Source organism: Periplaneta americana, chromosome 9 (genome assembly GCF_040183065.1).
Source record: "Periplaneta americana isolate PAMFEO1 chromosome 9, P.americana_PAMFEO1_priV1, whole genome shotgun sequence".
Taxonomy (NCBI): Eukaryota; Metazoa; Arthropoda; class Insecta; order Blattodea; family Blattidae; genus Periplaneta; species Periplaneta americana.
Window position 1 is genome coordinate 10,561,074 of NC_091125.1, and position 576,716 is coordinate 11,137,789.

At 37.0% G+C, this 576,716-nt stretch overlaps 1 protein-coding gene across 28 annotated transcripts; it reads left to right on the plus strand.

The window, feature by feature from the left end:
- The first annotated feature begins 85,749 nt into the window (after positions 1-85,749).
- On the plus strand, positions 85,750-393,652 carry LOC138705774 (uncharacterized). Of its 28 annotated transcripts, none has more exons than XR_011333771.1 (23): positions 85,750-86,860; positions 87,366-88,386; positions 89,043-89,231; positions 90,743-90,851; positions 90,944-91,149; positions 98,406-98,508; positions 103,473-103,595; positions 106,393-106,676; positions 125,050-125,388; positions 129,091-129,236; positions 145,342-145,552; positions 172,715-172,912; positions 174,311-175,008; positions 175,632-175,770; positions 181,099-181,245; positions 208,532-208,681; positions 216,007-216,099; positions 222,917-223,089; positions 246,870-247,043; positions 272,553-272,699; positions 279,754-279,969; positions 369,453-369,624; positions 392,710-393,652. XR_011333771.1 is itself a non-coding variant. In XM_069834408.1 (11 exons), exons 9-11 carry the CDS (start codon positions 129,153-129,155, stop codon positions 168,405-168,407), a joined length of 342 nt encoding a protein of 113 aa, XP_069690509.1. In that variant the 5' UTR covers positions 88,256-88,386; positions 89,043-89,231; positions 90,743-90,851; positions 90,944-91,149; positions 98,406-98,508; positions 103,473-103,595; positions 106,393-106,676; positions 125,050-125,388; positions 129,091-129,152; the 3' UTR covers positions 168,408-172,707. The 28 variants fall into 28 exon arrangements, 2 of the variants coding, with proteins under 2 accessions (XP_069690509.1, XP_069690510.1); XR_011333770.1 differs by lacking the exon at positions 85,750-86,860 and adding an exon at positions 91,475-91,686 and having other exon boundaries at positions 87,008-88,386; XR_011333777.1 differs by lacking the exon at positions 85,750-86,860 and adding an exon at positions 91,475-91,686 and having other exon boundaries at positions 87,008-88,386; positions 98,406-98,456.
- The last annotated feature ends 183,064 nt before the right edge of the window (positions 393,653-576,716 follow it).

The following is a 576,716-nucleotide window of genomic DNA, read 5'->3' on the forward strand; positions in this document are numbered from 1 at the left end:
TACTGAAGAATTTAAAGCAATGTAAACAAACCACAACAACAGAAACATAAATAGACACAACTCAACAGAATTAAATGTTAAGTGAACGTGTATTCAGTTGCAAGGCCTTGCGGTACCCAGATAGTGTCGTGTGCAAATGATATTAATAACAAGTCAAGTATAGTACACGGAACCGCAAGATGTTCCAGTACTTCTCCCCAACCGTTAGCCTTCGGACATAGGTATATCGGGTTAAATCGATGCAGTTTAACCAAAACTACATTGTCCTGAATTATTTTACATTTTTCCTGAGACACTCTGCATATAATTACAATGATTAAGGAAAAAAGGGCCATACGTTGACTGATGAGAGTAATTATGGGCGATTGTAAGAGAAACATATTATATGAACATACATCTTATTCTCAACTTTTTGGAGAAAACTAATCGAAACCATGAGGAACGGGAACATTGCAGGTGATTGTTAATTAAAATATCGTTACTTGGAGGCTATTTTGTGCATAAGTATCCATTTCTCTCTATACGGAACATCTTCAAAAATTCAACCGTCAACCACTGTGCACTTTGCAGCTCGATGCCGTGTTGCTGGTTCAAACATCCCTTAATGTGACCACAAGCATTTAAAATGCACGCAATAAAATGCTCCATTGTTTCCACTTTGCGCTTGTAAAGAACGGTCTTTAATCAACTCCACAAACAATACTGTAATGCTGTAAGTTCGGGTGACCGCGGTGGTCAAGAAATGGCACCAGCGTGACTGATCCAATGTCCAGGATAGGTTTCGCTGAGGTAACAGATCATTGGCCGGTTGGAATGTGCAGGGGATCCATCTTGTTGAAAGTATATACCAGCTCGTTTTGCTAAAGGAACATCCTCCAAGTATGCTGGTAACACTTTTTTTTTCAGGAACTCAGGATACAGTGCTCCGTTAAGACTATTGTCTAAAATAGCTGGACCAATAGAATTGCCATCATTATCAAGACTATCACATCACACGTTAACTGCGAAATGACACTGAAAACTACTGCCGACAGTAGCGTAAGAATTTCCATCTGCTCATAGGTGATAGTTTCGCACGATATTGATTCCGTTATTATTAAGTGTTGATTCATCTATAAACAAAATGTGTGGAATCAATCGGTCATTAGCAATAATAGAATTCCAGAATCACCTCCTTGACCTCGTGTTTGGCACCAACTCTTCTAGAGCTAGTAGTGAGACTGCCTTCAATTATTTGAAGAACTTTCTCCACTTCATTTATATCTTGCTGCCCTGTCGTTCAGATAAAATATGAACACTGGGAAGAGTACTATGTGCATGCAATATGTCAAAACACCCTCTTAAGTTGGTGAATGTAATGTTATGTGATTATTTTTAAATGTGTTGGCGAATTTAATCTTCCACAAGGTAAGCAATGATACTGGCAGACAGCATAATCTCTGTTTTATATAGGCCTAAATATTGTAGCTCTTATTAATCATCATGCAATGACGTTTAGTAATTTTTTTATATTATTGTAGTAGAAGACCTCGATTAAATAAGAGGCGCTAGGAATCAAAACACTTTGTGTCCACAAATCAAAACTTTTCAGGAGAGTCGAAAAACTAAAAGCTCCAACACTTCTGATAAATTAAAAATTTTGAAAGCAATAACGTAATTAGAATTGTACACAAAATTAGGTAGTACTATTGCGCAAAATCAAAAAAAATATTCAAGCTTAATATTTATATATGATGTTTTGAAAATCATGGATTTAATTCGTTTTGTTCCGAAATTACGGACTGAAATGGTTTTGTTACAAACATATATTCAAAACACTCATTTAAGTGGATATTTTAAAATTGTGGCCACATTCCTTTCCAAAGACTCTTATACAAATACAAAGTTAAATTTAAAGACGATTATTAAATTATGTTTACATGTTTTAGCAAGCAACATAGGATGACAATTTCATTTATTATAATTTAACTGTCATTGTTCAGTTTAGTTCAGTCTCAGATCATTGATAAGCGAGGTTCTTCTTGCATACACTCACACTCCACTATTTTATCCTCCTCACACTGATCTTTGTTGCAACAACTTTTTATATCCAACAATTTTTCTGCTTTTATTTTATTCCTTAGTGGTACTAAGCCTGGGTCAATCCTCTCATTATTTCCAATGGCATGATCTCCCTTAGGTAGTGACACTGGACATTTACTTCGGTCATCCAATGTGTAAGTAGTGTGCCTCCCCAATTGCAACATATTACAACATAAACATTTTATAAACTTAATATCACATAACTGAAATAATACCCCAAGCGCACTCTTCCTTCAAAAACAGCTTTCAATTCTAATCCTGTTCAATGTTCCAACAAATTTCATAAATAATGTACTACATATTTACCTCAGTAATATGATTAAAATCATGAAGACATATTGTCAGTGCACTTGTAGAATAAGGGTTAGAACGACGATCGCGAAACCAGGTACCCCGGGTTCGATTCCCGGTCGGGACAAATTGCCTGGTTGAGGTTTCTTCCCGGGTTTTCCCTCAACCCAAAATGAGCAAATGCAGGGTAACTATCAGTGCTGAACCCCGGACTCATTTCACCGGCATCATCACCTTCATTTCATTCAGACGCTAAATAATGTAAAATGTTGATATATCATCGTAAAATAACCCACTAAAAGAACTGTCAGTGAATAAAATATTTTCCCTCACTCGCATGTGTACAGAGAGTTCCTAAGGAGACCGGTCCACAGTGCAGTGGGCCGAAACGCGAATTAAGCGGAACAAGATTAACTTTGGTCATCCTCGTGAAAGTGAATTTTATTGATGACATAGTATTGTAAACATAAAATACTGAATCTTCATAATCTGTAATCAAAACTACTATAAACAGCGACATATTAGCACCATGTAAACGTAAAGTAAGACCTGCAGGCAACTGGCCTTGCATATAGTGCGAGACACAGTTATTCATTGTGGGATGTGTTCGACAATGTGAAGGACTAAATGTTACATTTATATTGCCAGTTTCAGCTTAACTGGCATATAGCATGTTTTAACATAATATTGAATGGAAAACAGAAATTCGTCTGTGGATGCTGATGACTGACAATCGTTGAAGAAAAATAATAACTTTATGTTTACTAAGAATATTGATACAGTTTTTTTAAACTAACGGATCGGAACGAATTCAGGAAATAGTTTTGTTATAGTTATATAATAACTCTTTAAATTAGGAACTTTGAACTGTTGTAGCTCCGAAATCCTTTCACCGAATGATCAAAATCATGGTGTTTATTTCAGTGCTGAGAAGTTAAAATTTATATTGACATATAAACAGATTTTCTTACTTTTTATGGAAGTGGAGAAATTTAGATTTTTCCTTATTATGACGCCTTTGTACGCGGAAAAATATTTTTAAAATATATGATTAGATTCCTCATTGAAAGTACAAATAAACATATTTTTTACTGGCGGCACGTTGATAAGAAAGTACTGAAAATATCAAATAAAGAAAATAAATAGTACGCGCGTGAACTAACCAGCTGACTGTGAGGCGGGAGCTAGCTGAGGCAAGCATGGCCAGGAGACAAACACGAGAAGTGTCGTCTAGCAGCTAACTATATCACAGGTTTTCATAAACATAGGAGTAAAATGACAAAAGAAAGAAGACTGCATCCAAAAATTTACTCATCAAATGTCATTTTTTGCAGTGAATTTCCACGCCCCCTTCTGTAGAAGAATATGTTTTTGTCACAAGTTTTGACTTGCAGACAGGAATGCAGGCATGTGTCGACAAAGTCCCTTGTACTGTGCGTTCGAATTTGAGCACCAGCTTCTTAGCTGACGTAGCAGAATGTTACTGTGGTCAAATTCGCTGCTGACCACTGAAATAATTCAAACGGAGTGGTGATTTGGTTATGAATTGGACGTTGAAGACGGCTCTGGCTGCCTGTCGTTTTATTGTTCCTCCAATTCCGTCACACGTCCCTTTCCATGAGAAGTAGCAAAGAAGTGCCACTCTGCCTTTATGCCAAACTCTTCTTCATGGTAATAGAGATTGATAAAGTTCTTTCTGTTTTTATATTGAGAAGGAGCACCATCACTGCAATAGAATATTTTCTCCACCTTGTCATAAGCTTGCTTCTGTTTCAAAAAATTAATTGCTTTCGAAAGAGGTGGACTGCAACAGTATCATGTTTCAGGCAATCGGATATAACTATAAAAGAGTCACATTTCTCAGTGTCATAGTTCATATGATAAACAACAAAAGAATATACCGTTGCCTTATTGTTGTTCCAATGGAAACCAGGTACTTAATATTGAATAATGAAAGCATAATTTTCAGAGAAGTCTAGTGTAACTAGAAAATCCTAATGCTTTACATTAATGTTTGTTTCTTTATAAAACATTCTCTTTTCCCTCGCAATAAATGAATGTTCCTTGAATGCCTCTGCCTTTCTAACTTTCCAATTAACACATTTATAAATTCATCTCTAGATGTTTCCAGGCTTTCTAATGTTGTTTTGTCTGTAGCTATCCAATGTTTCCATGAAATTGAGTCTATCAAAGCTTCATCAAAAATAGACAGTGATTGTGTTTCTAAATCTAATGTTCCGGGTCACTCAGCACACTTATCAAATAACATGACGGTTGTGGTGGACTGCAAATGATTCTTAGTAGGATTTTATAGGTAGGCCTAATTCTCCACTTATGGTTAGCTCTCGGAGTTTTGCATTATCTATCATTCTGCTTCTCAGTCCTCTTTTTCCTTCCCCTCACGCCCAAGGAGGTTTCACGAGACACCGAATGACCTATAAATACAGCACTTTTAGTTGTGTTGCATGAAGTACTGTAATACTGTAGGTCAGGTATGTTCAAAATTGTAAAAGCCCCGATTACACGGATGATGCTGCACTGCATAACACACACTGTGTACGGACTGGGCTCCGCAACTACATTGCAGCACCGACCGTAGCATAGTTCTTACACTCTTAGAAATACGCATAATGAACTGAATTTGAAAAAGGAAAACGTATAAACTGTAATTTTCAGTCATTACATTATTTATTATATTTAATATAGTTATGATATTATATCATAGTTAATGTTATTTTCATATTCCACCATTATTGCCGTCTATTCAACATGTGGATTCTTCTCTGCAAGTAATCGGAAATCTATTTCCAACGAATTTACTGCAATGCGCAGCTGGCTCAAATGATGCTCATCTGTTGATAGGGATCTATGTTTGGATTTAGCAACTTTCATTCTCTAAAATAATTGTTCGCACACGTATGTGGAGGCGAAGGTAGCTAACATAGTGGCAGCGAATAAGCTCATCTTGGGATATTTCGTTTTGTTTATTTTTTAATAATGCTATGCTTATCAAGTCATATTCTTTGCATTTAGTTCTGAATTCTACGTTACTTTGTAAATCAATTAACTCGTACTGGAATTGCGGATTGTACTAAATTTGCTATGAAAGAATCAACAAAAAGATTAATATCACGTCTAAAATCAATAAATCTATGTTATGTGAATTCACATTTGAGCTGTTGCAGTACAGATATATAATTAACTATACTTTGTTCAGGCACCATACATCTCTCTACAAGTTCACCAACCGTGAAAGGTTTTAGTGCCTTAGCTAATTCACGACATACTACATAACTTGCTCCTAAACATTGACTATGAATTATTCGACTCTCTTAAATGTTTAGCCTTTCATGAAATGCTTTCAATTCTTGAAGCTGTATTGCACGTTGCACCCCTGAAAAATAATTTTACCTAAATATGTATTTATGCTGGAATAAAATCACCATAATAACAATAATAATAATAATAATAATAATAATAATAATAATAATGATAATAATAATAATAATAATAATAATAATAATAATGTTGGTATATGAATACATATTATAGAAAACAGCTTCCCTGTCACTTCGGCATGTTCTGGATGGCAGAGTCTATAATGTCGTTTTATGTTGATCAATAGTATTCCTGATAGTACCTTACAATATAGTAACCACTTTACGTTTTCACCGAACGCAGAACAAAAACAGTCTTCCTCTCAAACTGTACGGAATGGTCGTATGCTTACAGAAGGTTTTGACTGTCATTGTCCCGCACTCTTCGTGCGTTTACTAAGTACTTGAACTGCCTTCCGCAGTCATCCGTCGAGCTTCGAATGAGGAGCAGCACGCTCTACATTGGATGGTTGTGATTACAGAACGTAATCGCGAGTCAGGGAATGAGCATACCTGCTGTAGGTGCTTCGGGAAAGCAGATTTACAGTCCAAACCCCTGATGAGTCGGCAACTTCACTGCTTCTGGTGTGCAGCGGAACGATCTAGTCTAAAGACGAAAGCTTCGAATCACGACATATGGAAAAACGTAAGCTGAATAAACAATTTTTGTGATTTCGCCGACTTAGCTCTGTGATAACGCATTTGCCTCCAGACTAGCCGGCGCGGATTCTATTTCCGGCGGGTCAGAAATTTTCCTCTAAAATTTGTACCTCCGGACTAGGGAAGGTGACAGCGTACAACTTTTTACCCCTAGACCAGCCGTCGGCAAATGTTATACTAGGGGCAGAAGAAATAGGCGGGTATGGCGAACCCCTCATTCACTACCCCGACTCCTACACCCCTCAGAACCTGCTTGGTGTATGGTCCTGTCCCAAATAACTTACTCCTCCATTCACACGTTTTGCACTATAGGAAAACTTAAAAGAACAAATAAAATAATAACGTGATGTCTAGCAATTATAAATAGGCCTACCTGATTTACTGAATATTGTTGTTTTCTTTAGTCGACTGTCCGAACACAAGTCTCAAACTCATAAGTGACAACAATGAGGCATCACTAATGAGGTAACTAAGCCAGGAGATAATGGGTTATGGTGGCCAGATCTCTTTCCCCATCCATTGCATACATCGCTGAATAGTAACATATTGCACTAATCAGACTTTAGATGATATTATCATTTATAATATTTCATATTTTAATACCTAATTATTATCATGTAATGTAAACCTAATACTAGAAATCAAATATTCAGCGTTCACACAATCAGTAGTTTGTTTTTATGTGTTTTCAGAATATTGTATTGAAACAGTAACTACTGAATAATAATGTTTATACAGTTATCAACTTTGTGAATCATGAGGAAATCAACAATTAAGGTGCAAAAAATATATATATATTTTTACTGTATGTAGAAAATGTACACGTTATTGTAACATGAACGAGTTTCGTAATAAAAATACTTATGTATTAGAAGAACACTTAAGAATGGCTTAGCTAAACAAAAACAAATGACACGATAAGTATGACTAAAAAATCGTTCTGCACAGGTTCTCTTAACCGATCGCAGAGAAACACCACACGCCTTGGTAGTGGCTGTCTGTGTTGATGATAGACACTTTTAATGTCCTCAGAAACTTTACGTTCTTTCAATAAACAACAAACTTGATAAATAACGCCTTTAGTATGACTTCTGATATCAGGGCTCGACTGAGATATGATAGTGATTACTTGGGTGATTAGTATTTAAAAATACTGTTTATTATGAGTATTTATTATGTTATTATGATATATTTTTTCGGTCAAGCTATAACACAGTAAAATCATAGACGAGCACTTGTCAACAACTAGCATTCGAACGCAGCTACAGGAAGGTCTCTTCGTTCAGATCATAAACCACTAGAGAAAGTGTGGAGTGAGTCGTTTCCGCACAAGACCAAAATCGCGTCTATTTCTTCTGCCTTTACTATAACGTAGGTGATGTCAAATGAAACGCAGCCCGTCTTGCAAGACAAGCTGTGGTAGAAAGCAGTAGGCTGGGGTTAGAAGAGGACTGAACCTCGGCCGTATAGTCTGGAAATAATTAACCGAACTACGGTGAAATCTGGTTCTCCATCATAAGTTGTAATTTGTAATTGCTCAAATGAATGTGGATCCGTCAGTCGGAAGCGAGCTTTACATTTTAACGGGTTTCATTTTTTAAAAAAATTGCTCACATATATATGTCGAGCCAAACATTGAAATAAACCTAGCACAAAATGGTATAAGGAGTATATATTTTGAATTGTAGTGAATGTTCGGGAAAGTTTTTAATCTGAGCAATTTTTCCCCTCATTTAGGCTTTTTTGCAAAGTTTAAAAATTTTATAATAACAAAACATTATATTCGGCAACGCTCTTTCTTAATCAGTATTAATATTATGGAAAAGTACAAGTGGCAATGGAGTTTTGTATAATGCCTCTTTATGGTGCTAATATGAAACCCTTTAAATAGTTTAGAACATAAACGTATTAAATTTTCTTCCTGTGCAGAAGAAAATAATTTCTCTTCCCATTCTTCTGCAATTATTCGTTTTGATGCACTATTTACGTTTAAAACAGACATGCTGATCGCCAGTTACAACTACTTGTCTATCCTGCAAAAGTCTGACATAAACTGCCGCTTGCCGACCGCTGCACTAGACTGTGCACCAATAAGCCTGGCTTAAATCCCAAATCTCTCCGCAGCGCATACGACGAGAAGGCTACTGTTGATAGTAATTCGTCCGTCGCACGGGGACATTAAATCTGGCGGCCTTGATGCTATTCGACAGGAGTAGGCTACGTGCCGATACCAGTTTTCCCTTCTCTTTTCTTCATCTCCATCACCATCATCACTCATTCCCTACACGGCACTGACATGAACACTTACATTATACCCTAGTACACAACAAAATTGTCCACAGTTACACATCATACATAGCGTGGCCCGCCGAAGTTGTGTACAATTTGAAAATTGATCACAGTCCTGCCATCTATGCGCAATATGTGGAACCTGAATCACACAAGTGAAGTGCGTAGGCATTGGATACACAATTTCGTTATTGTGTACCTTTTATTTACACAATATATTTAAAATAACTACCCTGCTGTTTTGCACAAAGCACCAAATGTCTCACAACGTTTTCTTGCACCCTCGACAGCATAAAGGGAGAGATATTTTCACTTGCTTACCCAATTCTTACCACAATATGATCCCTATTTTCGAGTAGAATTCCGTAAATATTATAACCCATTTTGCCCCAGAAAAGAGAAATTCATGTGCACGAAATCCGGAGATGTTGGTGGCCACTCGTGTAAAGGAATGTTAAGACCAATCCACCGACAATGTTAGTTTCTATTTAAAAAGTTTGAACAGGTGGTCTTTTACCGTGAGCTGGTTGACCATCGATTTGGAAGATAATACTCGGTCACATATTAAGAGAGACATAATCGAGTAACACACCAAAATGCTGGGTCAGAAAGGCCGAATACAGTGGGCCGTTACTGTTTCCATCGATAAAATAGGCTCAATAATCTGGTCGTTTATGATATCTCTCGTAACATTGATGAGAAAGCGGTCTTGAATGTGCACCTGCTTCCTACTCTGTGGATTGGTGTCTACGTAGTGGTGTTATTTGCGATACTAGTGTTCTACTGCGAGCGAAGTAATAACCTCAATAAATCCCCTGCCGAAGCAGTATGAATCTGGGAGTTTAGACTCAATATGTATGCTTTTCAAAAGCACCTATTATTTTAGGCAACCCAAGTTACTGAGTTGTTACACTGTGTGCATCTCTATTTTTGTAATATCTACTTGTTCCTGACATGCAGTCATATTTTATGTTTTGAATTAAAATTAACATTTTTTAAAGAATTTCTTATGTCTTAATTTTTTGTCCAGCAATTTGTAACCCGCAAAGTATTTTAACGGCTTCCTTTCCTGGCTGCAGTTTTACATTTTTTATGCTTCTCCAATATCAGCTCTCACTGCTGGTAGAACCATCACTCTGTAATAATTATTTACTATCTAATCTGCCCAAAGTACGTCGTCTTGTTCCGTAATAGCACATTATGCAACGAGCCTATAATGGTAGTAATTAAGACGCGAGTATGTTTATGAAACTAGCGCAAGCGAGTTTCATAATTTTCATAAGAGCGTCTTAATTACCATTATAGGAAAGTTTCATACGACGTTTATGCTTGACCATATTTCTAACTTGAAAATATTCATAAGTATTCATATTATTCTTATCTGACTGGAGAGCGGAAGTGACCTTGTGCAATATCTCGTAAATTGTGAGATGTGTGCAGACGCGAAAGTATTGATTTTTTCCGAGGAACAAATGTCATTGACCTTGATATAATCTAGAGAGTAAAATGAACATTAATCTTGATATAACCTGGAAATTGATTAGGCATTGAAAAACGAGATGACAAATTGAATTTATTTGAACATTATTTATAATTAACGCTAATTATTATAGTAACAGAACATAACCTTCTGCGACAGTATTGGATTTCCAGCCTCCGTGACGTTTCGCTAGTTGTCTTTAGATTGCATATCCGAGAATAATCGATACTTGCGCTTTCATATTGCTTTCTCATTGGTGGAAAACCTGAACTTTAATGAATGGGTGTACTTTAATGAGGTCCATTAAAGGGCTGCTACCAGGTGTTTAATTACTACATTTCGGCATGGTCGAGCATAAAATCTATTAAACAATATCTTTATTTTGTTTTCAATATCCGAATTATTTTCGTTAGTTACGATATACCATAAGAATTTGAAAGTAACTAATTGTTTCAATATTTCATTATGCAATTCAATTTTAACCTGTAACACTTTCGATCAGATAAAATAAATGTCCTGTTTTTGCTAATATCTTCATATTAAAATCACTGACTACTATATTCAATCGATAAATTGTTTTGTCAATCATTTTATTACAAATAATTATCACTTGATAATTTGCAAACTGTAAAATGTATTACACTATGAATAAAATATTAAGTCTTCGTTAAACATATGTTTTGTCCAAATATAGCCTACGTTAAAGATTGTGTGTGTGACTGTGTCCGTGTGTGTATCCAATGCCTGCCCACTTCACGTACGTGATTCGGGTTCCTCATCTTGGGATAGATGGTAGAACTGTGAGCCAGTTTTTTGTCAAAAAAGACATCTTTGTCTAACTCACTGTTGTATTTCTATCATCCACTTTTACCATTCGGAATTTTAAACCAATATTTCAATTCTTTAGTAAAGGCTTCGTATAACACTAATTGAGACGGGATCCCACGATTTATCCCTTATTTCCATAATATATTACAGTGAAATCTATCATCAAAAGCCTTGTTATACTCTATAAAAGCGAAACAAATTCATAAATTAAATCGTCGTCTTTTCAGTGTGATGGTGAAAATATAATCTGAGTATGATCTCATCTTCTTGAATAGGTATCATCAACTTCTAATACTATCAAAGGTGTCGGCCTAAGGAAACGTAACTGTCGTACCAACTTATGAAAATTATCGTACTTCAGCATACAATTGTCGTAGGCTCCATTTCTCACCTTACTTTTGTTGTACACAGTACGTCACAAACACATTTCAGTCAACACCTACAACAATTATCACAGAAATATAAAATTCCGTACGACATAGTGTTCGGTCGTACCTCGTACATTCATTCATAGCGTTTTGCTCAAGGGCAGGTCTTTCATTGCAAACCCAGCATCCTCCAATTTTCCCTGTTTTCTTTTTACCATGGAAAGACTCACATATTATGTTTGCAATTTCTTCAGGTAAGATAAATGTGGTAGCTTCCCGTTGCTTCCGCACACCACTCTCTCAATTTCTCACCTTAAAAGATTCCAAGGGCTCCAATGTGGAGATGAGGAGAATGGGTTTGACTAATTAGACACTCCAGACTTCAACGAAATTCACCACAATGTTTAAATATCAGTTCTATTAGGATTTTTAACCCAATCAGAGACCGGTAAATGCTAATTAGCCTTTACTACACCTCATACAATAGTCAAAATAGTCGTATGCATACGACTACAGCCATACATATGGACAAGGGGTAAATTAGGTGGAAAATAAGATCCTTTCCCTAGACGTGTGTACCAGGCGCTGCCCAAAGTGGACTCGGACAAATTCACGCTATAGGAGATCGGTTTTTTGGTCTCAAACACTGCACATGACTTACGAAAAATAATTCTTATTTAAAAAAATTAAAATAAATTTGAATAGTAAATGGCACTCGAAGATCGTCCACTATCAATGTTAACTCTCCCTATTTTATTATTTTTTTTATTTCCGTTTTGTAATAATTACCTAATTAAGTTATTAAAATTTTATTCGGTAATTTTAAAGATACAAGGGAAAGGTAGGATTGGTGAAAATAGAGCTGAAGAACTTCCGGTGATTTCGGAAGTGAAAATTGTTGCATTTTTTTTTTTTTTTTGGTGTAGTTGCAATTTAGAGCTTTGCCCAAAGAAAGGCGGATAGACCTATACGCCCTTCTTCAGGAAAACGGTTTAAAATGTAATGAATAATTATAGTTGCATTTGGAAACGCAGTTCGTGCTGAATTCGTATTTGTAATTTCAAAGTATATTATGATTGTTAACACATTGAGATATTTCTACTCCAAAATCTGCATAACTGATCTTAATTTGATTGTAAATTAATGCATATTATGTGTTATCGCACAAACGCATAGTTAGGCAGTGAACAAGAAGGAAAAAAAATCCCATATACCAGCAATGGGGAAAAGGGGGGAACGAACATAATCAGCAACTTACTCACTCCACATCTAAAACAGCAAGGTCAGGCGTATTTCGTTTAGAAGGCGAGTCCAAAGCTGTGCAGTGGCATAACCCAGTAGAAACGTGATGTAATAGTTGTGTTGTTATACTCCTGACCTAAACTAATAGGATGTTAATAGGACGAAACAAGCGTTTATATTTGAGCAATTAAAATGTATTTACATAAATAGAACGAAAATAATAATTGTGTTACTTCATTCGGTAAACAGATCGAATGAGTAATGAACAAAGTAGATAGAATGCAAATACTTTTCTTGCAACAGATTAACTGATAGCACGAATAATTAACAAATATATAAATAATGTTACAAATGAAACAGCAATATAATAATAATGATAATAATAATAATAATAATAATAATAATAATAATAATAATAATACTTTATTGCCAGAACAAAGATACACATTGATTTTTTAAACATAAAACACTCTAGCATCCCCAGAAAGAGTAAGTGACATACTCGTGCTCAGGGAGTATTCCACATAATGTTAAGACGTTTTTATTAAATAACAGAGTAAAAAGTAAAAAAAAGAGATGAAGAGAAAAACACATATTACAATAATTGATCTTTCAATTTTCTCTATTAACAGCAATTTTAATTGATTTTTTTAAATAAGCGGCATTAGCAAATTGTATATTTAGGAATTTAGCTATTATCATGTTATAACACCTGGGGCCGAAGTTGTTACTCCCTTCCGAGAACATCTAAATTTTTCTACTGTATGTTTTGAGAAAAGATAACTAACACGAAGTATGTTTGTTGCTAAACAAACTGAAAATGGCTCATCTTTAGTTTTTAATGAATGTTTTAATTCTTTCAATTTCTGGTCCTATTTGAAAAGGACATAAATTAGCGTTTAATCTGTAAAACGTCTACACAAAACCGTCACGATACTGTAATATCAGGATTTCTGTTATAACAATGTTAAAACGATAAAAATACAAATTCATATATTTATCTGCCAAATTCTTCTCACTATAATTCTGTTCATGGAGGGATTTAAAATGCCGGAACACATTAAACAAGGAGCAGAATACCTCCCTGTTGCACAACGAACACAATGCTTTGTTATTTCGAGGAGCACCATTCGTCTTTGTAAGTGTATCTTTTTACTTTGCTGTGGGACATGATTCACCACTGATACTCGCAGACTCGTGATAGAGTTGTCGCGATTTGGACGGAACTAGATACAGGATTGAGTAGTCTGCTAGCTAGCAGTGGGAGGGGTTCAACTATGATTGAGGGGAAGGGAACACACTGTGCTACTTTTCCCCATCGCTGCCATATACCGACCATGAATTGTGAAGAGTTGTGCCAATGGGTTTGGACAAGTTGTATTCTTTTCGTGTTATAAATTCATCGGCGGAAGGCATACCCCATTAATACTTAAATAATGTAAACTTACTGTAGACGTCGACATTATCACTTGCAACAAAAGAGTATATCTTATATTAGCCTTATTATTATTATTATTATTATTATTATTATTATTATTATTATTATTATCATATTATTATTATTATTATTATTATTATCATCATCATATTATGAAAATAATAATGAAATAATACAGGGACATCATTTTATTTTTACTTGCATTTTTATTGTACCTGCATTTCTGAATGTACTTCACTCTCACCCCTTCACTAATGTCCTTGCTCCCGTCAGACACACAAACTTACGGCCGCTGTTGCGTTCGAAGTCTTCAAGCAGTGAAGTAAACACTGCAGTGTATAGTGTGTTTCAGAAATATGGTTGCGTTTTCTATAGAAGAAAGAACCTATATTAATAATATCGTACTAAAAATTATATTGAAGAAACGATAAATTCAATTTCAGAGGATATGATTCAAAATGTTTTTAATAATATGCGTAAAGAATTGAAGCCTGCATTGTAATGAACGGCAACCATTTTCAGTAACTTGTTTAAAAATTCATATTAGCTTATTTTGAATTGAGGTGGCTAGAAGCAAAGGAATGCTAGTGACATTTGTAATAACATGAGTTAAGTGCATCCAGTGTAAGCTAAAGTATCTAAAATTTTAGTGGCAAAGGGATATTTTAATCGCATCACACATTAAAATTTAAATAAAAATTTCACCGGTTTTACGAAAGCTTAAATATTTAATCCCCATTTTCTCAAAAGTAACAAGTGCACTTACAGCCCTTTACTTATGACCCCCTCAATTTAAATGCACTCTCTATATTGTATGTTAACATCAATAATTAATATGCTAAATAAAGTAGACATTACATAACGAACATACCCGCCTGAAAAGTTGAGTTTTTAGAAAAAAAAATGTTACTACTCTACTGTATTTTGATAAATTCCGTAAAAGTGATAATCAAACTGAAAATCGTAATATCGTATTTCCCTACAACATAAATGGATACACTACTTTTCTCTCCTCCTATAGCTAGTAAAATGATTTGTTTACATATTGCACTAGTAACATCAAACTCCTGTAATGGAAGGGGGCAACAGTGTTTCCGAGTATAGCCAGGTTAATGTTAAAAATGTTGGTAAAAATAAAGTGATGTCCCTGTATAATAATCACATCAATGAACAAATAAATCTAGACGTTCATTTTCAAGTCTTATTACATTATAACATCCTTCATCTTCTTCTCTCTTGTAAGTAGTCTTGAAACATGAATCACAATGATTGTAATAATCTATATATATATATATATATATATATATATATATAATTTGAAATAGTAATGAAAATTACGGAAAAACGGCTGAACCGATTTTAATAAATGACCCCTCATTTTGAAGCTTGGAACCCAAAATTTTTCAGAAAAATAGTAGTTTTCAGTGAAATGTCAATTTTCCTAAATAATTTTCCTATTTTCCAAAATCCGTATGTCGTCAGTTTTGAGAACTAATGGCTTTTCAGAATAAAACAAAACACACACACTACAATAAACAATATTACACGAAGGCTATGTTCTGCAGGATTGCTGACATATTTAGAGCTCAGATTCTCTGACACCATAATTCCAATAGCTATGTCGATCTTCATTTGTGTAATTTTTTTAGAACATCTCAAGACTTACTAAAAATAATTTACAGGTCTGATTCTCTGGTGCTTAATTTTCTGAGTGCATCTGTGTATTGGATTTTAGAAACTACAAAACTTAAGAAGGTTTGATGACATTATTACATTAAAATTTGAATATTATCACAGTTTATGCCATGATGTATTTGTCACTAATGCTATTGATATATCGATGATATGAAAGTGAACCCTTTTGGTTTTATATAAGAAGGCGTAGAGAATATCTTAAATTAGTTCTATAATTTACAGAGAGTTACTGAAAACTACAAAACTTACGTAACATAACAATATTGCTATTAAAAATTAAATATTTTTACAGTTATTACTGACGTGGTGTGGGTCTTTTTGATATATTTAATGGCTGGGCTGTGTAGATACTTATATGTGTGATTCTCTAATTTTTCTAGGATGTAGTGCAGTAATATGGAAGAGGCATTAGTAAATTGAGTCATTCTTTCTATTTTAGCCGCATCTTATCAAAATTATTTTCATATTCATTTGATTTAATCGATTAGATCTGAGATAGCTGCCAAGCATATCATTTATTTTGTTGTAAGGAGAACTCAAAGAACTGAAGATAGATATGTTCAAGAAAAAGTATTTAGTACAAAAAATTAAAGAGGAAGGTTTTTAAAAGAGATATTTTAGACAGGATTATTGAGTTATTATGTTGCTTTAAATGTTACATCATCATCATTATGGAAGCAAATACATTTCAAAATACCTGGTAATCTTTCTGGAAAATAAATATGAAAAACTTTTATTTGAACTTACAGTATAATTAACTAAATTTGGAGCATTTGTTGCACAAGCCACTAGTATTCTTATAAAGGTGCTGAGAATTTCACATACGATATTCAAATGAATTAAATTTCATCAAGAGAACTGGACTCTGGAAAGATCCCCAAAATGTTCGCTGTGTTTCAATGTTATTATTGTTATTATTATTATTATTATTATTATTATTATTATTATTATTATTATTATTATTATTATTACTTACTTACTTACTTACTTACTTATTGGCTTTTAAGGAACCCGGAGGTTCATTGCCGTTCTCACATAAGCCCGCCATTGATCTCTATCCTGAGCAAGATTTATCCAGTCTCTAACATCATATCCCACCTCCCTCAAATCCATTTTAATATTATCTTCCCATCTACGTCTCGGCCTCCCCAAAGGTATTTTTCCCGCCGGCCTCCAACTAACACTCTATATGCATTTCTGGATTCGCCCATACGTGCTACATGCCCTACTCATCTCAAGCGACTGGATTTAATGTTCCTAATTACAGTATGTCAGGTGAAGAATACAATGCGTGCAGCTCTGCATTGTGTAACTTTCTCCATTCTCCTGTAACTTCATCCCTCTTAGCCCCAAATATTTTCCTAAGAACCTTATTCTCAAACACCCTTAATCTCTGTTCCTCTCTGAAAGTGAGAGTCCAAGCTTCACAACCATATAGAACAACCGGTAATATAACTGTTTTACAAATTCTAACTTTCAGATTTTTTTGACAGCAGACTAGATGACAAAAGCTTCTCAACCGAATAATAACAGGCACTTCCCATATTTATTCTGAGTTTAATTTCCTCCTGAGTGTCATTTATATTTGTTACTGTTGCTCCAAGATATTTGAATTTTTCCACCTCTTCGAAGGATAAATCTCCAATTTTTATATTATTATTATTATTATTATTATTATTATTATTATTATTGTTATTATTATTGTTATTATTCCAATTATTATTACAAGCTATTAAAAACCTATCTGGCAACTCTTAGTAGTTCCGAGGCGGTCTATTTCAGAAAATTGTTTCCAATCAGTAAATTGCAGAATGTGAATATCATACTCTGAATTATTGTTACTACATCTTGCAAGAGAAGGACAAACATAGACAATGCAAGGCGAAAAAGGAGAAGTAAAGGAATGCTAGAAGTACAGGGAGAATACAAGGAGAAAAAAAAGATGATAGAGAGAACAAAGGAAATACAGAGAATACAAGAAGAAAAAGAAGGAAGAACGAAAGGAATGGGAGAAGTAGAGGAAGAAGAAAAGAGAACAAGGGAGAGACAGAGAGAGTGGAAATACAAGGGGCAAAAGAAGAAAGCAAGAAGAACAAAGAAAAGTACAGGAGAATAAGTTAAAGAAGAATAAAGGAAATGTGAAAGTACAGGGAGAAGATAAAGAAAAGGGTGGGAATTCAAAGAGTACGAGGAGAAGTAAAGAAGAGTACGGAAGCGGAATGCGAGAATAGAGGGAAGACAAGGAGAACAACAAAAACCACAACGACAGACCACGCCCTCTAGTCCCTGAAAATACCCATCCTAACAACAAGGGTGTTGTATTTTTTTATATGACAGTCCATTCCCAAATATTCCCCCCCTACCTAGTGAGGAAAAAGGCGTAGGCTAGTTCTACGTAGAAATCAAGGGACAACAACCCAATCCCATGGAACGGATATAAATCATCGCTTACGACAGTGATGTCAAGTGATGCCCATAGGAGCAAGCGCGCGCTTTAGAGCCCAGGAAAGGAAAGAGACAGACGAAGAGGTAGTATATGCCGCTTGGTCGAGCTATATACAGGGATGGCCAGCAAAGATTCAATGGGTAAAGGGAAGAGAACTTATTAAAACTGTATCCATGTTAATTTTTAGATTTGTCTAAGAAGTATAAGTGCATTATAAGAATGTAAGTTTTAATTTTAATGCTCATTTTTCACAAGTTTGCTTTTTTATTCAAAAGGAATATTTTCTCAACTTTTTTTACAGAAAAGTGAAATTTTCGGATATCTTTGTTTAGTAGCCTTAAAAGTACTAAAACAATGTTTTCGTAAATCTAATATATCGTAAATACGTATTACTGAAGATAGTGTATTTAAATAGTTGAAAATATTCGCATGGAAAATGTTTGTAAGGAAATGAATTAAGAAAGCAATTACTTTTACGTCACAAACAAAAGATATGTGCATATATGTTGGTAAAACGTCAGCTCTATAGCTTCAGCAGATTTCAAGTTAATTTAATATTCTGATAACAGAAAGTTGCGCACCAATATCACCTAAAAGCATAATGCGATAAGAGCTTCATTGTGTAATATTAGTTACAGTTAAAACATATACCTAGGCAACTTTGCTTTGTACTATAATATTGTTTTGATTACGTTTATAAGGCTAAAGATACCATCAATATCAATTTCAACTTATCATGTCATATTCAGTGTCTTTCTTTGGGATAAAACTGTCTTTATAAATTATGTGTTTAATTCACTTAGTACAGTATAGTTGTAGTTATTATGGAATTTGTGTGAATATTCCTTCTTTACTTTTTACTATGTTATTAACGTTTAAAACACAACTGCAATATTAGGCTAAGAAATAGGTGTTAGTACTTTTGTTTTACAGACAATATATAAAATAACAAACAGAAAGAAGCTGTATCAAAACAACGACATAAAATTTCACGTTCCGTTTGAAGTTTGTGCACCACTGTTTTCTTAATCCAACAGGCTGTTTATTCCTCCTAGCATACCTAGCGCTTGATACCCGCGCACGACGTAGGTCAGAAAAATGCGCTTGCTTTGACATCACTGGCTTACGACGATACTCTAAGGGCTATACTACACGAACGTTAAAAACGTTGAGTTGACAACGTTCTTTTATAGGAACTTGGTTTTTTGGTAATATAATCGCTTATATAATTGCAAGACTATACTGCACAAGCGTTAAAAATGTTGCGTTTGGTTGCGTTGCTTCGACGTTGAGAAGTTTCATCGCAGAGGTCTGCGTTGGCAACGCCATCTTTTGCAAACGTATTCATACTACATGTGCGTCACCAACGCAACGTCAACAAAAGACTGGATATTGTCAAGCAAATGCAGTTTTTTACTACCTACTCTTGGTGAGAATGAAACCATTTCGAATATATCTCCACCTAAGCAAGAAGACATACCGGATGGTATTATTTCTCAGGCTACTTCGGGTCATGAGAGTAATGTAAACGATACCCAAACAAAATCGGGACCATCTCTTCGCTCGACAGGGACAGGAAGAAAAGAAAAATCTGAAAATATTCTAGTAACTGTAACAAGGGATATTACAAATATATTATCAGAGAGCGTGGCCATACAAAGACAAGACAGAGAGAATGACAAGGATGTAAACAAAGCTTTCCTATTATCATTTTTCAAAATCATGGACAATTTACCTCCAGAGCTTGCAATTGAAGCCCGTTTCAAAGTTTCTGAAGTGTTCAGAAACCTGCTTGTCGAGCAGCGGGCAACATCAAGAATGTCCCAATTGTCAGATATGTCGCCGTTGAGTGTTATTGCCGATGGTTCAAATGATTCTGAATTCATTGTTAATTTCAGTCAGTACTGATTTCTGCAGCTTGTAATGTTCTTATTTTTCAACATATTATGCACAAAATAAAAATATAATCATTACAAATTAAGGCAAATTTTATTACTTACCTCAATGTTACAACCAGCTATTCGACAGGATAAATTGATTTTCTCATTACAGTATCAATTTTCCTAATTTTATGAGAAATTAAATTCTAAAGATCATCAAAACTTTTTATTGACGTTCTGTAATAGAGAAAAAACTTGTCGGAATACTGTCGCTGATTTTCAAATGCAGTAATAAAACTTTCCTGCCGAAAGTCTCTTATGTTTGCGGGATGAATTCACCATCTCCTTTTCCTCTTATTTTGAGACATACATATAAATTGAACACATAGCAGAGCTACATATGCAAATTGTATAACATGCTTTGCAGTTCTGAAACCAAACACAGCGTCCCTAACGCAACATGTAGTTTATACATTTTTCATGCGTTACCAACGCCTGTCAACGCAATATTTTTAACGTTCGTGTAGTATAGCCCTATTCTCGGCCGTTGTGTTCGGAAATGCGTTCTCCATCCTCAAAGCCACTCCGTACTTGCTCTTCATGACAGACACATTTCAGAAAGTAACTTTTCTGAAATTTATTTTTAAACTATTGTTACTAATAATCAGTTACCCTTTGAACTCATATTTGTTATATAACGTCTGAATTATTTTATCCTGTGTCATATCTAATATTTTTGTAAGTGAAGACTCGGCGTCCTGCTACCGCCACGTAACCTTTCTCTCGCTATTTGCTCTCATGAAGGTCTAAGTTTAAACCTTAAATTGAAATGAAGACATTCTACACATAAATAATTTTATTCTTTATCATCACATTCAAAGTCTCTCAAAGGACTGAGCCCTTCAGTTAGTTCCGTCCTCAATACCGTAATAATCTTGATCGGTACTTCGGTTAGTGTCCAAAAATCTAGGATGAGCTCACGTGACTATTAACCGCGATGCAAGCGAATTTGCTGTGTTTAAAAGTAGTAGGGGTGTATAATCTTGTGGTCAGTACGGAACAAAGATGTTCCTTAAGCTATCTGAGGGCAAATCAAAGAAGTGATCTCTGTGAGCGTCATAATTGGGGCTAGGACTTTGATGACCTATAAATCATAAAAAATGTACTGAAAACAATGCATTTATGACCTAAAAATCTAAAAAAAAATGCCCTAAAAATTACATTCTAAAATTGGCTTAGTAGGAAAAGTGCTACTTAATATTTATACTAGTAATTAAATTAAATTTTAGTAACAACATTTAAGTTTATTTAATTTTGCATAATTTTTTCTAAGTGGTGCACTTTAATTAATTATTTTACCTGATGTTGTTTCCATGTAGCCTATCACAAGGCCACTCTTATACGGAATTAGCAGTTATAGAGGAGTCTATATTGAAGGGATGGTTGGACTGATCCATTACATGGGGTGTACTACGTTAAAAGGGCAATATTTCTGTAGAAAAACGATTAAAATATTATACAAAATAATGGGTATTAGCCACCGGCGTAGCTCGGTCGGTTAATTGCCTGCCGATCCGGAGTTTTGCCCGGGCGCGGGTTCGATTCCCGCTGGGGCTGATTATCTGGTTGGTTTTTTTTCCGAGATTTTTCCCAACCGTAAGGCAAATGTCAGGTAATCTATGGCGAATCCTCGGTCTCATCTCGCCAAATATCATATCACCAACTCCATCGAAGCTAAATATCCTCGTAGCTGATAGAGCGTCGTTAAACAACCAAGTAAAAAATAAAGGGTATTAATGGACAAAATATTTAGACAAAATATCGAAGGAAATGAACATTTTATATTAATAATGGGGATTTGTGGCCAAAATTAAATGAAAATGCCTCAAAAATGTCCGAATAACACAAAAGATGCTCTTATGAGTTGAAACAGGCAAAAAATGAAAAAAAAATGCCCTAACAAATATGCCTTAAAACACTCAGTTTATCACATGACATACAAATACTAAAGCGGCTATGTTTCTGGCTTACTAGAAAAAAGATGCAATTTCATCAAAATCCTTGAGTCTGTGAGATGTATCTTGTCTCACTGTGAAAAGAGAGAGAAAGGAGATATGTCTTACTTCGTCTGTATTGTTATGGCGATGGGTGAATGGAGCGATGCCGTCCATCCATCCAGTGGCGGAAGGGACCAGTTGATACATTCTATAGCGCAAAATAAAATTACAAAATATCTCTCTTCGTACTGTGTAGTTCCGTCACTGAGCTTGTCTTTCAAGAAACTGAGTTCCGGTAGCCTGTACAATAACAAGATTTTGAAAGGAATACTGAAAATTTACAACCCTCCTATAATCTCCACCCTCATTTGAAGGGACTTGGTTTTATTGCTACTAAGACAAGATAAACCTTACCAGGTATATCCCTAGTCATAATAGATTCGCTGAATTTGAATCCTTTCTGCTACGTATATTTTAACAAATAAGTGTATAGTAAGTTTACAAATTACTACGGTTTACATGCCCATACAAGTTGCGTAAAGTGGCATGAATGCATGCCAATAAGCACAAAGATATCGATTGCAGAGACAGCTAGAGATACCTTTTGAAGGTCAGATACCATAATTCCTACCAGAGATCTCATCAGGTTTTTTTCAAACGAGTTATGGTACAATAAATGGGCGTGTAAAGTCTATAACATTAATAATAATCAACTTGTTGGAGCTGAGACACAGTGCTATGATTTTGATATCTTTGTACGTGGGTTGCGCTTCCATGGATTCGACAAAATTAGAAATTAACACCAAGAAAGGGAGAAATCATTCTCCCATCAACGCATGAAGGAGACTTCGTTGTCACTGCTTTATAGTACCGGTATTACATAAGAAGGAGCTATAACGGGGAAAGACATTCCGAGAGTTGTAATATGGTTATTCGGTAGAAAGAAAAGAGGTTGAAAAAGGGGACGCTTTAAAGGAAATAAGGACCTCTATTATCCGTGGTAATAAAGGGGGTGGGCTGAACGGTTAATCGAAAAAATCGGATAATCCGTACCATGGAAGTCTTTCATAAATTAAGTGTTGCATAATTCAGTTTCATAATTTTCTCTGTGGTCATGTGTTTTAACACATTAGATACTGGATTAGAACTTTTAAATATAATAGCTCTGTTGGAAAGAGTGAGTGAAGAAAGAATAATGCTGAAACTGATCAGGAAGAGAAATAGGAATTGGCTGGGTCAATGACTGAGAAGAAACTGCCTAGGCCTACTGAAGGATTCACTGGAAGGAATGGTGAACGGAAGATTTCGGAGCAGAAGATATCAAATAATAGAAGGCGTTAAGTATGGATCATATGCGAAGACTAAGAGGAAGGCAGAAAATAGGGAAGACTAGAGAATGCTGGGTTTGCAGCGACAGAACACTATGAATGAATAAATTAGCGACTGGTTTCTAAGGGTCAAGGAAACTTTCTATGATGGATTTCCGTGGAAAGATAGGAAAAGTATAGGTATCATGTTATAGATTGAAGTAATTTATACACTTTATCCTTGTTTTTTATTAAATCTCGCACAGTTGTAACTCCAATCTCGTATTTCGATGTGAGATGAACCACAGTTGCTCTTTTCCAAAACCACTCAATTATATTGCACTTCTCTTCGATACTTAAAACAACATACATTCTTTTGGCACTACTGAAAGACGTTTTGCAGAGAAATTAAATAGGTCACTCGAACAATAGATCATAATGTGTAAGGGCAAAGGCTTGTAATATCACTATCTATTAAAAAAATACGTACTAATGTATTCTGCAGTACTCAATATTTTTTCTGTAAGAAAAAAAAGGAGAGAATGACAGATGGATAATCCAACAATCGGTTAATAGGGTGACGGATAATCGGGGTTCTACTGTATGTATTGAAAAACGTATTGTGATATTTGATTATTGTTGCAGTCAACATTAACATCAACATGAATGGACACTAGGACTGAATTTTTGGCCAAACTGGAAAAAAAATGTTTTTTTTTTTTTTTTTTTTTTTTTTTTTTTTTTTTTTTTTTTTTTTTTTTTTTTTTTAAGATAAATGATGACTTTACATATTTCTATAAGTTTTTGGTCAATGGTTAGCCTTCATCCGCCAGTTTTAAAGATCTGGCGGTTATTTTTTAAGAGGTGAAGAGGTTTAAAATATGAAACGGCCACTTTTCCCCAATTGTAAGTAATATATTTATTTGTTTACTCTCATATTCAAATATTAGGCACAGGAATGCCATTTCGTAATTACCATTAAGAAATACGCCAAACGAGTTATCTTTGCACCAAAATCGGATGCTCTCTGGACCGAATGATCGTATTTTACTTGTTTGAATGCAACAGAAGCCATAAGTCTTGCTATAGCGCTACGAAATGGCGGTCCCGTGCTTTTCATTTACCCGAGGAAGGAGGAAGCCAAGAAGAAGGGGAAAGCAATGGTGCTAGGGAATTAACACTGAATGTGAAAAGAAAAATCAACATTTTTTAATAAACTGCATTTTCTCAAAACGCCATCTTTCATCATACAAATGGTCCATAGTGGTTTCCATATGCTCCAATTTGCATGAATATCTCTATACAAATACACGAAACTGTGCATGGAATTGGCTCTTGTTTAAATACTTTTCGTGTAATGAATTTTTAACTTAAAAAATACGGAAAGTAAACGGAAACAATATATCACAAATGAAAATATTTATGTTCTTCACCAGTGCTCAATTTTTAAAATCAATGCGTAGTTTTATTCGTCACGGAATGTAAATCCTTCACAAAAAATTGAAAATAGAATTTAAATTATAGCTCCGCGAGGGACATTTTGAATTTACGCATGATTTAATTTAATAAGACAAGAAAAATTTAAATTCAAGGAACTAATAATTTCCCTCCGGCCTCCGAAATAACACTTTATATGCATTTCTGGATTCGCCCATACGTGCTACATGCCCTGCCCATCTCAAACGTCTGGATTTAATGTTCCTAATTATGTCACGTGAAGAATACAATGCGTGAAATTCTGTGTTGTGTAACTTTCTCCATTCTCCTGTAACTTCATTCCTCTTAGTCCCAAATATTTTCCTAAGCACCTTATTCTCAAACACCCTTAACCTATGTTCCTCTCTCAAAGTGACAGTCCAAGTTTCACAACCGTTCTATAAATTCTAACTTTCAGATTTTTTGACAGCAGACTGGATGATAAAAGCTTCTCAACCGAATAATAACAGGCATTTCCCATATTTATTCTATGTTTAATTTCCTCCCGAGTATCATTTATATTTGTTACTGTTGCTCCAAGATATTTGAACTTCTCCACATTTTCAAAAGATAATTTCCAATTTTTATATTTCCATTTCGTACTATATAATCTTCACGAGACATAATCATATACTTTGTCTTTTCGGAATTTACTTCCAAACCTATCTCTTTACTTGCTTCCAGTAAAATTCCCGTGTTTTCCCTAATCGATTATGGATTTTCTCCTAACATATTCACGACATCCGCATAGACAAGCAGCTGATGTAACCCGTTCAATTCCAAACTCTCTCTGTTGTCCTGGACTTTCCTAATAGCATACTCTAGAGCAAAGTTAAAAAGTAAAGGTGATAGTGCATCACCTTGCTTTAGCCCACAGTGAATTGGAAACGCATCTGACAGAAACTGACCTATACGAACTTTGCTGTACGTTTCACTGAGACACATTTTAATCAATCGAACTAAATGCCTGGGAATACCAAATTCAGTAAGAATATCATATAAAACTTCTCTCTTAACCGATTCATATGCCTTTTTGAAATCTATGAATAACTGATGCACTGTACCCTTATACTCTCATTTTTTTCTCCATTATCTGTCGATTATTATTATTATTATTATTATTATTATTATTATTATTATTATGAAGATAGAATACAATATACATAACAACAGTAACAACATATTTAATGACTTTCAATACCATTTTTTAAATTTGTCATCCCTCAGATTTTAGACCATCCTGTGCTTATCTGTTCTATAATATTCTGAGCAATAAACAAAATCAGAATTATTATTATTATTATTATTATTATTATTATTATTATTATCATCATCATCATCATCATCATCATTAAAAAGCTAGCATTACATTTTGGCATTTCTCTGTTTTTAGCTTTCAGAATTCACATGAATGTTTCAACATCGCATTGTACTGTCCCACACAGCCGTTCTCGAGTTACGAAGCACAGGCATTTCAACCAATTAGAGAGCTGTGTAGTATACAAGCGGCTTGAAAACATTACGCTACTCAGCCTATAAAAAACTACAGTGTCTGTCTGCTTCCTCAGTCTTCTTACTCTCCCTTGAATTTATGTCAGCAACGAAAAAAATATATAGGCCTACTGAAAATATTGAAGTATTGCAGTAGGCCTAGGAGTCTAAATATTAGAAGACAAGGAGGGTAGTAACTTCATTGTTAAATTGTGACCATCAAATTTAATGCCAGACAGCGGCGTAGCTCAGGCAATAGCGCGTTTGTCTAGTCATCCGAGTTTGCGTTCTGACTTGGGTTCGATTCCAGCATTGGGCTGATTACCTCGTTCGGGTTTTTCCAAGGTTATTCCCAATCGTAAGACGAATGTCAGGTAATACATGGTGAATCCTCGACCTCATCTCACCAGATACCATCTCGCTATCACCAATTCCATCGACGCCAAATAACCCAGTAATTGATATACAATAGTTAAACAACCAAATAAAAAATTAATAGTGTACATTCGAAAAACAGTGTAACAAAAACTCACAATGAATTTTAATTTTAAATGAAACTCAAAATGTAGGCTTCACCAATGGTGTGTTTCTAAACAAAAAAGTTCCCTGGCTCTGCAATTTCGAATTTCCGTAGTACCACCACCACCACCACCACCACCACCACCACCACCACCACTACCACCAACACCACCGCCACCACAATCATTTCCCCAGGAATACTTGTGGAATGTCAGAAGGAAATGCACGAGTTCAAATTTAGATAAAGTTGTAGTTTACCCTACTTTGAAATTGTTTAACTTAAATATGAATAAAACATGACTTTTTAATATAATTGCAAAATCTTACGGTAATAGAAAATCCGAAAAGTGCCCTGGCGCTGCCAGACCTTGAAAAGTAGTACCTTGGCGCCGTCAGAGCCCCCCAAAACTGAAATAGTACATCTCAGATCTCTACTATCGATATTGACGCTATTTTTAGTTAATTTTCTTACGTATTGGTTTTATCATGACTATCAATTCAAGTATGTTATAATTTAATTTGGTTAGTTTTTATTTTTGTACTATTTAAACATTTTGTTGAACAGACATTATCAATAGTAAATAAAATGAAACTTGAATATTTGTAAGCGCCATCGCAGCATATGAAAAATATCATTTAATCATTAAATATGAAAATAATAACCAATGAAAGGCGCTGTGTGGCGATCCTTCCTCCCAAATTATTTCGTTTCTTAAATAGGAAAAATTCGTACAGCATGCACATTGCTACGCGACAACAAATTTCGGACACATTAGGCCGCCTTTCTAACTCTGCCAACCTATGAAGAGTAGATATCCCACTACTGGAATAGGCAAGCGAATTACACAGAACTAGTGTGTTTTGCATAATAATAATAATAATAATAATAATAATAATAATAATAATAATAATAATAATAAAAATAACAATAATAATAAATCATATTAACAATAATAAATAATAAATAAGTAAGACATAAATGACACTCGAGAGGAAATTACAAACAGAATAAATATGGGAAATCCCTGTTATTATTCGGTTGAGAAGCTTTTGTCATCTAATCTGCTTTCAAAAAAATCTTAGAATTTATAAAAGTTATATTACTCGTTCTCTTGTATGGTTGTGAAACTTGGACTCTCACTTTGAGAGAGAAATAGAGATTAAGGATATTTGAGAATAAGATTCTTAGGAAAATATTTAGGGCTAAGAGGGATGAAGTTACAGGAGAATGGAGAAAGTTATACAACGTAGAGCTGCACCCATTTTATTCGTCAACTGACGTAATTAGGAACATTAAATCCAGACGTTTGAGATGGGCAGGGCATGTAGCACGTATGGGCGAATCCAGAAATGCATACAGAGTGTTAGTGGGAAGCCGGAGGGAAAAAGACCTTTGGGGAGACCGAGACGTAGATGAGAGGAAAATATTAAAATGAATTTGAGGGAGGTGGGATATGATGATAAAGATTAAATTAATCTTGCAGAATATAGGGATTGATAGCGGACTTATGCGAGGGCGGCAATGAATCTCCGGGTTCCTTGAAAGCCATTTGTAAGTAAGTAATAATAATGTCGAAGATAGAAACACTGACAAATTCATTCCTAAGAAAATTTAGTTGTAACTTATTATTATACATCTGATAACAGTGGGTAAAAACATTCTGTAAGAGTGGCTGTCGTACCTTGCCTGTTTCACAGAGATGCTATTCTACAATAACAGTGTAATGGCCAGACAAAGATGTCTACCTATCTGTATCAAAGATTTTAAGGATCAACCACAGTCTACTATATACAGTCGCGAAGATTGAGTTTTGAGGGTGCTAGAAACAATCGACTGTGACGGAACTATTTTGCATTGCCTGTAATGAGGCGATATTAGCGATCCTAGTGGTGAGCAACTACCGAATGTTTGCATATTTGCTACGAATTGAGCTTCGCGACTGTATATACTAGACTGTGGATCAACTGTGTTCAATAACAATAAGCAGTGGCTGTAGGGCTACGTAATTTATCCTAATAAATATAAAACATTATTCCATATTTACTTTGTCTCATAAATTTTATAAAATATTTCACTAAAATAAACAAAAATATTATTTGAAAACATATTAAATCACTTAAAACTCACTTGAGACCTGTAGGTACATATTTTTTTAACTAATGTGTCCACAATATTTGACGTGTATTATAAAAGGAGAGAGACGGCTGTGTCTGTAACTGTATGCCTTTAAATAATACACTTCATGTCTCAATCCTAATTTGGATTGTATACGTAACAAAAACGCCTATTTTTTTTAATTTCCTGGCGGGGGACATAACGTAACGGCTAATGCCAATTTTCAGGTAGATTATTGCTAATAAAAATTAAGGAGAAATCAGCACAGGTACTTCTGGTGATTTTTGAAGTGAAAGACGAGGAATTTGTAAGGGTTTTTTTTTTTTTTGTGGAAATATAGTTGGATATATATGCATTTCATAGCGATACTTATTAGGAGAAAAACAGAATTGTTCGAGAGTGTAGTAAATTACGTTTCAAATGAGAAGTGCGTCATAATGAAGGTGAGTATGTGTATTTAATATTTATTTATTTAACCTGGTAGAGGTACGGCAATCAGGCTCATAATGAAACAGCAATATAAAATCACATACCTCATCATTATGAAGACTGATTTTATTGCAACATAGCAGTGTTTCGTTAAGAATACCTAAAAGCCTGGGTATATAGATAGTTTTTTGCTTCTCTTTTAAAATTTTGATTTTCGGAGTTACGAGTCATGCAACACGTAAGTCATAGCAAAAGTCTAAACCAATGGTCGCTGAAATGTGTAAAGGGTAAGCGGAGTCGTCCCGTGTGCACCGTCGTGCAGCAGGAAGAGGTAGAGAGCATACCCGCTAGCAGCTACGAGTGCACCATGGTGCAGTGTGTTCTCCGCGGGTAAGAGACGCTAGCCCCAGGGTGCTCTGTGCTGACGACCGCTGGTCTAAACTAACCTGGCCTGTCACAGATTCGTAAATTCAAAGCATATGAAAAGCTAACCTAACCTAACCTGTCTCAAATTCCTCTCCGCCAGCCACCACTTTCACAGCAAATTTAGACCCTCATTTTCGGTGTGAAATTGGAGTCGGAAGATTTTCTCTCTTTTTTTATAATATATATGACTCGACTAGAAACCAAGAATGTAAATTACCTTGTACCTTAACGTGGTAACGCAATAATACAGAAATATCTAAACTAACCAAACCTAATGTAATCTATTCAAAGCTAGTAATCTAACAAAACATAACTTTAAAAAATCCAGTGTACTCTAGCGTGGAACTTTCGTAATGTCACGCTTAGTTATGTTGGTAAGCCTGAAGAAGCATCTGTAAAACAATAGAGTTGTATTAGCGGAGTACGAATGGAACTACCTCTGCGCTATTTTGGCCAAAATTAATTGACCCTGAAATCTTACTTGTCCTCAAATTAGTATCAATGGCATTAACATGGCAATGTAAATAACTGTAAACAAAAAAATTACATTGTTAACCCTCCTATAGTTTATATACCTCTGATTGAGTTCTATCTTATATGTACAGTAGGCCTACAGCCTATCTATTATCAGGCAGTAGATTTCACTTGACGATATGTGTCAGAGGAAGAACAATATATAAACCCTTGCTCTTTAAAAGAATTCCTGCGTACGCTATTATCTTTTCTATATACAGTATTTTTACATAAAGAATCTCGTATAAACTCTATGCCAGGTCTTTCCCTGAGGACAACATAGTACGGTACTAAAAAGAATACGAAAATGACACCCAGTTCATTTAAAGTTTGCTGGGAGTCAAATTCGACGTCGCTAGGTTTCGTAGACACTATTTCATTAGAAACCATGTTGTTTTTCTTCGTAGGTCTACCGGTAGGCCTATTTAATATTTTTGTGATTTCATTTACTCCAAGGCTGATAACTTGGTAACTTCCATTGACATTATATAGAAAACATTAACAGTTTGGAGTTCCGCAAATAATTTTGAAGATTACAATAAACTGATATTGTATAACGTAACATTTACAGCAAAAGAGACAAGGAAAAAAACTCTGTTAGAAGAATTCGCGTCACGCTTTTAAAGCATTGAGTAGTGCCTCGTGTTTGATATACACAGAGTTCACTGGGCGGAACTGATCAACTGACAATCTCGTAATAATTTGTATCATACGGAATCTGACTATAATAATAATAATAATAATAATAATAATAATAATAATAATATAGTATGAGTAAATGCCAATATGATACATAGTGTGTAACCAATATAGCCTTTGCCTATGATATAAACCGTAATCAAGAATTCCTGCTAATAAATTTACAGTTACCAAGGAGAGATGCACGGACAATCTCTGATCAGCTAATAATGTTTCGTAATTTACAGAAGTGTTAGGCCTACATAAATCAGAATGTCACAGTGTAGTAAACAGTACAGAAAAATAGTGGGGTGTGTGGTTTACCCGAACTAAGAGTTTCAGATAATTTTTTCACTTCGTTATTTAACGACGTTGTATCAACAACGAGATTATTTAGCGTCGATGGGATTGGTGATAGCGAAATAATAATTGGCGAGATGAGGCCGAGGGTTCGCCATAGGTTATACGACATTTGCCTTAGGGTTGGGGAAAACCTCGGAAAAAACGCAACCAGGTAATCAGACCAAGCGGGAATCGAACCCGCGCCCGAGCGCAACTCCGGATCGGCAGGAAATCGCCTTAAGCGACCGAGCTACGCCGTTGGCTTTCAGATATTAGTCTAGTATCAGTAGGCCTAATAATGACGCGGAATCAGGCCTACTTCAGTTTATCCTGATGACGTAAATATGGCAAAAGTTGAAAGTGATGCTATTTCTGACAATTCTACAAGGTAGATAATAAAATTAAGCAATTCAAAATAAGGAGACTGACTTTAAAATTTCACGCAGGTAATATTTATTTTCCCAAATATAATTAAGTAATTACGAAAGCCAGCTATAACGGCTGGGAGATCATCGTATTAACTACACGATACCTCTATTCTGGTTGGATGATCGTCCACCTCTTCTTCGGCATGTGGACGTGAGGCCAGCAGTCGGCTGGTCGGTCGTGGTTCTCAATGGGCTGTGGTGCCTCGGATCATTATTGTAATTAAGTAAAAGTTTGTTCTGTGAAACTGCCGTTAACTGAGGGAGTAAAGGCTTACTGCCTTGCGACATTTTATAAATGTACGAACACTATAAATCGCGTTAGAAATACTCACACAGCTAAATTAAATTTAAAACTAAACTCAAAATAATTCACCTCCATCAACACAAAATAACTACGAGAAGAATAGCCATGACAGAACATCAATACTTGCTGTAAAACAGTAACGATGATTCGATTCTTCCGAACAAAACAGCTGGCTATCACGCGCTAATGTGAAAAAGTAGCGACATGTCAGCATGGACTTTGGGTGGCTGGTTTCAGCGGTTGCCAGGGTGACACCTTGAAGCCGTTTAACTGTCAATATGTTCTAGTTCTCTATAGAATAGACTGTATGTACGAAAACCTGGTTTCTATTCATAAGAACTTCAGGTTTACAATGGGCGTCGGAAAACTTGGCTGTACCGTCAAAGGTTTTATGAACGCAGGACACTGAGGCTCGAAAGCAATCCTACTTTTCTACGGACATATGGTGGCCTTAATGGAGCTTTATTAAGGGTAACTATCTCGTAACAAACACTTGAGCACCAAATCTAAGTAAATATTTTTCATAATGAGTGTAAAATACTGACCAAAAGGTACAATTTAAATATGTACATAATTAATGAATAAACAGTTCAGTCCACACCTGTGGAGTAACGGGCAGCGCGTCTGGCCGCGAAATCAGGTGGCCCGGGTTCGTATGCCGGTCGGGGCAAGTTACCTGATTGAGGTTTTTTCGGGGTTTTCCCTCAACCTAATACGAGCAAATTCTTGGTAACTTTCGGTGCTGGACCCCGGACTCATTTCACCTTCATTTCGTTCAGACGCTAAATAACCTTAATGTCGATACAGCGTCGTAAAATAACCCAATAAAACAAAAAATAAAAACTTCAATAGCTAAGTGACAGCTGTGAGTAGTATGGGATGAAGATAAATGCAAATAAGACGAAGACCATGATCATAGGAAGAAAAGTAAAGAAGTTAAACTTGCAAATTCTAAATGAGACAGTCAGTAGAGCAAATGGACAGCTTCAAATACTTCGGGTGTACTAGGACTTTAAACTGTGTTGGAAAGAGTGGGTGAAGAAAGAATGATGCTGAAACTGATCAGAAACAGGAAAAGGAATTGGTTGGGTCACTGGCTGAGGAGAAACTGCCTACTGAAGGATGCACTGGAAGGAATGGTGAACAGGAGAAGAGTTCGGAGCAGAAGGAGATATCAAATAATATACGACATTAAAATATATGGATCACATGAGGAGAGAAAGAGGAAGACAGAAAATATGAAAGATTGGAGAAAGCTGGGTTTGCAGTAAAAGACCTGCCCTTGGGCAGAACACAAAATGAATGAAACAATTCAATATGAAATAAACCTTGCATTTCGAGAAATGACGCTTAGTACGGTTGAACGAAATACAGCGGTATCAAAAACTTATTCCTTACATTTTTATTGTAGACCTACCTTGTTTGTTGAAATACAGTCACGAAGCTCAATACGTAGTAAATATGCATCCATAGATAGTTGCTAACCTCTAGGGTCGCTAATATCGCCTCATTACAGACAATGCGAACTAGTAGGCCTAGCGGCACAGTCTATTGCTCCTAGCACCCTAACAACTCAAGTTTCGTGACTGTATATACTGGACTGTGACTATACCATGCAGGGTTTGCTTAAACATAAGTTTTAGTTGCCATGGTAATATTTTACACTGCATATAGGTACAATTAGGACATAGTTAAAAATGAAAGGAAAAAGTTTTTGACGTCATTTTACTTCACTAAGATTTTTTTTATTTTAGTTGGTTATTTAACGACGCTGCATCAATTACTAGGTTATTTTAGTATTAAATTATATTAAGCATTAGATTACATAATTCTGATAATTAAATAATTCTTATTGTTGTCTTATACAGTGTAAATGTCTGATTATTAAAGAGTCCTCTGAAGTCAAGTATTTAGGCATAACTTTCGATAATCAATTAAAATGGAACCAACACATTAATTATCTTTGTAATAAATTAAGTAAAATAGTATATTATTTTGTTTTACTGAGGAATTACTTGTCAATAAGTTTATTACGTACAATATTGGCTATTTAACTTTATTTCAATCGGTAATTATGTATGGAATTATAGGATGGGGTAGCTCATTTAAATTCAATTTTAATCCACTTTATTTATTAAAGAAGAAAATAATTAAAATATGTCTTCATAAACCTATTGATTTTCCATCTCAAAATTTGTTTCTAGACTTTAATGTACTTAACGTAAGACAAATTTATTATATTGTATTAACAAAATTCATACATAAAAATCGAAATAATTTTGAATTGTATTCTCATAGTTATGAAACAAAATGTATGAACTCTTTAAGATTGTTTGAACCAAAATGCAACACTGTTACAATATTTAATCATAGTAGTAATTTAGGCCCAAGAATATATAATAAATGTATATTTAAATATCCTAATCTTGTCAAAGTTATATATGGATTTTTTTTTATAAAATTTAGCGTCGTTGAGATTGGTAATAGCGAGATGATATTTTGGCGAGATGAGGCTGAAGATTCGCCATAGGTTACCTTGCATTCACATTACGGTTGGGGAAAACCTCGGAAAAAGCAAACCAGGTAATCAGCCCAAGCGGGGATCGAACCCGCGCCCGAACGCAATTTCAGACCGACAGGCAAGCGCCTTAACCGACTGAGCTACACCGGTGACTCCCTAAGATACGGTTAAGGTGAAACGAGCGTTGAGCGACTTCCACCAATTTTGGAATAGACACCGACGCACTTGAACTGCCAACATAGAAAACAAAAAATCACACTCAATCGCTTTCACCTTCATCTTGACGGGGTAATAAGAACCTAAACTAACCTAACCTAAGTGCGTCTGTGTCTATTCCAAAATCGGCGGAAGTCGCTCAACGCTCGTTTAACAGAATAACTATTGCATTATATTTTACAAATAGAATGTTAACTACATAATATATACAAGAGTGGTAGGCCAAAACCACAAAAAGTATAATAAACTCGTTTGTATTAATGTGTATCTTTTAAAAATATATCAACATAAAAACGGGTACAAAATATAGGCCTAATTTTATTATGGCTCCCCTATTTTCGTGATCAAAGGATATTCCATCATAAGCTAGCTGAGGAAGCCAAATTGGAACAATAAACTGACCAATTAACTGGTATTTCATAATACTATTATCAACTCTTACACAAACACAAAACTGGCTAACGAAATTTTTTAAACGCTACATTGTGTAGCAAAGTAATGCAATACATGATACTGAAACTAACTTTACCATTCTGCCGTATCATAGTTTTCGTGAGATTTTAAGAAACACTCATCTTCAGAAAATATCAAATACAGTGTACAATAAAATGTGTAACTAACCTTTCAACTCAAGAAGACATTCTCAGGTCGTATATTTATTCATATCCTCCATTATCCAACACAAAAAATAAACCACGCACACATTTCACCAGTCACAAACAATCACGAACTGCACATCTGCGATTCTCCCTCGGTATGACATCATTCAGAAGTACCAATAACGTCATGCTCCTAATAAAATAATAAAATGGCACTGCGCTGCACTAAGAAAATTCATTTGAAGCAAATTAGTACAATTAGGACAGTTAATTCCATTTATGTACGTTCCTATTCCTTTAAACATCCAAGAAAACTTGATAATTTACTAAGTGTCTGAGTTGTTTTCAAATAAATTAAGTTGGCAATATCGTTGCATTCCCTCTACAGCATTCCATCATCCAATGAGGTGCAACTTTATACTCGTTCTACGTTCTGCTTTTTTGCAAGTAGAAACATACGCAATACTTACATACTTACTTACAAATGGCTTTTAAGGAACCCGAAGGTTCATTGCCGCCCTCACATAAGCCCGCCAGCGGTCCCTATCCTGTGCAAGATTAATCCAGTCTCTATCATCATACCCCACCTCCCTCAAATCCATTTTAATATTATCCTTCCATCTACGTCTCGGCCTCCCTAAAGGTCTTTTTCCCTCCGGTCTCCCAACTAACACTCTATATGCATTTCTGGATTCGCCCATACGTGCTACATGCCCTGCCCATCTCAAACGTCTGGATTTAATGTTCCTAATTATGTTAGGTGAAGAATACAATGCGTGCAGTTCTGTGTTGTGTAACTTTCTCCATTCTCCTGTAACTTCATCCCGCTTAGCCCCAAATATTTTCCTAAGCACCTTATTCTCAAACACCCTGAACCTATGTTCCTCTCTCAGAGTGAGAGTCCAAGTTTCACAACCATACAGAAGAACCGGTAATATAACTGTTTTATAAATTCTAACTTTCAGATTTTTGGACAGCAGACTGGATGATAAGAGCTTGCAATAGCCTAGTCAATATTTTAAGAAGTGAAACTTAAGCAAATCATTAATAGATTAACCCAGTAAATACACAAACTATAAATTAAAATGTAATAGCTGAGCATTTATTTGTTACGTTAGTTTTATAAGTTTAAAAAGAAAATTGTTTCGTAGATACATTGCGGAAGCAATTAATGAAACATATGTGGCTACCACAGCCACGATTGTTACGAGCGTCAAATCACAGCATGAGAGAGAGGAGAATCAGCTGTAGTGTGCAGCATTTAACCTGTTTGCAGCTTCTGAATATCAAATGATAGACCAATCATATAATAAGTAGTATATTTATATGCTATTTAATTTACTATGGACGTTTCATTCTATTTATTCGTTCAAATCTATGTTTAAATCATACAAACCTTTCTTATGGCTTATTATCAGTAATTGTCTGCCGTTGTGCCTACATCGATAGCGGTGCTTCCCAACACAGGACTGGGTGTTTATCCGCTGTCTTGTGATTGTTCTGTGATATCTCTGCGGTGGTGGCCCTGCGTCACGCCGATACCGTTTTCGGGAAGGTCCGAATTTGTGAACCTACCCGCAGTGGTGTGTAAGTCGGATAAAAGGGAGGTTTAGCAGAATAAGAAATTTATCTAAGTGAAGGTATTCCGCGAATTGCGATAGGCGGCTTCTTTACACCAAATCACGACAGCAGGCACTGCAGGTACACTGAAAGGTGAAAAACCGCCTGTGTGTCAGTCTTGTTTCAGTGCAAAATGCAATTGTGGGATAATATTATTCATGGTACGTGAAGCAAAATTCTCGTAGTTGAAATATTATGATATATCAGTATTGTTCACGTGCAGTGTATAAAGTAACTAATATAAAGTAACTAGAAAATAAAATGAGCTGGGCGGGATTTAAGCCATTTGGACCCATTTATCTGAATTGGGCTCCACGCACAATGATTTTTATTTTCAGGACCAATCTATGGAAAATTAAATTATGGTTTATTTAACAACTCTCGCAAGTATTCTTAATATTGTAGTTGTTATCCCCTGGTAGAGGGGAAGAGAAGGCCTGATGGCCTTTTCTCTACCAGGTTAAATAAATAAATATCTACCAGGTTAAATAAATAAATAAATAAATAAATAAATAAATAAATAAATAAATAAATAAATAAATAAATAAATAAATAATAAAATAAATAAATAAGTGCAGAGGTTATATCAGCGTCGTCGATGTGCCGGAATTTTGTCCCGCAGGAGTTTTACATCCCAGTAAATCTACTGACATGAGCCTGTCGCACTTAAACACACTTAAATGCTATCGACCTGGGCCGGGATCAAACTCGCAACTTCGAGCACAGAAGGCCAGCGCTACACCGGCTACGCTACCCAGGCCAACCCAATCTATGGCTACTATAGGAAAATGCGTAGCAGATCTGGAAATGGCAATGACAGATGTGAAGATAGAACAGAAACAAGAATAAGTGAAGTCGCCCTCGGTAGCATAGTTGGCATCTAGACCTACATATATTGTAACAGACCTGCTCACTCTTCACGCACACAATGCAATGAACTGTCCGCGTCGTAGTTCAACTTTTTGCCGCAGGATCGCCACTCACCCATCATCAACTCTATTGGTTCATATGGAACGTAACCATGAATGTCAGACTGTTATACATGCATTTAGTATCACATTTAAACAGTTCATGCAACAAATATAGTACGGAATGTTATATACTCAATTGATTACCTTATAAGTTGAAGCGCCGGGATGCATTTGTTTTCAATATAAACAATGTGGTACCGGTACTTCATCATTGTCGATTATCCAACTGCAGCTTATATTTTGTGCACCTTTCTTAACAAGGGTTTAGAGCAGGTATGCTCAAAATTGTAAAAGCTCCGATTACATGGATGATGCTGCACTGCATAACACACACTGTGTACGGACTGAGCTCCGCAACTACATTGCAGCACCGCCCGTAGCATCGCTCTCATACTCATACAAATATGGATAACAAACTGAATTTGAAAAAGGAAAGAATATAAACTGTAGTATTCAGTTATTACGTTGTGTATTATATTTAATATAGTTATATTATATGATATATAATGTTATTTTCATATTCCACCATACATTGCGGTCTGTTCAACACGTGGATTCTTTTCTGCAAGTAATCGGAAATCTATTTCCAACTAATTTACTGCAATGTGCAGCTGGCTCAAAAGATGCTCATCTGTTAATCGGGATCTATGTTTGGATTTAGCAACTTTCATTCTCTAAAATAATTCTTCGCACACGTTTGTCGAAGCAAAGATAGCTAACATAGTGGTAGAGAATAAGCTCATCTTGGGATATTTCGTTTTGTTAAGTTTTTAATACTTCTATGCTTGTCAAGTCATATTCTCTGCATTTAGTTCTCAATTCTACGTTACTTTGTAAATCAATTAACTCATCGTGAAACTGCACTCTCACGGATTGTACTAAATTTAGGTCTACTATAAAAGGATTAACAAAAAGATTAATATCACTTTACATAGTCTAAAATTACTAAATCTATGTTCTGTGAATTCAAATTTGAGTTGTTCCACTACAGAGATATAATTAACTGTATTTTGTTCAGGCTCCATACATCTCTTTACAAGTTCACCATCCGTGAAGGGTTTTAGTGCCTTAGCTAATTCCCAACATACTACATAGGCTAACTTGCTCCAAAACATAGACTCTGAATTGTTCGACTCTCTTCAATGTTTGGCCTTTCATGAAGTGCTTTCAATTCTTGAAACTGCAGTGCCTCTGAAAAATTATTTTATCATAACATGTATTTCTGTTGGAATAAAATGACAACAGTAATAATAATAATAATAATAATAATAATAATAATAATATTAATAATAATAATAATAATAATAATAATAATAATAATAATAATAATAATAATTGTATTAGACCTAACAATACTACTACTACTACTACTACTACTAATAATAATAATAATAATAATAATAACAATAATAATAATAGTAATAATAATGTTGGTATATGAATACACATTACAGAAAATAGCTTCCCTCTCACTTCGGCATGTTCTGGATGGCAGAGCGTATAATGTCGCTTTCTGTTGCTCAGTAATATTCCTGACAGTACCTTACAACATAGTAAACACTTTACCCAACGTAAAACAATTAATAGTCTTTCTCCCACACTGCACGGAATGATCGCTTTGCTTACAGAAGGTTTTGACTGTGTCATATCCCCGCACTGTTCGTGCGTTTACTAAGTACTTGAACTGCCTTCCGCAATCATCCGTCGAGTTTCGAACGAGGAACAGCACGCTCTACATTCGAAGGTCGTGATTACAGAACGTAATCGGGAGTCAGAGAATGAGCATACCTGGTTTAGAGTTAAGTGCTGTTTTCTTACATCTTGCCTCTTCTGACATTCTCCGACAAAAATTACTAATGTAATGTCTGAGGAATTTATTTAATAGCAGGTCACATAATTTTGACTCGTGATTACCATCGTTTGTAGGACTATCGCATTTTACAGTAGGATTTCGGATCAAGACAGAATGTAGAATATCTTTAATTTTTTTAAGGGATTTTTATCTTTGTACATGTAGGGAAGAGCGATTTTTGCTGCAGAATCGAAAGCACACACTATTTTCAAGAATTTCAATTTCAATTTCTCTTAAAAAATCTCAACAGAGGAGGATACAAAAGTATCCTCCTCTGTTGAGATTTTTTAAGAGAGAGAGTGCAGGGATACCGACATCCTTAGATACAAATAATTGTTTACAAATTTCACAATTCAGATTGTCCTTGACAGTTCGTATCAAATAGCTAGCAATAACTGCTAATGTTGCTGTAGTTAATGTGGATTCAATGTTATTGGTGCCATTTTCTAAGTCTTGTAAGGTGGGGGAAAGAATTTCTATTAAAGTTGAATTATTACTATTATTTTCATTCTGTGAAATACTAGTGCTTGTTGATTGTAGCGTCACATCTCTTGACAGTATATTCTGTATTCCTGTACTATTGTCAACAGCATTAGCGTTCAGAGATGCAGATATCATGCCTGTAGTTAGGATTTTATGAATAGCCTGGAAGAGCAACTACTGCATTCGTCTGGTCATTACTCCCACCCATTCTCCGTATGGAACTAAACAGAATTTCAATTTGATCACTGGAGAACTTCCTTGTGAGTACAAAATGAAAACCTGATAAAATAAGATATTTAGTGCACTGTGTAGTTAAAATAGTTGTCAGAGTAATGGCATCGTAAGTCTCTTTACTCAGAAACTGAGTTTTCGGATTTGTGCAGGTGTTTTTCCAAAGATCAAGGTAATTCGGAAAATCATTTTCAACCAATAATGTCTGGAATCATCTACTTCAAAAAAAGCTTACAAGTCTCGTCACGAGAATGGATGTGATATGTGGTATTCCGAACATTATGTATGTTAAACCAAGTCCTCATTATTTCCAGGAACTGTACAGTTGCTTCACAGTCCTCAAAGCCTGTTATTCCGAATGCTGGACCCTGATCTTTTAAAGTAATTAGAAAAGCAGTGACATCTTCAGAAAATATTTGCACGGCTCTCTTAACATTCATCTTTTCAAAGTTACTGGGATTTAAATGTTTTTCTGTAAGGAATCGGACAGGCTTCCAGACTTCATTCTTCTGAATACTATGCAACATTCTAAGGTACTTGGGACTTATTGAACTGCCATTATTGAGAAATGACGTCTTGAGGAAGATGTTTCTGACATTTTTTTATTATATGACAGTAATCATATGACAAAAACAGAGGTCTTGAGGAATCAAGAGGGTGCTGTATTTGTGGCTTAGGATGTCCTCCACACATTTCAGAGAACATCTTGACATTGGTCGCGCGGTTGTCGGTGACGATCCTAATTACAGGAATAGCAAAGTGTGTTGAAAGACCTTGAAATACAAAACATGTAAGATGAGTGGCAATGACATTTTCTCTTCCATTGTTTTCCTCCAATGCGTCCATATCCACTGTACCAACTACAGTATCACTACATCTCACGTATTGAACATCTGCTTTAATTGACATATCATCAATGATTAACGAACCGAGTGTTTCTTCTTCCCCCAGCAAACTGCGCTGTTCAGCTAGCCGTTGAGATATTAATCCCTTTATGTTGTTTTTCGTACATGTTCCAATGTATCTCTTCAGTGTGGATCTGCTAGGAAGTGTAAGTAATGCGTTTCTTCCGAAATCATAAGCCGACTGAGATTTGCTTCGCCATAAGACACAATATCTAATAGTAGACTCACTCCAGCGATGACTTTTTTGTCCGAACGCGTGTAATTGTTCAATAAAGAACGATGCCTTAACGTCACCCTCATTTGCAGCATCTTCCAATTCTCTAATGTTTAAGGATTTAATTTTATTTTCTGATTCAATGCAGCGCTTTTCTAAAGTCTTTGTTTTTGTTGCTAGTTCTTTTATTTTGCATTTCACTCTACGATTGATCCGCTTGAGCGATTGAATTTGTCTTCTTTTCAAGACACAATACGAACTAGGATCGGTCTGAATATGAACAGATTTCTTTGACGAATTTGCAGCTTCAGGGGTAATGTCACTCGTATCGACATTATTTTCCAAGTTTAATTGTGCCGGTATGTCTTTCTTTTTCTTTCGATAGTTTTCAGGCGCTCCTTCTCTCACTCGTTTTGTTCTACAGGAAACATTCTTTATTTGTTTTAGAAAGGGTAACAAGGAAATACGGAAGGAGTTACACCTAATTTTAGGATCCTCTTTGAACTGCACTCCGTGAAATCGTTTTCAGTGAAATGTAAACTGCACACTACACTGCAATCAGAGGGCTGCCATAACCCACCACCATCACCTACAAATATTGTAATAAAGTAATTTAGCATGCATTATTTCACTTCTCAATAAAATCTCTGTTTTCCAAATGTTGGTACGTCAATGTGAGATAGGCCTACACTTCACATGATTTAGCATCACAACAAAACAAGACATTTGAAAATAGTGTCTTGCTTAGGCCTATTAAAAAGCTTAAATAACCATTAAAATGCGTAGTTGTTGCTATTGTTGTTTAGTGAACTGTCAGAAGACAGGTTCAAACTTCATAAGTGGCACCAATAAGACATAATTTATGAGGCAACTAGACCAGGAGATAGTGGGGTAGGGTGTCTAGTTCCTGTCCCTCTTCATTGCGTACATCGCTGACTAGTAATATTTTACACTAATCTGACTTCAGATGTAAACAAACAATAGAGAAATTGTGCTCATCAGACAGAGGAAACAGAAATAATATTTTCGAGTTAACTAATTTTATGAATCAAATTCTTGCTAATCGGCAACAATTTCTTAAAAATGTTTTCATATTATCACTTATTGTATACATTGTTGGACAGATTGTAATTTAGCTAATGAACTAAAAGGCATAGACGTTTAGGTTTAAAAAATATAGTACTATTTCATTTGCTGCATTGTATGAAGATGGCGGGTGATCTGCCCGAAGGCATGTATATCCTTTAGACGAGATAGTGAGTATGCGAACCAGAACCTCCCTCGGTTTCCTAGGTAGGTTGATACAGGTCTAGGTTGGTATAGCGCTGGCCTTCTATGCTCGAGGTTGCATGTTCGATCCCGGCCGAGGTCAATGGCATTTAAGGTGTGTATTCATAGACATTCTTAGCGCGGGCTTCCGGTGGATGATCAGCGAACTAACGTTTTTCGTATTCATAAACCAGTGTTAGCGATATGATATAATAGAATCCCGTACAAGTAACCAGTCGATAGCCGGGGCTAGTTTAGCACGCTCGTAGCGCGGGCTAGCGAAATGTCTATGAATAGCACCCTAAGTGTTTAAATGCGACAGGCTCACGTCAGTAGATTTACTGGCATGTAAAAGAACTCCTGCGGTTCAAAATTCCAGCACACCAGCGATGCTGATATAACCTCTGCAGTTGCGAGCGTCGTTAAATAAACCATAATTTATTTAAAAGAATAACTGAATATCATAAAGTTAATTTAAATCATTACAGCTTGTGGAGTAAGGTACTGAAGACAATTCTTCCAGCAGAAATTAAAGTCCACATGAAAATATTTGAGTTTCTCGCTTGCAATAGGTTTGGTACTACATTTCCAATTTTCTTTTTTCATTGTCCTTAGGATCTTGCTGACAATTCTAGTGACTGTTGCGTCAGAAGAAAAGCTTTTCCATGTTTAAATGGATCAAAACTTATTTGACATTAAAGAAAGGAACCACAATCCAACACAGATATCATTTTGATATAGCCTATAGTATTATTGAGCAAAATTATAAATAAAAAAAGTTACAGACAGGCAATATTATATAATAATAATAATAATAATAATAATAATAATAATAATAATAATAATAATAATAATAATACTCATTTACTTACTGGCTTTTAAGGGACCCGGAGATTCATTGCCGCCCTCACATAAGCCCGCTATTGGTCCCTATCCTGTGCAAGATTAATCCAGTCTCTACCATCATATTCCAGCTCCCTCAAATCCATTTTAATATTATCCTCCCATCTACGTCTCGGGCTCTCCAATGGTCTTTTTCTCTGCGGCCTCCCAACTAACACACTATATGCATTTCTGGATTCGCCCATACGTGCTACATGCCCTGCTCATCTCAAACGTCTGGATTTAATGTTCCTAATTATGTCAGGTGAAGAATACAATGCGAGCAGTACTGCGTTGTGTAACTTTCTCCATTCTCCTGTAACTTCATCCCTCTTAGCCCCAAATATTTTTCTAAGAACCTTATTCTCAAACACCCTTAACCTATGTTCCTCTCTCAAAGGGAGAGTCCAAGTTTCATAGCCATACAGAAAAACCGGTAATATAACTGTTTTATAAATTCTAACTTTAAGATTTTTTGACAGCAGACTAGAGGTTCTCAACCGAATAATAACAGGCATTTCTCATATTTATTCTGCGTTTAATTTCCTCCCGAGTGTCATTTATATTTGTTACTGTTGAATAATAATAATAATAATAATAATAATAATAATAATAATAATAATAATAATAATAATAATAATAAGCTTAACAATAAAGTTTTTTAAACGTAAATCTTGGTGTGAAATTAAAAAGAATCAAACTGTGTTTCGTAATTCTCCAAGAAGAGCAACAGATATCTTCAGACTAATAACTGGACATAAGTCTTTGTCAGCGTATCTCTTCGGAATTGGGGCTTATGCTGTACTTCAACCATGAACTTACAGCACATACTGCACTGCACGCTCTCAACGTTTCAGAAAATAAAAGTTCTTAATAAAATCGCAGATATTTAATGGCATATTAGAAAAGTAATGAAGAAAATTAAATGTTACGAGTACTTGAATAAAATTATTTGAGATCAATAATGCAGCAAGAAGGTTTCAACAGTTTCGTAATTTTATTCTGTCCATTGGATATGAAAATTACCTGGACCTTGTTAAACTTAGACAAAATCCTAAAAGTCTTTGTGGTCGACCATGCCGAAATGTAGTAATTATACACCTGGTAGCAGTCCTTTAATGCATGTCATTAAAGTACACCTACTCATTAAAGTTCAGGTGTTTACAGCCAATCACAACTCAGCTTACAGGTGTTCAGCCAATAACGAGTCAGCTTTGTATCGTTATAAAACCGCAAGTATCGATTATTCTCGGATATGCAATCGAAAGAGAATTAGCGAAAAGTCACGGAGGCTGGAAATCCAATACTGTCGCAGAAGGTTATGTTCTGTTACTATAATAATTAGCGTTAATTGTAAATAATATTCAAATAAATTCAATTTGTCATCTCATTTTTCAATGTCGAATTCAATAATCAAAGTTATACCAAGTTTAACGGATTACACAAGGTCAATGACATTATTGTTCCTCGGAAAAAAATCATTACTTTCGCGTCTGCGCACATCTCACAATTCACGACCTAGAACAAGGTCACTTCCGATCTTGTCAGATACAAATAAAATGTATACATCTGAATACTGTAATTTCAAGTTAGACATATGGTCGAGCATAAAAATTCGTATGAAACTCGCCTATAATGGTAATTAAGAAGCTCGTATGAAAATTATGAAACTCGCTTGCGCTCGTTTCATAAACATCCATACTCGCTTCTTCATTACTATCATTATAGGCTCGTTGCATAATGTACTATTATAGGGTAAAAATCAAGAAAGACAATTTTTCCACATTAAAGCCCTGATCACACACACACAGACGCACGCACGCACACACACAAAGATCGAAGTACTGAAGACACTACGAGAAGAGAGCATGAGGAGTTGGGAACGAGCTACAAACAACGGAACCGAAACAAAGAAATAATTTCCAAGCATCGCAGAGGGACTAGTTACGAAAATTCCAATTACATCGGGACTCACGACCGTGCTCACAGGCCATGGAAGAATAAGAGCCTACTTCAATAGATTCCAGATAACACCAGATGCAACTTGCCCCTGTGAAGGAGGAGATCAAACCGTCGACCATCTTCTGTTCGAATGCCCCAAATACAACATGGAAAGGCAAACACTGCGGAGAAACATAATAACCAAGAGAGGAATTTGACCACCAGATAGAAGAGACCAAACAAAAAGATTCTTAAAAGACTTTTGAAAATATGTGAATTCAATTGACTTTACAAACAATTAAAGTAGAATAGAACACAGAGTAGTAATAAGCATATATCTGTACATAGTGTAAATACATAAACGTAGATTAGGTAAGACAGAATAGGATTTATTAAGAAGAAAAAGCCAAATGGTACAAAGCACAATATTACTAAACTCAGGCATTCCATACAAATAGCGGCAATATACAAGCTTATATTGTAATTAGTCAACAATCAGGTATAGACCTATGGTAGCTTACCAATCATCAACTTAACACAACTGGAATTCAACTTAATATGCATCCCAGGCAATACAGACGTAAACCAGAACATGTAGTATTACAAACTGTAATGGAACATGTAGTTTAATTACGGTTCTAAAAAACACACACACACACACACACACACACGTCTGTGATCAGGAATTAAAGGCACTAATACTAATAGCCTATGTCAGGCATGTCAATTATGCCCACAGGAGCAAGCGCGCGCTTTAGAGCCCAGGAGAGCCTGAGCGCTTTACAGCGGAAAGGAGACAGTCGAAAAAGGTGGTATATATGCAGCTTGGTCGAGCTATATTCAGGGATGGCCAACACTGATTCAATAATAAAGGGAAGAGAACTTATTAAAACTCTATCCATGTTAATTTTTAGATTTGCCTGAGAAGTATAAAAGCATTATAAGAATGTAAGTTTTAATTGTAATGTTCATTTTTCACAACTTTTATTTTATTATTCAAAAGAAATATTTTCTCAACTTTCCGCATAGAAAAGTGAAATTTTCAGGTATAGGCCTATTTATTTAGTAGCCTTACAGAATGTTTTCGTAAATATAATATACCGTATATACGTATTACTGAAGATAGTGTATTGAAAATTTTGAAAATATTCGCATGGAAATTGTTTGTAAGGAAATGAATTAACAAAGCAACTACTGTTACATCACAAGCTAAAGATAGTGCCCATGTGTTGTAAAAATGTCAGCTCTATAGCTTCAGCAGATTTCGAGAAAATAATTTAATATTCTGATGATAGGAAGTTGCTCACAAATATCACCTTAAAAGCGTAATGCGATAAGAGTTTTGTTATGTAACATTAGTTACACTTAAAACAGATACAGTACCTAGTTAACATTCCTTTGTACTGTAATTTTGTTTTGATTAGTTTATTGATTACTTTTTTAAGGCTAAAGATACTATCAATATAAATTCCAACTTATCATGTCATACTCAATGTCTTTCTTTGGAATATCACTTTTTTATGAATGATGTGTTTCATCCATTTAGTACAGTATAGTTGTACTACTATGGAATTTATGTGAATATTCCTTCTTAACTCTTTATTATGTTATTAACATTTAAAACACAACTGCAATATTAAGAAAATGATATTAGTAATTTTGTTTCACAGACAATATAGATAATATTAAACAGAAAGAAGCCATATAAAAATAACGACATAAAATTTCACGTTCCGTTTGAAGTTTGTGCACTACTGTTTTCTTAACTCAACAGGCTGCCTATTCATAATTATACACAACCCTTCCTCTTTCCATACTTAGCGCTTGCTGCCCGCGCACGGCGTCAAGGTCAGAAAAATGCGCTTGCTTTGACATCACTGACCTATGTATTTCCACATAACAATGAGATAGGCTTGATCATCGAATAGGCTAATTGAGGACTGAATATGGTAAACGATGAAAGTGTCACAATGTCAATTTCTGTTTCTTTGCATCAAACAATAGTAGGTCTATCTATGTGCCGTGCGTTGTAACCTGATAAACGTGGAATGTGCCAGATGCATCCGGTTTATTCATAATTTTTGTCGTAAGATTTCCCTGATGATGAATAGGCCTATCTGAGTCGAGTGACACTGGGGAACGCTGGAAGTGCCTCTGCTAGGCGTGATGCCGTTTGTAGTTGAAAGGGGCGGCCGGCTTGTTCTTATTTTATTGTGTGACTGATTTTTTAAAAATCCAGCTTTTCTTACACCCTTTATCCAAATTTTGTCGTGTTTGGTTTTAAGGGGTTTCTGTTATTTTTTAAAGTAGCCTAATAGGCCTACAGAATTTTTAAGTCTAATACAAAATACAAACTTGTGGCCTAATAAGGTAAAATAAAGGTTTCGAAAAGTAAAATAACAAAATTTTATAGAAGAAATCTGAGTATGTAATTCATTTATCCCTAATGCTCATTATTTTTTCATAACAATTAGCCTATTCATTAGCCTAATCCTACCAATAGTATACAGTAGGCCTATAAGTTATAGGCTATTATTTCAGTGCAATAAAATATATGTTTCTTAATAAAATATGTGGAAATGGTGAACGATGAAAGTGACTTAATATATGTGGAAATAATTGTGAACGATGAAAGTGCCTTAATAAAATATGTGGAAATGGTGAACGATGAAAGTGTCAGAATTCTGGAAAAATACTGTTTGGCAAGATTCCCACACTTTTTTTTTAGACACTTTAATTATTGTAGCCTATACAGCCTATGTAATTACATCTAATATCAAGCATAAACGATTGTGATTTGAACTTACACTTCTACCTGCTAGGAGAGACACGAAGTTTTCTATTCCGCCGAAATTGCCGACGTCAGTATTAAGTACGGACATGATTTCTCAATAGCGTTTAACTTATTTATTTACTAATTTACTTATTTACTTACTTACTTACTTACTTTACTTACTTACTTACTTACTTGCACACCTCTACTCCCTCTTACTTATCTGTCCGATTCCACAGTCTTTCTCGGTATCATAACTTAAATACTCGATCACAATATGATAACACGCTAGAAATACCACTCCACACATCATCTCTTTATTCTTAATCTTTCACTGTTGCTACTTCTCGTCACTGGAATTCTCTGCCGCCTGAAGTCAAGGGCTGCCGAACTTTAATTTCCTTTAAATGTAAATTAGAAAAATATCTTATGATGAGTTGCCAGACCTAACGCGTTGAAAATATTTAATGGAATGTGTTCCACTGTATTTATTTTTTTTTGGTTCTTATTTTTATTATCTAATCGTGTTTATTTATCACTTAACGCCAATATGTATCCCACTGTGTTGTTTTTTAATATTAAGTTAATAATCTATTTTTTGCGTACATTTTATTCAATTATCGGTTTCTGGTTTAATTATGTAAATCCTACTTAATTGTAATCTAATACTAATATGTATACTAATGTGTTTCCAAGTAAGATCATGATAAATAATACTTTAATTGAACGTGTTAATTCATTTAACTATTTAGGTTATAACCTCTCTTACATCACTGATGAAGATATGTCGAACAAAATATCTAAATTTATAAAAATCACTGGCGTCATTAATGCCGTCTTCAAATCCTCCCATGTCAGAAACATACAAGGCTAAAGATATATAAAACACTAGCTCGACCGGTCCTCACTTACGGTAGCGAGGCATGGACAATCAGAAAAGCTGATGAGCAAAGGCTGACGACAGCTGAAATGAGGTTCATGAGACGAACAGCGGGATGCTCTTTGCTGGAACACCGTAAAAATGTGGACATATTGCAGGAACTAAAAATGGATCCTATAGTTAATTTTGTTCAACAATATCGACTTCAGTGGAAAAAAACATGTCGAAAGGATGGATCGCACTAGATGGCCTAAACAGATTCTTACTTATGTACCAAGAGGAAAGAGGAAATTGGGAAGACCACGAAAGCGCTGGCATGAGACCGTAACAGATCCTGTAGGGTCTAATACGTGACGGATATGATGATGATGATGATGATGATGACATTTTTTTATTGAATTATCGGCTTCTGTTTTTATATGATTCGTATTTGATTCTAACAACATTAATATGTATTCCACTATGTTTACTTTTATTTTAAGAGGTAAATTTTTATGTAACTGCCTCTTTTGATCTCATTATGTAGCTACCTAAATTGCATCAGTATGTAATTACTTAATTCCGATCCAGTTTTATGTTCAACTATGTAAGCAAGTTTTAATCCTGGTTGAGTGTAAGAGAAGGCCTTACGGCCTTAAGTCTGCCAGGTTAAATAAAGTTATTATTATTATTATTATTATTATTATTATTATTATTTATTTATTTATTTATTTGTGGTCCTTATCTTGGTCGTCCTCATCTTTCTCATAGCCTATTCCTTATCGCGATCGTGGCTCTTCTAGTGGTCCTTATCTTGGCCATGTCGTGATCCGTATCTCGTGGTCCATGTCGTGTAAGTACTCGTAATTATCGTGGTTGTGATCGTTGTGATCCTTAACAAGGTAGGCCTATTGGTTGGCCTATGTTGTGTATCGTATAGTGATAGCCTATCTAAGTATGCTTATCTTGGTGCTTGTCGTGGACCACGTCATAGGCCTAATCCTTTCAGTTGTCCTTATTTTCTTTGTGGTGGTCCTTAGCTTGATTTTTTTTTGCTGTGTTCCTTATCATGAGCCTTATATTTGTCATAGTCCTTACCGTGGTCTTGGTAGCTACTTTTCGTAATCTTTATCGTGGCCCATGTCGTGATCCTTATCATGGTAGCTACTTATCGTGGTCCATATCTTATGCCTGCGCGATTGAATGACCATGTTTATGGTATTTTGCTTGCGGAAATGCTTCCGGAGCTACTTGAAAATGTCCCGATTAATATTTGGAGAAACATGATCTTTCAACACGACGGCTTAAATTGTCGTAATTATTTAAATGTACATTTTTCGAATCGTTGGACAGGGAGAGCAGGTCCAGTTTCTTGGCCGGCACGTTCCCCAGATATAACTCCAGTTGATTTTTGTGTTTGGGGTTATATTAAATTAATTGTTCATGAAACGCCCATCGACATAGCAGAAGAATTAGTTGATAGAATTATTCTTGCTTTCGATGATCTTCGTAATCGACCACAGATATCTCGAAGGATTCGTCGTTTAATCATATGACGTTATACGTACTTTGTGTGTCAACAATGACGGTCGCAATTTTGAACAGTTCACATAGCTTGTCAATGCCATTTCCTTAATATCTGATATTGGATAAATAAAGTTACTATGTAACCGTAGAAAGTAAATAAAGTAACTTTTCATTTCGAGATTCTTTCGTTCTTTCCTTCATATCACTATCACTTGAAAACGAAGCATTTCCGGACATTACTTTATTAAGAAGAAATGTTCAATTTCATGCCACCTATTACATAAGAAAACAGGAATAGTTATTCTGTCATAATTACTCTGTAGAATATGTATAAATCTTTAAAATGATCAAATGGACCGAGGGACTTTTGAAATAACACTCTTTAATTATACCATGTTAAATTAATTGTTCATTAATTATATTTATATGAAGAAGGTAGGCCTACTATGATGTAGGCCTAAATTTAGCTTGTATACTTCCGCGTATAAACCATTGAATGAAGGAAGGAGTTATACGAATCTTCGGTTGAAATAATGGATTATTCATTCAACATAAAGCAGAAATTATATTATGCCAACAACTGAATTTGTCCCGCGCCGTGGCGTCATGGTCTAAGGCATCCTGCCTAGGACTCGCATTAAGGAATGCGCGCTGTTCGAGTCCTCATGGGGAAATAAATTATCATAAAATTTCTGTGAGTGTATGGGATCGGTGCTCACCCAGCATCGTGATGCACTTGGGAAGCTACGATAGGCCTAGGTAACGAAATCCGGTTACGAAAGCCAGCTATAACGGCTGGGAGGAAACACACGAAAAACACTAATTGCAATGTAGATAGATTATCAGGCAACGTGGTCCAACAACATGTAACATCGCCTGTCTCCGAATTGTAGCGGAGATACCAGTGGCGAAGCTGAAGGGTAATCTGTGAGCCTTAGAATACCCATTGGATTTTGAAGAAATAAGCGCATTTATATTTTCCTGTTTTCATTGGTATAGGTAAATGAAATCTCTAGTTTTCTGTCTAGTTACGGAAGGCGCGGAACCAGCGCGTATTAATAACTACATTGTGGCTACTCGCTGAATGATACTGCTTCAAATCAGGTTCACGGCAGCAGATAGAGAAAGCATATGCGCATGCGCCAAGCGGAGTGCTTGCATACGTCACTAATACTAGACACCTCTGTGAAGAGCCTAGACTCTGAACATGTCATTCAGCGTTACCAATCTCAGTACTAGCGAGTCTGCTTCTGCTACAAACGTCCCGAAATTCAGCTACAAATACCAAAATGAAGCCACACACATTCAGAGAGTAATAAACAGAATCCATGACCTATGCTATAGTTACAATGTTGGAAGGCGGATGTGTTGGATATGTCATTCATTAATTTAGGGCCAGTTCATTTTTGTTGCATAGGCGAGTCCCATACACTATCAGGTGTCGGCGAATTTATGAATCCAAGAATTGATTGTTAAACAATGGGCGCTATTCACATAACAGAAAAAGAAAACTGAAAACAACAAAGCTTTCCTTGCATAAATAATGATAGCAGTGTCCGGAATTCAGTCCTACCTTAAATTTTCTGTTATGTTTTCGTAATTTTCTTGCGGAAGCGAGAAACTTCTTATGGCTATTAGAGTGTGAGAAAATAAAATTTGATAGAAGAACGTGTTTACACAAAAAATTGAGTATTCACAAATAGTCATTCGATCGAATCTCATTCGGCTACATTTTGCCATTCGACTACGTAGCTAAAAACTACGTTTACCGAATTCGGCCACGGTTGGCAACGCTGCAGTCTGTCAGTGTGTGGGAAATAATAGGGCAGTAATCATTTTTCGTCGGTCTGTTTCCGTAAAGTGCAGATGTGTTCATTATTATCATGTATCATCCATTATCCACTTACGTTTTTATTCAAATAATCACCTGTGGGTTAGGTATTTCGGTACTACGAATACACTTACAGTATAGAATCCGAATTAGATTAACTACTACAACGAATGTGAAATTGAAAATATACTTAACGGTTGGTAAAGAATACTACGTGAAAACGAACTTTTTCTAATGACACATTTCGACGCAGGAGCAAGATTGTATTGGTTAGCAGCAGCGTCTTTAAATAACGACCCGGTGAAGTGAAGTGAGAGCGGTATTAAAGTGCATGCTTGTGATTTTAAAAACATGGATCACAAACGTTTATTCTAACCAAACAAAGCATTTGCCTGCAGGTTTGTTGCTGAAATATTTTTTGAACAATGGCCTAGAAAAAATCTCTCAAGAAATAGTGTGGCTCACAAGACTGATTCTCACCTTTCCTGTATCTACTGCGTCGAATGAACGAAGTATGAGTGCATTGAAGAGAGTTAAGACATTTTAAGGAACTCCATGTCAGATTCTAGACTGAGCAATTGGAGTACTCTGGCTATTGAGAAGTGTTTGTTAAACAATCTTTTCAGGGATGACATCTTCAAAGAACTCATCATCGACATCTATGCAGAGCAAAAAACACCCCGACTGGAGTTTAACTACACTATATATATATATATATATATATATATATATATATATATATATATATATATATATATATTAGAATACCCAGTTGCATGAATGCAGCTTCGCTACTGGGAGATACACGAAAGGTCCTTAGTTTCTAGAGAGCGGCCACTTTTTTTTTTCTTGACAGATGTACATCCCGCTTTTGTTTTGTTTACTTTCTAACAAGAACACTGAGAGCTATATGCAGTAAATGCATTCCGACATGTTGTGGAACATTGTGTTTTCAGAGGTTTAATTCTGCTGCCAGAGTAAATGTTTGTAGATTTTTAAACAGTCATATGGGTACATTCTGCGGCCCAAAAAAATCCGCAGTCAATTAACCTAAGATGTTGTCGTTTCCATCTCGGACAAAATTGGTGGCGGAAAATGTAGTCTTGAGGATTGTCAAACCTTATAAATTTAATTCATAGGGTTTCAAGCATCTAAAAATACTTTTTTGTACTACCATTTTTAACTCCTGATGTCGAAAACTGTTTCGTCGACGAATTCATGTCGATCCTATCAGCTGGTAATGAAAAAATTGAAGAGTTCACGGATTATGTGTTTCAAACATAGGCTACATTGCTCCATATGCCACATTCCTTGTTCCTATGTGGTGTGAATTTTCTGCCTCATCAAACAGAACTACCTATGCACGTGAATTCTTTCATTCTCGTCTCAATTCCTATTTTATAACGCTCATCCATCAATTTTTAACTTTATTTACGTATTGAATGATTTTAAATCCGAAGTTTGTATTTTATGTAGAAGTTATGGAAAGTAGACTGAAAATAGAAAGAAAAAGGAACAGTTTATTGTAGAACAAATGACAATGTTGACAACGGGACAAATGAGTACATTTGAATTTGTGAACTCAGTGCATTTAAATTTTTAACATCATAAATTTTGTGGGGACGATCCAGTCAAACCTCACACGGTGTTCCCTGGGTAATGCTAATAGGTTGGGACCCAATTAACCTACTAGGCTACTTTTTTGACTCGGGACCTAATTTACCGTATTTTCCATGATTGATACCCAGTTTACATATCCCGGTGCATCAGTGGTGGATTTTAGGCGAGCAGCGAGAGAAAAGCTATGATGCATGCCTTATATACAATACGTCACTTAGCATTGCTTAACTTCAGGTCTACTCGTATCGGTTCGATATATAACTGTCTCTACCGGGTACAGTTAAGGGGTAGTCTTCAATATCTGAGTTGAGCTACCTACGCCCAGGCCTGTCCTAATCTATCTTATGATGAAATATTTGTTACTTTGGACTACGACTGATTTTTTCACGTTTTATGTCAGATCGAATATAACGAAATGTAGGGCCTACGAGTGGTGATAAAACCATAATACTTTCTCTTCCAATTTCAGCGATAGAAAATTAATTTTCCTGCAATATTCCAATGACATCGCATGTAGCATGCAATGATCGCCTCATCTTATAATTTAGCCACCTGTGATTTTTTTAAAATAGAACTTCTTAGTTTAATATTACCTACGTCTAATCAGAGCATAACAATATCACTTATTTACCTACTTACTTACGGCTTTTAAGGAACCCGGAGGTTAATTGTCGCTCTCGCACAAGCCCGCCATCGGTACCTAGCCTAAGCAACATTAATCCAGTATCTAAAATAATATCCCACCTCCCTCAAATCCATTTTAATATTATCCTCCCACCATGTCTCGGCCTCCTCTAAGCTCTTTTTCCCTTCGGTCTCCCAACTAACACTCTATATGCATTTCTGTATTCGCCCATACGTGTTACTGACCTGCCCTTCTCAAACGTCTAGATTTAATCTTCCTAATTATGTTGGGTGAAGAATGCAATACTTAGGCCTAGTCTAGTTCTGCGTTGTCTTACTTTCTCCATTCTCCTGTAACTTCGTCCCTCTTAGCCCCAGATATTTTCTTAAGCACCTTATTCTCAAACACCATTAACCTCTGTTCCTCTCTCAAAGAATCCAAGTTTCACATCCATATAGAACAACCGGTAATATAACTGTTTTTTTAAAGTCTAACTTTCAGCTTTTTTGAGAGCAGCCTGGATGATAAAAGCTTCTCAACCGAATAATAACAGGCATATCCCATATTTATTCTGCGTTTAATTTCCTCCCGAGCGTTATTTAAATGTGTAACTGTTGCTGCAAGGTATTTGAATACTTCCACCTCTTCAAATGATAATTTTCCAATTGTTATATTTGCATTTCGTACAATATTCTGGTCACGAAACATAATCATATAGGCCTACTTTGTCTTTTCGGGATTTACTTCCAAACCAATCCCTTTACTTGCTTCAAGTAAAATTTCCGTGTTTTCCCTAATCGTTTGTGGATTTTCTCCTAACATAGTCACGTTATCCGCATAGACAAGCAGCTGATATAACCCATTCAATTTCAAACCGTCTCTGTTATCCTGGACTTTCCTAATGTCATACTCTAGAGCAGTGGTCGTCAGCACTCGCTGAAATATGTAATGGGTAAGCGGAGCCGTCCCGTGTGTCCCGTCGTGCAGTAGGAAGAGGTAGATAGCATACACGCTTGCAGCTACGAATGCACCATAGTGCAGTGTGTCCTCCGCGGATATACTTCGCACGAAAACATGACGACCTTCCCTCATCCCCTTCACCAGTTAACTGCAGGCACGCGCAAGGGATAAACCCTTAGCCGAGTTGCCAATTCTTGAAGTCATTGTGATTTGCGAACGTTTTTCAAACTGTGTTCCGTGAAACCGCGATTTTCAGAAAGACTATATTATCTTTGTAAATATACCTTAATTTATAATTACTAAAACAAAATTGGTATAAAAATGAACAAACTTATTTTTATATTTTCACTAACATGTTTTGCCTAAATAAACAAAAAAATGCAGACTTCTATAATAAGTGTTAAATTCTCATGTTATTGAAGTTCCAGAATTTTATACTTAATTAAGAATGTTGCGCTGGTAAAATTTTCTGAAATTGTGATCATTGAATAGTTATAGAATTTATAGTACAAAAGAGTAAAGTTAGATTTTATCAGCTTCGCCTTGGGTGATAATTTCCACGAACGCATAAAATCTGTTTACTCTAGTGTGCTATACAATATTTTATTCATTATTGGTATGTAAATTTAATTTTAAATTGTAGGGCTTTTCTTTGTAATGTGTTGTTGGCGAAGAAGTTCATTTACATTCATTTTAATTAATGCTAATATGTTGGTTGTCATGTAGAGAGTGATTTAAAAACATTTAATTCACTGCTGTAAGTTAGAAAACTTTTAAGCACTGTTGTGAATAATGTCATATTTAGGTTGCTAAGGACGGTGTTGCTGTTGGCCATATCTCTTTCGCGTACTGTTCACATACTGTTCGGCGAAGTAAATCACGTATAAAATCGTCTATCTTACCGAATTCTGTTTTAATTTGTTTATTTTCTCTTTAGTTGGTGAACCGTAATTCTTAATTTCTGTGCCCATATATCCAACTCCGCCGGTTGCGTCCGATGTTAAGTGATTAAGATGTATACTTATTAAACTGCCTGAACTTTCGATTACTTTATGGATAGAATTTCTAACGTTAGACACAATTTTAACACTTTGTTTTCTTAGCTACGCTCCTCTGCAAATAAGATATTCTGTTTTCTTCGAACGGTGTTATTTGTTGTTCTTGTCGTGATCTTCAGGTGTATCAGGAGGCCTAGCTGCGGATCATCTGCTCCAACACTCATTAATCATGGCCGGAATAAATTAGACATATTGAGGCGCACAACGGTATAAAACAACACGTCGACAAAGACACTGAGAACGGGTGAAAGCCATCAGGTAGAGGCAATGACAGATTTGGCAATGCTGGGATCTATTGTATTTCTGCCACGCGGCTAGGGGTTGAGTAGAGGATGGGGGTTTATGAGGGATTACCAATTCCAAGAAGAGAGGCCGTCATGTTTCCGAGACAAGTATAATAGACGCTAGCCCCAGGATGCTCTGTGCTGATGACCGCTGCTAGAGCAAAGTTCAAAAGTAAAGTTGATAGTTCTTCTCCTTACTTTAGCCCATAGTGAACTGGAAAAACATCTGAGAGAAACTGACCTATACGGACACTGCTATATGTTTCAAATGAGACATATTTTAATTAATCGAACTAGTTTCTTCGGAATATCAAATTCAATAAGAATATCATATAAAACTTCCCTTTTAACCGAGTCATATGCCTTTTTGAAATCTATGAATAACTGATGTACTCTACCCTTATACTCCTATTTTTTCTCCAATATCTATCGAATACAAAATATCTCATCAGTAGTCGATCTATTACGCCTAAAACCACACTGATGATCCCCAATAATTTCATTTACATATGGAATTAATTTCTACAAAAGAATATTGGACAAAATTTTGTACGACGTCAACTAAAGTGAAATTCCTCGAAAGTTATTACAGTTAGTCTGGTGCCCCTTTTTAAAATAGGTACAATTATGGACTCCTTCCATTGTTCTGGTACAATTTCCTTTTCCCAAATAGTAAGTACAGTATCACTATTGATTGTAATAAATTTTGAAGGAGACCGATATAAAATAACAGTAAGTACCAGGGATGAATCAGCTGATATGTGTCTTTCACTTAAATACAATTTTCTTAACCTATTCAATTAAATACATTACATTATTGTGATATACTTCTTTATAATTATATTTCTTGATTTGACTAAATCAGCATTAACGAACAAATTACGATGACAGTGAGAACTTTATTTATGAAAGTAGAAATATAATGCAAGTTGATCAAGTTATCGTCTTGTGATGAAGACTAAATGCCTGGCAGTTATGCCTATCCCAGTAGTTTAGAAATTGCACCGCTGAGAGCGAAATAAGACGAATCCAAGCTGTGCACGCTGCAAGATCAACTTTTCCCATAAAAACTAAAAGGCAGGAAGGGAGTTTCGTATATCAGGAATTATATTGGCATTCTCCTCACATCTGTATCGTGTTCGGTGTGGTGCGCGGAGTGTTTCATTATTCTTAGAATAAATGTGTTTGTAAATATTTAAATTCTGTTAATTATTATCCAGTAGCAATCTGTGATGCGTGTGTCGCCATAAGGGATATTAATTTATTATGTGCTAGATAACATAGACTGTTCTATGTGTATTAATATTTGAAAATGGAAGGAACGAAGATTCCGGATCTTAAATAGTAGTAATGCAATGTCTTGATCATTATGCTTAAAAATAAAAAAAAATATATTGTGTGTTAAAATACAGCTTAAAAATGTTAAGTGTCATTAGGACATAGTGATGTGTAGTATTGTTCATGAACATCGTAAATAATTTCATTGAAAAAAAAAAAAAACAGGTACGTTGCAATTTTAGTACAGCGTTATAGATAGATGCTGCGTCCGAATTTTAGAACCAAGCATTCTAATTCTTCCACATGTAATATATTGCTAGTGGTTTTAGAAAAGCGACGAATATTTTTTTATTAATATAATTCTTTGTATCATTGATTAACTTTTGTTTAAATTTTTATCTCTATATTTATACGAAAATAAGATGAGTATTCCAATGTATTGCAATGTTCCGTTTTTAACGATAAATGTGTAGAAGTTTAATGCCTCTCTCTTATTAGGGTAGGGTGGGGTTAGTTGAATCAAGGGGCTAGTAGGATCAATTTAAACATTTGGTCTACTGCGCACAAACTGTTGCACATACAGGCAGCCATTACCTTTGAGAACTTGTACAGATCAGTTGGCCGTGTTGTTCAAGCATTTTTAAGTCATTACATACATTTCCCAAGCTTCAGGAGAACTTCAAAGACATTTAGGTAAGCGCCATTTGCTTTGTTTTTAATGCCATGCAATCAATCTTCAAACGGTAGTAAATAAGGCTTAGTGTTGAAATGATCTAGTTATTCCGTATAACCTATCTGTTGTCAACTAACATACTACTCCATTCGTTCTTTTACGGTATAACTAGCGCATTCTGTTGCGAAACGTAGGAACTACGTGAGATATACGTAAATCCAAAGGATGGGGTTAGTTGAATCATTTTTACTGGGGCTACTTGAATCATATGAAAAATGTGATAAAATTTACTTTTATTAGTTTTAGATGGTAAGAAAATATAAACGGAAGGAAGCCTATTTACACTGGAAGGAGGAAGATTTACGCCAAGCCATATCCAGTGTTTGTAATGAACAGTTAAGTATTCGTGGGGCTGCAGAAATATTCAAAATTCCATTTACAACGCGTCCGGAATGCTAGAAAATTGCAAGAAACTGGAATGAGGATTCTTGCAAGAAAGCAAAGCCCCTCAAGGACACCCAACTTTACTTTCTTTTCAACAAGAGAGAGACCTAATTGAAAGATTGAAATCACTAAGTAACAGTGGGTTTGGCCTCACACCCATTAGTACAAGAAGAACAGTTTACCAATATGCAATAGTTAATAAGATTAAGTTCCTTGGAGTGATGAAACGAAGATGGCAGGCAAGGACTGGTTTGTCTTTCATTAAGCAGCATGTAGACATTTCTCAGAGGAAACCAGACTGTCAAGAGTGAGAGCTATAGCAATGAACAGAGAGGCTGTTAACAAATTCTATGGATTGCTGAACCAAGTAATAGTTGATTTTGATTTTCAGGGTAATCCCCACTGCATCTACAACGTGGATGAAAGTGGATTTCCCATGAATAACAAGCCATCAAAAATTATTGCCGAAAAGGGAAAGAGAGAAGTTATCTCCTTAACTAATTTAGAAAGGGGTGAAAATTTAACAGTTGTCCCCTGTTGTAGTGCCACCGGGGTGTTTACTCCTCCTTTTGTAATTTTTAAAGGGCAAAGAATGAGAAGAGAATACAAACAAGGAATGCCAAACAAGGAATGTACTTACTGTATGTCCTAAACTGGGTACATAAATGAAGATCTTTCCTTGCTCTGGCTTAAACATTTTGTGAAACCTCTTGGCCGAACCGTTTTCAAATCTCTCAAAATCTTTTATCACCAAGAGGCAACATCATTCGTTCATAACAACCCAGCAGCCTCAAAATCCAAATTTGTATTTGGCAAGATTTTCGATGAAGCGTGGAAGAAAGGAGCCACTGTAGCGAATTTAGTGAAATAATTTGAAACCACCGGAATTTTCCCTTTCGATCGTAACAAGATACCAGAACATTAGTATCTACCATCAGAGATACTTTCTTCTTGATCTTGTACTGCTATCAGCAATGAAGACAGTCCACTTCTCGGAATTTCTAATGTTAATCAGAACACCCATCTAAACGAGCCCAGTTCTCAAACTGATGACGAAATACCAATAAAATCATCACTTGCTGAATCAGACTTCTCAACATTACTCACCACTCCTACCAAGTAGTAGTAAAGAAAAATGTAAACAAACAAAAGCAAGCTGCTTCTTATCTGACATCCTCTGAAAATATTGAGTAAACCAGAGCGAAGAGAAAGTTACAATTAGAGAAGAGCACACCTGTTAAGGAATCAAGAAACCAATCCACAAAAGGCAAGAAGACAGTTTGCAAAAAATAATAATAATAATAATAATAATAATAATAATAATAATAATAATAATAATAAAATAAATTAAATAAAATAAAAACCACCAGTTCAGATGAAGAATCATCACAAGAAACGACTGAAGATAACAGTGAACCATGAGGTTTTTGCGGGGTCAATTATTTTGATAAGAATTCGTTCACAAAAGGTGACTGGATAAGATGATAGTCATGCAAAACCTGATACCATGAAATGTGCGTAGGAGCAGACGGACGAAAACAATTTACTTGTGGAAAATGTGTTCAGTTCGCCTATATTATAAGTAGTTTCATGTTCTGATTGTATAATATTTTTATATTATTATGATTTTATTAGTTTATAACATTGTGGGTTTTCATTTCAGTACAATGTTGCAACAAAACATGCAATCCAAATAGCCCCACTACTGATCCAAATTACCCCACCTTTTGTGAAAAATCAATGTTTTGACATGTTCTATAATATCTTGTTAATCTTGGAATATACCCGCGTATGAAAACTAGATTTTCTATTTCTTAATAGAAAACACCTCACTGCAATGTAAAATGATGTTCCAATTTTGAAAATGGGAATTCTATAGCTGTGAATTGAGACTGAAGTAAAATTGATTCAAGTAGCCCCACCCTACCCTATGTGATATTTTCTACAAGTCCTACGTTGTTAGGTTGCACTATTCTCTTCACTGTTTACGTGGAAATATGAGATATTGGGTAGCGCGGTGTTATGAAACCTAACCATAATAATGTTCGCGTTCATGTGGTAAACACAGAGTGTGTGTCATTATTTTAACTGATGATTATTCATCTCATAAGAAAAAATGTCTTTAAAATTTTTTTCTAATTTCAATATTGAACTAATTATATTAAAGTTTACAATAATAGACGTTTTACAACGTTGCTGGATGGGAAGGAGGGAGTTCAGAAGTGCATAGTAGAGCTCTAGCGGGGGGAAGGTGGTTTAGAAGTACACAGTGCAGCTCAAGCGGGGTGGAGGGGGTCCAACAGATGCTCTGTTCTAATGCAGGAGAGACCATGACAATACTGTTGTTTACATAAAACGAGCAGCAAATACAAACTTTCAATCTCATTAATATAACATTATGGTAAATGTATATTTTATGTAATAATATTGCTCCAGTTTTTATTGTACGTCTAAAAAATAAGCAATAATGGTTTTATGCACAAAATCACACAAACATTTTTTCTAATGCAACATTTTAATATCTCCCGCTTCCGTAAATCGATATCATTTTTAAACAAATTCCTGGTTGAGTGACTTTCGAAACGGGGTAAGAAACTCCTAGTTACGAAAAATCGTTGAGAAACTGTTACAAAATTTCGCCGATTAGGTAACTTTCTTTGAGGAAAACGTTAACGGTACATCTTCTTGCCTTACTTGAATTACGACGACTTTCTCCATAAATTAATAACATATGATATTCCTGAACTGTGAATGACATTGTAAGTTGTTTATGGAATATCCTGTACCGAACTGTCATCCGCTCGGCAGTAGACCTATGGACAGGGAGCTTGAACTCAGCTGACTCGTACTTACGTCTGTGCAGAGTACTGCCTGCTGAACTCGTTGCCACGTCTCTCAAGCCAGAATATTAACAAATTTAAGCATGCATTTTTATTTAATTTCACGAAAACGTAATGGAACACACAAAAATTCATTTAAACTAATATTAACTCTTTGCTAGATATAGGCTACCTACTGATGTATTTGTTTTCGTAATTTTACTAACGATATAAGCAGTATAACGCAAATAAAATAAAAAAATATATTTTTTTCTCGGAACATCATCAAGTTTTGACCCTATGTTGTATAAACATAGGGTCCCCGACGACTGTGAAAAGGACGGCACTTATACTCCTTACATCCTGTATAGATATTGCGTCCGAGTTTTAGAATGTTCTTTTCTGTGTTCTCATGGCTTCGAAGCTTCAAGTAAGTGTTACGTTTATTTTCGTTTAGAACCGCAATGACGTCAAAAATGTTCGGATGAAGTGAATAGAATTCTGCATTCAACTTACTGTGAAACGCTTCACAACAATCTGTAGTGCGTTCTGTGTTTGAATTAAATGCTGCCCACATTGCAGGTGGAAACTCGCAATTTTCTTTGATGAAGGTATCCAGTAAGTAATCAAAAACTCATCAGGCTTTTCATTCACGGGTTTACGAGCCATAAGATCAAAAGTGAAACAGTCTGCTACTTTTTCAACCGGTGGAAGTGCGGGTAAATCAAATATACATTTTAAAAGTCTCCCTATCTCAGAGTCCTTATTTTTAAACTCATTTGACAAATCCACAGGATTTATTTTCCTCCACCAACATTGCGCCAAATGGAACCTGCAGGCATTTATTATAGTTTCTGGCCAAACTGAGAGAACTGCTGAGTGAGTGCTTTTCTCAAAATCAACTTAAACAACATCGGAATTTGTATGATTTTTTTAATACTTGAAGAGTCATTTTGTATATTTCAACAGTTTTACCTTGCAGGAAGAAAAAACCAGAGGAACGTAATGATTATTGCACTATGAAAATCTGGTAAAAAAAAAGCACCGGACAGGATTTGAACGTCCCATCTAAAAATAGGTTTTTCATTTTCGAGAGAACATCCATATTGCTTACACATGTTAATGGGACAATGTTTTTTTTTCAATGATTCATGTAATTCTGCTAGGGTTTTAGGCAACTTCGGAAGAAATCTACTACGACTGGAGTGAATGTTCTTTCTTATACGTTCGACATTGTGAGACATAAGTGTAGCAACGCTAAGTGTCTGATCATCACATTCGTCAGAATGGCACAATTGAGAATCAATAATTATATTCACTGAATTTAATTAAAAAAAACACTTACATGTCCTTTTCGTGCATATGTACCGTTCCACATCGTCACATAACCGTTTGTGAAAGCAGAATTTGAACCCGTTCACCACTAACAGCTTCTTACCTTTTTCAGTAAACATAACCTTATATTTAGGGGACGGATGTTGATGACCTAAAATTTACTTAAAATGATCATTAAAATTCCCTTAAAGTAATGAAAAAATGATATGAAATTAAAAGAAAATTACATATAAATATTATTTACCGTACTTGCACCACAACTTCTTAAAAATTAGTCACCTTGTTTCAATGACTGCCCTGCAAATCTCGGAGAGAGGAGGCAACTTCCTGGAATTTGGCTAAAATAAAGGAAAAGAACATGCGACAAAATGAAGGTTTTAAGGAAAACTAAGATTTTAATGACGGTTTACAATGTTTTTCAATCAGGGGTGGTTCATGTCAGTGTCTTCATTCTATGTTTCCTCATCCTTCCGCGCTTCTCTTTTGTTACCAGATCTTCAAGATGAGAGAGTGTGAATCACAAAACAAATTGTGGGCGCAGCGTGCAGTCTTGCAATCTTTGTGTTAAAATACTGTCTACTACAGTAGACGTCCCTTCCAGGACACGGTGAAAGTTTCCCCCCTTCCAAACATAAATTCTAAAGACACCCTCGTAAGGACAAAATAACAGTAGCAGTCAAAGTCCTCACTTAAACTAAACTGCTGTCAAGCATTTTATACAGAGTGTTTCCGAGGTGGTGTTACAAACTTTCAGGGATGATGGCGAAGAGCACATGTATCAATTTGAGATCAGGAACCATAGTCCGGAAATGATTGAGTCGAAAGTTATAAGCAAAAATAGTTGTGTGGAAATGGAATTGTAATTTGGCACCACATGTCCTTCTTCCCTTAACTTTTGGAACAGTCGTGGAAAAATGATATGGGTCGGATGTCTCCTACGTGGGTACTTGCACCGATACGATCTGTGAGCTTGTCTACTGTTCCCATTGGCTCATCCGTATTCGAAAATCAGGTCTGCTTATTTCGCTCTCGTGTACTCCTCCATTTCACTAGGACTGATCGACTGGACACTGCAACTTGTACACATACACTGCTGTCTACAGACATGCATATCAGGACCGACCATGTCCGTTACACATTACGCTATCTGCATTGCTTTAGTGTAGTTTCCTGTCCTCATCCCTCAGACAGCGCACTGAATGGAATACTGTAAGTACACAATGTAAAGAACGTCAGATGAATACAGTATGTGTAAGATGTACAGATAAATACACGTAAATAAGGTGTACAGAGGAATAAAATTATTTCATTTCCACACAACTATTTTTGCTTGTAACTTTCGACTCGGTCATTTCCGGACTAGGGTTCCTTATCTCAAATTGATACATGTGTCCTTCGCCATCATCCCTGAAAGTTTGTAACACCACCTCGGAAACATGCTGTATTACTTCCGTTGTGTGAAGTGAAGCCTTCAGTGTGATGAGGGATGGACTTTAGAGTCTGTTCCAAACTATAAAACTCAAACTTCACTGTAATTCACTTATTCAGTAGGTAATTACTACTGACCTATTTGCTTAGAAAATGATTTAACAGACCTATCGGCAAAGAAGAAAGTAAAATGCATTCGAAATGATCTAAAAGTTCTTCAAATTATTAAAAATGACCAATAAATGCCGAGAAAAATTTAAAAATGACCTAGCAGTTCAAAAGCGTAAAAAAATGCAAAAAAATGCAGTATAAGATATTATATTTTTTACGTTCATATTAACATAGAAAGATTTCTATATTAATAGGCATCGTCCTAATGTGAAAAATAAGAAGATAACTCTTCATCAACATCCGTTCCCTACTTATATTCCATAATCACAGATCACTGCAGCACTAAAGTCCTCAGCATACGACAGGCAGACACCATAATCTCGCTGGCCTTCTGCAGTCTACAGGCAAAAAGTATTATGTAAACATCACCCTCTCGCTGACTATACACAGGCAAAGGGAATCAACTCGGACGTTAGGTAAACATACAGTGAGTGTAAAAAGTATTCGCAAGGTGGGTAATAAAAATATATATCAATAATAAATGTGCTTCAAATCCTATACTCTCAACTTTTTAGACATGAACACAAGTTACGTACAAGTATATACATTCTCTGTTATTTGTTTACATATAAACACAAAATTAATTGCATAATTCTCAAAATAAACAAATATGTTTGATTAAAACACAATGATACCAAACAAAAATACGAACAAAAAGTATTCGCACACTGGTCACACTTTAGTCAGTTCCTTTTCAATTTCAATACTTTGTAAGATAGCCCTTGCATTGTACAGTGGGGATAGAAGTAACTAAATTTGAAGTAATATTTGCTGGAATGTTCCACTCTTCTATGATTGCAGTCTTCAGATACTCTTTGCTGGTAATATGCCTAGTTCTAAGTCTTATTTCTAAATAATCCCAAAGGTCTCGATTGGGTTGATGTCTGGTGACTGGGGAGGTGTCTGAAGGTATGAAGGGATGCTATAGAGAATCCACAGTCGAGTATTGTGTGCAGTATTTTGGGGTCGTTGTTTTGCATGAATATGAAATTGTTCCTGATGCCCAATTTTTGGCCACTAGTCACTACATGATCCTTCAGAATATCAATATAACGTTGGTGATCCATATTGCCCTCTACAAAAGCCAACGACTCCACTCCTGCTGAACTCATGCACCCCATACTAGTACTCAAACTCCACCTTGTTTCAATGTGGACGAAGATTTTTCTTTTCTAGTTCAGCATTTTTTTTTCTCCACACAAAACTTCTCCCATCAGACTGAAATATATTGAACTTACTTTCATCAGTGAAAAGCATTCTGTTCCAAAATTCTTGGGACTGGTTAAGATTTGTTTCAGCAAAGTCTAATCTTTTACTCTTATTAACTTTACTTATGTAGTATTTCCTATGGGCGATTCTACGTCATTCGCTGCTACTTAGGTAATTTCGGATTGTACTGTCACATACACTTATACCGAGATCACATTGAAGCTCTGCGGCACTAATATGTGGATTCTTTTTCATTTTTCGTATGATTCTTCTGCCACTGTATTCGTTTATTTTTCTCTGCCAGCCACTTTTCCTTAAATTTTCGTTCGAATTTCTTTCCCCGTATCTGTCTATGATTCCTTTGATGGTTGACTTACCTCTATTCACAATCGTTGATGTTTCACTCAGTGTTTTACATTGATTATGCAGACGATGATAGTAGCCCTTTCTTTCTTAGAAGTTTCTTTCCCTCTTAGTCCCATTTGACGTGATAGGTACACACTACTTGTGATTATAGAATCAAACTGACTTGGAACATGCATTAGGAGCGTTTTCTTAGTACCATGTGCCTACTGCGTTCTGCATGAGTGCTTTTATTCCTCAACAGAGTTGAGTGTGCGAATACTTTTTACCCTGCAATTTTGTTAGGCATTCAGTTTATTGAACTATGACAGAACCTACACGCAAAATTATTAAAATTTATTGTGTGTATTTCCTATGTGATACATTATTATTATTATACGTGAACAGTTTATTTCTTACCAAGAGTTAATAGTACTTCATTTAGGTCTCAATGTGTAGTAAAAAAATCGTAGTGCGAATACTTTTTGCATTCACTGTAGGTAGAAATCAAATCGGGAATCCACTCAGACGTCATTCATGAGGATTTGGGAATCAATCCGGACGCGGTCCTCAGAGAGAGGGGAGGCACCACAGCCCCGGACCCGTGCACGTCCTGTCCCTACGAGCCTGCTCTCTCAGATGAGTCCACAGTTCCGCTCTCGGATCCAAGTTTGCGCGCATTCTAGAATTTGATATGGAAAGTTTTTTTACTTGATTATTTAACCATACTATATCAACTACGAGGTTATTTATCGTCGATGGAATTGGTGATGGCGAGATAGTATTCGGCGAAATGAGGTAGAGGATTCGCCATAGATTAACTGACATTCATCTTACGGTTGGGAAATATCGGTAAAAAAAACCAATCAGGTAATCAGCCCAAGCGGGAATCGAACCCACTCCCGAGCGCACTCCGAATCGGCTGGTAAGCGTCTCAGCCGTCTGAGCTACGTTCAAGGAATAATATAATACACTTGTTTTATTTGGTTATTTAACGACGCCGTATCAACTACTAGGTTATTTAGTGTTAATGGAATTGGTGATAGCGAGATGGTATTTGGCGAAATGAGCTCGAGGATTCCCCACAGATTACAGGACATTCGCCTTACGGTTGGGGAAAATCTCGGACAAAACCAACCAACTAACGAGCCCAAGCTGGAATGGAACAGAGAACAGAAGAGAACAATGGAAAACTAAAAAAATACCGAAAGTCTTCGTAAATATTTAAAAGTAAATACGAAAGAGGTTGTACAAGTATATGCAGTACTACAACTTATTTTATCACTAATGAATGAATGTAAGTTCTTGTTTGCTATAATTTTATGATAATGTGTAGCCTAAGCTTCTTCCGACTATGAAACTGAACAGAGGGTGATCAGTGAGGGGTGGGGAGGGAATGGATAAGGCGTGGTTTCCCTACTTGCATTCCTGTCCCTCACTTAATCCCAAATTTCGATAATCCGAACAGGTCCCTGTTCCAATTGGTTCGAACTAGCGAGGTTCTACTGTATAGCAGTAGCGGCCATTCAAATGAAGAAGGTGAAGAACATTTCACTTGTTATTTTGCGAGCCATTTGATTTATATTTCATATATTAAATTATTCAATTTAAAAACTATAGCGCTATAAATCAATAAATGTCAAGTACAGCATCACCAGGCTGTTTTAATATTCCCGCTGTTCACGTCTCAGTTCCTTGAGCGGCAGCGACGAGGCAACGATTCTCAAATTTAAAATATTATTTTGTTCTTCTATGTTAGGGTGATTGCTATGACAACGACTGAGACATTTCCCCCCGCACTTCCACATTCTTCAAGAAATGGGTGTTGCTGTGACGAACACGTGTTTGGTCTTCAGCCCAGCCGATGCGCTTTCTATAATGGGTGACACGGAGATTTAAGACTACTTGTCTGTCCAGCAACATGGCCCGTCCTAAAGAAAATTCTTTCCTAAAAATTCTGCTTCGTCAATTCTTCTTCCTATATAGGTCCTATTATGTTTTATGATTTTAATTTTTGTGCTGATATCTTCATTCCTTTCATTTTTTATTCTTCTGGCCACAATTTTGCTGTTCCTCATAGGAAAATTCCATTAAAAATTAATATTATGAAAGCAATGGAAAGAAAGTTTCATATTCTGAACACAGCTTTTTTAGTGGAAGTTGTGAATGAATTTTTGCCTTTCCTCAGTCTGTTTTTCGTCGTGTTTTGTGTCGGTAGGCCCATGTCGAGCTATTCAGTTATGATAGGCCTAATTTTTAAAATATAATTTATTTTACTTATCACTTTATTAGGTGAAGATATTAAGTGCATTTCAGTTTTTAATCAATTTCTAATAAGTGTGTTAGGACCTACCATATAAGTTTTTGTATTGTTATGTTGCAATGTGTAAATGAATCCGTTCAATGACACAGTGTGTACATTAATTCAAACCTCGTTTATTCGCTGGTGTGAGCAGTATAAGAGATATCTATTGTTTCTAGACAGAACTCAATCAATTTTAGACATAAACTGCTAAAAGTTAAACTCACAAGCTGGTAAATCATACCAACTTAATTTAATTTTAAAACTTCATGGTACTGCAAGCATCAGTGAGTGGTTGTGTGGGAGCCACTACATTGAAATACTATTTTGTTAGTCATGCCTGCTACTTTGAGTTAAAAAAAACATGTGTGGAATAAAACTGGATTCAGTGATTTTCTAAAACAATGTTAGACGTGCTCTACAAAAACATGAAAATTCGGCGGAACATTTAAAGTGTGTGCTGCAGTTCAAACATTTACAGAAGAGTATGAACACTATTGGGAATAATCTGAAAGAAAATGCTAGGCTATTGTTAGTGCAATATATTGAAAATGTTCGTTTAAACAGACATGTTATGCGGTCAGTCATCGACGCTGCTTTGTATTTAAGCAAGCAGGAATTATCATTTCGGGGCCATGACAAAAGTACTTCTTCGCCTAATGTGGAAATTTCAGATGGCCTACTGCACTATGCTAGAATTTTGAACGTAGCAAAAAGTAGAAGTGAATTCTCAGGGAGTAAGTACAGACTGCTGCTACAGTGGAAAAAGTGTTCTTTGAGATCATTGACAACATCATCATGTAGATCGGTAAAAGATTTGGGGATTTAGGAAAATGTTGTTTCGTCAGCTTTGCTGATACTTCCAAATTTGACAATTACCTATAGTATTGTCGGCACAGCATATCTTGAGGTACTAAGATGCAACTTCAACATTTTTCCCCCATTACGTGATCACCAGCTGAAATCTAGTGTTTTTGCAGCCCCCAAGTTCACTTCACTACTAGGCAACACTTACTTTAACACCCACATGTTCTAGATATCATGATAGTTAGTCATTTTGTAGTTCTTATGTTGGTACACTTGGAATTATTATTCAGGCCTACCCGCTACTAGATTTTATGACGAGCCGTTCAATGTACAGCCAGGCAGGATTCCTGAATCCACCGAATATAGCCGAGAGAAGCCGAAATCGTAAATCACAAACACTCCACTGTTCGCAGCCAGGCCGGATTCCTGAATCCACCGAATATAGCCGAGAGAAGCCGAAATCGTAAATCACAAGCACTCCACTGTTCGCGAAATGCGAGAGAAACTTCCACACAGCACATTCCTCTCTACTTGTTAAAATAAATGTTCAAATTTCTATGCAAAATAACCGTCGTTTAAAAAAACAAAAATTACAATACCTAATCAAGTTTCCGGTTATGATGCAGGCGTGTTTGTTTTCCTTGTTAAGAAGTAGAAGAAAGGTACTGTTAATTAAAGTTGTTAAATTGTAAAAACTACGTCTTTGGCTGTAAACGAAATGTATAACGGTTAGACGGAGGTTATTCAATCTTGGCACAGAGACACGTGTAAATGAATAACACATTCGTATTTATACACGATTTAGGAAACACGTTAAAGAAGTCGATGCTGAAGAAAATCATTTTTATGCCTTGTATTGGTTGTAAATTCCGATAATTCTTGAGAATGTACCCTCATTATCTATGAGAAATGCCATTAGGGAAGGTATGTATGTGTGTATATATATATATATATATATATATATATATATATATATATATATATATATTCACAAGGAAAGATGTTTGTTACGTTTGAAATAATGGTTTATAAGAATCTGTTTTATGCGTCCTGGCAGTGCTCACACAGACCTATATATATATATATATATATATATATATATATATATATATATATATATATTCTTTGAAGAATTTAATCATCTTTTAATATTTCATAACATAGGAAGGCTCAACGAAAAGTGGACTCTGCTGTTAGTCGTCCGATTTTGTCATTGCTCATCCCAAATGATACGCGTATATAGCATATCCTATTAAATTAAGAAATAAATCAAATCATGGTTTAAAAATTAAATTAATGAATAATAAAGAAATATACGAAATGAATAAATCAGTAAATTAAGCATGATATAGGGCCTACTCACCAAATTTAAATGCACTGCTCCAAAGTGACCACATTCCACTTCCAAACATTCATCGCACTTTAGGATAAAGAACTGCACTGGAATGTTATTAGCCTTTTCGTCTGTAAGTTTTTTTTTGTTCAAATCAGCACTTTTTATTATGCAGATATTCCATAGATCTGCGCTTACGAGGAAGTTTCTAAGCATACGATTGAAAAGGACTCGTGCTTCGGGATACTTTCGTCTCTCTTCAATTTCTTTCTCACTTAATGTTTCACAATAAAAATTCTCTATATTACACTGAAAGACATTTCACTCTCTATCTTTACCAAATATCAACACTCACAAAATAATGTCACAATGAACCCAATATGTGACCAATACACCTCCACTTCATTTAGTCAACCCGGCTGTTTTAAATTGGTACACAATGCACCACACTACTGAGGACGTTAGCATACACTTGCAGCAGAGATTCAAAAGATTTCACATGAGTATTTGTTAAAATTGTTACAGTTCACAAGAGTCACAAATTAGAAATAAAAAAAACATGTAATTATAATTTCTTGACCTAAGTTAAGTAAAATATCTTGTACTTTTGAAGCGAAAAGAACTTAGGCTACAATATTTAGGAACCAGTAGGGTAATAATTTCATTGCCTCTTATTGAGAAGAGATCCACTCTCATAGACATGGTCAAAATCTGTGTGCACATTTGTCACTAGATTTCCTTTGATTGCTTCTTTTAACATTGCTTTTTGCGTCTCAGTAGGTTTTGAAATGGTTCTTTTAGAGACAGCAGATTTCCTCTTCGTCGAATAGAATCTTTGTCGTTCAATATTGGCATGTGTGGGTTGAACTAAGGAGGGTGCACTGAAATGAAGCGTGTCACTGGATTCAACTTCTTTAGTTTTCTGGCATAACTTCTGTGTTCTGTGAAGGAATCGTTCGGCCTCCTGACGAAGTTCGGGAATAATTTCGTCTGAAGCATTAGCAGCAATGCCAGAAATCATCTCTAAAAGTGTTTGCAGCTTTTGTCGTTCACTCACAGCTTCTTGAATGTGTACAGGTACACTTTGTAATGATCTCATCAGACTTTCAGAATGCTGGTTGAATGATGTGCTACCGTCTTTCTTCGTCTGTGTTGCCGAAATTTCGACCTCATCCTCGAGAGCAAGAACACTCTGTAATTCTGTTTTCCTCTTCACTCGAATGCAAGCGTGAACGTGTTTGCACATATTTCCTTTAATAAGGTGGTCAACACATGTGCAAGTAAATTGGTGCACGCAGACTTTGCATTCTGGACATGCTAGCGGGCATCCACTACATTCATCACTACTAAAGCACACAGTGTATTGTCCTCTTGATTCATGGGTCGAGTCAACGCTCCATTTAAGGGCTTGAATTTGTCGAACCATTGAATCCGCTACTTCCTCACTTCGTTTGTGACTTTGAGCAATTTTCTCCATTCTGAAAGTTGGTTTGTTTTTTGCCATTCGCATCATTCTATCGAACATAACGTCCCTAGTCAATCGAAGAAGTAATGAAATTATCTTGTCAACCCTTCTGTTCTTTTTTCCATCCATGTAACAATATTTCAGCTTCTTGTGTAAGGCCTCTAAATACATGTTCGTGGTGAGACCTGTTTGGAGACGATAGCAGAAAGCGCACTGCTGAGGTCGATTGGCATAGGTACTACGAAAGTATTCGCCAAACGCCTTTGTATCAGGATCATCATTACAAGAGGATAGGAATGCAAACATTAGCTCTTGAAATTCATCTTCGTCTGTAAGTTCTAACAACATCCTGCATGATTTATAAACTTCAGACTGCCTCATTGGGTCTTTAATCCTATTCAAGTTTTGCCTCCAATTCTTGTCAATATGCCATATGCATAATAAGTGCTGGTCCGGCTGATCCATTACCTCTGTCCACGCGTTTATATAAGAGAGAGACTCATCAGACATGAACACTTTGCTGTGTATTACGCCTGTCAAATTTCTCACGGAAGTAAAAAATTGCACCATCGATAATGAATCAATTCTGTTGCTTATGCATTCTGCCATAGGCACACCTGCTCCATATTCATCCACTGTAAGCAAAGTTGTGATTTGAAAGTCATGTTCAGTTGTGCCATGTGTGCTGTCAATACAAATTTTATCCATTGCAAACTTTGAAAACTCTTTTTGGTAGGGTGTCATTAACACCAACATAAAGTCATCTCTTTTGAGGATGCCGTCAGGACTTTCAGCTCCCTGTGGTTTATAGTAGAGTACAGGACTGTCAGCTTCCAAAGTCTTCTGGTCTTCAACCCAAATATGCACACTCAAGGCATCATTACTGTGTATTTTATCGGTGTCCAAATCAAAGTCTCTCACAACATTTCGCAGATCTTGTTTATCTATCATGTGGATTCTCTCTACTTCATGTTTTGTAGCCACGTCATTGCGGATATCATCTAGTATGTGCTCAAAAGTCACTCCGTTTTTTATTTTTCCAGCTAGAATGCTTCTCTCTTCTTTTGAAAGTCGTAAATACTTGACTGACATGAAGTGGCCTGCATGACTATTGGTGTACTCTACATGGATTTCTTCCTCATTTGTTGTCACTTTAATACGAGCTGGACAACACTTGTCAATCTTCTGTGATTCTCTCCATCTGATCCTTTGTGCTCCGTTGGCGTTGCCTCTGCTTACTCCGGATCTGTGGCAAACATAGTAACTTATGTTCCCTTTCGATGATCGCTTCACAAATGATGCCATATCATCCTTCTCTTGCGCAGTCTTCCAAGCTTCAAATTCTGCACAACAAAAACAATAATGAAATAGAAGTACCTGAGTTACTAACTTACTTACAAATGGCTTTTAGAGAACCCGGAGGTTCATTGCCACCCTAACAGAAGTAAGTGAATGCTATAAAATCGTTGTTTATTATTTTCTTTTATATTAACACTCACCTTCATGGGAACTGAAAGTTAGTGACGAAGTTTCAATAGGGAAATCATGGCTGTTCTGCAGATGTTCGTGTAGGAATGTATATGTGAGGAAGCAGTCATCACAAAAAGGACAAAGAAGCTTGGGAACAGCATAGATAAGAGACTTAGCATGCTTGCGTTGTTTGTGTCGCCTCATAGTGCTTATGTCAAAAAATATTTGACTACAATCATCACATTGCACTGTTTTCGTTATTTTTACTGGTTTTTCTGCAGTTTCTTCGGACTATCCTGATGATTGTGCACATGATTAAGTAAATCTTTTTCGGTTTTGAAGACAGTGTCACATCTGTAAAAACAATATTAGTACTGTATGTAGGTAATCATAAAATAAATCAATAAAGAAGCTATAGAGATATAGCTTAGTCTGCTCATATGTTGTCCTAAAACCAGAGACAGACAAAACTCTAGAATTTTCAGACGCCAGTTCCTTTTTTCAAGAGCCACTGCATTTTACTTGCACATGCAATGAGAAAACCATTCGAGCTAAGATAAAGATACATTTACTTAAATATATTCAACAATATTATAATTAAGTAATAAAACACACTTCACGCTCGAACTTTCTAGGAACGCTTTTATTAACATTACATATTAGTCGTAGCGACATAAAAGAAACAGTGGCGGCACCAGAACTTTCAAATTGGGAGGGCACTGGGGTGGGCAGACAAAAAATGTATGTGAAAAAATGCACATTACAGTCTATAAAAATTACTTATTCGCACGAAGACACAACAGTTTCAATCATATTGTACTATTTACATTGATAGATTTTGGATTTTCCACCCCTTTACGCCTATACGCTCGTTTGAGGTTTGTGTGATCAGAGTAAAAACAAAAAACAGACAAATCAATCTCATAATTGTATTACCAAAAAAATCCCAGGATATCAAATTGTACTTCGATTAGGGGACTTCAGATTTTCTTCCTACTCTCAGAACTTACCCCATGGGGTGTCCTGGTGAAGTAAACTTTTCCTTTCTTTCGTATCAAAGAACTTCTCTCTCCCATTCCCCCAGAACAGAAAAAAACTCTTTATCGGTCGTATCCCAGAACCAAATATTACTGCTTTTTAGTGATTGAGGGATGAAATCAAGGGAGGAGTGGTTTGTCCGAATTGTGTTTATTTCTTGGCTGTAAAAGTTATAAGTGTGAAAAATTTGGTAAATATTGGTCAAAATGTGTAAATTTGTATAGAGAACATAGATACATACAAGTAGATACTCACTGTACTTTTGACACGCATTTATAAGTTTCGCAATAAACTGTAAGAATGTGTGCCTGACTACGAAGTCCGACTGCTACAGGGCACTAAATAAAATTCATAACAAACTCGACTAATAATTTCGAAGCAAACAATTTAAGAGACTGCACTTGTCACTGGCGCTGAAGTGTAGGGTTGCAAAATAAACAGCTCAACCAGCAGAGAGACGATAAAAACTAATGTAATGCCTTAATTATAACGTTCTTTATATTAGAGTGAATCAAAGAGATGTAATCTTGTAAAGTTCATTATGGAGTCATTATTACATCGGTTGTAAAAAAATAATAAATTGTACTAAAAATAATGATTTTTTTATTTAAATCAGATTTATTTGATTTAAATCGAATTTTTTTAAATTAAATTTTTGTTTATATAAATAATTTTAAATTATTCTCAGATTGGTGTATGCTTCAGTGTTTATGAAGTGCCTGGGATGAAAAATGAAAACTGTATATACATGCTGTGTTTTAACAATAATTTGAATTGGAATGTGATAGGCCTACATGACAACATATTTGAACCAGTTCTTCTGTCTTACAGCTGAATGCAACAGAAGGATCTGTTTGTAGAATAACAAAATTTGGCAACTTGTTTATCAAGTCCTCTTTCTATTTCTCATTTGTTCGGATGACAAAGGGACTAAGTTTACTTCGCTTAATTTTCAGAGATAGTCCCTCAGTGGATAGTTGATCCGTAACGAATGATTTCTTTCGTTTTGATACTGAAGGTGCAACTATTGGATCTGTCTCTCAATTTTTATTTTCATTGTCAGATATTGGAGTAGGCCTATCCTAATTTTTCCTTGTTTATCTTTAATGCTATTACATTTTTCAATATGTAACTTCATTGTAGCAACTAATCCCTGCATTTACAAACCATATGATTTGTATGTAGTTATCATGCCTTTTCCACTTGAAGTGGTAGAAAAAATTAATTATCTCCAAATTGGATCAAGTTTTCGTGGTCTGAATTCCCCATTTTAAGTTAACAGCAACGTTATTGCTACACTTTTACAAATAGAACAACTTAATACACTCAATAAAGTGACTCTTCTCTTAGCATAGCTAGTTACTACTAGATGTTAAACTCAAAAGTGACATAAAAGGAAGCTGGGGGGGGGGATTTGAACAACAATGGACTACAAGCATTAGACAATTATAAGAAAGTGAACTGATTTTAATCATTTATCCATTAGGTATGTCATTGTTAGGGTTGCCAACCCTCTCGTATTTCCCGGGATCTCTCGTATTTGCCCCCAATTTTTATGTCTCCCGATTCTCGTTTTTTCCTCTGCGAGCATTTTTCTCCTATATTTTTGCAAATGTAAAAATCTTTATTCTAAACATTTAATTTTCCCTTGAATGATGATTTATTGTATATGATAAATTAATTTTGTTTTCCAGAGATGCATTAAAATGTGAAGCCTTTGTAGAGGTAATGCTCGCCAGAAATTGGTTTTAGAGCTCACCTGTTTAAAATCAAACAATATTAATATTATAAATTTGTAAAAACTGGCTAGTTTCATTCTAAGTATACCAAGTACTAATGCTTATACAAAGAGGGTACTTAATCTGATGAACAATAATTGTACAGATATTGACAACAGGAGCACGACACATCTAATCAAATCAGAGCTGCAAACTGCAGTCGACTTCAACTATTACGCGAGACGAAATCTATCTCAAAATACTCTTAATTTAGGCCTAAATCTAGCTACCAATTGCATTATAAATATTTTTTTACTGAACTGAATTATTTGTTAACTTTCTATGTGAAATTTTGTCGATTCCTTACTTTCCCGTATTTTATTTTTAAAGAAGTTGGCAACCGTAGTCATTGTTAACAATAAATAGTGTGTAGGTCTATCTGTAAATGAGTAGCTACTTCAAAAATTAATATTAAACATAATTTAAAAAATAATAATTCACTGATAAAAATAATTTGATTTAAATCAGTGATTTATGTAATAAAAATCAAGTGATTAAAATCATGATTTATATTGTTCCGTCCTGTGTTATATTATTGAAGCGATTACTACTATTTCGTGATGAACAATATATAGACTATAATAATTCATATAATATTTATTTTCATGTTGGGGGATTAAGAGTAGGCTCTAATTAATTTTGGGCTGGAGCCCACCAAGACCCTCCCGCTGGCGCCGCCGCCGAAAAAAAATCGTAGTCTTAAAATAGAGCAGGCAGTATATTACAATCCAGACGGCGGTGGGTAAAATTTAACATTGGAAACGCCGTATAGCAATGTTTCTCGAATTTGCCGCTAGAGCGCGACTGTGACTGCACCATACCGCATCATTTCTAATCTGCAGGTGTTAAAGTGTTGAGGCGATTGTTAGTGATTGTATGATTAATTATTACATCTAACTAAGCTAAATACTCGTTTAAGTCAGTAATGATAAAAATATTGATTGTCTGTGCTCTAATTTCATCACAGATTATGAACACGTCTTAATAATGGGTGATCTTAACACAAATTTGTTAGCCTCTGATTCGAACTACACTAGACATCTATTGACCATGTTCCAGGCTCTTGATCTAGCAGTCCTTCCCCTTGAACCAACCCACCATACCCAATCTTCCGAATCCCTATTAGACTTAATTATTACGAAGAATGCAGACAAAGTACAAAAACATGGACAATGTGCGGCTTCGGGAATTTCGTACCACGATATTATTTATCTAGTATATTCTTTGAAGTGTCCCAAGCCCACACCTAAACTCATAAAGTATCGTGACTTGAAACGTATTGATGAAACCCAACTACTTGAAGACGCAATAAAGATTCCCTGGGACTCAATATGGACCTTACATACTGTTGACGAGAAACTTGTTAAACTAAATGAGTATATTATAAATTTATATGACAAGCATGCTCCTATCAAATCTAAACGCGTAAAAAGGACACCAGCACCATGGATGACTGCTGACATACGTAGTATGATTACGGACAGAAACGCTGCATACAAAACGTTTAAACATGACAAGACAGAAATCTCTTATAATTATTATAAACTCTTACGTAACAGAACTACTCAAGCCATTAGAAACGCAAAACTGAGACATTTTCATAACATCTTGAAGGGGGGAGCTGACCCTTCCAAACTGTGGAGAAATTTACGGACAATTGGCTTAGGAAATCCCAGGACTCAGGTAGACAGTGTGCCAGTTTCTCTTGACGAACTAAATGACCATTTTGCAACGGTACAGTCAATAACCTTGGATACGGTCGACAAACAGCAGACAGTTAACGAATTACAAATGACTCCAATTCCGGATAGAGAAATATTTTTCTTCACTTATGTCACAGAAACTGAAGTGAGAGCGGCAATAAAACGTATTACTTCTAAAGCTGAAGGTGTGGATAATATTAGTATAATATTATTGAAGAAAATATTGGACATAATACTGCCGACATTAACACATATATTCAACGCCTCACTCATAACTTCTACCTACCCGAACCTCTGGAAGAAAGCCTTTATCCGTCCGATCCCTAAAATTAAAACCCCATTATGTGCAAATGATTTCCGTCCAATTAGTATCCTACCTGCCCTATCAAAAGCTCTGGAACGTATTGTTCACAAACAACTAATGAACTATCTAACCGAACATGCCTTACTGGACGAATACCAATCCGGGTTCAGAAATGGACATAGTACGACTACAGCACTACTAAAAGTGAATGAGGATATACGTGAAGCCACAGATGAACGTAAATTAACATTACTGACATTACTTGACTTCAGTAAGGCATTTGATACAGTTGACACGGACCTTCTATTATGTAAATTAAGACTTCTGCATCTTTCTGAAAGTTCTGTTACTTGGTTTGAATCCTACCTTCGCGAACGTCAACAATGTGTCATTGCATGCGATTATTCTTCAAGATGGTGTGTCGTGAAATCTGGAATTCAACAAGGATCAGTTCTCGGACCTTTACTCTTCATGATTTATATTAATGACGTGACTAAAATGATAAAACACTGCAAATACCATATGTATGCTGACGACTTGCAAATTTATTTGCATTTCCACCCTGATGAGACTAGTGACGCAGTAAATAAAATAAACGAAGACTTAAATTCGATTTCACTGTGGTCACACAAATTTGGATTAAGGTTAAATCCAGAGAAATCGCAAGCAATCGTAATGGGACATAATCGTCTACGAAGTACTCTTGATAGTGGTACTATACCACATATAACATTGAATGGGATTATTGTTAAATACAGTGAAACAGTTAAAAATCTTGGCATTTTTATGGATAGCGATCTAAATTGGAACACCCAAGTAACACACACTTGCAAAAAAATATTTTCTCAACTTCACTCTTTGTTTCATATGAAAGAATTTCTACCACTTAGTCTAAAAAAGAATCTTATTCAGACGCTTGTAATGCCCCATTTTGATTATTGCGATTCCTTACTAACTAATGTAAGTTCACTCTTAGCTGAGAGACTACAACGTGTTCATAATGTGTGCATACGATTCATCTGCAATACTCGTAAATTTGACCATATAACACCTTCCCTCCAGTTACTTTCATGGGTGCGTCTGAAGGAACGAAGAACAATACATTCACTGTCTCTTCTATTTAGAATCATGCATACTTCTACTCCGAATTATCTCTTATCGCGCTTTCAATTTCTTACAACTCTTCGAAACCGACATCAAGCACTTCTTTCTATCCCTCATCATAGAACGTCTCTATACTCATCCTCGTACACTGTAGAAATACCTCGTCTCTGGAATTCGCTACCTAATGATGTCAGGGACTGCCGGACTTTATCACAATTCAAAATTAAATTGGAAAATTTTGTATTGTTTAATGCTTTTTAGATATTGCTAGAAGTGTCGATTTGTGTTTTTTTTTTACTCCAGATTAAAATCGCAAGTTTCTTGTTTATGTTAGTTAATTAGGATACAATTAATTATACTTAATCACTCATTTAAAGTTTGTGTGACTGCAACCTGTGTATATTTTTGTGTGACTTTACTTCGTTTATAGTGTTTTTTTTTTCCTTTTTATTTCTGTTATTGTATTTGTATTCCTGGTGTTGTGGAAGAGAAGGCCTGATGGCCTTAACTACACCAGAATAAATAAATAAATAAATAAATAAATAAATAAATAAATAAATAATTTGTGTATATAAAGTTTGTGCAAAGTCATAAATTATTGCGAAACGTGATATTAATTTTCGACATGAATTAGGTGCTGTGTTCATGTTTAAAATGGTGAATTGTTGTGTTCCCCTTTGTAAATCTAGACAAGGAAGTTCACATTCAAAAGGAATAAAATATCATGAAATTCCCTCAGCAAAAGAACTTAGAGAAAAGTGGCTGGCGTCTATATCCAGACAAGGTGCCTGTAAAAGTAGCAGGTGGGTTCCAACCGATTACTCACGTGTGTGTAGTCTCCATTTTCGTTCAGAAGACTATAGAGAGAACTGCAAGAAAAAAATTTAAAGCTTGGTGTTATACCAAGCATTTTCCCAGCTTACCCCAGTTATCTGCAATCTCGGAAGATTACACCTCGTAAGGAAAGAACCACTTCAGTGAAAAAGGAAAGTGAGGTAGAACTTTGCGGGAATTCTGGAAAGTACTTAATTAAGAACAAATTTTTAATATTTGCTTGAATTTTTTATCTTAGTATTGTTGCTAGAAGAAAGTTCTTTTTTTTTTTCAGATGGGTCAAATAAATTCCACACAGAAACTTATGATGAAATTGAATACAAGTGTGAGATAGGAGTTCAAGTTAATCTCAGAAATGATAATAGTTCTGCATGCTCAAGAAGGGAAATTAATAGGCTACGATCTAAAATTTATAGACTAGAGAAAAACATGGCAGCTATGAAAATTGAATTGAAAAAAAAATGCATCATCCGGAATTAGATCAACTAACGGTTATAAAAGAATTAGCTGAAGAAAAAAATAAAAAAGCTGTATATTTACTTGACCAAATAAATAATTTTGGCAAGAAAAGGCCTGAATGGTCAGAATTAAGTATCCGTTACTGTCTAGCATGAAGACTAGTGTCACCCAAGGGTTATGATCATGCGCGAGTGTCCAAATTAATATCAGCCCCTTCCCGAAGCACATTGGACAGATACATAGAGAATGTTGATTGTGATGTTGGGATTTCTCCATTGGTAAATAGCATACTCCAAATAGAATGTGAAAACCTGGAACCCATGGAAAAGATTGTTTCAATTATCGCCGACGAAATGGCAATAAAGGAGCGGCTTCTTTACGATAGAACAAGTGACAAGTTCTTCGGAATAGTTAATGCAAAGGGTATATATGATGAATGCGCAGGAAAATATCCAACGTTGGCAAACAAATTACTTTGTTTTGTGGTGAATGGCCTCTCAAAAAGATTCACAATACCAGCAGCTTATTATCTTGTTAAAGGTTTACAGGGTCAAGAGTTGTATCGATTGTTTAATCAAGTAATCAAAGCAGTAGAAGACTGTGGATTCTATGTACTGAGAATTGTGACAGACAACCATAAAACAAATGTCTCAATGTTTCGAGAGTTTGGAAATGGAGATCTGAAATTTAGTGTTCCACACCCTTGTGATCCTCAACGTCTGCTGTTTCTAAGTTTTGATTACTGTCATTTGATTAAGAACATTAGGTCTCAATTCCTAGACAGGGATATGGCTGACGGTGATGGACTAATAAGTTCCAAATATTTGAAGGAAATATATCGTCTGCAAGCGAAGTTGACAGTGAAGCCCGTTCGATACTTAACTAAAAAAACATTGAACCTACAAACTTCGAAAAAATGAATGTATTAACGGCTGTACAAGTTTTCTCTCCTGCAGTCACTGCCACAGTTGAATTCATGAAGAGTAACAATGCCCGTATCAATACCAATGTAGACTTCTCAGAAGCTGGCCCATCTGTACATTTCATGAAGTGTATATATAAATTTTTCACTGTGCATGACGTAAGTGACAGAACACAGCATATGAGGCAATGCAACCCGAATTCCATGCAGTTTTATTCTGTAGCTGATGAAAGACTGCAGTGGCTACAGGAATACTTCGTTGGATATATAACAAGGATTCAGGCTGAATCGAAACGGGCTAAATTGAAAGGGCTAACCAAAGAGACGACAGAGGCACTTCTGTTCACTGTGAACTCTACAGTTCATTGTATTATACATCTTTTGAAAACTGGATTTTTCTACGTCCTCACAATAAGATTTTCTGGAGATCCAGTAGAGGCTCTTTTTAGCACCGTTAGAATGGGAGGTGGTAGTAACGATATAACAGATGCACGTACAGCAGCATATGCTATCAAAAGAATATTGAAGTCTGGTCTTATGATACCTTCCAAAGCAGCCAATGTCACTGGAGATAATGCATATTGTGGAGAAACCTTTCCAACTGGTGGCAATAGTATCACTGATACCGGTACCGAAAATGACCTTGTTCTTCCTGATCATGTTTTGATTCTTTTGGACAAACTTATAGTACCAAATGACAGATTAGACATTAATTTAGAAACTGTCTCCCAAGCTTTGATTTGCGGATATTTAATACGCGTAATTGAGGAGAAAGTAAGTTGTGATTGTTGTATTAGGAATATATCTATGCCTAAAACGTCGACGCCATTAAATGAAATTATCCATCACCAAGACAGAGGAGGGCTTAGATACCCAAAATCGACTTTTGTTGCCTTAATAAAACATTTGCAGGAGTTCGTTGAAGCCGCAGTACCATATTGTACTAAGTCTTCTCAATTAACAAAAACAATTCGCACATTTGCGCATTCTCCTCTTTCAGAATGCGCATTATTGAATTGCAGTATGCCAAATCATCAACAGATGGTTAGCCACATTATAATAACAAAGTTTGTACGACCACTACTAGCAAATATTGGAAGGAAAGAAACACAGCGTGCATTTCGACCGGTGTGCTATTCAAAGCCTCAGTCCAGGAAAATTCTGAAGTTGTGACTTCAAGGGATGGACATCATTTTTGCCAGGTAAGCTTTTATCTCTGGTATACATTTACACATATTATCTAGTTTAATTAAAGGAAAACTTGAGAATAATTGTGTTTATTAAGCAGAGTGCGTTTAAATTTCCATTATAACTAATGTTACGTATGGTGTTGTATGACCTGCCATCTAGCGGAGATTTTTCAGCAGACTGTATACGCAAAATGGACGTCATAGAGCAGGCAGTATATCACAATCCAGACGGCGGTGATTTTACCATAGAGCAGGCAGTATATTACAATCCAGACGGCGGTGCTCGTGATTTACGAGAACCTTTCGCGTGTAGTAGCAGAATTCACCACCAGAGCGTACCAGGTGCCAACCCGGCAGTGTTGCCAACTGGACGGGAATTCCGTCAAAATTGACGGAATTTCAACGTAGCGGACGGGAAAAAAATGGCTTTGACGGGTGACGGATTTCCTGGCGGAAATTACGATTTACATCGGCGGCTTTTGACTTTTTTTTAGCTGCTGTCATTTTCAATTATTTAATTTTTGGGGAATCTTACTTTTTCTTTGAATAGCCCTGTCCGTACCGTACCATGTTAAGGAATCTTCCGTTTCAAATTTCCTCGTAATCAAGTCAGAGATTGACGGTTACGCCGAGTATGAACGTTGTAACTTTCCTGCGACTTGAAGACACGATTACTACCGTGTATTGGAATGTGAGGTGGAAGGTCGGCATAACAAAAGTGTATCCCAGATAAGACCTCGCTCCCAACAGAAGCTGTCTTTATCAGGCCTGCAGCAAGTGGACACATAGCTTGGCATTGGTTAAAAAATTAAACAAACATATTCTAATAAAACGAATCGGTGACTCACCTGTCCAGAATCTTGAGATGGAGCTCATTGCATCACAAAGTGTAAGTAATTATTCTGTGTGAGTTCTGTGTAGTGGAATGTTGTGTGCCCCGTAAGTGTACGTTTGTTTCTATATCGCGTTATCTACGTTGTGTTTTTTTTAAGGTGAAACGATTATTAGTGTCTGTATTGCTTTGTGAATGTGTATTTTTTAAGGTGAAACGATTATTAGTGTCTGTACTACTTTGTGAATGTTTTATTGACAGATTTAACATGTCAGAAAAGAAAGATAAGAGCTATACTAGAAAATTTAGAAAAGAGTGGTTAAGTGATGAAAGAGTGAAGGATTGGCTGTTGGATGTGCCAGGAGACCCTAGTATTGCGCGGTGCAAGTATTGTTAGTGCAATCTGAATGTGCGATTGTCAGATTTACTCGATCATTGAAGAACTAAGAAACATTTAAAAGCATCAGAACCATTTTCAACTTCGCGCCAGTCAAAATTGCAATTTATACCAGTCAAACATACGTACGAATGTGCAGCTGCTGAGGCAGCTCTTTCACTTTTTGTAATTAACCATTGCTCAATAAGGTCTGTTGATCATCTTTCCGAGCTTACCAAGAGATTTTTCAAGGGTGCTGACCATGCTTCTCTTTTACGACTTCACCGCACAAAGTGTAGTGGTTTGATTAGGAATATTCTTTTCCAACATTTTAAATCAGAACTACAGAGCGATATTGATAGTGGCCACTTTAGTCTTCTTATTGACGAATCTACAGATATTTCTGTCATAAAACTACTGGCTGTGTGCATTGTATATTATTCGAAACAACAACATACAATTGTATCCACTTTTCTTGGAATTGTTGAATTAGAACAGGGAAATGGAGATTGTATTGTGAGTGCAATAAAGTCATTACTTTCAGACTACGGGTTAGATATTAAACAAATGAGAGGCGTGGGGACCGAAAATGCGTCAGTAATGGTAGGCATTAACAATGGGGTCTATCAGAAACTGAAACAGGAAGTCAGTAATCTTGTATTGATTTCATGTGTTGTCACTCAGTTCAGTTAGCTGTGTCTTCTGCTGCAGAAATGTTGCCAAGAAATATTGAATTTTTAATATCTGAAACTTATTCTTGGTTTTCAAAGCCATCTTCTCGACAGATCACATATAGGTTTTTATTCCAAGCAATAAATGATGGAGCCGATCCCCTTAAAATTGTACAACAGTCAAATACAAGGTGGCTATCGATTGAAATTGCTGTCAATCGCATACTAAATCAGTGGCTTGAATTACAGACACATTTTGAGACATCTAGACTTCAAAATAGGTGCTACACAGCTGAACTCCTATTTGGTATGTACTGTGACGTCATCAATAAACTCTATCTTGTATTTCTTAAACCATATCTAGAAGAATGTCAGAAAGTCAATAAGTCATTCCAGTCAAGTACAGCAGATCCTTCGAAGCTTCTTAAAGATTTAATTCTACTCATTGTAGGTATTAATAGACGAATTGTTGTGCCTGGTTATAGGGGAGATCTGCTAACTGTGGAAGTTAGAAAATACAAGTCCCCTAATATTTATCTTGGCCATGAAGTAGAAATTATATTAACTGATTTGAAAAAGGACAATAAAATCAGCCCTGATAATGAAAAAGTGTTTCGCAATAGGTGCGAAAATTTTCTGTTTTGCTTAGCAGACGAACTCCAACGGCGACTGCCGAGAAATGTACAGGTTTTGCAAAAAGTGTCTTTAATTGCACCAGAACAGTGTTTGAGAGTAGTTAAAGAGAGTATAATCGCATTAGCTAAAGAATTAGGGTTAACTGGAAATGTAATAATAAAAATTTATTTTTATTGGTCTAAATTAACCACTGTTCAATGGCAAAATGTTACCAACACAATTGAATTTTGGCATGAGATCGCGTCATATAAGGATGTAAGTTCTCAAAATCCATTTCAAGAACTCTCAGACTTTGCCATGATGATTTTGGTTTTACCGTGGTCGAATGCTGACGTGGAGAGATCATTTAGTATGCTCAACAATGTGAAAACTTCCCTTAGAAATAGACTTAAAACCAATATGGTGAATTCGATTCTAACTGTGCGTGCTGGACTTAAGCGTGTAAAAAAATGCTGTCATGACTGTACCCTACCAGACGATGTTCTCAACCAAATTGGCACAATGACAGCGTACCGCAGCGTAGACCAACCCAGCACATCAACTGCAGAACTAGAGGCAGATGATGTGGATGAATTATTACTTTAATCAAGATTGGTAAGTTGTGTTAAAATTTGCTTTTTTATTTATATATAAGTAGGTATATTGTGTCGGTCCTTTTTTTAATTTTGACGGATTCTGACGGATTTCCAGGTGTTTTATGACGGGAATATAATTTATGAGTTGGCAACACTGCAACCCGGTCCTACATGGCGCGCTAATGTGCTTCTACTTCGTTGTTAGTTGTTGCATGACATTGCTGGAAGTTTATTTCCGAATACGACTTTACGCTCTCTATTAATTTATGCAAAAGTGTGAATAATGGAGAATTACGATGGAGTTTAACTCAATCGAAAAATGAACTACGCTGAAAGAAAGCGAGAATTCATGGCAAGAAAGCAGATCTTGTACAGAGGTTATGTTCCTAGACCTAAAGTTTTAAAGTATTACATTTACGTCATTGCTAAATTGAGGACTGGATTGAATTTAAATTCAGTGAAAATATTTCCTATTTAAAGTCTGATATGTAGGCCTATCACTTGGTAAAAAATTCTTGTTTCAGGCTGAAAGATTATGATGTAACCTTCAAGCAACGTGACATCATTCCTAGTGAAGATGATAGGCCTACGTTCGAAATGGATTTGCCACATCCTTCTTTGTATCAGGATATTAATAGCGATACTGTACTTCCTGCCATATCTAACGACTGCATTAAGGTTTACTGTATTTGCAGCTGTGTGAAAAACGAGACTGTGATATGGGGATGAAAATGTATAATGAAAAATATTTATTGTGTGTTCGTATGGTATCAGTGAATACGTTTTCTTTTATCAAAAGCAGTATAGTAATATAGTTTATAATGTTGATGTGAAAGTGAAAGACTCTTTGACTAATGTGAATGTGCAGCAGGAATGGGACCAAGGTGCGCATTGCAAGTATGTATGCACAATATTATGTACTTTAATGGACTTCACAAAAACAAGAACAATGAAAACACAAGAAACATGTAGGTACCAGTAAGCTTCAGGCATTTAACAAAGTCAGATGTTAAAATAATTATAAGTAATTCAGAATACAGTATTAAACATGGAATATAAAATACTCAAATATAAAACAATATCACTACCAAACCTATATATTATATCATGCATGTGTAATTACTGCAAATAGTGAAAATACTACTATAGTCAAAATTAGCATTAGTATTGCTACTAGTATTAGTATTCAAGTCAGATGTTAAAATAATTATAATTCAGAAACTTCATTCAGTCAATAGAATTCACAATCTCGAATACAATATATACAAAGCAGACGCCATGTTGTCGGACCTGGACCGGGTTAGCCCCTGCTGCCATCTTTCGGGACACGATGACAAAAAGGTTCCCATTGAAACGTAATATTGTGCGTGTATTTTATATTGCGATTATAATATATATATATATATATATATATATATATATATATATATATATTCCGGGAATTGAGAGTTGTACGTGAAGTTACTATTTCCATCACATCACATAATACAACTCTGTGGTGCAATTATTGTTATTATCAGAACTACCGGTATTGTATGTTTCTAGGTAAGTAGAAATTTTGGAGCATTACATTACATTGCAATATTACAATAAATTAACATATTAGAATGTTGTGTTGTATTAAGATTCACTGTTATTTAGTATGTATTAAGATATTATATTACATAGGCATACTTATATTCTAGAAAAATTAGTGAAATTTATAATTAGGCCTACAGATGATTCTGCTGAGGTAAGAGCATTATTTTAACTTTAAAACATTATCCATATAAAAATAAATTATATGATATAACAATTACATTTTTATCATAATATAAGGTATTATCCAGAGAAGCTACATCAAAGAAGGCATGTTTCACTGGCTTATGAGATATATATATATATATAGTGATAAACACGTGGTTTGTTAGTTTGCTGTTATAAAAAACTTCCAACTATCCATTAGAATATACAGGTATCAAATGACTTTTATGTTGAAAGTATTTATAGCTCCGAACTAAAACCATGTGTTATCATCTCACAGAAGTCAGTGGAACAAAGGAAAACAGTGTCTCCTATGGTGCAGTTATTTTGTAGAATTACGTAATATAATTTTACATAACCTTACAAATATTCAGTCTAATGAAAGTGAATAAAATCAAGGTTGAAGTTAGGTTAATTGTAGTTCATATTTTAAAATGCAATAATCACTTTATTTTAAGGTTATAACATGTCCAGAAGGAAAGAGTCTGAAGAACTTATAGGCCTACATCAAGAAAGAAAATACTTTCGTTACAGAGCAGCTTATAATAAGCAGTGGTTAATATGTACAGATAATTGAAGGCTGAAGCAGAATAGGAAGATATCTGTCAAACCAAAGTGGTTCTAATGGCAAGAATTGCAAATCTCTTGTAAGTAGGCCTACCTGTTTTTATAGATAATATTTGACAGGATCAGTACAGATCTTATTCCATGAGGATGCATCCATGATAGTGTGTTAAAAAATATTTACACATAATTTAACATACGAAGACTTTTCTGTAACCTAATCTAATGCAACTTCATTATAAACTAATGCATGTGGTTGAGTTTACATGCAACTGAATTTTGAAAAATTTTAAGCTTACTTAGAAATACAAGTCCCAAATAAAGTAAAGTCCCATCACTGATAACCTTTCGTATGTATAAAAATATTCTTGTTAGAAATTAAGTAAAAAAAAAAAATACGTATTCAATAACGCAGAAGAATATTTTTATTATTGTCCCAAGTACTTCAATGTATTACCATAATCTTTAAAGCTATAGGAATAATTAAAAAGGAGCATATTATATGTTTACTTGTTCCACATATTGTTACACCACAGGCATGTATGTATAAGAAGCATTAAATTGGACTCTCACTTTGAGAGGGGAACAGAGGTTAAGGGTGTTAGAGTGTAAGGTTCTTAGGAAAATATTTGGGACTAAGAGGGATGAAGTTACAGGAAAATGGAGAAAGTTACACAACGCACAACTGCAAGCATTATATTCTTCACCTAACATTATTAAATCCAAATGTTTGATGTGGGCAGGGTATGTAGCACGAATGAGTGAGTCCATAAATGCATATAGAGTTAGTTTGAAGACCTTTGGAGAGGCCGAGACGTAGATGGGAGGATAATATTTTGAGGGAGGTGGAATATGATGCTAGGGATGTTCAGGATAGGGACGAATGGTGGGCTTATGTGAGGACAGCAAAAACCTCTGGGTTCCTTAAAGGCCATTTGTAAGTAAATACTGTAAATAAAATATATAATCTCCATACTTTTATCACAGCATTCATAGAATGCAGTAGAAATAATTATTACCAAATCTGAAAAGAGGCATATATGCTGTCTACACCAGGGAAAAACAAGAAATATCCACAATCTATAACTGGCATGAGATAATTTTTCCAAGGAAGTCATTGCAAGATTTGTATATGATAGACCGAATCGAGATGAAAAAAATTATGGCAGTAACATTTCTTTTTTTTTAATTTTAATAAGTTAAAATACTGTAGACTTTACTCTTATAATTACTTCTTATTTACCACTACCGGTACTATTTTCATTCCTGTTCAGGAAAAAGAGTAACAGCCATGCTGGTACTGGGCCATGTAACAGGAAACTATGATACATACTTCATTTGAAGGATCACGTTCGTCATTAAGGACAATTTTGAAGGAAATGTGGTTTAAATTGAGAAAAGAGGGCAATCTCACATAAGTAAGAGAGAGTAAAAATATTAATTAATGTGAGAAATATGAAAAGTGAGGGTCCAAAGTCTGTTGTTTTTCTGGATGAAACGTGGATTTTTATGAATGGCAGGCTTTATTACAAGATTTTAAGATAGTAAAGGGAATAAATGTTGTAACATTATTAATTCCATGTATATTTCATAGACTGCAACACATTCATGGAGCAAACCAGTATCGTTGGTGGTAAGGTTCAAGGAGTTATGCATCGACCTGCTGTGGAAGGAAGACTGGTCATTGTACAAGCTGGAACCTGGTAATATAACTACAAGACTATTAAACTATATATAGGGTAGTAACTTTTATTATGTGTTTATCTAGAATCTAAGTATCTTGTCTCTTTTATAGATGCAGATTTAACTTTTTGCATCCAATTTGAAGACTGGCCAAGATTACTATGGTGCCATGAATACAATCCAGAAGTGGGTGGAAAGGTAGCTTATTGTTGGGTTAAAAAATTTAGGTCCTTCGATTATTGTTATGGATAATGCTTTCTACCACAATAAAGTTGTAGAATACAAACCCACAACAAAAGGAGACGAGATCAGTTAATGGTAAATATAATTTCTGTAGAATCTGAGTAATGAACTGTGATGTTAAATTGCATTATTTATGTTTAAATGTGAATTTTGTAGACATGACTGAGACAGGATGGGGTTACCATTGCCAGACAATGCAAACAGGAATAAACGACACTTGGAAAGGTGATTCTCTAAATGTAAGACGCAGGTCCCAAAAACTGAACTTGAGTTTTATACCAGAACAGTGAATATAGGAATATACCAGTTAAGAAAGTGCTAGACTTCTTCGTGACACAAAGATGTATTTGGAGAAGTGTATAAGTTATATTCCCTCATTTTAATATTACCGTCTTTCTAGCGTACTGGTCGAGAGGAGCTTCTCGTGTTTAAAACGCATAAAAACAAAACAAAGAAACTGAATGTCACAGTAGAGACTTTCAGCGTTAGGGAATATTTCGCTCCAAAAAGATATGTTGGACAAGATGATGGAATCACAGCCCCTCCATGAGAACGTTAATGTCAGGTTCGCAGCCCTGAAGGAATGGAGAATCAACTTAATGTACAAGATAGGTAAGCATATGAAGAGTCCACTGCAAGAATGATGAATGTCACTTTCTTGTCGAAAATGATCCAAGACTGTCAATGTATAGCTTAAGACATATAGACTGTACATAGAGAGTTATATGGAATTAACACTGATAGTTATTGTCCAGTAATGATCGGAAAATCACAGTTAAGCTTTGAGCACTAAGCATTTCAAACTTTCAATTGCTTCTCCTGAAAAATGTATTCCAAATGACATCCATCATTCTTGCAGTGGACTCTTCATATCTTAATTTACATGTACCGGTAAGTGCATTGATAAACTGGCAGAAATAAATGCAATGAAATCACTTTCACGATTGAATATCATGGGAATTTATGGGAGGGAATTACTTTAGTTACATAGAGTTCCGATTATCAATGCAACTAGCATACATGGGCTTTGAAAACTTTGCAACAATTTTGTGCTTCACCTACTTTTTCAGGCACGAGCCGCTACTGCTGTATACACCCCATAATAATAATAATAATAATAATAATAATAATTAGGCTTTGTAATTCAGCTACCTATAAACTGGAATGAGGTTGTCTGATACAAAGTATATGTGACGTCACAGCGCAGGTACAGGTACGTTGGTATACAAAATAGTTACGCATCCTCTCCTCTCTTCCTCTAGAACAGCGGTGACCAAAGTGAGTGTCCTGATTATATCGTGTAATCATAGACATTCAAACGGGTACGAGGAGTTTACTATACATTGCTGTGTGTTTCACGTACTGAAGGCAAGTAGTAGCGGTATTATGTCGCTCTACAAACTCTGTCTCTACAAGCAATAAGAGGTGATATCGTAAAGAATGAAGAATGTTTTTCTTGTTCTTTCGGACAAAATGTAATAGCCTATTATGTTTACTTTGCTCAACGGTTCAATTAGGAGTATGTATATAGAAACATTAATTGCCACGCTGAATAATGTATTATTATTTTTAATATCATTATTATTATTATTATTATTATTATTATTATTATTATTATTATTATTATTATTATTATTACTGAGCACTAAGTATGTGTTTCTATAATTCATCTGTATGTGCATGAATATTGATATTTTTAGATCTTCTCCCTAGAAGGGTAAAATTATTAGGTTTTATTTCAATTTTAATCTTCTTAATCTTTAGATGAGGGTAACTGTTACAACTCTAAAAATTTCCTACTAGGACATAAATGCACATATAACAGTTTTAAAGTTATGCTATTTAGTTTTTTTTTTTTTTTCAATTGGAAAGTGTTATATTTTGCATTGTAACAGTTTTCCATTCTCAACTGTTGCTAAAAGCAATGTTCCATTTTGACTTGTAACACTTTCGCACTGAAAATATTCATGCTTCGGGTTTAGATTTTGCACACCTTGCAGTACTTACAATAATGGTAGCATAATGCTGCTTGCATTGTTTAAAATCAATGTTGTTATTAATTTTGTCTTCACCATCGACGTAGTATTGAAATATTAATCATCGTGCATATTCTTACACATTAGTATTTAATTCACTTTAATCTTTCATATTTTATATCCCTAAGAAAGTTCAATGTTGTATGTACAGTATACTGCATATAAGAATAGTACAGAAACAGAGAAATTAAACTGCAAGAAATTTATAATAGAGATATAAAGAAGAGAAACATCAAGGGCTACAAAGACTAAAGATATTAAATCAGCAAAACAGGCTCCAAGCAAAGTTTTGTGCTACTCTGATCTTCAAGTAGTAGGCTACTTCTTTCATCTTTATATTATAAAAGAAAACTGTCCTGTTACAATCTCACAATATATGAATATGACCACCTCTGTGGTGAGGGTTTTCCTCAACTGTAAGCCAAATGCCAGGAAATTCGGGCCACAATGTCTCTGAATATCACCGGTCTCATTCATCATCGAAATCTTATCCATAACAAATCAGTAATACATGTACAGTCGCCATCTAGTTCACAACAATAGAACTAGTCTCAACAATAGTACACAGGCCTTCGGATTTCACCCAGAAGATTAACTCACGATGTGACCAAAGATGTTAAAGGGAGTATAAATAATGGCGGGGGAAAATATATATATAAATGACATCACAAACAGCCAGGGCCATTGTTATTTTTGACATGAGGGCTTGGCCAAAAGAGGTTCAAATCAGATTGACACATGTCTCTATAAATTTCTTACTTCTTTGCCAAACACAGTAACAAACCAGGTAATTTTGTTTTTAGACAACTGTGCTGGACAAAACAAGAACAAATTCATTGCCTCATTACTTTTGTACTGTGTAACTAACCTGAGTCATATAATGTCATAACTAGGGAAAGGAAGTTCATGCATTTGCATATTTGTTCTCTATCATTGTGTGAATATGCTGAAAGATTATCTACATGAATCACAAATTTCTGAATACAATGATATTGCTTTTATTGTGCATAAAAGTGCATATTTTGCCTTTATTTATAAAAGCATCATATTTTAACATTTATGCAGGGAAACTCCATATTATGAATGTTTATTTGTCTTTCCCTCATTTTTTAAAGTGTGTAACCTCGTAAACAAGACTAATTTATGTTTATGAATTTTGAACTTAACGATGACGCCTTCATGGGAAGCCTCTCAATTTAGCAATTTGTATTCCTTTATTGCAGTCTGTAGCAGATTTCGATAGAACAATGTCCAGTTTAACATCAGTTCCAGGAAATGTAGGAGATACGTGAACGAGAAAACAGCAAATATTCTTTCCAAAACCCTGGCTATTATCAGCTTAAAGAAATTCAAGGTATAGCCTACTCGAAGGAAAAACACCCCAAAAACCAACTAAATTTCTATAGAACAGCTCCCAGATTTTGTGGAAACCCCTCTTACTTTTTGTGACGTAGAACGAAGTTTCTCGCGCTACAGAGCTATGCTGAGAGACAATAGGCGAAGAATGACAACAGAAAACATACGTCACTGCTTAGTTGTGAACTGTAAGAGCATAAATGGAGCATGCAGCAATGAGGCAACCACTTCAAAATCCATAGACTAAACGTAAGTTGCCTATACCTTATTATTCTGTTAAAATAATCTCAGACTGATAATGCATATTTTGTAGCATATTTATCTATTTTTACGTCATAAATGCATACATATTTTTCACGTTTTCAGGGCATGAACTTCCTTTCCCTGGTCATAGCACAGAAATTTTTAATCACAGGTCATATCCAGAATGAGAATGACTCTGTGCATTCTACTATTGAATGGTGGGGGTGGGAAGAGTTCTTAAAGGAGGACCTATTATACTGCCAACGCAATAGGTAGATACCAGTACTGAAATTGGTCAAGAGAAAAGGCAATACATACAAAATCAATGAACTAGATACACCAGACATCTTAGATTTGAAATACTTAACACAACAAATGGAAAATAATTTTTCCAGAAATGAAAATAGTGATAATGTAAACTGGTCTAAGTTGAAGACCGTCAAGGTCCGAAAACAGGATCTTTTCGCTATCTCTTTTAAGCACTCCTATGAAGAAGGTGATTTTAAAAAAATAAGTATTCGACAAAAAAGGAAAGGCAAGTCTTCTTTAGCAATACTAAAGCCAGCATTTTCTTCACCTCCAGGGATAGATGCGGAGGGGGGAGGGATGGGGGAATTTGATTGATGTTTGTAAAAGTGGTATCATTCCAAGTGTTCATGCTCAATTTTTATAAATTTTGAAAGTTTCCAATGGTGTTGAAGAAAATAGAGCTATATTTGACTAACAAATAAATACATGCTTTTTCTCACTACCTGTACAAGATGCAATTTATATATTATTATTATTGTTGTTTGTAGTCATCCTGGTTGGTGTACTTTATTTCTTTTCATTGTTGTAATAATCCTGATACCAACCAGTCTCATTTTATTTCTAAATCTATATTTGACATGTTTTTCCATTGTATTATCTGAACTTATTACATAGTCATATTAGGAAAAACCTGTTGCAAATAATAAAATATTATGTAATACAGTTATATCTGAGAAGTTTTGTCTGGTTATTTTAATGCGAAAGTATTGCAACTAAAAAAAGTCACATAAAAATTACATAAAATAAATACCGACAAAATTAATATTTTTATAAACTTCATCATCATCATCCTTCACGAATTAGGCCTCTGTAGACCTGTTTCGGCCCCATCTAGCAGTCTTCTAAAAGGTCTTCATGGTCGATGATGTCCTCTATGCTTATACTGCATATAATTTTTGAGATTCTTTAATTTTCCATTCTTCTTACATGATCTAGCCAACTGAATTTGTATCTGCTGATTTTTTCTTCTACTGACTCTACTTCTAATTGTTCTAAAATTTCTTCATTCCTTTTTCGGTCTAAAAGAGTAGGCCTATATCCTGCTGTCCTGAAAAATTTCATTTCCTTTGCTTTGATTCTATTCATGTCTCTTTTCTTTAATGTCCAAATCTCGCTTCCGTATAAAAGGGAGAGTAATGCTAGTGTATTATATATTTTTATTCTTGTAGATTTTTGTAATAATTTAGCTTTTACTGTATTCTTTATTATTCCTAGAATTTGTGTAAATTTGGTAATTTTCTTGTTCACATCTTTTTCATTTTGATAAGATATTTCACAACCCATCCTCACCTTCTCGTGGTCCACCCTGTTTCTACCAACAAGGAAATGGCGACCGAGTCACAGCAGTATAACTGTTTCATCAAATGCAGAGGAAATGCTGCATTACAAGCATGTCCAGAGGCTAAAAGTAGCAGCCCCACTACTGGACTACCTAACAATAAGGCTAGTAACCTATCTTAGGGAAAATTACATTACTTTCAAGCCTCAAAAAAGCAGTATAAGGATTTAATAAACTTCTATAACAATAATGAATGTATATACCAATTTTCATTGCTGTGAGATGATTATCTGATTTACCACCTACAATGGAAAACTTTAGGAATATGTATTATATATCTTTCGCGTGTTAAATATTACAGTACCTGGTTAACTAGTTTCAGAGTTCTGAAGATAGCCCATGACAGGCTGATACTAGTTAACCAGTACTGTAATGTTTAATACGCAAAAGATCATAATACATATTCCGAAGTGATATGGCGTTAAAAGTTGTGTAATCAAAGTGGAAAACTTTAAATGGCTCTACTGAAAAATCTCTATTTTTGAGTTGTAACAGTCTCGTTCTGAGTCATCAAGTTATTTTCCAAGATGATATCATTAAAAGCGACATACGCAGCAAATTAAATTGGTTAAGGCACTTGCCTGCCGATCTGGAGTTGCGCTCGGGCGCGGGTTCGATTCCCACTTGAGCTGATTACCTGGTTGAGGTTTTCCCCAATCGTAAGGCAAATGTCAGTTAATCTATGTCGAATCCTCTGCCTCGCCAAATTCATCCATCACCATCACCAATTCCATCGACATTAAATTACCTCGTAGTTGATACAGCGTCGTTAAATAACCAAGTAAATACATATGCAGCAGATTAACTGATTTTCATTTAGTGTGCCAATTGACATGTTTAGATATTCAGACCAATATTGACAAACTGGTGAAAGCTAAAAGGTATCAGCATTCCTCTTCAGAACATGTGCACCACGAATAATAATATTATGTGACTGTCCCTATTATATAATTATAGGGAAGGCATTCTGGACTCTCAAGTTTATCATACTGGAGAGAACACTCGGCAAAAAACTCAGAATAGAAATATTGCAGACCTACGTAACTCTTGTACTGTTATATGGGTGTCAGACATGGTCTCTCACTGCTAAACTTCGTAACAGTCTCCAAATCTGCCAAAGGAAGATGCTGAGAAGGATACTAGGCTTATCACTGAGGGACAGAGTTCCAAACAAAGTGCTACAAAAGATGTCAGCAATTAAAGATCCAGCACTGCAAGCCACCAACACCAAATGGAAGTGGGGAGGCCATGTTGCAAGACTTAGAGATGAAAGATGGACGCAGAAAGTCACACTATGGGACCCCTGCATTGGCAAGAGATCACGCGGAAGACCAAGAAGAAGATCGGCCGACCTCTTCAGTGAACGTGTAGGAAGCCATTGGTCAAGCAGAGCAAGAAATAGAAAAGAATGGAAAAACCTAAGAAAACAAGTGAACAGCGACTAAAACCAGTGCGACAGAAACAAGCGAACAATATCAAAATACTGCAGAATGTGAACCAAGTGAACAATTTCAAGCATGTAAACACCTCTTATGGGGAGTAGCTCACAGCGTGAGACAAATAGAGCTCTCCCTCTATAGGAGGAGGCCTTTACCCTTAACAGGATATTTTTAGACTAATCATTTCATTTCATTTCAGTGTTCTATATTGCATTGTGTTACTTACGAACCTCCTTCAAATACGCCACTGGCGACAACATAGCCACCGGTGAGTCAAAGTATTTCTCACCCCTACTTATGAGTTTCGCATCCCTGTACTAGACCCTTCAGATTCATCCACTTCATCTGATGAAGAACACATAATTTTATAAATTTATCGAATAACTGTTTTCAAACATTCCTTTTCTGGCACAGATGGACCTATAAAATTGGCTCACCTCCTTCTTGTTATTTACTTACTGTTATCTTATTTATTTTCTCATAGATATAGTGCTACAGTGCTGAAGGATCGATAATATCTATTAAAAAATATTGTAGACCTAGATGTGGCCAATGAGTATTGTAATTACTCTTATTAAATTTATAATATCAAATTCTGTATATTTTCAGAAACCTAATCTTGAACATCATACATCACATACCGGGACTTCACATGAAATAGTAGGTACCAGATAAGAGTGACCGAATATTGATCTCTGATGAATATAGTCAGGTATGACCAACATTTTAGAATGTGACTCAATTAAAGTTCTTAAAATATTGGCTAATGTTGTATTAAGTAGTGAAATAAGAATATTAAAATTACCAACGTAATTCCAAATATGAAATAAAAATGTCATGAAAATAATGTTCTTTGCCATTATACAGCAAGGTATGTTAAATATGTGTCCATTGTAAAATTCTTGCAAATCCAGTTTTCTTCCATTGCAGTATTTTCTCTCTTTCGTGTAGTCCTTCCCCGAGATGAATGATAAGAAAGATGATGGTTTGTTTTAGCCTCCCCAAAAATATATATAGACTGCTAAAATTTCTCTCATTTCAATTCCTTAGGATTTGTAAGAGGCTTCTCAAAATACACGCACGCACACACACACACACACACACACACACACACACACACACACACACACACACACGTGTTCTGCCCAAAGGCAGGCCTTTCACTGCAAACCCAGCATTCTCATATCTTTCCTATTCTCTTTCTTCTACTTAGTCTCTGCACATGATCCTTATACAGTGACACCTCATATATTTTTTTTATTTTAGTAGGTTATTTTACGACGCTTATCAACAGCTTAGGTTATTTAGCGTCTGAATGAGATGAAGGTGATATTGCCGGTGAAATGAGTCCGGGGTCCAGCACCGAAAGTTACCCAGCATTTGCTCATATTGGGTTGAGGGAAAACCTCGGAAAAAACCTCAACCAAGTAACTTGCCCCGACCGGGAATCGAACCCAGGCCACCTGGTTTCGCAGCCAGACGCGCTGACCATTACTGCACAGGTGTGGACGACACCTCATATATTATTAAACTGACCTTTGAAATGACCTTAAAATTCAAAATATATCAATCAAAGTAAATTCATTATTAATATTTGAGGAGAAAAATTCGCTCTGGTGCCGGGGATCGATCCTGGGTCCTTGGTTCTACGTACCAAGTGCTCTAACCACTGAGCTATGCTGAATTCAATCCACAGCACCGGATCGAATTCTCCTCCTTCGATGTTTCCCTTTATGGCATGACTCCATGTTAGGCATATATGTTGACTAATATGTTCAATGTCAACTGCCATTATACTAGGAGCGTACTCATCTAAGTGACTTATATCGTCATTGTTTCTGCAAAAACTCCTATGTGCAAAATACACAATTTTTCAGTAGGAGGAAAAAACACATTTATTCATCATCGTACGTAGGGGATTGTGAATTCTTACATTTTCGAAAGAAAGAAATATGATTTCATATAGGAGATTTTATTATTTGCTCTATCACTATTTAAGTTATTTAATAGAAAAAAAATCTGAAAATCGATAAATATGTCACATAGGAGTTATTGCAGGAACAACGACGACATGTAGCCAGGGTTGCCAGGTGATGAGTGATATTATGGTAACATGATACTGAAGTTATTCTTTTCTACCAAAGATTATAATAAATTCTTACACTACGAAATATGCAGTTTGTATCAAAATTTTATTTTTCACTAAGTAAACTCAACCTTAAACCAACAATTCTCTTTAAACCTCAGAACCTTTGATTAAACCAGTTTAATAATGCTGAAAAATTAGACAAGCTAAATGTACAAAATTGTGTTTGTTTTTGAGCAACATTAAACTGACACTGAGAATTTATTTTAACAATAACAATAAAATTAAAATTCAGTCATTCAACATTATTCATCTCGTATCTATATATAATCAGCTCATGACCTTTGTAATTCTATCAGAATAAATCACAATCTTAACTAATCATTTCAGCATGCAGACTTACAATGTGGATTCGTTTCAGCCTAGCAAAATCTTTAAGTGCCATGGCCGATCTTCAAAGGAAAAGGAAAACATCTTTTAGAATTTAAATAATTTCACCAAAATCCCACAATATGCACAAAAGAAAAACTCGGTGGGCTATAATTTAATTAGTTTTAGAGAAAAACACAAGTACAGTGGCCAGTTTACCTTCACATCATAGGTTGAGATATATGGTTCCCAAACACAAACACCAAGCCTTTCCGGTCTGAGCTGATGGCTCCAGCTCTAGTCAATTCAGAATGACTCAATCTGCACCATCGAACTGGTGGCCAAAGGGTCATTGACACATGCGTGCAGAAACGAGAAAACATATCAGAATTTACCACATCGAAAATCCTTTTCTGAATGCACATGCTCTAAAATTATAAATAAACACCACTCATACATGTCATTATATCCTGCCGGATTACAAAGACAAATCATTCATACACATACCATTACAATATCAATATTTACAAAGCAGAGACTGATTGGATTGTTTTTTTTTTTTTTTTAAATGGCAGGTCTGCAGTTCTTAGCTAATCATGTACAACAGATGGCGAGGGATAAAGATTTTTGTTTGTCATGTAATTAAACGTTTTCGAAGTTACATGAAATTCTGTCCCAATCTTGTATGCATTGAAAGTAAATATGTCGGTAGCTACATTAACCTTTGTACTGTATAGTTTGCTACCCATTGCTTGTACTCCCACTCCCCTTTGCACTCCATATGTCTCGACATTGTGAATTTTCTCTCTTCATTCAATTGCACTTTGGAATTTTTTCAATTTAACAATCCATTGGGATTGTAGTCTGATTCGTTACAAATCATTTACACAATTGTGAACATTCTATTGCTTCGCATTCTCGAGTTACACTGCCAAGGCTACTACGGGACCTGCCAAATAGTGCCTAAACTTCCCCTCTACCGCAGTGAAGATAGATGATGTCACTCACTCCAACTCAATGATACGTTGGATACATTTATCCTTCTGTCGGTCACCATTTACTTTATTGGAACGTATCCTGTAGTTTAGAAATTATTTGCACGACAAAACTGGCCTGAAAATGTATCGCCTGAATTTCTGGGATATTACCTAATATTGAACAGAACTTATACACGTTAAAAAAATAAGAATGGCTTTACTATAAATTTTCTGGCTTAAACATATTGGAGATTTGGAAGTAGGCTCTATTAACATCCTTCCAGCCTGTTACTGACCAGAAGAAACTATTACACAAGGAATAGGGGTTGCCAATTTCAGCTCTAGAACAGATATTCAATTCAATATCATTAAATGATACAGTGAGTCTACTTGAGCTTAATATTCACAGAGTGAACTGTAAGTACTATCAATAATTTCAGGGAGTTGTTTGAGATATTTCAAACAAAACAGTTTAATACAATTTTGCTCGTTTTTGCTTCCTTTCGAAGATAAAAATGATTTTATATGAAACATTTCATAGCATGTTTTGGGAAAGCCACTGATTTAATTCCCAATATACTACGTCATTTAAGAGAGCAATGAATTATGTTAATGAATGATTGAAAGAATTTTAGTTTTGTTCTTTAAATGTGCAGACATTTAATGCGGATAAATGTAAGATTGTTGTTGTTGCTTATAATGCCAGGCATTTGACAATAAAGTCATTTGACCTCTTGCACTCCAATATTTTTCAAATATATTATCGTGGTCAGCGACTGAAGCACAGATTTTGAGGTGTTCCGAATCCATTTCTTGGTTATAGTTGCACAATGGGCAGTTAGTGGACTGATATATTCCAATTCTATGCAGGTGTTTGGCCAAACAATCATGGCCTGTTGCAAATCTAAATGCAGCTACAGACGGTTTTCGTGGTAAATCGGGAATTAACTGAAGATTATGATGCACAGAGTTCCATTTTTTTCCCTTGAGATTGTGTTATCAAATTTTGTTTGTTGAAGTCTAAGTATGTAGAAGTAATAAATATTTTCACAAAGTAATATTTAGATTTAGTAACAGGTCTGTAAGTAGGAATGCTGCCCTTCTTTGCTAAAGCATCCGCATTCTCGTTTCCCAGGATTCCACAATGGGATGGTATCCTTGGAATACAATTCTTTTATTGAGTGATATTAATTGAGAGAGCATTATAGTTATTTCTACTGTTTGAGATGAAGGTGTGTGTTTAGAGACAATTGATAGAATAGCTGCTTTGGAGTCTGACAATATAACTACATTCTTAAATTTCTTGATGTGGCATAGAAGATTCCTGAGACTTTCACTTATTGCAATGATTTCTCCACCAAAACTTGTTGTTCCATAGCCAAGAGATCTATAAAGTGAGAAGAGACAGCACGTAACACCTGCACCGGCACCTTGTTCTCTGGAGATCAAGTATAAATGAAGCCAGTTTTGTGGAGGGTACCTAATATTAATTGTCTCTAAAGACAATTGTTTCAGTATTTCAGTGTTTACTTCTGATTTCAGTATTTCTTCTGTTAAATTTAGATTATATTCTATATTTAATAGAGTTAAAGTGTTTGGTTTAATTTGTAAGTTTTGTTTTAAATTCGGGATGTTGATTTTCTGTTTTAATTCTTGAACCATGGATATGAAACTTTTTTTGAGTTTTCAATCTACAGAGAGGACTGTATGAATGCCAATTGTTTCCTGGTAATCTGATAAGTTTTTCATATTGAATTAGTGCTTTTTCTTCTATTGTCATTTTGATGCTGTTAATATTAGTGAGGAATCTCATAGAATCTATTGGAGTTGTTTCGATTCCACCAGTAATGAGCCTGAGAGCTTGGTTTTGAACATATTTTATTTCGTTTATGAAAGTTGAAGTAATTAAAATTTCTCCGCAGTATGTCAGCACTGACTGTATAAACATTTTGTATGTAGTGTTTAAAGTTTTCCTAGAGCATCCCCATTTCTATCCTGCTAGATTGTAAAATTCTTTTGCTGAACGAGACCGAGAAATTAATGATATTACTTACGGTCCACTCTGTATAAGGAGAAATACAGAAAATTGATTTAAACAAGCAATGGAATATATGAGGCACTGCGTATAGTAGGGGTGAACTCAACAAGGAATCACGATTTCAAGTTTGCTCCTAATACAAAGTATCCACAACGCCTCATACTCTTTCCAGCATAATTATTACTGGTTTCTTTTTTTCTTCATAGCTGCCGAGTGGTGCATTGCAGTAATCTTATTCAAAGGAGAATCTCCTACAAAATATTCTGCACAACAGTCTTGCTGAGGAATACAAGAAGATTCTAAGACTGAGAAAAGTACCGGTATTGAAAGTAAGTAATACTTTAGTATACATGAGTTACATAAATCAAAATGTATGTTGCCGACAGACTTTTTATAATTGTTATAACACTGGATCTTCATATGACAAACATTTATTGAAATCAATTTTTAAACACATACTTCTTTACTTTGTAGAGAAGATATATTCATATCAGCTTTGGGACTGTAAGCTTTCCATTAAGAACTTTATTTTATTCTACTTCCACAAGGAAATACGTATGTGTTACTATTATCTGCTTTATACCCACATTCCTTTTAGTACAAAATAATAAATTGACACACACATCACTAGAGCCCGGATTTTATGTAATATGAAAATGAGAAATATGTACATAAATATGGAGCTAAAAATGGCAAAATATGTAATAAATAAAAAAATATGTAATTTAAAAATTAAACTTTATTACATGTATTTTTGCACACTAATGAAAAATTAGAGGTGCACATGTGATTCAACCTCAATTAATTATTTTTTGGTGGCGCAATTAATAAATAATTAAATATTTTTCCATAATTTTTGCTGTCATTGATCATCTCGTCAACAGCAGCCCGTACGTAGGAATAATCTATTTGCGTAGGAAAGCTTGAAGCTTTGGAACTCCAAGTTTGTACCATGGTATGTTTGCAGCAACTATTGCCATGCACAAATTTTTATTAAATTCACTGGTACAAGAGAAGAATGTTTCAGTACCACTTGTGTAAGAAGAAATTGTTTCTTTTCGACGGAGCATGTTTTTTATTCCTCACATGAATTTCAATTTTTAAATGCTGTTCTAATTGTAACTTCATGGAGCACCCAATTCGTGTCACCAACTTTGCACAGTACGATTTTCGTAGTAAAGGAATCGTCAATTGAAATCCAATCTTTCAGCTTGGATGTGAATGGCAAGTAGACTAGCTATTTGTATCACCTGATGTCAAAATAAGCTTAAGAAAATAGAAAAAACTGTTGCTTTCTTTTAGAGCAACTGATTGGAGATGTTTGTGCGAAATGGTCATATCCACAGGGTAACTTCAATTTTTCCTTCACCACGTTAGCAGTACAATGACCCACTCTTTGCAGTGGTATTTGTTCCTACTTTACCGTTACTTCTTAAGGGATATACACACTATTAGCATTGCAAACAAATGTCCATTTTTTCACAGAATGCGTTATTATTTTCAATTATTAAATTATATTTAAGCACTAGAGACGAAGAAATAAGCTTTATAAACAATTTTGAAACATATAACTTAAGAATTAAGTAGAGGGAAAATTGATGAAAAAAATGTGTATTCTTTCAAAATATGTAAAAATATGTAAAATATGCAAAATATTTATTATGCACTAAAATGTGTAAAAATATGTAACTTAGAACTTTGGAATAATTATCTCTTTGATATGATTTGCCGACATTTTAGCTTCCCTTATAGCTACATATATAGGAACAAAATATGTAATTACATAAAATCCGGGCTCTACATATCAGTGATGAAGCTAAGGTATAAATACTGGGTACCGGTATCCTAAGCTGAAAAAATTTGCTTACTTTATATATTTTTATAAAGCAGAAGATTCTCGTATTTGCTATCATTTTTTTTTTTTGTGACAGACCCCTCAAGAAGATGAGGACCACTCATTTTCATCCCCGAAAAGAATATAGATGTCGTTGTTCCTGTAATAACTCCTATGTGCAAAATATAAAAGTTTTCAGTAGGAAGAAAAAACACATTTATTCATCCTATGGCAGCCGTACATAGCAGACTGTGAATTCATACATTTTCGAAACAAAGAAATATAATTGCATATAGGAGATTTTATTATTTGCTGTATCACTCTTTAAGTTATTGAATAGAGCGAAAACCTGAAAATCGATAAATATGTCACATAGGAGTTACTACAGGAACAACGACGATATGTCTCATAACATTCTGTTAGCGAAGGATATTTCTTACACCATGAAAATTCAAAATTTATACTTTGTTTTCCTCCATGTGCTTTTTTAATATGTAAATTTGGTGTCGATCTTCTGTCTTTGTAAGCAAATTTTGTTTCATACTTCCAACTTGAAAACAGTTTCTCTTTTAATTCTACAAATAATGACTTCAGTGTGTCATTTTACACAAAATTAATATGCAATACACAACACATATTCACTTTTGATTAAACTAATACTCAAAATGCAGATCACTCAGAGAACACCAATATGGTTGGTTGGTTGGTTGGTCGGTTGGTCGATTGCTTGGTAGCCAAAGTTCTGGTGTCATGGCAAAGAAGCCATCAGCCATCTTGCAGTCCAGTATTTTTCCGTGATGTTGAGGTGAACAGGCAAGGCTTCTCAATCTTCCAGGTGGTGCTTATCCATGATATCTCCAGCCGCAAAGGAAACATTATTAATAAAGCACCAACTTATCTTACAATTGAAAATTACAAATTTGAATATGTAAAAAAGTTTATATATTTTGGCTCCATAATCAATAATGGCAACGACACCAGTCTTGAAATTAAGAGAAGAATATCTGTAACAAATAAATGTTACTTTGGATTACTGAAATATATTAAATCGAAATTCTTAACCATCTCAACTAAAATAAGAATATATAAGACGCCTGATGTATGCCTCGGAAACTTGGACTATGAACAAACAGGACACCAGAAGACTTAGTATCTTCGAGAGGAAAATTCTGAGAGCAATTTATGGACCCGTAAAAATAAATAATGTATGGAGAATTAGATATAATAAAGAAATATACGATCTGTTTAAGGAGCTAGACATTATAACAGTTATTACAATTGGTCGATTGCAGTGGGCTGGACACCTGGTAAGAATGGACAATACTAGACCCGCTAAAAGAGCCTTTACATCCAATCCTGGAGGAATCAGATCCAAAGGAAGACCGAGGAGCAGATGGGAGGATAATGTATACGAAGATGCCAACTTTATTGGTGCACGAATGTGGACAGTCAAGGCCAGAAGTAGAGACGGCTGGAATAAAATACTGAGGAAGGCTAAGACTCTCAATGGGTTGTTGAGCCAATGATGATGATGACTTATCCATGATTACGTCCTTTCCACATAACACACAATTCGGTGAGAGGGAGATGCCGATTCTATATAAATGAGCTGCCAAACAATCATGCCCGGTCAGAAGGCAGAAGGCTGTCACTGCTGAATTTCTTGGTTCTTCAGGGATGATGTTTAAATTTTGGAGGAGGGGTTCCCATGATTTATCTTTAGCCGATTCCTTTATTCTGTTCAAAAATTGTTGTTTTTATTGAAATTTTTTTTTATTTAATGTGACAGAAATAAATTATTTTTGAGTAATATGTTTTTGTATTAGTGTGCAGACTTTCGCAGCCAGTTGACCCACCAATTCATTATCTGTAATGCCGCAGTGTGCTGGAACCTATTGCAGAACTATTTTCTTGCCAGTTTTTGGAGCTGCTTGATCAGGGTGCAGCACTGAGAAGTTGTGTGGAGTCCTTCCTGACTTCTTTATAGAGAAAAAGTTATAAGTTCCTCCAGCTCCTGCGGCATCAAAATCGTTTTGTAAAGCTCCATCATTGTGAATGTGTAGCCAGGTTTCACAACGATATTTGCTATTAAATGTTTCTAATGTTAATTGTTGTGCTACATTTGGATTTGTATCGTTTTTAACAATTGTTTATTATTGTTTATTGTTAGAAAATAACATGTACAAAAATATACTCTTAATTCTTCCCTGAAGGAGTAAAAAACTCGTGCTCAGGGAGTTATCTAAACATATACTTAACACAAACAAAGATTATTATTCGACGCAAAGTTGGTCAAGGAAAAAAAGATTATAGGCATAAATTAACTTTAAAAATACAATTTCAATTTTAACAATTAAAATCATACAAATACATACACATATTAAATCAACATATTATATTCTTTAAAAATTAAATCCCTAACACTACTTTTGAAATTACTGATACTAAAATTTTCCAAATTTGGGTATTTTTCAATTATTTTATTATATAACCTTGGACCAAAGTAGGTACCATGGCTAAGAGCTGTGCTTGTGAAACACTTTGGTCGTATAAAATCAGATCTTTTAGTTCCATATTTATGATGATACAATTTGAATTTATTACGATTTTTATGTATGAAGTTTAATAAGGCAATATAATAAATCTGTTTAATTTTCAAAACATTAAAATCAGTGAACAAAAGCTCGGATGAGTAATCAATTGGTTTATTAAGGCATATTTTAATAATTCTTTTCTGAATAAGTATTAGATCTACTAGATCTACAGTGCAAGGCTCTGACAACATAAACATTGTTTTTATTAATAAATTAATTGATATCGTGCTTCCTGTGATAACACATATTATTAATTCTTCCATCATTACTTCTACCTACCCAAATCTTTGGAAAACAGCTTTAGTGCATCCAATACCTAAAGTAAACACACCTACATCTCCTAAAGACTATCGGCCAATCTGCATTCTTCCCGTTCTATCAAAGGCTCTTGAACGTATTCTCCATAAGTAATTAAACAAATATCTGATTGAATTAAATATTATCGACCCCTTCCAATCTGGATTCAGAAGTGGGCATAGCACTTCCACTGCTTTATTGAATTTAACTGAAGATATACGAGAGGCTATGGATAAACGACTAGCAACAATATTAATTTTATTGGATTATAGCAAAGCATTTGACTCTGTTGACATGGATCTACTATTAACTAAACTTCGAGTGTTAAATTTTTTTGACACCATTATCACCTGAATGCACTCCTACCTCACTGGCCGCCAGCAGCGTGTTGTCTTTAATAATCTGTTCTCCTCCTGGCAGACAGTAGAGTCAGGATTTTCCCAGGGTTCGGTATTGGGTCCATTGCTTTTTTGTCTCTATATTAACGATATCACCAAGTCATTTAAATATTGCAGATATTATATTTATGCAGATGACGTTCAATTATACATTTCCACCAGTCCTGACAGACTGTGACTGTATTAATAGACTCAATAAAGATCTCGAATTCGTTTCATCTTGGTCTCAACAATTCGGACTTAAATACAGATAAAATACAGATAAATCACAGGCTATCTTATTTTCGAATAAAAGATTAATCCCCGATATTAATAAGCTGAACCTTCCTCCTGTGACTCTGAATAAAGCAATCATTCCATTCAGTTCAACTGTAAAAAACCTGGGAGTTCATTTTGAATCTAATCTTACCTGGGACACGCATATCAAACACACATGCAAGAAAGTATTTTCCACTCTTCACTCATTAAAAAGATTGTACCACTATCCAGCTAAATTAAAGCAGATGCTTGTACAGACTCTTATTATACCTCATTTCGATTATTGTGACGCTTTATTCAGTGATCTCAGGGTGGATTTATCCCAGAAACTGTAACGTGTTCATAATGCAAGTGTTCGTTTCATTTGTAATGCCCGCTACTACAATGTAGATTAGAAAAATATCTTATGATGAGTTGCCAGACCTAACGCGTTGCAAATATTTAATGGAATGTGTTCCACTGTATTTATTTTTATTTATTTATTTTTTTTGTTTCTTATTTTTATTATCTAAATCGTGTTTATTTATCACTTAACGGCAATATGTATCCCACTGTGTTGTTTTTTTATTATTAATCTTTTTTTTTTGTACATTTTATGCAATTGTCGGTTTCTGGTTTAATTATGTAAATCCTACTTAATTGTAATCTAATACTAATATGTATACTAATGCGTTTATTTTTATTTTTACTGTGTACATTTTTTTATTGAATGATCGGCTTCTTTTTTTATGTGATTCGTATTTGATTCTAACAACATTAATATGTATTCCACTATGTTTATTTTTATTTTATGAGGTAAATTTTATGTAACTACCTCTTTTGATCTCATTATGTACCTAAATTTTATCAGTATGTAATTACTTAATTCTGATCCAGTTTTATGTTCAACTGTGGAAGCAAGTTTTAATCCTGGTTGAGTGTAAGAGAAGGCCTTACGGCCTTAACTCTGCCAGGTTAAATAAAGCCATTATTATTATTATTATTATTATTATTATTATTATTATTATTATTATTAGTGGAGAGAGATTAGAATTACAAGCATTTCCTCATCCTAAAATTCCATATTGGAGAATGGATTGAAATAAAGCTAAATAAATGAGACGTAAAATATTAACTGGTAAATATGACCGAAGTATAACAAAGATATAAATTGTTTTACGTAATCTATTGCATTAAATATGTAATATGTTTATTCCATCGTAAATGTTGGTCAACTGTAAAGCCTAAATACTTAACTTCTGAGGATTCGGTTAATATGGGACATTCACAATTTTGAGAAGAACAATCAGAATGATGAATTTTGAGCCTAAAAGAAGATTGAGGAGATTTAAGACAACTAGGCCTTAGTGAAAATGGAACAACAGCTGTTTTGGATGTGTTTAAGGAAAGAGCCTTTGGTCTTGGTTTGGTTCCAATAAGTTGTTTCCAGTTTGAATATTTATGTATTACAAAGGATTTTGTCGGATTTGTGACATTTCAATGTTAGTTTGGGGAATGAGATGCGTTTGTAATCTTTTAACTTTCTGCATAAATCCTTCTTGTGTGTTTAATTTAGTAGGCAAGATTTTGTATTTTCTCCAATAGTCTGCATTAGACAGTCTGATTAATTTCTCATACCGGATTTCTGCTTGTTCTTGAAACTCGTGTATCAGTGTTTTTTTTTTTTTTTTTTTTTTGAGTAAGTTGTCTCATTGGATCTATTGGTGTGGATTTCACTGCACCTATAATTAAACGTAGTGCTTGGTTTCCAAATTTTTCTATTTTATTTCATTGTTGTGGGGTGCATGTGATGAGTGTTTCATTACAATATTTGAGGATAGGTTTCATGTACATATATGCAGGGCCGCCAACAGGATTTATGGGCCCCTGTGCAATATTGTGCTCTGGCCCCATTGAAAAAAAAAGTTAAAAATTACAAGTTACCAATTATTCTGACCATAATAATTATTTGCAAAATAAATAAAAGATAACCCCATACACAGATACAAATCTAAAAATATAGCCTACACTTTTATTACATTGAAAACTTTTAGCGAAACTTCACATTAGCACAATATATTACATTCATTACACTTCTTCTTCATTAGGGCCTACATACAAGGCGCATCCATAAAGTAACTTTCCCACTCATCCCACAGCTAGCAAACCATATGTTGTGCGAAGCGACTGTGTGTACATGATAGAGTAATGTCCTGGCATGGCGCATGTGCTAGCGGAACTTCCCGAGTGCTCTCAGTAGCTTTGTTGCATTGATTGAAGATGGATGTTCCTATTCGAGCTCCCGCCAAGTGTGAAATGCGGTCAGTGATAAAGATTTTGAATGCACAGGACATAGCGCCAATTGAAATTGATCATCAGCTGTGCCAGGTCTATGGGCCTAACGTCATGAGCAATCAGATGGTGCGTTGCTCCACAAGGTCGTCTGTGATGATGGTTGGCCTCCTACTGCGCTCCTCGTCATGCATATTTTTGCGTCCTGCTGAAAATTGTCTACAACAGTAACTCACCATCTGCTTGCCCATAGACCATAGACGATCGCTCTTCAGACTAAGAAGGCCAAGGTTACTCAGTCTTTCCCGACACATTGTTTCATTTCCTTCATTTTATTTGAAGTTGGTGTGAAATTGAGCGTTGCTAGTGAAGGTGCAGAAAATAAACCAATCTCAAGCCCGTCTGTTCAGGTTGTCAAAAATGAAGATAGTTCATACTTAGAAGAGAATACTGATGATTGTGGCTGTCTAGAAAAAATTCTGATAACAGTAGTATTGAATCAGAACAAGCAAACAATAGTAAAAATGATGTGTTAATATGTGCAAGTGAAATAAATTTACCCACACCAGTTCCTAACTCTGAGTCATGGCAAGTAACATGCGACCTTGGAAAAGTAAAAAGTGGCAGGCAAATTGTAAGTGTCATTGAATGCGTTGTTCGAAAAAGTATCCCCCACCTGCCTAATAACCTTCCAAGAGACGGAACAAGAGCCTTTCCAGTATTATTTTCAAAACCCAAGAATGAAGAATATGTTGCCAGAGACTGACTAGTGTGGAGTGAAACAAATCAGTCACTGTACTGTTGTCTCTGATTTGTTTCACTGTACACTAGGCAATCTCTGGGAACACATTCTCCATTGTTGAGTTTTGGAAATACTGTAATACTGTTTTTGGAAAGGCTCTTGTTTTCGAACAACACATTCAATGACACAATTTGTCTGCTACTTTTTAGTTTTACAAGGAGGTAAATTTCACACCAACTTCAAACAAAGTTCTACTCCCTTCCTTAATATGTTTCAATTTTTCTGTCTCTCCTTGCACTTCTCAACTCACGACTTATGCTTCTATTTGTCCATTGTCCACTCGTAACACTAATGAACAGAATTTACTAGACAAATGACAACGAAAAGACGAAAGATTCGTCACGAAACATACTATGTAGCCCCTACTGAAAAGGAAACGTAATCCTCCGGCTTGGATTTGGGAGAGTCCACTAAGAGGACAAGCTAATTGAATGTTTTCGGTACAAGTGACGGGAACATATTTCAGGCAAATGCCGGAGCCATCAAGTGTCGTGTCGATGATTGCTAACGTGGGAAATCTATATTCTATTATATAAAAGTTAAACATCCACATAATGAAGTGGTAATTTGTATTAATTCTACTATTGTTGGTTAATATGCCACATTCATGTAACAAATGTTCTTACAAAATTTTTTAGTACCGGTATGTATCTGTGAATAACTATTTGTGATAATAAAAAGTAACCAGACTCACTTAATCTGACGGGCCCTTACTGCTCACGGGCCCATTTGCACTTGCCCCCTTTGCCCCCCCCTTCTCGGCGGCCTATATGTGGAATTTAGTGTACGTCTCTGGCTTCCCCATTTGCAGCCAGCTGATCTTTTTAACAGATTTAATCTCTTTTGGGCTTTTTCTATTACAGTACAGGTATTAATATGATCTTTCCAAGATAATTTGTTACTGGTACAGTATCAAATATGACTCCTAGATATTGTGAATTGATTGCTCTTTGTAAGGGAAGTCCATTAAGCTTGATGTTTATGTTAACTGGTTTAGTGACATTTGTGAATATTTTATATTTAGTTTTGTCTGGATTTACTTGCATTAGGTTAGTAGAGCGCCAATATTCCAAATTAGTCATAGCTGTGTTAATTTGGGTTTCCAATGACTTGAGCTTATTCTTTGGTTTTGAAACCCAGATGACGAGGTCATCAGCAAATAATGCAAACTTTACTTCTTTGCCAAAAATTTGGGAAGATCGTTGATAAATATATTAAATAATGTTGTACTCAACACTGCTCCTTGAAGTACACGCATAGCTGTTTGTTTGTATTTTGAAAAATATGACTGATATTTAACTATGCTGAATCGCTGTATGATAAAGTCTTGTATTGTAACTAACAGAGCATATTACCTGTGGTCTTTTGTCCTTGTTATGGGAATTTTTCAATCTTGTCATCTAATTTTACAATTATTTACCCTATTAACATAATATATTCCATTTTCACTGAACCAACGTGTATTATACCGGTAGACTGTATTCACTTATTTCCATATATATAACTTACAGAGAGTTCTTATACAGCAGTCCTAGGTAGTAATGTTTCAACGGCTTAATGACAGTAGTGCAGAGCACCTGTCCTGAGGAAGCTAAGCAGTAAGGAGTGGAGTGGGACTGGTCAATGTAGAGAAGTATGCACAGACTTGTCAGACACCTGACCGCTTGCCATCCTACAACAGATTTGTTGGAGGTTGGAGTGGGACTGGTCTGCATGGGAACTCTCTGTAGGCATATACATTTCTTTATAGGCCCTACTACTTACAAACGGTCAAATACACTAAAATAATATTATTCTATCTACAACACGTACCAACAGACGAAAGTTTTGTAAACGTACCAGTGACAGATCACACACCATCGAACTCAAACCCCAATATGTTTTCCTCCATTGCTGGACAGCACAGAATTATCTTGAATAATTTCGAGGAAAAATTGTTCCGGGGCCGGGTATCGAACCCGGGACCTTTGGTTAAACGTACCAACGCTCTGCCACTGAGCTACCCGGGAACTCTACCCGACACTGATCCAATTTTTCCCTCTATATCCACAGACCTGGACAAAATTCCGGCACATCCGGCGACTCTGATATAACCTCTGCAGTTGCGAGCGTCGTTAAATAAAACATAACATTTTTCCACAGACCTCAAAGTGGGCTGACAACAGTCAAGCAACCAACATTTGAGTGCACTTTGAGAGCCCACTTTGAGGTCTGTGGATATAGAGGGAAAAATTGGATCGGTGTCGGGTAGAGTTCCCGGGTAGCTTATTGGGAGAGCGTTGGTATGTTTAACCAAAGGTCCCGGGTATGATACCCGGCCCTGGAACAATTTTTCCTCGAAATTATTCAAATTAATTTTACAGGGAGTTATTCCTGAAAGCTTAATTTGCAGAATTATCTTGTTATGTAGGATTACCATATATTTTTGGTTGAAACCCACAATACATTCATTATCGACTTGTTATACGGTACTGCTGAAATTCTGTTCTAGGCTATATATTTTTTAATGCTCATACTGATTCTCCTAATATTACAAAAGTAACTTAAAATTATTTTAGGGGGAACTTCCAGCTTGACTGATACAAAGAACAGTTATATTTTATTTTGTCCGAAATCTGGAGTATAGAATTTTCCCTTTTTGTCTGTGAAAGAATTTGATAAATTCCTAAATTAGTTTCCGAGCTATGGACCAAAATATGCACCAAGAGAGTTTTAGTCTGTAAGTTTGTTGCTTGTTCTCTGAAAGTTAAAATTTTTTAACATTTTCAAACCATTTCCCTCATAACGAAGAAAATATTAAAGATAATTGCATGAAATTTTTCGTGGTTATTATATATATATATATATATATATATATATATATATATATATATATATCATGATCCACAATGTGAATTAATATCTTTATCTTATTACTAATAGAAGAAATAAAAAAAATATATATTTGAATGAAAATTTTCAGGAAAATTAAAAAAAAAAAATACTACTAACACTACAAATAATTTGATGATATTAATTAACACTGCTGCCACAACCTACTAGAACAGGATGGACAAAAGAGTTTAAAAATATTTAAAAATTGTGGGAGCTAAGGGGGAAATGGTGTTTGGTTGTACAAAAAAGATTACAAAATTTCGAAATTTTAAGATATGGTAGAAAATTGTTTTTTTTTTTTTTTTTTCAAGTAGTAGTTCTTGTGAATGAAGATGTGAATAAAAACCTTGTAAATTTTCAACTTATTTCATTAAGGGATACATCAATCAATATTCTTAATGTATCCAGCTGTTTGCTGACAACATAAAGTCCACTATAGTCCACTGCAGTCTATTCAGTTTTTGTTTTTCCCGAGAAATGAGGGGTATTTTGATTGGTGTTCATTATAGATCCCTGTTGCTAGTAGCCACATGTGGGGTGTAGTCAATATATACTGCAGGGTTGTGTCTTCTGCAACTGGTACTGATAATTTTAATTTACTTCTTTTGTGGTTTATGGATGGACAGTATAGAAGAATGTGTTCCAGATCTTCATCATGATTATTACACCACAGACAAGTAGGATTATCAGAAATGTGAAATCGGTGTAGGTACAATTGAGTGACAATGTGACCTGTTCTGGCTCTTGTTAAAAATGTTTGAACATGTCTGGGCAAGTTTTTGTACATTTCCAGGTCATTTGGTTTCTTTTGTACAGACTGTAAAATTTTTCCTTTGTCAGAAGAGAGCCAATTGTTGATCCATAGGTTTGTAAAATGAGACTTTACTGAAGCAAAGAACCATATAATGAGACAAAGAGGCATATATAATACCAATAGAATTGAAGTATGGTGTCAGTCCAATGCAGAAGCAAAATCCATTCTCTGTAATATAAAAAATGAGACTAAAATGAATAAATTCATTAAGGGATACATGAGAAAATTAAAAAAACAAAAAAAAAAAAAAAAACAAAAAGTTTACTGGTACAACTCTCTCAAAAGATTTGACAATCTCGCAACTGTTGAGATTTAAAACGCAGGTACTAGTTTCTGGTCAGGCATAAGTCCACTTGCAAAACATTTCTCTCTGTCAATCGTTTGTTCACCAATAGGTGCTTGTAGTGAATCTCTTTGCGTTCCTGTAGGGAAGTTTTATGTATAGATATTCAGTGATAGCATTTATAAGTGTGTGCATGTATCATTATGAATATTATTGATTAAGATAATTTGAATTACTAATGTAATCATAATTTATTTTTATCTGAAGGGAATATTGATAATGTGACATAATTAGGAATATTAAATCCAGACGTTTGAGGTGAGCAGGGCATGTAGCACGTATGAGCGAACCCAGAAATGCATATAGAGTGTTAGTTGGGAGACTGGAGAGAGAAAGATCTTTGGGGAGACCGAGACGTAGATGGGAGGATAATATAAAAATGGATTTGAGGGAGTTGGGATATGATGGTAGAGACTGGATTAATCTTGTTCAGGATAGGGACCGATGTCGGGCTTATGTGAGGGTGGCAATGAACCTCCAGGTTCCTTAAAAGCCATTTGTAAGTAAGTTGTTGTTTTCTCATGCCAGGTGTTTGACAATAAAGTCATTTAACCTCTTGCACTCCAATATTTTTCAAAGATATTGTCATGGTCAGCCACTGAAGCACAGATTTTGAGGTGTTCCGAATCCATTTCTTGATTTGAATTGCACAATGAGCAGTTAGGGGATTGACATAGTCCAATTCTATGCAGGTGCTTGGCCAAACAGTCATGACCTGTTGCCAATCTAAATGCAATTACAGACGATTTGCGCGGTAAATTGGGAATTAACTGTGGATTATGATGCAGAGAGTTCCATTTTTTCCCTTGAGATTGTGTTATCAAATTTTGTTTGTTGAAGTCTAATTTTTATGAAACTAAAAAGTAAGTGATGACAGAAATCTGACAACTCAACAAATTTTTTTGAAATATGAACAACTGCAGTATGTTCTTTTTTGTTCATGGCTTTTTTAACACTCTAACTGAAATAAACAACTTGTTCGTTAGGTGAGTGCAGTGGTGATGTTCGGCCGGCTCGCACCAGTATTGATGAACCAGTTGTTAAAATATTTCTAGGTAATATTTGCAATTACCATGGGCATATACTGTATATGTTTAACATACATGAGAGAACTGATTGTTAAACTTTTTGAATATCACCACTGGGTGAGTGGTATTGTATAAAGCTAGATTGCTGTTTTGAAAACAAGTTGCTGGATTCAAGGAACCAATTGAGACGTGCAGCAATCATTCTTTCCATATTTTCCATATCTGACTTGTCAGAGAAATAGGTCTGTAGTTATTAATATTAGATGAAGTTTTACCTTTCTTCAAAATGGGTATAATACTGGTAATGCTTTTTTCCAGTTAGCAGGTACTGTAAAAAGTTCAGCATGGTTTTTTAGACTTGTCTCCAAGGTTCTTGATAAATTCTGAATGAATTAAATCTGGACCAAGGACTTCATTGGATTTAAAGAGTCCCAATAGCTGCATCTAGTTCATGGATTGTGAAACTATCAACAAACACTTCTCTTGTATTTCATGTAAAAACACTTCTTTTGTTCACCTTCATATTTTTTTCATGTTTTTTTCTAACTTTTTGTGAGTTGTTGTGATCCTATGTATTATTGTAGGTATATGTAAGGCATTTGCAATAACCTGGGGGTCTGTTAGTTGTGTATTTTTGTAAATTATAAGTGAATTACTTGGTGGATTACTCTTTGTGATATTAGATATATATTTGGGTAAGCTTTTATACCATCTTTTCTATAGTCCATTTTAGAGATGAAATTGTTAAAACTTTGCCTTTTGGCTGAGAGTACTTCTTCCTTAAATTTGGCCACTTTACAAGCTTCCAGTCTATAAAATTGTCTCTATTACTGTTCTCTTCTGCTTGTTTTCTGGCTGTATCACGAGCTAATTTTAATGTCATTGATTCTGGTTCACGTTGACACTTTGTTTAAAAAACTTAAAATTGTTTAACGACACATTAAAAGTGTTAAAATTTTTAAAAAAAGGTTATGTACCTTAGACAGACGGCCCGTTTCGACGCCGGTTCTGTGTCATCTTCTGTGTCCTACGAACTACTGATGTTCCTGTTGATCTTGCATACTGCCATTTGCATTCGTCAGTTGCAGGGGTGGGGGTGTGTTGCTCCTATGGTGGGGGGTGTTTGTTTGCGTGCTGTGTATCATGACATCGAATTATGTGTGGGTATTAAACTGTAATTGTGTATTAAGTACCTTATATGTTGTGGGTGTGTTATTGTATGTTCGTATATTTCGTATTGTTCTAAGATGTTTAACTGTGGACTTTTTGGTGTGATGTGTAGAATTTCCATATCTGTTTCTATATTATTGTAGTCATGATTATTGTTGATAATGTGTTCTGCGTAATTTGATGTGATGTGTGGTTTGGTTATAGCTTTAATGTGTTCTTTATACCTTGTTTGAATGTTTCTTCCTGTCTCCTATGAAAAAATGTGGGCATTTTAGTTTGTAAACCCCAGATGAATTGTATTTATTTGAATGTTTAATGTGATTATTTCGATATTTCTGTGTTGTGTTAATTGTTTTGTATGCTATCTTGCATTTTAGTTTTCTGAATGAAGTTGCAATTTTGTGAGTATTGGTATTGTGATATGTTAATGTTATGTATTTATTCTCGCGTGGTGTTTGTGTTGGTATGTTCTGTTTTTGTTTTGCCTTTCTTATTAGTGTGTCTATCATGTTAGGGTTATATCCATTGTCTTGTGCTATATATTTTATTGTGTTTAGTTCTTCAGTATAGTTATCATTGTTCATTGGGATGTTAATTAATCTGTATGTCATTGTACGGAAAGCTGCATGTTTATATTGTACGGGATGGTTTGATGAATTGTGTATGTGTGTTGTAGTTGTGGTGGGCTTCCTGTATATTTTGAATTCGTGTCTGTTATTTGTTTTGGTTATGGTGATGTCTAAGAAATTTATAGCTTGGTTATGTTCTGTTTCTATCGCATACTTTAATTTGGGATATATTTTGTTGAGTTATTGATGTAGGTTCTCTAATTGTATTTTGTTTCCATTATATAGGACTATTACGGTATGTCATCTACATATCGATGCCAGTACATTATTCTCTCTGCATGTTTGTTGTTGTCAGTGTTTAATATGTGTGTTTGTTCTATATTATGAATGAAGATTTCAGCTAATATACTTGATATAGGTGAACTCATTGGTAATCCTTCAGTTCGTGTATAATATTTATTGTTATGTGTGAAATAATTTTGTTTTGTAATAATCTTTTTCTTTTAATGTTTCTAAATCTTTTGCCCAGAAAGGTTTGTAGCTTGGGATCTTTCCTCGGGGCACCCATTTCTTTGCTCCTTTTAGTACCGGTATTATAGTTGCACAAATTATATTGTTACATTTTTCTGGGGATTCGTTCATATTAATGGAGAGGTTATTTTCTAGGTCTTCTCTGAATGTAGTCCAATTGGATTTTTTAAAATTCCAAGAACATCTGTTATACGATTTGTTTGTAGGTTTCTGATGGTAGTAAAATAGAAGTAACAATGATTCTGTGGCCAAGTCCAGGGTCTTCCAAAACTTTCCTGCTTGCCTTGTTATATATGTCTGAAGATATTAGAGTTAAATCTGGATTAGATGTTTCATGGGAATGAAGAAATGTTGGAGGATCTTCTGGGTTGAATAATAATTGGATTGATTGGGTGTTAAGAAAATCTTCTATTGAATGACCAACAGAATTGATGCCTAAATATCCCCATTCTTTAGAATGACCACTGAAGTCTCCAATTATGAGAGTCTTTGGTGTAACTACTATATTGTCCAAATTGGGTTTGTTATTAGGGGGTTATATATGCTATACATTTTGAAGTGTTATTTATCCAAAGTTCTATTTTACAAATTTCAGATTTGTGAATAATTTCAAGGGAAAAATTGTTCCTGGGCCGGGTATCGATCTGGGACCCTTTGCTTAGCGCATGAATGCTCTACCGATTGAGCTACTCCAGGAACTATACAAGACACCGTCACAATTCTTCCCTTTATATCCACACAACTCAAATGGGCTGACAAGACGCCAGAAACCCAACTTTGAGTGCACACAAATCTGTGTGACTTAAATTGTGGCTTTTTGTTAACGTACCTACAGTAAAGAATATATTAGGCCTGCTTCACAGGGAGCTTCTACCTGAAAGCCAGATTTGCATAATATATTCGTTACTTCAGATTTGTCTTCCTCAGTCATTTTTTTAATAATGTTGAAGGTTAGGCCTAAAGTTATTCCTCTTTTGATGCCAACTAATATGCCACTAGCTCTTTGTTTTGCTTTAGGTTGTGGAAGTGTCATTTGCAGAATTTGTATAACACATGAGGTCCATAAATTCACACCCTTCCAATTATTGCATTTATACCGGTAACAATAGAGTTATGAATTCCTAACAGTGAGTAGTTTCAATACTAATGTAGTAAACGTCACAAGAATTATTTCCTTGATGTGAAATATTTCATTAGAATAAAATAAAATTCTCATAGTAACAGCTAAAATGCTAGTTAAGTATTTAAAATGGAGCACGATTATGTACAGATAAAGCACTGTTTAATAATGTAATTGAGAAAAAAATTAAAGAAACATTTGATCCATGTTGAATCTTTCGTACACTACTTTTAACACTTGAATATAAATAATTGATTAAATCATCAAACGCAGCCACACAACAGACAGCGAAGTTTGAGATGACGCCGAGATCTAGTAGGCTCTGAGGATGATATGAAGAAGCACCGAAACAGCTGTAAGCCGCACATGCTTACACAATTAACATGAGTAAGATCGGCATTTAATCAATTATAAACATTTAATATTATCAAAACTTCTTCATTTATGTCCTTTATATTTCCTTATACAGTGAAACCTCTCCTTACGGATGCCTCCAAGTTAGGACACTCCTCATATACGGACAGATTTTTATGTCCCAACTGAAATAATATAGAAATAATGATCAGTTTAACTCTCTTTTACGGACACTCTCAGACACGGACACGGACAGCTGTTTCACAGTCTTAAAGCTTGCTTTACCTCCTGACTGCAGACAGATCTTGGACTTCAAAATCTAATGTGTTACAAAAATGGAAAATTTAGTTTTGAGAACTGTACAGAAATTCCTTACCATGAAAGAAGACAATAAGGGTCTCGTAGGCTACCACTAGCCCAACCGACTACCCCTTGTTGCCTGGAAATGGGTGGATAAACAAAGACATAAAATTTAACCTGTCTGATGGGTCCAAGGTGAAATTGTATTCGACACACAATAGGGCTAGTAGGATTATTTTCTTCACTTCAATCAGTTGTTCTGTTTCGAGAGACATGACACCTGAACGTAATGGTTAAGTTGAAAACAGTAAATTACAGTACTGCATAACTGTAGACCTAGAATAAAATTGCATGGCATAGTACTGTATTTTCCTTTTTCAGTCTTATCTACTATAGTTCAAAGTTGCAAAGAATTTACTGTAGTATACTATATTTAGAATTAAACTACAGTAATACATTTCATTTAAAGCATGAAGAAATACATACTGTAATGTATAAGTTATTATAAATTTACTGTTACATTGGGGAGCCTCCCTCCCAATAAAGGACACCTCCCAGATGCGGACAGATTGTTACGTCTCTTCGATGTCTGTAAATGAGAGGTTTCACTGTTATGATTGCATAATTACTCTAATCCATTAAATCAGTCACCTCTGTTACACCATTCTGTTCCTATGGGTACACAGTTGAAAAATAAATCCCACAGATGTCAGCACAAGCCAAGATGATGCACAAAAACCATCTTGATTAGTACAATCAAGCTATGTTCACCCATTTTGATTTGGCGAGTTTGTGTGTCATACTCTTGCTTTGTGTTTTAGTCTAAACATGCATTTTTACTATGTCAGATCTGTTAGTGTTGTGTTTTCCACAAATAACAAGATATAAAGTCAAGATCAAGAGGACATAATAGTACACGTGTGCAGTACCTAAGTTGCTATTTTGGAGATTTTAAGCAAAAAAAAAAAAGGTTCACACATGCTTATGTTTGCTTTGTCATGTCTGTTACCTGTCAGATCTCTTACTCCATGTCATGTCTGTTACATAATTCAAAACAGAGCCTTAATTATTTCTAATTGTCTATCTTTAAAGAAACTAAAGCTCAAATATCTTCGCCTTAAAGGCAATCTACTATGATAATTGTTACTGAAAGAATGGTTTCTGTTAGTTACTGAACAAGTTATTATTTTATATTAGGTAAAAGATTTGATATTAAGATATTTAATATACTAATTGTTCATTTTTGATCTGAAGTTAGTTCTGTTACTATTCTAAGAACTATGCATTGTTTAAATAATTACTGATATAAAAATAAAGGAATTCTATTTCTATAAAGATCCATTGTCTTGTCCTGTAACACACCTGACATTTCGTCGTGCCATCAAAGATTCATTGATACTTGTAGAGAATGCTGTAAAGCAAGGTGAGTGTACCCATACAGTGGCTGATTACTATGACAGAGACATTGCACTATATTAATACATGCAGAATATGCACTGAATAATACTTTAATTCTGACGTTCTCAATCGTCCATTTGTTATACAAATTTTGCAAATGAACCAGAAATGTATTGTAGTTCTTGAAAACAAAGAACTGTAATTGTTCACCTGTAACATTGGCTTCCATTATTGCAAACATATCAATGTCTTTATCTGTTCTAATTTTATGTATTTCAGTATTCTTGGCTTGATTAAGGCCTCCAGCATTCCACTGTAAGACTTCAGCTGAGGTAGAATTATATTGTGTTTTGTCTTGTTATGTGATGCTAAAATAGTCCCCGTCTGGAGATCCGAATGAGGGGACTTTTTTACCTGCGGAATATTTTACTTTGGATTGTATTTGTCATTTGAGCATATTGGATGGTCGTTTTTTTCTATGTTCATTAAACATAATTCAGGGGGCACCACGAGAAGGCGACCATCATCACCCCCAGAACACCAATATAGCGCGACATATTATTGTGGTGGAAGGCTAGACTTGTTTCATACTGAGATGCCACAAGTCTCGCACCAAACTCTGCATCCTGGAATGACTGTCAACAGTGAAGGATGTGAGTGAAAACCAAGTGTTACGATATATCATTATTGCAAACCTATAGATCTATTGTTACTAGGTATAATAACTCAATTTTTTTGGGTCTGCTAAGCCTCAAAATCTATTAATTTGAGAAAAAATCGTTCCGGCTCCTGGAATCGAACCCGGAACCTCTCAGCTGTGTGCGCTGAATGCTCTTTCCATCTGACCCACACCGGGACATGATCCATGGTGCCGGCCGAACTCCTCTCATTGTATTATCAATAGCCTACTACCTGCATTTAAGACATTCAAGCCATGTATTCAGGAGCGCATATTTAAATGACTTCATGGTCATTTTCAACAACAGTTCATGAGTTACTGTTAACATTGATATATATTCTTATATGATGTCTCGCCATCCTCATTGAATAATCAATGGCTATAAATAGCCATACTGCAAATATCTATTAATATGAGAAAAATTCGTTCCAGCACCTGGAATCGATTCATTGATTATAAAATGAGGATGGTGAGACCTCATATAAGAATATATATGTACCGGTATATGGGCCTTACAAGCCTCTTAAGAGCTTAGTCACTGACAGATATTTCCCTCAGAATTTGTCATTTGAGCTCAGCATGTGGAAAAGCCAGGCGCTACATGCCCAGCAGAGTAGGCGAACTGTCTGGTCTTGCCTAGGCTATCTGCCCTGATCATGGAACCTGTATGTAGTTTCGAAACTTTAGAAATGTTAGCTCCAGGACATAGTGCAATATCCAAATCACATTCACCGTGAAAACTTAAAAAACACATATAATTTAAGGTTATATAGAAGGTCTAACTCCAAACTTGTTAGCAGAATTTTTGTAATGTGACGTTGTTTATGCATTACCAAGTAGAGACAAATGATACTTTGGGGAAATTGCATTAATGCAATCTAAAGCATAAATGAATTCAGAACTGTGTTTTGTACATGTCGAAATGGAAATTAAATAAAACTTGATTTAATGTAACATAGTAGCAGCAGCAGTATCTATTGCCCAGGCACTTGGAAGTTCTCCATTCGCCTTCTAGCTTTGTAGTATAATTTAGAGTCCGAATCCAAAACATCTGATGCCAAAGCTGGACATTTTCGTAAATGTTCTTGATTCATCAAAGAGTCTTCTAGGTTACACAGGATGCATTTTGGTGAACCAAAAATTTCAATTTTAAACAGGGTGGTGACCAGTTAGCATCCGAAATTTTGCTACTGAATCATGTCGAGAAGAATCAGATACCTTATATATTCTTTTTCAGTAAGTAATACTGACCAAGATTTATTATTACTGTTTTCTTAAAATTTCTTCAGAATTTTCATTTGAAATTTAATTTTAATGTAACATAATATGACTTAAAATACAGATTAGCCCAAAAAAAGTATACACTGTTTGTCTATAAATAACTTTAGAACAAATTCAGATAAAATTCTCATTTTCGGGGAAATTGTAGCTTAATGGATAGGTCGAAGAGGTGCTGTCGAGTACCCAGCACAGTCCCCAGACCTAACACCAATTTCTACATATGGGGGACTCTAAAGGATGTTGTTTATTGGGAAACTCCAGGTACACTGGATGTGCTACGAGAACAAATCAAAATTTAACGTCATGTGCAGCTATGACACTGGACACATTACAGAACTTAGTTTGTGGAGCAGTTCGGCGGCATCAATAGTGTTTGGATGCTGTTGGTGGTCACTTTGAACAATTTCATGAAAAACGAGAATTTTTTCTCAATTTGTTTCACTGTTTTAGGACCCCATCTTCTTTCATTCAGAGCAGAACTAAGTACAGATCTAATACTTTTCTTCTTAGGCATAATTGACAACTTATCCAACTAAATATAACAACTATAAATAAACAGAACACTACAACTATACTTATTTCACTATTTTTAGGTCTATGTAAATGTTTCTGTGTAAATGGAACACTCAACAAACGAATATAAACCCACAACACAAAACTAAACACTCAACTAACGATTATAAATGCACAAAAACAAACCAAACAAGGCTGCAGGTCGAGTTTGATAACCAGTCTACTATTGTAATATGAAGTTACGACATGTGTATCGTACAAAGTTTCATCCGCTTTGATAAAAAAAAATAATGTAAAATTGAATATTGTCTAAATGTAAAATTTTTATTGAAAGCTATATACATTTGCTTTGTAGGTGATCGATTCATATAGAGGGCCATGTACAAGAAACATTTGAAGAATGTTATTATTGTCGGTACTGTCACCATGACTATTTATAAATATAAGTGTCAATGGTATTGCATTAACAGCTGTACTGATTTATTAATTCCAACAAAATCGTGACAGAGGTATGAAGAGGAATATAAGAAGTTTGAAGAGTGGTGTAAAAAAAAAAAGTAGAGAATATTTCTGAAAAGTTTATGCTGGAATATTTTTCAATGAAAAGTGAAAAGAAGAAATCAAGTTCTCTGTGGATTCATTATTCTATGCTGCGGTGTATGGTATCACTGAAGAAAAATGTGGACATCAATCAGTAAGTAGACACAATAATTGTTAGCTTTTTAAAGCAAAAAAGTGAATTGTGAAAATGTTACCATTAATGTGTATAACAAATAAAAAGCTTACAAGGACAAGGATCCTGCTGATCCAAAGTTGCACTTGGGCATGGGTTAGATTCCAGCTTATGCTCATTACTGGTAGTTTTTTCCGAGGTTTTCTCCAACCATAAGACGAATGCGAATGTCAGGTAATCTATGGTGAACTCTCGGCCTCATCTTGCCAAATACCATCATGCTATTACCAATACAATCAATGCCAAATATCCTAGTAGTTAATACAGGGTCGTTAAATAACCAACTAAACAAATTGCAGAGAGCAATCTGAGTAGTATAATGAAGCATTAATGGTTGAAGTGTTGATGAAAATTTTTAGTGGTGGTGGTGGTGGTGGTGGTGGTGGTAGCAGTATGTGTAAGAAAAGTAAATAGTTGGTGTACTATGGTTGATGTTTAAGAAAGTGCGAAGTTAATATAGTGCTAATAGTACCTCCCTCATGCCAATAACTCTGCTACAAAAAAGAATAATACAATTATGCTTTAATAAACTCTTGATTACCCTTCAGAACTGTTGTATTCAGGATTTAAAATATTTGACTTCCATCAAATTTATAACAATGTATTATTGAATTTCGTACATAAAAACCGAAATATATTTAATTTATATTCACATCAATCAGTGATGTCAATTGATGCCCACAGGAGCAAGCGTGCGCTTTAGAGCTCAGGAGACCCTGAGCACTTTACAGCTGAAAGGAAAGAGACAGAAGAAAGAGGTTGTATATGCCGCTTGGTCGAGCTATGTTCAGGGATGGCCAGCACTGATTCAATAGATAAAGGGAAGAGAACTTATTAAAACTGTATCCATGTTAATTTTTAGATTTGTCTGGAAGTATAAGTGCATTATAAGAATGTAAGTTTTAATTTCAAAGTTCATTTTTCACAAGTTTGATTGTTCAAAAGAAATATTTTCTCAACTTTCTTTATAGAAAAGTAAAATTTTCAGATATAGGCCTATTTATTTAGTAGCCTTACAGAATGTTTTCGTTAATTTAATATACCGTAAATGCATATTACTGAAGATAGTGTATTGAAAGTTTTGAAAATATTCGCATGGAAATGAATTATTAACAGAGCAACTACTGTTACATCATAAGCAAAAGATGCGTCCCCATGTGTTGTAAAAATGTCAGCTCTATAGCTTCAGCACATTTCGAGAAAATAATTTAATATTCTGATGATAGGAAGTTGCTCATCAATAGCACCTTAAAAGCATAATGCGATAAGAGTTTTGTTATGGAATATTAGTTACACTTAATGAATTACACTTGTCATGTCATACCCAATCTCTTTTTTTGGGATATCACTTTCTTTATGAATGATGTGTTTCATCCATTTAGTACAGGATAGTTGTACTTCTATGGAATTTATGTGAATATTCCTTCTTATCTCTTTATTATGTTATTAACATTTAAAACACAACTGCAATATTAAGAAATTGGTATTAGTACTTTTGTTTTACAGACAATGTAGATAATATCAAACAGAAAGAAGCCATATAAAAATAACGACATAAAATGTCACGTTCTGTTTGAAGTTTGTACACCACTGTTTTCTTAATCCTAGAGGCTGCTTACTTATGTACACAATCCTTCCTCTTTCCATACTTAGCGCTTGATGCCTGTGCATGACGTCAAGGTCAGAAAAATGCGCTTGCTTTGACATCACTGACAAATATAAAACCAAAAGATCAGAAAACATATATTATGCTTAACAGAACCTAAATGTATCATAGCTGTAGCATATAATCACAGTAGCAACTTCGGTCCAAGGCTTTATAACATGATAACTTAATAGCTAAATTCTCAAATATACAATTTACTAATACTCCTTATTTAAAAAATTAAATTAAAAATTGCTGTTTAGAGAGAAAATTTAAAGTTAAATTATTGTGATATGTTTTTTCTTGTTCTTTTTTCTTTTTTTACTTTTTACTCTGTTACAGTATTTAATAAAATATCTTAACGTTATGTGGAATGCCCTCTGAGCACGAGTATGTAACTTACTCTTTCTGGGGATGCTAGAATGTTATTATATAAAAAGCAATATGTATCTTTGGTGTGTGGATAAGCTTTAGGGCTTCTACCGCGTTGTCTTGGTGTTATTGGCTGACGTTTCGACCGCTGTGTTGTGGTCATCTTCAGAGCAGTTGTTGGATGCTCTGCTCTGAAGATGACCACAACACAGCAGTCGAAATGTCAGCCAATAACACCAAGACAACGCGGTAGAAGCCCTGAAGCTTATCCACACACCATGTACACCAGCCGCGGAAGCCTACGCAAACACTTAATATGTATCTTTGTTCTACGAGGGCTATTCATAAAGTAACCGTTTATTTCTTACAAACCTGTGAATGACATTACAGAATTGGGTTACAATACGTTTGAAATTGTACACTCTAATTTATTTTTCCACACAGTTCCCAGTCACATTGAGACACTTGTCATAGCGTTTGACGAGCTTTGAAATTCCGCAATCGTAGAATTCGGCCAACTTCCGACGCTGGTTTTCAACTCTTCGTCATCGTCAAAGCACTTCGAGCCAAGCCACGTCTTCATATGCATGAAGAGATGGTAATCGCTAGGCACCAAATCTGGGCTATAGGGAGGATGATCCAATACTTCCAAGTTGAACTCTTGCAGTTTGGTCGCATTATGACGCACTGTATGCAGCCGGGCGTTGCCATGCAGGAAAATCACCCCAGAGCTCAACATGCCACGACGTTTGTTTTGAATGGCCCTTTTCAAGTTTGTTAGTGTGTTACAGTAACACTCAGCGTTAATTGTGGCATTCCTCTCCAAGAACTCCACTAGCAAAATTCCTTTTCTGTCCCAGAACACAGTTGCCATAGGTTTCCTCGTGGAAAGTGTTTGACGACACTTTGTGGGTTTTTTCAGGGAGTGAGTATGGTCCCACTGCATTGATTGAAGCTTTGTTTCTGCATTCACATACGCACCCAAGTCTCATCTCCTGTCACAATCTGATCGAGAAAAGCATCGCCTTCTCTTTTGTAACGTTCAAGAAAGGACAGTGCTGCTCCCATTTGCTGAGCCTTTTGTTTCTCAGAAAGAAGTTTAGGCACCTATCTGGCAGAAAGTTTCCTGTAGCCCAAATCTTTGGTAATCATTTTGTACAGAAGAGTACGACTAAACTGTGGAAAATCCCCACTCAGCTCTGACATGGGAAATCTGCGGTTTGCTCTAACCTTTTCGTCAACCAAACGAATCAGATCTGCATTCACGATACTCTGTCGACCACTTCTCTCTTCATCATGGACATTGGTTTGCCCATTTTTGAACATACAGCACCATCCAATTTTTAACAGTCTCCCGACTTCCGCATTTCTCTTCTCTTTGAGCCTTTTTCTACCTTATTTTTACATAATGTAAAAATTAATTGAAACATTTAATTTTCACATAGTTGAAGGTGATTTATATGATGGATTCTGTTGTTCCAGAGATGCATTGAAATGTGCAGCTAAGCTTATACAAAGAGTGTTTTCTTTTATGAACAGTAAGTGAACATATATGTACATACATTCATATATGAGGTCTCGCCATCGTCATTAAATAATCGAGACTACTATAGATACCTATTAATTTTGAGAAAAATTCGTTCCAGAACCGGGAATCGAACCCAGGACCTCTCAACTCTGTGTGCTGACCGCTCTTTCCAACTGAGCTATGCCGGGACACAATCCACGGTGCCAGCCAAACTCTCCTCATTATATTATCATGGCCTACTACCTGCATTTTAGACATATACTGGTAAGTCATATATGCAGGAGCACATATTTAAATGACTTTATTGCCAATTTTAACAAGCTTGTTAACATTGATATATACCTATACTCACATATGAAGTCTCGCAATCCTCAGATGTCCGAAAAAGGAGAGCGACACTTTAATCAAATCAGAACTGCAAATCACAGTCAACTTCAATTACTCATGTAGGAAATTTTTACAATTTGTTTGAAACTATTACGCTAGGTAAAATATCTCAAAATACTTTAATTTAAGCCTAACTGCCAAAATGTAGAATAAAATTGTTTTTAGTACCGCTAACTGAATTGAATAATTTTTCAATTTTTTAGGTGAAATATTGTAGACCACTTAGTCTCCCATATTTTCTTCAAAAATAGTTGGCAACCCTAGAACCAATACTATTTCTACCCAAGTCTTCAACAGAAATCAGAGTGAAAATTCCATGTGCTTGTGTAATGCTCGTACATGTTTTCCATCTATTAGGAATATTCACAGTTTGCTGTATCTTCAAATAATTCTTTCGACATTCTGTAATATTCTGTGAATTTGTCTGGATGCTATGCTAACTCTACCAATAAAACATTACAAGCACCACGATTTTCAACCAATGAATCCAAAACCTACGCCTTTATCTTCGCATTCTTATTATTGCCTATAGCAGAAGATCTTCATCATCCGATGACTCCATACAGAATGACTCATTAGATGAAATAACATGGCGTTATGTGTCACGCTCCATGTGCCATGCATCATGTTTCTTGCATCACCCAATGTGTAACGTGCCTAATCGATTTTATTCAAGCTATGGATTCAAGTTGCGCACCCAAATTATAAAGTACAGCCCACATAGGAATGCAGCAGGTTTACAGAATGAGCTTCGTCTGGTTGTAGTGTAATGTTTACTTTTCTGAATGTTACATATTTTTAAATACGAATGTTGTACTTATATTGTACAGGTGATATATTGTTGTTGGTCCAGTGTCTAGGCACTTGACAATAAGTCAATCGCTGTCTTGCACTCCAATATATTTGTAGGATGTTATCTTGTTCTAGCAATGCTTTGCATCCCTGGACATGTTTCACGTTCATTTCTTCATTTGCATCACACAATACACGGGCTGATGTATAAGAAATTCCTATCCTGTGCAGGTGGCTTGTCAAACAATCGTGAAATGACTTGTTATCAACCTGATTTATGAGGCCCTTGAGGGATTATCTCGGGGTTAACTATTCAAAATTTCCATATTGTATCATTTGCTTCATCCGAATTATATTGTTTTGGGCAGATCTGAATTTACTTCTGATTAGTTGTTTTACAGAATAATTGTTATTGAATTGTTGTAAAATTTCAGTTTTCTTTTTAGCCAAAAGTCTACTGTTTCATTTCTTTCATGTCACAATGGGAAGGAAACAACTATTTTTTTTCTGTAGTTTAGTTAGATAACACATCTTTTTTAAATCTTGTAGGCTATTTTAGCCTTTTTCGTGATCTGTTGTAAGATTATAGTCTGTATGGCTGCCCTTCAATCTGATAATTAGAATTTATTTACTCTTTCATACTTACTTACTGGCTTTCAAGGAACCTGGAGGTTCATTGCCACCCTCACATAATCACGCCATTGGTCCCTATCCTGAGCAAGATTAATCCAGTCTCTATCATCATATCCCACCTCCCTCAAATCCATTTTAATATTATCTTCCCATCTACGTCTCGGCCTACCCAAAGGTCTTTTTCCCTCCGGTCTCCCAACTAACATTCTATATGCATTTCTGATTCGCCCATATGTGATACATGCCCTGCCCATCTCAAACGTCTGGATTTAATGTTGCTGATTATGTCAGGTGAAGAATACAATGCATGCAGCTCTGCGTTGTGTAACTTTCTCCATTCTCCTGTAACTTCATCCCTCTTCGCCCCAAATATTTTCCTAAGAACCTTATTCTCAAACACCCTTAATCTGTGTTCCTCTCTCAAAATGAGAGTCCAAGTTTCACAGCCATACAGAACAACCAGTAATATAACTCTTTCTAAATTCTAACTTTCAGATTTTTTGACAGCAGATTATATGACAAAAGCTTCTCAACCGAATATATTAACAGGCATTTCCCATATTTATTCTGCGTTTAATTTCCTCCCCAGTGACATTTATATTTGTTACTGTATTTATTTAATCTATATAAGAGATTTTGCAAACATATATGTAAATAGACAGAAATCCATATAGAGTGTTAGTTGTGAGACCAGAGGGAAAAAGACCTTTGGTGAGGCCGAGACATAGATGGGGGGATAACATTAAAATGGATTTGAAGGAGGTGAGATATGATGGTAGAGACTGGATTAATCTTGCTCAGGATAGAGATCGATGGCATGCTTATGTGAGGGCGGCAATGAACCTCCAGGTTCTCTAAAAGCCATTTGTAAGGAATATGTAAATAGCAGTAACTTAAAAATTTGTTGTATATTCTCCGACAGAATAGTAAAATGAAAAGGCAGGACATATTCATCCCAGTTTCTGCACCTTTGAATATGATATAAGAGATCCATCCGTATAAATTTGTCAACACTCCATACGTGTGTATCTTGTCTCAATTGTTTCTATAGCCATAATCTTCAAACCTAGTTTATCTGAAGCCTACATATAATATTTGTTTATAGTTTATAGACATTATTTCAATAGTTTCTTTAAAGCTGTAATGATATGTACTGAAAACTCACTTTACAACATTTTTTGGTGTGTTAAAATTGCATTAATATTACTGCCAGGATACAAATGAACGTATTTTTCATACTTGTTAAGTGTTTCGGAACCCTACATAAGAAGTTGAATGTCTTAAGAGGAATGTGATGAAATAAAATGGTGAAGTGTTTGGCAGCGAAAATATATATTTTTCTTGTTTTGTTTTTTCCTCCCAATGTATAAAGACCATTATTTCGATACCAGTATGTAGATAATTTATATTTCATATGATATGCAAATACTTTCGTTCCTTCACAGTTTATGACATTGTCACACAGAATATATGATGTTTCTTTCAAATAATTCACAATTTAATGCACATTAATTTTATCATCCACTGTTTTATATGAAACTTTTCATAGCCGATTTTGGGAAAGTTATTGATTGAATTCCCAATATGCTCAGTCAGTTTAAGAGAGCAGTGTATTATGATAATAGATGTTTGAAAGAATTTTAGTTTTGTCCTTTAAAGAGAAAATTTTGCACGAACAAATGTAACTTTTTTTCCTCAAAATACAAGGAGAAAATGGGGAATACAGGAACAAAGAAAATACGAGACGATCAAGGTGAAGACAGATGGACGGGCAGGCAGGCAGCCAGATAGATTAATTTTTTCCATAATATTCTTACAGTTGCTTTATAGCATAGAATATAGCCTAACATATCCAATTCTTACGTTTAACATATAAAAATGCAAATACGAAATATATGTTGTTGTTGTTTTCTAATGCCTTGCGTTTGACAATAAAGTCATTTGACCTCTTGCACTCCAATATTTTTCAAAGATATTATCATGGCCAGCCACTGAAGCCCATATATGGAGGTGTTCCGAATCCATTTCTTGGTTTGAATTGCACAATGGGCAGTTAGGGGACTGATATATTCCAATTGTATGCAGGATATGAAATATATACAGAATTAATACCGGTAGGCCTACCTTAATAACAATAACATATTATACAATGCAATATGTTTACCATTTAATAGTACTAAAATATTTACACAGTACAGTGAAACGTCAAGAATTCATCTACAGAATAAAAAATGTGAGATATTAAGTAATTTTTTAGTTTTACCTTAAATAATGCAGGGTTTTGGTTATGATTCTTATGGCCAGTTTTTCCAAGTAATGTTTAATTTGGCTTAACAAATGTTAAATTAACAGCTGGTTTATTTTAAATGTTTTGTCAAGATGTTTTTCATTTTTCCAACATAATTTTGTTTAAAATAACCAACACTTAACTTTAACTGTTGTTAATACTATTCTAACTACTCAACAGCAGTTGGTAATGATTTTGCATATACAGGGTGTATCAAAAATACGTGTACAAACTTCAGGCATGGGTTCCTTACACCAAAAGAAGGAAAAAAGTTCATATGAACATATGTCCCATAATCCTTTGTTTCCCCGTTAGGAACTGTTCAACACATTGGTACACTCATAATATGCCAACACACAAAACTCATAACCAATGCTCGAAATGTCCTCCTCTTGCTTCCAGACATGCATGCACTCATCGAATCATGGACTGTCGCACCCTTTCAAATACTCCGGGATGATGTTGAATGGTTTCGCAGGCTTCCATGACACGTCGATGAAGAGTTTCTTGATCCGGGATGTCTGCTCCATAAACCAATTGTTCAAGGTGCCCCCAAAGATAAAAATCCAAAGGATTGAGGTCGGGAGAACGTGCTGGCCATTGAACTGGTCCTCCTCTGCCTGTCCATCTGTCATGGTAGACACCAGTCAGTGTATCTCGAACAAGGCGACTAAAATGTGCTGGAGCCCCATCATGCATGAACCACATGTTTTGTCTTATGTTCAGAGGCACATCTTCGTACAGTAATTCTGGAAGAGTGTTTGGATAAAGTCCCTGTAGATAGCACCTGTAAGACGTGCTGGTAGAACGTATGGACCTACCAGACAGTCGCCTACAATTCCAGCCCACACATTAATCCTAAATTGTTGCTGATGTCCAGCCTGAAATACAGCACGAGGATTCCGATCTGCCCATACGTGTTCATTGTGGAAATTGGTAATTCCATCTCTCCCAAACGTTGCCTCGTCTGTAAACAAAACTGATGAGACAAACAATGGATTGACTATTTGTGCTAGAAACCATCGGCAAAAGTTCTCCCGTGGTGGATAATCGGCAGGCGAAAGGCCCTGCACACGTTGCGGATACAAGAGCTGCTCGTGAAGTACCCTCCATGCTGTACTGTGTGATGTACCAGTTGCCACAGCCAATTGTCTTGTACTGATACCTGGATCGTCTTTGGCACAGTGTAAAATGTCTTCTTCGAGGTTCGGCGTACGAACAACTCTTGGTCTTCCTCGATCACCAGTCTGTGGTGCAATGGTTCCTGTCTCAGCAACGCGACGATACACAGCAACAAAGGTTTGATGATTCGGTTGTCTTCGGTCTGGAAACGCCATCTGATACAGCCGTACAGCCTCGCGTCCATTACCATTCGCGCGACCATACATAAAAATGACGTCAGCCTGCTCACGAAATGAATATCGTCCTGCCATGGTTGAACGAAACACGTTAACTCACTCCACGTTCACAATTGCAACGTTGAAGACAGACTAATGACAAATGACACATGTAAACAAGTCTCCATGGCAACACTTCGCCATCTGCAGTCCATTTCTGCTACAACGAGTCACAGCCTTCTATGAATGAGTGCATAAAGAAATGAAGTTTTGAGGTTGGACCTCGAAGGCCGTTGAACGCAAACTTTTAGTAATAAATGAATAACGGGGAAACAAAGGATTATGGGACATATGTTCATATGAACTTTTTTCCTTCTTTTGGTGTAAGGAACCCATGCCTGAAGTTTGTACACGTATTTTTGATACACCCTGTATAAGACAACTTCTTATTGGTTGCTATTATTATTTAAATTCTGTACTTTAGAGTAAGTCATGAAACATGTGTAAAATCGTAACCTGTTACAGTAGCCATGAGTCATACAGTACAGAGAGTTGATAAATGAAAGTTGCATTGACTACTATTGAATAATAATAATTATTATAAGTATGGTTATATTTTATAATGCTAAATATGAATTTCTGTTTAGAAAAATCTCAGCATTATGACCACCAGGTGACAATAATTACACGAATGTGTGTAGTCAACTGTACACAAAACCCCGAGGAGAATTCCGTATGATATAAAATTCTCTAATTCAGGTTCATGTATAAATTATATGTAATTTCGTCCTAAAGAAGCAATTGCTGCTGAAACATTTTATTATTTACTCACTGTGTATTTTGAAGTACTATTGACATCGGCTATAGTTGAAGAGCCAGTAACATAGAATCTAGAGTTAATAGTAGCTGGTGAATTGGAACAAGTGGCCTATTTCTGTTTGTAGGATATTCAGATCTGACTTCAATTTCTTGCCACATTAAGATCGCACATTTCCTCAATATTAAATGGATAATAGCTCAGCATCGAAATAAGCGTCAGTATGATAATCAGTTGACTTATAAAGGTTATCTTTCCTATATTAATATTCCAAAATATCTTTTAAATTATATATTACCAGTCTTTTTTTTTTTTCTATTTATTTATTTATTGTCGCTTTAACTTCTAACAAAAGTCATATCGCGACACGAATTAATTTTAACAATATATAACAATTACCAGTCTTATGGCCGGTTTCACAAAGCTTCATTAAGGTTTTAATGATTCATTAATTTATTTACTGGTTCATTAAATCATTTTTATATCTCACCAAGCATCTTTAGCCTAACGAACCAGTAAAACTATCATTAAGTTTAGTGATAGTAATTTCCGTCTTTAAATTTTTAATTATTCATTAGTTGCAATATAAAATGCGGAACGTTTCGACGCAGAATTGTTATATCTGGAACTGCTCGAAAATTAAGAGTCAAATGGAGATAATATTAACCATTTAAAAACCGATCATTTTAAAAATTTGAATGACACAAAAATTCACAAAAGATACCACGTCACGAAGATCGTAGTACCGGTACTCAAAATTTTAGAAGAAACTGATCATAGGTTAGAATATCATAAAAACAGCTGAGACAAAGCTGAAACTAGTCAACTAAGTAGCATACAACTGAGTTTTATTTTAAGACATGAAAGTGATTATTATAACTACATACCGGTACCTAAGAAATATTAGTAAATTAATACATAATGTGCATTCAAACATAACAAAACTTAATTGGTATATTAACTTTCATTTATTAGAATTATATTATAGCTAGCGATAAGATATGTTTGCACTGGCTTTAAAACAGAAGCGAAAGAGCTGGATTCTTGGAATTTATAATCGTTTTCTTTCCGATGGAAATTTTATTTTCCAGCAGGATAATCACCCCGCGCACACCGCCATAAACGTTCAAAGACGGTTCACGGAAAAGCATGAAAAAGAGGAGGATTGACAAATATCGAGACATCCCACCTCAAAATCCAGATCAGTTCTGGGATCAAGTTCTGGCTACCTGGAAAGATTTCGCTAAGGACCAGAACTATTTCCGAGATCTGGTGGACTCAATGCCCCGAAAATTCCAGGGAGTGATAGACGCCGGTGGCATGTGGATGAAGTATTAGATCCACATGTGCATTTATTTTATTTTTCTTTAATTTGTTCGTTTATCTTTGTTTTATTTCGGGAAGAAAATTGATCTCCCAAGAGTTTTTTAAATTCTCCTAGTGGAGCCAGAGTTGCGAAATAATTCGTTCCAGTACACAAAATTAAAAAAATGAAGAAAGGTAACATGTATAAAAATTATTTATATTAATAAAAAAAAAAAGTTATCGCTGAGAATCGAACACGGGCCCCCGGCATAGCAATCCAACTCGCTACTGACTACTCCATCGAGGAGTCATGGCGTAACTAGCGTGACGAGGCACATATAGCTACTCGGCTTGAAGTCTAGGGGAAGAGTGCACATACAAATGTACTCGTGAAAATATTTTAATGTTCAGTACTAGCTAATGTTTCATTTGGACTGATTTACTGAAGCTTGGTGAAACCGGCCCTTACTGTAAACATTCCTCAAAGAGAAACATAACATGTTATTTTCACAACTTTTGTCTGAACAGCTGTGGTGTTATCCGCCATGTTTAACTGTTTGTTAAATGAGTTAACGGCCTGAAATCCTACATTTAAAGTTAACAAACGGTTAAGAATCTGTTAGGCCAAACTGGTGTTGAACAAATGGAAAAACTGTATTTAACAAACTGTTGAAGGTTTAACAGTCGTTAAGTGTTCTAACAATACTTGGACAAACCGGCCATTAATGTCTTCAGGAAGACCATTGAAAATTTTTATTGCCATGTAACGTACTCCCCTTTGATAGCATGATAAATTTGATGATGGTGTATGAAAATCATTCTTTCTGCGGGTATTTGTGCTATGTATGGTTGAATTAGTTAGAAAATGTTCTTTATTACATAAGAATAAATTTATTAATGAGTATATGTACTGATTTGTTAAGGTCAGAATCTCTCATTAAAAAAAATGGTCTACACGATTCTCTAGCCTTTGCTCCAATTATTATTCTAATTGCTAAGGAGATAAGGAGAACAAGTGTGGGTTATTTATAATAATAATAATAATAATAATAATAATAATAATAATTATTATTATTATTATTATTATTATTATTACTACTTTTTATTTATTCTGGTAAGGTTAAGGCATCAGGCCTTCTCTTCCACTCCATCAGGACAGTGACAGTTAATTCCAGAGTTAGTCCACCGTTGTGAGTGAGGGGTTAGCGAGCCTAACTCCGAACCCAGCGGGCACGGGTTCGATTCTTGGTCAGGACGAATTGCCTGGGTGAAGTTTTTTCAAGGTTTTTCCCTCACCCCTATGGATGAATATCAGGTAACTTTATCAGACAATTGGAACCCCATTCAACTACGCCACTTCCTTTTCTCCCCTATCATCCTTTCATTCATCATCCCGTAACTTCTTCTGGTTTTCAGATCGCTCTACAGGCGGCCCTCCGAAGCTCCTGGCTCTCTCGACTGGCCTCTGTGGATTGTATTCAAGTGTTTGTTACCATTATCTCATTCGCAATGAGTCCAAGTTCTCCATGTTTTTCGAGGTTATACAGGGGCGTATTTTGCGGGCTACCGGCGGTAGCCCAAGGAAATTACAAAAGAAAAAGTTTGTAATATAACATAATGTAATAATTTTGTATTATTAGTTTTACCATAGTAATTAAAATTAAAGTAATTGTTAGATATATTTTGTGTAATAATAGGGTTAGCGGTAGCCCAAACCCTTTAACCAGTATACGCCACTGAGGTTATATCCTATTTGAATACCTAGATCCTTCAACGCCTGTATTCTTGCAATGTATCCATCATTAAATGTGAGTACAGCATCTAGTATACTAAGTTCCAACGTTGACATACCAACAGACACATTTTTGGAACTCAGTGCCAAACAACATTATTAAATTATTCATTAGTATTCTGAGTTCTTCATCAGAATGGGCAAAATTTTGAAACACAGGCTTTATGAAGCATTAATTTTACTATAAAACAAGCCAAACCACAGCCTTCTAAGACAATTAGTTCCTGAGATAATAATTTTTTTTTTTGTGAAAAGTGGTAAATTTTTTCTCTAAAACACAAATACACTAATATTTTTAAAAAATATGTTTAAAATAGTAAATATTAGAATATTTTAATAAACCGAACACCAAATTAAGCAGAATTAATCATACTTACTTACTGGCTTTTAAGGAACCCGAAGGTTCATTGCCGCCCTCACATAAGCCCGCCATTGGTCCCTATCCTGAGCAAGATTAATCCAGTCTTTATCATCATACCCCACCTCCCTCAAATCCATTTTAATATTATCTTCCCATCTACGTCTCGATCTCCCCAAAGGTCTTTTTCCCTCCGGCCTCCCAACTAACACTCTATATGCATTTCTGGATTTGCCCATATGTGCTACATCCCCTGCCCATCTCAAACGTCTGGATTTAATGTTCCTAATTATGTCAGGTGAAGAATACAATGCGTTAAAATGTTAATTTTTTTTCTCCTTAATTTAATAATTCTGGCCATGGCTTCAACCATTCCCACTTCTAACGCTTTTTATGACAGTATGGTCTCATTCTGAATCTCATGTAAACACTTCCCATCATGAGAGTGAACTATAGCAACTCTCATGAGAGAACTGTCACTGTGTAAAAGAGGCTTTAATCTATGTAGTGTAAAGTAGGTTCACTTTGTGTTTCTCAATGTACCCTAACTGACAACTCAAGTAGTGTCAGCTACCAGGGATTTCTCAGTTATTTGTTCTATAGACCATTTACCACAGAAATCCCATGGCAGTGGTCTTCTGGAAAATGATAGGTACAATGTAATAGATTTCCATTGATTTCTGCAATAGCCATAAGGATGATTGTGTCAATTATGAAGCAATTGTGAAATGACAGCACAGGAAAAGAGAATATTCTGGTAAAACTTAATCCGACATCATCATTGTCCTTATAAATTTTACTTAGACTTGCCTGTATTGGAAAGTCTGTGCTCTAGTTGTTTGGGAATGAAACATCAGATTCATCTCACATCTCCTGAAAAGAAGATTCTGAAATGTTGTACCTTTCAGCCATAATAATTCCAAGCTATAGGTGTAACTTGGTGCTTAGTATTTTTGAATAGGGATTGGATTTCTGTAACATGTCATATTTTTATAAGCTTAAGTTAAATTAAACACATTGCCCATTGTGCAACTCAAACCAAGAAATGGATTCGGAACACCTCAGAATCTGTGCTTCAGTGGCTAGTCATGATAATATCTTTGAAAAATATTGGAGTGCAAGAGGTCAAATGACTTTATTGTCAAACGCCTGGCATTAGAAAACAACAACAACATATTTCTAGCTTTTCTAAACATGTCACGGTGTTTATTGATTATAAAAATGCATATTTTACTATTAAGTCATATTTGATCAAAAATGGGAGAAAGACATATTTTTATTTATTTATTACAAAAAAATAGTTTTTCAATGCATATCAGCACACTGCGGATTGACTGGCAATGATGCTACTGATTATCTTGCCAAAAAGGGCTGTGGTACTATTCAGAAACCTGCTACACAATTATCCTATTATACAACAAAAAAAATGATTACTTCACAATACCACAAAATTATAACAAATCATCATCTCCAAATTTAAAAAAATAAAAGGTGCGAATCTGTCTCAACCCAAAACGTCCCTGGATACCCAAGGAAGAATGCAGTTGCAATTTTTAGACTGTTTACGGACCATGACTGCTTGGCCAAGCATCTCCACAGGATTGGAATATCTCCTTCACCATTCTGCCCCTTATGTGATCTTCAAGAGGAAATGCATCAAAATCATCTTCAGCACTGCCCAGCCACTATCAACTTAGTGTCCTTGAGTGAAAAATACTGGAGAGCGAGAGAATTAATGATTTCGTTGTCAGAAATTCAGCATTAGCAAACAACAACAACAACAGTTATTTATTACAATAGTTTTAACAGTTCTCCAAACATGTTTCGTGTCAATAATGGCACGAGATTTTGTTTACATTTGGCTATTTATTTAGATTTATTTTCTTTAGAAATATTTTGTGGTTCAATGAAGTTTGAAGATAACTGGATTCGCCAGCAGTAAGTTGTCAAAACACAAAGGACAAAAGAATGTTAGGATGGATTATGGTCAAATTGTTGCTGATCGGTCTCACCTTCATCCTCTTCACCCCTTCCAAACATGTGACACTTAAGAGGTTCTAATTCTACTGTTGCCATAACAGTCAGTGACTCTGTTAACATAGCTGTAACAAAATTAGTCATGCAAGGACAGACATTGAATATTTTTCATCTGTCTTCTACCCCTGCTATTTTTATAGGCTGAACTGTTTGCTATGGCCAGTATAAAGAGTTAATATTCCCGAAAACAATTTTGTAGAACAGCCAATACAGAGTTTTTAAAGTAATTTTTAGGCTATATTTAATTTTTGCCATATTTTAGTATTCTTATGATCAGGGAAAGGATTTATATGTAAATACATATTTACTTATAAAGCTAATATAATTTATATTTTGCATTATCTTTATGTTTCACAATGTGTAGGGTTGAAAAATCCTACTTTTATTTTCCATATTTTTCCATATTTTAGAGTTTAGTACATATTTTCGTTAATTTCCATATATTTTCCATATTTCATATAAAACAGTCCATATTATATTAGGTTTAACAATAAAACAAAACAAAATTCCATTAACTTTTAAAAATACATTTCAACAATAGAGATTTAAACACATGTTCAGTAATCCCTTTAACATCAGAGTTATTTGAAAATTAGCAGTCCTATCAACAATGGGAAAGTAAGTTACAAAACTGTATTAATTTAATTTAAAATTTTTAACAGACTTCAGTTGTGCAGCTCAACAGTTAAATGCCAGTCAGAGTACACATAGGTTCAGTTTTGTAAATCATACTATAAAGACGGTAAATATGCCAAAAGTACGTCATTCAGTCAATTTAAAATCAAAACTAACGAGTTACATTTCAGAATTTAAAGAAGATGGTTTATCAACTGACAATAAAATATTATTTTGTAATTTGTGTCAGTGTGCAGTATCATCTACACAAAAGTTCCTGGTGCAACAACACATTACAACTAGTAAACATCAGGCCAACAAACAACTAAATTCCAAGCAGAGACAATTGTTTTTAACACAACCAACAACATCGAATGTAAGATCTGAGTTTAACATCGACCTGTGCCGTTCTCTCATCTCTGCTGATATTCCTCTCTACAAACTAAAGAATAAGGTCTTCAGGGAATTCCTTGAAAAATATACTCAACATACAATCCCGGATGAGTCAACACTTAGGAAGACGTATGCTCCATCCATCTACGATGAGACAATACAGAAGATAAGAGATGAAATTAAAGATAGTTCAATTTGGGTTTCCATTGATGAGACTCCCGACAAAGAAGGTAGACTTGTTGGTAATGTAGTTATCGGTTTGTTAAGTGAACAATATTCTGAACGAATTCTTTTACATTGTGATGTTCTAGAAAAGTGCAATAACAAAACTATAGTTAAACTGTTCAACGAAGCTATGGGTATCCTGTGGCCAAAGGGTATTATGTACGATAATGTGTTATTCTTTATTAGCGATGCTGCCCCTTATATGGTCAAAGCTGGACAAGCATTATCTGTTGTATATCCTAAATTGACTCATTTTACTTGTGTGGCGCATGCATTTCATCGTGTGGCAGAAGTGGTCAGAGACAATTTCCCTAAAGTAGATTTGTTGATTTCATCAGTGAAAAAAGTATTTCTCAAAGCTCCCAGTAGAGTTAACGTGTTGAAAGAAATGTACCCTGAAATTCCATTGCCACCAAAGCTAAATTTAACTAGATGGGGTACATGGCTAGAAGCAGTTGAATATTATGCCGAACATATAGACTCTATTAACAATGTTCTCCTTGCATTGGACTCTGAAGATGCAGTCTCAATTGATACTGCGAAAACAGTTACCTGTGACATAAGTGTGAAGAATGACTTAGCTCACATTCAGCATACATTTTCATGCATCATAAAAACGCTCAAAAGTCTCCAAAATAGGCACCTTTCACTATCTGAAAGTTTTGAAATTATAAATAGTACTGTGGAACAACTGAATCGTGGTAGAGGTAAAGTTGCAGATGCAGTAAGAGCTAAGGTGGACACTGTACTTTCAAAAAACCCTGGATATGAAGAACTACAAAAGGTTGTTGCTGTGATGAGTGGTGAATCAACAGTGAAGATTAACTTGGACTTATCCCCAGCAGACATTGTGAAATTGAATTATGTACCAGTTACTTCTTGTGACGTCGAACGCTCTTTTAGTCAGTATAAATCTATCCTCAGAGACAATAGAAGAAGATTCACTTTTCAGCACTTGAAAGAAATGTTTGTAACCTATTGTTATGGTAACAGACAATAAAAATTGTGTTTTGTTGAAACTACATTGGAAGATAAGGTACGTCCATTATATTTTTTGTTTAGTTTGATTAAAATGTACCAATATTTAACGTACATAGTCATTTTTTTATAATTTTAAGTCCATATTTAATTCCATATTTTGGTAAAAATCCATATTTAATTCCATATTTTGGTAAAAATAACTACATATATATTTACATATTTCATATATTTTTAGTCCATATAAATCCGTTCCCTGCTTATGATATAAGTGCATAGATATTTCCAGAGTTTGTAGTAATAGAAATCCGAGCCCTACTGCTGATTATAAGCACTTTTGGTGGTCTAGTCACTACCAGTGGTCACAGGAGAGTCAAATCCTAGCAATTCCTCATCATAGAATGTTGAGTTCAGTGTTTAGAGAAGGCTCTATGGCCTTAACTCTGCCAGGTTAAATAAAACCATTATTATTTTTATTATTACTATTCATTCTCTTTTGCTGTCTCAGTCCCTTGTCAACAGAATTCTCTACTCAAATATTAGGGACTACCAGACAATAACTACTTTCAAGAATAGGCTAAGCAATTTCTTACGAACATAGTCAAATTGAAGTTATAATTATTGTAATCATGTGATTGAGTTTAATTATTTCATTATATTGTAGGTATAATTATTATTTACTATTACATAATTACATAATTATTTTATTGGTATTTTGGGATGACAAAAGAAACTGTTTTTATTGTATTACATTAATGATTAGGTTTTTTTACCTATTTTTTTCCTTGCTTCTAACTCCTAATTTCTTCAATACTTTTCCGAATCATGATCATAGGAGCTATGTGAATTCTGTTGAACCTAAAAAAAAAACCTAAATTGGACCTTAGTACCTAAAAAACCTAAATCATTGTTGATAAGCATTGTCCTGTATTTACTGCGTTATATATGTTATATATATATATATATATACACATTTTTTTTAAGTAATATCAGTACATTTCGAGATACGAGTAAAGAGAGAGAGAGGAAAGAACACTCTCGATGTGGAGGAGGCTGCCTCAATCCCTAAGGCAAAACCTCTACTTAGCAGTGATAATATCTATACATCTATGACTCCCTTGCTTTCCTCAAGGCAAATTTCAGCGACCTTCCAGAATATATTGAGTACTTGGAATCTTCGTTATTACAACCGAAAGATGCAATTGGTGTCACTGACTCTTTTCTACAGAAAGAAGTACCAGGACCCATGGGTGAAGCCATCACATTAAAACTGAAGAAAGTATTGCAGAGGAATCCAGGATTTGAAAAAGTGAAAAATGTGTGCTCAATTCTCCAGGGGGAAAAGCTTCAATTGTCAGTTACTGTGGGTACCTGCTGCAGTGGCAGCGATGAAATTTGCACCTTTGACATCATGTGCTGTCAAAAAACTTTTTTCGTTCTTGTATTTTGAGAGGCAATAGAAAACGTCGAGAATCTTGAAAAGTATTTAGTCATATATTGCAACCAGGAACAGTACAAGTAAATAATGTTCTTTTGTTTGTTTGTTACTTTTTAAAATAATTCTTGATCAAGTCTGAACAAATTGAATTCAAAAGTTGTGTGCACTGTACTTTTTATCTATTAAATTGAAATTTATATTGTTATATGAAGGCAAATTATATTAGATAAAATGTTAATTGTTATAGTAATTTATTCAAACTACAAATAATGTTAAAGGGGAAGGAGCAAAAATTTCGAATCTTATCAATTTTGTTAAATAGTTTGGTTCTTGAAAAGGTCAGGTTCGTGGTCCATGTTGCCTTAATAAATATATATTTATGTTTTAAGAATAACTGTAAGGATACATTTTTAATGATTGGAGAGTTTTTGTGATCCCTTTCACAAATTGGACATAAAACCTAATTCACCTATTCCAAAAACCTAAAATGGTCTTTTTAAAAACCTAAAAATCTGGTACCTATTAATGATGTATTATGTAGCTATTCTGTTATATTAATTATGTTTTGTTTACAGCAGTGTACTAATTTTATATCATACTGATTGAGTGGAACAGAAGGATGAATGTCCTTAATTCTGTCAATTAAAATAAAACATTACATTACATAAAAGAATGGGTAATTTGGAAAAATTTTAGTTGAAATTAAATTTTTAATTATTTTAAGAGTCGGCTTGGTGGCACAGTCAGCAGAGTGCTGGTTTTCTGTGTCCGAGGTTCCTTAAATGTGAAAGGCTCATGTCAATAGATTTACTGGCATATAAAAGAACTCTTGTGGGACAAAATTCCAGCACACCGGCTGTCCTGATATAACCTCGGAAGTTGCGAGTGTCATGAAATAAAACATATTTTTTTTTTATTATTTTTAGAATTTTGGTAACTTGTAATTATTATTTATTGCATTTATGTTCATTTCAGATTGAGGATTCAGAACGTAAAATTGTCAAGAAAGAGAGTAGATCAGCAATAAATTATGATGATGCATTGGACATGTATGCTGAAGACTTTGATGAAAAGGAAAAAGCGAGACTTGAAAAGAAAAAGGAAGGAGTATCTAGTGCTGGTACAGGAGAAGAAAATGGAAATAGAGTTGATGATACATCCAGAAGTGCACACAAAGAGAGCGAAGGTATTTATAATGCTGTAATACCGTAGTCAGGCATTCAAATTTATAATAATAGTAGAGTGATAGTGTTGGTGTGTGTTCGTGTGTACATACATGCACATGTGAGTGTGCATGTGTTTTCTTTTGTTCAACTGCTGTAACTGCTGTATGCCATCAGAATTTTTATATCTCTCAGTGCTTAAGATCTGTCTGAAACGTTTAGAGGCACTAATTTAAAAAAAAAAAAATAGCATATATCATAGTGAGGATCATTTAAGAGCAGTTCTTAAATGGCTGATTTGGCTGTCTCTTCAGTATTGACAACTAATACCAGATATCACCAAAGAGGGTAAAATCACAATGCCTTGTACTATAATAATAATAATAATAATAATAATAATAATAATAATAATAATAATAATAATAATAATAATCATTATCATCATCATCAAGCTGCGGATTTTTAGGCACAAAAAACAGTTGAAATTGCAGGTAAAATAGGCATTCAAAATTCTAAAATAGGCATTTAAAAAGGCACTAACAAATTTCTAATTCCCAATGCCTAACACGACCATAGCATAGCATTATACACTACTTTCTATAGTAATGTCATTATGGCAGTGAATAATTAAATATTCGTCCAAATGTTGTACTGAGAACTGGTGTCTATTGTCTGTAAGAATGTTCTTAAATTGGGAGAAACTCCCTTCCACTTCACATGAAGTGATGGGGCAATACTTAAGGGATCCAGTCTCAGCTGGGAACCAAACCAGTGGGAACGCAGTAATGTCAATGTATATTCAAATCAGTGCTTCTGATGACTTTTGCTTTGGCATATCTCCATGGTATATTTCACGTATTATAGCAGAAAACCCAACTCCATACTCAATTCACAAACTCACAAAACGGATACACAGTTTGAAACAATTACCCTAGTCAACTACCTCATGCAGCTCTCGAAATACATTTTTTCTTATTGGTTGATTTTAAATTATTCGATTTCTCCGCTCTCTGGTGGCAGTAAAACGTAACACACAGAATGATTGATAATTCTATATCACTTCCCTCTGCTAATAAGAAAGAAACAAATTACAGATTCAAAAACTATCGATAGAATGGTCAGTAAATTCAAGTATAATATATAATACGGATATTTAGGCAACTTTTAGGCATTTATAAGCAAATAGGCATTTACTAGTGAAATAGGCAGTTAAAGGCACTATAGAATTCGCATATAATTCTCACAATGTCTTAAAGTGAATATGTAACCTAAAATCTTCCGCCTTCAGGTGAAGGATTAAAATAGGCATATAGGCATAAATCCGCAGCTTAATAATAATAATAATAATAATAATAATAATAATAATAATAATATAGTATTAACAATAACGATGTCTTGCTTATGTACAGTAGTGGCAAAAAAAAACAGGACTGACCCTTGTAGCTGATTTCAGAGCCTTGTTCACTCCAGAGCACGATAGACTGGTAACTAAGACTTTCGTGGTCCGAATTCTGCCTGGGAAGGAAACTTTTTTTTTTGTTCCTTATTCAGATTTATTCCTAATACTTTTCGATTGCTGGTAAAATTCATGTTCTGGAAATAATAAGTTAATTAAGAGTAAAATATCACTGCAATCGAAAAGTATTGGGAATAAATTTGAATAAGGAGCAAAAAAGAGTTTCCTTCCCAAACAGGATTCGAACCACGAAAGTCTTAGTTGCCAGTCTATCGTGTTCTGTAGTGAACAAAGCTCTGAAATCAGTTGCAAGGGTCGGTCCGGTTTTTTTTTTGCCACTACTGCACTTATTTACCACATCTCATCTTTATGTTGGGAGGTGTTTTGTAAATGATTCAATAATTTGTGAAAGAGTATATTTTTCTCCTGTACCTCTCGCACATCATGTTGATAATTAGTAGATTAATATGATCTAATGTTTTATTTTCAAAAGGAAAATATTTTACAAGTTTTTGGGCATTGAATCTTAGTTGTCTTGGCTAGGTAATAGGTACTGTTTGGTTTCCCTAAAGTTTGCAGCATTTACTCATAGAGAGATGAGCTGTTAATGTATGTTTTTCAAGGAGCTATTGTTGAAGAAATGTTTTGAGAGTCTGCACTGTTAATTCCAGGATCAAGGAACTTTTTAGTCTGTACTATATTCTTTCTGCCATTTATTTTCAGTAGTTCGGGTTAATAATTAATCTTACAGTTCAAGTGAATATTTTGACTTAGAAATGTCACAGTTGTTTTGAAACTTAAAAATTAAGACATTAACTCATCTGTAACATCCATGACAAAATGTGTGTAACTTCCGTGACGTGAAAGAAATAGCTATAAAATATTTAGCGATTATGTTTTTGTGAACTAATTGGACGTCATGAGATTTGCATAGCTTTCACATGGACATTATGAGCATGAATATCTTTTTGCTTGAGACAGAGACTTGAGTTTTACACTTTTTGTTAATAAGGTGTGAAGTGAGTTCACAAACCTTGTAACATCTGTGATGGAACCTTTTCTTTATTTTCTGCAATAATAATAAATATTATTCAACAACCTTTTTTTCTGTAAAATGATACTGATCGTCTAAATTGATTCTAATAATAAAAATTGACAAAGGTCACTTCATTTTCAATATATAGAGTTTGAAAATAGTATAAGAAATGTAACATCTGTGACAACTGGAATGGCTGTTATCAGAATTTCTCAGTGTTGTAAATTTGAAGTTACTTGAACTTAACATTGTATTTAATGCATTATTTTAATTCAGAGTTTCCCAAACTTTTTTGAAGTGGGGACCACTTTTTTAAGTTGGAACAGTTCCGCAGATCACCTTACTCTTGTTCCCTTCGAAAGTAAATTTATTATTTTTGTAGCATATTTTAATACCAGTATGCTTATATTTTAAAATAGAATTAATTAATTAAAATTAAATTATTTCAATTAATTTTATATTAGTATTAACTAAATAAGTTAATGTTAATAGAAGAATATTCATTTTTTTTTTATAATTCAAGTCTATTAGAGTTTGGATAATCTTTAACTTCTGAAAATTTAATTTACCGGAAACAACAATAAAAGTGGGCGACTGATTTAAAAATCCATAAAGCAGGAAGTTTAAAAATGGCGACTCAACATCCGATAAGGGCACAAATACCCACAAAATGTTATGCTTTGCATTCCACACATATCACAGAGTATTTTAAAGATTTTTTTTTTTTCTTTTTTTAAAATTAACTTATTTTTCACCAAAAAATACCATCCTCTCCCCTTAATGTTTTGTACTTTATTTTACAAAAACAATCCAAAGAAGCAGTGGTAGTTTTTCTTCTTTTTTTAAGAATCTGGGAAATTTTCATGACAATATAAAAGTAGACCTGTTACTTTGGGTGAGGAATAAATTATGGTCAATATCATTAATTTCAAGGGGTTATTCTTTGAGATATTTCAAACAAAAAAGTTAATACAATTTTTCTCGTTTTTGCTTCCTTTTCAAGATAAAAACTGATTTATATGAAACATTTCATAGCATGTTTTTGGAAAGTCTTTGATTTAATTCCCAATATCCTCAGTCAATTTAAGAGAGCAGTGTATTATGATATCAGAGGTAAGAAGTTCATACCGAAACTGTCAAGTTGTGTGAGCTTGGTCTGTAGTCTATATCTACCGAATGAACAGTAGTGATGCAGCTCTCAATGTCAACACACCAGCAAAACAAACATGTACAGTCGAGGGGTAACCAAACTTATCTTTGTGCCAGTGATTCATGGCCTCAGAATAAACAGAATGAACAATTAGCCTATGTAAAAAATAATAATTGGCACTTACATTCTTCCTAATTTTCAATATAAAATAATTTACCCATATAACAAACAAACAAAATACGTAATAATAATATGTGTCTAGTCTTGTTACAATTAATAATAATGTACATTATGAAATTCAAAACATAAGATTATTTAGGGCCAAATTAAAGAAGTGCCTAATTTCTCACACCTTCTATTCTGTAGGTGAATTCATGACATTCAATAACGCTTCATGAAATTGATACTGAAACTGTGTGTTGTACTAGTAGACTATATTGTAAACCTCGTCTGTATATATTTCATCTCGACTCTGACTATAAATTAAGACTTTATAATAGTATTAAGCTTTTTGACTTATTCCATATTCTAGTTGTGAAGCAATGTATGAATACCATAGAATGTTAATAAATACAATACAATACAGTATCAAAAATATATCAAATAAAATATGTTCAGAAAAGTAGTATTTTTGTACCCTGAAAATGTTCGTTCTCCATCGCAAGACGTAACTAGAGCAAATCTGAAATATGACACAGTATTTCTTGCTATATCACCAAGTGAACAACAGCTTTGTGAATCTAATAGTATATTTCGTATATGGCATATCACATTAAACCCATAATTCGTTTCAAGAACACTTTTCATTTTTGCTTTAATGACTATTGGGACTTCTGCGGATTGGTATATTTGAACAATAATTATTCTTCCACATCTCGCGACATGAGTCATTTCCATATTTCTGAACTGCAGGAGAGTAACTGCTGTACACAATTATTTGAATGGACACTGAAAGATACCGGTACCAAGATTATACATAGGTCGAGAAAGCATAAAATTATGACTATTTTGAGTCAAATTTTGAACTAGAATGTTTCTCTTAATCACTGTATCCCCCATGCAAAGAAAAGTATTACCAGGGCATTTGATAAGTAATGGAAACAATGCTGTAAATCAGTGCTCCTAGCAGTGACCATTGGAAATCCCATTGGAATCTTGTAGCATGTAACAGAGCAGCAATTCTTTCATAAACCTGCAATATTTAGGGTGACCAGATTCACGTTGATAAAAAAAGAGGACACAAAGTTTAAAAAAGAAGGACATTGTTCGAAAAAAGAGGACAGAAAATATGTACTTAGATTTAGGCTGAGGCCTATAATTTAAACTTTAAATTACATCAATATCTATTTTATTACAAAATATTTACAGTACAGATTTAGGCTTATATCATACTTAAAAATATGTTAATATATATACATCTTGATTACACAAATTTTAACACTATATGATTTCGGAATGTGTATTATATGTCTTTCTCGTGTTAAATTCTATCGTACCTGGTTAACCACACAACCACACAGGCTTATACAAACTCAAATGCAACACCTTCTACATAGGACAGACAGACAGATCATTTCAAACACGTTACAAAGAACACATCACAGCCCTAACAAAATTACAAAACACATCCACATATGCAGAACACGTCACAAGTGCTAACCACACCTACAAAGACATCAACACAGACATGGAAATTCTACACATCCAACCAAAAAGCTAGAAATTAAACACACTAGAACAATACGAAATATAAAAACACACAAAAACACATCCAAATGAAATTCTCAACACACAACTCAATTTCAGAACACACATACTCTTTGACTTCACATTACACTACACAAACACACCCCCACAGGAAACAAAACAAAAGGCCAGCAACAACCAGTTCTGAAGAAGGCCCATACCAGGCCAAAACATGTAAACCAGGTACGATAGAATTTAACACGAGAAAGACATATAGTACACATTCCGAAGGTATGTTAATATTTCTTTTATTACAAAATAATTATGATAAAACTTAATAACAATGATTTTACAGTTAGCTACATGTGAAAGTCAAGGGAACTATAATAATTATTAAAGAGGACAGAATATATCTATTTAGAGTTAGCAAAGAGAGTTATGATATGATCATTGGCAAAGAGTATATTCCATTGATGCTGCTGCCACTTACAGACAAATTACTTGAAAAAGGCGTTAAATCAGATAATTTCAAAATATCAGGCATTCAAGTTACCAAAAGGAGGACATTTCTTGATTTTTTTAAAATCTGCCCAGACCCCAGACAAAGGCCTAAAAAGGAGGACATGTCTGGATAAGAGAGGACGTCTGGTCACCCTAGCAATATTGAAAGACTCGAAGTAACCATATTTTATCAATACAGTCACTATTTCTGATTAGTAGTAAGTAATACAGTCCTAAAAATTGTTTAGTAGATACAAACAAAGGTGCTTCATAAAATCCAAGTTGCAAGAGGAAAAAATGCAACTCTGTGCTTTAGGCATTACAGACAGCTTGGATAAATCGTGAAACAGTGAACGCCAGTAGGGGAAGTTATCCCCACCCTCGCCGCTCGGCACCTCACTCGCCTGCTCTCTCTCTCTCTACTATCTGTCCCGCTTCGGTGGATCACTGCGTACCGCCTCGCATGTATTTCATATTTTACAACACAACACAATACAACCAAATTGATGTGGAATGCACTTGATGTGCATTAGACAACGTTTGGATCTCGAACTAACACATACTTTGAATAAAACAACACTGGTGGATCACTGCCTACCGCCTTGCACGTATTTCATATTTACATTTCATATATAATTTTTTTCCTCGAACTAACACATACTTTTAATAAAACAACACTCACTTGTTAACTTTACACTGTCCTCGAAGTAACACAATAGTCACCAAAGCCTCGTTTGCTGTAATCAGGACCCGCCACGTGATGGCTCATCACAACACGTCGTTCCATCTGTACTCGTAGCTGGACATGGACACAATGAAGCTCTACCAGCGCGCGTTAACACTTATGCCACCCCAGCAGTCAACTCCTACCAAGCTAAATTCACAAGCCCGCCGTTTTCTACCCACGCTATTCAGTCATTGTCCCGAACATAAGTAGATTCATTTTCCCTTCTACCACCAATTCCCCTCGGTAGCCAAAAAGCTTGCGTGTGTTTCGTTAGGAACATTCACGGATCGAATCCTACCCTCTGCAAAGTCATAAGAAAAAAAAAGAGAGAGACATCACGTAAGGAAAAGAGAAGAAAAGGCTGGAGAGAGAGAGAGAGAGAGAGAGAGAGAGAGAGAGAGAGAGAGAGAGAGAGAGAGAGAGAGAGAGAGAGAGAGGAGAGACAAAGGGAGACAGGACGAAGTTCCTGTTTTGCTTCGTAGATGCTGCATTCACTCTTTTTGTTCCACTTTCCTCCACTAGATGTCACCCCCACCCTAAACCCCCTATTTCCACTCTTTCCCGCTAGAGTGTGTGGTGAGCTTGTAGGGGAAAAGTGGTCGTGGGTGGAGCTTGGCGTTCACTGTTTTACGATTTGCCCAAAAGCTTCTCTCCTACAAGCTTTTTGTAATGCTAGGGTGACCAAACTATTGCAAGATTGGGTGGAAGCAAGGCAATCAATCAAGAGTTGGTATCCAAAGAGCTTTAGTTGGATCAGTGACAGAGATATCCAGAAATGATGCTGCAGATGGAGTCAACCATCTTCCAAGGATTTGGCAACGTATTGTTGACATGCCAGGGGACTCTATTTAAATTATATCATGTCAAAAGTAACCTGAATAAATTTAGTGTGAAACAGTAACTATGTTGCCATTACTTTTCGAATGCCCTAGTAAATATTCCGTAGCACAGTCTCCCTGAAATAATATTCGTTCTCTATATTACGTATACAAATTACATAATTTTCAGGTAATGTGTTTCTCCATTTGTTGATAGGCTTGTATGATTACCAGTGAATCTTCAAGTGTTCATTCAACTTCGTGTGATTGGAAGATTTAATGTTAAAAACCGCTCACTAAACTGCACAACTCTACTGTGCATATTGCTGTAATGTAGTTATGACAGTCATCATTCCACACTTGAGGATATACTGTGAGTTGGTTATGTGAACAGATTATACTATACACAGAAGACAACTAGTGCGATAGAGCCTGCGTGATCTATATGTGTGGCTGCACTCAACCTGAAATCTGTGTTTTGGTACGAGCTTCCTACTTTTAATTATGATTAGACAGAGGATTTTGGGTCCTGATACTCAACACTATACTAGGGGCAGAAGAAATCAGCGGGTCTCTACCCCGACTCCTACACCCCTCAGAATCTGCTTGGTGTATGGTCCTGTTCCAAATAACTCCATTGATACTTTTTCACTGCAGGAAAACTTAGAAAATAAATAAAATAATAATGTGATTTGTAGTAATTACAAATAGGGCCTATGTTCTTTACTCCATATTATCATCATAATATTTTGCAAGTTAAGTCATTTCACTAATGAAAGTGTAATGTAAACCTAATATAAATCAAATATTTAGCATTACACAAATACTTTGTATTTATGTATTTTCAGAATGTTGTGTTGAAATAGTAAATACTAAATAATTTTTATGCAGTATACTTACCAACTTTATAAATCACGATAAAATTAAACATTAAAGTACAAAATATTAATGTATGTGTACTGATTGTGGTATATGGATATTATTATAACATGAACGAGTTTCGTAATGAAAGCACACTTACGAATGCTTAGCTTATTAAAATAAATAACACAATAAGTATGACACAAAAAAATCGTTTTATAAATTGAGCACTCAGCACTATTCTGATTCTATGCAGTGAGTTTTATTCAGTCTTGTTTATGCACCTCTATTATTGAAGTCCATCAACAATTCAATACAAGAAGTGTTGAAATAGCATATATTCAATGAAAAAAGTCGATAAAATAGTCGCCAGTCACAGTTATATCTACTCAAGTTAATGTATTATTGACAAGTTATTAAAAAATATTTCATTTTATGATCCTAATAATATTTTATTCCCAAACGTAATGTATTTTACCTACTTATAACTAACACTGGAGCTCCTAAAAATTTAGCAGTCGAGAATATGTAGTAGACTACAATATAATACTCCATTTGACAGAGATATAATAAAATTAGCATATCAATTAAGAAATTTACTTTATTCCGTGAACAATTTCTAAAAAAATTAAATTAACTTAATAATGGTTTTCAACAATCTAAATAAGAAACAATTTTCCATTGTTAATGTCTTAAATAAACAACTTAATATAGCATAAAATAAAATGTTACAATATCTAAAAAAAAAATATATATTAATTTAAATGTAAAATTCCATATTATCTACATCTGTCCGTGTATTCTTGAAATAAATATATGTAAAATTAGGCTCCATAGGATCATTGCTGTACTGCTATTCGTCTCCATTTTCCGTAAATTCTATGGACATGGACTGATCGTAAAGAAGCGCCACTGGCCTTTGACAGTGACTGTCTGCATTGATGACAGGACATTTTTAATGTCCTCACAGTTCTTTCAAGAAACAGTGAAGTTGATAAATAACACCATTAGTAAGGCTTCTGATATCAGGACCCGATTGAGACATGATAGCGATTACAGCACTCAGATGATTAGTAGTTGTTTAAAAATACTGTAACACAGTAGTATCACATATAAGCACTTGTCAATAACTAACATTCGAACGGAGCGACAGAAAGGTCTCTTTGTTCAGGTCATAAACTGCTAGAGAAAGTGTGGAATGAGATGTTTCTGTACCAAACCAAAAACCCGCCTATTGATTCTGTCTGTCTACTATAGGTGTACATCAGTTGCAAGGAGGCAATTGAACTCATTGTTATGCCCCCTCTGTAAGAAAGGGACATGACGTCATGTCGTTGTGTAGGGACCTAAACTCTGCTGTCTGATTATGATAATAAATTATTAAAAGAATTTTAGTTTGATCCTTTAAATGTGCAGAAATTTTATCTGAACAAATGTAATATTTTAAAATTACTTTCTAGAACGAAATGTTACATTTGTTCAAATAAAAGTTCTGCACATTTAAAGGACAAATGTAAAATTCCTTCAATCCTTCATCATCACAATACACTGCTCTCTTAAACTGACTGAGCATATTGGAAATGAAATCAATGACTTTCCCAAAACACATTATGAAGCAAAAAAAAAAAAAAAAAAAAAACGAGCAAAATTGTGTTAAACTTTTTTGTTTGAAATATCTCAAAGGATAACCCTCTGAAATTAATAACATTCCTCACAGTTCACTCTGTATATCCTTGTTTCATTTAAGAGCTAGGGTATGTTAAAAGTATAAATTAATTGTATCTCCTTTTCTTAAAAATCAATGTGAAAATTCATACACAAGATAATTTTGCACCTTTGTAAAAGGCATACATAAAGTCAGTTTTTCTAAAACTTATTTCTTTAGTTATTTATTGAGATATTTATTTGGATTTATCACACGTGTCGTTTTTCTTAATGGTTGTTCTTAGCATGTTTGTGTTAAAATTTGTTTTATTCTACCTTAAATACTGTCAGAAGCATAAAATATGAACACATTGTGTAATTTATATAGAACTTTCCATTTAATCATAAGATGCATTATTATTGATGGTTTTCCCTGAGGCCTTAACATGAATTGCAACGAATTATTTGAAATAATTATTTAGCTTTTAATTGATGTTTAATTTTTTTGTTGGAATGAATTCCTGTTCTCATTTCGGTTACTTTAAAATACAGGCAACTTTGGAAAACATATTATATATCTTCCACATGTTAAATTTTATGTTATCTTATTAACACGTGAAAGACATATAATACGTTTTCCAAAGTGATATAGTGTTAAAAGTTATGTATATACAGGCAACATATTACGTAGGTGGATTAACTGATTTCATTTCAACTAATTCAAATAAAGAATGAAAAATATTTTGTAATGTACGAGTATACAATTACACGGTCAAAATTCGGTATGGAGATTATTATTTCAAGCAAATATGATGTATTTAATTCGTAGTCATGAAGACATTAGGTGGAATATATGTAATTGTGCTTAGTGTTTTCTGGATGATTGTACATCTCTTCTTTTTGCCTAAATCTCTTTCCATTTCACAAAAACGCATTATTTATGCTTTCTAATTATGAATTTTGTATGATAGAAGTCTGTTTCCTATTTTGAACATTTGAGAATATTTACATCTATATTAACCTAATAAAAATGTTCTTATACTTTACTTCTACATTTTTCCTTATTATCTGCATGCCTTGCTTTATATTTCGAGATCATTGTCAAGCATCAGGTATCGTAATCTGTTGTATAGATTCTTTGTTTATACATTTATAATATCAGGAGTTGATGTTGATAGATATGTCATACTAGTATATTCGTAATTATTATTGGATTTGGAATACATTCTATATCTAATATATATTTCTGGTAATAAAAATACAAGTTTGGGATGTGTAGTAACTCCATTTAATGGATATCAAGTACACTCACTTTATTTTCTTTTCTATGTTAATTCAATTTTATTTTATACTCTGTTTTTTCACTGTTCTCCAATGTTATATTGTCGTCATTAGTAGGCCCCGGATTTTTATGAATATCAAAGTGCGAAATATGTACATAAAAATGTAGTAAATATCGGGAAAATATGTATTAATAAAATATGTAATTTGAAATCACTATTTTTAATGCATTAAATTCACAAAAGTGTCGTCACAATTTAACTGGTCAGTTGAAGTGTGAACATGCAGCCTGGAAAGTCGATTTGCCATTTCCACCCCATAGTATAGCTTGCAAATACAAATTATCTCTGCTACAATCTATGCTTTTTCTTTTATCTTAAGATTTCATATAAAAATATTTTTATGTCGCACACAGAATGGTACTTTGACTTACCTGACACCCGACCCAAACTCAAAACTATTGTGTTTTACAGACATAGGGTTGGAATCCCCAGTTTTATGTTTACTTTTATTTTTAAAAGAATTACTCTCTTAAGCCGGCTTTAGAAATTGAAGTAAAATATTTTCTATAACTGTGAACAATATAACGACGTCAGTTCCAGGCCCTTCCTCTTTACTAGCATCGTGTACTATAGTGAGAACCAGAGTGCTGCATTGGAGTTAATTCGCTCACTTGAACTCGGTCAAGTGTCGCACCCTCGAGTGAGATACGATCGGTCGTGATACACTCATAATAAATAGAAGCACAGTACAAGGTCATCTCACTGACATGTCTTATCTTGTATGGAAGGCGACAGATAAGATACACATATGTTTTGCTCACACGGTAAAAATAAGGCTTTATTTTCTGCGTTTATGACAAACGTGTAATGGAACGTACCAAAACAGGAACATGAAGTTTTAAATAAAATAGTATGAAAAACTTCGATATACAGTTATTATTGCTAATTAATAATTATTAAATATTTGATTTACCACATACATAATATGATAGGTCCATAGATAGTGTTCCGCCTATATACTGCGACAATGTAGAAACGTTTTACAAAATATTATTGATATAGCAGTAGATTAATAACAATATTAGTACAGATAACGTCACAGAAAATATAATAAAACGAATAACCATGCTGCACAACTGTTACAGACACAAAGATTGATACACTAATTAGAGATTATTATTATTATTATTATTATTATTATTACTAGAAAACTTGATACAGTTCTTGCATTATCGTGATTGCGTTCTCCGTTTATAATAATTACATTTACATCCAATAACATCTATCAGATGTGGAAAAAACAAAATCACTCCTGTGTGGGGAAAAAAAAAAAAAAAAAAAAAAAAAAAAAACAACATCATTTACCTACAACATTTATATTACATTTTAAAGCAAGTTTTGTAGTTGTACTATGGAGAGGTTAGTTAAACACTGCAAAGTTTTGAAATGATAAACTTCTATGATGTTACTACACAGTTCATCACTGTAACAAGAATGAATGTCTAACGCTCGGCTTATACCGTTCGAGGATTTATAGCTCGTGACAATTTTACCCATCATGCATGTGCGCTACCTATCGGATTATGCTATGAACTACTTGGCGCTCGAGCGAAAACGTCTGACCCAGATCTCTGGTGAGTACAAAAGGTGACCCTCCAGGCGGTGTTATGGGACAGGGATGTTAAGATTTATTTCCAAGTATATATGAAAGAAAATTCAATACTGTACTCTGAAAAATAAAACTAATTTAATAAAAATGTTAAAAACTAGATAATTGTTTAGATATGTACAAAAATGTTATTCTTTGCATAATATGTAAAATATGTAATATTACTAAAAATATGTAGAATGAAACTCAACTATAACCATATCGGAACCACAAATCGCCAACATTTGTAATTTTCAGTAGTCCACAAGTAAAGGAATGCAATATGTAATTACATAAGAATCCGGGCCCTAGTTACTAGTCTAAGAACATTCGAGTCTGGCAGCATGAATTAATGTCTGTATTGTTTCATTGTACAGAGGATGATTACTATGATTGTATACTATGCACATGTTTGTACATTCTGTTCAGGAGTTCTTACTGTTAATTTTTAATTAAAATTAGGCTTTTAAATACAAGGGGCAATCAATAAATTTGCGGACTGTCCTGGAATGTAGGCAACATATAGGACATATGAAACGAAGAAGTTATCTAGAACCAGGGAAACACCTGGAATCTATACTAATGCATTACTTGAAAGGCAGAGAAGAAGATTAGCCATAAGGTGTATATGGAGAGATTCCAGGAAAAATCGCATTTCACTGTTTTCACAAAATCACGTATAGAAGCTCAGTTCTTAACCCTTCAGTACTCACGTACTTTTTTGTAACATATTCAGTCGCGTGTGGGACAGCTGCCACTGAAGTTATATTCTTGCTTTAGAGAATGAATTTGAACATTATTTTCATTGTGAGTGGTTACATAAATGTGTTACTATGGAGTATACAGAATTTATTTATAAATAAATGTAAAAACAGTTTTGAATCAGAATTAATGAATTTATAATTAATAGACACAGTAATTGAATGGGTGAGTGAAAAAAGAATAACATTCCAAAAAATTGAGAAATTAAACTGAAATAGCCATTTTGTAGATTTTTGCTTAAGCTATTCAATGAGTGTAAAAAGGGGAATATTCCACTCTCATATCGTCATTAAAATCAACACTGAAGCTTTAGTTGAGTGGAATAAGGATAACATTCTGCCATGTGAAAGAACATTTTCAGTTATTAAACGACAAGTTCGAAGATTAGATCGGATTTACTCTCCAAATCAGTATGATGACATTATTCGAAATGGCAGGAAACTCAATCCCCTCATATCAAGTAAAGGGACTTCAAAACAACCAGATACTCAACTTCAAACACTGTGGCACAGTATTTTAAGAAAACATGTAAAGATATTAAGAATAAAAACCTGACATTCAACATCAGTAAGTACAGGAAACATATTCACTCAGAAGATGAAAGGCTGTGTCCAGGCTTCAGAGTACTTTGATGGTTTGCACCATGGAACATTCAGGTTGAAGGAACAAGATCATGTGGAGCTCCCACTACTGCAGCATATAATGGAAAATTTGGAACCAATATAAAAAGTTAGAGGACATCTCAAAAGTCACGCACTACACACCTGATGAGTACAAGTTACTCTATGAAGACATACTTAAATATTCAACTTCAAATACAGCAGACAGTGATAAGGATGAATAAAGACTCATATTATGGTCATCACTGTATAGAGTAAAACCATTTTAAAGTGTCTTTTGTACTATTAAACATTTCTTGTCACAAAAAAATGTTATAGTTAATAAGTTTATCTGTTGTGAAAACATTCAGTGGAAAAAGGATAATATTCCAACACATTTAATTATTAATTATTATTAAAAAAAGTATTTGACTTTGAGATTGTACGAGTGAATACAGAATGACTAGTTCTACAATTGTCTACTAGTAATTTTTCCAATAGAACCCTTAGCTTTTTCTGTAAACTTGTTTGTTTTCCCACAAACTAGGGAAATTGGAATGTTATCCTTATTCCACTCACCCATTCAATTATTTATGTGTAAATTTCAAATGCTTTCTACATTTACCTACAAAATTAACATGGAAACACGTTTATAATCCTTGCTTTGTTGTGAAAATCTTTCTTTACAATAATACCTTAATAGCTTGTGTCCTATTGTCCTATTTTTCTTGGATTATCCTTCTAACGTCTTTATTCCTGAATGCTTTCTGCGGACATGTCTTTGCAGTACCTAGTTATTTACAAGCAATTTACACAGATATTCCTCAAATGGTCGACACATGTCTGTTTTGAACATTTCAAACATCATTTCTAGTCTTTTGTCTCTATCTATCTTTGTAGTGTATCCAGCTATTTGCTGACAACACGTGTTCCACTATGTTTTACTATGAATTTCCTCTTCTTACAAATGATGGGTAAAAAGCACGATGCCAGTTGTATATTTCAGCAGCCATATTCCAAAGATGAGGTGTATTCAGTATATATTGGAGAGAATTGTCCAAGGTTACAGGGATTGCAGATTTTAGATTAGTTCTATGGACGTTTGTGACAGGGCAGTTTAAGAGGATATGTTCCAAATCTTCTTCGTTATTGTTGCACCAGCAACAACTACTAGAGTCAACAAGATTAAAGCACTGAAGATACTTCTGAGTGATAATATGGCCTGTCCTGGCTCTTGCTAAGAAAGTTTGTATGTGTCTGGGAATGTTGTGGAACATTTGTAAATCATTAGGTTTCTTCTGTATGTTTTGAAGAAATTTGCCTTTATCAGAAGAAAGCCATAATTCGACCTTTAAATTTGTTAAATGAGAATTAACTGCAGAATATGCGCAGGTTAAAGAAGTTGTTTGCATAGGTTTGGGTCTCCCCAAAGATGTTGCCTGTTTAGCAATATTATCTACAATCTCATTTCCAGTAATGTCGCAATGACTAGATATCTGTTGGAATACAATTTCTTTTTGAAGATTTAGTTTATTTAATATTTTCTGTATAGAGATTGCAATTTGTGCATAGGAAGTTGGAGTATATTTCATGATATTTAGAATAGCTCCCATCGAGTCACTAAAAATGCATATAAGTATATCGGATAAGGAAGAGAGATGTAAAAGAACTGCCCCTATGGCCAGTAGTTCTGATTCAAGACTAGAGGGAGATGAACACGATATATAATACGATGAAAGAGTAATGGAACGGAGAAAAATTCTCTCCGGCGCCGGGATTTGAACCCGGGTTTTCAGCTCTGCGTGCTGATGCTTTATCCACTAAGCCACACTGGATACCACCCCAGCGTCGGACAGAATTGTCTCAGATTAAGCTCCAACTCTTGGGTGGCCACTCAGATTAAGCTCCAACTCTTGGGTGGCCACTAGAGGGAACCCAAGAGTTGGAGCTTAATCTGAAACGATTCTGTCCAACGCCAGGGTGGTATCCGGTATGGCTTAGTGGATAAAGCATCAGCACGCAGAGCTGAAAACCCGGGTTCAAATCCTGGCACCGGAGAGAATTTTTCTCCATTCCATTACTCTTTCATCGTAAGATGACGCAGAATATCTGCAAGGAAATACCATATGTACTTCGGTACATTAAAATAATATATATGATATGCGTAAATCACTTCGTGATTTAAGATGGCGCTTATTCCGTCGGATCCCGGCCAACTAGTCACTCATAACGAGTGCACCTCAGCACATGTGTGGACTTCGGTCCTACGTTCATAGACATCTATGATGTAGTGCAGAGGGCGGCCACTAGAGGGAACCCAAGAGTTGGAGCTTAATCTGAGACGATTCTGTCCGATGCCAGGGTGGTATCCGGTATGGCTTAATGGATAAAGCATCAGCACGCAGAGCTGAAAACCTGGGTTCAAATCCTGGTGCCGGAGAGAATTTTTCTCCGTTCCATTACTCTTTCATCGTAAGATGACGCAGAATATCTGCATGGAAATATCATATGTACTTCGGTACATTAAAATAATATATATGTTATATATAATATTTCTCGTAATATTTTTGGATATAATACCCTGCGCCTGAAAGTCCATCATCAGGATTCCGTGACCTATCAGTATAGATATGAAGAAAATTTTCATATTTGTTACAGATTAATTCCATGGCACTAGATTTTAAAACATGTGGTGCATCATTCTTAGTATAATCGCCAGGTAACAACGTCCCCTGGATCCATTCCTTTGTTCTGGGACTGGCATATGGTTTCTTGAAGTCCAGCAATACATGAGAACGTCTTTTAATCTCTGAAGAAATCTGATAAACGTAGATCCACAATCCTTCCAAGTTCAATGGGACAAATTATCCCTAAAGATACAGTATATAACCCACAAAAGTGATAATGAATATTTACCAAAACTTTACAGAAACTGTAATGTAAAAAGTCGCGTGGTTGACAATTGCCACCCAGAAGAATGAAACCTTAGCTACGCAAGTTATACAAGGAACTTCAAGACTGAAACTAAAAAACGTGAACTTGGTTTTGAAGGTACCTAAAGTCTCACCATTGTAAACCCTTTCTAGAAAATACAGCAATGAAAAGAAACACGCTGGTTGACAGGTGTTCCCCACGCGAGTACTGAAGGCTTAAAGACAATCTGACACTGTTTGATAGATTGACTCAACAGGCATGAAAGCAGCAATCTTCAGTGACACACACATATATGTTTAATGGTATAATAAATATGAGCACAGTTTGGAAATATGTTGACTGCACCTTGTATCTTGCAGCTTAACATAAAATTCACATGTAATTTCCTATGTAACAGTTAGAATATCTGTAATATATGTTTTGTATTAGTTCAAACATTAACATTGAAAAAAATTAAGAATTGAAGTGAATATTTGTAATCACTTGTGGTGCTCCACTACTGTTTTCGAAATATAATGATGCTCATTACCTGTATTGTTATCAAATATATAGTTATAAAATATATTTTATGGTATGGTAGCATTTAAAATACTTTTCAATGAGCTCCATGATCACAAACTTTACATGAATTTCTTTATAGAAGGGTAAAAGATACATGAGAGAGGAATATGCATCTTAGCTTCCATGTAAAAGTAACACTTCGGAAGAGTTTAACATATTACTTGACTTTTTATGCTTTTAAAGCACACATATGTCTTTGTAACTGTGGCATAGTGTCCTTCTCCCTGCCGAGGACATGACAGGATACAGAACATGATGACATAATAAGTAAGCTCTGAACTGTCTCGGGATTTAACAATAGCAAATAAAATGCTAACGAACTTGTACTAATAATGGCTACTATAATAACATAAAAGTCAATCTTAACAATATAGAAAGTAGTCCTTAATTTATATAACAATTAGGCAAGGTACTTCTATCCTCAACCGACCAAGGGGATAATAACAACAACTTACTAGGAAAGCTAAACATAAAATAGTTTCTCCTGGCAATGAGGTAAAACCAATAAAAGAACAAGAGTGACTGCACAATAACTAACGTGGCCTAGAAATAAAGATACATAATAGTGAGATAAATGATATTCTAAAATGCCCCTTACATTACTTGTTTGATGAATGATTATCTATGGCAGCCAAGACAACTGCTCGGAATGAAGTATGTGACAATCTCTTATCTCAGGCGTAGCGGTACAGTGCAGTCTAATTTTCACGACATCAATGCAGTGTATCGTGACCAACGAGCACAGAATACATAGAGTAGACACTAGCATCTTAATACCATTGGACGGAGTGAAGCCGGTTTGATGGACCTGACGCCATCTTGTTGCTACCAAAACATTGCAAAATAGCTATTACGTTATAGAAGATCTTATGATAATAGGAATTCCATATGTCCCTAATTTCCTGGAGGATTCACACTTTCTTGTTTGTTTCGTAATACAGAATCGCTATGCACGTATTTTTTTTAGCAAACATTACAATACTATCATTGATAAATCACATATATACAGGTTATTTAAATTGACAGCTCTTCAAATTACAGTATGGTATTTAATAGGGACTGTGGAAGGTTAAACAAACAGTAACGATAAAAAAGGAAGATAACAGTTTGACCTTATTTTGCTACTAGTCCAATAAAAATGCTATCTTATAATAATTACTTTTATAGGTTGATCCATTTGCTTAGATTTAATAATGCAACTTGCTTCTTAACGCAAATTATCATTCTCTTACTTTTGTCAGTATTTCGTATAGATGTCCCGATTTTGTTTAGAGAAAAAGTGCAATGCTCTTAACCATATAATATTTGATAGGCTCTTCGTTTATAGTATATAATTAGATTATAATGGCGAACAAAAGTGAAGTTTTATTACCAAGTGGGGCAAGTTAGTTCACGACCGAGTTAATGAAGCTACTAAGTCTGCAAAGCATAAGTCTGATTTCGTGATTATAAAAATTAATTACAATAATATTAATACACTATTTATTTTTCTTCATCAAACGAATACGTGTTTTCGGTTGAAGAGAAATCTCGGTACACCCATTTTCTATAGCACGCGACACAAACTTCCAACTTGGGTTGTTAGGTTAGCTTCGCTCGTAAATGCTAAGTATACAAAGCGTAAATCTGATTTAGTGATTATAAAAATTAATTACAATAATATCAATACACTAATCCTTTCTCTTAATCAAACTAATACGTGAACAATACGAATCTAACTGACTAACCTAGGCTAAATCATTCATTATCTACCGGTAATAAGTACATTTCACACATGCATATTTACCTGTGAAATTATTCCAGGAAATTTTTTTGAAAACCTGTTTGTGCAGTACATGTAGGCATATTGAAATTAGTTCATTTATTAATTAAAACAACGAAGCAACATCACAATCAACTGCCCATGTGCTAACCGGGAGCCCAATGTTTTGGTAGCATCATAATGGCGACGGTCTACAAAAGCGGCTTCACCTCCAAGCTGTTCATGTCTACTCTATGCATTCTGTGCTCGTTGGTTGTGACAGTATTAAATTCAGCTGTTGCTCAAGTACAGTGAATATGCACCCTCTCAGTACCGATCATTGTCGTTAGCGAGAGTACTGAACAGATAACACTATTTACTAGAATTGTATTGGCAACACTGCAATTCGTGACTCATACAAAAATATCAACTCCTCTTATGAAACAATAATAAACAGAGGCAGAAGCTATGATGCAATTTCTCGTTATCAGCATTCATCGACATTCACCTTAATGAGCCATTTATGCCCACTGGATCATTTTCGACCCACCATAAATGTTAGTTTCATTTCTATTATTAAAGGTCTTTGTTTCTTTTATTATTGATAAAATTGTTATTTACACTACTGCAGATCTTTCTTTCTTCCTGCTCTATTTTCTTCTTAGATGAGCATTGTTGTGGCTGACATAATTGCACATTGCATTTAGCGCTACATATGAACCCAAATAATGCAAGTTTGGTAACAAACCATGACACATTTTGTTCAAATTAGTACACACATTTTGAGCTCAGTCATCTAAGACTACAAGTACCTAGGTTAGAAATAATTGCATGGTGTTTTCCACAATGCAGGGAGACTGATAACAGAAGTGGGTCATTTTCGACCCAATGGGCACATTCATTGCCGTGTTTCACTTTCTTCACATATATCTAAAATATAATTTATTGTCTTTACTGTTTGGCCTGCCAGTGTAAATATGCACAAGGTTTTGTATATTCTAGAAGAGAAAGGGTTTACAGTAACTTGAAAAAATATTTCCATTATACCTACTTCCTTCCTGCTGATGATACTGGCCATGATTCATTGACAACTCTGATCATTAATGCTGTAACCAACTAAATACAAGTGCTGAGCTTGGCATCCGGGGTAACTAAGATGAGAAACCTATTCAATTTGACTATAAAATTTGGGTTATGGCTCATCAGCCAAGGTATTGCATATCTTTTGATATTCATATCGTTTGATAATACTAACAGTAATAAGCTTGAGCTCAAAGAATCTACCATTTATTACTTAGTGAGCCAGCAAACAGAAATTTCCCAATCAACTCTTCTCTTTGTACCGGTACTTCGACAATTTTTTTACGTCTGATAGACTCGTCTGTGCCCTAGGGAATGACAACTTCAGTGCTATCGGTACTATAACAGAAAATAAGACTGATAATTTCTAATCAGTGATGTATGCAATGGAGGTGGAAAGGAACTAGCCGCTCTATCCCATTATCTTATGGCCTAGTTGCCTTATAAGTGGTGCCTTGTTGGTATCACTTGTGAGCTTCAGATCTATCTTCAGACAGTTGACTAAACAAGCACAATTTCCCATTGACGACATCCAACAGATGAAGAATATCGTTCGCAGAGTTTATGAATGTCTCGTATGCAAAGAAAATAACATTGCTGCAGTCAAATGGAAAGACAATGCTATGGTCACAGTAGGCATTGCCACAACGAGGTTGAAACTCTTGCACATGTCCTGGGATCCTGTCCGCAAGGCGAAGTTCTGCGAAACGCTAGACACCACCAAGTATGATCAATTATAGCCAATGCCCTTAAAGATGCCGATTACAACACCTTTGAAGAAGTACATGGTCTCTCCGTCACTGGCAGTACACGGCGCATATATATATATATATATATATATATATATAATAGCTTTCAAGGAATCTACAAGATCTGGATTCATAATTGATCCCACTGTGCGATTCGAAACAAATGAGGAACAGCCAGCAGAAGTGGATGAGGAAAAAAAAGAATATCTACAATCCTACCATTCCATATTACCTCCAAAAGTACCAGCTAGAAGAGCTTGAAGTAATCGGACTTCTGGTTGGAACAAGAGGTACCGCTACTCTCTTCATGAAAGATGTGTTTAAGAGGCTTGGAATACCTACATCTATTATTCCGATTGTAACTTTAGCTGCATTGGAAGGATCAAATGCTCTCCTGAAGCATCACCTATATTCGAAGTGAAACCAAGTTCATTAGCATTCTTTACTTTTTTGTAACACTTGCCTCTCTAAAACTAGATATATTTGCACCAATCACAAACTGTATTTGCAGCTAATTCAAAATTGATGGTTCACTGAACTTGTAAACATTTATATGGTTAAGTACTCTTTGTCCCTTGTGGCAGCTCACGAATAGTGAGAAGATTTCTAAATTTTCGAATCAAAGTGCAGTTGTATCTTTTCAGAAGGCAAATATTTCCTTGAAAGAGAAAAAAAGGATAGAAATACCTTCAGCCTAATATTATTTCCAACTACAACCAAAATATTGGGAGAATAGACGTAATGGACAACAACATTTCAAATGAATTATAGAATTGTAATCCAGGGCAACATGCCAATATTTTGGAGAAGTGGTGTTTCAGCACCACAACAAGTATGGCACAGTTCCTTTCAAATAGGACCAACAGTACACAGACCAAATGAAATAACATATTTCTCAATCTGTGAGAGATGATCGTAGAGGATATATGAAAGACATGGCAACTTCGTCACCGACGTGTAGGATGTTGCAATGAAACAACCAAGCTATACACTTCATGTGAAATACCCCTACAAGAAAGTGTTTTTCTGAATTCCATGTGGTTAAGAAATAAGTCACATGCTCTTTTCTTTTATAACATACATGAAATATTGCATTACTCATTATATTGCATGAACTATAATGACAGCTATGAGGTTCAGAAAATAAATAGTTTGAGTATTATATGGCATTACTGCACCTGATTTGCCCACTGGGTATTTTCAACCCAACCTGTAAATAAGTGTCCATGCATTGGAAAAGTCTAAGACAGCATTTGGCATTAATTTTGGTATAATAGCTTATAAATAATCAGTTTTCGTCAAATTTTTACCAAAAAAATGTTTTGGGCATAAATGGGTTAACCACTCGACATTACGCATTTTGAATATTGTAAACACATGATTTATTTCACTTTGAATGCAGGACTATATGTCAATAGATAATATGCCACAGGACTATACAGGTGTTTAAAAAATACGGGGCATAATTTCAGGTATGTATTTCCCACATGTAGACAATCAAAATAGTTCATTACAACATGTGTCCGGAAATGCTTCATTTCCGAGTTATGGCCTTCACAACACTGAAATTCACTGGAACGTTTTTCTTTCCGCAGGTCGTTGTCATTACAGAAGATGTTCAAAATGTCCACCTCCTGCTTGAATACAGACCTCACATCGATGTCTCATTGACCTACAAACACGATCCCAAACTCCAGGAGTATTGCGTATGTCCTCAGAACATGGCACAATTCGATTCCGAAGGGATTCCAAATCAGGCACCGGAGACGAATAAACCAATGATTTTAAATGGCCCCACAAGTATAAATCGAGAGGGTTCAGATCAGGTGAGCGTGGAGGCCAAGCAATTGGGCCACCTCTACCTATCCATCGATCAGGAAACCTTCGATCCAAGTACGCCTACACAACACTGAATGTAACCTTCGCCTCGGAATGAACTGTCAGAGTGCCCTCTTAATGTCTCCTTTGATGGCAACGACCTGCGGAAAGAAAAACGTTCCGGTGAATTTCAATGTTGTGAAAGCCATAACTCGGAAATAAAGCATTTCCGGACACATGTTGTAATTAACTATTTTGATTGTCTACATGTGGGAAATACATACCTGAAATTATGCCCCGTATTTTTTAAACACCCTGTATAACAATAGATAAGAGCTAATTACAATTAGCTATTGGAACACATTACATGAATGATATCACAATAAGAATATATAATTTTGTAAAATGAAATAAACTGAAATATTGTAAGTAATATTTCAGTTCAGGCGCTGGTATCAATATAATAATTTTATGGTATTATTATATTCCTACCAAGTGCAGGATAGCATGTGGTTATTTGTGCTCATACAACAGTCATGCTAATAATGCTTTGATGTGGAATGTACATGCCCTCCCTCTTGTTCCGCACAGTCCCTGCAGTGCCTACATACAGTTGTCAACAAACGACAGTGCACTCACTGGACAGCGGTAAAGAAATTTCAGACAACTAGTACAAATTAAGTCAATATATAATCAAACACAGTCATACTTATAACTTGCACTGTCAAGCATTACTTGTGGATCACTCCAGCCACTGAATTAATATCCATGAGTCCAAGGAAGAGTCACCAAGTCAGCTCCAGCAGACTGAAAACCCATGTAACACAGGCGAAACTATAGTGTAGTTACTAATCACTTGCTGCTGTATAGCTACATATTTCGTAGATTGACCCCTCACTTGATGGACAAACAACCACCACTGTTGTCAGACACCAAATCCCGATGTGGGCTTGGCTGCACATCGCAGATCACTCTCCCATGATGCACCACCACTCCAGTCGAATGCTGCCCGACAGTCATTTCCAATCGATGATGTCCGAAAAACAGGAGTAGGGATTTTAACTGATAAATTTGAAAAGACACCCATAGTAGAAAAATCACACAACAAGACAATGGCCAATCAACATGCATAATTTGCGGGTGCTCGTGTAAAGGGGGTTAAGTCAAACTGTAAGATATGTAAACTTCTCTCCTTTGGTACCAGGGCTGGGCAAAATACTGACATCCAAGTATTTCAAATACAAATACAAAATACTTCAAATAATTGTATTTGAAATAAAAATACAAAATACTTTTAAAAAATTAACCAAAATACATTTGAATTTCAAATACTCAAAATACATTTGTATTTCAAATACTCTATACAATATATAGGCCTAAAGAAATAAGAATATTACTGTACTGAAAATCTAAAATATTATATTAACATTAAAAGTATTTTTACCTCGAAGTTTTATATAAACACTGTAGTTGAACATTCTTCCTTTTCCCAGTCATCAATGAAATTATGCTACATATGAATAATTACTGCTCCCTTTCAAAACAACCATTCTTCAAATGTTCATAAGATAAGGGTCCCCTTGCTTATTAATAAATAAATCCTGCAAAACAGAACAGTCTTTCTACAGGCTCAGAGAAACACAAACTTGTATTATACTTTATAAAAGCTTGTTTCACTATTGGGTAATTCTCTAGAGTGCACAGGGTTGTCCCTTTGCCATTGAAGACAAGCAGCAGACAAGTTCTTTTCTTTTTGCTTTTCAAAGTCTGTTTTACTTGAGTTGAAAACATAAAAATTGTTTTCATCGTCTGAACTGACCAAAGATGTAGCAGACAACTGCTCACCTGATTTCACATACATATTCTGTGTCCTCTTCTTATCATTTTGTGAGGCAATGTCAGGTAGCCATCTCATCTTCAATGATGGGTGGAGTAAGCTGCCAAAATAGCTCAATTTTCTTCTGGGATCAGATCAAACATCGCTTTAAATCTCGATGAAAGTGAACTTATTAGGACTAGAGTTACTTGGAATAGATGGCGTAGATTACTAGGTAACAGAATATGTAATCTGTTTTTAAGGGAAATTAATGTGGGCAAAAGTTGGCCGTAATAGCACATCTTCTCATTTTGCATTAAATTAAGGGCTACGGCAATGGGTTTCAGAACTGCACACTATTCTTCAAGGTACTGAAACTCAACATTTTTTAAGGTTGGCAATCCCAGTTTTTCACATATACTGGTTATACCATGTTTGAATTGCAATATTTGAGAGATTGAGTTATAAAGAGAATTCCATCGAGTTGGGCAAGGAAACTTTAATGAATATTTCAAGACATCTGTATAATTTCGAGTATTTGAATCTCCTAGACACATTCCATAATGCTAAACATTTAGCAAGTGTTGAGTGATGGATCCTTGATGCTGTTGGAGATTTGTTTATGGCATTAAGGAAATCAGTTGTGGCAAGAAAACTAAGTGTATGGCTAGCACAACTGAAATGGGTAGGCAAATAAGACAAAAGTTCATTCTCCAAATCCATATCCAAAACTTGAAGAACAAGAAGAAGAAAAAAGTATTTTGAGTATTTCAAATACAAAATACATCAATTTTATGTATTTAAATACAAAATACGAAATACTTTCGAAAATCCTTACAAATTACAAAATACAAATGTATTTCAAATACTGCCCAGCCCTGTTTGGTACTGAACAAAACCCCTTTGTCACAAAATACGGAGCACTGTAACTGCATCATGGATGGAAACATAATTTAACAGAAGTAATCGTGGAGGGTTCAAATCTTTACTTATCCCACTTTAAGTTTATACTTAACCCCTCTACACAAGCACCCGCAAATTGCTACCCTCATTCGAAGTGCCAATTGATATAATCAAAAGCAAAGATGATAAGCCACTAGGACTGCCATCTATGTAAAAGAAAGAAAACAAACAGAAATATATGAAAAAAGAAACAAGAGGGGAAATGGAAAAAAATGGCATTAGAACACAATACCACATAATGTACATCATAAATTTAAACTCTGATGATGCTGGTTCCACTTATTGAATTTAATTTGAAGAGCATCGGTATTTGTTAGGAAGTGGTTTGTTATTTCGTTCAGAAAACTCAATGGTGATTTCCAAGATCTAAAACCGTAAACGTCAAGAGGTTGAACAATCGGAGTTGTGTGTTTTGGAATCGTTAACACTTCCACCGTTTTGCCTTCTGGAGTTATTCTTTCCATGGCCTGTCTACCTCAGTAACTGGTCCACGAATCTACCAAAAGAATGCTATGATCACTGACAGATGGAAAGCATAGTTCTTCAAATAACTTGAAGAGGTCAGTTTTCATAAGCTTCCTCGATTTTGAGGGCAGTGCATAAACATTTGGGGCCTTAAACTTTTTCTTCTTCATGATGGCAATGGAGATAGACATATCAGTGTCAGGCGATTATTTTGAAAAATCATATCTTAAAGACTAGGTCTTCTCTGGCTGTAGAAAATTTATAGGGAGATTTCTTATTTCAAATGGAACATATGGGGGAAAAATCGTTGTGAAAATCCATTATCATTTAGTGAGCTTTCCTTGTCATTTCACTTTCTTCTTTCCCTTATGCGCAGGTAGGTTTCACGAGACAACGAATGACCTATAACTATATTGAAAGAAGAGACTACACATCCTACACGTGGTCTACACTTTTAATATTCATCCAATAATGATTAACATTCAGATTCAATAAAACTAAAGCAAGACTCCCATGTGCAAATTGTATCTGAACAGCAACTGCAAATGCCAGTTAGAAAAGCAATCAGAATGACCAGTACCAGAAATAGTAAGAATGTAGACTTATGCTCGTCATCCTCATACTAAGATATTCTCATTGAGTGTCAGAGGGAATAGAATTGCTACCAGTTGAATATTTGCTAATAAAATCGGGAAATTTTACATAGGTACCTATATTTACTTTACTTTGCCTATCACATAAATAATATTATCTTATGTAGGCTGACCAGACGTCCCCGATTTCCGGGGACAGTCCCCGGTTTTGCGTTGCTGTCCCCTGGGTGCACATGTCCCCGTTTTTGTCCCTGGAAATTAATTTTGTCCCCAGAAGTTTTGATTTTGTTTCAGTAACATTTTGCACGTGAATATTTAAGTATCGTGTTGAAACTCCTACGTTTCATGCACATTTCTGAACGGTTCTCAGTATGAGACAGAAGAACCAGCAAGCACAATATGAGATAGTCTGCACTCTTTAAGAAGAACAGCATCTTCGCCTTCATTCACGTTGTGCAGAAGCGTTAGAACTGCCGCAGCATCCATTTCTAAGTAAGTAAAACAATGAGGAGTTTTGTGACAAACAAACAGGTGAAAGTGGTATGATGTTTTTTAACATTTCAAAAAAAAATCCATTACATTTGAAAATCTTCTCAAAATAGTGTCCTTAATCATGTGTCTTTCAGTCAGTAATTCATCAGTTGAAAGACTTTTCTCCACATTGAACTCAATCTGGACTGATGAAAAATCAAGAAAGAAAATTGAAACATCTTTGTTACAAGTGAAAACAAACTTTCATTTCTCATGTGAAGAACTTAGTGTGAAGCTGTATGGGAATAAACAGATCCTTAAAAAAATACATTCTTCAGACAAGTACTTGTAAACTGTGTGTATTAGAGTTCAGTGTTTACAATATTTTGTGAAAGACTTCCATGCATGCGTCAGTACTGAAATTTAATTCTTAGTGGCCATAATTATTTATAGGAGTTAGTTGTGTTTATGCATTTAGTTCAAAAAGTTAAGATACTCTACAAATTTAGTGTGCAAAATTCTGTCATTGTATCTACTGTTACATGTATCTTCTGCAACATTTCAACGGATAGTGACTAGGTAAGTGTTTGTGTTTTCTTTTAAAATTGTCGATGTCCCCTGCTGGACCATAAAAAATCAGGTTAGCCTAATCTTATGCTTTAGAGAAAACTGGGACATTTGATATCCTGGACACACTCTTTCGTGACAGGGGTACAGATATTAGAAATTCGAGTTTATCCTGGCTAAACTGGGACATCTGGGGATCCTACTAAGGTAGCAAGAAAGGTTACCACATAGAATAGAAAAGTTACTTATGTCCAAGAAAATCTGACAATGACTGTGCATTTTATGGTGATTTGGTGATGCATACACTAGCCACAATATCTCGTCACAATTTCCTAACAGTTTATAAGTGTTACTGTTCCTGAAGCGTATCAAGTTCTTAACCCTCCCGCTATCAAAATTTTTCACAACTTACTATTACAAAGGAGGGGTGATAAAAAATTACCGTCATCAAAATCATATACAGTACCGATATTTGTTAAGCATTTGGAATATAAACAGTTGATGTATTATTGACTTACAAAAAATATAAAAATTTGAAATAATCATCCTATTTCTAAAAATACAGGGTGATTCAAAAGTTCTGCTCCATTTTGTTGAAAATATAGTATACTAAAATTAATGAACTTTAGATATGTTACCGGCGACACTATGAGGCAACATATACAGAAAGTTTAAATTTCCTTTCTTTCCATTTCAAGACAAACTGCTCAATGCTATATAGTTTTGACATGGTAGAAAACACATTTACAACCAATGAAAGTCACAGTACTATAATATAAATTGAAAATCACTTCAGTTAATTCTTTAAATTTAAATACAGTGGGGTTAATTGGGGATGCTCGGGTTTTGCAGGAGCCGTTCCCCGCCAAGAGATGGCATGATCACCGGGAATAGTGCGTCCACATTCTCGGCACGCAAGCAATGAACGACACTGCAGTTTCGCTTTAGTTGTGTTGTGTTGTGAGAAGTAAGTTGGCTGTGAAAGTTATAATCTTAAAAGTTTAAGTTAAGTTTAAAGTGCACCGTGTAGGCTACTGTTGTATGACTTATTCATTATGTGAACGTACTTATCTACAGTCTATACAATACATGCATACAGAAACGAAAATCTTGTGTGGCAACAAGATGCAAATTTCGGGAAAAGTTTCCAGATAACCTGTTCCAGCTGCCAGTACAATAAGAAGACTTTATAAGAAATCCATTTGGACAGCTTTGGTAAACGATGAAAAACCGAAAAGAATGTCCTGTTCTGTCGAAAGAGAAATTAGACGAGATTGATGAAGGATTGGAAGACATCCCTCAAAAATCCCTCAGAGTTTAGTGCAGGAAACTGAAATAAGTAGAAGTTCTGCTTGTGTAGTGACAACTTTACTTAAATTAAGGCCCTACAGAATGCAAGAAAGTCACACTCCATAAACGAACTTGAACAGAGATGCAATAAATTCTATCAGTGCTGAAGAACTTGCGAGAGTGACTGCAAATTTCGTAAAAAGATGTGAAATGTATGTTGCAGTAAATGGAGGACATTTTGAACAACGAATGTGAGCTTGGTAAGTACTATAACTTTTAAACTTTGTAACAGTAGGATTGTAGGCCAGAATGCCGGAGATGTGTATGTGTTTCCTGTGATAATCAACACATTGATAGCCACGCTGGTTCTGGACGACAACCCAAGCATCCCCAAGTAACTTCACTGTATTAGAACAATATATAACTTATACAACCATGAGCATCTCAAAAACATTTGTTTATAATAAAATAAAATCCCCCAAAAAAAGTTTTGAAGTTATAAAAATAAATAATTAAAAATATAAAACTAATCAAATTTTAGTTCTTTGTTGAAATTCAAATATTCGAATACCACCTATAGTACAGTGAGCATATAATGATAATATAAATAACAATATAAAAATTAGTATAAATAACACAAAATAAAATAATTTGGAAGCAGACTAACTTAGAAATGAAGAAAATTAAGCTCTAGATCGAATTTTATACCCTGGAATTTTCATGACACAGACTATCAAGATGGGTAACAAGATCACCCCACATGAATAATGTGAATTATATCTTAAAGTAGATTAGCACTTTCAGTCACGAATTATGATTTTTGTTTATGAAAGTCTAATTGTTTATTCATGACTCCTTTTAAGATTTTGTCTCATTTTTACAGCATGATACCTAAATTTCCAGATATGAACTGTCCACTTGAGAGGACAAGGTGGCTAAAAGGACCTGTCAACAGCTGTCCATGAAGCGGTATTGAAGTTGCTGTCCTCTTAGACCTATAGGCCTACCAGTATTTAGATATGGTATGTAGTAGGCTATATAGCAATGAAATGATTCAGTATAAATTAATATAATGCAATTGAAAGCTATCACATTTTTACATGTCGTGTCATTCAGTCAGATCACTGCTTGTTTAATTTGTCCACAATGTAGAACTGGTTGTTAAATGTTTTAGATTAAAAAAAAATAGCATTTACAGGATGGAAGAACACTGACAATACGATATTATCAAGCATTTTAATATTGCACAAAACATAATGTAATAGTTATTTAGATACTAATGTCATAACATTTCATTTTACAATACGAGATTTTGTCAAACAAGGCTGCAGGCCGAGTTTCATAACCAGTCTACTATTGTAATATGAAGTTACGACATGTGTATCGTACAAAGTTTTATCCGCTTTGATAAAAAAATAATGTAAAATTGAATATTGTCTAAATGTAAAATTCTTATTGCCAGCTATATACATTTGCTTTGTAGGTGATCGATTTATATAGAGGGCCTTGTACGGGAAACATTTGAAGCTATATACATTTTCTTTGTAAGTGATTGATTCATATAGAGGGCCATGTACAAGAAACATTTGAAGAATGTTATTATTGTCGGTATTGTCACCATGACTATTTATAAATATAAGTGTCAATGGTATTGCATTAACAGCTGTACTGATTTATTAATTCCAACAAAATCGCGACAGAGGTATGAAGAAGAATATAAGAAGTTTGAAGAGTGGTGTAAAAAAAAAAGTAGAGAATATTTCTGAAAAGTTTATGCTGGAATATTTTTCAATGAAAAGTGAAAAGAAGAAATCAAGTTCTCTGTGGATTCATTATTCTATGCTGCGGTGTATGGTATCACTGAAGAAAAACGTGGACATCAATCAGTAAGTAGACACAATAATTGTTAGCTTTTTAAAGCAAAAAAGTGAATTGTGAAAATGTTACCATTAATGTGTATAACAAATAAAAAGCTTACAAGGACAAGGATCCCGCTGATCCAAAGTTGCACTCGGGCATAGGTTCGATTCCAGCTTGTGCTCATTAATGGTAGTTTTTCCGAGGTTTTCTCCAACCATAAGGCGAATGCGAATGTCAGGTAATCTATGGCGAACCCTCGGCCTCATCTTGCCAAATACCATCACGCTATTACCAATACAATCAATGCCAAATATCCTAGTAGTTAATACAGGGTCGTTAAATAACCAACTAAAAAAATTGCAGAGAGCAATCAGAGTAGTATAATGAAGCATTAATGGCTGAAGTGTTAATAAAATTTTTTAGTGGTGGTGGTAGCAGTATGTGTAAGAAAAGTAAATAGTTGGTGTACTATGGTTGATGTTTAAGAAAGTGCGAAGTTAATATAGTGCTAATAGTACCTCCCTCATGCCAATAACTGCTACAGAAAAGAATAATAAAATTATGCCTTAATAAATTCTTGATTACCCTTCAGAACTGTTGTATTCAGGATTTAAAGTATTTGACTTCCATCAAATTCATAACAATGTATTATTGAATTTCCTACATAAAAACCGAAATATATTTAATTTATATTCACATAAATCAGTGATGTCAATTGATGCCCACAGGAGCAAGCGCGCGCTTTAGAGCTGAGGAGAGCCTGAGCGCTTTACAATGGAAAGGAAAGAGACAGACGAAAGAAGTAGTCGAGCTATGTTCAGGGATGGCCAGCACTGATTCAATATATAAAGGGAAGAGAACTTATTAAAACTGTATCCATGTTAATTTTTAGATTTGTCTGGAAGTATAAGTGCATTATAAAAATGTAAGTTTTAATTTTAATGTTCATTTTTCACAAGTTTGATTTTTTTTGTTCATAAGAAATACCGTATTTTCTCAACTTTCTTTATAGAAAAGTGAAATTTTCAGATATAGACCTATTTATTTAGTAGCCTTACAGAATGTTTTCGTTAATTTAATATACCATAAATGCGTATTACTGAAGATCGTGTATTGAAAGTTTTGAAAATATTTGCATGGAAAGGAATTAACAAAGCAACTACTGTTACATCATAAGCAAAAGATACGTCCCCATGTGTTGTAAAAATGTCAGCTCTATAGCTTCAGCACATTTCGAGAAAATAATTTAATATTCTGATGATAGGAAGTTGTTCACCAACATCACCTTAAAAGCATAATGCGATAAGAGTTTTGTTATGGAATATTAGTTACACTTAAAACAGATACAGTACCTAGGTAACTTTGCTTTGTACTGTAATATTTTTTTGATTAGTTGATTGATTGTTTTTATAGGGCTAAAGGTATCATCAATATCAATTACAACTTATCATGTCATACTCAATCTCTTTTTTTGGGATATCACTTTCTTTATGAATGACGTGTTTCATCCATTTAGTACACTAAGTATAGTTGTACTACTATGGAATTTATGTGAATATTCCTTCTTATCTCTTTATTATGTTATTAACATTTAAAACACAACTGCAATATTAAGAAATTGGTATTAGTACTTTTGTTTTACAGACAATATAGATAATATATCAAACAGAAAGAAGCCATATAAAAATAACGACATAAAATGCCACGTTCTGTTTGAAGTTTGTACACCACTGTTTTCTTAATCCTACAGGCTGCTTATTCATATACACAACCCTTCCTCTTTCCAACTTAGCGCTTGATGCCCGTCCACGACGTCAAGGTCAGAAAAATGCGCTTGCTTTGACATCAATGACATAAATATAAAACCAAAAGATCAGAAAACATATATTATGCTTAACAGAACCTAAATGTATCACAGCTGTAGCATATAATCACAGTAGCAACTTCGGTCTAAGGCTTTATAACATGATAACTTAATAGCTAAATTCCTAAGTATACAATTTACTAATGCTCCTTATTGAAAAAAAAAATCAATTAAAAATTGCTGTTTAGAGAGAAAATTTAAAGTTCAATTATTGTGATATGTATCTTTTCTTCTTTTTTCTTTTTCTTTTTTTACTTTTTACTCTGTTACCTATTTAATAAAATGTCTTAACATTATGTGGAATGTGCTCTGAGCACGAGTGTGTAACTTACTCTACTGGGGATGCTAGAATGTTTTTATATAAAAAAGCAGTATGTATCTTTGTTTTACGAGGGCTATTCATAAAGTAACTTCCGTTTATTTTTTACAAACCTGTGAATGACGTTACAGAATTCGGTTACAATACATTTGAAAGTATACACTCTAGTTTATTTTTCCACATAGTTTCCAGTCACATTGAAACACATGTAGCATTTGACAAGCTTTGAAATTCCGCAGTCGTAGAATTCGGCCACCTGCGACTGAAGCCAACCTACGATGCTGGTTTTCAACTCTTCGTCATCGTCAAAGCACTTCGAGCCAAGCTACGTCTTCATGTGCATGAAGAGATGGTAATCGCTAAGTGCCAAATCTGGGCTATAGGGAGGGTGATCCAATACTTCCCAGTTGAACTCTTGCAGTTTGGTTGCAGTACGACGCGCTATATGCGGCTGGGCGTTGTGATGCAGGAAAATCACCCCAGAGCTCAACATGTCACGTTTGTTTTGAATGGCCCTTTTCAAGTTTGTTAGTGTGTTACAGTAATGCTCAGCGTTAATTGTGGCATTCCTCTCCAAGAACTCCACTAGCAAAATTTATTTTCTGTCCCAGACGACAGTTGCCATAAGTTTCCTCGTGGAAAGTGTTTGACGACACTTTGTGAATTTTTTCGGGGAGTGAGTATGGTCCCACTGTATTGATTGAAGCTTTGTTTCTGCATTCACATATCGCACCCAAGTCTCATCTCCTGTCACAATCTGATCGAGAAAAGCATCACCTTCTCTTTCGTAACGCTCAAGAAAGAACAGTGCTGCCGTCATCTGCTGAGCCTTTTGTTACTCAGAAAGGAGTTTAGGCACCCATCTGGCAGAAAGTGTCAAGTAGCCCAAATCTTCGGTAATCACTTTGTACACAAGAGTACGACTAATCTCTGGAAAATCCTCACTAAGCTCTGACATGGTAAACCTGCTGTTAGCTCTAACCTTTTCGTCAAACAAACAAATCAGATCTGCATTCACGATACACGGTCGAGGTTCTCTCTTCATCATGGACATTGGTTCGCCAATTTTTGAACATACGGCATCATCCAATTTTCAAGTCTCCCGACTTCCACATTTCTCTTCTCTTCGAGCCTTTTTCTACTTTATTTTTGCATAATGTGAAAATTTATTTGAAACATTTAATTTGTACATGGTTGAAGGTGATTTATATGATGGATTCTATTGTTCCAGAGATGCACTGAAATGTGCAGCTAAGCTCATACATAGAGTATTTTCTGTTATGAACAGTAAGTGAACAGATATATACATACATTCGTATATAAGGTCTCGCATCCTCATTGAATAATCAAGACTACTATTTTTTGTTAGTAGTCAACATGTAGGATAACAGGCAGGGTTTGGAATTGAATGGGTTACACCAGCTTCTTGTCTATGCAGATGACGTGAATATGTTAGGAGAAAATCCACAAACGATTAGGGAAAACACGGAAATTTTACTGGAAGCAAGTAAAGCGATCAGTTTGGAAGTAAATCCCGAAAAGACAAAGTATATGATTATGTTTCGTGACCAGAATATTGTACGAAATGGAAATATAAAAATTGGAGATTTCTCCTTTGAAGGGGTGGAAAAATTAAAATATCTTGGAGCAACAGTAACAAATATAAATGACACTCGGGAGGAAATTAAACGCAGAATAAATATGGGAAATGCGTGTTATTATTCGGTTGAGAAGCTTTCATCATCTAGTCTGCTGTCAAAAAATCTGAAAGTTAGAATTTATAAAACAGTTATATTACCGGTTGTTCAGTATGGTTGTGAAACTTGGACTCGCACTCTGAGAGAGGAACATAGGTTAAGGGTGTTTGAGAATAAGGTGCTTAGGAAAATATTTGGGGCTAAGTGGGATGAAGTTACAGGAGAATGGAGAAAGTTACACAACGCAGAACTGCACGCATTGTATTCTTCACCTAACATAATTAGGAACATTAAATCCAGACGTTTGAGATGGGCAGGGCATGTAGCATGTACGGGCAAATCCAGAAATGCATACAGAGTATTAGTTGGGAGACCGGAGGGAAAAAGACCTTTAGGGAGGCCGAGACGTAGATGGGAGGATAATATTAAAATGGATTTGAGGGAGGTGGGATATGATGATAGAGACTGGATTAATCTTGCACAGGATAGGGACCGATGGCGGGCTTATGTGAGGGCGGCTCTGAACCTTTGGGTTCCTTAAAAGCCATTTGTAAGTAAGTAAGTAAGTCAACATGTAGATACCTATTAATTTGAGAAAATTTCGTTCCAGCACCGGAAATTGAACCCAGAACTTCTCTGGTCTGTGTGCTGAGCGCTCTTTCGAGCTGAACTATGCCAGGACACAATCCACGGTGCCAGCCGAACTCTCCTCATTATAGCATCAATGGCCTTCTACCTGCATTTTAGACATATACCGGTAAGTCATATAAGCAGGAGCACATATTTAAATGACTTTATGGTTAATTTTAACAAGCTTTTTTTTAATACTGTTAACATTGATATATACCTATATTCACATATGAGGTCTCGCCATCCTCAGATGTTCGAAACAGGAGTGCGACACATCTAATCAAATCAGAACTGCAAATCACAGTCAACTTCAACTACTCATGTAGGAAATTTTTACAATTTGTTTGAAACTACAGTATTACACTAGGTAAAATATCTCAAAATACTTTAATTTAAGCCTAACTGCCAAAATGTAGAATAAAATTGTTTTTAGTACCGCTAACTGAATTCAATATTTTTTCAATTCTTTATGTGAAATATTGTAGACCACTTAGTCTCCCGTATTTTCTTCAAAAATAGTTGGCAACCCTAGCACCAACAGTATTTCTACCCAAGTCTTCAACAGAAATCAGAGTGAAAAGTAGTCCATGTGCTTGTGTAATACTCATACATGTTTTCCATCTGTTAGGAATATTCACAATTTGTCATATCTTCAAATGATTCTTCGAACATTCTATAATATTCTGCGAATTTGTCTGGATGCTGTGCTAACTCTACCAATAAAACACTACAAGAACCATGATTTTCAACGTTTTGAATAAATGAATAAAAAACCTATGCTTTCATCTTCGCATTCTTATTATTGAAAATAGGAGAAGATCTCCATCTGATGACTCCGTACTGAATGACTCATTACATCAAATAACATGGCGTTATGTGTCATGCTCCATGTGCCATGCATCATGTTTCTTGCATCATCCGGTGTGTAACATGCAGGGGCGAATCTAGCTACTTGGCGCCTCTAGGCAGAGAAAAATATTTCTGCCCCTTATTTCGCCCTATATGCGTAATTTGGATCAATAATTGATTCCGCATTATTATTACTGTTTCCAATATCAGAAACGCCTGACTCAGATAAACCACACACTGCACTATTTTCGATAACTACTGTTCATCACATTATTACACTCTGATGTATCTGGACTCGAACTGGAACAAGCTGGCTATGTTTGTTTTTTAAATAACACATTTTTGCACTTTTTCCCACAATTTCCTCTCTTTTTATTGCCTTGTATTTTGCGAGTTTCCGGTATTGTTGTTTAGTCAACTGTCCAAAGACAGGTCTGGACCCCACAAGTGACATCATCAAGGCATCACTCATAAGGCAACTAGGCCAGGAGATAATGGGGTAGGGTGACCAGTTCCTTTCCACCTCCATTGCATACAACGCTAACTAGCTACATATTACTTACTTACTTACAAATGGCTTTTAAGGAACCTGAAGGTTCATTGCCGCCCTCACATAAGCCCGCCATCGGTCCCTATCCTGTGCAAGATTAATCCAGTCTCTATCATCATACCCCACCTCCCTCAAATCCATTTTAATATTATCCTCCCATCTATGTCTCGGCCTCCCTAAAGATCTTTTTCCCTCCGGCCTTCCAACTAACACTCTATAATAGGGATTCGTAACAAGCTGTTTTTTACGGTGATGGGTTGTTAGCCCTTCGCTACATATTACACTAAAGAGATTTTAGATGCAGTTCTTCCTCTGACACATATCGTCAAATGAGATGTACTGTCTGGTAATAGATTTACATATCAGCCATAACCTCAATCAGAGGTGTTTCCGGTATTGAGAACCACTGAGATTTTTCCGACTGTCACTCATTATAATGAATATTAAAATATAAATCTCCTAGGTACAAAACAACTGCACTCTTTACCGTTTCAAATTAAACTGAACTCCCAAGCGTCCGGCTGATACAATGACTGGTGGTATTTTCTTTGAATTTAAGTCTGAATGAGGATTGCTGAGTGTTGATACTGGCTACTCTTATGACATAGCGGCGGCTCTCATCATTTCATTACAAAGCTTATGATTGCGAGCAACGAGATTTGCCTTCCTAACATATCATAATATAATACCATAAGTTCTTTAATGTTATTATGTGACACTCTCACAGTGAGAGGGCATAACACTTTTTCTGTGCGTTTTCTGACCATTAGTTAATGGAGAAAATGGTGTTAAAAGATAGAGAGAAAGACTCTGCGCTACACTACTACATTTCCAGAAAACTTTAATTTTTCTCTCTGAGTTAAGAACACGTCTGCTTGTCATGTGGTTCTAAAAATGGGTATATTTCCTGCTTTTGTTGTGTTTATTTAATTTATGGGATAACGCAATAGTGTATTTGTGTATTACGCTGTGCTAAGTAGGCCTCCTTGAACTTATATTTTTGTAGTGAGTTATAGCGAGGCAATTCCACACCACTCTGGCATCTGCCGAGTGCACAGGTAATGTGTCAGAAGTCTACAGATAGGTGTTCTAATTTTCTACCAATATATAAAAGGTTAAGTAACACCATAAAACACTATTTTTAAAAATGAAGAAAGCCTGAAAATTCATATCCACATCTTGCCAATTGGACGTATTTGATGCTAGAAAAATTTGAGTTTTAATTGAGTGTAATCAGTGCAGTGCTTGACAAGGTCAGGAGAATTGAAGGAACTCTCTTAATATGGTAACAGGCATTGTGATGGATGAACATTACAGTACGATGTTCAGAACGATGTATACGGTAAACTGTAGAAAGAACTGTTTATAATAGCATGTTGGACTTTGCTCTGTGTTATGGATGAACATTGCTACATCTTTTAGCTATAAATTTCCCGAAGATCGGCATTCATTCTCTTCATGTTGCCTTGCTGCAGATGCCATCAAACTTTCAAATATGCCATATTGAGTCTCTATTCCTTGATTCTTCGCTTTTTAGAAATGTAGGGTGGATATAAGGCGTATTGTGTTTATTATTGTTGTTCTTTCTGTTTCTTTTTTAGAAGCAATGGAAACCAGGAAAGTTCGATGGGTCCACTCTGTATTATTCTATCTGTGGCATTTGAAGAGTCAACTTAAAAAAAAAAAACTTTTATTCATTTGGAACAACTGGATAATGCATACCATACAGTAGTGCCAAATATGCTCGCCATTGGGGCTCATGACAGGAAGAACTTGACTCTGAGATCAAACTGCGCATGCACAGACTTCTCTTGTAGTGTCAGCGTGATCCTTATCTGGATTTATTTTCGCGTGTACATTCCTAATCAAATGAAGTTCCCTTTGTACTCCAGTTACACATCTTGTATATACGAAGGTTAGGTTTGGTTAGTTTAGGTTTTTATTAACCAAGTCCGCGCATGCGTAGTTTGATCTCACAGTCAAGTTCTTTCTGTCGTGAGCTGCATGTGTCATTAGTGACCAGGCCATACTAAGCCATGTGAAACAAAAGAGAATCGAAATGTTGCTAGTAAAATTGGTGATGATATTCTTTAATACTAGGTCCCTGCACTTTTAAATGCGAGATCTATGGAGTATAATGACGCCTTTTTTAATACACTAAAAGAAGATATCATAACACTTTAACACGGCGAAATTAATGAGAAATATGATGTGGTCCAGGGAATAGCGTTGAAATCAACAGTGTGTGTAATTGACATTCATACATTATCTCCTCGTCAAACCCCAGCCAACCTTATTACTGGCAAAGTGTGCAATTAACACTATTGTACTTATCTCCTTATCTAACCTTGTTGCTAAAGTCTATTTTATATCATGGAGTGCAGTTTGGTGGCTCCTTTGAACACCCACTTACAGATTTATGACTTTCTACACAAACACCTCTGACCAGTCCATCGTCCCAACATTGTACAGTTGCCACAATCTTGGCGACCTTCGAAATGAGAGGATTAGTGGCCGTCATCCTCATCTGGACACCACGTATTTGAAAAAAAAACAACGTAATATCACGAGCTGATCGCTCAATGAATACTACAGAATACACTCTCAATTATACTTTCATGCTAACTGACGGGATTCTTGGAATTCAGAAAATCTTTGGCAACTCTGCCTCCACGTGGATTTGTCAGGATCCTGTCAATTCTTCTGAACGAGGGTTGTGATTGGTTACTAACAGGCAAAGACAAAATTTTCGTCACAGTAAGAACACATTTATGACAGCCAACTAGTAGGGGGCAGAAGAAGGTCTGTCGGCAAAGTCCTTTCTATGACACTGCACTCCATGGACTATAATAGTAAAGCTATCTCTCAGTAATGTTGAGAATGAGGGAGCGAACAAGAAAAAAATAAATTTCTCCTGGTAATGACGTCATGCCCTTATGTTGGCAAGCTGCGGTACCTAATTCTCCAGTTTAGTGATTTATTTTTTTCTGTGGTGCTTTAAAATTATTCACTCAGTTATTTGAGAAACTACACATGTTCCTTTCTGCTAGTTTTGAGAAAAGTGTAAAAAACTGTCAGCTATATATGATTTCCAATATTCTTGACATTCTTAAGAAACTTACCTTGTAATATGAAGGCGCAATGGGGCCCAAAATGTCCAGTGCATGTCTGATTTCTCAAATAAAATATTAGTAGCAAAAATTCGGTATATTTTGCTTTAAGTACAATACAGTGTTGTTAAATTACATTTATATGTCATGATTGAATTATATATTTTAAATTTTCCTTTACAATGCAAAAATGAAAGACAAAATTCTATACTTTTTGTAGCTACAAACATTCATATATTATTAAAGGTCTTCAGATGCTGTAAAAGATTTTGATGTCATCCTCATTGGGAAAATACTTTGTAACTTTTTCACATCATCTCCAACACAACATTATATTTTACATTAGGATATGAATAATTTTGCAACCAGCATACAGTACATGTGCTTACTTTTGTCATTATCCCAGTGAATGTACGCATGTTACTTTAATTTACATTATGTTATCTCAAAACCCGAAATCCATCAAAACCAGTTTCAAATAGGCCTAGTAAAGACTAGTTTAAGCAAACAAAGGCATAAACAAAAAGCGTATATGCAAAGCGAGTTTTCGTAAGGTATAGCCCAGCTCTGGGCACAACAGGGAAGTGAAACGGAACTCTGAAACCCCCACCCATGCCTTTTTCGCTTACACTGCCTTATAAACAAACACACAGTAGGTGCTATGCATCAGTGATGGATTGCAGGTAACCAGCGAGAGCTGAAAGTTTGTAAAAACTATGATGCCTGCCTTATACAATCTGTCACTGAGCAATGCTTTTCATCCTGTCTACTCGTCTCAGCTGGGGAAGGTGGAGTGGGGAGTTAAGGGGAAATCTGCAATGACTCGATTGAGTTACTAGTGCCCAGGCCTGGTCTAGCCTAAACAAACCAAACCGAACCTGTCACTGATTCTAGACCTTACGAAAACTCGCTTTATATCTATGTACATTTGTTTAAGCAGGTCTGCCAAGTTAGCTCTGTGGCAGCACGTCTGCCTCCAGACTAGCCGGTGGGTTCGATTCCCAGTGGGATCAGAGATTTTCATGTAAAATTTGTGGTGGTGCAAAACTTCTAACCACTAAATTCTGCACCAATATGCCTGGGTTAAATCCCAACTCTCTGCAGTGGATATGAAGAGAAGGCATATGTCACTGTTGATAGTGATTAGACCATTGGATGAGGACGTTAAGCCTGGTGGCCCCCTTGTTGCTATTCGACAGGAGTAGGCTATGTGCCGGCACCATATTTCCCCTTCTCCCTTCCTCTTCATTATCATCCTCACTCATTCCCTACATTACACATACACTCACCCTAGTACACGACATAACTCTTCACATGATACACATCATGTACAGCGTGGTCCGCCGAAGTGGTGTACAATTAAAAATGGATCATAGTCCTGCCATCTATCCGAAATATGCGGAATCTGAATCATGCAAGTGCACAGTGGGCCAGACTGAATAAAAAATGGGACAAAATTGAAAAAATGAACTTTTTTTTACAATACTTTTGACAGTGTATACTCATAGTAGGGATCCTGGTGAGCACTGAACTCATGATGCATCATCGATAACATGTTTTAACAGCTGTGGCTACAGCCTTGAAATAGAGCTATTGTAACCAGGCGATAGCGCACCAGTCAGTCCTAGGCCGTGCGTTTGAGACAGTGGTGTGTGTTACATGGTCATATTCGTGAATAAAGAAATAACAATGGCTGATAATGTTTGAACAAAGGGTAGGTTTTATTAGGAATACATGTAATTTTGAATTGGTTTATATAGAGTGTAAATATTTGTGATAACTCGGAGGAATGCAATTTAAGCTAATATATTTTAGTTTTCAATATTTAAAAAGGGTTATAAAGTGTGTGTCACTCGATGTTACGAAAACTTTTGTGTCTATGGTTTAAACAGATCCTATAGATTGCAGAAAAGTCGTATTCAGCTGCAGCTACTTGCACTTTTCTGATTAATGTGCGAAAATTCAGATACCTACGTACAGTATTATTCATTACTATTCCAGATGACTGCTGTTTTTTACATCGTGAAATCATGGAGGCCTTGCTACAAAATAATAATGATAAGACAGCTGTTCATGAGTTTGTTATTTCCTAATCAGGATTACGTGAAAATTGTCAACAAGATTTTTCTTCAGAACTAAAGAAAAAAAAATTCATTCTGCAGTAATTTGAATAAAAGGTAGCAGTATTGCTACAGAAAGAAAAATAAATAGGAAGAAAAATATGGCAGTTCATTGGATCAAGAATTTAACCTGCCCCATGTAATAAATTTCATGTTGAACATGTGGCTGGATGTTCATAGTTGTATAGTCATTCTCGTCATCCAAGAAAATTGTTCTCTGAATCACCTAAGACCAAGAGGAGGAAAACTGACCATCTCAGAGAAGCTGCTGATCCTGCTGCGCTTGTTCTTGCTACTCAGATAAGTATGAAGGCTTCTGGTAAAGAGAAGCAGCTAAACTAATGGAAAATGCTGTAAGTACACCAACCCATGTGCATATAACGAGCATAGTGGTTCCTGCAAAAAATGTTGCAAAATATAGTGGTGATGACGTTTTAGCCCTGATAATGGATACGAAATTATTTAAGTACCAGTACACTTTGAGACTACAAGAAAAATGTAGAAATGTAGATTTATATCCAGCGTACAATGAAGTTCGAGAAGCAAAGCTGCATTGCTATCCATGTAATATTACTCTGACAGAAATAAGTGAAGAAGTGAAGTTACAGAGTCTGTTAGATCATACAGCCAGACGAATTTATGAAAAGGAGAAAGGAAGAAATTCAGAGTCGGTTTCCAAATGAGGTGGGACTTCTTGTGGACAAACCTAAACCAGGAGGGAGTGGAACCTGAAACAACGGAATACTCCTACAAGATTCTTCTCAAATCCCGAATTAACATATTCATCACTGGGATAGACAAAGACTTAATTATACGTTTTGCAGTTGTTCTTCGAGTAATTTCTAACGGAAGATATATTAAAATTGATTCTTTGGATCAATATACGCTAGAAAATGCAAAATTGTTCATTCAGAAGTATCCCTAGTTTAACCTCCCAGCTAGCATACACAAAATTCTCATCCATGAGTCTCAGATTATTAACTCAGCTCTGCTTCCAATTTCACAGTTATCTGAGGAGGTTCAGGAGGCTCACAATAAAGATATTAAAATATATCGAGAGCCCCACACAAGGAAAAGTTCTCGTAAAAATACAATGACAGATTTAGTCAACAACCTTCTCATATCTTCTGATCCTCTCATTTCAAATATCAAGAAAGTCACATAAAAATACAAAACTTCCTTGTGGAAGGAAGGATTACAGCTATTGAAAGACTCTAGTGAGGAAGAAGAAGAAAGTGCCATTCATGAAGAAAATGTCAGTAATGAAAATGTAATGATGAGGAATCAGATATTGAATAAAAAACTATTATGTTGCGAAAGTGCTTTTAACTAAAAGAAAAAGCGAAAACTATTGAATAACTATTGATTTTATGCATCCAAGAAAACAATAGAGACATAAAATAATTTTGTCCCATTTTGAGTCGATTCTGGCCCACTGTGAAGTGAAGTGAGTAGGCATTAGATACACGCACACATTTAAGCTAGTTTTTACTAGATGAAACTGGTTTTGACGGATTTCGGGTTTTAACAGTATTACCGGTAACATATACCGGTACATTTTCAAATTAACATACACATACAGCCTACACAGCATAGATTTACCTCTAATAAATAAGGTTTCTTTGCAGGTAGATGAATGAAAGTTATTTAGAATCATATATTCATTTCCTGCTGCCTCTAACTTTTTGCTTTCATTGCCAGACTCTTTCAACCTTCCCTTCTTAATGACTGGTTCAGGAATTTGAAACAATGTATTATACGCAAGTACCTAGTTATACTCGCTAAGCTATAACACCAAATACAGCAGACCAGCTGTTACAATATGTTGAAGGAGGGCAATGCACATGAAAATCATTGCTACTTGACACATTTGTAAGGAAACTGGCGTGGTTAACTGGGTTGTGACGTCATTGAAGCCATTTGATGCTCATACATCACTTCTACTTGAGATATGCTACTAGTTAGACGTGTGCAAGTGGTTCTATATTTTTATGTAATAGTTTGTAGTAGAGAAATGTCTAGATTCAGTGACAGTGTTTCAGTGTCTTTATTAAGCCTTTTTTTTTCACGCTTTCATATTATTTATTCTTTGTTCGATAATCTAGAGCCCTTTCGGGGGTCTCTTACTACTCATACATGGAAAACATTCCGGAAATCATGGAGGAAGCTCTGCCATTACATCATTCCGATTGAGCAACAATCACTGACCAGTACCAAGCCCCTTTCATCACTTAGATCTAACGAAAACCAGGATAGGTCTGATATAATGAAACCTCAGTTATCTTATCAATATATATTTTCAGATTCTGGACCCTTCTTTGTCACTATTAGAAGCAAGACTGCGAACATCAATACATTTATACATATTTTACTACCTGGAGGAAACAACTTTTTTATCATCTCTTCAAAAATATTTTCAACATCAATGGCAACCCGTCATATGTCCAGATGGAACAAACTTTTCCGTTCTTTGACAAAAAATACCGAGAATTCCAATTGCCAACTAAATTCATTGTCAGACTGTTTTCACACACATCTACCCCGCTCTTCCACAAACTCAAGCTTTTATCCGAAATAGCACAGGCTCAACTGGCAAACTGTTTCACTCAAAATATCCTGCTTTTAAAAATTTTTTGAGCTTACTTACTACAACCAAACATCTACAAAACCCCTATTTTTCTTCGCTACCTTATAGACCAGCAAGAAATAGACACCTCAATAGTTGACATATCTTTTACACCACAAACAACCCATTGTATCCCCCAAGAATGGGAGGAATATCTCAAAACTTTTTCTCCAGGTCCCGAAATCAAGCACATATACTTCACGGATGGATCTAAGAAACAGGAGCTTGTTGGAGCAGCCTATTACAATTCCAGTAACAATTACCTCAAGGGCATCCGACTGCACAATAACACATCACTCTTCAATGCTGAGATCCTGGCTATGTATACTGCTCTGAAGGACATTCAGAAATATAAATATTCGCAATCAATCATATGCACGGACAGTAAATGCACTTTACAAGCTTTACTTAAACCTTACTCAGATACCAAACAAAATATAAATATATATCATCTTTTTAAAATCACTTACTTACAAACAACTTAAAAATGGCTTTTAAGGAACCCGAAGGTTCATTGCCGCCCTCACATAAGCCCGCCATCGGTCCCTATCCTGTGCAAGATTAATCCAGTCTCTATCATCATACCCCACCTCCCTCAAATCCATTTTAATATTATCCTCCCATCTACGTCTCGGCCTCCCTAAAGGTCTTTTTCTCTCCAGCCTCCCAACTAACACTCTCTATGCATTTCTGGATTAGCCCATACGTGCTACATGCCCTGCCCATCTCAAACGTCTGGATTTTAAGTTCCTAATTATGTCAGGTGAAGAATACAATGCGTGCAGTTCTGTGTTGTGTAACTTTCTCCATTCTCCTGTAACTTCATCCCGCTTAGCCCCAAATATTTTCCTAAGCACCTTATTCTCAAACACCCTTAACCTATGTTCCTCTCTCAGAGTGAGAGTCCAAGTTTCACAATCATACAGAACAACTGGTAATATAACTGTTTTATAAATTCTAACTTTCAGATTTTTGGACAGCAGACTGGATGATAAGAGCTTCTCAACCGAATAATAACACGCATTTCCCATATTTATTCTGCGTTTAATTTCCTCCTGAGTGTCATTTATATTTGTTACTGTTGCTCCAAGATATTTGAATTTTTCCACCTCTTCGAAGGATAAATCTCCAATTTTTATATTTCCATTTCGTACAATATTCTGGTCACGAGACATAATCATATACTTTGTCTTTTCGGGATTTACTTCCAAACCGATCGCTTTACTTGCTTCAAGTAAAATTTCCATGTTTTCCCTAACTGTTTGTGTATTTTCTCCAAACATATTCACGTCATCTGCATAGACAAGAAGCGGATGTAACCTGTTCAATTCCAAACCCTGCCTGTTATCCTGAACTTTTCTAATGGCATATTCTAGAGCGAAGTTAAAAAGTAAAAAATCACTTATTAATAAAATGAGACAATCACAAATGAGTTTGCAGTTTCTTCGTATACCCGGTCACAAAGGCATTAGAGGCAATGAGAAAGTCGACCAACTAGCACAACTAGCCACATCATTCCCAAATGCCGCAACCAATTTTCTGCTTACTCCACAAGATTTGGGACGCCATTTTTTATCTTATCCTATGGAAGGATGTCAAGAAGAGATCCATTATAAAGAGGAGGAGGATAAAATTCGAGTCATTAAAACATCACAACATCCTATTCAAAATTGCCTCGAAAAGCAATCGTCATGCACTGCCACCTGGTTATGGGAACTTTTGCAACTCCGCAATACCTTTTCAGCATTAAAAGACGTGCTAACAATTTATGTGAATGTGGTGAGATTGGGAACTTGAACCATATTTTTTTCGGATGCACGTTTTTCCAAGCCAGCTAGTCAAAAATTATTATCAGAAATACATGACATACTACCTATTGAAGGCCCTTGGAGTATACATGATCTACTTAATCAACATTCCCACTCTATAACTAAATGTTTATTTAGATTTATCACTAGAACTAGGATGAAATGGTAACCAGTCGAATTGCCATTATTGCGTATACTACGTGACTAACAGAAATTTATATTAAAGTCTTCTTGACACAGCAGCTCAACTAGGTTGGCAACAGTGTCGGTTAACCAGATGTGAAGTGAAGTGATGCTCATAGCAAATACCAGTACTTACTAAGTTACGAATTTCACTTAGCACTCTTGTAGGGAAATGCAGAATATGAAATAACTTCATTCTACAATAAAATATGAATTGTACATAAGTGTTCGCGTAGGCTTCCGCGGCTGGTGTACATGGTGTGTGGATAAGCTTCAGGGCTTCTACCGCGTTGTAAGGAGAAGGAGAACCTACGACCTATCACCGCAAGTACTCCCCCCATCGAGACTACTATATATATACGAGCTCGCAGACTATTTCCTTATCCAACAACTGCTCTGAAGATGACCACAACACAGCAGTCGAAACGTCAGCCACCAACACCAAGACAATGCAGTAGAAGCCCTGAAGCTTATCCACACACCATGAATTGTAGTTCTTTGTTTACTTGTTTCCTTGTTTGTTTGTTTGTTTATTTATTTTTAATTTTGCTCTTTAGCCCTTTTGTAAGGTTAAGTAGGTACTCAATTAAAAGTGAGTTACCACAGTTTTTTTTTCCATAATGAAGGATGGATTCCTTAGCAAAATAATTTCGCGTGAATATCTTTATGAAATTGTCATAGGAAATGGAAATTTTGTGCTCACACTAAAATATGTTTAAAATGTGACAGCATCATGAATTATACAAGTTGGTATTTAAATAAAATTGAACTATCGCTTTATGACCAAAAGATGTTAAAGCGAGTATAAATAACAGCGAGGGGGGAAAAAAAAATTGAACTTACAGTGTTTAATCCTTCTCGAGGCTTGTCCTTCCATAGAAACGGCAAAGTCTTGAATACAAATCGTGTATTCTGATATATTATATCGTCAGTTCCAATAAATGAAACTTTTGAAATAAATAATATGTAAAAACATGTATATAGGCCTACCAGTATTTAGATATGGTGATAGTTTCCTTGTACCGGGTATTCGTTACATAGGTCATTTTTATGTTAACACAGTGGCTTCTTTCTGGAAAGAATTTTAATAGTTCGTTACTAGATGTGATTCTAGTCAGTTTGTAATATATTTTTGGTCCAGGGCAAATATACATCTTTTATGATTATACAACAATGGCTGACTTAACAGCTTATGCAGCGAGTACCGGATACTAGGAAATTTCCAATAAAACGTTACAACATTACTTACTTACTCGCTTTTAATAGTTTGTTACTAGATGTGATTCTAGTCAGTTTGTAATATATGGTCCAGGGCAAATATACATCTTTTATGATTATACAACAATGGCTGACTTAACAGCTTATGCAGCGAGTACCGGGTACTAGGGAATTTCCATAAAACGTTACATTACTTACTTACTTACTCGCTTTTAAGGAACCCAGAGGTTCATTACCGCCCTCACATAAGCCCGCCATTGGTCACTATCCTGAGCAAGATTAATCCATTCTCTATCATCATATCCCACCCCCCTCAAATCCATTTTAATATTATCCTTCCATCTACGTCTCGGCCTTCCCAAAGGTCTTTTTCTCTCCAGCCTCCCAACTAACAATCTATATGCATTTCTGGATTCGCCCATACGTGCTACATGCCCTGCCCATCTCAAACGTCTGGATTTAATGTTCCTAATTATGTCACGTGAAGAATACAATGCGTGCAGTTCTGTGTTGTGTAACTTTCTCCATTCTCCTGTAACTTCATCCCTCTTAGCCCCAAATATTTTCCTAAGCACCTTATTCTCAAACACCCTTAACCTATGCTCCTCTCTCAAAGTGAGAGTCCAAGTTTCACAACCATACAGAACAACCGTAATATAACTGTTTTATAAATTCTAACTTTCAGATTTTTTGACAGCAGACTGGATGATAAAAGCTTCTCAACTGAATAATAACAGGCATTTCCCATATTTATTTTATGTTTAATTTCCTTCCGAGTATCATTTATATTTGTTACTGTTGCTCCAAGACATTTGAACTTCTCCACCTCTTCAAAAGATAAATTTCCAATTTTTATATTTCCATTCGTACAATATTCTCGTCACGAGACATAATCATATACTTTGTCTTTTCGGGATTTGCTTCCAAACCTATCCTTTACTTGCTTCCAGTAAAATTTCCGTGTTTTCCCTAATCATTTGTGGATTTTCTCCTAACATATTCACGTCATCCGCATAGACAAGCAGCTGATGTAACCCGTTCAATTGCAAACCCTCTCTGTTATCCTGGACTTTCCTAATGGCATACTCTAGAGCAGTAGTTCCCAAAGTGTGCTCCGCCGAGCCCTTGGGGCTCCGCAAGTGAGTCTCAGGGAATCCGACCGCGGCAGTTATGAAAATGACAAAAATTTCTGCTTTCATCTAGTCTCTAGTGCGAAAAACGTAAACTACTTCCATCAAGCGAAAAGTACTTTCCCAGAAAGTAGTTTGATATCTTCTTGCTAGATAGAAACAGCAATAATAGATCTACTAGAGTCATCAGCCATCAACCATTGCTCAATCAAAGGGGGATAATAACAGCCTTACTTTCGAAGAAGGTAGTCCGAATTCATTGGGATTGAGTTCAGAATATGCTGCACATGATCCTGCTTCAGAGTTTACGATGCCTAGTGTAGAGGTACCGAAAGGAAGCAAAAAACTAAAATATTGTGATTCATATTTGGATATGGGATTCACTGATGGACGTCCACAGAGTGTGAAATGTAACAAAGTTTTGCCGAATAGTTCTATGTTAGCTGCCAAGCTTAGACAGCATTTCGAAACTCATCCTGACTTCACAAATAAAACTGCAGATTGCTTCAAAAGAAAATGGGACGAACTCCATGCAGTTCAGACAAAAATTTTATCTCATGTAAAGACAAATAACTATAAAGCACTGGAAGCGTCGTACTTGGTTAGTCATGACCAGGGTCTTACTGGTAAACCTTGTACCCTTGCCGAAATTCTTATAAAACCACTCTTAGTGAAGGTAGTGGAGTGCATGGTGGACGAAAAACTACAAACTTGATCTCCAGCGTACCCTTATCAAATAACACTGTGCCTACTTGGATCCAGGATCTATCAAATGATGTTAAAAATACCATAATTTCCAGTGTCAGTCAAACGAAATTTTTGCTACAACTTGGTGACACCACGGACGTTGCCGGATTAGCTGTGCTAATGACATTAGGCGGTACAAATTTTCAGGTTCTTTTCATGAAGATATTTTGTTTTGCAAGCCATTGCCATCCTCTACAAGCGGTACTGAATTTTTTTCCCTGATAGATGTCTTCATTGAAAACTCGACACCATGGTATTATTATGATGTACCGAAGTAGTACATCATAATAATATGATATGCGTAAGTAACCACTTATTGATTCAAGACGGCGCTGATCATGTCGGATCCCGGTCAATTAGTCACTCGTAATGAGTGCACCTCTGTACATAGTGCATTGGATATTATGCCACTGTCACATATTCTGTGACACAGTACATGGGGGTAGGCACCAAAGGTAAAACTGAGAGACAGAACTTAAACTGAGGGGATTCGATCTAGTATCGGAACTGGAATCCAGTGTGGCTTAGTGGATAAAGTGTCAGCACTTAGAGCTGAAAACCCGGGTTCGAGTCCTTGTGCTGAAGAGAATTTTCTTCTGTTCTATCCTCCTTCATCAATACCATGAGACAATTGCACAGATGAAGCAAAGACCATAGTAGGTCCTGTTGCTGGCACTGTTACAAGGATCAAGAAAGTTTTAAAAAACTGTACAAGTAGTCATTGTGTACTACACCGACACGCCCTCGCAACAAAAAAAAAAACAACATTATTAAAGCAAGTACTAGACAACGTCGCCTAAATGATCAACTTTGTTAAGGCACGACCTTTGCAGTGTAGGCTACTCAAAATTATGTATGAAGATATGGGAAGTACACACAAGTCATTGTTATTAGTTATTTATTACACACAGAGGTGTGGTGGTTGTTGCTTGATAAGCGTTATCTTCACTTTTGAATGATCAAAAGAGTTTGCTAGCAGATTATTTTAATGATTAGGAATGGTTGTGCAAATTATGTTACTTGGCACACATTTTTTAAAAAATTAACGAATTCAGCAATCCATACAAGGGGAACAGAAGACTATATTCAATGCTAATGACAAAATTGCCGCACTGAAGAAAAAAATAACGTTCTACATGGAAAGAGTCTAGAATAGGATGACATGTTTCTCATTGACTTCAAACTTTATGGAATAAAATAACATAAAATGAATAACTCATTCATAGCAATAATAAAGAACACCATGATAATTTGCTTCAAAATATGAATTCATACTTTCCAAGGGACACTCAGGAAACGATTCGAAACAAATATGAGTGGATTGTAGATCCATTTTCAGTGAAATCAAAACCAGCAGCCCTCACTGCAGCAAGAATATGAGGTCCTTATAGACATGGTTTCGGACGGCCACTGTCAGGCATCATTTAAAAGCAAACCACTTCCCGAATTTTGGGCTGTTAGGGGAAGATCATTCCATATTAAGTTCAAAAGCTAAATTATTTGGATGCATACGACGATATGCGTTTTCAACTGACTTCTGTGACACCAGACATTGACAAACTCTGTCGTAAGAAACAGGCACATTCTTCAGATTAATTCAGGTATAAATGTAACATTTTCTAAATATCTTAACTACCGGTACTACTTATAATTATCATTTTATAGATTTAAATAATATTGTCTCCAGTTCGTTTTTACTATTGTTTCCTTTATATATATATATATATATATATATATACCTTATTATTCATACTTCCGTATATATATATATATATATATATATATATATCATGTGTATTATGCTTCATAGAACATATACAGACAGAACTAAACACCAAACATTTATTGGTGCTCCACGAGAAAATTTTGCTTCAAAAAGCGCTCTGTGGCTCAAAAAGTTTGGGAACCGCTGCTCTAGAGCAAAGTTAAAAAGTAAAGGTGATAGTGCATCTCCTTGCTTTAGCCCACAGTGAATTACGACATTAGTATCTAAATAAAACTATTACATTATGTTTTGTGCAATATTAAGATGCTTGATAATATCGTATTGTCAGTGTTCTTCCATCCTGTGTAATATGAAGTTACGACGTGTATCGTACAAAGTTTTATCCGCTTTGATAAAAAAAAATTTAATGTAAAGTTGAATATTGTCTAAATGTAAAATTTTTATGGCCAGCTATATACATTTGCTTTGTAGGTGATCGATTCATATAGAGGGCCATGTACAAGAAACATTTGAAGAATGTTATTATTGTCGGTATTGTCACCATGACTATTTATAAATATAAGTGTCAATGGTATTGCATTAACAGCTGTACTGATTTATTAATTCCAACAAAATCGCGACAGAGGTATGAAGAGGGATATAAGAAGTTTGAAGAGTGGTGTAAAAAAAAAAGTAGAGAATATTTCTGAAAAGTTTATGCTGGAATATTTTTCAATGAAAAGTGAAAAGAAGAAATCAAGTTTTCTGTGGATTCATTATTCTATGCTGCGGTGTACGATATCACTGAAGAAAAACGTGGAAATTAGTAAGTAGACACAATAATTGTTAGCTTTTTAAAGGAAAAAAGTGAATTGTGCAAATGTTACCATTAATGTGTATAACAAATAAAAAGCTTACAAGGACAAGGATCCCGCTGATCCAAAGTTGCACTCGGGCATGGGTTCGATTCCAGCTTGTACTCATTACTGGTGGTTTTTTCCAAGGTTTTCTCCAACCATAAGGCGAATGCGAATGTCAGGTAATCTATGGCGAACCCTCGGCCTCATCTTGCCAAATACCATTATGCTATTACCAATACAATCGATGCCAAATATCCTAGTAGTTAATACAGGGTCCTTAAATAACTAACTAAAAAAATTGCAGAGAGCAATCAGAGTAGTCTAATAAAGCATTAATGGTTGAAGTGTTGATAAAAATTTTTTAGTGGTGGTGGTAGCAGTATGTGTAAGAAAAGTAAATAGTTGGTGTACTATGGTTGATGTTTAAGAAAGTGCGAAGTTAATATAGTGCTAATAGTACCTCCCTCATGCCAATAACTCTGCTACAGAAAAGAATAATACAATTATGCTTTAATAAACTCTTGATTACCCTTCAGAACTGTTGCATTTAAAGTACGTGACTTCCATCAAATTTATAACAATGTATTATTGAATTTCGTACATAAAAACCGAAATATATTTAATTTATATTCACATAAATATAAAATCAAAAGATCAGAAAACATACCGAGGGTGCCAAAAAATGTACACACTCTTCAATAGCTCATAAGTAACTCACTTTTTAATATTTTTTTAAGTGTGACCGCTTAAAATAATGGCTGAAGTCAGACTAAACTTTGAGGAAAGAAAATTCATTCTAAAGTGCTACTGAAAGACTGAGAACATAAGTGAAGTGCAAAGACGGTTTAGAATGGAGTTTCAGCAGAGTCACCAACGCGACTCACAATTGCTCATTTGCGAGATAAGTTTGAAGATGAAGAAACTGTTCACAATGTCCATAAGAACAATTCCGGAAGACCACGAACATCCACCAGCCCCACAAGAGAAAGAGAAGTCATCGAAAGGTTTCAGCAATCTCCTAGAAAATCTGTTCGGCAAGCGGCTTGTGAGACAGAACTTTCAAAATCGAGTGTCCATCGTGTTTTCAAGCGTGCTCAATGGAAAAGTTTTATTCCTAGATTAGTCCACGCTCTCTGAAGATGATCATGACCGGAGAATTGAATTTTGTGGGTGGTAACTTACCAAGCAAAATGTGCGTAGGACAATCAATTTCCATACAAGATTGTTTGGAGTGATGAGGCCACGTTTAAATTAAATGGCTCAATTAATCGTCACAATTGCACCTACTGGGTATCTAACAATTCTCATGTGACAGTGGAACACCATGTGAACTTACCACAGCGTGGTGTGGTTTGTCAGCATTTGGTTTAATTGGATCTTTCTTTTTTGGTGGTATCGTGACTGGTGCAATTTACCTCAACTTGCTAAAGGAATCCGCCATGCCATGCATCGAAGAGACGTTTAGGAATGAAGAATGGTACTTCCAGTAGGATGGAGCATTTCCTCACTACCATGCGACGTGAGGGCCTATCTTAACGGCCACCTGCAGAACAGATGGATAGGATGAAGAGGTAGTACCGAGTACTCCCCTCGCTTACCGGATTAGACTCCGATGGATTTTTTTCTGTAGGGACATGTCAAGCATAATGTTTATAGCACAAAACCAGCTACAATCGATGAGTTGAGAGCAGCCATTGAAATAGAATGTGCCCAAATACCAATCGAAATGATTAGCAATGTTTTGGATTCCATCGGTCAGCGTTATCAGCTGTGCGAGGACCATAATGACCAACAATTTGAACACTTTCAATAAATGACTGGTTTCTACATTGGTTTACATTATTTTTAACTTTGAAACTTTTCTGTATCATAATAATTCTTAACGTTTTAGTCATTGAAAGAGTGTACCGGTATACATATTTTTGGCACCCTCTGTAACTTATATTGTGCTTGACAGAACCTAAATGTATCACAGCTGCAGTATATAATCATAGTAGCAACTTCGGTCCAAGGCTTTATAACATAATAACTTAATAGCTAAATTCCCAAATATACAATTTACTAATGCTCCTTATTTAAAAAAAAAATCAATTAAAAATTCCTGTTTAGAGAGAAAATTTAAAGTTCAATTATTGTGATATGTGTTTTCTTCTTCTTTTTTCTTTTTCTTTTTTCACTTTTTACTCTGTTATTTAATAAACTATCTTAACATTATGTGGAATGCCCTCTGAGCACGAGTATGGAACTTACTCTTTCTGGGGATGTTAGAATGTTTTTATATAAAAAAAGCAATATGTATCTTATGTTTTTATATAAAAAAAGCAATATGTATCTTTGTTCTATGAGGGCTATTCATAAAGTAGCCATTTATTTCTTACAAACCTGTGAATGACGTTACAGATTTGGGTTACAATACATTTGAAATTATACACTCTAATTTATTTTTCCACACAGTTATCAGTCACATTGAGACACTTGTCGTAGCATTTGACGAGCTTTGAAATTCCGCAATTGTAGAATTCGGCCAACCTACAACACTGGTTTTCAACTCTTCGTCATTGTCAAAGCGCTTTGAGCCAAGCCAAGTTTTCATGTGCATGAAGAGATGGTAATCACTAGGCGTCAAATCTGGGCTATAGGGAGGGTGATCCAATACTTTCCAGTTGAACTCTTGCAGTTTGGTCACAGTATGACACGCTGTATGCAGCCGGGCGTTGTCATGCAGGAAAATCACCCCAGAGCTCAACATGCCACGATGTTTGTTTTGAATGGCCCTTTTCAAGTTTGTTAGTGTGTTACAGTAACACTCAGCGTTAATTGTGGCATTCCTCTCCAAGAAATCCACTAGAAAAATTCCTTTTCTGTCCCAGAAGACAGTTGCCATGAGTTGCCTCTGGAAAGTGTTTGACGACACTTTGTGAATTTTTTCGAGGAGTGAGTATGGCCCCACTGCATTCATTGAAGCTTTGTTTCTGCATTCACATACCATACCTAAGTCTCATCTCCTGTCACAATCTGATCGAGTAAAGCGTCACCTTCTCTTTCGTAACGCTCAAGAAAGAACAGTGCTGCCGTCATCTGCTGAGCCTTTTGTTACTCAGAAAGGAGTTTAGGCACCCATCTGGCAGAAAGTGTCATGTAGCCCAAATCTTCGGTAATCACCTTGTACACAAGAGTACGACTAATCTGTGGAAGATTCTCACTAAGCTCTGACATGGTAAACCTGCTGTTTGCTCTAACCTTTTCGTCAACCAAACAAATCAGATCTGCATTCACGATACTTGGTCGACCACTTCTCTCTTCATCATGGACATTGGTTCGCCCATTTTTGAACATACAGCACCATTGTCTTACACCACCTTCACTCATTACGTCTGGCCTATAAACTTCACAAAATTGGCGATGAATTTCACTGGGTTTACAGTTTTTGGCCACAAGAAATCTTATTACAGAAAGTACCTCACACCTGGCGGGACTTGCGATTGCAGCACACATTTTAACAGGAACAAAGACACGACCTTGACTCTACCACTGCTTGACGCGTACTGCTTCAAGGTACACTCCACCTCAAGAGCGGCGCCACTGTCTCTGTTGTTACGCACGCTATATGAAAACGGAAGTTACTTAATGAATAGCCCTCATAGCAGTAAAGTATTATTATTATAATATTGTTGTTTCAGTACATCTCTGCCACTTCTTATGAATGCCATAGTGTATTTTTGGTCTAGAGTAGGGTGACCAGATTTACAAAATAAAAAAACGAGACATTTATTAAAGTTGACATGAATCAACATTTTATCTAAACATTCATTATTACCCTACTTGTGTTTATATAATGTCAGTGAGCAATAAGGTCCAGTTTTATTTATTTTAAAGTAATAAATACTACACTGTTTACAATAACTAGGCTATAATAATTGTTGTTTTCTAATGCCAGGCGTTTGACAATAAAGTCATTTGACCTCTTGCACTCCAATATTTTTCAAAGATATTATCATGACCAGCCACTGAAGCACAGATTTTGAGGTATTCCGAATCCATTTCTTGGTTTGAGTTGCACAATGGGCAGTTAGGGGACTGATATATTCCAATTCTATGCAGGTGTTTGGCCAAACAATTATGGCCTGTTGCCAATCTAAATGCAGCCACAGACAAGTGTCGTGGTAAATCGGGAATTAACTGTGGATTATGATGCAGAGAGTTCCATTTTTTCCCTTCAGATTGTCTTATCAAATTTTGTTTGTTGAAGTCTAAATATGTAGATTTAATAAATCTTTTCACAGAGTAATACGTAGATTTAGTAACAGGTCTGTAAGTAGCAGTGCTGCCCTTCTTTGCTAATGCATCCGCAATCTCATTTCCCAGGATTCCACAATGGGATGGTATCCATTGGAATACAATTCTTTTATTGAGTGATATTAATTGAGAGAGCATTTTAGTTATTTCTGCTGTTTGAGATGAAGATGTGTGTTTAGAGACTATTGATAGAATAGCTGTTTTGGAGTCTGACAATATAACTGCATTCTTAAATTTATTGATGTGGCATAGAAGATTCCTGAGACTTTCACTTATTGCAGTGATTTCTCCATCAAAACTTGTTGTTTCATACCCAAGAGATCTATAAAGTGAGAAGAGTATGTAATAAAGTAGTATGGATACTTGGCTTAAGTCATTGTTGACATTTTTTTATGTGACAGCTAGTCTGAATTAAATAGGTTAACTTATCTGTTTAAAAATACTTCAGGTTAATTGGACCTTACAATCATATTCTTGTCACTGTATTCTGAATTGTTTCGTAACAAAATTTTTTGCCTCATATTACCTTTTAACCAGTGGTGATATTCAAGAAATTTAACACCAATTCACTCATGTGTACCTATGTTAAACATATACAGTATATGTCCATGGGAAATGCAAATATTGCTGAGAAATAATAAGTATTTTAACATTCTCCATGAAGATCAACTGTACAATCTGCATCATATTTCTTTGATGAGTGAATTTGCTGTAGAAGTGTTGGGGCCTTTCCTTCAAGAAACTATAAAAGTCCATGCAAGACACATTTTTGAAATTACATTTTGTGATTATGGTTTTAACTGGAAACTGATTCCTTTCGTAAGACCAAATTGAATTCAACAACGAAAACGCTCTTTCTGATGATGCATTGGGACCAGGTATTCCTAACACAAAACTTACAATCTGAATTATGTTTGTAAAACTAAGTTAATGTATTTATCTTTCATAATAGAATAAAAGAAAAATAAATATCTTAATTATAATTTAGGGAAATGTGGTGCCATTAAAAAAAAACGAGACATTTGGCACACCGAGCATACTTTTCTCGGGGGCTGCAAAAGGGTAGGCTATCTGTCGGATACAGGGGGGAGAGCCATTAATCCTTCCCATTGAAGGCCTTAAGGAACCAACCTGGACAAATACCTAATGTCCCATCCCTACCTTCCCATGGTGCAGCTGTTAGAAAGCATAATTTTACAAGCTGAACTAAAGGGAGGGGCTACTCATCAATTAGCACTGGTCAGCTTGATGAGTTAATGACTGAATTTGGTATAATTTTCCTCTATTCAATACCTAATTCCCTCTTTACCCTTTCCTATCCAGTCCTCTGACTGAACTCTTACTTTCTTCGACCCTGACGGCATTAGAGCATTCGAGGCCTAGAGGTTCATTTCACTTTCCTTCCTCCTCTTTCTACTTTTCTGTTTCTAGTGCTGACCTGCTATGGCACTAAAATCGTCCTCCAGTGGCTTAAGGAGGGAAAGCTGGTGATCAACATGATCTCCCAGCTAGGTCCAATGGACCCGTCGACCAACAGCAGGTGTAGTCCTCCAGACACTGGGGGTTTTGTGTGAATGAAGTAGCCACCAAAACGTTAAAATAAAGTGTTCACTTAAATCGGCTACAACTTGCCATTTTCAAATATTAGAGTGCAAGAGGTCAAATGACTTTATTGTCAAACGCCTGGCATTAGAAAACAACAACATATACTTTTCTCGGGACAGGGGACAAGAAGCTGAAAAAAGGGACAATCCCATTAAAAATGGGGCGTCTGGTCACCCTAGTTTAGAGAAAATATTAATACTTTCTTACCAAAACGTTCCTATTTTTTACAAGTATTATTGTAAATGAAATGTATTTTCCCTGGACCAAAAATACAATATGGCATGCTAGAAAGTGGCTGTGATGTGCTAAACATTTAATGTTAAACTAACTTTAACAGTAAATGATATAAAGTACTCTGCATATATATTCTGTACCGGTACTAGAGTGATACATTGCGATTTTCCTTTATTTATAGCTGCTTATTATTACCTTATTTACAATTTTTATAATAACATTTTGAAATTTGTAGTCATTAGGAGAGAGAACCAAATGTTAGGAAATTAGAATATCACCACTGCATTTATACATATCTGCTTTCGTTATTCCTGTGGTTTTCTTTAGTTTTGCTTTCTCCCCTCACAGAGATGGAAGAATGACGGTCATTTTCTTGTGGTATTCCTCAAAGTTTTGTTGGAATGCCTTAGATATTTTGCATTCTACAGAATTTCTTTTATTATTCATTAAAGTGTGTTGTATTTTGTTCAATGCACTCTTATGTTCACTGTTGATGAAGACTGAAATAAAGGTTATATGCACAACCACACTTAATGCAGTTCGAAATATGTGCCTTGAAATTCAAGGAAGATTCGATAATTTTTAAGTTCACAGCTATAAGAAAATCTCAGTTGATCGAGTTTTAAACGATGCGCGCTCATGTGCTGCTAGAAAACTGTAAGAAAGATGCGAGATTGTTTGTGTGGAGGAAAGCCAAGCCATTCCTCCTTTACTGCAGTTAGCACACATAGACAACAGCGCACTAGTGGCCAGAGAAAGAAGCAGAGTTTTAAAGCGAGTAAATGAATGGAGAAGGAGGAGATCCTCCTCTGAATCAGCGCATGGGCGGGAAATAGAAACCGACTGGTCATGCAGCAAGCTTGCTACCACTGCCATCTAACGATCTTGCATTCAACCAGACTGTAACACATTTACGAGGAGGCACAATAAAATAGTTTTAATGCAATGCTATGAAAGACACTGTATAAACTTTTTTTTCTAAAATTATAAATCAAAAATATTATTCATTGCACTTTATATAGCCTACTATTCATGGTTTGAAACTTTCAAGGATATTTGAAAGTTAAAGTCGTCATCATCATCATCCTTCACGAATTAGGCCTCTGTAGACCTGTTTCGGCCCCATCTAGCAGTCTTCTTAAAGGTCTTCCTGGTCGACGATGTCCTCTAGGTTTATATTGCATCATAATTTTTGGGATTCTTGAATTTTCCATTCTTCTTACATGATCTAGCCAATTGAATTTGTATCTGCTGATTTTTTCTTCTACTGACTCTACTTCTAATTGTTCTAAAATTTCTTCATTCCTTTTTCGGTCTAAAAGAGTATATCCTGCTGTCCTCCTCAAAAATTTCATTTCCATTGCTTTGATTCTGTTCATGTCTTTTTTCTTTAATGACCAAATCTCGCTTCCGTATAAAAGGGTGGGTAATGCTAGTGTATTATATATTTTTATTCTTGTAGATTTTTGTACTAATTTAGCTTTTAATGCATTGTTTATTATTCCTAGAATTTGTGTAAATTTGGTAATTTTCTTGTTCACATCTTTTTCATTTTGATAAGATATTTCACAACCCAGATAATTGAAATTTTGCACTTCTTCGAGGCATTGGTTATTGTGTATTATCTTACTTCTGACTGGGTCTTGCCCTAAAAATGCCATTACTTTTGATTTTTGTGCTGAAATTTCCATCCCAAAATCTTTTAAAATTTTATTAGATGTATACAATCCTCTTTGTAAATTATCCTCTGAATTGGAATTTATGACTTGATCATCGGCATAGAGTAAGATATTTAATGTTAGAGCACTGGTTATTTTGATTCCTGATGTGTAGATTTGGTTCCATTTTAAAATAATTTCATTTATATAAATATTAAATAAAGTTGGTGATAGTGGACAACCTCGTCGAACTCCATTATTAACTAATTTTCTTTTGGATATACAGTTATTTATTTTGACACTTATTTTGCTGTCTGTGTAGATTTCTATTATATTTTGCAATAGCAAATTTGGAATATTTTTATCTTGCAATATGTCGAATAAAAGGTCTCTTCGGACTTTATCAAAAGCTTTCACAAAATCAATAAAAGCTATATGGGTTTCTAAATTAAATTCTCTTCTTTTTTCTAACAATAGTTTGATACTAAATAATTGATCTACACATGATCTTCCTTTTCTAAAGCCATTTTGACACTCCAGAAGGAAAGTTTCAGCATGTTTTTTTAATTTTTCATTTAAAATCCTACTAAATATCTTATAACCTGTGTTGAGGATACTAATCCCTCTATAGTTTTCAACATTCTGTTTATCTCCTGTTTTATATATGGGAATAATTACACTATTTTTCCATTCTTCCGGTAAAGTGGCAGTCAGATATATTCTGTTTAGAAATCTTAATAATCTTTCTTGAAATAGATCTCCTGCATATTTATTTATTTATAAAGTCGTGTTTATATAAAACAAAGAGGAAGTAGTTCTACGTTGGTATCGCAGATCTTTTTGGGCCCTGAAATTCACTTCTATTCATTGTTTATTAGACAGGGCAACAGCCAAGTTGTCAGTTTTGTACAAATATATTTGAAATTGAAAGTAGGTACTCCAAACTACATTATTTTTAACATAAAAAATTGGGCACCGGCAACTTTGAACAATAATGATAGTATGACTTTACAAGAACTGATATTCTTCAAAAGCATGTGATACTGAACTTGTAAAATGTACATGTGGCAACACAGACCACGTGGGTGCAGTGTTAGTCTCTTCCAACACGTGTGATGCTGTAGTGTGCTCGAAAAATGCTGCAAGGTGAATATCCTTGTAATTGTTAATTTGTGCAATTATTCAACAATGAATGGAAGTGAAAACATATTTTATGGAAAATTTAGGAAACTCAGTTTACAAGAACAGATTATTGCTATACAGAAGGGAAGGCCAACCCCAACACTACCTGGCCTTACATGTGTGCATGTTGGCTAATTTGTAGCATGTTTCATTCAAGAAGGTGTCATTTCGTCTTGTTACCTTCTTTCCTCCTCTTAAGAAATACGCAGGAGCCGCCACTGATACACACCAGTCGATACAGACACATGAAGCAGTATGCATGGAACATTAAGCATGCATCAAAGGAGAATAAACGAACGCCTTTAGGTGCTACTAGTCAGGCCAGATAATGCAAGACACAAGCAACATAATGCATGTGCCTTGCATCATAACCAAGATAAAACATGCTGATTCTTTGTGTCGTACTTCATGCAACCTGGCCACTACAGCCCAGAGTTCAGTTGTCAGTGTACACTTTCCGATCATGATGGACTACCAGAAATAATGTGATGGAGAGGTATCCAATTATTATTCAAGGAAGAATCTCACAGATAAAATTTGGGCGGAGATAGCTGCTGAAGTAAAACATAAGCTGAAATAGGATTGTCCGGGAAAGTAGCTATTTAGTTCCCGTATATGTATTCATTCATTTATTTATTTGTTTTAAAATATAAATGTCCCACTTCATAATAAGTTTTATTAAGTCACTGGGAATTAATTGCCAAGGAAGAGCTATGCTAGACTTAAAAAAATAAGAAACTGACCTATCCCTCGTATAGACACTTTCATCTGTAGGTTGGTCATCATACGGTGTGTGGAAATCATTTCGAACTTCTGTGGCATCAAAGTCTGGAATATTTTCCACTGTAGGTTGGCACATTTTTCTTTCTCTTGTTTTCAAAAAGTTGTGCAGAATACTTGCACACTTGATAATGATACCAATTGACAGTTAAATGCTGTGTCCAGGACTTTAAATTTAGAACATAACATCCAAAATGCACATTCTACATTCTTTCTAGCCCGGGATAGCATATAGTTAACAATTCGTCGCTCCTTTGTCAATATGATCTTAGGCAATGACCGCATCATATGCTTCAACAAGGGAAATGTCTCATCAGTGAAATAGAAGAAAGTTTAGTTTATCTTGTGTTCGTAATGGGCAGCACAGCACCAACTAGTGTTGCCAACTCTCCCGTATTTAGCCCCAATTTTTAACAGTCTCCCAACTTCCGTATTTTTCTTCTCTTCGATCCTTTTTCTCCCTTATTTTTGCATAATATAAAAATTTATTTGAAACATTTAATTTTTATATGGTTGAAGGTGATTTATATGATGGATTCTGTTGTTCCAGAGATGCACTGAAATGTGCAGCTAAGCTTATACAAAGAGTGTTTTCTTTTATGAAAAGTAAGTGAACATATATATATATATATATATATATATATATACATACATTCATATATGAGGTGTCGCCATCCTCATTGAATAATCGAGACTACTATTTTTTGTTAGTAGTCAACATGTAGATACCTATTAATTTTGAGAAAAATTAGTTCCAGCACCGGGAATCGAACCCAGGACCTCTCAACTCTGCGTGCTGAGCGCTCTTTCCAACTGAGCTATGCTGGGACACGATCCATGGTGCCAGCCAAACTCTCATTATATCATCAATGGCCTACTACCTGCATTTTAGACATATACCGGTAAGTCATATATGCAGGAGCACGTATTTAAATGACTTTATGGCCAATTTTAACAAGCTTTTTTTAATACTGTTAACATTGATATATACCTATACTCACATATGAAGTCCCACAATCCTCAGATGTTCAAAAAAGGAGAGCGACACTTTAATCAAATCAGAACTGCAAATCACAGTCAACTTCAATTACCCATGTAGGAAATTTTTACAATTCATTTGAAACTATTACGCTAGGTAAAATATCTCAAAATACTTTAATTTAAACCTAACTGCCAAAATGTAGAATAAAATTGTTTTTAGTGCAGCTAACTGAATTTAATAATTTTTCAATTTTTTATGTCAAATATTGTAGACCACTTAGTCTCCCGTATTTTCTTCAAAAATAGTTGGCAACCCTAGCACCAACACTATTTCTACCCAAGTCTTCAACAGAAATCAGAGTGAAAAGTCGATATGGTTGTGTAATACTCACACATGTTTTCCATCTATTAGGAATATTCACAGTTTGTCGTATCTTCAAATGATTCTTTGGACATTCTATAATATTCTGCGAATTTGTCTGGATGCTGTGCTAACTCTACCAATAAAACACAATACAAGCACTATGATTTTCAAAGTTCTGAACCAATGAATCCGAAACCCACGCCTTTATCTTCGCACTCTTATTATTGACAATAGCAGAAGATCTCCATCTGATGACTCCACACTGAATGACATTAAAACAAATAACATGGCGTTATGTGTCACACTCCATGTGCCATGCATCATGTTTCTTGCACCATCCGGTGTGTTAACGTGCAGGGTCGAATCTAGCTACTTGGCGCCTCTAGGCAGAGAAAAATATTTCTGCCCCTTATTTCGCCCTATGTGCGTCATTTGGATCAAATGAAATAATTGATTCTGCGTCATTATTAATGTTTCTAATATCGGAAATGCCTGACTAAAATAAACCACACGCTGCACTATTTTCGGTAACTACTGTTCACCACATTATTACACTCTGATGTATCTGGACTCAAACTGGACCAAGCTGGCTATGTTTGTTTTTTAAATAACACATATTTTTGCACTTTTTCTCACAATTTCCTCTCTTTTTATTGCCTTGTATTTTGCGAGTTTCCGGTATTGTTATTTAGTCAACTGTCCGAAGACAGGTCTGGACCCCACAAGTGACACCATCAAGGCATCACTCATAAGGCAACTAGGCCAGGAGATAATGGGGTAGGGTGACCAATTCCTTTCCCCCTCCATTGCTTATATTGCTGACTAGCTACATATTACACTAATCAGATTTTAGACGCAGTTCTTCCTCTGATACATATCGTCAAATAAGATTACTGTCTGATTATAGATTTACATATCAGCCATAACCTCAATCAGAGGTGTTTCCGGTAATGAGAACCACTGAGATTTTCCCGACTGTCACTCATTATAATGAAAATTAAAATATAAATCACCTAGGTACAAAACAACTGCACTCTTTACTGTTTCAAATTAAACTGAACTCCCAAGCGTCAGGTTGATACAATGACTGGCGGTATTTTCTTTGAATTTAAGTCTGAATGGGGATTACTGAGTGTTGATACTAGCTAGTCTTATGACAGAGTTAGCTGCGTTCTCATCAGTTCATCACAAAGCTTATATTGCGAGCAACGAGATTTGCCTTCCTAATGTATCGTAATATAATACCATAAGTTCTTTAATGTTATTATGTGAGACTCTCACAGTGAGAGGGCATAAAGGTTGACGCTCACTGGCACGAACCGACCGGAACGGAACGAACCGGAAATATTCTGCGAGAGATGTATGCATGTATTTTAAACGGTAAACGCTCACTTGTCCGAACGGAAGCAACCGGCTGCCGGTCCTGACGGACAGGGTTCTCGCGACACGATCCTAGCGGAATTTCCGATGACGATCGGCTGCATTCGTATGTCTTCGCTGGTCTTCGGAGAAAAGTGTGTTGGCTGTTCTCAGTACTTTCCCACTCAACATGTGCTGGTGCGTTGTCCAGACAGATTATTCTTAAAATGGGTGATGAAAAGTTAATTTTAACAGTGCTAATCGCGCTTCTGTGCTGATTGGCCTTCGAAATGTGATGTTTCCCTTCATTATTTCAGATGCTAATAACCAGGGAAAGGATTTATATGTAAATACATATTTACTTATAAAGCTAATATAATTTATATTTTGCATTATCTTTATGTTTCACAATGTGTAGGGTTGAAAAATCCTACTTTTATTTTCCATATTTTTCCATATTTTAGAGTTTAGTACATATTTTCGTTAATTTCCATATATTTTCCATATTTCATATAAAACAGTCCATATTATATTAGGTTTAACAATAAAACAAAACAAAATTCCATTAACTTTTAAAAATACATTTCAACAATAGAGATTTAAACACATGTTCAGTAATCCCTTTAACATCAGAGTTATTTGAAAATTAGCAGTCCTATCAACAATGGGAAAGTAAGTTACAAAACTGTATTAATTTAATTTAAAATTTTTAACAGACTTCAGTTGTGCAGCTCAACAGTTAAATGCCAGTCAGAGTACACATAGGTTCAGTTTTGTAAATCATACTATAAAGACGGTAAATATGCCAAAAGTACGTCATTCAGTCAATTTAAAATCAAAACTAACAAGTTACATTTCAGAATTTAAAGAAGATGGTTTATCAACTGACAATAAAATATTATTTTGTAATTTGTGTCAGTGTGCAGTATCATCTACACGAAAGTTCCTGGTGCAACAACACATTACAACTAGTAAACATCAGGCCAACAAACAACTAAATTCCAAGCAGAGACAATTGTTTTTAACACAACCAACAACATCGAATGTAAGATCTGAGTTTAACATCGACCTGTGCCGTTCTCTCATCTCTGCTGATATTCCTCTCTACAAACTAAAGAATAAGGTCTTCAGGGAATTCCTTGAAAAATATACTCAACATACAATCCCGGATGAGTCAACACTTAGGAAGACGTATGCTCCATCCATCTACGATGAGACAATACAGAAGATAAGAGATGAAATTAAAGATAGTTCAATTTGGGTTTCCATTGATGAGACTCCCGACAAAGAAGGTAGACTTGTTGGTAATGTAGTTATCGGTTTGTTAAGTGAACAATATTCTGAACGAATTCTTTTACATTGTGATGTTCTAGAAAAGTGCAATAACAAAACTATAGTTAAACTGTTCAACGAAGCTATGGGTATCCTGTGGCCAAAGGGTATTATGTACGATAATGTGTTATTCTTTATTAGCGATGCTGCCCCTTATATGGTCAAAGCTGGACAAGCATTATCTGTTGTATATCCTAAATTGACTCATTTTACTTGTATGGCGCATGCATTTCATCGTGTGGCAGAAGTGGTCAGAGACAATTTCCCTAAAGTAGATTTGTTGATTTCATCAGTGAAAAAAGTATTTCTCAAAGCTCCCAGTAGAGTTAACGTGTTGAAAGAAATGTACCCTGAAATTCCATTGCCACCAAAGCCAATTTTAACTAGATGGGGTACATGGCTAGAAGCAGTTGAATATTATGCCGAACATATAGACTCTATTAACAATGTTCTCCTTGCATTGGACTCTGAAGATGCAGTCTCAATTGATACTGCGAAAACAGTTACCTGTGACATAAGTGTGAAGAATGACTTAGCTCACATTCAGCATACATTTTCATGCATCATAAAAACGCTCAAAAGTCTCCAAAATAGGCACCTTTCACTATCTGAAAGTTTTGAAATTATAAATAGTACTGTGGAACAACTGAATCGTGGTAGAGGTAAAGTTGCAGATGCAGTAAGAGCTAAGGTGGACACTGTACTTTCAAAAAACCCTGGATATGAAGAACTACAAAAGGTTGTTGCTGTGATGAGTGGTGAATCAACAGTGAAGATTAACTTGGACTTATCCCCAGCAGACATTGTGAAATTGAATTATGTACCAGTTACTTCTTGTGACGTCGAACGCTCTTTTAGTCAGTATAAATCTATCCTCAGAGACAATAGAAGAAGATTCACTTTTCAGCACTTGAAAGAAATGTTTGTAACCTATTGTTATGGTAACAGACAATAAAAATTGTGTTTTGTTGAAACTACATTGGAAGATAAGGTACGTCCATTATATTTTTTGTTTAGTTTGATTAAAATGTACCAATATTTAACGTACATAGTCATTTTTTTTATAATATTAAGTCCATATTTAATTCCATATTTTGGTAAAAATCCATATTTAATTCCATATTTTGGTAAAAATAACTACATATATATTTACATATTTCATATATTTTTAGTCCATATAAATCTGTTCCCTGCTAATAACAGATGAAATGTTTAACATTTTTCTTCGCTCATACGAAAGTACTAAAAAAACCATTACTCGATCTTTACACAAATGTGGGCAAAGATGGTTAAATTAATCAAAACACTTTTTTATACTGTTATGACTAGAGCCCGGATTGTATGTAATTACATATTCCGTTCCTACATATGTAGCTATAAGGAAAGCTAAAAGTCCGCGAATCGTATTAAATTTAAATTTAAATATACAGAATAAAGAATATAATTACAAACAAACAAGACAAATAGAAATAAAATAATACCATCAATATAAAAAGGAGATACAGTAGTATTAACAAAATTTGAGACCGAATGAGCAGCGCTCGCGTTCGATCGCAGTTAAGATATAATATTAATAGGCCTGTAAGAGAATATAAAATAAAATAGGAAATAAAATTAAAATTACAGTTACAGAAATTATATAATACAACATTAATATAAGAGAAATGCAGAAAAAATAATAAAAATAAATAAGTAAAATAAAATAGGAACTAAAATTTAAATTATAGCGGCAATGGAATTATATAATATAATATTAACACTAGAGAAGAATAATACCGCACGTGAAAAGTAGGACAATATGTATATATATTTCAAAATTATAGAATACAAATATAATATAGGTTGATTAATTCATACACATAGGCTATAAATTTATTTAATCAAATTGAAGATATTAACACGTTTCTAATTTTCTTGTTATATGCTAGTGGGTTACATGTTAGAAGTTCTGGGTGTAATTTAGTTAAAGCATTGTACAACCGAGGGCCAAAATTAATGCTATGCTTTAGACCAGCAGATGTGAGACATTTAGGTTCTATTAATGTTGAATTAATATTTCGTCTTGTGTCATAATTCTGTGTCTGTAATACAAACTTATTACGATTTTTATGATAAAATTTTAACAGCGTATGCTTATAAATTTGTTCAATATTAAATACATTAAATTCAGAATAAATTAATTTAGTTGGATAATCGAAACGTTTCTTCAAACAAATTTTAATTATTCGTTTTTGTAGTAAATTTAACGAACTAAGATTAATGTTGGTACTTCCATCCCAAACAATTATACCATATTGAATGGTAGACTGAATAATGGCCAAATAAACATTTCGTAGAATTCTAATGGGTAAGTAGCATCGAAGATTAACGAAAGGGATCATTATTTCGAAGTTTTAAATGTTTTTACATATTTTGGTGCATAATAAATATTTTGGCATATATTATATATTTTAAAATATTTTGAAGGATATTGCATATTTTGAAAGAATATATACATTTTTTCACTAATTTTCTCTCTACGTAATGATTAAGTTATTTTTAAAATTGTTTATAAAGCTTATCCCTTCGTCTCTAGTGCATAAATATAATTTGATAATTGAAAATAATAACGTATTCTGTCAAAAAATGGACATCTCTTTGCAATGCTAATAGTTTGTATCCCTTGAGAAGTAACGGTAAAGTAGGTACAAATACCAATGCGAATGGTAGTAGTGAAGGAAAGAATGAATCAGTTGCTCTAAAAGAAAACAATAGTTTTTTCTGTTTTTTTTTTAAGAAACTTATTTTGACATCAGGTAATACAAGTAGCAAGCCTACTGCCATTCGCATCCAAGTTAAAAGACTGGATTTCAATTGAAGATTCCTTTACTAAAATGGTAAAATCGTGCAGTCCAAAGTGTGTGACAAACGCATTGGGTGCTCCATGAAGTCACAATTAGAATAGCATTTAAAAATTGAACTTCATGTGAGAAATAAAAAACATGCTCCGTCGAAAAGAAAAAGTTCTTCTTACACAAGTGGTGCTGAAACATTCGTCTTCTACAAGTGAATTTAATAAAAATTTGTGCATGGCAATGGTTGCTGCAAACATATACAGTGGTATAAACTTGGAGTTCCAAAGTTCCAAGCATTCCTACGCAAATACTGCAACTTCAATATTTCGCATGAATCAACACTCCGGAAAAAATATTTGAACTCCTGCTACACAGACACAATGGAAACGATTAGAGATGGACTTGATGATTCCTACGTATGGGTTGCCGTTGACGAGACGATCAATAACCGTAGAAAATATGTAAAAATATTCAATTATTAATTGCGCCTCCAAACAATGAGGTTCAATCACATGTGCACCTGTAATTTTTTATTAGTGTGCACAAATACATCTAATAAAGCTTAGATTTTAAATTACCAACTTTTTTTTATTTATTACATATTTATCTACATACTTTTTAGCTTCATATTTATGTAGTCTACATAGTTCTCATTTTCACATTACATAAAATCCGGGCTCTAGTTATGGACCCATATTTTCTTTTTTCTTTTCTTTTTTCCTTCCTCATCAGCTAAAGACTCAGTAAAATAAAATAATCTTCGGAACTACTATCCCACTCTATGTTTAAAACAGACTACCTGTCGACTGTACCGGAATATTCCGAGCAGTGAGCATCAGAGCTTCCGCGGAAGACGGACTGCTGTAGATTTCCGTTCCGGTCGGTTCGTGCCAGTGAGCGTCAACCTTAACATTGAAAAAAGTACTAATGATTGCATTGTGACACTAATATTGAAAAACTGTCTTTTTTCCTTGGCAGACTGTTGATTAAATTTTAACTGATTGTTGCCAATGTAACTGATATCTTTTTCATTGTGCATTTAAGTTCATGTACTCTTTTAAAGAATTATGAATAAAATTAAAAAAATATAAAGAAAATTATCAGTAATAGCCACCCTAGGCAGCTGCCTAGTCTGCCTAGGCCTAAATACGCCCCTGGTAACGTGCCTAATCGATTTTATTGAAGCTATAGACTCGGGTTGTGCACCCAAGTTACAAAGTACAGCCCACATAGGAACGCGGCATGTTTACAGCATGAACTTTGATTGCAAGTCTGGTTGCAGTGTAATGGTTACCTTTCTGAATGTTGCATATTTTTATACTTAGATTGTACAGATGATATATTGTTGTTGGTCCAGTCCCTAGGCCAGTGGTCCTCAACTCAGAGCACTGTGTCGTCCTCAAGCCTTGCCTGCTCGCCCGCTGGGCAAGGGAAAGTCATAACAGGGCAGGTAAGATGTTCAGCAGCGGGACCACAATATGAATAATTTACTGCATAGGTTTATGATTGTTTTCTGATGAAAAAAGATACGGGCTGAATAGAAATAACTAAATAAACTATCTTAAGCAATTTGAAAAAAAAAAAAAACATTGTAGCTTATTTTCAACAAAGTTAGAAGTTAATAAATTTGTAATTACTTTCAGAAATGTAATACATATTTCATGTTAATTATTCGGGCAATGCATGGCAATTACTGTAAATGTATAAACTGCTTCTGTTAAAGAAAATGTTGAACAAAACATATTATATAAACCCTAGGAATAGTAGGCCTAATGTAGAAATTAGTTCACTCAACACTGGCATTAGCTCTGATTTTTCAGGATTTCTTTAATTCTCTTTTCCCGCAGTAATTTCTCAACGTTTGGAACTATTGTTTGTATAGTGCATAATGTGACAGCACATTTTAAGTTGTGATCCGATACTTGGCTTCCATGACATGGCTTGTTTATCTTCATCATACGAAAAAATTACTGTTCGCACAGATATGTCTGTACAATCGGGGAAATCTAACTCATGAAAAGTTCATATAAAATCTTGCAGTGTAGGCTTTCATGGCCGGAGTCTATAGATGTAGATTCATTTTCCGGGCTGAGAGGCCGTGGTCTATTAGTTGGTTTTATACCAGACGTTTCGTCTGCAACTGCTGCAGACATCTTCAGTGGAGTGGTATCCTAGGTTGCAAGACTCTTCTCGGCGTATCTGAGGCAACTGATCCTGTGTCTGGTTGTGCGGGCGTATTTATAGTGCGGCTCGCGGGCCGAGGCCTGTTGTCGCTGCGGTCCGCGCCGCTTTGTTCGCTGCTCCCGTTCTGGGTTCCGTCCTTTTGTTGTAGTGGCTTCTTATCTGTTCTGTTTAGGACCGGGTACCAACACTTGTTTAGCTTTACGCCTTCTTCCTTGCGATTAAAGTTGTTGTTATGTTTATGTATTTCGATCGCTTCTCTATGTAGACGGGGGAAGAAGTGCGTCGTCGTGCTCAAGATGTCCGTGTCCTTGAATCTTATGTTGTGATCGCCCTCTTGATAGGCATGTGCTGCCACTGCCGATTTGTCGATCTGTCCTAGGCGGCAATTCCTATTATGTTCTGTCAGTCTCGTCCTGACGCTCCGCTGTGTAGTACCGATGTAGACCTTCCCACACGAACACGGAATCCTGTAAACTCCGGCGGACAGCAGCTTATCTCGTTTGTCCTTGGATGACCTCAGCATGTTCCGGATTTGCTTGGTCGGCAGGAAGGTCGGAAAAGGACGGCAGGTTACCCTTCCTGGACGTTATGGTAGAAAGGAGGACAGATGGCACCCTAGGTCATGACGTCTACAGGAAGCCGACCCACACAGACAGATATCTGCATAAGACCTCGAATCATCATCCCGGCCAGAAACGGGCCATGATGAAAACCCTGATCAACAGGGCCAGGCGGGTAGCCGAGCCACGACACATCCAACGGGAGCTGAGCCATGTATCGACAGCACTCATGGCCAATGGCTACTCAAGGCCGGAGATAAAGAGAGCCATGCGCCCCAGAGTAACACCGTCGATGAGGTCACAGGAACGAGCGACTAAGAAGGGCGCGGTCTTCCTACCCTACTTAAGGAATGTGACGGACCGGATCAGCAGGGTGCTGAGGTGTCATGAAGTGGAAACGACCTTCCTGCCGACCAAGCAAATCCGGAACATGCTGAGGTCATCCAAGGACAAACGAGATAAGCTGCTGTCCGCCGGAGTTTACAGGATTCCGTGTTCGTGTGGGAAGGTCTACATCGGTACTACACAGCGGAGCGTCAGGACGAGACTGACAGAACATAATAGGAATTGCCGCCTAGGACAGATCGACAAATCGGCAGTGGCAGCACATGCCTATCAAGAGGGCGATCACAACATAAGATTCAAGGACACGGACATCTTGAGCACGACGACGCACTTCTTCCCCCGTCTACATAGAGAAGCGATCGAAATACATAAACATAACAACAACTTTAATCGCAAGGAAGAAGGCGTAAAGCTAAACAAGTGTTGGTACCCGGTCCTAAACAGAACAGATAAGAAGCCACTACAACAAAAGGACGGAACCCAGAACGGGAGCAGCGAACAAAGCGGCGCGGACCGCAGCGACAACAGGCCTCGGCCCGCGAGCCGCACTATAAATACGCCCGCACAACCAGACACAGGATCAGTTGCCTCAGATACGCCGAGAAGAGTCTTGCAACCTCGGATACCACTCCACTGAAGATGTCTGCCGCAGTTGCAGACGAAACGTCTGGTATAAAACCAACTAATAGACCACGGCCTCTCAGCCCGGAAAATTAATCTAGTTCATATAAAAGTCAGATAACTTCTTTTATTTTTATATTTACCCTTCAATTCACTATCGTAAAGTAAATCAATAAGTTTCAATTACAAATAATAATCGAAAATCAAATTGAAAATTTTCCTGGTCCTTAAATCTAGAATCAAATTCCTGGCACAGATCGCATGATGTGTGAATATATTCTTTGAAATCCAAAGTCTTAAGAAACTAGTATGCCTATATCGTTGTTAATTTTGAAAAATGTGCTGTAACTTATCCTTTTAGTTAAGCTAACATTCCACAATTAGATGTGGTTTCATATTAAATGCCTTCACTCTTGTCATATAACTGTATAATAATCTTGTTCTTACCTTGTCGAAAACAATTTAAAGCATTCAGATAATTCCATTAAGAAGGCGAATTCACAAATCCATTTTGTCATTTTCCACTTATGATACAGGCTTTTCTTTTTTCACCATGAACAATGCCAAGTTGCCAAGGATATAAAGGAAGTCCAAAATAATTTCTACAACCTCTACATGAAAAATCAGAACCAGTAGCAGTATACTTTATGAGAACAATAAGTAAGAGCTCTCCTTAATCTGAAGGTTTTCAATAACGCCTCTTACAAAAATCACCAGTTGGGGATTATCGCTTACATAAGTATTTTCATCTACTGTCAAAAGAATAACAAATGAAAGACTGACAAATAATTACTAGTTGCACCTGAACGTCCTCGGCTAGACTTCGGATGGGACGCATCATGGTGGAAGGAGACAAGCTGATAGATTCAAACTCCTACACTTGTGAGAAGTTCTTCAGTTGTAATTAAACATTCTTCAAATTTTCAATCTTTAAAAGGTTTGTAATATTTTACTATTACAAGTGAAATTTTATAACCGAGTCGCACAGCTGATTCACTAACATTGTGATCTTAAACAGCAGCTCATTTTCCTTCAATTGTTGAAGTAATGCTACACGCTCTTCATCTTCATATCTGCCATATTCGTTACTGTGAGTTGTATAATGTATCTGTAAGTTGTATTTCTTCAGTGTGGCCAACGTTTTGAAGTGTTTTCTACTCCTCACATCTTTTGTTTGAATGGATGGCAAGAACCACCTCTGCTCACTACAACGCAACATCACAAACTGGTCCTCTGCCCGGTACAGTAAGCACATGTCAGCCAAGCATTGCCCGCGCCTGTTCATATGTGAGTTGATGATCACTGCCCTAGGCACTTGACAATAAGTCAATCGCTGTCTTGTACCCCAATATTTTTGTATGATGTTATCTTGTTGTAGCAATGTTTTGCATCCCTTGATGTGTTCGATGTTCATTTCTTCAATTGCATCAAACAATACCGTACACGGGCTGATGTATGGGAAATTTCTATCCTGTGCAGGTGGCTTGTCAAATAATCATGACATGACTTGAATAATTTCCAGAGAAAAAGTGTTCCGGGGTCGGGTATCGATCCTGAGACCTCTGGTTGAACGTACCAGCGCTCTACCACTGAGCTACCCGGGAACTCCACCTGACACCGTCTTAGTGGTAGAGCGCTGGTACGTTCAACCAGAGGTCCCGGGATCGATACCCGGCCCCGGAACAATTTTTCCCTTGAAATTATTCAAATCTGCTTTACAGGGAGCTTCACCTGAAAGACTAGATTTGCATAATATATATATGTTACTGTGTACGTTAACAGAAAACCACAATTCCAAGTCACACAGAGATTGTGTGCACTCGTTGTGAGTCTCTGGCATTTCGTCAGCCCACGCGAGTTGTGTGGATATAAAGGGAAAAGTTGAGACAGTGTCGGGTGGAGTTCCCGGGTAGCTCAGTGGTAGAGCGCTGGTATGTTCAACCAGAGGTCCCAGGATCGATACCTGGCCCCGGAACAATTTTTCCCTTGAAATTATTCAAATCTGCTTTACAGGGAGCTTCACCTGAAAGACTAGATTTGCATGACATGACTTGTTATCAACCTGATTTATGTGGCCCATGAGGGATTATCTCGGGGTTAATCATTCAAAATTTCCAGGTTGTATCATTTGCTCCATCTGAATTTTATTGTTTTGGGCAGATCTGAATTTACTTCTGCTTAGTTGTTTTACAGAATAAAATGGAAGTCTGTTATTGGATTGTTGTAAAATTTCTGTTCTCTTTTTAGCCAAAAGTCTGCTGTTTCATTTTCCTTATGTAACCATGGGAAGGAATCAACTATTTTTTTCTGTAGTTTAGTTAGATAATGCATCTTTTTTATAATCACGTATTTTAGCTTTTTTTGTGGTCTGTTGCAAGGTTATAGTCTGTATGGCTGCCCTTCAATCTGATAATTAGAATTTATTTAATCTGTATAAGAGATTTTGCAAACATATATGTAAATAGCCAGAAATGCATATAGAGTGTTAGCTGGTAGGCCAGAGGGAAAAAGACCTTTGGTGAGGCCGAGACATGGATGGGGGATAACATTAAAATGGATTTGAGGGAGGTGGGATATGATGGTAGAGACTGGATTAATCTTGCTCGGATAGAGATCGATGGCGTTCTTATGTGAGGGTGGCAATGAACCTCCAGGTTCTCTAAAAGCCATTTGTAAGTAATATGTAAATAGCAGTAACTTAAAAATTTATTGTATAACTTATTCTCCTACAGAATAGTAAAATGAAAAGACAGGGCATATTCACCCAGTTCCTGCACCTCTTGAATATGATATGAGAGATCCATCTGTATAAATTTGTCAACACTCCGTACGTGTGTATCTTGTCTCAATTGTTTCTATAGCCATAGTCTTCAAACCTAGTTTATCTGTAGCCTACTTGTTTGTATTTTATAGACATTACTTCAATAGTTATTTAAAGCTGTAATGATATGTATTGAAAACTCAATTTACAGCATTTTTTGGTGTGTAAGAATTGCATTAATATTACTGCCAGGATACAAACGAACGTATTTTTCATAATTACTTGTTAATTGTTTCGGAACCCTACATAAGAAGTTGAATGTCTTAAGAGGTATGTGATGGAATAAAATGGTGAAGTGTTTGGCAGCGAAAATATTTATATTCTTCTTGTTTTGTTTTTTCCTCCCAATGTATAAAGACCATTATTTCGATATGTAGACAGTGTATATTTCATATGATATGCAAGTAAGTTACTTTCGTTCCTTCACAGTTTATGACATTGTCACACAGAATATATGATGTTTCTTTCAAATAATTCACAATTTAATGCACATTAATTTTTTATCTTCCATTGTTTTATATGAAACTTTTCATAGCCTATTTTGGGAAATCTATTGATTGAATTCCCAATATGCTCAGTCAGTTTAAGAGAGCAGTGTATTATGATAATAGATGTTTGAAAAAATTTTAGTTTTGTCCTTTAAAGAGAAAATTTGGTACAAACAAATGTAATTTTTTTTCCTAAATATGCAAGGAGAAAATAAAGAATACAAAAACAAAGAAAATACAAGACGATCAAGGTAAAGACAGATAGATGGACAGACGGATGGATGGGCAGGCAGGCAGGCAGGCAGGCAGGCAGGCAGGCAGGCAGGCAGGCAGATAGATTAATTTTTTCCATAATATTCTTACAGTTGCTTTATAGCATAGAATATAGCCTAACATATCCAATTCTTACGTTTAACGTATAAAAACGCAAATATTAAATATATACCGGTACACAATTAATATGGGTACCTTAATAACAATAACGTATTATACAATGCAATATGTTTACCATTTAATAGTACTAAAATATTTACTCAGTACTGTGAAATGTCAAGAATTCATCTACAGGATAAAAAGTGTGAGATATTAAGTAATGCAGGGTTTTGGTTATGATTCTTAATGTCTTCAGGAAGACTATCGAACATTTTTATCGCCGTGTAACGCACTCCCTTTTGATAGCATGATAAATTTGATGATGGTGTATGAAAATCATTCTTTCTGCGAATATTTGTGCTATGTATGGCTGAATTAGTTAGAAAAGTTTCTTTATCACATAAAAGGAAATTTATTAAAGAGTATATGTACTGATTTGTTAAGGTCAGAATCTCTCATTTAAAAAAAAAAATGATCTACACAATTCTCTAGCCTTTCCAACTATTATTCTAATTGCTAAGGAGACAAGGAGAACAAGTGTGGGTTATTATTACTACTTATTTATTTATTCTGGTAAGGTTAAGGCCATCAGGACTTCTCTTCCACTCCACCAGGACAGTGACAGTTAATTCCAGAGTTAGTCCACTGTTGTGGTTGAGGGGTTAGCGAGTCTAACTCTAAACCCAGTGGGCACAGGTTCGATTCCTGGTCGGGACGAGTTGCCTGGGTGAGGTTTTTCCGTGGTTTTTCCCTCACTCCTATGGTTGAATATCAGGTAACTTTATCAGGCAATTGGAACCCCACTCAACTTCGCCACTTCCTTTCCTCCCCTATCATCCTTTCGTTCATCATCCCGTTACTTCTTCTGGTTTTCAGATCGCTCTACAGTGGCCCTCCGAAGCTCCTGGCTCTCTCAACCGGCCTCTGTGGATTGTATTCAAGTGATGATGGATAGCTTCTGCAACGGAACCCGGGGCAAACCTTCTCTGTCGAGGACTTCCGCCTCGGACCGTTAAGGAAGCCTTGGAGGGGTTGCTGGAGCGGGAGTGGTACATGGACTTTGTTGGCTGTAGTGACCGGTCGTTAAGGGGGTCAAGAGGTTAGGTCAGTGCGCGTAGGGAACCGATCGGTGGGCACGCAACTCATCCCATATATGGGGTGTACAATAGACCTCAGGTCGTAGTGCGTGGGATGTTCGCTCCCTCCCTCCTAACAAGAAAAAAAATTCCAGAGTTATCACTCATAGGAACCTCCTGAGGAGAAAGACGTAGTTCTACGTGGACAGTGGATAAAAAAGAGAACAAGAGGGCATACACTCATTCATTCATAGGATTCTGCCGGGAGCCTTCGCTATAAGTTCTTTATCAGGCCTGGATAGCAGAATCGTGACGTCATACAAACGGGGCATGCTCTGCATATTTAATAATAGCGGTGCTCGGCGTTATTTACTCTAGTTAATAGTAAATTATATTAACAAGACAGAAATCAGCATAATTATTATTTTATCTACTACTACTACTACTACTACTACTACTACTACTACTACTACCACCACTAGTAATATTGCTACGTACTCCGGTTGTTAAACGAGTGTTGATTGACTTCTTTTCCTATTGCGGATATATGCATGTTCAGGAGTCTTACATGTCGTACCAACATAACTTACGAGACATTACAAACATTTCACGCTAGTTTGCAATGTTCTAGCGGCATAGAAATTCGGCCATTTTCATACCTCAGGGAGGTGTGTAGGGGTAAGAAAATGGAGTATTATGACAGGCTAGGTTAGTTTAGACTTTTATTATGTCTTACATACTTATCGGTGACAGGTTAGGTTACGGTAGTTTAGGGTTTTGTTATGCCTTGTATAGGTAAATCTGTGTTAGGTTAGTTTAGAATTTTAGTGACAGGTTAGGTTAGGTTAGTTTGGAATTTTAGTGTTAGGTTAGGTTAGGATAGTTTAGGCTTTTGTTATGCTTTGTATAGGCGAATCTGTGATAAGTTAGGTTAGGTTAGTTTAGGCTTTTATTATGCTTTCCATATACGAAACTGTAACAGGTTAGATTAGGACAGTTTAGGCTTTTGTTATGCTTTGTATAGGCGAATCTGTGACAAGTTAGGTTAGGTTAGATTAGCTTAGGATTTTGGTGACAGGTTAGGTTAGGTTAGTTTAGGCTTATTATCGTCAAGATGAAGGTGAAAGAGATTGAGTGTGGCGCTCTTGAACAGGTAGTAATTTTTTGTTTTCTATGTTGGCAGTTCAAGTCAGTCGATGTCTATTCCAAATTCGGCGGAAGTCACTCAACGCTCGTTTCTTACTACTGTTAGTACAGAAAAACGACAGTTAAGAAAGCAGAAAACTGACAGGAATGCGCAGTTCTCTAAAGAAGTAGAAGCAGTAAAGTTATTCATCAGATGTCATTTAAATACACACTGTTACCGGTACCTGTTTTTTTTATGAAAGTCTGCAATTTTCTTCTTGTTCCTGAAGCACTGGCAATACTATCTTGTTTCATTTTAGAATATCATCCAATATAGTTGTGGCTCTAGAAACTAGCATACTTGTGGAATGTCCGCAATCACACACTGTAAGTCATCACTTTTATCAACACTTTCACATTTTTCACGTATTAATGTTTTTAAGAGACGCCTTTAAGAGACGTGATTTTGTTGCACCGACGAAGACAGAGTCGAAGAAAATTTAAGAAGTTGGTATCTCTGAGTCTATGGCGCCAATAAAACAGCTGAACTTTATTTGAGAAAATAACTCATGCAGTAGGGGGTTAATTAAGTCACTCTCATATTTGTCCGAAATTAAACACTTTATATGCAAGTACAGTCACATTTGTTACGAATTGTGTGCGTCACAAGAGTCCTCCTCTATCTATTATTCTTAAATATTATTCAATTCTACTATATAACCGGAATATTCTAATGTCTGATCACTGTATAAAACATGTCGACATCCTACACACTTTACTGCTACACTTACACACTTGGCAACATAACCTGCAATGTAGTAGGCCTATATCAGCGCCATTATATTATTTTCCTCTACCTCAACATCCTCACAATCAAAAATAACATCTTCACAACCACATTCCACAGCAGCATCTAAATCTCCCCTGTAGTTACCATCATCTCCACTTCATAACATAATTTCTCTAGCATGTTCAAGTTGATTCTATTATCTGAAATGAGAGTGATAACTTGAAATCCGCACTGATTCAGGATATTTAGAATTGATACTGCGAACTCGTAAAGTTTTCCTGAAGTCAAATTCTTTACGGGAAAAAGACTTTATGATGTATCTTTATTGTTTGCAGAGTGACGTAATCATAAATTCTTGCATTGTGGTAGCAGGTTCAATTTATCTGCGAAATCCTGTATTTTGCCACCCTTGTAAGAAATTGCAGGTTTAACATAAATTTCATCCAATAATAAGTTAACAACTTTCTCATGATCTTCTAATGTCAAATCTTTTTCAGAAAGATATTTTAATCAATAGGAATTTGAGCTTTCTGGACTCAAGGAGTGGGATAGCTGTCTTAGATAGTTAGGATGAGGAATGGTGAGCACATTGGAACTCCATAATTGTCTATAGCAGCCGTGGCGAAAATGTGATCATGCGCCGAGCCACTGTGTAACCTGCAACATGCATAGCACCTATGGAGGGAGGCGGACACCCGAAGGGGAAGTGAAGCAACTGTTTGACTTATTAACGGATTTTCATTTTCCTTACGTCAAGCACTTAAATATAATTTTATACAGTAGAAGGCTACAACTAATGTTTAGCACGCGTAACGAAGAAAGAAATGAACAAGGAAACATAGGACACATTATCACAACCTAAAATTAACTGTCTTCAGAATGTCTCTGCGATAGAGTTTCAGAATCAGGAATTGAGTCACTTACTGCCAGTCATAGTTGATCACGAAGGTATTTGTTTGTCAGTCGTGATCTAAATATGGTTTTTACTATTTTCATTGTTGAAAATAATTTTTCACTAGTGTAAGTTGTAGCGAACATGGCTTGAAAAGAGCAAGCGAAAGAAAGAAACTTCGGATATTTATTTTTTGGCAAAGATTTGAAAAGTTCAACATTTGCCAAGTTCTTACATCTAGCTTTCATTTAACATCACATTGTAAATCTCTGAGTTTAAAATGAAAATCTAACCGCATTATTCGTAAATCTGCTGAAAAAGGATCAGTGTGCAGATATAATAATAATAATAATAATAATAATAATAATAATATAACTTAACCTTTTAATGTTTCATCAGTAACATGTAGTGTAATGCCGTTTTATGTTATACAACCGTTTTCCTCGTAATAGTGAACAATTCATATATTTAATATTCTCATGATATTGGCAGAAAAAAAAATGCGTCCTCCCATCCTACTTGAAACTTTCGTTTTTGTAGAGGTACATGGTTTCGAGAGAGACATTGCGATGATACGCCACTCGCAGGTCAGAGACAAATACAAATGGAACGGAGTTTGACTCCAGTGAGTGAGAGGGTGGGGGTTGTGAGGGGTAGGAAGCAAGAGAAATACACAGCTATCATTGCGAGCCACAATGTGCTCGTGAGTCACATTTTCGCCACGGTTGGTCTATAGGATGGCGGATTTGAAAAATAATTCAGGGATGCTCATACTAAAATATCAATTGAGTATTTCGGCGCTTTTGTTGTTAACAGTGATACTTGCTCCCATAGGCGGAGAGAGAACCGTTTTCTTGGAGGGGGAGGGGGGCAAAGCAAAACCATAGAATCCCCATATAACAGGGTTATGGGGGACATCATTTATCTTCGGGGGCATGTATCTTACAGAGTTACATCCAAATCCACAATGTTTCGGACCGAGTTGTATAGGGCTTGAACTGTAGGTCTACTACAAATTATAATAGGGAAAACTTCAAACAAACTCCCTCTTTTTGTCTGTCGTACAGAAATACATGCATACATCAATAAAATTACGTAACAATGTTAACAAAGTTTTTTTATATGAAGCTTACTTTCCTGAAGATATCATAACAAATGTAAACTCTATTTTATTTAATCTCGTCTTTAAGTTTACACATTATACCGGATGTTGTGCAGTATGTTATTCATATTTCTCCAAGTGGCGGCCTGAATACCTGAAGACTTCTAACACATGAGTACAGGCTGTTACAAAGGAAACATTACAGTGCTTTCATTCCTCAAATGAATGGGAATATTGCGAAACCCCACATGTCCCCTTTTTTACGAAATTGAGTTACATGCCATTTTGTATTCTACACGCCAGGACGCATCATTCTGAAGAGAGGCACTACCAGTGGCGACTCGTGATATTTTTTGTTTGTAGGATATGAGATTGACGACTGATGACCAAGACAGAAACTAATAATAATAATAATAATAATAATAATAATAATAATAATAAAAATAGAGTATGAGCAACTAATTTCTTGCTACAGTTAAATTCTTCTGAATGATCAAATACAACTTCAGATATTCTTTCAGCAGTCCTGTCGTCTGAAAATCCTGTTAATTCTTGTGTTTTTTAGCCTATAGCTTATTTTATTTATTTTTATGTAATTTTGGTTTTGATTCATTTTATTTTTATATCATTTTAAATTATTATTTCGTTTATTGCGTTCTTTTAAAATGATCAATGAACTGCATTTAAAGAGGCTACAAGGGTACTTGAAATTCGTATTGTAGTCTCTGACAGGGTTTCCTCACCACCACCCAGAAAGAAGGGTCGTAGTATTAGGATATACGGTCATATCCTCAAATGCGGTAGTCGACCTGGTTGGCAAGTTGGTATAGTGCTGGCCTTCTATGCCCAAGGTTGCGGGTTCGATCCCGGGCCAGGTCGATGGCATTTAAGTGTGCTTAAATGTGACAGGCTCATGTCAGTAGATTTACTGGCATGTAAAAGAACTCCTGCGGGACAAAATTCCGGCACATCCGGCGACGCTGATATAACCTCTGCAGTTGCAAGCGTCGTTAAATAAAACATAACTTTTTTTTTCAAATGCGGTTAAAGGCAAGCCATACCCCACCCTCCGCACTCACCCTTGTCCGTAACTTCACTGCTAGAAAAAACCGTTTGCTGCAAGATACTTGGATGGTTCCTCGGAAAGTTTTCCTAAGGTCTGAGATGTGCAGTGGCGACAACTCACGACAGAAAGTGAAAGTTTGAAGAAAATTATTACATCGGGAAGCATTATAAATAAAATCTGTAATTAAAATGTTTTCTATCCTCAGAGGCACGAAATTAAACTGTAGGATCATCCTCATATCCTTTAAGGAGGAATCGCCACTGGACACATCTTCCATCATATCCTATGCCAGAATTCAGCTCAACTTATCTATACTAATAATCAGGGAACGGATTTATATGGACTAAAAATATATGAAATATGTAAATATATATGTAGTTATTTTTACCAAAATATGGAATTAAATATGGATTTTTACCAAAATATGGAATTAAATATGGACTTAAAATTATAAAAAAATGACTATGTACGTTAAATATTGGTACATTTTAATCAAACTAAACAAAAAATATAATGGACGTACCTTATCTTCCAATGTAGTTTCAACAAAACACAATTTTTATTGTCTGTTACCATAACAATAGGTTACAAACATTTCTTTCAAGTGCTGAAAAGTGAATCTTCTTCTATTGTCTCTGAGGATAGATTTATACTGACTAAAAGAGCGTTCGACGTCACAAGAAGTAACTGGTACATAATTCAATTTCACAATGTCTGCTGGGGATAAGTCCAAGTTAATCTTCACTGTTGATTCACCACTCATCACAGCAACAACCTTTTGTAGTTCTTCATATCCAGGGTTTTTTGAAAGTACAGTGTCCACCTTAGCTCTTACTGCATCTGCAACTTTACCTCTACCACGATTCAGTTGTTCCACAGTACTATTTATAATTTCAAAACTTTCAGATAGTGAAAGGTGCCTATTTTGGAGACTTTTGAGCGTTTTTATGATGCATGAAAATGTATGCTGAATGTGAGCTAAGTCATTCTTCACACTTATGTCACAGGTAACTGTTTTCGCAGTATCAATTGAGACTGCATCTTCAGAGTCCAATGCAAGGAGAACATTGTTAATAGAGTCTATATGTTCGGCATAATATTCAACTGCTTCTAGCCATGTACCCCATCTAGTTAAAATTGGCTTTGGTGGCAATGGAATTTCAGGGTACATTTCTTTCAACACGTTAACTCTACTGGGAGCTTTGAGAAATACTTTTTTCACTGATGAAATCAACAAATCTACTTTAGGGAAATTGTCTCTGACCACTTCTGCCACACGATGAAATGCATGCGCCATACAAGTAAAATGAGTCAATTTAGGATATACAACAGATAATGCTTGTCCAGCTTTGACCATATAAGGGGCAGCATCGCTAATAAAGAATAACACATTATCGTACATAATACCCTTTGGCCACAGGATACCCATAGCTTCGTTGAACAGTTTAACTATAGTTTTGTTATTGCACTTTTCTAGAACATCACAATGTAAAAGAATTCGTTCAGAATATTGTTCACTTAACAAACCGATAACTACATTACCAACAAGTCTACCTTCTTTGTCGGGAGTCTCATCAATGGAAACCCAAATTGAACTATCTTTAATTTCATCTCTTATCTTCTGTATTGTCTCATCGTAGATGGATGGAGCATACGTCTTCCTAAGTGTTGACTCATCCGGGATTGTATGTTGAGTATATTTTTCAAGGAATTCCCTGAAGACCTTATTCTTTAGTTTGTAGAGAGGAATATCAGCAGAGATGAGAGAACGGCACAGGTCGATGTTAAACTCAGATCTTACATTCGATGTTGTTGGTTGTGTTAAAAACAATTGTCTCTGCTTGGAATTTAGTTGTTTGTTGGCCTGATGTTTACTAGTTGTAATGTGTTGTTGCACCAGGAACTTTTGTGTAGATGATACTGCACACTGACACAAATTACAAAATAATATTTTATTGTCAGTTGATAAACCATCTTCTTTAAATTCTGAAATGTAACTTGTTAGTTTTGATTTTAAATTGACTGAATGACGTACTTTTGGCATATTTACCGTCTTTATAGTATGATTTACAAAACTGAACCTATGTGTACTCTGACTGGCATTTAACTGTTGAGCTGCACAACTGAAGTCTGTTAAAAATTTTAAATTAAATTAATACAGTTTTGTAACTTACTTTCCCATTGTTGATAGGACTGCTAATTTTCAAATAACTCTGATGTTAAAGGGATTACTGAACATGTGTTTAAATCTCTATTGTTGAAATGTATTTTTAAAAGTTAATGGAATTTTGTTTTGTTTTATTGTTAAACCTAATATAATATGGACTGTTTTATATGAAATATGGAAAATATATGGAAATTAACGAAAATATGTACTAAACTCTAAAATATGGAAAAATATGGAAAATAAAAGTAGGATTTTTCAACCCTACACATTGTGAAACATAAAGATAATGCAAAATATAAATTATATTAGCTTTATAAGTAAATATGTATTTACATATAAATCCTTTCCCTGCTAATAATAAATCTGTAAGCGAAATTTTTCCGGTAATTTTCGATTTTCCAAAAATAATTGGTATTAACATGTGTAATTAATCATCCTGAAACCGAAAATCGCTTTTTTGATATTTTTGTTTGTATGTTTGTCTGTCTGTCTGTCAGTCTGTCTGTTTGTTACCTTTTCACGCGATAATGGCTGAACGGATTTCGATGAAAATTGGAGCATAAATTAAGTTCGTTGTAACTTAGATTTTATGCTATATGGCATTCAAAATACTGTATTTAAAAGGGGGGTTATAAATGGGCCTGAATTAAATAAACCGAAATATCTCGCTTATTATTGATTTTTGTGATAAATGTGACATAACAAAAGTTTCTTTAAACATTATTTCCGATAAGTTTTATTCCAGGCAAAATTTTGATAGGACTGATATTTAAGGATATACAAGAGTTTTAAAATAACAATACAACACATTTTCAACACCGCCTCAGATTATAGTGTCGTTCCGTAATTCCTATATGCTAAATATAAACTTTTTCAGTAGGAAGAAAAAACAGATTTATTCATTCTATGGCAGTGGTACATAGGAGATCGTGAATTCTTACATTTTCCAAAGAAAGAAATATAATTACATATAGCCTATAGGAGATTGTATTATTTGCTGTATAACTATTTAAGTTATTTAATAGAGCAAAAATCTGAAAACCGATATGTCACAAAGGAGTTATTGCAGGAACGACATCAATGGCTATAATGAAATTAAAACAAATGACTCCGTCCATTTAAGGCGGCCTTGACGTTTATCAGTATTAATATACAGAGAATATTAAATTTGTCTGTTTGTATGAAGTAATCTCAGAAGCTAATTTGGATAATTCCTTCACTATCTGAAATTTGTGGTTTCTCTAGATGGATGTAGTACTACATATAAGGAATGAGGTAAGATGAAAATAGATCTTTACGCACAGAGAAATAATCTTCATACACAATCCACTCTATTAATTTGGAGTGATTTATTAAAGATGCATTCAAGACTAATTTAAAAAAAATGTTAAACGGATTATCGTTGCATCAAAAACGGATGTTTTCTGAACCAAATGATCATATTTTAATTATTTACAAATAAGAAATATGTTAAAGGAATTATCATTGGACCAAAATGTTCGCATTTGAATTACTTAAATACAATTTTAATTATGCAATTACTTTATATATATTTCTAACAAGTGCAGCGGAGCGCATGGGTATGGCTACTTTCCAGTATGAAGAGAAACCACATATGTTCAGGACTTGTGAGGTTTCTAAATATTTTAGATTCTTAGATTGGCAGCACATGCATAAGATTTACGATCAATTAATTAAAAATAATTATTATAGTTTGGTAACATTGTATATTAAATACAATTTTCCCCAGCACAGGGGAGGTTTGAAACAATCACACATTACTTCCCCATAAGAGGCCATTCCTTCCTCCCCTCCGACCGTGATTTTGGCGTCATGGAATGGAAACTGAAAAAGACAATCTAGTTCAAAAAATTACGTTAAGTTACAGTTCCAGAAAGAACTGAAATATTGATTTTAAAGAATGGTGGCCTCGCCATTATTGCAAGAATAAATTGTCTCTGGAAACTCAAGTGAGAGGAACCCCACGTTCTCAGTAAGAACCATTTTCAACTGAATTCCATCAGTTTCATTACTCCAGTGAAAATCCCGGAGTTGTAAAAGCAAAAGTACACATAGATGGAAGAATAATGGAATATACTTTTGTATTACCCACATTAAGACTTGTCCAGCACTTTCATCTGTCAGCTTTGTGGATAGGTACTGGCAGGCCAGAGAAAGAATGCAGCAGTGTTGACATCCTCTCCTTCATAGTTTCGCTTGCACATTGTTCAATTTATTTCGTTTTCTCTCCTTTTAGTTTTTATCGCCATTGTACGGCCAGTGACTCTACATTGCCACTACATTGAATAAAAAAAAAACTTTTGTATTATCAGAACATTCATTGATTCCTCATACCATATAAAGGAAGTTTGCCAATTAAAAAAAAAAAAAAAAGACGGATCATCTGAAAAAGTGCCACAGATTCATTCCAGAAAACGAAGGGGTGCAGGAAGTGTACATTATGATTACACATGAAAATGATTGAGTAATAATATGATATTGATGATTTGTGAAGGATTTGCAATATGTACCCTTTGTTCTGAGGAATGCGCGCTTCCTCCTCATGGGGGAAGAAATTTTCTCATGAAATTTCGGCTAGTGTAGGCCTATGGGACCGATGTGCACCCAGCATCGTGATGTACTTGGGGAGCTGCGATAGGTAACGAAAATACGGTTTCGCAAACCAGCTATAACGGCTGGGGGAATCATCATGCTAACCACACGATACCAGTCCACACCTGTGGGGTAACAGCGTGTGTGGCCGCGAAACCAGGTGGCCCGGGTTCGATTCCCGGTCGGGACAAGTTACCTGGTTGAGGTTTTTTCCGGGGATTTCCCTCAACCCAATATGAGCAAATGCTGGGTAACATTCGGTGCTGGACTCCGGACTCATTTCACTGGCATTATCACCTTTATCTCATTCAGACGCTAAATAACCTAAGATGATGATAAAGCGTCGTAAAATAACCTACTTAAAAATACCACTCGATACCTCCATTCTGGTTGGATGATCGTTCACCTCTGCTTCAGCATGTGGACGTGAGTCCAGAACTGGCTGGTCGGTCTTGGTCCTTAATGTGCTGTAGCGCCACAGACTTACTTTTTTTATTATTATTTTAGTAGGTTATTTAGCGTCTGAATGAGATGAACGTGATAATGCCGGTGAAATGAGTTCGGGGTCCAGCACCGAAAGTTACCCAGCATTTGCTCATATTAGGTTGAGGGAAAATCCCGGAAAAAACCTCAACTAAGTAACTTGCCCCGACCGGAAATCGAACCCGTGCAACCTAGTTTCGCGGCCAGACGCGCTAGCCTTTACTCCACAGGTGTGGACGGTTTACTTTTTACTTTTACCCTTTGTTCTGAATAAAAATCTAATTTTAGTGTTCTATTCCGACGTTTACTCTGAGTGTACATAAAAATAAATTAATATTCTGTTATATTGATGATCTATGAATGTTACGAAATAAGTAACAATTTTTCCTGAATAAGAATATCATTTTAACATTCTATTCCGATGCTTAAAGTTTGTCTAGTCATGAGAATGAATGAATATTTTATTATATTGATGATCTGTGAAGGATTTGCAATCGCAAATAACAATTTATTCTGAATAAAAAAATTTTTTTTGTTCTGTTTTGAAGTTTACAGTAATAGTACACAAATGAAAATGATATATTGATGATCTGTGATAATTTTGCAAAGTAACGATTTGTTGTGAGTAAAGATGTAATATTTTATTGTATTCTGCTAATTAATGTATGTTCAAAATATTGAGAAACAACACATATCCAATGGATTTATATATTTTTTCTCGGAAAAGAGATGTAGCATAGGGATGAAATCTACTCTAATCTTTAACTTACTGTACTTCACCACATACATTTTTTTACGGGGTCAAAGTAGTAGGTAAAAGTACTGTGTGGTTTTTGTCGTTCCTGAAAATTTTACTTTTATGGACGTGTGTGGTTTCTCAATATTCCCATTCAAATGATGTATAGAAATTATTATACATTCAGAAATTTAAAATAAAATATATTATAGTCCAGATATATGATCTGAAGACATTAATTAGTCAATTAAGCACAGAAACTTAATCATAAACGAAAGCAAAAAAACATCTTTTGAATTCATTATTTTCTAACTTTAATATACAGAGTGATTCAAAACCTCAGCGACAAACTCTGAGGGGTGATAGATCTCTTTTTGTTAAATAACCTATGTCTTTTCAAAGTTACCGTTGAAAATGTTTTTGCGCGGGCGTACGTCAATGTATGAGAATGTGTGCACCCTTGTTTGTAGAGATGTTTGTAAGAGAAGAGAAGTGTTATTGTTGTTTGTTTACATTTAATGTTCAATGCCTTTTCATTTCAGCTCAGTGTAATCATCAATTTAGAATGGATGTCTACGTGGTCTTCCACCAATGCGCTGGAGATGAAGAGACCCATTGTCTCGAAGGCGCTGATAAAGTAGAGCAAACATTGTGTGGTGAGGGTGATTTCTGTTTTGAAACTGTTGTTGGTACATGTGGAGAGCTCTTCTTCCGTTTCTGCGAGCCTCCCCATAACACATTACCATGTCGGCTAACTCGGGAAAAGTGTAGACATTCCATTCTCAATTGATGATTAGACTGAACTGAAAGGAAAAGGTATTGAATATTAAACGTAAACAAACAACAATAGCCCTTTTCGTCTCTTACATACATCTCAACAAACAAACAGGGATGCACACATTCGCCTACACTGACATACGCCCGCGAAAAAACATTTTCAACGGTAACTTCGAAACGACGCGTCAAAAAACATAGTTTTTTTAACAAAAAGAGTTCCTTATTGTTAGATCTATCACCCCTCATAGTTTGTCGCAGAGGTTTTGAATCATCCTGTATAACGGAAAAGGAGTTGACACAATTTTTGGGGTGTAGTGTTCCCCATTCCCCCCCATAACTCCGCCTATGCTTGCTCCTTCAAAAACTTAACCTTACTGTATAGTCCAGGACTTTCGTCAATTTCATCGCAGTAGTTGCGCTACAGATTTGAAGCTAGTTCAATTTTCTCGTTTGGTGATAAATTCCAAATTTTGTAAGACTTCAAATGACTCAAAAGAGTGTCGAATTTAGACCACTTACCATATCTTTGCCAAGCACTCATTTAAATTTAGAACTAGCAATGGAAATGTCGTTGTTTGAAATATTACTTCTAAGTTCGTTAATTACTTTTAAATTCGCGATAATTTTTGGCACAACAGAAGTACCGGCAATTTTAAAAAATACAACTTTCAATATTTTTTTTATTGCGTTATTTTACGACGCTGTATCAACATCTAGGTTATTTAGCGTCTGAATGATATGAAGGTGATAATGCCAGTGAAATGAGTCTGGGGTCCAGCACCGAAAGTTACCCAGCATTTGCTCGTATTGGGTTGAGGGAAAACCCCGGAAAAAACCTCAACCAGGTAACTTGCCCCTACCGGGATTCGAACCCGGGCCACCTGGTTTCGCAGCCAGACGCGCTGACCGTTACTCCACAGGTGTGGACTCGTTCAATATCATTTACTATTACTTTGAACCCATCAATTTTCATATTTTCGATCCTGCTTTTGTACTGGTTAAAATCTGAAATCACGTCATTTGCCAACCACTTGCTAAACGCATCTTCATCTCTCGCCTCTGCTTCTTTTCGTCTTTCTTCTGGTTCTTCATGGTTTTGTTTACATTCAGAGAACAAATATGATGGCTGATTTGGAAGTTTTGAAGGGACTGCATCATCTGTGAGTTTAGGTATTTTTCTGGGCATTACAAGAACACTACCGTCACTTCGAACTGCTCTTCCAGATTTTAATCAGTTCAAAAGTAGGATCGAAAATAAAAGTGTCTCTGGTAATTGACTTGGATACCACGAAACCTGCGACATGAGTAGCACAAAGGAAACTGGACTCTGTTCACTATGTGAAGATGGTTGTGCACCACTCAATGACAGTGAAAAGGTGTGTGAACTAGATCCATATAATGGAAGGACTATTATGAAATTGAAATGTGTGGAATACTGCTAAAACGTGTTAGAAATGCTCTATGCCAACTAGCAAAATCAAACAATCTAGGTTGTAGAGGGGGGGGCTAACGCACAAACTTATCGACAACCTCCAGAACTACTTTGGCATTGCTTTGAGGGCCAATACTGGCAATGTAGAAGATAATTGTAGAGCAATCTGGGTTTCCTTGTTCCATATCGCAGCAGATGATGATCAGCCTCTCCATGCTAAGCATCCATTGGGTGAAGGGAGTTGGTGTCCTTACCAAGTAGTGAAAGTCAAAGGAGAAACATACAAACACAAAGGACCTGGCATGAAAATAGATATCGTAAGAGCGATTAAATCTGTATATGAGAGGTTGAATGACCTAAAGTTGTTGGCAAGGTGCTTACATAGAAAAACCCAAAATGTGAACGAGGCGTTCAATGGAACAATATGGAACAGGTGTCCCAAGGAAGTTTATACAGCTCAGGAAACTGTAAATGTGTGTGTCAGTAATGCTGTGTGTCATATTATTTTTGGATCCAGAAGTAGAAATTGAAATTCTAAGGAGGATGGATGTAAACCCTGAAACAAGCACCATCGCAGGAGTTGCTGCATCAATGGAAAATGAGGACAAAAGCCGCATCAATGGAAAATGAGGACAAAGTCGCATCAATGGAAAAAGGGGACAAAAGTGCCAGAAAACATCAACATCTGAAGTTAAAACAAGGAGGAGGTATCTGAGAGACAGAAAGAAGCTGAAACTGGACCAACATGAAGCTGCTGAAGGGGTGACATATGAAGCTGGAGGCTTCTGTGCTCTGAAAGTTTGTGGCTCATTTCCTGTAAGTAGTAATTTTAGAACATTTAATTTTTTGAGACATGATATCTCAGCCAAATATGATGATTAAGGAGTGGATTCCTATGTAATTAAATATTATTTTTGCGTGTGATAAAACACAATTAACAAAGTTAAACATTCCGAACATGAAGTTTCAAGCTTAAAACCCTAATTTTATTTCACATAAAAACACATATTTTTACAAAAAATTATGTAAATACATATTTTCAGGAAATCTATTATAAACACATAAATCTTGGAGTTTTTTTTACTTAAATAATTTTTTACAAGAATTTTTAAACATTTTAAAACTAAATCAATTATGTAATTCAGAAGGACGTTATCTTTTTAAGAATTCTTGGTTGCTTTGTGTTTCTAACTGCTGTGTGGTGTATCCGTGATCCATTTTTGTAATAGTCCTAGTTTCGCCTCAAGTTCTGAGAACTGCTAGGCAGCATATCAGTGTTATTATTAGAGAATAAATTAACGTAGATAAGGAGGAGAGATCTTGCAACACATAATTAGGAATGTTTATTTTTGCTGAAAATGATTTCATTCAATGCTTTGCTTGTGAAACACAACAGATAAGAGCTCGGGTATGAATATTATTATTTTTTTAAATTTAGACCAGCCAGAGGCCGTTTACCAAAGTTATCTCTTTTGTTTTCTGTTTTCGTTTTTCATTTGTTTTCCTTTGTTTTACTTATATTAATACAAACACAACACCCATGCCCGAGACAGGACTCGAACCCACAGCCCTTCGGAGCAAGCGGTAGAAACAGTCCGTGCCTCTAGTGCTTGTGCCACCCAGGCCGGCTAATTTAGACAAATCTCTCGCCTCTTGCTCGGCAATACGTCTTGTTGTGATTCCCTGTTATCGGCTTCGTCTATCGATATCCTTCAAGATATACTGAAAGATGGTTGTTTAGAAAACGATTTGGCTTTCCTATTAGCAAATCTAAGCTTTTTGTGTGACACCACAAAAAAAAAACTCGAAACATCCAAAAACCTGTTGTCTGAAACAGGGAGGTGCGTGCCGTGAAAATTAAACTAGACTCGCTACCAGGTTCAGAAGTACAAGTACTAAGGGACAAATTCCAGAATGTGTTTGGGAAAAACAGTAGATATAAAAAAAAATGTGTAAAGTTGCTCAAGTATTGGAGGGTGTGCCTATAGATGAAGCTGACGGTGTATGTGTTTGTGACATTCCTCTCTTTAAATATGCACGTCTGATGTCCTGTGATGTGGAAAGATCGTTTTCACAGTATAAGTCGTTGTTCAGAGATAATCGGCAAGCATTTGTGATGGAGAATTTGGAGATGACCTCTGTTGTTCACTGCAATTCTCGGCCAACTACTAGCACTCAAGTGTGGTTGGTGAGTATCTAGTAACATTTTTTTATCCCAAGCTAAGTAAGGTATTTTTGTCATATTAAAAAAAAATATTTTTTAATTTTTAGCAAATATTTTCGTACTTTTTAGCACATAAAAATAAATATATTTAAATTTTTTAGCACATAAAAATTCGCTCCCTAATGATGATACCAAGAAGATATTGGTATCATTTTGAAGCTTCCTTAGTGCCTGACAATGAATAAAATTACAATAATATAGTTAATATCTTTGGATTTTTTTACATAATTATGGAACATAAAACACTGTCATATGTTACATATATGGTAATATTTAATTAATGTAAATGAAAATAAAAAATAGCTCTATGTCAGGCATTAAACAATAGTTTTAGCTATAAAATAGTGAAAAAAACTGTGGCTCTATCTTGAAAACTGCATGAGATATGTTTCAGTTTTAAGTCAAATTTTAAAACAAAATAATTTTTAGAAACAATTTAGAAACAATTTCAAGGGATCTGTTCAGTTCATTCTCTTTCCGGTACTATACTCAATTGTTTACAAATTTTATAGGGCAATATTATGCAAAACAAAATTGTTTATATGTAAAGGTGTACATATACCTAAAGGCAATTTATTCATTTTGTTTGTCTGTAGTTGAGTTGAGATTTCTGAAAAGTCTAACCAGTTTAATTAAAAATAGAATCAAGAAGGTGCTTTCAGATGGTACAACATAAAGACATAAAAATTACATTATTTTGTTTTGTTATAAAATAAAATTAATTGCTCTATTGAAGGACAACGTTTTATAGCTTCTTCTTCTTCTTCTTCTTCTTCTTCTTCTTCTTCTTCTTCTTCTTCTTCTTCTTCTTCTTCCCTTCAAGTATTAGGCCAAATGGCCTGTTACGATCTCACGTTTTATAGCTAAAAGAAAAAAATAATGACATTTCATCAACATACTCTAGGATTCCAGAATCACAATATTTTCGTTGAAATTTTTTAATTTTCCGAAAACGTAAGCTTCGAAGATAATTGCAATGCAATGTTCATTACAGTGGTCAACAGTCATTTTGCGCCAGACATAAAACTAACAAATTGTTACTAATTTCGACCTCCTGAATTAAAAAAAATAACAAGAAAAATGTTCCATCAGTTTGGGTTTTCGAGGTTAACAATATAATTTTCTATGTATTTTATTTTAAAAATCACCGTATTTCTTGTGAAACTATTTGTGATGACCTATTATGTGGAAAACAATGTGTTAGAAACACTTGTAGAAATGTAAATTATTTTATTGCCCTTTCACGAATCTATTTGGAGGAGGTGAAACTGGTTCGCGATATGAATTCGCTTGAGTTTACATGATTTTACTTCAGATGTGTATTTATATCACTGCGAGCTTTGATGACATTACTGTAGTTTATATTTTTCAATATACTACTCTGTAAAAACCATTTATAGAAGCAGAAATTGTTTTAATGCCCTTTTCGTTTCCATTTGGAGGGGGAGATTCAGGTTCGCCACATGAAATCACTTCAGATTACCAGGAGATTTCCTTGATGTTAGTATTCTGTATAAGACGTGTATTGCTTTAAAAAGTGCTTTAATGATAACATTCAAAGTACGAATGTTTAAATGTGCGGATTTGAAGGTTGTAGCATTGTTTCTTAGAATGCAATTATGGCTACACAAAATCTTTCTGTCCGAATGGGATATGCTCGAAATGAGCATTATAAAATAAAAGTGTGGCCAACACAATTACTAGAGCCAGGGAAGAAAAATATTATACAGCAACTCATTGCACCTCAAAGTAAAGTAATTTCATCCCGTTTACACATTAAGTTAGGGTTAATGAAGAATATTGTTAAAGGGATGACTCATGAAACTGATGCATTTAGTGACTCAAAAATAAAAGAGAAAGTTTTCAACGGACCACAAATTACAGTAATAATGAAGGACAATCACTTCGAATCTTTGTTGGAAGGAAAAGAGAGAGCCGCATTCACGAGGCTGTATTAAATTTTCTGGGTAACCGTGGAACTTTATTTTTATTTTATTTGGTTATTTTACGACGCTGTATTAACATCTAGGTTATTTAGCGTCTGAATGAAATGAAGGTGATAATGCCGGTGAAATGAGTCCGAAGTCCAGCACTGAAAGTTACCCAGCATTTACTCGTATTGAGTTGAGGGAAAACCCCGGAAAAACCTCAACCAGGTAACTTGCCCCGACTGGGATTCGAACCCGGGCCACCTGGTTTCGCGGCCAGACGCGCTGACCGTTACTCCATAGGTGTGGACACCGTGGAAGTGAGTACTACGAAGAACTAGTACAAAATTTACTGTTGGCGTTTAAAGCTATGGGTTGTAACATATCCCTTAAAATTCACTTCATTTACTCCATCTTGACTTCTTCCCCGAGAATTGTGACAAATTCAGTGATAAGCATTGTAAGCGATTTGATGAAAAATTTTATATATTTAAAAAAGATACCAAGAACAGTGGAGTACCAATATGCTAGCAGACTATTGTTGGACCTTAGCTCGTGATGTACCCAATGTCCAGTAAAAAAGAAAATGCAGAAAAATAAATCTGTAATCTTCTGAATAGTGAGTATTTAACATTACGGTCTTTATATAAAGCAATATTTTGAATAGACATAAATTCGAAAATTTCTAAAAAAAAAAAAAACGTAACCTAAAACTGCTTTTTATTGTCATATTCGTATTCAGGAGGTTCAAATTATATAGAAAACATTTATCACATGCCCAATGCAAAAAAAAAAAAAAAAAAAAAACAAACACGTTAAAATTTGTTACGCAGGGATTAACATTAGTTTTAAAAGTAATTACTAGGAATTAGACATTTATTTCAATGATCGAATGTCGAATTAACCCATCTCTATTGTATTATTATTTGGAAAAGTTTTGACTCCTACAGATGTTTCTAACCTATGTCTTCTACCAGTAAGTTCATTACCACATTATTGACATAATGTAGTATCACAGACTGTGGTAGTATGATAAAAAACGGTGAAATTTCATCTGTCTACTTTCACTTGTTCAAGAGAAAATGGGGACACATGCAAATAAATGTAATTTTTTAAAAACCAAATACACAGTTGAACACGTGGTAAGAACTATATTTCCTTAACTGCACAGTCGCAACATTGAAGTTCATCTCCTATTATGAAAACGCAGCCAACATAGTATAGAATGAATTTCTGCTACAAAATTAATAAAACAAGAGGAAGAAGATCTCCAGACCAAAGAGTGAATTTTATAATGATAAAAATCAAGTAACATGAGTGCAATACATAACTGCATCATAAAATGTAAGTTATATCAGTTTCTTTACAAAACTTAAAAATACGGTTTAAATATAAAATATGAAAACGACAATATTTAAATTCCATTGCGGCCGGTTGACTACATTTAAAATCAGGTCGAAAGTTCTCAACCCAAGTAATGTACCATCAATTTTCTTACCTACAGCTTCTATTCCCTGACGGTAGTTCCATTTTTTCATTCTCTATGGAAGCCCTCTTCAACAATGCAAATGACATATTGGACCGCCATTATGAGTTTTGATTTCATTTAAAGCAAGAAAAGATAGCGCTTTATGTGTATTGAGGAGCTCGGTTCGATTCTCATGGGACAATCAGGATGAAGCTCTTTCCACTGAGGTAAGCTTTCTAAGTTATATTAAGATTCCTGCTTGAAAACTACAACAGTAAGTAGGGAATAAAACATTTACGTTTTGTAGTGCCAATGGCTATTCTAGGAATAAATGTGTATATTATGGGGCTGATAATTAAGACTCGATTGGACAGGCATATTTAAAAACACTAACGAATGCACGACGCAGTTTGAAAATTACTGAGGACAATGAGGTTTTATGGTTTTCATACATTACACTGTTTTATGACCATCCTATCTTACTAATAAATAGTAATAAAATAAATCATACAATGCTACACATGTGAAAGTTTGGAAGCATGTGAATCGTAAATAGTATTTAAACAGTATTTTAAATTTGGATAATACTGCGAAATGTATACAAACTTACAAAAGTACGAATCAATAAAAACATGTAATATCACCAATAAAAATTATTATAATATAATTGTAATAGAAAATAAATAGGTAGTTTCCTAGTACCCGGTACTCGTTAGATAGATCATTTTTGTGTTTACACAGTGGCTCCTTTCTGAAAAGAATTTTAATAGTTTGTTACTAATTTAATCTTCATCTTACGATGTTTGGATGACGTATATACGTCCGTCGATGTGACATATTAATGAATTAAATACTATTATAGTCACAATCATGCCATGGTATGAAAGAAAAATTTCACAACCTCGAGCGGGAATCGAACAAGAAGTCGCAGGTTCGATTCCCGCTCGAGGTTGTGAAATTTTTCTTTCATACCATGGCATGATTTGACTATAATAGTATTTAATTCATTAATAGTTTGTTACTAGATGTGATTTTAGTCATTTTGTAATATATTTTTGGTCCAGGGAAAATATGCATCTTTTATACTTATACAACAATGGCCGACTTAGCAACTTATGTAACGAGTACCGGGTACTAGGAAACTTCCAATAAATATTAATAATAATTATTAATATCATTAATACAATTAAAGATCTAATAAGATATATAATAATTATCAATTCCATATCTGGGTTCTCTGCGTATTTATCCATGAAAACAGATTACCGAAATAGGCTAAATGAAGATGCAGAAATGAGGCTACACCTTCCCGCCCTGAAACCAAATAATTATACAAAAAAATTTGTAGCCTTTAAAAAAGAACATATTCACCTCACCAAACAGAACAATTCAGTTCTATATTTTATATAATTACGTATGTAATTTTTAAATACTATTAAAATATATTAACATTTGCATCATAAGCATTATTTTTTTATTCTATTAAAGATCTTACGACAGTTCATAGTAGGCCTACTGAGTAAAGCGAATGTGCACTTTGAACTAAACTGAAAATATAAGTTTTGACAATGTATGTGAATTATTAAATAGTTTCAATCTACAGCTACACCCACTTCAATAAAATGTGTAATAATACTTACTTACAAATGGCTTTTAAGGAACCCGGAGGTTCATTGCCGCCCTCACATAAGCCCACCATCGGTTCCTATCCTGTGCTAGATTAATCCACTGTTTATCTTCATATCCCACCTCCCTCAAATCCATTTTAATATTATCCTGCCATCTATTTCTCGGCCTCCCCAAAGGTCTTTTTCCCTCCGGTCTCCCAACTAACACTCTATATGTATTTCTGGATTCGCCCATACGTGCTACATGCCCTGCCTATCTCAAACGTCTGGAATTAATGTTCCTAATTATGTCAGGTGAAGAATAATATGCATGCAGTTCTGCCTTGTGTAACTTTCTCCGTTCTCCTGTAACCTCATCACTTTTAGCCCCAAATATTTTCCTAAGAACCTTATTCTCAAATACCCTTAATCTCTCTTCCTCTCTCAAAGTGAGAGTTCAAGTTTCACAAGCATACAGAACAATTTGTAATAATAATAATAATAATAATAATAATAATAATAATAATAATAATAAAAATAATAACCCTATTCTTGCGAGGGTTGTGAAGGACGAGTATTTTCCCTGGACCAAAAAATGAAATACAAATTAAGTAACAATTAGCATTTTATTGTGGACCTACTACTGAAGTTGTTCATTTTCATTCTTTAGGTTATCCTAGTAGTTAAGAAAACAAGGTGCCACGAAATGCCGTTTCTGTGGTCATCATTTACCAACATTTGCCCCCTTTGTTTCTTAAAATAATACTTATGTTATATGTTAATTTTTCTTTGTTCATGGACTAAAATTATCGTAGATATAATTAAGTTAAGTTGAATTCACAAACATGTTGAAGAATTTCTTCTTGTGCAAAATCGGATGCAGCCTGGACCAAATGATCATATCTTTATTATTGTAATTTACTTTATAAAGTTTGTTCAGGCATGGTTCGGAATAGATACTGAACTACCTACTCATGCACAGGGTACGATTAAATATAAACTTAAGATTAAATAAATTATTAAGGGAAATTAATATAGGGTTTAATAATTAGTTGCTATGTATTAGTCTCATTCATTTATAGTGTTCGGCACAAGGGCAGATCTTTCACTACAAACCCAGCATTCTCCAGTCTTTTCTATTTTCTGTCTTCCTCTTTGTCTCCGCATGTGATCCATATATCTTAATGTGGTCTATCATCTGATATCTTCTTCTGTCTTGAACTCTTCTCCCGTTTACCATTCCTTCTAGTACATCCTTCAGTAGGCAGTTTCTTCCCAACCAATGACCCAGCCAATTCCTTTTCCTCTTTCTGATCATTTTCAGTATCATTCTTTCTTCATCCACTCTTTTCAACACAACTTCGTTCCTTATTCTGTCTGTCCATTTCACACGTTGCATTCTTATCCATATACACATTTAAAATGCTTCTCTTCACTTCGTCGTAATGTCCATGTTTCTACCCCATACAATGCTACTTTCCACATAAAGCACGTCACTAGAGTCTTCTTTAGTTCTTTCTCCAGAGGTCCGCAGAAGATACTCCTATATTAGTCTTATATCCTTGTGAATATTGGTTATAAATTTTTTCAATTGTGATCCCTTTATGTCATAATTGTTGACTCTTGTTTTTGTAATTTCTGCTACTTTAGCCTATTGCTTATATTAATTGTTTATTTTGTCTTCTTCTTTCAGCTTATCTACAGCGCGGTTTTGATCTCCCGACCATGAGCATTTGCTCATACGAGAGACAAATTCTTTAATTTATATATCTGTTTTTTTTTTTTTTTTTAATATTTGACACGTACATTTTTGTTCGACGATGTAATAGCTCTTTTAATGAATTTTTGTCTTTTGTATTTAACACCTATTTTTGTAGTTTCCTGGTTCCAATAATTGTAATCGTTATTGTAACATGATTGTATCCCAAATAAATTGAAAAAAAAATTACAAAAATATAATAATAATAATAATAATAATAATAATAATAATAGTAATAATAATAATAATAATAATAATAATAATAATAATAATAATACTTACAAATGGCTTTCAAGGAACCCGCAGTTTCATTGCCGCCCTCACATAAACCCGCCATCGGTTCCTATCCTGTGCTAGATTAATCCAGTCTCTATCATCATATCCTACCTCCTTCAAATCCATTTTAATATTATTCTCCCATCTATGTCTCGGCCCTCCCAAAAGTCTTTTTCCCTCCGGCCTCCCAACTAACACTCTATATGCATTTCTGGATTCGCCCATACGTGCTATGTGCCCTGCTCATCTCAAACGTCTGGATTTAATGTTCCTAATTATGTCAGGTGAAGAATACAATGCATGCAGTTCTGTGTTGTGTAACTTTCTCCATTCTCCTGTAACTTCATCCCTCTTAGCCCCAAATATTTTCCTAAGCACCTTATTCTCAAACACCCTTAACCTATGTTCCTCTCTCAAAGTGAGAATCCAAGTTTCACAACCATAAAGAACAACCGGTAATATAACTGTTTTATAAATTCTAACTTTCAGTTTTTTGACAGCAGACTGGATGATAAAAGCTTCTCAACCCAATGATAACAGGCATTTCCCATATTTATTCTGTGTTTAATTTCCTCCCGAGTATCATTTATATTTGTTACTGTAGCTCCAAGATATTTGAACTTCTCCACCTCTTCAAAAGATAAATTTCCAATTTTTATATTTCCATTTCATATAATAATCTCGTCACGAGTCATAATCATATACTTTGTCTTTTCGGGATTTACTTCCAAACCTATCTCTTTACTTGCTTCATGTAAAATTCCCGTGTTTTCCCTAATCGTTTGTGAATTTTCTCCTAATATATTCACGTCATCCACATAGACAAGCAACTGATGTAACCCATTCAATTCCAAACCCTCTCTGTTATCCTGGACTTTCCTAATGGCATATTCTAGAGCAAAGTCAAAAAGTAAAGGTGATAGTGCATCTCCTTGCTTTAGCCCTCAGTGATTTGGAAACGCATCTGACAGAAACTGACCTATACGAACTCTGCTGTTTGTTTCACTGAGACACACTTTAATTAATCGAACTAGTTTCTTGGGAATACCAAATTCAATAAGAATATCATATAAAACTTCTCTCTTAGCCGAGTCATATGCCTTTTTGAAATCTATGAATAACTGATGCACTGTACCCTTATACTCCCATTTTTTCTCTATTATCTGCCGAATACAAAATATCTGGTCAATAGTTGATCTATTACGCCTAAAACCACATTGATGATCCCCAATAATTTCATCTACATATGGAGTTAATTCTCGATTAAATCTTTAAAATTCATTATTCCACATTTCTGAAATTTTCTAGGAACATCAGGAGCCCATGCAGTTGGAAGGCATCGACGCCAAGGAGGACATGCAGCCCATGGAGTGGGAGTCTGCAACTAACCCAGTCGAACATCTGGCTACAACAGAATACCAGACAATGGAATGGGACACCCAGTGGAAGTAATGCTAGTGAACTAATCGTTTCGCCAACAAGGTAAGACCTTGCGGCTTTCATCTTTTTTATTACGTCACATAACTTAATTAGCATGAACTATTACTCCAGCAGTATTTCTGGTCCGCATTGCACTAGCGGGAAACTGAGGGTTTAAGGTTATTTACTTACAGAAATATAAGGCTTTTGTTTTGAGAATTATTCTAATTCAGTGGTGGGCAAAATGAACGCAACCCACAAGACAGGATTTAAATGGCAACTATATACTGTGGGAGGGGTTGCACTTTATAGTGCAGTGACGGATTTACAGACAGTTGCGCCACTACACTCCTACCTACCATATGTAATTAGAATAGTCCATTCACTTGATATTTAATTAATCATTTTTCAAAGTAATTTCTTCGAAATTGGGATTTATACCTGTGTATGCTATTTTCAGTTGCGCAAGAAGATGAGCATCGCTTAAGGGGAGTCTGTACTGCCTATCCCAGCAATGTAAATTTCATCTAATTTAGGTGCACTTTTCTCAGGACTTACATAAGATACACATTTGAAATTTTTAGGAGTTATTCTTCAAGTATTATTGTATGTAACAGGCTAAAATTACGGTCTTTATCTTTTATTACTCTGCTTTACATTGATGGGATGGCAGTACAGACTCCCCTTAAGCGGGATCTGTGGCTGGACTTTATAAATTTCATTTTAGAAAACAGCTGTTCGCACTGGTAGGTTGATGAATACATACCGTCATTTCCCATAACTATGGTCCTGGAACACAACTATGGTCCACGATACAACCATTCAAAGATCAATTTAGAAGTAACATAGACCGTTCGTAGATAGCTGCAGTGACTTGAATTCAAACTACAGTACAACAAGAATATAGATAAACGAGGTACTACGTTATGGAGTACAAAGTTTGAATAGTTGTATCGTGGACAGTAGTTATGTTCTAGGACCATAGTTATGGGAAATGACGGTACTCATTATTTTTGAAGCAAACTGTCTGAGCAGTGGACATGTAGTACTGGACATCTTTTAAAAAAATTTAGCCTTCAGTAGACCTTCACATTCTGCTTTCAAGAAGCTATTATTCTGCAAATCCAGTACCTCTAACTGCAATTCTGGGATAACATTTTCAATTTAAACATGAAAACGAGCGGCAAAAATATTTAAATCTTTCTCCATCCTTTGAAAATCACTGATTCTGTGTTCTTTGAACTCGTATAACAGGTGATCTATTTTAAGAATGTACATATTTAAGTTCGCGTCCTGAATATTTGTAACTAATCCTAAACATGAGAAATGAAAGAACCGCCTTTCTTGCAAGTGTGATATCCTCTCCATTCATATGATTCTGCGAAAGACATTGTATCACTAATGAAGCTCCGAAGTACAGCAGTCCAGTATAATCCGCCACGTACACGCGCAGTATTTTCATGGATTGGGGGAAGGGGAAGGTAGGGGATAAGTTTGATGTTTCGCTGAGATCTGACGTCACTGCGGCAGTGCCGCAGGAATGCCCACCATTGTTCTAGTTAAATGATTGCATTTTCATAACGTCTTCAATGGGCAATTTTAACGAAGTTAGAACACTATGTTTTTTCGTATAGGTTTTGTGTCTTTTGGGATTTAGGCAAAACCAACTGTTACAGATGGCATACAAAAGTATCAATCACAGATCTACGAGTATGTACTGTATAGATATGGAAAAAGATTTGGAGCTCCCTTATTGTTCAAGTTTCGCTTACAACACACTGCGCATGTGCAGTAAACAAGTGCCCCTGTAATATGCTACTTGTGGACAGTCGTGCGAAACTGTTGCCTACTTACCAGTGGACTTCCATCAAGACTCGCTCCATGAAAGAATTTCGAGAAAGATAAGTAGTCAGCGCATATGAGAATGCGCAGCATTTCTGTTTCATTACGATTTTATTGAGATGGGCTGTTCGCTCTTAGCAGCGCCTGTTCGGTCTGCTTAACTATGCTTTTTCTACTTGAATCATCAGAGGACTGAAAGCAAGTAACGGTCTCTTAAACCAAATTATAGTAATTTAGCAATTCCTTCTGATGAGAAAACATAGGAACTTTACCAATTTTAATACCTTGCATAGTATGTATTGAAACAATTAGAAACATAATTCGACCTGGTGTGTACAACAAATACAGAAAGGCGGGAGTAAGATTATTCCAATATTCATGTTAAACAGTGTGACGTACACAAATTTACAATATGAATAACACGGGGCAATTCTGTAAAGCATAGCCCAGTGATGTCAAAGCAAGCGCATTTTTCTGAACTTGATGTCGTGCACGGGCAGCAAGCGCTAAGTATGGAAAGAGGAAGGGTTGTGTATATGAAGCAACCTGTTGGATTAAGAAAACAGTGGTGCACAAACTTCAAACGGAACGTGAAATTTTATGTCGTTATTTTTATATGGCTTCTTTCTGTTTAATGTTATCTATATTGTCTGTAAAACAGAAGTACTAACACTGATTTCTTAATATTGTACTTGTGTCTTACATCTTAATAACATAATAGAGAGTTAAGAAGGAATATTCACTTAAATTCCTTTGTAGTATACTGTATTAAGTGGATGAAACACATCATTCATAAAGAAAGTGATATTCCAAAGAAAGAACTGAGTATGACATGATAAGTTGGAATTTATATTGATTGTATCTTTAGCCTTACAAAAGTAATCAATAAACTAATCATGTTCAATTTATATTGTGATGAGTAGTCAGACCAAATGAAAAAAATACTGAAGCTCCACTGGCAGTACCTCAGTCTGGTAAGATACTGATTTTACTGCATCTACAAAGTCTGCAAAATCATATACTTTATATCCACGTCTTTTCACTGACTGTTCTACTTTGTGATGAAAGGATCAGAAGCCATTAACGAATGGCCTGGTTCAAAATATCTCATCAAAACTTCATTAGTATTTACTTCATTTGAATTAACAATGTAAATAAAAAATGAAAAGAATGTCCAGTTTTTGTTCTGGACCGTGCAGTTGTCCAACCATAGAGTAATTTTGAACAATCTCTCTTGTACTTGAAAAAATTGTAGAAAGTACTTACTATTTCTTCTTTGCTCCTTTTAAAGAGAGCCTCGTGCCGGACAGCTGCAAATGGCTTGCACATTTTTTTCCCCCAACAGGAACGAAGCTCTCATGTAGACAGTCAAACACTTGTGAATATAGCTACCTTAAATGTGTCCAGTCTTGGCAACAAGATAACTTTTTGAAGATCTGCATAATAAATTTGTTTGTTAACCTCTTCAATATTTTCAGCATCTTCTCTGTATTTGGCCCGAGATTTTGATGCTTTCTCAATATGTTTTCCACATTTTACAAGTTTAAAAATTAGTGTCCAAATTTTCCTTTGTGTGGCATTGAAGATTTCACAGTTTATCAAAAGATATGTCCAGTTCACTGGCTACCGTTCTGTACTTTTCATATGAACATTTTTAATTAACATTCTGAGTAATAAAATCATGGTGCATGGCAGTTAGATTTATATCACTTGGTAAATAAAGATGATTAGATGCATGTTCCCTCCGGTAATGTACTAATGTAATATGGTAGGATTAAATGAATGTATGTATCTACGAATAAATTCATTGTCCATTTCATTGTCTCTGAACATATGTGCATATGAACTATCGGTCCAATAGTGATAAAAATATATATTATTTTACTTACATGGTGATTATAATGGTGTTTCTAAAATAAGGTTGAGTAGAATCAATATTCTGCGTCTTGGCTACATAACAACTAAGAAGCAAATGAAAATTGACATGTTTTCAATAATAAGCTAGAAAAATTAATCGGAAAACACCTTGCATATTAATTTTCATGATCAACAATGAATTAATTATAAGAACTATGTTTAAACTATGGGAACTGAGCATTCGGGTAGTGGCGATTACATGCTGAGAACGGATTAAAACACGAAGGATTTGTCACTAATGCAGTTACGTCTAATTTGACTAGAATGGTAAATAGGAAATACTAAGCGAAATGAACGTATGCCTGAGAAACGGCCTTTTTGCTTAGAAAAATGAACTTCCGCCAAATTCGCTTAGGAATTCATATTAATTTTGAGATACGGCTTTCATTAAATCACATCTTAAAGGCACAATTTATTGAGAAACGGCCATTTCCTTTAGGAAATATATATATATATATATATATATATATATATATATATATATATATATATTAGCATCAGAACTATCCAATTATTTCAAAAACTGATTTTCAGAAAATCCTTGAGATACGCCCTTTTGGCTTGGGAGGGCAGAATATGCAAGCTTAATAATGAACTGATGGTGTGGCTGTGTTTTCTTTGGGATATGGGATTGAAATTGAAGTAACAATATGTATACTTATTACTAATTTCAGAAGTTTCCTAGTACCCGGTTCACGTTGCATAAGCCATTAAGTCAGCCATTGTTGTATATTCATAAAAAGATGGACCAAAAATATTTTACAAACTGACTAAAGTCACATCTAGTAACAAACTATTACAATTCTTTTCAGGAGAAACATTAAATAAATTAGGCGTTACATAAACCCTGATATGAATCCGAAAATTAACCTACAACAAAACTGTTTTATGTGGAAAATGAAGATACTATGTGCTACGTTAGACTTTAATCTCTGAGTATTATGATAATAATAAATCTCTTTTATTAAACCCTTTTATACTCGTAATATGACGGTCTTTCCCCAGTAATTGGGAGATCATTTTAGGTGAATTAAAGGCAAAGCTTTCATTTTATTAGAGTGTAATTATTTTATTTTTTCAGAAAGTAAAATAATTTAATTTGTGACGGTTTTCCACATAAAATTAAAATTATGGGAAAATAAAAAATGATGATTTTTGAGTTGTGACTATCTTATTCCAAGGCAACGATTTGTCACCAACAGATGTTTATAACGGTCATTATGAAAATTGTTTATAATTTACATTATCGTTATTTTAAATGTTATGTATTATTATTATTATTATTATTATTATTATTATTATTATTATGTTACAGTATTATTTATTTTTATTATGTAGCACTTATGGCCGAATCCAGAAATGCATATAGTGTGTTAGTTGGGAAACCGAAGGAATAAGACCTTTGGGGAGGCCGAGACGTAGACGGGATGAACTTGAGGGAGGTGGGATATGATGGTAGAGACTGGATTAATCTTGCTCAGGATAGGGATCGATGGCGGGCTTATGCGAAGGCGGCAATGAACCTCCGGGTTATTTAAAAGCCATAAGTAAGTAAGGTATTTATTTATTAATATTGTACTGTTTTAATAGAACATATTCTTGAATATCCTTATAAAATCTTTGAATCGTAATTTTTTCACAGTTATCTAATTTTTAACAAATTTCAACTTCTGTTTAATTTTGTATAATAAAAAATACTTGTGTTATTATTACACTTTCATTAAAAGTTTAAATTAAAAATATGAACTGTCAAATGCACAAAACGTTAAACGAACGTTTCACAATAAAGTCAGAACTCTAACTAACGAACAGGTGAATACCACTCTTAAGATTAATTTAAAATCGGCAATGCACAATATTTAACATCTGCACTGTAAAACTGACAAAACAAGCTTTTCAATATGTTTCACAAGAAGTTAGATTTCATATCGTGTTTGCTTTATTTTATTAGGCTGTAGGTCTCTTTATAATAAAGATAGCATTATTATAATTCGTACGTGCCGCGGCATCAAGCACAGGGATTATATTGAACAAAGGTTAGGAGGGCTATGTCTTATGTCGATGTAGATTTTGTTACTCTGGCAGTGAAAAATTAGACAAAAGAAAACGATCATGGATACAAAAAATACTCAAATCTAAATATGCCATTTTTTAAGTTCAAGGGGGGGGGGGTTAAAATCCCATAACCCCCTCTTACGTACGGCCGTGTTAGGACCTGATGATGCTCGACATAAGTGAAGACGTTAGTTCAAATGATATAACATTGTATTAAACATGAGTTATTGACGGAAATAAAAACTTGTAAGTAAGATTATTTAAGTTATCGGAACCACAATATCATCAAACTATGACTCATTCATTCATTCATTCATTGTTCTGTCCAAGGGCAGATCTTTCACTGCAAACCCAGCTTTCTCCAATTGTTCCTAATTTCTGCCTTACTCTTAGTCTCCACATATGATCCACATATCTTAATGTCGTCTATCATCTGATATCTTCTTCTGCCCCGAACTCTTCTCCCGTTCACTATTCCTTCCAGTACATCCTTTAGCAGACAGTTTGTTCTCAGCCAGTGACCCAACCAATTCCTTTTTCTCTTCCTGATCAGTTTCAGTATCATTCATTCTTCATCCACTCTTTCCAACACAACTTCATTTCTTATACTGTTTGTCCATTTCACACGCTCCATTCTTCTCATATCCACATTTGAAATGGTTCTATTCACTTCTCTTCACTTCGTCGTAATGTCCATGTTTCTGCCTCGTACAATGCCATCTCCATGTAAAGCACTTCACTAGTCTCTTCCTTAGTTATTTTTCCAGGGATCTGCAGAAGATGCTCCTTTTTCTATTAAAAGCTTCCTGAGCCATTATTATCCTTCTTTTGACCTCGTGGCAGCAGTTCATATTACTACTTATAGTAGCCTACACTCCAAGTATTTGAAGCTGTTCACTTACTGTACTGCCTCATTTAGAATTTGAAAGTTTACCTTTTTTATTTTTCTTCATTGGTATTTTAAATTTTGTGTTTTGTTGTTGTTGTTATTATTATTATTATTATTATTATTATTATTATTATTGTTATTATTATTATTATTATTATTATTATGTTGGTATTATTTATTAATATTGTACTATTCTAATAGAACATATTCATGAATATCTTTATAAAATCTCTGTAACGTCATTTTTTCATAGTCAATTGTTAACAAATTTTAACTTCTGTTTAATTTTGTATAATAAATATACTTGTGTCATTATTATACTTACATAAGAAGTTTATACTGTATTAAAGATATGAACTGTCAAATGCACAAAATGTTAAACGAACTTTTTATAATAACTAAGGAACAGATGAATACCGCTCTGAAAATGATATTAAAATGGACAATGCACAATATTGAACGTCTGCACTGCAGAACTGTCAAAACAACCTTTTCAGTATGTTTAACGAGTTAAATTTCATATTGTGTCAGATTCATTGTATTACAAGGTCGGTACTAGTCGGTATAATAAGGATAGCATTGTTATAATTCGAACGTGCCGAAGCATCAGCACAGGGATTATATTGAAGGAGGGGTAGGAGGACTATACCTTATGTCGATGTAGTTTTTGTTACTCTGACGTGAAAAATTGGAGGGAAAACGATTATGGATTAAAAATACTCAGACCTAAATATGTCTTTTTTTTTAGTTTAAATGGGGTTCGAACCCTCTCCACTCTTTGCGTACGTCTCTGTTAGGACCTAATAATAATGACATCAGTGAAAACGTTAGTTCAAATATAAATTTGTATTAAACATAAGTTATGAAGGAAATAAAAACTTGTAAGTAAAATTATTTAAGCTATCGGAACCACAAAGTTAATCAAGCTTTGATTAAAGAGTGTTTATTGGTGTAATGGAAGCGAGAGGATTACAGGATGATGACTGGGAAGGTAAATTGAATGTAGGAAGAAAATTTCAATTGTAGTATAACAATAAGGCACAGGGAGATGATATATCTGTATATATATAATTTGAACTGGTAATGGAAATTACGGGAAAACGGCTGAACGGATTTTAATGAATGACCCCTCATTTTGAAGCTTGGAACCCAAAGTTTTTCAGAAAAATATTAGTTTTCAGTGAAATTTCAATTTTCCTACATCATTTTCCTATTTTCAAAAATCAATCTTTCGTCAGTTTTGAGAACTAATTAATTGCATATTAGAATGAAACAAAACACACACTACAATAAACAATAGACTATTACACGGAGGCCATGACCTACAGGATTGCTGACATAGAGTTCAGATGGCTCAGATTATTTCACATCATAATTCAATATGTCTATCTTCATTTGTGTAATTTTTTGATAACCTATAAAAAATAATTTACAGGTCTGATTTTCTGGTCTGTAGTTTTCTGAGTACAGCTGTGTATTGGATATTAAGAACTACAAAACTTAAGAATGTTTTATGACATTATTACCATTAAAATGAAATATTATTATAGTTAATGCAACACATAATGATATACTGATAATATGAAAGTGAATCCTTTTGGGGCTTTAAGTAAGTAGACGCAGAGAGAATATTTTATATTAGATCTTCATTTTTATAATTTACAGAGTAACGGCTATATATGTTACTGAAAACTATAAAACTTACGTAAGGTAACTATATTGTTATTAAAAATGAAATACTTTTATAGTTATTAATCAAGTAGTGTGGGTTTTTTTCATATACAGTGTTTAATGGCAGTGTGGTATAGATATGTATAATTATGATGTCTGATTCTCTAATTTTCCTTGGTAGCTGCAGCTTTAAACTGCATAAAAATTAATTTAATATTTCTTTGGTTTAATAGATTAGATTTGTGATCGCTGCCAAGCATATTTTGTTATAGGGAAAATAGAATGCCATTTCACTTCTTGCTACCGTGATGAGTAAGTTTATTTCCCGCAACCAGCAACGAATGAAACACTGAAACTGCTAACGATTTATGATGGACAATTTTATTTAGGGCCCATATAAGATTCTACAAGTCTGACATATCATTCGCCTCATTTTCCGCATCTCAGCAATAGATTCCTCACAACAGCCTATCTTACAGAAAATATACGGGATAACATTCATTGTTACACAAATTAATCCAGCAGTATTTGGTAGATCAGTATTGTCTGGAGGAAGCGCAAAAATTACAATTCCTAAGAAAAGACCAAAAGGTATTACTTACTGGTAAAATAAGAGGCCTACAAGATTTTATAGTCTCTTGATCACCTCAGCAAGATCTCTTAGTGGGAAAAAGTGATTCTGCCCTCTACATTTCAGGGTAGTTCACGAAACATGCAGTAGCTATACCAAGATGCTAAGTCTTTTGTTCTAAGCATGACAAACCTTACATTTTCTTAAGTTTCACCTACAATCCACAATGACCTGAAACAGCTACTTCATTACTCCCACATGAAAAACTCGCTGATCGTCCTGACATTGTTACTTGCGATTTCGCATTGAAACTCATGAACTGGAGACGGATAAGTTCAAGAAAAAGTATTTGGTATAAAAAGAAACATTCAGAGGGAGAATGTTTCACTATTATGGAAGAAAATAACTTTCAAAATGTCAAGTATTCTTCACTGAAAATAAATCTGAAAAAAATTTATATGAACGTCTCACGAACTTAGTTTGCAGCAGCATTTGCTGCACAAGCCACTAGTTTACATTTAAACCCGTGTAATGCTGTTTAACATTGACGGTAGTGCAACGACGTGCACTTTCGGGTGGAAAATACATTTGTGTCGACATTTCTTACAATTTCGTAACGCGGCGAAGGGTCGACGACTGCACAGGACTGGCTTTATTCCGCTGCAGTGCTGCAGTCTCGAGTTATCACAGCACTGCAGCTGCTCGCACCACGAATCGATTATTTGTGTAATTGTGCGCCTATGCGATATTAGGATGACACATATCTATTCAAAAATCTGTTTTCTATTTATCAGTTTCAACGTTAAAATCTTGCGCTATTTTACATGATTTCATGCAGTCAAAATAAAACTGGAGTTTTTGTTCAGAGGTTCTGCAGTAATACGGAGGTTTGAGAGACACTGGGACTGAGTTTTGAAGCTTTTAATGTTTTTGATTAAGTTATTTCAAATTCGGCGGGTTTGTTGTGTCTGTACATTTAAATAACAGTACCAAATTTCATCAAGTTTTATTCATTAGTTACTAAGGGTGCTATGCACAGACATTTCGCTAGCTCGCGCTACGAACATGCTAAACTAGCCCCGGCTATCGACTGGTTACTTGTACAGGATTCATATCATATCATATCCTATCGCTAACACTGGTTTATGAATACGAAAAACATTAGTTCGCTGATCATACACCGGAAGTCCGCGCTAAGAATGTCTATGAATATGACCCATAGACATTAATTTTCATTTATTTTTATAATATTAAATTAATATTAAATATGACTTGGTTAAGAGAGAAGTTTTATATGATACTCTTATTGAATTTGGTATTCCCAAGAAACTATTTCGATTAATTAAAATGTGCCTCAGTGAAACTTACAGCAGAGTCCGTATAGGCCAGCTTCTGTCCGATGCTTTTTCAATTCACTGCGGGCTAAAGCACTGTCACCTTTACTTTTTAACTTCGCTTTAGAATATGCCATTGGAAAAGTTCAGGATAACAGAGAGGGTTTGGAATTGAACGGGATACATCAGCTTCTTGTCTCTGCGGATGACGTGAATATGTTAGGATAAAATCCAGAAACTATTAGGGAAAACACGGAAATTTTACTTGAGAAAGTAAAGAGACAGGTTTGGAAGTAACTCCAGAAAAAAAAAAAAAGTATATGATTATGTACGAAATGGAAATATAAAAATTGGAGGTGGAAAAATTCAAATATCTTGGAGCAACAGTAACAAATATAAATGATACTCGGGAGGAAATTAAACGCTCAATAAATATGGGAAATGCCTGTTATTATTCGGTTGAAAGGCTTTTGTCATCTAGTCTGCTGTCAAAAAATCAGAAAGTTAGTATTTATAAAAGTTATATTACCGGTTGTTCTGTATGGTTGTGAAACTAGGACTCTCACTTTGAGAGAGGAATAGAGATTAAGGGTGTTTGAGAACAAGGTTCTTAGGAAAATATTTGGGGCAAAGAGGAATGAAGTTATAGGAAAATGGAGAAAGTTACACAACACAGAACTGAACGCATTGTATTCTTCACTTGACGTATTTAGGAATATTAAATCTAGACGTTTGGGATGGGCAGAGCATTTAGCATGTGTGAGCGAATCCAGAAATGCATATAGAGTGTTATTTAGGAGGCCAGAGGGAATAAGACTTTTGGGGAGGCGGAGACGTAGATGGAAGGATAATATAAAAATGGATTTGATGAAGGTGGGATATGAAGATAGAGACTTGCTTAATCTTGCACAGAATAAAGACCGATGGCGGGCTTATGTGAGGGCGGCAATGAACCTGCAGGTTCCTTAAAAGATATTTGTAAATAAGTAAGTAATTTTAAATTATGCGTAAATCCTAGCTGACGGCTTCAGAATTGTTTTTGCTTTTAAACATTTTCTGTGAGGGACTTACATTCCATGATAAAGAAAACTGCATATGGATTTTTAAATCTGAGAATTGGTTCACGAGATAAACATTTTCTTACAAATAATAATTTTTGCTTAATAATTTTCTTCAATTTTTTTAAAGTTAAAAATTCATGTTATGAAAAGTTTTCGGTAAAAAACTCATTCCATACACAGCTTTGTGTATTAGACTAAGCTGAGTATTCTTGCAAAGTTTCATGTAGATCGGAGCAAACGGAAACCTTCAACATAAATGATCGCATTAAGTTATGCAACTCCTGAAATAATAGCCATTCTATGTTGACCAAAGCCCTAGTTTTGAGAAAACTTTATTTTTAGTGGGTGTGGTAGGTTTAAGAGAGCTGCGCGTAGCATCTTAAAAATGGTCGCCAGAGCTTTAAAATTTGTAGGTGGGGGTTAAATATAGGACAGAATGTTAAACAAATTATGTTTTTGTTTAGTCAACTGTTCGAAGACAGGTTTTAACCTCAAGGCACTGAGGCAACTAGACCAGGAGATAATGGGGTAGAGTGGTCAGTTACTTTTCCCCTCCATTGCATACATATTACACTAGTCAGACTTCAGATGCATACAAACAATTATTTTTCCTCTGACACATATCAAGTGAGATGTACTGCCTGATCACTGGTCAACAAAATTTAAACTTTTGTCTGTTAAATGGGAAACATGGGTGATTCTAAATGACTTTTTTGTGCTGGTTTCAAATCTTTTTACAGAACTTTTCCATCACCCAGAGTTTTAGAGTAATCACATGAAAAACATTTTTCGTATCTATACAATATAGTATTACGATATCTTAGCTGAAATTACATTTATTGACCTAAAATGTATGTGAAGCATATTTTCGGCTGTACTTTGCTTGAGGAAAATCTCTCTCCATTATCCAACAATAGTCTGCCAACATATTTGGACATCATTTACCCTGGTAGCACCTTTCCATTTCCATGATGTCCTGGTGGAAATGCTCCCCGTGTTCGTCGCTCACAGCCCTAGGTTTTCAGGGGAAGAATTCGATATGGGATGCAGAAAGTGTATTTTTAAGATATATTACGTCGCATGATCTTGTAGTTCTCAATCATCTCACTGACAAGTTCTCTATAGTTCTCAGACCTGAAGTTTCCTAATAAGTTCCTGACAACATTTTTTAAATACAACCATGCAGCTGCTTATTGCATATTTAACTGGTTTTCAAATTGCGTATCTTTCATCAGTTTCCTTTTTGAGGCCAACAAATATTCCTTCTTTTAGTTCAGCTTCAGTGATTCTTGGGAATTTATCACAAAATTCTTAATCAAGCCTAGTTTGATATGCAGTGGAGGGAATAAGATTTTTTTTAGAACTTACAAGTTGTGGTTGGTGAAGAACATTAACTTGTCCTGGATTAAATTGACTCTCTCTTTGGCCAGTTCTTTTTTATGTAATGATTACTTTTATGATTGCTATCCAACTTGCACAAGAAGCAGCAAAATTTAGTATAGCCAAGCTGTAACCCAAATGAGATAGCTATTACTTTCAAATCCCCACATATCTGCCAAGAAAAATTGTCACACTTGATAGTGGATAGTAAGAGCTTCATATTATCATAATTTTCCCTCATACCAACTGCATGACCTAAAAGAATGGATAGATATACATTTTTTTCATTATGTAGTAACGCTCCTTTGAAACTTGTTTTTGAGAAGTCTATGAATAAACGCCAATCCTCAGGTTTATGCTCAACACCCAGTGACTCGAACAAATTCTCAACATCATTGCAGAAAACTAGGTCTTCCTCTTTAGAAAACAAATGCTCAAATTCCTTTTGGCATTGGCGAAAGTAATATACTTTGGTGTTACCTGCAGCAGCTTCCAGCCTTTCAATCATGAGGCGAGTAATTCTGCCTTGCTTTTACTTAAACCAAGATCCCGAACCAAATCATTTAAATCCTCCTGTGTTAGAAAGTGAGGTTCATTTATAGTATCATCTTCCACAAAATCTGAATCATTTTGTAATTCATTCTGAACGTCAGGAACACTTTGAATTACTTCAGTCAAAGTTATATCATCTGGTGCAGTTGGTATGGGAAGTCCTGGCTCATGAAGCACCGGCCGAATTGCAGAAATTAAAGATTGATATTTAACAGTGTCTGGACTTCAAAACTTATTCCAGATATATTTGTCAATCAGAAGTAGCAGTCTGTCAAATGATCCTTAGGTTCGCGCCATATCATAGGGACTGCAAAAGACATATGACAGGATCCTTTTAACCAACTAGTTAATAGTGTTACACATTTAGCACAACAGATTTCCAGGGCCCATATCTTGTTCTGGTCTATTTTGTTGTTAAAATAACAGTCATAAGCTCTTCTAACTAGAGGAGTAAAATTTTGCCTCTGCGGTTTTGAAGTGAGCTCACCACAGACTTAACAGAAGTTGTTTCTATCAATAAGACACTTTCAAGACATGTTTCTTATACATTATACTCTTATACACTACTCCTTACAATGCACTATTAGGTATGGTATTATACACTTCTATCACAATTCAATTGACAATGGAAGAGAGCACAGAATAAGTTTACTCATATTTCTTTAAAGAAAGCGCCTATTCATCTGGAAAATTTACCTTACAATCACAGTGTTGTGAGGGAAATATTATTGTTGTTATTCTTGAATTCACAGGCAACAATATCAAACGTTACAAGTCAATTTTTGACACAATGTAATGAAATATAAATGTAAAATACGCCTTCTAATCAGCATGTTATATACCACAAATGCTAATAAACAGGAACAATTTTATTTTCAAAATAAAAAAAAAATGGTGGGTGATGGAAAATTTCTGACTTCATTTTTGGAATCAGCAGATGGCAATACATAAGAAACAACCGAAATTATTTATTTAACAAAATCATTGTTGACCAGTGTAATAGATAGGCTATACATATCAGCAAAAAATTCAGTCAGAGGATATAAACAATTGCATAAGATAATTATTTATGGAAAGAAACAAAAATGTTTATTTTTACTATTTTGGCCAAAAATTCAGTCCTAGTGTCCCTCAAGGAGGAGTTTTCATGTAGATCCTAAATAAAAAAATAGTGCAATAAATAGTTAAAATATTTTGTATATTTGTTTCATTTCAGTAAGAAATCTTTACCAATATTCCTCTCATAAAACATAGAAAAATTTGTACGGAAGTGTGTTTAAAAATATCCTATTTATATTTTGGTTATAATAAGATTTTCTGTAAGTTATAGAATTGGGAAATTTTGAGAATTGAACTTGGTTCAATTTTTCTATATCTGAGGGAATCTCCTTATATGAACGATATCATGTTTTAATATGCTTATGTACTTTTTGTTTTACACTGAGCTATCCGATGCGCAATATGCTATATTGAATTAACATGATATTAGTGCTATAAAGCAGAATTGATATATCTAAAAGAATATTTGTCTACCTTACACAGCAGAGGTACCTTCAAGCGGCACGTGATGTGTAAGAGATGAATGCCTTGTAACAATATTCGAGGAGAAGAAACAAACCAACTCTTGACTTTCGGTACTTGAAAAGCAATCCTACAAAAAAAACAATTGCACTTTATCTACGTGGTTGTCATCTGGTTCAAGAATTGTAAATTTGTTTTGTTGGGTTTTTAGCTTTTCAAAGTGTAGGTAAAATGGAAGCTGTTTTGGTTACATTAATCATTTTCAGAAAGAGTGTTGTTTTATTGGAGAGATTATGGATGACTAAAAGGGGAATTTTGAGGAATTTTGAATGAAATTAGAAGAAAATTAGGTGGAAATAATGAAAAACTTCTCATAAAAAGAAAGTGCGGCCGTTTGCAGTAACGACGAAAAAAACACACTATCGTGTAAAAACATCATTTACAGGACATTTCTTTCATAAACGGTGTCAGTGTCCATATAACGATATAAGACCATATGTCCACATCTGTGGAGTAACGGTTAGCGCGTCTGGCCGCGAAACCAGGTGGCCCGGGTTCGATTCCCGGTCGGGGCAAGTTACCTGATTGAGGTTTTATCCGGGATTTTCCCTCAACCCAATATGACCATTTGCTGGGTGACTATCGGTGCTGGACCCCGGACTCATTTCACCAGCATTATCACTTTCATCTCATTCAGAAGCTAAATAACCTAAGATGTCGATAAAACGTCGTAAAATGACCTACTAAAAATTAAAAAATTCAATTTAAATATGTAGGTTTGTAGAGCAGGTACATCCAGTAAATATATAAGTGCACTTGTACGAGGTGGAGATAATTATTTTTCTCAGCTAAGAGGTGTAGGGCTCATCAGTAAGGTCTACATTGTGTTACGTTACATAAAGCATTGAAGATTTTACACTATTTTGAATATGGCAAATGTGATACCTTGGGGACAAGAGATGACTACAACAATATAGCCTATCACAAAATTACGATATTCAAATTGTACATTCATTCATTCATTCATTCATAGTGTTCTGTCCAAGGACAGGTCTTTCACTGCAGACTTAGCTTTCCCTAACCTTTTCTATTTTCTGCCTTCTCTTTGTTTCCACATATGTCCATATATCTTAATCATCTGATATCTTCTTCTGCCCCGAACTCTTTTCTCGTTTACCATTCATTCCAATGCATCATCCAGTAGGCAGTTTCTTCTTAGCAAGTGACCCAACCAATTGCTTTTCCTCTTCCTGATCAGTTTCAGCATCATTCTTTCTTCACCCACTCTTTCCAACACAGCTTCATTTCTTATTCTGTCTGGCCACTTCAACCTTCCATTCTTTTCCATATCCACATTTCAAATGCTTCTATTCACTTCTCTTCACTTCGTCGTAACATCTATGTTTCTGCCGTCAAACAATGCTACACTCCACACAAAGCACTTCACTGGTCTCTTCCTTAGTTCGTTTTCCAGAGGTCCGCAGAAGATGCTCCTTTTTCTATTAAAAGCTTCCTTGGCCATTGCTATCCTCCTTTTGACTTCCTGGCAGCAGCTTTTACTTTAATATGTACAAATTATTTACCGAGTGACAGATTTGTTCCGGTTGTCAAACTGCATGCTGCGTGCCGTTCAGTTTTGCGTCCACTCTGATGTTTTATGAATGAATCAAAAAACTATTTCGTTATTTCATTCAGCTGTGCCCTCCGCTGAGTTGCTGTACAGGAGAAGCTCGCAGTCGCTCCGTTGGCGACTGTAAACTTCCCAAGTTTCCTAGTTTTCACGTTATGAAGTATACACGAATGTGATGTTCATGAAACCTAATGCATTTCCTCAAAGTTTCGTGGAACGGACAAGAGACTTTCACACGGATAGTAGCAGTGCTGATGCCTCTATTCGGTGCTCAGAGTTAATTGGCCTGATACGTGGGAAATGCTACAGGCTTTCCTACAAACATTGCTTTTGGCAGAAAATTGCGGTTAAATAAATAAGAATGTGTGAAATAGTACGTACTTTCTTCTTAAATATTTGGCGAAGTAACTAAAAGTAGCTCTTTAAATAAAATTTTGGTAAATTAATTTTTCACGATAATTTCTACATGCTCTTCTTAGAAGGACAATAATTGTGTGCTATGTATGAGAAGGAACTAGATACATAGGGAACCTATTACAGTATTCACAGAGATAATAAATCAAGTCATGCGAACCAGTTTTGACAGATAATTTTCTTGATACGTCAACAGTTTTGGGAGTACGAAACGTAACGCTCCTTGAGGTCATTGCTCCACAGTGGGGACGAGTGTAACTCCAAGACTTGCGAGAGGAGATAAAGGTAAAGGTATCCCCGTAACATGCCATGAAGGCACTTGGGGGGCATGGAGGTAGAGCCCCATGCTTTCCATGACCTCGGCACTAGAATGAGGTGGTGTGGTCGGCACCACGCTCTGACCGCCTTTTACCCCCGGGAAAGACCCGGTACTCAATTTTATAGAAGGCTGAGTGAACCTTGGGGCCGTTCTGAAAGTTTGGCAACGAGAAAAAATCCTGTAAACAAAAACTCTCATCACATACGTTTCGATCAAATTACTGTACTATCGTAACACTTAACACATTATTTAACAATACTGTAAACTTAATTTCTTTTCTACGTTAATTTATTTTTAATTCCTTCAAAGATAATAACTTCAATGAAGGTTGAGCTATAGGATGTGTATTCGTAATAATGTTATTTTGAGTTTACATCTAATGCAAAGGAATCTTTAATGGAAATAGATACAGTGAATGTTAAATTAAGTTTCATGGCACTAAACTTAAAGTTAAAGTGGTTATAGCGTCATAAAGAATATTATTTTGATGTACCGAAGTACGTGCTGTTGATGACTGGTAAATCCGGCCCTGTAACGAATTTCATCCACTCCACTTCTAACAGTCCGCAAGCTGTCAACAAACACGTGACAAAACCTAGGTAGAAGGTAGAGAAGAGACTGCCCTGCTACTGCTACTATTGATAAAGAAAACATATTACTCACTGGTGAATCATAATGCTGTTGCTTCAATTACATTAGCCTCAGAAACCCTTTTAGCTGTATTTGATAACAGCCATCCCATTAAACTGAACACATTCACCTGTTCAAATATTATTTACTATTACATATTACATGCTTATTTTCTGTTACAAAATAGGGCGCTGTTTAAAAAAAAAACAGCACTATATGAACGGTTGGATACACTTAGATAAATCACACGAGAAATGCCGAAATTCACACATTAACCAAAACGACATATTGCAACAAAGGGATGAATTCGCATTGCATATTTCTGACAACAAAATCAGAAGGAAAATAAGTTTGAGAAGATTTCTGGTAAATTACTACGTGCATTAGTTCGCCGAAATTAACTATTTCATCAAACATTTGTGACCAATGGTAATTAAAACATTATTGGAAACTTAGGATGCAGTGTCCTAAATGTAATACATCAAATAGCAAATACACATTAAAGCGATCTGAGGGTATTCTGAAAATGACTATAACTACATCTAAATAGTAAATACTAGTTCGCTATTATGTAGTTTAATTAGTAATGGGAAAACGTTTTGCCTATCCAGTCGCAGTCCTTTCAACAGCTGTAAATGAATTAACATACTCCTTTAATAAATTGCGAGTTAATCACACTCTTCAGTAATTTCAAAATTGTTTCGATAAGCTAACTGCAAATTAAGAGAAAGTGCCAGCCAGCACTTTGCTGTAAAAATAGAATAAAATAATACTTTTAAGAAGTCGCGTTGTGAAAGTAGCTAGCAATAAATTTTCACAGGAAAGAAGTGTAGGATCCGCAGTTACGACAGCGTGTGCTTCACAACTAGGCAGTCCGTGGTTCCATTCCTGACGTGGGATGAAATTTATCTCTATGCCACAGGACTCGGTAGGTCTTGCACTTGTCCTGTAATGTCTCCACTATGGTCCTGTATTGTGAAAGATATGCCATCCCCTACATCTCGTTGGCTTGTTAAGGTGGAGATAAAACAAGACAAAGAAAGAAGTTGTGTACGAAGGCCTGCCAAAGGACAGCGAGACTCCCTCGAATCGTTAAGAAGTGGACAAAGGGCTAAAGTAACGAAGAAGTTCATTACCCGTCATCATAAGTAATTATCAAATCAGGCTTGGCATTGAAATCAGATTCCCGCTTTCAAACTAGGCAGAGGGAGTCGGATGTTAACACCAAATGAGTAAGTCCAAGGCGACATTTATTATAACTAAAAACTTGAAACAATTATAAAGAAGAACACACTAACTAAACTAAAATGTTATAACAAAAACTAAAGAACTAGTAATATATTACAGAACGCGAAAGCGAAAGATCATCAAACCAAATGTTTTCAATACGTACAACACACAGGCAGGCAGGATGTGACCACCTGACAACCATAAACTGACTGACAAACTCTTGCTACTGAAGCGTGTGGTGGGTGGGGAGCAATTTTCACCCCTAACTTCTCCAAGTTCTAGGGTCGGATTTACCAGTCACTAACAGTATGATATTTCCGTGCAGAAATTCTGCGTTACCACATGATAAAGGATGGATAGAACAGAGAAAAATTCTCTCCGGCACCAGGACTCGAATCTGCGTTTTCAGTTCTACGTGCTGACGCTTTATCTACTAAGCCACACCGGATTATAGTTCCGATGCCTGATCGAATCCGTCTCAGTTAAGTTCTACCTCTCAGTTTTCCATTGGTGGCCTACCCTCATGTACAGTGTCACAGAATATGTGACATTGACATAATGTCCAACGCACTGTGTACAGAGGTGCACTCATTACGAGTGACTAAGTGGCTGGAATCCGATGGGATGAACGCCATCTTGAATCACTAAGTGTTTACTTACGCATAACATATTATTATGATGTACTGAAGTACATAATGGTATTTCCATGCAGGAATTCTGCGTTACCATGTGATTAAGTAATAAAGAATGCTAAAACCAAACAATTTGCATACTTAATTGATTAAATACTTTGTTTTCATCTACAGTAATTTTATTGAAATGTATTTGATGAGACGTTTTTGTTTACATTCTCCTCTCGCAAGTCTTGCGGAGTGGATGACTGCAGTTACACTCACCCACCCATACTGCGTAGCAATGACCTCAAGGAGCGTTGCAACATCTCACATTTCTTATTCTCAAAACTACTGGACGTATCAAAAACTTATTTGACAAAACTGGTTCGCATTGACTTCATCTATTACCACTGTGATTTAGTACAATAGGTTCCCTTCCACCCTGTATAATGGTATAATTCGTTCCATGTATGCGAAATATGTATTTTATTAGATGGAATTAGATTTAAATACTACAAATACAGCAGTGTTGCCACTTTTAGGGTAATTCTGTACTACATAGAGTAATTCTAAGGTAAGGTTACTCTTAGGGTAATTTTAGGGTAATAATGAAAAAACTAGAAGCTTTGATATGGAAAAAGAAATTGCTTATTAAAGCATTATTTTACTATTAATATTGAACTATATCAGTCTTATTTCCAGTTCTGCTGTAACAGTTTTTGAGGGTTCAAATTTAACACAGTCCTGAACACCATTTTTGGTAAGCATAATTTCACTCATCGTGTCTGTTTTTAGCTGATTTCTGTGACGAGTTTTTATTAGCTTTAGCTGGCTAAAAACTCTCTCTACTGATGCATTTGACGATGGCAGACAGAAAATAGTCTTCAGATTCGGGAACACCTGATGGTCTGCAGCATTTTGCAGAGAAAAAAAAAACATTTTCCAATAATCTAAAACACTTATATCAGGGTTTAAACCTAAAGATTTAGGATCAATAAGGCTATGTTGCCTCAATTCATTGAAAGTATTTTGTAATTCGACATCACGCAAATACCGATAAGTGTGAAACTGAGATGAAATTATTCTCTTGTTTTAATATTCATGTATTTCTTTTAATATAGGGTAATTTAGGATAAATCTTTGATAATGTCGGATTACAAGCAAAACAATTTAAGTAAAAAATATTTATTAATTTTGAGAAACGGCATTTGTATGTTCTTGGAAAAACTGAATCCTCAAAGTATTATTTTTAGTAAGTTGTTCTCTTTATGTGTATATGATTGTTCAATTCTAAGTTTATACACACAGACTGCATTGTGCACATTATATACGCCTTTTTCTCAGAAGTTATATTTTTTACTTAATGTGTTTTATTATTTCAATGTACCGAAGTACATATGATATTTCCATGCAGATATTCTGCGTCATCATACGATGAAAGAGTAATGGAACGGAGAAAAATTCTCTCCGGCGCCGGGATTTGAACCCGGGTTTTCAGCTCTACGTGCTGATGCTTTATCCACTAAGCCACACCGGATACAACCCCGACGTCGGACAGAATTGTCTCTGATTGAGTTCCAACTCTTGGGTTCCCTCTAGTGGCCGCCCTCTGCACTACGTCATAGAGGTCTATGAAAATAGGACCGAAGTCCACACATGTGCTGAGGTGCACTTTTTATGAGTGACTAGTTGGCCGGGATCCGACGGAATAAGCGCCGTCTTAAATCACTTCGTGATTTACGCATATCATATATTATTTCAATGTACCGAAGTACATATGATATTTCCATGCAGATATTCTGCGTCATCATACGATGAAAGAGTAATGGAACGGAGAAAAATTCTCTCCGGCGCCGGGATTTGAACCTGGGTTTTCAGCTCTACGTGCTGATGCTTTATCCACTAAGCCACACGTAGAGCTGAAAACCCGGGTTCAAATCCCGGCGCTGGAGAGAATTTTTCTCCGTTCCATTACTCTTTCATCGTTTAATGTGTTTTGCTTCTAAACCGACGATATAAAGAAAACGAATCAGGAAGGTTGTTCTTTCACACATTGTTAATATGATTCTGTAACCCAGTTATGTCAGATTGCATTACTTTCTTGCAATATCGGATTGGCACTGCTCCAACCCCACATAATATGAGATTTGCAATATCTGAATTGAATTGCCTCCTTCCAAGACAATTACTTGATTAAATTACGTTAACGCGTCAACCTATAGCCCTAGTACATAGCCTAACACAGCGATCATCAGAACACTGCACTCTCTGGCTAGCGTCTCTTACCCGCGGACAGACACTGCCCTAGCGTGCAATCGTCGCTGCTGGCGGGTATGCTGTCTCCCTATTCCTTGTGCACGACAGAGCAGAGTTCCTTACCCTCCATTAAATCTACCCATTTCAGCGAGTGCTGACGACCACTGGCCTAACAGAATTGGAAAGCCTATACTGTTTGTGCAGCAACATTTAATGGCATCCCTTTGATGAAGCGGTTGTTTGTAAATTTAACTGCATTATTTCTCGATATAAGTACTGAATTTTATGATCTTCGAAAATATTCTCGTGTGTTCCACAGTTGTAGTTTGAGTGTTCTGGTTTGAAAAACACTCGTTTTTTTATAATTTCAATATTAGTCTATTATTATTATTATTATTATTATTATTATTATTATTATTATTATTATTACCTATATACTGTATTTTAATTGCCCAACGGGTGTTGACCAGCACATAAATATAAATAAATAAACAAATAAATAAATAAATAAATAAGTAAATAAGTAAATAAGTAAATAAATAAAACAGACGAACGAACGAACCAAGGAACCAACGAACGAGCGAGTGAGCAAGCATTGAGAATATCCCTCACTACAGAAGTTCTTCTCCTGCCAGAACAGTATGACATTACAGCCACACAAGCTTCACTCTTTTTTTTCCATTTATTAACTGCCTCCATCAATCTCTATCTTTAGCATGATCCTCTGTGATCTCAATATTCCTCATAGGTTGCTGCATATTCTGTTTCCAGTAAGTCTGTGGTCGTTGTCTTCTTCTTCCCTCCCACTTCCATTCATACACCATCTTAGGAGTACATGTCTCATCCATTCTGCATAAATGTCCATACCTACCACTTAAATCGTCCTCTTTCAATTTCCACCATTATATCCTCTTCATTTTCATATTTCTCCTTATCTCAGTATTCTTGATGTATTTTTAGCAGTGGTTTCCTGCTGATTTTCTCCAGAAGTCCATTTCAACCGTAATTGACTCATCAAAATATTTCTTCAGCATCGTCCAGCTCTCTGTCCTATACAGGGTGAGGCTTATTACAGTATTATTATTATTATTATTATTATTATTATTATTATTATTATTATTATTATTATTATTATTATTATTAGAGATGGGTCGGCACCACAATTTCTCGAAACTCGATATATATATATATATATATATATATATTAGAGCTTCCATATACGAAACTCGATAGAACTTTAAAAGTTGGGGGGATTAAAGAACTACAAACAGCATTAGAATTGAATTAAATCCTATTTTTTTAGGTTACTTGTATTGTGAGGTTTTCTCGTCAAAATATTGTTGAATCTACTATCAGCTCGGTTCATATCGTTCGAATCCACTTGAAAAAACTAGAACGTACTGAATAGCTCTGTCACTTAAAAGCGAAAACTGCAGAAGGATTCTTTAAGCCACAAGTACTTGTTTAAGAATTACTTTATTATTGTTTTCTTTAAATTTTCATTAGTCCCGCATTCAAAGCAACGAAAGGACTTTGCTCGGCGTAATAATAATAATAATAATAATAATAATAATAATAATAATAATAATAATTAGGGGGCGGATGTTGATGACCTCAAAATTTACATAAAATGATCATTAAAATGCCCTTCAACTAATGGAAAAATGACATGAAATTAAAAGAAAATGACATTTAAATATTATTCACCGTACTCACACCACAACTTCTTAAAAATTAGTCACTTTGTTTCAATGACTGCCCTGAAAATCTCGGAGAGAGGAGGCAACTTCCTGCAATTTGGCTAAGATAAAGGAAAAGAACATGCAACAAAATGAAAGTTTCAAGGGAAAACTATAGATTTTAATGAGGGTTTACACTGTGTTTCAATCAGGGGTGGTCCATGCCAGTGACTTCAGTCTGTCTCCTCCTCCTTCCGCACTTCACTTTTGTTACCAGATCTTCCAGATGAGGGAGTATAAATGACGAAACAAATTGTGGCGCAGCGTGCATTCTTGCAATCTTTGTTTTAAAAATACTGTCTACTACAGTAGACATCCCTTCCGAACCATGTTGAAGACACAGCGTCTTGTTCAGGACATGGTGGAAGTGTCCCCCGTTCCAAACATAAATTCTAAAGACACCCTCGTACTGACAAAAGAACAGTAGCGATCAAAGTCCTCACTTAAACTAAGCTGCTATCAAGCATTTGATATTACTTCCGTGGTGTGAGGTGAAGCCTTCAGTGGAATGAGGGATGGACTTTAGAGTCTGTTCCAAACTATAAAACTCAAACTCCATTGTTATTTACTTATTCAGTAGGTAATTGCTACTGATCTATTTGATTAGAAAATGATATAACAGACCTATCGGTAAAGAAGAAAGTAAAATGCATTCCAAATTATCTCAAAGTTCTTCAAAGTATTAAAATTGACCAAAAATGCCGAAAAAATATAAAAATGACCTGTTAGTTAAAAAGGTAAAAAAATGTAAAAAAAAATGTAATATAAGAAATTACTTTTTTACGTTGATATTAACATAGTAAGGATTTCTATATTAATAGGTATCGTCCTAATGTGAAAATAAGAAGATGACTTTTCATAACATCGCCCGCCAATAATAATAATAATAATAATAATAATAATAATAATAATAATAATAATAATAATAATTCTAAACTTACATTAGACATTCACAAATAGACCCACTCCCTGACGAGGATTGAACCCGTGTCTGCTAGACTTTAGTGAACATACTGTCAATTTAATCATGGCAAAAGAATTCTAATGTGATAGAAGTTCACACTTGACTAAAGACTCGCGTTAAGCAAATGACTGACATCGACTTCCCAAGTCGTTGGAAAGATGAGTTCGTCATACAGCAATAAAACCAAAGATGTTGTAGTTATATATCATAAACTAAGATTCGGCACCTGCGACTATTGTATGTGAACAGATAAGCTATTCTTCTTGCGAGATAGACAGTCATGCTCCACTCCCTGCAGAGATTTTCCACGGAACGTGCCATCCAGAACGACTTAGGAATTCTAACGGATCAAGAGACGATGCTGAGTGACCTCGTTAAATAACAGACTTACAAGCTGCCGGAAAGAAAAAAAAAAGTGGATACATTTTATCTTTCCACGTTCGAATGTAGAAAGTTGCACTGTCTGTACTGCATTTTAGGCACTGCCTCTGAGAGCGTGGAAACAAAATATAGGTTATGCACATAATTATAATCAATCAGACGGAGTGTAATCTAACTCACATCCCAGTACACGAGTCTCTTTCCTAGTCCATCTATGCCGATTGTCACTAGCTGTATTACATTAAATTAAAAATTTTAGGCGGCTTTTACAAGTCTTTCAGAACTTTCGAAACAATTCCAGGAATTTTCAAGTAATTCACTGATTCGATTATTATCGAAGTTACTTGCAGTATTGTAGGTTTACAGAGATATCTGCTTGTGACAGAGAACATTTTCAGACAAAGTGAACTCTAAATCTTCCATAGAATCCTCTCATTTAGGTGAGACTAGTCTAATGTAATTGCGTCAATCTAAATCATGGGACACATCACTTTACTTTTGTTCTAAAGTGAGACAAATTACGCCGTTTATAGTCTTTAAAACTTCACCATCGTCGATTAAAATTTTAACATTTATTATTCCACATTTCTGAAATTTTCTAGGAACAACAGGAGCCCATGCAGTGGGAAGGCATCGACGCCGACAGTGACATGCAGCCCATGGAGTGGGACCCTTTAACTAACCCTGTCGAACATCAGGATAACAGACAATGGAATTAATGATGGTGGACTAAACGTTTCGCCAACAAAGTAAGGCCTTGCGACTTTCATCTTCTTTATTACGTCAAACAATTGAATTAGCATGAACTATTGCTCAAGAAATATTCCTGGTCCGCATTGCAGTAGCAGGAACCTGAGGGTTTAAGATTATTTACCTCTAGAAATGTAAGGCTTTTGCTTTGAGAAATATACACGTTAAATTATTGCATGTTCATAACGTATTGAACGGGCAATTCTTCTTAATTCTTGAAATTAGTTTGTAGAGATTTTTTGATAGCTTCTATGTTCAAATGTGTGAAAACATGTCCATTTCAACGACGATAAAAGAGTATGTTCTTCCTTATAGCGTTTTGTGTCTTTTGGGGTTTAGGCAATACCAAGACTCAAGGGGTTTTAGTAGCACAATAAAAATTATCTCATGCATACCTGTGTGTCCCCCACTCCACAAGAATATGAAAATTAAAATTAAAACTTTTTTTTTAGAATTATATCAATCCTATAGTTATTAATTTAATAAATTGTATTCAGTTCACGATTTTTCCTTTGTATGTTTCACAACTTTTCTTATCACTGCATAAATGAATAATATTGAAGTGTTAGTTTGCTTAATCTTGATAGACATTTGACTTCATCTTGTTTCTGCTTCGCATCTAGGTAATGAGCAAACTAAAAATTAATTAATAGTATTTGTGAACTTAAAAATGGTGTCGTTCTAATAACAAATAAATTATGTTTTATTTAACGACGCTCGCACTTGCAGAGGTTATATCAGCGTCGCCGGTGTGCCGGAATTATGCCCTGCAGGAGTTCTTTTACATGCCAGTAAATTTACTGACATGAGCCTGTCGCATTTAAGCACATTAAATGCCATCGACCTGGGCCAGGATCAAACCCGCAACCTCGGGCACAGAAGGCCAGCGCTATACCTATACCGCTTACGCCACGCAGGTCGACCGTTCTAGTAATCTTACCTATTAATGTAGACAGAACTTCACGTTTATTTCTTAGTATGTATGTATTTAATGTCTACCCACTTCACTTTACGTGATTCGGGTTTCACATATTGCGGATAGATGGCAGAACTGTGTCCCATTTTCTAGTTGCACACCACTTCGGCGGGTCACGCTGTACATGATGTGTATCTGTTGAGAGTTATGTCTTGTACTAGGGTGAGTGTATATGTAAGTATAGTATATGGAATGAGTGATGATGAAGATGAGAAAGAGAGAAGGAGAATCCCAGTGCCAGCACGTAGCCTACTCCTGTCGAATAGCACTAAGAGGGCCGTCAAGCTTAACGCCCCTAATCTACAGACGAATCCCTAACAACAGTGACATATGCCTTCTCTTCATATGCACTGCAGAGAGATTTGAGATTTAAGATTTATTTCTTGTAATAATGTTAATTTTACATTCAATGACATAACTTTAATCTTAAATCCTGGAACACTAACTTTCTTGGTATTATGTTCGATAAGTATCTTAGTTATTCTTTCGCATGGATGAAATTTATAACGCTTTAAACTCAATAAGGGGGGCAAAGGCTAATTGGGATTTCCTGGTCTCTGATCGGGTCAAAAACCCTGATGGAACTGATATTTAACCCTTGTGGAGAATTTCGGTGAAGTCCGGAGGGCCTAATTAGTCAAATCCACTCTCCTCACCTTCACGCTGGGGCCCCCTGGGATCTTTTAAGATGCGAAAGAGAGAGTGGTGTGCGGATAGCAATGGGAGGCTACCGCATTTATACATATCCCAAGAAGATAGTTTATGATATGATAAAAATGCCATGATGAGTCTTTCCCTGGTAAAAAATTCCGGACGTAAACTATCCCCCCAATCGGATGTCCGGGTGGGGGATACTGGGGAAGGACATGTCATGACGAAATCCAACGGAGAGAAGAAAAGAAGATGGACAAGAAGATGGACAAGATGGACAAGAAGATTGACAAGAAGATCGACTTCAACCCGGCATGTGAAGACTCCGCCTGTACCAGGTAAGTTGGAAAACTTGAAGGAAACAATGAGAGGAATCAGAATGGATGTGATGGGAATATCAGAAGTGGGGTGGGAAAATAGTGGTGAGTTGATGAGTGATGAATAGGGCTCGGAGTTATGAAACATCATATTTTTCCTTAGACATCACAAACAATGCAGGATACAATATAAACTCGTTTCACGTCAACATAAACCAATATACTCTTCTTTTACTTGCGTTTATTTGTATTTTTTGGTCTTTAAATGTTTACTGGCCATATTTACGAAATGTTTTACTTTTTGTTGCATTAGTGCCATTTTCTTCTATTTAACGGACTTTTTTACGATCTAATCATAGTCTACATTCCAGAATCGAATCAATTTCATTCTTTAATAGAAGTCTAAACTTGATTTCAGTTCCCTGAATTTATCTTTCTTTGAGGTTATACCTATATTAGAAGTAACCGTTACTATGTGCTTCATCTTTTGATTCGTTTTCAGACTCTACTCTTATGATTAAGTTTTATTGTTAATAGCTTGGTGACGTACATGTTGTCATGCTACTGTCCGTCCGATTGGTTATGTCACATGGTCGTCAAAACTAGGAAAATCATATGACAGGCCTACTTGTTTAACGGGGCCCTTTTCTTTAAATTATTTTAAACAGTTGTATAATATTACGTAAACTTCCAATTCCGTACAGCAAATATTTTGTGGAGAAGAGCCCAACACCTCAGCAACTAGCCCTTAAGAGGGGACAGGAGGAACGAGTGTTACAAACCGGGATGCGATTTAACCATTTGGCTGGACAGTAACAAATATAAATTATACTCGGAAGGAAATTAAACACAGAATAAATATGGGAAATGGCTGTTATTATTCGGTTGAGAAGGTCTTGTCATCCAGTATGCTGTCGAAAAATCTGAAAGTTAGAATTTATAAAACAGTTTTATAACCGGTTGTTGTTTATGGTTGTGAAACTTGGACTCTCACTTCGAGAGAGGAACATAGGTTATGGGTGTTTGACAATAAGGTGCTTAGGAAAATATTTGGGGCTAAGAAGGATGAAGTTATAGGAGAATGGAGAAAGTTACACAACACAGAACTGCACACATTGTATTCTTCACGTGACATAATTAGGAACATTAAATCCAGACGTTTGAGATGGGCAGGGCATGTAGCACGTATGGGTGAATCCAGAAATGCATGTTAGTTGGGAGGCCGGAGGGAAAAAGACCTTTAGGGAGACCGAGACGTAGATGGGAGGATAATATTAAAATGGATTTGAGGGAGGTGGGATATGATGATAGAGAATGGATTAATCTTGCTCAGGATAGGGACCAATGGCGGGCTTATGTGGGGACAGCAATGAACCTCCGGGTTCCTTAAAAGCCAGTAAGTAGTAAGTAAGTAGTATATTTGTTTTATATACAAACTGAATACGTTGGTAGAAGGGGAACTACACCTTAAGGGTGTGTATTTAGAGAAAAATAAATAACTTTTCTTCTATCTAACAGATTTTCATGAAAAGTTGTACAGTAGTTATAGGCTGTACAATTGGTTTTGTATACAGACTCCGATTATGCTTTTATAAAGGAAACTACCCTTTATAGGGGCTAAATTTATAGAAAAATTAACAACTACTCGTATTATTAATTTTTCTCCTATTTAAGAGATTTTCATGAAACTTTGTACAGTAGTTACAGATAGTATATTTGTTTTGTACAGCAACTCTTGTTACGTTTGACGGAAACTACCCCTTATAAGGGGCGCATTTAGAGGAAATTAATAACGTTTCTTCTATCTAACATATTTTCGTTAAAATTTACACAGCAGATATAGGCAGTATATTTGTTTTATATGCAAACTCTAACTATACTTGTGTAAAAGAAACTGTCACATTGTAGGGGTGAATTTAGATAAAATTAGTACCTTTTCTCATACGAAACAGATTTTCATCAAAATTGTACTATTATTAAGGGTAACATACTTGTTTTGTATACAAGCTCTAATTATATTTGTGTAAAGCAAACTACCCCATTATAGGGGTGAAATTAGATAAATTTAATAAGTTTCCTTCTATCTATCAGATTATGATCAAACTTTGTACAGTAGTTAGAGGTAAAATATTTATTTTGTAACAAGAGGCAAAAGTTAGTGGAATAGACTTTATGGCAGCTGACATGTACGCTCTTTTTATTTTGTGGCATGTTTCGGTGTAGTAATTGTAATTTTCTTGACAAAATTAGCAGTATCTCTCTTTCTCTGATCTGTCAAGCTTATCTGTGTAAGAAAGAGAAGTTACTCCGTTTTTGGGACTGCAGTGTATGTGGTAATTTAACGACGCTGTATCAACCACGAAGTAATTTAGCGTCGATGGGATTGGTGGTAGCGAGATATTATTTCACGAGATGAGACCAAGGATTCGCCATAGATTACCTAACATTCGCCTTACGGTTGAAAAACCTCGGAAAAAATTCAACCAGGTAATCAGTCCAAGCGGAAATCGAATCCAGGCCCAAGTGCAACTCCAGATCGACAGGCGAGCACCTCAGTCGACTGACGCCTGGTCACTTTTTCCAACAGATGATCGAATGATAACCCTGACATTCTGAAATAGTGAAAAAAATTATCTCCATAGGCACGAAGCTCGTGAAAAATACAGTGAAATTGGCCATACTGCGCTCAATGAATGAGAATCCGATGTATCCTATATTTTCTATGTTTAACAGGTATTTTTCTAGGACGGATAAGAAATAATAAAAGTAGTTCTTCCTCGGCGTGCATTATTATAATGCGAGTGAAAATGACACACCTTTTGCAGTTTGACTGCCGCCGGAACCGACGACACACAACGCCCGTATCGACTGTAGAGTTGCTCATGTCAACTGTGTCTGCCGTCGAAGAACAGCTCATGTCGGCGGCAAACCCACTGCTTTTTGCAATCGACCTTGGCGGCTAAAAGTCGCTCGTGTGTAAGGGCCCTAAGGAACAATCAAGGGATAAACACTTAGCTCAGTTGCCAATTCTTGAAGTTATTGTCATATTTCATTTCTGCCACGTGCCTAAGACTTGAGGAGAAGATGGGAATTTACCAATTTCAGGAAGAAAGGCCGTCATGTTTTGGAGCAAGATATCCCTCATCATTATTAAAATCTAAAAAGCGTCACATTCCAGTAAAATGCCCCGAAATTTTCGCATATTATGCATCGTGTGAATATTGGATGAAAGAGTTATAAGAGTTATAGTGACAAAATTTTCTCCGAAGAACTTTTAATTGCACAACTGAACAACACTGCACAACACAGCATGTCTTAGTAGTCTACTGTAGTGTAACGTTTATTGTTATAATTCTTAGTGTAACGTTTATTGTTATAATTGCAACTAACAAACAATAAAATTACAAGAAATGCATAAGAAATAAAGAAAACTGAGCGACTTGGCTCAAACGGTAGTGTTTGAAACTAGTATTCGGAAGGCCCCGGGTTCAAATCCCGTGCTCAGTCAATCGTTTTTCATGCTTTTCCCTCCGTCACGAAGGCACATGCCAGATTGGAAATTTACATAGGCCTGCCATGATTCATGATCTCCTTAATCACTAATATTATCAACATTAAAACAAAATGTAAATCAGTTACATGAACATAAGCCATCTATAACACACGACAATAAAAACAGACACAGAACAAAAATCCACGAGCTACTGATATAGCCAAACATCCTACACACGCGATATGACGAAATTAACACAGGAGTAAAACAGGATTGCGGCCTTTCCCACCTTCTGTTTATAATGCACAAGAATGAAATTATTCAGGAATGGAGACAAATGCGACATGATCAGTTGCAGATACACAGGAATTTAAAAATAGGTTCATTGATATTTGCAGTATTTGCAGATGACCTGGTTTCAATAGCACCTACAGAAAATGATTTACAGTATTCAGTGCATAATTTAAATATAATTGCAAAACAATATAACATGGAAATAAATACAGAAGAAAAGCAACAAAATTATGGCCTTCTGGGAAAAATATTCTCTTCCACGTAAAATACGTTTAGAAGGCAAAATGTTAGAAAGACTTAAGGATTTTACATATCTTGGCTACAAATTAATATTTGATATTGGTTTGAATATGACCAAATTTGTAAAATACTCCAAAAGTATGGGAATAATCAACAGGGTAATGAAACCTTCCATGGCACAGAAAATCACTAGAATACGCCTTTAATAAACCTTGTGCTCTGATATAGCAGTGAGGCATGGATATTAAGGCGGGTGGCTGAAAGCAGAATAACAGTAACTAAATTAGGCTTATGCAAAGAACAGCCTGATGTACAAAATGGAACCATAAACGCAACGACAAAGTATGGAATAACTCGGTCTGGAATCAGTATTCCATTTCATACAGAAATAACAGAGCTGGATGAGCCATTTGCTATGAATGAGAGCCACAGAATGCGAAAAGCTATACTTCACTATCAGTCCCATGGGAAGAGATCTCTGAGACGTCCCAAAGAGTTGAAGAGGAAATTCCTGTTTATTATGAGATCGTAATAGGCCACATGGCCTAATAGGCTAAATTTTTGGATGAATATGATGATGATGATGATGATGATGAAGTCAGGTAGGTAGTGGTGTTTGGGAATGTTTCTTGTTGTACAGTAACTAAATGGAACAAAAGCATAGTGTGATTGTTTTGGTTTTTCCACACCCACATTGCATATGCAAGGAATTTCCCGTCATCGGGTACAGTTAAGAGAAAAAATATTATGTGATTACAAATAATTTAGAATATTGTTGTTTTTACAAAATATTCTAATTTGAGGCTTCATGCCACAAAAATCTAAAAATACGTTACATTGCATCTCATTAGTGTATTATATACAAGATCGCCTGAAATATGCAAAAATATGTACAATTAATTTGGAATATTCGTCATTACAATCGTTCAAAATGTGTATAAATTGATTTTGTATTACTTCCAAACGAACAGCAAAAATATACAGTTGCATACGAATCCTCGTCCTATTAATAAGCCATTCACTGAAAGCCAGTGAATACATTGACACATGCTTAACGATCACATTTATTTTGCTTCTTGCAGAGATGAAGGAAGCCACGGATGACTATCGAAATATCTCCATCCTGAAGGCCATACCATCCATGCCAAATCTCATGGCAGCTCGCATGCCAGCACTATCATTGGAACACCTACCAGCAGAAGAAGAAAAAGAAGAAGTAGAAGCTGAGGAAGGAAAAACGAAGATTGGCTGCTGGTCCTTTTTAAGAAATGTATTTCGGAGACTTCGTCTTTTTAGGCGTAAGTAAATATGAATTTTATGTCTCAGAGCCATTTTCAGATTGATCGCCCTCGGTGTCTTCCTTTGTTTCCCTTATCACTTGTTCACAGTGAAGCAATTCTGTTACAGTAATAGTACTTACATTATGTGCACTCCTTAAAGTTACCAACAATTAAAACTTTCATTTTGTTTGAATATATGAGTCATTCCACGTCAAATCGCACAGCCATAAAACACTACCTTCTCGGAAATGGTCGAATTTTTTTTCATGAATTCCAGACATCAAATAAAGAGACCCGTATTGTTTTATTTTCACAATTATTAATTATTTGTGTAGTTATGACTATCTGAAATTACGCAAATTATGCGCGCACTGTTACATAAACTCACTTGGAACTCTGTGTCTACAAAAAATTGAGATTTGCGGTTTGGCGCATTTTAAAGACTAAATACAACACTTTTTATTACTTTAGGCCTATCACTAATAAATTTAAAATTTGGCGTATTTTTTTAATCATTTCTTTTTCAAAGCATAATTACTATATTAAATAGCCAAGTTAAAAATCTGAAAAAATTATAGACTTTTCCCCTGATGTATTATCTGTAAACTACTGCATTTAGAAATGTGGGATCTCCACACATACATTTGTAACAATTTATTTTCGCGAGCATGCACGCGCTCGCGATTCCCAGCTAATGTACTACTTGCAGCCATAGATAGACTAGAAGGCTGTTGGCGGAAATTTTTACGAAATCCCCTGTTGGATGTAATATCTGATCTCGCAACACTACAAAAGAAATGCATTCATTCATCAAATGATCAATACCTTAAAGGAGCAGTCCGCGATAAAATTAAGTTGGCTTTAATCAAACACGTTTTTCAATCTAAGTAGAATGTAATTTGCCGTATGTCAATGCGAGGCATGGTTCTTGACTTACTGACTCCGCACAAAAACTTATGACGTCACAGCCACTGAACTGGTGTGATTGCGTAATAGACCGAGAACATCGGAGAGTGCAGCGCAGTGCTTTGTATTAAAATAAATAATCTTCTCTCGCCGTAGTAAACGTGAACAGAATTTCGGACTTAATTATGATTGTGTGAAGTCATGTTTTGCTTTTCATTTAATCATAAAACCAGCACATACCAATGTTGTAGTTTTATGTAGACGTATTTTCTTTTATATGAACGATATTGAACTACAGTAGACTAAACAGAAGAAATTGTATCGTAATACAGTTTAAAATGCCGTGGTGTTGTAATTTTTCGTGTTCAGAGGGAACAACAAAAACAGAACATGAAGAAGGGGTATCATTTCATGTATTTCCGAACAGAGAAAAGTTACTGCAAAGATTTAAAATATGGGTGAAGAAAATCAACAGAAAAGGTTTTACACTATCGAAAACTACTGTTGTGTGTTCCAATGATTTCCGTGAAACTGATTTTGAAGAATCGTCTTTACTAAAAAGACGTTTAATGAAAGACAATAGAACCCCTGTGAAAATTGAGAAAACTTCTGTCCCTTTCCTATTTTTGAAAGGAGAATCTCCCCAAGACAATTCTGATCTACGCACTCCTCTGCTTATAAATGAAAGAAGGTCGTTGAAGAAGCAATAGCAAGTTGCAGTGATGCACCTATAGCTGAAAATATTGACGTGTGTAGTTCTTGATGAGGCTGAAAATTCACAGGAACCTAATATAAACAAAGCTGTGCAGTGTGAGATAGGGTGCGAGACGCTAAGAAATGTGTGTAGTGAATCAGATATGGGGGAGCAGAAACTGACTTAGAGACATATTTTCAAATAGAAGAAGAAACTTCAAATTCTAATTCATCAGGTTCCGAGGACGCTGCACATGAAACAGAAAGTAAATAGGAAGTCAAAAAGTTTCTTTTTCCTGGTCAGCATTACAAATTTTGTTTTTCTTCTGTAATATTTGTCATTCCTCTTTTACAAATATTTGGTAGAAACAATAGGATCATTGCTGAAAGTTAATTCAGTGTGCCAGAATGCCCGTAATTGGGAGTGGAAGTCCTAACAGACGTGAAGCATAGCAGTGAGTTCTGTGTTATACTTGTGCGATATAAGATACAAATTGTTTGAAAATTTTTCAAAAACTTTACAACTATGTTTCATCAGCAAGACAACATTTTATAAAATAATTTCAAAATTCGTAGAACCAACAGTCAGATGTACTTGTTTTCAGATTCATGAACAACTTATCAATTCCCTAAAAGATAAAAACGTGCGAATCGCAGTGATGGCCAATTTGACTCACCAATTACAGTGCAAAATATGTGACTTACAGTGTAATGGACCTCGATTCAGATAAGATTATAGACTTCGTAGTTCTGCAAAAAGGTCCAATTGTAGGCGAAGCAGCATGCGAAAAAGTTCTAGATCGCCTAAAAGAAAAAATTAACATTACCCTCTTTCTATCGGACCGCCATAGAGGAATTAGGAAATTGATAAGGACCAAATATGAATGGATGGGCTATCAATTTGACATTTGGCACATAGCAAAAAGCTTAAAGCCGCCGCACAAATGTGGAAAGAGAGCATCATAAATCACCTATGTGGTCTTGTGCTACATGTGAAGGTGATTCTGACGACTTAGAAGACAGATTCATTTCTGTATTAAATCATGTTTGTAATATACACTAATGGGGAGAAACAGAGACATAATACAAAATGTGCACACATTCACCCATGCAATAGTGAGAGGGAATAGATCGAACCTGGATCCAGCGATTACAATGCTCTGAAAAAAGTTGTATGTAACCCTGCCCTTTTAAAAGACCTAAATCAGACTAATCAATTTTGTCACACCAGCAAATTTGATCATACCATAACGAGAGATTGCTTTACACTCCTAAGAGAAAACACTTTCCATATGGTGGAATGGTAACAAGAACTATGATTGCGATAATGGACCATAATTACAACGTGAAAAGAGATGTAACTGGCTCCAGACTCCAGTACTCTAGAGCCACTAAACGATGGGTGGAAGACAAAACATACAGCTGGAAGAAAAATGCGTGGAGAGAAGATACTATACAGAAAAATATCTTGGAAGTAGTTCTGGTTATCAACTGCCGCAATTCGATGATCCACATGTTTTAGAGGTTCCCCCAAACATAGCTTCGTGCCTAAACCGTGTGACTCAACAACTATGACGCAATAGAATAATATAAACCATGTACTAATTTATTGCTGACGTGAGATAAACACGTATTTACAGTCCATTTATAACGAATATTTCACGTCTCACATACATTCACTCACTCAGTGAAGGCGTTGAATTAGGTTATAATGGATCGACATATTAAACCTTTTCAGTTTGAACCCTTGCCAGACCCAAGTTGTTCTAATCACTATGAGTACGAAATTCAAAATGGGTAAGTTATTATTATTATTATTATTATTATTATTATTATTATTATTATTGTTACAGTATATGCATGTGATAGGTCCTAAGTGTGTAATAACTGACTGTAACGTATGAATATATATTTACTCGTTCTGCGCTGTATATCAAACTGAACTACAACGCAGTCTTATGAAGCGATCAGTGGTTATGACGTCAGAGCCTGCTGTAAGACCTTTAATATTTCGCAAACTGAAAGGCGTAGAGCGATGCGACAAACGCCGTTAATCCAAGGATTACTTTGGTAAACATCCTATAATATAATCGAAATATGGAATTTTATCGCGGACTGCTCCTTTAAGGAACAGTAAATATCTAAAGTTATCTTATTATTGTCAGAACAGATAAGAGGGGGTGCCCTTCACAATGCTGTATGTTTATACTGTAATATAGCGAAGTGTTTAAAGATAGCAAGGCTGGGTAAGGCAGTAAACTTTATGGCAGTAAGCAGATGGCAGGAGACAAAATATAGAAGAGAAAAATAATCAGTCAGGGTTTGAATTTCACGGAGTAACGTGACTTCTATACAACATCAGTGACGGTAAAGAATGCGTAATATATAACAAGTGTTTAAATCCATTTGACCTTTCTAATCACGCTTTTAAAAAGAAAACACTAAGACGCATAAGTCGCGATTTATTGATAAAGCTCAATTTAAAGGAGTCTGAATGTGCGAATGTGTGATTCGTTCTGTAAAAAATCTATCAACTTCCAGATAGGTCAGATGAAATTATATGTGAAGCCGGTAGTTCTTGTGATATTATTAAACATGAATCAAATAAAAGTGTGGGTAGAGAGAGTGATTATCCCAGTTCTTATTCTAGCAGATCTATGGATACAGCGCTAGAAATCACCAATATTGAGGAATTAAACAAGAGTTTGATGTCAATAGAATCCCCTATCAAGAAAAGAAAACTACAACGAAAACGATACCCCCATGAAAAGTTTAAAAAAATAAAAGGCTTCCAAGCAAGTAAAGTTTTTCATGTAGAAGAAGCATCGTCATCCCTTCAAAAGTCGCCATATTTTATTTTTGACGGAATGCAAAGAAAATGTACAACCTGAAAATTACATAGTTAGGCCTATTGCAGACTTTTCTGAAAATTATTCATTTGTAATACAAGATTGAGTACAAGGTGTGCATTGGAAAAAATGCCAAGACACAATACATCCTTTCGTAGTATATTTAAAAGAAGATACAGAAATTCGTCACAAAAATATTGTCATCTCAGAAAGCATGAAACAAGACACCGATTCCTTTAATTGTTTTCAATCCGAAGCAATCAACTTCTTAAAGCAAGAATTCAACGATATGAAAAAAATCATTTACTTTTCCGAAGGATCAAGTTAACAATACAAAAACAAAAAGAATTTTTAAAATATAATTGCTTACATGAAGACGATCATGGAATTAGTGCTGAATGACACTTCTTTGCAGCGTCGCATGGTAAAAGTCCATGTGGTGGCATTGGAGGAACTGTTAAAAGACTTGCAACGAGAGCAGTCTATACAAGATCCTATAAAACAACATCAACAAAAAAAAAATGTTTGATTGGTCACAAAAAACATTTCTAACGTGTCATTTATATTTTGTCCATTGAATAAGCACAGAAACCACACTGAAAATTTGCAGGCCAGGTACCACAATCTTAAACCAATAACTGGTACATTAAAATTACATTCTTTCATTCCGTTGTCAAAAACTGAAGATTTAGGCCTAGTAAAACAATTTTCTTTCAAGAAAGAAGGTAGGCGAATGAAAATTTAAAGTGTAGTGTGAATGAAAACAAACGTTTAAAAAGCATAATGTACAAATATTTGAGGATATCATAATAAGTAAATTAGCAGTGTTTTCTCGAGTGACTTGATCTGTACTGTGTGTAATCTTGCAACGTTCAGTCGATCATCCAGCGCCGATAAACCTCCCAGCACACTTCAACGCTTCCCGTCCACTGCTGCTGCACCGACCGCTACACATTGCGTCGTAAGTAATTAAATTTCCATTAAACTATTGGAGATCCCATTGTGATTTTTTCTGGAATTATTAAGAATACTTCAGTGCACCTAGTAGGCATTTTTTTTTTTTTTTTTAGATTTTTAATACGGCTATTTCACATTGATATCTAACTTTTAAAAATTGAATCATAAAAAAAATATTTGTAATAATTATATTAAAATTAGTTAGTAAATATTTAACAAAAGACAGTACTTTAAGCTTTTAAATGCATTTTTTTTTTAAATTTAACATAAATATCCTCGGATATATGACGCTTTAAATGTTGAATTGTGCGACATTTTTAACGAATTTTAACATGCAATATTTTAAAATAATGTGGACTTAGGAGGAAATAAAAATACACTTGTTGGTTTATTATACCCATAGAGTGGTAAAAAAATATAAACGCAAACAGAAATATGAAGATCAAAATTTGTATAATTTTGTGCGATTTGACGTGGAATGACTCATATCTGAATCTCACACTCGGTCCCTTCATTTCACTCAATGTGGCGACAATTAAGCACGTGTGGTTGTAATTTTCATTTAATTCATTCGTTTCCAAACAAGTACATCATGCTTAGAAATATTTGGAGCTGTATATTGTGAATTAATCATATTTTTATTGCTAAGCAACAGGAAAGGGATGTTCTTTCTTCTGTTCTTATTTTTTGACACTTTCGTCGCAACAAATCTCTCGTAAAATGTTTAGACGGTAAAATTTTAGAAAGACTTAATGATTTTACATATCTTGGCTAGAAATTAATATTTCATTTGAATATGAGCAAATTTGTAAAATACTCCAAAAGTATGGGAATAATCAACAGGATAATGAAAACTTCCATTTTACGAAAGTCCCTATAACACGCCTTTAATAAACCTTGTTCACTGTTATGCTAGTGAGGCATGAACATTAAGGCGGGTGGATGAAAGCAGAATAACAATAACGAAATTAGATTTATGCGATGAAAAGGTTGCTGTACAAAATGGAACCACAAACACAACGACGAAGTATGAAAGAGCTTGATCTGGAATCAGTATTCCATTTCATTCAGAAACATCATAACAATTGGAAGAGCCATTTGCGACGTATGAGATCCCACAGAATCCTGAAAGATACACTTCACTACAAGTCTATGGGAAGAGATCTCTGGGACGACCCAAAAAGAGGGGGAATTCATCTTTATTGTGAGATCGTAATAGGACACATGGCCTAATCGGCTATTTGTATAGCTGCTGATGATGATTAATTCAGGTAAGTAGAGGTGTTTGGGAATGCTTCTTGTTGTGCAGTAAAAAAGCAGTGCGGTTGTTTTGATTTTTCCACACCAACATTGCATATTCAAGGAATTTCCCGCCACCGAGTACAGTTAAGATGAAAATGTGTTAAACAATTCAGAATTTTTTTTTTACAAAATATGCGAATTTGGGGCTTTGTGCCACAAAATACTAAAAATATTGTTTGCTCATAAGTCTATTGTGTACAACAACGCCTGAAATATGCAAAATTATGCACAATTAATTTGGAATATTCGTCATTACAGTAGTTCAAAATGTGTATAAAATGATTTTGTATGACTTCCAAATGGACAGTAAAACTATGTAATTGCATACGAATCGTGGCCGTATTAATGTTATTCCTGAAAGCCAGTGAATGCAATGACACATGCTTAACGATCAAGTTTATTTTTATGTTGCAGGGTTCTCGAAAGCCAGACCAGCTTCCATACCACCCATGCCACCTGTCACACCACACCCACGAATTACATTAAAAAAATTCCACCTATTTCCCAAAAATTCTCCCATGCCAACTGGCCAGCATTATATCATGCCAGATAGCATTCCCCCTCCCGTGCCAGATCGCGTGCCATATCCTTTGCCAGATCGCATTCCACCTCCCGTGCCAGATCGCGTGCAATGTCAGTCGCGTGCAGATCCAATGTCAGTCCCAATTGCAAAACCCACCTCAGCTCCCATACCAGATCGCATTGCCAGCTCCCATTCCAGATCCCATGCCATTACTCCCATGCGAGCTCCCAATGCCATATCCTTCGCTTGCGCTCCCATGTTAGATCCCATTCCAGATTCCTTGCCTGCTCCCATATCAAATTCAATATTAGCTCCCATGCAAGCTCTCACTGCTAGGTCCCATGTTAGCTCCCATGTCACCGATGTAAGTTCGCATGACAGCTTCCATGCCAGATCACTTTCAAAGTCTCAAGCGAGCTCCCATGCGAAATCCCTTGCCAGCTGCCATGACAGCACACCCGTGCCAGCTCCCATGTCAGATTCCTTGACAGCTCCCATGCCAGATTCCTTGCAATCTCCCATGCAAGCTCTCATTTCCGGCTCTCTTGCCAGTGATCCCAAAGTAGATAGCTTATCAGATTCTATACCACTTCCCATTGCCAGTTCCCATGCCTTATCCCATGCCAACGATCCAATGCCAGTTCCCATGCCTGATTCCAAGCCACGTCCCATTACCCGTTCCTATGCCAGATATATTGGGAGGAACCATGCCAGATCCCTTGCAAGTTGTCTTGCGAGATCTCATGCCAGCGATTCCATGTCACGTACCGTGCTAGATCTCATGCCAGCTCCCATTCCATCTGACATGCCACCTGCCACACTAGGTGTCATGCTAGATACCATAACACCAGCCATACTGGATGCCATGCCAGCTGACATACTAGCTGCCATTATAGTTAACATGCCAGCCTCTATCCTAGCTGCCATGGCAGCTCCCATGCTAGCTCCCATGCCAGCTCCCATGCTAGCCCTCAACCCAGCTATCATGCCAGCTCCCACGCCAGACCCTATGCCAGCTCCCATGCTAGCCCTCCTACCAGGTCCCACGCCAGGCCCCATGCCACGTCCCATGCCAGCCAATCTGCCACTTGACATTCAATTTGCCATGCTTCGTGCCAGGATAAGTGCATGTATAAGTGCCTTAGATGTTATGCGAGGTCCCAAGCCAGCCCCCCTTCCAGCTCCCATGCCAGCCTCCCTGCCAGCTCCCATGCCAGCCCTCATGGCAGTACTACTGCCAAGTCACATGCCAGCCCAACTGCTAGATCCCATGCCAGGCCTCCTGCCAGTTGAAATTCAATTTGCCATGCTTCGTGCCAGGATAAGTGCGTGTATAGGTGCCTTAGATGTAATGCTAGGTACCATGTCAGCTCCCATTCCAACTGATATGCCAGCACCCACGCCAGCTTCCTTGCCAGACCATAATCGAACTAATATGTCAGCTCCCATGCCAGATAAATTACCACCAGCAATGCTGGATGACATGCCAGCTGACATACCAGCTGCCGTTCTAGTTAACATGCTTGCGTCGATCCTAGCTGCCGTGCCAGCTTCCTCGCCAGCTGCCATGCCAGCCCCCCTGCCAGGAACCACACCAGCCCTAATGACAGCTCCCACGCCAGACACCATGCCACTTACCATGACAGACCCCATGCCTGCCCTCATCACAAGTCGCAAGCCAGTAACCCTGCCAAGTCCCACAACAGCCCCCTTGTCAGCTCCCACGCCAGCTCCCATGCCAGATAACATACCACTTGCCATGCCAGATCCCATTGCCAGCTCCCATTCCAGACACCTTGCCATTGCTCCCATGCGACCTCCCAGTGCCATTACCTTCGCTTGCGCTACCATGTTAGATCACATTCCATATTCCTTGCCAGCTCCCATTTCAGGTCCAAAATTAGCTCCCATGCAAGCTCTCACTGCTAGGTCCCAAGCTAGCCCACTTTTTACCGATGTTAGTTCGCATGACAGCTTCCAAGCCACATACACTAAAAGGTCTCATACGAGCTCCCATGCAAAATCCCTTGCCAGACGCCATGCCAGCACACCCGTGCCAGCTCCCATGTCATATTCCTTGACAGCTCCCTTGCCAGATTCCTTGCAATCTCCCATGCAAGCTCTCATTTCCGGCTCTCTTGCCAGTGATCCCAAGGTGGATCCCTTATCAGCTCCCACGTCAGTTCCTATACTACCTACCATTGCCAGTTCCCATGCCAGATATATTAGGAGGAAACTTACCAGATCCCTTGCAAGTTGTCAAGGGAGCTCTCATGCCAGCGATTCCATGTCACCTACCATGCCAGAACTCATGTCAGTTCTAATTGCCAGCTTCCATGCCAGATCCGATGTTAGATCGCATGACAGATCCCATGCTAGATCGCTTGCCAGATATCATGCTAGTTCGGATGACAGCTTCTATGCCAGATCTCTTAAAAAATCTCATGCGAACTCCCATGCGAAATACCTTAATAGATGCCATGCCAGCACACCCTTGACTGCTCCCATGCCAGATTCCTTGCAATCTCCCATGCAAGCTCTCATTTCCGGCTCTCATGCCAGTGATCCCAAGGTAGATCCCATATCAGGTCCCACTTCAGATCCTATACTACCTCCCATTGCCAGTTCCCAAGCCAGCGATCCCATGGCAGTTCCCATGGCTGATTCCTTGCCACGTCCCATTGCCCCTTCCTATGCCAGATATATTGGGAGGAACCTTACCAGATCCCTTGCAAGTTGTCATGCGAGTTCTCATGCCAGCGGTTCCATGTCACCTACCATGGTAGATCTCATGTCAGTTCTAATTGCCAGCTTCCATGCCAGATCCGATGTTAGATCGCATTACAGATCCCATGCTAGATCGCATGCCAGATATCACTCTAGTTCGGATGACAGCTTCCATGCCAGTTCCCTTAAAAGATCTCATGCCTGCTCCCATGCGAAATCCTTTGCCAGATGCCATGCCAGCACACCTTTGACAGCTACCATGCCAGATTCCTTGCAATCTCCAATGCAAGCTCTCCTTTCCGGCTCTCTTGCCAGTGATCCCAAGGCAGATCCTTTACCAGCTCCAACGTCAGATCCTATAATACCTCCCATTGCCCGTTCCTATGCCAGATATATTAGGAGGAAACTTACCAGATCCCTTGCAAGTTGTCAAGGGACCTCTCATGCCAGCGATTCCATGTCACCTACCATGCCAGAACTCATGTCAGTTCTAATTGCCAGCTTCCGTGCCAGATCCGATGTTAGATCGCAAGCCAGCTCCCTTGCCAGATGCAATGCCAACGGTCCCATTCGAAATCCCATGATACCTTCCATCCGAGAAGCCATAACAGCTTCCATTGGCACCTCCCATGCTAGCACCCATGCAAGATTCATTGCAAGATCCCATGCCAGTGCCCCCATTCGAGGTCCCATTGTCATATCCTTCGCTTGCGCTCTGATGCTAGATCCCATTCCGGATTCATTGCTAGCTGCCATACCAGATCCAATATTAACTCCCATGCAGGCTCTCACTGCTAGATCTCATGTTAGCCCCCATGTCACCGATGTTAGTTCGCATGACAACTTCCATGCCAGATCCCTTACAAGATCTCATGCGAGATCCCATGTAAAATCCCTTTCCTTACGCCATGCCAGCACACCCGTGCCAGCTCCCATTTCAGATTCCTTGACAGTACCCATGCCAGATTCCTTGCAATCTCCCATGCAAGCTCTCATTTCCGGCTCTCGTGCCAGTATTCCCAAGGTAGATCCCTTATCAGTTCCCACGTCATATCCTATAATACCTCCCATTGCCAGTTCCCATGCCAGCGATCCCATTGCAGATACCATACCTGATTCCATGCCACGTCCTATTACCCGTTTTTATGCCAGATATATTGGGAGGAATTTTACCAGATCCCTTTCAAGTTGTCGTGCGAACTCTCATGCCAGAGTTTCTATGTCACCTACCATGCTAGATCTCATGCCAGCTCCCATTCCAGCTGATATGCCACCTGCCACACAATGTATCATGCTAGATAACACACCACCAGCCATGCTGGATGCAATGCCAGCTGACATACTAGCTGCCATTCTAGTTAACATACCAGCCTCGAAACTAGATGCCGTGGCTGCTCCCATGCTAGCCCCCATGCCCCCTTCCATGTTAGCCCTCATGCCAGCTATCATGGCAGCTCCCACGCCAGCCCCTATTCCTGCTCCAATGCTAGCCCTCCTGCCAGGCCCCACACCAGCACCCGTGCCACGTCCAATGACAGCCAATCTGCCACTTGACATTCAATTTGCCATGCTTCGTGTCAGGATAAGTGCCTGTATCAGTACTTTAGATGCCATGCGTGGTCCCAAGCCATCCCCCCATGCAGCTCCCATGCCAGCCTCCTTGCCAGCTCCCATGCCAGGCCCCATGGCAGCACTCCTGCCAAGTCCCATGCAAGCCCACTTGCTAGGTGCCATGCCTGGCCCCCTGCCACTTGAAATTCAATTTGCCATGCTTCGTGCCAGGATAAGTGTGTGTATAGGTGCCTTAGATGTCATGCTAGGTCCCATGTCAGCTCCCATTCCATCTGATATGCAAGCCCCCACGCCAGCTTCCATGCCAGCCCACATTCGAGCTCCTATGTCAGCTCCCATGCCAGATAAATTACCACGAGCAATGGTGGATGACATGCCAGCTGACACAACAGCTGCCGTTCTAGTTAACATGCCTGCGTCGAGCCTAGCTGCCGTGCCAGCTTCCACGCCAGCTGCCATGCCAGCCCCCCTGCCAGAACCCACACCAGCCCCCATGCCAGCACCCACGCCAGACACCATGCCACTTCCCATGACAGACCCAATGCCTGCCCTCATCACAGGTCGCAGGCCAGCAACCCTGCCAGGTCCCACAACATCCCCCATGCCAGCTCCCACGCCAATTCCCATGCCAGATAACATACCACTTGCCACGCCAGATCCCATTGCCAGCTACCATTCCAGACACCTTGCCATTGCTCCCATGCGTCCTCCCTGTACCATTACCTTCGCTTGCGCTACTATGCTACATCACATTCCACATTCCTTGCCAGCTCCCATATCAGGTCCAAAATTAGCTCCCATGCAAGCTCTCACTGCTATGTCCCATGCTAGCCCACTTGTCACCAATGTTATTTCGCATGACAGTTTCCAAGCCAGTTACCCTAAAAGGTCTCATGCTAGTTACCATGCGAAATCCCTTGCCAGACGCCATGCCATCACACCCGTGCCGGCTGCCATGTCAGATTCCTTGACTGCTCCCATGCCAGATACCTTGCAATATTCCATGCAAGCTCTCATTTCCGGCTCTCGTGCCAGTGATCCCAAGGTAGATCCCTTATCAGCTCCCACGTCAGATCCTATACTACCTCCCATTGCTAGTTCCCATGCCAGCGATCCCAGGGCAGTTCCCATGCCTGATTACATGCCACGTCACAATGCCCGTTCCTATGCCAGATATATTGGGAGAAACCTTACCAGATCCCTTGCAAGTTGTCATGCGAGTTCTCATGCCAGCGATTCCATGTCACCTACCATGGTAGATCTCATGTCAGTTCTAATTGCCAGCTTCCATGCCAGATCCGATGTTATATCGCATGACAGATCCCATGCTAGATCGCGTGCCAGATATCATTCTAGGTCGGATGACAGCTTCCATGCCAGTTCCCTTAAAAGGTCTCATGCCAGCTCCCAGGCGAAATCCTTTGCCAGATGCCATGCCAGCACACCCATGACAGCTCCCATGCCAGATTCCTTGCAATCTCCAATGCAAGCTCTCATTTCCGGCTCTCTTGCCAGTGATCCCAAGGTATATCCCTTAGCAGCTCCCACGTCAGATCCAATACTATCTCCCATTGTCAATTCCCATGCCAGCTATTCCATGGCTGTTCCCATGCCTGATTCCATGCAACGTCCCATTGCCCGTTCCTATGCCAGATATATTAGGAGGAACCTTACCAGATCCCTTGCAAGTTGTCAAGGGAACTATCATGCCAGCGATTCCATGTCACCTACCATGCCAGAACTCATGTCAGTTCTAATTGCCAGCTTCCATTCCAGATCCGATGTTAGATCGCATGACAGATCCCATGACAGATCGCAAGCCAGCTCCCTTGCCAGATGCCATGCCAGGCGTCCCATGCGAAATCGCATGATATTTTCCATCCGAGATGCCATAACAGCTTCCATTGCCACCTCCCATGCTAGCACCCATGCAAGATTCCTTTTAAGATCCCATGCCAGTGCTCCCATGCGAGGTCCCATTTTCATATCCTTCGCTTGCGCTCTGATGCTAGATCCCATTCCGGATTCCTTGTTAGCTGCCATTCCAGATCCAATATTAAATCCCATGCAGGCTCTCACTGCTAGATCTCATGTTAGCCGCAATGCCATCGATGTTAGTTCGCATGACAACTTCCATGCCAGATCCCTTACAAGGTCTCATGCGAGATCCCATGTGAAATCACTTGCCAGACGCCATGCCAGCACACCCGTGCCAGCTCCCATTTCAGATTCCTTGACAGTACCCATGCCAGATTCCTTGCAATCTCCCATGCAAGCTCTCATTTCCGGCTCTCGTGCCAGTGATCCCAAGGTAGATCCCTTATCAGCTCCCACGTCATATCCTATACTACCTCCCATTGCCAGTTCCCATGCCAGAGATCCCATGGCAGATGCCATAACTGATTCCATGCCACGTCCCATTACCCGTTCCTATGCCAGATATATTGGGAGGAACCTTACCAGATCCCTTGCAAGTTGTCATGCGAACTCTCATGCCAGCGATTCTATGTCACCTACCATGCTAGATCTCATGCCAGCTCCCATTCCAGCTGACATGCCACCTGCCACACAATGTATCATGCTAGATAACACACCACCAGCCATGCTGGATGCCATGCCAGCTGACATACAAGCTGCCATTCTAGTTAACATACCAGAATCGAAACTAGATGCCGTGGCTGCTCCCATGCTAGCCCCCATGTCACCTTCCATGTTAGCCCTCATGCCAGCTATCATGGCAGCTCCCACGCCAGCCCCTATTCCAGCTCCAATGCTAGCCCACCTGCCAGGTCCCACACCAGCCCCCATGCCACGTCCAATGACAGCCAATCTGCCACTTGACATTCAATTTGCCATGTTTCGTGTCAGGATAAGTGCCTGTATCAGTACCTTAGATGGCATGCGTGGTCCCAAGCCATCCCCCCTTTCAGCTCCCAAGCCAGCCTCCCTGCCAGCTCCCATGCCAGCCCCCAGGGCAGCACTCCTGCCAAGTCCCATGCAATCCCACTTGCTAAATCCCATGCCTGGCCCCCTGCCGCTTGAAATTCAATTTGCCATGCTTCGTGCCAGGATAAGTGCGTGTATAGGTGCCTTAGATTTCATGCTAGGTACCATGTCAGCTCCCATTCCGTCTGATATGCAATCCCCCACGCCAGCTTCCATGCCAGCCCACATTCGAGCTCGTATGTCAGCTCCCATGCCAGATAAATTACCACCAGCAATGCTGGATGACATGCCAGCTGACACAACAGCTGCCGATCTAGTTAACATGCCTGCTTCGATCCTAGCTACCGTGCCAGCTTCCACGCCAGCTGCCATGCCAGCCCCCCTGCCAGGACCCACACCAGCCCCCATGCCAGCTCCCACGCCAGACTCCATGCCACTTCCCATGACAGATCCCATGCCTGCCCTCATCACAGGTCGAAAGCCAGCAACCCTGCCAGTTCCCACAACAGCCCCCTTGCCAGCTCCCACGCCAGTTCCCATGCCAGATAACATACAACCTGCCATGCCAGATCCCATTGCCAGCTACCATTCCAGACACCTTGCCATTGCTCCCATGCGTCCTCCCAGTGCCATTACCTTCGCTTGCGCTATGTTACATCACATTCCACATTCCTTGCCAGCTCCCATATCAGGTCCAAAATTAGCTCCCAAGCAAGCTCTCACTGCTATGTCCCATGCTAGCCCACTTGTCACCAATGTTATTTCGCATGATAGTTTCCAAGCCAGATACCCTAAAAGGTCTCATGCGATCTACCATGCGAAATCCCTTGCCAGACGCCATGCCATCACACCCGTGCCAGCTGCCATGTCAGATTCCTTGACTGCTCCCATGCCAGATACCTTTCAATCTTCCATGCAAGCTCTCATTTCCGGCTCTCTTGCCAGTGATCCCAAGGTAGATCCCTTTTCAGCTCCCACGTCAGATCCTATACTACCTCCCATTGCCAATTCCCACGCCAGCGATTCCAGGGCAGTTCCCATGCCTGATTCCATGCCACGTCAAAATGCCCGTTCCTATGCCAGATATATTGGGAGAAACCTTACCAGATCCCTTGCAAGTTGTCATGCGAGTTCTCATGCCAGCGATTCCATGTCACCTACCATGGTAGAGCTCATGTCAGTTCTAATTGCCAGCTTCCATGCCAAATCCGATATTAGATCGCATGACAGATCCCATGCTAGATCGCGTGCCAGATATCATTCTAGTTCGGATGACAGCTTCCATGCTATTTCTCTTAAAAGGTCTCATGCCAGATCCCATGCGAAACCCTTTGCCAGATGCCATGCCAGCACACCCATGACAGCTGCCATGCCAGATTCCTTGCAATCTCCAATGCAAGCTCTCATTTCCGGGTATCTTGCCAGTGATCCCAAGGTAGATCCCTTACCTGCTCCCACGTCAGGTCCTATACAACCTCCAATTGCCAGTTCCCATGCCAGCTATTCCATGGTTGTTCCCATTCCTGAATCCATGCCACGTCCTTTTGCCCATTCCTATGCCAGATATATTAGGAGGAACCATACCAGATCCCTTGCAAGTTGTCAAGGGAGCTCTCATGCCAGCGATTCCATGTCACTTACCATGCCAGAACTCATGTCAGTTCTAATTGCCAGCTTCCATGCGAGATCCGATGTTAGATCGCATGCCAGATATCATTGTAGATCGCATGACAGATCCCATGCCAGATCGCAAGCCAGCTCCCTTGCCAGATGCCATGCCAGCGGTCCCATGCGAAATCCTATGACACCTTCCATCCGAGATGCCATAACAGCTTCCATTGCCACCTCCCATGCTAGCACCCATGCAAGATTCCTTTCAAGGTCCCATGCCAGTGCCCCCATGCGAGGTCCCATTGACATATCTTTCGCTTGCGCTCTGATGCTAGATCCCATTCCGGATTCTTTGCTAGCTGACATACCAGATCCAATATTAACTCCCATGCAGGCTCTCACTGCTAGATCTCATATTAGCCCCCATGTCACCGATGTTAGTTCGCATGACAACTTCCATGCCAGATCTTTTACAAGGTCTCATGCGAGATCCCATGTGAAATCCCTTGCCAGACGCCATGCCAGCACACCCGTGCCAGCTCCCATTTCAGATTCCTTGACAGTACCCATACCAGATTCCTTGCAATCTCCCATGCAAGCTCTCATTTCCGGCTCTCGTGCCAGTGATCCCAAGGTAGATCCTTTATCAGCTCCCTCGTCATATCCTATACTACCTCCCATTGCCAGTTCCCATGCCAGCGAGCCCATGGCAGATACCATACCTGATTCCGTGGCACGTCCTATTACCCGTTCCTATGCCAGATATATTGGGAGGAACCTTACCAGATCCCTTGCAAGTTGTCATGCGAACTCTCATGCCAGCGATTCTATGTCACCTACCATGCTAGATCTCATGCTAGCTCCCATTCCAGCTGACATGCCACCTGCCACACAATGTATCATGCTAGATAACACACCACCAGCCATGCTGGATGCCATTCCAGCTGACAAATTAGCTGCCATTCTAGTTAACATACCAGCCTCGAAACTAGCTGCCGTGACTGCTCCCATGCTAGCCCCCATGCCACCTTCCATGTTAGCCCTCATGCCAGCTATCATGGCAGCTCCCACGCCAGGCCCTATTCCAGCTCCAAAGCTAGCCCTCCTGCCAGGTCCCACACCAGCCCCCGTGCCACGTCCAATGACAGCCAAACTGCCACTTGACATTCAATTTGCCATGTTTCGTGTCAGGATAAGTGCCTGTATCAGTACATTAGACGTCATGCGTGGTCGCAAGCCATCCCTCCATTCAGATCCCATGCCAGCTTCCATGCCAGACCCCATGGCAGCACTCCTGCCAAGTCCCATGCAAGCCCACTTGCTAGGTCCCATGCCTGGCCTCCTGCCACTTGAAATTCAATTTGCCATGCTTCGTGCCAGGATAAGTGCGTGTATAGGTGCCTTAGATGTCATGCTAGGTCCCATGTCAGCTCCCATTCCATCTGATATGCAAGCCCCCACGCCAGCTTCCATGCGAGCCCACATTCGAGCTCCTATGTCAGCTCCCATGCCAGATAAATTACCACGAGCAATGCTGGATGACATGCCAGCTGACACAACAGCTGCCGTTCTAGTTAACGTGCCTGCGTCGATCCTAGCTGCCGTGCCAGCTCCCACGCCAGCTGCCATGCCAGCGCCCCTGCCAGGACCCACACCAGCCCCCATGCCAGCACCCACGCCAGACACCACGCCACTTCCCATGTCAGACCCAATGCCTGCCCCCATCACAGGTCGCAGGCCAGCAATCCTGCCAGGTCCCACTACAGCCACCATGACAGCTCCCACGCCAGTTCCCATGCCAGATAACATACCACCTGCCATGCCAGATCCCATTGCCAGCTACCATTCCAGACACCTTGCCATTGCTCCCATGCGTCCTCCCAGTGCCATTACCTTCGCTTGCGCTTCTATGTTACATCACATTCCACATTCCTTGCCAGCTCCCATATCAGGTCCAAAATTAGCTCCCATGCAAGCTCTCACTGCTATGTCCCATGCTAGCCTACTTGTCACCAATGTCATTTCGCATGACAGTTTCCAAGCCAGATACCCTAAAAGGTCTCATGCGAGCTACCATGCGAAATCCCTTGCCAGACGCCATGCCATCACACACGTGCCGGCTGCCATGTCAGATTCCTTGACTGCTCCCATGAAAAATACCTTGCAATCTTCCATGCAAGCTCTCATTTCCGGCTCTCTTGCCAGTGATCCCAAGGTAGATCCTTTATCAGCTCCCACGTTAGATCCTATACTACCTCCCATTGCCAATTCCCATGCCAGCGATTCCAGGGCAGTTCCCATGCCTGATTCCATGCCACGTCAAAATGCCCGTTCCTATGCCAGATATATTGGGAGAAACCTTACCAGATCCCTTGCAAGTTGTCATGCGAGTTCTCATGCCAGCGATTCCATGTCACCTACCATGGTAGATCTCATGTCAGTTCTAATTGCCAGCTTCCATGCCAAATCCGATATTAGATCGCATGACAGATCCCATGCTAGATCGCGTGCCAGATATCATTCTAGTTCGGATGACAGCTTCCATGCTATTTCTCTTAAAAGGTCTCATGCCAGCTCCCATGCGAAACCCTTTGCCAGATGCCATGCCAGCACACCCATGACAGCTCCCATGCCAGATTCCTTGCAATCTCCAATGCAAGCTCTCATTTCCGGGTATCTTGCCAGTGATCCCAAGGTAGATCCCTTACCTGCTCCCACGTCAGGTCCTATACTACCTCCAATTGCCAGTTCCCATGCCAGCTATTCCATGGCTGTTCCCATTCCTGAATCCATGCCACGTCCTTTTGCCCGTTCCTATGCCAGATATATTAGGAGGAACCATACCAGATACCTTGCAAGTTTTCAAGGGAGCTCTCATGCCAGCGATTCCATGTCACTTACCATGCCAGAACTCATGTCAGTTCTAATTGCCAGCTTCCATGCGAGATCCGATGTTAGATCGCATGCCAGATATCATTGTAGATCGCATGACAGATCCCATGCCAGATCGCAAGCCAGCTCCCTTGCCAGATGCCATGCCAGCGGTCCCATGCGAAATCCTATGACACCTTCCATCCGAGATGCCATAACAGCTTCCATTGCCACCTCCCATGCTAGCACCCATGCAAGATTCCTTTCAAGATCCCATGCCAGTGCCCCCATGCGAGGTCCCATTGACATATCTTTCGCTTGCGCTCTGATGCTAGATCCCATTCCGGATTCTTTGCTAGCTGACATACCAGATCCAATATTAACTCCCATGCAGGCTCTCACTGCTAGATCTCATATTAGCCCCCATGTCACCGATGTTAGTTCGCATGACAACTTCCATGCCAGATCCCTTACAAGGTCTCATGCGAGATCCCATGTGAAATCCCTTGCCAGACGCCATGCCAGCACACCCGTGCCAGCTCCCATTTCAGATTCCTTGACAGTACCCATGCCAGATTCCTTGCAATCTCCCATGCAAGCTCTCATTTCCGGCTCTCGTGCCAGTGATCCCAAGGTAGATCCTTTATCAGCTCCCTCGTCATATCCTATACTACCTCCCATTGCCAGTTCCCATGCCAGCGAGCCCATGGCAGATACCATACCTGATTCCATGGCACGTCCTATTACCCGTTCCTATGCCAGATATATTGGGAGGAACCTTACCAGATCCCTTGCAAGTTGTCATGCGAACTCTCATGCCAGCGATTCTATGTCACCTACCATGCTAGATCTCATGCCAGCTCCCATTCCAGCTGACATGCCACCTGCCACACAATGTATCATGCTAGATAACACACCACCAGCCATGCTGGATGCCATTCCAGCTGACATACTAGCTGCCATTCTAGTTAACATACCAGCCTCGAAACTAGCTGCCGTGACTGCTCCCATGCTAGCCCCCATGCCACCTTCCATGTTAGCCCTCATGCCAGCTATCATGGCAGCTCCCACGCCAGGCCCTATTCCAGCTCCAAAGCTAGCCCTCCTGCCAGGTCCCACACCAGCCCCCGTGCCACGTCCAATGACAGCCAAACTGCCACTTGACATTCAATTTGCCATGTTTCGTGTCAGGATAAGTGCCTGTATCAGTACATTAGACGTCATGCGTGGTCGCAAGCCATCCCTCCATTCAGATCCCATGCCAGCTTCCATGCCAGCCCCCATGGCAGCACTCCTGCCAAGTCCCATGCAAGCCCACTTGCTAGGTCCCATGCCTGGCCTCCTGCCACTTGAAATTCAATTTGCCATGCTTCGTGCCAGGATAAGTGCGTGTATAGGTGCCTTAGATGTCATGCTAGGTCCCATGTCAGCTCCCATTCCATCTGATATGCAAGCCCCCACGCCAGCTTCCATGCGAGCCCACATTCGAGCTCCTATGTCAGCTCCCATGCCAGATAAATTACCACGAGCAATGCTGGATGACATGCCAGCTGACACAACAGCTGCCGTTCTAGTTAACGTGCCTGCGTCGATCCTAGCTGCCGTGCCAGCTCCCACGCCAGCTGCCATGCCAGCCCCCCTGCCAGGACCCACACCAGCCCCCATGCCAGCACCCACGCCATTCACCACGCCACTTCCCATGTCAGACCCAATGCCTGCCCCCATCACAGGTCGCAGGCCAGCAATCCTGCCAGGTCCCACTACAGCCACCATGCCAGCTCACACGCCAGTTCCCATGCCAGATAACATACCACCTGCCATGCCAGATCCCATTGCCAGCTACCATTCCAGACACCTTGCCATTGCTCCCATGCGTCCTCCCAGTGCCATTACCTTCGCTTGCGCTTTTATGTTACATCACATTCCACATTCCTTGCCAGCTCCCATATCAGGTCCAAAATTAGCTCCCATGCAAGCTCTCACTGCTATGTCCCATGCTAGCCTACTTGTCACCAATGTCATTTCGCATGACAGTTTCCAAGCCAGATACCCTAAAAGGTCTCATGCGAGCTACCATGCGAAATCCCTTGCCATACGCCATGCCATCACACACGTGCCGGCTGCCATGTCAGATTCCTTGACTGCTCCCATGAAAAATACCTTGCAATCTTCCATGCAAGCTCTCATTTCCGGCTGTCTTGCCAGTGATCCCAAGGTAGATCCCTTTTCAGCTCCCACGTCAGATCCTATACTACCTCCCATTGCCAATTCACATGCCAGCGATTCCAGGGCAGTTCCCATGCCTGATTCCATGCCACGTCAAAATGCCCGTTCCTATGCCAGATATATTGGGAGAAACCTTACCAGATCCCTTGCAAGTTGTCATGCGAGTTCTCATGCCAGCGATTCCATGTCACCTACCATGGTAGATCTCATGTCAGTTCTAATTGCCAGCTTCCATGTCAAATCCGATATTAGATCGCATGACAGATCCCATGCTAGATCGCGTGCCAGATATCATTCTAGTTCGGATGACAGCTTCCATGCTATTTCTCTTAAAAGGTCTCATGCCAGCACCCATGCGAAACCCTTTGCCAGATGCCATGCCAGGACACCCATGACAGCTCCCATGCCAGATTCCTTGCAATCTCCAATGCAAGCTCTCATTTCCGGGTATCTTGCCAGTGATCCCAAGGTAGATCCCTTACCTGCTCCCACGTCAGGTCCTATACTACCTCCAGTTGCCAGTTCCCATGCCAGCTATTCCATGGCTGTTCCCATTCCTGAATCCATGCCACGTCCTTTTGCCCGTTCCTATGCCAGATATATTAGGAGGAACCATACCAGATCCCTTGCAAGTTGTCAAGGGAGCTCTCATGCCAGCGATTCCATGTCACTTACCATGCCAGAACTCATGTCAGTTCTAATTGCCAGCTTCCATGCCAGATCCGATGTTAGATCGCATGCCAGATATTGTAGATCGCATGACAGATCCCATGCCAGATCGCAAGCCAGCTCCCTTGCCAGATGCCATGCCAGCGGTCCCATGCGAAATCCTATGACACCTTCCATCCGAGATGCCATAACAGCTTCCATTGCCACCTCCCATGCTAGCACCCATGCAAGATTCCTTTCAAGATCCCATGCCAGTGCCCCCATGCGAGGTCCCATTGACATATCTTTCGCTTGCGCTCTGATGCTAGATCCCATTCCGGATTCTTTGCTAGCTGACATACCAGATCCAATATTAACTCCCATGCAGGCTCTCACTGCTAGATCTCATATTAGCCCCCATGTCACCGATGTTAGTTCGCATGACAACTTCCATGCCAGATCCCTTACAAGGTCTCATGCGAGATCCCATGTGAAATCCCTTGCCAGACGCCATGCCAGCACACCCGTGCCAGCTCCCATTTCAGATTCCTTGACAGTACCCATGCCAGATTCCTTGCAATCTCCCATGCAAGCTCTCATTTCCGGCTCTCGTGCCAGTGATCCCAAGGTAGATCCTTTATCAGCTCCCTCGTCATATCCTATACTACCTCCCATTGCCAGTTCCCATGCCAGCGAGCCCATGGCAGATACCATACCTGATTCCATGGCACGTCCTATTACCCGTTCCTATGCCAGATATATTGGGAGGAACCTTACCAGATCCCTTGCAAGTTGTCATGCGAACTCTCATGCCAGCGATTCTATGTCACCTACCATGCTAGATCTCATGCCAGCTCCCATTCCAGCTGACATGCCACCTGCCACACAATGTATCATGCTAGGTAACACACCACCAGCCATGCTGGATGCCATTCCAGCTGACATACTAGCTGCCATTCTAGTTAACATACCAGCCTCGAAACTAGCTGCCGTGACTGCTCCCATGCTAGCCCCCATGCCACCTTCCATGTTAGCCCTCATGCCAGCTATCATGGCAGCTCCCACGCCTGGCCCTATTCCAGCTCCAAAGCTAGCCCTCCTGCCAGGTCCCACACCAGCCCCCGTGCCACGTCCAATGACAGCCAAACTGCCACTTGACATTCAATTTGCCATGTTTCGTGTCAGGATAAGTGCCTGTATCAGTACATTAGACGTCATGCGTGGTCGCAAGCCATCCCTCCATTCAGATCCCATGCCAGTTTCCATGCCAGCCCCCATGGCAGCACTCCTGCCAAGTCCCATGCAAGCCCACTTGCTAGATCCCATGCCTGGCCTCCTGCCACTTGAAATTCAATTTGCCATGCTTCGTGCCAGGATAAGTGCGTGTATAGGTGCCTTAGATGTCATGCTAGGTCCCATGTCAGCTCCCATTCCATCTGATATGCAAGCCCCCACTCCAGCTTCTATGCGAGCCCACATTCGAGCTCCTATGTCAGCTCCCATGCCAGATAAATTACCACGAGCAATGCTGGATGACATGCCAGCTGACACAACAGCTGCCGTTCTAGTTAACGTGCCTGCGTCGATCCTAGCTGCCGTGCCAGCTCCCACGCCAGCTGCCATGCCAGCCCCCCTGCCAGGACCCACACTAGCCCCCATGCCAGCACCCACTCCAGACACCACGCCACTTCCCATGACAGACCCAATGCCTGCCCCCATCACAGGTCGCAGGCCAGCAATCCTGTCAGGTCCCACTACAGCCCCCATGCCAGCTCCCACGCAAGTTCCCATGCCAGATAACATACCACTTGCCATTCCAGATCCCATTGCCAGCTACCATTCCAGACACCTTGCCATTGCTCCCATGCGTCCTCCCAGTGCCATTACCTTCGCTTGCGCTTCTATGTTACATCACATTCCACATTCCTTGCCAGCTCCCATATCAGGTCCAAAATTAGCTCCCATGCAAGCTCTCACTGCTATGTCCCATGCTAGCCTACTTGTCACCAATGTCATTTCGCATGACAGTTTCCAAGCCAGATACTCTAAAAGGTCTCATGCGAGCTACCATGCGAAATCCCTTGCCAGACGGCATGCCATCACACACGTGCCGGCTGCCATGTCAGATTCCTTGACTGCTCCCATGAAAAATACCTTGCAATCTTCCATGCAAGCTCTCATTTCCGGCTCTCTTGCCAGTGATCCCAAGGTAGATCCTTTATCAGCTCCCACGTCAGATCCTATACTACCTCCCATTGCCAGTTCCCATGCCAGCGATCCCAGGGCAGTTCCCATGCCTGATTCCATGCCACGTCACAATGCCCGTTCCTATGCCAGATATATTGGGAGAAACCTTACCAGATCCCTTGCAAGTTGTCATGCGAGTTCTCATGCCAGCGATTCCATGTCACCTACCATGGTAGATCTCATGTCAGTTCTAATTGCCAGCTTCAATGCCAGATCCGATGTTAGATCGCATGACAGATCCCATGCTAGATCGCGTGCCAGATATCATTCTAGTTCGGATGACAGCTTCCATGCCAGTTCCCTTAAAAGGTCTCATGCCAGCTCCCAAGCGAAATCCTTTGCCAGATGCCATGCCAGCACACCCTTGACAGCTCCCATGCCAGATTCCTTGCAATCTCCAATGCAAGCCCTCATTTCCGGGTCTCTTGCCAGTGATCCCAAGGTATATCCCTTAGCAGCTCCCACGTCAGATCCAATACTATCTCCCATTGTCAGTTCCCATGCCAGCTATTCCATGGCTGTTCCCATGCCTGATTCCATGCCACGTCCTTTTGCCCGTTCCTATGCCAGATATATTAGGAGGAACCTTACCAGATCCCTTGCAAGTTGTCAAGGGAGCTCTCATGCCAGCGATTCCATGTCACCTACCATGCCAGAACTCATGTCAGTTCTAATTGCCAGCTTCCATGCCAGATCCGATGTTAGATCGCATGCCAGGTATCATGCCAGATCGCATGACAGATCCCATGCCAGATCGCAAGCCATCTCCCTTGCCAGATGCCATGCCAGGCGTCCCATGCGAAATCGCATGATATTTTCCATCCGAGATGCCATAACAGCTTCCATTGCAACCTCCCATGCTAGCACCCATGCAAGATTCCTTTCAAGATCCCATGCCAGTGCTCCCATGCGAGGTCCCATTTTCATATCCTTCGCTTGCGCTCTGATGCTAGATCCCATTCCGGATTCCTTGCTAGCTGCCATACCAGATCCAATATTAAATCCCATGCAGGCTCTCACTGCTAGATCTCATGTTAGCCCCCATGTCATCGATGTTAGTTCGCATGACAACTTCCATGCCAGATCCCTTACAAGGTCTCATGCGAGATCCCATGTGAAATCCCTTGCCAGACGCCATGCCAGCACACCCGTGCCAGCTCCCATTTCAGATTCCTTGACAGTACCCATGCCAGATTCCTTGCAATCTCCCATGCAAGCTCTCATTTCCGGCTCTCTTGCCAGTGATCCCAAGGTGGATCCCTTATCAGCTCCCACGTCAGTTCCTATACTACCTACCATTGCCAGTTCCCATGCCAGATATATTAGGAGGAAACTTACCAGATCCCTTGCAAGTTGTCAAGGGAGCTCTCATGCCAGCGATTCCATGTCACCTACCATGCCAGAACTCATGTCAGTTCTAATTGCCAGCTTCCATGCCAGATCCGATGTTAGATCGCATGACAGATCCCATGCTAGATCGCTTGCCAGATATCATGCTAGTTCGGATGACAGCTTCTATGCCAGATCTCTTAAAAAATCTCATGCGAACTCCCATGCGAAATACCTTAATAGATGCCATGCCAGCACACCCTTGACTGCTCCCATGCCAGATTCCTTGCAATCTCCCATGCAAGCTCTCATTTCCGGCTCTCATGCCAGTGATCCCAAGGTAGATCCCATATCAGGTCCCACTTCAGATCCTATACTACCTCCCATTGCCAGTTCCCAAGCCAGCGATCCCATGGCAGTTCCCATGGCTGATTCCTTGCCACGTCCCATTGCCCCTTCCTATGCCAGATATATTGGGAGGAACCTTACCAGATCCCTTGCAAGTTGTCATGCGAGTTCTCATGCCAGCGGTTCCATGTCACCTACCATGGTAGATCTCATGTCAGTTCTAATTGCCAGCTTCCATGCCAGATCCGATGTTAGATCGCATTACAGATCCCATGCTAGATCGCATGCCAGATATCACTCTAGTTCGGATGACAGCTTCCATGCCAGTTCCCTTAAAAGATCTCATGCCTGCTCCCATGCGAAATCCTTTGCCAGATGCCATGCCAGCACACCTTTGACAGCTACCATGCCAGATTCCTTGCAATCTCCAATGCAAGCTCTCCTTTCCGGCTCTCTTGCCAGTGATCCCAAGGCAGATCCTTTACCAGCTCCAACGTCAGATCCTATAATACCTCCCATTGCCCGTTCCTATGCCAGATATATTAGGAGGAAACTTACCAGATCCCTTGCAAGTTGTCAAGGGACCTCTCATGCCAGCGATTCCATGTCACCTACCATGCCAGAACTCATGTCAGTTCTAATTGCCAGCTTCCGTGCCAGATCCGATGTTAGATCGCAAGCCAGCTCCCTTGCCAGATGCAATGCCAACGGTCCCATTCGAAATCCCATGATACCTTCCATCCGAGAAGCCATAACAGCTTCCATTGGCACCTCCCATGCTAGCACCCATGCAAGATTCATTGCAAGATCCCATGCCAGTGCCCCCATTCGAGGTCCCATTGTCATATCCTTCGCTTGCGCTCTGATGCTAGATCCCATTCCGGATTCATTGCTAGCTGCCATACCAGATCCAATATTAACTCCCATGCAGGCTCTCACTGCTAGATCTCATGTTAGCCCCCATGTCACCGATGTTAGTTCGCATGACAACTTCCATGCCAGATCCCTTACAAGATCTCATGCGAGATCCCATGTAAAATCCCTTTCCAGACGCCATGCCAGCACACCCGTGCCAGCTCCCATTTCAGATTCCTTGACAGTACCCATGCCAGATTCCTTGCAATCTCCCATGCAAGCTCTCATTTCCGGCTCTCGTGCCAGTATTCCCAAGGTAGATCCCTTATCAGTTCCCACGTCATATCCTATAATACCTCCCATTGCCAGTTCCCATGCCAGCGATCCCATTGCAGATACCATACCTGATTCCATGCCACGTCCTATTACCCGTTTTTATGCCAGATATATTGGGAGGAATTTTACCAGATCCCTTTCAAGTTGTCGTGCGAACTCTCATGCCAGAGTTTCTATGTCACCTACCATGCTAGATCTCATGCCAGCTCCCATTCCAGCTGATATGCCACCTGCCACACAATGTATCATGCTAGATAACACACCACCAGCCATGCTGGATGCAATGCCAGCTGACATACTAGCTGCCATTCTAGTTAACATACCAGCCTCGAAACTAGATGCCGTGGCTGCTCCCATGCTAGCCCCCATGCCCCCTTCCATGTTAGCCCTCATGCCAGCTATCATGGCAGCTCCCACGCCAGCCCCTATTCCTGCTCCAATGCTAGCCCTCCTGCCAGGCCCCACACCAGCACCCGTGCCACGTCCAATGACAGCCAATCTGCCACTTGACATTCAATTTGCCATGCTTCGTGTCAGGATAAGTGCCTGTATCAGTACTTTAGATGCCATGCGTGGTCCCAAGCCATCCCCCCATGCAGCTCCCATGCCAGCCTCCTTGCCAGCTCCCATGCCAGGCCCCATGGCAGCACTCCTGCCAAGTCCCATGCAAGCCCACTTGCTAGGTGCCATGCCTGGCCCCCTGCCACTTGAAATTCAATTTGCCATGCTTCGTGCCAGGATAAGTGTGTGTATAGGTGCCTTAGATGTCATGCTAGGTCCCATGTCAGCTCCCATTCCATCTGATATGCAAGCCCCCACGCCAGCTTCCATGCCAGCCCACATTCGAGCTCCTATGTCAGCTCCCATGCCAGATAAATTACCACGAGCAATGGTGGATGACATGCCAGCTGACACAACAGCTGCCGTTCTAGTTAACATGCCTGCGTCGAGCCTAGCTGCCGTGCCAGCTTCCACGCCAGCTGCCATGCCAGCCCCCCTGCCAGAACCCACACCAGCCCCCATGCCAGCACCCACGCCAGACACCATGCCACTTCCCATGACAGACCCAATGCCTGCCCTCATCACAGGTCGCAGGCCAGCAACCCTGCCAGGTCCCACAACATCCCCCATGCCAGCTCCCACGCCAATTCCCATGCCAGATAACATACCACTTGCCACGCCAGATCCCATTGCCAGCTACCATTCCAGACACCTTGCCATTGCTCCCATGCGTCCTCCCTGTACCATTACCTTCGCTTGCGCTACTATGCTACATCACATTCCACATTCCTTGCCAGCTCCCATATCAGGTCCAAAATTAGCTCCCATGCAAGCTCTCACTGCTATGTCCCATGCTAGCCCACTTGTCACCAATGTTATTTCGCATGACAGTTTCCAAGCCAGTTACCCTAAAAGGTCTCATGTTAGTTACCATGCGAAATCCCTTGCCAGACGCCATGCCATCACACCCGTGCCGGCTGCCATGTCAGATTCTTTGACTGCTCCCATGCCAGATACCTTGCAATATTCCATGCAAGCTCTCATTTCCGGCTCTCGTGCCAGTGATCCCAAGGTAGATCCCTTATCAGCTCCCACGTCAGATCCTATACTACCTCCCATTGCTAGTTCCCATGCCAGCGATCCCAGGGCAGTTCCCATGCCTGATTACATGCCACGTCACAATGCCCGTTCCTATGCCAGATATATTGGGAGAAACCTTACCAGATCCCTTGCAAGTTGTCATGCGAGTTCTCATGCCAGCGATTCCATGTCACCTACCATGGTAGATCTCATGTCAGTTCTAATTGCCAGCTTCCATGCCAGATCCGATGTTATATCGCATGACAGATCCCATGCTAGATCGCGTGCCAGATATCATTCTAGGTCGGATGACAGCTTCCATGCCAGTTCCCTTAAAAGGTCTCATGCCAGCTCCCAGGCGAAATCCTTTGCCAGATGCCATGCCAACACACCCATGACAGCTCCCATGCCAGATTCCTTGCAATCTCCAATGCAAGCTCTCATTTCCGGCTCTCTTGCCAGTGATCCCAAGGTATATCCCTTAGCAGCTCCCACGTCAGATCCAATACTATCTCCCATTGTCAATTCCCATGCCAGCTATTCCATGGCTGTTCCCATGCCTGATTCCATGCAACGTCCCATTGCCCGTTCCTATGCCAGATATATTAGGAGGAACCTTACCAGATCCCTTGCAAGTTGTCAAGGGAACTATCATGCCAGCGATTCCATGTCACCTACCATGCCAGAACTCATGTCAGTTCTAATTGCCAGCTTCCATTCCAGATCCGATGTTAGATCGCATGACAGATCCCATGACAGATCGCAAGCCAGCTCCCTTGCCAGATGCCATGCCAGGCGTCCCATGCGAAATCGCATGATATTTTCCATCCGAGATGCCATAACAGCTTCCATTGCCACCTCCCATGCTAGCACCCATGCAAGATTCCTTTCAAGATCCCATGCCAGTGCTCCCATGCGAGGTCCCATTTTCATATCCTTCGCTTGCGCTCTGATGCTAGATCCCATTCCGGATTCCTTGTTAGCTGCCATTCCAGATCCAATATTAAATCCCATGCAGGCTCTCACTGCTAGATCTCATGTTAGCCGCAATGCCATCGATGTTAGTTCGCATGACAACTTCCATGCCAGATCCCTTACAAGGTCTCATGCGAGATCCCATGTGAAATCACTTGCCAGACGCCATGCCAGCACACCCGTGCCAGCTCCCATTTCAGATTCCTTGACAGTACCCATGCCAGATTCCTTGCAATCTCCCATGCAAGCTCTCATTTCCGGCTCTCTTGCCAGTGATCCCAAGGTAGATCCCTTTTCAGCTCCCACGTTAGATCCTATACTACCTCCCATTGCCAATTCCCATGCCAGCGATTCCAGGGCAGTTCCCATGCCTGATTCCATGCCACGTCAAAATGCCCGTTCCTATGCCAGATATATTGGGAGAAACCTTACCAGATCCCTTGCAAGTTGTCATGCGAGTTCTCATGCCAGCGATTCCATGTCACCTACCATGGTAGATCTCATGTCAGTTCTAATTGCCAGCTTCCATGCCAAATCCGATATTAGATCGCATGACAGATCCCATGCTAGATCGCGTGCCAGATATCATTCTAGTTCGGATGACAGCTTCCATGCTATTTCTCTTAAAAGGTCTCATGCCAGCTCCCATGCGAAACCCTTTGCCAGATGCCATGCCAGCACACCCATGACAGCTCCCATGCCAGATTCCTTGCAATCTCCAATGCAAGCTCTCATTTCCGGGTATCTTGCCAGTGATCCCAAGGTAGATCCCTTACCTGCTCCCACGTCAGGTCCTATACTACCTCCAATTGCCAGTTCCCATGCCAGCTATTCCATGGCTGTTCCCATTCCTGAATCCATGCCACGTCCTTTTGCCCGTTCCTATGCCAGATATATTAGGAGGAACCATACCAGATACCTTGCAAGTTTTCAAGGGAGCTCTCATGCCAGCGATTCCATGTCACTTACCATGCCAGAACTCATGTCAGTTCTAATTGCCAGCTTCCATGCGAGATCCGATGTTAGATCGCATGCCAGATATCATTGTAGATCGCATGACAGATCCCATGCCAGATCGCAAGCCAGCTCCCTTGCCAGATGCCATGCCAGCGGTCCCATGCGAAATCCTATGACACCTTCCATCCGAGATGCCATAACAGCTTCCATTGCCACCTCCCATGCTAGCACCCATGCAAGATTCCTTTCAAGATCCCATGCCAGTGCCCCCATGCGAGGTCCCATTGACATATCTTTCGCTTGCGCTCTGATGCTAGATCCCATTCCGGATTCTTTGCTAGCTGACATACCAGATCCAATATTAACTCCCATGCAGGCTCTCACTGCTAGATCTCATATTAGCCCCCATGTCACCGATGTTAGTTCGCATGACAACTTCCATGCCAGATTCCTTACAAGGTCTCATGCGAGATCCCATGTGAAATCCCTTGCCAGACGCCATGCCAGCACACCCGTGCCAGCTCCCATTTCAGATTCCTTGACAGTACCCATGCCAGATTCCTTGCAATCTCCCATGCAAGCTCTCATTTCCGGCTCTCGTGCCAGTGATCCCAAGGTAGATCCTTTATCAGCTCCCTCGTCATATCCTATACTACCTCCCATTGCCAGTTCCCATGCCAGCGAGCCCATGGCAGATACCATACCTGATTCCATGGCACGTCCTATTACCCGTTCCTATGCCAGATATATTGGGAGGAACCTTACCAGATCCCTTGCAAGTTGTCATGCGAACTCTCATGCCAGCGATTCTATGTCACCTACCATGCTAGATCTCATGCCAGCTCCCATTCCAGCTGACATGCCACCTGCCACACAATGTATCATGCTAGATAACACACCACCAGCCATGCTGGATGCCATTCCAGCTGACATACTAGCTGCCATTCTAGTTAACATACCAGCCTCGAAACTAGCTGCCGTGACTGCTCCCATGCTAGCCCCCATGCCACCTTCCATGTTAGCCCTCATGCCAGCTATCATGGCAGCTCCCACGCCAGGCCCTATTCCAGCTCCAAAGCTAGCCCTCCTGCCAGGTCCCACACCAGCCCCCGTGCCACGTCCAATGACAGCCAAACTGCCACTTGACATTCAATTTGCCATGTTTCGTGTCAGGATAAGTGCCTGTATCAGTACATTAGACGTCATGCGTGGTCGCAAGCCATCCCTCCATTCAGATCCCATGCCAGCTTCCATGCCAGCCCCCATGGCAGCACTCCTGCCAAGTCCCATGCAAGCCCACTTGCTAGGTCCCATGCCTGGCCTCCTGCCACTTGAAATTCAATTTGCCATGCTTCGTGCCAGGATAAGTGCGTGTATAGGTGCCTTAGATGTCATGCTAGGTCCCATGTCAGCTCCCATTCCATCTGATATGCAAGCCCCCACGCCAGCTTCCATGCGAGCCCACATTCGAGCTCCTATGTCAGCTCCCATGCCAGATAAATTACCACGAGCAATGCTGGATGACATGCCAGCTGACACAACAGCTGCCGTTCTAGTTAACGTGCCTGCGTCGATCCTAGCTGCCGTGCCAGCTCCCACGCCAGCTGCCATGCCAGCCCCCCTGCCAGGACCCACACCAGCCCCCATGCCAGCACCCACGCCAGACACCACGCCACTTCCCATGTCAGACCCAATGCCTGCCCCCATCACAGGTCGCAGGCCAGCAATCCTGCCAGGTCCCACTACAGCCACCATGCCAGCTCACACGCCAGTTCCCATGCCAGATAACATACCACCTGCCATGCCAGATCCCATTGCCAGCTACCATTCCAGACACCTTGCCATTGCTCCCATGCGTCCTCCCAGTGCCATTACCTTCGCTTGCGCTTTTATGTTACATCACATTCCACATTCCTTGCCAGCTCCCATATCAGGTCCAAAATTAGCTCCCATGCAAGCTCTCACTGCTATGTCCCATGCTAGCCTACTTGTCACCAATGTCATTTCGCATGACAGTTTCCAAGCCAGATACCCTAAAAGGTCTCATGCGAGCTACCATGCGAAATCCCTTGCCATACGCCATGCCATCACACACGTGCCGGCTGCCATGTCAGATTCCTTGACTGCTCCCATGAAAAATACCTTGCAATCTTCCATGCAAGCTCTCATTTCCGGCTGTCTTGCCAGTGATCCCAAGGTAGATCCCTTTCCAGCTCCCACGTCAGATCCTATACTACCTCCCATTGCCAATTCCCATGCCAGCGATTCCAGGGCAGTTCCCATGCCTGATTCCATGCCACGTCAAAATGCCCGTTCCTATGCCAGATATATTGGGAGAAACCTTACCAGATCCCTTGCAAGTTGTCATGCGAGTTCTCATGCCAGCGATTCCATGTCACCTACCATGGTAGATCTCATGTCAGTTCTAATTGCCAGCTTCCATGCCAAATCCGATATTAGATCGCATGACAGATCCCATGCTAGATCGCGTGCCAGATATCATTCTAGTTCGGATGACAGCTTCCATGCTATTTCTCTTAAAAGGTCTCATGCCAGCACCCATGCGAAACCCTTTGCCAGATGCCATGCCAGGACACCCATGACAGCTCCCATGCCAGATTCCTTGCAATCTCCAATGCAAGCTCTCATTTCCGGGTATCTTGCCAGTGATCCCAAGGTAGATCCCTTACCTGCTCCCACGTCAGGTCCTATACTACCTCCAGTTGCCAGTTCCCATGCCAGCTATTCCATGGCTGTTCCCATTCCTGAATCCATGCCACGTCCTTTTGCCCGTTCCTATGCCAGATATATTAGGAGGAACCATACCAGATCCCTTGCAAGTTGTCAAGGGAGCTCTCATGCCAGCGATTCCATGTCACTTACCATGCCAGAACTCATGTCAGTTCTAATTGCCAGCTTCCATGCCAGATCCGATGTTAGATCGCATGCCAGATATTGTAGATCGCATGACAGATCCCATGCCAGATCGCAAGCCAGCTCCCTTGCCAGATGCCATGCCAGCGGTCCCATGCGAAATCCTATGACACCTTCCATCCGAGATGCCATAACAGCTTCCATTGCCACCTCCCATGCTAGCACCCATGCAAGATTCCTTTCAAGATCCCATGCCAGTGCCCCCATGCGAGGTCCCATTGACATATCTTTCGCTTGCGCTCTGATGCTAGATCCCATTCCGGATTCTTTGCTAGCTGACATACCAGATCCAATATTAACTCCCATGCAGGCTCTCACTGCTAGATCTCATATTAGCCCCCATGTCACCGATGTTAGTTCGCATGACAACTTCCATGCCAGATCCCTTACAAGGTCTCATGCGAGATCCCATGTGAAATCCCTTGCCAGACGCCATGCCAGCACACCCGTGCCAGCTCCCATTTCAGATTCCTTGACAGTACCCATGCCAGATTCCTTGCAATCTCCCATGCAAGCTCTCATTTCCGGCTCTCGTGCCAGTGATCCCAAGGTAGATCCTTTATCAGCTCCCTCGTCATATCCTATACTACCTCCCATTGCCAGTTCCCATGCCAGCGAGCCCATGGCAGATACCATACCTGATTCCATGGCACGTCCTATTACCCGTTCCTATGCCAGATATATTGGGAGGAACCTTACCAGATCCCTTGCAAGTTGTCATGCGAACTCTCATGCCAGCGATTCTATGTCACCTACCATGCTAGATCTCATGCCAGCTCCCATTCCAGCTGACATGCCACCTGCCACACAATGTATCATGCTAGGTAACACACCACCAGCCATGCTGGATGCCATTCCAGCTGACATACTAGCTGCCATTCTAGTTAACATACCAGCCTCGAAACTAGCTGCCGTGACTGCTCCCATGCTAGCCCCCATGCCACCTTCCATGTTAGCCCTCATGCCAGCTATCATGGCAGCTCCCACGCCTGGCCCTATTCCAGCTCCAAAGCTAGCCCTCCTGCCAGGTCCCACACCAGCCCCCGTGCCACGTCCAATGACAGCCAAACTGCCACTTGACATTCAATTTGCCATGTTTCGTGTCAGGATAAGTGCCTGTATCAGTACATTAGACGTCATGCGTGGTCGCAAGCCATCCCTCCATTCAGATCCCATGCCAGTTTCCATGCCAGCCCCCATGGCAGCACTCCTGCCAAGTCCCATGCAAGCCCACTTGCTAGATCCCATGCCTGGCCTCCTGCCACTTGAAATTCAATTTGCCATGCTTCGTGCCAGGATAAGTGCGTGTATAGGTGCCTTAGATGTCATGCTAGGTCCCATGTCAGCTCCCATTCCATCTGATATGCAAGCCCCCACTCCAGCTTCTATGCGAGCCCACATTCGAGCTCCTATGTCAGCTCCCATGCCAGATAAATTACCACGAGCAATGCTGGATGACATGCCAGCTGACACAACAGCTGCCGTTCTAGTTAACGTGCCTGCGTCGATCCTAGCTGCCGTGCCAGCTCCCACGCCAGCTGCCATGCCAGCCCCCCTGCCAGGACCCACACTAGCCCCCATGCCAGCACCCACTCCAGACACCACGCCACTTCCCATGACAGACCCAATGCCTGCCCCCATCACAGGTCGCAGGCCAGCAATCCTGTCAGGTCCCACTACAGCCCCCATGCCAGCTCCCACGCAAGTTCCCATGCCAGATAACATACCACTTGCCATTCCAGATCCCATTGCCAGCTACCATTCCAGACACCTTGCCATTGCTCCCATGCGTCCTCCCAGTGCCATTACCTTCGCTTGCGCTTCTATGTTACATCACATTCCACATTCCTTGCCAGCTCCCATATCAGGTCCAAAATTAGCTCCCATGCAAGCTCTCACTGCTATGTCCCATGCTAGCCTACTTGTCACCAATGTCATTTCGCATGACAGTTTCCAAGCCAGATACTCTAAAAGGTCTCATGCGAGCTACCATGCGAAATCCCTTGCCAGACGGCATGCCATCACACACGTGCCGGCTGCCATGTCAGATTCCTTGACTGCTCCCATGAAAAATACCTTGCAATCTTCCATGCAAGCTCTCATTTCCGGCTCTCTTGCCAGTGATCCCAAGGTAGATCCTTTATCAGCTCCCACGTCAGATCCTATACTACCTCCCATTGCCAGTTCCCATGCCAGCGATCCCAGGGCAGTTCCCATGCCTGATTCCATGCCACGTCACAATGCCCGTTCCTATGCCAGATATATTGGGAGAAACCTTACCAGATCCCTTGCAAGTTGTCATGCGAGTTCTCATGCCAGCGATTCCATGTCACCTACCATGGTAGATCTCATGTCAGTTCTAATTGCCAGCTTCAATGCCAGATCCGATGTTAGATCGCATGACAGATCCCATGCTAGATCGCGTGCCAGATATCATTCTAGTTCGGATGACAGCTTCCATGCCAGTTCCCTTAAAAGGTCTCATGCCAGCTCCCAAGCGAAATCCTTTGCCAGATGCCATGCCAGCACACCCTTGACAGCTCCCATGCCAGATTCCTTGCAATCTCCAATGCAAGCCCTCATTTCCGGGTCTCTTGCCAGTGATCCCAAGGTATATCCCTTAGCAGCTCCCACGTCAGATCCAATACTATCTCCCATTGTCAGTTCCCATGCCAGCTATTCCATGGCTGTTCCCATGCCTGATTCCATGCCACGTCCTTTTGCCCGTTCCTATGCCAGATATATTAGGAGGAACCTTACCAGATCCCTTGCAAGTTGTCAAGGGAGCTCTCATGCCAGCGATTCCATGTCACCTACCATGCCAGAACTCATGTCAGTTCTAATTGCCAGCTTCCATGCCAGATCCGATGTTAGATCGCATGCCAGGTATCATGCCAGATCGCATGACAGATCCCATGCCAGATCGCAAGCCATCTCCCTTGCCAGATGCCATGCCAGGCGTCCCATGCGAAATCGCATGATATTTTCCATCCGAAATGCCATAACAGCTTCCATTGCAACCCTACATGCTAGCACCCATGCAAGATTCCTTTCAAGATCCCATGCCAGTGCTCCCATGCGAGGTCCCATTTTCATATCCTTCGCTTGCGCTCTGATGCTAGATCCCATTCCGGATTCCTTGCTAGCTGCCATACCAGATCCAATATTAAATCCCATGCAGGCTCTCACTGCTAGATCTCATGTTAGCCCCCATGTCATCGATGTTAGTTCGCATGACAACTTCCATGCCAGATCCCTTACAAGGTCTCATGCGAGATCCCATGTGAAATCCCTTGCCAGACGCCATGCCAGCACACCCGTGCCAGCTCCCATTTCAGATTCCTTGACAGTACCCATGCCAGATTCCTTGCAATCTCCCATGCAAGCTCTCATTTCCGGCTCTCTTGCCAGTGATCCCAAGGTGGATCCCTTATCAGCTCCCACGTCAGTTCCTATACTACCTACCATTGCCAGTTCCCATGCCAGATATATTAGGAGGAAACTTACCAGATCCCTTGCAAGTTGTCAAGGGAGCTCTCATGCCAGCGATTCCATGTCACCTACCATGCCAGAACTCATGTCAGTTCTAATTGCCAGCTTCCATGCCAGATCCGATGTTAGATCGCATGACAGATCCCATGCTAGATCGCTTGCCAGATATCATGCTAGTTCGGATGACAGCTTCTATGCCAGATCTCTTAAAAAATCTCATGCGAACTCCCATGCGAAATACCTTAATAGATGCCATGCCAGCACACCCTTGACTGCTCCCATGCCAGATTCCTTGCAATCTCCCATGCAAGCTCTCATTTCCGGCTCTCATGCCAGTGATCCCAAGGTAGATCCCATATCAGGTCCCACTTCAGATCCTATACTACCTCCCATTGCCAGTTCCCAAGCCAGCGATCCCATGGCAGTTCCCATGGCTGATTCCTTGCCACGTCCCATTGCCCCTTCCTATGCCAGATATATTGGGAGGAACCTTACCAGATCCCTTGCAAGTTGTCATGCGAGTTCTCATGCCAGCGGTTCCATGTCACCTACCATGGTAGATCTCATGTCAGTTCTAATTGCCAGCTTCCATGCCAGATCCGATGTTAGATCGCATTACAGATCCCATGCTAGATCGCATGCCAGATATCACTCTAGTTCGGATGACAGCTTCCATGCCAGTTCCCTTAAAAGATCTCATGCCTGCTCCCATGCGAAATCCTTTGCCAGATGCCATGCCAGCACACCTTTGACAGCTACCATGCCAGATTCCTTGCAATCTCCAATGCAAGCTCTCCTTTCCGGCTCTCTTGCCAGTGATCCCAAGGCAGATCCTTTACCAGCTCCAACGTCAGATCCTATAATACCTCCCATTGCCCGTTCCTATGCCAGATATATTAGGAGGAAACTTACCAGATCCCTTGCAAGTTGTCAAGGGACCTCTCATGCCAGCGATTCCATGTCACCTACCATGCCAGAACTCATGTCAGTTCTAATTGCCAGCTTCCGTGCCAGATCCGATGTTAGATCGCAAGCCAGCTCCCTTGCCAGATGGAATGCCAACGGTCCCATTCGAAATCCCATGATACCTTCCATCCGAGAAGCCATAACAGCTTCCATTGCCACCTCCCATGCTAGCACCCATGCAAGATTCATTGCAAGATCCCATGCCAGTGCCCCCATTCGAGGTCCCATTGTCATATCCTTCGCTTGCGCTCTGATGCTAGATCCCATTCCGGATTCATTGCTAGCTGCCATACCAGATCCAATATTAACTCCCATGCAGGCTCTCACTGCTAGATCTCATGTTAGCCCCCATGTCACCGATGTTAGTTCGCATGACAACTTCCATGCCAGATCCCTTACAAGATCTCATGCGAGATCCCATGTAAAATCCCTTTCCAGACGCCATGCCAGCACACCCGTGCCAGCTCCCATTTCAGATTCCTTGACAGTACCCATGCCAGATTCCTTGCAATCTCCCATGCAAGCTCTCATTTCCGGCTCTCGTGCCAGTGATCCCAAGGTAGATCCCTTATCAGCTCCCACGTCAGATCCTATACTACCTCCCATTGCCAATTCCCATGCCAGCGATTCCACGGCAGTTCCCATGCCTGATTCCATGCCACGTCAAAATGCCCGTTCCTATGCCAGATATATTGGGAGAAACCTTACCAGATCCCTTGCTAGTTGTCATGCGAGTTCTCATGCCAGCGATTCCATGTCACCTACCATGGTAGATCTCATGTCAGTTCTAATTGCCAGCTTCCATGCCAAATCCGATATTAGATCGCATGACAGATCCCATGCTAGATCGCGTGCCAGATATCATTCTAGTTCGGATGACAGCTTCCATGCCATTTCCCTTAAAAGGTCTCATGCCAGCTCCCATGCGAAACTCTTTGCCAGATGCCATGCCAGCACACCCTTGACAGCTCCCATGCCAGATTCCTTGCAATCTCCAATGCAAGCTCTGATTTGCGGCTCTCTTGCCAGTGATCCCAAGGTAGATCCCTTACCTGCTCCCACGTCAGGTCCTATACTACCTCCAATTGCCAGTTCCCATGCCAGCTATACCATGGCTGTTCCCATTCCTGAATCCATGCCACGTCCTTTTGCCCGTTCCTATGCCAGATATATTAGGAGGAGCCACACCAGATCCCTCGCAAGTTGTCAAGGGAGCTCTCATGCCAGCGATTCCATGTCACCTACCATGCCAGAACTCATGTCAGTTCTAATTGCCATCTTCCATGCCAGATCCGATGTTAGATCGCATGCCAGATATCATTGTAGATCGCATGACAGATCCCATGCCAGATCGCAAGCTAGCTCCCTTGCCAGATGCCATGCCAGCGGTCCCATGCGAAATCCTATGACACCTTCCATCCGAGATGCCATAACAGCTTCCATTGCCACCTCCCATGCTAGCACCCATGCAAGATTCCTTTCAAGATCCCATGCCAGTGCCCCCATGCGAGGTCCCATTGACATATCTTTCGCTTGCGCTCTGATGCTAGATCCCATTCCGGATTCTTTGCTAGCTGACATACCAGATCCAATATTAACTCCCATGCAGGCTCTCACTGCTAGATCTCATATTAGCCCCCATGTCACCGATGTTAGTTCGCATGACAACTTCCATGCCAGATCCCTTACAAGGTCTCATGCGAGATCCCATGTGAAATCCCTTGCCAGACGCCATGCCAGCACACCCGTGCCAGCTCCCATTTCAGATTCCTTGACAGTACCCATGCCAGATTCCTTGCAATCTCCCATGCAAGCTCTCATTTCCGGCTCTCGTGCCAGTGATCCCAAGGTAGATCCTTTATCAGCTCCCTCGTCATATCCTATACTACCTCCCATTGCCAGTTCCCATGCCAGCGAGCCCATGGCAGATACCATACCTGATTCCATGGCACGTCCTATTACCCGTTCCTATGCCAGATATATTGGGAGGAACCTTACCAGATCCCTTGCAAGTTGTCATGCGAACTCTCATGCCAGCGATTCTATGTCACCTACCATGCTAGATCTCATGCCAGCTCCCATTCCAGCTGACATGCCACCTGCCACACAATGTATCATGCTAGGTAACACACCACCAGCCATGCTGGATGCCATTCCAGCTGACATACTAGCTGCCATTCTAGTTAACATACCAGCCTCGAAACTAGCTGCCGTGACTGCTCCCATGCTAGCCCCCATGCCACCTTCCATGTTAGCCCTCATGCCAGCTATCATGGCAGCTCCCACGCCTGGCCCTATTCCAGCTCCAAAGCTAGCCCTCCTGCCAGGTCCCACACCAGCCCCCGTGCCACGTCCAATGACAGCCAAACTGCCACTTGACATTCAATTTGCCATGTTTCGTGTCAGGATAAGTGCCTGTATCAGTACATTAGACGTCATGCGTGGTCGCAAGCCATCCCTCCATTCAGATCCCATGCCAGTTTCCATGCCAGCCCCCATGGCAGCACTCCTGCCAAGTCCCATGCAAGCCCACTTGCTAGATCCCATGCCTGGCCTCCTGCCACTTGAAATTCAATTTGCCATGCTTCGTGCCAGGATAAGTGCGTGTATAGGTGCCTTAGATGTCATGCTAGGTCCCATGTCAGCTCCCATTCCATCTGATATGCAAGCCCCCACTCCAGCTTCTATGCGAGCCCACATTCGAGCTCCTATGTCAGCTCCCATGCCAGATAAATTACCACGAGCAATGCTGGATGACATGCCAGCTGACACAACAGCTGCCGTTCTAGTTAACGTGCCTGCGTCGATCCTAGCTGCCGTGCCAGCTCCCACGCCAGCTGCCATGCCAGCCCCCCTGCCAGGACCCACACTAGCCCCCATGCCAGCACCCACTCCAGACACCACGCCACTTCCCATGACAGACCCAATGCCTGCCCCCATCACAGGTCGCAGGCCAGCAATCCTGTCAGGTCCCACTACAGCCCCCATGCCAGCTCCCACGCAAGTTCCCATGCCAGATAACATACCACTTGCCATTCCAGATCCCATTGCCAGCTACCATTCCAGACACCTTGCCATTGCTCCCATGCGTCCTCCCAGTGCCATTACCTTCGCTTGCGCTTCTATGTTACATCACATTCCACATTCCTTGCCAGCTCCCATATCAGGTCCAAAATTAGCTCCCATGCAAGCTCTCACTGCTATGTCCCATGCTAGCCTACTTGTCACCAATGTCATTTCGCATGACAGTTTCCAAGCCAGATACTCTAAAAGGTCTCATGCGAGCTACCATGCGAAATCCCTTGCCAGACGGCATGCCATCACACACGTGCCGGCTGCCATGTCAGATTCCTTGACTGCTCCCATGAAAAATACCTTGCAATCTTCCATGCAAGCTCTCATTTCCGGCTCTCTTGCCAGTGATCCCAAGGTAGATCCTTTATCAGCTCCCACGTCAGATCCTATACTACCTCCCATTGCCAGTTCCCATGCCAGCGATCCCAGGGCAGTTCCCATGCCTGATTCCATGCCACGTCACAATGCCCGTTCCTATGCCAGATATATTGGGAGAAACCTTACCAGATCCCTTGCAAGTTGTCATGCGAGTTCTCATGCCAGCGATTCCATGTCACCTACCATGGTAGATCTCATGTCAGTTCTAATTGCCAGCTTCAATGCCAGATCCGATGTTAGATCGCATGACAGATCCCATGCTAGATCGCGTGCCAGATATCATTCTAGTTCGGATGACAGCTTCCATGCCAGTTCCCTTAAAAGGTCTCATGCCAGCTCCCAAGCGAAATCCTTTGCCAGATGCCATGCCAGCACACCCTTGACAGCTCCCATGCCAGATTCCTTGCAATCTCCAATGCAAGCCCTCATTTCCGGGTCTCTTGCCAGTGATCCCAAGGTATATCCCTTAGCAGCTCCCACGTCAGATCCAATACTATCTCCCATTGTCAGTTCCCATGCCAGCTATTCCATGGCTGTTCCCATGCCTGATTCCATGCCACGTCCTTTTGCCCGTTCCTATGCCAGATATATTAGGAGGAACCTTACCAGATCCCTTGCAAGTTGTCAAGGGAGCTCTCATGCCAGCGATTCCATGTCACCTACCATGCCAGAACTCATGTCAGTTCTAATTGCCAGCTTCCATGCCAGATCCGATGTTAGATCGCATGCCAGGTATCATGCCAGATCGCATGACAGATCCCATGCCAGATCGCAAGCCATCTCCCTTGCCAGATGCCATGCCAGGCGTCCCATGCGAAATCGCATGATATTTTCCATCCGAAATGCCATAACAGCTTCCATTGCAACCTCCCATGCTAGCACCCATGCAAGATTCCTTTCAAGATCCCATGCCAGTGCTCCCATGCGAGGTCCCATTTTCATATCCTTCGCTTGCGCTCTGATGCTAGATCCCATTCCGGATTCCTTGCTAGCTGCCATACCAGATCCAATATTAAATCCCATGCAGGCTCTCACTGCTAGATCTCATGTTAGCCCCCATGTCATCGATGTTAGTTCGCATGACAACTTCCATGCCAGATCCCTTACAAGGTCTCATGCGAGATCCCATGTGAAATCCCTTGCCAGACGCCATGCCAGCACACCCGTGCCAGCTCCCATTTCAGATTCCTTGACAGTACCCATGCCAGATTCCTTGCAATCTCCCATGCAAGCTCTCATTTCCGGCTCTCTTGCCAGTGATCCCAAGGTGGATCCCTTATCAGCTCGCACGTCAGTTCCTATACTACCTACCATTGCCAGTTCCCATGCCAGATATATTAGGAGGAAACTTACCAGATCCCTTGCAAGTTGTCAAGGGAGCTCTCATGCCAGCGATTCCATGTCACCTACCATGCCAGAACTCATGTCAGTTCTAATTGCCAGCTTCCATGCCAGATCCGATGTTAGATCGCATGACAGATCCCATGCTAGATCGCTTGCCAGATATCATGCTAGTTCGGATGACAGCTTCTATGCCAGATCTCTTAAAAAATCTCATGCGAACTCCCATGCGAAATACCTTAATAGATGCCATGCCAGCACACCCTTGACTGCTCCCATGCCAGATTCCTTGCAATCTCCCATGCAAGCTCTCATTTCCGGCTCTCATGCCAGTGATCCCAAGGTAGATCCCATATCAGGTCCCACTTCAGATCCTATACTACCTCCCATTGCCAGTTCCCAAGCCAGCGATCCCATGGCAGTTCCCATGGCTGATTCCTTGCCACGTCCCATTGCCCCTTCCTATGCCAGATATATTGGGAGGAACCTTACCAGATCCCTTGCAAGTTGTCATGCGAGTTCTCATGCCAGCGGTTCCATGTCACCTACCATGGTAGATCTCATGTCAGTTCTAATTGCCAGCTTCCATGCCAGATCCGATGTTAGATCGCATTACAGATCCCATGCTAGATCGCATGCCAGATATCACTCTAGTTCGGATGACAGCTTCCATGCCAGTTCCCTTAAAAGATCTCATGCCTGCTCCCATGCGAAATCCTTTGCCAGATGCCATGCCAGCACACCTTTGACAGCTACCATGCCAGATTCCTTGCAATCTCCAATGCAAGCTCTCCTTTCCGGCTCTCTTGCCAGTGATCCCAAGGCAGATCCTTTACCAGCTCCAACGTCAGATCCTATAATACCTCCCATTGCCCGTTCCTATGCCAGATATATTAGGAGGAAACTTACCAGATCCCTTGCAAGTTGTCAAGGGACCTCTCATGCCAGCGATTCCATGTCACCTACCATGCCAGAACTCATGTCAGTTCTAATTGCCAGCTTCCGTGCCAGATCCGATGTTAGATCGCAAGCCAGCTCCCTTGCCAGATGGAATGCCAACGGTCCCATTCGAAATCCCATGATACCTTCCATCCGAGAAGCCATAACAGCTTCCATTGCCACCTCCCATGCTAGCACCCATGCAAGATTCATTGCAAGATCCCATGCCAGTGCCCCCATTCGAGGTCCCATTGTCATATCCTTCGCTTGCGCTCTGATGCTAGATCCCATTCCGGATTCATTGCTAGCTGCCATACCAGATCCAATATTAACTCCCATGCAGGCTCTCACTGCTAGATCTCATGTTAGCCCCCATGTCACCGATGTTAGTTCGCATGACAACTTCCATGCCAGATCCCTTACAAGATCTCATGCGAGATCCCATGTAAAATCCCTTTCCAGACGCCATGCCAGCACACCCGTGCCAGCTCCCATTTCAGATTCCTTGACAGTACCCATGCCAGATTCCTTGCAATCTCCCATGCAAGCTCTCATTTCCGGCTCTCGTGCCAGTGATCCCAAGGTAGATCCCTTATCAGCTCCCACGTCAGATCCTATACTACCTCCCATTGCCAATTCCCATGCCAGCGATTCCACGGCAGTTCCCATGCCTGATTCCATGCCACGTCAAAATGCCCGTTCCTATGCCAGATATATTGGGAGAAACCTTACCAGATCCCTTGCTAGTTGTCATGCGAGTTCTCATGCCAGCGATTCCATGTCACCTACCATGGTAGATCTCATGTCAGTTCTAATTGCCAGCTTCCATGCCAAATCCGATATTAGATCGCATGACAGATCCCATGCTAGATCGCGTGCCAGATATCATTCTAGTTCGGATGACAGCTTCCATGCCATTTCCCTTAAAAGGTCTCATGCCAGCTCCCATGCGAAACTCTTTGCCAGATGCCATGCCAGCACACCCTTGACAGCTCCCATGCCAGATTCCTTGCAATCTCCAATGCAAGCTCTGATTTGCGGCTCTCTTGCCAGTGATCCCAAGGTAGATCCCTTACCTGCTCCCACGTCAGGTCCTATACTACCTCCAATTGCCAGTTCCCATGCCAGCTATACCATGGCTGTTCCCATTCCTGAATCCATGCCACGTCCTTTTGCCCGTTCCTATGCCAGATATATTAGGAGGAGCCACACCAGATCCCTCGCAAGTTGTCAAGGGAGCTCTCATGCCAGCGATTCCATGTCACCTACCATGCCAGAACTCATGTCAGTTCTAATTGCCATCTTCCATGCCAGATCCGATGTTAGATCGCATGCCAGATATCATTGTAGATCGCATGACAGATCCCATGCCAGATCGCAAGCTAGCTCCCTTGCCAGATGCCATGCCAGCGGTCCCATGCGAAATCCTATGACACCTTCCATCCGAGATGCCATAACAGCTTCCATTGCCACCTCCCATGCTAGCACCCATGCAAGATTCCTTTCAAGATCCCATGCCAGTGCCCCCATGCGAGGTCCCATTGACATATCTTTCGCTTGCGCTCTGATGCTAGATCCCATTCCGGATTCTTTGCTAGCTGACATACCAGATCCAATATTAACTCCCATGCAGGCTCTCACTGCTAGATCTCATATTAGCCCCCATGTCACCGATGTTAGTTCGCATGACAACTTCCATGCCAGATCCCTTACAAGGTCTCATGCGAGATCCCATGTGAAATCCCTTGCCAGACGCCATGCCAGCACACCCGTGCCAGCTCCCATTTCAGATTCCTTGACAGTACCCATGCCAGATTCCTTGCAATCTCCCATGCAAGCTCTCATTTCCGGCTCTCGTGCCAGTGATCCCAAGGTAGATCCTTTATCATCTCCCTCGTCATATCCTATACTACCTCCCATTGCCAGTTCCCATGCCAGCGAGCCCATGGCAGATACCATACCTGATTCCATGGCACGTCCTATTACCCGTTCCTATGCCAGATATATTGGGAGGAACCTTACCAGATCCCTTGCAAGTTGTCATGCGAACTCTCATGCCAGCGATTCTATGTCACCTACCATGCTAGATCTCATGCCAGCTCCCATTCCAGCTGACATGCCACCTGCCACACAATGTATCATGCTAGATAACACACCACCAGCCATGCTGGATGCCATTCCAGCTGACATATTAGCTGCCATTCTAGTTAACATACCAGCCTCGAAACTAGCTGCCGTGACTGCTCCCATGCTAGCCCCCATGCCACCTTCCATGTTAGCCCTCATGCCAGCTATCATGGCAGCTCCCACGCCAGGCCCTATTCCAGCTCCAAAGCTAGCCCTCCTGCCAGGTCCCACACCAGCCCCCGTGCCACGTCCAATGACAGCCAAACTGCCACTTGACATTCAATTTGCCATGTTTCGTGTCAGGATAAGTGCCTGTATCAGTACATTAGACGTCATGCGTGGTCGCAAGCCATCCCTCCATTCAGATCCCATGCCAGCTTCCATGCCAGCCCCCATGGCAGCACTCCTGCCAAGTCCCATGCAAGCCCACTTGCTAGGTCCCATGCCTGGCCTCCTGCCACTTGAAATTCAATTTGCCATGCTTCGTGCCAGGATAAGTGCGTGTATAGGTGCCTTAGATGTCATGCTAGGTCCCATGTCAGCTCCCATTCCATCTGATATGCAAGCCCCCACGCCAGCTTCCATGCCAGCCCACATTCGAGCTCCTATGTCAGCTCCCATGCCAGATAAATTACCACGAGCAATGCTGGATGACATGCCAGCTGACACAACAGCTGCCGTTCTAGTTAACGTGCCTGCGTCGATCCTAGCTGCCGTGCCAGCTCCCACGCCAGCTGCCATGCCAGTCCCCCTGCCAGGACCCACACCAGCCCCCATGCCAGCACCCACGCCAGACACCACGCCACTTCCCATGTCAGACCCAATGCCTGCCCCCATCACAGGTCGCAGGCCCGCAATCCTGCCAGGTCCCACTACAGCCACCATGACAGCTCCCACGCCAGTTCCCATGCCAGATAACATACCACCTGCCATGCCAGATCCCATTGCCAGCTACCTTTCCAGACACTTTGCCATTGCTCCCATGCGTCCTCCCAGTGCCATTACCTTCGCTTGCGCTTCTATGTTACATCACATTCCACATTCCTTGCCAGCTCCCATATCAGGTCCAAAATTAGCTCCCATGCAAGCTCTCACTGCTATGTCCCATGCTAGCCTACTTGTCACCAATGTCATTTCGCATGACAGTTTCCAAGCCAGATACCCTAAAAGGTCTCATGCGAGCTACCATGTGAAATCCCTTGCCAGACGCCATGCCATCACACACGTGCCGGCTGCCATGTCAGATTCCTTGACTGCTCCCATGAAAAATACCTTGCAATCTTCCATGCAAGCTCTCATTTCCGGCTGTCTTGCCAGTGATCCCAAGGTAGATCCCTTTTCAGCTCCCACGTCAGATCCTATACTACCTCCCATTGCCAATTCCCATGCCAGCGATTCCAGGGCAGTTCCCATGCCTGATTCCATGCCACGTCAAAATGCCCGTTCCTATGCCAGATATATTGGGAGAAACCTTACCAGATCCCTTGCAAGTTGTCATGCGAGTTCTCATGCCAGCGATTCCATGTCACCTACCATGGTAGATCTCATGTCAGTTCTAATTGCCAGCTTCCATGCCAAATCCGATATTAGATCGCATGACAGATCCCATGCTAGATCGCGTGCCAGATATCATTCTAGTTCGGATGACAGCTTCCATGCTATTTCTCTTAAAAGGTCTCATGCCAGCTCCCATGCGAAACCCTTTGCCAGATGCCATGCCAGCACACCCATGACAGCTACCATGCCAGATTCCTTGCAATCTCCAATGCAAGCTCTCATTTCCGGGTATCTTGCCAGTGATCCCAAGGTAGATCCCTTACCTGCTCCCACGTCAGGTCCTATACTACCTCCAATTGCCAGTTCCCATGCCAGCTATTCCATGGCTGTTCCCATTCCTGAATCCATGCCACGTCCTTTTGCCCGTTCCTATGCCAGATATATTAGGAGGAACCATACCAGATCCCTTGTAAGTTGTCAAGGGAGCTCTCATGCCAGCGATTCCATGTCACTTACCATGCCAGAACTCATGTCAGTTCTAATTGCCAGCTTCCATGCCAGATCCGATGTTAGATCGCATGCCAGATATCATTGTAGATCGCATGACAGATCCCATGCCAGATCGCAAGCTAGCTCCCTTGCCAGATGCCATGCCAGCGGTCCCATGCGAAATCCTATGACACCTTCCATCCGAGATGCCATAACAGCTTCCATTGCCACCTCCCATGCTAGCACCCATGCAAGATTCCTTTCAAGATCCCATGCCAGTGCCCCCATGCGAGGTCCCATTGTCATATCCTTCGCTTGCGCTCTGATGCTAGATCCCATTCCGGATTCTTTGCTAGCTGACATACCAGATCCAATATTAACTCCCATGCAGGCTCTCACTGCTAGATCTCATATTAGCCCCCATGTCACCGATGTTAGTTCGCATGACAACTTCCGTGCCAGATCCCTTACAAGGTCTCATGCGAGATCCCATGTGAAATCCCTTGCCAGACGCCATGCCAGCACACCCGTGCCAGCTCCCATTTCAGATTCCTTGACAGTACCCATGCCAGATTCCTTGCAATCTCCCATGCAAGCTCTCATTTCCGGCTCTCGTGCCAGTGATCCCTATGTAGATCCTTTATCATCTCCCTCGTCATATCCTATACTACCTCCCATTGCCAGTTCCCATGCCAGCGAGCCCATGGCAGATACCATACCTGATTCCATGGCACGTCCTATTACCCGTTCCTATGCCAGATATATTGGGAGGAACCTTACCAGATCCCTTGCAAGTTGTCATGCGAACTCTCATGCCAGCGATTCTATGTCACCTACCATGCTAGATCTCATGCCAGCTCCCATTCCAGCTGACATGCCACCTGCCACACAATGTATCATGCTAGATAACACACCACCAGCCATGCTGGATGCCATTCCAGCTGACATATTAGCTGCCATTCTAGTTAACATACCAGCCTCGAAACTAGCTGCCGTGACTGCTCCCATGCTAGCCCCCATGCCACCTTCCATGTTAGCCCTCATGCCAGCTATCATGGCAGCTCCCACGCCAGGCCCTATTCCAGCTCCAAAGCTAGCCCTCCTGCCAGGTCCCACACCAGCCCCCGTGCCACGTCCAATGACAGCCAAACTGCCACTTGACATTCAATTTGCCATGTTTCGTGTCAGGATAAGTGCCTGTATCAGTACATTAGACGTCATGCGTGGTCGCAAGCCATCCCTCCATTCAGATCCCATGCCAGCTTCCATGCCAGCCCCCATGGCAGCACTCCTGCCAAGTCCCATGCAAGCCCACTTGCTAGGTCCCATGCCTGGCCTCCTGCCACTTGAAATTCAATTTGCCATGCTTCGTGCCAGGATAAGTGCGTGTATAGGTGCCTTAGATGTCATGATAGGTCCCATGTCAGCTCCCATTCCATCTGATATGCAAGCCCCCACGCCAGCTTCTATGCGAGCCCACATTCGAGCTCCTATGTCAGCTCCCATGCCAGATAAATTACCACGAGCAATGCTGGATGACATGCCAGCTGACACAACAGCTGCCGTTCTAGTTAACGTGCCTGCGTCGATCCTAGCTGCCGTGCCAGCTCCCACGCCAGCTGCCATGCCAGCCCCCCTGCCAGGACCCACACTAGCCCCCATGCCAGCACCCACTCCAGACACCACGCCACTTCCCATGACAGACCCAATGCCTGCCCCCATCACAGGTCGCAGGCCAGCAATCCTGTCAGGTCCCACTACAGCCCCCATGCCAGCTCCCACGCAAGTTCCCATGCCAGATAACATACCACTTGCCATTCCAGATCCCATTGCCAGCTACCATTCCAGACACCTTGCCATTGCTCCCATGCGTCCTCCCAGTGCCATTACCTTCGCTTGCGCTTCTATGTTACATCACATTCCACATTCCTTGCCAGCTCCCATATCAGGTCCAAAATTAGCTCCCATGCAAGCTCTCACTGCTGTGTCCCATGCTAGCCTACTTGTCACCAATGTCATTTCGCATGACAGTTTCCAAGCCAGATACCCTAAAAGGTCTCATGCGAGCTACCATGCGAAATCCCTTGCCAGACGCCATGCCATCACACACGTGCCGGCTGCCATGTCAGATTCCTTGACTGCTCCCATGAAAAATACCTTGCAATCTTCCATGCAAGCTCTCATTTCCGGCTCTCTTGCCAGTGATCCCAAGGTAGATCCTTTATCAGCTCCCACGTCAGATCCTATACTACCTCCCATTGCCAGTTCCCATGCCAGCGATCCCAGGGCAGTTCCCATGCCTGATTCCATGCCACGTCACAATGCCCGTTCCTATGAAAGATATATTGGGAGAAACCTTACCAGATCCCTTGCAAGTTGTCATGCGAGTTCTCATGCCAGCGATTCCATGTCACCTACCATGGTAGATCTCATGTCAGTTCTAATTGCCAGCTTCCATGCCAGATCCGATGTTAGATCGCATGACAGATCCCATGCTAGATCGCGTGCCAGATATCATTCTAGTTCGGATGACAGCTTCCATGCCAGTTCCCTTAAAAGGTCTCATGCCAGCTCCCAAGCGAAATCCTTTGCCAGATGCCATGCCAGCACACCCTTGACAGCTCCCATGCCAGATTCCTTGCAATCTCCAATGCAAGCCCTCATTTCCGGGTCTCTTGCCAGTGATCCCAAGGTATATCCCTTAGCAGCTCCCACGTCAGATCCAATACTATCTCCCATTGTCAGTTCCCATGCCAGCTATTCCATGGCTGTTCCCATGCCTGATTCCATGCCACGTCCTTTTGCCCGTTCCTATGCCAGATATATTAGGAGGAACCTTACCAGATCCCTTGCAAGTTGTTAAGGGAGCTCTCATGCCAGCGATTCCATGTCACCTACCATGCCAGAACTCATGTCAGTTCTAATTGCCAGCTTCCATGCCAGATCCGATGTTAGATCGCATGCCAGCTATCATGCCAGATCGCATGACAGATCCCATGCCAGATCGCAAGCCAGCTCCCTTGCCAGATGCCATGCCAGGCGTCCCATGCGAAATCGCATGATATTTTCCATCCGAGATGCCATAACAGCTTCCATTGCCACCTTCCATGCTAGCACCCATGCAAGTTTCCTTTCAAGATCCCATGCCAGTGCTCCCATGCGAGGTCCCATTTTCATATCCTTCGCTTGCGCTCTGATGCTAGATCCCATTCCGGATTCCTTGCTAGCTGCCATACCAGATCCAATATTAAATCCCATGCAGGCTCTCACTGCTAGATCTCATGTTAGCCCCCATGTCATCGATGTTAGTTCGCATGACAACTTCCATGCCAGATCCCTTACAAGGTCTTATGCGAGATCCCATGTGAAATACCTTGCCAGACGCCATGCCAGCACACCCGTGCCAGCTCCCATTTCAGATTCCTTGACAGTACCCATGCCAGATTCCTTGCTATCTCCCATGCAAGCTCTCATTTCCGGCTCTCGTGCCAGTGATCCCAAGGTAGATCCCTTATCAGCTCCCACGTCAGATCCTATACTACCTCCCATTGCCAATTCCCATGCCAGCAATTCCACGGCAGTTCCCATGCCTGATTCCATGCCACGTCAAAATGCCCGTTCCTATGCCAGATATATTGGGAGAAACTTTACCAGATCCCTTGCTAGTTGTCATGCGAGTTCTCATGCCAGCGATTCCATGTCACCTACCATGGTAGATCTCATGTCAGTTCTAATTGCCAGCTTCCATGCCAAATCCGATATTAGATCGCATGACAGATCCCATGCTAGATCGCGTGCCAGATATCATTCTAGTTCGGATGACAGCTTCCATGCCATTTCCCTTAAAAGGCCTCATGCCAGCTCCCATGCGAAACTCTTTGCCAGATGCCATGCCAGCACACCCTTGACAGCTCCCATGCCAGATTCCTTGCAATCTCCAATGCAAGCTCTGATTTGCGGCTCTCTTGCCAGTGATCCCAAGGTAGATCCCTTACCTGCTCCCACGTCAGGTCCTATACTACCTCCAATTGCCAGTTCCCATGCCATCTATACCATGGCTGTTCCCATTCCTGAATCCATGCCACGTCCTTTTGCCCGTTCCTATGCCAGATATATTAGGAGGAGCCACACCAGATCCCTCGCAAGTTGTCAAGGGAGCTCTCATGCCAGCGATTCCATGTCACCTACCATGCCAGAACTCATGTCAGTTCTAATTGCCAGCTTCCATGCCAGATCCGATGTTAGATCGCATGCCAGATATCATTGTAGATCGCATGACAGATCCCATGCCAGATCGCAAGCTAGCTCCCTTGCCAGATGCCATGCCAGCGGTCCCATGCGAAATCCTATGACACCTTCCATCCGAGATACCATAACAGCTTCCATAGCCACCTCCCATGCTAGAACCCATGCAAGATTCCTTGCAAGATCCCATGCCAGTGCCCCCATGCGAGGTCCCATTGTCATATCCTTCGCTTGCGCTCTGATGCTAGATCCCATTCCGGATTCTTCCAATATTAACTCCCATGCAGGCTCTCACTGCTAGATCTCATATTAGCCCCCATGTCACCGATGTTAGTTCGCATGACAACTTCCATGCCAGATCCCTTACAAGGTCTCATGCGAGATCCCATGTGAAAACCCTTGCCATACGCCATGCCAGCACACCCGTGCCAGCTCCCATTTCAGATTCCTTGACAGTACCCATGCCAGATTCCTTGCAATCTCCCATGCAAGCTCTCATTTCCGGCTCTCGTGCCAGTGATCCCAAGATAGATCCTTTATCAGCTCCCTCGTCATATCCTATACTACCTCCCATTGCCAGATCCCATGCCAGCGATCCCATGGCAGATACCATACCTGATTCCATGGCACGTCCTATTACCCGTTCCTATGCCAGATATATTGGGAGGAACCTTACCAGATCCCTTGCAGGTTGTCATGCGAACTATCATGCCAGCGATTCTATGTCACCTACCATGCTAGAGCTCATGCCAGCTCCCATTCCAGCTGACATGCCACCTGCCACACAATGTATCATGCTAGATAACACACCACCAGCCATGCTGGATGCCATTCCAGCTGACATACTAGCTGCCATTCTAGTTAACATACCAGCCTCGAAACTAGTTGCCGTGACTGCTCCCATGCTAGCCCCCATGCCACCTTCCATGTTAGCCCTCATGCCAGCTATCATGGCAGCTCCCACGCCAGGCCCTATTCCAGCTCCAAAGCTAGACCTCCTGCCAGGTCCCACACCAGCCCCCGTGCCACGTCCAATGACAGCCAAACTGCCACTTGACATTCAATTTGCCATGTTTCGTGTCAGGATAAGTGCCTGTATCAGTACATTAGACGTCATGCGTGGTCGCAAGCCATCCCTACATTCAGATCCCATGCCAGCTTCCATGCCAGCCCCCATGGCAGCACTCCTGCCAAGTCCCATGCAAGCCCACTTGCTAGGTCCCATGCCTGGCCTCCTGCCACTTGAAATTCAATTTGCCATGCTTCGTGCCAGGATAAGTGCGTGTATAGGTGCCTTAGATGTCATGCTAGGTCCCATGTCAGCTCCCATTCCATCTGATATGCAAGCCCCCACGCCAGCTTCCATGCCAGCCCACATTCGAGCTCCTATGTCAGCTCCCATGCCAGATAAATTACCACCAGCAATGCTGGATGACATGCCAGCTGACACAACAGCTGCTGTTCTAGTTAACGTCCCTGCGTCGATCCTAGCTGCCGTGCCAGCTCCCACGCCAGCTGCCATGCCAGCCACCCTGCCAGGACCCACACCAGCCCCCATGCCAGCACCCACGCCAGACACCACGCCACTTCCCATGTCAGACCCAATGCCTGCCCCCATCACAGGTCGCAGGCCAGCAATCCTGCCAGGTCCCACTACAGCCACCATGCCAGCTCACACGCCAGTTCCCATGCCAGATAACATACCACCTGCCATGCCAGATCCCATTGCCAGCTACCATTCCAGACACCTTGCCATTGCTCCCATGCGTCCTCCCAGTGCCATTACCTTCGCTTGCGCTTCTATGTTACATCACATTCCACATTCCCTGCCAGCTCCCATATCAGGTCCAAAATTAGCTCCCATGCAAGCTCTCACTGCTATGTCCCATGCTAGCCTACTTGTCACCAATGTCATTTCGCATGACAGTTTCCAAGCCAGATTCCCTAAAAGGCCTCATGCGAGCTACCATGCGAAATCCCTTGCCAGACGCCATGCCATCACACACGTGCCGGCTGCCATGTCAGATTCCTTGACTGCTCCCATGAAAAATACCTTGCAATCTTCCATGCAAGCTCTCATTTCCGCCTCTCTTGCCAGTGATCCCAAGGTAGATCCCTTTTCAGCTCCCACGTCAGATCCTATACTACCTCCCATTGCCAATTCCCATGCCAGCGATTCCAGGGCAGTTCCCATGCCTGATTCCATGCCACGTCAAAATGCCCGTTCCTATGCCAGATATATTGGGAGAAACCTTACCAGATCCCTTGCAAGTTGTCATGCGAGTTCTCATGCCAGCGATTCCATGTCACCTACCATGGTAGATCTCATGTCAGTTCTAATTGCCAGCTTCCATGCCAGATCCGATGTTAGATCGCATGACAGATCCCAAGCTAGATCGCGTGCCAGATATCATTCTAGTTCGGATGACAGCTTCCATGCCAGTTCCCTTAAAAGGTCTCATGCCAGCTCCCACGCGAAATCCTTTGCTAGATGCCATGCCAGCACACCCTTGACAGCTCCCATGCCAGATTCCTTGCAATCTCCAATGCAAGCTCTCATTTCCGGGTCTCCTTCCAGTGATCCCAAGGTATATCCCTTAGCAGCTCCCACGTCAGATCCAATACTATCTCCCATTGTCAGTTCCCATGCCAGCTATTCCATGGCTGTTCCCATGCCTGATTCCATGCCACGTCCCATTGCCCGTTTCTATGCCAGATATATTAGGAGGACCTTTACCAGATCCCTTGCAAGTTGTCAAGGGAGCTCTCATGCCAGCGATTCCATGTCACCTACCATGCCAGAACTCATGTCAGTTCTAATTGCCAGCTTCCATGCCAGATCCGATGTTAGATCGCATGCCAGGTATCATGCTAGATCGCATGACAGATCCCATGCCAGATCGCAAGCCAGCTCCCTTGCCAGATGCCATGCCAGGCGTCCCATGCGAAATCGCATGATATTTTCCATCCGAGATGCCATAACAGCTTCCATTGCCACCTCCCATGCTAGCACCCATGCAAAATTCCTTTCAAGATCCCATGCCAGTGCTCCCATGCGAGGTCCCATTTTCATATCCTTCGCTTGCGCTCTGATGCTAGATCCCATTCCGGATTCCTTGCTAGCTGCCATACCAGATCCAATATTAAATCCCATGCAGGCTCTCACTGCTAGATCTCATGTTAGCCCCCATGTCATCGATGTTAGTTCGCATGACAACTTCCATGCCAGATCCCTTACAAGGTCTCATGCGAGATCGCATGTGAAATCCCTTGCCAGACGCCATGCCAGCACACCCGTGCCAGCTCCCATTTCAGATTCCTTGACAGTACCCATGCCAGATTCCTTGCAATCTCCCATGCAAGCTCTCATTTCTGGCTCTCGTGCCAGTGATCTCAAGGTAGATCCCATATCAGCTCCCACGTCAGATCCTATACTACCTCCCATTGCCAGTTCCCATGCCAGCGATCCCATGGCAGATGCCTTAAATGATTTCATGCCACGTCCCATTACCCGTTCCTATGCCAGATATATTGGGAGGAACCTTAGAAGATCCCTTGCAAGTTGTCATGCGAACTCTCATGCCAGCGATTCTATGTCACCTACCATGCTAGATCTCATGCCAGCTCCCATTCCAGCTGACATGCCACCTGCCACACAATGTATCGTGCTAGATAACACACCTCCAGCCATTCTGGATGCCATGCCAGCTGACATACATGCTGCCATTCTAGTTAACATACCAGAATCGAAACTAGATGCCGTGGCTGCTCCCATGCTAGCCCCCATGTCACCTTCCATGTTAGCCCTCATGCCAGCTATCATGGCAGCTCCCACGTCAGCCCCTATTCCAGCTCCAATGCTAGCCCCCCTGCCAGGTCCCACACCAGCCCCCATGCCACGTCCAATGACAGCCAATCTGCCACTTGACATTCAATTTGCAATGTTTCGTGTCAGGATAAGTGCCTGTATCAGTACCTTAGATGTCATGCGTGGTCCCAAGCTATCCCCCCTTTCAGCCCCCATGCCAGCCTCCCTGTCAGATCCCATGCCAACCCCCATGGCAGCACTACTGCCAAGTCCCATACAAGCCCACTTCCTACATCCCATGCCTGGCCCCCTGCCGCTTGAAATTCAATTTGCCATGCTTCGTGCCAGGATAAGTGCGTGTATAGGTGCCTTAGATTTAATGCTAGGTCCCATGTCAGCTCCCATTCCGTCTGATATGCAATCCCCCACGCCAGCTTCCATGCCAGCCCACATTCGAGCTCCTATGTCAGCTCCCATGCCAGATAAATTACCACCAGCAATGCTGGATGACATGCCAGCTGACACAACAGCTGCCGTTCTAGTTAACATGCCTGCTTCGATCCTAGCTACCGTGCCAGCTTCCACGCCAGTTGCCATGCCAGCCCCCCTGCCAGGACCCACACCAGCCCCCATGCCAGCTCCCACGCCAGACTCCATTCCACTTCCCATGACAGACCCCATGCCTGCCCCCATCACAGGTCGCAAGCCAGCAACCCTGCCAGTTCCCACAACAGCCCCCTTGCCAGCTCCCACGCCAGTTCCCATGCCAGATAACATAGCACCTGCCATGCCAGATCCCATTGCCAGCTACCATTCCAGACACCTTGCCATTGCTCCCATGCGTCCTCCCAGTGCCATTACCTTCGCTTGCGCTACTATTTTACATCACATTCCACATTCCTTGCCAGCTCGCATATCAGGTCCAAAATTAGCTCCCAAGCAATCTCTCACCGCTAGGTCCCATGCTAGCCCACTTGTCACCAATGTTATTTCGCATGACAGTTTCCAAGCCAGATACCCTAAAAAGTCTCATGCGATCTACCATGCGAAATCCCTTGCCAGACGCCTTGCGAGCACACCCGTGGCAGCTGCCATGTCAGATTAATTGACTGCTCCCATGCCAGATACCTTGCAATCTTCTATGCAAGCTCTAATTTCCGGCTCTCTTGCCAGTGATCCCAAGGTAGATCCCTTATCAGCTCCCACGTCAGATCCTATACTACCTCCCATTGCCAATTCCCATGCCAGCGATTCCACGGCAGTTCCCATGCCTGATTCCATGCCACGTCAAAATGCCCGTTCCTATGCCAGATATATTGGGAGAAACCTTACCAGATCCCTTGCAAGTTGTCATGCGAGTTCTCATGCCAGCGATTCCATGTCACCTACCATGGTAGATCTCATGTCAGTTCTAATTGCCAGCTTCCATGCCAAATCCGATATTAGATCGCATGACAGATCCCATTCTAGATCGCGTGCCAGATATCATTCTAGTTCGGATGACAGCTTCCATGCCATTTCCCTTAAAAGGTCTCATGCCAGCTCCCATGCGAAACCCTTTGCCAGATGCCATACCAGCACACCCTTGACAGCTCCCATGCCAGATTCCTTGCAATCTCCAATGCAAGCTCTGATTTGCGGCTCTCTTGCCAGTGATCCCAAGGTAGATCCCTTACCTGCTCCCACGTCAGGTCCTATACTACCTCCAATTGCCAGTTCCCATGCCAGCTATACCATGGCTGTTCCCATTCCTGAATCCATGCAACGTCCTTTTGCCCTTTCCTATGCCAGATATATTAGGAGGAACCACACCAGATCCCTTGCAAGTTGTCAAGGGAGCTCTCATGCCAGCGATTCCATGTCACCTACCATGCCAGAACTCATGTCAGTTCTAATTGCCAGCTTCCATGCCAGATCCGATGTTAGATCGCATGCCAGATATCATTGTGGATCGCATGACAGATCCCATGCCAGATCGCAAGCTAGCTCCCTTGCCAGATGCCATGCCAGCGGTCCTATGCGAAATCCTATGACACCTTCCATCCGAGATGCCATAACAGCTTCCATAGCCACCTCCCATGCTAGAACCCATTCAAGATTCCTTGCAAGATCCCATGCCAGTGCCCCCATTCGAGGTCCCATTGTCATATCCTTCGCTTGCGCTCTGATGCTAGATCCCATTCCGGATTCTTTGCTAGCTGACATACCAGATCCAATATTAACTCCCATGCAGGCTCTCACTGCTAGATCTCATATTAGCCCCCATGTCACCGATGTTAGTTCGCATGACAACTTCCATGCCAGATCCCTTACAAGGTCTCATTCGAGATCCCATGTGAAATCCCTTGCCAGACGCCATGAGAGCACACACGTGCCAGCTCCCATTTCAGATTCCTTGACAGTACCCATGCCAGATTCCTTGCAATCTCCCATTCAAGCTCTCATTTCCGGCTCTCGTGCCAGTGATCCCAAGGTAGATCCTTTATCAGCTCCCTCGTCATATCCTATACTACCTCCCATTGCCAGTTCCCATGCCAGCGATCCCATGGCAGATACCATACCTGATTCCATGGCAGGTCCTATTACCCGTTCCTATGCCAGATATATTGGGAGGAACCTTACCAGATCCCTTGCAAGTTGTCATGCGAACTCTCATGCCAGCGATTCTATGTCACCTACCATGCTAGAGCTCATGCCAGCTCCCATTCCAGCTGACATGCCACCTGCCACACAATGTATCATGCTAGATAACACACCACCAGCCATGCTGGATGCCATTCCAGCTGACATACTAGCTGCCATTCTAGTTAACATACCAGTCTCGAAACTAGCTGCCGTGACTGCTCCCATGCTAGCCCCCATGCCACCTTCCATGTTAGCCCTCATGCCAGCTATCATGGCAGCTCCCACGCCAGGCCCTATTCCAGCTCCAAAGCTAGCCCTCCTGCCAGGTCCCACACCAGCTCCCGTGCCACGTCCAATGACAGCCAAACTGCCACTTGACATTCAATTTGCCATGTTTCGTGTCAGGATAAGTGCCTGTATCAGTACATTAGAAATCATGCGTGGTCGCAAGCCATCCCTCCATTCAGATCCCATGCCAGCTTCCATGCCAGCCCACATTCGAGCTCCTATGTCAGCTCCCATGCCAGATAAATTACCACCAGCAATGCTGGATGACATGCCAGCTGACACAACAGCTGCTGTTCTAGTTAACGTGCCTGCGTCGATCCTAGCTGCCGTGCCAGCTCCCACGCCAGCTGCCATGCCAGCCACCCTGCCAGGACCCACACCAGCCCCCATGCCAGCACCCACGCCAGACACCACGCCACTTCCCATGTCAGACCCAATGCCTGCCCCCATCACAGGTCGCAGGCCAGCAAACCTGCCAGGTCCCACTACAGCCACCATGCCAGCTCACACGCCAGTTCCCATGCCAGATAACATACCACCTGCCATGCCAGATCCCATTGCCAGCTACCATTCCAGACACCTTGCCATTGCTCCCATGCGTCCTCCCAGTGCCATTACCTTCGCTTGCGCTTCTATGTTACATCACATTCCACATTCCTTGCCAGCTCCCATATCAGGTCCAAAATTAGCTCCCATGCAAGCTCTCACTGCTATGTCCCATGCTAGCCTACTTGTCACCAATGTCATTTCGCATGACAGTTTCCAAGTTAGATACCCTAAAAGGTCTCATGCGAGCTACCATGCGAAATCCCTTGCCAGACGCCATGCCATCACACACGTGCCGGCTGCCATGTCAGATTCCTTGACTGCTCCCATGAAAAATACCTTGCAATCTTCCATGCAAGCTCTCATTTCCGGCTCTCTTGGCAGTGATCCCAAGGTAGATCCTTTATCAGCTCCCACGTCAGATCCTATACTACCTCCCATTGCCAGTTCCCATGCCAGCGATCCCAGGGCAGTTCCCATGCCTGATTCCATGCCACGTCAAAATGCCCGTTCCTATGCCAGATATATTGGGAGAAACCTTACCAGATCCCTTGCAAGTTGTCATGCGAGTTCTCATGCCAGCGATTCCATGTCACCTACCATGGTAGATCTCATGTCAGTTCTAATTGGCAGCTTCCATGCCAAATCCGATGTTAGATCGCATGACAGATCCCATGCTAGATCGCGTGCCAGATATCATTCTAGTTCGGATGACAGCTTCCATGCCAGTTCCCTTAAACGGTCTCATGCCAGCTCCCATGCGAGATCCTTTGCCAGATGCCATGCCAGCACACTCTTGACAGCTCCCATGCCAGATTCCTTGCAATCTCCAATGCTAGCTCTCATTTCCGGCTCTCTTGCCAGTGATCCCAAGGTATATCCTTTAGCAGCTCCCACGTCAGATCCAATACTATCTCCCATTGTCAGTTCCCATGCCAGCTATTCCATGGCTGTTCCCATGCCTGATTCCATGCCACGTCCCATTGCCCGTTCCTATGCCAGATATATTAGGAGGAACCTTACCACATCCCTTGCAAGTTGTCAAGGGAGCTCTCATGCCAGCGATTCCATGTCACCTACCATGCCAGAACTCATGTCAGTTCTAATTGCCAGATTCCATGTCAGATCCGATGTTAGATCGCATGCCAGATATCATGCTAGATCGCATGATAGATCCCATGCCAGATCGCAAGCCAGCTCCCTTGCCAGATGCCATGCCAGGCGTCCCATGCGAAATCCCATGATATTTTCCATCCGAGATGCCATTACAGCTTCCATTGCCACCTCCCATGCTAGCACCCATGCAAAATTCCTTTCAAGATCCCATGCCAGTGCTCCCATGCGAGGTCCCATTGTCATATCCTTCGCTTGCGCTCTGATGCTAGATCCCATTCCGGATTCCTTGCTAGCTGCCATACCAGATCCAATATTAAATCCCATGCAGGATCTCACTGCTAGATCTCATGTTAGCCCCCATGTCATCGATGTTAGTTCGCATGACAACTTCCATGCCAGATCCCTTACATGGTCTCATGCGAGATCCCATGTGAAATCCCTTGCCAGACGCCATGCCAGCACATCCGTGTCAGCTCCCATTTCAGATTCCTTGACAGTTCCCATTCCAGATTCCTTGCAATCTTCCATGCAAGCTCTAATTTCCGGCTCTCGTGCCCGTGATCCCAAGGTAGATCCCTTATCAGCTCCCACGTCATATCCTATACTACCTCCCATTACCAGTTCCCATGCCAGCGATCCCATGGCAGATGCTTTAACTGATTTCATGCCACGTCCCATTACCCGTTCCTATGCCAGATATATTGGGAGGAACCTTAGAAGATCCCTTGCAAGTTGTCATGCGAACTCTCATGCCAGCGATTCTATGTCACCTACCATGCTAGATCTCATGCCAGCTCCCATTCCAGCTGAAATGCCACCTGCCACACAATGTATCATGCTAGATAACACACCACCAGCCATTCTGGATGCCATGCCAGCAGACATACAATCTGCCATTCTAGTTAACATACCAGAATCGAAACTAGATGCCGTGGCTGCTCCCATGCTAGCCCCCATGTCACCTTCCATGTTAGCCCTCATGCCAGCTATCATGGCAGCTCCCACGCCAGCCCCTATTCCTGCTCCAATGCTAGCCCCACTGCCAGGTCCCACACCAGCCCCCGTGCCACGTCCAATGACAGTCAATCTGCCACTTGACATTCAATTTGCCATGTTTCGTGTCAGGATAAGTGCCTGTATCAGTAACTTAGATGTCATGCGTGGTCCCAAGCCAGCCCCCCTTTCAGCTCCCATGCCAGCCTCTCTGCCAGCTCCCATGCCAGCCCCCATGGCAGCACTCCTGCCAATTCCCATGCAAGCCAACTTGCTAGATCCCATGCCTGGCCCCCTTCCGCTTGCAATTCAATTTGCCATGCTTCGTGCCAGGATAAGTGCGTGTATAGGTGCCTTAGATGTCATGCTAGGTCCCATGTCAGCTCCCATTCCGTCTGATATGCAATCCCCCACGCCAGATTCCATGCCAGCCCACATTCGAGGTCCTATGTCAGCTCCCATGCCAGATAAATTACCACCAGCAATGCTGGATGACATGCCAGCTGACACAACAGCTGCCGTTCAAGTTAACATGCCTGCTTCGATCTTAGCTACCGTGCCAGCTTCCACGCCAGCTGCCATGCCAGCCCCCCTGCCAGGACCCACACCAGCGCCCATGCCAGCTCCCACGCCAGACTCCATGCCACTTCCCATGACAGACCCCATGCCTGCCGCCATCACAGGTCGCAAGCCAGCAACCCTGCCATATTCCACAACAGCCCCCTTGCCAGCTCCCACGCCAGTTCCCATGCCAGATAACATACCACCTGCCATGCCAGATCCCATTGCCAGCTACCATTCCAGACACCTTGCCATTGCTCCCATGCGTCCTCCCAGTGCCATTACTTTCGCTTGCGCTACTATGTTACATCACATTCCACATTCCTTGCCAGCTCCCATATCAGGTCCAAAATTAGCTCCCAAGCAAGCTCTCACTGCTAGGTCCCATGCTAGCCCATTTGTCACCAATGTTATTTCGCATGACAGTTTCCAAGCCAGAAACCCTAAAAGGTCTCATGCGATCTACCATGCGAAATCCCTTGTCAGACGCCATGCCAGCACACCCGTGGCAGCTGCGATGTCAGATTCCTTGACTGCTCCCAAGCCAGATACCTTGCAATCTTCCATGCAAGCTCTAATTTCCGGCTCTCTTGCCAGTGATCCCAAAGTAGATCCCTTATCAGCTCCCACGTCAGATCCTATACTACCTCCCTTTGCCAATTCTCATGCCAGCGATTCCACGGCAGTTCCCATGCCTGATTCCATGCCACGTCAAAATGCCCGTTCCTATGCCAGATATATTGGGAGAAACCTTACCAGATCCCTTGCAAGTTGTCATGCGAGTTCTCATGCCAGCGATTCCATGTCACCTACCATGGTAGATCTCATGTCAGTTCTAATTGCCAGCTTCCATGCCAGATCCGATGTTAGATCGCATGACAGATCCCATGCTAGGTCGCGTGCCAGATATCATTCTAGTTCGGATGACAGCTTCCATGCCAGTTCCCTTAAAAGGTCTCATGCCAGCTCCCATGCGAAATCCTTTGCCAGATGCCATGCCAGCACACCCTTGACAGCTCCCATGCCAGATTCCTTGCAATCTCCAATGCAAGATCTCATTCCCGGCTCTCTTGCCAGTGATCCCAAGGTAGATCCCTTACCAGCTCCCACGTCAGATCCTATACTACCTCCCATTGCTAGTTCCCATGCCAGCTATTCCATTGCTGTTCCCATGCCTGATTCCATGCCACGTCCCATTGCCCGTTCCTATGCAAGATATATTAGGAGGAACCTTACCAGATCCCTTGCAAGTTGTCAAGGGAGCTCTCATGCCAGCGATTCCATGTCACCTACCATGCCAGAACTCATGTCAGTTCTAATTGCCAGCTTCCATGCCAGATCCGATGTTAGATCGCATGCCAGATATCATGCTAGATCGCATGCCACATCCCAAGCAAGGTCGCAAGCCAGCTCCCTTGCCAGATGCCATGCCATGCGTCCCATGCGAAATCCCATGATATTTTCCATCCGAGATGCCATAACAGCTTCCATTGCCACCTCCCATGCTAGCACCCATGCAAAATTCCTTTCAAGATCCCATGCCAGTGCTCCCATGCGAGGTCCCATTGTCATATCCTTCGCTTGCGCTCTGATGCTAGATCCCATTCCGGATTCCTTGCTAGCTGCCATACCAGATCCATTATTAAATACCATGCAGGATCTCACTGCTAGATCTCATGTTAGCCCCCATGTCATCGATGTTAGTTCGCATGACAACTTCCATGCCAGATCCCTTACATGGTCTCATGCGAGATCCCATGTGAAATCCCTTGCCAGACGCCATGCCAGCACATCCGTGTCAGCTCCCATATCAGATTCCTTGACAGTTCCCATTCCAGATTCCTTGCAATCTCCCATGCAAGCTCTCATTTCCGGCTCTCGTGCCCGTGATCCCAAGGTAGATCCCTTATCAGCTCCCACGTCATATCCTATACTACCTCCCATTGCCAGTTCCCATGCCAGCAATCCCATGGCAGATGCCTTAACTGATTTCATGCCACGTCCCATTACCCGTTCCTATGCCAGATATATTGGGAGGAACCTTACCAGATCCCTTGCAAGTTGTCATGCGAACTCTCATGCCAGCGATTCTATGTCACCTACCATGCTAGATCTAATGCCAGCTCCCATTCCAGCTGACATGCCACCTGCCACACAATGTATCATGCTAGGTAACACACCACCAGCCATTCTGGATGCCATGCCAGCTGACATACAATCTGCCATTCTAGTTAACATACCAGAATCGAAACTAGATGCCGTGGCTGCTCCCATGCTAACCCCCATGTCACCTTCCATGTTAGCCCTCATGCCAGCTATCATGGCAGCTCCCACGCCAGCTCCTATTCCAGCTCCAATGCTAGCCCCACTGCCAGGTCCCACACCAGCCCCCGTGCCACGTCCAATGACAGCCAATCTGCCACTTGACATTGAATTTGCCATGTTTCGTGTCAGGATAAGTGCCTGTATCAGTACCTTAGATGTCGTGCGTGGTCCCAAGCCATCCCCCCTTTCAGCTCCCATTCCAGCATCCCTGTCAGATCCCATGCCAGCCCCCATGGCAGCACTCCTGCCAAGTCCCATGCAAGCCCACCTGCTAGATCCCATGCCTGGCCCCCTGCCGCTTGAAATTCAATTTGCCATGCTTCGTGCCAGGATAAGTGCGTGTATAGGTGCCTTAGATGTCATGCTAGGTCCCATGTCAGCTCCCATTCCGTCTGATATGCAATCCCCCACGCCAGCTTCCATGCCAGCCCACATTCGAGCTCCTATGTCAGCTCCCATGCCAGATAAATTACCACCAGCAATGCTGGATGACATGCCAGCTGACACAACAGCTGCCGTTCTAGTTAACATGCCTGCTTCGATCCTAGCTACCGTGCCAGCTTCCATGCCAGCTGCCATGCCAGCCCCCCTGCCAGGACCCACACCAGCCACCATGCCAGCTCCCACGCCAGACTCCATGCCAATTCCCATGACTGACCCCATGCCTGCCCCCATCACAGGTCGCAAGCCAGCAACCCTGCCAGTTCCCACAACAGCCCCCTTGCCAGCTCCCACGCCAGTTCCCATGCCAGATAACATACCACCTGCCATGCCAGATCCCATTGCCAGCTACCATTCCAGACACCTTGCCATTGCTCCCATGCGTCCTCCCAGTGCCATTACCTTCGCTTGCGCTACTATGTTACATCACATTCCACATTCCTTGCCAGCTCCCATATCAGGTCCAAAATTAGCTCCCAAGCAAGCTCTCACTGCTAGGTCCCATGCTAGCCCACTTGTCACCAATGTTATTTCGCATGACAGTTTCCAAGCCAGATACCCTAAAAGGTCTCATGCGATTTACCATGCGAAATCCCTTGCCAGACGCCATGCCAGCACACCCGTGGCAGGTGCCATGTCAGATTCCTTGACTGCTCCCATGCCAGAGATCTTGCAATCTTCCATGCAAGCTCTAATTTCCGGCTCTCTTGCCAGTGATCCCAAGGTAGATCCCTTATCAGCTCCCACGTCAGATCCTATACTACCTCCCATTGCCAATTCCCATGCTAGCGATTCCACTGCAGTTCCCATGCCTGATTCCATGCCACGTCAAAATGCCCGTTCCTATGCCAGATATATTGGGAGAAACCTTACCAGATCCCTTGCAAGTTGTCATGCGAGTTCTCATGCCAGCGATTCCATGTCACCTACCATGGTAGATCTCATGTCAGTTCTAATTGCCAGCTTCCATGCCAAATCCGATATTAGATCGCATGACAGATCCCATGCTAGAGCGCGTGCCAGATATTCTAGTTCGGATGACAGCTTCCATGCCATTTCCCTTAAAAGGTCTCATGCCAGCTCCCATGCGAATCCCTTTGCCAGATGCCATGCCAGCACACACTTTACTGCTCCCATGCCAGATTCCTTGTAATCTCCAATGCAAGCTCTGATTTGCGGCTCTCTTGCCAGTGATTCCAAGGTAGATCCCTTACCTGCTCCCACGTCAGGTCCTATACTATATCCAATTGCTAGTTCCCATGCCAGCTATACCATGGCTGTTCCCATTCCTGAATCCATGCCACGTCCTTTTGCCCGTTCCTATGCCAGATATATTAGGAGGAACCACACCAGATCCCTTGCAAGTTGTCAAGGGAGCTCTCATGCCAGCGATTTCATGTCACCTACCATGCCAGAACTCATGTCAGTTCTAATTGCCAGCTTCCTTGCCAGAACCGATGTTACATCGCATGCCAGATATCATTGTAGATCGCATGACAGATCCCATGCCAGATCGCAAGCCAGCTCCCTTGCCAGATGCCATGCCAGCGGTCCTATGCGAAATCCTATGACACCTTCCATCCGAGATGCCATAACAGCTTCCATAGCCACCTCCCATGCTAGCACCCATGCAAGATTCCTTGCAAGATCCCATGCCAGTGCCCTCATGCGAGGTCCCATTGTCATATCCTTCGCTTGCGCTCTGATGCTAGATCCCATTCCGGATTCTTTGCTAGCTGACATACCAGATCCAATATTAACTCCCATGCTGGCTCTCACTGCTAGATCTCATGTTAGCCCCCATGTCACCGATGTTAGTTCGCATGACAACTTCCATGCCAGATCACTTACAAAGTCTCATGCGAGATCCCATGTGAAATCCCTTGCCAGACGCCATGCCAGCACACCCGTGCCAGCTCCCATTTCAGATTCCTTGACAGTACCCATGCCAGATTCCTTGCAATCTCCCATGCAAGCTCTCATTTCCGGCTCTCGTGCCAGTGATCCCAAGGTAGATAATTTATCAGCTCCCACGTCATATCCTATACCACCTCCCATTGCCAGTTTCCATGCCAGCGTTCCCATGGCAGATACCATACCTGATTCCATGGCACGTCATATTACCCGTTCCTATGCCAGATATATTGGGAGGAACCTTATCAGATCCCTTGCAAGTTGTCATGCCAACTCCCATTCCAGCTGACATGCCACCTGACACACAATGTATCATGCTAGATAACACACCACCAGCCATGCTGGATGCCATTCCAGCTGACATACTAGCTGCCATTCTGGTTAACATACCAGCCTTGAAACTAGCTGCCGTGACTGCTCCCATGCTAGCCCCCATGCCACCTTCCATGTTAGCCCTCATGCCAGCTAACATGGCAGCTCCCACGCTAGGCCCTATTCCAGCTCCAAAGCTAGCCCTCCTGCCAGGTCCCACACCAGCCCCCGTGCCACGTCCAATGACAGCCAAACTGCCACTTGACATTCAATTTGCCATGTTTCGTGTCAGGATAAGTGCCTGTGTCAGTACATTAGACGTCATGCGTGGTAGCAAGCCATCCCTCCATTCAGCTCCCATGCCAGCTTCCATGCCAGCCCCCATGGCAGCACTCCTTCCAAGTCCCATGCAAGCCCACTTGCTAGGTCCCATGCCTGGCCTCCTGCCACTTGAAATTCAATTTGCCAAGCTTCGTGCCAGGATAAGTGCGTGTATAGGTGCCTTAGATGTCATGCTAGGTCCCATGTCAGCTCCCATTCCATCTGGTTATCAAGCCCCCACGCCAGCTTCCATGCCAGCCCACATTCGAGCTCCTATGTCAGCTCCCATGCCAGATAAATTACCACCAGCAATGCTGGATGTTATACCAGCTGACACAACAGCTGCCGTTCTAGTTAACGTGCCTGCGTCGATCCTAGCTGCCGTGCCAGCTCCCACGCCAGCTGCCATGCCGGCCCCCTTGCCAGGACCCACACCAGCCCCCATGCCAGCACCCACGCCAGACACCACGCCACTTCCCATGTCAGACCCAATGCCTGCCCCCATCACAGGTCGCAGGCCAGCAACCCTGCCAGGTCCCACTACAGCCCCCATGCCAGCTCCCACGCCAGTTCCCATGCCAGATAACATACCAACTGCCATGCCAGATCCCATTGCCAGCTACCATTCCAGACACCTTGCCATTGCTCCCATGCGTCCTCCCAGTGCCATTACTTTCGCTTGCGCTTCTATGTTACATCACATTCCACATTCCTTGCAAGCTCCCATATCAGGTCCAAAATTAGCTCCCATGCAAGCTCCCACTGCTATGTCCCATGCTAGCCTACTTGTCACCAATGTCATTTCGCATGACAGTTTCCAAGCCAGATACCCTAAAATGTCTCATGCGAGCTACCATGCGAAATCCATTGCCAGACGCCATGCCACCACACACGTGCCGGCTGCCATGTCAGATTCCTTGACTGCTCCCATGAAAAATACCTTGCAATCTTCCATGCAAGCTCTCATTTCCGGCTGTCTTGCCAGTGATCCCAAGGTAGATCCCTTATCAGCTCCCACGTCAGATCCTATACTACCTCCCATTGCCAATTCCCATGCCAGCGATCCCAGGGCAGTTCCCATGCCTCATTCCATGCCACGTCACAATGCCCATTCCTATGCCAGATATATTGGGAGAAACCTTACCAGATCCCTTGCAAGTTGTCATGCGAGTTCTCATGCCAGGGATTCCATGTCACCTACCATGGTAGATCTCATGTCAGTTCTAATTGCCAGTTTCCATGCCAGATCCGATGTTAGATCGCATGACAGATCCCATGCTAGGTCGCGTGCCAGATATCATTCTAGTTCGGATGACAGCTTCCATGCCAGTTCCCTTAAAAGTTCTCATGCCAGCTCCCATGCGAAATCCTTTGCCAGATGCGATGCCAGCACACCCTTGACAGCTCCCATGCCAGATTCCTTGCAATCTCCAATGCAAGCTCTCATTTCCGGGTATCTTGCCAGTGATCCCAAGTTAGATCCCTTACCAGCTCCCACGTCAGATCCTATACTACCTCCCATTGCTAGTTCCCATGCCAGCTATTCCATTGCTGTTCCCATGCCTGATTCCATGCCACGTCCCATTGCCCGTTCCTATGCAATATATATTAGGAGGAACCTTACCAGATCCCTTGCAAGTTGTCAAGGGAGCTCTCATGCCAGCGATTCCATGTCACCTACCATGCCAGAACTCATGTCAAGTCTAATTGCCAGCTTCCATGCCAGATCCGATGTTAGATCGCATGCCAGATATGCTAGATCGCATGACACATCCCAAGCCAGATCGCAAACCAGCTCCCTTGCCAGATGCCATGCCAGGGGTCCCATGTGAAATCCCATGATACCTTCCATCCGAGATGCCATAACAGCTTCCATTGTCACCTCCCATGCTAGCACCCATGCAAGATTCCTTGCAAGATCCCATGCCAGTGCCCCCATGCGAGGTCCCATTGTCATATCCTTCGCTTGCGCTCTGATGCTAGATCCCATTCCGGATTCCTTGCTAGCTGCCATACCAGATCCAATATTAACTCCCATGCAGCCTCTAACTGCTAGATCACATGTTAGCCCCCATGTCACCGATGTTAGTTCGCATGACAACTTCCATGCCAGATCCCTTACAAGGTCTCATGCGAGATCCCATGTGAAATCTCTTGCCAGACGCCATGCCAGCACACCCGTGCCATCTCCCATTTCAGATTCCTTGACAGTACCCATGCCAGATTCCTTGCAATCTCCCATGCAAGCTCTCATTTCCGGCTCTCGTGCCAGTGATCCCAAGATAGGCCCCTTTTATCAGCTCCCACGTCATATCCTATATTACCTCTCATTGCCAGTTCCCATGCCAGCAATCCAATGGCAGATACCATAACTGATTCCTTGCCACGTCCCATTGCCCGTTCCTATGCCTGATATATTGGGAGGAACCTTACCAGATCCCTTGCAAGTTGTCATGCGAACTCTCATGCCAGCGATTCTATGTCACCTACCATGCTAGATCTCATGCCAGCTCCCATTCCAGCTGACATGCCACCTGCCACACAATGTATCATGCTAGATAACACACCACCAGCCATGCTGGATGCAATGCCAGCTGACATACTAGCTGCCATTCTAGTTAACATACCAGCCTCGAAACTAGATGCCGTGGCTGCTCCCATGCTCGCCCCTTGCCACCTTGCATGTTAGCCCTCATGACTGCTATCATGGCAATTCCTACGCCAGCCCCTATTCCACCTCCAATGCTAGCCCTCCTGCCAGGTCCCACACCAGCCCCCATGCCACGTCCAATGACAGCCAATCTGCCACTTGACATTCAATTTGCCATGTTTCGTGTCAGGATAAGTGCCTGTATGAGTACCTTAGATGCCATGCGTGGTCCCAAGCCATCCCCCCTTTTTAGCTCCCATCCCAGCCTCCCTGCCAGCTCCCATGCCAGCCCCCATGGCAGCACTCCTGCCAACTCCCATGCAAGCCTACTTGCTTGGTCCCATGCCTGGTCCCCTGCCACTTGAAATTCAATTTGCCATGCTTCGTGCCAGGATAAGCGCGTGTTTAGGTGCCTTAGATATCATTCTAGGTCCCATGTCAGCTCCCATTCCATCTGATGTACAAAGCCCCCACGCCAGCTTCCATGCCAGCCCACATTCGAGCTCCTATGTCAGCTCCCATGCCAAATAAATTACCACCAGCTATGCTGGATGACATGCCAGCTGACACAACAGCTGCCGTTGTAGTTAACATGCCTGCGTCGATCCTAGCTCCCGTGCCAGCTTCCACGCCAGCTGCCATGCCAGCCCCCCTGCCAGAACCCACACCAGCCTCCATGCCAGCTCCCACGCCAGACACCATGCCGCCCATGACAGACCCCTTGCCTGCCCCCATCACAGGTCGCAGGCCAGCAACCCTGCCTGGTCCCACAACAGCCCTCTTGCCAGCTCCTACGCCAGTTCCCATGCCAGATAACATACCACCTGCCATGCCAGATCCCATTGCCAGCTACCATTCCAGACTCCTTGCCATTCCACCCATTGTTCCTCTCAGTGCCATTTCCTTCGCTTGCGCTACTATGTTACTTCACATTCCACATAACTTCCCAGCTTCCATATCAGGTCCAAAATCAGCTTCCATGCAAGCTCTCACTGCTAGGTCCCATGCTAGCCCACTTGTTACCAATGTTATTTCGCATGACAGTTTCCAAGCCAGATACCCTAAAATGTCTCATGCGAGCTACCATGCGAAATCCCTTGCCAGACGCCATGCCATCACACCCGTGCCAGCTCCCATGTCAGATTCCTTGACTGCTCCCATGCCAGATACCTTGCAATCTTCCATGCAAGCTCTCATTTCCGGCTCTCTTGCCAGTGATCCCAATGTAGATCCCTTATCAGCTCCCACGTCAGATCCTATACTACCTCCCATTGCCAGTTCCCATGCCAGCGATCCCAGGGCAGTTCCCATTCCTGATTCCATGCCACGTCACAATGCCCGTTCCTATGCCAGATATATTGGGTGAAACCTTACCAGATCCTTTGCAAGTTGTCATGCGAGTTCTCATGCCAAGGAATCATGGTGCCTACCATGGTAGATCTCATGTCAGTTCTAATTGCCAGTTTCCATGCCAGATCCGATGCTAGATCGCATGACAGATCCCATGCTAGATCGCGTGCCAGTTATCATTCTAGTTTCTGATGACAGCTTCCATGCCAGTTCCCTTAAAAGGTCTCATGCCAGATCCCTTGCGAAATTCTTTGCCAGATGCCATGCCAGCACACCCTTGACAGCTCCCATGCCAGATTCCTTGCAATCTCCAATGCAAGCTCTCATTTACGGCTTTCTTGCCAGTGATCCCAAGGTAGATCCCTTACTAGCTCCCACGTCAGATCCAATACTACCTCCCATTGCCAGTTCCCATGCCAGCTATTCCATTGCTGTTCCCATGCCTCATTCCATGCCACATCCCACTGCCCTTTCCCATGCCAGATATATTAGGAGGAACCTTACCAGATCCTTTGCAAGTTGTCAATGGAGCTCTCATGCCAGCGATTCCATATCACCTACAATTCCAGAACTCATGTCAGATCTAATTGCCAGCTTCCATGCCAGATCCGATGTTAGATCGCATGCCAGATAACATGCTACATCGCATGACAGATCCCATGCCAGATCGCAAGCCAGCTCCCTTGCCAGATGCCATGCCAACGGTCCCATGCGAAATCCCATGATACTTTCCATCCGAGATGCCATAAAAGCTTCCATGGAAGATTCATTGCAAGATCCCATGCCAGTGCCCCCATGCGAGGTCCCATTGTCATATCCTTCGCTTGCGCTCTGATGCTAGATCCCATTCCGGATTCCTTGCTAGCTGCCATACCAGATTAACTCCCATGCTGGCTCTCACTGCTAGATCTCGTGTTAGCCCCCATGTCACCGATGTTAGTTCGCATGACAACTTCCATGCCAGATCCCTTACAACGTCTCAAGCGAGATCCAATGTGAAATCCCTTGCCAGACGCCTTGCCAGCACACCCGTGTCAGCTCCCATTTCAGATTCCTTGACAGTACCCATGCCAGATTCCTTGCAATCTCCTATGCAAGCTCTCATTTCCGGCTCTCGTGCCAGTGATCCCAAGGTAGATTCCTTATCAGCTCCCACGTCATATCATATACTACCTCCCATTGCCAGTTCCCATGCCAGGGTTCCCATGGCAGATACCATACCTGATTCCATGCCAAGTCCCCTTACCCGTTCCTATGCCAGATATATTGGGAGGAACCTTACCAGACCCCTTGCAAGTTGTCATGCGAACTCTCATGCCAGCGATTCTATGTCACCTACCATGCTAGATCTCATGCCAGCTCCCATTCCAGCTGACATGCCACCTGCCACACAATGTATCATGCTAGATAACACATCACCAGCCATGCTGGATGCCATGCCAGCTTACATACTAGCTGCCATTCTAGTTAACATACCAGCCTCGAAACTAGATTCCGTGGCTGCTCCCATGCTAGCCCCCATGCCACCTTCCATGTTAGACCTCATGCCAGCTATCATGGCAGCTCCCACGCCAGCCCCTATTCCAGCTCCAATGGTAGCCCTCCTGCCAGGTCCCACACCAGCCCCCATGCCACGTCCAATGACAGCCAATCTGCCACTTGACATTAAATTTGCCATGTTTCGTGTCAGGATAAGTGCCTGTATCAGTACCTTAGATGTCATACGTGGTCCCAAGCCATCCCCCCTTTAAGCAACCATGCCAGCCTCCCTGCCAGCTCCCATGCCATCCCTCATGGCAGCACTCCTGCCAAGTCCCATGCAAGCCCACTTGCTAGGTCCCATGCCTGGCCCCCTGCCACTTGAAATTCAATTTGCCATGCTTCGTGCCAGGATAAGTGAGTGTATATGTGCCTTTGATGTCATGATAGGTCCCATGTCAGCTCCCATTCCATCTGATATGCAAGCTCCCACGCCAGCTTCCATGCCAGCCCACATTCGAGGTCCTATGTCAGCTCCCATACCACATAAATTACCACCAGCAATGCTGGATGACATGCCAGCTGACACAACAGCTGCCGTTCTAGTTAACATCCCTGCGTCGATCCCAGCTGCCGTGCCAGCTTCCACGCCAGCTGCCATGCCAGCCCCCCTGCCAGGACCCACACCAGCTCCCATGCCAGCTCCCTCGCCAGACACCATGCCACTTCCCATGACAGACCCCAACCCTGCCTCCATCACTGGTCGCAGGCCAGCAACCCCGCCAGGTCCCACAACAGTACCCTTGCCACCTCCCACGCCAGTTCTCATGCCAGATAAAATACCACCTTCCATGCCAGATCCCATTGCCAGCTACCATTCCTGACACCCTGGGATTGCTCCCATGCGTCCTCCCAGTGCCATTATCTTTGTTTGCGCTACTATGTTATATCACATTCCACATTCCTTGCCAGCTCCCATATCAGGACCAAAATTAGCTCCCATGCAAGATCTCGCTTCTAGGTCCCATGCTAGCCCACTTGTCAACAATGTTATTTCGCATGACAGTTTCCAAGCCAGATACCCTAAAAGGTCTCGTGCGAGCTACCATGCGAAATCCCTTGCCAGACACCATGCCATCACACCCGTGCCAGCTCCCATGTCAGATTCCTTGACTGCTCCCATGCCAGATACCTTGCAATCTTCCATGCAAGCTCTCATTTCCGGCTCTCTTGCCCAGTGATCCCAAGGTAGATCTCTTATCAGCTCCCACGTCAGATCCTATACTACCTCCCATTGCCAGTTCTCATGCCAGCGATTCCATGTCACCTACCATGGTAGATCTCATGTCAGTTCTAATTGCCAGTTTCCATGCCAGATCCGATGTTAGATCGCATGACAGATCCCATGCTAGATCGCGTGCCAGATATCATTCCATTTCGGATGACAGCTTCCATGCCAGTTCCCTTAAAAGGTCTCATGCCAGAACCTTGCGAAATCCTTTGGCAGATGCCATGCCAGCACACCCTTGACAGTTCCCATGCCAGATTCCTTGCAATCACCAATGCAAGCTCTCATTTCCGGCTCTCTTGCCAGTGATCCCAAGGTAGATCCCTTACCAGCTCCCACGTCAGATTCAATACTACCTCCCATTGCCAGTTCCCACGCCAGATATTCCATTGCTGTTCCCATTCCTGATTCCTTGCCACGTCCCATTGCCCGTTCCTATGCCAGATATATCAGGAGGAACCTTACCAGATCACTTGCAAGTTTTCAAGGGAGCTCTCATGCCAGCGATTCCATGTCACGTACAATGCCAGAGCTCATGACAGTTCTATTTGCCAGCTTCCATGCCAAATCCGATGTTAGAACGCATGCCATATATCATGCTAGATCGCATGACAGATCCCATGCCAGATCGCAAGCCAGCTCTCTTGCCAGGTGCCATGCCAGCGATCCCATGCGAAATGCCATGATACCTTCCATCCGAGATGCCATTACAGCTTCCATTGCCACCTCCCATGTTAGAACCCATGCAAGATTCCTTGCAAGATCCCATGCCAGTGCCCCCATGCGAGGTCCCATTGTCATATCCTTCGCTTGCGCTCTGATGCTAGATCCCATTCCGGATTCCTTGCTAGCTGCCATACCAGATCCAATATTAACTCCAATGCAGGCTCTCACTGCTAGATCTCATGTTAGCCCCCATGTCACCGATGTTAGTTCGCTTGACAACTTCCATGCCAGATCCCTTACAAGGTCTCATGCGAGATCCCATGCGAAATTCTTTGCCAGATGACATGCCAGCACATCCTTGACAGTACCCATGCCAGATTCCTTGCAATCTCCCATACAGGCTCTCATTTCCAGCTCTCGTGCCAGTGATCACAAGGTAGATTCCTTATCTGCTCCCACGTCATATCCTATACTACCTCCCATTGCCAGTTCCCATGTCAGCGATCCCATGGCAGATAACATACCTGATTCCATGCCACGTCCCATTACCCGTTCCTATGCCAGATATATTGGGAGGAATTTTACCAGATTTCTTGCAAGTTGTCATACGTACTCTCATGCCAGAGATTCTATGTCACCTACCATTCTAGATCTAATGCCAGCTCCCATTCGAGCTGACATGCCACCTGCCACACAATGTATCATGCTAGATAACACACCACCAGCCATGCTGGATGCCATGACAGCTGACATACTAACTGCCATTCTAGTTAACATACTAGCCTCGAAATTAGATGCCGTGGCTGCTCCCATGCTAGCCCCCATGCCACCTTCCATGTTAGCCCTCATGCCAGCTATCATGGCAGCTCCCACGCCAGCCCCTATTCCAGCTCCAATGCTAGCCCTCCTGTCAGGTCCCACACCAGCCCCCATGCCACGTCCAATGACAGCCAATTTGTCAATTGACATTCAATTTGCCATGTTTCGTGACAGGATAAGTGCCTGTATCAGTACCTTAGATGTCATGCGTGGTCCCAAGCTATCCCCCCTTTCACCTCCCATGACAGCCTCCCTACCAGCTCCCTTGCCAGCCCCCATGGCAGCACTCCTGCCAAGTCCCATGCAAGCCCACTTGCTAGGTCCCATGCCTGGCGCCCTGCCACTTGAAATTCAATTTGCCATGCTTCGTGCCAGGATAAGTGCGTGTATAGGTACCTTAGATGTCATGCTAGATCCCATGTCAACTACCATTCCATCTGATATGCAAGCCCCCACGCCAGCTTCCATGCCAGCGCACATTCGATCTCCTATGTCAGTTCCCATGCCAGATAAATTACCACCAGCAATGCAGGATGACATGCCAGCTGACACAATAGCTGCCGTTCTAGTTAACATGCCTGCGTCGATCCTAGCTGCCGTTCCAGCTTCCACGTCAGCTGCCATGCCAGCCCCCCTGCCAGGACCCACACCAGCCCCCATGCCAGCTCCCACGCCAGACACAATGCCACTTCCCATGAAAGACCCCATGCCTGCCCCCATCACAGGTCGCAGGCCAGCAACCCTGCCAGGTCCCACAACAGCCACCTTGCCAGCTCCCACGCCAGTTCCCATGCCAGATAACATACCACCTGCCATGCCAGATCCCATTGCCAGCTACCATTCCAGACACCTTGCCATTGCTCCCATGCGTCCTCCCAGTGCCATTACCTTCGCTTGCGCTACTATGTTACATCACATTCCACATTCCTTGCCAGCTCCCATATCAGGTCCAAAATTAGCTCACATGCAAGCTCTCGCTGCTAGGTCCCATGCTAGCCCACTTGTCACCAATGTTATATCGCATGGCAGTTTCCAAGCCAGATACCCTAAAAGGTCTCATGCGAGCTACAATGCGAAATCCCTTGCCAGACGCCATGCCATCACACCCGTGCCAGCTCCCATGTCAGATTCCTTGACTACTCCCATGCCAGATACCTTGCAATCTTCCATGCAAGCTCTCATTTCCGGCTCTCTTGACAGTGATCCCAAGGAAGATCCCTTATCAGGTCCCAATTCAGATCCTATACTACCTCCCATTGCCAGTTCCCATGCCAGCGATCCCATGGCAGTTCGCATGGCTGATTCCATGCCACGTCCCATTGCCCCTTCCTATGCCAGATATATTGGGAGAAACCTTACCAGAACCCTTGCAAGTTGTCATGCGAGTTCTCATGCCAGCGAGTCCATGTCACCTACCATGTTAGATCTCATGTCAGTTATAATTGCCAGCTTCCATGCCAGATCCGATGTTAGATCGCATTACAGATCCCATGCTAGATCGCATGCCAGATATCTTTCTAGTTCGGATGACAGCTTCCATGCTAGTACCCTTAAAAGGTCTCATGCCAGCTCCCATGCGAAATCCTTTGCCAGAGACCTTGCCAGCACACCCATGACGGCCCCCATGCCAGATTCCTTGCAATCTCCAATGCAAGCATTCATTTCCTGCTCTCTTTGCCAGTGATCCCAAGTAAGATACCTTACCAGCTCCCACGTCAGATCCTATACTACCTCCCATTGCCAGTTCCCATGCCAGCTATTCCATGGCTGTTCCCATTCCTGATTCCATGCCACGTCCCATTGCCCGTTCCTATGCCAGATATATTAGGAGGAACCTTACCAGATCCCTTGCAAGTTGTCAAGGGAGCTCTCATGCCAGCGATTCCATGTCACCTACTATGCCAGAACTCATGTCAGTTCTAATTGCCAGCTTCCATGCCAGATCCGATGTTGGATCGCATGCCAGATATCATGCTAAATCGCATGACAGGTCCCACGCCAGCTCCCAAGCCAGCTCCCTTGCTAGATGCCATGCCAGCGATCCCATGCGAAATGCCATGATACCTTCCATCCGAGATGCCATAACAGCTTCCATTGCCAACTCCCATGCTAGCACCCATGCAAGTTTCCTTGCAAGATCCCATGCCATTCCCCCATGCGAGGTTCCATTGTCATATCCTTCGCTTGTGCTCTGATGCTAGATCCCATTCCGGATTCCTTGCTAGCTGCCATACCAGATCCAATATTAACTCCCATGCAGGTTCTCACTGCTAGATCTCATGTTAGCCCACATGTCACCGATGTTAGTTCGCATGACAACTTCCATGCCAGATCCCTTACAACGGCTCATGCGAGATACCATGTGAAATCCCTTGCCAGACACGTGCCAGCTCCCATTTCAGATTCCTTGCCAGCTCACATATCAGGTCCAAAATTAGCTCCCATGCAAGCTTTCACTGCTAGGTCCCATGCTAGCCCACTTGTCACCAATGTTATTTCGCATGACAATTTCCAAGCCAGATACCCTAAAAGGTCTCATGCGAGTACCATGCGAAATCCCTTGTCAGGCGCCATGCCATCACACGCGTGCCAGCTCCCATGTCAGATTCCTTGACTGCTCCCATGCCAGATACCTTGCAAATTCCATTCAAGCTCTCATTTCCGGCTATCTTGCCAGTGATCCCAATTCAGATCCTATACTACCTCCCATTGCCAGTTCCCATACCAGCGATCCCAGGGCATTTCCCATGCCTGATTCCATGCCATTTCACAATGCCCGTTCCTATGCCAGATATTTTTGGGAGAAACCCTACCAGATCCCTTGCAAGTTGTCATGCGAGCTCTCATGCCAGCGATTCCATGTCATCCACCATACTAGATCTCATGTCAGTTCTAATTGCCAGCATCCATGACAGATCCGATGTTAGATCGCATGACAGATCCCTTGCTAAACCGCACTCCAGATATCATGCTAGTTCCCATGAAAGCTTCCATTGCAGATCCCTTAAATGTCTCATACGAGCTCCCATGCGAAATCCTTTGCCAGATGGTACTCCTGCACACCCTTGACAACTCCCAAGACAGATTGCTTGCAATCTCCCATGCAAGCTCTCATTTCCGGCTCTCTTGACAGTGATCCCAAGGTAGATCCTTTATCAGCTCCCACGTCAGATCCTATACTACCTCACATTGCCAGTTTCCATGCCAGCGATTCTATGGGAGTTCACATGCATGATTCCATGTCACGGCCCATTACACGTTCCTATGCCAGATATATTAGGAGGAACTTTACCAGATCCCTTGCAAGTTGTCAAGGGAGCTCTCAAGCCAGCAATTCCATGTCACATACCATGCTAGAACTCATGTCAGTTCTAATATCCCAATTCCATGCCAGATCCCATATTAGCTCCCATATCAGTTTCCTTGTTAAAGCCCATGCTAGCTCCCATTGCTATATCCCATATTAGCTCCTATGCCAGTTTCCTTGTTATATTGAATGCTAGCTCCCATTGCTATATCCCATATTAGCTCCCATGACAGTTTCCTTTTTAAATCCCATGCTAGCTCCCATTGCTATATCCCATATTAGCTCCCATGACAGTTTCCATGTTAAATCCCATGCTAGCTCTCATTGCTATATCCCAAATTAGCTCCCATTACAGTTTCCTTTTTAAATCCCATGCTAGCTCCCATTGCTATATCCCATATTAGCTCCCATGACTGTTTCCTTGTTAAATCCCATGCTAGCTCCCATTGCTAGATCCCATATTAGCTCCCATGACAGTTTCCCTGTTAAATCCCATGCTTGCTCCATTGCTAAATCCCACATTAGCTCCTATGCCTGTTTCCTTGTTAAATCCCATGCTAGCTCCCATTGCTATATCCCATATTAGCTCCCATGTCAGTTTCTTTGTTAGTTCCCATGCCAACGACCATTGCCAGCTCCCATGCTTTATCCCATGCCAACGCTTCAATGCTATATCCCATATTAGCTCTCATGCCACTTTCCTTGTTAAATCCCATGCTAGCGCTCCCATGCTAGATCCCATAATACCTCCAATTTCAGTTTCCTTGTTAGCTCCCATTGCAACGTCCATTGCCAGCTCCCATGCGAGATTCCATGCCAGCGCTGCAATGGTATATCATATTAGCTTTCATGCCAGTTTCCATATTAAATCCCATGCTAGCTCCCATTGCTACATCCCATGCCAGCACCATTGGAGACCTACCAGCAGAAGAAGACGAAGAAAATGTGGAAATTATAACGAAGATTGGCCGCTGGTCTTTTGTACGACATGTATTTTGTGGGGTTCGCCTTTTTAGGCGTAAGTAGATATAAATGTTATATCTCAGAGCCATTTTCAGATAGAGCGTTCTCGGTATGTTCCTACGTTTCCCTCACCACTTGTTCACAGTTAAGCAATTCTGTTACAGTTTTTTTACTTGGTTATTTAACGACGCTGTATCAACTACGAGATTATTTAGCGTCGATGGATTTTGGTGATAATGAGATGATATTTGACGAGATGAGGCCGAGGATTCGCTATAGATTACATGACATTTGCCTTAAAGTTGGGGAAAATCTCGGAAAAACCCAACCAGGTAATCGGGAATCGAATCCGCGCCCGAGCGCAACTCCGGAACGGCAGGCAACGCCTTAACCGATCGAGCTACACCTGTGGTTCTCTGTTACAGTAATATTGTAGTAGACTACTTATATGTGCGCACTCAACGTTACAAACAATGAAAACTTTCTCTCTTTTTTTAAATTGAATAGGGAACAATATTATTCCATTATATGACTTATTTTTAATGAAAATTGTACACTTATCAATTTGCGTTATATTATTAAAAATGTTAACGTTTTCACCATACAGTATGATATCTTCAGATACGAGTTAGAGATATCTAATGAAAAACAACATAATGCAACACAAAATGTGAAGAAAATACGTGTTACAGTGTGGTTTAGGATTGTCAAGATTAAAATGTTAAAAACCGTGAAACACTTAAGCATACTTGAACAATCAAAATGTTGTAAATTTGCATATTTAATTGAACTAACGATGTTAAATATGTTGAAGTGTGTGTGCGTAAATGCTACTAGGCAAATAGTTATATTTCATAAAAGGACATATGGAAACCTTGAACAAGGTGTAGTAATTTTGTGATACTGAGATAGTATTAACCATAGACAAGTAAATAGAAGTATTAATATAAAACGTATTAAATATGCATATTTAACAAATATATGACACATTAAAAACAACAATAATGTTATTTGAAAAATATGTGATTATACTGTGATGTGAGTGCAATGAGCGATGAAGAAATTTATTTAAACATTATATTAATTTTTCGCAAAATAATCTGCCCTCAATGAGGGTGACCATAAAGATCCAGAATAAAAGCACTACAGAATAATTTAGAAAGAAAAAAAGATTAAATACACGAATTGTTCAGTATAAAAAAATCCAGAAAAATATAAACCCAATAGGATCATCAATGGCCAAAATATAAATGGTAATGTAATATTTGGATTGAATCCTTAAAAATATTCAATAAAATTTTTTGAAGATCAAGAAATCGAAGACGGAGTGTTTTCAAAATACTACATGTGAATTTAGGAAGTGTGCTACGTGCTCAATAATTAATTAAAAGTGATCATAAATACTGCATTTGAATATATATTGTGTAATTGAATTTGGTTACCATTTTTTGTAATACGTTGTAATAGGCTATAATGGACATCAACTTAATATGTACATGCAAGAAAATGATTAAGTTTGTTATGCCTATTTCATTTTTTATGTAATTTGATGTATAAATGTATATGCCGAGGGTTGTTTAATGTAAATTGAATAACCAGTAATATAGATTATAAAGTATTGTTTAATATGCCATTACACAAATGAGTGAATGCACTAAATATTATTTTGTATTGCATAAATATCAAATATTTAGTTGAACTCGATACATTACTTACATACGTTGAAGATATTTAGAATTTGCCAGTTACTATTATGATGTGCTTGAAGCTTAGTGAGACTGTTCAAAGGTAAAGTTGAAGATGTACACACGAACTTATAAGAAGCAATTAATTATGTTGATATATTTGATATTGATGTATATCGTCGTTGAGATTGAAACTTTATTACGTATCATAAGCAGGCTTCGAGACTTTGGACCCGATACAATAAGTTTACTGTGCATGCACTATAGGTTGTTGACTCGCTGCAGGTAGATAGAGATGTGTTGAGGTAACAACGTTGCTATTTAGAGTAGAGTACGGTAGTATGGGGAAACACACATATGTACATTCTGTAAGTAAATATACATTAAACAATGATAATGTCAAAAGAATGTGAAAAGCATTTATTCTCCTGTCTTTTATAAGCATTTGTTTAATTATACACAGTGTTAATGTTGGAAATAAGCATGTAGGAATTTCAATTTTTTCATTTATCCTATTGTTCGTCTTTAGGAAGTGCAGTTACGGTACCGAATTGCAATGTACCTACTACAAGATACATTATCAGTGTCTCTAACGCAAATCTTTTTCTGTTATCTGCCAAAGTTTGTACTGTAGAAAGCTGCGCTCTACGTCGCATGACGTGATAGGAGCAAAGCGAAAAAACCTAACATCATTGCAGTCTCTAAGAGACAGTCCTTTACTGTCGGGTGACTCTATGTCCACTAATTTGCTGTTCATGTTACACAATGTTCCATATCCGTTATTTTTACATAAAATTGATTTCCACTTCTGTTTTAAACGTTCAGTACCGCTGTACTTGATGTCTCATTAATTCTCTGCATTATTTTCTAAATTAATTTGTGGGCTTCCGGCATCTCTTGCTCTGACTTTTCTAACCGTGTAATAGTTCCAGACACAGTTTGTATGAAAACCAAATTATTCGTCAGAACCTTCAAATCCAGAGCGTTTTCCTTTGCGTATTTCTTGGCATTCATTCTACAGTACCCCCACCCACTGTACGCTTTATCACTATACTCAGTACGCCGTTATGCGGATTTCCCACTGAGCTGCTCTATTGGGTCCGAAGTCTCGAAGCCTGATCATAAGTGATGTGTGTAGCAATGTGTTTCGCGATGTATTTTAAAAGTATAAAATTAATACTTTCCTAATTCTACACATTATATCCATAACTGGATCGAAGAAGATGTATAATTATATACTCCTCACGGAAGTTCATGTAAGTCATGTAGTATCGAATTGGGTTGTCTTGAGAGGCAATGTATGTTGTTACGACGTAACATACGCAATTGTTATATTCTGGATTCAGGATTCTGTAAATATTATATAAAACTAATGAAAAAACTATACCGTTTAAGAAAGAGTGTGTGCTATGTGAAGTTAAGAAAAGTGAAAACAAAGCGAAAATAAAAGCCAGAAATAGGCCTACTTTAATTAATCAAAAGAAATTTACATAAAAAATTAATCATATGATGGAATAATATTCTTCTCGTTTTAATTTGATACTTGACGTATTGTAATTCCGAAAAAATGAACTCAAAATCTCAATTTGCTTTGCGGCCTCTTTCGTTATGTGCATAGAAATATGTATCAATCTCACTCTCGGTCCCTTGGTTCCACTCAATTTGGCGACAATTAAGCTGCATTTTCCATTTAATTCTTTCATTTCCCTTTAGGTAAATCATGCTTAGGAATATTTAGAGCTGTATATTATGCATTAATCATATTTTTATGGCCAAACATGAGGAAAGGAGTGTACGTTCTTTTTTGTTTCTATTTTTTTCACACTTCCGTCCCACAAATCTCTTTTTCTCTTGCTGCCACTAGACTGCACTGAATTTAATGTGGGAATGGCAACAGACTTGGTGCAAGCTAAGCTCATGCATTTGATTCGCATGTTGAATGTAGTTAGCAATTAAGGCCAATGCAACTGATTCTGTGAGAATATCAATTCAGTTCCGGAGAGAGACGGAGATGAGAATCACAACTCAAAAGTGGAAATTAAAAAAAAATATATGTTATTAAATACACAGTTGGTGAGTATTTGTGTAAGCGCTTTCGGAAATCACAGCGTACTTAAATTTTAAGCAGAGTGCAGGAAAACGTGTTATTTTAATATACAGATACTTCTTTTAGTTTGGAATATTGAAATTGTTAACTATCTGAATGTGGCTCCTGAGACGTTTCATTGTAAAAACCAATAGAAAGCAGCAACAATTCATAGTACAGCATAGTATAGTATAGTAATAATAATAGTAATACTAATAGTTATAGTTGTAGTTATACTTATAGTTACAGTTACAGTAAGAGTAACAGTAATTACTATAGTAATAGTATAGTATAATATAGTAGCCTATAGTGTATAGTATATAGTATAGGCCTACTGTATGGTATGGTATAGTATAGCATACAGTATAGTATAGCATGGCATACAGTATAGAATAGTATAGAATGACATACCGTGTAGAATAGTATAATATGACATATAGCCTGGTATAGTATATAGTATAGAATAGTATATACTATGGTACACAGTATAGTATATAGTAGATTATACATTATAGTATATGGTATAGTATATAGTACAGTACATAGTATAATATATAATATGATATGGTGTAGTATATAGTATGGTATACAGTATGGTAGGCCTATAAGGTATAGTACATAGTATAGTATATGGTGTAGTATATGGTATAGTATATGGAAGAGTATATAGTATAGTATATGGTATAGTATACAGTGTAGTATATGGTATAGCATGCAGTATAGTGTCGTATATAATATAGTATACAGTATAGTATATGGTACAGTATATAGTATATTATACAGTATAGTATATGGTATATTACTTAGTATAGTATACAGTATGGTATATGGTATAGTATATAGTATAGTATAAAGTATATTATATGGTATAGTATATAGTATACATTATAGTATATGTTATAGTATATATTATAGTATACAGTATAGTATATGGTATAGTATATAGTATAGTATATGGTACAGCATATAGCATAGTATACAGTATATAATATGGTATAGTATATAGAGTATAGTAATAGTAATAGTTATAGTTATACTCATAGTTATAGTTACAGTTATAGTTATAGTTACAGTAACAGTAACAGTAGTTAGTATAGCAATAGTATAGTATAGTAGAGTGAACTATAGTGTATAGTATAGGCCTACTGTATAGTATGGTATAGTATAGTATACAGTATAGTACAGTATGGCATACAGTATAAAATAGTATAGAATGACATACAGTGTAGAATAGTATAATGTGAAAAGTATAATATAGTATATAGTATAGTATAGTATACATAATATTATATGGTATAGTATATGGTATGGTATATAGTATAGTACATGGTATAGTATATAGTATAGTATATGGTATAGTATACAGTATAGTATATAATATACTATACAGTATAGAATATAGTGTAGTATATGGTATATTATACGGTATAGTATACAGTATAACATAGTATAGCATACAGTATAGTATATGGTATAGTATATGGAATAGCATACAGTATGTAGTATTGTATATGGTATAGTATTTAGTAGTATACAGTGTAGTATGTAGTATAGTATATAATATGTTATACTGTATAATATTTGGTATAGTTTATATTATAGTATAGAGTATAGTATATGGTATAGTATATGGTATAGTATATAGTATAGTATATATTATAGTATATGGTATAGTATATGGTGTAGTATATAATATAGTATACAGTATAGTATATGGTATAGTATATATTATAGTATACAATATAGTATATAATATAGTATACAGTATAGTATTTGGTAAAGTATATGGTATAGTATACAGTATAATATACAGTATAATATATAGTATAGTATACAGCATAGTATATGGAATAGTATATTGCATATAGTTTTGTTTATGGTGTAGTATTTAGTACAGTAAACAGTATACTATGTAATATAGTATATAGTATAGTATATGGTATAGTATATAATATGGTATACAGTATAGTGTACAGTAAGGTATACTGTATAGTATTTGGTATAGTATATATTATAGTGTACATTATAGTATATGGTATAGTATATAGTATAGTATATGGTATAGTATATAGTATAGTATATAGTATAGTATACAGTATAGTATATGGTATAGTATATATTATAGTAATTGGTATAGTATACACTGTAGTATATAGTATAGTATATGGTATAGTATATGGTATAGTATACAGTATAGCATATGGTATATTATATGGTATAATATGTAGTATACTATACAGGATATTATATAGTATACTATACAGTATTGTATATGGTATAGCATATAGTATAGTATACAGTATAGTATATAGCATAGTATACAGTTTAGTATATGGTATAGTATATTGTATACGTTATAGTATATGGTATAGTATTTAGTATAGTATACATTATAGTCTATGGTAGAATACAAGATAATATATGATATAGTATATGGTATATAGTAGAGCATAGTGTACAGTATAGTATAGTATAGAGTATCGTATAGAATATATAGTATATTATACAGTATAGTATATAGTATAGTATGGTATAGTATAGTATAGTATAGAGTATCGTATAGTATATGTAGTAAAGTATACAGTATAGTATATAGTGTAATATAGTATAGTATAGTACAGTATAGTATAGTATACTATAGAATATTATAGTACAGTGTAGTACAGCATAATATAGAGTATCGTATAGTATATATTGTATGGTATACAGTATAGTGTAGTATATAATAGATTATAGTATGGTATGGTATAGCATACTATAAATAATATATTATACAGTATATTATAGTATAGAATATCGTATAATATATAGTCTAGTATACAGTATAGTATATAGTATAGTATAGTATAGTGTAGTAGAGTATAGTATAGTATAGTATAGTTTAGTATAGTATAGTATAGTGTATCGTATAGTGTATATAGTATAGTATACAGTATATAGTATAGTATATAACATAGCATAGTATAATATAGTATAGTATAGATTATCATATGTACAGTATATTATCGTATACAGTATAGTATAGTATATAATATAGTATAGTATAGAGTATCGTATAGTTTATATGGTATAGTATACAGTATAGTATAGTATAGTATAGTATAGTATAGTGTAGTATAGTATAGTATAGTATAGTATAGTATAGTATAGTACAGTATTGTATATGGTACACTATAGTATTTAGTACAGTGTAGTATATAGTATATGGTACAGTATAGTATATAGGACAGTATAGTGTAGTGTAATGTAGTGTAGTGTAGTGTAGTGTAGTGCAGTGTAGTGTAGTGTAGTCCATGTATTGTGGGTCCCTATCACCACGGCATGGCGCGTCCTCAGGTTGCGGATAGAGGAGACGGCCTCCAGATATGGAGGGTAGCTGCGAATATATTGAATAAGCAGTCGTGGACAGCCGATAAGGGGTGGTCCTCCAGCTTGGGGGTTGGACGAAGGGCTAACAACCCATGTCCGTAAAATCCAGCTTGTTACGAAACCATACAATAAGCCTCGGAAATGAACCTCCAGGTTTTTAAAAGCCATTTGTAAGGAAGCATATTTTTGCATAGTATAAAATAGTTCAGTACAGTATAAAGTATGGTACAGTGTATAGTATAGTATGTTATAGTATATAGTATAATATATTATAGTATATTTTATTATACAGTATGGTATATTATAGTATAGTAGTATAATGTACAGTAATATATAGTATAGTGTGGTATTGTATAACATATATATATATATATATATATATATTGTAGTATTGTATTATAATATATAGTATAATATAGTACTGCATATAGTATAATATAATATAGTATAGGGTAGGATATAGTGTAGCAGTGGCCTCCGCTAATATTTTACCAGAACACAATATGGCAGTAATAATTTCAGCTGAATTAAGATCACATTCAAGTTACAGAAAATGACGAACATTTTTCCTTTTATATTAATTTTACTATTCACTACGACTAAGATGTACTGTAAGTTACGTAAAACCGAACACATCCCGTTGGTGATGCCCGTTCGCTATACTGTAGATAGTACAAATAATTCGTATTGAAAAATAACAGATAGCGCTGTAACCTGTATAGTCGACATCTAGCAGCCTGCTGTGTCTATGCGAGAGCGGGAGAGAGGTGTCGGCTACATGACGCTACTCCCCGGTAACTATGACAACAGCAGTTCAACCAATAAGATAGCTGGTTAGAAGGGTGTTTAAACTTAATAGAACGCGCGAGGGAGCCGATTTGGAGACGTCCTACCCACCGCTGACAACTGTACTGCTTATAGTTACGGCCGGTTTCGACTGTATTGGGAAGCTCTCTCTCTTTCTCTCTTCTTGGTTTTAGAAAATGAGTCACGTGTTGTTAGTTTTCTCCCCCTGCGTAAAAGTTTTCATTTATGTTGTTAGATTTTCTCTTGTTTGTGGGTGTTCTTGTTATTTTATTCTTTTGTGTTACGAGACGTATTTACTTATACAGTATTTTAAATATATCGAGAGTTTAGAAACAAATTCAGATTTGTCTCTAGCTTCTTCTAGTAGCAGTTATTCAGTATATTGTGACCTATTTGATCGGTTGGCGAAGAAAGAGGAACGTCCAGTTAATTTGCTGTAAAATTAGACTATGTAATAGTATTGAGCAAGCCCTGATTCTTAGGTTCGAATCAATTTTGTTGCTATCTACTTACTCTCGAAATATTGCTTTTCTTATTCGTTTTATGTAGCAAAGCGTAACATTCTCAAATCCAAGTCGACCTGGTTGGCGAGTTGGTATGGCGCTGGCCTTCTATGCCCAAGGTTGCGGGTTCGATCCCGGGCCAGGTCGATGGCATTTAAGTGTGCTTAAATGCGACAGGCTCATGTCAGTAGATTTACTGGCATGTAAAAGAACTCCTGCGGGACAAAATTCCGGCACATCCGGGGACGCTGATATAACCTCTGCAGTTGCGAGCGTCGTTAAATAAAACATAACATAACATTCTCAAATTCAATATGACGTAATTGGTAGGTTAGGGCTTGGAGTGTCCTAAAGAGAGGCAATCTTTACCAAGCCGTTGTAATATATTAACAGTATGTTGTTTATTTTTATTTTTTTTTTCCCCGTAAAATCATATAAATTCCTAAACATAAGATTTAATATCCTAAAGCATAAATTGGAAAACCTAATTTTAATTTCTTAAAATCTATAAATTCTGCGCTTGGTAATGAGGTATGTCACAGGCCTTATATTTTATATTCTCATCAATCACGTCTTGGCCTCCTCAACTTTCAAACCCACCGTCCGCTACTGCTAGTTGATACATTCTGTAGCGCAAAATAAAGTAACAAAATATCTCTCTTCGTACTGTAAAGTTCCGTCACTGAGCTTGTCTTTCAAGAAACTGAGTTCCGGTAGCCTGTACAATAACAAGATTTTGAAAGGAATCCTGAAAATTTACAACACTCCTATAATCTCCACCCTCATTTGAAGGGACTTGGTTTTATTGCTACCGAGACAAGATAAACCTTACCAGGTATACCTCCGAGATCGTGGAAAGATAAAAATATACGCACATCATAATCTGTCAGCCGGAGTGTAATCATCCCCAGCACACGAGTCCCTTTCCCTACTCCATCTACTCCAGATATCACTAGCTGTGTTAAAATAAATTCCAAGCGTTCCGAAAATTTTGGAGGCCTTTTACAAATCTTTCAGAATTTTCGAAACAATTTCAGGAATTACAGGCCTATGTATGAAAGTAATGTAGGCTATGCAGTTTCTTCCAGTATTGTAGGTTTACAGAGACATTTACCTGCGATAGAGAAAATTTTCAGAGAAAGTGACCTCTAAATGTTTCATAGAATCCACTCATTTAGGAATAAGACTAATTTAAACGCGTCAATCTACATCTTGGGACACACAACTTTAGTTCTGTTCTGTAGTGAGGCAAATTACTGCATTTATAGCCCTTAAAACTTCTCCATCCTCGATTTAAACTTTAAAATTCATTATTCCACATTTCTGAAATTTTCTAGGGACATCAGGAGCCCATGCAGTTGGAAGGCATCATTTCAAAATGACATGCAGCCCATGGAGTGGGAGTCTGCAACAAACCCAGTCGAACATTTGGCTACAACAGAATACCAGACAATGGAATGGGATACCCAATGGAAGTAATGCTAGTGAACTAATCGTTTCGCCAACAAGGTAAGATCTTGCGGCTTTCATCTTCTTTATTAGGTCACATAACTTAATTAGCATGAACTATTACTCCAGCAGTATTTCTGGTCCGCACTGCACTACCAGGAAACTGAGGGTTTAAGATTATTTACCTCCAGAAATATAAGGCTTTTGTTTTGAGAATTATTATAGTTAAATGATTGCGTAATAGATCAACTATTGACCAGATATTTTGTATTCGACAGATAATGGAGGGTACAGTGCATCAGTTATTCATAGATTTCAAAAAGGTATATGACTCGATCAAGAGAGAAGTTTAATATGATATTCTTATTGAATTTTGTATTTCCAAGAAACTAGTTCCATTAATTAAAATGTGTCTCAGTGAAACATAAGCAGAGTTCGTATAGGTCAGTTTCTGTCAGATGCGTTTCCAATTCACTGTGGGCTAAAGCAAGGAGATGCACTATCACCTTTACTTTTTAACTTTGCTCTAGAGTATGTCATTAGGAAAGTCCAGGATAACAGAGAGGGTTTGGAATTGAACGGGTTACATCAGCTGTTTGTCTATGCGGATGACGTGAATATGTTAGGAGAAAATCCGCAAACGATTAGGGAAAACACGGGAATTTTACTGGAAGCAAGTAAAGAGATAGGTTTGGAAGTAAATCTCTAAAATACAAAGTATATGATTATGTCTCGTGACGAGAATATTGTACGAAATGGAAATATAAAAATTGGAAATTTATCTTTTGAAGAGGTGGAGAAGTTCAAATATCTTGGAGCATCAGTAACAAATATAAATGATACTCGGGAGGAAATTAAACACAGAATAAATATAAATGCGTGTTATTATTCGGTTGAGAAGCTTTTATCATCTAGTCTGCTGTGAAAAAAGTCTGAAAGTTAGAATTTATAAAACAGTTATATTACCGGTTGTTCTTTATGATTGTGAAACTTGGACTCTCACTTTGAGAGAGGACCATAGGTTAAGGGTGTTTGAGAATAAGGTGCTTAGGAAAATATTTGGGGCGAAGAGGATGAAGTTACAGGAGAATGGAGAAAGTTACATAACACAGAACTGCACGCATTGTATTCTTCACCTGACATAATTAAGAACATTAAATCCAGACGTTTGAGATGGGCAGGGCATATAGCACGTATGGGCGATTCCAGAAATGCATATAGAGTGTTAGTTAGGAGGCCGGAGGGAAAAAGACCTTTAGGGAGGCCGAGACGTAGATGGGAAGATAATATAAAAATGGATTTGAAGGAGGTGGGATGTGATGATAGAGAATGGATTAATCTTGCTCAGGATAGGGACCAATGGCGGGCTTATGTGAGGCCGGCAATGAACTTCCGGGTTCCTTAAAAGCCAGTATGTAATAAGTAAGTAAGTAAGTATGTAAGTAAATAAGTAAGTAAATGATTGCATTTTCCTAACGTCTTGAACGGGCAATTTTAACGACGATAGAACACTATGTTCCTTCGTATAGGTTAATGTTATGTTTTATTTACCGACTGCGGAGGTTATATCAGCGTCGCCGGATGTGTGGGAATTTTGTCCCGCAGGAGTTCTTTTACATGCCAGTAAATCTACTGACATTAGCGTGTAGCATTTAAGCACACTTAAATACCATCGACCTGGCCCGGGATCGAACCCGTAACCTTGGGCATAGAAGGCCAGCGCTATACCAACTCGCCAATCAGGTCGACTTTCGTATAAGTTTTGTGTCTTTTGGGATTTAGGCAAAACCAACTGTTACAGACCGCGTACAAAATTATCAATCACAGATCTAAGAGTATGTACTGTATAGATATGGAAAAAAATTTGGAGCTCCCTTATTGTTCAAGTTTCGGTTACAACACACTGCGCATGTGCAGTAAACGAGTGCCCCTGTAATATGCTACTTGTGGACAGTAGTGCGAAACTGTTGCCTACTTACCAGTGGACTTCCATCAAGACTCGCTCCATGAAAGAATTTCGAGAAGAATAAGTACTCAGCGCTTATGAGAATGCGCAGCACTTCTGTTTCATTACGATTTTATTGAGACGGGCTGTTCGCTCCTAGTAGCGCCTGTTCGGTCTGCTTAGCTATGCTTTTTCTACGTGAATCATCAGAGGACTGAAAGCAAGTAACGGTCTCTTAAGGTACGTTTTCCTCGGTTGTTGAGTTTATTTACACACGCTTTAACATCTGTGGCCACATCGCGTGTGTAGGATCTTTGGGTAATAATTTGGTCGTTTTTACTATTGTTGAGTTCCTGTTTCTATTGTCGTGTGTTAATAATGTAGATGACTTGTGTTCGTGTGACTGAATTTAGATTTTGATTAATATTTATGATATTGATGATTGAGACGATGATAAATCATAGTATTTAATTTTCAATTCGACATTGGCGTTTGTGAGGGAAACCATGAAAAACATCAGTCAATTTGGCTGGTTACGGGGTTTGAACCTGGACCTGCCTGTTGCGAGTCTCAGACGTTAATGTCTGAGCCAACTCGCTTGGTCTAATTTATTATTGTTTTGCATAAAGAATTAACAAAATTGAGGGGTCCAGTCAGATATGAGAATAAACCGCAATTAAAATCTATACTAATAATAAATCTGTAGCCAAAATTTTTCTGGTAATTTTCGATTTTCCAAAAATAATTGGTCCCAACATATATAATTAACCACCCTGAAACCGAAAATCGCTTTTTTGAAATTTTTGTTTGTATGTCTGTCTGTCTGTCTGTCTGTATGTTTGTTACCTTTTCACGCGATAATGGCTGAACCGATTTCGATGAAAATTGGAATATAAATTAAGTTCGTTGTAACTTAGATTTTAGGCTATATGGCATTCAAAATACGTTATTTAAAAGGGGGGTTATAAGGGAGCCTGAATTAAATAAATCGAAATACCTCGCTTATTATTGATTTTTGTGAAATATGTTACATAACAAACGTTTCTTTAAAAATGATTTCTGAAAAGTTTTATTCTATGAAAAATTTTGATAGGACTGATATTTAATGAGATAAATGAGTTTTAAAATTAAAATAACTGCCATCTAAGGCGGTGTATTGAAATAAAAAACAAATGACTTCGTCTATAAGGGGCCTTGGACACAACAATCGAAAGCTGTGAAACATAGCCTACAGACAATGTTTTTGTGTTTGTATGAAGTAATATCAGAAGCTAAATTAACCGATTTGTATAATTAATTATTATTTCATCATTGGAAATTGTAGTTTCTCTGGATGGACATAATGCTATAATGTTATTACAGTAACTTGTGAGTGAATTGAGGACAGGTAAGATTAAAATAGCTTCTTATGCACAGAAAACTTGATAGGTTATTCTGTATATTCATTTCCTGTATTTCTTATAATAATGTTTATGAACATATTCATTTTTATCTCAGAGAATTAACGAACAAGGGGAGTGTATTGATTTAGTATGCAGTAATAGTGCGTTAGATTAGCAATCCATTATTTTATAATTCAAATTTTAACTATGCTCAATTGAATCGTGTTAAAATACATAAAATACATATGCAATAAATGTAATACAAAAAATTGGGTAATGAGCCAAGCAGATTATGTTGCGCTGTTGTAAAAGTTATTCCTCCTGAGATTCAAAAGCTCCCACAACAAATTAAAAACTTTCTAATTCGAGTACATCCGTTATCAACACACTTTTTCATAATATAATATAATATAAACATAATAATAAATCTGTAGCCAAAATTTTTCTGTTAATTTTCGCTTTTCCAAAAATAATTGATAATAGCAATTGTCATTGCACCAAATGAGTGGTCTCTGGATCAAAATGATCGCATTTTAATATTTTAAATACAATTTAAATTAAGTAACATATTAAACGATTTATCCTTCTATCAAACACGAATGTTCCCTGGATCAAATGTCCTATTTTAATTATGTAATTACTTTATATTTATTTCTAACGGGTGCAGCGGGGCGCACGGGTACGGCTAGTATTTACATAAATTTAAATATTCTGCCGTCTGTGCTCATAAATTCCAAATTTTACAGATTTTAAATATAAGCTATCATTAGAATAATATATTGTCATAGAATTTAGTCCGGAGAAATTATTTCCTCACATTCAATGAATGTGGCTTTTTGGCTTGTCTCCTCCTTTGACTGGACTTTACGATTTCAGAAGTAACTTTTTTTTAAAGTTATTGGCATTAAAACGGATATCCTGAGTATTTATTAACTGTGTAAAATATGCTTACTTAAATACACATGTGAACATCGGATGCTTCGTTACACTGTTAGTACTATTGAATTCCACTGAGTTACGTAATTTATGGTACGAACGAAAAGCCGCCACTGAAATATTGCTTACCCGTCCGCTCCTATAAATGCACTAGCGGGCTCAAGGGTAAGAGACGCTAGCACGAGCGTGCACCCTCCTGACGACCCCTGCGTTAATCGATACCTATCCTCATACGAAACGATACTGAGAATACGAACAATATAGCATGTCAAGCATCCCGTAGGGAGGGGATAGTTTTCAAGATTCGAATCGTGTGCGACGTCTGGCCATACCTAGTGTAGTCTCAAGTTTCGTTCGCGGAGAACACGATTGGACATATTCTCATTCTGCGCATGCGTGAACTCTGCCGTCTGCTAACTCACTGATTTGCAGTATGTCCTGTGTGCGTTATATTCAATGGTAGTATAATATTCTTAAATTGTATATTCGTGTATTTTGTAAGTGAATTTAAAATTGATTTAGACGCAGATACACTTGTTGTTTATGTGCATGCAAGGCATGGAAGGGACAGCATAAGAAGGGCCTAGTACAGAGAGTTCTGTTACATAATATAGCTTGACCGTGTGGCGCGTAACTTGCACGAAGATCATGCAAAACGCGACAAACCGTTTTAAGCATTCTCGACAGTCCAGTTGAGTTTCTCTGTAGAGTGGTTGTGTTGACGTTACTTTCCGTGTAATTCTTCTGCTGTGTTGGTGAAGTGTTTAGATTTAGGAGTGGTGTGTTGCATGGCCTTCGTGCCACGTGGAAAACTGGAGAAAGACGAGATAAAAACCCAAACTGCAGTCTTTTCCGCGACAAGAGTTACTATATGAATTTTTCACATGAAATTTCCAAGCCTTACCGGGACTCGAACACCATGACAGGCGGATCTTTAACCACTCAGCTACCTGAGTGTCTGTCTGCACAGGCCGGCCGCCTGCTTGCCGTGAGCTCTATACCAAACTGGGAAAACCACTGCAATGTTCTTTCTGTCTGAAAGCGTGATTGTAGAATCACTGCGACGCCATGTTGGAAGTGGTATTTCTCTCTCTTTCTAACTAATTTGTATCAATCAGTCTTTCATGGAGTTCATGTTTTATAGGCGCAATAAAGATAACAAAAATGCATAGAAGTTGTGTGATATTTGGTTCTTCGGAAAAACAAAGAATCCATTTCCATAGTTAGACCTAAGTTTATTCTGCTTGTGTTACGAGAAAACCGAAAGTAAACGAAGCGATACTGTAGGCCTAGGCTAGTCATAGTTCGTTAAAGTAATTCTGACCAGGTAATATATTCATTCTACGAGGTGTAATTAAGTAAAAGTTTGTCCTGTGAAACTGCCGTTAACTGAGGGAGTAAGAACTTGCCACCTTGCGACATTTTATAAATGCACGAACACTATAAATAGCGTTAGAAATACTTACACAGCTAAATTAAATTTAAAACTAAGCTCAAAATAATTCTACCTCCATCAACATAAAATAACTACGAAAAGAATAGCCTGACAGAACACCAATAATTGCTGTACCACAGTAATGACGATTCAATTCTTCCGAACAAAACAGCTGCCTACCACTGATAATGTGAAAAAGTCGCTACTTGTCAGGATGTACTCTGGGTGCTGTTTCAGTGGTTGCCATGGTGACGACTTGAAGCTGTTGCAGTAGATCTATACTGTATCCACAAAAACCTGGTTTCTATTCACAAAAACTTGAGGTTTACAATGGGGGTCGAAACACTTCTCTGTACCAACGAAAGTTTTATGAACGCTGTCCTACTTTTCTACGGATCGCATGAAGATTTATTAAGGGTAACTATCTCGTAACAAACACTGTAGCATAGAATCTAAATATTTATACTTCATAATTTGTATAAAATACTAACCAAAAGATAAAATTTAAATAGCTAATAGGCCATCCCCTTTTATAAATAAATAATAGATAAACAGTTCAATAGCTAAATGACAACTGTGAGCAGTTTGAGATGAATATAAATGCAAATAAGACAAAGACCATGGTCGTAGGAATACAAATAAAGAAGGTAAACCTGCGAATTCTAAATGAGGCAGTAGAGCAAGTGGACAGCTTCAAATAATAGGGGTGTACTACGAGAGATAAGCTGTGTTGGAAAGAGTGGGTGAAGAAAGAATGTGCTGAAACTGATCAGGAAGAGGAAAAGGAATTGGTTGGGTCACTAGCTGAGAAGAAACTGCCTACTAAATGATTCACTGAAAGGAATGGTGAAGAGGAGAAGAGTTCGGAGCAGAAGAAGATATCAGATGACAGACGACGTTAAGATATAGATCCTAATATGAGAAGATAAAGAGGAAGACAGAAAACAGGAAATTTTTGAAAAAGCTGGGTTTGCAGTGAAAGACCTGCCCTTGGGCAGAACATTGAATGAATGAAAGAGTTCAATTTGAAATAGACCTTGCATTGCGAGGAATGACGCTTAGTACATTTAAACGAAGTTCTTTACTAAGGCAGGTTACCTCTGAGGTACCCTCGGATGTCGAATAACTATTGTATATTTTACAACTGGAATGTTAACTTTATACACGAGTAGTAGGTCAATACCACAAAAAGTATGATAAACTCGTTTGAATTAATGTGTATGTTTTAAAAATATAACAAGATGAAAACGAGTACAAAATAGAGGCCTAATTTTATTATGGCTCCTCTATTTTCGTGATCCAAAAAGATTCCATCACAATCTATCTGAGGAAGCCAAATTGGAACAAAGTGACCAATTAACTAGTATTTCATAATATTATTATCTCTCTTACACAAACGCAGAACGGGTTAACGAAAATTCTTAAACATTTGGTCTGACTGGTTTCTTCCGAAGATGTCCTCAGACGTGGGGCGGAAGCCGAGTGATCTATGGCCTCACCTCACTTCATCCCCGTTTGGTCTGATTACGTGGTTGGATTTTTCCGAGGTTTTCCCCAACCATAAGGCAAATGCCAGGTAACCTGTTTGCGAATCCTCGGCCTCATCTCACATCTCGCAAAAAATAATTGTAATCTTGTAAAATTTTGACTTGTTCCACATCTTATAGCTTCATTTCTAATGTAAGATCCATGAAATAATATATACATACATACATACATACATACATACATACATACATACATACATACATACATACATACATACATACATACATACATACATACATACATACATATATGAATGCATGAATGAATGCCACATTTGTATCAGTAACTTAAGCGGTGTGAAAGCTACACTATGAAAACATGGACTGCTATGATCTTATAACCCAACTTTATGCTTTGCAGAATATAGTTTCCAGGCAACTGTACCCACTCAATGTAGTCCTACTTATCTTTGGTTTTGGAAATAACCCAGGCAACTGTACGCACTCAATGTAGTCCTACTTATCTTTGGTTTTGGAAATAACCCAGTCATACCACGTTGCATTTTACCATACACACGCATACATACGCACGCACACGCAGACACGTATCCATGCATAAAATCTGAAACTAGTAAAAATTCGAAGATAAATAAATTTAAAAAATTTACTGTATTATACCTCTTTATTTAACTTCAAAGAGCTTTATTTTTAAACTGTTGTGTTACATGCAAAGAAATGCATACATGATACTGAACTAACATTCTTGTTCTATCATTTATCATAGTTTTAAATAGCTAAACTAGAGCTGAAGTAGTTCTCTTCGTACTCGCGATTAGGCCTATACACTTTGCATATATGAATCTGTGACAAGTTACGTTTGGTTAGTTTATGCTTTTGTTATGTAGTATATACCATCAACCAAATATCCACAAAAATCCCTTCTAAATTCAACGATTTTCACTTCCGAAATCGCGGGTTCAACCTCAACCCTAGTTTCACCTTTAAAATTACCAACGCAAGATTTTGACAAACCATCTAGCCTATAGAAAATGTCAAATATAGTCTAGGCTATAATAAAAGTGCGTAACTAACCTTTCAACTCGTGAAGATATTCTCAGGCCGTACATTTATCCAAAATCTCAATATCCAACACAAAAATTAATTCACGCACACAGCACTTCACCGGTTACAAACAACCATGAACTGCACATCTGCGATCCCCACTCGAAATTAAAATGAGAAGCGTTCGGTACCAATAGTGGCATGTTTCTATAAAATAATAAAATTGCACTGCTATGCGCTTAGTACGTCCATGTGAAGCAAATTGGTATATTTAGAACAGTTAATTCCATTTATGTATGTTCCTATTCCTTTACTTATTAAATATTCAAGAAAACTTGAAAATTTACTAAGTGTCTGAATTGTTTTCAAATACATTAAGTTAGGCATATCTTTCCACCCCCTCTACTCCATTCCATCAACCAATGAGGACCAACTTTATACTCGCTCTGTGTTCTTTTTCTTGCAAATAAAAACCGTCGCGTTGCGTACGAATAATCTCGTAAGCAACGGGTAAAAACATACACAATGCAATATTAGAAGTGAAGCTTTAGCAAATAATTAACAGATTAACAATATAAATACACAACTTTTTAATGAAAATGTATTTGCTGGGCATTTATTCATTACATTTAGAAATTTAAAAATAAAATTGTTTCGTAGATACAATGAATAACAGAATTATTCGGACACTTAATATTCCAAATTTTTATGTGTATGTTACTAAACATGTTTGCAAAAACGCAGAAATTACGTTTGCGATTACGTCAAATAAATCAATTTGCATAACATGGACATAATAAGAGCTTGCTAATGAAATGGTATGTTAATATATTTATATAAAAATAAAAAAATATACAATTTACTAAGTAACATAAATATTCGGACAGCCCTGTTGGGAAAAGCACAGAAAAGTCCCCACAGACAGAGAAGAATCTCTTATTATCAGACAGATTAAAAAGAACCCTCGTGTAAGTGCCCCGAAGTTAGCTTCTGAAATTGAATCGGCTACGGGTAAAAAAGTGCATGCCCAAACAATTAGAAGGGCATTACATAAACGGGGCTACAACGGAAGAATAGCACGAAAAAAGTCTTATGTTTGTGAACGGAACAGACGTAAACGACTTCAGTTTGCTAAGGAATATGAAAATAAAGGCGAAGATTAGTGGGAAAAAGCTCTTTTTTCTGATGAGAGCAAATTCAATGTTTTTAGCAGCGATGGTAGACAAATGGTGTGAAGAAAGCCTAAGGAGAAAATGAAAACCAAGAATTTGCGAGCTACTGTTAAACACGGTAGAGGAAATGTGATGATATGGGGGTGCATGTCAGCTTCTGGGGTTGGTGAATTGGTGTTCATCGAGGATATCATGAAGAAGGAAGACTATCTACACCTCCTGCAACATAATTTAGTGAAAAGTGCAGAAAAGCTCGGAATTGAAAAGGAATTTATGTTTTACCAGAACAACGATCCCAAGCATAACTCCTATATTGTACAAGAATTTCTGCTCTACAAATGCCTTAAAGTGCTTCATCCTCCTCCACAATCGCCGGATTTGAACCCTATTGAACATTTATGGGAAGAACTTGACAGGAGGGTTGGATCAAGGTCTATTTCTTCTAAAGAAGAGCTAAAAGCAAGACTTCAAGAAGAATGGGTGAACATTCCTATAGACATAACAAAAAAATTAGTACATAGCATGCCATGCCGAGTGAAAGAGGTTATTAAGCAGGAAGGTGGTCCTACAATGTACTAATAATGAGCTGGAATAGTATTCTTTGTTTTCAAAAAGTGCCCGAATATTTTTGTTAGTATTAGAAATCAAATATTTTCCTTTATGTTTTAATAATTAGAAGAAAATTAAGTTAATTGGAATTGTTGTGTTGAAAATGTTTATATGAAATGCGATGCTTTTAGGAAAAAGTAAGAAAAGCTTATTTTTATATATTTGTATGATAATATATTATGTCACTGAATTGTTAGTTGACGGATGTCCGAATATTTTTGTTACTCACTGTACCAAAACAAACAAAATAATAAGATTAGTTTAATTCAGAGATTACAGAATACTTAACATATGAAGACCAATTCTCTAGACTACAAAAAATTCCATGAGATTAGACTACGTGCGTGTCTGTGCTATGGGACATGAAGTAACTGGACATGCAGACTTACAAAATAAATAATAAAAATATCAGGCACGTAAACAATGCCAGCACGACAAGATTACAGAACGCCGGCATCTCAAATGGCCAACATTACTCGTCTGACTTGCTGAACATTATTATCATCGCAACTATTAATAATAACGAAATAATATCAGTATTATTATTATTATTACTACTCAGAATTAAACTTTCCTCGTTTAAGGAGGCTACCCCAAGATCTTCAAGCCCACTGCTGTGGAGTAACTGTTAGCATGTCTGACCGCGAAACGAGCGAACCCTAGTTCAAATCCTGGTTGAGAAAGGTATCTGGATGAGATTTTTTCCACAGTTTTCTCTCAACCCATTAAGAACGAATGCTGGTAACTCTGGACGCTGGACCCTGGTCTCATTTCGCTGGTATTATCATCTTCATCTCACTCAGACGCTAGATAATCATAGCAGTGATAAAGCCTTGTAAAATAAACCAATTAAATAAACAGATCCTAAGTCATTTTATACGACCCTCTTCTACTACCAAATCATACATATTAGCATGTTTATTTTTATAGTGGCGCTCCACATTATATTGGCCATGAAGTACCACGTATCATTTATCTCGATCGTTCATCTATTTTAAGAAAGGATTTTTTTCCAATCTATATCCTGGGTAAAGGAACTTGCGCGTCTCCTCTCCAATCTGGACTGTTCGAATCCATGTTATTAGAGCGATCGGTGTTTAGAAAAGACCATTGGGTAATTATATACTCTAGGCGTTTTCTTAGCCAACATCCGCCTCTTTCTATATTTCTATAATTTAAATAAGTTATTTGCGTACTTTCTAACGTTATAAAATGTCATAAGTAAATCTGTTTCATTTATTCGGTTATTGGAAGTACAAATAAAGTAACATATAGGCCCAAGTATATTTATGAACATTATTAAGCGTTTATATTTGAAGCAATGCTTAGAATGTATTAGGTTTACTTCTGTTGTTTTATATAAGTTAGAAATCTTTCAATTAATATCACTCAATAAAACAATTGTATTCCAATGGATACCATCCCATTGTGGAATCCTGGGAAACGAGAATGCGGATGCTTTAGCAAAGAAGGGCAGCACTGCTACTTACAGACCTGTTACTAAATCTACGTATTACTCTGTGAAAAGATTTATTAAATCTACATACTTAGACTTCAACAAACAACATTTGATAACACAATCTCAAGGGAAAAATGGAACTCTCTGCATCATAATCCACAGTTAATTCCCGATTTACCATGAAAATCGTCTGTAGCTGCATTTAGATTGGCAACAGGCCATGATTGTTTGGCCAAACACCTGCATAGAATTGGAATATATCAGTCCCCTAACTGCCCATTGTGCAACTCAAACCAAGAAATGGATTCGGAACACCTCAAAATCTGTGCTTCAGTGGCTGACCATGATAATATATTTGAAAAATATTGGAGTGCAAGAGGTCAAATGACTTTATTGTCAAACGCCTGGCATTAGAAAACAACAACAACAACATATACGTTAGAAAATACTTAATCAACTTTTTTAGTTATATATTACAAAAAGAGGGAAAGTCCGTAATGTACTACGTCCGCCACATCACGAATCTCTCTATATTCCCTGGGAGCTGAATGCCCCCATTAAGCAAGCTTGTTCTAAGGCAGTAGTGTCAGAGTTGTAAGCTCCGAAACCGGTAGTGGAGCTAGAGACGTCCAGTCGGAGCGTGAACTTGCTTATGTCTGTGGAAGCACCGGAGCACGCAACGAGTTATAGTGGAGCGCTCCGCTCCGTTTAGGCTGTGTCAGACAACGCTGTTCTAAGGCATCATGCCTGAACTCGCGTTACGGAATGAGCGCTGCGTAGTCATGAAATTTCGGCCAGTGTATGGGACCGGTGCTACCCTGCAACGTGATGTGTTTTGGGAGCTACGAAAATTATCGAAATCCAACTGGTTACGGAAATCAACTATAACAGCTGAGGGAATCTGTGAATTTGGGGACCTATGATAGGTAGCGAAATCCGGTTGCGGAAACTAGCTATAACTGCTGGAGAGATCATTAAGGTAACCACACGACACCTCCGTACTGGTTGAATGATCATTTATCAAGCTGAAGTATGTGTACGTGAGGTCAGCTATCTGCTGATCAGCCTTGGTCCTTCATGGACTATCGCGCCCAGCATCATTTTTTTAAATTTTAATAGAGATATAGGCTAAGTATGTAATAAATAGACTTCAAAACTGAGGTACATTATCTCTTAAGTTATATGCACACAGGATAGAACAGTGTTTACAAAGCAACTGGTAAGGCAGTCATCTGATCTCATAATAGCTATACATACCATGTCAGCTGGAGTTGGTGCAATACGTAATACAGGACACCAAGAGGAAAAAATAAACTTTCGCATAAATATTATGTTGGAGAGAATACGATCCATTATCGTTTGTCAGGTCTAGAAAAATAACATTCTGCTTAGGTCTATAAACAGTTATCTAGAACAATACTATTTAAAATAAATGGTACTTCGTAATAATAATAATAATAATAATAATAATAATAATAATAATAATAATAATAATTATAGTAATACTTCATTATCTAACAAAATATTAGAACATGCATTTATAATGCACATGAAATGTTAAAAAGATTGTACTATTAAAAACCATGTAATGTTTAAAATAATAATAATAATAATAATAATAATAATAATAATAACACTTCATTATCTAACAAAATATCACAACATGCATTCATAATGCACATGAAATGTTAAAAGATTGTACTATTAAAAACCATGTAATGTTTAAGAAAAAATGAACAAAGAACAGAGTGCTGAGACTAGTTAAAGTCTAGTAGAATTATTAACCATGTCACAAAAGTAGTATACACGACAAGCTCGCCTGGATTGGCTCACCAAGCGAGTACACTTGAGCCATCCCTGTCGAGGGGGTTCTAACCCCATCACAGGAGGCCTGTGCCACTGCCATCGTGATCTAAACCAGGCCGTAATGCAGGATATGTGACGTCACTCGATGGGTCGGGCTTTTCTATTTGAGTATACGGAGCTGAGTGAAATATATTACTTTAATGCGTGTCGGTGCTCAATTTTATTTAGTGTAATGTGTGTATAAGATACGTTCACTTCTTACTGCATAATATGTTGCAGAAATAATTACAAAACTGTGTTATTTTAATGTGAACGGAGTTTTACATGTTAACATAACCTGTTTGCATCAACATTTTAAGTTTGGAATGGAAGCTATTTTGAGATTTAATAAAGAAGAATTATTTATATTGTGATTTTAATTTAGCACATCTATCTTCCTTACTTGTAGGTAGAAAATTTACCACAGTCCCTCCTATGAAATTAGTGTAGGTACGTACGGTTGTGTGTTCCTTCAGCTGGTAGGTTAGATAAATAGAATTCAATACGACCCAGTATAGTAGGGAACAAATAAATAATACAATTAAATTGTTAATCAATGTAATGTTTGCATAAGTTCCGCCTAGTTCCATTTATTTGTTGCATAATGTGGCAGGAATAATTATAAAACTGTGTTATTTTTATGTGAAGAGAATTCACCATGTTAACATAACCTATTTGCGCCAACATTTTAAGTTGAGAACGAAAGCTATTGTGAGATTTAATAAAGAAAAATATATTTAGGATAAACTTCAGAACACGGTTATCTTCCTTACTTATAAGTAGAAAATTCACCACAGTCCCTCCTATGAAATGTACATACGATTATGTTACTTAACTGGGGTTAAACGAGCGCTGAGGTATAATTCCGGTAACTTCTGAACTGAAAACAGTTGAATTTATTTTTTGTGGAGATGCATTTCATCCTCTAAGCAAGGCATAATAAAAGCCTGAACTAACCGAACTAATTAATATATGCAAGGTGTATGAATACGAAGGGAACTACCTCAACGCTAGTTTAGCCCTGGTAACATATTAAACTAATCAGACTGGAGTACCGTATGAAACGAATAAATACAATTGAAGTGTAGACAAATTGCATTTACAAGCTATACGTAGCGTTATGCTTAATTATTATGCATAATTGCGAATATAGAAATAAGGCAAGTACTGATAGAGTAAATATAACCTATAATGTCAGTAAACATAACCTATAATGTCAACACATCAAAATATGCGTGCGATGCAACTGAAAATTGTTGAATCGTGCTTAAATGAATGTGAAAGAATTTCGTAATGAAGCCAGCGTGCTTTATTTCAATTAATTACAATACTAGATACTGTAAAAATAATGAAAACTATAAGGTATAATTTTTCATAATATACTATATGTATCTCGCTTTTAGTTCAAATTGTGTATATTATCAAACGTATTATTTATAATGTAGATTATTCACACATAAGAAGGGCGCAATAATTTAAATTTAATAAAACAAATACGGTAAACTAACAAAAATGGATTAGACAAGAGTAACATCAGTAACGATGAACTTAGGCCTAATCATAATTTACTTTACATCCCAGTCAATGTTTCACTTTCACGTGTATATTAGTACAAATATTTACTGTTTATAACACCAAAAATTCACTTAACCGCATAAGGGCGCAACATTTAATCGAAATAAAGGCAGGTATTACACATAGGAACTTTGCCTGCAACAAAGTAATTTTCACACCAAAAATATTATTATACCTTACGTTGCAAGTGAATTGTGTCTCACAGTCACTGTTTAAAATTTTACTGACGCGATTACACTGCATTTCAGAGAAATATATGTTATTTTTCATGTACTACAACTAATTGATATGGTTGAAAGACCGCCCTACGCGATCAGCTGTTAAGCGAGTCACGTGGTCTGCCTGTATTAGATCACGACGGCAGTGCCTGTGCCCAACATGGGACATCATGGCTAACATTCATTCATTCAATGTTTAAAATAATAATAATAATAAATAATAATATTAATAATAATAATCATAATAATATAATAATAATAATAATAATAATAATAATAATAATAATAATAATAATATTAATATAACGAGGAAATCTTCAAGCAAAAATCAGTAAGTTGAGCTTAGTAACACAGTATTTTCAGCAGAGCGGTCTACTTAATCACATGCGTCTCCTCATGTCATAATACGAATGCGCCTTCTTCCGGGTGTAACGCTGCCAATAGAATTATTTTTAAATTCTGCATATTTATATCATAGAAGTGAATCAGAATAAGGAAAGGAGGCATTGCTGGAGAGACGGCTGCAAATATAATCAATTGTTAACAGAAATTTGAAATTGTTAACTTGTATCTAACTACACGAGAGTTTGCGGGATGAATTTCTATTCGCCGCGCAAGAGTCACTGGGAATGAAATGTAGCCAACATACTTAGCACAAATTGAAACCGGAGCAGCCGTCCAAAGGTTAATCTGAATACAATGTAGCCAACATATCTTGCACCAATCAAATTTCTAATCGCCGCGAAAGTGTTGCCGGGAATACAATGTATCCAACATTCAATACACCAATCAAATTTATAATCACACAATATATATCAGACATATTCCATTAATCAAATTTGTAATCGCCACGCAAATGTTACTGGAAATAAAATGTAGCTAAGATAACTTGCACCAATCAATATTTTTGTAATCGCCGCGGAAGTGTTGCTGGGAATACAATGTAGCCAACATACCTTCCACAAATAAATTTTTTAACATAGACTTACTAAATAACAGCTAAAACCGCTCACTGGCGCTAGTGTTATGCTCCCAAATTGAACAGCCGACGAGTGGCCATTTGTTTGGTAGAGCTGAATAAATATGGTTATTTCGTGTGCTGCTTTCAATTACAGCAATGCACACGGATGTAAAGATAAAGAAGGAAGGACTGCTATATTTTACTGATTAGTTAATCCATAATTTCTACGACGAATTTTTCTCCATATTATATCCATATATTTTTCTGACAGAGGAAACTTGAAGCATGAAGAGTCGCATGGCAAGTAGGATAATAGTTGTCTTCTGTAACATAATATGGAGAAAAATTCGTCGTAGAAATTATGGATTAACTAACCAGTTAAATATAACAGTCCTTCCTTCTTTATCTTTACATCCGTGTGCATTGCTTATGAGCAGTGAAAGGATTTATATGTAAATACATATTTACTTATAAAGCTAATATAATTTATATTTTGCATTATCTTTATGTTTCACAATGTGTAGGGTTGAAAAATCCTACTTTTATTTTCCATATTTTTCCATATTTTAGAGTTTAGTACATATTTTCGTTAATTTCCATATATTTTCCATATTTCATATAAAACAGTCCATATTATATTAGGTTTAACAATAAAACAAAACAAAATTCCATTAACTTTTAAAAATACATTTCAACAATAGAGATTTAAACACATGTTCAGTAATCCCTTTAACATCAGAGTTATTTGAAAATTAGCAGTCCTATCAACAATGGGAAAGTAAGTTACAAAACTGTATTAATTTAATTTAAAATTTTTAACAGACTTCAGTTGTGCAGCTCAACAGTTAAATGCCAGTCAGAGTACACATAGGTTCAGTTTTGTAAATCATACTATAAAGACGGTAAATATGCCAAAAGTACGTCATTCAGTCAATTTAAAATCAAAACTAACAAGTTACATTTCAGAATTTAAAGAAGATGGTTTATCAACTGACAATAAAATATTATTTTGTAATTTGTGTCAGTGTGCAGTATCATCTACACAAAAGTTCCTGGTGCAACAACACATTACAACTAGTAAATATCAGGCCAACAAACAACTAAATTCCAAGCAGAGACAATTGTTTTTAACACAACCAACAACATCGAATGTAAGATCTGAGTTTAACATCGACCTGTGCCGTTCTCTCATCTCTGCTGATATTCCTCTCTACAAACTAAAGAATAAGGTCTTCAGGGAATTCCTTGAAAAATATACTCAACATACAATCCCGGATGAGTCAACACTTAGGAAGACGTATGCTCCATCCATCTACGATGAGACAATACAGAAGATAAGAGATGAAATTAAAGATAGTTCAATTTGGGTTTCCATTGATGAGACTCCCGACAAAGAAGGTAGACTTGTTGGTAATGTAGTTATCGGTTTGTTAAGTGAACAATATTCTGAACGAATTCTTTTACATTGTGATGTTCTAGAAAAGTGCAATAACAAAACTATAGTTAAACTGTTCAACGAAGCTATGGGTATCCTGTGGCCAAAGGGTATTATGTACGATAATGTGTTATTCTTTATTAGCGATGCTGCCCCTTATATGGTCAAAGCTGGACAAGCATTATCTGTTGTATATCCTAAATTGACTCATTTTACTTGTGTGGCGCATGCATTTCATCGTGTGGCAGAAGTGGTCAGAGACAATTTCCCTAAAGTAGATTTGTTGATTTCATCAGTGAAAAAAGTATTTCTCAAAGCTCCCAGTAGAGTTAACGTGTTGAAAGAAATGTACCCTGAAATTCCATTGCCACCAAAGCCAATTTTAACTAGATGGGGTACATGGCTAGAAGCAGTTGAATATTATGCCGAACATATAGACTCTATTAACAATGTTCTCCTTGCATTGGACTCTGAAGATGCAGTCTCAATTGATACTGCGAAAACAGTTACCTGTGACATAAGTGTGAAGAATGACTTAGCTCACATTCAGCATACATTTTCATGCATCATAAAAACGCTCAAAAGTCTCCAAAATAGGCACCTTTCACTATCTGAAAGTTTTGAAATTATAAATAGTACTGTGGAACAACTGAATCGTGGTAGAGGTAAAGTTGCAGATGCAGTAAGAGCTAAGGTGGACACTGTACTTTCAAAAAACCCTGGATATGAAGAACTACAAAAGGTTGTTGCTGTGATGAGTGGTGAATCAACAGTGAAGATTAACTTGGACTTATCCCCAGCAGACATTGTGAAATTGAATTATGTACCAGTTACTTCTTGTGACGTCGAACGCTCTTTTAGTCAGTATAAATCTATCCTCAGAGACAATAGAAGAAGATTCACTTTTCAGCACTTGAAAGAAATGTTTGTAACCTATTGTTATGGTAACAGACAATAAAAATTGTGTTTTGTTGAAACTACATTGGAAGATAAGGTACGTCCATTATATTTTTTGTTTAGTTTGATTAAAATGTACCAATATTTAACGTACATAGTCATTTTTTTGTAATTTTAAGTCCATATTTAATTCCATATTTTGGTAAAAATCCATATTTAATTCCATATTTTGGTAAAAATAACTACATATATATTTACATATTTCATATATTTTTAGTCCATATAAATCCGTTCCCTGCTTATGAGTAAAGATTAACCGAAAGTGGATAGGTGCAAACCGCAGATAGAACTTCTACTCTACAATGAATCATTCAAAATAGTTGTTACCTTTCAAACTACGTTGTTACACATTGTTATTATCCTTCATTCACTCCATATCATTCATTTTCTTCAAACTGCTGTTGTTTCAGTGCATACATGAACAATTATTCACCGAATTTAAAGATACCGAAACTGCATGAATTATAAAATGGTATTTTTTTTTTAATATAATGGTTGAAAGTAATTCTTGTTAGTAGCTAATGGATTAATGAAACATTTTCTTTAACTGCTGCTGCTGCTGTTGTTGCTACTGCTACTCTACTACTACTACTACTACTACTACTACTACTACTACTACTACTACTACTACTACTAATAATAATAATAATAATAATAATAATAATAATAGCAATAATAATAATACGTTTTTAACTTCATACAGCAGTTTAACCTACAGACTAAATTAAAAAGTTTACATAGTAATTCTTTTATTAACCGTGTTTATGAATGTGATACTAATAATAATAATAATAACAACAACAATAATAATAATAATAATAATTTTATTTTTTTTATTTTATTCATTTATTTATTTATTTATTTATTTATTTATTTATTTATTTATTTATTTATTTATTTATGTGCTGTACAACAGCCAGTGGCCAATTACAGTTCAGCACAAATATAACAAAAACATAAAACAGAACATAACAACAAATGATGATGAGAATGAATGATAGAAAATGGCAATGAGATGAAATACAAACAATATAATAGTCTACATCAATCATTGATAAATAATAATTATAAAATTATAAATTTAGGACAATGAGATAATTGAAATAATGGAATTGTCTACATTAATCAATTGACCAAATGCAAGAAATAAAATGGACAAATAATTATAAAATTAGATCAGTGAGTTAAAAACTCAAAGATATACTACACATTAAATGGATCCAAGTTGAATCCATGCAAATTAGCATATTTAATGCATCTGCAGACCGGAGAGAGAGATTTAGGATTCTTATTATAAAACAATTTATGAAATCTTAAACCATTAGCAGGAATACGAAGACTGATATTGCTTATGAAAGATTCACAATCAATATCACCCTTAATGACTTTACAAAAAAATAAATAATCAAGATCCTGACGTCTGGTGAACAAACTACCGCAATTGAAATAATTGCATTTAATCTCATAGTTATAATCGGAATTTGGTAAAAATCTATAAGAACACAAGGAAATAAATTTTCTTTGAATATTCTCCAATTTAGCCGAGTCAGTGGAAGTAATGGAGTTCCATACAACAGATGCATATTCAAGCTTGGATCTAACCAACGTATAGTACAAAATTAATAAACACATAGGAGTGGAAAAAGAATAAGTTATAGACCTAATTAGACCAAGCATTCTTAACGAATGGGTATAAATATATTGCACATGATCATGGAAATATAATTTTGAATCAAGTAGGACACCAAGATCTCTAATACAATCTTTCCTAGTAATTACGACATTACTGAGAGAATAGTTAAATTTTAGGGAGATAGTTTTCCGTGAAAAGGAAATAACAAAAGTTTTGGATTGATTAATTTTCATTCCATTTTCAACAGACCATTGTGAAATTGAATTAATGTCATTTTTAAGAATTTGACAATCGACCAAACTATTAATTTTGCGAAAGATTTATAATAATAATAATAATAATAATAATAATAATAATAATAATAATAATAATAATAATGCTTTTTACTTCATACAGCAGTTTAACCTACAGACTAAATTGAAAAGTTTGCATAGTAATTCTTTTATTAACCATGTTTATGAATATTCACATTCAGAGTTCCTATGAAAATGATGCAAGTCTGACTGCCAGGATTGCCGGTTATCCCTATTTAGGCGGGATTCTCCCAATTTCCCTGTTGGATCCCAATTAAAGAGAGTTGGGATTGACAAAAATCCCGATTTTAAAAATATCAGTCTAGAACATATTTAAATTATTTATATTTCCCATTAACCGATATTTTTATTTATATATTGACTCAGATGATAACATTGTAAACATAGAGATAACCCGCGGATATTTAGTAAGTCTATGAGATAGCCCAGCTGATTGCCGTAAGACAACTAAACTCGCAAAATAATACTTCTCTTATTTCTACCGCATTGTTTATTAATCCGTTTCGATCCCTAGTCACTGCTCTCGCAATTAGTAAACATTGTGTCTTTTAAGTGTGTTGAGTGGCAAGAAAGACAACGTTTTGATATCATATTTTTCGCTAGTAACAGACACATACAGTTGCAGCGTTTTATAGTCTAGTGATGTTTAAACATGGATTCGTCGTCAGATAGGCTACTGAAACTGTTGCAGTACCGGTTCCGCAAAAGAAAAGTTGCAAAATTAATTTAGTAGAAAATGGTTAAAACATATTCGTGGTTAATAAAAGAAATAAATTGTTACAGTGTTCACTGTACTGTGTGTTCTTCGTATTTGAGTGTTTCTCACGAAGGCGAATAGGCCTATTAGCCTACAATAAAAAGCACGCAAACACTGCTTTACAGAAAACTGTTATAAATCTTATAATAAAGTGTTGATAAGTCTAATGTCTTAAGCTAGCTTCTGATATCCTGATTTCCCTCGCAGAAAACCTAGCAACTCTGCTCACAGCAGAAACACAGTATTAAAGGTATCTCGCAAAGGAAGTATTGTTCCTTTAAACATAAACATTTAGCTTTTGGATACGCAATACAGCACGTGTTCAAATAGCGGTTTCAAAATCACGCGCGTTTTCGTCCAAACAAATAGCGGCTTTCCGCTGCTTCAATTTGGGAACATATTCCTCGCTTCTCAGCTACGGCGTGGTAGAGGCTCGATTTTTAATCGTCGCGCAAGTGTTTCTGGGCGTGAAATGTAGCCAATATACCATGCACCAAACATATTTTGTAATCGCCGCACAAGTGTTGCTGGGAATACAATGTATCAAACATAGCGTTCACCAGTCAAATTTGAAATCACCGCGCAAGTGTTGCTGGGAATACAATGGATCAAATCTCTGCCATCCTTATATAATAAAGGCCGTAAAGCAGACCACGTGGCTCTCTTAAGAGCGACTTATGATATGATATTATTTTGGTGTGAAGATTACGTTGATGCAGGCAAAGTTTTTTTACGTGTATACCTATCTAAATTTCGATTAATTATTACGCACTTTTACGTGGTTAAGTAAAGTTTTGGTGTTATAAACTGTAAATATGTGTAATAATGTACTTTTGAAAGTGGAAACATTGACTGGCATATAAATGAAGATGTGATTAGGCCTAGGTGGAGCGTTACTGATGTTACTCTTGTGTAATCAGACCATTATTGTTTACTGCATCTATTTTATTACATTTAAATTATTGGGTCCTTCTTATGTGAGAATACCCTATATTATAAATAATACGATGTTTGATAATATACACAATTTCAACAAAACAGAGCTAGAAATATTTATACTAAAAATTATAAAATGATACCGCATAATTTTCGTTAGTGTTACAGTACATAATCTCGTAATTAATTTAAATAAAGCACACCTCATTACGAAATTTTTACACATTCATTTAGGCTATGCACCATTCAATAATTTTAGTTGCATCGTACGGATATTTTAATATCTTGAAATTACAGGTTAAGTTATGTTTACTAATTATACATACCTCATTTCTAAATTCGCAATTATCCATTATAATTAAACATTACAAATTCAATTTGCCTATACTGTACTTCAATTTTTTTATTCGTTTCTTACGATACTGCAATCTGAACTGTGATTCGTCTAATACGTTACTAGGGCTAAACTAGCGCTGAGGTACACCTTGCATTTAGGAATCTGTGGCAAGTTAATTTGGTTTTGGCTTTTATTATGCCATGCGTAAACGATCAACTGCATCTTCACAAAAAATATATATATTTCTTATAAATTCATCTAATTTCACTTACGAAATCACAGGAATTATCTCAGCGCTGGTTTCACCTGTTACTAATCAACAATGTATGCAGTGGAGGAGGGAAAGAACATGGCCAGCCTAACCCATTATCTCTTGAATTAGTTGCCTTATGAGCGTTGCCTCATGGGCTTTCGAACACTTGACTAAGCAACAGATGTACTGTAGTGTACTGATATAGGGTACTGTAACCTCAAAGCGCTGAGCAACTAGATTTTTTGTCCACCGCTGTGGAGCAATGGTCTGCGTTCTTGGCTTGAAACTAGCGGGCCCGGGTTCAATATCCTGGTTGGGACAGGTTACCTCGTTGGGTGTTTTGTAGTTTTTCATCAGTTACTCGAAGCAGAATTGCCGAGTAACTTTCGGCGTTGCACCTCGGACTCATTTCGTCTTAATTAATCATCTCAATATAGTTACAGGTTACCAGCAAGACATGGCGGACGTGATTCCAAGATCTGCATATAGGCAGCATCTGTCTGCGGGAGCTGCATATATCCAGCGAAGCAGCAGAGGCTTTTCAGTGGACTGGGGCAGATGGCGCCTTAGTGAGTCACGGAATCAACTGTGACATGTTCTTATGGTTAAGGATGCAGCAGATTCAAGCACATAAATTGCGAACAGATGTCATCGATCTGAGGAGAACGCAGGATAACATCACAGGAAGGCGGAGGATCAGGTCTCCAGTCAGGACTGGATGCTATGGCTGAATCGATACAATGACACCATGCGGTGAATCATGCGCTTGAAGAGCGATCTTAATAGACTTCAACAATCATCCCAATATAAAGAAGCTGCACAATAAGGCTAAGGCTACTGTACTTCCCAGCGGGTCGTCCTCCGAAAAGAAAAAAGAAACTAGATTTACAAGGTTATTATGTCGAATGTGAATGTGGTAGCACAATTACTGAAATTTCAGACCACTGTGTTAATATATTAATAAATATGTTGCTAAATAATTGAATAGCCGCCCAGAACAAGGATATAAACCTCTTTTCTCATAAGGAGACTTTTTCTTGAATAATGATTAACAATGATCCGCTATGTGCTATGTATAATGCTTGTACCTACCCATATTAATATCAGCACACGTCTGATTCTCAACCTCGCTCTAAAAATTAAAAGTATGTAGCCTACAGCATTCTGCGTTTTTTCCCCATTTTTTTTTTAATTTTTGATATTCTGGTTACAACCTTGTTCTGGGCGGCTATTCTTATTATATCACAGTCAAAGCAAACATTTGAGAATAGAAATTTTCACACAAACTAGTCGTAGGTACTGATAAAAAAAATTCAGCACAAAGATCAAGAATGCTTAATGTATTCAGTTCAAATTAAGAAGCAGTTATATAATATAACACTTTCTGTCTACTTTTAATGTTCTCCAATGCACTGCCATTAGGATGCCATATAGGAATTATAGGTTATGTTTAGTGTATTCACCTTATATCCCTATATTCGCAAGTTATACCTACATTATAATTAAGTGTAATTTTTGTATGAATCCAACACATGCAATTTGCATTTATTTCAATCGTATTTATTTCTTTCTATGTTGGGTCGCATTGAATTATATTTATTGACTATCTACTACTAGAGCTGATAATATAACCATATGCACATTTCATAGTAGGGACTGGTGAATTTTCTACCCACTAATAAGGAAGGTAACTGAGTTCTAAACTTTATTTTAAATTCTTCTTCATTAAATATAAAAAATATACCTTCATTCTCATCTTTATCTGTTGATTCAAACATGTTAACTTGGTGAATTCTCTTCACGTTAAATAAGTAGGCACACTTTTATAAGTATTCCTGTAACACCTGTAACATATTATAAAAGAAGTTAATAGAACTCATGTACATACTACACTAAATGGAATTTTAATTGTACCATTTACTTCTTTCTTTTTATAATGGCTTGTATTTATCTATTAGGCCTATCTAACAGAGGAAATAACATACAAACGTACGCACAGCTAATGTCATAGAAGGGAGTGTGATGAATTTTCTACCTAGAAGTAACGAAAGTAGAGAGATGTGTAAAATTAAAATCACAACATAAATTCTACTTTATTAAATCACAAAATAGCTCCCATTCTAAACTGCAAAAGGTTGAAGCAAACAGGTTATGATAACATGTAAACCTATGTTCACATTAAAATATCACAGTTTTGTAATTATTTCTACAAAATATTATGCAATAAAAAGTGAACAGATTTTATGCACACTTTACACTAAATAAAATTGAGCACTATTACGCAATTAAGTAATTTATTGCACGCGCTTCATACACTCAAATAGAAAAGCCGACACACAAATTACATTACGACCATGTCTAGATCCAGAAGGTATTACTCCAATACACCTTGCACCAAACAAATTTGTAATCGCCGCGCAAGTGTTGCTGGGAATAAAATGTACCCAGCAAACCTTGCACGAATGAAATTTGTAGACGCCGCGCAAGTGTTGCTGGGAATAAAATATACCCAACAAACCTTGCACCAATGAAATTTGTAGACGCCGCGCAAGTGTTGCTGGGAATAAAATGTAGCCAACATATATTGCACCAATCAAATTTGTAGTCGCCGCGCAAGTGTTGCTGGGAATTCAATATTATTATACAACAAATACCAATCAAAATTAAATATTCGCCGCGCAAGCCTTTCTGGGAATAAAATTTAGCCAACATACTTTGCACATGACCTACGAAAAATAATTTTAAATGATTTAAAATAAAGTAGAATACTAAATGCCACTCGCAAATCCTTCACTGTCAATGTTGATTTCCTTTATTTTATTAATTTTTGTCTCTTCCCTCTCTAATAATTACCGATGTTAGTTGGTTAAAATTTTATTTGGTATCTTTACAATTACCTTTTATTCTTGATAATATTAGGCCTATTTTTACTGTAAACGTAAAACTGGAATTACATAAATATATGGAAAGATTCGGTAATTTAATTATCACAATAGTTAATCTATTCAGTAATAATAACGTGGAAGTTCAATAGGTACGTGAAATCACTCCAACAAACTATTAAAGGCACTTCGGGACCTATGTTCATCTTTCCGACCAAAGTCTGTCCTTTATTATAATTAAATGAAGAATAGATCAGCAGTGAGATTGTTGATTGATTGATTTATTGATATAGTTCACAAGTACAAAACTTAATAATATAACAAAAGATCTATAAACAAATGTAGTTCTACATACTAAATATGCAATTTCCTAGACTCATTATTTTAACGCAAATCCAGTGAGATTGTTACGCGGTAATAAAATAAATATTCGGACAAACTGGGATGTCTTTCCACAGCTGTAAAGCAAATTCCACAATGCGATTACTTACTGTGCAAAGCTGGTGCGGTTTGCGTAACAATTCATGGCTGCATTTCAGACAAAGCTAGCGAACATGTCACTACGGACACGAAAAATGCTTTTCTATAACCACTGCCTGCTGAATCGCATCCTATAGCTGCGTAAACTGCCTACTCAATCAAACTTCTTTTGCCGCTAGGTGGAAGGCAGTACCCACCGCTATTAACATTATCAGTATATGGAAAAAGTGACTACCTGCCACCTAGTGGCTACTCGCGCATAACCGTTGATTGGGCAGGCAGTTTAAATAGCCATAGGGTGTGATCCAGCAGGCAGTGTTTATAACACGCAACACTGAAACTTCCAACTTTAACTTTGTAAGTTCTCTGGTGCGAGAATCTGTAACAGGTTAAGATACATTAGCTTAGTTTAGGCGTTTTGTATGCATTGCATATACTAAGTGAAGTGAAATGTGTGTTTGCGTTATATTTTGAAGTGTTTTATATCTTTATTTCAAGTGAAAAATAATCACTTTTAGGTTACTTGCAGCGATCAATTCTTTCACATTTTTAGCCATTTTGTAATGTTTTCAAATCAATTCACGTCCTATACGAATTCTCTATATTCTAAACGACTTGAAAATTAGCTTCTTTTACTTTTTTCGTCAATAATACCTTCAGTGTCGCGTCCTATGGAAAACACCTGGGAAAATATTAAGAGATAATGCTTCGACATATAGCCACTACAGAAATTCTGTGATTTCCAGGCAAATGTGATGAATCAATTTTTTTCGAAAATGAGATTTTTCTGTAGTCTATGTTGTGCATCCTAATGTTAGGCCTATCTTTATTGTGGCAGAATATGATAATGTATCGCATTTCCATGATTTTCTAACCATCTTGTAAGAAACATGATACTATGATTTTAAACAAGTCGTTCAAACTTGTAATTCTCGCTCCTGAAAGACTGCAAAAATGACGTTTTGTCTTGGAGCAACAATATTAATCTCTAAGAAAATGTATTTGTAACATATTATATTCCCTGGCTGATATAAGAAGTATGTAGCCGGTTATTTAACGACGTTGTATCAGCTACAAGATTATTTAACATCGATGGGATTAGTCACAATGAGATGTCTTTTGAAGAATATGAGGTCGAAGATTCGCCATATGATTATCTGACATTCTGCTTACAGTTCGGGATAACTTGAGAAAACAAAGTCAGTTAATCAGCCGAAGCGGGAATCGAAACCACGCTCAAGCGCAGCTCCACATCGAAGGGAAGAGAACGTGTGATTGAAGCAGTGTTATAGTAGTCTCTAAGAATGGATGTAATACTCTTGCTGATCACAATGATGCTGTTCTACAATAAGGGTGTAACCACAGGACCAAGAACCCTAGCTAATGAAGTCAAAGATAACCTAGACCTACAGGAACAACCGTGTTAAGCAAGACGCGCAGTTGCAGTATGAGTGTGTAGTCCTAACTTACACTAAATAGCTATAAAACAAACACTCAACATTTACTTTTACACATAATTTTTAAAGAAGAATTCTCTGGAATAGTCCGAATTCACGTTAGAAATATGAACTAAATCATTTACGTGTAACGCATGAAACGTGTATAGCCTATACAATAGGCCTACTTATTTCTTCCCAAATGCGTTGGTATTTTTGCCCTGTTGTAAATAAAAATAGACATAGGTGTGCCTGTAACAAATTTTTAAAATAACAACAAATATACATAATACACAGAAAGCTTCAGCTTGTAGCTTGAATGTATAGCTGTCAAAAGAAAAAGTGACCGCTCTCCTGAAACAAAGTTCCCTTCGGGTATCTTCGCTACAATTCGGAGACAGGCGATGTTACATGTTGTTGGACCACTTTTCCTGATATATACAGTTATAATTGAAGTATACTGTATGTTATTCCATAGCATAATGGTAGCGTTCAGGCTTCTTATTCATGAGGTCCTGCGTTCGACTACAACCTCGTGCTTTTTATGTCCTTTTTTGTTCTGTTTTTGAGAGAGACAAACTATACATAATGGCTCCTTTCTCTTTTACGATTACTTTAGTAATTAACATCAGGTTCATTAATATATTATGCCATGACTTTATCATTATGCTGTGGCTGCAAATGGAAAGAAAAAAGATTTTATTCTCAATAAAATATATTTCGTGGCATAAACAAAACAAATTTACTGGCGTCGGCCTTAAAACATTCAAACAATTAAGCGTTCAAAAAACAAAACAAAAAGCCACCATTCAATATTTAGTCTATCTTCCTCTTATCTCGATCATCTTGGAGTCGAGTGGGCATGGAATTGACTAGTCTTTGCAAATAGCGACTGTTCTTAGACAAGATATTCCAGGCATTCTGCACATACATACATAAGTGTTCTGTCCATGGGCAGGTCTTTCATTGCAAACCCAGCAATTTATAATCTTTCCTATTTTCTGCGTTCCTCTTAGTCTCCGCATATGATCCACATATCCTAATGTCGTCTATTATTCTTTTCAACCAGAGACCCAACCAATTCCTTTTTCTCTTTCTAATCAGTTTCAGCATCATTCTTTCTTTACTCACTTTTTCAAACACAATTTTCTTTCTTATTCTGTCTGTTCACTTCACACGCACCGTTCTTCTCCACATCCACATTTCAAATGCTTCAATTCATTTCTCTTCATTTCGTCGTAATGTCCATGTTCTTTCCCCATACAATGCCACACTCCACACAAAACACTTCACTAGTCTCTTCCTTAGTTCTTTTTCCAGAGGTCCGCAGAAGATCCTTCTTCTTCTATTAAAAGCTTCCTTTGTTCATGTTTGCAGTTTTTCTTGGGAAGGATAGGCCTAAATGCGGTAACATCCCGTTGCTTTCCGCACACCACTATCTCTTTCGCATCTTATTAAATTCCAGGGGGCCCAAGCGTGGAGATGAGGAGAGTAGATTTGACTAATTGGGCCCTCCGGACTTCACCGAAAGTCACGGCAAGGATTAAATATTAATTGTATCAGGATGTTTGACCCTATCAGAGACCGGGAAATCTCAATTAGCCTTTGCCCCCCGCATCCTGGACTAGCTTCTACGAATCATCAGAAAATCTTAGAGTGTGATTGGGCCAATTTTTCCGAAAATGTTTCCACACTTTTGCCCTCGTAGCTCAGCGGACGAAAGTCGGAATTTAGATGTCAACGTCTCAGGTTCAATTCCTCGTTACTCCTTTTCATTTTATTGTGGTTCAAGATAGTATAAGGTAATAATACAAAAAGAAAAGCTAATACCAGTATTATGCAACTGGATTTTTCCAAACCTAATATTAAATTTTTGTTATTTATATCGCTAAAGAACGATTACAATATAAATAACTTGAATATTATTTATACAGCATCACTAAAGAACGATAACAGAATATAAATGATAAATATCGGTTTGTTTAATTAATATAATATATTATATAATACGTATTTAATTATCTAAATAAAATAACCTATTTTACAAAGAAAGATGGTTATTTGTGTTATAATAATTACTTACATAAAATACAGATTATTTATATTGCGAAAGAACAATAACAATATAAATAACTTGAATATTGTTTTCTAATGCTAATGAAGGAAAACAGAATATAAATCATAGCTTGAATATTATTTATATCGCTAAAGAACGATAACAATATAAAAAACGTGATTATTATTCATATCGGAATTTCACAGATTTATTACAGATGTATTTAAGAAATTGTAGAAGAAAAGTAATTAGTAACAGTGTCCTATTTATTCTTCTTGGAGCCAAATTTGTAACTTTTAAAAGTGTGGTTACTATGTTGAAGTGTATGTGTTGTAACGGATGCTTGATTTGTTATGTTAATGAGTCTGTTATGGGATGCTTGATGTCGTCGCAATGTCGTAATTACAGTTTGATTGTGTTTGTGTGACTATTGTGTATTAATTTATGATGTATGGTATGGAAAGCTGCATATTTGTGTTATAGAAGTGTTACGTATGTGTGTTGTTAATATTTTTTATGTTTCAAATTGATACCTGATATTTGTTTTGCAATCGCAATGCCTAATTTACGGATTGTTTATGTTTTGTTTACATCGCGTAAGCTAATTTAATTTTCTTTTCCATTTCTCTTTATGCTTATGTTTTTTGTGTATAAAACTATGGCCCTAACATACATATGTAAAATAGGGCTAACCCCCATTGGAGATACAATAATAATTATTATTCATATCGTTATAAAACGATAACAGAATACAAATGATGACTTGAATTTTATTCATATCTCTAAAGAACGATAACAAAATATAAATAACGTGATATCCATAAAGAACGATAATGATAATTTGAATATCATTTACATCGCTAAAGAACGATTAAAAAATGAAATAAAAACTTGAAAAAGGCCCGAATCCACGACCTTTGAATCATTAAACAAGCACTCTACCGCTGGTCTACGAGGCGCAGATATGGAACAGTTTCATAGTTCCGGAACTGCTTGTAAAAGCACATGCATCGTGTAACATCGCCACGACCCGAAGTGGACTTTGAAAATATTCGCTGTTCACGAGTGCGGCCACTTTTTTTTTTGACAACTGTACAGTACGTATTACAATGATAAACGTACAATAAAATGGTGATATTTCAATTTGGAGGTTAAACGTGATAAAATACAGAACTTCTTTATATACAGTACATAACTTTTTTAAGTATCTAAACTGTCTCTGCTGTAAATCATCAGTATATAACTTACCGTTATGTTCCACCGTTCCCATCGTAATCTGTTCCCATATCTTCAGGTTTACACTGAACTTTAATTAAACTCTGTACACAGAAACTACTTACGTGCACACAAACAGATTCCAACGAAGAAATACTGTCAAGGAAAATTATGCACTACACAATAATACTGGTGAACTCAATCTTGAAAATAGATGGTCTTGATTTTAGCGCATCAGCGTAACTACTTAAATCAATTTACAACTCTTCCTAGTCTTGGAAATATAAATTCAGTACCATAATATGAGGCGTCTAGAATCAAAACCCTCCAAGTTCATAAAACAAAATTTGTGGGAAAATGGAAAAAACCTTTTCCATAAAAGTAAACATTCTTGAGATATAAAAAAATGCTTATATCAGGTATTTTATTATCATTAGATACGTTCAAACAAATTGTAGGATTGCCCCTTCATTGAAACTAAAAATTCGTGAGGTTAAATTAGCACCTAACTGATTTTGAAACTGAAAGGTGTATTTGGAGGCTTTTGAAAGTAAGAGAATTAGTTCTAAGGATAAAAATGATTCAAAAAGGAAAACATTTTAACTTACACATTACAAATTATGTAGGCAATGAAACCCAGACATGAAGTATGATTATGCACATGCTTTAAACATAACAGCAGTATAAATTTGAATATATGTTACACTTTTTAAGTTCATACAAATTTTACACAATATTGTCACATTCCTCTTCCTCCAGCTTAACAGTTTCTTCTTCGTCTTCTTATTCTTCACGTTCAATTCTATTGTTTTTCCTTTTTACTACCTTTGCAACAACGGTGTCAGTTCTATAGTTCAACTCATCTTGCACTGTTATCTGTTCTTTCAATGCAGATCGTCTTAAAATAAATCTTTTACAGGGACTCAACTTAAAATAGCAGGAGATGTTAAAATTATGTCTGCCTCTTTCTTCCAGTCTTGAAGAGGTAAGCCTACATCTTCATTTTCAAGATTAAAGACTCTTCCATGTTTGCCAATAATATCTTTATATTCTTGGGGATCTACAATCACTTCCTTATTTCTTTTTCGATTACTTCAAATATGCGATCGGGAGGGAGAAATGAATGCCCAACCACAGGAAATGTAATTTACACTTTTTTAATAGAGATGCTTCAGTGAGTAGCCATTTAGAGCACATTCCAATCATTGTTGTATTTTTATTTTGTGCATTAATAAAATTGTCTTATTGCTGATTATCTGGTGAATAGTAGAAAACGGAATGGAACTTCTTTATGTCCAACAAACTTAAACTGTTGGATTTCCATTTAGTCGCAACAGCATGATTACAAGGTGGTATAGCAGGAGGGCACAAGAGGAGTGCCGACAAAATTATGTAATTAATTATTAATTGGTAAGAATAGGCCTACAGTATGTTATAATAATTTAATACTGTACATAATATTTATTTTCATCATATTATGTTTTCTATGTGATGAAAATATAATTTCTACCACACATATTTTTCTTTCCTTTTCATTTCTCTTTTCCATTTCTCCCTATTTAATTTTTTTATAGGAGCTTTTCTTTGTGAACATTTTTGTAACTCACTGATCATTCTATCCACCATTTCACTGAATATTATTAGAGTAGAAATTAAACTTAATAAGGTTTAACAAGAGCTTAACCACACAAATAATAAATCAACATCGCACAGCTGAGGAATGCTGGGTAAAGCAGTCCCACAACCTGATTGGCAAAAAAGGGACTTGGAGGTTTTTGAAACTAACAATGGCCGAAATTCAGTTGGATCTAGCGGATATTGAAACTAACCCTAACTTTTGTCCAGCATTTTCAGAGGAATCCAGCGGATATTGCAGAAAAATAATGCCAGCATCGGATTGGTCATGCGAAGATACACAGAAAAATAACTTTATCTCATTTTTTTTTCTTCGATGGATTTGGCGGGTTTTGATTCTAGACGCCTCATATACGGCAATAATATTTACATTACGGCAGATTCTTCAATCGAATGCAAAGAAACCACTCATGAGTTGTGCGACAGGCGAAATACTGTAAGCTAGGAAGTCGCTGTGTAGAGATGGCGTTGACATCAGTTTACCAATAGACATACGAATTCACAGGCTGTTTCAAAAGTCGTTAAACTCGAAAAAAGTCATTAAACTCTAAATATTAACTACTGAAATTTATATTATATCAATTGCATAGGCGCCCTGGGTGGCAAAGTTGGTATAGCGCTGTCCTGTGCCAGAGGTTGCGGGTTCGATCCCGGCCCACATCGATGGTATAAGTGTGTTTAAGTGCGCCGCTTATGTCGCTGGATTTTGTGACATGTAAAAAAACTCCTGAGGAACAAAAATTCTGGCACACCGGCGACCCTGATAAAACCTCTGCATTTGCGAGTGTCGTTAAATAAACCATAATTTAAAATTTTCAATTGCCTGTCATTTGATAACCACTGATCAGAATAACGTCAATATTGTTTTACTATCTGTACTGATATGAGAGTAAACAGAGAAGTAGGGAAGAACTAGCGGCTCCACACAATTAACAACCCGACTTCTGACTCACTCGCAGAATAATCTTAGCGGCAATTTAAAATTTATATGTAGTAATGTCACGAGAGGTCTGAGATCTGCCGATAAATCCACGAGCGAAGCGAGTGGATTAATCTGGCAAATCTCAGACCTCGAGTGACATTTATTAAGACTATTTCGTGAATAAAATAAAAATTTAAATAATATATCCCTATAATTCTATCACAAAATGTTAATAATTGTATATTAACGAAGACTTAACCTATTCAGACATTGTGAAGTTGAAATACTCGTAGATGAATATCGATTACTGCAATAAAGAAATTCGATGTTATTATTCAGTAATGCCAATTGCGAAAAGCGAAATACAGGTTTAACAATGTTAATTACATGTACTGCACTTTTCTCTTATTATTATAACAAATACATTTTCATTATCTGCTGAAATCATAATTTAATTTAACAGTAACAGTGGGGACAGCTATATACCAATGCTTATGTATTCACAGCGAGACATGTTGCTACACAGTGAAGCCATATCTGTATAGATAGGCCTAATTAAAACACGAATTTTATTACGCCATACGAAAGGCAGTTTGATCAAAGACCTTATTATTAATATGCAAGGTCATTCAGTTTGATATGCGATGATGTTACATAAATTTGAACGTCTATTAATTGTTTAATTTCAATACAAATGTTATAGGCTACAATTTTATAGGTTATGTTACCTGTGGAAGCAGGACCAATGTCAGCTGTGCCTTGTTTCGACCGTTACTTACAATGAGTGCTACACGAAAGCATTTTTTATAGCTCGACAAACGTATTCTCGCTGTAGTGTGTAACGGAACTAAAGCTGCATCTACACAGTTCAATATTCCAATCGCGTATGCGTGCAATCTGGGAAGAATATTGAAAGAATGAAGTTTAAAAGATACGTTCAATTAAGATGCATAAAGATTTTGTGTCTACATGGTGCGCCGTTTTGAACGTGGTCTTCACTGCGTAAATATATTAATTAATATTAAATATCAATCTTGCATTCATTGCTTTAAAGTTGAAAGAAAAGTTTAACCGTGTAGTTGCTTCTTAATGTACCTATTCATGATCATCAATTTACGGGGAAACAGTTGGCGACAACGACTAAACAAAAGAATGACCATGCGATAAATTGATAGCGATAAATCTAGCTGCATAAATTATCGCAAAGTCTGACTGTGATTGGTTGGAATTCAAAATTTCATTACACTTCATTGGTCGAAAATGGAATGACGTCATATAAACGAAATAGTCACTTGTACCTGCTTATCACGGAATTCTGTTGCGTCACAGAAGTAATTCGCCTACTTGCCTCTCACACCCATGTAAATGTTGACTTAAACGGCTTACTGCGCACAATAGAAATCAAATAATGAAGTTATAATTAACTTAACATCGTTAATAACTTTTGACGTTAATACGTCTGTAATTTCGGTCAGTAGGCTACTAGGATGTCTTCTCTGAAAGTATACCAACACATTTTCAGATCAGCTTTGTCACGCATATAATTCCTAAACTACACGATATATTCCAATGAGGTAAACGGCGATCGATAGCCGAAGAATCAATGTATCCAACGTGGCCTTGAGTTTGAGAGGGTGACGTCATCTAGTAGCCCAATACGCGGAAGCAACGAAATTCAGACATGAATTGGCGGATCGTAGGCTACCGAGGCAGTGTAACTCGAGAATGCGAAGTGGTAGTACGTTCGCAGTGATGTCAAACCAATCGTAACGAAGCAGGTTAGAATAACAATTCAGCCATCGGCGTAGCTCAGTCGGCTAAGGCGCTTGCCTGCCGATCAGAAATTGCTCTGGGGCACGGGTTCAATTTCCACTTGGGTTTTTTCCTACGTTTTCACCAACCGTATATAAATGTCTGGTAATGCATGATGAATCCTCGGCATCATCTGGCTGTCACCAATTCCATCGACACTAAATAATCTCGTAGTTGATACAGAGCTGTTAAATAACAAATTACAAATATAATAACAATTCATTAACTATCAGCAGTCGACAGGATGGACTGGATAAATTCGCGAGTGAAATGCAGAGAAGGGAGAAAACTAAAAATTTCGAGGCATATGCATCGAAAATGGAAGCAGGCGTATAAGCAGCAAGTAGTAAAAGATAGAGCACGATGGTTACTATAGCAACCGATGACAATCCATATAAGATGGCTACTCCCAGGAGCCTCAGCCGCGAAGATATACCGAGTTTTTAGAGTTAAATGTCATTGCTGACGTTTACCTCAAGAGCACGTGCTTCCCTCCTATGAGGTCTGTCCATGACATGTCTTTAAAAAATACCTGATGTTCTTGTTTGGACATGTTTGCTTAACTTGACGGGATAGGCTTTGATGTTCGGCAGATTAAAAGTCACGTTTTCAAGAGATTTTCTCGTTACTTCAGACATTAAAATATACACGTGTGGTAGAAGAGTTCCGGTCACTGGCATTATCGTGTAGAAATGTGTTGTTGCAGAACTAACACCTGTTGAACCAAAGATGCGTTTCATTCCTTTCACAGCAAGGGAGTTCCTTCTCGAAGCTCCACTGGTCAGCACATCCTAATCCCTTATCTGGTGCGTTGCTATAGCCTAAACGTCCGCACATTACCGACAAAATCTTTATGATCGAGGAATCAGACTTCTTAAACTACAATTGATTATTGATATTAACGTGCTCCTTTAATTATTTATTATTATTTTTTTTAAATTTAGATCGGCCAGATGCCTTTTACCATAGTTATCTTTGTTTTTTGTTTTCGTTTTCATTTGTTTCCTTTGTTTTACTTACGCTAATACAAACACAACACCCATGCCCGAGGCGGGACTCGAACCCACAACCCTTCGGACCAAGCGACAGGGACATGCCTTGCCCCTACCGCTTGAGCCATCCAGGCCGGCAAGTTTATTTGAACTGTCCGGTCATGAATAATAGCATGTTGTCAACACATTTGGATAAAATAATCAAACAATTCGCTCTTCAACTTTCACATCAGATATGTTTTATACATGGACAGGGGCGTATTCAGACTTTGTTCAAACTTTCGGAGGACTGTTTTGTTCTTTATTATTCCCTTTAGGGCCATAACCAAACTGCGGCCTAGCGTCACCAATTCACGAGACTGAAGTTCGAAACTCTTGGAGTATACATGATGTCATGACGAAAGGGGTAGGATAGTACTATGAGAGTACAGTTAATTTCGTGAGAAATTACATTAGCGCCTTTCTAATTCTGCTTGGGATGTGTCCTTGCAATCACCACACGTACTTGAGATTCTGTGAGTAAACAAGTATATTCTATTTCTTTTCATTTATTTATTTGGTTATTTGTACATGATTATTTGTGTTAGTGTTAATTTTGCTGTTTTATAATTCACACAACTGAGGAATATTTTGAAAATTAAGCGCACCAAGAGTTTCCTTAAAAAGGAACTTATAGAGAAGTTCGAGAAAGAATATTTCCTTATGAGAGGAAAATAAAAACACTAAATATTGCGAATTGTTAAAAAGTATGAGGACAGATAGAACTCTATTCTTCAAAAGCAGTGTAATAGCAAAATATACATGCAAATACTTAATTACACAGTCAAAGTTGGCATTCAGCACCAAAATCAGACATAAAACTTAATCCAGATTTGTGTAATAGTGTCTTAATTTAAATGAGGTTAAGTAAGCCACCAAATACGTGGCTCACCTTAAACGAAAACATAGTAATTATCCAGTCAAATAGTCTTAACATTTATATGAAAATTATTTTTTCTAAGGTAAGTATTCATTTGGAATTAATATGGTAGAATTTTTTGTTGTACTGTATTCAAGGAATAGCCTGTTAAAATATGCAAGTTTTATTTCTTTGTCTAGAATGGAAATTTATTTATTCGAACTAGCTATATTGTATTGTATCCACCCTGTATAGAATGTACTTAAGTTGACCTCCTGTCTAACGTGAACCTTGACCACAGTTACGCTATATTTATGCACTTTTCACCACTTTAAGAATAGGTAATTTAACAGTTGGTAATTATTTGTAGTGCTGTACACAATTTTTTTTATAATATACTACCAAGAATTTTTTTAAATTTCACCCACCCCCTTATGCTTAGAAGTAACAATAGCTACCAGAGACAGGCAAACTGTCGAGCAGGCTTGCCCATGACTGTGAGCGGGCTTACGCTTCGTATCGTTCGCCAGCCTGCTACCTTCCCTCTCAAGCAGGCAGGCACTGTGGTTGCACATGACACCCAAACAGCCCTACTAGTGACCTGAAAGGACTGTTGGGTTCCGCCGACCTGCGCCAGACTGCTGCTTTCAGATGCATGATAAATATGAACCAAGTCATTCAAACCTAACAAGAAGCCTATAGACATAGACAAACTACTGAAAACTTAATTTGTTGTCTTCTGAAACGTACCGTTAATAAAGACAAAGAAAACTATTTCTCGTCAACATAATATCCATTAAATGTAAACAGTTATTATAAATTACTTGCACTTTCCTTTTCATCGTAGTAATATAAATTTAATACAAACCATTGAAACTTTGAGCTTCATAAATAAAAAGAAATCTGTCCCTCATAAGTTAAATATCAAATGAATAATCTGAAGAACGGAGAACTTTTATACATTTTACAGGTATCCATGAGGCTTTTAATTGCTGCTAAGGAAAAAGTTAAAATGAAATATTTTTCTATAATAGTCGTTGATATTCATAATAATTGTTACCAATATCTTTTCAACATATTTCCTCCTCTCCTCTCCCCCTCTCCCTCCTCTCTCCTCTTCTCTCCCCTCCCCACGCCCCCCTCCTCTCCTCTCTTCTCTTCAACATAATATCCATTAAATTCCAACAGTTATTATAAATTACTTGCACTTTCCTTTTCACCGTAGTAATATACATTTAATGCAAATCTTTCAAACTTTTAGCTTCATAAATAAATAGTAATCTGTCCCTCAGAAGTTAAATAGTAAATCAATATTCTGAAGAACGAAAAACTTTTTCACATTTTTACAGGTATTCATGAGGTTTTAATTGTTGATAAGGAAAAAGTTAAAATGAAATATTTTTATATATTCCCTTCCCTTCCCTTCCCTTCCCTTCCCTTCCCTTCCCTTCCCTTCCCTTCCCTTCCCTTCCCTTCCCTTCCCTTCCCTTCCCTTCCCTTCCCTTCCCTTCTCAACTAGCCACAAGTTACGAAATGTTACTATTTGTTGAGTCAGATACACTTTGCAGGAATATGATATATATAATATTGTCTTATTACTTTATGAATTATGTAGCGCAATAAATCGTAAAACTGTGTTTCTTTAATCAAGAATTTTCTGCCGTGTTGGAGCATAAAATAAAGATTTTTTGAAGTGACTAAATAGCCAAAGAACTTAGATTTCAAACTAGTACGGTTTCATTTTAACCAGCGTAGACTGGCTTTCGTTAATGCAAGTCATTCTACCTTATAATACGAGCAAACGGGCAGGCTTTCGTGGTTCCCGCCTGGACTGAACTTATAAAACCCGGGCTCAATGGGTTCAGGCTGAAAGTTAACTTGCTTTGTAGCGTCACCGGAACCCAAGCCTGACGGCGTGAGTCTTGTCTGATTTGCCGGTCTCTAGTAGTTACTACGTACTGTACCTGCAAGCTATTGTAAGTGGTCGTACTCTCTTTCCTTCTGTAAAATAATATAGCCTATAAGCTAATTGTGATGGTCCAGAAGCTGAAAAAATTTAATGAAAATGTTGGGGAAGAAGAACACAATGATAACTGTAGAGGAAAGTGCCCTAAACAGGACTCCTCCCCCTAAAGTGGACCCCCGGTCTCCTGGCTCTGCATTCTCTTGAACTCTAGCAGAACTAAGTGTAAATAGTAGTTTAGGCTTCTACCACTCTGTAGCGGAGCACACATGTCGCCCGCTTCACTTGTTGCTTATCAGTCCGCAATTAAGTGTTTTGACAGTGGAAAAAGTTTTTACACTGTGCTACATTTTTTGTTTTTTCTCCTACATATTGGCAGGTAAACCATTCGATCTATATATATATATATATATATATATATATATATATCCTTAAATGGTAAGGTTTAAGGTTACTGCTTGTCATTAAACCGTTTAATTTAGATATTTGGTTAAAAATCTATTGAGTTAACAAAATGTTGGCTATAGTCGCGTAAACCGGACCCCCTTCAGTTGCCTAAACCGGACCCCTTATTTTTTCATGTTTAAAGTCTACCTGTATTAGTACACACTCTTATTCTCTTGGAATTCTGCTCCAAATTTGAAGAGGATAATAGGGAAGGAAGGAACAATCTTTACAGCGTACAATTCAGGGTGGATCCAAATGAACTTCTTCACGCAGTGGTTTCGACACTTCATCGAGTTTGCCAATCCTACGAAGGAAAAACCTGTGCTGTTGCTTTTGAATGGCCACTTTAGCCACACACAGAATATTGATCTGATCAACTTGGCAAAAGCAAATCATGTTACAATTGTGTCGCTGCCACCTCACTCTTCACACAAACTACAATCTTTGGACAAAACTTTCATGGTTCCCCTGAAAGTTTACTACAGCAAGGAAATCAGGCAGTGGTTAAGGCACAATGAGCGTGCTGTCAGTGCTTTTGATGCGATGGATCTGTTTGGCAAAGCATATATTAGATGCCAAACAGCTCAAATAGCAATCAATGGATTTAAAGCAACCCTTGAACAAGAAGCTGTTTTCAGATGCCGAATACATTGAAGAGGAAACAGAAAACAAGATTTCTCTTTCTATGAATCTGTGTTAAAGAAACGAACAGCAGAAAATCAGAGCTTTCCAGAGAACGGAGAAGAATGTGATGTGAACGAACCACAAGTTATTGTAGAGTTTGACCCAAATCAACCATCAACATCTTCGGCAGGTCAGGGTGTTTCTCTATCATCAGCTACACTTGAGGATCCTCAGGGTTCCACATCTTCTAAGACAAGCCCGTTTGACATCACTCCCATTCCAAAATTAAAAAAGAGGTTCTCGAATAGGGGGCGAAAGATCTGCAGTTCTACTATCATCACATCTACATCTTATGAAGCCCAATTGGTGGAAGCTAAGAAAGCTAAAGAACCCATGGAAGCTGAACAACAAGCACGGAATCTTGCTCAAGGACGCAAAAGCAATCACGGGTAGGGACGTGGTTCAGAAGTACAGCCTTCAAGAAAAGGGAAAGGGCTCGTGAAACATTGTCTAAATTTTGTGAAAAATGTGAGAATCAAGCACTGAAGATGAAAACAATGTGACCTCTGGAATATCTGAATTGGATCTCTTCTAAAAAGTTTTGCCATCCAAAGATGATGCTTGGTATGTGTGTTTTGGGACAGAAAATTTTCGGAGGATTCTAAAGGGGAACTTTGGGTCATTTGCGTTATGTGCTAGGACTCAAAAGGACATGAACATCTGCGATTTTTGTCGCTAAACGATTTAATTCTGTTGTACGTTTCATGTATCTTTTTTAATATATCCTATATCTCTTTTTAAAAACTAAAACCTGTAATTGTAATATTATACTTATACTTTGAAACTAGATTACGATTTATCTTATTTAATACCTTTTTCCAAATTTGTTTAGTGTTATTTTGATTATTTTTACAAGAGGTCCGATTTCGGCAACTATTTTTCAAATCGCCAAAGTGTAAGGTTATTGAAAATAATTTTTTTTTTCATACCAATTTTTAATTATATTTTCTAAAAGTAAAATGTAAATTGTGCATAACATTATAAAGTCAATATTGCATGCTTTTAAAACATAATTTTTTACCGTTTTATATTTAAAAAAATCAAAAACAAAATGGGGATCCGGTTTTGGGCGCTTTCTTCTAATATCCTTGCAACGACAGAAGAAATGAGAGATTCGCTTCTAACACACAAATGTATCGACCAGTTAATTATATATATATATATATATATATATATATATATATATATATATATAAAGAGAGAGAGAGAGAGTTGGGTAGTATTGGACACTGCGTTTCTTTCATCTACCACCAGATGATAGTACTTGAATGACATGGTTAAGTTTCTGGTGTGAAATTAAAAGAAATAAAACTGTGATTCGTAATTCTCCAAGAACAACCGATATCTTTAGACTAGCAACTGGACATAAGTCCAGTATCTCTTCGGAATTAGGGTTTATACTATACTTTACCATGACGTATTCTCTGTAGGGAAGAAGATTCAACTATGAACTTACTAAACTGCACAGCTCTCAACATTTCAGAAAATAAAAGGTGTTAATATAATCGCAGATGTTTACTGGTATATTAGAAAATTAATGAAGAAAATCCAATGCTGCATGTACTTGAATAATTATTTGAGAACAGTAATGCAGCAAGAAGTTTTGGACAATTTGATAAATTTTATTCTGTCCATTGAATATGAAAATTACCTGGAGATTGTTAAACTTAGACGAGATTCTGAAAGTCCTTGAAGACAACTTTTCCACATGGAAGGCAGTAATATTAATATGTCTTTTATTATCTATTCATATGTAGTGGTAGGGCTAATGAGAGTTAATAAAAATAAAAAATATAAATTGCTTCGTAATAATAATGTTCTTACATTTTTATTAAAAATAAGTGTAATATTTTCACAGAGAATATAATAAGTGATTTTCTACCTATTTATACTATTCAAAGAACCGTAATCAACATATCACATTGTTTGTTTACATGTAGCCTACGTTTAATTTGCACTAAGTCACAGTCTTTTTCTAAATGCATATTGATTGATTTTCTTTGAATTATACAATACTACTGGCTTGTGCAGCAAATGCTGCAAAATAAGTTAATTAGAAGTTCAAATTAAAAATTTTATAACTTTATTTCCAATGAAGAATACCAGACATTTTGGAAGATATTTGCTTTCATGAAAATGAAACATAACCCTCTGAATGGTTTTCTTCATGCTAAATACCTTTTATTGAACCTATACATCATCCGTTCTTGAGTTTCAATGCGAAAACGCAAGTAACAATGTCAGGACGATCAGTCCGTTTTTCATGTGGAAATGAAGCATTAGGTATTTCAGGTCATTGCGGATTGTAGGTGAGAGTTATGAAAATACCATATTTACCATGCTTTCCAATAATAGACATAGGGTATTTGTATAACTACTGCATGTTTTGTGAACTACCTTAAAATATAGAGGGTAGAATTACTTTTTCCTACTAAGAGACCTTGCTAAAGTGATCGGGACACTACAACATTTTGTAGGCCTCTTATTTTGTAAGTAAGTAATACATTTGGTCTTCCCTTAGGCATTATAATTTTTGCGCTTCCTCCAGATATTACTGAAGAGAATCACAAATAAAAATATCTACATCACGTACGTACAAATGGCTTTAAGGAACCCGGAGGTTCATTGCCGTCCTCACAAAAGCCCACTATTGGTCCCTATCCTGAACAAGACTAATCCAGTTTCTACCATCATATCCCACCTCCTTCAAATCAATTATCATATTATCCTCCCATCTACGTCTGCCTCCCTCAAGGTATTTTCCCTTAATTTCTTCCAACTAACACTCTATATACATTTCTAGATTAACCCATACGTGCTACATGGGCTGCTATCTCAAACATCTGGTTTTAATATTCCTAATTAAGTTAGATGAAGAATACAATGCGTGTAGTTCTGCGTTGTGTAACTTTCTCCGTTCTCCTATAACTTCATCCCTCTTAGCCCCAAATATTTTCCTAAGCATCTTATTTTCGAACACCCTTAATCTCTCTTCCTCTCTCAAAGCGAAAATCCAACTTTCACAACCACAAAGTACAACGGTAGCATAACTGTTTTATAAATTCTAACTTTCATCTATAAATATCTACACCACACCACCATTAAATATATAATCGAAAACACCCATACCACTTGATTAATAACTATAAAAATATTTCATTTCAATAACAATATTGTTATATATTGCTTAAGTTTTGTATAGGCTACTATATAGCCGTCACTCAGTAAATAGTATAGAAATGAAGATCTAACTTCAAATATTCTGTACGCCTACTTATATCAACCTAAAAGATTTCATCATCAATAAAGCATTAAACTGTATAATTAGTGACAAATACATCATGGCATTCACTATAATAATATTTCATTTTTAATTATGTCATCAAGCATTCCTAAGTTTTGTGGTTTTTAATATCCAATACACAGACAGCTCTACTCAGAAAGTTACACACCAGACAATCTGAACTGTAAATTCTTTTTAGTAAGTCTTGAAGTTTTTGATTATCATAATTACAGAAACATTCTGAAAAATTTACACAAATGAAGATCGACATTCGCCCTGGGTGGCAAAGTCAGTATAAGTCTTAGCGCTGGCCTTCTATGTCCGAGGTTGGGGGTTCGATTCCGGCCCAGGTCGATGGCATTAAAGTGTACTTAAGTGCCACAGCCTCATGTCACTAGATTTAGTGGCGTTCAAAAAAAATCCTCTGGGACAAAATTACGGCACACCGGCGACGCTGATATTACCTCGGCAGCTGCGAGAGTCGTTAAATTAACCATAATTTAAAAGATCGACATATTGGAATTATGATGTGAGAGAATCTGAGTCATCTGAATTCTAAATATATCAGCAAATCTGCAGGTCTTAGCCTTCGAGTGATATTGTTTATTTTAGTGCGTTTGTGTTTTGTTTTATTGTGAAAACCCATTATTTCTCAAAACTCACGACAGATGAATTATGGAAAATAGGAAAATGATGTAGGAAAATTAACATTTCATTTAAAACTACCATTTTTTCCGAAAAACTTTGGGTTCCAAGCTTCAAAATGAGGGATCATTTATTAAAATCTGTTCAGCCGTTTTCCCTTAATTTCAATTACTAATTCAAATTATATATATATGTATATATATATATATATATATATATATATATATATGACGCGGGCGGTCAGGTATCTCAGTTGGTAGAGCAGCTGACTACGGACTGGAAGGTCCGGGGTTCGATCCCAGGTGGTGACAGAATTTTTTCTCGTTGCCAAACTTTCAGAATGGCTCTCAGACTCCTATAAAAATTGAGTACCGGGTCTTTCCCGGGGTATAAGGCGGTCAGAGCGTGGTGCCGACCACATCACCTCATTCATGGAAAGCATGGGGCTCTACCTCCATGCCCCCAAGTGCCTTCATGGCATGTTACGGGGATGCCTTTACCTTTATATATGTGACGCACCGTAGCTCAATGGTTCAAGGGAGCTGCTCCGGACTGGCTCTCGGGGCAAGGGTGCAGAAAGCAAGTGGTCGAGAGCGCGGGGATGAGTGCAGTGGCGAACTGAAGCTCAAGTCGTGTTTTACTCAGTGGAGCGGCTTTCATATATATTTTCAAATAAAAAGTTTCAATTTAAGTGTATGTTAAGGAATTGTTATTTAATATTATGCAAATTTGGCTTTCATGTAGATGCTTCCTGTGAACCAGGCTTTAATAATTTCAAGGGAAAAATTGTTCCGCGGCCGAGTATATCCACACAACTCAAATGGGCTGACAAGATGCCAGAAACCCAAATTTGAGAGCACACAATTACCTATGAGCTGGTATTACTTTAATACACCTTGCACCAATCAAATTAATTAATCGCTACGTAGGTGTTGTTGGGTATAAAATGTAACCAACAGACCTTGCACCAATTAAATTTGTAATCCCCGCGCAAGTGTTGCTGGGAATAAAATACAGCCAACATATATTGCACTAATCAAATTTGTAGTCGCCGCGCAAATGTTGCTGGGAATTCGATATAATTATATAACAAACACCAATCAAATTAAATAATCGCCGCGCAGGTCGTGCTGGGAATACAGTACGTAGCACCAATGATATTTGTAATCGCCGCACAAGTGTTTCTGGGAATAAAATGTAGCCAACATACTTTGCACCAATCAAATTTGTAGTCGCCGCGCAAGTGTTGCTGGGAATTCAATGTAATCATACAACAAACACCAATCCAATTAAATAATCGCCGCGCAGGTCCTGCTGGGAATACAATACCTAGCACCAATGAAATTTGTAATCCCCGCGCAAGTGTTGCTGGGAATAAAATTTAGCCAACATACTTTGCACCAATCAAATTTGTTGTCGCCGCGCAAGTGTTGCTGGGAATTCAATATAATTATACAACAAAAACCAATCAAATTAAATAATCGCGCGCAGGTCCTGCTGGGAATACAATACGTAACACCAATTAAATTTGTAATCGCCGCGCAAGTGTTTCTGGGAATAAAATGTAGCCAACATACTTTGCACCAACCAAATTTGTAGTCGCAGCGCAAGTGTTGCTGGGAATTCAATATAATTATCCAACAAACACCAATCAAATTAAGTAATTGCCACGTAGGTGCTGCCGAGAATACAATACCTTGCACCAATGAAATTTGTAATCGGCTCGCAAGTGTTGCTGGGAATAAAATGTAGTCAACATACATTGCAACAATCAAATATCGCTGCGCCACTGTTGCTGCGAATTCAATATATCGAACAAACCTTGCATCAACCAAATTTGTAATAGCCGCGCAAATGTTGCTGTGAATACAAATACTGCTAGTTTTACTATGGTTGTTATTGTCTGAATGTGTATTTCACTTATGGCAATGAGGAAGGGAAGGCTTCGTGATATTAACTGTACCGGAATAAATAAATAGGTAGATAGCTGGATAAATAAATAAATAAATAATAAGGTAGATAAGTAAGTAAGTAGATAAGTAGACAGACAGGTAGACAGATAAATAAGTTAATACATAAATAAACAAATATGCAAATAAATAAGCAGGTAAATAAATTAATAAAAGAATTAATAAATATGCAAGCAAATATACAAATAAATAAATAAATTTAAAACTATGTAAATAAGTAAATATAAATAAATGAAGTACTAGTGGCTTGTGCAGCCAATGCTGCAAAGTAAGTTCATTGGACGTTCAAATGAAATTTTTTTCAGATTTGTTTCCAATGAAAAATACCAGACATTTTGAAAGTTATTTGCGTCCATATTAATAATGAAACATACTCCCTCTGAATGGTTTTTATGCCAAATGCGTTTTCTTGAACCTGTGTGTCCTATGTATTTGGAGTTTCAATTCGAAAACGCAAGTAACAATGTCAGGGAAATCAGTGGGTTTTTCATATGGGAGTAAAGCAATAGCTATTTCAGGTCATTGTGGATTGTAAAAGTCAGGTTTGCTATGCTTTCGAAAAATAGACATGGCGTTTGGTATAGCTGCTGCATGTAGAGCTTGAAATGTAGAAGGAAAAATTATTTTATCCTGTTAAGATATCTTGCTCAAATGATCGAGAGACTACAAAATTTTGTAGGCCTCTTATTTTATAAGTAATATCTTCTTTCCTTAGAAACTGTAATTTTTGCGCTTTCTCGAGCCAATACCGAAGAGAATGAAGCATATAAATATCTACACCACACCGCCGTTAAATATATGAAAAAGACCCAACCCCACTTGAATAATAACTATTTATTTGATTTTTAATAACAATATTATTATCTTACGTAAATTATAGAAAAGAAGATCTAATTTAACACATTCTCTGTATCTACTTATATAACCCCAAAACGTTTTCACTTTCCTATCATCAGTATAACATTAATATGTATAATTAATGAAGAACAGTCACATCATGGCATTAACTATAATAATATTTCATTTCTAATGGTAATAATGTCATCAAACTACTTCACGTTTTGTAGTTATCAATATCCAATACACAGCTGTAATCAGGAAATTACTCACCGAAGAATCAGACCTGTAAATAATTTTTAGTAAGTCTTGAAGTTTTTTAATAAGCAATTGAATTTTAACTCTAAATATGTCAGCAATCCTGCAGGTCATGGCCTTCGTGTAATAGTTATTGTATGTTGTAGTGTGTGTTTTATTTTATTCTGAAATCACGGTCGTGCCGAAATTCAATTATTTCTCAAAAATTGAAGAAAGGTGCATCTTGGAAAATAGGAAACTAATGTAGGAAAATTGATATTTCACTGAAAACTACTATTTTTCTGATAGGGACTCCTTCCCTTTGCTTTAAATAGGCCAAGGCCAAGTATAAAGATCTATGAAAATGCAGAAATATACTTTTAACATAATACGTAACAAAAATATCATTACGCATTAAATATGTGTCAATTAGCGTAAACTCAGTAAACTTTAAATCCTGTAAATACGAAGTGAGACGAAACATGTTTATACCTAATTTATTACAAAAGAAATAATATTAATAAACAAACCTTGAAAACCAACAAGGTGAGTGTATGCACGTACAAATTATACTGTAGCAGATATTGCGAATCTTCAACGAAACTGCAACATTTATGGGATCGCAAAACAGCCGTTTACAATGAACTTGAAAATCAACGGCACATCTTTATTAATATTAATAAATATAAATTAAGCTTAGAATTTAAATTCTCATATAGTTTATTTGAAAACGTTGAGAGCAAGTATCGAAAAGTTGGGAGCGTTACTCAAAGAAATTAAAAGTGTAGTTCACAAACTATGAAGCGACTATATTCTCTTCATGTCAGATTTAAAGATTTATTAATATAAGTATATTGAATTAATATTGTGACGTGAGATGGAAAATTTGCCATTACATATTTTTCCAGAAAATTTTTCCACCTTGCAAATAGTTATTTTCTTCTCTCCTTACAACCTCAAGAGCCTCACATGTATTCCTCACTATATTCCTGTGTATTCAGCGTAATGCTCTGTAATGTCGCTTCTATATACGACTACTAATTGAACATTAAAATTTTCTCCGACAGAACATCGAATAAATTCCTCTTCTCATTCTGTACGAAACGTTCTTTCCTGCTCGTAGAGAGACAGAGGGTTTGTAGAGCGACATGGTACCGACACTGATACCTTCAGTACGTGAGCGAGACAGAGTGCAATGTACAGGAAACTCCCCTTACCAGTATGAATGACTTTGATTACACGATGTAATCACGATACCCAGTTTGTTCACCGCTGATCTACATGAAACAATAACTGCGGTCTCTATGGAGACGATGCATGACAACAATAGCAATTCCGTTGCTATGTTACATACGTTCTGAATACTAGGAAAAATGTTCCGTTCGTTCAGAACAGCGGTAAAATATTTTTCGCATAACAGAAGACTACTTGATATCGGAGCAACATCAATCGGAGTAGGGTCCCTGATAGGCACAGGATACGGAATATATAAAATCATCACCGGCGAGAAACGCATTAGTCCTCAGGGGCCCTATCCCAAAGACATCCTATTCAAGGATAGGCATAGGTGCCCGAAACTGCGTGAGGAGGACCAGAATTCACCATCTGAGCAAGAAATCAAGGTCACCGACTACTCTAAATATCTACCTCGACAACCAGAGGAAGGACAAGAGCCAGGCCAGAGTGGTCAGGGCGGGCAGTTGGCAGGAGAAGAAACCCCACCGCCAATCTTTATTCCACACAGCAAGAGAAACACCGGGCACTTTGTTGTTGTGGAGGGAGGTGAATTGAAAAGGGTCTACTCGGAAGAACTAGCTCCAGAAATTCCCGAAGAACAGGGGCAAGATGCAAAGAAGGGGGACGACGAACCGTCCTCGCCCCCTCCCCCAACCCCTCAACAATAAGGTATGAGTTTACACTTTCAACTCACAGCTGCTCCTCCAGCGAAACCTTATCCCACGCCGGGCAGCAACCATCTCTGCTCTTCCAGCCCACCATCATGCCACGCTGGGCAGCCACCATCTCTGCTCTTCCAGCCCACCATCATGCCACGCCGGGCAGCCACCATCTCTGCTCTTCCAGCCCACCATCATGCCACGCCGGGTAGCCACCATCTCTGCTCCTCCAGCCAACCATCATGCCACGCCGGGCAGCCACCATCTCTGCTCTTCCAACCCACCATCATGCCACGCCGGGCAACCAACATCTCTGCTCTTCCAGCCCACCATCATGCCACGCCGGGAAGCCACCATCTCTGCTCCTCCATCCAACCATCATGCCATGCCGAGCAGCCATCATCTCTGCTCTTCCAGCCCACCATTATGCCATGCCGGGCAGCTACCATCTCTGCTCTTCCAGCCCAACATCATGCCACGCCGGGCAGCCACCATCTCTGCTCTTCCAGCCCACCATCATGCCACGCCGGGCAGCCACCATCTCTGCTTCTCCAGCCAACCATCATGCCATGCCGGGCAGCCACCATCTCTGCTCTTCCAGCCCAGCATTATGCCACGCCGGGCAGCAACCATCTCTGCTCTTCCAGCCCACCATCATGCCACGCCGGGCAGCCACCATCTCTGCTCTTCCAGCCCACCATCATGCCACGCCGGGCAGCCACCATCTCTGCTCTTCCAGCCCACCATCATGCCACACCGGGCAGCCACCATCTCTGCTCTTCCAGCCCACCATCATGCCACGCCGGGCAGCCACCATCTCTGCTCTTCCAGCCCACCATCATGCCACGCCGGGCAGCCACCATCTCTGCTCTTCCAGCCCACCATCATGCCACGCCGGGCAGCCACCATCTCTGCTCTTCCAGCCCACCATCATGCCACGTCGGGCAGCCACCATCTGTGCTCTTCCAGCCCACAATCATGCCACGCCGGGTAGCCACCATCTCTGCTCCTCCATCCAACCATCATGCCATGCCGGGCAGCCACTATCTCCGCTCTTCCAGCCCACCATCATGCCACGCCGGGCAGCAATCATCTCTGCTCATCCAGCGAACCATTATGGCACGCCGGGCAGCAACCATCTCTGCTCTTCCAGCCCACCATCATGCCACGCCGGGCAGCCACCATCTCTGCTCTTCCAGCCAACCATCATTCCACGCTGGGCAGCCAACATCTCTGCTCTTCCAGCCCACCGTCATGCCACGCCGGGCAGCCGCCATCTCTGCTCTTCCAGCCCACCATCATGCCACGCCGGGCAGCAATCATATCTGCTGCTCCAGCGAACCATTATGCCACGCCGGGCAGCAACCATCTCTGCTCTTCCAGCCCACCATCATGCCACGCCGGGCAGCCACCATCTCTGCTCCTCCAGTGAACCATTATGCCACGCCGGGCAGCCACCATCTCTGCTCTTCCAACCCACCATCATGCCACGCCGGGCAACCAACATCTCTGCTCTTCCAGCCCACCATCATGCCACGCCGGGTAGCCACCATCTCTGCTCCTCCATCCAACCATCATGCCATGCCGAGCAGCCACCATCTCTGCTCTTCCAGCCCACCATTATGCCACGCCGGGCAGCAACCATCTCTGCTCTTCCAGCCCACCATCATGCCACGCCGGGCAGCCACCATCTCTGCTCTTCGAGCCCACCATCATGCCACGCCGGGCAGCCACCATCTCTGCTCCTCCAGCGAACCATAATGCCATGCCGGGCAGCCACCATCTCTGCTCTTCCAGCCCAGCATTATGCCACGCCGGGCAGCAGCCATCTCTGCTCTTCCAGCCCACCATCATGCCTCGCCGGGCAGCAATCATCTCTGCTCCTCCAGCGAACCATATTGCCATGCCGGGCAGCCACCATCTCTGCTCTTCCAGCCCAGCATTATGCCACGCCGGGCAGCAACCATCTCTGCTCTTCCAGCCCACCATCATGCCACGCCGGGCAGCCACCATCTCTGCTCTTCCAGCCCACCATCATGCCACGCCGGGCAGCCACCATCTCTGCTTCTCCAGCCAACCATCATGCCATGTCGGGCAGCCACCATCTCTGCTCTTCCAGCCCAGCATTATGCCACGCCGGGCAGCAACCATCTCTGCTCTTCCAGCCCACCATCATGCCACGCCGGGCAGCCACCATCTCTGCTCTTCCAGCCCACCATCATGCCACGCCGGGCAGCCACCATCTCTGCTCTTCCAGCCCACCATCATGCCACACCGGGCAGCCACCATCTCTGCTCTTCCAGTCCACCATCATGCCACGCCGGGCAGCCACCATCTCTGCTCTTCCAGCCCACCATCATGCCACGCCGGGCAGCCAACATCTCTGCTCTTCCAGCCCACCATCATGCCACGCCGGGTAGCCACCATCTCTGCTCCTCCATCCAACCATCATGCCATGCCGGGCAGCCACCATCTCTGCTCTTACAGCCCACCATCATGCCACGCCGGGCAGCCACCATCTCTGCTCTTCCAGCCCACCATCATGCCACGCCGGGTAGCCACCATCTCTGCTCTTCCAGCCCACCATCATGCCACGCCGGGCAGCCACCATCTCTGCTCTTCCAGCCCACCATCATGCCACGCCGGGCAGCCACCATCTCTGCTCTTCCAGCCCACCATCATGCCACGCCGGGCAGCCACCATCTCTGCTCTTCCAGCCCACCATCATGCCACGTCGGGCAGCCACCATCTGTGCTCTTCCAGCCCACAATCATGCCACGCCGGGTAGCCACCATCTCTGCTCCTCCATCCAACCATCATGCCATGCCGGGCAGCCACTATCTCCGCTCTTCCAGCCCACCATCATGCCACGCCGGGCAGCAATCATCTCTGCTCATCCAGCGAACCATTATGGCACGCCGGGCAGCAACCATCTCTGCTCTTCCAGCCCACCATCATGCCACGCCGGGCAGCCACCATCTCTGCTCTTCCAGCCAACCATCATTCCACGCTGGGCAGCCAACATCTCTGCTCTTCCAGCCCACCGTCATGCCACGCCGGGCAGCCGCCATCTCTGCTCTTCCAGCCCACCATCATGCCACGCCGGGCAGCAATCATATCTGCTGCTCCAGCGAACCATTATGCCACGCCGGGCAGCAACCATCTCTGCTCTTCCAGCCCACCATCATGCCACGCCGGGCAGCCACCATCTCTGCTCTTCCAACCCACCATCATGCCACGCCGGGCAACCAACATCTCTGCTCTTCCAGCCCACCATCATGCCACGCCGGGTAGCCACCATCTCTGCTCCTCCATCCAACCATCATGCCATGCCGAGCAGCCACCATCTCTGCTCTTCCAGCCCACCATTATGCCACGCCGGGCAGCAACCATCTCTGCTCTTCCAGCCCACCATCATGCCACGCCGGGCAGCCACCATCTCTGCTCTTCGAGCCCACCATCATGCCACGCCGGGCAGCCACCATCTCTGCTCCTCCAGCGAACCATAATGCCATGCCGGGCAGCCACCATCTCTGCTCTTCCAGCCCAGCATTATTCCACGCCGGGCAGCAGCCATCTCTGCTCTTCCAGCCCACCATCATGCCTCGCCGGGCAGCAATCATCTCTGCTCCTCCAGCGAACCATATTGCCATGCCGGGCAGCCACCATCTCTGCTCTTCCAGCCCAGCATTATGCCACGCCGGGCAGCAACCATCTCTGCTCTTTCAGCCCACCATCATGGCACGCCGAGCAGCCACCATCTCTGCTCTTCCAGCCCACCATCATGCCATGCCGGGCAGCCACCATCTCTGCTCCTCCAGCGAACCATCTGCCACGCCGGGCAGCAACCATCTCTGCTCCTCCAGCCAACCATCATGCCACGCCGGGCAGCCACCATTTCTGCTCCACTCTCAAGCCTGTATATCGCCCATTAACCTGACATACTTATGTCCGAAATGTAACGACTGGGACATTATTGATTGACGAAATTTTAAATGGAGATAGGCATTATAAACATCCTATATTTCAGAACATTGTAATATGATACATGATTCAAAATGCTGCATCTTGTGCTCTTCCAATAAATTTGTTTCATATTAAGTGGTAACCCAGTAAGAAAATAAAGAATTACAGACCTCGATGAAAAACCTTGTAGCTTGCCAGTTTCACATAACGTCCGATAAATACGGGACAACATATAGTTAGATGGAACCAGGGCGTATATTGTCTGTGTTCAAGGTGTGCACTGGACACTCTGTAAATTCGATAATCTCATTTTTTTTAATTCTTTTATATAAAGTAACAACAATTTTAATTTATCACAATTTAATGCATGGTAATCTCATTGGAAGTTGTCTATATAGTTCAAGACTAATTTTAATTTATTACCATTTAAATATTTTAAATGCCTGCTGGTTGAATGTGCACACAATCCCCAGAACGGCTACTCTCTGCTGGATGAAGTGGAATGAGGTCTGGTCTGGTTGTCCTGACCGTACAATAGAACATCCTCGGTTGAGAGTTACTGTTATAGGGGAGAGTCGTGTAGTATCGGACATAGGGTAATATCGGACAGTGAGTTTCTTTCATCTACCACACGATGATAGTACCTGATTGACGTGGTTACGTTTCTGTGATATCGCATAGAGAAACGGAACCATGTCATTCAGGTACTACCATACAGTATGGCGGTAGATGAAAGAAACGCACTGTCCGATACTAGCCGATGTCCGATACTACCCGACTCTCCCCTAATTCTCTGCGTGCGCACGGTGGAGTTGTGGGGATACTCGCTTCTTTCAAGCTCACAGGTCGTCCTGTATACAGGCAGCTTACCTTGTCAATTGTAGCCTAATAAAGTATTGTGTTTGACTGCTTGTAAGAGTGAATTTACTGTGTTTATATTTTATTACAGTTCATAGTTGTGTGCCAGCGCAGGTGAACAATTTAAATTGCTTATTTAATGTTAATAGCACTAAGAAATTTATGTACATTGTAAATAATATTTTGCAATAATTATTCTCTTTTCCCCCCCTAGAAGAGAAATAATTACATAATATTGAATAGGGGTAGACCTACCCCGCCACTTCCGAATTTAGTGCAACAATATAAAAAATCGGACAATACACTAGACATTTTTCTATTTCACAATATGAACATGTAGAATGGTTAGCAGATTGTGAAATTTAAAACAGGTTATTTTGCTGGCCATGCTTATTGTTTTCTAACAAAAATGAGGTTTGCAGTAAGTATGGATTTGCTGACTTAAATCACTTGTGTAGTGCACAGCAAAAACATTCAAAATATCAAACTCACGTACAATGTTTCCTGAAAACAGTGAATTGATATGCAAATCTGACTTTCAGGTAGAAGCTCCTGTGAAGTAGGCTTGAATACTTTCAAAGGAAATATTGTTCCGGGGCCGAGTATCGATCCCGGGACCTTTCGCTTAACGCACGACTGAGTTACCCCAGGAACCATACACGACACCGTCACAATTCTTTCCTTTATATCCACACAGTTTAAATGGGGATGAGTTGTGTAGATATAAGGAGAAGAATTGTGACGGTTCGTGTATGGTTCCTGGGTTAGCTCAGTCGGTAGAACATTCGTACGCTAAGCGAAGGGTCCCGAGATCGATACCCGGCTCCGGAATAATTTTTTCCTTGAAATTATTCCAGTAACTTGATACTTTACTTGATGATCAACGAAGAACTGATACCAATAAATACAACGAAGAGGTAAAGAAAAATAGAGCTGTATTAATACGAATCATTGACGCTATTTGTCTTCTAGTAAACAGGAGCTCCCTCTACGGGGACATGACGAATCATAGTTCTTTGAACAAGAGGAATGTTTTAGAATTTTTGAATGTGTTAAAAAAAATATGGTTTACGTTTATAAAACTATCTATATTCGTCCATAATATTTCCAGGAAATTCTCCATTGATTCAAAATGATACCATAAAAGCTTTACTGATGTAGAAAAAGAAGAAATAGAAAATGAAATTAACTCAGTTTCATTTGTACTTATAATACTTGATGAAACTTCTGATACTGAGAACAAATCTCAACTATCTACAGTTCTCCGCTATGTCTATGAAAGATTCTTGGGCTTTGTAGACGTTAGTGCTGATAGAACAGCAGATGGTTTTTTTACTCACGTAGTGACGAGTAGTTAATGAATTTGAATTTTCTACTGAACTCGTGCGACTATAGACCAATTATAAATTTTTGACAGAACACCCATACTCCAGGTACAACATACGCCACTGGATGGAATCCTTCGATTGGAAAAACGTCGTCTCTGGTCAACAGCAGCCCATACACAAAAAGCATGGCTACATATTAACTATGCGAATACACGAATGACATCGCAAGACTGAAACAAAACACAGCACTGCAATATTGCAACAGCAATATACTCAACTATAATCCCGTCTACTGAAGAATTTAAAGCAATGTAAACACAACACAACAACAGTAACAGAAATGGACACAACTCAACAGAATTAAATGTTAAGTGAACGTGTATTCAGTTGCAAGGCCTTGCGGTACCCAGATAGTGTCGTGTGCAAATGATATCAATAACAAGTCAAGTATAGTACACGGAACCGCAAGATGTTCCAGTATTTCTCCCCAACCGTTAGACTTCGGACATAGGTATATCAGGTTAAATCGATGCAGTTTAACCAAAACTACATTGTTCTGAAGTATTTTACATTTTTCCTGAGACACTCTGTGTATAATTACAATGATTAAGGAAAAAAGGGCCATACGTTGACTGATGAGAGTAATTATGGGCGATTGTAAGAGAAACATGTTATATGAACATATATCTTATTCTCAACTTTTTGGAGAAAACTAATCGAAACCATGAGGAACGGGAACATTGCAGGTGATTGTTAATTAAAATATTGTTACTGGTATTTTGTGCATAAGGACCCATTTCTCTCTATACGGAACATCTTCAAAAATGCAACCGTCAACCTCTGTGCACTTTGCAGCTCGATGCCGTGTTGCTGGTTCAAACATTCCTTAATGTGACCACAAGCATTTAAAATGCACGCAATAAAATGCTCCATTGTTTTCACTTTGCGCTTCTAAAGAACGGTCTTCAATCAACTCCACAAACAATACTGTAATGCTGTAAGTTCGGGTGACCGCGGTGGTCAAGAAATGACACCAACGTGACTGATCCAATGTCCAGGATAGGTTTCGCTGAGGTAACAGATCATTGGCCGGTTGGAATGTGCAGGGGATCCATCTTGTTGAAAGTATATACAAGCTCGTTTTGCTAAAGGAACATCCTCCAAGTATGCTGGTAACACTTTTTTTCAGGAACTCAGGATACAGTGCTCCGTTAAGACTATTGTCTAAAATAGCTGGACCAATAGAATTGCCATCATCATCAAGACTATCACATCACACCTTAACTGCGAAACGACACTGAAAATTACTGCCGACAGTAGCGTAAGAATTTCCATCTGCTCATAGGTGATAGTTTCGCACGATATTGATTCCGTTATTATTAAGTGTTGATTCATCTATAAACAAAATGTGTGGAATCAATCGGTCATTAGCAATAATAGAATTCCAGAATCACCTCCTTGATGACGCTGCACTGTTCTATACTGTGCGTCACACTCGTGTTTGGCACCAACTCTTCCAGAGCTAGTAGTGAGACTGCGTTCAATTATTTGAAGAACTTTCTCCACTTCATTTATATCTTGCTGGCCCTGTCGTTCAGATAAAATATGAACACTGGGAAGAGTGCATGCAATATGTCAAAACACCCTCTTAAAAACCTTTCTATCAGATAGGGGAGACTGTTGTACCTTCAGCCATAGCCCTCTCCGATCCCATACTCCTTCAGCCTTGGCAGTTTCCCTTTCCTTTGTGACAGTTTGGGCATGACGAATAGAAAGAAATAGTGGTCGCACTCTGTTAATTCAAACGGCCGATACCACGCGGCGCTAGTGCAGAGTTCGCTCAGCCTGTTCCGTGTGGAAGAACGTAAATACATTTAACGTAAGTTGCACGGCTTACCATCCGCTCCATATACGTACGTAACTGACATTGTACTTAAACTATTTGAAAGAAAAACACATTCATATGATATGTGAAACTTAATTTGGGCCTACTTGTAGGTGTGCAATATGTACTCATCAACAGTTACTTGTCCGACACTTTGGAGAATTTACGAGATGATCTGGCAGCCCTCGGAGCTTGGAGTTCTCGTCGGATTTGTTTTGTCCGGTAGAGGAACCGACATTTCATATTGTAAAAAATTAGTTTCGGTATGATATCCTTGGTATGATCCATGCAGCATCATGTTCCCGGTGGTTTAATTACAATTTATTGAGGTAATACTGTCTATGCACTCGTGAAATATGTCGCCCCACACTCCATCGCTCAATTGCTCTTTTATTGTCTTTTCTGTTTGCATAAGCATATGAAACACGCTCTTCGAAGGATGTCAGGAAGGAGATGTCACGACCAGATCCGTAATCCTTTATTTCTTTAAGTGCGGAATACGGTGATTTGTGTCCATGATGACGGAGGAGCGGGCACATTGGTTACACTGAATAAATTTAGAACTATTTTTCACCACGTATCCAGCCAGGTGATTATACCAAGCATTTCTCTGCGAGAGTAGATGAATTTTCTATTTCTGGACGTAAATGCATTGCAACATATTATGTAATTGGAGGAAATCAATAGTTGAAGGATGGTCGTCGCAGCTCAATGATCGCATGATTCCGAAATGTCGTTCCAGGGGATCTTGATGTAATTTTGCAGTTAACACATATCGGAACCCTTTGGTCCAAAGAAATTCACACAATTCCTGTGTACTTTGAAGAGAAACTCTCAAAGATTACATGGTTCTCTCAGATGCAAAAGTATTGTTTGTAGTGTTGGTGGAATGGAGAAAATTGATGAGGACGGTGTGAGAATTCGAACCTTTATAAAGACCTTTAATGGGAATACTTGAATTTAAGCAACCTGCAACTTGATTTAAATCCCTTGTAAATTGTTCAGTGCTTTCGCTGCCTTCGAAACCTGATGTACAAATTTCTCGATAAAATTTCAAGCCGTTTGCTACACTGTTGCTGAAGATCTGAAAGGCTAGTCTTGCACTCATTTTTTGAAAGGAAGATGGTTCTATATGTGCTGAAGACAGTTTAGGACACACTTTAAGCCCTTTAGATGCTGAAGAATCTTCATTATACAGCAATTTATAAAAACGGAAGTATATTAATTCGTTCTTATAATAAACGACGTTTTTATAATTAAAATTGTTTCGTATACATTTTAAGATATGAACAAAGTCAGAAAATGCCCACAATTTCCTTTCATTGTCTGCAGGATTTAAAATAAAACACTTAGACTGACCCTTCTTTCCACATATGCCTAACGATTTCCAAGCTTTTTTATTTGTTTGGCTTCCATCACTTGTAAAGCCTACAACTCTTGCTCCTCCTTCCTCCAGTTGCAAAATTACTTGGATGAATATTTTTTCAAGAATATCCCAAGGTGCAGCATTCCTACTGGCATAAATCGCGACAGGTGGCACCCAGCTTTGCAAGAAGGGAATAAACGTGAACACCAAAGCATGGTTTGGCAGTTGATGTTATGAGTGTCTGGTGTTAGATCCCCGAAATCAACGATTCCATCTACTTTAAGTGTTGCATTATTAAACTGAATTTCTTCCCTAAGTTTCACTTCATCGAATATTAATACACCGCATTTATTATTTTCGTCTTCATCTTTGTAGCACTGTGCAATAGCATCAATGACTTGTGGATTTACCCCATAGGGGCATTTAAGTCCCTTACATAATTTTCTTAGATGTTTTTCAGAAGGGAGTGGTAGCAATTCATGTTGTAAACAATGTCTGTATCCTTTAGGTGATTTTATTTTAAGCAATAAACTTTCTAGAATGAATTCACTGCTTTACCTCATTCCATTAGGATTCTTAATATTACATTTTTTTAACATGGTATCTACTACTATTTTCTGTTTTTTACTGAGACCTGCAGTGTCCTTATAATGCAATTTTGTACTTTTAACTTCTCTTTCTAAAGCGCTGATTCTAGCTTTGGCTGATGACAGACAGACCTTAGCGAGCGTTAACTTCCGATTGACATATCTCAGTTGGTTTTTCAGATATGCTACTTTTTTCTGAGGATCAGAAGCTATAGTTAGTTTTTTATTATTAGTAGTAGTAGAAGAAGAAGACTGAATATTAACATAATTTGGTTCACCTCTTGTTTCCGGAATATCTGTCATGCTTCTCTCAGGAAGATAATCTTCATCCATTCTCTTTCTTTTACGAGGAGTTGTGGATTCTTGAATTTTTCGTATTGACCGTTTTCGGGATTTGATAGGCGTTGAGAGGTACTTGGGCAGGTTCGGGAAAATATGAGGAACTGCACCTGGTTTTAATTTCCACTTCAGTCTCGGCAATTCAACTTTTTCGTTATTCACAACGAACGCGTCTACTTTAACAATAAAATCGTCAGAGAAATTAGAGTCACAAATAGAATTTGCTCGCGACAATGGCCTATCTTTTCTTGGGATCGCCCTTCACCATTTATAAAATTCGTCCTTGTCCTTAGGAGGGGTGAAAAAGTGTTTATTGGCTGCCTCTCCGTCACATCCCGCCCTACAACCCGGAACAAAACACGAAGGCATTGCTTCAAATATAACAAGATAAAAACATAATAATCTCGTCCTTTAATAAATAAATCGTGAGAGCTACTCAATTGTCACTCTTGTACGAATAATTGCAGATTAGTTTATTGGCACTTAAAGTATTTAACGCATTTAATTACACTGAAAAAGCAAACGAAATGAACGAACACTCTACTGCTTCTTTTATGGATATTCGCTTCCAACTGAGTAATACCGATCGCAGCGCCACTAATTCTCTTGGTCACCGTCGACAATGCTGAAAAGATAGGAGTGCGCAAACTTCTTCTTTCTCTTCGTTATGGTAATACTATTATTTCAGAGTAAATAGTACAAGATTGACGAAGGCAAACTCTAATATGAATGAAGACAATCTAAAAAATGGTTTCTAGAGACTTAAACAATCATAAAGGAGGAAAACCCTCATAAAGAAAAATTCCTAACCAGTACTAAATGAAATTCTAATGTCTTCTGTAAAACCTCACATACTGAAAAATGGAATCTTAGCAACCAATATTTTATCCTGGATTCCCAATATTATTGGCTTTAAAAATGTAGGTAAGGAAAAAGAGTGCAATGGTCTTGAAAATTCACAGTTAAAAGACTGTCAAGGAATTGTTGAAGATAGCCTAAAATCAAAAATATACCGGTATATAACGAAATGAAACTTCCATAAAAACAGAAGAAATAATGATTTAGGCCTATAGCATGAATGTAGTGGCAAAGGAATGAAAAATCAGCCATAAGAGATCGAAGAAATAGTTCAACGAATCTTAGGCAGTAAAAATAAAACTGAAACACTATAAAAAAAAACAAGTAACGAACATTACCAGAGAGAAGGGCGGGTGCTAATAACAACATTCATCAAGATAATTTACTAAAAATACACCAAAAAAATCTCAAACATCAAGAAGATATATAGTTAAATTAAATCTGGTTTCAATGTTTTTGATACCTCATTCACAATAGATTTTAAGAGTAATCGGGATGCAACATTGCAAATGGAATTAACCGACCTAAGATACGACTGTAGGCTTCCTGAAAAGTTCATCAGTACCTCAAGTACCGATCTAATAGAATTTTACAGAGCATTTCCGAACTCACAATTCGTAAACCTGAAGCAAAATTCTGCAAGAATAATAGCCATGTTTGGAAGTACATACTATATGCTGCGAGCAGACATTTTCTGTTATGAAACTTCTAAAAAATCAACAAGAGTGAGGAGGAGTGACAATCTGAGAAACATTTTGCATATATCTGTTGCTAATAATATGTATTCATCCCGACTTCAAGGGCATAGTAAAATCAAAATGAATCAAGAAACTGAAAGTGGCAGGAACGTTAACATCACTGCTGTATTTGAATTAGAGAGCTACAGAACAGCGCTTAAAACCGGTTTATATTTGACCGGTCACACAACAACCGGCGAAGTTGAGCATCCAACCGAATATCCGGCTTTCAAGAGATTGCGCCTGATGTCTTGCTGGCTAGACAGAACCACAGATATATAGGACAGAACACCAAGTGCACTTCATCTTACAGGAACACTGATGACATTTTCAAACTATACTAATGGAGTAAAAATTGAAGGAAATATACTTTTCCTAATTAAAAAAGTGTTAGATTGGAATAAGATCATCATTGATTGGACACTTTGGCACATTTATCTTCATAACTAATATATAAATCAACTAATGGACACGGTAACAAAGGAAATAAGCATAAAGCTTAGGTAAAATCTCACATGTAAACAAATACCAAGAATAAAATATATTTCAGTTACTTACAAAATAGAGGAGCAAATGAGTACTCACTATTTTAACGTTCATACTTTAAACTCAAAATGCATTGGCTACCTCTGGAAGAGTAGGTGTTAATATAGCCTATGTCTTTTAATTAGATTTTTAATTGGAGTATTATTATTTTACGAATAAATTATTTTTGAGATAAAGTTGTTAACAAAAATAAAAGCACCCTCAAGCTCTAATGATTGCAGCTTCATGATTAGTGCTGTTCAATTCCTGGATTGCTGAATGAATGAATGAATGAATGAATGAATGAATGAATGAATGAATGAATGAATGAATGAATGAATGAATGAATGAATGAATGAATGAATGATCGAATGAATGAATGAATGAAGTCGGCCTGGTTGGCTCAGCTGCTATAGCGCTGCCATTCTATGCCCGAGGTTTTGGGTTCGATCCCGGGCCAGGTCGGTGCACAATGCAACAGGCTTATGTCTGTAGATTTACTGGCTTGTAAAAGAACTCCTGCGGGACAAAGTTCCGGCACACCAGCGACGCTGATATAACCTCGGCATTTGCGAGCGTCGTTAAATAAGACATTTTGGATGGATGGATTAATTAATAAATTAATGCAATCAATCAACCAACCAATGTCGAGAGATTCGGAAATGTCAACTGAAACGTACACGATGACAATCGCGTCCTTCCAACGATTCTTGGAACTCAATATTATCTGTCTTTCATGATCCAGAATCGTCCATCCGAGAAAGAATCGGACATTCATTAAACCGAACATTGGACTACTCTGCGAGACGGAAGAGCTTCGCGTACTGTCTATAGCGCCAGGCGTTCAGTAGCAATATATAATTCCTATGTTTCGTAACTGATTGTGCACGACTCTAATTTGAATGTCTTCGACCTCATGTGGAGCTTCTCCAACCGCCCTCCAGTATCTCACTGCATCTGTACTGAGAATAATAACACATATCAAACAATAAACGCTTATGTTTCAGAGCATTTACACGTATCCACAAATTTAACGCTTATTTGAATGAATCGGTGCAACACTCCCCCAACGCACCTTTTTGCGTAATTTGATTTATGTGCTGCTACGTGTGACCCTGATGGGTGCAAGAAAATATGTTTCGAGTTGTTTCTGACCACTGTTGGTTAGTATTAAAAAGATGGGTTTCTTGCCGCTGCTTGTGGCACAGATGTTCTAACTCACTCATTTATAGTGCGTAACACAACTTCTATATTCAGCGTAATGGATGTAGAGTTGTCAAAAAAAAAAAAAAGTGGCCGCACTCGTGAACAGCGAATATTTTCTAAGTCCACTTCGGGTCATGGTGATGTTACACAATGCATGTGCTTTTAGAAGCAGTTTCGAAACTATGGAATTGTTCCATATCTGCGCCTCGTGGACCAGCGGTAGAGAGCTCGCTTAATGATTTGAAGGTTGTGAGTTCGGGCCTTGTTCAAGTTTTCATTTTATTTTTTAATCGTTCTTTAGCGATATAAATACTGCATTATTCAAATTATCATTTATATTCTGTTATCGTTATTTATCGATATGAATAATATTAAAGTTATTTATATTTTATCGTTCCTTTAGCGATATAAATTAATTGGAATGCATTAAGAGTAACCTATATTTCCCTCAAATGTAGTGTAATTGCATTAATAAAATTTAAAACAATAATTAGGGGACACTTCAGACATAATTCCTTGCGAGTTAAGGTGTAATATTATTTTTTGTGTGAAAATTCCGTTGTTCGTATGTGTAATACCTGCCTTTATTTCGATCAAATATTGCGAAATTCTTGTACATTCATTTATGCACGATTCAATAATTTTCAGTTGCACCACACGAATATTTAGATATGTTGAAATGATAGGTTATGTTTACTGTACCAGTTGCCCCTTTCTATCTAATTTTAGTTGTCTCCAATGCACTGCCACTATATGTCATATGGATATTATAGGTTATGTTTACTATATTTAACTAATATTCCTATATTCGCAAATATACATTATAATTAAACATAACGTCATTTATGACACCCGTCATATTCTATTTGTCTGTATTTTAATACTACAATTGAGTACTGAATTATTGTATTTATCTACTACTTAAGAGACGAAGTAACACAATCGTACGTACAATAATTTCATAGGAGTGGTATGGTAAATTATCTGTCTACAATTAAGGAAGTTAGATGTGCTAAATTAAAATCGCAATATAGGGTAAACTAGGGTCTGTTGGACAGTCGGGCATGTTGGACACTCCGTACTTTAACGTGTTACCACGCCACTTGTGGCCACCACATTCTGCTAGAAGTCAATGACGGAAGTAGCCCCACTCGTGCCTACTTCCGTCATTGACTTCTAGCTGAATGTGGTGCCCACAAGTGGCGTGGTAACACGTTAAATTATGGAGTGTCCAACATGCCCGACTGTCCAACAGACCCTACTTTACCCTAAATTCGCTTTAATTGAACCTCAAAATAGCTTCCATTCTAAACTTAAAATGTTGATGCGAACAGATTATGTTAACACGTAAAATTCTCTTCACATTAAAATAACTAATTCAACAGTTCATAGCATAAATACACGTCAAAAATGACTTTCATACTCCATCGTTAAGTCTATCGTGCTATCAAAAAAGAGTGCGTTATATGGTACTAAAATTGATTAATAGCTTCCCTATGGATATAAAAAATGAAACTCAAAACATAAAATTATTTAGGGTTCAAATTAAAGAAGTACCTAATTTCTCACGCCTTCTATTCTGTAGGTGAATTCATGACATTCAATAACACTTCATGAAATTGATACTAAAACTCTGTGTTGTACTAGTAGACTATATTGTAAATCTCGTCTTTATATAGTTCATCTAGACTGTGACTATAAATTAAGATTTTATAATAGTAATACGTTTTTTGACTTGTTCCATATTCTAGCTGTAAGCATGTATGAATACTATGGAATTTTATTAAATACAATACAATACAATAATATAGTTTTGTAATTATTTCTACAACATATTATGCAACAAGAAGTAAACGAGACTTATGGACACATTACACTAAACAAAGCTTAGCAATGATACGCAATAAATTTATAATATAATATTTCAATGAGCTCCATACACTGAAATAGAAAACCCGAACATACATTACGGCCTGGTCTAGATGGAAAAGACATTGACTGTGCCGTATTTCGCTTTGTTGTGAAAAGTTGTGTCAACTGCGAAATGTTCGTTATCGGTTGTAATAACTGTAAATGGCTAAAATACAATAATTTGAATAATAATATGGGACAAGGCGACGTTTGTGGTACTATAAATATTGTAAGAAAAGGAGATCAGAGTTATCCTTCTTCCGAAAGATCCAGGAAGGTGAGTTTATAAAATATAATATATAGGCTACTTTATGAAATTAATATATAAACCTTATGTATTTTAACTTTCAATAGTGGAAGAAAAGTGTTAATTTTTTCAAAAGAATACGATATCGAAAGTAAATACATTTTATCGTCTGCTGGGGAAAGGGTCAGTGATGAGGCGATAGTAGCGATCCTGGTGGTGAGAAAATATCTATGTTTGCATATTTAGTAAGTATTGAGCTTTGTGACATATATTAGACTGTGGCGCAACTCCAGACTTTATCGAAGCAGTGGTGTATTGCAAACCAGTTTAACGTAGCGTTTACAGTACCTAATAATAATAATAATAATAATAATAATAATAATAATAATAATAATAATAATAATAATAATAATAATAATAATAATAATATATTAATGTCTTAGGAACGAGATAGGTACACCTTACTATATTTAAATAATTTTGGTATCGTTCTTATATATTTAATGTAGGCTACTCCAAGTTCATTTGGACTTATTTTTAGACTAAACTATAGCCCTGGGCGGCATTTTATTAAAAACCCTTTGAGTAAACCCAAGCTATATGCAGTTATTTGGCAGATAGGCATATTTTACTTATGTAGAAAGTCACCTGATATAACCTAGGTAACAGAACTTTAAATAATTTTATATTTTATTTTCTAGGTTGAAGATATAAATGAAAATGCAAGTAGTTCCATCAACCCTGAAATTCCTGCAGAGTGTCCCAAAATAACTATTTCTGTTCAAAGTGAAGTTGATTTATCAGCTCACAATCCTAGGAAAGAAAGATGGAGGAAATTGAAATGATTTAAAAAAAAAACGTCAGGTACAAAGTAAAGCATCCTCATTGTCATCTGTAGGAGAAAACAGTCTTGATTCTCAGCTTGCAAGTGGAAATAGCGACAAATTAAAAATTTATATATGTTTTTATTTACTGTAAAGATTGTGAAAATTCATGTGGATTTACGAGATCGTAGCAAGAAAGGAATGTGATACCCAAAGGAACTGAAAACTGTGGCCTTAAGAATGTTTTTAAGTCCTAATGTTTATAAATGTATGGAGTACTACAGTTGTCTACAACGTGCTTAAGACAAATGACAGAAAAATGGCAGTAATCTTCTGCCCCAAATGAATTTATATTTTCTGGTGTAAAGTTGAAAGTGAGTAATTTACGTGCGATAGAGAAATATTGTTTTAATTTCAGATGAAATGTCATTTTTTACTTCATATCGAAAGATGAAATAGTAAGATTAGGTAATACAGGTACTGTACAATGAAATGTGTAATCTATGTTTGGCATAAACTGGTAGATCTACAATGTAGATTCTACATATTTGTAGTTGCTTCATAAATGAATGGAAATTTTCAAAAATGAGACAAAAGACACTGCCCGTTTAAGTATGGTATTCCTTGCATACCGTATATAATATGAAAATATGTAAATATAATTAGTATCATTATTACGCTATTATTGTTACTACTACTACTACTACTACTGTATTTTTCTATTATGTATAGTAACTATAATTTTGTACCTAATAATTTTTCATTTTTGAATTTCTTTGTATTACTGGTATGTATACCCAGATCTTTTCAAATTCAAATTCAAATTCAAATTTATTTACAATTTACAATTGAACTGAATACATATGAATAGATACCCGAAATGAGCATATGCTCGTGCTCGGGTACAGTCCAGTATTCTACATAAATTTTACAGGGTTCAAATAATAATGCTGATGATATAAATAATAGTAACAACAAGAACAACAACAATAATAATAATAATAATGATAATAATAATAATAATAATAATAATAATAATAATAAAATAATCGTGACAGAAATGATACAAAGATTGTAATACAAAATAATTCATTAATAATAATAATAAATAATAATAATAATAATAATAATAATAATAATAATAGTGATAAAACAAAAATATATACAATAATAAAATAAATACTAAGACGGATAAAATAAAATACAGTATAAAACCACTAGCAAGAGTTAACACAACTTAAATAAGCATATAATAACCGGAAAAAATGACTAACTCGAAAATCAACAGAAAAGTTCGTTGTGACGCAGACGACAGCAACCGCCGTATTGACATTGTGTTGTGCATTAATGGTAGTAGGGGGGAGCTGAAAGTCAAACTGTTCATTATTACTAGGATAAATACAAATAATACTGAAATATATTAATCTAGTTTCAGTTATAGATCTCTCCTTTTGTGCAAGAGGTATCATATCAAAATATTTTATGAATGGCGGGGAAAATATAAATTTCAATAACTTTCTAGTGACAAGATATAGTGACAAGTACAATCAAGTGTATCTGTGGCGATGCTAAGGAATCATTTATTGGAGATATACACTGTTATTAATTAAGAAAATTATCTATTTATATTTATTACAATGTTTTATCTTATAGGTTACATGCATCAGATAAATACAATAAAAATGAGTACCATATAATGCTAGTAACACTTAAAAAAATAATAATAAAATTTATCAAATATCATACAAACATTTTCACTTTATTTTTAAACTTAAGAATGTGTAAATTGCTTAGGTCTGGATTATTTTTTAATACTGAATTGTATAGTCTTGGTCCATAATTCCTACTGTCTTAATCCAGCTGTAGTGTATAGTGTAGATCTGATTTCAACACGGCTGCCAGCACGGCTTCATAATAATCGAAGGAACCGATATCTACTTTCCTTTCAGTATATTACCTATTCTCTACGTTACACTATTAGACCTATACATTCAACCAGAGCTAGTAGCTCTGACAATCCACGATCCGCCACAGCTCCGAGATCGACTCTGACTATTTCTCCGGGCCCCTTCTCCGAGAGGAAAAGCGTACTCCGACGTCACAACTCGACCAGTTGGTAATGACTGCATTACAGCGACCTTCTCTATTGCAGAGGCTATTCAGTGTCCAATTTCAATGTATATGTCCAAAGTACTCTGACAGGTACAGATTTCTTTTACATGTCGGAAATCTTCTGCACGGACGTCCCAGCCTTACTTTCCTCTCAGAGGAAACCATGCTACAGGCTTCAAGCATCGGTCGGATCTGCATATTTTTCATTTCATTTCTTTTCACTTATTGTATTCCATATAATTTACTTTAGCATTTGAGCTTTAAAATGTGAAACAAGTCAAGATTTCACAAGATTGCAATTTTTTTTGGCAAGATGAAGTGAGCTGAGGATTCGCCGTAGATTACCTGGTATTTGCATTATGATTGGGTAATACCTCGGAAAAACCCAATCAGGTAATCAGCCCAAACGGGAATCTAACTCAAGCCCTAGCGCAGCTCCAGATCACCAGGCTACCGCGTCTGCCGACTGAGCTACGTTGGTGACTCTACAAAAAATATAAAGTAGGCCTACATAGCATACAAACCTAAAAAATTATTCATATTTTGAGCTATAGGGTAAGACCGCCTATATTGAACCCCTTAAGAACTTAAGGCCATTGACAGTGAATTGGACGGAAGATCATCTAGGAAATGGTTATATATAAGAAACACATTTATTACCAATAGAACCATGAACTTAAAATGCAATTTTGAAAATTAGAGAAAACACTATTTAACTTTTACTGAAAGCCTGCAAAGGTCCAATTTAGGTATATATGCTCCTAAATTGGATCACCAGTTTTCGTAAATTGGACCATTAAACCATTATTTTTACATGTACTATATACATTATTTTAAAGGCATTCTTTACAATGAAATATCTTCTTTTTCGGCCCCACTTTGGCACAATCTTAATGAGCCCACTCCCTGCACTTCATGCACTGGATCATGTCCCTAACTTCATCAAATTTGCACAATTTACAAAACCAACCACAGCTTTTGTCTTGTTTTTTTTTTTTTTGTGCCTCTGGTTGACCAAATCTTGCCTTGAAAGCAGCTGATCTTTGTACGGAGATGTAGTCAAGACAATTGCATCTGCTGTCTTCCTTCTCTTCAATTTCGTACTTACAGGCAACGGTAAAATTTCCTGTACCTTTTTGTAGGGTTTTACGACTTCTGGTTTGGTGACTCTCTGATCTTGAAGAGGAGAAGTGGAGGTCAATTGATCTTCCAAATGACCGCTTATGTTCTAGGGCTTTGACATTTACCCCATCAATTCTACGTTTTAACGTTGCTTTTGGAACATTATAAGTGCAAGCTGCACAATTAAGCCCATGTCCCCGTTTCTGTACGCACATAACGCCCTTTCCATCATTTCTTCATCCCAGGACCCGTATTTTCCCCGCTTTAACATCTGTAGAAAGAGACAGACGACAAAATTGTACTCGATAATAATTAAGCGACAAAGTCACATTCTGAATTTAAATTACGAATGTGATTATCTACATTGACATTCACTTTATTCAATAAAAGCCAATAGTTTTATATCATATTCTTAAATTGGACCGCTCCAAGTATGTGGTCCAATATAGGAAAGTACTTCCAGTCCAATATAGGATTACATGTCATTTTTCTTTTCAACAAGGACGCCTTGCTAGCTGCTCATACCACATTGATCTTGTATATCTAAATGTCGTCACAATTAAGTGCCTTTTACATATTACACACAGCACTTACCTCAGATAAAGTGTATTCCGTTCACAAGTACAGATGCACAGAACAAAAATAACATGAAATACACTCCAAACAGACGAACAGAAATCACAACACTCCACAATGTCGTACTGCAACCAAACTCGATCCAGGAAGTAGTGAGAGCACAAGGTTCGTATTCATGCCGCTAAATTGCAGCCACTACTTACCTACAAAGTTTTATATGAACGGTCCAATTTACGCGGTGGTCCAGTATAAGCGGTGTTACCCTACATGTATATATTAATGGGAAAACTTCAATAAATACGGTAGGCTAGTTAATGTACTAGAAGCAGAATGAATTATTATACTGCAAAATGTGCTAATCTGCAAATATCAATACAATCTCTACTGTCAACTTGAAATATTTCTCTCCATTCTTACAAAGATACTGAAAGTTATTTCTATCCAAAGAAATTATTATATTTACCCGATATGGAAAATTTCTGCAGACAACGAAAGGCCGTCTCTAATATAAAAAGCTTATTCGCAACACACGTGGGCCAATTGAGTAAATTAATCACAAAATAGATTTAATATTAGTATTCCTACTCATCTGTATAATCTGTATGTGTTCCCATATCTCATCATCATCATCATCATCATCATCATCATCATCATCATCGCCATCATCTTCATCATCATCATCATCATCATCATCATCATCATCATCATCATCATCATCACAAAGTGATGGTGTGGTCAAGTCACTGTCATTTAATATTAAATGTAGGCGTCATTTAGAATGATGGCTGAGCGGCTGTATCTTCGTAGTCAGTGCACTGTTTATTTGTATGTGTTTATTAGAACTGCAAATGGGCAAACACGCGATGGCACTGAAGACATAATTACACAGAATAATTACATTCAATAATAATAATAATAATAATAATAATAATAATAATAATAATAATAATTTAAAGTAACTAATTACTTAAAGTGAAAGTAATTTGCCATTACAACTTGCATACATACATACATACATACATACATACATACATACATACATACATACATATTACAATTTACATTCATTCAATTATTTATTAATTCATAATTTTCTGCAAACCCAACTGTCTCTAATCTTTCCTACACCCTGCCTTCCTCTGAGTCCCCGTACATATTATCTTGATGTCGTCTATTACCTGATAGTTTCTTTTTCTCCGAACTCTTCTCCCGTTCACCATTCCTTCCATTGTATCCTTCAGTAGGCAGTTTCTTCTCAGCCAGTAACCCAAACAATTCCTTTTATTTCTCTTCCTGACAAGTTTCAGCATTATTCTCTCTTCACTTACTCTTTCCAACATAGCTTCACTTCTTCTTCTGTCTGTCCATTTCGCACGCTCCATTCTTCTCTTTGGCACTGATGTTCTTTCACTACTTTCACTTCACTCTCATCTCACTCACTGCACTGGCACTATGGCACACTTCACTGACGCTATACGAGTAGAACACATTTCACTGACACTATAAACTTTTCACTGATCAAAAAATTTCACTATCACTATGTTGTGATCATTGCAATCACTCTAATGATTACATACCAATTAACCAGATAAGAAGGTTATCCAGATGATTTTACGGCTGTATTTTAATATCTCTCAGATGGTAGTTTCAGTCACAACTGAATGCGGAAATTTCATACGAATTTTAATACCAGAATATAAACACTGTTAACTACAAAAATGCAGAAAAGGATTTTTTTGAAGTAGGCTACTGCAACAGACAGATTGCAGCTCGATTTACGAGATACGTCGTTCTATATAATAATAGTATGATGAGTTCTAAGACGCTGTTTTTCTGAATGTTACGTGTTATGGTAATCAAGTGATACGTCAACACTTTTCTCATACTGTTCGCAGTTTCTTCCATCGAAAAGGAAGAATTATACATCCCGTGATAATAGAGTATCTCGAAATATTTTTTTTAATTACTATGTTTATTGTACTCGTTGAAAGACATTCATCTCTAAACAGATTTCCCACAGGAACATACCCAGTCAATACTTAAAAAAACTTACCTTACAGTCGACGTCGAAGGGGACGTTTACCTGCAAAAAACAAAACAAAACATCTCACATTAGTCTTATACGACAATATACTACCACTACCACCACCATTATTATTATTATTATATTATTATTATTATTATTATTATTATTATTATTATTATTATTATTATTACGTTTCTAATGCTTTGTTATTCGAGCTATAACGCATTTTTTGGTGTAATGACGCAATTATTATTATCAGCTACCCCATGTCGCCGAAATTACGCCAACTTGCACACACGTAGACGGCGTGCTCAACATCACGAATCGCTCATTGTATATATTTTAATATTAATTGTATTGAATTGCAGAATTGACTGAACATGACTTGGAAATCATGAGTTTGACAGTGACGATAGCGTGAAAGATAAAACATACGTACCTGGTGAAAACGACAATGGCATTTCCACAGAAAATGATTCTGATGAGGTTTGTATTTCAAAATTATACATATTATGTATTAAAATGAGTAGTTTTCACGGTCAAATAGTTATTACTGTTTTATACCTCTAATTGGTTATACTCTTATACCGTAGTTTCAAACACCATAAGACGCAAAAATATGAAGTGGTGACATCCCAGAAAAAACTGGCTGATGGAAAATAGATAAAGCAACGTGGAAGAGGAGCATTAACAAGGAGCGAGTAGGGGTACAGTAAAAATGAACCTGGTAAGTGGAAATGTAACAAAGACAGTGCAAAACGACAAGTGAAGCCAAAATTTTAAATATTTCCACTCTATGACGAATAAAATCAGAGGATGTCTACAACAGAAATACACTACAGATCATACACGTTGCATTAACATTGTTTAATTAATGAATAAATGATTCATGTTTGTAAGACCATATTTCTTAACGCACACTCTGCATTGGAGAATGACGTGTAAGGAGCTGGGTGAAAACAGGATACGGGTAAAGTCCACTATCTGGTTCTCATAACTAGGCAGAGTGCAATTAATTATTACCGCTTTAAACTCCAGCTTTTTTTTTTGTTTGATATTCCATGTATTTTTTGTCTATATAGATGTTAGAATTTGTTTTTACTTATTACATTATTATATGATTTTCAATCTTATAATGTTAATAAACAAGAGAATTGTGTTTAGAATTATTAGCACTATAATAATGCTCCCATCAATTATCCTTTCAAAACCTCGTAAGTGCATTTTTGGTTGGGAAGTTAAGAAACAACATCACGTAGCCTAATTCCATTTATGGCTCAAAATGAAACAGCAATAAAAAACCAGATACCTCATCATCAAGAAGACAGATTTTCAGGCTTCGAGACTTCGGACCCGATAGAGTAGTTCGGAGGGAAATCCGCATAACGGCGTACTGGATATAGTGGTAAAGCGTACAGAGGGTGGGAGTACTGTAGAATAAATGCCAACAAATACGCAAAGGAAAACGCTCTGGATTTGAAGGTTCTGACGAATAATTATTTGGTTTTCATACAAACCTATTTTCAAACTGTGTCCGAAACTATTACACGGTTAGAAAAGTCAGAGCAAGAGATGCCGGAAACCCTCAAATTAGTTGAGGAAATGACACAGAGAATTAATGAGACACCAAGTACACAGGTTACTGAACGTGTAAAACGGAAGTGGAAATCAATTTTATGTAAAAATAACGGATATGGAACTTTATATAACATAAAATGCAAATTAGTGGACGTAGAGTCACCTGAGAATAAAGGACTGTCTCTTAGAGACTGCAATGATGTTAGGTTTTTTCGTTTTGCTCCTATCACGTCATGCCATGTAGAGGGCAGCTTTTCACAATAAAAACTGTGTTTGGCAGATAACCGAAAAAGATTTATGTTTGAGGCACTGAAAGTATATCTTGTAGTACATTGCAATTCGGTACTGTACTTGCAGTTCCTAAAGACGACCAATAGGATAAATAAAGAAATTAAAAGTGCTACATGTTTATTTCCACCATTAACACTGTGTATAATTAAACACAAATGCTTATAAAAGAAAGGAGAATAAATACTTTTCACATTCTTTTGACATTTTCATTGTGTAATGTATATTTACTTTCAGAATGTACATATGTGTATGTTCCCCCATACTACCGTACTCTACTCTAAACAGCAACGTTGTTACCTCAACACATCTCTACCTTTCGCTACCTGCAGCGAGTCAACAACCTAGAGTACATGCACAGTAAACTTACTTTATCGGGTCCAAAGTCTCGAAGCCTGCTGATTTTATTGCAACATAGCAGTGTTTCGTTAAGAATGCGTAAAAACCTCGTTATCTAGATAGTTTTTTGCTTCCCTGTAAAATTTTGTTTCTAGGAGTTATGAAGTTCTGTCCATCATGCGACATGCAAGACATTCAGTCTAAACTAACCTGGCCTGTCGCAGATTCGTAAATTCAAACCATGCGAAAAGCTTAAGCTAACCTAACTTAACCTGTCTGAAGTTCCTTCACTTCTCCGTCAGCCTCTACTTTCACAGCAACTTCCGACCCTCATTTTCAGTGTGAAATTGGCATCGAAACTTTTTTTATAATAGGTATGACTCGACTAGAAGCCAAGAATGTATACAATTGCACCTTAACGTGATACGCAATAATTCAGAAAAACCTAAACTAACCAAACTTAATCTAATCTAATCTAATCTAATCTAATCTAATCTAATCTAATCTAATCTAATCTAATCTAATCTAATCTAATCTAATCTAATCTAATATAATGTAATCTAATCAAAGATGTAACCTAACAAAACATAATTTTAAAAAATCCAGTGTACACTGGCGTGAAACTTTCCTAATGTCACGCTAAGTTATGTTAGTAAGACTGAAGAAGCAGCTGTAAAACAATAGGGGCCGTATTCATAGACATTCTTAGCGCGGGCTTTCGGAGGATGATCAGCGAACTAACGTTTTTCGTATTCATAAACCAGTGTCAGCAATATGATAAGATATGAATCCTATTTAGCACGCTCGTAGCCCGGGCTAGCGAAATGTCTATGAATAGCACCCTAGAGGTTTATTGACGGAGTACGATTGGAACTATCTCTGCGCTAGTTTAGCTAAAATTAATTGACCTGGAAACCTACTCCCCCTCAAATTATTATTGTTGATGTTTAGTCATTTGTCCGAAGACAGGTCTGAACCTCAAGTTATACCAGCAAGACATCACTTATGAGGCAACTAGGCCAGGAGATAAAGGGGTAGGATGGTCAGTTCCCTTCCCCCTCCATTACATACATCACCGATTAGCTACAAGTACACAAAAACGCTAATCAGACTTCAGATGCATACAAACCATTTTTATTTCACTGACAGAAATCGTCAAGTGAAACGTACTGCCTGTTAATAAATGTACATAGCCTATCAACCAGAACCTTAATCAGAGGCAAAATTAGTATTACTGGTATTAAAAGGAAAATGTAAAATATTACATTATTGACCCTTCTATAGTTTATATACATACCCCATTATCTCCTGGCTTAGTTTCCTCTTGAGTGATTCCTGATTGGTGTCACTCATGAGGTTCAGACCTGTCTTCGGACAGGTTGCCTAAGTAACAACAACTACAACTACTATAGCTGATAATGGAAACCCAAGCTTATGGTGTGTTTATACCCTTCGATAAATTACAGCATGTTTTCTGTCGACAGACGCTGCGAATATTAATCAAAATTAGCCTAAGCTATGGAACCTACGTGCCTTAACATCACATTGAATGGATCATTAATTGTTGCAATATTCTTAGACTGAAAAAGTTGCTTTGATTTTTTTGTACTATGTTAATCTAACAACAATAAGTAAAACTTAGCATAGTGACAAAACATACTGAAAGCATATAGACATACTTAAATAAGAGTGTTCACTGGGATGTAATAAAGACGTTCCATTCTAAAGCTATAAATTGACATATAAACACACACATGCACCACAACTATTCATTTTGCGATGCTGCTAACGAATTAAAGTTGGGAATGGAGTCTATGCCTTTTGTATCACACGACAGAATGATGCATTGCGCCTATACTTCGTTCCATAATGCCTGACAGGAGAAGTAAACATTGCCAACAGAGCAGGAGAGACGTATATTGTTACACAACCAATGGAATGAGATCTATGCCATTGGTTGAATAGTAGTTATACTTCTCTCCACCTCTGCCGGTAACTTTTACATCTAGTCAGACATTATGGAACGGAGTATACTCAAAGAATAAAGTTCTATGACGGCGCAGAGTGGAGAAGTTACACAGTAGACTACATGTGGTCATTGAAGCACTGGACATACCTGTTGAATTGCCAGCAGAGCTTCTTGGCTGCAACAGGTTTATGGAGTTTTAGAAAAATATTATGCATCACTGAAAGTATCTGTCGGCAAACGACAGTCAACACGCAACGCACTACTACACCGGTACACAGTTTTGGAACAACTACATTGCTGTCCGCAGAGTTCCTAGCCAACTCGAGCGCCCCCAGCAGCTGGCGAGTTAAGTGGAAGCTGCGAGAGACCAACAATCATAGTTACGTCATACAAAAATTCAAATTCATTCAGTCATTCTGAAATTAAGTATATAATCTTGCTATTCTATTTACATTATGATCACAATAGCGTCTTATTAGAAATCTTCTGGGAAAACACAGTAAATCCGAGGTCAAGTCCACTGTCTGTCTGGAATTTTAACAAAACCGATGTCCATGAATTACAAACGTTTCTACGACAAAAGCATGATGACTTTCTAAGGACTGAAGGAAATATGGAAAATGTGTGGCATAAATTTAAGTGTATAATTTTCGAGGCATTAGTAAAATGTGTACCTTCTAAAATAATTAAGAAAAATCCGGACCCAGAATATTACACTAATTATATTTGCTACTTAAAGAAAAAGACAAGGCGCGCATTTAGCAAACGCAAACGAAGCCATGAGCATTGGGAAAAAATATATCGAATTAATTAAGAAACTTGAGTGTGAAAAAATGTTAGCTCAGGAAAATTTTCTAAAAGCTATTTTAAAAGAAGATGGAAGTAACAATTGGAGACAGTTTTATAATTATGTACGGAGGAGAAAAGGAAAAAATGAAAGAGTAGTGCTTTTACGAAATCAGAACGGAGAAAGTATAACTGATAACAAAGAAAAGGCCGACTTATTAAATTCCTATTTCATTTCGGTTTTCAATAATAATAATAATAATAATAATAATAATAATAATAATAATAATAATAATAATAATAACAATAATAATAATAATCCCGCTGATAGGAGTGGTTGTGTCACAGACCGTGAATGTGAACCAAATTCGACTTTCAAAATAACTTCCAAAGGGGTTAGAGAGAGAATAACGAAATTAAAAAATCGGAAGTCTCTAGGACCAGATAGTATTGCTACAGAGATTCTTAAATTAGATTCCGAGGCCATAATTCCATACTTAATGCGTATATTTCATGTTTCCATAAACAATGCTGCTATTCCATGTGACTGGAAATCAGCTATAGTGGTACCCATACATAAAGGTGGAAATAAATTAGATGTCGGAAACTACAGACCGATTAGCCTTACATCTGTCGTATGTAAAGTCATGGAGCATTTGATATCGGATTATATTCGTCATGTTCTAAATGCGAAAGACTGGTTTTACAACCGCCAGCATGGTTTTAGGGAAGGCTTCTCATGTGATAGTCAAATTACGTCGCTGGTTCAGGATCTAGCTGAAGAGGTAGATAGAGGCGGAAGAATCGATGCAGTTGTGATTGATTTTTCGAAAGCATTTGATTTGGTGCCACATGACATATTAATAGATAAGTTAAGTAGGCTAGGAATAAATAAAAGAGTGGTGCTATGGATCCAAGAATTCTTGAAAGGTAGAACCCAGAGAGTAAGAGTAGGTCATGAAATATCGGAAATTGGAAATATAAGTTCAGGGGTGCCATAGGGCAGCGTTCTGGGTCCATTACTCTTTATAATATACGTAAATGACCTATGCCAGGATATTACATCAAATGTGAGGCTATTTGCAGATGACTGCATTATCTATAGAAAGATTAGAAATAATTCAGATGTAGATGCTATTCAAACAGACTTGAATAAAATTTATAACTGGGCGTTAATGCAAAGGATGAAAATAAATGGTTCTAAAAGTAAATCTATAACATTTTGTAAAACCCGAGAGGAAACTAGTCTTAATTACGAATTCAGTGGTGTTGTAATTCCGCAAGAACAATGTTGTAAATACCTAGGAGTGTATTTAAACTCCAAACTTTCTTGGGGAGAGCATGTTGATAATGTTACAGGCAAAGCCAAAGACGTTGTAGTTATATATCTAGACACACAATTGGCGCTAGTGTCGTGTACAAATTTGAAACCTCTCGCGCAGGTTCGCGTGACGCCATGTTTGGGAGCACGAATGATTGTTTCTATAAAGCATTCGGAGTTTAGAAAATACCATTGAGTATATAGGCATTTTCTTAGTGGATTTCCTCCTTCACTGTAATATAACTAAACTTATTTACGTATTTTCTAACGTATAATATAAAATAACAGGAGTAAATCTAAATATTGTAACTAAGCATTGTTTTAAATATAAACGCGTTATATTGTTCATAAATAGACTTACTAGTTTATTTCTATTTCCTATGACCGAATACATGGAATATTTTTACTTATGTTATTTTATATACGTTAGAAAATACGTAAATAATTTATTTAAATTATGTTACAAAGAGAGGGATGTCCGCTAAAAATGTCTATAATTATACCCAATGGTATTTTCTAAACACCTAACGCACTGTAATAATAATCCTCAGTGTTTTGAGAATCAGAGGCGATATGACTCTTCTACTGCAGACATTGATTGCAATTCCGTCATTCTTACATCATTCCCAATGACACAATATTGCCAAAATGTGATTGTATTCATTGCTGGCTTAGTTGTTAAATCATTAAGAAAAATATGGTGTAATAAATCTAAAGACTCAATTTATGGTACGTAGCCTACCAGCAGTAAACAAAATCTCTTTTATTTTTTTAACGAAAGAATAATGGGAGTCTTGTTATACCATCATCTGAGATTATAGAAATATGCCGCTTAAATGAAAGAGCGATTATACAGATGTTGACAGTTCAATGGCATATTACCACCCACTCTTACATCGTGTGAAAACAATGTGCTCTAGAAGTAGAACACTTGTACAATCTTTCTACACTTATAGGAATATATTTTAGAAAATGGATCCCAGATTCCTCCCGAGAATCATATTTTTTGAACTTGTTAAACTGACCATAAAAGTACATAAAGATCTACTGACGTAGCTCAGTGGGCTAAGGACTGTCGGTCCGGAGTCGCGCTCGGTCGCGGGTTCGATTCCCGCTGATTTCCTGGTTGGGTTTTTCTTATATCCCCAACCGTAAGGTGAATGTCAGGTAATCTATGGCGGATCCTTGGCCTCGTCTCGCCAAATATCATCTCGCTATCATCAATACCATCGATGCTAAATAATCTAATAGTTGATACAGCGTCATTAAATAACCAAATAAAAGAAATTACTACATAAAGAGCAGATGTTAGTATACCGCTTAAGGTTACCAGTACAACACGACTTTACATAAAAATGTTGTAAGACAATATTTAACGGAACCAATAATAATAATAATAATAATAATAATAATAATAATAATAATAATAATAATAATAATAATAATGAACCAATAGGCCTGAGTTCTATTATATGACTAAATGACTAATTCATGCATGTGACGTTTATTTCATACTACAGTTGTGATAATAAGCTATTGCACGGTAGGCCTACTTATATTTCTAATTAAAACATTAGGTACGTGTTTCTATTTTACAGGTGTAGGCCTATATTATGCGATAGCGAATAAATAATAATTGTTCATTTCTCGTCCACATCAAAGCAAACGTATTTACAATATAGGCCTAATGTAACGTCTTACACAGGCAGTGTTTTGTTAATAATAGTTAATACTAATAATTTTCTTTTCATCTCAACTATTACTACAATATGCATTGGTATTTTTGTTCGCTGTATATGTTGTCAAATAACTATACAACATCTTTAGTTTCGGTATCAAATTGTCACAGTTTTCTTTCGTTTCATATCAAACTAACTGTAACTAAGCTTGATTATTCCTTTAACGTGGTCGCTTTAAATGTTAATAAGATTTTTTTCATTTATCCATTCAGATTGATTTATAAGAGACACCAAACATATATATTAAACATTCAGCATTGTATAGTGCAGCCGTCTGCTAGCCTGTGCTTCTCCCAAAGCATGGCGGCGGACGCAAGCTTCAATTTGTCCCTACTCTAAACTTCTGCGCAGCCTCGGCTGTAGGGGCTCGGGCAAAGCATGGAGGGCACTTCACTTTATTATGAGAATCTTGAGAAAGGCTAGCCCCAAATCGAGGGAAATAGCATATCTAACGTTAGTGCGACCGTTAATGGAATACGGAACTACGTGTTGGGATCCCTATAGAATATATCAGATAAATTCCTTAGAAAGAATCCAGTATAGGGCAGCTAAATTTGTGAAAGGTAAAAGAGAAGATGGGAACGATACGATAAAAGAACTTAAATGGGAAACTTTGGAAAACAGACGTAGGAAAACTAGAATAACATCATTGTATAGAACACATCTAGGTCAGAAAGCATGGGTAGACATAACGGCTCGGTTAGAAAAGCCAACGTACTATGGTAGGAACGATCATGATTTTAAAATCAAATGTAGGAAACAGAAAACGGATGTAGGTAAATTCTCATTTTTAAATAGAACTATAAATGATTGGAATGACCTACCTGCAGCGGTCTTTGAGGACTGTCCTTCCTTAAGGAGATTCAAGAATAACTTAAAAAGTTGTGTATAAAGTGCAAATTAAAATTAAGGTGACATTCAACATTTAATTTTTTAAGGTGACATGTATTTATCTAGCCTGACGAGTTTACTTCCTTGGTTTGAATTGTAAATTATTTAAAAATAGCGTGTAAGAGGGCCTTAGACTAGAAATGTTTAGTTTAAATGTAGTTCTGTTTATAAGTATGCATAAGGATGCAATTATTTGACTTATTTGAACTGTTGAGTCAGTGAAGTTATGGTTTTACAGTGCAGTGAACAGTTCCGATCAGTGATAATTTATAGCGTCAATGAAATGTGTTCTATAGTGTCAGTGAAATGTGTTACAGAGTGTCAGTGAAATGTGTGCTAAAGTGTCAGTGAAATGCGTCATAGTGCCACTACAGGGAATGAGATGAGAGTAAAGCGAAAGACTATTGAAACTTATGTAGGACCTATACATAATTATGTAGGTTGTGTTGTAAAATTAGGTGTTTTATTTTATGTTTTATTATTATTGTGTTAAATTGTATTGTGTATTCTTATTGTATTGTGTATAAATTTGTATATGTGTTGTAAATTGTATTATGTATTGTAAATTTTTATTGTGTATTGTTAATATTGTATATACCACTGCCACCGGGTGCTGCCCACTTGCAGTGTAAATAAATACATACAGGTTATATTCATGTATTAATTTAGATAAATTCATACCTATTCATCTTAGTTTAATGTCTCTGCATTGTTACGCAGCTACATATGGTTCGTTTTCTCTCTCTTGAGCACTCACAAGCAGTGTTGCCAAGTCAGCGGTTTTGTAGCTAAATCTGGTGTTTTCAGGACTATGGTCAGCTACAGATTTTTACCGTCAGCGGCTGCTATTTATTTGGCGTTTTTTTTTTTATGATTATAGTTCCAACAGGAATTAAAATTTTTAGTTGACTAGCCTTGTTTATATCACTAGGATTTGTATTCCTATTTACTATTGGAGGAGATGATATTTTTAAGTCCCCCCCCCCCTGTAAAGATGTTATATGTACTTGCGGACAATAATGGTAGTTAATCATAAACCAGAGTTTAGTTTGGTATTATCACACTTTCTCATTGTGCGAGTGTAAAATATCAATCTTCTATGTTAAGTTCATTTGGTGCAACCACGTCCATTTCCTGCCTCATCCATTGTTGGTATACAAATACGGTATGCCGCATTCCTTGAACTCTTAATCTAATGTAGGCATTGTTTTTGTAAATTAATTTATGTATTTAATCGTAAAGAGAATAGATAATGAACTGAATTATTATTTAATTTTTCATTTCGCATTATAGTTTATGTAACACAGACACACTTAAAACTTAAAACCAAACTCATTGTTGCCAGGTACTCTCCAGCTCGATGTGAAATCAGATTTCGAACCGACTGTGATTTGATTATTTCCGAAGTGTCCAGGCCTACTGTATTCTTGATCTACTTCAGTGAATTTTGAAGATATATGTATATGTATCGCGAAGCTCAATAAGTAGTAAAAATGCAAACATGGGTAGTTGCCCACCACTAGGATCGCTACTATCGCCTCATCATCGCAGATCTCTCTCCTACCAGACGACAAAATATGTTACACTTCGTTGTCGTGTTCTTTTGGAAAAATTAACACCTTCCTACCATTATTGAAATATTAAATGCATAAAGTTAATTTATTATTTTAACGAAGTATATTAAATTCCACCTTAAACTCGAAGATACCTGCAAGAAATAAGTTAATATAATTTTTGTTTGTGCAAAAAGAACTGAAATTTACTATAATAGCTTCACTCATTCAAGATTATAGCGATAATTAACTATGAAACCAATAAATATTAATTTGCATTTCCCTTTACAACAATAATAATGGAAATATGAATTAATGGAGTAACTTACGTGTACCGGTACTTGTAGTGTAGGCTTACGTAGTTAACAACGTGGGATGAGGTTAAGCAATAATAATCACACCAGAATTGGAAATAAAACGTGATCAATAAATTTTATTGCAACAGACTTTTTCTACGTCTCTAGTAAAGCAACAAATAAAAATAACAACAAAATTAACAGCTATTATTAAAAACATATCCTTTGAAAAAAAAGTAGGCCTAAGAAATAATAATCCCATCAGAATTGAAAATAAAACGTGATCAATAAATTTTAAATTTCATTAAAACAAACTTAATTTTTCCACGTCTTTAGTAAAATAACACATAAAAATAATAACAAAACTAATAGCTACAATTAAAAATATATCCTCTGAAAAAAAAAGTAGACCTAACCTTTATTTTTCTGGAAATTTAGCAGCCTAAGTGACAGAACTTTAACCGGTATCTAATGTCCTTTCGGTTAGACTGAAACATTTCATTGTGAAATTTAAGGATATAATGTATTCTAACAGTCACAAAGAACTTCAGAATTACGAGTTTTGTTTCTGCACAGCATTCTTGTGGAAACCCAGGAACCTTTCTGAATCTTTCGGAAATCGGAAAAAGGATAACTCTGGCCTCTTTCTCTTACTGTTGCTACAATTTATAGCACTACAAACGTCTCCTCCTTGTTCCATATTATTATTCCAATTATTATATTTTAGCCATTAACATTTTCATTACAACCAATAACGAACATTTCACAAGCATCAATGTGAAATACGCAACGAGCTAGCACCCGATAGTCGATAGAAATACGACACAGTCCAAAGTCGACCATGGACAGTCTATTGTTTCTAGTTGCTAACCGCTTGGAGCGCTTTATCACGAGATTTGCAAAAAAAAAAAACACCTCAAGTTTCGCGACTGTATATAGTAGACTGTGATTTAAGTACCCGTCCTGATAGAGATAAACACAAAAAGAATAGCGAGTGTTTTTCTGTTGCTCGGCAACAGTTGCTGAGATACAATGGAGGAAAATTAACTTTAGGATTGGAAAAATGTTTCCAACACTACACGCTTCTAGGCAGAGGTGAGTGTTATTTTAATTTCCAAGGGTTAGAAATATTAGGCTTTTTAAAGTTTAAATCTCATTAAGGTTCACCAAATTTTAGGTTGCGATTTTCAGTGATGCATGTGGTGGCCATTCCTTCATTTTCTTTCCTTATCCTACCATTGTCAACTGCAGAGGTTTGAGAGGCTATTTAGCCAGATGAATCTTATGTAAAAGCACAGGAACAGGATGGAAAATCCCAAGCTAAGTACAATTTTGACCATTCGAGCAGGACTAAGAAGACTTGAAAAATGTTGTTGCACTTATGCATTGCCCCAAGATGTATAGTTCGTATTTCGAATTTGGAAGCGTTGTATAAAGAAAAATCTGGAGTTTAACTACAGTTTAGCGGTTTTTTAAGCTTGTGCAGCGGTAAATGGAATTCTGAGTTGGCAACACTGCTCATAAGCAAACATATATCAGTTCAATCATTCGACATTGGCGTTTGACGGTACATGAATATATCATACTGCAAGAAAATAACACTCTGTATCAGCCCTGGGCACAAAGGAGAAGTGAAAAGTTACTCAGAAACCTCCGTCCATATGCTTTCCGCGTACACTGCCTTATAAACAAACGCACAGTGGGCACTGTGCATCAGTGATGGATTTCAGGCGACCAGTGAAAGCCGAAGTTCATAAAAGCCTTATACAAACCGTCATTGAGCAATGCTTACTTTCCTGTGTACTCGTCTCAGCCGGGGAAGGTGGAGTGGAGTCTTAAGGGGAAATCTGCAGTGTATCAAATCAGTTATTAGTGTCCAGGCCTGCTCTAGATACTCTGTTATATGCAAATCACCAAGTCCTTTTTGACAATACCGAAGATCAATTGCAATACTCTATTCACCACCTAAATTTTATGACAAAAACTTAAAATTTAGAAATTTCAACAAGAAAAAAATGTCTTTTAAGAGTAAACACCCCGTGAGATGTAAGATGTACATCGATAATTTCATACTGGAGCAGGTCAACCAACTCCTTCAGATATTTAGGTTACACCCTAAGATACCTTGAAGAATGTGATATGTCTAATAAAATCCAAAATTATAATAAATATTTGAGAATCATTAATCAAGTCTTTTTAGTCACGAAAGTACAGAGACATAGAAGACTTAAATCATATAAAATTTTGACATAATCATTTCTCAGCTATTCGACTCCAAGATGACCAACGATTCACAGTTGCAGAAATGAGATTTCTACTAGGAACTGCTGACTATAGTCTTCTAGATTACAGAAGAACACTGACATTGCAGAGAATTAAAAATAACACCAACTGTACAATATATATAAGAATTCGGACACAACTGACTTCAGACTACCTAGACAGATGCTTCACTACACATCATGAGGGAAAAGACTTATTGGAAGACCTCACGAAAGATGATTCGAGACTAACAGGTCCTAGGCTTACTATTTGAGAAGATGATAATTTTATCATGCAAGAAGCACCTTGCTCAAGTGTTATAAATAATTAATAATTTATAATATATATATATATATATATATATATATATATATATATATACTTGGGATAAGTTAGGTGCAAAATAACTTCTTTCCGTAGTCGTGTGGACTCGGCGCTGCCCAAAGTGGACTCGGACAAATTCACGCTATACGAGATCTTTTTTTTTTTGTGTTTGTCAAACACTCACATGACCTAAAAAAAATAATTTAAAAAATTTAAAATAAATTTGAATCTTAAATGGCACTCGCAAATTCTTCATTATCAATGTTGACTATTTCTATTTTATTTATTTTTGTTCGTTTTGTAATAACTACCGATTTAAGTTGATTAAAATTTTAATCTGTAATTTTAAAGATGTAATGGAAAGTTATGATTGGTGAAACTAGGGTTGAAGTACTTCCGGTGATTTAGGAAGTGAAAATCATTGTGAATTTGTTTTTTTTTTTTTGAGTTGCAATTGATCATATGTGCATGGCATAATATTAACCTAAGCTCTTACAGATTCGTATATGCAAGGTGTTTCAATCATATCTTTAAATTATCTTTTATTCTTGTTAATTTTTATTTTTATATTATTTAAACAGTTTACTGAAAACGTAAAAATGAAATAATGTAAACATATGGAAAGACTCGGTAATTTAATTATCACAAAAGATAATTCATCCAATAATAATAACATGGAAGTTCAATACGTAGGCCTACGTGTAATCACCAACGCGGCACACGGGAAATGTCACGTAATCATTCCAACAAACTATGAAAGGCACTGTGGGACCTGTGTCCACCTTTCCGACCAAATTATGTCCTTTCTTATAATTAAATGAAGAACAGACCAGCAGGGAGATTGTTACGCTGTAATAAAAATATTCGCACATTCTGGGCTGTCTCTCCACAGCTGTGAAATTATAAAAAACGTATTCCAAAATGCGATTACATATTGCGCAAAGCTAGTGCGTTTTGCGTAATAATTCATGGCCACAATTTAGACAAAGCTAGCAAATATGTCACTGTGACCACGAAAAAGCCCTTTCTATAACACGCAAAACTGAAACTTCCATCTTGAATGTTTGTAGGTTCTCCGCTGCAGGAATCTGTGACAGGTTAGGTTACATTAGCTTACTTTAGGCTTTTCGTATGCCTTGTGTAGTTCAGGTGGGTTAGTTTATAACTTTTGTGTGCCTTGCTTATACTAAATGAAATATAATGTGCGTTTCACGTTTATTTTTAATTGTTCTTCCTCTTCATTGCACGTATTAAATAATCAGTTTTAGGTTATCTGTACCGATCAAATATTTCTACATTTTACCTACTTTCTAGTGTTTTCAAGTCAACTGACGTCCTATACGAATTCTTCACATTCCGAACTATCTTCATACTAAAATTTAGACTATTTTGTTTCACAATTTTGCATCAATAAAATCTTCAATGTCGAATGCTATAGGAAACTCCTTGAAAAATATGAAGACGAAATGCCTCTACATATAGGCCGTACAGATATTTTGTGATTCCAAGGCAAATATGATGGATCAATTTTTGGCAAAAAAAGAGATTTTGCTGTATGTTTTGCATCCTAATGTTATCTTTATTGTGGCAAAATATGATATGCATATTTTATTTCTATAATTTTCTCTCTAACCAATTGGTATAAAACATCATACTATGATTTTATACAGTCGTTAAAACTTTAAATTCTCGCTCCTGAAAGAATGAGAAAATTACATCATATTTGGCTTGGAGAAACAGAATTCTTGTCTAAGGAAATGTATTTGTAACATATTATCACAGTCTAGCATATACAGTCAGGAAGCTCAATACCTACTAAATACGCATACATAGACAGTTGAAATATGCATCCATAGATAGTTGCTAGCCACCAGGATCGCTACTATCGCCTCAACCCAGACTCTTTCCCTAGCAGACGATAAAATGTATTGTACTTTCGATATCGTGTTCTTTTAAAAAAATTAACACCTTCCTTCCACTATTAAAATACGAAATACATAAATAAGATTCATATATTATCTTCATAAATCGTATATTATATTTTATAAATTCACCTTCCTGGATCTTTTGGAAGAAGGATAACTCTGACCTCTTAGAATTTATAGTGCAGCAAACGTCTCCTTGTCCCATATTATTATTCAAATTATTGTATTATAGCCATTTACAGTTATTACAACCGATAACAAACATTTCACAGTTTACACTACTTTTCACAACAATGCGAAATACGGCACAGTCAATGCCTTTTCGATCTAGACCGCCGTAATGTATGTTCGAGTTTTCTATTTCGGTGTATAGGCACCGTGCATGGGTCTCAAAATCGTACTGGTGGCGCCGCGCTGTGTCTCAATTCCTAATTAACTACAGGCTCGCAGTCATTCACTAGTCATTGTGTGATATAGAAATTACATGCGGCTTTCTGCCGATAAAAAGTTGTAATATTAGTATTGATTTATAGTGTTCTGCCCAAGGGAAGGTCTTTCACTGCAAACCCAGCAATCTCCAGTCTTTAATTATTTTATAGACTCAGTGGAAAGTTCAGTACTGCTAGAGGAGTGTAAAAATGTAACTACAAAGTTCCTGAAATATCAGTGAAGTTGTTTGGCATTTAAATCATATTTCAGACCATTGATTGAGGATGTACAGTCATATTACGAAAACATTGGTATACTTATATTTGATGTCATGAAGTGTGTAATATTTGTGTGTATAATGTCTCTATAAATTACGTATTTTAATGTGATTTAATTCTAAAAGTAGTCTTAATTACACTTCCTGAATAACGGGAGACTGCAAATTCTCTAAAACACAACACATATATCATCAACATACTACGATATGTGTCAGAAGAAGAACAATATTGTTTGTATGCATATGAAGTCTGATTAGTGTAATTTGTAGCTAGTCGGCGATATATGCGATGGAAGGGAAAGGAACTGGCCACTCTACCCCATGATATTCTGGCTTAGTTGCCTCATAAGTGGTGCATTGTTGGTATCACTTATGAGGTTCAGACTTCTCTTTGAACAGTTGAATAAACAACAAGCTCAACATGCGGAAGCAGTTCAATTGATAGTTTGTGTAAAATGTTATACTGCATATTTTAATTCGCTGAATGCACCTTTCAACATGAATTCGAACACTGGCAACGCTGTAAGTAGTTTCGACTTCTTCAGCTGTTAATTTACCATCGTGCAGATACGGTGGGGTAACAACAATGATCCCTTTATCAGAGAGGTTTGTTATTATTCCGGGAAAAACTGACTCCGTCACCACCTTCTAATAAAGTCAATAATCAGCAATCAGTTGTTATAAATGTGTCACTCGATCTGCCTCGGTAGCATTTAGATTTGAAGGCCACCATCTGATCCACACTGGGTGACTGTTCCACTTCTGAACAATTAATTGTCACTCTACATTTTTCAATATTGCAGGTATTGTTTCCTGAATCTTTGCTAGGCCAAAACCCAAAATTACAGTAACCATTGTGGATGTCAACAACATTAAAGTGGCGGTAAAAATACATCATAATTATAATTGTACGATTAACTCCGAACATCACCCTCAGCAGAATACCATAATTCAGTTTTCATTTTAATTGGAAAATATGACTAGACGATTTTCTTTACTAATCTTACTCTTGGACAGAATTTTTCGAAAGCTCTCGATGTGAAATTCACTAATAAAAATGTCAAAAATAATATGTATGGTCTACATCTTGCGGCGTTTCGACTATCTATGGTAGCTATTTTTGGGTTAAATGATAGAATAGGAAATATTTCTTATTATGATTCTATGGGTATGATTGTGTTTCAATTGGCAGCAATTTTAACAATATATTCGAAACCACAAGTCTGGTAGTTTTGTCTCATATTTTATTGTAGAATAATTTCGGAAACCTTGCATTTCATTAAACATATCATCTGTTCCTGAACGCTTGTCATATTTCTTATGTGACTTCAGTTCGGCATGTAATGGAATAGACACTTGAGTAGACAATTCACACAATTCAATTGTGAAAGAAAAAACAAAATCACTAAGAATGGTTTCATTTACTTCTGCCTGTACGGCTACTTCGTTTTTCGGAATAACACTTGTTGAACATTCGCCTTCCATAAAACTTAAATTTTCATGTTTTCTTCTTCTTTATGCTTCTCTTTCGTACCTTTCCGGAGCTACTTGAGATGAGGCAGTCTTTTTCTTGTAATCTTTTATAAAAATGCTGGGAACGGTATGCTAGTTTTGAGGTTTTATGGAAATTCTTGCTGCAGGTGTTTCCAAGGTGAACCATCAGCACTTGAAATCAAGAATTAAATATCGATATGAATACATTTAAAAATAAGTATATTATTATTTATTGTTGCTAATATTATATATATGTAAAGAACGCAGTAATTATGTAACTTACTTTTTGAAATTTAAATGATAAATTCTGTCGTTGTTAACTTAATGGTTATTTATAAACATAATACTATGTATAATATATTTTTTTTGAGGATATACTGAGTCCGTAAGGGCTACCCTCAATGGGGGGCAGTTTAATATGATTATCATTATATTTTTTATATCAGGCCTAGTATATAATACTACTATGATTACAAGCAGTGCAGCCTTATATACTTTCGTCTGCGTACTGCATGGATCCAGAATTAGCGTCGTTGCGCTTCAGTTTTCTGTTTTGGGAATGAATAAAAACAATATCGGTTGGTGTGTTCCAATAAGCATTACTACACTCAAGAACACAACAATTTGCATTACCTTTCCGCTTTTTAGGATCATCCATACAGTATTTCTAATCATTTAACCCGAGATGTTAAGTATATTCATACGCTTCAAGCACAACTCTATCGCTGCTGTCCCGCAGTTAGTAACAAGAGTCGCCACCAGAGCAGCTTGCACGGTGCCTATAGAGCTCAATGAAATATTATATTATAACTTTATTGCGTATCATTGCTACGTTTTATTTAGTGCAATGTGTCCATAAGTTTCGTGTACTTCTTGCTGCATAATATGTTGCAGAAATAATTATAAAATTGTGTTATTTTAATGTGAAGAGAATTTTACATGTTAACATAATCTGTTCGCATCAACATTTTAAGTTGAGAATTGAAACTACTTTGAGGTTTAATAAAAAAGAATTTACATTGTGATTTTAATTTAGCACATTTTCCTTTCTTAATTGTAGACAGAAAATTTATTATACCACTCCTATGAAATTAGTGTACGTACGATTGTGTTACTATGTCTCTTAGGTTGTAGATAAATACAGTAATTCAGTCTCAGTTGTAGTATTAAAATACAGACACATTGAATGTGAGGGGTATCATACATGACATTATGTTTAATTATAATGTATACTTGCGAATAAAGGAATATAAGTTAAATATAGTAAACATAACCTATAATTTTCATACGACATAATATACCGGTACATATGTAATGGCAGGGCATTAGAGACCACTAAAATTAGACAGAAAGGGCCAACTGGTACAGTAAACATAATCTATAATTTCAGCACATCTAAATATCCGTGCGGTGCAACTGAAAATTATTGAATCGTGCATAAATGAATGTACAAGAATTTAGCAATATTTAATCGAAATAAAGGCAGGTATTACACATACGAACAACGTAATTTTCACACTAAAATAATGTTACACCTTAACGCTCAAGTGAATTATGTCTGAAATGTCTCATAATCATTGTTTTAAATTTCATTAATGCAATTACATTACATTTGAAAGAAATATATGTTACTCTTTATGCATTCCAACTAATTTACATGTTTGAAAAGCCGCCCTTCGTGAGTGGGTTAAGGGAGTCACACAGTCTGCCTTACGGCCTGTATTAGATCACGATGGCAATGGCACAGTCTATTGTTCCTAGTACTCACAGCGCTCCAAGCGGCTAGCAACTATCGCGAGAAATGCAAAAAATCATCCCAAGCTTCGCGACTGTATATATTAGACTGTGATATTATATTCCCTGGCTGATATAAGACGTTTGTAGCCGGTTATTTAACGACGATGTATTAGCTACAAGCTAATGAGATGTTTTTTGAAGAGTATGAGGTGGAAGATTCGTGATGTGATTATCTGACACTCTGCTTACAGTTTGGGAAAACTTGAGAAAACAAAGCCAGTTAATCAGCAGAAGCGGGAATCGAAACCACGCTCAACCGCAGCTCCATAGTGATTGAAGCAGTGTTATAGTAGTCTCTAAGAATGGATGTAATACTCTTGCTGATCACAATGATGCAGTTCTACAATAAGAGTGTAACCACAGGACTAAGAACTCTACCTAATGAAGTAACAGATAACCTAGACCTACAGGTTGTGTTAACGTTAAATTGCGTTATTTAATCGAACTATTTCCTTGGGAATACCAAATTCAATATGTATATTATATAACACTTCTCTCTTAACCGAGTCATATGCCTTTTTGAAATCTATGAATAACTGATGTACTGTATCCTTATACTCCCATTTTTTCTCCAAGACCTTTAGGAAGGCCGAGACGTAGATGGGAAGATAATATTAAAATGGATTTGAGGGAGATGGGATATGATGATAGAGAATGGATTAATCTTGCTCAGGATAGGGACCAATGGCGGGCTTATGTGAGGGCGGCAATGAACCTCCGGGTTCCTTAAAAGCCAGTAAGTAAGTAAGTACCTGTCGAATACAAAAAATCTGATCAATAGTCGGTCTATTAACTCTGCCAGTTAAAATAAACTATTATCATTATCATTATTACTACTACTACTACTACTATTTTTATTATTATTGTTATTATTATTATTATTATTATTATTATTATTATTATTATTATTATTATTATTGTAAGTTCATGTTCTATAAGCGCAAGAAAGAGAAAAAAAAATTGAGAAACATTGTGTGACATTTGGTTGTTCAGAAGACCAAAGAATGAGAAGTAGTATCCATTTCCATAGTTAGGCCTAAGTTTATTCTGCTTTTGTTACGAGAAAACCGAAGATAAAACGAAGTGATACTGTAAGCCTAGGCTAGAATCTTGACTACGGTATTAATATATATATATATATATATATATATATCGATGGTTGAGAACCATACTGTTCTAAGTCCAGCTTTCTATAAGAAAGAAATCTGTTTCACTGTGTTCCAGTTGTCGTCTGCATAGGCCTAATTATATGAATCGAACAAAATTGTAAATATTCCTCTCTATAAGATTGCTATGAATCTATTCCGGATTGTTTCATGAAGCTTTGAATGCCAGCAGCTTAAAAGTGCTCTCCTGAAAAAATAATAATAAAAATAATAAAATGGACTTGGAACAGTATGGTTCTAGGCCATCGATAGGCTATATAGGTATAAGAATTTTGCATTCTTGTCCTGAAATCCTAAAACAATGCATCCAAGCAATACGAAGAGAGAATTAGTTTGTCTTCCAACACAGTTATACTAGCAGACTTTGCCCAATAAAGGTTGTCACGTTCGCCCTGGAATGCAAGTAAAATTACTGTTTCCTGTTCCATGCTCACTTGCAGAAGAAAATTTCAATAAGGGTGAAACTTGTATGTTGTTTTCCTCTGCTCTAGCAGGTTTCATTGTATTGTTTCTATTAATTATTTTTGGTATTTTAGTGATTATTACTAGTACTTTTCTTATGTACTGATAAATTCTACTGCATGTATATGATCAATAGTGTAAGTAAATAAACTAAATTAGGCCTATGTAAGTTTGATTTATTATATGTTTTGTAAGTATTTAGTACGTGCATTGTATCTACCAATTATTTTTACCAACCAATCTTTTCAAGATGTTACAGTATTTATTGTATACGTTTAAATTTTGATATGCTATATTGCATTTCTTCGTCATTAGACAGCTCAAATTTTGCTTTTGGTACTTCTTTCGGCTATTACTATTATTGTATAATCTGAAGAGAGTTGTACTCAACATTGATTTAACCTTGTTGTGGTCCAATTTCGTTTCGTTCGTATCAAGGAATTTTGTTTATCCATAGAACTGCTATCCATCATTGTATTGAACTTTTATAGCATGCAATCATATCGCCTTGGTTATTAGTTTTGCTAAGTGGAATATTAAACTGGTATATTGATCTGGCAATTAATTGTAGAACTTACTTTAACTCCCGAAATGTTCATCGTTTCTTTTTTAATAATTTTCCCTCCTAGATTTTACATCTGTACGGCGGTTAAGACTTCTTGTCATTGGCGTACCGTGGGGGAGATTTTATGATATTAAATTGAGTCATCTTTATCACATGTAACTTTAATCTGATATTCGTAATGTTAAAGTATTAGTAATGTTCTTTAAAAACCCTATTAATAAAAAAGTGTTAAACGTGATAGGAAAACAATGTCACAGTAAAAACTGTATATGTTTTTTAGGGTGAAATGCATCGAGAACTATATAATTTCATGATTACAAACAAAAATCTTATATAAACCCTTGCCCCTAACAAGAAGTCTTGTCTTTTTCACATATTTTTACATCAAAATTGCCGTGTAAACACTAGCCTATGCCAGGCCTTTCCCTGAGGGCAACATAATACGGAACTAAAATGACATCCTGTTCCTTAAAAGTTTGCTGGGAGTCGAACTCGGGATCGTTAGGTTTCGTAGACACTACTTCACTAGAAACCATGTTATTTTTCTGCGTAGGTCTACCGGTATTTAATATCATTTTTGTGATTTCATTTACTCCAAGGCTGATAACTTAGTAACATCCATAGAAAATATTAAAGTTTCGAGTTTCGGAAATAATTTTAAAGATTACGACGAGCTGATATTGTGTACGATAACATCACAGTCTACTATATACAGTCACGAAGCTTCAGCTTTGAGGGTGCTAGAAACAATAGACTGTGACAGTTCTATTTTGCATTGCCTGTAATGAGGCGATATTAGCGATCCTAGTTGTGAGCAACTTTCTAATGTTTGCAAATTTACTACGTATTGAGCTTTGCGACTGTATATACTAGACTGTGATAACATTTACAGCAAGGGAGACAAGGGCAACACTATGTTAGAAAGAGATAGCAATACGCTCAGGCGCTCAGCAATCGCGTCACGCTTTTAAAGCATTCAGTAGTGTCTCCAATTAGTACAGAGCTCACTGGTCGAAACTGAACAGCTGACACGAACTCGTAATAATAATATCATGCGGACTCTGACTATAATAATAATAATAATAATAATAATAATAATAATAATAATAATAATAATAATAATATCAATATTTCATGCTAATAAATTTACAGTTACAAAGGAAAGATACAAGGGCAACCTTACATCAGCTAATAATGTCTGGTATGGAAGTGACAGGCTTACATAAATCAGAATGTCACAGTGTGGCGAACAATACAGAAATATAGTGGAGCGTGTGGTTTACCTGAGCTAGGCGTTTCAGATATTAGTATCAGTGGCCTGATAATGACGCTGAATCAGGCCTATTTCAGTTTATCCTGATGACGTAAATACAGCGAAAGATGATAGTGATGTTATTTCTGACGATTCTACAAGTTGGATAATAAAATTAATCCCTTCGCGATCACATCGCCAATGAAAATTATATTATTCAAAATAAGAGAGTGATTTTAAAAATACACGCAGGTAATATATTGATTTCCGAGTTATAATTAATTTAAAGTTTGTTCTGTAAAACTGCCGTTAACTGAGGGAGTAAGAACTTACTGTCTTGCGACATTTTATAAATGCACGAACACAATAAATCGCGTTAGAAACACACACACAGCTAGTTAAATTTAAAACTAAATTCAAAATAATTCTACCTCCATCAACACCAAACAACTGTGAAAGGAATAGCCATGACAGAACACCAATACTTGTAGTAACGAAGATTAGATTCTTCCAAACAAAACAGCTGGCTACCACGTGCTAACACAGTCTACTATATACAGTCACGAAGCTTCAGTTTTGAGGGTGCTAGAAACAATAGACTGTGACAGTTCTATTTTGCATTGCCTGTAATGAGGCGATATTAGCTAACCTAGTGGTGAGCAACTATCTAATGTTTGCATATTTACTACGTATTGAGCTTCGCGACTGTATATACTAGACTGTGGTGCTAACGTGAAAAAGTCGCGAATGTCAGTATGGACTCTGGGTGGCAGGTTCAACGGTTGCCATGGTCACGTCTTGAAACCGCTTAACTACTAATACCAATACAGTATACTGTATGTACAAGAACCTGTCTATATTCACAAAAACTTAGGTTTACAACGAAGTCGAAACACTTCTCTGTACCAACAGAAGTTTTATGAACGCAGTCCTACTTTTCTGCGGGACGTATGTTAGCCTTAATGAAGCTTTATTAAGGGTAACTATCTCGTAACAAACACTGGAGCATGGAATCTAAATATTTGTAGCTTCACAATGGCATAAAATACTAACAAAAAATAAAATTTAAATATTTAAATAGGCCATCACGCTTTTGTAAATAAATAATGAATAAACAGTTCAATAGCTAAATGACAGCTGTGAGCAGTATGAGATGAATATAAATGCATACAAGTGGAAGACCATAGTCGTAGGAATAAAAATAAAGAAGGTAAACCTGCGAATTCTAAATGAGACAGTATAGCAAGTGGACAGCTTCAAATACTTGGAGTGTACTACGAGAGATAAGCTGTGTTGTAAAGAGTGGGTGAAGAAAGAATGTGCTGAAACTGATTAGGAAGAGGAAAAGGAATTGTTGGGTCACTGGTTGAGAAGGCACTACCTACTGAAGGATGCATTGAAATAAATGATGAACAAGAGAAGAGTTCGGAGCACAAGATGGTATCAACAGTATGCATACGTAGCAAAAGCGCCTAGATTTTTTTTTTCAATTTCCTGGTGGGGGACATAACGTAACGGCTAATGCCAATTTTCAGATAGATTATTACCTATAAAAATTAAGGAGAAATCAGCACACAGGTAAACTATTTCTGGTGATTTTTGAAGTGAAAGTCGCGGAATTTGTAAGGGACTTTTTAGTGGAAATATAGTTGAATATATGTAAGCATTTTATAGCGATACTTATTAGGAAAGAAACAGAGCTGTTCGAAATTGTAGTAAATTACGTTTCAAATGAGAGGTGCGTCATAATGGACGTAAGTACAATGTGTATATTTAGTATTTAGTAATTTAACCTGGTAGAGGTACGGCCATTAGGCTCAAAATGAAACAGTAATCGAAAATCAGATACCTCATCATCAAGAAGACTGATTTTATTGCAACGTAGCAGTGTTTCGTTAAGAATAGGCCTACCTGAAAACCTGGTTATCTAGATAGTTTTTTGCTTCTCCTGTAAAGTTTTGATTTTCAGAGTTACGAGTAACGCAACATGTAAGACATACCAAAAGTCTAACAGATTCGTATATTCAAAGCATATGAAAAGCTTGAACTAAACTAAACTAAACTAAACTAAACTAAACTAAACTAAACTAAACTAAACTAAACTAAACTAAACTAACTTAACCTAACCTGTCTCAAATTCCCTCATCTCTCTGCCGGCCTCCACTTTCACAGCAACTTTCGACCCTCATTTTCGGTATGAAATTGGCGTCGGCAATTTTTTTTGTTTACAATACGTATGACTCGACTAGAAGCCAAGAATGTAAATACATTTGCACCTTAACGTGATAACGCAATAATACAGAAATACCTAACCTAACCAAACCTAATGAAGGCAAATCTAATCAAAACTAGTAACGTAACAAAACATAACTTTATAAAAAATCCAGTGTACACTAGCGTGAAACTTTCGTAATGTCACGCTAAGTTACTTATGTTGGCAAGACTGAAAAACCAGCTCTAAAACAATAGGGATGTATTAACTTTGTACTAATGGAACTACCTCTGCGCTAGTTTAGCCAAAATTAATTGACCCTGAAAACTTACTCGTCCTCAAATTAGTATTAATGATATTAAAATGGCAATGTAAATATCTGTAAACAAAAAAATTACAATATTGACTCTCCTACAGTTTATATTCCTCTGATTGAGTTCTATCTTATATGTACAGTAGGCCTACAGCCTATCTATTATCAGGCAGTACATCTCACTTGACGATATGTGTCAGAGAAAGAACAATATAGGTATAAACCCCATGCCCCTTAAAAGATTTCCTGCATATACCACAGTCTTTTTAATATTATATTTTTACATTAAGACTTCCGTGTAAACACTATGCCAGGTCTTTCCCAGAGGATAACATAGTACGGTACTAAAAATACTATGAAACTGACATCCAGTTCATTTAAACTCTGTTGGGAGTCGAATTCGGCGTCGCTAGGTTTCGTAGACACTATTTCATTAGAAGCCATGTTATTTTTCTGCGTTTGTCTACCGATAGGCCTATTAATATTATTTTTGTGATTTCATTTACTCCAAGGCTGATAACTTACAAGGAGAGGACACGCTCTGTATATCACAAAATTAAATACGATTTTGTGACATGAAATTATAAGTCACACCTGGTATGGGTGGCCAATGACCCCTCGTTTTGAAAATATTGGCTATTGTTTGTCACATACTTCCATTAGGTGTCTAATAGGAAAACATTAGACTGTCTAACAGCGTAGCTCATATGGTTGGGTGCTGAGTTGTCATCCAGGCAACTTAAATTCGAATCCTAATGCCTTCTCATTTTTTAAAGCTTGATAGTATTATTATTATTATTATTATTATTATTATTATTATTATTATTATTAATTTTTTTATTCACTTTCAGTTGTCAGCTCCTATATTCAAAGCCACGTTGAAATATGCGTGGTATGCATAAAAATTAATAAACGAATGAGAAGTGTTTGTGAATGTGAAGGATATCTGTTTCGCAGTAGAAGTGCGGAAAAATGTGTCACTGTGGACAACCTTCTTTCATTTGCTGTGCATGGTGCAGGAAATATGTATGTTTTGTGTATTTTTTATGACATTTATCATAATGAAAGGGACACAATGAAGTGGAATAGCTGCTACAGAAACAGAACAGACACCAGTGACACATCTTACCTGCCTAAATGAGCAATATTTCATTGTTTATCCTTTACAATACAATGTTAGCTAATTATCATTTGTTTAAAACATGATAAAGCTTTCAATACATTGAGAAATATGATATATATAAATAGATTACTGTGATCACAATATTAATCATTATTAAAAGAAAAAAAAATAGGACCAGTTGAGATTCGAACTTAGGTTGCCTGGATAACAATTCAGCATCCAACCATATGGGCTAAACCGTTACACAGTCTAATGCTTCCCTTTTAGGCACCTAACAGAAGTATGTCACAAACAATAGCCAATATTTTCAAAACGAGGGGTCATTGGCCACCCATATCAGGTATGACTTTAAACAGTACGTCTTGTACTTTCATCTCACACAATCTTATTCCATTCGGTGATATACAGAGCGTCTCCTCTCCTTGTTAGTAACTTCCATTGGCATTATAAATATAGAAAACATTAATTAATAGTTTGGAGTTTTGCAAATAATTTTAAAGATTACGGACAAGCTGATATTGTATAGATACACGGATGATAGGGCCTATGTCCACAGAGAAAATGTCCATTTTTTTATGACTACAGTCCAAATGTCCAGTTTCTTCTGTCCTTTACATTAAAGTCCATTAATTTATAGGTACAGTTATTTAAAGTCCACTACATTACAGGTCCATTTGTAGTTGTGTCCACAGATAGCTTGTCCATACTTTAAAAGATCCACAAATCTGAAGTAATAACCAATTTAAAAAATCATCAGTCTGCTTTTAATATGATGGAAATAATACAGTGAACCAGAAGTACATTATTATATAATTTTAATATTACATAATAACTGTAATTGTAACATATATTTAAATAAAAATACCATTAATTTGCTTCATTATCGTTTTCATCACAAGGAAGTTCTACTGCATACAGTTTCAACCGATAACTAATGCCTCTAAGATATCTGTCAACGTCACCGTTTTCCCTATATAGACCTATATGGTAATTCCGAACCATTTCCTCAATGTGTCTTGAATTTAAAACACAGGACTTCTTTATGGGATGACGTATTGCCATATAACCTGCCATTTATTGATTTATTAATAACTGATTGTCATTTTGGTCCTTCTGAAAGTTTTCGATGAACTTCTATATGTTAGCATGGTGAGTTACTATGCATTTGTTTTTAAATTTGGAGTGCCATTGTATTGTATTAACTGTTCTTTAAGTCCCATTGAAGACCATAAACATTCCAGACATTCGGAGGAAAGCGAGGCGACACCTCTCGTCTTCTACCTCTGGCAGGTATTCCTCTTACGAAGGTCCTTTCCATATATAATGATAAATTAATAATGATTCCTCTACACCAGTCTTGCGATGGTGATTAATAATTGCGAGCGAGAGCTCTTTTATGCCCGCTGCACTCGCGCGGAGCTCTTTTACCTGTAAACATTGCTAAAGAATGTAAAGATCTTAGAACACAGCGCATCATGACGGAACGGAAGCGCTTAAAGCTTTCAAGGAAGAGTGGAAGATACAATATTTATGCTTCGAACATAGTGATGAAGTCCAGTGTTTGTTGTGTAAAAAAATATATCATTTGCAAAAAAAGCAACATAAAACGGCATTATGAAAAAAATATATATAGGCATTATTCAGGAGAAGAGAGAAATAAATTGTTTTCGGAATTGACATCGAAGGTAAATTAATTTACATTTGGGTCAGTAGATTGTATCAAGATTCCTTTTATTTTTTTATTTTAAATGTATTGTTGAGGTTTCATTTGTTGCTTGTTTCTGGATATTTACTTTTATTAGACTACGTGTTTCTTTAATACAGAAATAATATTTTATCTATGATTGCACTTTAATTTATACTATTACTAAGCTCAGAATGCTAATTCACTTTTATTCCAATAACTATTTTCAGGATTTTGAGCAAATATGAACTAAACATTCTGAAAACTTCGATGCAAGAAGCTTTTTTAGTAACGTCAATATAAAATATACTTAAAAATATAATTTCAAAACTATTAGACCTAATTGCACCAAATTTTGTACAGATGATATTATTATAGATCTGTTTATATAGTTTAAATTTCACAAATTTCGGCCGAAATTGTGGAAGTTTTAAAAGACATATATATATATATATATATATATATATATATATATATATATATATATATATCCCGTTAAATGACTGACCCCAAAAAATACGATGGCTCTCAATATCTTAATTTAATCAATTTGTTTTTTTCGTGTTACGTGCATTTCACAAATCACTCTAAGAAAACTCATTACATAATCACGATTGGACAGTAAGAACTACATTTTCACAATCACACAATCAATATATTCTATTTCAATCAATATTGCCTTTATTATTTTTTCAACAAATACTCAAAAGTACTTAGAGATCACACACGTCGAGAAGGTAGACCCTATTAGTTTCTCCTAATCAATGAAGTGAAGTATTTACATAATAAATAATTGCTTTTAACAATAAAATGGTTTACATACAATTAACTTTTCCTGTTTCTCTTTTTGTTCCTAAAATCCCTTCTTTGCGATTTGTTTATATATGTATATGTATATTAAATAACTTAATAATTAGCCCTATTACATAGCCAGAAATTTAGTAACGCAAGTTATTGTAATAATTGCTGCCTTTATTCGCTGCATGTGCATGTAGGCCTACTTTACATCCCTGATGTCTACGTTACAGTGGATGCGCTATGCGCTCGTGATCACGGTCGAGCTCTTCTACCATGATTGGGAGCTAATATCGTCTCATCCCTGCTCTACACCATCAGAAACTTCATCAAATTATTCACAATATGATCCATTGGTATGAAAGGTATGGACATTAACTTTCGAATATCATTTCTTACTCTGTCATTTTCCCTTAATCCGAGTTGAACAAAATGACGCCAAATGACCTGACAGAAGTGGAAAAGACAAACTTCTATTTCTGTTCAGTAAGATGTATTTTATTTATTTTACTAGGTTATTTTACGACGCTGTATCAACATCTAGGTTATTTAGCGTCTGAATTATATGAAGGTGATAATGCCGGTGAAATGAGTCCGGGGTCCAGCACCGAAAGTATTTGCTCGTATTGGGTTAAGGGAAAACCCCGGAAAATACCTCAACCAGGTAACTTGCCCCGACCGGGATTCGAACCCGGGCCACCTGGTTTCGCGACCAGACGCGCTGCCCGTTAAAGAAAATTTAAGAAATTTTCAAAAATTTTCAAAATTCCTCGAAATTCCAAAAAATTTCAAAAATTTTCAAAATTCTTCGAAATTTTAAAAAAATCTGAAATTCCACAAAATCTGAAAATTTCGAAACATTTTCTAAATTTGTCAATATTTTCAAATATGTTCAATACTACCCCTGGCAGGACCGATAGGCTCGACGCTACACCTCGGGCAGCCACGGCATTCTCTTGGCTACCACACTGGCAGTACCTGCAGGCTCGCTAGTCCCACCTAGCAGACCAATAATTATAAAATTTATAGGAAATTTAAGAAATTTTCAAAAATTTTAAAAATTTTCACAAATTTTAAAGAATTTTCAAAATACGACGAAATTCCAAAAAATTTCAAAATTTTCAAAAATTTTCAAATTTTGTCGAAATTCCACAGAATCTTAAAATTCAAAACATTTTCTAAATTTCTCAGAATTTTTAAATATTTTCAATACTCCACCTGGCAGCACCTATGTTACTCCTCGATCAGCCACGGCATTCTACCACACTGGCAGCACCTGCAGGCTCGCTGCGCCAACCTAGTAGACCAATAATTTTAAAAATTAAAGGAAATTTAAGAGATTTTCAAAAATTTTCAAACTTTTTAAAACTCAATTCTTTTCAAAATTTGCAAAAATTTTCAAAATTTTCAAAATTCGACCATATTCCATGAATTTCAAAATTTTCAAAATTCTCAAAAATTTTCAAAATTTGTGGAAATTTCAAAAAATTCTTAAAATTTCCAAACATTTTCTAAATTTCTCAAAAGTTTCAAATATTTTCAATACACCTGGCAGGACCGATAAGCTCGAGGCTACACCTGTGGTATCCACGGCATTCCCTGGCCTACTACACTGGCTGAATCTGCAGGCTCGCTGCCCCCACCTAGCAGAAAAATAATTACAGAAATTAAAGGACGTTTAAGAAATTTTCAAAAATTTTCAAGATATTCAAAATTTTCAAAAATTTTCTAAATTTTTTAAAATTTTAAAAAATTTTCAAAATTCTACGAAATTCCAAAAAATTTCAAAATTTTCGGAAATTTTAAGAAGTTTAAAAAATTTTCAATATTTGTCGAAATTCCAAAAAATCTGTAAATTTCCAAACATTTCCTAAATTTTTCAAAAGTTTCAAAAATTGTCAATACTCCCCCTGGCAGGACCGGCTCGAAGCAACACCTCGGGCAGCCACGGCATAGTCTACCCTGATATGCAGGCTCGCTGCTCCCACCAAGCAGAGTAATTTTATAAATATTAAAGGAATTTTAAGAAATTTTAAAAAAATTTTGAAAATCCGACGAAATTGCAAAATATTTCAAAATATTCAAGATTCTCAAAAATTTAAAAAAAAATTTTAAAATTTTCAAAAATTTTCAAAATTTTTCAGAATTTTCAAAATTTTCAAATATTTCCAAAATTTTTGAAAATGTTCAAAAATTAACAAAATTTTTCGAAATTTTCAAAAATTTTCAAAATTCGTCGAAATTCCAGAAAATTTCGAAATTTTAAAAATTTTACAAAATTTTAAAAAATTTTCAAAATGTTCAAAAATTTCAAAATTAACAAAAATTTTCAAAATTAACAAAAATTTTCAATGCTCCCCCTCACAGGACCTATAATCTCGAGGGTATACCACGGGCAGCCGCGGCATTCTCTGGGCTATAACACTGGCAGCACCTGCAGGCACGCTGCTCCCAACTAGCAGAACAATTTTAAAAATGAAAGGAAATTTATGAAATTTCAAAAAATTTTAAAAATTTTAAAAATTTTCTGATTTCGTCGAAATTCCAAAAATTTTCAAAATGTTCAAAAATTTCAAAATTTTTCAAAAGTTAAAAAAATTTTCAAAATTTTCAAAAATTTTTAATTCTCCCTCACAGGACCGATAATCTCTAGGGTATACCACGGGCAGCCACGGCATTCTCTGTGCTATAACACTGCACCTGCAGGCTCGATGCTCCCAACTAGCAGAACAATTGGAAAAATTAGAGGAAATTTAAATTACCAAAAATTTTCAAAATTTTAAAAATTTTCTAATTTCGTCGAAATTCCAAAAGTTTTCAAAATTCTCAAAATTTTCAAAAATTTTCACAATTATCAAAATTTTCAAAAATATTCAAAATTATCAAAAATTTTCAAAATTTCTAAAAATTTTCAAAATCTGTCGAAATTCCGAAAAATCTGAAAATTTCCAAACTTTTTTCGATTTCTGAAAATTTTCAAATATTTTTAATACTCCCCATGGCAGGACCGATAGGCTCGAAGCTACACCTTGCTCAGCCACGGCATTACCTGGGCTACCACACTTGCAGCTCCTCCAGGCTCGCAGTTCCCACCTAGAGGGCAAAAAAAATTAAATTAAAGGAAATTTAAGAAATTATCAGAAATTTTCAAAATATTCAAATTTTATGAAAATTTTCAAAAATCTTAAAAATTCCCAAATTTTATGAAAATGTTCAAATTTTTCAAAATCTATCGGAATTCCAAAAAAAACTGAAAATTTCCAATCATTTTAATTTCTGAAAATTTTCAAATATTTTCAATACTCCCCCTGGCAGGATCGATAGGCTCGATGCTACTCCGGCAGCCCCGGCATTCTAGGGGCTACCACACTGGCAGCAACTGCAGGCTCGCTGTGCCCACCCAGCAGACCAATTTTTAAAAATTACGGGAAATTTAAGAAATTTTCAAAAATTTTCAAAATTCCTCGAAATTCCAAAAAATGTCAAAATCTTCAAAATTCTTCGACATTTTAAAAAAATTCCAAAAAATCTGAAAATTTAGAAACATTTTCTAAATTTGTCAAAATTTTCAAATATGTTCAATACTCCTGGCAGGACCGATAGGCTCGAGACTACACCTCGGGCAGCCACGGCATTCTCTTGGCTACCACACTGGCAGCACCTGCATGCTCGCTAGTTCCACCTAGCAGACCAATAATTATAAAATTTATAGGAAACAAGAAATTTTCACACATTTTAAACAATTTTCAAAATTCGACGAAATTCCAAAAAATTTCAAAATTTCCAAAAATTTTCAAATTATCAACATTTTAAAAAATATTCAAAATTTTCAAAATTTATCAAAATTTTAAAAAATTTTCAAAATTTGTAGAAATTCCAAAAAATCTGAAAATTTCCAAACATTTTCTAAATTTCTCAAAGTTTCAAAAATTTTAATACTCCCTCTGATAGGACCGTTAGACTCGAGGCAACACCTCGGGCAACCACGGCATTGTCTGGCCTGATATATGCATCTGCAGGCTCGCTGCTCCCGACTAGCAGACCAATTATTATAAGAATTAAAGGAAATTTAAGAAAATTTTGAAATTTTCACGATTTTCAAAAATTTTCAGAATTTTTAAAATTTATCAAAATTTTCAAAAATTTTCGAAATTTGTTGAAATTGCAAAAAATCTCAAAATTTCCAAACATTTTCTGAATTTCTCAAAAGTTTCAAATATTTTCATTACTCCCCCTATCAGGACCCATAGGCTCCAGACTACACCTCGGGCAGCCACGGCATTCTCTGGCCTACCACACTGGCAGCATCGGCAGCCTCGCTGCTCCCACCTAGCAGACCATTAAATACAAAAATTAAAGGACGTCTAAGAAATTTTCAAAAATTATCAAAGTTTTCTAAAAATTTTCAAAATTCGTCGGAATTCCTAAAAATTTTCAAAATTCGACGAAATTCCAAAAAATTTCAAAATTTCCATAATTTTCAAAAATTTTCAAATATTTCAAAATTTTCAAGATTTTAAAAAAATTTACAAATTCCATGAAATTCCAAAAAAATTAAAAAATTTTAAAAATTTTAAAAAATTTCAAAAATGTTACAAATTTATCACAATTTTCATTTTTCTAAATTCCACAAAATCTGAAAATTTCCAAACATTTTCTCATTTTCTCAAAGTTTTCAAAAGTTTTCAATATTCCCCTGACAAGTCCCATCGGCTCGAGGGTACACCTCGGGCAGCCACAGCATTTTCTGGGCTAAAACACTGGCAGCACCTGCAGGTTCGCTGCTCCCACCTAGCAGACGGATAATTAAAAAAATTAAAGGAAATTTAAGAAATGTTCAAATATTTTCAAAATTCCTCGAAATTCAAAGAAATTTCAAAATTTTCAATATTCTTCAAAATTTTCAAAAATTTTCAAAAAATTCGAAATTAAAAAAGAAATCTGAAAATTTCCAAACATTTTGTAAATTTCTCAAAGTTTTCAAACGTTTTCCACACTCCCCTGACAGGACCGATAGGCTTGAGGCTACACATCGGGCAGCCTCGCCATTCTCGGGGCGAAAACACTGGCAGTACCTGCATGCTCGCTGGTCCTAAGTAGCAGACCAATATTCTTAAAAATTAAAGGAAATTTAAGAAAATTTAAAAAATTTTCAAAATTCGACGAAATTGCAAATAATTTCAAAATTTTCAAGAGTTTCAAAAATTAAAAAAAAACTTCAAAATTTTCAAATTTCTTCAGAATTTTCAAAATTTTCAAAATTCGTCGAAATTCCAAAAAATTTAAAAAATTTAAAAAAATTGAAAAGTTTGTCGATATTCCAAAAAATCAGAATATTTCCAAACATTTTCTCAATTTCTCAAAATTTTTAAATATTTTCAATACTCCCCCTGGCAGGACCGATAGGCTCGAAGCTACACATCGGGCAACCACGGTACAGTCACAGTAGAAAAAACTGGCCGATGTGCAGCAAAACTCGTAATGTTACTTATGCCGGTTTTGTTGTGATTATCACAGTTATAGAGCAGTGGTCCCCAACTCAGAGCACTGTGTCGTCATCAAGCCTTGCCCGCTCGCCCGCGGAAAGTCGTAGCAGGGCAGGTAAGACGTTCAGCGGCGGGACCAAAATATGAATTTACTGCATAGGTTTATGATTGTTTTCTGATGATAAAAGATACGGGCTGAATATAAATAATTAAATGAACCATCTTAAGCAATTAAAAAAAAACATTGTAGCCTATTTTCAACAAAGTTAGAAGTTAATAAATTTATAATTACTTTTAGAAACGTAATACACATTTCATGTTAATTATTCGGGTAATGCATGACAATTACTGTAAATGTGTAAACTGCTTCTGTTAAGGAAAATGTTGAACAAAATACATAAAAATCCTAGGAATAATAATGCAGAAATTTAACTCCATTCAGTCCACTCAACACTGGCATTACCACTGATTTTTCGGGATTTGTTTAATTCTCTTTTTCCTCAGCAATTTCTCAACGATTGGAACTATTGTTTGTATAGTGCATAATGTGACAGCACATTTTAAGTTGTGATCCGATAATTGGCTTCCATGACATGGCTTGTTTATCTTCATCATAGGAAAAAATTTACTGTTCGCACAGATGGCCTACGTGAATCCGAAAAAGGATGTCTGTACAATCGCGGAAATCTAAGACCTGGAAAGTTCATATAAAAGTCAGATAACTTCTTTTGTTTTGATTTTTATCCTTCAATTCACTATCGTAAAGTAAATCAATAAGTTCTAATTACAAATACTAATTGAAAATCAAATTGAAATTTTTCCTAGTCTTTAAATCTCGAATCAAATTCCTGGTGCAGATCGTCATGATGTGTGAATATATTCTTCGAAATCCAAAGTCTTAAGAAACTAGTATGCCTATATCGTTGTTAATATTGAAAAATGTGCTGCAACTTATCCTTTTAGTTAAGCTAATGTTCCATAATTAAAGGTGGTTTATATTAAACGCCTTCACTCTGTCATATAACTGTGTAATAATCTTGTTGTTACCATGTAGAAAACAATTTAAAGCATTCAAATAATTCCATTAAGAAGGCAAGTTCACAAATCCATTTTTTCATTCTTCACTTATGATGCAGACTTTTCTTCTTCCTCCGTGAACGATGATGTTTCTTCCCTCAGTTCAAAGAATCTATTCAATAATTTGCCACGACTAAGTCACCGTACTTTACTATAATATGACAGATCGCCTTACTCGCTATTGCATTCATCAAGAAAGACTTAAATTGACAATGAGCGAGACTTTTCGATATAATTGTGTTGGTGGTTTTTCCAACTGGACTACTTCTATAACACCATTTTGATTTGTTTTGCACATGATTTCTGTTGGTGTACAATGTAGTGAATAGAAATAACTTCATGGGATACATTAACGCTTTTCACTTCGTCCCTTAGAGAGATTGGCTTTTGGAATGGTTTTATTTACATTCTACAGTATTCTGTAGGTTATGCAGAGTCGGAGTTACGTAGGCCTATAGTGCCTCTCCTAGGCAGTGCTAGATTTTGCCGTCCCCAAATCCCACAAACAGTTTATGGACTGCTATTATAGAGGTGACGTTCAGTTAAAGTTATTTTTAAATGAAATGTTACAATTCAGAAAACAAAATGTTAAATGTTATGATTTATTTAACGACGCTCGTAACTGCAGAGGTTATATCAGCGTCGCCGGATGTGCTGGAATTTTGTCCCGCAGGAGTTCTTTTACATGCCAGTAAATCTACTAACATGAGCCTGTCGCATTTAAGCACACTTAAATGCCATCGACCTGGCCGGGATCGAACCCGCAACCTTGGCCATAGAAGGCCAGCGCTAAACCAACTCGCCAACCAGGTCGACTTCAGAAAACAGTAAATTACTGAAATCAAAATACATGCATCTTACTTGTGAATTATAAAGACTTTCTTCGGACTTTCTTCACAGAGAAAGCAATGATGGTATTAACAAAGTCGATCTGACGAAGCATATCAGACTCGAAGCAAAGAAACATAATACTCAAACTTATTCATTGTTGAAAAAAGATTTATTTTTGAAAGGCAGGCTGTGGTTTTTTTTAAGCATGGTTTCTGTTTGTGTATAATTTTTACGAGTATTTCTTACTTCGACAGGAGTATAAAATAAATTGAAAAATAAACTCCAACTCTTTACAGAATAAACGTTTCACATCGAATTATGTAGTGAACATATTGAAAAGGATTAAATAGTATTGTTGATGATATAGGCCAGTGTTTCTTAAACTTTTTTGAAGTGGGGACTACTTTTTTAAGTCAGAACAGTTCCGAGGACCACCTTACTCTTTTTCCCTTTGAAAGCAAAGCATATTTTAATACCAGTATATTTTAAAACTGAATTAATTAATTAAAATTAATTTACTTCGTTTAACTTTATATTAGTATTAACTAATTACATTAATGTTAATAGAAAAAAATTAATTTTAGAATTTTAATAAATCAAGGTATTAGAGTTTGGACAATCTTTAACTTATTAACTAAACAAAATAAATAAATAAAGAAACAAACAAAGAAACAGACAGACAGACAAAGACAGACAAAGACAGACAACAGACAAAGAAACAAAGAAACAAACAAAGAAACAAATGTTGGTATTCTCATTAATGAGATGGATAAGCTGCTGATTCTTGCGCAGTTCTATATTTTGATATATGCTGGTAAGCTTAAGTCAGAGATCGTTACATACATAGAGTCGATTTCGGTACTTTGTTTTTATTAGAGTTAGTGATGAAAACCCTTTCTCACACAGATACGTAAAAGCAAACTGAATTATAATCTGTAAAGCACCACTGTACGGTTCAGTATATTCTCTTTTCACTTGTGTTGATATCCAAAAATTAACCATACTTTCTGCTTGGAATTTCATTTTAAGTTGAGAGTTCAATTAACTGTTCTCTTTCACTTAACGAAAGTTTGTTATTTTCAATATCAAGGGATCGCGAACCCATGAAAATTCGTCATATTTACATGGAAAATAAGTTTCAAATTGTGACTTCAGAGTTTCGAGATGCGAACGTATGTCATTGCATAATTTTCTTTCCAATAACCAAATCATTCTCAATCAAAGAAGACTCTAGGGTTGGAAATAGTGAAAAAACCTCTGTTTTACGGATCTGACCCACAAACCAAGTTTCCTCCCGAACTCTTTTTTCTCATTCAGTCAAAGAATTACCTTGCAGAGAGAGATTTAGTTCGTTTAGTTTTGTGGATATATCTGGAAGATATTCCAATGTACTTAGCTACATGTCGTCAGCTGATGTGCAGGGAAAAGATGGCGAGAAACACCATGTTCATAGTGCTTTAAATCCCTCTTTTTTTTTGCTGAGAGTAGAGTGGGAATTCGGTAGACAGGTAGGGTAATAAATTTCATAAGATGTCAGTACTGGGAGTAAAAGTGAAAGGTGACTGTCATGTGTCATTTCCAAACTCTGAGATTTTCAGAAAGTGTGAAACGCAATTCGTTTGAATTTGATTTTTTCTTCTGTATTTTTTGAAGAACCACAAGGGCAGAACTCGGGGACACAGGTGGTCCAAGGACAATAGTTTGAGAAACGCTGATATAGGCTATTATATTGCGAATGTAACTGAGAGTTGTGGTTACTATTCTTAGCGATAAATAGCTAATAAACAACAATATGCAATTTGATTTTTCAACACTGCATTCTTGTTCATACAAGCAGTTAAATTTAAGCAGTTTCATAGTATAATAATGTGATACCGGCATTACAATATAACTATGCAGCTGCACACTTTCCTTTCACTCTTGCCACGACCGCGACAATGTGATAACAAAACAATATCTTATTTCCACAGGGTGTTCAAGAAGAGACTTCAGAAAAGATTTACCAACATGTGTTTTAAAAATAAATTTCATTGTAAAATAAAAATGAAAAAGGGAGAGAAAGAGAGAGAGAAAACGCCGCCCCCTGGAAATTGCTGTCTAAGTTACCTAGGCCTGAATCCGGCACTGAGCCTATATGTATATTTGCAACGTTTGTTGTGTTTTAGTCAACATACAGAAAGTTGTTTTGCCATTGGTTTTGCCATTGCGGGTATGAGGAATGTTGTTAATGTTATTTTCATCTCCTCTGTTCGTCTCTCTTTACTCTACAGACATACTATGTTTATGGTTTATGACTACTGTATATTTCGTGTTCTTTCTAGAGTCCTAGGCACGTGACCCTTTCCAGCCCTACTAACAGAATTTGTCTATAAATAGCCACAATCACTACGAAAACCATCATTAGTATTTCAGTTCCATAGATATGGACGTCAAATCCAAAGTAATTGCACTGATCGAGGAAGGCCGATTTAGCACGGCTCGAGCTGGAGAACGCTATAGAGTTGCGACTAGAACAGCGTCCAGGTGGTGGGCGCACTATCAAAAGCGAGGTTACATAACTCATAAACCTGGTAGTTGAAGACCCAAGGCATCAACACCACAACAAGATCTTATGTTAATAGAACGTCCGAGGCGCTTTCATTTTATACTTCTAAAATATTTGTAGCCGGCAGGGAATTTCCTGCTTCCAACAGAACGCTAATAAAAGGCTCAATAGTGCCAACGTTGTGCTGAGAAGAACAGCGGTGAAGGATGTTCTGACTGAAGACCATCGAATTGATCGTGTCACATTTTGTATCCAATTCATACAACTATCCAAGGAAAGAGGTCATCTTTTTGGATGATGTGTTTATGAACTATAGCAGGCCAGTGCACGTATATCGACCGAAACAATCCAAGAGATTTGACCCTGAATATATGTGGTCCAGAGACAACGCAATGGTCATTTGTCCGTGTCGGTGTGGTACGGATTTCTGGTTATGGTGGCGGTGCACTATGGAGGATTCATGGGCATATTAATCAGCATCAGTACACCAATAAACAGGAAAATATGATGCTACCTAGTGTTCGTGTGTTTAAGCACAAAACAAAATAAAATTCCAACATGACTTGTCTTCGGTACACACAAAGAAGTTTAAAAAATTTTCAAAATTCGCCGAAATACCAAAAAATTTCAATATTTTCAAAATTTTCAAAAATTTTCAAAATTTTTTTTTAAATTTTCAAAATTTGTCGAAATTACAAAAAATCTCAAAATTTCCAAAAAACTTATAATTTCTTACAATTTTTAAATATTTTCAATACTCAAACTGGCAGCACCGATTGGCTCGAAATTACTCCGGCAGCCACGGCATTCTCTGGGCTACTACACTGGCAGCACCTGCAGGCTCGGTGCGCCCATCTAGAAGACCAATAATTTTAAAAATAAAGAGAAATTTTCAAAATTTGCAAAAATTTTCAGAATTCCTCGAAATTCCAAAAAATTTTAAAAATTTTCAAAATTATTCAAAATTTTAAAAAATTTTAAAAATTTTCAATTATTTTCAAAATTTTCAAAAGTTCTCAAAATATTCAAAAATTTTCAAAATTTGTCGAATTCCAAAATATCTGAAAATTTCGAAACATTTTCTGAATTTATCAAAATTTTCAAATATTTTCAATACTCCCCCTGGCAGGACATAGGCTACACCTCGGGCAGCCAAGGCATTCTCTGGTCTTTAAAATTGGCAGCACCTGCAGGCAAGCTGCTCCCAACTTAGACCAATAATTATAAAAATTAAAGGAAATTTAAGAAATTTTCAAAAAATTTTCAACAAACTTCGAAATTGGTCAAAATTTAAAAAAAATTGAAAATTTTTCAAAAACGTTCAAAAATTTTAAAAAATTTTCAAAATTTTAAAAAATTTTCAAAACTTTCACATTTTCAAAAATTTTCAAAATTTTCAAAATTTTTATATGAAAAATTTTGAAATATTTCAAAATTTTTCAAAATTCGACGAACATCCAAAAAATCTGAAAATTTCCAAACATTTTTTAAATTTCTTACTACACCTCGGGCAGATACGGCATTCTCTGGGCTGTGGCAGCACCTGCAGGCTCGCTGGTTCCACCTAGCAGACCAATAATTATAAATATTAAGCGAAATTTAAGAAATTTTAAAAAATTTTGAATATTCGTCAAAAATTCTAACGATTTTTCGAAAAATTCAAAATTTTCCAAAATTTTCAAAATATTAAAAAATTTTCAAAATTTTCGAAAATTTTCAAAAATTTTCAAAATTCGACGCAATTCCAAAAAGATTTAAAAAAAAAATTCAAAATTTTCAAAATTAATCAGAATTTTAAAAAATTTTCAAAATTTGTCGAAATTTCAAAATATCTGAATATTACATTTTCTAAATTTCTCAAAATGTTTAAATATTTTTAATACTCCCCCTGGCAGGACCGATAGGTTCGAGGCTACACCTCGGGCAACCACGGCATTCTCTGGCCTACACACTGCCAGCATCTGCAGGCACGAGACGATAAAAGTCACCCTCGGCTCCCTTTATTGCGCATGCGCTATTGGTGAAGAAATTCCGCTTCCGGTGTGACGCTGAGCCCCGTTGTAAGCATAAAAATGTTTTATTTACCGCAGTAATTGTGAACTGGATTTCTTTTACTTTCATTCGAGATTGATGGATTAGTTTTCAAACTTCTGTAATAATGCCTGTGGTATGCAAACATTGCAGTACCATATTTAGTAAACAGTCGAATTTAAACAGACATTTAAGACATGTACATAAAATAGAGCACGTGAACATGATATCGTATCAGTAATATATCTTTCTCTTGTAAAATTTTCAGTTTTGGAATTACAAGGTTTTGATCGCCACCCGACGATGAGCCATTAATTTCACTGTCATTAATATAACCCAATTTATCATTGTATTCCCGTTCACTGCACTTTCAGTGGGGACAATTTTCTTTATTAAGCATTTATCCATTATCAGTAGTTATATAGCCGTTGCTAATCAATTAACGAGCACACACCTATGACGACGATCATAACAAAAAAAAATCAACCTAAAAACGAGTGTTGATAATGGTTAGTTTTAAATTTTGGGTAATTAAGTAGTAATCATCAGCCAGACCATCTTCCCGTAATAGAGATCCAGGATAGATACATTACCAAGTATACATATATATTTTAATAATTGTGTAGAAACAAACCATCGACAGGTCATATCGGCCAGGCCATCATCTTACTACAACAGAGATCCAGGGTGTAAAGTGGATACTGGATGACAAGTTAATCATATACAAACGAAATTTAATAAAAGACCTCTATTGCGGGAATATGGAGGCCTGGCCGATTATTACTACATAATTACCATACACTGTTAATTAACTGTTAGCTCTGTGTTATTTCCGCTTGGTAAGACTTAGGACCATTACTGTTCGATCCCAATAGTTCATAGATTTGAACTGAACTACAAAAATGTGGATCATGGATAGAGAAGTGGAGTCACTCTGTTGCGTGTGTGAAGATTCACCGATCTCAAATTCAGGAAAGATAGCGGCATTGTGAATTGCTTTACTAACATGTTCGACAGCTGACCTCCTCTATCAGTGATTTAGATGGATAAAAACATTTAGGGCCTACAGGAACTCATAAAGTTAGTGGTATGTTTCCTAATTTACCATGATATTTAAAATGCTATTGTTCTAAGGGTGTCCCGATTTGTTCTTTTGGATGGTTCCTTGTCCATTTTGTTACTCAACTGTGGAATAATAAATAATAATGAATATAGGTCTATACCGGTAATAATAATAAAAAAATATATATCTTCTTTTTTCCGAGATGTTCCAGTCGAACCAAACCACTACTCTCTATAGAGTTCAAATAATAATCTTTGGCCTATAACCTACTTCATCTTTCAAACAAATTAATTCAATTTTTGGCTAAACTAGTGCTGAATTAGTTCCCCGCTTATATACATGTTGCATATACGAATCTGTGACAGGTTAGAGTTGGTTAGTTCAGGGTTTTGTTACGCCATGCATATATTTGTCTATGATGCATATACGATCAACTGTATCTACATAAAAAGAAACCCTTATAAATTCAACAATTTTCACTTCCGAAATCACCAGAACTACTTCAGCGCTAGTTTCGCCGCTTTATTTACATAGGAATATCTCTTCGAATTGTTAACAAGGTTGAGATCACTCTTAATTTTACTGGATGTGATGCCCCTGGTTTTATAAATTTGGACACAAAGTGTCTTGCAGCCCCTCTGAAGTTGGCACCTACGTTTGGTGATATTTATTTGCATATCACGAGATTCGTAAGTTGGTTTACAATTGAAATATCCAGAACTACCTCAGCGCTAGTTCTTGCCGCTCCTCTGAAGTTGTAGATGGAATATTGTGTTAACCAAGTTTAATATCAATACTACCACCAGAAATTAACTCTTAATACATATAGCCTATCAAGACTTGTGAGGAAATATTCTGGAATACAATTATACGAAAATAAGGTTTGACTTGGATAACAGGAGCTGGAGTAATAATTGTGAAATCTATCAATGCACTATTATTATAATTACGTAACTTGTATCACCGAAATGTAAATAATATATGATCGTGACGAAGGTGAATCTAGAAAGCGGTGAATAAAACAATTTTTATGCTTACAACGAGGCCCAGCATCACACCGGAAACGGAAATACTACACCGATGGCGCATGCGCAAAAAGAGAGCCGAGGGTGACTTTTATCGTCTCGTTCTGCAGGCTCGCTGCACCCACCTAGCAGGCCAATAATTACAAAAACTAAAGGGCATTAAAGAAATTTTAAAAAATTATCAAGATATTCAAAATTTTCAAAAATTTTCAAAATACGTCGAAATTCCAAAAAATTTCAAAATTTTCAAAATTTTAAAAAAATTTTCAAAATTTAAAAAATTTTTAAAAATTTTCAAATCGACGAAATTCCAAAAAAAATTCAAAATTTTCAAAATTTTCAAAAATTCTCAAAATTTTGAACAATTTTCAAGAAATCTGAAAATTTTCAAACATTTTCTAAATTTTTCAAAATTTTTAAATATATTCAATACTCCCCCTGGCAGCACCTGCAGGTTCGCTGCGCCCACCTAGCAGACCAATAACTTGAAAACTTAAAGGAAATTTAAGAAATTTTCAAATATTTTCATAATCCCTCAAAATTCCAAAAAAATTCAAAATTTTCAAAATTCTTCAAAATTTTCAAAAATTTTCAAAAAAAGTCGAAATTAAGAAAAAATCCGTAAATTTCCAAACTTTTTCTACATTTCTCTAAGTTTTCAAACGTTTTCCATACTCCACTGAAAAGACCGATAGGCTTGAGGCTACACACCGGGCAGTCAGGGCATTCTATGGGCTGCTATGGGCAGTGTTTAACTGGCATCACCTGCATGCTCGCTGCACACACATAGCAGACCAATAATTATAAATATTACAAGAAATTTAAAAAATTTTAAAAATTTTCGAAATTTTCAAAAATTTTCAAAATCCGACGAAATTCCAAAATTTTTTATAAAGTTTTCAAAATTTTCAAAATTTTCAAAAATATTCAAAATTTTCAAAATTCGACGAAATTAAAAAATTTCAAAATTTTCAAATATTTTTAAAAATTTTCAAAATTTATCAAAATTTTCAAAAAATTTTCAATATTTGTCGACATTAAAAAAATCTTAAAATTTCCATTTTCTAAACTTCTCAAAATTTTCAAACATTTTCAATAATCCACCTCGCACGACAGATATGCTCGTGGCTACTCGAGTATCAACGGCATTCTCTGGCCTACCACATTGGCAGCATCTGCAAGCTCCCAGCTCCCACCTAGCAGACCAATAATTACAAAAATTATAGGACGTTTAAGAAATTTTCAAATATTTTCTTAATTTTCTAAAATTTTTCAATTTGGTCGAAATTCCAAAAAATTTCAAAAATTTCCAAAATTTAAAAAAAATTTAAAAACTTCCGAATATTTGAAAATTTTCAAAAATTTTCAAAATTCGACATTCCAAAAATATTCAAAATTTTCAACTTTCAAAATTTTAGAAAATTAAAAAAATTTTCAAAATGCGAAGAAATTAAAAAAAATTCAAAATTTTCAAACTGTTCAAAAATTTTCAATATTCGACGAAATTAAATTTTTTTTAATTTTCAAAATTTTAAAAAATTTAAAAAATTTTCGAAATTTATAAAAATTTTCAAAAATTTTCAAAATTTTTCTTAATTCCACAAAATCTGAAAATTTCCAAACATTTTCTCAATTTTTCAAAGCTTTCAAACGATTTCAATATTCCCTTGACGACTGATAGATTCGAGGGAACACCTCGGGCAGCCAAGGCATTCTCTGGTCTTGAACACTGGCAGCACCTGCAGGCTCGCTGCTCCCAACTAGCAGACCAATATTTATAAAAATTAAAGGAAATTTAAGAAATTTTCAAAAATTTTCAACAATTTTCGGAATTAGTCAAAATTAAAAAAAATTTGAAAAATTTTTAAAATTTTCAAAATTTTTCAAAACTTTCACATTTTTAAAAACTTTCAAAATTTTCAAAAATTTTCAAAATTTTCTACTGTTTAAAAATTTTCAAAAATTTCAAAAATTTTCAAAATTCGACAAAAATCCAAAAAATCTGAAAATTTTCAAACTTTTTCTAATTTTCTCAAAATTTTCAAATATTTTCAAAGTTTTTGAAATGTTAAAAAAGTTTCAAAATTTTGAAAAATATTTGAAAAATGTCGAAATTCCAAAAAAATTTTAGAATTTTGAAAATTTTCAAATATTTTCAAAATTTCCAAAATTTGTCGAAATTCCAAAATATCTGAAAATTTCCAAACACTTTTTAAATTTCTCACTACACCTCGGACAGATACGGCATTCTCTGGGCTACCACACTGGCAGGACCTGCAGGCTCGCTGGTCCCACCTAGCAGACCAATAATTATAAAAATTAAACGAAATTTAAGAAATTTTCAAAAATTTTGAAAATTCGTTAGAATTCTAACAAGTTTTCGAAAAATTCAAAATTTTCAAAAATTTTCAAAATTATAAAAAAAATTCAAAATTTTCAAAAATTTTCAAAAATTTCAGAAAACTTCAAAATTTTTAAAAATTTTCAAAATTTTCGATAATCTTAAAGAATTTTCATAATTCGAATCAATTCCAAAAAATTTTCAATATCATCAAAAATTTCACAAATTTTCAAACTTTATCTAAATTTTCAAAAATTTTAAAAATCTGTCGAAATTACAAAAAATCTGAAAATTTCCAAACATTTTCTAAATTTCTCTTAATTTTCAGATATTTTCATTACTCCCCTAGCAGGACTGATAGGCTCGCGGCTACACCTCTGGTATCCACGGCATTCTCTGGCCGACCACACTAGCAGCATCTCCAGGCTCGCTGCTCCCAACTAGCAGACCAATAATTACAAAAATTAGACGTTTAAGAAATTTTCAAACATTTCAAAACTTTTCAATAGTTTCAATATTTTTGAAAATTTTAAAAAATTTTCAAAATTCGACGAAATTCCAAAAAAAAATAATATTTTCAAAATTTTCAAAACTTGTCGAAATTCCAAAATATCTTAAAATTTCCGAACACTTTCTAAATTTCGCAAAATTTTTAAATATTTTCAATACTCCCCTTGGCACGATCGATAGGTTCGAGGCTACAACTCGGGCAACCTGGCATTCTCTGGCCTATCACACTGGCAGCATCTGCAGGCTCGCAGCTCCCACATAGCAAACCAATAATTATTAAAATTAAAGGAAATGTAAGAATTTTACAAAAAGTTTCAAATTCCTCGAAATTCCAAAAAATTTCAAAATTTCTAAATGATTCAAAATTTTCAAAAACTTTCAAAATTTGTCGAAATTCGAAGAAATCTGAAAATTTCCAAATATTTTGTAAATTTCTCAAAATTTTCAATTATTTTCAACACTCCCCCTGGCAGGACTTATAGGTTACACCTCTGGCAGCCAAGGCATTTTCTGGGCTATAACACTGGCTGTACAGTTGTCAAAAATAAAAGTGGCCGCAGTCGTGAACAGCGAATATTATCAAAGCCCACTTCGGGTCTCGGCGATGTTACACGATGCATGTGCTTGTACAAGCAGTTCCGGAACTATGAAAGTGTTCCATATCTGCGCCTCGCAGACCAGCGGTAGAGTGCTTGTTTAATGATTGAAAGGTCGTGGGTTCGGGCCTTCTTCAAGTTTTCATTTTATTTTTTAATCGTTCTTTAGCGATGTAAATAATATTCAAATTATCATTTATATCCGGTTATCGTTCTTTATGGATATCACGTTATTTATATTTTTTATCGTTCTTTAGAGATATGAATAAAATTCAGGTCATCATTTGTATTCTGTTATCGTTTTATAACGATATGAATAACAATTTTTATTATTGTATCTCCAATGGAGGTTAGCCATATTTTACAAATGTATGTAGGGCTATAGTTTTATTCACAAAAAATATAAGCATAAAGGGAAATGGAAAGAAAATTAAATTAGCTTACGCGATGTAAACAAAACATAAACAATCCGTAAATTAGGCATTGCGATTGCAAAACAAATATCAAGTATCAATTTGAAACTTACAAAAACATTAACAACACACATACGAAACACTTCTATAACACAAATATGCAGCATTCCGTACCATACATCATAAATTAATACACAATAATCACACAAACACAATCAAACTATAATTACGACATTGCGACGACATCAAGCATCCCATAACTGACTCGCATACATAACAAATCAAGCATCCGTTACAACACATACACTTCAACATAGTAACCACACTTTTAAAATTTACAAATTTGGCTCCAAGAAGAATAAATAGGACACTGTTACTAATTACTATTCTTCTACAATTTCTTAAATACATCTGTGAACTTCCGATATGAATAATATTCACGTTTTTTATATTGTTATCGTTCTTTAGCGATATAAATAATATTCAAGTTATCATTTATATTCTGTTTTCCATCATTAGCATTATAAAACAATATTCAAGTTATTTATATTGTTATTGTTCTTTCGCAATATAAATAATCTGTATTTTATGTAAGTAATTATTATAACACAAGTAACCATCTTTCTTTGTAAAATAGGTTATTTTATTTAGATAATTAAATACGTAATGTATAACATCTTATATTAATTGAATAAACCGATATTTATTATTTACATTCTGTTATCGTTCTTTAGTTATACTGTATAAATAATATTCAAGTTATTTATATTGTAATCGTTCTTTAGCGATATAAATAACAAATTTAATATTAGGTTTGGAAAAATCCAGTTGCATAATACTGGTATTAGTTTTTCTTTTTGTATTATTAAATTATACTATCTTGAACCACAATAAAATGAAAATGAGTAACGAGGAACTGAAACTGAGACGTTGACATCTAAATTTCGACGTTCGTCCGCTGAGATACAAGGACAAAAGTGTGGAAACATTTTCGGAAAAATTGGCCCAGGCACACTCTAAGATTTTCTGATGATTCGTAGAAGCTAGTCCAGGATGCGCGGGGCAAAGTCTAATTGACATTTCCCGGTCTCTGATCGGGTCATACATCCTAATAGAATTAATATTTAACCCTTGCCGTGACTTTCGGTGAAGTCCGGAGAGCCCAATTAGTCAAATCCACTCTCCTCATCTCCACGCTTGGCCCCCTGGAATTTAATAAGCTGCGAAAGATATAGTTGTGTGCGGAAAGCAACGGGATGTTACCGTATTTAGACCTATCCTTCAAAAGAAAAACTGCAAACATGAACAAAGAAGAAGAAGGATCTTCTGCGGACCTCTGGAAAAAGAACTGAGGAAGAGACTAGTGAAGTGCTTTGTGTGGAGTGTGGCATTGTATGGGGAAGGAACATGGACTTTACGACGAAATGAAGAGGAACGAATTGAAGCATTTGAAATGTGGATGTAGAGAAGGACGGTGCGTGTGAAGTGGACAGATAGAATAAGGAATAAAATTGTGTTTGAAAAAGTGAGTGAAGAAGGAATGATGCTGAAACTGATTAGAAAGAGAAAAAGGAATTGGTTGGGTCTCTGGTTGAAAAGAATAATAGACGACATTAGGATATGTGGATCACATGCGGAGACTAAGAGGAAGGCAGAAAATAGAAAAGATTGGAGGTATCTGGATTTGCAATGAAAGACCTGCACATGGACAGAACACTTATGTATGTATGTTCAGAATGCCTGGAATATCGTGTCTAGGAACAGTCACTATTGGTAAAGACTAGTCAATTCCATGCCCACTCGACTGCAATATGATCGAGATAAGAGGAAGATAGACTAAATATTGAATGGTGGCTTTTAGTTTTTTTTTTTTTGAACGCTTAATTGTTTGAATGTTTTAAGGCCGACGCCAGTAAATTTGTTTTGTTTATGCCACGAAAGATATTTTATTGAGAATAAAATCTTTTTTCTTTCCATTTGCAGCCACAATAACCTAATGATAAAGTCATGGCATAATATGTTAATGAACCTGGTTATTAATTACTAAAATAATCATAAAAGAGAAATGAGCCATTATGTATACTTTGTCTCTCTCAAAAACAGAACAAAAAAGAACATAAAAAGCACGAGGTTTTAGTCGAACGCAGGACGTATTCTCTGGCCTACCAAACTGTCAGCATCTGCAGGCTCGCTGCACCAACCTAGAAGAACAATAATTACAAAAACTACAGGACATTTTGGAAATTTTCAAAAATTTTCAAGATATTCAAAATTATCAAAAAATTTCAAAATTCGTCTAAATTCCAAAAAATTTCAAACTTTTCAAAATTCGACGAAATTCCAAAAATTTTCAAAATTTGTCGAAATTAAAAAAAATCTGAAAATTTGCAAACATTTTCTAAATTTCTCAAAATTTTAAAATATTTTCAATACTTCCCATGGCAGCACTTACAGGTTCGCTGCGCCCAGCTGACAGAAATAATTTTAAAGGAAATTTAAGAAATTTTCAAATATATTAAAAATTCTTCGAAATTCCAAAAAATTTCAAAATTTTCAATATTCGTCGAAATTTTAAAAACCTTTCAAAAAAGTCGAAATTAAGAAAAACTCTGAAAATTTCCAAACATTTTCTACATTTCTCAAAGTTTTCAAACGTTTTCCATATTCCCCTGACAGGACCGATAGGCTTGAGACTACACACAGGGCAGCCACGGCATTCTCTGGGCTAAAATATTGGCAGCACCTGTATGCTCGCTGCTCCCAAGTGGCAGACCAGAAATTATAAAAACTAAAAGAATTTTAATAAACTTTCAAAAATTTTCAAAATTAAACGAAATTCCAAAAAATTTAAAAATTTTCAAAATTTTAAATAAATTTAAAAAATCTTCAAAATTTTCAAAATTCGACGAAATTCCAAAAAATTTAAAAATTTTCAAAATTTTAAATAAATTTAAAAAATCTTCAAAATTTTCAAAATTCGACGAAATTCCAAAAAATTTAAAAATTTTCAAAAATTTAAAAAATTTTCAAGATTTAACTGAATTTTCAAAATTTTTGAAAATTTGTCGAAATTCCAAAAATTCTGAAAATTTCCAAACATTTTCTCAATTTCTCAACAGTTTCACAAATTTTCAATACTCCCCCTGGGAGGACCGATAGGCTCGAGGCAACACCTCGAGCAGCCACTTCATTGTCTGGCCTGAAATGCAGCATCTGCAGGCTCGCTGCTCCCAACTAGCAGACCAATAATTATAAGAATTAAAGGAAATTTAAGAAAATTTCAAAATTTTCACGATTTTCAAAAATTTTCAAAATTTTCAAAATACGTCGAAATTCCAAAAATTTCCAAATTTTGAAAAGTTTCAAAAATTTCCAAACATTTTCTCAATTTCTCAAAATTTTCAAATATAGTCATTCACCTGGCAGGACCTATTAGATCGAGGCTAGACCTCGAGCAGCAACGGCAGTCTTTGGCCTACCAAACTGGCAGCATCTGCAGGTTCGCTGCTCCCACCAACCAGAGTAATTTATATATATATATATATATATATATATATATATATATATATATATATATATATATATATATATATATATATATATATAAGGAAATTTAAGAAATGTTTAAAAAATTTTCGAAAACATTCAAAATTCGACGAAATTGCAAATTATTTCAAAATTTTCATGATTCTCAAAAATTTTCAAGCAATTTTAAAATTTCCAAAAATGTTCAAAATTTTTCAGAATTTTTAAAATTTTGACAAATTTTCAAAATTTTCAAAAATTTTCAAAATTTTCTAGAATTTTAAAAAATTTACAAGTTTCAAAATTTTCAAAAATTTTCAAAATTCGTCGAAATTCCAGAAAATTTTGAAATTTTAAAAATTTTCAAAAATTTTCAAATTTTTCATTATTTTCAAAAAATTTTCAATGCTCCCCCTCACAGGATCGATAATCTCGAGGGTATACCACGGGCAGCCACGGCATTCTCCGGGCAATAAAACTGGCAGCACCTGAAGGCCTGCAGCTCGCAACTAGCAGAACAATTTTAAAAATTAAAGGAAACTTAAGAAATTTCCAAAAACTCTTAGAATTCTAAAATGTTTCCGATTTCGTCGAAATTCCAAAACTTTTCAAAATTTCCAAAATTTTCATTAATCTTCAAAATTATCAAAATTTTCAAAAATATTCAAAATTTTCAAAATTTCTAAAAATTTTCAAAATCTGTCGAAATTCCAAAAAATCTGAAATTTTCTAAACATTCTCTAAAATTTCTGCAAATTTAAAAAAATTTTCAATAATCTCCCTGGCAGCACCAATAGGCTAGTGCTACTCGCGCAGCCACGGCATTCTCGGTGCTACCACACTGGCAGCACCTGCAGCTTCGCTGCGCCGACCTAGCAGACCAACAATTTAAAAAATCAACTTTCAGAATCAACTTTCAGAATTGCTCGAAATTTTCAAAAAATTTCAAAATTTTCCAAAATATTAAAACAAATTCGAAATTACAAAAAATGTGAAAATTTCGAAACACTTTCTAAATTTGTGAAAATTTTCAAATATTTTCTATACTCCCCCTGGAAGGACCTACAGGCTACACCTCCGACAGCCAAGTCTTTCTCTGGGCTACCACACTGGCAGTACCTGCAGACTCGCCAGTCCCACCTAGCAGATCAATAATTATAAAATTTCTAGGAAAATTAAGAAATTTTCAAAAATTTTAAAAAATCTGTTGAAATTCCAACAAATTTTAAAAAATTTCGAAATTTTCAAAATTTTTCAAAATTTTCACAAATTTTAAAGAATTTTCAAAATTCGACGAAATTCCAAAAAACTCAAAATTTTAAAAAAATTTCAAAATTTGTCGAAATTCCAAAAAATTTTAATTTTCGAAACATTTCCTATATTTCTCAGAAGTTTTAGATATTTTCAATACTCCCCCTGGCAGTACCTATAGGCTCGATGCTACTCGGGCAGCCACGGCATTCTCGGGGCTACCACACAGGCAGAATCTGCAGGCTCGCTGCCTCACCTAGCAGACCAATAATTAAAAAAATTAAGGGAAATTTAAGGAATTTTCAATATTTTCAAAATTTTCAAAATCCTCAAAAATTTTCAAAATTTTCAAAAATTTTCGAATTACGTTGAAATTGCAAAAAATCTTAAAATTTCCAAACATTTTCCAAATTTCTCAAAAGTTTCAAATACTTTCAACACACCTGGCAGCACCAATAAGCTCGAGGCTACACCTGCGGTACCAACGGCATTCTCTGGCCTACAACAGGCAGCATCTGCAGGCTCCCTGCTCCAGACCAATAATTACAAAAATTGAAGGACGTTTAAGAAATTTTAAAACATTATCAATATTTTCCAAAAAATTTCCAAAAATTTTCAAAATTCATCGAAATTCCAAAAAATTTCAAAATTTGTCGAAATTCCGAAAAATATGAAAATTTCTAAACATTTTGTAAATTTCTCAAAAGTTTCAAATATTTTCAGTACTCCCCCTTGCAGGACCGATAGGCTCCAGGTTAAACCGCTGGCAGCCACGGCATTCTCTGGCCTCCCACAATGGCAGAATCTGCAGGCTCGCTGCTCCAACCTAGCAGACCAAGAATTACAAAAATTAAAGGACGTTTAAGAAATTTAAAAAAATTATCAAAATTTTCCAAAAAATTTCAAAATTCGTCGAAATTATAAAAAATTTCAAAATTTTCAATATTTTCAATAATATTCAAAACTCAAAATTTTTGAAAATTTTTAAAGAATTTTAAAAAATCGACTAAATTTCAAAAAATTTCAAAATTTTCAATACTTAAAATGTTTGAAAATTTTAAAAGATTTTCAAAATTCGACGAAATTCCAAATAAATTTCGAAATTTTAAAAATTTTCAAAATTTTCAAAATTCTTCAAAAAGTTCATTATCAAATTTTCAAAAAATTTCAAAATTCGTCGAAATTCAACAAAATTTCAAAATTTTCAAAAGTTTCAAATATTTTCAAAACTCAAAATTTTGTAAAATTTTAAAATATTTTCAAAATTCTAATAAATTCCAAAAAAATTTCAAAATTTTCAAAACCTTCAAAATTTTTGAAAATTTAAAAAATGTTCAAAATTAAAAAAAATTCCAAAAAAATTCAAAATTTTCAAAATTATCGAAAATATTCAGAAATTTCAAATTTTTGAAATTTTTCAATAATTTTCAAAATTCGATGAAATTCCAAAAAAAAAATAAAAATTTTCAAAATTTAAAAAAATTTCAAAAAATGTACCAAATTTATCAAAATTTAAAAAAATTTCAAAATTTATCTTAATCCCATAAAATTTGAAAATTTCCAAACATTTTCTCAATTTCTCAAAATTTTCAAACGTTTTCAATATTCCCCTGACAGGACCGATATGCTCGACGGTACACCTCGGGCAGCCACGGCATTTTCTGGGCTAAAACACTGGCAGCACCTGCAGGCTCGCTGCTCCCAACTAGCAGAGACCAATAATTAAAAAAATTTAAAGGGAATTTATGAAATTTTGCAAAATTTTAAAAAATTATCAAAATTGTTCGAGATTCCAAATAATTTTAATATTTTCAAAATTTTCAAATATTTTCAAAGTTTTTGTAATGTTAAAAATTTTTCAAAATTTTGAAAAATTTTCAAAAATTCGTTTAAATTCCAAAAATTTCAAAATTTTAATAATTGAAAAAAATGTAAAAAATTTATCCAAATTTTCAAAATTTGTCGAAATTAAAAAAAATCTGAAAATTTCCAAACATTTTCTAAATTTCTCAAAAGTTTAAAAAATTTTCAATACTCCCCCTGGCAGGACCGATAAGCTCGAGGCAACACCTCGGGCAGCCCCGGCATTGTCTGGCCTGATATGCCTCTGCAGGCTCGCTGCTCCCACCTATTTTTTTTTTTTCTTTCCGGTTTAATTATCACCATGCCCCATGACGCGTAGTCATATTACATGGTTTATTGAAACTTGTTTATCAATTTTGTGTTCATAGGTTTCCCATTTTCTTTTGCTTCACTGTTTCGTGGTTTTGTTGATATTCATTATTGTGTTGTATTATTTTATGTTATTCACTGTTGAATGTTTTCTATCACTATCACTATTTTTGAGTTAATTATACTTGTTCTATTTACGCTGTATATATATATATATATATATATATATATATATATATATATATATATATATACACTTTTGGTAATTGGATCTTCACTATCACTCTCTTTCACTTAATGAAACTAATATCTTCACTATCATTCTCTTTCACTTATTGAAACTAATTCTATTTACACTATTTACATATATACACTTTAAGTAATTATAACTATAGTGTTTATAATATATTGCTAATTGAGTGTGTTTACGCATGTTACGAAACTGAGACATATATTTACAATTGTTCAAAGTTTATAGCTTTAATATAGTGCACAAATGACCTCAAATGCTGTTTTATGATGTCCCTATAATTAATTGGCCAATTTCTTCCACTCCTTGTTGCTTCCTTGAAGACAGTGCGCTGTTGGTTCAAGATTTGGCAATCCCACAGAAGATGATCGACTGTTTGGTCAGCTGCTCCGCAAGGACATCCTGGGTTTTCCGAAATTCTGAATCTATAGTAATAAGATCTGAGTTTCCCGTGACCAGTTAGTATTGATGTAAGGTTTGGTGTAGCTGGTATGTTGATTTTCATCCTATCCGTCACTGAAGGAAAAAATCTCTTCGTTAGTGCTCCTTTTGTTGTGTTTGACCATATCCTTTGCCATTTTTCAGTGCTTTTCTTTTTCTCTGCGTCTATTATTGTACTCTTTGGTATTTTATTGTAGATTACTGGTATGTGATCTTCTTCTGTTGCTTGCTTAGCTAATTTATCAGCTCCCACCTATAAGAATTAAAGAAAATTTAAGAAAATTTTAAAATTTTCAAAATTTATCAAAATTTTCAAAAATTTTCGAAATTTGTTGCAATTTCAAAAAATCTTAAAATTTCCGAACATTTTCTAAATTTCTCAAATGTTTCAAATATTTTCAATACTCCACCTGGCAGGACCGATAGCCTCCAGGCTACACCTCGGGCAGCCACGGCATTCTCTGGCCTACTACACTGGCAGTATCTGCAGGCTCCCTGCTCCCACCTAGCAGACCAATAGTTACAAAAATTAAAGGACGTTTAAGAAATTTTCTAAAATTATCAAAATTTTCCGAAAATTTTCAAAATTCGTCGAAATTCCAAAAAAAAATAAAAATTTTCATTATTTTCAAAAATTTTGAAAATTTAAAAAAATTTTCAAAATTTAAAAAAATTTAAAAAATGCGCCTAAGTTCCAAAAAATTTCAAAAGTTTCAAACTCAAATTTTTTGAAAATTTTAAAAATTTTCGAAATTCCACGGAATTCCAAAAAATTTCAAAATCTTCAAAATTTAAAACAATTTCAAATATTTTCAAAGTCTATGAAAATTTTCAAAAATTTTCAAAATTTGTCGAAATTCCAAAAAAACTGAAAATTTCCAAACATTTTCTGAATTTCTCAAAATTTTCAAATATTTTCTATACTGCCCCTGGCATCCAGCCTATGGGTGCTGCCTGGGGAGTATTGAAAATATTTAAAATTTTGAGAAGTTTTGAAAATGTTTGGGAATTTTTAGATTTTTTGTAATTTCGACAAATTTTGAAAATCTTTAGAAATTTTGAAGATCTTTGGAAATTTTGAAGAATATTTGAACATTTTGAAATTTTTTGGATTATGGAAGAATTTTGAAATTTGTTAAAATTTTTTAATTTTCTTTAATTTTTAAAATTATTGTTCTGCTAGGTGGGCGCTAGCCTGCAGTTGCTGCCAGTGTGGTAGCCCAGAGAATGCCGTGGCTGCCCGAGGAGTAGCATCGAGCCTATGGGTACTTGCAGGGGGAGTATTGAAAATATTTATAATTTTTGAGAAATTTAGAAAATGTTTGAAAATTTTCAGGGTTTTTCGAATTTCGACAAATTTTGAAGTTTTCAAAATTTTGAAAATTTTTGAAAATTTTGTAAATTTGAAATTTTTGGAATTTCGTCGAATTTGGAAAATTTTTGAAAATTTGAAAATTTAGAAATTTTTTCATAATTTTGAAAATTTTTGGAAATTTTGAAAATTTTGAATTTTTTTGGAATTTCGACGAATTTTGAAAATTTATTTAAAATTTCAAAAAGTTTGGAAGTTTTGGAAATTTTTTAAAATTTTGAAAATTTTTGGAATTGCGACGGATATTGAAAATTTTTGAAAATTTTGAAGATTTTTGAAAATTTGTTAAACGTCCTTTAATTTTTGTAACTATTGGTGTGCTAGGTTGGATCAGCGAGCCTGCAGATGCCAGAGTGATAGGCCAGACAATGGGAGATATTAATAATGTTGAGTTGTTACTTATCACATGACAATTCCGAGTTCTAAATTGCATGTGTATTAATAAACATACTCATCTCTCAATCGGTCTGGCACTGACCTTTGATCCTTGAGTTACAACTCTTGTGGCTAGTTTGTCCAAGTAATGTTTAATTTTGCTTAACGAATGTTAAATTAACAGTCTGTTTATTTTTAACGCTTTGTTAATGTATTTTCCATTTGTTCAACATAATTTTGTTTAAGATAACCAACACTTAACTATAACGTCTGTTAGCACTATTTTAACTACTCAATAGCAGTTGGCAATGATTCTACACATTTTTGATTGGCTAAAATTAATCTTTAAATTCCATATTATAGAATGAGTCATGAAACTAGCATAAAATGACAACCTGTTATAGTAGGCCACGCTCCATAAACAAACAGTTGACAAAAGTTGTAGGTGACGTACTGAATAATAATTACAAAGTAAGGTTATATTTCCTCATTGCTATTATGGATACGAAATACGAAAGAAATAAAATAACACTGATTTATTTAAACAGTCCAAAGTATTTTTTAAATGTTATATTACCAGTCATATGCTAAACATTCCCTACAGAGAGACACAAAATATTAATTTCGCAACTTCTGTTCGAACAGCTGTGGAGACATGGCCATATTTAACCAACTGTTAAATGAATTAACTGCCCGACATCTTACATTTAAAATTAACAAACTGTTAACAATCTGTTAAACCAAACTGGTGTTGAAAAAATACAACAAATTTTGAAATTTTTTGGTATTTCGTCGAATTTTGAAAATTGTTGAAAATTTTTGAAAATTTTGAAAATTTTTTAAAATGTCTTAAATTTCCTTTACTTTTTAAAATTATGGGTCTGCTAGGTGGCAGCAGCGAACATGCAAGTGCTGCCAGAGTTTTAGCCCAAAGAATGCCGTGACTGCCCCATTGTAGCCTCTAGTCTATCGGTCCTGTCAGAGGAATATAGAAAAGGGTTCAAAACTTTGAGAAATTGAGGAAGTGTTTGGAAATTTTGAGATTTTATGGAATTTCGACAAATTTTGAAATTTTTAGAATATTTTGATACATTTTGAGAATTTTTAAATTTTTGAAAATTTTGAAATTCTTCGGAATTTCGTCGAATTTTGAAAATTTTTGAAGGTTTTTGAAAATTTTGGAATTTTTGAAAATATTTTAAAATTTTGAAAAATTTGAAATTTTTTGGAATTTTGTCAAATTTTGAAAATTTTTTAAATTTTTTAAAATTTTTAAAAATTTTGAAATTCATTGAAATTTCGTCGAATTTTGAAAAATTTTGAAAATGAAAATTTTGTAAATTTTTGAAAATTTAAAAATTTTAGAAAAACTTCAAATTCTGAAATTTTTTGGAATTTCGTGGAATTTTTGAAAATTTTTTAAAATTTTGAAAATTTTTGAAAATATTGAACATTTTTGAAAATATTTGAAAATTTTGAGAAATTTAGAAAATGTTTCGAAATATTCAGATTTTTTTTAATTTCGACAAATTTTGAAAATTTTTTAAAATTTTGATTAATTTTGAAATTTTTCAAATTTTTTTGAATTTCGAGGAATTTTGAAAATTTTTAAAAATTCTGAAAATTTCCTTTAATTTTAAGAATTGAATCATGACTTGTTAAAAGGACTTAAGTCCATTGACTCTACTCTTGAGAAAACTAAAAAAACTGTTTGCTGTCTGTTTCAATTGTGTGACTTGAATTCAAATTACAGTAAGTGTTGCTGCTGTTATTCTCTGACATGTTTATTACAACATTTTTCATTTCCGAAACGTTTTTAATGTACTTTAAGGCGTTTATAATGCATGGAGTTAAGTCCTTTTAATAATTCATTTCCAAAAAAATAAAAATATTTCCAAAAATATCACTTCTTATTGTTTTAGTTATTGTTATTCTCAATTAAAATCATACATTTTGTGATGTTAAACTAGTACCTCTCTTTATGAACTCAATAGTGTTGTAATATATTTTTGCTGAATGACCATTACATTCAAATAAAAGTTTATCTGTTACATTTTTGCAGGTATCTAATAATATTATAGAAGTAAAATATTTTTTTTACAAAATTTAAACATATAATAAACAAAATATGAACTGTAGTAAGGCAGGCACTAAGTCAATTTAAGAACACTGATTTAACAATGTTCCTTCAGTCTTCTTCACTAACATCATCTGCTTCGGCCATGTTGTTCCAGTTAATAACCTCTTGGTAGAAAATCTCTTCTTCTCCTCCATGGGGAATATATGGCAATGCTTTTTGAACGTCCGCTAATTTCTTGGTGTTGATGGGGACACTGCCTTCTGGATATGCTAAGGTGTTTGGAAAAGCTACAGCATTCATAATATTAGACTGTGCAAGCTTAAATGTATGACATACAGGGCTGCTGATGTAAGGTGAAGTCACTACACATCTTTCAAATCTGAAGAGTACTTAAATTCCATATAGTCACAAGGTTTAAATGTAACTTTTTCAGATCGGGGCACAGAATGTTTCATGGTTTCCATTGATGGTGTTGTTTTCTTACAGTATTGTGTCCACCAGCTACTAAAATTCAATATGTCACTGGATTCAATCATTTTCACAGTGGCGACACTTTTCGTACTCTGTAAAATAAGTAATGTGTACTTTTCTAAGCTTCTTCTTCACCATTCCAAATACCCTATCACAAGGTAAAAAGGAATGTCCGCGAATGGGAAATCTCTGAATGATTGTATTAAAACGCCCTTTATCAGTAAGTGATAGAAACATAGGTACAACCGTATGGTTCTTGTATTGTCCCACACATCCGTCAGAGTATAAATGTAACTCTTTTACATCAGAGGGAATGTTTGTATTGATGTAATCCATCACAAAAGAAGAAACTTCATTTGCTCCCTTTCGAGCAATACCTTCATGGTATAAATAAAATGAAAATTTTTTGCTTTTCAGGTCATATATGCAAAATACATTGACCCAGAGCTGACGTAAATAGAATATCGTTTGTATAGGAATATGTGGCAAAGGTAGATTCTGCATGTAATCTATTGCTGTGGCATGTGTGTTAATACTGTCCTGACACTGTCCTGCTCGGACTCTTTTACACTTCTGTAGAATTTCTTTGCAAGTCTTCTATGTATTAAAAGTTCAGCCGCAGCCACTCTTTTTGCAACATCATTAAGGTGGGGACTTTTAAGTTTCAGCTTCAGTTCCTCACAAACTACACAAGTATCCACCTGAGGACGACCAAACGAAAGTTCAAAGTATTCATGAAAGTACTGCCTGTAATAATGATATTTCACATTGCTCTCTGGATGTTTTTCTTTAAACATGTCATACATAGCATTGATTGTTAGTCGAGCATCAAGGTACTGGTATGTTCTTCCTGAATAGTGACTCTCCTTCACTGGATACGATGAAATATGGTTCTATATTTTGGTTTGTTCCGGAACTGTTACTGCTTTCTGGCTTGGATGCCTACCACGCTGGTCCTTTGGTGATTTCCCTTGCATTAGAAGGTCCCTTAAACGCTTGACACGTTTTTCTGAAATACCTTCTGACAAACTTTTTATTTCTCACCATAGCACAATACATGGTAGGTGAAACTAGCACCCCTCTCCTTATTACTATCGGCCTTTCTCCGTCTTTTACGACTGGCAGGTGCCATTTCTATTAAGCGTTGAAGATGTAAATCTTGGGTGTCCTTGTTTACAAAGTCATTGTTGAAATGGGATAAGATATCCAACTGTTTGTCTTCGTTAAGCTTTACAAAGCATTGCAGTCTACAACTGAAAGAAATTTCATGAACACTGTATTACATTACATTACCATTGATTAATATTATTTAGTTCTTCACATATTTTATATCCAAATAATTTTTTCTCACTTAACCTTGCTTTTTCACTTACCTACACTTGTTTCCAGTTTTCCTTGCAGGAATTTGTTTCTTCCGACTGTTTATGTATGGTTGTCCTGTTTCACGAGTATATTTTATTATATTCCTAGAATATAAGCTGTCATTTCTTACATCCATCCTTTTTTTGTTTTTTCATTAACAATTTCACCTAATTCAGCCATCTTACAACATTGACATAATCATGAATAATAAATAAGAGAATCACTGCGTCCTAGACACGATCAGAGTTATCTCCACGTGTAATGGTTTTCACTCTGTTCATACAGAGTTCAGTGTTGAAAGGACTTAAGTCCTACTGACACCACAAGAAAAGATTGAAGCTTTAGTGTTTGGTCAAGGATGGGTAGCAATAAAGTCTTTTCAACACTAAAGTATGCATCTATATGTCAAGAACTCGACAATATAATTTACTAAAAAAGGTGTAAAACTGGACTTAAGCCCTTTTAACAAGTCATGATCCAATTATTAGTCTTCTAGGCGGGCGCAGCGAGCCTGCAGGTGCTGCCAGTGTAGTAGCCCAGAGAATGCCGTGGCTGCCCGAGTAACTTCGAGCCAATCAGTGCTGCCAAAGGGAGTATTGAAAATATTTAAAAATTTGAGATATTTAGAAAATGTTTGGAAATTTTCAGATTTTTTGGAATTTCGACAAATTTTGAAAATTTTTGAAAAATTTGAAAAATCTTGGAAATTTTGAAAATATTGAAATTTTTTGGAATTTCGTCAAATTTTGAAAATTTTTTTAAAATTTTAAAAAATTTTGAAAGTATTGGAATTTTTTTTTAATTTTGAAAATTTTGAAATTTTTTGGAATTTCGCCGAATTTTGAAATTTTTTGTATATTTTGAAAATTTTTTAAAATTTCTTAAACGTCCTTTAATTTTTGTTAATATTGGTCTGATAGATGGAAGCAGAGAGCCAGCAGATGCTGCCATTGTGGTAGGCCAGAGAATGTGGATACCCGAGGTGTAGCATGGAACTTATCAGTCTTGCCAGGGGAGTATTCAAAATATTTGAAAACTTTGAGAAATTTAGAAAATGTTTAGAAATTTTTAGATTTTTTGGAATTTCAACAAATTTTGAAAATTTTTGAAAATTTTGAAAATTTTTGTAAATTTTGGAATTTCGACAAATTTTGAAAATTTTTGAAAATTTTGTATATTTTGAAATTTTTTGGAATTTCGTCTGCTCCCGAGCACGAGCTTCTGCTCTTTCGGGCTGCAATGCCTAATGTAGCTCAAGTGTATAGTATTAATAAATATTATTATTATTATTATTATTATTATTATTATTATTATTATTGTGAAAATTTTGAAAATTTTGGAAAATTATGAACATTTTGGAATATTTTTTAAATTTTTTAAATTTTTTGGAATTTCGATGAATTTTGAAAATTTTAAGAAAATTTGCAATTTTTGAAATTTTTTGGAATTTCGACCATTCTTGAAAATTTTTGAAAATGTCTTAAATGTCCTTTAATTTTTATAAATATTGGTGTGCTAGGTGACTAGCGAGCCTGCAGGTACTGCCAAGGTGGTAGCCCAGATAATGCCTTGGCTGTCCGATGTGTAGCCTATAGGTCCTGCCAGGGGGAGTATTGAAAATATTTGAAAATTTTGAGAAATTTAGAAAATGTTTCGAAATATTCCTATTTTTTGGATTTTCGACAAATTTTGAAAATTTTTTAAAATACTGAAGATTTTTGAAAATTTTGCATAATTATGACAAATTTTTTAATTTTTTGGAATTTTGAGGAATCTTGAAAATTTTTTAAAATTTTGAAAATTTCCATTTTCTTCTAGGAGGGTGCAGCGAGCCTGCAGGTGCTGCCAGTCTAGTAGCCCAAAGAATGCCGTGGCTTCCAGAGTAACTTCGCGCCAATCGGTGCTACAAGGGGGAGTATTGAAAATATTTGAAAATTTTGAGATATTTAGAAAATGTTTGGAAAATTTCAGTTTTTTTTTAATTTCAACAAATTTTGAAAATTTTTGAATAACTCGAATTTTTTTTAAATTATCGAAAAATTTGAAAATTATGAACATTTTAGAAAATTTTGAAGATTTTGAGTATTTTTTAAAGTTTTGAAAAATTCGAAATTTTCGGGAATTTGGACGAATTTTGAAATTTTTTGAAAATTTTGATACATTTTGTAAATTTTTGAAAATTTTGATAAATTTTGAAAATTTTTCAAAACTTCTTAAATTTCGTTTAATTTTTATAATTATTGGTCTGCTACGTGGCAGCAGCGAGCATGCAGGTGCTGCCAATGATTAAGCACAGAGAATGCCGTGGCTGGCCGATGTGTAGCCTCAAGCTTATGGGTCCTGTCAGGCGAGTATTGAAAGCGTTTGAACACTGAGAAATTGAGAAAATGTTTGGAAATTTCCAGATTTTATAGAATTTCGACAAGTTTTGAAAATTTTTTTAAATTTTGGAAACTTTCTTAAATTTCCTTTAATTTTTATAATTATTGGTCTGCTACGTGGGACTAGCGAGCATGCAGGTTCTACCAGTGTGGTAGCCCAGAGAATGCCTTGGCTGCCCGAGATGTAGCCTATAGGTCCTGCCTTGGGGAGTATTGAAAATATTTGAAAATTTTGAGAAATTTAGAAAATGTTTGGAAATTTTCAGAATTTTTGGAATATCGACAAATTTTGAAAATTTTGGAAAATTTTTAAAATTTTTTAATTTTTATAATTTTTTGGAATTTCGACAAATTTTGAAAAATTTTGAAAATTTGTACAAATTTTGAAAACATGTAAATTTTGAAATTTTTTGGAATTTCGTTGAATTTTGAAAATTTTTTGAAAATTTGGAAAATTTTGGAAAATTTTGAAAATTTTTTAATTTTTTGGAATTTCGACTAATTTAAAAATTTTTGAAAACATTGAGTATTATGACTATTTTTGAAAATTTTGGAAAATTTCTTAAATTTCCTTTAATTTTTGTAATTATTGTGCTAGGTGGGACTAGCGAGCCTGCAGGTGCTGCCAGTGTGGTAGCCCAGGTAATTCCTTAACTGCTCGGGTTGCAGCTTATATGTCCTGCCAGGGGAGTATTGAAAACATTTGAAAATTTTGAGAAATTCAGAAAATGTTTCGAACTATTGGTATAATGACAAATTTTGAAAATTTTTAAACATTTTTGAAGATTTTGAATAATTTTAAAAAATTTTGAAATTTTTTGGAATTTTGAGGAATTTGAAATTTTTTTGAAAAATTTGAATTTTTTTGAAAAATTTGAATTTTTTTGAAAAATTAGAATTTTTTTGAAATTTCGTCGAATTTAGGAAATATTTTAAAATTATAAAAAAAACTTGAATTTTTTAAATGTTTTAAGAATTTGAAAATTCTGAAAATTTTGAAAATTTGAAAATTTTGAAATTTTTTGGAATTCCGACTAATTTTCAAAATTTTTTAAAATTTCGGAAAATTTCTTACATTTTCTTTAATTTTTATAATTACTGGTGTGCTATGTGGAACAAGCGAGACTGCAGGTACTGCCATTGGGTTAGCACAGAGAATGCCTTGGCTGCTAGCATATAGGTACTGCCAGGGGGTTTATTGAAGATATTTGAAAATTTTGAGAAATTTAGGAAATGTTTCGAAATTTTCAAATTTTTTGGAATTTGGACAAATTTTGAAAATTTTTAAATATGAAAATTTTTGAAAATTTTGAAAACTTTAAATTTTGAAGGTATTGAAATTTTTTGGAATTTCGTCGAATTTAGAAATTTTTTTAAATACTTGAAAATTTTGAAAATTATGAAAATTTTTTAGAATTTTGAAAATTTAAAAAAATTTGAAAATTTTGAAAATTTAAAATTGTTTAATTTTTTGGAATTTCGAGGAATGTTGAAAATTTTTGAAAATTACGAAAATTTCCTTTAATTTTTAAATTTATTGGTCTTCTAAGTGAGCGCAAGCGAGCCTGCAGGAGCTGCCATTGCAGCCCAGAGAATGCCGTGGCAGCCCGAGTAACTTCGAGCCAATCGGTGCTGTATATTGGAGTATTGAAAATATTTAAAAATTTTGAGAAGTTTAGAAAATGTTTGGAAATATTCAGATTTGTATGAATTTTGACAAATTTTGAAAATTTTTGAAAATTTTGAAAATTTGGTAAATTTTTGAAAATTAAAAAGATTCTGAAAATTTTTGAGTGTCTTACATTTCCTATAATTTTTATAATTATAGGTCTGCTAGGTGGGACTAGCGAGCCTGCAGGTACTGCCAGAGTGATAGGCCAGATAATGCCGTGGCTGCCCGAGGAGTAGCATCGAGCCAATGGGTGCTGCCTGGGGGAGTATTGAAAATATATAAATATTTTGAGAAGTTTTAAAAATGTTTGAAAATTTTCAGATTTTTTGTAATTCCGACAAATTTTGAAAATTTTCCAAATTTTTGAAGAATGTTTGAAAATTTTGTAAATTTTATGGAATATGGAAGAATTTTGAAAATTTTTAAAATTTCTTTAATTTCCTTTAATTTTTAAGATTATTGGTCTTTTAGGTGGAAGCAGCGAGCCTGCAGGTGCTGCCAGTGTAATTCCCAGTGAATGCCGTGGTTCCCCAAGTAACTTCGAGCCAATAGGTGCTGCAAGGAGTATTGAAAATATTAAAAAATTTAGAGAAATTTGGAAAATCCTTGCAAATTTGCAGACTTTCTAGAATTACGACAGATTTTGGAAATTTTGAAAATTTTTGAAAATTTTGTAAATTTCGAAATATTTTGGAGTTTCGTCGAATTTTGAAAATTTTTTAAAAATTTTGAAAAATTTGAAAATTTTGGAAAATTTCGAAAATTTTTTAATTTTTTGGAATTTCGACTAATTTTGAAGGTTTTTGAAAATTTTGAAATTTTTTTGGAATTTCGTCGAATTTTGAAAAATTTAAAGATATTTGAAAATTTTGAAATATTTTAAAATTTTTAAAAAATCTGAAAAATTATAAATTATTTGGAATTTCGTCGAATTTAGTAAATTTTCGAAAATATCTGAATAATTTGAAATTTTTGAAAATTTTTGAAAATATTGAAAAATTTGAAAATTTTTGAAAATTTGGAATTGTTTAAAATATCTACCAAGTTTCAAAATTTTTAAAAATATTTAAAATTTTTATAAATTTTTAACTTTTTGGAATATCGACAAAGTTCGAAAACTTTTGGAAATTTAGATAATTTTGAAAATTTTAGAAAATTTCTTAAATTTTCTTTAATATTTATAATTGAATGGGTCGGCGGAAGATAGTGCTAACCCACATCAACCTTATTTTGAGATATAGTGCTTTTAAAGTTTACCGAAATCTGCAAATCTAATTTTACAACATTTATTTCTTTTAAGATTTTATGATTTTAGCAGCATATTTTCTTGATCTAAATGACCTATAACAATAACAATAAACTTTACTGTATAGTCAAAAATTATTTTTTATTTGGAACAAGTATCTTTACTTTTGTGGGTTAGCACTATCTTCCATAAAACAAATCAAGACTTTCATTGATTAAAAAAATTAAACAACCTTTATTTATACATTAATAAACGTAGTTGCATTATTTTACCTATATGAAATGATTATTCATTTAACACTTTTTATAATATTAAAGAAATACATATTTTCCATTTCCTGCTCAAAGTAACATTCTCTTTTACTACAGGACTAATCTAAGATTTCAGGCATGTTTTCGTCAGAATTTTCAGGCTTTTCTTGTAGATTGTTGTAGTAGTCATGATGAATGGAGAGCAGATAAGGAACCAAACGCTTTATATCAGCAACTTTCTTAAGATTGATGAGGTTGCTTCCGTTATACTTTTGCATTAACTCCCACTTCGTTGTTGGATTACCTCTCTTAGATAGTGACACTATACTGAATTGTGCGAACAGGCAGTGTTTTATTTTCATCTTCATGGGTGAGTTTTTCTCAAACCGAAAGAAAATGACGTCTTTGAACATAACATGTTTCGATTTGCTTTAAAATGTTATTTAATCGCCCCCTGTTGTTTTGTAGACCATGGACTGTCATAAATGATTTTCTACATCTCGTACCAGTTTACTATCAATATTCAACTTAAAATAATAGGACTTCTGACGGTCTGATTCATCGGAATTACCTTGACCATACCTTCTTTTGACATTATATGCTTCAATTAATTCAAAAAGATAAACGTTCTGTTGATCAAAATTGCTTGAATTCCAGAATCCATCAAAGATCTCATTCTTTGCCTCTGAAAGTTTTTGTTGACATTTTAATGGAAAGTCACATAGCTTCCCCATAATGTGTGCAGCAGTTGTTTATCCCTTAACATTTCGATACTGCCTGCCCGAGTTTCTTCTTTCCCTGTTTCTTTTTTCTTTCTTAGAACTACCTTTTTTTTTCTCTTCCGGCTAGGTGGAGGTTTTTCTGGTGTAGGATGCGGTGATCTGCATCTCACTTGAGGTTCTGGGGTTCCAGGACATACATCCTCCTGCAAAAATGTAGTTTTGTAAAATAAAAATATTCATGCACTATATATAAAAATACAAAACGTACATTTTATTGACCAACACAGTATTTTATATAAAATTATTACTGTTATTTTTGGCAATATAGTGCTAAGCCACAATATTTACGAAAATAGAAGCCTTTGGGGCAATATAATGCAATCCCACAAAATTTTTTTTGTTAATATTTTATATATTGTTGACGAAAATCTCATAGTAACTAAGAGATAATTATAAGCATTGCCTGGCTTATATTACATAACAAAATGTATAAATAAAACTGATTCACGACTGAGAAATATTTTAAAATGCTAACCCTAATATTGTTGAGGTAATGTTAGAAGCAATATAGTGCTATGCTACTCTTACCATTTCTTTATCATCTGACGTATTTTCTTCATCATCTGGCGTATTCTCTGTGACATAATCAGGATCAGCATCATTGTCATCAACAGTTTCACTACTATCACTGCTGCAATTGTCTTCAAAGAGTCGTCTTTTCGCTATTTTCTCTCGGATTTCTGATAAATCAGCCATATTGTGATGTGTGATGGCACTTTCTTGCTCCTAAAATCCTGTGACTATAACAGGCAAGGAAAACAGTGCATATAGGAATCAGAGCTATCTAGCTGAGATAGTGACAACTAGTCAATCATATGTTGTAATAAACTATATTTGCCAATAGATGACGATGATAACTCAGTTTTAACAAAAATGTGGGTTAGCACTATCTTCCGCCGACCCCTTCAATTATTGGTCTATGTGGAAGCAGCGTACCTGCAGATGCCAGTGTGATAGGACAGAGAAGTACGTGGCTCCCCGAGCTTATCGGTCCTGCCAGGTGAAGTATTGAAATTGAGAATTTTGAGATATTTAGAAAATGTTTGGAAATTTTCAGATTTTTTAAAATTTCGACAAATTTTTAAAATTTTTCAAAATTCTTGTTAATTATGAGCCATTCGAATTTTCTGTAATTTCGAATAATTTTGAAAATTTTTGAACATTTTTGGGAAATTCAGAAATTGTTTGGAATTTTTCATATTTTTTGGAATTTCGACAAAAATTGAAAATTTTTATAAATTTTGAAAATTTTTTAAATTGTTGAAAATTTTGAAATGTTTTGAAATTTCGAATAATTTTAAGAATTTGGAAGATTTTTGAAAATTTTAAATTTTTTTAAAATTTTGAAAATTTTGAAATTTTTTGGAATTTCGCCGAATTAAAACATTTTGAATAATTTCAAATTTTTGAAAATTTTGAAAATTATTGAAGACGTTGAACTTTTTTGGAATATCGACCAAGTTTGAATATTTTTGAAAATTTAATAATTTTTGGAAATTTTAGAAAAAATCTTGAATTTCCTTTAATTTTTGTAATTACTGGTCTGCTATGTGGGAGCAGCGAGCCTGCAGATGATGCCAGTGTTGTAGGCCACAGAAAGGCTTGCGTCCCCGAGATTATCGTTCCCGCCAGGTGGAGTATTGAAATTGAAAATTTTGAGATATTTAGAAAAATGTTTTGAAATTTTCAGTCCTTTAATTTCGACAAATATTGAAAATTTTGAGGATTTTTTGAAAATTTTGATACTTTTGAAAATTTTTTTAAATAATGAAATTTTTTAAATTTTTTTGGAATTTCGTCGAATTTAGAAAATTTTTGAAAAATTGAAAAATTTGAAAATTTTTAAAAGATTTGAAAATTTTTGGATTTTCGTCGAATTTTGAAGAATTTAAGACTTGAAAATTTTGAAACTCTTGAAAATTTTTGAAAGTGGTGACATTTTGGAATATCGACCAAGTTTGAAAATTTTTGAAAATTTTGATAATTATTTAAAATTTTAGAAAACTTCCTAAATTTCCTTTCATTTTTATTATTATTGGTCTGTGTATGAGCAATGAGCCTGCAGATGAAGCAAGTGTGATAGGCCAGAGAATGCCGTGGCTCCCCAAGCTTATCGGTCCTGCCAGGTGGAGTATTGAAATTGTTTGAAAATTTTGAGAAATTTAGAAAATGTTTGGAATTTTTCAGATTTCTTTGAATTTTGACAAGTTTTGAAAATTTTTGAAAATTTTTTAGAATCTTCAGAAATTCGAATTTTCTCTAATTTCAATGAATTTTGAAAATTTTTGAAAATTTGGCAAATTTGGAAAATGTTTCAAAATTTTCAGATTTTATGGAATTTCGACATATATAAAAATTTTGATACATTTTGAAAATTTTTTAATTTTTGAAAATTTTGTAATTTTTTGTAACTTCGTCGAATCGCGAAAATTTTTGAAAATATTTGAATATAAAATTTTTGAAAATTTTTGTAAAATTTGAAAATTTTTGAAAATTTTGAGGTATTTAGAAAATGTTTGCATATTTTCAGATTTTTAGGAATTTGGACAAATATTGAAAATTTTGATAAATTTTGAAAATTTTTTAAATTTTTCAAAAGTTTAAAATTTTTTGGAATTTCGTCGAATTTTGAAATTTTTAAAGATTTTAGAAAATATTGAAATTTTGATATTTTTGAAAATGTTTTAAAATTTTGAAAGTTTTGAAATTAGTCGGTATTTCGTCGAATTTGGAATATTTTGAAGATTTTTGAAAATTTTGAAATTTTTAAAAATTTTGAAATTTTTTGGCATTTCGTCGAATTTAGAAAATATTTGAAAATTTTTCAATAATTTGAAATTTTTGAAAATTTTTGAAAATTTTTGCAAATTTTGAATTTTTTTTGGAATATTTACGAAATTTGAAAATTTTTGAAAATTTTGATAATTCTTGATTTTTTAGAAAACATCTTGAATTTCCTTTAATTTTTATAATTATTGGTCTGCAATGTGGGAGCAGCGAGCCTGTAGATGATGCCAGTGTGATAGTCCAGAGAATGCCGTGTCTCCCCGAGCTTATCGTTCCTGCCAGGTGGGGTATTGAAATTAAAAATTTTGAGAATCATAGAAAATGTTTGGAAATTTTCAGTTTTTTTTCGATAAAATTTCAAAATTTTGAAAAATTTTGAAAAATTGGAAATATTATGGAATTTCGACGAATTTTGAAAATTTTTGAAAATTTTTAAAAATTTAGAAAATGTTTTTTAAATTTTCTGATTTTTGGAATTTCGACAAATATTGAAAATTTTCATAAATGTTTTAAATTTTTTAAATTTTTTAAAATTTCGAAATTTTTTGGAATTTCAACGAATTTTGAAAATTTTGAATATTTCTGAATGTTTTGAAATTTTTGAAAATGTTTTAAAATTCTGAAAATTTTGAAATATTTTGGAATTTCGTCGAATTTAGGTAATTTTTCAAAATTTTGAATAATTTGAAATTTTTGAAAATTTTTGAAAATATTGAAATTTTTTTTAATATCGACCAAGTCTGAAAATCTTTGAAAATTTTGATGTTTTTTGAAAATTTTAGAAATTTCTTAAATATCCTTTAATTTTTATAATTATTGGTCTGCTATAAGGGAGCAGCGAGCCTGCAGATGATAGATAGGCCACAGAATGACGTGGCTCGCCGAGCTTATCGGTCCTGAAAGGTTTATTGAAATTGAAAATTTTGAGAAATTTAGAAAATGTTTGGAAGTATTCAGATTTTTTTAATTTCGACAAATTTTGAAAAAGTTTTAAAATTTTTGAGAAATGAACATTTTTGAAAATTTTGAAAAATTCTAAATATTCTGGAATTTCGACAAATTTTGAAAATTTTGAAGATTTTTGAAAATTAAGAGGTTTTTGAAAATTTTTTTAAAATTTTGAAAATTATGAAATTTTTTGGAATTTGTTCGAATTTAGAAAATTTTTGAAAATTTTTTAACAATTTCGTATTTTTGAAAAATTTTGAAATTTTTGAAAACGTTGAAAATTTTTGGAAATTTTGAAAATTTTTTAAAATCTTGAAATTTCTTGGAATATCCACGAAGTTTCAAAATTTTTGAAAATTTGGATGATTTTTGTAAATTTAGAAAATTTCTTATATTTCCTTTAATTTTTATAATTATTGGTCTATGTGGGAGCAACGTGCCTGCAGATGAATCCAGTGTGATAGGCCAGGTAATGCCGTGGCTCCCCAAGCTTATCGGTCCTGCCAGGTGGAGTATTGAAATTGTTTGAAAATTTTGAGAAATTTAGAAAATGTTTGGAAATATTCAGATTTGTATGAATTTTGACAAATTTTGAAAATTTTTGAAAATTTTTTTGAGAATCTAGAAAAATTGGAAATTTTCTCTAATTTCAATGAATTTTGAAAATTTGGCATATTTGGAAAATGTTTCAAAATTTTCAGATTTTTTGGAATTTCGACATATTGAAAATTTTGATAAATTTTGAAAATTTTGTAATTGTTTGGAACTTTGTCGAATTGCGAAAATTTTTGAAAATATTTGAATATGAAATTATTGAATATTTTTGAATGATTTGAATATTTTTGAAAATTTTAAAATTTTTTGGATTATCGACCAAGTTTGAAAATTTTTGAAAAAATTGATGATTTTTTTTAAATTTTAGAAAATCTCTTAAATTTCCTTTATTTTTTATAAATATAGGTCTATCTGGAAGCAGCGAGCCTGTAGATGATGCCAGGGTGATAGGCCAGAGAATGCCTTGGCTCCCCGAACTTATTTCGTCGACATTTTCAGATTTTTTTGAATTTCCACAAATTTTGAAAATTTTTCAAAATTTTTGAGAATTTCGAAAATTTTTGAAAATCTTGATAAATTCGAACTTTAATGGAATTGCGACGAATTTTGAAAATTTTTGAAAATTGTGAGAAATTTTGAAAATGTGTGGAAATTTTCAGATTTTTTGGAATTGCGACAAATATTGAAAATTTTAATAAATCTTGAAAATTGTTTAAATTTTTGAAAACTTGGAATGTTTTTGGAATTTCTTCGAATTTTGAAAATTTTGAATTTTTTTTAACATTTTGGAATTATTGAAAATTTTTTAAAATTTTGAAAATTTTAAAATTTTTTTGGAATTTCGTCGAATTGCGAAAATTTTTGAAAATATTTGGATAATTTGAAATTTTTTAAAATTTTTGAAAAATTTGAATATTTTTTCAAAATTTGAAAATATTTGAATATTTTGAAAAGTTTTGAAGATTTTGAAATTTTTTGGAATATCGACGAAGTTTGAAAATTATTGACAATTTTGATGGTTTTATAAAATTACAGATAATTTCTTAAATTTCCTTTAATTTTTATAAATATTGATCTGCTATATGGAAGCAGCGACCCTGCAGATGATGCCAGTGTGATACGCCAGAGAATGCCATGGCTCACCGAGCATAATCGACCTACCAGGTGGAGTATTGAAATTGTTTCAAAATTTTTTAAATTTTTGGAAATTTTTCAGATTTTTTTATTACGACAAATTTTGAAAATATTTGAGATATTTGACAAATTCGAAATTTTCTGTAATCTCGACGAATTTTGAAAATTTTTGAAAATTTGGGAAATTTAGAAAATGTTTGGAAATTTTTAAATTTTTTGGAATTTCGACAAATAATGAAAATTTTGATAAACTTTGAAAATTTTTTAAATTTCTGATAATTTTGAAATTTTTCTGCATTTCGAAAAATTTAAAGCATTTTGAAAATTTTTGATAATTTTGAAATTTTTTAAATGTTTTTTAAATTTTGAAAATTTTGAATTTTTTTGCAATTTCGTCGAATTAAGAAAATTTTATGATAATTTTTGAATAATTTGAAATTTTTGAATAATTTCGAAGAATTTTAAAAATTTTGAAAATATTTGAAAATTTTGAAACTTTTTTTGGAATATCGACCAAGTTTGAACATTTTTGAAAATTTTGATGATTTTTGAAAATTTTAGAAATTTCCTTTAATTTTTATAATTGTCTCCTATGTGCAAACAGCGATCCTGCATATGATGCCAGTGTGATAGGGCAGAGAATGCCGTGGCCCCCCGAGCTTATCTTTGCTTCCTGGTGGAGTATTGAAATTGTTTGAAAATTTTGGGAAGTTTAGAAAATGTTTGGAAATATTCAGATTTTTTAGAATTTCGACAAATTTTGAAAATTTTTTAGATTTTTGAAAATTTTTGAGAATTTTAAAAAATTGGAAATTTTCTGGAATTGCGACGAATTTTGTAAAATTTTTGAAAATTTTGAGGAATTTAGAAAGTGTTTGCAAATTATCAGATTTTTTGGAATTTCGACAAATATTTGAAATTTTTTTATAATTTTGATAAAACTTGAAAATTTTTGCAATTTCTTCGAATTTGGAAAATTGTTAAAAAATTTTTAAAATATTGGAAGTTTTTTGAAAATTATTGAGTTTTTTTTCAATTTTTGAAAATTTTGAGAATTTATGAAAATTTTGAAATTTTTTGGAATTTCGACGATATTTGAAACTTTCGAAAACTTTTTAAATTTCTTATATATCTAATTTTTGTAATTATTGGTCTGCTAGGTGGGAACAGAGTCTGCAGATTCGTGTTGCAGGCCAGAGAATACCGTGGCTACCCTAGGTGTAGCCTCGAGCCTATCGGTCCTGCCAGGGGAAGTATTGAAAATATTTGAAAATTTTGAGAAATATAGTGAATGTTCGGAAATTTTCAGATTTTTGGAATTTCGACAGATAAATTTTAAAGATTTTTTGCAAATTCAACAAAATTTGAAATTTCTTAAAAATATTGTTAAATTTTGAAAATTTTGAAAAATTTTTAAAAATCTTGAAAATTTTTGGAAATTTTTTAAATTTCCTTTAATTTTTTTAATTGTTCTGCTAGTTGGGAGCAGCGAGACTAGGTGCTGCCAGTGTTTTAGCCCAGAGAATGTTCTGGCTGACCGTGGTGTACCCGCGATATTATCGGTCCTGTGAGGGAGAAAATTGAACAATTTTTAACATTTTGAAACTTTTTTTAAATTTTTGAAAATTTTTGAAAATTCTGAAAAATTTTGAAAATTTTTGAAGATTTTAAAAAGTTTTGAAAATTTTTGAAGATTTTAAAAAGTTTTGAAAAATTTTGAGAATTTAGAATATTTTTAAATTTTTTGCAATTTCGTCGAATTATGAAAATTTCAGAAACTTTTTTTAAGAATTTCTTTAAAATTCCTTTCATATTGTGAATTTTATTAGTAACACCAATATAATTTATTCGTCACAACAATAATTCCTTTCTACAATTCGCCTTAAACGCTCTCGTCAACAATTGGATTTTCACTCAACACAGTATTCGTTATAGCACTCCACCGACGACAATGACAATTTACTTGGACTATTACGAACAACAATGAACTGTTAATCTTAACTAATATTTACAAAGCACTATTTACAAATCAGAACGATCAGTTCTCAGTTCACAGTTCTTCTATCTCAGTCACTCGAGTATCTCACAGTATCTCGAACCACAGACCTTCAGAGACAGTTCACTGTACTCGAACTCGGGTCCCTCCAACTGCGGTCCACTGCACTCGAACTCAGGCCTTCGGATGCTGATACAGTTGCGGACGCACACTCGAGTCGAACTCCGGTACACAAGGCTTGCTTGTTCTGGCTTACTCACTGACTGAATAACTGAAAACTCTGCTCGAGTTCGCTGGCTCTTCTTCTTTTATAGCAAAATCTTAGTTGCGAGAACCTTCTACAGGTGTGTAGAGAATTATCTGGATATCTCCACTTCGACGCATTTCTGGAATGGTCGGGAAGGTCCATTCCCCCTTACTCCGCATGCAGCAGTTGCGCGTGCACTCTCCCCTCGTCGCGTGGGCCTTTCCCTTTCCCCTCGTCGCGCCGTCCCACATGAATCATGAAGCCCGCGCGATATGCTCTCTCTCGCGGGACGCTGGTCGTGAGTTCGAATTTCACGTCGCTGTCACAATATTTATAAAAATTACTCTGCTAGGTGGGACCAGCGAGCCTGCAGACGCCGCCAGTTTCGTAGGAGAAAGAATGCCGTGGCTGCTCAAGGTGTAGCTTCGATCCTATGGGTCCTGCCAGGGGAATATTGAATATATTGGAAAATTCTGAGAAATTGAGAAAATGTTTGGAATTATTCAGATTTTTTGGATTATCGACAAATTTTGAAAATTTTCAGACATTTAGAAAATGTTTGGAAATTTTTTAAAATTCTGAATATTTTGAAAATTTTTGAAAATGGTGGATATTGTAAAATTTTCTTAATTTTCCTTTAATTTTTATAATTATTGGTCTGATAGGTGGGAGCAGTGAGCCAGCAGATGCTGCCTGAAAAAGGCCAATGCAGTGCCTGCCCTAGGTGTAGCTTCGAGCCTATCGGTCCTGCCAGGGGGAGTATTGAAAATTTTAGAACCTTTTGAGAAATTAAGAAAATGTTTGGAAAAATTCATATTTTTTGGAATTTCGGCAAATTTTGAAAATTTTAGAAAATTTTGATAAATCTTGAAAATTTTTTAATTTTTTTTTTAATTTTAAAATTTTGAAATTTTTTGGAATTTCGTCGAATTTTGAAAATTTTAAAGAATTTTGAAAGCTTTGAAATTTTTGAAAATTTTTAAAAATTTTGAAAATTTTGAAATTTTTGGAATTTCGAAGAATTTTGAAAATCTTTGAAAATTTTCAAATTTTAGAAAATATAAATTTCCTTTAATTTTTATAATTATTGGTCTGCTAGGTAGGAGCAGCGAGCATGCAGGTTCTGCCAGTGTTTTAGCCGAGAGAATGCCGTGGCTACCCGAGGCGTAGCCACGAGCTTATCGGTCCTACCAGGTGAAGTATTGAAATTGAAAATTTTGAGTAATTTACAAAATGTTTGGAAATTTTCAGATTTTCTCGAATTTCAACAAATTTTGAAGATTTTTGAATATTTTGATGAAGTTTGAAAATTTTTGATACTTTCGAAAATTTTGAAATTCTTCGGAATGTCGTCGAATTTTGAAAAGTTTTGAAGGTTTTTTTAAATTTTGAAATTCTTAGAAATGTTTTAAAATTTTGAAAATTTTGAAATTGTTTGGAATTTTTTCAAATTTTGAAAATTTTTGAAAATTTTAAAAATTCTGAATATTTTTGAAATTGTATTTTATTTCCTATAATTTTTTATAATTATTGGTCTGCTAGGTGGGACTAGGGGGCCTGCAGATTCTGCCAGTGTGATAGGCCAGATAATGCCTTGGCTGCCCGAGGAGTATCATCGAGCCTAAGGGTGCTGCCTGGGAGACTATTGAAAATATTAAAAAATTTTGAGAAGTTTTGAAAATGTTTGGAACTTTTCAGATTGTTTTAGTAATTTTGACAAATTTTGAAAATTTTTCAAAGTTTTAAAGAATGTTTGAAAATTTTGAAATCTTTTGGAATATGGAAGAATTTTGAAATTTTTTTAAAATTTCTTTAATTTTCTCTAATTTTTAAAATTATTGTTCTAAGTGGGCGTAGCTACCTTGCAGGTGCCACTGTGGTAGCCAAGACAATGCCGTGGCTGCCCGAGGAGTAGCATCGAGTCTATGGGTACTTCCAGGGGGAGTACTGAAAATATTTAAAAATTTTGAGAAATTTAGAAAATGTTTGGAAATTTTCAGACTTTTTGGAATTTCGACAAATTTTGAAAACTATTGAAAATTTTTTTGAAAATTATTGAAAATTTTGTAAGTTTTGAAATTTTTTGGAATTTCGGCGAATTTTGAAAATTTTTGAAAAAGTGAAAAATTTGAAAATTTTTGGAATTTCGACGAATTTTGATTGTTTTTTTTTAATTTGTTAAATTTCTTAAATTTCCTACAATTTTTATAATTATTGGTCTAATAGGTGGGTCTAGCGAACCTCCAGGTACTGCCATTGTGGTAGCCCAGAGAATGCCTTGGCTCCCCGAAGTGTAGCATATAGGTCCTGCCAGTGGGAGTATTGAATATATTTGAAAATTTTGAGAAAATTAGAAAATGTTTCCAAATTTTCAGATTTTTTTTGAATTTCGACATGTTTTAAAAATTTGTGAAAATTTTGAAAATTTTTGAAAATTTTGAATAATTTTCAAAACTTAAAAATTTTTTTGAAATATCGAGGAATTTTGAAAATTTTTTTAAATTTTGAAAATTTCTTCACTTTTTAAAATTATCATTCTAGGTGGGCGCAGAGTGCCTGGAGGTTGTACCAGTGTAGTATCCCAGAGAATGCCGTGGCTGCCAGAGTAACTTCGAGCCAATTGGAGCTGCCAGGAAGAGTATTCGAAATATTTAAAAATTTTCAGAAATTTTGAAAATGTTCGGATTTTTTAAAATTATTTGCAATTTCAAGAAATTTTGAAAATTTTTGGAAAGTTTGAAAAATTTTGAAAATTTTGAAAATTTAATTTATTTGGCATTTCGTCGAATTTTGAAAATTTTGAAATATTTTGGAATTTCGACCAATTTTGAAAATATTTGAAAATTTTTCAGTAATTTGAGTAGTAGTAGTAAGGTTTAAGAAGGGCGCGTCAGCTACTATGGCTATTTGCGCCCTTATCTAAAATTCTTAATGTAACAAATACATAAATAATATAATAATCAGAGTGCTAAAAGAACTAAAAAGCGTTGTCACGATAAAACGAGGCACACACATGCAGTATACATAAGGTGATTTCTACAGAATCATAAAAGTGAGCAATTCTACCACACTAGGTGGTATTCAAGACGAACAAATAAAACAATAAAACTAAGGCCACCAGAGATAACTTGTCAAACATATTTTAAAACCATAAAATTTTATAAAATATTCGGATGTATAAAGTCCGAAATGTCAACAATGTAAAATCAAATATAAAACAACAAATGTAACCTCCGGATGTAAAGAGTCCGGAGGATGAGTAAAACGGATGAATAAAAAACTAAATCACCTTATCCAAACCTGTATTTGATAAAAATCTCAGAACTGCATTTGCACAATTAAAATCATTTCCAAGAGCGTCACGTAATGTCGGCCGAATTCCATATTGCCTCCGTGCATGGTCATATTTCCTGCAACGCAATAAAAAGTGTTCCACCGTAAGTGGAACATGGCACATATCGCACTCCGGCTGAGGTTCGCCACTTAGGAGATGGCCGTGTGTCAGATGACAATGACCAATCCTCAACCGGGTGAGTAAAACCTCCTCGTGTCGCGACGCTCTTGTAGACGAATCCCAAACTCTAACAGTATTCTTTAGATTTCGTAATCTGTTTCCCTCTTGTGCAGACCATTGTCCTTCCCATTGCCACCAAATTTTATATTTCAAGTAGTTTCGAATGTCCTGCCACCTCTCGCGCCAATATACCAGAGAGCCATCCAGTGCTCCAGCCCTGGCTGCAGCATCCGCAGCCTCATTTCCTGCAATCCCTACATGGCCAGGAATCCACACTACTCCAATCTCATAATCAGAGCAAAGGAGAGTATGGAGCAGCTGCTGAGTTCTTAAGACAAGCGGATCATCACAATTAAAAGACTGCAAGGACTGGATGGCACTTAAAGAGTAAGGTTGCCTAATTAAAAACAATAAAACTCTGTAAAAAGCATAGAGTTCAGCAGTAAAAACACTAGTATATGCCTTAGTCTGTATTTAAATATCTCTCCATTTGTAACGAAGGAACAACCAACACAATCATTTATCCGGGATCCGTCAGTAAAAATTAATGAATAATTTGGATATCGTGATAAAAGTTCATTAAAACGAAGTCTATAAACAAAAGCTGGTGTAAAATTCTTAAAACAGCGGCTCAGACTTATATCAAACAAGGGACGTCGCATAATCCACTGTGGAGTGGTGGTATACTCCAGTGTGCGGACTAATGGTAGATGTATATCCAGCTCAGAGAGCAGTTCACGAAACCGCACACCTACTGGACGAGGTCTCCGTGGATTTTCACTGTATCGGCCGTAAAGAGACGAATGATGGAAAGAGTCGTAAGAGTTGTGCTCAGGCTGCGAGCGGAGCTTAACAGCATATGAGCACAACAAAATATGACGTCGCCGATACAGTGATGGTTCTCCTGCTTCACAATACAGGCTCGCTATCCGACTGGTTCGGAAGGCCCCTGTAGCGAGTCGTATCCCATGGTGATGTACAGTATCTAAAAGACGTAATTTAGAGTTATTTGCTGAGCCATAAATAAAACACCCATAATCCAGCTTTGATCGAATAAGAGCTCGGTAAAGGCGTAAAAGCACTGTACGGTCTGCACCCCATCGGACCCCTGACAAAAGGCGTAAGATGTTTAAGGGTTTCTCGTAACGCCTTCTCAAATCACGTATATGCGCCTCCCACGTTAACTTATAATCAAAGATAAGGCCCAAGAATCTCGCAGTGTCTGTATATTGCAATTCCACTCCACTCAGACGCAATTCGGGATGTGGATGTAGTCCACGTTGGTTGTAAAAGTGGACACACTGCGTCTTCTGAGTGGAGAATTTAAAGCCATTGCGAACAGCCCATTCTGATAGTACGTTGATGACCAGCTGCAAATGTCGACCGATGGACGGAAGATATCGGGAGCTGTAATATAAACTGAAGTCATCAACGTACAACAGAGAAGATACTCGGTTACCCACACAGTGGGCAATTCCATTGATCGCAATGCAGAAAAGAAGAACGCTTAATACAGAACCCTGCGGAACGCCGTTTTCTTGGAGGTGTTCGTTAGAAAGTGTGGTGCCTACTCTAACTCGGAAATACCGCTCTGCCATGAACTTCGCAATAAACGTTGGTAGACTACCACGAAGTCCCCAGTCATGCAGAGTTTGCAGAATGCCATACCGCCATGTGGTATCGTAAGCCTTTTCTAGATCAAAGAAGACCGCCACAAGATGTTCCTTCTTGAGGAAAGCATCTCTAATGGCGGTCTCTAGCCGAACAAGATGGTCTACGGCGGATCTGTGCTTATGAAAACCACATTGGATGTTAGATAATCGGTTTTCCGATTCGAGTACCCACATCAGGCGTTTGCTTATCATTCTTTCCATAACCTTGCATACGCAGCTGGTGAGAGAAATTGGTCTGTAGCTTCCAGACAAAGAAGGATCCTTTCCTGGTTTCTGGACGGGGATTACAATGGCGGAACGCCAAGCAGATGGGAACACTCCCTCAGTCCAGATTCTGTTATACATTGCCAGAAGAAAGGATTTTCCAGCAGGCGGAAGATGGCGAAGCATTCGGTTATGAATGTTATCAGGACCAGGTGATGTGTCATGGGAATTTGTGTCTAGTGCCGCCTCCAGCTCCTCGGATGTGAACGGTGTATTGTAATACTCTGTATTATCTGATATAAAATTGAGGTTTCGTTTTTCCGCAGCATCTTTGATTTTCAGAAATTCCGGGTCATAATTATTTGAGCTGCTAATCTGTGCGAACGAGGTAGCGAATATTTCTGCAATTTCTATTGGACTGGTGGTCGTTAATCCATTGCTTATTATTCCCGGAATTACAGAACTACGTTTCCCCATTATTCGACGGACTTTGTCCCATACGATGTTAGATGGGACATTCCTTTTCATTGAATTGACGTAGTTTGTCCAGGACGTCTTCTTAGCATCGCATACAGTGCGACGAGCTTTTGCTCGAAGACGTTTAAACTGGACAAAATTTTCTTGGGTCGGATGGCGCTGAAATTGGCGTAAGGCACATCGGCGGTCTCGGATTGCATCTCTGCAGGCATCCGACCACCAGGGGACAGAGAAGCGTTTTGGCCTGCAGGACGACCGGGGGATAGATAATTCCGCTGACTTGATAATCATATTTGAGAAATGGTCTACTACAGAGTCCACACTTTCATGTCCGTTATCATCGAATGATATGGACTCCGAAAATCCGACCCAGTCCGCCTTTTTAATAACCCAGTTTGGAGATCGAGATTCCGCAGGACGTAAAGCGGACATACGCATTCGGATGGGGTAGTGGTCATTACCATGTAGGTCGTGAATCACAGACCATTCGAAATGCGTGGACAAAACTGGGCTACAAATGGAGATATCTATCATGGAGTATGTACCATAAGACAAGGAAAGGTGTGTTGCTTCCCCTGAATTCAGGGTAACAAGATTTAGACGGGTACATACCTCTGCTATTTTATTTCCTCTGTCGTCATCGGAATTTGAGCCCCAAGAGTGGTGGGATGCATTGAAATCCCCCACCAAGAGATATGGTGCAGGTACCTGTGAAAGAATATGTTGAATTTCAAGTACTGTAAAGGGTGTATCTGGGGCCATATAAACGGAGACTATTGAAAACTGTATGGTAGGTAAGGTTACTCTGGCAGCTATGCATTGATGAGGACTGTTAATGTTTAGAACAGAGGAAAAGATATTCTGGCGGAGAAGGAGGGCACAACCTCCGTTAGCACGAATACCGGCAAGATGGTCATACCGGTAAACATTGTATCCCGAGATTTTCAGGGAATGTTCAGGTCGGAGGTGTGTCTCCTGTAGACATAAAATAGAAGGGTTCTCACGATAGATCAATTGCTGTAGTTCTGCATATCTGCTGCGTACACCGTTCACATTCCATTGTATGATATCAGTCATTATGTGGATCTAAATTATCATGGTGTCTTGACGGGTGATTTTCTCTTCTTATATTTTCTAGGATTTCGTGCCGTTGACTGAGACTGCTTGGTCTTCGACCGTGGGGATTCGCTCGCAGATCGCCGCACGCCCGATCGTGATCTTGATCGAGACCGTGATCTCGACCCGTCACCAGAACAGGGAGCGCGACGTCGCGGCGATCTACCAGGAGTAGAGTCTTTCTCTGTCGCCACGGTAATAATTTTTTTGGAATATAAGGCCTTATGTCAAGGCCACACGAGTCGTCTGACTCAGCAGTCTGAGTGGCAACGTCTACATACGTCTGGGTTGCGCTTTCAATACGCTTCCCAGGTATACTAACAAGAGGTGGCGTTTGCGTAAATACATCTATTGCTTGTGTTGCCTTTTGCAAAACTGCTGCATAGGACTTTTCCGTCGCCTTTTTCTGTTGATCTAAAATACGCTTACGCGCCTCGAAAAACGTAATATTTTCTCGGACTCTCAGTTCTTGGATATCCTTCTCTACCATATACTTCGGGCAATTTTTAGAATTGGAGGCGTGGTCCCCAGCACAATTCACACAGTGCTCGGCGCTGGCACACGGGGATTCCCCATGGTCAGAACCGCCGCACCTTGCACATACGATGTTGTTTGTGCAACGTTTTTGCGTATGTCCGAACCGTTGGCACCTAAAGCACCGCATTGGGTTCGGCACATACGCACGAACTGGGACACGCTCGTACCCGACAAGGATGTACTCTGGTAGGACAGGCTTTTCGAAGGTCAAAAAGACAGTGCTCAGCGGAATAGTCTGTCCGTCCCGCTTACGTAATAAACGGTAAGCCTTGGACACAGACTGTTCCGCAAGTTCTAGTTGGATCTCTTCATCAGACATACCGTCCAGAGAATCCGTATGCACTACTCCCCGCGTGGTGTTCAGCGAGGAGTGCCGTTCGAATTTAATAGGGTAAGACCCTAGCAACTTCGCTTTCAACAGCGTCTCACTCTGTTTTGGAGATACCGTCTCGACGAGGAGACTACTGTTGCGTAGGTGAGTTGCATTTTTGACCTTCCCAACGAGTCCGTGGAGTGCGCGTCTCACATAAAATGGACTAATGTTTTTCATTGTCTTTTCTGTTCCGTCCAAGGTGATACTGATAAACTTCGGAGGCGGCACTTTGACAGTTACTTTCTCAGGGTCCAAGTCCATAGCAAATTTCGTCAAAATTTGACCACCAGTCGTATCAATTCCTGTCTTCTGTTTTTTATTATTTTTTTCTGAGGGAGGAGAAGAGGAGCGCGAAGAGGCCATTTTGAACTGGCACACCCTACGGAACTGTCGGAGTCAGCCTGCCACCGGGGGGGCGAAAGAAAAAGACACCTAAGAATTCTTCGCGGTCTGTGCCGGCCGTGGGGACCCCCCCCCCCACAGCCCGATCCCAAGCAACCCACTTCACGCAAGTTACCCTTCAAACTGGTCATTACACACCTAATGGCAAGTCTTACACCAGAGGCGTGTCGCAGTTTTATGCCCCTACCACGGGAATAACCGCCCGTGGCTCCCCACTCTACACCGAATACAAGTGCCAGACTACTGCGGCTAACTCCGACCGACCCTCCCAAAGCCGGAGCAATCCGAGACCGCACGCAGCTTCAGGGGACTTGTGGTTGATTACACTGCGACACCCATACGTCAGCGGTAACACGTCGGAGCGATATATCCGCCCCGGCGAGCAGAGTCGGTCACCGGGGTTCTACGTGAGTGTACATGACTACTGGTCCGGGCTCCGCACCTAGACTTGCATATAGGGACAGTATGAAGGGTCCACTATTGCTTCGTTGCTGGGCGCCCTGTCGGGCCACACAAGTTGGAAGTCGCGCTCGAAACCGTGGGACAGGACCACGGAGATAGGAAAGATCCCGGCTGGTGAGACGGGAGTTATAAACCTAAGAAACTTAACCTAATAATAGATATAAGAATTAGAAGGGGAAGAAGAATAAAGCCTCATGAGGCATTGTTAACAAATCCCGTCATGGTGGTGGACGTGGCAAGAACAAAAACAGCGGGGATGGAGAGGTGAAAATGGCTGTGATGATGTGGTGGGCGTTCCGCATGCAATGGCGGCCGGCAGAGAGAAATAGTGATGAAAAAGAAGAGAGAACGAAGAGGAGTGCATGGTGATAGGACGAAAAATGGCCGAAAAGAAGAGCACGAGAGCCACCATTGCACCCCCCGGTCACTACTTGGAGGAACCCACCTCGACCGGCAATAATTTGAAATTTTTTTAAATTTTTTTAAATGTTCAGAATTTTTTAAAATTTTAAATTTTTTTGGAATATCGACCAAGTTTGAAAATCTTTTAAAATTTTGGTAATTTTTTAAAATTTTAGAAAATATCTTGAATTTCCTTTAATTTTTATAATTATTGGTCTGCAATGTGGTAGCAGCGAGCTTGCAGATGATGCCAGTGTGATAGTGCAGAGAATGCCGTGTCTCCCCGAGCTTATCGTTCCTGCCAGGTGGACTATTGAAATTGAAAATTTTGAGAAATATAGAAAATGTTTGGAATTTTTTTTTCTTTTATCATTTCGAGAAGTTTTGAAAATTTACGAAAATTTGACAAATTCGAAGTTTTCTGGAATTTCGACGAATTTTGAAAATTTTTAAGATTTTTGAAACATATGAAATATTTAAAATTTTAAAAAATTGTGAAATTTTTTGGAATTTCTTCGAATTTAGACAATTATTGAAAATTGTTTAATAATCTGAAATTTTTTAAAATTTAGGAAAAATTTGAAAACCTTGAAAATTTTTGGGAAGTTTTGAAAATTTTTGAAAATTTTGAAAATGTTTTGAAAATTTTGAAATTTCTTGGAATATCCACGAAGTTTCAAAATTTTTGAAAATTTTGATGATTTTTGTAAATTTTAGAAAATTTCTTAAATTTCCATTTATTTTTATAATTATTGGGGTATGTGCGCGAATTTTGAAAATGATTGAAAATTTTGAAAATTTTGAAAATTTTAGAAAATTTCTTAAATTTCCTTTAATTTTTATAATTATTTGTCCGCTAGGTGGGAGCAGCGAGCCTGCAGATGCTGCCATTATGGTAGGCCAAAGAATACCGTGGTTGGCCTATCGGTTCTGCCAGGGGGAGTTTTGAAAATATTTAGATATTTTGAGAAATTGAGAAAATGTTTGGAAATATTCAGATTTTTTGAATAACGGCGAATTTTCAAAATTTTTGAAAATATTTAAAATTTTTTGAAAATTTTGAAAAATTCGATATTTTCTGGAATTTCGACGAATTTTGAGAATTTTGAAACTTTTTGTAACTTTTGAAAACTATGAAAATTTTAGAAAATTTCTTTATTTTTCTTTAATTTTTATAGTTATTGGTCTGCTAGGTGGGAGCAGCCAGCATGCAGTTCTGGCAGTGTTTTAACCCAGAGAATGCCGTGGCTCCGCAAGGTGTAGCCTCGACTTTATCGGTCCTGCCAGGTGGAGTATTGAAACTGTTTGCAAATTTTGAGAAATTTAGAAAATGTTTGGAAATTTTCAGATATTTTCAATTTCCACAAATTTTGAAAATTTTGAAATTCTTTGGAATTTCTTCGAATTTTGAAAATTTTTGAAGATTTTTAAAATTTGATAATTTTGAAAATTTTTAAAACTTTGAAATTTTATGGAATTTCGTTGAATTTTGAAAATTTTTGAAAGCTTATTATATAACTTTTAATTATTATTATTGGTCTGCTACTTGGGAGCAGCCAGCATGCAGGTGCTGCCAATGTTTTAGCCCAGAGAATGCAGTGGCTACCGGATGTGTAGCCTCAAGCCTATCGGTACTGTCAGGGGAGTATGGAAAACGTTTGAAAACTTTGAGAAACGTAGAAAATGTTTGGAAATGAACGGATTTTTTCTAAATTTCGACAGGCGATGTTACATGTTGTTGGACCACGTTGTCTGATACCTACAGTTATAATTGGAGTATTCTATGTGTTATTCAATAGCGTAAAGGTAGCGTTCAGGTCTTTTATTCATGAGTTCCTGCGTTCGAATATAACTTCGTGCTTTTTATGTTCTTTTTTGTTCTGTTTTTGAGAGAGACAAACTATACATAATGGCTCCTTTCTCTTTTACGATTATTTTAGTAATTATCATCAGGTTCATTAATATATTATGCCATGAATTTATCATTATGATATTGTGGCTGCAAATGGAAAGAAGAAAGATTTTATTCTCAATAAAAATATCTTTCGTGGCATAAACAAAACAAATTTACTGGCGTCGGCCTCAAAACATTCATACAGTTAAGCGTTCAAAAAACAAAACAAAAAGTCACAATTCAATATTTAGTCTATCTTCCTCTTATCTCGATCATCTTGCAGTCGAGTGGGCATGGAATCGAGTAGTCTTTGCAAATAGCGACCGTTCTTAGACACGATATTCCAAGCATTCTGAACATACATACATAAATGTTCTGTCCATGGGCAGGTCTTTCATTGCAAACCCAGCAATCTCCAATCTTTCCTATTTTCTGCCTTCCTCTTAGTCTCCGCATATGAACCGCATATCCTAATGTCGTCTATTACTCTTTTCAATCAGAGACCCAACCAATTCCTTTTTCTCTTTCTAATCAGTTTCAGCATCATTCTTTCTTCACTCACTTTTTCAAACACAATTTTATTCCTTATTCTGTCTGTCCACTTCACACGCACCGTCCTTCTCTACATCCAAATTTCAAATGCTTCAATTCGTTTCTCTTCATTTCGTCGTAAAGTCCATGTTCCTTCCCCATACAATGCCACACTCCACACAAAGCACTTCACTAGGCTCTTCCTTAGTTCTTTTTCCACAGGTCCCCAGAAGATCCTTCTTCTTCTATTAAAAGCTTCCTTTGTTCATGTTTGCAGTTTTCTTTTCTAAATACGGTAACATCCCGTTTCTTTCAGCACATAACTATATCTTTCGCAGCTTATTAAATTCCAGGGGCCCAAGCGTCAAGATGAGGAGAGTGGATTTGACTAATTGGGCTCTTCGGAATTAACCGAAAGTCACGGCAAGGGTTAAATATTAATTCTATCAGGATGTTTGACCCGATCAGAGACCGGGAAATCTCAATTAGAATTTGCCCCGCGCATCCTGGACTAGCTTCTACGAATAGTCAGAAAATCTTAGAGTGGTTGGGCCAATTTTTCCGAAAATGTTTCCACACTTTTGCTCTCGTAGCTCAGCGGACGAACGTCGGAATTTCGATGTCAACGTCTCAGGTTCAATTCAATGATTGGAAATGTTCAGATTTTTTGTAATTTCGACAAATTTTGAAAATTTTTGAAAATTTTTAATAATTTCGAAAATTTTGAAATTTTTTGGAATGTCGAGGAATTTCGAAAATTTTTGTAAATTTTGAAAATTTCCTTTTATTTTTAAAATTATTGGTCTTGTTGGGCGCAGCGAGCCTGCAGGTGCTGCCAGTGTTGTAGCCCAGAGAATGCCGCGGCTGCCCGAGTAATTTCGAGCCAATCGGTGCTGCCAGGGGGAGTATTGAAGATATTAAAAAAATTTTGAGAAAATTAGAAAATGTTTGGAAATTTTCAGATTTTTTGGAATTTCGACAAATTTTGATAATTTTTGAAAATATTCGAATACTTTGAAAATTTTTGAAAATTGTCAATTCTTTGAAAATTTGTTACAATTTCGACGAATTTTCAAAACTTTTGAAAAATTTCTTAAATTTCGTTCAATTCTTATAATTATTGGTCTGCTAGTTGGGACCAGCGAGCAAGCAGGTTCTGCCAGTGGTAGCGCAGAGAATGCCGTATGTGCCCAAGGTGTAGTGAGAAATTTAAAAAATATTTGGAAATTTTCAGATTTTTTGGAATTTCGACAAATTTTGAAAATTTTCAATTTTTTGCAATTTCGACGTATTATGATTTTTTTTTAATTTTGATAATTTTTTAACATTTCAAAAACTTTGAAAATATTTGAAAATTTTGAGACATTTAGAAAATATTTGGAAACTCAGATTTTTTGGAATTTCGTTGAATTTTGAAAATTTTTTAATAATTTTAAATTTTTGAAAAATTTGAAACATTTGAAATTTTTGAAAATTTTTAAAATTTTGAAAATTTTAAAAAGTATATGAAAATTTTGAAATTTTTTTAATTTTCGATCAATTTTGAAAATGTTTGAAAATTTTGGAAAATTTCTTATGTTGACTTTAAATTTTTTTAATTATAGGTCTGCTAGTTGGAAGTATCGAGCCTGCAGGTGCCGCCAGTGTTTTAGTCCAGAAAATGCCAATAATTAAAATTAAAGGAAATTTAAGAAATTTTCCAAAATTTTCAAAAATTTTTCAAAATTGTTCGAAATTCCAAAAAATTTCAAATTTTTTTAAATTTTCAAAAAGTTTCAAAATTTTCAAATTGTCAAATATTTTCAAAATTTTCAAATGTTTGAAAAATTTTCAAAAATTTAAAATTATTAAAAAATTTTCAATATTCGACGAAATTCCAAAAAATCTGAAAATTTCCAAACATTTTCTAAATTTCCCAAAATTTTCAAATATTTTCAAAGTTTTTGAAATGTTAAAAAATTTTGAAAATTCGTCGAAATTTTCATAAATTTCAAAACTTTCAAAATTCTCAAATATTTTCAAAAATTTTCAAAATTTGTCGAAATTCCAAAAAATCTTAAAATTTCCAAACATTTTTAAATTTCTCACTACACCTCGGGCAGATACGGCATTCTCTGGGCTACCACACTGGCAGCACCTGCTTGCTCGCTGTTCCCACCTAGTAGACCAATAATTATAAATATTAAACGAAATTATAAAATTTTCAAAAATTTTGAAAATTCGTCGAAATTCTAAGAAATTTTTAAAAAATTCAAAATTTTCAAAAATTTTCAAAATTTTCGAAAATCTTCAATAATTTTCACAATTCGACGAAATTGCAAAAAATTTCAAAATTTTCAAAAATGTTAAAAATTTGTCGACATTCCAAAAAATCTGAATATTTCCAAACATTTTCTCAATACCTCAAAATTTTCAAATATTTTGAATACTCCACCTGGCAGAACCGATAAGCTCGAGGCTACACCTGGGGTATCCACAATATTCTCTGAGCTACCACACTGGCAGCATCTAGACTCGCTGCTCCCACCTAGCAGACCAATAAGTACAGCTGTAAAAAAAAAATTGGCCGCACTCGTGAACAGCGAATATTTTCAAAGTCCACTTCGGGTCGCGGCGATGTTACACTATGCATGTGCTTGTACAAGCAGTTCCGGAACTATGAAAGTGTTCCATATCTGGTCCTAGCAGACCAGCGGTAGAGTGCTTGTTTAATGATTCAAAGGTTCTGGGTTCGCGGCTTCTTCAAGTTTTCATTTTATTTTTTAATCGTTCTTTAGCGATGTAAATGATATTCAAATTATCATTTATATCCAGTTATCGTTCTTGATGGATATCACGTTATTTATATTTTGTTATCGTTCTTTAGACCTATGAATAAAATTCAAGTCATCATTTGTATTCTGTTATCGTTTTATAACGATATGAATAATAATTATTACTATTGTAGCTACAGTATCTCCAATGGGGGTTAGCCCTATTTTACATATGTATGTTAGGGCTATAGTTTCATACACAAAAAAGATAAGCATAAAGAGAAATGGAAAAGAAAATTAAATTAGCTTACGCGATGTAAACAAAACATAAACAAACCGTAAATTAGGCATTGCGATTGCAAAACAAATATCGGGTATCAATTTGAAACATACAAAAACATTAACAACACACATACGTAACACTTCTATAACACAAATATGAAGCTTTCCGTACCATATATCATAAATTAATACATAATAGTCACACAAACACAATCAAACTATAATTACGACATTGCGACGACATCAAGCATCCCATAACTGACTCACATACATAACAAATCAAGCATCCGTTACAACACATATACTTCAACATAGTAACCACACTTTCAAAAGTTACAAATTTGGCTCCAAGAAGAATAAATAGGACACTGTTACTAATTACTATTCTTGTACAATTTCTTAAATACATCTGTAATAAATCTGTGAAATTCCGATATGAATAATATTCACGTTTTTTTATATTCTGTTTCGTTCTTTAGCGATATAAATAATATTCAAGTTATCATTTATATTCTCTTTGCCTTCGTTAGCATCATAAAATAATATGCAAGTTATTTATATTGTTATTGTTCTTTCGCAATATAAATAATCTGTATTTTATGTAAGTAACTATTATAACACAAATAATCATCTTTCTTTGTAAAATAGGTTATTTTATTTAGATAATTAAATAAGTATTATATAATATCTTATATTAATTAAACAAACCGATATTTATAATTTACATTCTGTTATCGTTCTTTAGTGATACTGTATAAATAATATTCAAGTTATTTATATTGTAATCGTTCTTTAGCGATATAAATATAGTACATTATGCAATTAGCCTATAATGAAGGTAATTAAGAATCGAGTATGGATATTTATGAAACGAGCGCAAGCGAGTTTCATAATTTTCATACGAGCTTCTTAATTACCAATATAGGCGAGTTTCATACGACTTTTTATGCTCGACCATATTTCTAACTTGATATTATTAATTTTCTTTGTATCTGACCTTGACCAATGTCCCGTACGTTGTGAGATGTGCGCAGACGCGAAAGTATTGAATTTTTCCGTAGAACAAATGTCCACATTGACCTTTCTAGGCCAGAAGAACCTACAGAGATAACATTGAAATTAAATTAGACATTGAAAAACGAATGACAAATTTACTTTATTTGAATATTATTTACAATTAACGCTAATTATTATAGTAACAGAACATAACCTTCTGCGACAGTATTGGATTTCCAGCCTTCGTGACTTTTCGCTAATTCTCTTTCGATTGCATATCCGAGAATAATAGATAATTGCGGTTTTATAACGGTAGAAAGCTGACCTGTCATTGGCTGAATAGTTGTAACCTGAGTCGTCATTGGCTGAAAGACCTGACCTTTAATGAGTAGGTGTACTTTAATGACATGCATTAAAGGTCTGCTACAGGTGTATAATTACTACATTTCGGCATGGTCGAGCATAAATATAAATTTAATATTAGGTTTGGAAAAATCCAGTTGCATAATACTGGTATTAGTTTTTCTTTTTGTATTATTACATTATACCATCTTGAACCACAATAAAATGAAAATGAGTAACGAGGAACTGAAACTGAGACGTTGACATCTAAATTTCGACGTTCGTCCGCTGAGCTACGAGGACAAAAGTGTGGAAACATTTTCGGAAAAATTGGCCCAATCACACTCTAAGATTTTCTGATGATTCGTAGAAGCTAGTCCAGGGTGCGGGGGGCAAAGGCTAATTGAGATTTCCCGGTCTCTGATTGGGTCAAACATCCTGATAGAATTAATATTTAACCCTTGCCGTGACTTTCGGTGAAGTCCGGAGAGCCCAATTAGTCAAATCCACTCTCCTCATCTCCACGCTTGGGGCCTCTGGAATTTAATAAGCTGCGAAAGAGAGAGTGGTGTGCGGAAAGCAACGGGATGTTACCGCATTTAGGCCTATCCTTCCCAAGAAAAACTGCAAACATGAACAAAGGAAGCTTTTAATAGAAGAAGAAGGATCTTCTGCGGACCTGTGGAAAAAGAACTAAGGAAGAGTCTAGTGAAGTGCTTTGTTTGGAGTGTGGCATTGTATGGGGAAGGAACATGGACATTACGACGAAATGAAGAGAAACGAATTGAAGCATTTGAAATGTGGATGTGGTGAAGAACGGTGCGTGTGAAGTGGACAGACAGAATAAGAAATAAAATTGTGTTTGAAAAAGTGAGTGAAGAAAGAACGATGCTGAAACTGATTAGAAAGAGGAAAAGGAATTGGTTGGGTCTCTGGTTGAAAAGAATAATAGACGACATTAGGATATGTGGATCATATGCGGAGACTAAGAGGAAGGCAGAAAATAGGAAAGATTGGAGATTGCTGGGTTTACAATGAAAGACCTGCCCACGGACAGAACACTTATGTATGTATGTTCAGAATGCCTGGAATATCGTGTCTAAGAACAGCCGCTATTTGCAAAGACTAGTCAATTCCATGCCCACTCGACTGCAAGATGATCGAGATAAGAGGAAGATAGACTAAACTTTAATAACGCCCGACACTTATGCATCCAGCAGCACAACACTTACTCATAATAACTGCTTGCGCTGAAGGAGGACGCAGTGGAGATACTAGTTTGTCGTATTAAGTCGTAGCACTTTAAAGGAAATAACTGTAACAGTGCTATTACTTGATTTTGTAGCACAGGCCAGTGTCAGTTCAAGGGAAATAGACAGCGATATATTGAAGAAGAGCAAAGTAACATGCGATTAATTGATAGGGTAAGGTTGCGTATATCGCACCACATTATCATTTATAATTTTTATTGAACAATACTATTTTTATTTTCTGCATTCCTTTACAGAAATACATTCCCAGAACATTTATCTTACAAGTAAAAAAGAATCCTTGAATTTGAGTTAATATTTTTGAATTAGAATGACATTTTCTAAACACTTGTCAGTGGTGCCATTTAGGCAACTAGTTTCCTAAATAGCACCTGCAGTTTCTTTAACTGCAGGGAACAGGATGAGGGAAAGCTTTTAATATTGCACATATTGAACAGTATTTAATATGAATAATGTAATAGATGCAAATTACAAGTTTATTGAAATTAATGGAAGAGAGTAATGCATCTTCAAATGAAATTGAAAAAATAGAGCATACCTAACATTTAAACTTCTTGAATTCGTTTTTTATTGTTACACATTTGCCATGTTCTTCACCAGGCAGTTCAAACTGTAAGTTGCGTCACCTTTTCTCCACGATTATATCGAAGCCACCTAAGAACTGCTTCATGATTTAGCTGTCTGAAATGGTTTGAAGATAGAAACATCTAAAGGCTGGGCCTCTGAGTATTATGACGAGGAAGCTGAGATAGGAGCACATCATTTTCCCGAGATAATCTAGCTTGTAAATTTTTTGGAATGGCAGGTTTGAGTGGCAAATAAAATGTTTGTGCTATTCGACAAATAGTTCACTGTTGATGTAACCTGAATCAGAGCAAACAAATAACTATCCTGGAAGTAAATCAGCTGATAATGTAGGATGCACTGTTTGACTTTTAAAAATTATCATAGGTGGCACAAAATATCTGGTGCGCTTGTACAACACACACTTGTTGTATTAACGCCCTTTTCACCACTTGATACTGCACCCATCTGATGCATTATTCGTTCAGTTAACATTTTTGGGCCTTCTTTTGTACTGCTAGAATTGTTACAGTTGCTCATATCGCACCGGTGAGAATTAGGCACCTACAAAGTGGTGCGAATTGAGAAACTACGTCATAAGTTATTATTGTTTTCATTCTAGCCTATAATCACCACATGTTCGAAAATCCTACTAAGTTAAATGTTCTTTAACATTTCTTTAAACCAGTAACTTCTTAAGATTATGAATTCCTTTGCATACCAATCCGATATTTAGTTACAAAATGTTAGCTAAATATACATCCACCTGAGCAATTATATTAAATGCACTATCACCACGTTGCTAACGCAAAGAATTGGCAGAAATCAAGTGACATGGTGGAAGTTCACATGGTAGATTGTAACAATACCACTAAATCCCACACTACTACAGTAACTTGTTTCAAACTTCAGCGATGCCATTTAGGAAGCGGTGCGATTTATGCTACTCTACCCTATGTAAGCCTCACTTTTCATTATTAATCCTGTGAGTGGTAGTATAACTCCACAGCAGTGTGCTGAAAGTAGAAATGGTTATCACACCATCTATACAATATAAGGACATTTTTCGTACACATTTCAGCGCCACAGCCAAAGGATGTGTTTAACTTCATCTGTTGCACATTTTTAAACATATTTTATGTTCTTGCGACAAGAAACCAGAAGGTTGCCATGACGGAAGAAATAAACATCGAGTGGCTGGCAGTAACGCGTGGTTATTGGTGGGATTACTTTAATGCACAAATACACATCGTCCGAAAAGGCTGTTAAAGGTAACATAACATCAGTCTGACCTGATCATAAATCAAGGAGAAGTAGGGACACACTATGCAACTCTTGTTTCAGGACGTTTTGCACCCATGACAGTTTACCACTGCTACTAGAATCACAATGTTCGGCGGTCTATGAGATTAACACTTAGGCTACTGCAACTCGTTTTCCAAATGTGCCACCAGATTTCTGGAAGCATATAATCAATTTTTGTCCTAATTTCCCTGACAGCTATTATATTGTATAGGAATGTGTGGTAAACGCAATTGATCGCATACTTGCTTCAGTAGTTCTGTCTCTGGTCATTGACAATGTGAGATTGGCAGTGGGATCGTGTTAGAAACGGCTGTAATCAGTGCTGAACACAGAGCTCTCTTTAATGTCATTGTTATCAATGTATTGTTGTATTCCCTGAACAAAATCACGATTTATGATGGTGGCCGCTTCTGAAACATCACGTTTGGTAACGAACATCGTAATTTTTCTTGATGTTTTCTTTAAATGCACTACCTGCTTCCCACTCGCATAGCGCCTTCTTTTACCCATTTCCATAAATTCCAATAATGGAGCGTTTCAGAGGCATCACGTACGTCCTTGAACGTCGAACACATACATCATTTTATTTTTTATATTCATTTCTCTTGTTTCCACCTTTAACCATAAAGTCTATAGTCTAACTCATCTTAACTCGCGAAATTTTTGTTCTTTTATAGCTTTATATACGGAATCCATGGTTTATTTTAATTGCTCACTTACACTTCTCCGTGAATGTTTGGAAGCAGAGATTTGGCAAGAACTGGAACTCCTCTCCGGAACTTGTTCCGTGCATATTTCTTCTGTATCTAAAGAGCCGCTCTCTGTTGCACTACTGTCACACCAAAGACTCTGCTCCTCATTCACAGTGCAATTACCTGTATATAACAAAATAATACATTATGCAAGGAGCCTATAATGGTAGTAATTAAGACGCGAGTATGTTTATGAAACGAGCGCAAGCGAGTTTCATAATCTTCATACGAACGTCTTAATTACCATTATAGGCAAGTTTCATACGACTTTTTATGCTGGACCATATTTCTAACTTGAAATTATTCATAAGTATTCATGTTATTCTTATCTGACTGGAGAACGGAACTGACCTTGTGCAATATCTCGTAAATTATGAGATGTGCGCAGAAGCGAAAGTATAGACTTTTTCCTAGAAACAAATATCATTGACCTTGATATAATCTAGAGAGTAAAATAAAGAGTAATCTTGATATAACCTTGAAATTTATTTAGACATTGAAAAACGAGATGACAAATTGAATTTATTTGAATATTATTTAAAATTAACGCTAATTATTATAGTAACTTAACATAACCTTTTGCGACAGTATTGGATTTCCAGCCTCCGTGACGTTTCGCTAGTTGTCTTTCTATTGCATATCCGAGAATAATCGATACTTGCGCTTTCATATTGCTACAATGGTGTTTTCTGATTGGTGGAACACCTGATCTTTGATGAATAGGTGTACTTTAATGAGGTCCATTAAAGGGCTGCTACCAGGTGTATGATTACTACATTTCGGCATGGTCGAGCATAAAAGTATTTTAGACAACTGTTGAGCAATGCGTCTGTAAAAACTGGACGGCTCTACATAGATGAAAAATTACGCGGAACTTTCTCCTTTAGAATATATCCAATAGTTAGGGATTACAACAATACCATCTGTGAGCTATAGCTGTACTGCACATTTATATAAACAGCAGCTCAGCAGGCAGATGCAGGCCTACTACAATTTATTGCAATGGTTCCAGAGTATTCTAGTGTTGGATGTTCAGGACTATGAGTATAAACTGTTGTCACGCCGAACATTGGTGACTGACGGGTTGCATAAGTAGCGGGCATTAATAGTGTACAAACCGTGAACAATTACAGCAAATTAATGTCTTTCAAATGACTGCGACTTCTACCAATTGTTACCTGCTGTGAAAATGTTATGGAATTTGGATGCGGGAATGTGACAGGGTTCCCTTTGAGAGAAACTTTTATTCCCGTATCACAGGTTATTGTAAACAGTGTAAAAATAAACAGCGAATATTTCGAATTATGCAGATCTAATCATAGATATTCATCTATATACAGCAGCAGAACAAGAATCGTGCGACTATTTATGACTATTATGTTACTTGGCATTAGATTTTAGTCGGTAGCAAATATTAACTACGCGAAGGTTGCACGCATTTCAACGTGGCGAGGAGCTACAGTCCTGAGATTGAATCTTGTCAACGCGTAAGAATGGTTTTATATTGTTAATGTAATTTCCTGATTTGTCTCGTGGAGATCGGAGTCGTGCTGATTTCACGTATGAGAATAGAAGTCCCTCCTTGGTCTATCTTACTTACTTACTTACTTACTTTTAAGGAACCCGGAGGTTCATTGCCGCCCTCACATAAGCCCGCCATAAGTCCCTATCCTGAGCAAGATTAATCCATTCTCTACCATCATATTCCACCTCCCTCAAATTCATTTTAATATTATCTTCCCATCTACGTCTCGGCCTACCCAAAGGTCTTTTTCCCTCCGGCCTCCCAACTAACACTCTACATGCATTTCTGGATTCCCCCATACGTGCTACGTGCCCTGCCCATCTCAAACGTCTGGATTGAAGTTCCTAATTATGTCAGGTGAAGAATACAATGAGTGCAGCCCTTGGTCTGTCTAGTGTGAAAATATAAAAAATTGGGGGCTCCAGCTCTTCACTAGGTGTAGTGCCGTGAAGTTATTCATTCACAATAATATTGACTACTTTTTACTTTTGAGGGTTTTTCTGTATTCCCATCTTCCATACTTCACCGTCTTGCCAGTCCTCTTCCTTCAGATTATATTACTTCATCATCTGGACTACACCAGACTTCCATGATGCTCTCGACCGTCCACACTTTCTTCTTCCAGAATGTGACCAATGGAGAAAAGTTTTTAGGAAGTCCTTCACAATACATTCTATTGACGTGCCCATACCATTGTAGTGTTTGTCTTTCAATTCTCTTAATAACAGATTCCTCCATTTACATTAGCTGTCTTACATCTTATTTTTCCTTGTTTCAAACCTAGATATTCTGGCCCCTCTCCGGATCCCATCCATCTCCACTGCCAATATTCTACTTTTCTGCCTCTCTACTAACGCCCGACTCTCAGCACCGTAAGTTAAAATACTCTCAATGATTGTTTGAAGGATTCTCTTCTTTGTTTTTCTACTAAGATTTCTGCTCCATAGAATCGCATTCAGAATTTTTATCGAGCCTGATTCATGGATTATAGATCCCATATGTTTAAAATACCTAACAGCCTTGATGGTCCCTTGAGGCAATATAATATCTTTCCCATCTCCTCCAATAACGAGATATTCAGTCTTATTCACATTCACCCGAAGACCTCCAACTTCAAATGCTTCCAAAAGCTTCCAATTCGCTTAAGAGCATTCCACAAATCTCTTATAATTAGTGAATCATATTCCTTTTCCAAATCAACAGATATGAAGAGGACTTTCTCTCCTTCCCCATGCGTTTTTCACTTAGTTGCCTAAGGCAGAAAATATAATCCAAACATGATTTTCATAAACTAAAACCCAACTTGGTCTTCCAAAATTTTTCCATGCAAGTGACTTTTCCAATCTGACCTTAAGAATGCTACTCCAAATTCTACTAATTGATGCCATTAAACTAACTTCTCTGTACTTATTCGGGTCTTTTTATTTCCTTTCTTGTGTATGGCAGATATATAAGACAGGTCCCAGTATTTGGTAATACACCGTGTTCCGCTTATAAGTATAATAAAAGAAATAGTTATAATTTCATAACAATGCATGCAAATGGGTTAAGATTGGTACCATTGTAAAGAGGAAATTGGGAAGTTTTAATCCATTGTTGTTACTTATTTTTAGAAGACTCACGCATGCGCAGATCATTAAATAAGAGAATTCGTATCGTATCTTTAGTCAGTCAGCATGTGGACGCCACAGCAGAAAGCCTTTTGTGTGCTGTCATTAGCAGAACATAGATCCATAATTCGTGTACAGCGCTTGTTTCGCCGTCAGTACAATCTTAGACCGAGGGAAGCTGTACCGACGTACGTCTCAATAATGAAATGGGATAGGCAGCTCAGAGAAACAGGAAGTTTGTTGTCTAATGCAGGTAAACATTCCAAGCGTAAAGTGTCTGACGAAAATGTCGAACGCATTCGCGAGGCATTTCAGAGAAGCCCGCGGAAATACATTCGACAGGCTAGTGTGCAGTTGAACATCCCACCAACAACAGTGCATACAGTGCTCCATAAAAGATTGCGTTTGCGAGCGTACAAGCTGCAACTTCATCAGATGATTACGCCGAATGATAAACTGGAACGAAAACGCTTTGCAGAAACAATGTTGGATAAAGTGGACGATGACGACACATTTCTAACTCGAGTCTGTTTCTCAGATGAGGCAACCTTCCACGTCAGTGGAAAAGTAAACCGACACAATTGTCGCATCTGGGGGTCGGAAAATCCAAGTGTCGTAATTGAACACCAACGGGATTCCCCTAAATGGAATGTTTGGTGTGGGATCATGCGTGACAGAATCATTGGTCCCTATTTCTTTGCTGAAAAGACAGTCACTGCAAACACGTACCTGGATATGTTGCAACTGTATGCTGTGCCACAACTCCCAGATGGAGCAATTTTCCAGCAAGATGGGGCTCCACCACACTTTGCCAACATGGTTCGCACATTCTTAGACGAACAATTCCCTGCAAGATGGATCGGAAGAGGATCACCGTACATCACATGGCCTGCCAGATCACCAGATCTAACACCACCTGATTTTTTCCTGTGGGGGTTTGTTAAGGACCAGGTCTACAGGACGCCAGTACGTGATTTGGCAGACTTACAAGAAAGAATTTATGCTGCTGTCAACAATGTTACACCACAGATGCTTCATAACACTTGGGTCGAGGTTGAATACCGGTTGGATATTTCCCGTGCCACCAATGGAAGCCATGTTGAGGTTTATGGAACATAAGGTAACAAAAATTCCCAGTTTTCATTCTTTGTAGCAGTTGGTTTCAACTATATACTTGTATTAATTCAGAAGTTATAGCAATTTCTTTTGTTATACTTATAAGCGGAACACGGTGTATTATCTCCTTCTATAACCTGATTAAACATTTTCGTAATAAGTCTCAGTAGGAGATAGATCCATATTACCACAAATCTAACACTACTTCTCCAGGGCCACTAGCGTTGCCATTTTTTGCCTTCATCAGTGCACACTTCAACTCCTCCTCTAAAATAGGTTCCATATTTCTATTAGAAGCATCATCAACTGAGTCTTCATTCCCTAATTCTAATCTCCTTTTCTACTAATAAACCTTGAAAATGGATTTTCCATTCGTTTAAGGTAATAAGCTGTATGGCAGTTGAAGAATTGTTCTGATTTCTCATTGTTCAATATTAACCCTAATCTGCCTGGTTTTCTCACATGTGGCGATTTTTGTAATTTCTTCAACATTTGTTCAAACTAACGTCCTTATTATGGAATTAAACTCGGTTTTGTTTAAAATCATCTACTTTCAAAGATAAGGGGTGGTACCTTACGGTACCGCTAGGCAGATACGGGTGCAATATTTCTTTTCTTCAGATTTCATCATTTTAAGTCGTTATTTATTTGAATGACAAAAGAATTTCACTATATCATTCACTATCTTTTATTATTTTGTTTCTTGTATGATAATAACAGGGCAATGGAGCTAGCTTTTACAAATAACAAGGGTTCGCACCTCAATGCTCCTTGGTTTATTTGCACTTATATCATTTTTCAAAACATTTTACACAGAGTCCCACTTCACTCGTAATGCATTGTGTGAGTATACGAGGACAGCCTGCCAGCCAGTCAGTCAGTCCTCGCAGGTTATCAAAGTTCGTACAGTCGGAAGGGTAGGCTCTTCATATCATGTGGTAAGTTGTCGAGCATTTCAACGAGAGGTGCAGCACATTTACCATAATCAAATTCAAAGTGATCATTTGCACTTACCCTCTTCCCTTGGCATATTTCAAAAGATATCAGATATGCCCATAAGCAATGTTTAGGCACCATAATTCAAGCCGAACCTTTCCCCTGATGAAATGTTTGCAGAATGACGTCTATAGGGAATCATACATTCATCAAAATTCATACATTATGCCAGAATGTAATTTTTCATAAATCTCTCCTTCATCAGATTTACCAGAAGTCGGAGCTTACACATTTTGTCTTGCCGATCTAAAATTTGGCATTATCGGCACAATGGACAAATCGCACGATTTTTTCAAACCGATCACACCACATGCTTTTGTAAACTAATTCATTGCGTGTCCAGTGCATTTTCCTAGTAGCATCTTCTGCTAGGTACAAAACTGTAGCCATTGAAGAGAAGAATTCCGATTAAGAACTTCATTCCTCAGCTGTTAGGCCTATTTGTAAACCTTGTGCATTTAGAAATAAAGCATAATGCTGGATTTCTCTTACGAAATAAAATCAATAACATTACAGTCAAAGAATACTTCAAATAATTCTGTAGGCTATTTTCCTCTATAAAATGTGTAGTCAACTGCAGGAAAAATGCTACTGTTAGAAGGGGGATGTTCATCATGTATCTATGAAGTTGGTTTTCGTGTGAGTTTGATTGCTTCCTTCTTGGTTACGCTTTTCTTCTGTATTTTGTGAGCACGAAATTGAACTACTTGTCCTCATCTCATCTTCATTCTTAGATTCAAACCTCTTTCGATTCTTCAAAGTAAAAATTTTTCTTTATGTTTTCTTATTTCTTCTTTCTTTATTTGCCACATCACTATCTTCATCACAGTTAGATAAATCATATGCATTTCACCGTAATAAAATTGATTTCCTAAGAGATTATCATGTAAACCGCCTGTATCTTCCTCTCTATAATCTTCATCAGAATTCACTGTGACGTCTGGTGGATCAATATAGATAGTACTTAGATTATTATACTGTCATCCTCTATTATTCTTACAGCTTCAGTAAGTGTTATGTCCCAGGAAACATAATAAATTATCAATATGAATGCTACAAAGAGAAAAAATCGATTCCTTACAAAATGCTACAGCATCTGCCTAGTGGTACCGTACGGTACCAGACTAACTCTACGTCATATATATTTGGCAGTTCGTATATTTATAGTGAAAACATGAATTGAATGCTTTACTATAAGCCTTTTCCAATATGTGAAATGAAAATTTATTCAAAATTATAATCCTAATTGAATGTATTCAAATATTTACTTCAAACAGATACCAAAATTGAGTGATTCAAGAAAATGTGTATAATTACCGAACGCCACTACGCATACCAAGCCAAATAACTTCAAAATATTGTTTTCCTAACAAGGACTGGAATGTCAGTGAGTAAATTAAACAATGAGAAATTGTGAAAATAATCATTGTTGCCAACACAGCGACTGGAAACTACTATATGTATCGTGGTACCATACGGTACCGCTAGGCAGATTCGGGTTAAAACTCACTTAATAAATGCATGGGCCCCATGAAGCTACTGTATTAGTGGCGCATCACGCACTACTGTGAGTGTATGCATAAGTGTTCGTTTAAATGTAGTGTAGGAAATGGGTGAGGATGATGATGAAGATGAGGTAGGGAGAAGGAGAAACCTGGTGCCGGAACGTAGCCTACTCCTGTCGAATAGCACCAAGACAGCCGCCAGGCTTAACGTCCCCGTCTGACGGACGAATCGCTATCAACAGTGACATATGGCTTCTCTTCATATACACTGCGGAGAGATTTGGAATTTAATCCAGGCATATTGGTACACAATCTAGTGATTAGAAGTTGTACACCGTCATCTGTCTTAGTCTCGAGATAGAAATTTTACATGAAAATTTCTCACTCCGCTAGGAATCGAACTCAGCCGATTAGTCTGGAGGCAGACGCTCAAACACAGAGCTAACTCGGCGGACTCATCTGGATATTATTTAAATAAAAAGAAGGAAATTCAACATGGTATGGAATGAAATATTTTTCGTTACGAGGGCGAAAATGTTTCACGTTTCGTATCGAAATTTCAGCTGAGCCGTCTGAACTCGTACATTAAACCTCACTTTCGCCCCATGTAATGTAAATAACTATTATTGAATAATGAATAGGCTACTAACCTGTGTTACAGCAGTTGTTCAGAATGTTGTCATTGCGTTCATACAATCCCGACATATTTTGATTAAAATTATTATTTGCGCATATAAATTCTATTTCCGGATGATTGCAATTTCCACTATTATACAGGGTCCGACAGAAGGGCAATTAAAAGTAGGAGTTAATTAACTGACGAATTTCTTCTTTTCTAAATGATATACATGGGATCATAAAAATCGTATTCTGCCATTTATTTCTTGGAAAGGACAGCCTTTAAATGACTACCATTCATCTTCACAACCCCGACGTACAGTACGTAGTCCATAGAGCGGCGCAGCAAACCGAAGATCAGCAATGTTGTCTGGAGTACACGCCAGGTTATTCTTCTCCGTGGAGAATTCTTCAGTGCCGAACCACTTTCCTCGGAGATCGTAACCCATGGATCACCCAAGAAATCAGAAAGGGAAAGGGTTAAAAATATTACAATAAGATAAATTATGGGTATACAGAAATATTTTGGAAATTGAAGGAGAAAGATTGGAATAGTATGGATATATAAAAAGAATGCCCGATGAACAGTCGTAGAACCGAAGGTAGAAGAGAAAAGAATAGACCATCAAAGATATTTATGGATCGGATGTTACATTGCGCACAAGTTTAAGATTTTATCTTAGAAATTGTCATATAGCTCACACGGTCATTTCGAATTTTACGGTCACATAGCGAACAATATTATCTCCAACATTGCAGACGCATAGTCACAGATCACTACCAGATAGCATAACGATTGCATTATTCTTACCCTTAGGTCCATCGGTCCCGTAGCGCAGCGTTTCTCAAGCTTTTATATCCACGGAACCCTTTTAAACCCAAAATAAAACTGTGGAACCCAGCGTAATATTAGTGGTGTGTGTGTATATTACAGACAATATTAAATTACCAAATGCATTTTTACCACTAACATTACACATTTTTATTTATGTCACATATTATACATATTTAAAAATTATAAATAATGTTGTTGATTTTAATAGCTTTCTTTGATAACACTGGGTACTCTCTTCTCAGGCTGTGCCAAAAGTCCATCACAGGAGATTCTTAAACTGGGATTGCAGGGATGAATCAGACGTTAATTCCAGTAATGCTTCGTATTCTTCAGAAGCGAGGAAAGAAGGTTTTTCTTTGATGTCAAATGGATTTTTGACTCACAAGGTTTCAGAATTGTTTTCACTTTACTGTTCTGGAAAATATTGCTCTACAGTGTGGCGCATATCCTCCAAATGATTTAATAATTCTTTATTGATTTCATCAAGTTCTAGGAGAAGTTCTTCGTTCTTTTCAAGGAAATCTTTCAAAGCAGGGAAGCTCTCAAATTCACGGCCAGCTATACTTCTCATCTAGAACTGCAATTTTCTTTTGAAAGCCCTGATTTTATCTACTACAGTGAATATATTACCATTTTTCAACTGCAATGACACATTTACTGCGTTCATTTTGACAAAAATGTCAGATTAATAGGCAAGTCTCAAGAGCCATTGGTTGTCACTCGAACGATCGTCCTACTTGAAATGGTGGTCAATGAAGAAAGTCAACACCTCAGCCCTAAGTTCGAAAAGTCCAGTTACAGTTTTTCCGCGAGAAAGTCATGTCACTTCTGCATGGAGAAGCAGAGATTTATGAAGGTTTCCCATGTCCTCACGAATGATTTCGAAGAGTCTTGAATTTAGTGGTCTGGACTTGATAAACTTAACGATTTTTACTGCTTCATTAAGAACATTTTTGACTGACAGTGGGATTTTTTTATGTGGGCAAAGCTTGAAGGTCCAAAATACAATGACTACTTTCCCAATTTTTTTCAACTGACTTTATACGCGATACTGTACCAGTTGTTTCCCAACCATTGCCTTTGCACATCTGTGCAGACACGAACACAATTGTCCCAGGGTATATGATTTTCTTCCAAGTATACTCACTAACAAGTCTGAAAATTTCAGATCCTGTTGCATTAGCTGGCAGCGGTTTATCTAATAGTCGAAACAACTCTGCTAAATATCCTTCACACTACTGTTATATTATATTATATTATATTATATTATATTATATTATATTATATTATATTATATTATATTATATTATATTATACATGTTCTCTTTGATGTAAATGAGAAACGAATAATTATTATTATTCATCTGCTTCCATATCGCATGAAAATTAAAAATGTCTAGGCCTAATGTTTCAGCTTGGAATTATAAGTAGGTATTTCATTTATTAGTTTATTATCACAGCAGTAGTACAAAATAAACTTCACATGCATGAATTACTCAGTCAAATAAACTTGAACACATTATTATATGGATATTAGGCCTCTCTGTGTGTAATCTGTATTAGGCCTACTGTACAAAACAGATCTTACTTATTGATTCATTATTAATAAGAGTGACTTAGCTAAATTTATTATTGTCTTATAACGTTTTTTTTTATGAAAACTCGTATTCTAACTTTTCGCAGTTTGTTGATATCTGCTTTTTATGTACAGATACGGAAATAAAATCTGGAGCTCCCTTATTGTATAATTTTCGCTTACAAGACACTGCGCATGTGCAATAAACAAGAGCCCAGTCAAGACGCGCTCCAAATTTTAATTCCGTATCTGTACATATCTATGTTCAGTTTAAGAAGTTTAAAATGTGATTCTCTGCGAAACATTTTCTAAAATATGCTCCTCTGCTGTGGAAATGTTGAACTGTTGGATCTCATTGTTTTCACACGATGTAATACAGGACCCATGGGAGATAAGCCACTCTGTCAATATCTGCGTAATCGCCATTTCATGTAAGCGGCATATTTTATATGATGGCATAACAGGCACTCATTCTTTCGTAAGATGAAAGAAAAACAGATTTTTGTTCACTGCTGGGACCATACGTTTATTCTTCAGATTTATAACAATATAGTTTCTTTTTAATTTAACAACAAAGCCAGCAATTTATAAAATCACATTTTCAGAATTATCCTGTCATTGAGAATGGTGTAAGAATATGGAGACTGTAGTTTTTGTATACAGTTGAAAGTTCAAAAGTGTTCTATCGCCTCTGATTCTCAAAATACTGAGGATCATTATTATAGTAGATTCGGAGTTTAGAAAATACTACTGGGTATATAGGCGTCTTCATAGTGGACATCCCTCCCTCTTTGCAACAAAACTTAAATAAGTTATTTACACATTAGCTAGCGTGTATAAAAATAACAGGAGTAAATTTATTCCATGTATTCGGTTATTGGCAATACATATAAATAAGTACATGCTGTAATTCTGTATGAGCAATATAAGCACTTATATTTGAAGCAATAATCGAAAGTTTTTCAGCAAATAGCTTTATTAACTGAATCTTGAAAACATATGAATCACCAGATGACTGAAAGCAAGTAATGGTCTCTTAAACCAAATTACAATAATATAGCATTTACTTCTGATGAGAAAATTGCTTAGTTATAATTTTTAGATTTACTCTTACTTCGCTTGTTTTGTACACTTTAGGAAATAATATGTAAATAAGTTACCTTAGTTATATTACAAAGAGGGGAGATGTCCGATAAGAAGACTCCGTTATACCTGAACAGATACTGAAACAGATCTTGATACAGACCCTGGTGATGCCTTACTTTGATTATTGCGACGTTTTGTATAGTGATCTTGGTGTTGAATTGTCACTGAGGCTTCAGCGTGTTCATAATGCTTATGTTCGTTTAATTTTTAACAGCCGTCGCTATGATCATGTCTCCGAGTATTTCTTTCAATTATCTTGGCTTCGTTTACGGGAGAGACGTTCAGTTCATTCACTCTGTTTGCTGTATCAGACTTTAAATAATTCCACATCTATTTACCTAGTTCCTCGCTTCACACTTTTAGCATCCCACCACAACCGTGATACACGTTCACAGCATAACCTTGTGCTATCAATTCCATTCCATCAAACATCTCTCTATTCTGCTTCCTTCACAATACACACAGCTCATTCCTGGAATTCCTTGTCACAGGAAATCAGGAGCAGTCGGAGTCTAAAATCTTTTACGTACACTCTACTTAGAAATGTTTTTAATGAACAGAACTAGATTCTTGCGGAAGTTTCTAAATAGTCTTAAATGACCAAGTTGTTATTTTTTTCTCCTCTCTCTTCTTATTTTTTTTCTCTTTTCTATTATCTTGATAGATTACTTAATCATTTGTGTGTATGCCATTTAGTACGACATTGCTAATCAACATTTTATGTCTTGTAACCCACATGTATTCTCCTATTAGTATATTAACTGTATAATATATCTCAAGTGAATTAATCGTCGAATTTATCTCGGGCATTTTAGGTCTTATAAATTGTGTCTGTGTGAGTGTGTATATTCCCCTTATGTTATGTAACTGATTTTGATTATGTGTAATTTTCTACTTCATTTTATATATTATGTAACCGATCTTGACTATTTGTAATTTTATATAATGTAACTGATCTTGACTATTGTAATTTTGTACTATATTTTATGTAATTTCTAAGGTATTTTCTTTTGTGTTGTTTTGTAATCTAATTTTGTATTTCATGTATATTATTGAAACCTGGTTGAGTGGAAGAGAAGGTCTCATGGCCTTAACTCTGCCACGCAAAATAAACCTACTGCTACTGCTACTGCTATACCCAATGGTATTTTTTGAACTACGAACTCTTTATACATAGGAACAACCGTTTGTGCTCCCGAAACGTGGAGTCATGCGAACCTGCGCGAGAGGTTTCAAATCTGTACCATAGTCCGTGGATATAGCAGATGCATACAAGCAATCACCGATTCGGCCGCCATTGTTATTCCTTTTCAGCACGCTTAGGATAGGAACAGTTAAAGTAAAACTCAGATATTTTTAACTTGAATAGCAAAAGCTTCTAAAGAATCTTCTTACATTTTAGTACAATATTATCAGTCAACATATTAATGTATAAAAATATCATGTAATAATTATTACTGCATAAATACACATTTAAGTGTTCAACACACTCCTTCATACACATCACAGTTATAGGTATTATAGCAACATGAACTTAATAAATAACAAGTAACAAATGAAAACAATGTTGTTGTTGTTGTGTTGTCTAGTGCCTTGCACTTGGCAATGAAGCCATTAGCAGTCGTGCTTTTCAATACTTTTGAAACTGTAGTTTCTTCTGACCTTAATGCTTCACAGGTCTGCAAGTGGTCTTCATTCATTTCTGCTGGATCGTTACACAGGATACATATGGGTGAAGCTGAGATACCTATTCTGTAGAGATGACTTGCTAGACAGTCATGATTTATCAATAGTCTGAAGGCTGCAACTGCTGTTTTCCTTGGTCTCTGGGGGATTATATCTGGGTTGGAAAGTAGTGTAATCCATTTTTTGTCTTTAGCATTTGATTCTATTTCTTGTAGGTATGAATGAGATCAAGCGTTTTATTGAGGAATATGAGAAATTAAATTTAGACTTTTGTTTTATTGTTGTACCTTTCTTCGCAAGTGTGTCTGCGGTTTCATTCCCCATGACTCCACACTGTGCTGGAATCCATTGGAGATGGACAATCTTATTAATTTTTTGGAGTTTTGTTAACATTTTGTAGCATTCTCTTATTTTCGTTGACTTCATTGTAGCATTTGAACATATTCCCTGAATTGCAGCTTTAGAATCTGAAAGAATTACTATCTTGTTATATTTATTTAAGGGAAGATTTAATAATTGTCGGAGAGCAATGTGTATAGCCTCTATTTCACCATCATAATTTGTTGTGTCTTTGCCAACAGAATGATAAAAGGAAAAATGTGTCCGTGTAACTCCAGCTCCAGTAAGGTTTTCTGTGGTTGATCCATCAGTATATATGTGTAGTCATTCTTCTGTAGGGTATCTAGTATTGATCGTTTCCAGTGCTAGAAGTTTTTGTATTTCTTTTTGTGTGTCTGATTTATAATGTTGCAAATAAACAAAACAATAAATCTAAACATTTCCAACTGCATTTCTCGTGCAAACTCTACGGCCTCCGCATATAAGAGGACACTATACTGAAATTTCTCGAAGTTCCTTAGTTTTAAGAGTTCACAACAATTAAATTTAATCAATAACTACCATACTTAGGAAGCTAGATTCACCAAATTTTGATCACTGGTATATCTGCCTATGATACGTGATTTGCATTTTATTAATTACTTTAATAAAATATAGAATCTCTTTATGAAAAGTCACTTGCAATACAATTGACATTATTCTTAAGGGATATTCACTTATATGGATCCTTAGATACATGGAATAGAAGCTTACTATCGGGTTTTGCTGTAAAATTAATCAGTAATTTACTAGAATTTTTTATTATAAAATAAAAATATTAAGTCATAACTTAGTCATTCACTGTGAAGAAAATTCCAAGAGTAATGTTTGTTCCTATGTATATGAAGAATAATATAAGTGGATGTTAATTGAAAATAATATAAATTGTGGCGCAAGGGACTTTTTGCATAAAACAATACAATATTTTATGAAGTTATTAATAAAATGCAAACCATTTATCTTAGAGGGACGAAATTTTATACATGTGTTATTATTAACCAGATATACTATTGATAAAAATTTTGTGAATTTAGCTTTAAAAATATGGAAGTTAGTAATTTCAGTATAATGTCCCCAAGGATACATTGATGTGAGATTTAGTCATGCTTGGTAAAAAAATCGATTCTTTGTTTTTATTTTTTTAAATTTATTTATGGTTACATTTTTTAAAAGGCTGCTCGCTTTGACTGATAATTTAAGTGCTCCGTCCACGTCCTCTACTCTGAATTCTGCCACCATTTTGGAAATTACGCTGTGTTTCATACATTATTTATTATATTAGATTTCCGATTGAACCAGTGCAACTTCTCGACTTCTCGAAGTAGAATCCAATAGATCTTACTTCAAAGGTTGCTTGCCTTTGAAAATTTTTCAGTTACAAAGGAGAGTACAACTCTTGTCTAAAGGAAAATTCCAATTATTGCTAGTAGCCATAACAACGTGTTTTTTATGCTTGGTTTTTGTTTGTGTTACAAGAAATATTTGCAAGTTTCAAACAGTTTCATTGTTAGTGTTATAATAGTGTCTACAGTCTATAGTGATTTGTAAATGATATTTATCTGGTATAGTGTTTTCTTAAATTTAAATAGTTTTTTTCAGTCGTCATCTTTATTTACTAGTGTAGGTTAGGTGTGCACAGTGTGGTAGTGTATATAAGAGAACTTCTGCATATAATATGCTAGGTCTATGTATTTCAAAATGCCTAGAAAATAAAAAAGACCGAAACCTGGTTCATTATTATCATCCCAAATTTGAAGTCAATTTTCTCCACTTTAATTTTCTGTAAATTTTGCATTGCTAAAACAAAACTTACTATCAGGATTATACCTAACACTCATATTTGTTTGTTGTTGTTGCTTAGCCACCTGTCTGAAGACAGGTTTAACTCTCATAATTAACACCAATAAGGCATCACTCATGAGACAACTAGACTAGGAGATAATGGGGTAGGGTGGCCAGTTCCTTTCCCCCCCCCAACGCATACTTCGCCGATTAGCGACATATTCCACTAATCAGCTTCAGATGCATACAAACAATTTTATTGTTCTTCCTTTGACACATATCGTCAAGTGAGATGTACTGCCTGGTTATATATATCAGCCAGAATATCAATAATAGGTATTTTAATACTAATTTTTTATGCTCGTGTTGTATTTTTTTCTGTTTTTACATTTTAGTGAAGTGAATATTTTAAATTATTTTTTAGTGAAATAAGAAGCAAAATGTATAACAAGTATTGTTTCTGAAGGTCTGACAAGTATGTAGACAAAAATTCGGGCCAAAATAATAGCAATTTTTGGAAACCTAATTTTACACAATTTAAAATCACAAAATTGTTAATAATTCTTACATATCTGTACCAAATTAGATTAAAATTTGTGCAGAGACTATTTATATGCAGCAGGACGAAATTTCAGAGATATACCTAGAATAGTTTAGAAAACTGAAATGTCACATCAGTCTACACAAATAGGGTTTCTAGTCTCTACCGTCTTCGTATTTTCCAATCTACCCAAACATGTTTTCGCACTTGCATTCCATTCTTTCCCTATACAACTGTATACTGCAGAGCGCGCGCTGGAGCAACATGCCTAGTTTGCCGGCATTTCCCGGCGAAAAGAATTGCGGTACTTTGTACAGGGACATCATTTTATTTTATTCAAATTTGTATTGTACCTGAGTTTTTTAATGTACTTCACTCCCACCGGTGGCCGGGTAGCTCAGTTGGTAGAGCAGCTGGCTACGGACTGGAAGGTCCGGGGTTCGATCCCAGGTGGTGACAGAATTTTTTCTCGTTGCCAAACTTTCAGAACGGCCCCGAGGTTCACTCAGCCTCCTATGAAATTGAGTACCGGGTCTTTCCCGGGGGTAAAAGGCGGTCAGAGCGTGGTGCCGACCACACCACCTCATTCTAGTGCCGAGGTCATGGAAAGCATGGAGCTCTACCTCCATGCCCCCCAAGTGCCTTCATGGCATGTTACGGGGATACCTTTACCTTTTACCTTTACTTCACTCCCACCCCTTCTACTAATGAAGTTCCAACTGTTCTCCAGACACAATAAAGGCCGCGTATAATAAACAGCACTGAGTTAGGAGTATAGTACGTTCCAGAAATACGTTCGCGTTTTCCAGTGACGAAAGAGCTGTCAATATTGAATCATATTTTCGCACAGGTAATGTCCCTTTGCTATGTCGCATCCCGATTTCTCCCACCTGCTTCTGCACTCCCCTCTGTAAAAGCTGGGCTGTCTTAGCTCTTTTCTGAAAACATTAATTTCTGTTAGGAATTGAACGTTCACGTAATATTATATAACTGTTTAAAATAACTTAAATAAAAAGCCTCATTAAGTAATTAACTGTCACGTGATTGTCCCCCTTTCTACGATCCTGCGGCATATCACTTGGACGGACAGTAGATAGCATGTCTGAGTAATTTTATCTGTGCGGGTCGGGCAGAAGTGAAGATTGAATTTACAGTACGTAAGGTACTCTTTTATAGAGTAGGTACAGATTTATTTCAACATGAGTACGAAGGACGAAACTGGTAATTCGGATTAGGTACAATAGTCTATATTGCGATAATATGCACATTATAACTGAAGTCTGTATCGAAATGAACGGCCACCATTTTGAAAAATGTGTTTAGGCCTAAATATCCATATCATGATTATTTTTCAATTTAACTTCATTCTCTATATTGTACGCTTATGTGCTGCAGATAGTATAATATACACTGCATAATGAATACATTCGCATGGATAACTCAATTCGTGAATAAAAATACTTATTGTTAATACAGTACTGTAGCTATTTTGATTAAACAAAAACCTAATGAAAATTATCAAACTCAAAATCGCGATATTTCCTAGTTTACGTAAATGGATGAACTACTTTTCTTCCCTCCTATACCTAGTAAAGTGATTTGTTTGTGTTTTACGCCAGTATCATCGAACTACAGTCGTGGAAGGGGGTAGCAAACGGTGTTTCCGGTTCTCTAAAGGTATAGCCAGGATAATATTAAAAATGTTAGTAAAAATAAAATGATGTCCCTGTATATCCACGGACTCTGATCTGTACAGCACACCAGCGCCAATTGTGTGTCTAGATCTATAACTGAAACGCCTTTGATTAAGGCTACCACCTGGACAGATACTGGTAGTAAATGGGAATAGGGATGTCAGTACTACGTTCCCGCTACTTTTATCGCTTTTATCCGTAGGGAAATACTCCTGGTACTCATTTCTTTTAGTGACTAAGTTAGCCCAGAGCCATAGTTCGGCAGGAAGGATTACGTTATTGACGAAAGTTCATGACGCCGCCGTCGGGAATTGAACCCGCGATCTTCTTAACCGCGACGCTACCGCGCTTCCCATTACATCATAGCTACAATTACCAATAATTACGGTAGCTCTATCAGGATAGGCATCCTTGGTCCGTGGGTTTTGTTTACAAACGTCAACTAGGTCTGTATTATCCATTGACTTATGTTTTAGCTAGGGGTGGGGACGCTCTTCCCAGCAGTTAATATTTGTAAACAAAACTTACGGACCAAGGATGCCTATGCTGATAGTTACTTTATTCGAACCGTACTAATAATATTTCTTTATCATCAGTACTGCTACAAGTATTAGTGCTACCACCACAGTCAAGATATAAGGTGAGACATAGCCTATAGATGAATATGGAAATTGTACCAGAAATCAGTTATGTAATTATCCGTTAAACATTTAAATGTACTTACTTATCTGCTCTTCAATACTCTTCAAATTTCTTAAAAGCGATAAAATACGAACATGTCACTTGGGCTGTACAGCATCCGGTCCCCCAGCTTCAAGCTATAACTCTCTCGCATGAACATGTGTTATATTTAATGAAATATATTAGTTATAATTAAATGTATTACAAGTCCATGTAGTGGCTCAGAATTAATGGTTATTTTGAAAATAATTGTTAATATTTTAATGTTATAACAATAATGCTTCAGGGTGATATCAACTTTTTCGAGTACTACTTGATTTCCCTACCCATTAAACTAGCCACCCTACATCAGCTACGTTCAATATTATCGGCAGTTACAAAGCGCACTTAGTAATATAAATAATACAAGAATAGTATTGATATGAAAGTAGTATTCAGATTTAGTTAAGTAAATAACTTTTATTTTAATTTCAACGCTAGAGGCTAAGTCAAATATCAGCGAGACCAAATAGGCTGCAGTGTTGAAATACAGTGTATTAGCATTTTCTCGAGGTACTTTCATCTTCCCTGAAATAATTGGTATATTATTTACTTAATATTCATCGCCTTTAAATGAAACATTCAATTTGAAAATAATCAAGCAATTGAATACAAATACAAAATTTCCTATAGCTTTTATCCATAGAATTAAATATTCGTAAAGCTGAAACTCGATCTGGCAAGGTAATGTAGACTAATACTGACGCACCAACTGATCGTAAATAAAAGGCTTAGTAAAGATCAGAAGTACATAGATCAACACTGATATTTGTGAAATCGAATTTAGTTTAATTACACCCTGAAAATGAATTATGACTTTAAAACAGTTCTTGTTCTAAGTACGCTTGTCCACAAGCCGAGTAAACTTACATTAGCGTGTAACTATTTAACATCAAGTACAAACTAAACAGAATAACATATAATATAGGATAGTTATCGTAACCTAATAAAATCATTAATGAATCTGAACACGGACACCGTCGGCCCTTCTTGAAATATTCGAATGGAATTCAGTTCCTGTCCGATGTTTTGTAATATTGGTTATGTCAATGCAGTTCACTGCATTAGTTGTAACTTCCTTCAGTGCCTCTGAATCTAGAAATACTTTACATAGTCTCACAGGAAATGGTATTGGTCCTTCAAGTCCAATCCAATGCAGTGGGAGAAAATGACCGAAATCAGTACTTCACTATGGCGGCATATCGTTTGTTGACAATGTTGGGTTGCAAACTCATCACCTGATGTACACGGTAAAAGTGCAATACACGCAGATATCTTCAATCTCTTATCGCCATAATAAAGTCTTGCAGTCAACACATATTCCGCAGAAATTTCGAAATATCAGTTGCACTGTCATTACGGATCCCATTATATTATTGGTAGGGCCTATAGCAAACGAAGCATTGGTCACTAACCACTTCCACAATCACAACATAAAACACATTACACAGGAAAACCAAGTACAATACATGCAAGGCTTACATCTTCAGATGGGCGATGATTATAATGCTGATTTACTCTACCATATAATATTAAGTGGATGCGTGACATATTACGTATTTAACATATTAGACTACATAATTAAATATTTGACATCGGCTTATGGACACTGTACTTTAATAACAAGTGATAATATTTTAATTTCCCTTGTTACTATGTTAAATATCAGTAATTCAGTTCAGTTATTAAGAGTGACAATAATTAATTTCGGAATACTATAAGGATAAACGTGTCTCAATAAACATCAATACGCTCCTAACAAGGAGAGAGTATAGCGAGAAGCTGCATTAAGTCCATAGCAGCTTACGTATGAAGTGAGCTGTGATGGAACGGGTGTCATCAGCTGCCGCTAATTCTTTGTGGCCGGTTAATACAGCCCAAATTACAGAAAATTATGAAACAAATTAATTAAACAGTAAAAAAAAATTTCAAAATGAATTCCTCTGTAAAGAAAGTAATGAGGTTTAATTATATTTTTCAGTTAAATGTCTACAGACTCTTTCACGTGAAACAATGTCAGTCTTGTATTTATGTAGCTTTACATTTCACAACACCTTATCTGAGGCTTTGAAAGCCTCCATGAAGATGTTGTTGTAGTACGATACCTAATTAATTAATAATATTATAATAATCAAAATTTGTCACATGCTTAGTTACATTTCTTTGTTCCGATATCAGTTCTTTACTTCCGAAGACCATTTGTCATTAGTGAGAATTAGGTAGTATCTTAACATTCAGTTGACATAACATATCGATGGCTAAGAAGTGATTATTTTTTATTTATTTACTTATTTATTTATTTACATCTTTATTTACTTATTTACCCTACTTACTTAATTACCTCACTTATTTACCTTACTTACCTCACTTAATTACCTATTCACCTTACTTACTTATCTTACTTACCATACTTACTTACATAATTACCTTACTTACTTATCTTACTTACTTCCCTTACTTACTTACCTTACATAGTTACTTACCTTACTTACCTACTTAACTTAATTACCTTACATACTTACTTACCTTACTTGTTTATTTAAAATACTTACTTACTTACTTACCTTAAAAACTTACTTAAATTACTTACTTACCAGACTTATCTTACTTAAATTACTTATCTTACTTACCTTACAGTACTTACATACTTTACTTACTTACTTACCTTGATTAATTTACTTACTTACCTTATTTACCATACTTGCTTACTTACCTTACTTACTTACTTACCTACTAACTTACTTACCATACTTACTTGCTTACTTACCTTACTTACATTACTTATATTACTTACCTTACTTACATACTTACCTTTCTTAACTTACTTACCTCACTTACGTACCTTACTTACAAACTTACATTACTTTACTTTCTTACCTTAATTACCCTACTTACTTATTACCTACTTACTTACCTTAATCACCTTGCTTACTTACCTTACTTGCTTACTTACCGTACTTACATAATTAAATACCTTACTTACCTACTTTACTTACTTACCTTAATTACTTACTTACCTTACCTACTTACCTTAATTACTTACCTTACTTAACTCACTTGCTTGTATTACTTACTTTACTTACTTACTTACATTACTTACCTATTTACTTACCTTACTCACTTACTTACTTACGTTAATTACCTTACTTACATTACTCACTTACCTTATTTACTTCCTTACTTATCTACTTACTTACCTTAATTTCCTTACTTACTTACCTTACTTACCTTACATGCTTACTTACCTAATTACTTATCTACTTACTTACTTGTTTACATTACTTACTTACCTTACTTACCTCACTTACTTAACTTACTTACCTTAGTTACTTAACATATCTACTTACTTACCTACTAACCTTACTTACTTAAATTACTTACCTCTCTTACTTACGTTACTTACTTTTCTTACTTACTTTACTTGCTTACTTACCTTACTCACTCACTTACTTACCTTATTCACCTTACTTACCTTACTTACTTCAATACTTACCCCCTTAATTACCTTAATTACCTTACTTACTTACCTTACATACATACTTACCTTACTTACCTTACTTGCTTACCTTCCTTACCTTACTTACCTAACTTAATTAACTTACTTACCTTACTTACTTATCTTATTTACTTAATTACCTTACCTACTTACTTACCTTACTTACCTATTTACTAACTTACCTTACTTGCTTACTTACCTTGCATACTTACTTTCAACCTTACTTACATAACTTACATATCTTACTTACCTTGCTTCCTTACTTACCTTATTTACTTGCTTACCTTACTTCCTTACTTACCTAACTTATCTTAGGTACCTTACTTATCTCACTTACCTTACTTACTTACCTTACTAATTTACTTACTCACTTACCTTACTTAATATACTTACTTACTTACCTTACTTACCTACTTACTTACCTTACTTACAAACCTTATTTACTTACATTACTTACCTTACTTACCTAACTTGCTTACTTACCTTACTTACTTACCTTACTTACTTGCTTTACTCACCTTACTTACTTACCTTAATTACCTTATTAACTTACTTACCTTACACAACTTACCAACTTACTTATTTTACTTACTAACTTACCTTACTTACTTACCTTCCTTACGTACTTAATTACCTTACTTACCTACTTACCTTACTTACTTACCTTACTTACTTAACTTACTTACCTTACTTACCTTATATACCTTACTTATTTACTTACCTTATTTAAATACTTTACTTACTTACCTTACTTACTTTACTTACTTACCCTACTTACTTACCTTTTTTACTTACCTTACTTGCCTTACTTACCTTATTTACTTACATATCTTACTTACCTTACTAACCAGACTTACTTACCTTACTTACTTACTTACCTTACTTATCTCACTTACCTTACTTACCTCACTTACATACTTTACTTAATTACTTACCTTACTTATCATACTTACCTTACTTGCTTACCTTACTTACTTACATTATTTTACTTAATTACTTTACATATCATACTTACCTCATTTATTTACCTTCTTACTTACATGAATTACCTTACTTGCTTACTTAGCTTACTTACTTAATTACTACTTACTTTATTTATCATACTTACTTACATTAATTTATTGCTTACCTACTTACTTACTTACTTACCTTACTTACTTACCTTAATTACTTTACGTACTTACTTACTTACCTTACTTACGTAATTACTTACTTACCTTACCTACTTACTTACCTTACTTACTTACCTTACTAACTTACCTACTTATTACTTACATTAATTACCATATTACTTACCTTACTTACTTAACTTACTTAATTTACCTTACTTACCTACTTACTTACCTACTTCCATACTTACCTTACCTACCTATTTACCTTAGTTACCTTACTTGCTTACTTACATTACTTACTTACCTTACTTATTTTACTAACTTACCTCACATACTTAACCTACTTACTTACTTTCCTTACTTACCTATCTTATTTACATTACTTCCTTACTTACCATACTTACTTTACTCCCTTACTTACGTTACTTACCTTTCTTACTTACCTTACTCACTTTACAAACCTACTAACTTACTTACTTACTAACTTAGTTACTTACTTTACTTACTTACCTTACATATCTTACTTACTTAGTTACTTACCTTATTTGCTTACTTACCTTACTTACTTTCTTACCTTACTTATCATACTTACCTTCCTTACTTACATTACTTACCTACATATCTTACTTACATTACTTTAATTACTTACCTTACTTACATACTTACCTTACTTACTTTATTACCTACTTATTTTAATCACCTTGCTTATTTACCTTACTTGCTTACTTAACTTACTTACTTACTTACCTTACTTTACTTACTTAACTTACCTTACTTGCCTACTTACCTCACTTACTTACCTTACTTAACCCACTTACTTACCCTATTAACTTACATTACTTACTTTACTTACTTACCGTACTTACTTACCTTACTTATCTTACTTGCTTACTTTACTTACTTACCTTACTTGCTTACTTACCTTACTTTCTTACTTACCTTTCTTATCTTACTTACTTTACTTATATACCTTACTTAGTTACCTTACTTACTTACTTTACTTGCTCACTTACCTTACTTACTTTACTTATTTACCTTACTTAATTACCTTACTTATTTACTTACTTACTTACCTTGTTTACTTGCTTTACTTACTTAATTTACTTACTTACCTTACTTAATTGCCTAAATTGCTTACTTACCTTACTTACGTCCTTACATACATTACTTACTTACTTACCTTACTTACTAACCTAACATACCATCTTACCTGACTTACTTACTTACCTTCCGTACCTTACCTACCTTACTTACATACCATACTTACTCACCTTATATATCTTACTTACCTGACTTACTTACCTTACATACTTAATTACCTTACTTACTTTCTTACCTTACTTGCCTTCTTACCTTACTTACATACTTACCATACTTACATACCTACCTCACTCACTTTACTTACCTTACTTACATTATTTAACTTACTTACTAACTTACTTACTTACTTACTTAACTTACTTACTTACCTTACTTACCTACCTTACCTTACTTCCTTACTTACCTGCTTACCTTAATTACTTACCTCACTTACCTTACTTTCTTACCTTATTTATATTACATACCTTTCTTACTTAACTTACTTAGTTACCCTACTTATTTACCATAATACTTACTTATCTTACTTCCTTACTTACCTTACTTGCTTACTTACCATACTTGCTTACCTAACTTACTTACTGACATTACTTACTTACCTTACTTATTTACCTTACCTACTTACCTATCTTACTTACCTTACCTACTTATTACCTAACTTAATTACCTTACATACTTACTTACTTACCTTACTTAGTTACCTTACTTACATAACTTAGTTACCTTACTTACCTACTTACCTTACATACTTACTGACCTTACTTACCTTCCTTGCTTACTTACATTACTTACTTACTTTACTTACTTACCAGACTTATCTTACTTAAATTACTTATCTTATTTACCTTGCTTAATTACTTTACTTACTTTCTTGCCTTGCTTACTTTACTTTCTTACTTATTTTACTTACTTACCTTACTTGCTTACTTACCTTACTTACTCTACTTACCTTCTATCTTACTTACTTACCTTACTTGCTTACTCACCGTACTTACCTTACTTACCTTATCATACTTACCTTACTTAGTTACTAACCTCACTTGCTTACTTACCTTACTTACTTTCTTATCCTACTTTACTTATCTTACTTACCTTACTCACCTTAATTACTTATTACTTACTTACCATACTTTACTTACTTACATACTTACCTTACTTATTACCTATTTACTTACTTTAATCACCTTGCTTACTTGCCTTACTGGCTTACTTACCTTACTTACTTAGCTTACATACTTACCTTACTTTACTTACCAACTTACCTTACTTACTAACTTACCTTAATTACTTACCTTACTTACTTTACTTACTTACCTTACTTACTTAGCTTACTTACTTACCTTGCTTACTTACATTAATTACTTGCTTACTTACCTTACTTACTTTACTTAATTACTTACCTTACTTAACCTACTTACTTATTTACTTACTTACCTTACACACTTACCTTACTTACCTTACATACTTACTTATCTTACCTACTTACTTACCTTACTTCTTTATTTACCTTCTCTTACTTACCTTATGTACTTACCTTACTTATTGACTTTGCTCACTCACTTACTTTACGTAATTTACTTATTTACCTACCTTACTTACCTTATTTAGTTACTTACCTAGTACTTACTTACCTTATTTACTTACATTACTTACGTTACTTACTTACCTTACTTATCTTACTTACCTTAATTACTTACCTCACTTGCTTTACTTACCTTACTTAACTTACTTACTTACCTTACTTACCTGCCTTACTTACTTATCTTACTTACTTACCTTACTTATCTTACTTATTTACTTACCTTACTTTCTTACATTACTTACTTATTTATCTTACTTACTTTCCATATTTGTCTTACTTACTTGCATACTTGCCTTACTTGCTTACTTTCCTACTTACTTAACTTACCTAACTTACTTACCTTACTTATCTCCTTACCTTACTTATTTACCTTACTTACTTACCTTACTTAGTTGCTTACTTACCTTAATTAGTTGCTTACTTACCTTACTTACTTAGCTTACTTTCCTACTTACCTTACTTACCTTACTTAGTTACTTACCTTACTTTCTTATTTACCTTACTTACTTTCTTACCTTACTTACCTTACTTATCTTACTTACATTACTTACATATTTACCCTACTTATTACCGACTTACTTTCCTACTTTAATCACCTTGCTTACTTACTTTACTTGCTCACTTACCTGACTTAATTTACTTACTTACCTTACTTTCTTACTTACCTTACTTACCTGCTTACCTTACTTACTTTACTTACTTACCTTTCTTACTTACCTTACTTTAGTTACTTACTTACCTTACTTACTTAACTTACTTACCTTACTTACCTACCTTACTTGCTTACTTACTTACCTTACTTACTTACCTTACTTACCTACGTACTTACCTACTTACTTACCTTACTTACCTTACTTATCTTACTTACCTTACTTACCTTACTTACTTACCTACCTACCTTATCTTACTTACTTACCTTACTTACATACTTACTTACCTTACTTGCTTACTTACCTTACTTACGTACATACTTTACTTACTTACCTTACTTACTTACCTTTCTTACTTACTCACCTTACTTACCTTACTTACCTTTACTTACTTACCTTACTTGCTTACGTACCTTACTTACTTTACTTACTTACCTTACTTACTTACCTACGTACTTACCTACTTACCTTATTTGCTTACTTACCTTACTTACTTACCTTACTTACTTTACTTACTTACCTTACTTACTTACCTACTTACTACCCTTCTAACTTACCTTACTTACTTACCTTACTTACTTACTTTGCTTGCTTACCTTACTTACTTACCTTAGTTACTTACTTATCTTACTTACCTACTTACTTACTTACCTTCTTACTTACCTTACTTAACTTACTTACATTACTTGTTTACTTATCACACTTGCTTATTTATCAAACTTGCTTACTTATCTTACTTGCTTACTTACCTTTCTTTCTTACCTTGCTTACTTAACATACTTACTTACTTACCTTACTTACTTACCTTACTTACTTTATTTACTTACCTACCTTACTTACCTTAGATACTTACCTACTTACGTACTTACTTACCTTACTTACTTATTACCTTACTTACTTACTGACCTTACTTACTTACCTTACTTACCTTACTTACTTACCTTACTTACCTTACTTATCTTACTTACGATACTTACTTACCTTACTAACTACTTACCTTACTTAATTACCTACTTACCTTACTTACCTTACTTACTTACATTACTTAGTTACTTTACTTACTTACTCACTTACCTACTTACTTACCTACTTACTTACTTACCTTATTTATTTACCCTACTTACTTACCTTATTTACTTACCTTACTTACTTAACTTACTTACCTTACTTACTTACCTTACTTACCTACCTTCTTACTTACTTTACTTACTTACCTTACTTACCTTACATACCTTACCTTACCTTACTTTACTTACTTACTTACCTTACCTTACTTATTTACCTTACTTACTTACCTTACATACTTACTTACATTACTTACCTTACTTATCTTACTTGCCTTACTTACCTTACTTACCTTATTTACTTACCTTATTTAGTTATTTATTTATTTATTTATTTATTTATTTATTTATTTATTTATTTATTTATTTATTTATTTTTCATAGTTTCCCTACAACAATAAGGGTATACTACTTACAAATAACAGAAAGTTAGCAATAAAAAAAATAAAACTTATACAAATTAAACTAAACTAAATTGCATGTAGGTTGGGCTGTTTGTACTGTGGCAGATGTAAAACATCTAGAACAAAAAATATCACAATTGTTAAAATACTTATTATAATAGCAACAACTTCTGTATTATGGTATTTTTTGTACTGTAATTTGTCCAGGGACACCTTAAAAAAATGTTTTATTAATTCTATTACTATAAATAGGAACTTAAAATTCGACTAGAGTGATTAACTGATTACAGTTACATTCATTTACAATTGAATATCTCGTATCTGTGAATTTGCAAGTAAAACAGAAAATTGATTTAAAAATTGAAGACCCCGGGTGTATATAATGATATTGTTTTGAATTTTAGTCAGCTTCCTCCAAGTGAAGGCTGCCTAGAAGATAGAGCTTACCAAGAAATTGTTGTTTTTTTTTAGTAAATGGTAGGTACACAATTATAATGGAAAAAAAACAATGAAGAAGGAAAAGAAAAAGAAATAACACAATTATAAATAATTGAAGACGACTAAACAAAAGATCATTAATTCCAGAAGAAACGTAACATTTTCCTACTACGGTATCCATTTGCTATCAAGTGATCACAGTCTTCTATTTATCATTAGTTACAAGACCCCAGAGTAGTGTATATTGGAGAGTACCGCATTCTTTTGATCCGGCAAATGCCGACGCGGCGGCCATATTTACTCCTGCGGAGACTCAATACACTGCAAGTCTTGCGTAGGAACACAGGTTTATAGTGTGATATTCCATCGTTATCTTGAAGAATGCCGCGTTATTGTGCAGTTAATCAATGTGTAATCAATTGTTGTTATACAAAATTAGCATTAGGTCACAAACAAGACGAGGAATATACTTCTATCATTAATTTTCTCAACGACATAATTTTTCACTGCGGGCTAAAGCAAGGAGCTGCACTGTCACATTTTCTTCTTAACTTTGCTCTAGAACAGTAGTGTCAGAGTTGTAAGCTCCAAAACCGGTTGTGGAGCTAGATCGGAGCGTGAACTTGCTTATGTCTGTGGAAACACCGGAGCACACAACCGTCTAGTGGAGCGCTCCGCTCCGTTTAGTCTCTGTCTGACAACGCTGCTCTACAATATGCCATTAGGAAAGTTCAGGATAACAGAGAGGGTTTGGAATTGAACGGGTTACAGCCTCTTGTCTATGCGGATGACATGAATATGCTAGGAGAAAATCCACAAACTATTAGGGAAAACACGAGAATTTTACTTCAAGCAAGTAAAGCGAAGGGTTTGGAAGTAAATCCCGAAAAGACAAAGTATATGATTATGTCTCGTCACCAGAATATTATAAGAACTGGAAATATAAAAATAAGAAATTTATCCTTCGAAGAGGTAGAAAAATTCATATATCTTGGAGCATCAGTAACAAATATAAATGAAACTCGGGAGGAAATGAAACGCAGAATAAATACGGGAAATTTTTGTTATTCGGTTGAGAAGACTTTCTCACCTAGTCTACTATCAAAATATCTAAAAGTTACAATTTATAAAACAGTTATGTTATCTGTTATGTATGGTTGTGAAACTTGGACTCTCACTTTGAGAGAGGAACAGGTTTAACCCTTCGCTGGGCATGTGAGGTCTTTTGAGACCCCATGACCCATTTGCCAATACACGTAACATTTTTAACGTGTTCAGCGGAGGGTTAAGTGTGTATGAGAATAAGGTAAGTACGAAAATATTTGGGACTACATGGGATGAAATCACAGGAGAATGGAGAAAGTTACACAACACAGAACTGCACGCATTGTATTCTTCACCTGACATAATTAGGAACATTAAATCCAGACTTTCGAGATGAACAGGAATTGTAACACGTACGGGCGAATCCAGAAATGCATATAGAGTGTTAGTTGTGAATATAGAGTGTTAGTTGGGAAGCCGGAGGAAAAAAATCTTTGGGAAGGCCGTAGATGAGAGGATAATATTAAAATGGATTTGAGGGAGGTGGGATATGATGATAGGAACTGAATTAATCTTGCATAGGATAGGGACCGATGGCGGGCTTATGTGTGGGCGGCAATGAATCTTCGGGTTCCTTAAAAGCCATAAATAAGTAATGACAAAATATTTATAATTGAAATCATCAAGGTGGGCAAAATGGGACGTTGGAAGCCATCCCAAACTGGTATAATATTGGTAACAAAAATAGTTCTTGATTTTCATGAAAATTGTCTTAATAAAGCGAACTTCAAAGAACCGGTGAGTGGAGAAAGGGAATAACTACATTTTGTTGCTAATTTGAACTGAGATAGCCATTTTGTTCCTCAATGATAGACTCATTGGATGAACTGAAAAAGGGAATATTATTAGCATTCTTACCCAGGTAAAATCTCATGTTTGTTCTGTGTTGAGTGGAAGAAGGATATAACTTCTGTAGTAGTTCCCTTTTTCCACTCAAGATTGTGCCAGTGGCTGACTCAGCTGTTCTATTACAGCTAATATTGAAAAAAGTTTTATAATAAACTAATAATAAGCTACATGAAGTAAATCATACTGTACATGTAAACAAAGGGAAAATGATGTTGGGTTATTATTCGACTACATGCAGAACTTGTCACTTCCCTTTATTCCTGTACAGGAGAATGATGTTTTGTATTCTCAAGCTTCGGATGTACATATTCTATATTCATAATCTTTCTAACAACACGTCTGTTTTCTACACATACCATGAGGGAATTGGGAATAAAGGTCCAGATGAAGTGTGCAATTTTCTTTCCCACTATGTGTCCACGTATTTGCAAGAATTTGTTACGGAACTGCATATATTTAGTGATGCGTGCGGCCAGGTCTCCAGATTTAACACCTCTTGGTTAAGAGCTTGATATATGAAGAGAAAATTGAGAATACGAATAGAACATTTTGTAGCATTCCCGGGGTGATTTTAGCATAGGCTTCAATGATACGGTTCTTTAAATGTTCCACATTCTCAATTTTCTCTTCATCCTATCAAGCTCTTTATGTAACCCTAAAAGAAAAAATCAAGATTTGTTAAATCTGGAGACATGGCCGGCCATTCTACTGGTCCACGTTGGTCCACGTTGACCAATCTAATGTCTAGAGAACTGTTCGTTTAGTCTGCTGCAACATTTCTGTGGCTTAACCTACAAGAACGAAGAATTATCCCAATTCCTTACTCTTTCGATAATGCCATAAAGAAATTTGTTGTAGGAAAGCTTCAAATAATCAACAATGCATTGAAACTGTCACAGATTAACCGAATAGTAAGCAGGAAAAGTTAATTACCAGAATTTCATGAAATCACCTTTTCCAAAGCCTCTTTAGTATCGTACCATGTTACAAAATATCTGTAGATGCAGTAACTAATGTTTGTGTCATTATTACAGTTATCTTTAAATAACTTGAAAACGATTATTGATATCTCAAAACGGATTGTACATTGTTTTTCTCAGAAAATTTCTATGATTTTGAGTACCTACATGACCCCCTTTCCATTTAAAATTTCGAAGTTGCATTCAAAATGGCGGCTTTTTAAATAGCTGAGAGCTATAATCGAATGTGTCACTGGTAGAGCATTTAGTCTTACAAATACTGATAATACCTATACTATTCGAAAATCAAGCATATGGAATATATTTATCTGGTTCTAAACTTTTGATTCACCCTGTGTATTTTTTTTCCATAAAATTGTAATGTGGAAGTCGTTATTAACCTATTTAATCATTTATATACATTTTTAAAGAAGGAAAAAAATGGAGGAGAGGTTAGGAAGCTAATAAAGTAAATGTATGATTGAGTGGAAAAAGGAAATAAGTTTTAAATTTTAAAAAACTTGTATACAAATATTAACAAGGCATAGAGCAAAGTTTGGTATTAATACATATACTACAAACAATAGTGAACAATTTTACTGTTGACAACATTTAAATCAAACTTAACAGAAAAGCTGCAGAAAGTTTTTTTTTTGTTTCCTGAAAAGTTGGGTTCAAAGTAGTTATTCCCTTTTTCCACTCACTGATTAATATCTTATGCCAGATAGATGTATGCAGGATGCGTTAGAAAATTTATTTTCTACTGTCCGTTCCATAAATCCAATCCCGGATGCAAAATAATTCAAAACTGCATTGCGATTTCTCAGTTTTTTTAAAAAACGAAGCATTAAAATTAAGCAGTTTGCAATTCTGAACAATTAATTGAGTTTCTAGGTACAGATGTAAGTAAATCCGAAACAGAAAGGTCTAGTGAAGATGAATGTAAGTAAAAGGAAATTGATATAGGCTAAATTGTATTTTAACTGAAAATATAAATAGTGACTTGAGTGAACAACAAGCTCTTTACTATTTGTTGGTAACAGTTTTGTTCAAAATAAAAAAAAAATAAGTTATATAATATTTGTGAAAACTGTTTTTCATCTCTAATAACTGATAACAGGGATGAATCTATAAATTTTATTAGCACATTAGTGACTCTCAAGTCATATAAGGTAATGTCACTTGTATACCCTTGTAAATTCGTATTTGATATAATTCTATTTGCAGAAAAATGTGAAACGTTGATAGAAAATGAGTTGAAATTAAAGGATTTGAAGTCTTTATTCATTAACACTTCAACTCATACGTTCCCAACTTGTTATAATATTTTTGAAAACGTCTTATCACTGTATTTTAGGACCAGAATATATTTATTGTTAAGAAAATTGCCTGTTATAGCAAATGCACTACAACAATCTGCTAAATGTGGCAGTCGAAATGTTGGTATGAGAATTTCAGTAGAAAATTGCTGATGTTATCCCTATTAAAATGGACATAACATAAATAATTAAGTGTTATCTCTAACGAGTCATTTCACTATGGCAATAATGTTTATTAATCCTTGTCTCCTGTATTCAATAAACCACAACTACATGTATGATATCGCCTTTATTGACCTTCCTTCTAGCATTACTGCTTACGCTTCTGTGCCGAGCCAGGAGTAAATATGGCCGCCGCCGCCGAGAATGCGGTACTCTCTAATATACTGCTCTGCAAGAGTGCAAGACCCAACTTAAATGAGTAGATCGCCATAGGTAAAGATCCATCTATTTACGTGTAGAGATGGTTTCTTAGGATTTTTATAGATCCCTTTACTGCAGTCAGAGATACTTCAGTGACAAGAGTTTAATTTTAATTTTTACTGGAAACACAAGAGGATTGCCATTTTTCAAGCAGCATAATCAAATAATTTGTTAACATATTTACATAATTATTTAACCAAACAAAACAATATGTGATTGATAGGCTGTTAGCAACCAGAAAACTGTCGATCTCAATTTTGAAATTTATTACTATTTATCAGCGAGGTGTACAGTTAGTTTCTCTCATAATAGACAAACTTTATATATAATAATATGCTTCTGCTTTGCAAGATCTTCTACACGAGGACAAAATATTAGTTATCTGCTCAATTTTGTGAAGATAATGATAAAATATTTGTCACATAATATAATGCAGTTAAACTAAATAACCACTTCGGAATATGTATGATAAGAACGTTCTTGCGTTAAATTTTAACGTACCTTGTTAACATGTTTCGACTTATTTTCGGTCGTTAACAAGGTACGTTAACATTTAACACAAAAAAGTTCTTATCATACATATTCCGAAGTGATACAGTGTTAAAAGTTGTGTAATCAAGATGTATAAATAACACTTTGTAGTTAGGCCTACGACGTATCACCTCTTAGCCATTGATATAAAACAACCTTCTTTTCTTTGTATATTTCTTTTATTTCGTAGGCCATTGAATTTCTGTTGTTCAGTAATGCTGTGACCGATTTATATTAATTTTGTGACTCTTTATATTTTTTTCCATTTATTTTTTTTTCAATATCTCTTCCCGTATTTATTCTTTCTGCCTTTATTTCCTTCATTTCTATTCTTCAATTTATTTCCCTTTTATTTAGATCGTAATTTGTAACCATATCAAAAATAAGTTGGCCATCGAAAGTTTTATTAAATTATTAACATTTTGCAGTTGCACTCGCATTTATTGCATTATTCTGTTACACTAGGTAAGAACGTATTGTGGCATTCTTAGGAATGTTATGCTCTTCATTTCTTATTTTCTCGTCTCTCGTTTTTCTATATTCTTTTCTGCCGTAAGTTTGATCTCCTGTGCCTTCACTTCATTCATAAATTCTTTTTTAATTAATTTTCATATATTATGATGAGATTTAATATAAAAGTTTTTCTATTTTAAAAAAGGCGCCTGCGTTTAACATATTAAAAAATAGCCGAAGTTGAAATGAAGTGGTCACTTAAACAATACTTTACTGTAAGAAAGTCTTTCGACGTCGCGAAAAGTGATAAACCCCTAACAATGACATAATTATGTCACTGATAATTTTGCTGCATTTCTTCTGTCAGAGTTTAAATTGTTTCACTAACACATCTCGCTCACCACATATGATTGAGAAACTAGTATTTTTGTCTCCAATACACTTTAGTTTCTTTTTCATCTCTTAAGTAACTGCTCCAGGTTTTTCATGGTTAATCATTGTAGATGAATGCCGGGATCTTCCCGGAGGCAAAAGACAATCGCAGTGTGGTGCCGACCATACCACCTCGTTCTAGTGCCGGGATTAAGACGGTAATGATCTACCTCCATGTCTCTGAAGTGTCTTCATGGCGTAGTATTAATATGATTTGGCATTATCTCATTATCACTCTTGCACGTCCAGGAAAAGCTGTCTCCATGTTTGTCCACTCATTGACCGCTGTAGTAAAGTGAACTTCAACTGGAAGAACTTAGAACAGACGCAACCCAGTACATTTGCTGCCACAACTTGAAATTATTGCATTTTTAACACAGGAAATGTGCAGTGGAATGAAAAATATTGATTAAAGATCTATTTTTTTTCCTCGAGTTTACATGGTTTTAGTTATGTCGGTTCTCTTTACTTCACAAATTCATTTATCTTATCGACGTGCAATGATTTACTCCAACCAATGTGATTTTGGTACTACTATGCGATAATAATTAAACCGAATGCCTCTCAGTGCATGTTTAGTGTTAAGTATAGTTCATCTATGACAACATTTTACAGGCGAATTTGCGCGATCATTATGAAAAACGGTGTACTTTTCAATTTACCTTATTTTAACTAAATATGATATGTATTTTTCCAAGGAAATACACATAAACCTTTGACGTTATCTTATTTATATACGTTGAGAGTAACTGGCAGTATTTTTGTCTGTCAGTTAATGCGTAGCTCGACCACCCCTGTGGAACGTTGTTTTCGGAACATAAAAGTATAATTTTAGCGGTACTTCATACTATGAGTTCTTGTCAAACCATTCTAATATTTCAGCAAGAAAGAAAGAATTTAATGATTCCGCAATGGAGGCAATGAATCTTGGCAAACCACCATTTTCATTCTATGTACTTGGTAGGTTTAGCAGATAGTTCCCGAAGAGAAAACCGAAATAATTGCGTCGTGGAATGCCATAGCCATGGGTTTTATATAAATGATTATCATATTCTTAGGTCTTACGAGTAGTCCTCAGTGAAATCGGAAATTACTGCAACATCGTGATTATTGTAGTTTGCCTATTTCATTGATTGAAATTAAGAGTAAGTTAAAGTAATAATTATTATGTTATTTACTTTACTACATATATATTGCTGTCAATAATGTCCAACTACATAATATATAAAATATTATAATAATCTTACATCAGATCCGAAAAATAATAATAACGCTAATAATAATATAATTATATTAATATTATTATCTTTATAAATTCGTTATAATTAACGAGTTTCGTTTTATCTTGTTAAAATGTGTTTAAATTAATTTTCGCGTCGAAGAAAATTAGGCAAAAGATATATTGTGTTCTGCTATTGCACTATGGCAGATACGTATGTTACATTACTGCGACATTACTTTGAAAATTTAATACTTTATTCATCACAAAAAAAAAAAAATAAATTTGAAAGTGACATGCGAAATTCTAAGAAAATTATCACCACATAGACATGGCTCTGGTTTTGAAATTAATTGCGTGGAGAATAAGGGGAATACGAGAACAAAGGAAATACGAGGAGAATACGAGGTATATGAGCAGAACAGTCTCAAGCAAGTTGCAGACGAAGTCGGTTCGCTTTGTGCAAGTCAGGGATAGTAACGTGTAGTAGAGGCGTTGACCTGTGTTAAACCGGTGAATAAGTGTGCGTAACAGTGAAATGGAGGACAGTGCAGTGAAACAAGACCTAAGGGAAATGAAGGAGAGCATGGCAAGAAGATGGAAGAAATTCAACTGGAAAAAGAAATTCTAAAAAGCAAATGGGATCACTTTGAGGAGGAGAAGCGGAGAAAAAGTCTTGTTATTTTTCGGGATAGAAGAAAAAATAGAGAACAGAGTAACTTATCGATAAATATGAGAAGATATTAGGAGTGTGTTGGGAATGTTTTGATATAGACGTGAGCGATGGACAAGTACAGGAAGCATTTAGAATAGGAAAGATGCAAATACAAAACTCAGAACAACTTAGGCCAACATTAGTAAAATTTAAGAGTTCGGTTACGAAGGAGAGGATTATGAAGAATAGAAGGATGCTAGGGAACACATCGATCAGAATAGATAACGACTGGAGCTACGAAGTGAGAAGTAGAAGAAGAGTTTTAATCCATTTTCTTAAAGCAGCACGAAGAAATGGACAATTCGCGATACTTATCAAGGACAAATTTAAGATAAACAATTTGGTTTTTAGTGTTGAGTAGTGTCTAGTAACGTTAAAGGAACTGATTGTAGGCTCGGATGAAAAGGAAAGGGACAAAATAATTTTGAAAGAAAAAACTAGAATATCGTATCTAAAGGCGAAGTTAGTGACACAAGTGTGAAGAGTTTACGCGAGGCAAATGCAAACGTGTTAAACTCAGCGAAATTTTCCGGAAAGCAGGCAGTGACGTCATCTGAAGAAGAAACAAGAATGACGCAAACTGGTATTCAGCAAGCACACTAGAACAAGACCTCAGTGCAAGAGAATGGAAATAGTGGACATCAGATGGGAGCAATTCCGAAGCGGGTGAAGAAACTAAGATCTAAATCTAAGCTCACGAGAAATAGAGTAACGCAAATAGGAGATAGTTCAGGAAGCAGTGATGAAGGAAGAGGGGAAAACAAGGTGAAAAAAACTGTATGACGGAAGGAAATGGTGTGGAGAGGAAATAAATCGTGAGAAAAGGAAATTAAGACCTTAATAATGTAGCAATGTGGAAAAGTTAGCTGTGAAAAGTGCTAATAGTTAGAGATGTGAAGTGAGAGGAAATGTGTCATAGAGGAGTTAGGGTCAAAAATTAGAAGTAAAGTATTTTTGGTATAATAATGCGTTAGGAGTAAATTAGTGGAGGAATTGATGACGGACAAGAAAAGACTAGTGGTAGAATTGCAATAATAAAATAAAAATAAGTAATGACCTAATTGACTTGTACGAGAGGCATTGTAAAACGGGGAGATGGCACTGTATACTAATAATGTGAAGTGCCGCCACACCAAAAGGTATATTGCTTAAAGACAAATATATACATTCATTCATACCAGCAGAATAAGAGAAATGAGAGGAGTATACGGGTTATACGAGGAGAACAGAGAACATACGAGGAGAAGAGGGAATAAACGAGGATAATACGGGGATTCTAAGGAAACAGGGGAAATAGGAGGAGAATACAGAGATACGAGGAGAACAGAGAAAATACGAGTAGAATACGGGGATTCGAGGATAACAGAGAAAATGAGGAGAATACGGGGATACGAGAAGAACAAGAGAAATACGGGGAGAATACAGGGATACAAGGAGAATACGAGGATAAGAGGAGAACCGAGAAAATACGAGGAGAACTGAGAAAATGAGAGGAGAATATGGGGATACGAGAAGAACAATGGAATTACGGGAGAATACGGGGATACAAGGAGAATACGAGGATAAGAGGAGAACCGAGAAAATACGAGGAGAATACGGGGATACGAGGAGAACAGAGAAAATGATAGGAGAATATGGGGATACGAGAAGAACAAGGGAAATACGAGGAGAATACAGGGATACAAGGAGAATACGAGGATAAGAGGAGAACCGAGAAAGTACGAGGAGAATACGGGGATACGAGGAGAACAGAGAAAATGCGAGGAGAATATGGGGATACCAGAAGAACAAGGGAAATACGGGGATACAAGGAGAATACGAGGATAAGAGGAGAACCGAGAAAATACAAGGAGAGTACGGGGATACGAGGAGAACTGAGAAAATGAGAGGAGAATATGGGGATACGAGGAGAACAGATAAAATGCGAGGAGAATACGGGGATACGAAGAGAACAGAGAAAATGCGAGGAGAATACGGGGATACGAGGAGAACAGAGAAAATGCGAGGAGAATATGGGGATACGAGAAGAACAATGGAAATACGGGGAGAATACGGGGATACAAGGAGAATACGACGATAAGAGGAGAACCGAGAAAACACGAAGAGAATACGGGGATACGGGACCAGAGAAAATGCGAGGAGAATACGGGGATACGAGGAGAACCGAGAAAGTACGAGGAGAATACGGGGATACGAGAAGAACAGAGAAAATGCGAGGAGAATACGGGGATACGAGGAGAATATGGGAAATACGGGGAGAATACGGGGATACAAGGAGAATACGAGGATAAGAGGAGAACCGAGAAAGTACTAGGAGAATACGGGGATACGAGGAGAACAGAGAAAATTCGAGGAGAATACGGGGATACGAGGAGAACAGAGAAAATGCGAGTAGAAGATGGAGATACGAGAAGAACAAGGGAAATACGGGGAGAATACGGGGATACAAGGGGAATACGAGGATAAGAGGAGAACCGAGAAAATACGTGGAGAATACGGGGATACGAGGAGAACTGAGAAAATGCGAGGAGAATACGGGGATACGAGGAGAACAGAGAGAATGCGAGGAATATTGGGATACAAGAAGAACAAGGGAAATACGGGGAGAATACGGGTATACAATTACAATACGAGGATAAGAGGAGAAGTTACGAGGAGAACATAAAATATGAAGAGGAGTCGTGGATACGAGGGGAACAGAGGAAATGCGAGGAGAATATGGGGATACGAGGAAAGGGGAAATACGAAGAGAATACGGGAAAATACGAGGTGAATAGAAGATACGAGGAATAGAAGGGGAATACGGTGTATACGAGGAGAATAGAGAAAATAGGAAGAGAATACGGGAATACGAAGAGAATATGGGAAATACTAGGATATGAGGTATACGAGGATAACTGAGGAAATACGAGGAGAATATGGAGATACAAGGAGAAAATGGAAAATACGAGGACATGAGGTGTAAGAGGATAACAGAGAAAATACGAGGAGAATACGGGATACGTGAAATAGAAGGGGAATACGGAGTATACGAGGTGAATAGAGAAAATATGAGGAGAATACGGGGATACGAGGAGAATATGGGAAATACTAGGATATGAGGTATACGAGGATAACAGAGAAAATACGAGGAGAATACGGAGATACAAGGAAAATATGGGAAATACGAGGATATGAGGTTTAAGAGGATAACAGAGAAAATACGAGGATTATACGGGGATACGTGGAATAGAAGGAGAATACGGTGTATGCGAGGAGAATAGAGAAAATACGAGGAGAATACGGGGATACGAGGAGAATTTGGGAAATACTAAGATATGAGGTATGCGAGGATAACGGAGAAAATACGAGGAGAATATGGGAAATACGAGGACATGAGGTATAAGAGGATAAGAGAGAAAATACGAGGAGAATACGGAGTATACGAGGTGAATAGAGAAAATACGAATACAATACGGGGATACGAGGAGAATATGGGAAATACTAGGATATGAGGTATGCGGGGATAACAGAGAAAATACGAGGAGAATACGGAGATACGAGGAGAACAGTTTGAAATCTAAGCGAAGGAGCAAATAGAAGGAGAAGAAGGTGAATGCAAATAGAAGAATGGATTACATGAAGAAAAGAACAATATAAGAACACAGTGCATACAATGATAGAATGGGGGATGGAAGGAAATAATGGGAATATTAGTCATCAGCGAGTTTTGGCCGAGTATGGACGTGTGCTGAAGAAGCGGGGACCGAACAGCGTAGAGAGGCATTGACCTATGACTTAGTGGCATGGAAGCAGAAGTTACAGTATAAAATGGATGAAGTGCTACAACGGGAAGTGATAAAGGAGGGGAGAAATGGAGTTAGGAATAGAGGATTACTAATGCAGAATAGTACAGGAAACTCGAAAAAACAAGTGGATATATCATCAGAAACTGGATGTGTAAAATGAAAACATCAGTGCGAAGATTGAATATCTGATACGGGATAATGGGCAAATGAAAGAGAAAATCAGATATTATGAAGATAAGCAAAGAACGAAGAATTTAATACTCTTCGGGGTGGAAGAAGAGGGTCATGAATACGAAATGGATACATATGAGACTATATATAACGTGTGCGAGAAGATATTTGGTATCGATGTGAGAGTAAGCCATATTGAACAGACGTACAGAATTGGGGAAGGAAGATTCAGACCTATTTTAATAACATTAGCAAGCATGAGAACAAGAGAAATAATCTTAAGGAATTTAAGAAAATTAACGAAGAAGAAAATAAGGGTTGAAAAAGAAGTAAACTATGAAAAAAGAAGCAGACGCAAATCACTGATATCGTTGATGAAAGCAGCTAGAAATAATAGAAACAAGGGACACTTTGCTTAGATTTGTGAAGACAAACTGAAAGTCAACGGGAGGTACTTTGACCTGGAGTTTTGTGAGGAGAACGTAAATCATCCGGAATTTGGATTAAATAACGTGGCAGAGAAACATCAGAGGCAGACTGACAAACACGCGCAGCGGGAATCGAAAGCAGAAGACGAGAATGAAATCAAGCGAACAGAGCAACCGTCTTCAAAGGACAACATTGGAGTTAATGTAGAATATGTAGTGGACAGGGGATGTACAAGGTACAAACTAAAGAGAATAGAATATTCGCAATACACAATATGGGAAGTCAAGAAATGTTGGAAAAGCAATGGTTTGGTTTAATACCGAGTAAAGGGACGAAACAGCTGTTACAATCCGAACGTGACGTGAAGCATGGAACGAAAATTGATGAATCAGGAGTCGGAGCAAGAAGGCGACACACGCAGAAAGAAGACATCGAACCAGAGAGCAAAAAACGGATCACCAAGCAAAATTTTACCAAGCTAGCAGACAATGAGAAGCACACTTCAAAGAAGAGTGGCATAGAGGATACAGCGGCAAAGAAGTATGCCAATGATAAGAGAAAGAAAGGTTTAATCTGTGTAATGATGAATCAGTCTAGTGAAGAAGGAGGGAGCTACTGATGGATATGAATCAAGTGAGGGGATAATAGAGGAAAGAAGAAGGGGAGAAAAGGAGAGGAAACCAGGGTTGGGAAAAACAGGAGAATCATCTAAGGTGAATATGGAGAGTATAAGGAAAGGAGTCCTCGCGAGTGTAAGTTGCGAAAGGGAGTGCGACGAAGAGAAGAAAGAAGTCGAGAATATAACAGAGAACGAGAGCGCAGATGATCCAAGTCCAGCAACCGTGGGAGATATTGATAGGGTACTAAAGATTTGCGAAAAACTGGAGGAAACGATAAAAGTTCAGAGAGTTTTGTGATAGTTAAAGAAACAAGGAAGTGTAAACAAAGATGTGTGAAGTGTAATAAGTGAACTAAAGGACAAATCTGATTTAGTCTGTGGTATTAGATACGGTCAAAAACATGAGGATTAGATCAATTAGTGTAACTGAAGTGGAAATGTGAATAAGATAGAGGAATAAGTAGTGAAGTGTTAATGAGAAGATGAATAGAATAAATCAGTGAGAAGAAAAGCATTAAAGGTAGTGAGGCTGATAAGATTTGGAAATAGTAAGTAAATATATTTAGGGTTGCACGTAATCGAGATAGGAGGTAGAAAGTGAGTGCAAGTAGTGAGAGTGAACCGTAAAAGTTATCCAATAAAGTGAAAAAGTAAAAAGTGAATTGAACAAGTAAGTATTACAAACAGGAGAACATTGGAACAATAAATGAGACAAATAATATGATACGGTAATATAGATGACAAAGTAGAAAAATTTAGTGAATACTAGTCGAGATAAAAAGGCTTTTGAGATGAACAGAAAATTAAGGATAATAGTAATGTAAGATGACGATGTTAGTAGAGATGGATTAGTATATTATAGCCGAGAATGTTTGTATATAAGAGTAAGGTAGATAGTATTGTATAGCATCCGGGAATGGGATTGAGGGAAGATAATAAAAGGTGAAGAGTTGGAAATAACTGTACATCTGAAAGTATGGAGGAAAAAGTAGAAAGAATTAGGGTTTAACTTTATGTAGTGGGAAGATATGGGGAGATGTAGATGATAGGGGAAATATATTAGGATATGTAATTGAATGTAATCAAGGGTAGTGGTGGACCGTATGCAGAAATGTGAGGGAAACCACTACCTGAAAGCCTTATGATGATAAAAAATAAACATAAATATGAATAATGGGAATAAAAATATAGCC

What these genes read in the sequence shown, in the direction of transcription:
- LOC138705774 (XM_069834408.1), top strand. Translation starts at nt 129,153, where the DNA reads ATGCCGGGACACAATCCACGGTGCCAGCCAAACTCTCCTCATTATATT. An exon ending in TGCATTTTAGACATATACTG is followed by an intron (nt 129,237 to 145,341) that starts GTAAGTCATATA and finishes TGTTCATTTCAG; the next exon opens with ATTGAGGATTCAGAACGTAA. An exon ending in TGCACACAAAGAGAGCGAAG is followed by an intron (nt 145,553 to 168,360) that starts GTATTTATAATG and finishes TTCTTTCCGCAG; the next exon opens with GTCGTTGTCATTACAGAAGA.